The sequence below is a fragment of the Syngnathoides biaculeatus genome, chromosome 20 (assembly GCF_019802595.1).
Source record: "Syngnathoides biaculeatus isolate LvHL_M chromosome 20, ASM1980259v1, whole genome shotgun sequence".
NCBI lineage: Eukaryota > Metazoa > Chordata > Actinopteri > Syngnathiformes > Syngnathidae > Syngnathoides > Syngnathoides biaculeatus.
In genome coordinates, this window is record NC_084659.1 from 6,257,425 (window position 1) to 6,679,713 (window position 422,289).

A 422,289-nucleotide genomic window follows, 5' to 3' on the forward strand; every position below is an offset into this window, starting at 1 on the left:
AAATTACTTATTTTGGTATAGAAAAATGTAAAATGCAGAAAAATAAATATAAAATAACGTTTTATATTTCATGGTTGCATGTATATATTTTAGTTATTTTCTGTAATTTATGGAAAATACATATAAAAATGTAAAAAAATATATATTTAAGGATAGTTAAATCAATCATAAACAGATTTAGTAAAACATTGCATTATGAAATGTAAAAAAAAAAAACCTGCAAAACATTGAAACCCTTCTTTACCTTTTTGAATTGGTTATAATTAAAGTGAATGCAAAATATGTAAAAATATATTGAAAAAAACGTAAGTTATATGTATTATTCAAATTAAACAATTTTGCATTATTTTTTTTTTTTTTGCACAAACATTTCCTTGATTAATATTTAATTAGTTTCAGCCCAATTTAGCCTCTGCGGGCCGACGTTTGGCCAGGCCTGCTCGCTTCGCCATCTGAGCCGACGCCCAGATGTTGCCACTCTCTCTGCAGAGGTAACGCCAGGAGGTGGGGGTGGGGGTTCAGGTCTGGGTCTGGGGGGGCTGTTTACAAGCCAGCAGGGAGGCCCACACCCCCGCCGCTACCGTTGTTTACTACTGTTTACTCTTACCTCCTCCCATGGACACCGTCATGGATGCTGCAGCAGGAAGTCCGTGCTAGCGAGACAGAGGAAAGCATTACACTTATTTTGCATTTGAATTCATGTATTTATTATGATTATTATTATTACGAAGCGGTGCCTGGATCCTCTTAAATTGGATCTTCATTGTCCTCAATTTGAGGGATTTCACAGATATACTATAAATTCCGATTCATCCGAAACATCCAATTTGGCAGGCATGTCGATCATAAGTAGATCCACAAAAAAAAAAAAGTCTGGGGAAGCCCCGCCCACAAAGACACAGGAAGTCGCCTTAGGGGTCGTTTCCGGGGAAGCTTGTCCCCTGGACTTTTTTTTTTTTTTTTTTAAAGCATAAATAAACAGCCAAGCAAAGCCCCCGCGTGTAGAGTTTCCCCCCCCCCAAAAAAAATGTACACAACAAATGGAGTCAATGTGGGCTTTTTTAAGTGGAACAATTGATTTTGGACTTTCTACCGCCTGATGCGGCGTAGCCCCGTAAACGTCCGCCATCCCACAGGCGTCAAATGAGGCCTTGTTGGCGAATGATCAGCGTTAAACATCGCAGCTGTCCGCGTCGCGGCTCGTTATGAAGCCGTACGCCGACGTCGCCGACTCTCGCAATCCTCTTTTCACCGCTTTAAAAGTAAATAAATACGAATCCTGCCACCGCGGTGCATTTGGACTCCCTTTTAGAGCCACGCGCGCACACTTGACGCCTGCCTTTCCTCTGTTAACGCTTGTACTCGCAAACACGGAGGTGCCGGGCCAGGATGCATTTTGTCATCACTTGCACTTTGGCCGCACGCACGCAACGTGTGAAAATTTCGAATAAGATGATGGACGATGACAAATGTTTTTTAAGAGGGGAAAAGCGTGAGCCGCAGCTGACTTGCTTCAATTAATTGGCTTTTGGGCGCCGGCGGATCCAAAAATGGGCAAAATTTACGGACGTCGGGGTCGCCGCAGTTACCGCCGTTAACCGCCCGATGACGGATTCGTCTCACCTGCTTTCTGGCCTGAAATGCAGCCAGCGGCCATCACTCTCCGAGCCCCGTTTAGCCGACACTTGAACTCAACTTTCACGGATATTTGGAAAGAATATTTTTCCAAACTTGGGAAAGACCACTGTCGGTGAAGCGGCGTTGTTATTTAGCTAACAAAGACATTCCAAGTCCAGCAATTTTGAGTTTGTGCTCCGGACAACGTTTCCTGATACTGCGGGGTATCTATTACGGCGTGCCGGCCCGCGGTCGGGGTGAGTCGGGTCATTCAAGGGTAAGTGACAGCTTGACTGTGACGCCCCGGCGCAATCGCTAGGTCGCACACCCCGCGAACTTTGACCCCAGCTCAAGGCCGAGCCGCTCCAACCGATCAACCTTCACTCTGGAAGGTCAGGGTTCCCGGTCAGGATCCGAGGTGGGACGCCAGACAGGCTTTGAAGTCCACGGGACATCTTTTGACTGTCTGCTGTTGTTGTTGCCATTAAAGGAACACGTTTTTTATGAGGTTCTAATTGGAACACTGCACTTTGACAAATTTAGGAATTCAGATTTATGGATTGGTCACCGGACTGCGTGACCTTACGTGATACCGCAGATTCTTTTTCAATTTGAATCCCTTATCAGATTGCTAGGGAAACGACTTTGTGAAGGTGGGAATGCTTTTAAGGGATGAAGCGGTTCTAAAGGATCTGGCAGGACTGAAGATATGGAAATCTGTGCGATGAGTCATTTGGATCAAGTCCTAGCAGACCTATCTAGACACGGTCTGGTGAAGATGCTACTGTGGTCATTTTAGGGAAAAGGCATGCCTAAACCCGTGTCTGGCAGGACAGAAGATGTGGAATTTTGCAATTTGTAAATGTATTTCCTGTTTTTGAACGAATGAATTAGCAAAAAAAATGGTCAAAAATACTTCTGACCCTGCTGCCCGGTAAGAGGACGCCTCCTTATTTGCAGCAAATGTTTTAGGTGTGAACCCGCAGGACGCATTTAACGAGCTTTCAAATGTCGGGTAGAAGGCGAGTGACGGGACTGAGGCGAATCTTTCTTGGCAAGCATCCCGACAACCTGTTGCGGGACCCCCCGCGCCGCGCCGCTAAGGAGCGCCGTGGCTCAGAATGTTACAAGGGCTGCGAATCGATTGCCCCGCGACTGCTGCCAAACGCCCTCGCCGTGCCATCCGCGTCCAGGCCGGGCGTCTCTCGCAACCCCCCCCCGTCACGGCCGATTAAAGCGACGTCAAAGCTCTCACTCGACACCCATGTGTTCTTATTTCGGGGTGCGTGAGTGGAGGGTGAGCGTGACGGAAGTGGGGGGGGGGGGGGGCAGGTCGAGGCGTCACACCTGGTCGCCTGAGCCGCAAGATCCCCGGACGGTAACGGAGGAGGGTTGGTGTTGCTCACAACTGAAATTCCAGATCTTCTCCTGCTACCCTCCATTTCTTTCTTCTTATCATCTCAAACCCGAGCAGAACCATTTAGTCATTTTGGCGTTTTGGGTTGGGGGGGCCTTTTGAACCTCGAAGTAAGGGAAGCAGTCGCCCACTTGTACTCATTTAGCACAGTGGACTGACTGGGTGACAGTCTGAACAGACACTAAATCCACAGTCCACAGTCTCGCCGGGAGGCTTTCTTCCAACCAGAATGGAATTCCATTTGTTTTTTAAATATATATATATATATATATATATATATATATATATATATATATATACATAATCCTGATCTCCCAACACCTTATCCGACGTCTCCCTGCAAGATGGAAGCGTGACAATCGGGAAACAACGGCTGTTAGTTACAGAAAATGCATTAGCGGCGTGAGTCGGGCCAGAGGAAGTGGTGGGATTACGGCGGCGAGGGCGAGGCGAACGCTGGCGAGGGGGGGGGGGGGGTTGGTTGGGGGGGGGCCGCTTCCTTCCCGCCCTCTCCGCAGTAAAGTGTCCAGATTTACAGGGCCTCTGGGAGTGCCAGGGGAGGGGGGGGGGGGGGGGGAGACAAGGATCCGCGGTCCTCGTCGCGTCAAAAGTGGACAGCTCCTGATTTTAAGATCATCCTAAATCAGAAGGTGACGGACGTCAGCGGGGGCGCCGGGAGGTCAGGGAGCCGTGGAGATCGGGTTGGTCAAAGCGGATTATTCGGCCTGGATCGGGGCGAACGATCAGCAGTTGGTTCGCACGCCCCAAATTTTGGAAATACAGCCGCAACATTTTTCATCCGAGCGTTAAATAGATTGGTTTGGTTTATGAATATTGGTGTGCAATTTGTAATCATTGTGCCGTTACGAACATTGGTGCACATTTGAGGAACTTTGGTATGCTTTGGTTACGATTACGAAAACTGGCACGCAGGTTTATCAATATTGGTATGTTTATGAATATTGATACGGTGTTTACAAATATTGGTGGGAAAAGGTTTACTGATAAGGATTGATAGATATGTGTTTCACAAATATTGAAAAGTATGTTTAACAAACGTGTCTTTGACCAACACTGGTAAGTTTTTTTACTAACTTTACCTTGTTATTTACCATTTAAATACTTTTACGGACACAGATTCATGTTTTATAATTACTGTTGCATGTTTCACAAATATTGTCATACCAATATTTGCACATTTCGTATTGAGCCAGTTTTACGACTACATGGGTTCATATTTTACGATCAGGTTTGTGATTTATGAATATTGTCATGTTTTACAAATATTGGCACACTTTCTGAATATTCGGCATGTTTTATGTTCACGTTTTCCAAATATTGATACACAGTAAAAAGCATCGATCACGTATGTATTTTGCACAGGTTTGCATTTTATCAAATCAGCTTATTTTTTATGCATATTCCCATGTTTTAAAATACTGGCGCGTTTTCTAAAGCTCAGACACGAATGTTGATGCGCATTTTTGTCACGGGATTTCCAAATACTTTCATAAATTTTTGAATATCATCAATTCTGACAGTTTGGATTCCACATCCATTATTCCGGAACGTTCCTTCTTGCGTCCCCGGCCGCTTTGCCGGCGGTCCTCGGAAAACTACCTCAGCAGAAACAGGAAGCGCTTTGCGGCGCGAGGGTCTTGACCCCTCTCATGAGTCAAACGGGGCCCACCCCCGGAGAGACACGGGAAGGTTCCGGTCCTGCCAACAAGGTGTGGAAGGATATTCGGCTGCGCACCGTCACTCTGGATGCGCGCGTGGGCGCGTCCGCTCACATGCGCCACCGAAATATGGTCAAAGGACAAAGGACTGAAAACTGGGAGGGGCCCCGCCAAAGGTTCAATTCTCATCAAGCGGAACGTGAGAAAATTGGACTATTTTGCCGTTAATCCCGCACATGGCGAGCGGATGCTTTCAGCGCCAGCGATTGTGTTTTACTTTTTGGCCCGAACAAGGATGATGTCATGGGAGCGGCGTTAGCGCTCCATCTGATATTACACTTTAATGGAAGCGGCCTCAGCGGTGGCTGGGACGCCAACAGATTTGGCTCCGCTAAGAACGGGAATTTCATGTGTGTGTCCCCCCCCCCCCCCGCCGGTATCAGATTCCCAACACCGTGTTCCCCGCTTGTGCTTCTTCGCTTTGATTTTGGAGGCGCTATTGTTGGTCGTTTAAGAGATGAGGAGTCTGCTGGGAGATCAAATGTGTGGAAAAATTGTCGTTTAAACACAAGCTAGCAGACCCGTGTAGGCGGGCTGCAGTTTTGAGGCCACTTTTTAACATTTACGTTCAGTTCCGTAATGGATGCTTTTGATAATGTTTGAACGGGTTTGGCAGGACTGAATGTGCGGCAGAGGCGTCGTCGCAGCACTTCTGATTTTGGTCTAAAGCCAGTTGTCAAACTCAAGGCCTGAGGACCAGATGCGGCCCAAGACACTATTTTATGTGGCCCACGAAAGAAAATTATGCTCGTCAACTTCCGTGATTTTTGCTAAAATCTGTACCCAAATTCCATCTTGTCAGAATAATAAACTGCAATGTTGAGATACTACATTTTACCGTTTACAAAACCCCTTTTCTACGGTACTTGAACAATCTATTATCCTTGTCTTCAGATTTTAAAACGAGTTGTCTGTTGGATTTATTGGATGTAAAGTTCTCATATTTGCTCTCTTGGTTGTTTTTAATGCGTCATCGCTTATGTGATGCGATCAAATTACATTGGGTGCCATGGAAACACCAGAGAAGATGCAGACGACAACATAAAGACTGACGATCTCGAGAGGATGGGGAAGACATCGCAAAGACTCACATGGACTATTCACGGGTGCTTTGCTGTGATGCGGACCGCGCTAAGACATAAAAAAGTGGAGACGTGATAAGAATGGGTTGGAGATTGTGAGAGAGACATCCCACGTTCTCCTCGCGAGCCAGAAGTTCCTCTCATCTTCTTTCCTTGAGAAATTGTACTCTAAATATCCTGCACTGCTCAAACCTGACATTGCCCTTCAATTTGTTGTCTCATGGTCACAATGTGATCTGGTGATCAAACATTTATAAGGTTTCGCCGTTCCAACAGCCCTCTGAGGGAACTCGTAACAACAACCCGGCCGAGACAAAAATGATTTTGACACGCCTGGTCTAAAGGGTACCGACAGAGCGGAGGGAGCCCAAATGGACAATTCCCGGGAGTGTCTTTTTCCCAAATAGAGTGGAATTTGCACAGCCGTCTCCCTGCGGGATGATTTGCTGTCAGGCGCCATATCTGGGCAGAGTCACCTCCAGTTAAAGTTACATGATGGACGACGGGGCAATCAGATCCACTTTCCGATACCATGAGAAGCGTCTGCAGCGCGGGAAGAATTACTGCGCGTACGACAGACGCGAAAAGCGCGGACTGCCATTTTCTCGACGCCATTGCGCGCTGAATAAAGGTAAGCATAGAACGGGGTCGTCCTGGAAGGAAGACTGGGGGTGGGGGGTGGGGGGTGGCTATGGAGGAAGAGGGAGCAGTTGTGGGGGGTGATGACGAGGTTACAAGGAACTTCTCTGTTGAGCCTTCCTTGAGCGCTTGATGGATGCTCTGTAACCAATGGAGGTAAAGAGCATCCCCTCCCCCCCTCCCGCCCCGCCCCCATCTCAAAAGTGAGCCGCGCACACACAGCAGCAGATTAAGTCTGGCTGATTTATCGGGATTTACCTCAGGAGAGCAAACAGCTGGGGAAGGACAAATACCACAAGTGGCAAAGGCATAAATTTCAGCCGCTCATTTGGACAAAAGATGAGGTTTCCATTACCGGCAGCAAAACAACTTCGCCGTTGGCCGATTGGGAAGGTTGCGACAATTAAGTCATCTCTTTTACGAGCATTTATTTTTCACCAAAACGGTATTTTTGATGCATTTTACCAGTATTGGTATGTGTATATGAATATTGCTACACGTTGAACATCACCAGTGTCTATACTTATTTAACAATACAGGTCCATGTTTTATGAGTATTACTATGCGTTCAATGAATATTGATAGATTTTCACCAACATTGGTACGTGTTAAGGATCTCTGCACGTGTTGATGAATAAGTTTACAAACCATCATTTTCAATAGTGGCATTTGTTGTACAAATATCAGTACATCCATCCATCCCGCTTATCCTCACTAGTGCCTATCCCAACTATCTTCAGGCGAGAGGCAGGGTACACCTTGAACTGATGACTAACCCTTCACAGAAATATCAGTACATATTTTCAACGCCGGGATTCACTATTAATAGTGGCTCTTCCCGGTCCAGCGACTACAGAGCCTGCTAAGATTGTTTGCAACCGGCAACAACCAAAAGACAACATGATTCAAATGCGTGAGGAATTTGCCATCGGCGGCGCTCACATGCGTCCTACAAGCGCGCTCATCCGTTTACAGGCACGAGGGCGGCTGTTATTGCAGGTGAGAATGCCGACTTCTGCAAACAGGCCCGGCCGGTGACCGCAAGGGGGCGAGGGGGGGGGGGCATCAAGACGGGAAAAAAAAACGTGCGGACGACTAACGCTACGTCGCTGGGGCTCGGGGTGATTCATTAGCGTCACGCTGTGAGCAAAGATGTGCGGCGGCCGCGACCCGTGCGCTTATGACGGGAGGGCGGGCCCGACGGGGGTTCACGGGAGCACCGAGATGACTCCATCGTGGACTATTGATCATCATTTCGGAAAAGCGTGAAGAAATGAGTCAAACTTAGACATTGGAAAGAATGTCCGAATGAGGGTTGGCACTGGAAGGGGGAAGGGGGGGGCGTTACCTCACACTCTAAAACAGGGTGCATTGTGGGAAGTTGCGAAACAATAATAACTTTACAGTGACACTGGAGACTTTTTGAGGGAGGGCCAAAAGGAGGTTTAGGAGTTGTAGCGCCAGTCTCGGCAATGGTGATTAGCTGGGGATGGAATTTTTTGGTTTGGTGGAGGGGGGTGGGGGGTGGGGGGTACTCCCCACTGGCTTGAACTATGCGTGGCAAGGAGATAAAAAAAAACCATGAGCAGAATAATAAACAATGTTCATTCAATTTAGGAAATGATGCAAAGACCTTGTTACTTCTCATGCATTTCTAATTAGGAACTGATGAAGGAACATTTAGTCAAAAGGAAGTCGTCTCTACATTTAGTTACACGGTCATTTATTGAGTTACGGTCGACTAGTCCTTCATTCATCGACTTTGACTCGACTTCCATTTTGCTGCAGTTGTCTACAAAATCGTTTTTTGTAGACTATTGTAACCCAGATTACTAGGATTATTGTTGATTGCTTCGCCTTTACCCTGGAACCGTGAATTTTATCTTGAAACTATGAACTTTGGGAAGTCCACTGGATTGTTTGTACCACATTATTATTGTCTTAAATTTAGCTCTGGTCCCCAAAGTGGACCCTGCTTGACCATAACATCCCTGAAACTATCACCAAATCCAAAAATTGTTGAAACTCAAGATGGGAGGAAAAAGTAAAAACTGATCTTAATTTTTCCCATTAAGGTTCACGGCCTCTCGATGTGCGCTGGAGATCATCGAGGGCAGTGATTCCCAAACAGTGCGCCGGGGGACATTGGTGTGCCGTGAGGGCTTTTCAGGTGTGCCATGGGAAGTTCTCCAATTTTACGTAATTGCTAAAAAAAAAAAAAAAACTTCTTTCCAAGAAATAATGTATCTTTAGTCATCTATTTTTGCCAGTGAGACAGAGAGAACAAAAAAAATCCTCTTCTATTAGATTGCAGGAAGTACATAGAGTAAAGAATCTATCCATTTTTGGTGGGATTTTTCCAATTGTAAAATATAAAGGTTGGAAATGACTGATTTAGTTACAGGGTCATTTATTGTGTTACGGTCGACTAGGCCTCTCAATGTGCTCCGGGTATCATCTAGGGATGCGATTGAGGGCGGGGAGGGGGTGTCTTTCTTTTGGGGTGGTGTTTAGCACCCCACCGGCGTTAACTGTGGGTGGCAAGAAGATAAAACCACGGGTGAAGCCACGTTGTTGACGCTGCCTGTTTGCAGGCTGTGTGCATCGTTATGTTTTCGGCTATGTAGCACAAGGTTGCGAAATGGAGGCGTTGTGGAGATTAGCGCTTACGCACCAAGAAGGAAACGCTTTGGGGTTTTTTTTTTTTTTTTTTTTTTAAATCTCTAACATGGCACCCACCACCCCACCGCCCCCGCAAAAAGAGCTGACATTTCTTCTTCTATGACATCTTCAATACGGAACCCTCTCTGTCTCTCTCTCTCTCTCTCTCTCTCTCTCTCTCTCCTGGAGGTCCACATTAAGTATGGGGGGTCCCACCTGTCCTGGCGCCCCCGGCCGACCCTGAGCGGCGGGTCATTTGGCGGCGAGGTGGTCCTCGCTGGGCTACAGCCGACGACGGTGCGCACAGTGTGAAACGATGCATTAGGCTGGCACCCCCCTGCCCCCGTCCCGAATGGCGGGCTGGACGCGCGGCGGCTTTAACGGCGACCACCGCGCTTCCCTTTGGCTCCATGTGTGGTCCTCCACCGGACGACAAACCTTCTTCTTTTAGAGACAAACAACACACACACACACACACGTTGTACGTGTGTTGAGTGTATAAACATGTCCATGTTGGTGAATGTTTTGGGCGTCTTTAAAGAGGCCTAAAAAGACAACTTGAGTTGAACGCAATCTCGATAAACGACAAACAGATTACGTTAAACTTGAATATCCGTCAAGTGCTGTACGATACACTTTCGAAAATGGGAAGTGTACTGCATCAGCTCATTCTAATATTTTGGGGTCCAAATATTAGAATCCGCCCATAATAGAGCACAAGCAAATTCCACAATCATAATGATCGATCAACAAGAAATGCTAAGTAGATTTCCTTCATGGGATCTAAATAGAGTACGCAAAAAGCATTAGTACAACCCTTACTAGCACCATAACGATCAATAAAATTAATAATAACAATTAATATAATTCTGGATCCAAAAGAGGACCCCTGAGAGCCGTCAGCCCATTTCCATTCCTTTATTTATTCATTTTTGGCCCCGTTTCTGCCAAATGTGCCTTGCCCAAAGGTCGGTAGTAACAGCTAAATTTACTTTGTTACTTTAGGAACTTTTTAATTGAATTGTATTTGTCAGAGGAATTGTAAGGCAACATACTTTTTACTTTTACTCGCAAATTGTCCGTTTGGTGGGGGTTGTGAGAGGCTGTGATGTTTGTAAAATTATTTGAAGACCATTTCTCGTGCCTGAATGTTCTTTAATTCATGTTAAAAAAAAATGGGATCCATTGTTAAAATTCACGTCATGTCGGGTATTATCTGAAGTATTTTAGATTTTTTGTCTATTTGACATTCATAGTAATTTAAAAAAAAATTGAAACTAGCTACCCCGTTTGAGTACTTTTTCATTGAGTACTTGAGTACAAATAGATGTTGTTTTTTTTTAACCAAAGTATCAACCCAAATGAGTACAAGCGCTGTAAAATACAGCGGTGAAAGTATTGTGTACTAATGAAGTATACTGTATTTAGAAGGAGATACGCATTATGGGTAAAAGAAGGTCCAAGTTGTATATTTTGTATGGCGACGGCTTTCTGATATCGCGCAACCTGATCGGGGGGGCCGCTGCACGTCACTTTCACGCAGCGTGACTAAGCCTCCAGTAACCGAAGCCCCGGCCCACCGGCGTCCCCGCGGACCTCGGCCTTCGCGTCCGACACGCCGCAGAAACAGCCCCCGCACACACACGCACACCCTCCCCCCTAAAAAAAACCCCAGTGCGGCCCGCGGGGACCTTGTGGAAGCAAACAGTGAGGTCATCTCCGGGCTCTCATCAGGCCAGCCAGGATTACGCGAGCTGGCCCGGATGCAAAAAGGGAGAGTGAACTTGGATTAAGTCATTAAAGCGCAGACTCCTGCAGCCCAGGGGCCTGCTTACCATCACACAGGCAACTTCAACGCACGCTTGTCTTTTCACTACCTGTACCCCACTCTTACGCTGTAGTTCTTGCCACTGGACCTGAAAAAGGTTCCGCACAACATCTCCAGCAATATCCCCAAAGAATGACATACTTGTTACCAGCGATAATTCCAGGAACTCTGTGTTCTTAGTTACTTTGAGCTTCCTTATCCCTAAAGGTTTCTCTCTTAAGTCCTCGTTCTAACAGCAGCACTTCTTTCCCGTGGTCCGAATACAAAAATGGTCCTTCAAAGTTACTAATTCTCGAGTAAAGTTATTGTAGTCAAAAAGCGCTATACGCGACGCATAAACAGTCCTGGTCTGCAACGCTCATCCAAAAGTTTCGAGTTCTGGGGTGAGGTTCATGCAGTTGAAATGTGCAACAAGTAACACACGAGTGTAGCCTGCAACTACATTTAGAGACTCCTAAAGAAGCGTTAATATTCCTTGAGTCCACGATAGAGACTAGTTTCTGCGGATGTTCCCCAAAGGTTTTTAGTTGCAGGGGTCAACGTGCCAAGAACTCCCATTGCAAACAAATAATGGTTCTGCTTCTGGAATGGCAATGCTGCATTTGGGGCAATAAAAAGCGCAGAGTGAAGCATCCTGTCTGACTTCTGTTGAGCCCCCCCCACCACCCCCACCCCCACCCCCACCCCCACCCCTGCATGCACCTGCACTGCTTTTACGCACACACGCGCGCGCGCACACACATCCTGAAACACAAGCTCCAATAACATCCACGGAGGTAACACTAGAATTTTTATTGTATCAAACAGGTGGCGCCGACCTTCACGCCCGCTCAAATGTTGGGCACCAGGCACGCTCGGGGTTTGCGGTTGCGTGCGTGCGTGCGCGCGCTTCACACCTCTGGAATAAATAAAAAGGAATCACACACGCGCATAAGAGCGCACAGTTGATACACGTGTGTTTGGACAGTAACATTTTTCCGGATTGGTTTTTGAAGAAGCAACCTGTTGGGAAATATTTCACCTTCTGTGTCAAAACACACACATTTGCACGCTCAAACACACACACAAACGCAACTCTTAAGACCATCATCATAACCGTGATGAATTGTATCTTAAACTCAAGCGCTGTTCAAATGAATGAGGAGATATGTAAATACTTTATAAAAAAAATAAACAGTCAATATAATTTTAAGGTAGCCCAGCTAATGAGATATTTGAAAAAAGACAAATCGAAAATCTAAAAAAAAAAAAAAAAAGACAAAAAACATTTTTGCCTTGTCACACATCCCAAATTCCAGGATACGCAGTTCGCAAAATGGACAGTAATAATAATAAGTTTCATTTTTGGCAAAAAACAGCAATAGAAATTTGTACAACTTTGGCTAAACTTTGTCAATTTTACTGTTTTATTCCACTTTTACTGAACTTTGTTGAACCTTCTCATCTATTATTATCATTGTTTTTATTTCGATACTTTTATACAAGAATTTTTTGCATGAACAATCTATTACTGTCTTAATATTATAGCGTGAACATTTAATAGAGAACAGTGACTCAATATGTTTTCTTTTTACTTCCTTTCCTCCAACTCCTTTTTGAAAATGTAAACGGTGGAAGAATATCATTTATTGCTGCTTTCTTTCTTTATATTTTATATTTATCCTCTCCCTTTATGTTCACATAAAAGAGTCAATCAATATTCATCTTTTATTTTGACTTGTTCCGCACGGTGACCCGCAGGCGCCGAAAACAAAGCGTATTCTGCAACCCCTGCAGCTTTAATTATTATTATTATTATGATATCCATCTGTCATCGTTTTCAGTCCAGATAAGATAAAAGGCGTAATTAAAGACGGTCACGGCGGGTCGTCATAAATGATCAACACGGCGCATCAGTGGGATCAGACAGCGGTTTCGGGTGACAAAGGTGCGTGTTCTTTACCCACCGTGGTGCGGCTTTGCTACGTGTTGTTTTAAACGCGGGCCAGCGCGCCGCGTGATGTCAACGCCGACATCCATCAATATCCCGTTAGATTCTCTCTGGAGCCAACCGCATTAAAAAAAAAAAAAAAAAAAAAAAAAAAAGTTGTCTCATTTTCAGCGTAACACAATCCACTTTTGCTGTTTGGTGGATGCCGTCGAGTTCGAGTTCCCAAAGTTTAGTGAGCAAATTTTACGTACCGAAAACAATTGCAACTATTGCCATCTACTGGAAGCGCATATGAATGTTTGTCACGGTAGGTCACGGCCATACTGTGAAATAGATGCAAAGTTTCGAGAGGGTCAAAGTTCACACGTAAAAGTGGAAGGGTTTGAAGACCAACATATCGTCGACTATGCGATGAAAGTCAAAGTCAAGTCGATTAATTGTTGTCGTCAAGAGTTTCACTTAGTTCCTCGCCGGCAGTCCCGCTGGTACGAAGAGTAGCGACTTACGGGAAGGGCAAAGGGACCTCATTTTCGTACTCGCTTACTTTGTCGTCTTTTTGTCCAAACATTCGCTTCCCGACAGAGCGGCAAAATCTGGCAATGGCAGCAGAGGAGTCCAAAGTCATGTCAATTGGCCAAGCGGAAGATGAGATGCAATGTCACCAGAATTTCTAACTTTTAGTGAGTCGTGATTTAGATCATATGATTCAATTGAGTGAAATGAGGTCTCATCCCCTCTCCTCTAAAAAAAAAAAAAAAAAAGCGGTCGGGAATTCGGAATCTCAGCCCACATCCCGATGAACGTGAATCTCCGTTGCGTCTTCAACATCGAAGCCCGGCCGAGTACTTTTTTCTGCACCTAAAGAGGTTTTGGCCGCAGTGGAAACACCTCCAGACGGGGTCAACGGGGCCAGACGAGATGGCCTATCGTCTACCCGCTAAGTCGGTATCGGTCTGGCTGAATTGGGGGAGGGGCCAACTAATCCGTCTCTTTCCCCGATGAAGACAGAACCGACCAGCTCGCGAGTCAACGACGATACGTCGCCTTGATTACAACGGCGGCCCCGTTGAAAACACGGCGAAATGGACGAGCAGCTGCCGTCCCGCCGCTAATTAGCCCGGCCGTCTGTTCGCGGAAACAACGCTATTGAGCCACTACACCGACAGTTTACGTGGAGTTAGGGGCCGGCTCCTCCCTGCGCTAATTGACAAACTTCAGCCGCTACCACTTTGAAGCAAATCCCGACCCCCCTCTCCCTCTCCCGAGATGAGATCGGGGGGGGGGGGGGGGGGCTCACTACGCAGCGGCCTTTGAAACCCAAGCCCGCTGCGTCGGCCGCCATCTCGGGCCACGAGTGAGAAGGGCCGTCTGTTAGCTTAGCTCAAGGGGAGGGTGTGTGTGTGTGTGTGTGTGGGGGGGGGGGGGGGCTCCCTCCTGGTTTTGTTTTGGATCTCAAGAGTTTCAGAGCTTGAGCCGACTTTGTGACGAGCGCTGGTGGACGTGTTTTTGGTGTGTTGTGTCTGCAACATTTTCTTTTGAGCAAATGTGATCTTTTTAAAAGATGTAGCGTGTCTAAACAGATCAAGTAGGACTGAAATGCAACAAATAGCCACAGAATTTTCCACACATTGAGCACGACCAGACCTACTAAGGCAGTCTGCATCGCTGATATGATCACAATAGCGTCTTTAACTTTACCAAAACATGAATGTTTTGCCTTTTAAAAAATGTGATATGCTCAATTGGGTCTGGGAATATGAGATTACAGACAACTCATCAGAGTGTTTTTGAGTTCTGCCAGATCTATTTTCTGCATCTTGAAAAATAATCAAATTAGCAAGTCCAAGTTGACCAAAATCTCAAATGGTTTGCGTTTGAGCAGCGACATGCCGAAAAGGATCTGGCAGGACTGAATTCAAACAAGTCATCAAAGCCTCGCTCTTCTTCAGTCCGACCGGACCCATTTGGCCTCCCTCGTCCTGAAAATGATCACAAAGCCAGCTCCAACGTGTCTACTGTACTCAAACGTTTGTTTAAGGATCAGGATGCTTCAACAGATCTGGCAGCACTGGATGAAAGCAACTGGCTCCACGGTTTGTTTAAACTTTACACCAAAGCGGCAGCGTGCCGAAATGGCTCCGGTAAAACGGGATTAAGCAGTGCTTTTTACATTGCCGGCGGAAAACTGTAGAAAACTTGAGAGGAGTCAAGTAAATTGTACGTACATTTGCGCCCCGTGAAGGTCCCGGTGCACATCTGACTGAATGAAGACAGTTCAAAGAAAGTCCTACAAAAAGGAAAGGAAAAGAGTTTGTCATACGACCTCTTCATTATCTGCCTTATGAATGTGTCTTTTTTATTGTTACTTAAAAGTTGCTATCTTTATCCAGATGAGCCCGCTTTTCCAACACCCCTCTTCACAGCGTGATTCAGCGTAACCCCCCCCCACCCCCCAATTCTCCATCCCGCCCCCCTCACAATTGGCCTAATCCATTTCCCAGGTGTGCGGCCGGCTTACATGCGCGGGATCCGTCACGGTGCGTGCCGGCCCAGAGGTGGACGTCCCGTCTGTCGAGAAGAAGGGACTGAAAGGAAGGTGGGGGGGGGGGGGGGGGCTTTCGCTGAGGAGGGGGTCCCAAAGTTCATGTTCATTAACAAGACTGCTGCTGAGAATTCATGTCAGCACCGCGCCAAAGTGGATCCCACCTGGAAGAGTGACACACGCACGCACACAGATACATTTTTTGCTTCATGATTTTTTTCCCCATTTCTAAAATTAATCTTTCTGAAACCATTTTATTCATTTTTATTCATCTTATTTATTATTTCCTTTATTTAGTTAGAATATACGATTAAAAGAGTTTAAAAGCACAATATGAACAAATTTTAAAAATACCAACAATTTTAACTTTAAAATAATTCAGTTAAATAATTACATGAGCTAAAAAAAAACATTTTATATTCATCAACATTCATTTTAAATTTTTATTACAAAACAAACATGCTGTAAATAACCACAATATTATTTTAATTATATGTAATTGTGACAATATCAAGCAAGTTCTGAACAAAAGATCCTTCACAATAAAAACAGTCAATAAGTATAGATAATACAAGAAAATAATACAGTAAAATAATCTACTGCTGGATCAAACTGTATTTAAAAAATATCAATCGTTAGTAACACTTTTAAATGTATTTGCATGTTTCTAAATTTACAGTCATGATTATATGAAGCAATGTTTGTAGTGCAATTATTAAGCTTTATACAATAGCTAAGCCATTTTTGCATTTGTGGCTGAATACACTTCACACTTTGTTGTGCATGATACAATAGCAGCACTTAGGCAACTTATTTAGTGTTCAATAACTTTTTTCTTAAATGCTACAATTAGTGGACGGGCTCATCAATATGTAATTGATTTAAGATTTATATTTTTGGCAAAAAAATGCCAATCAAGCATGCAACGTCTTATCCTTGGCTTGGCTAGTACGATGTTAACTTAGGTTATAGAGTGGTGTCCGATTTCAAAGCAACCCGCACCCCCATCAAAAAAAAAAAACAACCGACATACATTACAAGAACTATTTTCAACGGGAAAATTGTGATCTTTGACAAGTTTTGGGGGGTTGCGGGACAGATTTACGCTCCGAGAGGCCTGCTTGACGTTGTGCCCAGGATATGTCATGATTCTCCCTGACAGCTGAAGCTTCATTTCCACCCCACCCCACCCCAGCCCACCCCACCCCGACACTAACGCTAGATTTACGGCACAGTAGCCCGCTGGCGAGAAGACGCAATGGAGGTCGCATTGGCTGGGCCCCAAAAAAACTACTTTTATTTTCTTGTGACATCAAACAACATAAAGCAAGCCGTTATCAGATTAGTCAGCCATCTGTTTATTTACGCTCAACTCTGGGGTGGAATAGGATTTCCAAGCGTGCATAGCTTAAAAATGCTTTTTGCACAAAGTCATGTTAGACTGCCCCCTGTGGCCAAGGTGAACAGAGCAGAACGAGCACCACAATGCACATTGAAATGTCATGAACAAACCGCTTCATTCTTTACATTTTATTAAATGTTACTACTGCACGTTTTGATGAACACTATAGTCGTATTTTCAGAAGACAATCTTTCGGTGGAGTTTTTTTTTTTGGAGTGCTGGAACAGATTATGTCATTTAGAAAAAAATGTTTTATGATATGATTGTTCCGAGTTAAGAGTGTGGTAAAGGACCAAATTAAACTCGTGAGTTAAGGTGCCACTGTAGTCTCATACACGTGAGTTTAAAAGGAAAATGGCAGTTTGACGCACCTGTTGTGAAATGCGAGGTGACATTCGTATAGTGTGTGTGTATTTCGCCACACAGTGTTTGTTAAAAAAGAAGAAAAAAAAAAAAGATGGCTGCAGCCAAAGCGCGGGATAGAGTTTCACATTCTATATATAAGCCCGCCGGGTGCCGAATGTCGCGGCTATTTAAATGCCACAGCAGTCGCACTTGAGCGAGCACACGCCACGTCGCCACAATATGATGGACCTTTTTGAGACCAACGTGTACCTCTTCAACGATTTGCGCTACTTGGACGACAGCGACAATGGCTCGCTGCACCACCTGGACATGGCGGGGGTGTCGCCACTCTACCACGCCGCCGCCGAGGACGACGACAGCCCGTCGTCGCCGGGGCGGGACCGGGCGGCGTCAGAGACGGGCGAGGACAGCAGCGGCGAAGAGCACGTCCTGGCGCCGCCCGGCCTGCGGTCCCACTGCGAGGGCCAGTGCCTCATGTGGGCCTGCAAAGTGTGCAAAAGAAAGTCGGCGCCCACCGACCGCCGCAAAGCCGCCACGCTGCGCGAGCGCCGCCGCCTCAAGAAGATCAACGAGGCTTTTGACGCCCTCAAGAGGAAGACGGTGTCCAACCCCAACCAGAGGCTGCCCAAAGTGGAGATCTTGCGCAGCGCCATCAGCTACATCGAGAGGCTGCAGGAGCTCCTGCACAACTTGGACGAGCAGGATCACTCCATGGAACAAGACGCTGTAAGTGGACCGGGCAGATCCACCTGTTTGTCCGAGACTCTAAATAAACTGTGGTAACTGCTCCGTGGATAATGCGAGAATCCGCTTTTAACGACAGATGGGAGACAAACGCAGCGGAAACACCAAGAAAAAAAATCGGACCCAAAGTGGAAAACTTTCAGATAGCAGACCAAGTTAAGCAGAACATTTCATAAATAAACTCTTTACCAGGAATTCCCACAGATCCAGTAATCCAACATCAACAGCTAAATAATTAACACGGGAATCTATTTTTAATGACCAACGGGGTAAAAGTGGAAAGACCAAAACCTGAACAAAACTGTGCGGTTTCAAGTCAAATATCAGACTCAGAAATGTCTAACGCTACTTAAACTTGAAAGTCATTTGAAGGAAAGCACCAGAGATCCAGTAATCTAATACGGCTAACGAACAATATACACACGAATCCAATTTCGACGACCAATGACATAAAAATGTAATGTAAAGACCAAAAACGGACCAAAACCTTTAGAGCTATCCGACTTGGAAAATAGCAATGGAGTACGACTTAAACTTCAACTTCTTATAAAGAGCGTCCACCAGGAATTCCCAAAGATCCAGTAGTCCATCTTACTAACAACCGATACATGAATCTCTTTTTTGAAGACCAACAAGTCAAAGTGACAATAACTGGGGCAGTTTCAGATATCTGACTCGGAAAAGTGTCTGCTACTTAAACTTGAAAGCCCTCTTAAGAAAGAACCCCCAGAAATCCAGAGTTTTCTAACTAGAAACCTATGCGTCTGTCCACTTCTAGCTTTCAATTAGATAATCATGGGATTGGGGGGATGCAACGTTGACCAAACTGGCAAGTTTTTCAAATGTCTGAGCAGGAAAAGCGCAATGGAAGACTACTGAAACTTGAAGGTCCGACAGAGAAACTTTGGAAATAGCAGAAATGCAGTAATCCAACATGAACGGCTCACTAAGCATCCGTAGTTATCAGATATGCTAACACCTAGCGGCACAGATGATTAGCGGTGGATTGGGTGTGTCTCCAGGCGCTTGCTTCAGGAAACCCTTGGAAGAAGTCCTGCGAGACGTGGACCAACATGGCGGACCATTCCGGCGCCGGATCGGTGAACCAGAGGGAAGGTAAAACGCGCCAAACCCGAATGTTTTTGTGCCACCGTTAAACTCGTTTTTTCGTTCAGGGTCCGGCGAGTCCTCGGCGTCCTGCAGCCTCCTGCGTCTGTCGTCCATTGTGGACAGCATCAGCAGCGGCGAGACGGCAGCTTTGGAAAAATAATTTTCTCAAGTTTATCCGATCTTTATCTCTGTGTACATATTTTATAACTGCCAAAATTCACATGTATTTATTTTATAATCTAGTAAGGACAAGCTACGGAAGTTGTTGGACTATTTAATAATTTATACATGAAAATAAACTGCGCCTTTCGCCATGGTCAAAAAAAAATTGGAGTTGTTTTTGAATGTCAAATGGGATCCCGTACAAGAAATGTTTGGTGTGTGAGCTGTTTAAAGCGCCCAGCAGACACAAGAAACCCGATCTGGCCAACAGAGATGTGATTTTTTACGGTGGTCTGCACCTCCCCCTCACCCCAACCCGGACCTCGACTTCACCCACTTCACTCACCCGCTTGTGACTTGACACGCTACAGCTCCCTCCGTGCTTTATCATCTGCTCATCGAAACAGGAAAAGTTTGCGCTAATATACAGTATGTCCAATGAAACGGGTGAAAACATTAACGAAAACAAAAAACATTAGGAACACCCAATGTGAGGTTTTCCCAAAAAATTCATATTAAGACCACAAACTAATTTTTAAAAAAAAAAGTGTTTTCACATTGCTTTTTGAGTGAAAACAAAAATTCAAACTTGTCAACTAACCTTGACTACACATTGTTTTGTATTTTATAGGCATTATAAATATTTTCTATTTTTAAATTATTTACATGATGTAATCACTGTTGTTGTAGTATCATTAATAACTTTTTCAATATGCATTGACAAAGATCTTTTATTTACATGCAATTTATTTACAATTTTAAATACAGAACAATGCACATAAAATATTTGAATTAGTTTCAATTTCTTATATGTTTATGTCAGTGACGTTTTAAAATGTAAATATTTAAAAATTCCAAATGAAAACAATTAAAGAAATACATTTCTTTAATTTAATTTAAGAATGCACAAATCAATTTGTTAACTAATACATTAAAAATACATATACATTTCAATCCAAATAATGAATTTAGAATTCATTTTCATTTCTTAAATATAAATGGAAAAAGTGCAAAATGAAAAAATAATAACCTAATTGTTTTGATTCATGAATTAAAATTTAGAGCTATTTCTTGCACCTGAAATGAAACGTGTAAACTTGTAAACCAAAATGATGCACACATTGCCTCAACATTTATATCTGCACAAAACTTAGGATAAAAACACCGAAGGTGTAACATAAGTGCGGGGGGGGGGGTTCGGAGGCGTGACCCTCACTTAACTCTGCCTGTGACCTCTGACCCCTGACAACAACAACAAGGCAGCCAGGCTCGGCAGCGCGCATGCGCAAAAGCCCCGACCGCGACTCCGCCGCTTTTTCGCCTCATTTAAGCTTTGCCCTCCTCTCCTTCTGAAGCCGCGACGCGCGTTTGATCGCCGACGCCGCCGATGCGTTCGTCAGCTGTGCGGGAGCAATTCGGGGGTGTCGCCGTGTTGTTTTAGGTGCGCGCAGTTCCCAGAGACGAGAGACAAACGCTTTGGCACATTGTGAGAAATATCCGCATTGTAACCGCGCGACTGTCAACAGCGCGAAGGCACGAGAGCGCTTTCCTCTCGCCGATGCGACACACTTTTTTATTGAGAAAAAAAAAACAAATTCTTCAATGGCATTTCATGACGTCCATCCTACATGCTTACCTTACTAATATTAGATCGCAATTCTGTGATAAAACTTGACAGATCGTTTGGCTACTTATTTCCACGAAACGGCATTCACTTCCGTGGTTATTCACGTGGTGCCATCGTTTTCAATCTAGCAAACTGTTTTATTAGCAAATGTTGGTCATTTCTACAAAAATCTTTAGCACAACCATTCAAAGAGACGAACGTGACTCTAATCCATGTGGATTAGAAGATGTAAAGTCTATTAATATAAATTAAATTAGACACCTGTGCAGATGCAGTATATTGGACAATACATATACCCTTGAAAGGCACTATAATGATTATACTATATATTTCAATTGGTCAATAAACAACCTTTCTGTTACTAATAGTCATTTGTTGTTTTATTTTCAAAGGGAGCCTCACACTTTTTTTTTTTTGGACAAGGAAATGATAGTTTACATTTTAAATTTTTCAAATATGAAGCACTTTTTTAATCATTACAGTTTTTAAAAAGTGATATTTTATCCAATGTAAGCAAAATTTTAGAAGAAAAAGTGAATAAAAAGTAGAACTATAGTTTTTTTTTGTTTGTTTGTTTTTCTTGACAGAAACAACAGTGTCTTGTTTTGAAAGGGCCGTACAAGATAAGCTTTGCGGCGTCGGCCAGTGAAGGAAATGAGGGCCGAAGAAGCGGCGTTTTCAAGCGCCGCCATCTGTGCGACGCCAGCCAGAGGTGACGGCTCAAGTTTGGCCGAAGGAGGAGGAAAAAGTGTGGCGAGCGCAATGAAGGCTCCGCTAACACCCGGGCCGACGAGTGCCGAGGTGTCGGCTTGAAATGCGACGCCTTTGCCCCGGCGCAGCTGCAGCAAGTGTCGCCGACGTCTTCGTAACGTTCACGTTTGGTCGCTTAAGGCGTTGATTCCCAACAACTGTGGCCAAATTTCAAATTTCAATTTTCAGAAAATAGTTATTCATTGATGGTGAAACACCGCATCGCTTTGCGGTTGGGCAAATTAATCTGTTCGGGACTTGGGTATGCCAACAAAATAACGGATCTTTGTTGATGTGGTTCTGCTCGCGATGTACAGTCCAGTGACGGGCAGAACACTTCAATCCTCCTTGGTCGGTTGCAGAAGGTACATGACTAAGATGCGCAGTGGGGATTTTTCTTGAAGCGGCAGCGACGGGCTCGCGAGGGGGTCCGAGTGGGCCCGCAGTGGGAAAAGATCAGCGAGGGCAGATGTGGGAATGTCAGCCGGCAGGGCACAGGGGGGTGCGAGGAGGGATGGGGCAGGGCCAACGGGCCACGGTAATTAGATCTGGCCAATGTGGGCCCCGGGGCATAAAAGGGGGGTCTGTGGGCAGCAGACCCCTCACATCCCTCAGAGGTCACCTCAACTCCCAAAAGCATGGACGTCTTCTCTCCGTCCCAGCTGTACTACGCGCCTCCGTCCCCGGACGCCCTCCGTCCGGGGGCCGACGACGACTCCGACTCGGACGAGCACGTCCGGGAGCCCGGCGCGCTGCCGCACCAGCCGGGCCGCTGCCTCCAGTGGGCTTGCAAGGCCTGCAAGCGCAAGTCCAGCTTCGTGGACCGCCGGCGCGCCGCCACCATGCGCGAGCGCCGCCGCCTCAAGAAAGTCAACCACGCCTTCGAGGCCCTGCGCCGCTGCACCTCGGCCAACCCCAGCCAGCGCCTGCCCAAGGTGGAGATCCTGCGCAACGCCATCCAGTACATCGAGAGCCTCCAGGAGCTCCTCCGGGAGCAGGTGGACCACTACTACAGCGGCTCCGAGCCGGGGAGCCCACTGTCCAGCTGCTCCGACGGCCTGGTGAGACCCCCGTGCACCTCCCTGTGCACCCTCTGCCCCGGCGCTAAAAGGCCATCACACATTAGACACAATTTTGTCAAGCTAGTCTTTCCCAACCGGGGTTACGATTGAACTGCAACGGGTCTTTTGTTTTCCCAACGAGTGCAGCAGAAACACCCCAAAAGATACAAAAGCGGGGATGTGTCTGATTCCCAGTGCCGGTAGATAGAAAGCCAGATTTCCGATTCGGAAGTGATCTGGCTCACTTGGTACCCCCCCCGGCCAGCCAGTGTCACTTTCCTACGTGCCCTGAGAAATGCGTTAAGTGTATGACATGGATGGAACTTCTCGTTTCTCATCATCAGACTTCAAAATCCACCTAAAAGTTCATGTCCTGGAAATTTGTTAGGAGTTTGGAGGTAGAAGGACAAGCACAAGTTGCACCATCTCATGTTTACACAGCTTGTCACGCTACAAATGACATTCCCACAAATACAAGATCTCAAAGTTTTAAAAACTGCAGAAAAAGACTCTCGGAACTAGTCACGCCCCCGCCCCCAACACTTGCGTCACTTTTGGAGACAAACACCCGTCGGCAGCCGCGAGGTACATTTTTTGCCATGACTTTCCCATCGCTGCTAAAAATCCATTTTACAGAGGTAGAGAGAGAGAGAGAGAGCGGAAAAAAACAAAAAAACGGGAGCAATTGGACCGCCTGGCGCACTTCTGTCAGGACGGGGGCACAGATTTACAAGTGTCGTCTCGCACTGACACAATCGATTGGCCACGCCGGGGAAGGACAGGAAGGAGCCCTCGCCGCCCTTCCTTGGGCTTCAAGGCGCCCAATCCCAGGATTTATTAGGCTGTGCGCAATCTCATAGAGGCCAGAAAGAAATACTGACGTATTATTCTGCTTGTTTTTTTTCCAGACGGACGGCAACAGTCCAGTGTGGCCGCAGCTCAACTACAGCAGTCCTTATCCCTACGCAAAGAACGGTGAGAGCACTTCCTTCCGCGACCCCGCGGCACCTTTTCCAGTGCCACTAAACAATCTCTGCCTGCAGAGAGTTTTCCCGACAAGGCGGAGGGAGCGTCCAGCCTGCAGTGCCTGTCCAGCATCGTGGACCGGCTGTCCACGCCGGAGTCGGGTCGCCGCCCCGCCCGAGCCGTCCCCTCGCCCGCCGGCTCGCCCGACTCGCAGCCCTACACGCCGGGTAGCCCCGTCTACCACGTCCTGTGAGGAACGCCGAGCAGTTGTTGTTGTTTTTTTGTACAGTACGTGATGAAATTGTAAATATGAAATGTAAATGCTCATTTATTGCCACACTCATTAAATATTTTCCCGTTTTTGCTAAAGAACTCTGCTGTGCTTTCTGTCAAAGTCAAAGCAATGAACATCATTTTGTGGAGCTTGCACAGTGAATCGTGACATTTTTTGCATCTGTGCGCGTTTGAGGGCCAACCGCTTGTCCTTATTTGTTTTTCCCGACCAAATGTGAGTCGTCGTCGACACCCTTAACTACTCTACCCCATTAACACGTCCGCAGTCGAGAGCAAATGGCCTTTAATAGCACGTATTGTTTGATTGGGAAGGGGGTGGGGGAGTCGGGCTCATGGGGATCGGGGCTTGCGTGAGAAGCGTCGCCGCTTCCAGGGTCGCATCCTGACAAGCCTAAACCCAAAATGACGTGCATGTCCTCCGAAACGTACCGTTGAACATGACTTGTACCTTACGTGGCTTCACTGAGAGTGAAAACTGTCACATTTTCAAGAAAAGTGGACAATTTCACTGCCAAAAGGCCATTTGGTTTTCAAACATCAAATTTCATTTACTTGTAATATGATTTGTGCTATCCGAGCCATGCTTATTATGAAATGTACAAAATGGAAAAGTAAAAAGCAACATTCATTTGCTTGAATAGACGAATTCCCTGAATGTCACTTATTCGACTTGCTTTAACATGATGCTTAAAAACATTGTGGATTTTCTTTTTTTTTTTATATATAACAAAATGGACAATGTGAGTGCCTCAATGAAAATCTGTCCAAATCCAAATCCCCATGACATGTACCAAGAGCGCTGCGTTCCGTCTCAAGTATTCATATATTTTAAGAAATTTAGACAAACTACCGAAATGAAATGTACCAGCCAAAAATTTTATTTTACTTTTTTTTTCTTCTAAAAATGTACTAACAGTGCTGCATTAAAAAGTAAACAAGTGGCAAAAAAAGGATATTTGCTAAAAATCACAAAAGTGGGTTTACTTTTCATGTGACCTGTCCTGGCCCTGCCCAGATATTTGCTTTAGAAAAAAAAATATATATAAATTTTTTAATACATTTTATTTGACTTATTCTAAACAATTTTCAAATTTCCTGGACTGCAGTTTCTAAGCTTTGATTTACCATCTTTAATTGGTAAAAGTGCTCACAAGTTAATTATTTGTTAAACCATCACGACTTGTGCAATTCATTTAACATTTTTAATATTCCTATGCTTTAAGCATCAGTGTAATGCATCCATTTCACCTTGACGGCTTTGTTTGCTGCATTTTCCACTGGTGGCGCAGGCGGGCAACGGCGGTCATTGCGGGCGCCGACTTAACTTGCGCTGACCTCCCCAACTTTGCGCGCAGCACCTCGAAATGTCAGCCTTGACATTTTTCCCAGAGACGCAAAGTCATGTCCGGGAATGGCGAACGTGGCAGGCCTCTGTCAAACAAATCAAGATTACCGTTAAGCACCTTTTCCTTTATTATTATTAGTAATAATCATAATAGAAATTAAAAAAAAAAAAAAAAATATATATATATATATATATATATATACACACACACACACACTTCATTCATTTAGATACTTTTGTGCTCAAAGGCCACATTTGAGTCATGGACAGATGAGTTTGTGTTTATGTAAAATTGGTATTATTAAGGAAATAATGAATTTTTATTTTTTTTCATTTTTGGTAATTAATTTACTCATTACTTATAATACAGTATATTAGCATTTTTATTGTATCATTTATTTCAAATTAATTAAGCAAGAAATTATTTTGGGGAGGCAATGTTTATGTATTTCTAACAATTTTAATTGTAATTTTTATTATAAATAATTGAAAGATTTAAAACGTATATGTAACACTTTATTGTATCCAAATATTTAATTACAATGAAATAAATTTTCAAAATAAATTAAATTATGCACATGAGCGGAACGGGAGATAAATTATTGAATGAATAATTTAATAAGCTAGCCATAAAGTGTAGTCCTGCAAAATGCTACATGAGGAACATGTTTCCTTGCTATCTCACTTTTCCACTAAGCTCCATTACTAGACTCACAAATAGCACATCAATTTTCCAAAAACTTGACGTGACACCAAATTAAGTAAGCCTCGTAATTTACGTTTTAAAAAAAATGTTGAACAATGTGATAATGACTTTGAATCGTTCCCCCGCCCATCGTTGTACACGCTAAAAAGACACTTGGCTAACTCATTCAAAACCCAAATAGAAACGCCGGAACGGACGACGGCAATACGTCACCGAAGTAAATAAACATGCAAGTAACAGAATGTTATTATTATAAACATTAAACACTCAGAACAATCTCACTTTTACGAGTTAATGGTCTGTAAATGTGAATAAATGGCAACACCTGTCTGAGAGCCTTCAACTTCCGGTCAAGCTACGGAAGTTAGCATCTTGCGCCATTGCTCGAATATTGATGCGAGCCTGCTGCCTCCTGGCGGCAAGAAGGCCAGATAGATAGATAGATAGATAGATAGATAGATAGATAGATAGATAGATAGATAGATAGATAGATAGATAGATAGATAGATAGATAGATAGATAGATAGATAGATAGATAGATAGATAGATAGATAGATAGATAGATAGATAGATAGATAGATAGATAGATAGATAGATAGATAGATAGATAGATAGAGTGAGGGAAATGGAAGCAAAAAACGAGTTTTCAATGTACACAAGCACATATATTTATTTATACAAATATAGTATGTATAACAATTGCATATCAACAATGTCCTTTTCTAAAATTATTTCAATGACTGCAAAGTAGAAAATGCAATATGACACCCCCCGCCCCCCCCCCAAAAATGTATTATTTATGACTGGTACAAATCTGGCAGTGTGGCACATCTTGCACTATAAATGAAGCGATCACTCACTGATGTTATAAAATGCGACGATAAAGTGTAAATTCATAAAGTTTTTTGGGGGGTGGTGGTGGTGGGGGCTCAGTTTGAGATGGATAAAGGACAAAATAATAAGTAAAGAAATAATAAAGACACATGCACAAAATGGGGTGTTCACGCACAAAAGGAGGAACACTGGATTATTATATCCATCAATGAACATTCCACATTTTCACCAGCAATGATTGTCAAAATATCAACGGCCACATCATCTGCACAACGTGAAGACCTTCAAGAGTCGTCGTTCCGCATATACACAAAAGAGAACAATAAAACTCCGATCTTAAATACAATAAACTATGTCAAATAAAGATAAATCTGGTTCATTTGGGTCGGAAGTGACTGACATTCTGCTCGTCTAATGGGGAAATATTGCACAATGATAACCATCAAAAAGCGTTACAAATCTAATACATTTGGGAGGAAATACGAAACATTACCATTTTGTTGCCCATCATTTTAGGTCATTATTTATACACTTTACCGGGTGAGTTATACTTGATCATCCAAATGATGAATGTGATCGACAATAACGTGCCTGCCTGCGTGTTTATTGCTCAAGCTACTAGATACGAAACGAGTCCTTTGCGACCATTCCGAACAGTATTTTCCTTAAAAATAACGTTCCGGCACGAGCACCGTGAGGACCGAGGCATGGTGGGACAAAAAAAAAGACAAAAAACGAAAAAAAACAGATGGGCCGGTGGAAAGAAAGACAATCAAGAGGACACGAAAAGGTTAAACAAGGACGTCGGGATCCGTCGTGTTCCTTTTTGTCCAAAAAGCACCAAATTCTGGACAAAACGCTGGCGCTGGTTTTTCGGCGCGGAACGTCGCAAGGGTCGTCACTCCGGGAGCTTGGCGTTGGCTCGCGCTTCCCGGAGATCCGGCGGACGTCGCGTCGGCCTTCATTTCTTCTTCTTCTGGAACAACCTGAAGAAAAAAAAAAAACGAGCAAAAGAGCACGCTGAGAGCAGTTGTCTGCCGCAAAGCCGGTCGGCGACCTCGCAGACATGAGCAAAAGGCGCCAAAAACGGACACTGCAAAACAAAATGGCATCTAACACACAATCAAAATGACATAGACGGGCTAACCAAGCCAGCATCGATGTTGCGGTTGAAGTTATATTGGAAAACAAATGTTAGCGGTACATGGAGACAGCACACCCAACAATACTCACGGGCCTATATTCTTTATCCTCTGCAAAAAGCGATGAATTTAATTTGACTGCAACTTAGTTGTGACAGTGTTCTTTTTTTTCCATCTCCTACATGTAGAGTAGAATGTCCGCATATATTTTCCTGCCCTCAGGTGCCAAAGATGAGCACAATAAATTGGCCATTAAAGGTCAAGTGTCATCCCTATAAACCTTCTAAAATAGATACGGTAATGAAAAATACATTGTTCACTTCAATGTCTGTAGGAAAAAATCAATACGAGCGGAGTTTTCGCCATTGAAAACACGCTGTGGCCCCGACTGTGGGAGACGAACACGCCCCTTCTGACACGGAAGCACTTTTTTCGAAGAAGAGAACATCTCACAACCGAGGGAAGTGACCGGGGCAATATTACCATGTTGTTTCGAGACATATTTAGATGATATGCGATCACGGCCAAACCGCCAAACACTGTCCGATCCATTTCTGCGGCGGAGGTGAGGCATCGCGGCCGTCAAGGCTGGCGGCCGGCTCATTTTCGGCGCCAAGGCGGCGTATCACGGCGCCGAGCCGAGCTGCGTTACGGCGTTGTCGTTGCATGCGGCTGAGTGCGCCATTGCTGGCAGCGTTGTTCATAGCCGCCGCCATCCGCGAGCCCGACGCGGCAGCCGTCCGGCGCACACATCGATACATTTAGCACCCCTGTCATACTGATGCAGACCTTTTGTTACGTTATAAGAGCCGGATGACGTGGTCCGCCCCAAACTATTATTTCTTTTTAGTCGCTGTATACACACCTACCTGTCGATTGGGACCAACGAAGCTCTCGCCTTTTGGACCCGTGCAATCAATTTTTCACGACAAACCGGGTCTCTTATGAACTTATAATGGGTAAATCCATCCACCCGAGCGTTCGAGCAATATCCAGCAATGCGACGAGCCGGCATTTTGGCTAACACGAAGGAACAGCGAGCTCCCTTCCCCACAGGTAAAACTAATAGAAACAAACGAGTCCACGGGGAGGGCGCTCCTGCCCCCGACGTCACTTCCTGCTTCTTCACGAAAACAAATCCCTCGAGAGGGTTTTCACAGCGGGAGTTACAAAAAGCCATGCACGTCAAAATCACGTTTTGTGGTGAACAAAATGGCTGCCGTTTTTCCATTAATAACACACTAAAAATGATCAATTTCATGACGCTTGACCTTTAAATTCATGCATGAAATCTTGATGCGCAAACCTTACCGTTCTTTGTGTGTGTTTTCCGCAAGTAAAATATTGCCAAATACAAATTTTCACCGGTCACAGCCATGAAGCGCCTCACCTACGACGTGTGGTTCTGCTGAGCGGACAAGTTGTGCTGCTGCTGCTGCTGCTGCTGCTGCATGAGCAGCTGCTGCTGCTGGCGGCGGCGGGCGGTGCGCAGCTTCTCGAAGCGCGCCTCCATCTCCTCCAGCACCTTGGGCGTGTAGCGCACCACCAGCTTGACGCTGTCCTTGGCCGCCTTCAGCAGCTCCACCGCCTTCTCGTGGTGCTCGCCCTCCACGCTCTGCAAGCACACAAACAGGAAACCAGACTTCCTGATTGAAACCTTCGTACCTCAGTACAGAATATCGTACTTTTGCCACGTTGGCAACGTCATAGAAAAGCGGAAGCCTCTCGGGGACGCACCACGCCATTGACGGACAGGAGCTGGTCGCCTCTTTTGAGACCGCCGCGGCGCTCGGCCACCCCGCCGGGAATGATGCGGGAGATGTAGATGGGCGAGTTCTGCTCCTTGCCGCCCATCACGTTGAAGCCCAGGCCTTCCTCCGTCTTGGGGAGCTCCACCACCCGCGGGTGGGAGTGGCCCTCGCTGGCGGCGAAGGCGGCCACGGTGGCCTAGAGGCGCGAGAGATGGCGGATGCCGAGTCGTCGCTGTTAGCTGTGTTCCCTTCCTGAATGCCTGAAGGTCATGGGTTCACGGGTATGTGCCAATTATTTTCATCCGCATCACGCATTAGCGTCATCTCCGTAGGCTGCTGATTACCGTCTCTCTTCCTACCGTGAAATTAAAACGCAGCGTGGCGACCTTCAGCCGACTTTCTAGAGGTGAGACGAAACAATCTGGCAAGCGCGAGGCAGACCGGAGGCATTTTCCAGAAAGACGCCTCATCGGGAATTGTTTCCGACCGGGCCGTTTCGCCACTCACCTTGGCCGTGGCTCTGGCCTGGTACTCGGGGCAGCCGTTGACGTTGATGGTTTCGTGCATGTACTGGTAGACCTGCGAAGAGGGTTAGGGTTGGGTTAGGTTAGGGTTAATGTGCTCGACCCGGACCTGACCGGCTAGTCACCTCACGGATGGCGGTGCAGAACTCGCTCTGGAGGACCTTCTTCAGCGACTGCAGCTTGTAACCGGGAACGTCGCCCGACTCCTGCAGCTTCTCCAGCAGCTCAATGGCCCGGGCGACATCTGGCGGCCAAAGACAAGAGTGGCACGTTGCCAGGCTACGCCTCGATATTGTCACGAACCTCCGAAATCTGGGACTCCGAGGCAAAGGCATAATGTCCAGTGGGTGACCCGGCGCAAACTCAATAAACTAGCAAATGTGCGTGACGAAAACTCCAACAGAAATACATGATCAATTCTCAAAAGCTGTGACGAGCGCCAGAGGTGGCCCCGCCCAGAGCGGCGACCGGGCCACGCCCCTCCTGGCAGTGCTCCAGCCCCGCTCATGACAGATATACACAAGATTTATCGCGGGCAAAGAATTAAAAGGGCTCGCTCCAACTGTCAGCTCAGTGAGGTGATGTTGAGTGTCTGACGGACGGACTCGACCCGTTGGCTTTGGTGAAAAAATTCACGCCCAGGTATTTTTCTTTTTTGCCTAAACGGGTTGCTGTAGGAATAGTAAACAAAGAAAATCGGAGGAAACTGAGATCTCAATCAGAGAAATCTAGACGTGCCCCTCGTCTACGAACGTACGTTTTTTTTTCACCAAAAAATTGTTTTGCCTGAAAAACAGACTAATCGATGAACGGATTCATCATCCGGACGACGGTGCGATGAGTTGCCATTTGACAGCTTTGCCGCACCGTCGAGCAGCGGCAAAGCAAATTGGGGCTTTTTAACGAACTCTCTGGCCGCTCCAGCTTCTGGCGTGTTGCAGGTCTTGGAGAACGCGCCGGACCAGATGGCAACGCGATTAATTCCGTCCAGATGGGTCGTTGGCCTAACCGGGCTGATGTGCGACTATTAAGCTTGTCTTTACATGCCCGTTGCGTATTTTTCAAAACGATTCATTCACATCCAACACGGGCCGCTTTTCACAGCGACGTCCAGATAGGCGTGATGAATCGATCCGTCAGAAGTCGCTGGGCCGGTTGTTCTCCGGCGTCGTGAGATTTAGTGACCGGGGAGAAGACACGACGGCGTAATTGCGCCCCACTCTCTATCATGTACAAGGGGGCCGTGGTGCCGGCTTGTGAAAACAGGAGGAGGGAGGGGAAAGACCCCAGAGGACCGCCTTCAACAAGACCTCCATTTCCTTCATAGCAATAACAGGAAGAGCCGCGATGGATCCCCGCCCGCGTCACATCCATTTCTTCCTGTTGCGCAAGGAAGGCCATTTTCACCACATATCGTAACAATAATAATATTGTTTGACATCATTATGAGCGTGATTCCGCATCAGGCCTTCGTCGGCTATGAAAGGACTTTTCTAAAGGGGTGCGCACCCCCCTTTAACAGCCTGTCAAGAGTTGGCGCACCCCTGAAAAGGTCACTTCACAGTATGGCCAATAAAACAACGTCCGAGCATTAATATTCAGCTCACGAGTCGCAAATTTGTGGTGCCCCGCAGTGAACGATTTTTCAGGAATGCTGTTTTTTTTTTTCTCATCATGTAGAAACATGAAGGAACACATTCCAAACGTGGGCCCAACTTATTGCGCATATGACAAGTTTGGAAATGCGGAATAGGCAGCGGCACGCGCGTACCAGCGCAATCCGAAAAGTATTTATAGCGGACGCCTGCTTCTCGGGATTGGCGCCACGGAACACCCGCGGATCCCCTTTCTGCGGTCGCGACGCCAATATCGCATTTTTGGCGTGCGGCTTTTCGCGGCGCTTTCATAAACATCATCCACACACATCCAAGGATCCATTGAAATTCATGACATAGATATATAAATATGATAATTGAGGGAATGAATAAACAATGAAATATTTGTTGTAATTACATTCTATCTTTGTTCATTTAAATCACGCAACTTTCAAATGATATGGATATATTTTTAATTTTCGAGTGCTATTAATTTGAAAACGCGTACCAGTATCGTTCCTAATGTCAATTCCAAATGTTTGGCATTTTATTGGACACACAATGCAATGAAATGCAAAATTCTAAAACGGCGCGTGCACGCCCGCCTGGCGTACGTGAACGCGCACGCCATCGCCAAGCACGTTACATAATGTGAAAAACAATAACAATAATCGCGACGGCTCCGCGATAATATCCATAATCAGCGTTGCTGCGTGTAGGCACGTGAAGGCAACACCGTGCACGCGAGCACCTGAACGCAACAATCCCCCCTACAGAGAGCCAACGTTTGCTGATGGAGCGTCGGAATTACCGACCTTGTTGTTTTGCACGAATGCTCGACTTGTCGTCATTGTGATGGAAGGATCCGACCGCGGAATGTTGGAATGTTCCGAGGGGCTTACCTCGATCCAGAGTGAGCGGCTGTTGGAGCACCGTCGCCATGACTCAACCGACTGAACGAGGCGAGGCGAGCACGCCAGAGACGACGACACTGGATGCGGGGCAGGCTGCAGCAGCCCACGGGACCAGAAGAAGAGGAAGGGCGGGGGGGGGGGTGTTGGTCAGGGGAAGTCACCCAATCAAACCCCCCCCCCAAAAAAAAAAAAAAAAAACAATAATAATATTAGAGCACAAAAATCAGACCCGAACCTAAAAAAAAAAAAAAAAAAAAAAAAAGCTGCAAATGCAAAAGATGTAGGGGTGGGGGCAAAACTCTTTTGAATCTGACGGCATCACGTTGACAGAGGATTTAAAGGCATAGATGACATTTGAACTTTTTTTGTAATATTTAAAAAAAATAATAATTTTCAATAATATTTCAATAACTTTTTAAATGTAATTAACTTTCATGTTTTTCTTTTTAACTACATCATAAACTGTATTTCTTACTAATAAAGGCAACATAATACACACATCGTGATGATCATGCATACAACAAATAGGAGAATAAAAATATTTTAGAACTATCTAAAAACCACAGATGACTAAAATACATCATCATAATGAAAATCTTGGGAAAGTCATACAAATGCATTTATAAATGAAATTAAACACATCAAGGTATCCAATAAAAACTATCAATCCATCGATCTTCTTCACCACTTATCCTCACGAGGGTCGCGGAGACTGCCGGAGCTGATCCCAGCTGTCGACGGGCAGGAGGCGGCGTAGACCCCGGACTGGTCGCCGGCCAATCGGAGGGCACATAGAGACAAACAGCCGAACTCACAATCACACCTATGGGCAATTTAGAGTGTCCAGGTAACGTGGCATGTTTTTGGGATGCGGGAGGAAACCGGAGTGCCCGGGGGAAACCCACACAGGCACACGGAGAACATGCAAACTCCACACAGGCAGGTCCGGGATTGAACCCGGGACCTCAGAACTGTGAGGCCAATGCTTTACCATCGTATCCACCGTGCCGACCTAAGAAATACTACTGCTTTCTTTATCAAAGGAATCCGTTTTAGCCTTGAACTTGTACAACTTGAAAGCATTTCAGGAGAGGAAACGTTCAAACAACTGAAATAATGTTGTTGCAGAAGTGCACACGCCCTCTGATAAATAAGGATGCTGACGCGTTCCGAATTGAGCAGTCGCATCAGCACACAAACCGCCGTCAGTTTAAGTGCCTCCCAAATCGATTCAGGCGAGAGCATGCGGAAAAAGGGCAGTCGCTTGAGCCCCGCCTGGCGCGTATGCATGCACGGGCCTGGGAAGAGAGTGGGGCGGCCGAGGAAACACTTTGGGGGAGATACAAAATCAGAACAACAAGTGCAAAAGCAGCGTGCAATGATCGAATTGACACCAAATAAATCAGGTTACGTGACAGCGTGCATCATTGATCGGATGCCGGAGGGAGCGCGAACGAGCACGTGAACGATTGCACGACGTGCGCGACCTCCATCACATGCGGCCGCCGACCTCACGTGCACAAGATTAACCCATACGTAATCCAGCCGTCCAGCCGTCCCTCCGTCCGCCATCCTCCCATCATCAAGGGAGGCCGACAGTGATGAATTTAAGCTCTTTGGGATTAGTCCTCGTGTGGACGTCCTTCCACACAGCGAAAACCTCGCGCTGGATTTCAAAACAGTCCAGCACTCCATTTTTTCTGCCCTTTTCACCCCCCCCCCCCCCACCCCACCCCACCCCACAAAAAAGAAAAATACAAGGTTAAGTTTTTGGGAGAAAAAGAAGAAAAAGTAAAAAAATCTAAATAAATAAATTGTGAGTTGCTTGTCATTTGGAGAGAGACAAAAAAAAGTAAAGAAGTAAAAAGTAAAGTAAAAGTAAAAAAAAAAAAATCCAAATAATTGCTGAGGAATATAAAAATGTTTTATCATCTGCACACTGAAAAAGCACATGATTTAATGTGAAAAAATAACAATACTAAGAAAGGTTAAAAAAAAATCATCAAACTAATGAAAATGTATTTGCATTTCATGCCCAATCATTTGCATTTCTACAATAAAAGAACTCAGATATGAAAGATATGTTGTTCTTCCACGGCACATTTGTCCAAGCATTTTTGTTGTCACAAAGCATCCAAAATGTCTTCAAAAAGATCAAATTAATCTTTTTCCTTTGGCGGTTCGAAAACCTTTCACACCAAGTAGCAGCTAAAAAAAAAAAAAAAAAAACTGCTTCAAAGTTCAATACAACTGAACTGCAGTGAGCCAGTGATTCTTTCAGGCACCACTAGAGGGAGCCCACGCACACCCAGAATCACTGCCTCAAATCATCATGCTGTGGACCAATACTTAAAAAAAAAAAATGAAAGCATAAACTTTTATTTGAATACAGTACACTTCTTGAATGAGCAAGATTGTGGTATTATTTTGTTTGCATTACATTAGACATTTTTCTTGAATTTTTTTCTACAATAGATCTATTGGTTGCAAATTGAATCAATAATTAATCATTTTATTCATTTCATTAATTTTTAAAAATAATTTCAATTCATTTATCTCGTGAAATAGGAATAATTTTAATTGGAGTAAAATAAAAACTGGATCTATGGATTTAAAAATATGACATTAATTCAACAATTGGTTCAATGTGTGTGTTACAAATAATACAAAATAAAATATATACATTTAAAGCTGCTTTGATCAAAACTTTAAAAAATGTTGAAAATAAAAACATCCATACAGTCATTTATTATAGTACACAATTGCTCCCCGAGTTGTTCATAAAATGTCATTTTTCATATGAATTCAACATTCAATAATAACAAGATCAAGTGCGCATAAATGCAATTTTCCACATTTTGCGCACAACCCCGACGTTGTCCATGTTGTGTGTTGGCATTGCAAAGAAAAGTGGGCACGGTTTTCAGTGCAGTTCAAAGTTCACAAGGTTCACCAAGGATGCAAGTCGGAGGAGTTCGCCACTCAGGTGGTCTCTGACGTCACCGGAAGTGTGTGCCGCGTGTGCGTGGAGGCGAAAACTGCGCGAAAGTTTGTCAAAACCGAAGCGGAAGGAGCGGCCGACATGCACGCGCAAATCCCGAAAGCGTGCACGAGGAGCAGCACCCTTGGGTTACGCCTGTGGGGCGTTCGGGTCCCTGGGAAAACGCCACCCGCACGACGCGGCTGCGTGGCCGATGCACGCGACGCGGCGGCGGAGCGGTACCGCCGAACCTTCGCGGAGGCCCGGGACAGGCCGGAGGAGTTCTGGGCCCGAGTGGGCCAGGATATTCGCTGGTTCGAACCGTGGAGCAAAACGCTGGACGCGGAGGACCCAGTGTTCCCCAACTGGTAAGTTTTTTTGTTGTTGTTTTGTTGTTGTTTTGTTTTTCTTTTTAAATGCTGCACCGCGGAAAGGGAGGAAAGACGACGCCTGGAAGTGGAACTTGAACGCACCACAAGCTCATGAGAAGAACCCGCCTGCTCAACAAAAGTCCAATTTCATTCCAAAGCCTTGATGTTTTTGTTCAGATCATATTTATTCTCGCTTGGAAACGTTCTGCTGCTAAGTTGCAAAGCAAATGCAAACGTTCCGTGGTGTTGGTCGGAATAAAACAAACTTATTAAAACAATAAACACGAAACAAAACAGCAGAGTAAATTCACCCACCGGCACTTTTATTTGGCTAACCAAGCAATAGAAAAAAAACAAAGAAAGAAAAATATGAATGGAGTAGTCAGGAAAAAGTACAACCATTAAAAAAAAAAAAGTCCGAGTACAAAAGAGTAATAACACGGTGAATCAATTCGTAAGTAATTTCAATTTTCAAACTGAAGGTTTGACATGTAGACACTTACAATGGGTCCTTTTAGCATGTTAGCTAACTTTCTTACCGTCTGTTATTCTTCTTTTATGCAGCAGCATGTAGCATCTTGGATTTTGCAAAAAAAAAAAAAACAAAAACAAGCACACAATTGCAAACATAACATTTGTCTTGTACGTCCTAAAACAACTTCTAGCGGTTACCTGCTAGATTTTTAATCAGCCATCTCAAGATGTCTGTTGAATATTAATGTTGCAGAACTGCCGCTATTTTTGTTTAAAAAAAGAAGCAATGGCGAAAAAATAAAATAAAAGTAACGCAATTACAGACAAGATTGTTCAAGTTAACTTTGAACTAAACTAGCTCATTTTAGCATGTTAGCTGCTAACATCTCTCACATCAATTATGGTGCATTTATGTAGCAGTTTGACTTCTCAAAATATCTGTTTTTTTTTTTTTTTACATGCAAATCCCTCCCCCCAAAAAGTATCTTAACATAAGTACGTAAAATTAATCCCGTACGCCCGTAAAACAAGCACTATTTCGCATGTTAGCTTCCAGGTTTCCGCGTGGCTAACGTTCTAGGTAGCAGTTTCACTTCCTGGTGGCGTCATTGTTAGGCTAACTCAACAAATGCAAACGGAATGAATGCGATTTTATTTTAAAGTCCAAAATGTACGATGTCATTTTTCGCGTTTCTTTTCTTCTTTTTTTTTTTTTTTTTTTGTCCGTAAGGTTTGTGGGCGGAAAGCTGAACATGTGCTACAACGCTGTGGATCGCCACGTGGAGGACGGGCGCGGCGAGCAGGCGGCCATCATCTACGACAGCCCGGTGACCGGAGCCAAGCGCGTCGTCACCTACCGAGAACTCCGGGATCAGGTCGCGAGTGTTCCCGACAAGGCAGTGGCAGACCGTGAATTAGCTACCCGGGCAGACTTCAAACGAATCCTGACCTAAACCCACTGACGCGGCCTGCAAATGTTGAAAACTGTGGAAAAATGAAAGTCGGCAACAGTTGGCTTTAACTGCAAGTCAAAAACTGAGACCCTGTATTGGGTACATAGAATATAGTGTGCCGTATTCTCATTAATATGCTTCAAATTGAACCGTAAAAACATGGTGCGATTGTCAAGTGGTACAAAATGAAGGATTAGAGGTTTGGGAGTCCTGTAAATGCGGATTTCATGTACCAACGTTTGCCATCAGCATTCGCACTTCGCTTCAGGTCTCGCGACTGGCCGGCGTCCTGGCGAAGAACGGGGTGGGCAAAGGGGACCTGGTGGTCATCTACATGCCCATGGTGCCCCAGGCCGTGTCGGCCATGTTGGCGTGCGCCCGCCTGGGCGCGCCGCACAGCCTCATCTTCGGCGGCTTCGCGTCCAAAGAGCTTTCGGTGCGCATCGACCACGCCAAGGTGATTGCGGGGGCTGCGTCGGCTGCTCGTGGGGGGTCGAGACGACGACGGCGACGTTGCGAGGCAAAGTGATTTGGTTTTTAATCGCAGCCCAAGATGATCGTGACCGCCTCGTTCGGGTTGGAGCCGGGCCGGCGAGTGGCCTACGTGCCCCTGCTGGAGAAGGCCTTGGAGCTCAGCTCCCACAGACCCTCCAAAGTCCTCGTCTACTGCAGAGACAACATGGTGAGGACCCGCTGGAAGCGGCAACTTTTAGCGTTATCGAGGGATCCGGGAACCGAGCCCCAAACGTTCCCGAGAACGTCGTCGAAAATCCGGAACCGCCTTCGAGTCTCCGCGAGTACAAGTGCAAAAATACTTTTCTTGCGACCCCGATAGGAGAAAGTCTCCGTGAGCGGGAACCGCTCTCTGGACTGGGACGAGGAGATGGCGAGCGCCCGACCCCACGACTGCGTCCCCGTCCCCTCCGGGCACCCGCTCTACATCCTCTACACGTCGGGCACCACCGGAACGCCAAAGGTCGCTCGAGCTCACTTTGTCGCCGTGTTTCAAAATGCCGTTGATTCCGTTCGTTCATCTCCGAACGAGTGGACCCGCGTGTCCCTTGAGCGCAAAATTTCATTTGTATTCTGTATTGTGAAACCCCCCCCACAGGGCGTGGTGAGGGACACCGGGGGCTACGCCGTGACGCTGAAGTGGACCATGTCCAACGTGTACGGACTGCGCCCCGGAGAAGTAAGCGCAAGTTTCGGCTCGTTTTGAGCGCGTCGGCCCACGGCGGCTAACTTGCGCCGGCAGGTCTGGTGGGCGGCGTCGGACCTGGGCTGGGTGGTGGGCCACTCGTACATCTGCTACGCCCCCCTCCTCCACGGAAACGTCAGCATCCTGTACGAGGGCAAGCCCGTGGGCACCCCAGGCCCCGGCGCCTTCTTCCGCGTCCTCTCCGAGCACGGCGCCGCCGCCATGTTCACCGCGCCCACCGCCGTCCGGGCCATCCGCCAGCAGGACCCGCACGCCCGAAGCGGGGCGACGTACCCCCTCCCCAGGTAGTTGATGGCAATTCCCGCACCGGGTGGCCGCGATTCACGGACTTTTCCCCGCAGGCTGCGCTCCGTCTTCCTGGCGGGGGAGCGCTGCGACGTGGAGACGCTGGAGTGGGCCAAGAGGAGCTTCGGGGTTCCGGTTCTGGATCACTGGTGGCAGACGGGTCAGGAAACGTGCACAACATCTGTCCGTGTCTTGATGTTATCACAAACTGTGAATCGATTCGATTCGAGTGAACGAGCTTCATCATTCCGCCCGCTGCACTCTCGTCTTCCTGTCTCGGGACAGAACAAGGGTCCGTTTTGACGGCGTTTCTCATGTTCTGACCCAGTCCCGCAGCTAAAGGGGGGGGGGGGGGGGGAATTCACCACACCAGTAAACATTTTCCCCACCAATCAGAAGGAAGTGCTGTTATCTGTTCGTCAGAATTTTGTTCTTCTGCTCGCTCGTCGGCCACATTAAAAGGCCAACGTTAATCCGTGCGCTATTTTCGGAGGCGGAGGCGGCCGGCGACGTCGTCGGCGTTGCTGGGCAACAAATGTGTTTTCCGGCTGCTCGCGGGCACTCGGAATTCAAATGAAGCACCGACGGGCTGTGCGAAACGTTAACGTCGGCGGCGAGGGCGGAGAAATCAAGCGCACCCGCTTTTCTCGGGCGCCGACAATTGATAGCCGAAAAGTAGGAAAAAAGGAAGTCACGAGAGCAGAGATGCAAGACTTTTGCCCGCTTTTTTGTTTCAGAGACGGGCTCGCCCATCACGTCCACGTGCGTGGGCCTGGGCCACTCCCTGACGCCGCCCGCGGGCCAGGCCGGCAAACCCGTGCCGGGCTACGACGGTGCGTCTTCCCCTCGGATTCCGACCCTCAACCTCTCCCCTTCCCGAAAACTTGAAGGCCCCGCTCTGTCTTCACAGTGACGGTGATCGACGACCGCATGCGACGGGTCAAGCCGGGAACCCTGGGAAATATCGTGGTGAGGTTAGCCTCTTCATCGTCGTCGTCGTCGTCACGTGACCCGCTTCCTGTCTGTAAATCGCAACTACTACCAAGAAACTTTTTTTTTTTTTTTTTTTTAAGCTTTTGTTTCGAGGAGAGCAGCTGCTTGAGCCGTGAAATCTGTTTTCGGGGACGTCAGCCGCACTTCATGAATCAAACTCGGCATTTTGTTGGCACTTTGGCGAGTTGGGTGGGGGGGGCATTTAAGAGAATACGGGAAGAAGTGAAAGGAACGGATGGAAGGAAAGTCCAAAGAGGACGTGAAGAGACGGAATGGGGGGGCACAGACGGGGGTGCAAAAACAGGATGAAAGGAAGGCGACACAAGATGGCGGCGAAGGTCAAAAGGACAAAACGGGAGGAGCGGGAAGTCCAAGCCACACGCGACTTGTGTCGTACGTTTGCGTCGCTTACCTCTGTCCTTCACGCACGTAGGTTACCTCTGCCGCCCGGCGCCGCGTCATCTCTGTGGCAGAACCCGGCTCTCTTCAAGGAGACGTACTTCACCAAATTCCCGGTGGGTGCGGGAAGGGGCGCCTTCCGGGATGCACTTCCCGCCAATGTGACCTCTGACGTCAGGCGTTCTGTAAAAACGCTCCAATCAGGGCTACTACGACACCATGGACGCCGGATTCGTGGACCAGGAGGACTTCCTGTACATCATGTCGCGCTCTGATGATGTCATCAACGTGGCCGGACACAGGCTGTCGGCGGGGGCCTTGGAGGAGGTAAGAGGCGGGATATGTCGCCATCTTGGATCTGGTACGTAAACGCACGCTCCTTTGGGTTTTTTTTTTCTCCCCCCAGTCGGTTTTGCAGCACCCGGCGGTGGCCGACTGCGCCGTGGTGGGCTTGGAGGACCCTCTGAAGGGGCACGTGCCCCTCGCCTTGTGCGTGCTCAAAAACGGTGAGGGGGGGGGGGGGGGGGGGGCGCACAGAAACAGAAAGGCGCCAAACCAAACCGTCCAACGTCTCTGATTGCGTCCTCAGGAGTGCGACAGTCCCGAGAGGAAGTGGCGCGGGAGACGGTCAAGCTAGTACGGGAGACGGTGGGACCCGTGGCCGCCTTCCGGAAGGTTCTTTTCGTCCGGGGGCTTCCCAAGACACGTTCTGGGAAAATTCCACGCTCCGCCTTGGGAAATCTGGTCAACGGGAAGCCGTACAAGGTGCCGGGCAAGTCGCGTCATCTCTTTGCGCGCGTGCCATCGTTCTCGTCATTGCTCGCTGAAAGTGCTGTGAGGTTGCCGTGACAACCGTACACCCTTCCCACACAGATCACGCCCACCATCGAGGACCCCGAAGTCTTCAAGGAGATCGAGAACGCTCTGAAGTCACCCGACGGGTCACTTTAGTACGTTGCTGCACCGTTTGGAGGGAGCTGCGATAATCTGAGCGGCCACATTTCATAATGCAGAAGATGAGAAGGCTCGTCTCGAAAGGCAAAAATGCAACAAAAAATTATGGAATCCCAAAAAAATGACCCCCCCCCCCCCCGCCCCAAAAAAAAAAATTATAAACCTCCCCCAATAAAGCGATTCAAAGTAAAAATACATTTGGGGGAGACAACATTTTCAATACAATAAAAAAAAAAAAAGCAGGTAAAAAAAGTGGGAAAAAAATGAAGGAATGTCAAATAAGCTTAAAATTAAAAATATCAATGACGCGCGTTCGAATAAAAAACATGCAACCAAAAACAAAAAAAATCCATTTTGAAATGTAGCAAGTTAAAAAAAAATGTTGCAATAAAAGTAAAAATGAAGCTATTTCAAATAAAAATAAAACAAGTTCCAATAAAATAAAATGCAGGAAGTTCAAATAAAAAAAGCGAGTTTCAATAGTAAAATAAAATCAAACTAAATAAAAAGGTAGCGAGTTCACATAAAAATCTACAAAAAAGATAAAATTAATCATAGGCAGCAAGTTCACATAAAATAATCATGTAAGACAAAAAGTTAGTAACACTAACCCTAAGTAAAAAAAAAAAAAATCCATGTCAAACAAATCAAGATGAAGCAAGATGAAATGAATAATTGAAAGTTCATGTTTACATTTTTCACATATTTTTTTGTAAATGAAACTCCATCTATTGACAGTACTTTTACTTTTTAATTTCTTTTTTTCATTTTCTTGCTCACCACTGAAGGTTTTCCACTGACATACGTACAAGAATTCATAAATAAATAAAAATGTATTCACAACAAAATGGAACCGTGGCGATGATGTCCTTGTTCGTGCAAATTGAAAGACTTAAAAAAACAAAAAGATTTGGGTCCATCAGAAATAATGGTTGGGTCCAAAGATGGCAAATGTCAAGTCACAGCAAGCGTTTGTTGTTTGTTTTTAATAAACGCACCCACGCACGCACGCACGCACGCACGCACGCACACACGATGAGCTGAATGGAAGCTATCCTCAGCCCCCACCACCCCCCCACCCCGCTCGTGTGCTTCTTAGTCCTCTGGCCACCAGAGGGCGGTGGCGTCCTCTTAGGAAGGAAGTTGTCCTTTCCCCAAATTTCAAATAAAATAGGAAGTTTGCAAGAATCCGAGAGCAGCATATATTATTCATCTATGGTCCACTAACATTATCTTGGTTTGATCAAGAATTTTTCTCTTTTTTTTTTTTAACAGACACACATATACACACACAAATATGTATGTGAGTGTACATATACATATGCATATATACATATATATAAATACATATGCATATATTAAAAATGTCATATTTATATGAATTTACACAACCTACTTCGTTACACAGTACGTTTGAAGGAAAGGGCGACGAGCCTGCTGCGGGAAAGTTTAGCACCGGAGGCGGCGGCCGGCCGGCTGGCGCCCACATTTTCGGGTTTTGGAGGCCGGGGGGGGGGGGGGGGGGGGGGGTACGTGTTCCGGTCCACGAGTCGGGAGCGACGAAGGGCTTCTTGGCAGTGCGAGGTTGTCCCAATGGCGTAGCCCCCCACCCGCCCCCGAAAACCCCGGGCCTCGCCCCCCACACGCGCGCGATTCGGTGGATCCGTTCAGAACTGGGCCTAAAAAAAAAAAAAAAAATACAAATAAAAAGATGAGTCATATTTGTCATGTTGTTAGGGGGGGGGCGTATGGGGGTCTTCCGGGCCCACCGCGGCTCGACAAACAATCGTAAAAAGTCATAAAAGCCCACAAATAGTAACAATAAACATCCGTTGCGTCAAGAAATCCAATAAAAACAAATTAGCACAGCCGATCGATTTATTTTTTTACCCATTATTTGAGCCTCAAAAAAATAATATATGGAAAAATGGATACACATTTAGTTCTATTAAAATAAGTCCAAAATATTTGACATTACATTGTAAAAATTGACTAGCTCAATCATGGGGCGTCAAACTCATTTTTCTTGTGGGTCGCAATGTAGTTATGGTCGTTGTGAACATTTATCGCCACCTCATCATATTTACACATGAAATTTATGAACTCCTTTTGAAATCAGAAATCAAAGGGGAATGGGTTTTGAAAAATAGTGTTGTTTAATAATATAAAAATACTTGAAATAACGCAACGGTAATCATTGACATGACATGGTTACTTTAATTTTTTTACAAATTTTAACCTAAATCATGGAAATTGATACCGATAATTTGCTTCGGAGGGCCACATAAAATCATGTGGCGGGCCGGGTCTGGCCCCCCGGGCCTTGAGTTTGACACCAGTGATGTAAATAATAAATGCAAAAAGCAATAATTAGCAAATGATTTGTTGCCAAATTCAAGTCGAGAGGCACAATTGTGGACGGAAGAAGCTTTTTTTTTGTTGTTGTTGACGTTTTATGATTATGTTCTTCTAACAAAGATGGAAAAAGTAATTTTTCTCCTGCGCCTCGTAAGGTGCAAAAAAAAAAAAAGATTTGTTTTGTTGCCCGCGTTTATTTTTAATACTTTTGTCCGTCCCAGAACGGAGACGTGACTCATCCGGGCTGGACACGCTTGAAAGGCGAGGCCCGGTGACAAAGACGTGCGCCAAACCTCCCCCCCCCCGGGGGAGGGGGCTCAGGGTGGGGGGGGGGGGGGGCTTATTATCTGTCCGGCTCGCCTCTTTAAAATGTGATTGAAAACATTAAAAATCAATTTTTTGGGGTGTGTGCGCGCGCGTGTCATGTGCAACATACAGCGAGCGGCCGGCCTCGTCTCTCTCAGCACGGGTAGGTTCTCACCGTGGTGCCGTCCAGACGCTGGACCGTCGAGGCGCCCGCTGTGGGAAGGCAGACGGCAGATAGGGGGCGACAGAGAGACGCCGTCAGAGTTCGTCCTCACAACGCGCTTGAGGGCAGGGGTTGGCAAAGCTATGGTCAGCGGGCCACATGTGGCTCGTTTTTAGTCCCCCCCCCCCCCCACCTTAAACCCGATAGGCACAGGAAAGTTTTTGGTTTTCGTTTTTGGGTCTGCAAAATTAAATGTGGGCCCCTCAGCCTGAAAGTTTGCACACCCCTGCTTTCGGGGACACAGGAAGGACAAACACATAAACACTTTGCTTCATCATATCTTGAGGGGTCGACCGATTTAACGGTGGCGGCAGCGACCTCGGCGCGATTTATGTCTTATTACCGTAATTTCCACTTTTGTCACACGCTTTCAACCCTGCGGCTTATGCAACAATGCGGCTAATTTGTGCATTTTTTTTCTCGCGGCCACCGGGGGCGCTCGAGCAGAAAAGATAAGAGTGAGTCAGGTCAGGTGGAAATTATGTGCAAGAGGAAGACGCGATTTAAAAGTAACTTTGCGCTTTGAGCATGAATAAAATGAGCAGGAACACACCCACATCACGGAAAATGCAAAAAGAAAAAATGCAGACGATCCAGATTTCACGTTAAAAGCAATCGAGCTGGGGGATAAAGTAGGAAACTCGGCATCATTGATTCGACGGTGAGGCGCTGGGAAAATGGCAGCGGGAACAACTGGAGCAATGGAAAAAGATGGGAAAAAAAATTGCAGAGGTAATAAAAGCAGCTGGCCGGAACCGTGTTGCTGCCGCGTCACAGGCACTCTTTGGAAAGAAAAGCCAAAGTCTATTAATAAAACTCTGAAAACTCTTTCTGTGTACAGGAATGAGAATTTTGCGTGCATTTGCGGAATTTCGACTTTTTTTTTAGCTGAAAATTTCATTTTTGTGTGATCAAGACCGCCCGCTAGCATCTATCGGCAACGCTGATCGTGAAATTAGTCACAGCTTCTGATCGCGGAAAACGCCACTGCCTTAAATTTGGTGTTTATAATAACGATAATGTTCCGATTTCCGGCAGCATTTTGGTGGCATTTCGTCGGTATTTTCATAGAGAAGCAGTTATAGACATACGTACGCCAACGTTATCGAGCGGTCCGCACGTTTGCCGTGCGGCGAAAGTCTTGGAGCGAAAAGATGAAGATCGTGCTGGGGAAATTGATCAAAACCACGGGGTCAAAAAACTGTTTCCGAGGGGCGGGGCTTGTTAAAAAGTGGAACCGTGCAGGTAGCAACGAAAACCGGATCAACGCGTCTAACCCGACAAAGCGCTGCGCACTCTGTGTTGCGATATGATCAATTATGGAAGCAAAAAAAAAAAAAAAAAATATCCAGGAGCATATCCAAACCAGGAAGTTGGACGAAAATTTCTCAAATATGATATAATCGACAACTCTTGATACGATTCGGCCCATCTGTAGCACTGGCCCCGTAGACCACGCATTTTATATTTCATCATCTCATATAAATAAATGACTTGTGTACTTATTTCTGAAGTAGAACTTGTGAGTGGGTTGGGTTATATTTGATATAAATTTCACTCAGTCCACATTTTTACGTCTGAAGTTTGGCAAAATTCTTTTGGTTGTTTGGACGCATATTTTAAGTTTTCAAAATGTTATGACCGCCCTGTTTTTACACTGTTATAAGTAACCAGAAGTCGCCATTTAACAGTGTGATTTATTAAAAAAAAAAAAAATGTCATAGGCAGACATTTTCAGTGGTTTTCCAAATTGGTCATGTGGGCACGTGCGTCTTATAGACAGGTGCGGTTTATGTACGTAGAAAATGGACTGGGTGAGGCTTATAATCAGGTGCGGCTTATGGCGGAGACATTTCGGTATGTCCGAGCGGCACGCTTGGGTGAACCCGATGGTCACAAAAACCCACCACGAGGCGTCTTCATGGGATTGGGAGAGGAGGGGGGGGGGCGCGGGAGGGGGGGGGGAGCCACTAAGGTGAGTCAAATACTTTTTTTCAAATTCAAGTGGATTTTCAAAAAATGAAATTTGCATCCTTGAGAGTTTTTTGGCACTAAGACGAGAGGGGAGGAGGTAAGGAGGGAAGGGGGGGGGGCGACCACCACACACACAGCCCACTTGGAGAGGGCGTCGCGGGGGCGGGGCACACCTGACCTCAGAACCAATCGGAATACACGTCGTCCAGCGCCTCGGAAAGGACTGGCGAGCGGCCGGGGGAAAACAGGAAAGACAAGTTTGGCAAAACGACGGCAAGGCGGCCTCACCGTCGGGTTGGAGCCTCCGCGAGTGGCCCGACGTGGCGGTCAGGCGGAAGCCGGCCGGCAGGGTCTCGGCCGACCCGGGCATCATGCTGATGCCGTGCACGTCCCGCGGCGGGAACTGCCTCCTCCACGAAGGACCCCGGAAGTCTTTGTCGTCGCACTGAAAAACGGCGGAATTCTTAGCTGCAGTTAGGTGGACGCGGAAAATGCGGCCGATCGTTGCGGAATGCGGCAACGGGGAAAATGACGGCAGTCATTTGGGAATGCTCGCGTGACAAATTGGACAAAAATGGGAATACTTGAAACTTTGAATGACTTGCGTCATTCTTTCACGGAGAAGTGCGGAAAGTCGTGCGGGCTCATAGAAAAGAAAGAAACGGGGGGCAGATCATATCGCGCGCGGTCTTCTCATATTGCGCGATAACGAGCGCGCTCGCTCACCTCGTCCAGCCGCCGGTCGGTGCCCAGCGCCAGAAGATTATTGTACTCGCGCTCCAGAATCTGACGGGCCTGATGGTGAAAAGTGGGGGAAAAAAACAATCAAAATAAAAAACACAGGCACAATCTGATGATGTTTTTTTATTTTCAGCAGATGGCGGACAGAAAGCCAATATCACGCGGATTTTCCATTTTCCATTTACGGAAAACGGAACATAATTGATCGATAACGTCGATGACATCCAGTCGTCCGTTGAGCTTTTCATCGTTTTTAGAAACACGACTCCAAAATTAGAAGCGGAAACAAACATCCGTGCTATTCGGCCCAACGGGATTAATCATTTAGACTGCAAACTTCCACTAGGAGGCGCTGGGAAGCATACCATATTTACATTACACGCAAAGTAGTCCAATGACTTTTTCATGCTTTGTGGTGCTATTAATTCAAAAAGCCAAACATGATTTCAAATATAGAAGAAGGAACAGAAGCTAAAGACACTTTTGCGGCATTCAGCTGAGCGGGATTGAAGCTTTGGACCGGAACCTGCCACGAGGAGGCCATGACAAAGGCACTCAATTTGCCATCGTTGTTGGAAAATACAGAAGCGGCCATCGATGCTGAACGAAAGCCTGCGCTGGACCGCGAGCTGCCACCGGGAGGCACCGAGGAGCCCAAAACCCACTTTTCTACTTTGCTTTGGACCGGAACCTGCCACGAGGAGGCCATGACAAAGGCACTCAATTTGCCATCGTTGTTGGAAAATACAGAAGCGGCCATCGATGCTGAACGAAAGCCTGCGCTGGACCGCGAGCTGCCACCGGGAGGCACCGAGGAGCCCGAAACCCACTTTTCTACTTTGCTTTCCCAACAAGCGGAAGCAGAAAAGTGCTTTCAGGCGACCGACCCTACAAGTGAGCCGAAAGCTTCAAAGCTTCGCACGTTGCATTTGTTCGTATTCATAATTGATCCAAAAATGCGTTGAAACGCGGACGTGCCTACCTGAGTGTTTTGGTTCGGGATCTGGAGGAGCAGCGCCAGGCTGCTGTAGTCAAAGTTGTCGTCCAGGGCGACCAGCGCTCCGTGCACGCCGCTCTCGTGCAGGATGCCGGCGTAGTCCCGCAGGCCGATACTCTGCACCCAGCGGACCACCCGCTCGTTGCTCCACACCAGAACGTCTGAAGAACAACACCATTATCTTAAAAAAAAAAAAAAAAAACAAAAACATTTGAAGGCAGAAACATTTCTGCGGCATTGGCGGCACCTCTCATTTCGTGCTGGCTGGTCTCCCGCCGCCGTTCCAGCTCTTTCCTGTCGTAGTTGAGCTTCTTCAGACACATGATGCCGTATTGTAAACTTGTTCTGCAGTAACACCAAACAAAACTCATGCCGTTTGCTTTATTTCCATGCAGTGTTCCCCCGCTACATTGTTTCGTGACAAACTAGTGCTTTGGCACCATATCGTGCAAAACTGTCATCGACCACAATCCGTTCCAGAAATTATTTGTTCAAAAACCAAATCGGTATTTCCCATTACAATGAATGGAAAAAGAAGTAATGTGTTCCAAGCCTGAAAAAATTGGGCTTTTTATAGCAGTTTTTTAAAGCTTTTCCTGATAATAAACTACATGGTAGAAATACGTGTATAGTTTAAATACTTTATATAGTAAAAAATGTAAGAAATCTTGATTTTTTGCTGAAAATGTCACTACCGGGCTGCGTTATACAGAAGAACAAAAGTGCGCTGGTTGCGCAGCGCATGTTAGGTCCTTCCAGGGTTTTTTTTCGGGGGGTGTTCGTATTGACAATAACAAAACGCGTCGTGGGTGGGTCAGCTGCTTGCGCCGCACGCATTATGTTATTTCTGGGTTTTTTTTCGGGGCTGTGGAAATTCACAACAAAGAATGTCATGGGTCAGCGCAATATGTTATTTCCATTTTTGTGGGGGCGTTCGAGTACCGATTTTCGTTCGATAACAGAAGCAAAAAAAAAAAAAAACTAGAAATTTTTGTTCAAAAACCGATTTGTCCGAAAACGGGGATGTTCGAGAACTGAGGCTTTACTGTGTGTTGAAGTTGGTTGAGGAGCTTCATGTGGAGCTTTGCTGCCATCTACAGGCAATCAAAAACCTTTTTAGCGGGGCGTCAATTACGAACAATTTTCTCACCCGGCGATGCCTTCGTACATTGCGGATTTTTCTGTTCGACAAATCAATTTTCTAGTTTCAAGTTTACCTGTGGAAGCTGTCCACCATTTTGAGGTGCACCCGCAGGTCCTTCTTGGTGAGGTGGTCCAGCATGCGCGCGTCCACCAGGCACTCCATGAAGTAACTGCGGTACTGAGGTAGTCCGAGACTGGGCAGCCACTCGTTGCCGATCCACTCGTGGTTCATGTCGCCGTACGCTAGCGTCTGGACGACGGCGGCGTCGGGAAACCACAAATGGGAAGTCAAAGAAAGAAAGAAGCCTGCAAGGAAGTGTGTGTTTGGGGTATGGTTGGGCATTAATGTCCCAGCTGGGGGTTCTCTCGGACAGGCCGCAATCCAAACAGGCCAAGTGAAACCGTCTTCTGAGTGAAATGCAGATGATGTGCTGATTACCGTCATTTTAAGCCGCAACAACTTTCAACCCTGCGGTTTATGCAGAGAGGCGGTTAATTTGTGCATTTTTTTTTCCTAACGGCCGCAAGGGGGCACCTTGAGCGGAAAAGGTGAACGTGAGACCGGTGGAATATATGTGTCGAGGAAGTGACTTTTACCGGTCCGGCCCTGTTAGGGGGCACTTGAGCGGAAAAGGTAAAGAGTGAGACCGGTGGAACATATGTGCCGAGGAAGTGACTTTTACCGGTCCGGCCCTGTTAGGGGGCACTTGAGCGGAAAAGGTAAAGAGTGAGACCGGTGGAATATATGTGCCGAGGAAGTGACTTTTACCGGTCCGGCCCTGTTAGGGGGCACTTGAGCGGAAAAGGTAAAGAGTGAGACCGGTGGAATATATGTGCCGAGGAAGTGACTTTTACCGGTCCGGCCCTGTTAGGGGGCACTTGAGCGGAAAAGGTAAAGAGTGAGACCGGTGGAATATATGTGCCGAGGAAGTGACTTTTACCGGTCCGGCCCTGTTAGGGGGCACTTGAGCGGAAAAGGTAAAGAGTGAGACCGGTGGAATATATGTGCCGAGGAAGTGACTTTTACCGGTCCGGCCCTGTTAGCGCTGCGCTAGCGTGTGACTGCTGTGTCTCCCGGATTTTGACCGGTATGTCCCCCCGTTAGCGCGGTGGCGCTAGCGTTAAACTCTCTGTGTAAAATCTTTGTAAATATCTCGTGTTTCAATGTGGGCACTTGCGGTTTATGTTTGTACCAAAGGGTATTTCCTTGACTAATGTACTCTGTGAGGCTTCTAATCAGGTTCGCTCTGTAGGCCGGGAATTACGGTATATTCTTGCATGATTCCAAAAAGCCACGAGCAGCGTTTATTTTCTCTTACCTGAGCCCAGCTCCCCTCTTCAGACTGAGATTTCTATTCAAAAACAGAAAATTCATCTTTCGTTAGAACGACAGGCCCGACAGGCAACGTCGCCGCTCACTGGTGCGCACGTCTCAAGGGAGGGAGGGAAGGTGGGGGGGGGGGGGCGTCAAGGATACGGGGCGACACGACTGACCGTTTTGGAAGGGGCCGCCATGGTCTCCATCTCCTCGTGGGTCACCCATACGTTGCCTGACGGCTACAAGGGCGGCGCCCCGGAGACGGAGCGGCGACGGCGGCGGGTCGCGGTGGTAGTAGATGTCCAGCGGGAGGCGCAAGCAGTGTTAAAGAAGAAGAGCAGCACCACTGTAAGCCAACAGTGTTAAAGCATCACAGTCGAGACCACCAACCGGCCCGTGTCAAAGGGGCGGGGGCACAGGACTCAACACAGCACAGATGCGTTAGCATGCGCGCTACAGCTAATTACAGCCGAGCCCCCGTTTTATCGCGGGGGGTCCGTTTCAGACCCAGCTGCGACATGGACAAGTCCACTAGCTTAATGCTAACATTTAAGATGGACGGCCACAGACGGGAATTGGCGCAGACGTCTGCGGGTTCAGACCCACGAACAAGGTACGAGTTACGGAGTGCGATTTGGCGGGACAAGGCAGGAGTGACGACACAGAGAGCGCCCGGCTGCTTTTTTTTGGGGGTGGGGGTGGGGGGCGTACTCACAGTTCTGGAGGTAGGGGGCGCCGACGGGCTGGTGAGGGAGACCATCTCCTGGATGGCCAGCCGCAGTTTGAGTCTGTGCAGGGGGTTGCTGATGCCGATCTCGCGCTGGATCTCCGTGTCGGACAGCGCCGACATGATGGCGCCGCTCTTCACGTTGGCGCGGCACGCCGCCACGTACCAGGCCGGCATTCCCAGCCACAGCTAGGAGGACAAACAGGGCCCGCTGTGACTTGTCCCGGCGGCGATCGCGACCTTCAACGTGACCAAGTGCTCCGTTTGCGTACGTGCTTTTCGGGACTCAAGCGTCCTTTGGTTCCAAAAGTGGAAGCGCTTCTTTGCGCAGTATCACGCGCACGTTTCTCTTATTTCGATGCGAGATAAAGCGCTTTGGCGATGGCAATTTGACATGCAAGTGAATTCAAAACTGAGAAATCACAGCTTTTACATTAAGGCTCAAAGTTTGATCAAATTAAGCGGTGACGTGTCAACTTTGGACGAACATTCTCAACAAACAGCTTTCGTTGGGGTTGCGTCTTCTTTGAGAGCAGGGGTCACCAACGCGGTGCCCGTGGGTCAACGGTGGCCCGTGAGGACCATTTAGGGCGCCCACGAAGCATGTTCTAAAAAGACCAAATTGTTAATATTTGTACTTGAAATTTGATGATTAAATCTGATTTGCTTATGTCAATTACAATACCTGCAATGCCATATAATACGAAAATATTTTTCTGACTCTGAAGTTTAAGGTCATTGATCGGCGCCGTCAGTAGCCGTCAGCCTCAAAAAGCTTGGTGACCCCTGTTTTAAACATCCGTCCATTTTCTCTGCCGCTTATCCTCACGAGGGTCGCAGGGAGTGCCGGAGCCTATCGCAGCTGTCAACGGGGCACACCCTGAACTGGTCGCCAGCCAACCGCAGGGCACATGGAGACAAACAGCCGCACTCACAATCACACCTTGAGGCAATTTAGAGTGTCCAATTAATGTTGCACGTTTTTGGGATGTGGGAGGAAACCCACACAAGCACGGGGGGAACATGCAAACTCCACACAGGCGGGGCCGGGATCAAACCTGGGACCTCCTCACTGTGAGGCCAACGCTTTACCAGCTGCCCCACCGTGCCAACAAACAAACCAAAAAGAAGAAGTCCGGAGGTTCCGAGGCGCCGTCCGGCCGAGCGTCTGCTCACCTCCAGCCAGGCCACCACCGTGGGTCCGTCCCACTGGGCGAAGGGTAAGCCCTTCCTCCTGGCCTCTTCCAGCAGCTCATGCCTACGTGGGCAGAGGAGACACACAAACGCATCATTCGGACGTACCCCCACAGTTTGATTTCCCAACGCACGGCAGCAGAGGGCAAGCGTTTATCTTCGGCGAACGCCCACGTGACGTTTGGGACTTCTTATTACCCGGGCGACATTTTCTCCAGCCTGCCGCAGCCGAATGGACTTTGCACGGGTAAGCACATTTGCTCCCGGAGTTAACTTCTTGCGTTTTTTTTTTTTTTTTAAATAATGCATGAAGTTATCTTCAAGAGGCTCCACTTTGCCTTGGTGCAGTGTTTTTTTTTTTTGTTTGTTTTGTTTTGTTTTTTTTCCTCTCCTCCTACACTCGAGCCCGAGAGCGCCGAGCGGCGACTCCCACGCGGGCTCTCAGCGAGAAGATACGGACACCTCGGACGGATTGACGAAAGGCACACCCACCGAATTTCCCGTCGCCCAGCGGAAGAGGTTTCGAGACAATACCGCGGGCCGAGGATGGCGAGAAATGAGCCTGAAAAATGCTCATTGAAAGCAACGCGGCAGACTTCCCGCGTCCCCCCTGGCGCGGCTTCTTCGGACTTTTGGCCGGCGCGACTGAAGACGGACGGAGAATTCTACCAATTTGCACGTGGCAAAGCGAAAGAGGCTTTGGGGGCTGATTTTTTTTTTTTAAGGTGAATACGTTTGCGAGGATCCTCGTAAACTACTGTAACACGCTGAGCTTCTGAGACTTTTTTGCATGTCTGCTGAAGACGGACTCGCCTGCCAGGCCAAATTTCACGTTGACGTTCGAAAGTGGCAAAAAAAAAAAAAAAAAAAAAATCGTACAGCCGACTTAATCCGAGTTTCTCGTTTCCTCCGTCTGCACCGCCCACACGCTGCAGTGAGTTTTTCAATTTAGTATCGATATTTTGTGGGCCTGCTGGTAATAGTTGCAAAACGAGACCACCCCTGGAATGGAAGGTGGGAACAAAAACATATCAGATGGACACGTTTCCCAAACGCAAGCGCTTTGGGTCTTCTTCCGTCCAGCACATGAGGCCAGCTCATGTTTGCATGTTCAGCTCGGGTCTAAAAAAATGCATGACGACTGAACATAGCTGGGGGAAAAAGGAAGTAAGGAAACAGTTATGACAAAATCATAGAAATCATAAATTACACACACACACACACACAAATAAAGACAGAAAAATTGAAGAGGACGGCATTCCAGGAGTGAAAACCGGATCCAGTTGTCAACCGACTGCAAGAAGGAAGGGGCGGGGCAAGAAAGTAATGGCGTTCTTGGAGGGGGGAGGGGGGGAGGGGAGAGAAAGAGAGGTCGACAGGACAGGATGTGCGACGGTGGAGCTCAGCGACGCGTCCTGGCCACTTACCCGCTTTGTTAGAGGCGGGGGGGGGGGAAGAGAGGGAAAAAACAAAAAAAAGTACACGGAAAGTTAGTCCACATGTACACAACCCGGCACAATAAAACGTCCGATTGGCGTCTCGTGCGGCAGCAAGAATTCAAACACGCTGGATGCAAGTCACCAAAAAGACCCCACGACAACGTGGGAAGCCCTCGAGAGCATTTAGTCGCCGTCCTCGATTTCCGGGCTTAAAGGTCAAGTGTCGTCCCTACAAACATTCTAAAATAAGATATTGTCATGAAAAATACACATGACATTATTCACTTCAATGTCTGTGCGAAAAAATAAACACGAGCGGACAGGGCGTCATCCATGCGCAAAGTTGCGGAAGTCTCATTCCACATCCAAGTGCCGCCATATTGGTTGCGTCCTCTGTCTGTGACATCACAACGGGACATTCGCCATTGAAAACACGCTTCCGCCCCGACTGTGGGAGACGAACATCTCGCAACCCAACGAAGAGACCGGCGAAATACTACACTATCGTTTCGAGCCATATTTAGATGATATGCGGATCATGGCCAGACAGCATGCGGCCAAACCACCTCCCCGCCCGATCCACCTCTGCGCAGCGGTGATTAGAAACAACGCCGCCAGCGAGCGACAACGACGCCGCCGTAGCCAAACCGCCTCCCCGTCCGATCCACCTCCGCGTGGCGGTGATAAAAACAACGCCACCCGCAAGTGACGACGATGCGGCAGCCAAACCGCTTCCGCGTCCGATCCATCTGCGTGCGGTGGTGATAAAAACAACGCCGCCCCCAAGCGACAACGACGCCGTGGTCAGACCACCTCCCCGTCCGATCCACCTCCACAGGGGAGATGAGCCACCGTTGCCCGGCGCCGCGTCCGCCGATCACGGCTTCGGCACATCGACGGATTACGTCCACCCCACAACTATGAATTTTTTTTAGTAGCTGTACACGACGAAGCGGATCTTTAGGAAAAGTATGAAGAACGAATCCATCCTCCTGAGTGTTATATGATATACAATATTCAGCAATACAACGAGCCGGCATTTTGGCTAACGCGAAGGAACAACGGGCTACCCTTGAGCGGGTAAAACTAGCATCAACAGACGAGATCGCTTGAGTGCGCTACTGCCCTGTACGTCACTTCCTGCTTCTTCTCGAAAACAAATCCCTTGAGAGGTTTTTCATGGCGGGGGTTACAAGAAGCCCTACACGTGAAAAAAAAAAAAAATGGATGGGTCCATACCGGCTACCGTTTTTTCATTAATAACATACTAAAAATTGTGCATGTCATGACACTTGAACTTTAAGGAGCTCATGTGGTCGTTCTACTAGTGCCCCAAATTGTCTGACCGGTGAAGACAAAGAGCCAACTAGTACAGACCTTGTACCAGTTGGCTATCGAGGAGATCCGATAAATGCTCAAAAAGTCTTCCCGTACGACACCAACAACGAGAGCACGGCGATGGGCCAAGATGCTGGAACGGGAGGTAGAGCGGCAGGCATCTGACTGGCATGCAGCGCGCGGAGGGGAGGTGCAAAAATAGGGCGCAGATGGGGCGCGCTCGGTCCCGGCCGCCGCCGCGAGGAAGTCCGTGCGGTGGGAACGGCAGAAGAGGGATGAGGAGGACCCGCGACTACGCGGGAGGCAAACGGCATCCGTCGTTGGGCACCGCAAAGGCGGAAAAACACATTTCAACACTGGTTTTATGCGGCGCCAAACGAGGCCCGAAACGAGAACCGCAGCTGCCAAAATGGAGGATTTCATCCTCGGAGGCGTCATTTGTCTTCCATTGGGTCTCATTAGGTCCTGCGCTTCGACCTCGTGAAGCGCAAGCCTTCGGAACCTCCGAAAGTGTGCCGAACCAGATCGAGTCCTTACTTCTTCCTCAAGCGGCGGTCCTTCTCGGCCTGCGTGCCCAGCTTGCCCGCCGGCGCCGCGTCCTGGCCCGCCGCGTCCGGGTCCATCATGGTTGCTGCGGACGGATTCAAACGCGCGGCGTGGATGACTGCACTCTCATTTGCTACGGATCGGCGTAGCGGAGCGCCGACCTTGCGGATCCACCATGACGTGTCTGTGCGCCAGGTGGGCCAGCCGGCCCTTCTCCTTCTTGCCGAAGAGGCGGCCGATGGACGACTTGATGCCCTTCTTTTTGGGCTGCTTGTGCAGCGAATCCTGGCTGCTGGCCGCGCTGCTCGGCGTCCCTTCCGCTTCCAGGGCGGCGGCCATGCTGGGAGGACAGTTTTTCCACACATTACGCGTCAAACATAAAACCGCATACGTTCTTTATCCTCTGCAACCGCCGGCTAATGTGACTGCAGCTCGCTGAGGAGCCGAGATCAGGTACAGGTAGGTGTACTACATTGCCCCCGTGTGGCCAATATGCGAACACCAGAAGGAGCAGCACAAACTCCAATGTGGCAAAAATTCTCACTTATTCCCCTTATGTCATGACTATGCTCCTTATAAAGAATAATATTGTAGCGCGCTATTTATGTAAAAAAAAAAACCAAACCTAACGAGTAACACGCACCAGGGTGCGTTGACGACAACGAGCCGACAATCGGAAAAGCGCAAATCGACGCGGCGAGAACCGAATCAGCACCTTCGGGCGTCGTTGTGCGAGGACGCCGGGAGGGTGTGCGTCATCCGGACGGTGCGCGGCGTGGCGGGCGGCGACGTCTCGCACTTGATGGTGGCCTTGTCCTCGCGCCCGTCCTCCTCCACCGCCGCGATCTGACGGAAAGGACTTCGGTCAGGTCAAAGCGGACGCGCCGGTCCGAACCGAAGCGTGCTGGTTCCGCGTACCTTTCTCCTGTGCTTCCGCAAATCGCTGGGCTGTGGGCAGAGAAGGATCCATGAGGGGAGGAAAATCAACGGAAAAAAACCCCGACACTGACCGGGTCAAAAAATAAATCAAAATGCTTGGAACCTTGACCAGGGCTGCCTTCAAATATTCATACGCGCAGGACGGAAACTCATGTGAATATTTTGAAAAAAAGACACTCAGCAAACGAGTGCCCCCGTAGGAAAAGCACAACATTTTCATGAAAATCCTCAACGGGGACGTTCGGGGCCCTTTCCACACGAATGCAAACTGCTCCCTGGGGTGCTAATTCAATTTCGGGGGGGCCAAATAGTCCACGGAACAAGAATTACGTGACACATTTCAGGGGTTCCAAACAGAGCTGATCTGATCAGAGAGGTTTGCGCAAATGTTCCGCACAGCATCTGTTATTAGTATGCATTATAAGTTGATTTAAAGGATTTTTTTTTTTTTTCGGTGATGATGCTCCCAAACCGTTTTAAGGTTAATGTTATGCTGCCTCCTATATTTAAAATACAGAATTTGCTTTTTGTGCACTGTATTGTCTTGCGCTTTCATCCTGGATCAGGCTATGCCAAGGTGAAATTTTAAAATGACACACCATCTCATCCTGCACTTTCCCACTCGGAAAAAGAGAAACTCTCGTCCGGTTGAACCACTTTTTTTTTTTTTTTTTTTTTTCCCCCCGCGATCGACTGAGACTGCCCAGCCAACGTCAATGCTCCTCTCTGACGAACGTCGTAAAATGCCACTTGGGAAGCCGTCCGGAATTATGCGGAAATCCCTGAAGCGGCGCGCTCGCCGGGCGGGCTCATACCAGCGTCATGACCCCCATGCGCTCCATGTCCCGGGCCGGGCTGCGGGGGTCCAGCTTGGGCGTGGAGTGGCCGCTGGGCGGCGAGGACGACGCCAGGGAGGAGGCGGTGGCCGAGGCGGTGATGGAGGCCCCGTGGTGGTGGTGGTGGTGCATGCGGGCCAGGTTGAGGCCCTCCAGGCTGACGCTGGCCACGCGGCTCTCGATCTCCTCGGCGCGCAGCTCCGTTGACTCCTTCTCCTCCTGGATCAGCCTGCAGGGCGAGCCCACGCAGAACTTTAGCACTCGTGGGGCGTGCGTGTCGCCCGCATGCGACTCGGCGCTGCGGCGCCGTACCGGATCTCCTTGTTGATGGCGTCCAGCTGCTCCTGAAGCATCAAGGCCAGGGTCTGCGCGTCGGAGTGGCCGCCGGGCGAGAGGAGGTCCACGGAGCTGAAGAGCGTCTCCCGGTCGTCGTCGTCCATGTCGGACATCTCCGTGTCGCTCTCGAAGTGGTGGGCGCCGCCGACCGTGCCCAGCTGCTGCGAGCGCCACTCTTGCTCGCCCAGAGACTTGGCCTGGCAACCAGACACGCAAACATCTTCAGAAGGGTTGAAAAGTCGCAGATCTGGTCCGATTTTGGCCACAAAGTTGTCTTGACGTGGAACTACGCAAAAAGACGCCGGCCGTTCGAACGTTCCGGAGTGCGGACACGACGTCTTTCCCGTCACCTTGGTTTCCCGCAGGCCCACCCGACCTCTCCTGGGCCTCCGTATGACCTTGGCCGAGCGGTAGTGGTCCGACTGGGTCTCGGCCAGGGAGCCCAGGGAGAATCGCAGCTCGCCGGAGGTGTCCAGGTGAGACCTGGTTGAGGTCACACGAGGTCATTTTGATATTACACGAGAAAAACACAATGGAGCCATTAAAATAACGAAAAACAAAAAAAACAAAAACAGCCTTACCGTGACAGGGTGGGTTCTGTGAGGGATCCCACCCTCAATCTGAACTGGTCCAGTTCTGACCGCAGCTTCTCGATTTCCTCTGCCAGATGCGTCTGCAACCCACCATAAAAAAAAATATGATTTCCAGTTCCATTTGTCACTTTACGAGTCTCACCTTCTCGTGCAGGGACTCCTCGTACTGCTTCCTGTAGCCCTCCGAGTCCTGGATGAGTAAATTCTGGAGGCGGAAGCAAAACCGGGTGAGGACGCGACCACGAGAACCTTCGGAGACCTGCGGAGCGGTGGGCCCGGCGGGAACCTTCTCCTCCAGAGCCGCCATGCGTTCCTTGAGGTGCAGCTGCAGGCGCTCGTTGGACTCGGTGAGGAGCCGGTCCACCGTGTCCGACAGACGCTTGTTGTGCTCCTCGTTCATCTTCTCGCGCTGGCGAGCCTGCGGGGGAGGACGTGAAGAACGTTTTGCCCGCGTCCTGCCGGTTAAGTTCGCGCGTCGCCATCCTCACCCGCAGCAGCTCCTGGTTTTTCTCCTCCAGTTGGCCTTCCAAGTGGCGCATGCGCTCCTCGATGTTTCCGTGACGCTCCTCCGCCTGAGACATAAAACTCATCTCGAGACCGAATTGAAATTTCGAGGCAATTTGGCCCAAAAATCCGCTTCGAAACTCAACCGAGCTTAGTTTGAGACCTTGGTGAGCGCCGCGATCCTCTGGGCCAGCTCGGCCTCCACCTCGGGCAGAGTCTCGGCCTTGCGCATGGTCTGCTGGAGCTTCTGCTCGGCCAGCTCCAGCCGCTCCTGCAGCTGCCGGTTCTTCTCCTCCATCTGCCGGCGCCGACGAGAGCGCTCAGGAGCCGGAGCGGCGAGGGCGACGGCGAGGGCGAGGCGTGACCCACCTGCCTGAGGAAGGCCTCCTTGTTGGCCAGCTCGTTCTCCAGCTTGTCGTTGATGTCGTGCACCGAAGTGGACTCGCGCTGGGCGCTCAGGTAGCGCTTCTCCAGCGTCACGATGCGCTCCTCCATGTCCTCCTTCTGGCACATGGCCTGCGCCCCGCAAAAAAAAAAAATGACAGAATTTGGGGCGGGGGGGTCACACACACACACACACACACACAAAATTTCATGGCATAAAACCCTTTCAACGTAAATATTTTGCCTTTCGCCCAAAATCTAAATGTGATTCTTTTTCCTTTTTGAATGTACGAATTTGCGGCGCATCTGGGACCTCTTTGATGTCGCGCTGGTACTTGTTGTTCATCTCCTCGGACTTGATGAGGTCCTTGCGGGCCGTCTCCAGCTCCTGCTCCACCTCGGAGACGCGCGACGACAGCGAGGACATGCGCTCCTTCATCTGAGCCAGCTCGTAGTTTTGCTTCTCCAGCAGGTCCTGCAGCTCCACCACTCGGCCGGCCTCCCGCGCCGACTCCAGCGTGCCGTTGGACACGCGCTGGCGGCGGGACGAGAACAACGGTTCCGGCGGGAAGCGCGGGGCGCTACGTGAGATTCGGACGTAACCGCGGCCACCCACCTTGCCGTGGACCTTCTGCTGTGCCTCGCCGCCCTCCGGGATGTCGGCGCCGCCGTCGCCCGCCGCCACCTTTCTCTGGATGTGAGCATTCTGCTCGCGTAAGGCCACGATCTGCAGAAAGGGGGCGCACACGTGTGCTAGAACCTTCGGTGGAAAAAGTAGGGACTGCGAGCCACTTGCGGCCCGTCATATTGGTTGTATTCAATTAGCCATGTTTTTTTTTTTTTTTAAATAAATGAGACAAAAAATACTAGTCATTTTTTATGATCAATTTACCTCAGTAACTTGTGAATAATTTACCGTATTGACATTCTGAAACGTCATATATATAAATATAATGAATTAGAATAACTATTTCCAAAAAAATGGGTAATTTTCTTTACCTTTTCATGAAAGCCAATCATTTTACAGAGAAATTTTACCTTACTTTACCTGTAATTATACAATAGATCAGCGTTTATTGCATTAATTTAGTTGTGCTCCCCAAAATGTAGCAAACTTGAAATTAATTTATTGAAATCAGCACTTCTTAAAAACATTTATTGGAAAAACCATGAGTTAAAATGGTTTATTAAATGGTTAACTTTTCGGGTTTTTCTTAACAATTTAATTTTAATCAATTTCAAAATAATATGTAACCATGACAGTGCTTATTTTATTACCAAACAAATATTGTTCATCCACACTAACTGTAAAAACTTTTTTTTTTTTTTTTTACCCCATCTACGGATGAAGAGGCCATGAGCACAAAGCCCCCCCCCCGCGTGTGCAAAGATAGCAATCGAACGCAATTAAAGCGCAATCGGCAGCCGCCGCGCCGCCGTCATCACCCGGTCGGACCGCAGCCGTTAGCTTGAAACGCTTCACGGCGCCGCCTAATCGACTTTTCAACATGGATTCCGGAGACACGCCGAGTCTTCCTGGACTCAAAAATAAACAAAACAAAACAAACAAAAGCAGAAAAAAGTGTGTGTGTGTGTGTGTGTCTGTTTTTTTTTTTGTGACTCACTTTATCCACACGTTTTTTTTTTTCATGTTACACCCTTATTACAAATCGGAACTCATTTTTTCCCCTCAAAATTCTACTCACATGAATCTTCGGTAACAGAATGAAAAAAAGGACTTTTTTTTTTTTGGTCATTGATTTTAAAAACAACAACAAAAGGCGTTTACTTGCTTTACATCCTCAATACCGTGTTGAGGCACCTTCAAAAACCCCGAGAATACTTTCCGGATGCGCCGAATGTATCCCAGGGCTTCACTTTTAGAGCCTTTTAGAATCTTGAGGAGGAAAAAAAAATGAATTCATGTCGGAATAAGCCTGCGGCATAATGTGAATCCTTTCCAGACGCATTTAAAAAAAAAAAAAAAAAAAGTTGAAGGCTGCAGCCTCCACCTACACGTCCTGATTAAATCTAACGAAGGCGTAATTAGGCCTGGCCCGTCGTTTCTGTCGAGGATCCAGCTGGGAGATCAAAAGCGGCGCGCCATCTCCCGACATTGAAGTAGCGCCGGACGGAGCCAGATGGACGCCGTGTCCCCCGTCGTATTCCTTGGATCTTCCTGAGCTTTGGCCTCATCATTTTTTGAAAATGCCACTCGTTGCTGACATTTTCGGGACTCACCGAGAGCCCCGCGAGCAGCGGACGCATCTTTTATCCCGTAAGCGCCGTCGAGGTCCGGCCGGCCGTAGCCGTAAGCCTCTGTCCAGGACTTCAACGGACAACCAACCGGAATCTTTGTCACGTCTCGGCCGCACGAGCGTAACGAACTTGACTTTGCCCGCATCTTAACTGGAACCCGTAAGAGGGAGCGCACGACTCCTATTTGTGCATTTTAGAGTTCACTGTCGGATCCTCCTACAGGTATGTTTCAAAATGTAAAGATGGGAAAAGTTTCAGATTTTCGCTCGAGGGAGGGTTCACTTCATTTGTTTCTTACCTCCTGATTGGCCGCCGTAAGCTCCTCCTCCAAGGCGGACACCCTCTCCAGCGACACCCGCAGCCGCTCTCGCACCTGCCGCGGCACAACAACGTCGGCTGCTTTTGTGGTTTTCATTGACGTGCACCAACTTGCACAGAAATGTCGGTCCAGTGTGGTTAAATCACAGCTGTGGCAACTAAATATGACTTCACAATTTTGGGGGGCTTTGAGAAGTAATACAAGTAATGTGGGGAAAGTTATGAAGATGTCAACACCGACTGTGTCTTTTTTCAATTGGCTACAGGCGACAAAAACGGTTCAATGGCCGACAACGACGACATCGGCGATCCAGCTCAAAAGGTTGCCCACCTTCTCGTCGAGGGCTTTGTGGTGTTCGAACAGGGACTTGAGGGCCTTGAGGACCTCCACCTCGCTGGAGACCCCCGAGGGCGACTGCGCCTGCCTCTTGACCACCGTCATGCGCAGCGAGCGCTCGTGTCGGGACACCAGACATTCCAGATGCTCCAGCAGCAGCTGCACGGACACGGACCGGGTCGTCTCCGTAAGGCCGCGGTCGTCCGGACTCGAGCGACAATGCGGAACGGGGCGGGGCGCTCACCCGGGTGTTGTTCCTCTCGGCCTTCAGCTCAGAGATCTCCTCTTCTTTCTCCAGCAGCTGCTCCCGGCAGGCGTTGAGCTCCTTGGTGAGGGCCGCAAACTCCTACGACAAAAACGAGAAAAAGCGCAAAGAGAAAGCTGAGCGACATCGCGCCAGCTCGAATTGGATGACAAGGCCTGAAAATGTTCCCGGTCGTCAGATTACGCCTATCCTGTTAACAAGATAGCATCAAAACATCTGCTCGGACGCTCAACTCCATTTTGGCTTGTTAGCGACGGTTTTTACCGGCACAGGAAGTGACAAAAAAGACCAGGACAGACCTCAAATAAGGTGCCAGAAACCGCTGAAACTGTCAAACTGGAACGCACTCAATTCCACGGTAGAATCATCAGCAGACTTGGATGAAAAAATATGAAGTCCCTAAAGCAAAAATGGCTCAAAAATTTTTTGTTTGATGCAAAACAGTCCCTGGCCCGAGTTAGAGCCCCCCCCAAAAGCCAAAGACCTTGATCCAGGCGCAAGTTTGGGGCAAAAAAAAAAGAAATAAATCCCTTGGACCCTGACGCAAAATTTCTAAAAGTTTGACAGAGACTCGAAGACCCCTTAAGGACGAAGAACAAAAGTTTAAGATTGGTTGATTCCTGTAATCTTCCGTTTTTTGGTTTTTTTTTTTGCAATATTAAGAATTCCTTGTTGCCTCTTCAAAGCATCAGGGACGTTTTTTTTTTTTTTTGGTACATACTAATGAAATGCCTCACCGCAAAGTCATCAAGTGAAGGTCGCAAACGAACATCTGCCAAAACTTTATAGACTACGAGTTGTGATCCAGAACAGATGAGAATTTCTTTTGCGTTTCACAAACAAACATTTTCTCTCTCTTCTCATGAAACAAACTCCGGCATTTGTAGTTTGGGGCAGAAAAAAATGGAAGAAAAATGTGAGGTAAGGCGAACTGAATCTGGTGTGAATCAAGAGAGGATTGGACTTGGACCAAGGATGGATTGGGCGCCAATCAGGAGTGGAAGGGAATTCATCAGGCTCGGATTTGAAGTGGCTGAAACAAAGATGTTGGAATATGAGCGCAACAATTCAATGAATCCTTCATAATCATCCACGCAAGCTTTCTAGATCTGGCCCGGACAAGGCCGAAGTTTACAGTACATTGCGGCGACTCCGCTTTTGATCATACCCGAGTTTTACTATGACGAGCACATAAATGAATCCCCCTTGAACATCAAAAATGATTTGTAACCGCAGTTGGATAGCAACACACACATTGTAGCTTTTACAAAATGTGAGTTTGTTTTCACGCGCCGATGTGTGTTTATTTTGTCCAAAACCACATCCTGGTGAGTTGCCGCAGACCCCGGACGGAAGTACCAGACCGTGTAAGATCGTGCTGGCCTGGATTCACGAGTCCGTCAGACGGGAAAGCCTCTCGGGGCTCGATCCTGACAATCCCGGATCTTGCTGGGAATAAGAAGGTCAGGAACGCTGAGACTTTGCAACGGGGGGGAAAAAAAATAACATAATCGGGGGGAAGGGCTTGAACTTTTTCAAGGTCATTTTCCTGGTGTCGCAGCGTTCCTCGGATGGCTGCTGACATCGTTGCTCCGATGGTTAGCATCTTGTTGGTTTTTAAAGGGCAACGAGCTCAAGATGATGCAGGATAGCATTCAGAATGCACCTGCAAGCGTGTCGACTTGGCAGGTTCGGCCCATTTGCCCCCTTTTGTCCGCAAGTCCAGGGGTCCACGGCGGTGGTCGACTCACATTAGCGTTACGCGGCCCAACGCTACTGATAGCTGGCATTTGGCGAAAGGTCTAAAGCTGGAAGGACGGGAGCGTTTGCCTCGGAAAAACTGACACAATATCAAACCGATGCAGATGCAGAGGGATCCGGTTTCTTCGGGTCTGGGGTTGCCACGTTCCAAGGCCGCAGAGTCTCCCTGCTGGCGACGCGACATCTGCGGATACGGTTACAGCCGGCGTTGCCAAGAAGGCTTTTTTTAGTAGCGTGTCAAGGGCCGCCAACTCCGCCTCGAACGTCGCGATCGGCCCCAAAAAGGAGCGCCAATCGTGAATGTCGACGGCTGCGAGGCTCAAAAGGTTGCGTGAGGCCTGCTCTGCGACGCGTTTAACATCAAATCGGGAGCATCCCCCAGAGGGCGCGTGCGGGTGTTCGGTACACGGGTGCGCGGCGGGGCTGAGTCGATGCTAATCAGCCGGCGTGAGCCGCTCCCAGCTTGGCTCCGACCCGACGGGGAATCCTCGCCTACAAAAAGCCGCTATTTATAGCCCACCCGGCCCGCTTTCCTTTGCGCTTCTGCTGCCTCACCCTGGCAAAAATAAATAAATACAAATAATCCCTCATTAAAAAGGGGAATCTGGGCAGTTTGGCAAAATCCGACGGCCGCGGCTCACGGATGAGTTAATTCCGAACGAAGCCGGGAGAACAAACAGAGCATCTCCGCGTCCGCATCACACCGTGCTCATCGCCGTGGCAACCGGAGCTCCGTTACCATAGCGAAGCGGGCAACCTCTCTCCGACTCCGAGAGGAAATCTGTCTGACTCGTGTTGGAAGTTTGTCCCAAGTATCGGGAATATCGAGAAAAGCGCGAAGACTTCACGGAAGCGCGGGACGGATCGGAAATTCGGGGGGATTTCCGGCTACAGCGTCGCAAAGAGTTGCATTGTCAGGCCTCTGGCGAGTTCTCCGGAGAGTTTGAAAATGGGACGGGATCTTTGAGAAACAAGAACTTTCCGGCAAGTTGACTTCTTGTGTTGGGATTAACATGAAAGAAATTAGATCGGCCATTCCCATCTGCGAAAGCTTTCGAGGAACCGCACGTCGCAAGTTTCTGCGATCAATTGATGCCAGGAAAGCAAGGAAAAATCTGCATAACATTTCCTTTGCCCACCGCTGCCGGCAAGCCGGAAAGGGGGGCGGCCTCGAACGCGCCGAGCCGCCTTTAGGTGGCATGACTGCGAAGACGCACCTGAGCCGCTTGGCCTTCAATAATGCAGGGAATTCTTTAAAATAACCGACTTTTACATCCCGGAGTCTGAATTATTCACGCCACGCCGCACGCGCTATTTTCGACAAGTTAGCGAATGCTAAGCTAGTCGGGCCGAATCCCGGAAATTTGTGGTCCGATTTTAGGGGTGAAAACGACCTTCGGAGGCTACGAGCTGAGCGTTGCAGCAATTCCCGTTACGGAGAACGACAGAAATGAAAAGACATCAACAGCGAAAGCAACAATTTGCCGTTTGCAGGATGTGCGGAATATTCCATTTTTCCCCCCGTTTTATCTCGTTCCCGGAATTGCAAGCTTGACCAATTTTTCTCCTTTTTTTATATTTATATTGAGCCAATTTGTGGAACTACTTCAGGGAATTATGGACTTTGAAATGCATCCACCTCTGCCTGCACTGAATTCCAGTTCCGGACTTAAAGGTACAGATGATCTTAACGTCCCACTTTTGGACCGCCCCCAAAGTGTTACGTCACAGTCTTGGTCCGGTGTTGGCCGCTGATCTATGCAAAAGTAGATGAGTAAGAACGCCAATTCCGGTGGCTTCCCCTCTGCCGAAATTCCCTTTTAAGCCGGCAGACGCCCAGGGGTGCGGCCCAGCCGGATCGCCTGCGAGCGGCCGTCTTTGTCGCCATGGCAACTGAGGGTGGACGGTCGCTTCCCGAGGGGCGTCGCGAGCTTTGGGTCGGGTAAAAATCAAACCGTCATCCTGGCATCTTGGCTCTCGCAGACACGCCCGTCCGTGTTAAAAAAAAATAATAATAATGATAAAAAAAAAAAAAAACATCTTCCTAGTGCGGGTGTGCGGCACAAAATCCATATGGACACACTTGAGAGGAGTATCCAAATCAATATATCTATGAACGCATAATCAATCAGGCAAAGGAGAGAAAAACCTCATCATGGATGGATCCATTTGCACTTTCACGACCGGGCGAGCCGCTAGATGTTCCCCCAGCTGACTTTGGCCACGACGCCCTCGCCATTCACTTGCTGGGCAAATAAAGACAACCGACGACTCAGAACCGAGACCATTAAGAGTCTACAATGAAACCAAAATGCTTTGTTCTGAGCAGGAGGAAGCCCAAACCAACACGGAAGAACCCACAAACTTCACCTGGGAAGGCCAGACTCCCGAACGCAAACGTGCTAGGAGAAGATTTTCATCGGAGCTCCGCTTTCCCCAGATCTTTGCCTCCGGACGCCGGGGGGAGCTCAGTTTCCAATTTAGCCCGCGCGGGTCCGCCGGGAATGTTTATCGATCCCCAGGCGGTTTATTCCAGGACAGAGGCGGCTGTTTGGATGATAGCTCACACGAATCGGATGTTTGAGCAGCCTAAATTTGGAGGGGGAGGGGGAGGACCTGTCTGACATTGGAAGTGGAGGAGGAGGAAGTCAATTAAGATTCCCACAGAATGACGGCGAGCGTCAGGCGGACACAGAAAGTCTCAACGTGTCCCGTTGATGTCCTTTTCGTGAAATTCACGTTCTTGGCTGTGTCTCCCTAATTAAATTCGCCTCATCTATCGATCGCTCACCGGCGTCTTCCCAGTCGGTGCTAAAGGTCGCCGACCACGGCTAAGAGAGCGCGTTTCAGAAGCCGGAGGAGCGCTCGCGGCGCTTTCACGAGGGGACGGCGGCAATATCTCACGGCGGAATAATCGAACTGAGCCGGAATTTTACGAGCCTTGCATTATTCAAGAGGGCGGAGGGACCGCTGTAATAGCGCCGCAAAGACGCGGCAGGAACGCTTGTAAAGGAGCGACGAAGCCGACCGCCTCTCCCGGAGACGGCAGCGGTTGGTCCATCCACGAGAGGGGGGTCTTTTAATGCCAAGGCCGAGAGTTAATGACAGAGCAGAGCGGACGTCCCCCGGCGCTGCCTTTACGACACCCCTAAAGTAAAAGATCCACGGAGGAGCAACGCATATATATCCCGCCCGCTTCAGCAAAGATGGCCTGGGGGGGGCGCAAGACGGAGTCACGAATCGGATTGCCCGAGATCAGCCGCAGCCCGTGAGAACTTCTGCAACTTCTACAAATTGTTTGACTGTTCTTGGGTGTTGGGACTACGTTATTGCGAGACAACAAGACCGCCCTCAACGTGATGGATTCTTTGTTTCTTGGGAACAAGGAACAACTGGCTCATTTCCGGGGAAATTTGCCGACACCTTCTGGAGATGTGGCGATTTTCAACGTCCTGGCTTTTTGTTTTTTTTTACGTGGAATGTGAGCTGCCCCAGTTTTCGAGCAATTTCTTGGATGGGAGGACTGTCAAAACGAGGCAATTCCCAGTCTCGGACCAGATTAGTGCGGTCGTCTCTGCAGTGCCTCGGCTTTGGTGTTCCTGCGAAGTGAGTTTGACCTCTCCCTGGGGTTAAATCCCATACCGTGGCTTCCTTGTTTGTGGGAAGTAAGGTCGACTTCTTGCACTGTACGGACTGGCAAAACTGGCTTAAAGCCATCAAAATTTCAAAGTTAACACGCCCTTTTTCCGGGACAATCTGGGCCTCACCACCGTCAAAGCTTCCTTGTTCCTGGCAAATGACGTCGACTTGTCCTCAGGGTACTCCCTGACGCTTAGGACTGTCGAAACTGGCTTAAAGCCATCAAAATTTCAAAGTTAACACACTTATTCCAGAACAATGTTGGCCTGACCACCGTCAAAGCTTCCTCGTTCCTGGCAAATGACGTCGACTTGTCCTCAGGGTACTCCCTGACGCTTAGGACTGTCGAAACTGGCTTAAACCCGTCAAAATTTTAAAGTTAACACGCCCTTTTTCCGGGACAATCTGGGCCTCACCACCGTCAAAGCTTCCTTGTTCCTGGCAAATGACGTCGACTTGTCCTCAGGGTACTCCCTGACGCTTAGGACTGTCGAAACTGGCTTAAAGCCATCAAAATTTCAAAGTTAACACACTTATTCCAGAACAATGTTGGCCTCACCACCGTCAAAGCTTCCTCGTTCCTGGCAAATGACGTCGACTTGACCTCAGGGAACTCCCTGACGCTTCGGACTGTCGAAACTGGCTTAAACCCGTCAAAATTTTAAAAAGTTAACACGCCCTTTTTCCGGGACAATCTGGGCCTCACCACCGTCAAAGCTTCCTTGTTCCTGGCAAATGACGTCGACTTGTCCTCAGGGTACTCCCTGACGCTTAGGACTGTCGAAACTGGCTTAAAGCCATCAAAATTTCAAAGTTAACACACTTATTCCAGAACAATGTTGGTCTGACCACCGTCAAAGCTTCCTCGTTCCTGGCAAATGACGTCGACTTGTCCTCAGGGTACTCCCTGACGCTTAGGACTGTCGAAACTGGCTTAAAGCCATCAAAATTTCAAAGTTAACACACTTATTCCAGAACAATGTTGGTCTGACCACCGTCAAAGCTTCCTCGTTCCTGGCAAATGACGTCGACTTGTCCTCAGGGTACTCCCTGACGCTTAGGACTGTCGAAACTGGCTTAAACCCGTCAAAATTTTAAAGTTAACACACTTATTCCAGAACAATGTTGGCCTGACCACCGTCAAAGCTTCCTCGTTCCTGGCAAATGACGTCGACTTGACCTCAGGGAACTCCCTGACGCTTCGGACTGTCGAAACTGGCTTAAACCCATCAAAATTTTAAAGTTAACACCCCCTTTTTCCGGGACAATCTGGGCCTCACCACCGTCAAAGCTTCCTTGTTCCTGGCAAATGACGTCGACTTGACCCTGACGCTTCGGACTGTCGAAACTGGCTAATCCTCGGTCACATTGGTCAGGATATTCTTGGGGAATAACGTACACTTGTTGGGGTGATGTGGACGTCTTCCCGGTGTCACGGACTCCTTGCTCCTGAGAGGGAAGGCTCCCTTATCCCTTGCTCTGTGCTGAATTTCATCTCGAGTGTGCTGCTCACTGGCAATTACTGAATCTATTCCTGGTTGTCTAGTATCTAGTGATATCATCATCATATCATCACGGACATATTGCAAGGGTTTCTAGAAGTACACTACAAGCTAATTGGACCAACATTGACGTGATTCAAGTCGCTGCAAGGATGCATAAATTATCTGCTATAAAGCTAACTAGTGAGCATATGAGGGACACACACACATGGCACGGGGGGGGCTCTTGCATTCAAAAGCTGGTTCATCCTTTTAATCGCAGTGGAATCCATCAAAGTGGGTCAAACAGCGCTCCCCATCTGCCCCGCGCGGATTTTAAAACGCTGATTAAAAAAAGACGGAAAATAGGCCGAACGCCTTCCTCGGCGCGGCGCGGTCGAGAGACCAACGGCGAGCGTGCGCAATTCCGCGTGTCAAACGTGTCATCGGATAAACAAATAAAAACGTCAGAGGCTTCAATCTGCGAATATGCGACCGGGTCTGCACACCGCTAATAGCTAAGCTAACAACGGTCAGTCTGCCACACGCTTGCGTGATTGACAGCGGTCACAGACGGCCATTTTGAGCTCAGGTTTGGGCTACCCCAAAGCATTGTGGGAAAAGAAAAGAATCAAAAAACTAGAGCATCGTCCGTCCCGATCCAGGCATCACGACGACTGCACGTCTGTGCTCGGACGCTGGGATACGGCAATAACCCCGTCACGGCAACTTGCCACAAGGGATACGATTCTGTGCAGTTCAGGAGACAAGGACCAGTTCTGCCAAAAGGCTCGAGGTGGGTGGCGTCAAGCTGCTCCGAGCCCATGCTTGCCCAAAACCACCACAAAATAAAGACAATAACGCGCAAATGCACAGCTTCGTCTTGGAAACGTGGCCTAGCGTAACGCTAACACGCAATGCCAAAGCCGAAGACTCCGCTCATCTTGACCTTCTGCGGTTCCTCCTCCTGCTCTTCGAGAACACGATTTGCAAAACGGAGGAGCGGTGCGGTGCGGTGCGGTGCTGCGCCGCGGCGGATTTGACGAAGCTGCTCGTCTCCGTCAGCGGCGAAGCTCCCGGCATCCCCTCCGGCCGCGCGCAAACACGTTGCCGTGCCACAAGTGCCGGAGGACGACGATTGGGCAGCTGTGTCCACGAGGCGAATCCTCAGTCGCGACCAAACTTCACGCCCGCGTGCAGTAAAGATGACGTGAGTAATATTCCATGATCAGCGCACAACAACATCAATAACAACTTTCCATGTCAGGCACTCTTTTTGCAAAGATATGAAGAAAAGTAGACGAGACGGAGACGCACCTGCTCATGGACTACAATGGACCTAACGGCGTTCTTTCCAAATTAAGAGAAATAAAGCAAACCTACAAAAAAAAAAAGAATAAATGAAGGAATAATTACTAAATAATCCACAGATAATGATAATAAATAAATAAAATGTGGTTAAAATTAATTGAATAAAAAGTAAAATTTTAAATCTAGATTTAAGAGGAAACAAAATACACTGTACACTTGAATAAAGATAAATATATTAAAATTCAATGTCAAAGAAAATAACATGACTAAATAGATTTTGGAAAAATTCCCAAAATATGATTGAGGACTAAAATTACACATCACAAAAAAAATACTCTGTAAATTTAGGAAATTATATGAACAAAATGTGTAAAGTAAAATAAAATAATGAAAATAACTGAACAAAATAAGTAATTCCAAAGAAACTAAAATGCTACTCATTTAGTTTAAATAAAAAAAATATATGAACGTATCCGGGAAATTTTTTTTGAAAAGATAAAGTAAAAAAAAAATGCAAGAAATGTGAAAATAACAAAACAAATACATGAAAAAAAAATGAAAAAGCATAACTGAAATACAATAAATACCGTCTACAAAACAAATGTAATTTAAAAATCAAATAAATTAAGCTAAATAAATTTGAAAAAAAAACAGAGTAAAATTGAAGTCACACAAATAAAATGCAACTCGCAAAGACAAGCTCCCATTGTCCGGAAACGGCGACAGCAACACAATCGATATCGTGCATGCAGATGGTTGGGGGGAGGGGGGTGGGGGGGGGGGGGTTCAGCAGTGTCCACCGCCGGCGTGCTCCCCAAATAAGATCAGCAGGTGACCACCACCACAACAACAACAACAACAGCCACGCAACCCGTGTTGGCTTCACGAGTGGACTTTAATAACAGCAACGGCCATCAAAAAGTCTCCCGTTGGCGCAGAAGCTGCAATTGTGCACTTTTTGCATCAAATGAATAATTGAAGACGTTGAGGTGGGTAAGCCCCTCGCCGGCGTACGAGCTCAGATGTCGCGATAACGCCAGCCGTTCTCCTCCTCGCACGTTTTCAATTGCAAACAAATAAATTAAAAAAAAAAAAAAAAAAGCAAATGAGAAAAGGAGGAAAAAGAGCAGCCCGCCGGTGTCAACAGTCACGTGACTTGCCTGGAAGGTGTAGAAGCGGGTGCCGTTGGGCGGGTGCGCCTTGGGGGAGGTCGTCCCCGCGCTCACCTCCGAGAAAATCATAATCCCGCTCGGCCAGAGCCTCCCAGATCAGGGCATGGTCGCCGTCGAGCAAACAAAAGAGGGAGGAGAGGAGAAGCAAACGCGGCGCGCGCGAGCGAGCGAGCGAGCGAGCGAGCGCACGCGCGCACGCACGCACGCGTGCCAGGAGGCGGCGGCGGCGGCGGCGGCGACCCGCCCCGGGAACGGCGCCGCTCGGGGGCCGCGGTGCCGCCGAGTCGCCCGCGGCTTGGAAATGATGCCGCTGCTGCCGCGGCGGAGCTAAGCGGGACCCGGCGGCAACTGACAGTCGCCTCCCCCCTCCCCACGGTCGGTCCCCCGGTTCCTCCTCCTCCTCCTCATCCTCACCAGCCAATCGGCCGAGGGAGCATCGCAACGACACCGATCGGTACACGCAAGTGCGCAAACAGGACCGGTTAAAAGTGCCGGAAAAAAAAGCGTCTCGAGCTTCATTTTCATTTGGATGACAAGAAGGGCGAGGCCGTCGGACGCCTGCCAAAATCCGCCACTGGGGGAAGCGCAGCCCGCAGGAAGTGCCCATTATTTGGGACAACAAAACAAATATGAAATAACATTTACATGCATAGATACAAAGACAACCAGAAGATAGCTGGGATTGGGGGGGGGGGGGGTGTCAAACTCATTTCATACCGCCGTGGGTTCGGCTGATGTCAATTGGGCCGGACCGTTCAAATTGTAGCATACTCTGCTAGAAAAATAAACAAATTATCATATATTTCTTTTGTTTTGGCGTAGAGAAGCACAAGAACATCAGGGAGACGTCAACGTTTCATGAACATTCAACAAATGTGCAATTGACTTTTATCATTCACACGTATGCGTTGCCACTGATTGGACAAAGGCACAAAACTTTAACACGTAATTGGTATTGAAAAATATCGTCGGATGAAACAAGATCAATAAAGAAAGGAATTTTCAAACCATTTACATCATCAAATCGAAATGTAATCCCTGCCTACGCCTTACAAACTAAGGCGAGTGCTATTAAACCGTGTCAGGAAGAAAATCTTCACGTGTCCTGTAAATGTGTAAACTTCATAGAGGAAACACACATACACATACAATTCATACAGAAAATTCACAGAGTTCCATGGACAGCAGAATTCCACCATACTTTTTTGCTGACCAGCATTCAATTTTGACTAAAATGACATTTTTGTTCCTGATACTTGGCATCTTTTGGCCCGTAGAAGCGCATCCCGTCGTCTTCTTCTCTGATCAAAACAATGCGCCCCTGTTTCCGTATTCCGTGTATTTTTTTTTCATGCATTTTTAAATGATCCCGCGGGCCCGATCGAACCTCTTCACACGGGCCAGTTCCGGCCCGCGGGCCGTATGTTTGACACACCGCTGCTCTAGATCCTTCTGAGGATAAGCAGCTAAGAAAATGGATGGATGCAGAATATATACATTAATTATCCAAATAATGACAAAAAAATACATACTTTTGCAAGACGTCGATAAAACTGGTTGTGACTCTTTTGAGGCTGTTGAGCACAACCAAAAGGAGCCCCCCGCCCCAAAAAAAGTAATTTAAAAACCAAAAACATCCTCCCCCTTATTGACGACGCTATTCATGCGGCAGGAGTTCAACTTCTTGGTCTCTCTCTCTCTCTCTCGCCCTTTTTGATTTGCAACCAACGTCTCCTCCCACCATCGCTTTCTTTATTTGCAACTGGGGCCTCATCAGTCTGGCGAGGGACGAAGAGGAGGAGCGCAATCTCATCAGTTCCTCATTAACGCGCCCACACGAGGGACGGCGCGCTCGCATTTTGGGGCAAAACAAATAAAGAAAGAAAAGAAACCACAAGCGGGAGCCGAACGAGGTTTGGACATGAAAACGCGGAGAAAATGTGCGCATAAATCCGCATTAGATTCCCCAAAATTTGGTTAGGGAGCCTGCACGTGTTCATAAAGTTTCATAACGGTTGAAATTGAAGGTGTTGGAAATTAAGGAGAATGTTGGGGCGGGTGGGAGGGGGAGGAGACTTCAGTTCAATACCTTTGCATTTTCCAGTTCATATTTCAGACCGTTTTGGAAACCAAATTCATTTTCAAGCCTTGAGCTCTGGAGGCTTTGGGAGTCCAATGGCGCCCTCTTCCGGATAATGTCTGAACAGCAACGGCTATACTTTTTTTTTTTTTTTTGCTCGAGTCCGAAGATGAAATATAAAATATTACGGCTAGAATTAGGATTTGAGTGAAAAAGAAATGAGCTATTTCGAGAACTTATTACATCATTTTTTTGCGGTAACTTTCAGGATCTATTTCAAAATGATGGATTAAATTATTTATGGACAAATAATATTTTTAGAATCATGATTCCGATATCACAGGAGGAATATAGTGTATAATATATGATGTGTTTCAATTAATATATATTTGTTCGGCAAAAAAAAAATGTTGACCAAAAGGATAAGAAATTACACAGTATTATTCAAATGGATGTAATGCCAAATGTGACCACAAGACGGCAGCATCCAACTGTAGGACAAACGGCATCATCTGGATGCTTTCAGTTCTTCAAGAAAAAACAAACAAACAAACAAACAAGAAAACGTTTTTTTTTTGTTTAAGAGAAGGTCCTAAAACACGTTTGACTACAGCGACAAAAAAAAGCAGTTTTATTCTTGTCTCATCTGTCAAATAGTGAAAAAAAAAAAAAAGAGAGAAAGGATTTCAAGTTAAAAATATCTTGTGGCTTGCTGATGTTGCTATTCTGAGACGGTCCATTGAGGATGAGAGGCCAAAAGGAAACTGTTTTATGTTTTTTTTGTTTTTATATAAAGTTTTTAAAACGGGCCTGCCACAAGCTTCCGACCATTTATCCGCGAACGTGAATCGTGCTAATCTACGCTAACGCGCAAGAGCCGCTCTTCCTGTTCCGGCTGCCGTTTGCTCCCGAAATATTGCAAAGTCTTGCGAGCGCGAGCAAATCACGCTAATCCAGCTCGCATGACGAGCGGCTACGGCTAACAAAGGCGTCTTTCTTTCTTCCCCCCCGACGTCGCCTCCTCGTGCTAAAGTAGGACAGACAACCGCCGTGGCTAATTGCGAACGCGTGATGACGGGATCAATAAAGCCGACAAAAATAGCGCTTTTGCTTGTGGCACGTCGGTTCGAGCGCCGGAGGGGAGCCTCGTTTAGATAAAATCCGTTGGGGGTATCGACGCCGAGGATCTACGTTCAAGTGAGTTGAGGAGCTTCATCTGGGCCAAGAGTGGCGCTTTGTCGCATATTGAGGGCTTCGACCACTTATCTTGGCCTTTTTTTTTTTTTTTTTTTTAGGGGAGGCCTCCATGACTTGCAAGTCTCATCTTTATTAGTATTATTTTATGATTTTTTTTTTTTTTCATGTTTGGTCACGTCTCACCAGAGGCGACGTTTGGCCGCGACCTACTTTCTTTTTCTTTTTCTTTCTTTTTTTTCCTCTCCTTAGCTGTCACTCACGCGGCCGTGTGTCACGCCGCCGCCTCGCACGCACCAGAACCTTCCGCCGAGCTCTCTTATCGTTCGAGCGATTAGCGGACAAAAGGTGGCGTTGACCTCCATTAATGAGCGCGGAATTAACGGCGGCGGGTTCGCACGCAAATCCGTTACGGCAACGGGAAGCGGCCGAAGACGGAAGCCACGACGATTTGGGAGACTTTTCCGCATCACTAATTGCCGCGTGGATTGCGCCGTCTCCGTGTTGACGTGCCGCATGTGACGTCAATTAGCGGCGGGCTAAATTGGGAAAGCGTCGAGAGTTGAAGGTACGACGACGCCGGCAGCCCTTTGCGGCCAAACCCGTGACGCTCACGTGGCGGCGCAGAGTCGAGTCCCTCGGCTGGGGGGGGTGGAAACGCCTCTTTGTGCTGCTGCGAAACAATGGCGGCATTTTGCTCGCCCGCCGCCGCCGCGCGAAGAACTCGCTGCTGGCGTGAGGGAAGTTGCCGCGGGACTTTGATGTTTACGTGAAAAACAAAACAAAAATAAGGAGATCGCGACAGTTTTTCGAAGTGGTGCCTGAACGTCTGCTCTTGTTGCAAATGTCGGGAAAATGATTCAACGCGCTTTTTGCGTAAAACCTCGAAATGTGGCATCCTTGACGTGAACAAATCGTGATTGACCCGTTGGCATCATCCAGAACCAACAACCTGGCGAAACGTCCCCCAAAAAAATTGCTGCCGTGTGTGACACGTCAGCTTGCGCGGCCGCACTGCGCGCCACTTCCTCCGTCGCCGACACAATTCCTCCCGCTGTGCTCGAAGACGCTCCGACGCACTCGGCTCATTTTCTCGCAATTTGTTGCCCTTTAATCTCCCTTTCATTTGTCGGCAGTCGAAGCCCAAACGAGCGCGAGGCCGTTTCCCATCTGCCGTCGCGCCAGCCGGAGCGAATCGACACATTTTCCGCGGAGACTCGAGGCCCCGAGTTCTACCTTCGTCCTCTCGGTCTTGAGGACGGACGGAAGAAGCGGCGCGTCGATACGCGGCCTCTGCCTGCGATTCGCTACGTCCGACTTCAATTAACGGCCGGCGGCTGGGAAAACCCGTCGACGGCACGGAGACAAGGAGGCAATTAAGTCGACCCCCCCCCCCCGCCCCCCGGGCGACGTTCCGCGGGGGGCGGGGGGACATCTGGTCCGGCTTGTTCAAACATGATTTTGCCTCACATCTGGTCTTCACCTCGTTCCCCATCCCCTTCAAAGATGATTTTGCATCAGCGCCAAAAGATAAAATTATATTCGTATTCGATTGCGGTTAGCATGTCGGCGTTGCCGTCGTCAACCGGTTGGGATTCTCACGCGGACCTTGTGAAATATTTATTGCCTGTGTGTTCAGGAATTTCAGAAAGAAAAGAAAACGTGCAAAATTTGGAAAGACATTTTTCAGCCAATGTTTGAGGGATATTACAGTCTATGTACGGGGTGGGGGGGGGGGTTGCAGTCTCTGGAGAGAGAGAGAGAGCGCGAAGCGAGTCCCTGTCCCCTCAGCTGCTGCCGATGACATCATGTTCTATTCCTGGCCTTCAAGTGGAGCATTCAGAGGCGACGAGGTTAGCGAGGACCCGGCGAATGATCTCACACCCGGACCATCGTTTGCCGACCATTGGTCTGATTTTGGGATTTACGGCGGGTTTTCCTGAACAAGGTCCAACCCCAAATGTGTTTGAGGGATATCGGAAAATACAGCGGGTCCCTAATCTACAAAGTGAATTTGAAATTTTTGGAAGCGCCCCCCCCCCGCCCCCCTATTTCCCTCCTTTTGGTGGATATGGCTTGGCCACCAGGGGGCAGGTTAGTACAGACATGCAGCGAAAGAACAGTTTTCCACGCCGCACACTGAGCTGCAGTAACAATCATTGTTTGTTCGCAAAGGAAAAAAAGACACCCCCTTGAGTATATTATATTGCCTGTTTACACAGGTTGCAGCACCATTTGTGTTCAAGCATCAGTCGCTTGAAGGTGTACAAATCCGTAATTACCGACGCTAGCTTGGTTAGCCTCTCTGCAGTGGTTTGCTTTGGAACAATCTCAAAGTCTAAAAGAGGTTGGTCGCAAGCAAGATGGCAGCCGTGCTGGACGTCTTCAGACGCTTTTGTGGGTCTTTTCTCGATCAAAGTGTCACGTTGCGCAGTCAAGCCGCTTTCAGGGATTACCGGAGGATACGCAGACACAAACCCTCGTCCCTTGAGGTGCAAATTCTGCTGAGTCGTGTTCCTCACGCACATTGCATTGATCGCAAGCCAACCGAAGATGCGCGGAGCGCGTTCGAGTCTTTGCCGACAAAGCATCTCAATACTTGGTGTGGCGCCGTTTGGGGATCCCGCTGGGTTCTTTCGGACGACCGACCGATCTTTTGCCTGAACGGGGCCTCAGCCCGTCGCACCGTATCGATCCGCCGCCTCCGCCGGGAGCGCTCGCAACGCCGTCGGAGATGAAAGGCCGTCTCGATCACAAAAACAATCGATGCTTCTCAGAGGAAAAAAAAAAAAACAAAACTACACGGCGGAGCGCTTTGTTTCCTCTCCAGGCCATCTCGGCCATCTTGGGGGAGGGTTAAGCGATGCCGAGGAGGATAAGGCCAGCTGACGGTCCCCGAGGGACATTACGATCCAGTTCTGTCCCGGCCCAGGAATGGTACGGTCCACACCTTGTGATTGGCGAAAGGGGACAACGCTTCACTTTATTTGCGTACTTACTTCCTGGAATTAAAAAAAAAAAAAAAAAAGCGATTGGGAGTCTCGAGTCAGGAACTACGGTGGATTCCCGAGGGACCCGCCCAACCCAGCGAAGACTCGGGGGGGTGGACTTGCTTTAGCGCGTTAGGACCGGGTCCATCCTGAACAATAAATACAGTTGGGGCTACATTTCCGTTTGCCGCTTCTGTAGTAATTTGGGACGTTTTCACGCCGCGCAACGAAAGCCTTCCTCTCTCCTCAGGTCTTCTTTCGACTTACAGGCAATAGAAGATTCTCGTGCAAAATGCTCATTTTCGTCACCAATTGTTTGTGAGATGCGTGATTCACAAGCGCTTTGCGGCTGGAAGCTATCAAATTTCATCTTCATCCTGAATAAGTCAATACGTAAATAAACGTAAGTAAATAAAGGCTCATTTGTTTTTCCCCAGAACAATTTTCTCACTCTTTGAGCGGCCGTTATTGGCGCGGTATCTTGTTTTGTTTTTTTTTTTTGCTTCAACAGTTATCTTTTGCGCATTAAAGTCAAAGGATGTCTTACATAAGAGTCACAAAAACAATAAACACCACAAATCGAGTGAAAGCCAGTCAAGGATTGAGTCGACGTTTGTTTTGGCGGCGCGCCCTGCGATTTTCATCAGAGCAAATACGCGCCTTGGCTCGATAAGGTCGGGAGATCGGACAAAGAGACCGGATGTGCGAACTTTTCTGCAAGCTGTGAGCCGTGATCCTCTTTCGCCTCCCCTTCCCGGCGACTTATCCCCGCGTCGAGATGCCAAAATTCCGACGGGTGCATAATTTGGTGCCTGTTCATATCCGGACGGGAGAGCGCCTTGGCGGAACTCGTTCCGCTCCGCCATTACGGCTATGATATGAACTGGCAGGAAGGAAAACGCTTCTTGAGCGATGCCGCGGAGGCGGGGCGGGGGTTGGGTGGGGTGGGGGGGGGGCGAGCGGGGGGGTCCCTGAAAGCAGCAAGCGCCCCCCCCCCCCCCAATACAGTCGAGCGCTCAGCAGAGCCTTACGCAGCCTGCGACAGCGATATTCCGCGCAAGCTCGCCTCCGCTGTTGCCACGTTTGCGCCGATCCGTCATCGCCGGGGACGAGCCGGGACGACGGCGCCAAGAGGATACGACCGCGAAGACCGAGAGACGCGAGCCGCGGCGACGCTAAATCTCGCCGCGGGGTGTCAGGGAGCGATATCGCGTTCAAAAGGCTGCGGCGCCGTGTCTGCAAAATGAGGCCACGAGCGAGCGAGTCGTCTCCGACCGCCCGCTCGAAGAGTGACGCTTTTGGCCTTTCAAATAGAAAAATAAAAACAACAACCAACAGCCGATTCCTACAGGAGGGAAGATGTCCGTATCCCTGGACCGCTTGCTGGGTTGTTGTGGGGTCGTCATGGTGACCAGAGGACACAATCCCCCCACCGTTTTCCCGCTCAGGCCGCAACATTCACAAACATCACCGACTTGTACTTCGTCACGATGCCGAATATTCTTTCAATTGCGGAGGTAATGTCAGACGTTTGGGGGCTCCGCTTTGGAAAGAGTTCAGAAGAGTTCGGTGCCGAATCACACCCACACTTTGGGAAGCCGCCAATGAAGGCACCATTAAAGAGGAAGAGTTTGCTGAGTCACTCTCGGACTGCCACATCACTTGAACGCGAAAGTTCACAAGACAAAAGTGTGCTAGACTTGTTTGTCAGAATTTGTTTTTTTTTGCAAAAAAAAAAAAAATGACACTTGGGGGGAAAAACTGCTAATTGAATGATGACAACATATCGGTCTCCAGACATCTAAAGTTTCAGGCAGGTATCCAAAACTGATGTAACGTAACAAATCCCAGCTAGGATTTTCAATGAATGTGAAATTTTTCACAATGTAACAAAATTTATAATATCTGATTTCTGAGAAGCATTGCCGAGATCATTCTGGCACACTTTGGGAACACTCTGGCCAACGCAGGAACCATTACAAAATACAGTCATGCATTGGTTCTCGACCACAATCTGTTCCAAAAAAAAGTTTGAGAAGTGATTTGTTCTCAAACCGAATCGATGTTTCCCATTACAATGAATGGACAAAGAACTAATGCGTTCCACGCCTGAAAAAAATAGTCCTATTAAAGCATTTTTTTTTAGCTTTTCCTGATTTAAAAAAAAATCTGTATCGTAGAAATACATGTATGGTTTAAATACTTTATATAATAAAATAATTTCAGAAATATATTTGTTTTTTTTCTTAAAATGTATTTTTTGGTAGTAGAGTACAGCCAGGCTGGGAGAACATTGCCGTAGCTGTAGCGACTCGACCCCCGGCCTTGTAAACTTTTTTTTATTAACACAAAATAACTTCAAACAAGCAACTTGCCTTCTTTGGAGCCATGATTGGGGGTCAATACGGTAGGTAGTCCTCCAGAAGAAGAAGAACAACAATCGCTACCGGGACACGTTTGTGTACAGAGGCCGCGTTATACAGAATAACAAAAATGCGCCGGTTGCGGCGCACGCGTTTTGCCATTTCTGGGGTTTTTCGGCGGCGTGGGAATTCACAACAAAGCGCTTCGGGGGTTAGCTGGTCTGGCTGCGTGAAATATGTTATTTCCAGGTTTTTAGTGCCGATTTTCGTTTGAAAACAGAAGCAGGAAAAAAAATTTTCATTCGAAAAACGATTTGTCCAAAAACGGGGATGTTCGAGAACCGAGGCGTTACTGTACATGCATCGACCGCTTGTCAATGAAAAAGTGATGACCGCCCGCCTCCAAAAAAAGAGAAAAGCCACGCTAGCTCGTTCGATTTCTCGATTTTTCCAAAGAAGCGAAAAAGCTCCGAAGGCGGTCCTACCTGCGGCAGGGCGGAGCTGAGCTGCCTCTGCAGCGAGTCTCGGTCGTAGATGACGTCCTGCAGGTGCTGCTGCGACAGGCCCAGGCTCTCCTGCGTCTCCCTCAGCGTGTCCAGCAGGCGGTCTCGCTCGTCCAGCATGTTGACCATCAGCTGCTCGAAGTGCGAGTCCGGGTCGGAGGCGCTGCTCTGCGAGCCGCGCTGGCTCAGCGCCGTGTCCTCGCTGATGGTGGGCATCACCTCGCACATCATCTTGCCGTCGCTGGGGAACGACGACAGCGTTCAAACTACACAAATAATAATAATAATAATAATAAAAACAAAAAAAAAAACCTTGCTGCTGAAACGGGCAGTGAAGGATTTCAAACAAGACCGATGCACAAGTGGAAACGCCAAAGCTAAACGTGAAGAATTACAAAGTCATTCCCTGCATCCAAAATGTCTCCAAAACAACTCTGGACCGCCGGAGAGCGGAGAACATCAAAAGTGACGCAACGCCAATGAATAAAGCGAGAGGCTTGGAAATTACGTGGCCTGGGAGAGGCGATGGCGCAAGTACGACCGCTTCCCCGCTAAATGCGTATCCTGCCTCACAGCGCGCCAAACGGCGTCATGGCTGCATTGAAGTCAGTCAAACAAGATGTTGGCTGGCTCACAAGAAACGGAGATAAGTAGTCTCAAGAGCGAGAATCGGCCGTGAATGTATCCCTGCTCCACAGTCCATGATCCGAGCTAATCTTAGCTCGCCCCTCGTTGCTACGCACTGAGGCCTTCGTGAATTTGACTGCTTGTCGCAACCGGCGGAGGGTCGCGACCAGTCTCCCGCCTCAGATCTCTTCGTAAAAAGGCTCGTCGGACTGTCGACTCTTCTGAACGGCCATCCTCAAATCAAACAACCTTTCCGGCTAACGCCAGCTTGACCGTCACGTCTCCTACGAATGACAATGACGGCGTGTCCGACGGAACTCGCAGCCGTGAGCGTTTCATACCCGCGAGGGTGCGCGAGAGGCCTGCGCGGTCCGCATTTGGCACCGGTCGCCGGAACTTTGCACTGTACAGACACGGCGGGGAGTGCCGTAGCCACGCCGAGCTGCCACCGCAGCAAGCTAATTGAGATTCAGCCCCGGTCCCGGGTCCCTCTCTAGAATGTCGGGCCCGAGTCCCAGCAGGTTCTGGCAAGATTGGGAGAATCTCCGGCCAGCGTCCCGCCGGCTCCTTATTCAGCCGCCATCCGCTAACGTTTAAGAAGGAAAGCGGGCCAGCACGCGGACTCCTGATGCATCCCAAACGCTTCCGTGGTTCCTGATTGGCGGATGGCTCGGATAGCAAGATGGAGGCCCAATAAGCGCACTCACCGTGTTTTATATCTCCTCGGACAAGCGCCGTTAATTGACGGTTTTCTGCTACACGGCACATGCAATAATAACCTTTCGTCCCGTTCCCCACCGCCGCTGCGACGGCCCGTTAAATCCTCGGCGTCGTCGACTAAGAATCAATAGAGAGCCGAGCGGCCACTGAGCCACTCGACGAGCTAACGCTAATATAGGAAGAAAAAAAAAATGGCATTAAAATCATTTAAAAATCCGGATCACACCTGAACAATAGTCCTCGTTGAAATCCGCAGAGGGAACAAACCGGCACGCCGCAGCTAATTTCGCCTCCTGCTAATCTTGTTAATGAGGCTAACATTTGCGCGCGCAGATAAGAGAAAAATGAAAAAGACAAAAAAAAAAAAAAAAGCAACGACATCCTCGAGCGTACATGAAAAGGTGGCTCGCGCCCATCCCGCCGTTCTTGAACGGAGCTCAGTCAAAGTGACGTTTGGAGAGAAGACAAAACATCAGACGCGCGGCAGCCTCGACGGGCGGCGGGAAAAGGACGTCGCCGTCAAAATGCTAATTGGAGCGCAGGAAACATCAGTCCGTGCGTCTTCCAAACGAAGCCAGGGATGGGGAGGCCGTTGCGCCATTTTTTTTGATGGCGCCTCGCTAATCTGACGCTTAAATGGGCTGCGTAAGAATTCAGACAAGAAGTTTGTCCAGATGAATTTGTTAAAACTAATTCAGGGCTGTTAAATATCAGTCCCAGACAAAAAAAAAATTAAAAAAAATGAAGTGAGGTCGCCTCAAGTGGTTGCGCAAGATGTCGAACATCAAGTGTGATCAAAATATGCAAACATTAATTAAAGGGAGCTAAACATCCGTCCGCCTTGTGAATAAAGTGAGAGATGGACATCATAAATCAGCCGCTTGATTTGGATAGAATTCTGCCGAAATGTGTTGCGGAACACGTCAAACAGAGACGAAAATGCCAACGCTAACTGAAGGAAGACGAACTTGCGCAAACCAAACAAGAGGTGCGCCAAAAAAAAAATCAATTAAAAGGCGTTAAAAACATCAGTCGGTCTGCCAGAAAAGAAGTCGAGATGCGCATCACAAATCGATTGGCCCATTTTTCATAGTCCGCTGCCAAAAGGGGCTGCGGAGAGGCTCAAAACGCCAACGCTAATCAAAGGGCGCTAAGCACAAAACGGGACGTGCGTCGTAAATCGACCGCTTGTGTTTTGACGGGCCCGGCGGGTCGGCTGCCCGAACGGACTGCGAACGGGCGGAGGACGAAATCTCGTTATGGATGAAACGCGGCGTCTCCTCGCAACACGGCGATGGACGCTAGCCACGCTGCTAATGTGTGCGAGTGCGCGTTTTTGAACGGAGCCCACCAGATTGCGGCCGGCGCTCGCACGGGTTCAAAGACGAGCAGCCTGCCAAGAACAGAACCCGTCGAGCCGCTCCAGTCTGGTCCTATCAAAGAAATTGTCGTGTTGGGAAAACACAGCTAATGAAATGATGAAATTAATGAACGCTAATGAGCGGTTTTGGTTGGCATTTGTGGCCATTCTTGAACTTGACCCAATCGGGACGAAGGGATTCCGGCGGATTCAAGTGTGTGGAAAACAGTTGATAAGGCTGAAGGTATAGCTTCGGGTTGAGACAAAAGTATTGGGACATAGCGCCGAAGTGATCGATCGATCAATCAATCAATCAAAGAGATCTGTGGAAATATAGTTTAGGGGCGAACCCATTTGGAGTTTGGTGCGGAAGAGCCGGCATCATTTCTGTCACCGTTTACCTACTGTGTGTGTGTCGGCATATTTTTGTACATATTTCCATTCAGCGCGTGTTCACTTCCTGTCCTGTACGCGTCCCGAAACTATGACGACATATCTGCTTGACACCGACGCAAACATGTGGATAATACGTGCGAGTGTTTGTGTGTGTGTTCACCCGTGAGCCCCCAAATACTTCAGGGCCAGCGTGTGCGCATGAAGCGTATGAAAAATGTATTGCATCGCATGCTCATTCATTAAAAGAGCAACGCGCGTGTGCGTGTGTGTTGCCCGCAGCCATTCACCCTCTCATGCACGTGCGTTTGCATCGGATGAAATGTGTGTGTGCGTTCATTCATTCAAAGGCGGTATAGTGTGTATGGGGGGGGGGGGGGCACGCTTGGCTATTGTCTGAAGCGCATTACATCATGCCCCCCCCCCCCCACGATCCCTCCCTCCTGCAATGTCAAGCACGCGCACAATCACCTTGGCGATGTAGGTCAGGAGCGCGCTTACCTTCTCCCCGTGCGCGTTCACGACGCCGACGCTCTGCTCGGCTGCAACTTGCGCACGCGTGTCTAAAAAAAAAAAAATGTAAATAATACTAAAAAAAATAATAATAATAAAAAAAAAAAAAAACACCCAAGCTGGCCTCAGTTGTACGTCCGATGGGCGAAAAGAAGGCGCGGCCGGCGCGCTCCTCCTGGCGCCGCCACCACAGGCACCGCCACCTTCATCATCATCATTATCATCATCATCATCCTCATCATGGTCACGAAGGACGTGCCCACGACGACATGTTTCCGGCGTCGCTGCACAGCCAAGAAGAGCTCGAGGAGGAAGAGGCAGACTGGGAGAGACCATTGAGGGAAATGCGAGGGGGAGGAGGAAGAAGAAGAAGAAGAAGACCAAGACGGGGAGGAAGAGGAAGAGGAAGAGGAGGGGAGTCTTAAAGTTGCAGCTGTGCTTTTCATCCTCATTAGGGACGCCCACCAATCGGGAGGCGCGGGACACTTAATTAGCTCCCGTTATAGACTTAAGCGGGCCCACTTTTGGGACCTTCAGCCAGCAAACTTTGGATGTCGTTGGCTCGCACAGGTGGGCGACTAAAATACATACTTAAAACACAAGATTTTGATTGAAATGTATTCATTTAGCCAAAAAGGCAAAACCTTTTTGCTTAAATTCATTATTTTCAAGCATATATTTATTAAACTATATATTTAAATGAATATTTCCAGATAAAAAGACAATTCTTTTCCCTTATTTCATCAAAAATGTGAAGCTATATATATTAAACATCTTACCCAAATAAGAAATGGGAAAAAATATCTAAAATGTGTAAAGCTAAATATTTTTAATGATGCATTTGTTCCTCCTTATTAGTTTGCATTTCGATTCTAATTACAATTGATTTGATAAAATAATACAAAAAATGCAATTTGCTTCATTTCACTGAATGAAATAGATTTAAGAAGAACAAAAAGGGAATAAATAATAACTTGCAACAGAATCGGTGGGACAGTCAAATTACAGGAATACACACTTACTTGTCTTGAGGTTGCCATGGTAACGGCCAACCGTCCACCCCCTCCTGCACTTGTTCAGCCAGAAAGTTTCGATCAACTCGCCTTCATTTCAAAATTGTATCTGAGGAGCAAACACAACCGGGATCAATATTTTGCATGATTGACGTGCGGGTCGCAAGGTCGACGTCGCTCTCCGCGGTGCTGAAGCCGAATTTCAGGACGCGGAAACGACTCTGTTGGCACAAGATTGGAACATTTTGTGACCTTTTTGAGGCCCGTTAGACAATGGAAGCCTTCCAGATGTTGCGCGGTGGCTTATAGGCGAGAACTCCTGTTGCATGCGGTCCTGATTGGCCCGAACGGGGTTCTAGTTGCCAGGCAACCGTGCAGCTGGGTACCCGAAGCCTGCAGAAAGCCACTAATGAAGACCCCCCCCCCCCCCCACGCCTCGCACGTCCTGATGCTGCACAGGTACATGCACACCCATTTACTGTACGTACGCGCACCCCCCCCACCCGGATGTGTGCGTGTGTAACAAGACATCCCACCGGGGGGAGCATTGATGCAATCACAATCAAAGCCACCCCCGACCCTTTTTCGTAGCGCCAAGACGCAGTCGGCACGTCCGGCGAACGGGTGTTGAGCGCCGCATCCGATTGGCGCTCAGGTCACACACAAGCGTGAGATGAGCGCCAATCAGAAGCCGCACTTTGAAAAGGAAAAAGCTGCAAGCAAACGTAAAAAAAATGTTTTTAAAAAAAACTAAAATGTTCATGGAAGTTTGTATTTTTTCAAATAAACTTTCACATTTTGGGAGGGAAATGTAAATAAATGTTGGCACTTCTGGGATTTATTTTTTTTTTCTCAGGAAAAATTTTGAATGTTCAGTTTTCAAAAAAAAAAAAAAAAAAAAAAAGCGACAAAGATGTACGAATGGCAAAAAAATCTTCCAATTACATTTTTTCCAAAATAAATATTTTTTTAAAATACACAAAATTCCCATTAAAAAGGATAGAATAAATTTGGGGGAACCCAATCGAAAACCGAATCAAGAAAAAAAAAACGTTCTCATTACATTATTGGGGGAAAAATTAAATGAAGAAACCCTCCCAGAAGAAATAAAATAAAGAAAGGTTACACCAAAAATAAAAAACAAAAATGATCATTTAGGTGAATAAATGCACATTTTTTTTTTAGAAAAAAAGCATTGCTATTAATGAATTTTTGTTACGTTCTCATTACAAATAGTAAGAAATGCTTAATTTTTTAAAAAAAGTTATTATTTTGGGCGGGAACTAAAGACAATGTTGGATAATTTAGAGAAAAATCTGGGGGGAAAAATACAAAGAAATGCCCCAAATTTTAGAAAAAAAAAAAAAACCTTTAACAAATGAAAAAAGAAACATTCGTCCTTTTAACACAAGAGATGTTTCCATTTTTCGAAAACTACAAAAAAAGAAAAGAAAAAAAACTACTAAAGCGTGCATGGGAAGTGTGACTCGTCTGTTTGTAATATTCTTTTCCATATTCCAGCAAATTCGGGGTTTGGCTCCTCTCCTTCCTGCTCTTCTTCCCGAGTGTCGTCACCATCATCATCATCATCATCATCATCAATAATTCAGACTGGCGAGGAGCAAAGAATCCGCCGGCAAACGGCAGCAGACAATTCCTCCGTCCTTTCTTCGTTCCTGTTGCGTCCAAACGACCCCTCTGTGACTCATCACATTCATGAATTCTTCATTTGATCCAAATAAAAATGACTCGGCATCTTTAGAGGGACGTCGGCGGAATTGACGGGAACGCCGTGGTGGGCATGATTGGCTTTAGATTCGGACTCTGGCGTTCTCGCAGGGACTTGTGACACTTCCCTCTTCAAAACTACAAAGAAATTTGCCCGTTTTTGCATTTACAACAAAAAATACAAAGATACAAAGTTCAACTTTTTGGTTTAAACTACAAAACCATTTTCCCATTGACTAAACACAAAGGAAAGTTCCCGTTTTTAACATTTCCCATTAAAAAACTAAAAAGAAAAGTTGCTATCTTTTGAAGAGAAAAAAAAAGGAATATTCCCATTTTCGAACATACAAAAACCACATGAAATTTTTCCCTTTTTTAAAGTACAAAAATGATGGAAAAATGTTCCACAAAAAAAAAAACATTACAATAATCGAAAGATGTTCCTAATTTGGGATTCATTTTTTTAAAATAACCCTACAAATAAGTGTTCATTTTTTTGGCTGCAGACTTTTCCCCAGAAAAACAAAACAAAAAAAAAACGCCTCCCACCCAAAAATTGCAAAGACATTCCAAATACCCCTCAAAAAAATCCACCACGAAATGTTCCCGCGTTAACGTCTCCACTTGGGAGTCGGAACACGCGCGGCGCCTCGGTGAACATGCGGAAGGTTCCGGAATGTGAATTAGCCGAGCGTGAAACCCAAAAAAAGGTCAGTCAATAAGGCAGCCGCCGACACGGAAGGTGAAAGAAGAACCGCTCGGCATTCCGATTCTTTCAGTTCGTTTTGGCAACTTCCTGCTGGAGACAGGAAGGAAGGCCCAATTTCGAGGAAAAAAAAAAAAAATCAAAACAAAATTTCCCCATCAAAATTAAAACAAACGAATGTTGATGCGGACTGACGACATCAACATGAACTTTGGCTGTCACGTCCTTTTAAATCACTCGAGGCCATTTGGGTCCGACTCCGCTACGGCGGGAAATGGGGAGGCGGAGGTGTATCCTAGCAACAAGAAGCGGGGCGAGGTGTGCGGTCGGTCACGGTGACGCCACGCCGTCTGAAACGGAAGCCCCGCTCTCAAACGCGGCGGCGGCATCGTTCTTCTCGAGCCAAAATGGCGGCAGACCGATTGAGCGGCGTGCTCCACAGAGAACGGCCAAAAGTATTGGCACACCGGTTTCAGTGTTAAAATGGCTCTTTCGACATAAATACGGGGACGAACAAAATGATGGTCAAAAGCATTGAGACATAGATACAGGCTTGACTTGAAGACAAAAGTATCGAGTCACAAGTTTGACCACGACGGCATTCTGGGACAAGGTACTGCAAATGGGCTCGGAAAACCGCCCACAAAAAAAAAAAAAAAGACACCATGAACCGCAAAGTTTTATGGCTTTGACCCCAAAATCATGTGGCAAAAGGTATTTGACCGGCACTCTACAATACGGACAAAAATATTGTCTCGACCTTACTGAAACTGTTGGAGCTGCCCACGTTCCTGGAAGTCTTGCACTTCTGGACCGACTGATGCCATTTTCGCCTACAGCAACTGGAAAAGACCCAAAAAAAAAAAAAAAATAAAAATAAAAATTGTTTGGCGCGGGACATCCAAATGCTCTCACGATGAAGTCAAAAAATATGAACGTATGCTGCTCCCTGCTGGAGCAGAAACAAAAGTGCGGTCGTCGGCCTCGGCGGATTGTACAAGAAGACAAAGTTGCTGCAAACGTGATTGGGGGCACACATCTGATCTGGATCAAAACCTGATTTGATTCTTCCAAGTTTTTCCACACTTTTGTGGAGCTTTTTGGAATGCAAGGCGGGACACATAATGAGTGTTGAGGGGTCTCGCAGGGCGAGTTGTTGTTCTCCTCGTTTGTGCAGCTGTCTCCTCCTCCTCCTCCTCCTTTTTTTTCCTGTGTCACACAAACACACAAAACAAAACAAAACAGAGCGAGCCCCAGCATTCAAACGGCCAGTTTGTGTCGGAGGCCCGGACGGGGGCGGGGGCCAGCTTTGTTCCCTGCGGTCGGGCTCGGGTGGCGGAGCCAACGAGCGAAAGAGGAAGTCGGGAGGGACAGAGAAGATCGGCAGAGAAGGGCGCGTCGTCGGCCGTTGGCGATCCTCCGAGTCCAGTTCACGGGCATGGACGGCAGGCGGAAAAAGGACGCGGTGCACCTGCGCCGCGAGATCGGCCCGGTGCCCGCCGTGTCCCTCATCGTGGGCACGGTGGTGGGCAGCGGCATCTTCATCGCCCCCAAGGGGGTGCTGGCGAACAGCGCCAGCGTGGGCCTCTCGCTGGTGGTGTGGGCGCTCTGCGGGGTGCTCTCCTTGCTGGGTATTTGTTGACTTTCCGATTGCGTGGGCGGCCCCGCGTCAGGCCTGGATGATCGACCGCGCGTAAACTAACGATTGTGCAAAACGGTCCCGAAGACAACTTTGCTCTTTTCCTCCTGGCGCTTTCGCCAGCAGCAAACGGTTGACGTGCGCGCTTGTCAACTTTTAGGGGCGCTGTGCTACGCTGAGCTGGGGACCACTTTCACCAAATCGGGGGGCCACTACACATACCTGCTGCAGACGCTGGGCCCACTTCCTGCCTTTTTACGCCTGTGGGTGGAGTTCCTCTTCATCAGGTGGGTTCTTTTAAGGAGGGGGGGGGGGGGGGGGGGTTCCCACTAAAATGTCCACCGAAAGTCCTTTTGTAGTGATTAGGGACTCTTAACTCCAACTCCTTGATGGTTTTTAATTGAACTTGGTGTGTGTGTTTTGTCCAGACCAGCCGTGGCCTCCTACGTGTCCCTGGCTTTCGGCCGCTACGTGGTGGAGCCGTTCTTCGCCCCCTGCGAGGCCCCCGCGCCGCTCATCCGACTGGTCAGCCTCCTGGGAGTGAGTGAGTCGCCCGGCCGCCGCCGCCGCCTGCCCGCAAAGCACGGCCGCTCCCTGCGCCCTTTCCCGCTCACCCGCTTTTACGCCGCAGCCTTCGTGGTGGCCGTCAACTGCTGGAGCGTCACCATGGCCTCCCGCACTCAGGTCACCTTGACCTTCATCAAGACCTTCGCGCTGGTCCTCATCATTGTGCCCGGCATCGTGGCGTTGGCCAAAGGTGGGCTGCGGAGAGATGGCTCGGGTTAAAACGAGAACCCTAAAAGGTGGTTTTCTACTTCTTCTTCTTCAGGGAAGACTGAGAACTTCCAGAACGGATTTGAGCTCGAGGCGCTGACGCCGGATCGGCTGCCGCTGGCGTTTTACAACGGCCTGTACGCGTACGGCGGATGGTGAGCGCACGCCAGCACGCTGAAATCAGACAAATATGGCTTCCTGATCTCCTTGCCGGCTTACCTGTGTCTTTCCTTCAGGTTTTATCTCAACATGGTGACGGAGGAAGTGATCAACCCGAACAGGTATCGTCACCGCTTCTCGTTTTGGGGAAAACCGTCCCAAACTGCTGCGGTGTGGGCTCAGGACCATCCCGCTGGCCATCATGTGCTCCATGGTGACGGTGACGGTGCTGTACGTGCTGGTCAACGTGTCCTACTACACGGCGATGACCCCCGGCGAGCTGCTGCTGTCCGACGCCGTGGCCGTGGTCAGAAGAGATGCCGCGCCCGTCAAACGTCGTGAAAAGAAATCGCGGGCGTCACCCTGCACCTTTCCCCCCCACCGCAGACTTTCGCCGGGCGTGCGCTGCAGGGCGTGTCGGCCGTCATCCCCCTGCTGGTGGCGCTGTCCTGCCTGGGAGCTCTCAACGGGGGATTCTTTTCCTCACCCAGGTCAGCCAATGTCGTTTTTTTTTTTTTTTTACCATACGTTTCTGAAAATAAAATAAATTCATGCACTTGACTGCAGGATGCTGTTTGTGGGGGCCAGGGAGGGCCACTGGCCCCCCATCTTCTCCATGATTCACATACGCAGACACACGCCGCTGCCTGCCGTCCTGTTCCTGGTAAAACTTTTGTCCCAACCGTTAGCGAGTGAAGCGCAGCGGCCGGCGGGATGCGACGTGCTGCTTCCGTCTGTGTCCAGTACCCGCTGGTGGTGCTGATGCTGCTCACTGAGGAGATTCAGCACCTCATCAGCTTGGCCTCCTTCGCTCGCTGGCTCTTCATCGCCTTGGCGACGCTGGGGATGCTCGTCCACCGCTACCGCTTCCCGCGGCTCCCTCGACCTTTCAAGGTCAACTTCACGCTTCCGCACTTTGACTCACTTTGCCTGCGACTCACCGCCGGCCGGCGTTCGCAGGTCCCGCTGGTGGTCGCCGTCACCTTCACTGCGGTGTGCTTCTTCATCGTGGGCCTCTCGCTGTACTCGGACCCCTGGAACACGGGCCGCAGCTGCGCCTTGACGCTGACCGGCGTCCCGGTGTACTACGCGGCCGTGCGCCGCTCCCGCCTGCCGCCCAGATGCAGACGCGTGTTCGGTGAGTTGCGGCCCCGCGCCTGACAATGAATGGATCAGCCGGCGGCACAGTCGTTATTGGCAGGCAATTTTAGATATGAAAGAGAAGAAAAGTGCATGAGAAGAGAAAGTCAGTTAGCTGTCGTGTTCCGGGCGACTCCTCTCCACAGACTACTGCAGCAAGCAGCTCCAGATCCTTCTGGAAGTGGCCCAGCAGGAGGTGAAGACCTACTAAGACAAAACCGCTTTTGCCTTTTTGAAATCCACGTCGACGGCTTCACGTGACATCTCTGCCTGTAGCTCTCTAGAATACATTCATAAACGTTAACACACGGGCAAACCGTTTTTCACATTGTCTTTGTGTATGTATGTGACACTGTTTGAATAAACACGAGAGAACAAGTTGTGTTGCGAACAAACAATCTATTTATTCTCCCAGCATAGAATAGGAACAAAGATGGCAGGAAGGAATATTTCCATTGTGCTTCTCGGAGTCACGGCATGAACTTCTTGTACTAACGCGACCCCGACGCCGGTAACAGTAGTGCTTCTTATTGCGCTATTCTTTTCAAATAGCTTATTGCCAAACAACCCTCATCGCATTTTAAACCCGCAAACTGGCAGGCGACAAATGACCATCGACTTAAATAACAAACATGTGCAAATCAACACAGATTCAAACGTACAACAACAGCGTCAACGGGGGCGAACCACCTGAAGGACCCGAACAAAAAAGCCATTCAAAGCGCGGACGTGAAATTAAATGAAATGCTCCACGGAAAGATTTTGAGACTTAAGCATAGCAAAAGGTACAATGGGAACAACAGTGGGAATGTGCCAAACCGTGCCTGTGACCTTTCTACCACTTTGTGTGTTTTGAGCACGTATGTGTGAGCGCGCAAGAGTGAATTTTGCGCACATGTCCGTTTGTGTATGCAGTGTGTTGTGCGAGTGGATGCTACGGGACTACTTGAAGTGTTGGATGATCTCCGACAGGCTGACGTCAGCCGAGCTCACGTCGAGGACCTCGTCCAGGCCGAAGTCCAACAGGATCTTACTCAGGCTGTCGCTGTTGGTGTCCAGCACCAGGCCCTCGGTCAGAGAGCGGTTGGCGGTTGGCGGGGTGGTGCCGCCGCCGCCGCCCGGGAGCAGCTCTCTGGAGCGGGCGCTCTGCCAGTCGGGCGAGGAGGCGTCAGAGAACAGGGGCCAGTCCTTAAAGGGGGCGCTGTTGAGGCCGAAGGTGGTGTAGTCACGCATGGGCGTGCGGGCCGGCCCGCCGGGTGTGCGGATGGGGCTGAAGTCTAGCGCGCTTTGCCCACAGTTGTCGGGCAGCGGCTTGCTGGGCGTGGAGGAATCCAGGTGGCGGGCCGCTTTTACGGGGGTCTCGCAGCAGGAGTGCAGGCGCCACTCCTGGACGTCGGCCTGTGCATCGGGGCAGGCGGACAAGGTGGCGATGCCGGAGTCCGCTTCCGAGTCCTGCGAGCACATCAGGAGCGGTTCTTCGTGCTGCCAGCGCGCCAAACTCTGCTTACGTCGGGAGTTGCCGGCTTGTTGTTTTCTGGTGTGCGGCTTGGGGCTCCTGCACTCCGGCTCCACTTTTATCAGCTTCGCTTGAGGAGACTCGTCCTTCGCAAGCGCCACCTGCTGGCCACACAGATGTCACAATCAGCCTCTCACCACCGTCTAAAAGGGAAGGATGAGGAAAAAGGCTGCTGAGAGACACCCAGAAAGTTGACAGCTGCCCAGAAGAAAACATTCCATAATTCCCCATCAACGTTTGTCGCAGTACGATTGTGTCAAGGGCAATGCTTTATGCGTCAACCAGGCCAAATAAACATCTCATCTCAAACGAGAGGGAGCGCCGTTGTACTCGTCTTGGGGCTACTCATCTGGGGCTGCTTCCAGTTCACCAGTTACAAATTATTCATGCAATCATTCATGTGCTAATACATTTATTGATCATCTTTTCAAATTGATGATGGTTTAGTTCCCGGTCTGGACCCTCACATGTCAGAAAATATCGAGAATGAAGATGGAAGCGGTGCAACCTTTGGAGGCCCTCGGCTCCTTTTGGCTTTGGGGGTGCTGCTGGGTGCCTGGCGAGCCGGAGGAGGGGCCAACATGAAGGTGGGGGTCACGCACACCGCGGGGCTGAGGGGGAGCTGCACCGGGAGCTGGACCGGGACCAGGTAGGACGGCGTTCGGGGGAGGAGAGCTTTCATCGGCTTCTCTGAACGTCGGAAGGATCAAACACACATCTGAAGCTGGCTCTTTTTGGGGGTTTCTTTCGAAATATTAGAGAACTCACTCTGTTTCTTGGGGCTAGAAGGTGTTTGCTGCTGTTCCAAAAAAAAAAAAAACATAACAACGATCAACAACAAGACAAGAAAAGTGCAGGAAAAAAAAAATGTATCAAAACTTATTTGGCATCAGGCAAAATAAATCCAATCCCACAAGTGAGGGGAATGATAAAAAGGAAAAGTTGCTTGGAATAATGTCATTATTTGCTTTTTTTTTTTATGAAGAGGGGAAAAAAATGCTAAACTTTGAATAATCAATAATTTGAAATGCTGTCTTGTGCTTTTTTCCTGCATCCAAACAACTGCGAGTGCGCTTCTTACTTGGTGAGGTGATGGCGCTTGCGGTGCAAAAGGGGAGGCCACCGGGTGACAACCAGGCTGCAAGAGAAACATCAGTTGCGTTTGTTTTGGTTTTTCAAATTAAAAAAAAAAAAAATTAGTACTTGTATTCAAATGCCCGTCAGACCGTGTAGACCCGATCCAAGGTGAGGCCTCGATTGGCCTCCGGCCGAATGGTCCAGTAGGAAACTTTTGGATCGGGCGATGGCTTTCGGACAAACATTTCATGGAGGGAGAGATTATGGCGGATGGAATTCTGCGAGGGGGGAGAATGCGTGGTGAGTGACGGCCTTGTTGCCATTGGCCGGTTGTTCGCACCTTCCACCACGGCTTGTTCTCATCCTTGAAGAAGTGAAAGTGCTCCTGCAACCACTTGTAGATCTCCTTCAGGGTCATGCGGCCGTTCTTGGTGCTGTTGATGGCAAACTGGATCATGGCCACGTAGGTGAAGGGCAGCTTGTGGAATGTGGACCCTTTTGGGCCATCGCCGGAGGGCTTGGGGGCCGCCGCCGTCTTGAGGGCCTGCAAGTCACGGAACAGACAGAGAAGCGTTTGGCACTTCAATCATTATTATTGTAAAAAATGGTCGCCTTCATTCCTTATTCCTCATCGATTCAAACCATTGCAGCTCAGAACAGAACTCTCATTTTTGGTTTCTATCAGTATTTGAGCAATTCCCATGAAAAAAATGTTCAGAATTACACACCAGACGTGACCTAAATGAAATTAAATTCAGAAATGTGAATATTTCCTGCAAAAATGCAAGATTTAGTCCCGTCTCTTTCAAATTCTGTTTGTATGTGGAAGTCTAGCATGGTCGGCGCCTTCCAACGTATACACGCAGCAACAATTCAAAGCAACCTCGGATGGCGAGCCGCGTGCCGGCTCACGCGCAGAATCCAGAATATTCGGTCCTCCTTTTAAGACGGCAACTGCAGCCCGGTTCTCCTTATTGAATTTGTCGTCGCCAGGTCCCGGCCGCGGGGCGTCGCTCCTCTCCAACCGCTGCGTGTCGGTGAGGCTTTCGTCGAAACGGTGAACATCCTCTTTCTTGATCACTGGAATGCAACCGAAAATTGGACAGAAACCAAACATGCGCCTCCAAAGCACAAGAAAGTCAGGCACGAAAAAGACACTTTGATCACAAACTGTCAACTGGTTGTGCTAACGGTGCATGCTATAAAATAATTACAGCTCCTTCACACCTCGTTCAATCGCATTGAACGTCGCGCTTTGAGAAGCTTGCTGTCCCGCCGCGCTCGCTGGAAAGACGGCGGCGTCATCGGTCTGGCACAGCGAGCCCAAGTCCAGGCTGCCGCTGTCGCCCAGGAGGATGAACTTGTTGGGCCCCTGGACGCCGCGCTCCTTGCCCTTGATCGTGAGCGCCTCGATGACGCTACGCAGCTCGGCCGTCTTGGGGATGAATACCACCTGCGTGCCGGGGAAGACGGGGTGATCCAGGACCCGTATGCCGTCCGGGAAGCGCCGCGGGGCGGACGAACTTGCTGGCTCTCCCCGGGCCACGGACGCATGAGGATTCCCGGGCGGGTCGCTCTGGTGGAAGGGCAACTTTCGCCTTTTGAGGATCAGGGGTCTCCTCGGACTCCGTCTCATGCTAAACGTGTCGTGCAAAGCGTCCTACAGGTATGCTAGAAAACGACAAAGAAGAAACAACCACTGAAACATCTTGTTAAACTCAGGAGTACTGTCGCAATGTGTTATGCATCTTTTTTTGTTGTTGTTGTTGTCTTAAGGACAAGAGATTGACAGATAGGACACAACACTGTTTGGGGAGTTTGCTCCTTGCACTTGTTGCTTCATCACTAAAGCATTCTTGTCGTATTTGATCACATTCACATTCATTTGTGTCCCATTACTATAGGTGTGCAGCAACCCCGTAATGGGGGAAAACAAGTCACCAGCTATGAGCTAACATATTGACGATGACTGACATGTGCTTATTGTTCACGAGATACTGTTTTACAAGAGCACTAAGGATGCACATTCAACCATTAAATCGGAAACAACGCCTATGTCGATTATTCGTAGGTTTATTGTCATTTGATGAGAAAGCTAATCCAGGCTAGGCTAACTCCGCTAACGAACTGCAACCGACACCTAACCGAAGCCTAACCTTTACATTACGGCGACGGCCGCGTCTCCTCGGTGGATTCCTGCACCTCGCCCACGTTAGTAGCGAAATAAAAGTCGATTTTGGACACGAAGCGTCTTTCTTTTTTTTTTTTTTAAATAAACGTTTTTCGAATTTTGGCGCTGCAGTTGTTGATGGCTTGCTTTTTGTCACGTGGCTTCACAACCGCCCAATGATGGCAACCGGGAAGTAGATTGTCAGGGGTGAGACGAAGAAGAATAAGACGAGAAAATAACGTTGCATGTATCTACTCACAAAAGCGAAACAAAAGAGACCAATGAAATAAATTAACTTATAATCAACTTTAAATAAATAAAACAAACACACACACACACAAACAAAAATTGACAACCAATCAAAGTAGCCGGTTAGTGAAAAGTCCTGGCCAAAGGGATGTGACGCTGATGTGCACGTGACAGGAAGTACGTTCAATCAAAAGTTGAGCAAAACAGCAAGAAAAAACCTGCTAAATATACGTTATATGGTTACAATGCACACGTTGCATCAAAACAAGATCGCGCTTAAGGTGAGCAACCTTTGAGATTGGTCTTAAGTACAACAGAGATCATGTTTAGAACACGCGAGCCTCCAACTGCAAACACAGCTACGCAACGCAGGAAGACGTTCGATCTCCTCCAGGTCCTCGGACATGGTGTCTTTTAATGCCTCGCAAAAGCTCCAAGACACGGATGCCTCCGTTGCTGTTCGTCGAGCGGCCCGCGTGCGGCAAAAGACTCCAACCCGCTCCTGAGGTCCGGGCTGCGCTGCACCCCAAAGAATTCTTCAGTGACACCTCAAAACGCAGCGATCTCGCCTCCTGGGTGGGTAACTTGACTCGCAAGCATATCTTTGACGCCACCGCGACATTATGCACGGTTTGAACATCTACACTATTCTTAAATAGAAACTCTTCCTTTAAAATGTTTTGCAAATAAAAGTTCAATACAAATTGTACAGTACTTGCATGCAGATTAAATATTTTGTACTGAAATTGTAAATACAATTGAACTGTACTTGAGTACTTGTGTTTTAAATACAGTGAATTGCATTTATTTTAATTTCAGTGACCGCAGTTTGAAAATCACTCCTTTATGCCCAAAAGTTCACTTGGTCACCCACCCCCGCCCCTTTTTCTTCTTCAGGTAAACCCACAGTTTGACACGTCCCTGGAGGCTCCAGCCCCACAGGCAATACGCAGCAGGCGCAGGAAGTGCTCCTCGTTCAACAGCACCCGGGGCACTTGCAGCCGTTTGCCCAGGAAGCCCGTCTGCGAGTTCCCCCCGCTGTTGTGCCTGTCAAACGGGGACCCTCGACCTCCTCAAGCGGAGACGTCGACCGCGAGCTGCCTGACAGCCCCCGCGGGACGTCCCTCGAAAAGTGCCGCGTGTCAGGGCGCGCCAAAAAGACGAGTCCGGGAAAAGCAGAACGACGGCGCCTCCACCTGGACTTCTTCCTCCCGTTTACCAGAGACAAAGAAAGCAACCCCTCAAGCGGAGACGTCGACCGCGAGCTGCTCGACAGCCCCCGCGGGACGTCCCTCGAACAGTGTCACGTGCCAGGGCGCGCCAAGAAGACGAGTCCGGGAAAAGCAGAACGACGGCGCCTCCACCTGGACTTCTTCCTCCCGTTTACCAGACACAGAGAAAGCAACCCCTAATGTGGACTCTCCGACAGAAATAGTGGAAACGGGGAGCACTTCCTCTCCGTCCCCACACCGACTCCTCGCCCCGCCGCGAACTCCGCCGCAGCGTCGGCCACCCGCCGTGCTGGTGCCCGACACCCCCGAGCGCGACTACGGCCTGAAGGTGACGTGGAGGCGGCGGCCACAGTTGATGGCCATGTTGGAAGAGAGAGGACGGCTGGCGCCGTGCCACAAGCTCGTCGCCGGCTTGCACTGAGACCCGATCACTGTTTTTGTTGCGTCTTCTTTCGCACACTTTGGAGTTACAAGTGAACTGGAACAACTACGGCCAATGTAGTCTAAAATGGCGCATGCATGTTTTTGGCAAATGGGAGGAAGCTGCAAAAGCAGGCAAACTCCACCTCAGATGTCAACCTGGGTTCATGCGGTAAAGTTGAGACAATTTGGAGTTTTGACAATATTTTATGGGTGGTGGGGGGTTCTCTACACTTAATGTTCGCCAGCATCCAGGGATTATGTTCACAATAAAACTGTGAGGCAGCACTGCCTCTATCTAATAAGTTTAAAAGGATTGTATGTCTTAAATTATGTCGCATATATACTTCATTTTGTAGTGAGTGCATGTTGCAAATGTTTATATTTTTCTTTGTCCTCATTAACTATTGTCTGCCAAAATAATGCACAGCGGCACGATAAAGAGGAGACGCCTGTAAATTCAGCAGCAAACCTTTAATTTGTCCAATGGCGTCAAAACGTTGACTTTGTGACTGAGAACCTCAAAACACGACGAAAACAATGCACACAAAGTACTCCCGCCCCCTTCCGTGAAATCCACCAATCACGAGCGGCCCGCCTCAGGCGTCGACCAATAGCGACGCTCGTTGCTTGAGCGTGCGGTAACTAGGGACGTCGTTGCTCCTGGGCCAAAAACGTCCGCACGAAGATCGTCCCTAGCAACCGCGGATAAACATGAGTTATTACAGCATCAGGTAAGAACAAACCGCTTGATGCTCACTTTTGGACACTTTTGAATGTCTACGAGGCAAGCGGCGAGTCGCCGTGGTCACGGCGGTGTTTGGGTCACGCGAAAAACAAGTTGATCCCAACTTTTTTCAGACAAGACATCTCGCTCGGGCTAACGCTACGTGCTAGAGTCAAGAGGCAGTCATCATTTTTCGGTGGCGATTAGCAACTTTAGCGGCTAATTTTGGGAACTCAAGTAGAAAAACGCTGGAATCCGTCATTCACATCCTTGACAACTTAAAAGCGAGTGTCCGCTGTCAGTTTGCCTTTTGATTTTTGTCCTGTTCGATTGGGGGTCGGAAGTACCGTTTTTGATGCAGCCTATCTCGAGTTTGCACTTCACTGAGTCAGAAAGCGGAAAGAAAAATAGCTGTTGCATGCTTGGACTTGCTCACCTGATGGATTTTTGTTTCGAACTGCATTCCCGTGGAGCAAAGCCACAAAATATAGCAAAAGGAATCATTAAAAAAAAAAAAAAAAAGTTGTCCTATTCTTTAGTTTGAGTTTAAAACAGCGCATTGGATTTGAAGCCACTTGTGATTTTATTATTGTCAATTGTCCCTTTTTGACGATGCAATGATGACAGGGCATGGCTAAAAGCTGGAAAAGGGCATCATCTACGTTTCTTCCCTTCTCCTCTTATCAATATTTTGTCGACAATGCAGACTCTGAGCGAGGCCGAAGTGTGGAGGAGCACGTCTGCCCTGCGGTGGTGAGGTTCCGGGTTTGAATCCGACGCGGCGTTTGCGTGTTTCTCTCGCGCAATGGCGTCCCCAACATTCGAATCCACGCACGTTGGGTTCATTATTTTTGTCAATATCCGTGCGGCGACCGGAGTTAACTGGGAAAGGCTGCAACTCGTTCATGTTTAAAATATGGCCACCCACAATTTCACGGGAGCATTTCCTCCCCTTGCATTCAGATTTTGTTTCAGCCGGTTGTTGCCGTTTGCTTTGACATGTTTACAATGTATACAAGCGGCGCACGTTGTTATTACCGCGCAATTACTCCCGCCGGGGAGACCCACAAATCCCCTCGCTCCTCATCAGCGGACTTCCGTGTCACTTTATCGTCGCCTCTGCGGACAAAACACGCAAACCGAGCACTCGGGGTTGTCGGCTTTCACACGAAAGGATGGATGTTGGTCTCCTAGCAACGAGATTTAGATGCGGGAAAATCTTATAGGTGAGTTTTTGTGACAGAGCCACACCGTTGGCTGTAATAAACAGCTAAAAATGAAGATATTTGCTCAAAAAGTTGGAGAACATGGTCAGGAAGTCAAATGTTCCTCCCTGAGCGCACCTCGACTTGCAACTAATCCCGGTGTATCGCGTGGATGTCATGGCAACGATACGCTCCTACTCCACCTCGCAGCCATTCGCTCACCCGCCTGACTTAGCGAGCAGTTGGCTCGCGCCGGAATGAGCGTAGTTTGAAACCAGGATGGCGTCGCAGCCACTCTACAGTCGCTGGTCGTACAGGTGAGACGGGGAGATTCTGTGATGTTTTGGCTGATTCTTGTTTCGAATGGCGCTCGTTATGTTCGTCTGCGCGGGGGGATCAGCAGCAGGTGTTGGGGCCCAAATCCTCACATGCTATCTGCTGTGAAGAATAGAAAGTATTGCAATTACTTTAATTATAATCATATGGAATTCTTCTGGAAACTTGAATTCTTAGCAGTCCATTAAACCACAAATTATTGACAGCGGGAAATTTGATGTGAGATTTTTCAAATGTAAACTACTCGACTCAGTAGAGGTCGGGAAACGCGGCAGTAGCCGACAACAAACGATACTGTACAATGTTGAGCGTTATTCAATATCATCTTTTACCGCGGTGTGTGCCTCAAGACGCGTGATCGGAATCCCGCGTGAGGAAAAAGAGCCCTGCGGTTGCTTTGGTTACTGTAACCGCTGCCACCTCGCGCGATTAAAATAAGCAGAAGGACTAAATATGCCCCAAGGTCAGTCCGCGGAATCAAAGGAGGAAAGCGTTGACTTTTCTGACATGCTCAGACGCGGCTTCGGTGGCCATCGTCCAAGATTCTTCCGAGTCTGTCGTACACTACAAAATGTTTGCCATTTTTTATCTCGTGATATGCATATTATTTTTTTCTTTGCCAAGTGTCGTCGTGCTCCGTCTAATAGATACTTTCCATTGACGTCACGCCGACCACGTGTTTTTTTTTTGTTTACAATGCCATTTCGGATGGGAAGATAGTGTCTACATACGATGGCTACGAAGCAACAAGTGTATACTGTACACAGTTTGGGCTACGGTTATCGTTTGATCTTTTCTCTCAAAAGTCCTTTGAAAATATGTTTAAGACAAGTTTCTATGTCATTACAGTGGGTTGCATGTTCTTTGTTGTGAACCTCTTTAAAAGTGGATCTCGACACTCGGACAACAAGAGAATAATGCGGGTCCCAGACTGATAAAAGTTGAAAAACTGCTTGAAACACTTCTCTCGCTCTCCCTTCTCTTCCTTTTGCAAATTGATGATCTCCCACCCTCAAAGACCCTCAAGCTCCGCCAGCTTCGGGTCCAGTTCAACGACGACGACAAGGTAAAAGCACCCCCACCCTGTCAGCGACAACTGTTCTTACTTTGCTCAGAGTGAGGAGAGCCGCTTCAGTATCTCGCCTTCGACGACTGCGCCAAAGCACCTGCACAAGTATCCAGACAAAGACTTTGCTCTCGTGCAGCATTTTGTCATTTTAAAGAAGAGGAAGTATTCCCGCAGAAATGCTCGTCTCAAAGGCCTCGTCCCCCGCTGTTGCCCTTTCTCACAGTAGCCAAACCGCTGGTGGTATTCTCACCTACACTTCCGTAATTTTTAGCATCCCACCTCAGAGCACCTCACACCTCACACCTCACTTTTCAGGCATTTTTTGAGACTTTTCTGCCACCCAGTTTTGCGCGGGAAGGGCCAAAACGGCCTTCTTTGCTAGAGTTGTGACGTAACAGTGGTAGTCTGAAGTCGATTAAGTCAGGTAAATTCCCGCTGAAGGTCCAGGTATCCAATGAACAGCTCGTCACTGACCACCAAACATCTTGTTACACTGTCAGACTGGCTAATGCTTCTTCGTATCCCTTCACACCACCGTAGCGGATTTGACGATCACCATAGCATCATGCAGCAGAAGCTGGAGAAACAGGTAGGCAGTGCACCCACGTGGTGTTGTGAGTGACTTCAACATGTTTTCATTTTTCTCTGGGTGCCACTGCAGAGGTCTTTGCTAGAGCAGAAGCAGCGGCGGAAGCGTCAGGAACCCCTCATGGTACAACCCAACACGGAGGCCCGGCCTCAGCGGACCCGGACGCGGCGCGGTGAAGACGAGGCACCGCTGGTGGATTCGCCTCTCAGCAATGCCAACGACATTATTGTCGACGGTGAGACCAGTGAAAGACCGAAGAACCCCTCTCTCCAACCAAGATCTTAACTCCTGTTGTTTCCTCAAAGGCATTAATGGTCCAGCAGCTTTTCTGGGATCCAAAACTCCCCAAAAGGGAATGAAAATCCAGATCCTTTCCACGAACCAGTCCCAGGCCCAAGTTAAGAATCAGACCCCACTCAAACCTCAGGCTCCGCCGCCCCCCTCTCCAACTGCGGCCGCTGGGGACACAGAGAAGGCTGGAGACACAGAGACGCCGCACCAAACCAAGACGGACATCCACGAACTACTGCGGAAACAAGGTGGTGAAATAAGATTGACAATTTTTTTAGGAGTTTTTTTGTGGAGTAAAAATGTCCTTGGCCAGGCCTGTCTGGCAGCATGAACTTTGATGAATCCAGTGAGGACAATGAGGAAGAGCGTCCACGATCCCCGACGCCCAGCGAGGAGGCAATGAGGCCCGCCTCAGCCACTAGCTCTAAGGAGCCGGTGAGCCGTCAGGTCTAGGACGATGGTTGGGATCTTGTTTGCCACATCTCACTGGATCTTGTGCGCACTCTTCCTAGGAGGCTGTCGCTGGTGGCTCGCCTTCCTCCAGGAGCTCGTCTCTTCTGGAGGTGTCCAATTTAGAGGAGTTTGTGCTGCTTCCCGCGCCACGAGGCGCCACGGTCAAATGCCGGATCACCCGAGACAAGAAGGGTATGGACCGCGGTCTCTACCCCACATACTACATGCACATGGAGAAGGAAGACGGCAAGAAGGTAAGGCTTACTCGCGTCAAAACCAAGTCGTGATGCTTGATTGACTTGCTAATTTTCCTCCTCAGATCTTCTTGTTGGCAGGGAGGAAGAGGAAGAAGAGCAAGACGTCCAACTACCTCATTTCAGTAGACCCCACCGATCTCTCCCGAGAAGGAGAGAGCTTCATCGGCAAGCTGAGGTAAAAATCAGATCTGACCTCGGTCGGTAGTGGTCGTTACGGCTGCTCTTTCTGTCAGGTCCAACCTCATGGGCACCAAATTCACCGTGTACAATAACGGTGCAAACCCCTGTAAGAAACTCGCTGCCATGGATGACAGCAACACTCGGCAGGAGTTGGCCGCTGTCTGCTATGTGAGTTATACACGAAAACCGGTGTGTTAAAACCAGTTGCTCGATTCCTCATTTGTCCTTCTCGCCGCCGTCGGCCAGGAAACCAATGTGCTGGGATTCAAGGGTCCACGAAAGATGACTGTCATCATCCCGGGCATGAATAGCAACTTTGAGCGAGTGCCCGTGAGGCCCCAAAACGTGAGTCATCAACCCATTTCCCGCCGAGCCAGTATCTGCGACAGCTATTTAACGGTGACAGCAACGAGAGTTTACTGGCTTTTTGCCGTAAAATGCTGCTCTAGAGTTAGTGCCAGGGACGTGGGGTGATCTCACCAGGGACCCAGGGTCACTTGGTAACCACACCAAGGACTTGAGGTCTGAGACCTGTTGAGACCGCAACATGGACCTATGCTCACTGCGCTGGGGACTTTTTGTGAGGGATATGCGGTGAACGAGCCAGGGCCCCGTCGTCCCTACACCAGGAACTTGTGGTCACCTCACCAGGGACCTCTGCTGCCCGAACCAGAGACCTGGAGTGAGTGATCACTGCACCCAAGACCTGTAGTTAGGGAGCTGTGACGACCAGACATGGAACCTGTGGTCTCTGCAACAGGGACCAAAAGAGACCTGTGGTGACTGCACTGCAAACCTGTAATTGCAGCATCAGAAACATGTGGTCACTGCACTAGGGATCACAGTAGGGACGCATGGTCACTACACCAGGGACTTCGTACTGGTTATCTTAGTGACTGCGTCAGCTAAGAATCTAGTCAGATGGTCTGGAACCACCTTTTTGTTTTTTCTGCGAACCAGCTATTAAGAGTTTCTCCAACAGTATTATACTCCCTTCTCGATGCCTCTCAGGAGCAGGAGAGCCTGCTCAGCCGCTGGCAAAGTCACTCCTTGGACAACCTGATCGAGCTGCACAACAAGGCGCCCGTGTGGAACGATGACACCCAGTCCTACGTGCTCAACTTCCACGGACGCGTGACTCAGGCCTCCATCAAGAATTTCCAGATAGTCCACGACAATGAACGTAAGTCTCCAAACGCCCCAAAATTTCAGACGTCTTCATCCTTTGCGTGATGATTGACTCGCCTTTTCGCGCCCCCATCAGCTGACTACATCGTGATGCAGTTCGGTCGAGTGGCTGAAGACATCTTCACGCTGGATTACAACTACCCAATGTGCGCCTTGCAGGCCTTCGCCATCGGCTTGTCCAGTTTCGACAGCAAGCTGGCGTGCGAATGAACCGGACTGCCCATTAGGCAAACGAGGTGAACCGTTTCCAATTAATGAGGACTCCCCATGTCCACCGTTGGAATCAAACTGGGCTTTCCTGCAGCGCTACCCTCAGGACAAACCACCTCAACAGACATGCCCAACCATTATGACTCATATTTTATTATCCTTTTGTCTTGCATGGCAAGTGCATTATTCTTACCTTAATTTTTTGTGAATAGCTTTTACTTTGTGACTTGTTGACGTGAATTGAAAATTGCACAGATTTTTAAGTACTGTAAATAAAAAATCATCACGTCACAAATTTGTCCTAACTGGCCAAATAATAGAGAGAATCTTTTTGAGCAACAGCTATTTAATACGTTTGCTTTTTAACAACAAAACTCGTGGATGAACATTTTGAAATGAAGTGCAATGCATTTGAACAGAAAACATATTTCAAGTCCTGACACTAAGGGATAACCTTAATTCTTTTAAAACCGCTACTTGTGCTAGATAACCCAAATAAAAATGTTTGGAACATAAAAGGGCCTCAGTACTTTTTCCTTTCATTCAGTTTTACAACTTAATCTTAAGCAAACTTCAAACTCACGGATTTGACAGCCTTCAGATCTCGGTGATTGTATGCAGGTCTTTGTACTTGATGAGGTAGTTTGGGCAACACTGGCAGCTGTCGAAAACCACAAACATATTTGGGTCAGACACGCAGACCACACAGGCGTCGTAGAAACAGGTCTCTGAGCCATACGGGGGCGGGCGGCGGTAGTTGGGATTCCCCCTTGGTCACCTTCCCTGCCAGGACTTTCGCGAGAAACATGGCGCAACTTAACTCATAGAAAAATAATATTAAAAAAATTGTAGTCAAAGTGTAACTAGGGATTACAAAGCTCTCTCCAGTGGTAAACAATATAATAATTACAGTTAAATTGTATAGAACGTCGGAGTACAATATTATTTACATTTTATCTTGAAGAACTGGTTGCTTTTAAGCAAGTTTTATCGATTTTTTTTTTTTTTTTCATATGTTCAAGCACAGTGCTAATGTGCCAAGCTATATGATGTTAGACTAGCTTTCAATAATTTGTCCTATTTTTGCAAAGGAGGCTTTGGCTGCGATAATTTCAATGTTGGCCATGATGGTGGTGCTTTTTCTTTATAGCCATAATTGTGGTTTGATTGGCACCAGAATTATGAAGGAGATTTGTCCACAGTAAGGCGTCCCCCGACCCCCAGCAATCAGCAAGACCGATCAGTAACTAGGCCGATATCCGTGAAATTACGTTACTGAGTCCATTCCTCCAAGAAGTAAGTGGCTTCAATTAGGCGAACTGCTTTGTCGTCCAGTTTTGAAAAAAAGAATCTTAAGAAAGTTTACACGAAAGGGTCGCACTGACGTCGCTTTCTATTGAAGCCACTTTGCAGGTCGAACGTTCGTTTCCATTTCGCACGTCGAGTTAATTGCAATTTGGTAATTAATTCGTTGCAGCAAGTTACCTGCGCGACGCCTGATATCTTACTTGAACTATCACTTTTTGTCATAGGGAAATATAGGAATCACAAAATAAATCAACTTAAGTATTTTGATGAAAACTTTGCATTTGTTCATTGTTTAAAATGCATATATTTTCAGGGACGCTTATCCTCACGAGGTTCGCGGGACTATATTTTCCCATATATTTTAAATACAAATGACCAAAATAGCTTACGAAATCAATTTGTGCCTTTTTTTGCATCGAACCTTTTTTAAAGATTTCTATTAAAGTTATTAAAATTCTTTTGCAATTTTTTTTAAATCTTTAGTGAATCAATAAATTAAACCTTCTTATAACCAGATAATAGAAGCAAATGAGACAGGTATTTTTTTTCCAAGGCCAAGAACGCAGAGCACAAATGATATGACATCATAACAATCCACCTAATACATAAAAGAACACAGAACATTCAGTACAATTAACTAGAAAGTGAAAACAACTGTAGGTAGTCTACCGTCCACTCAGAATGAATCGTAAATATTGAATGACAAATTGCATATAGCAAAATGATGAAAATTGTACAGTATGCATACTATAACTGATACTACCTTAATGAGTAACAAAATTGGAAACAGGTCATGTTTCAAATTGTACTTGTTTGTAGAATTGAATATTCATGAAAGGCTTTTTAACATTCATAAAATAATATTTAATTGTAAGACCGGATACAAATCAATTATTTGACTTACCTTAGTAGGAGTACTTCATCAAAAAACAATGAAAAAATAATGTCACATATCGGCACTTTAATGGAAAGATGGGAGGTTTTGTACAATTGTTTATTGCTAAAAAAAAAAAAAAAAAAAAAATGCTGTGCTATTTTCTACGCACACGTTTGAGCTAACATGCAGTCACACACACACACACACACACACACACACACACACACACACACACACACACACACACACACACACACACACACACAGAATGTAGCGTTATTTTTGGAGTACTGTGGCGTCTTCGTCGGCTTGGTTGCCTTCTCACGAGCTTGCCGAGATCTCCCCGAAAACGTCGCCGTCTTCTAGCATGCTCTGAAAGCAGACGGCGCGTGAGGCCAAGGAAGGTTTTCACTTGACAGGAATTTGCTCACCGTCAGATTATTGATTCCTTGGGAAAAGGCTCCGATCTGCCTGACGGCGCCGTCGGAGTCGTCCATCTGGCTCCAGACAAACACGTTATCGGCGGGAGGATGACACCATGGGGAAAATTGACAAGGCCAGGAGGCGCTTTAACCTGCTCGAGCTGCTCCGGGTGGTCCTCGTGGTCCCGGCTGGGCGGCTCGCCCACGTCCATGGGGCACACGTAGTCGTTGCCATCGCCGTGACGTTTTTTCCGGAGCGTTCCAAAGCCGCCGAACGACAGACGTCTCGGCTGCCGGATGCAGAAAAAAAAAAAAAAAAGTCAAAATCAAGAACATCTTCAAATGCTTTCCAAACATCTTTTGATGGCGTTGGAAAGTTTGTAAAGCGTCACGTTCCGGAGTCCCACCTTGACCTTGGCCGCGGCCGTCAGCACGATGTAGTCGGGATTTTCCAGACATTCCTGCTTGAGCCTCTGCGCGTTCGCTCCCACCAGCAAGTGGAAGTGCGTTGCCAGGTGGCGCCGCAGCAGCGTTTTCCCCGCCGGGATGTTGAGGAGAAGAGCCAACGCGTCCACCGTGAAGCGCGGCTCCAGAACCTTCCAGATGAGACAAAAAAAATTGTCACCGTCAGACCGACCGGCAGTAACCTATCCTCCATTGATATTCACAGAAAAATTTGATTGTAAACTTTTTTGCGCTCTTTATGAAACCACAGTCTTCGGGCTCATCAAAGACATTGACGAGTCTGCGTATCGACAGGAAGTGTGAAAATATTGAGAGTGCGAGACCGCCATTGCCGGACCCTCACCATGAGTCCTCCGTGCACACCGCTGCCTCTGAGGTTGGGCGCGTACTCGGCCAGGTCGACGGAGCGCAGCCACTCCATCACTCGGTGGTTGCTCCACTGGATCACGTCGGCCGGTCCCGCGTGCTTCTGAAGACGGCGAGACGGAAACGTCAATTTGTTAGCGGTCGGCGACCGAGCGCTGGTTTTACCTCGTCGGTGGGGCGGCGCCGGAGACAGTCGGCCTGGAAGGAGTTGAGGCGCAGGACCTGCACGGCCCGCTTGACGCTGAGGTGGTGGAGCACGCTGCCCACCTTCAGGGACAAGAGATCCTCCTAAAACGCAGCAAGTACAGCACGACAAGTTTAGACTTCAGTGTACTTCCGCATACACGAGGATTTAGCTTTTTGCTGTCTCTTTTTTGAGGGGGACCTAAAGCTGAAAACGCTTATTGGCACACTATCCTGACTTCAAGAATTTGGAAGTTTAAAAACATGAATCCATATTTTTTTTTCCCCCAATACATTTATATAGGTTGTTGATTATCTGCAAATTTTTGCTATTCGTGGTTCAGCCTAGTTCCTGTCCTGGTCCTGATCAGACACAAAAATGTCCATATCCTGTCATTTGCCAAAAATGGCCATTAAAATGAAAATGTCGTGTGTGTGTTCTGACCACGGTCATGTAGTGTAGCATGCGCGCGTCCACTCGAGCCTCCTCAAAGTGACTCTTGTACTGCGGCAGGCCCACGTCGTCCAGCCAACCTGGAACGCGCGGCGTACCGTTAACATCCCGTCACGCCCGCCTCCTCGTTTCTGACACTTGACGCCCACTTACGTGTGACCCAGTTGTGGTCCAGTTTGCCTTTGAGGAGGTCGTCATGTGACTGGAGAGACTGAAGGGCCAGCTGGAGCTTCTTCCTGTGCAGAGGGTGCTTCATGCCCAGCTCCTGCGGAGAACAAATCAGGTATGAAATGTCTTTCCTTCATCGTCATATCCATCCATCCATTTTCTTAGCCGCTTATCCTCACAAGGGTCACAGGGGGTGCTTTAGCCTATCCCAACTGTCAACGGGCAGGAGGCGGGGTATACCCTGATCTGGTTGATATTGGATTTTTTTTTTTTTTTTGGTCGTAACATTACTTCATAGTTTTAGTGCGTCAAAAAAAGGGAAACTTGTTTTTGTATGTTAGAAAATGGGAATGTTACTTTTTTTTTTTTTTAAAGTCGATAACTTTTCTTTTAAGTTTTTTAATGAGAAATGTCTTGTTAAAAACAGGCACTTTCCTTTGTTATTATCCATCCAACCATTTTCTCCACCGCTTATCCTCACAAGGGCCGCAGGGAGTGCTGGAGCCTATCCCAGCTGTCAACAGGCAGGAGGCAGGGTACACCCTGAAATGATTGCCAGCCAATCGCAGGGCACATAGAGACAATCACACCCAGGGGCAATTTAGAGTGTCCAATTCATGTTGCATGTTTTGGGGATGTGGGAGGAAACCGGAGTGCCCACCCAGAGAAAAGGGACGCAGGCACGGGGAGAACATGCAAACTGCACACAGGCGGGGCCGGGATCGAACCCAAGACGTCAGAACTGTGAGGCCAACCCTTTCCAGCTCACCCACCGTGCCGCCCATTTTCATATTAAAAACAAAAACAAAAAAAACTTTTCCCCCCCTGAAGATCATGTGATAAAAAACTTTTATTTTAGAAACATTCATTTTGATACATTAAAGAAACGACCCTATTATGCATCACATTATGTGACGTACTACACATCATGACATTAATAATGTCATACTATATATAGAGATTGTGTCATATTATGTGGCCTCACAATAAGTACATCCAGTCCTGTTTTCAAATTATTGCATGAAAAATCATTTAACATGAATAAAATCTCAGTTCATGTGCACCAACCTTCTCCAAGTCGTGCTGGGAGGCCTGCAGCAGGCTCTGCCCTGACTGGATCCAGTTGTGACCCGGTTCCGCGTACAAGCCCAGGCCTTGTTCGTGGAGCCACTCGCACACGTCTTCGCGGGTCCAACGTGAAAAGGGGACGTCCGCGGCGCCGACCGGAGATGAGGACCAGCCCAGGCGAGGCCCGGCCGTGGCCCGGACGCCGCCGCGCCGAAACTCGGCCTTGTCGTCCGGGGTCAAGGATGTGGAGTGGCTCCTCTTCAGCCTGAGAAGAAAAAAAAAAAGGAGTCACACCGTAGGGAGCGAGATGGTGTGATGGGAGGATGGAGGTGGGCTGGGTCCCGACCTGCCCAAAAACTTCCTTAAGCCTTTGGACTTTTTCTTGCTCTGCGGTGCCGAGGGAAAAGCAGAGCCGGCCAAGTCCAGGTGTTCCGGGACTTTGCCTTCTGTCTCGGCTGCAAAGAGTCATGAACGTGTTAGCTTCACGGGTGTTGTGCCATACGTCGCGTCACGTTAAAAATGATGTCATAATACTACACATCACGTTCAAATATGAGATTATCACATAAGTTTGTTCAAAGAATTCTTGAGTGTATTTTGTCTGACCAAGGCTTGGCGTGCTGCTTGCGGCTTTGCCTCCTCGCAGTTTGAAAAACCCTCGACCGAAGGACGCTCGGATGCTCTTGGCCCCAAAAGTGTCTTCCCTTGCCAAAGATCCACATTTTCTTTTTGCCTTTAAATCGAAGCAACGACAGACTTTTTTTTTTTTTTTTGCCACCATCAGGACAACAAACACCACAGTGATGATGACGAGCTGAGCTAACCTGCTCAGGGTTGGTGTTGCTTGCAGCCACCTCAGAGGCTCTGAAATCACATTAGTTCCCGATAATATCAATAATCATAATAATAATAAATGAGATTGAACTAATAAAATGTTATTTCATGCTGTACGCTTTGATGTATTGTTAAACATACAAATACACAATGAAAACCTTATACTCTACACTATGAGTGAAGATAGAACATATTTTCAAATTTTTTTTTTAGAATCATGTTATCTATGACATAAAACGAATGAGAAGATGTGAATAATGTTGGCGGCGCGGTAGTTTGCGTGGGTTATTCTCCAGGCACTCCGGTTTCCTCCCACATCCCAAGAACATGAATGGTCGGCTCACTGGAAATTGCCCGTAGGTGCGAATGGTTGGTTGTTTCCGTCTGGCTCGCGATTGGCTGGCGAGCAGTCGTGGGTGTACCCCGCCACTCGGCCACTGTCAGCTGGGTTGGGCGCCACCAGGCCCGCAACCCTCGTGAGGATCAAGCGGTACGGAAAATGAATGAATAAATGTTTCTTTTTAGAAGGAAAATAAAGCACACAATACTTTCCGGTTTTAAATTATTATTTAATCCGTTTTTTTTTTATTACAAAAGTTACAATAATCTATGGATCTATTTTATGGTAATAAATGAAAAGTGATGACTAGGATTAAATTCTTCTTAATTTTAAGAGGAAAAAAAGCCTTAAAGATTACTTTTCATTGATTATGTAATCACATTTTATCCCTGTATTACAATAATGTATTACTCGTTTTCAAAAATATTATACAGTATATTAATGGGATGATAGAATTTAGTTTTTCATTGTGAACTACAATGTTGTAACAGTCCATCAAATTTGATCATTTAAACTTTTTCCATATTAAAATGTACTTATAACTGCATATATTTTCATCTTTCTTCTATCTCCTAGAATGAAATATTCACTAGTATACATTGTTTTCATTTTTTTTTTGTCTTGCGTTAGCATGCAAAAAAAAAACTAATAAAAAAAAAAGAAAGCAAACTTGGATGCAATACCTGTCAACCGCCTGCAGCTGTCGCTCTCCATCAATTTTCTTCACCTCATCCCGCTTGGCAATGTCTGGACTCGCCTGCAGGGAGGAGGAGGAAGAAAAACAGGATTAAAAGTCGCGACATATTTTAACAAAAGCGGCAGAATTCATAACAAGGAGCTTTGGATTTGTAAGAGGAAGTGTGTGTGTGTGTGTGTGTTTACCTCCATGGAGATCCTTCCTGTCTCACCCTCCAACGCCAGGCTGACTTCGCGGGTGGCAGGAAACGAGCGATTATCGGGGATGTCGGCGTAGTCGTCGTCCTTTGGACTCGCTGTTGGGACACCGTACAAAAGTATTGGCACATTTTCCCCACAAGAAATTTCAGTCTTTGGAGAAAACATGGACTTGGTCTGTGCAAAGTTTTACTACATGTGAGAAAACTTTTTTTTCCCCACTTAGTTAAAAATTTGACATTAAGAAAAGACTGAAGTTCAATGAAAGATGAAACCAAAACAATTACAGATAGCTACATAGCTTTGCGCGTTGAACTTAATGCTAACTGACAATGCAAAAGATCATTGACAGGCGAACGAAATTAGCACTGATGTTGTGGCGTTGCAACACCTCAAGCAGTGGGTATTTGAACACAAAAGGTGAAACAACACATGTAGATAATTACAGGCATATAATCACAGAATTGTAATTCTCATCCTCTTCAAAGGTCAGTTCATATAATAGCAGAGTACCGGTAAACAGTGACTGTCTCAATGTGTAAACATTACGCAATCATTTTCCGTACCGCTTCTCCTCATTACGGTGGCGAGGGTCTATCCCGGCTGATGAGAAGCGGGGTGCACCCTGAACTGGTTGCCAGCCAATCGCAGGGCACATACAGGCAAATGACCATTGGCGCTCACATTCGCACCGACTGCCAATTTTGAGTCTTCAATTAACCTATCACGAATGGATAAACCCACGCAGGCACGGATGGGGAGAACATGCAAACTCCACACAGGCGGGTCCAGGATTGAAACCAGGAGCTCAGAACTGTGAGGCCAATGCTTTCCAGCTGATCCACCGTGCCGCCTATTTAATTACTGTACAAGGTTTCTTAAGTCGAATATTACTATTATTAATATTATTGGGGTTTTAAAAAAAAAAAAAAAACACAAAGGATTTTTGGGTTGGCTGGGAGGGATTTATGAGATTTCCTTTTCAATTGGAAAATTGATGTGAAATGAAAGTTACAAGCGTGATCAGGGAACAAACTTAATAGCATCTCAAAGCACGACTGGACGTTTGCCCATTTGTCAGGAAACATTTTCTTTCAGTGTGTTTGTGGGAAAATCTTATCTTTATAGCACTTTTCACCCATGAAAAATTACAACCCAAAGTGCTTAATAGAATAAAAAAAGAAAGCTAGCAGGAAATAACCACAAAGCCTCCCCAACCCAACACATACACAAATGCAAAGACACCCACACAAACCCGTTTCTACCTTTGATTTCCTCCAGAACTTGTGAGCTCTCCAAGTCTTTGATCCGTCGCTCCTGACGACGACAAAAGAAATAAAGGGCGTGAGGGGCTCGGAGCGATGCGGTGTGTTCTTTTCGGCCGCACCTTCTCATCGTTGGACGACATAAGCGAGTCCAACAGCGTCTTCATCTCGGACATTTCAGCATCTGGCATGAATGGAAAAAGCACTTGAGCGGCTTTGGGTGGAATCCAAACACACACGGTTACGATTTTGCATTTGTTGGATCACAGCAGCTACGTGCAAATATTGCCGGTGGCGTGGAGACATCTTGGCGAGATGAACGTGGGCAAAAGGTTATTCGGGGGGCAAATAATTAAACTGCTGTGCCGAAAACAAACAAGGAAAAAAAGGAATTCTACTAGCCTCAGATTGAACTTTAGCGGATTCCTTTCAGACTAATTTGCACGACTGAGACGAAATAGAAGGAATCCGTGCAAAACTCCCCGTTGTTGCTATTTTCCATTTCTGTGATATTGTTTACGCTCATTAAATAGATTGAGCGAGAGCTACTTTTTTTTTTTAATATTTCCTTTGTTCTCAGTGCAGTCATTTGAGTCACTTTTACTTTTTTAAAAACCAAAGTAGTTCTTCCCTTTAAATTGTTCTTTTTTTGTGTCTTTTTTATAAATGTCCTCCTTTTTCTCTCTCGCTTTGGTTTTATAAAAATGTTTTTGTAACTTAAAAAGTAATTTTCCTTTTGTGTTTTTTGTACTATTACAACTTTTCCCTCAATTTATAAACTCACCCCCCTCTATTTTTTTTTAAAACTTTATTCTCGTGTTTGTGTACTTTTTCATCTTGTAGCCATATTTCCATGAACTGTCTCCTTCTTTTTAAATTGTTCTCTTTTTCCCTTCAATTTTTACACTTTTTATATGCATAATCTCATTTTGAAATTTTTAAAAAAGTTGTTTTGGTTACTTTTAAAAACCTTTTTTCCTCAAGTGTTTTTTTAATTAATTTATTTTTTTTTTCTGGTCAGTGTCACTAAATGTTTTTTTTTTTCCTCTTAAAGTAACGTTTTATTCTCAGTAATGTTTTGCGTTTTAAACAGTTGGTTAAAAAATGACTCATTCCCAAGTTATGTTTTTTTTTTTTTTTTTTGGGGGGGGGGGGGGGGGGCAGGGTGTTGTTTATTAGAAAGCTGATGTCTGTGAAGTCCAGTAAATGTACTTATGTGAGCTGCGTCACATTACCTCTCCCTCCCGCCTCCGTTGCCCTCAGTCTGCTCTCGTCCTTCAACCTCCTGAGTTCCGCCTCTCGTTCCCCCAACTCCCGCTGCAGCAGCTGCAGCTCTTCCTGCATGAAGACGAATCAAAGTCACACGACTGTGCCGACAAAGCGTTCGTTTAGAGGCGTTCTGACGGCGGAGTTCTGGTGTGTGCGAGTGACTGGTGGCAGAGGTGGACGCGTTTCCATTCAGAGTGGAGAAAAGTCAGGGAGAGCAGTGAGGAGGAAGCAGCGGGTTGAGAAGGGCACAAAAAAAAAAAAAAAAAAAAAAAAAAAAAAAAAGGAAGAAGAGGACGAGGAGTTCAAACCTTCACCTCAGCTCTACCAGTCCGCTTCGGAGGCTCGATGTGGCGTTAGTAGCAGAGAAAAAACGTCAAAAGCGGAACATGAACGTAAAAAGTTGTCAGGACGCTGCCACACTTTTACATCTGCTACAATCAATTGATGCTGTATGAATACAACTACATTGAAAATGAAGTCAGTGGAGGAGGGCAAAAAAACAAAAAACAAAACAAATAGGCTCACTTTGCAAGCTTTGGTTTTCCTGTCACACTGCAGATGCTCACTTTCCATGTCAGCCACGCGCAAACGCAGCTCGCTTACTTCCTGGCAAAAGTCCTGCAGAGGAGGAAGAAGAGTGTGATTTTCCTAGATATGGCCTTTGGGATCGTGGGGGGGTTGATGCTGGATTTCTGGGCAGGAAATAGCTGCCCGAGTAGCTGATTTTTGTCACATGACCCTCAGCAAAAACAATGACTACCCAGGTGGACGGAAGAGTGCGCAGATCGGTTCAAAAAGATGATGCGTTGCACAGACTGATACATGTCGGGGTTAGTTGCATATGATATTTTTTTTGCATGTGAATTGGATGCGATTTTGAATTATGGCACGATGGTGTTCACTACTCAGCATTGTCCAGCAGAGGGCGACATAAATGAATGGCTGGTGTGGGGCAAATTTCAAGTTCAGAGGAGATATTGCAAGACCAAATGTTAACAATGATCAGGAAGTGTGCATGGACCATTAAAACAAACAACTCAGAAGTAAGCAGCACTTCCATTCAGCTTTGAACATCTTCTGACATGCCATGTGGGGTGCACTACCTCACTATCTCTGTGATCCCTCTCCACTGTGCTCAGCTTCAGCTTCAGACCCGACAACTCTGTCATCAGCTCCAGCTTTTGGGTCTCCAGCGCTGAGCGGGTCAGCAACTCCTTTGGATCAGACACAAAGGCTCTCTGTCTTGGACGGCAAGCGACGTTCTCTCTCATTCATACCTTCTGCAGCAGCTCCTCAGCGGCGCAGAGCTTCTCCCTGTGAAGCTCCAGGCACTTGTCCAGGTCTCGGATCTTCTCCCCTTGAACATCCACCTGGTCAGTCAGGACACTGACCTACAAGACCATCATTAGACTGGGCTCAAGATCAATTATCGAGCTTTTCCAGAATCTCAAAAGCCAAATTAAAATGGTCCTGTAACTTTATCACACTAAAAATGAAAAGCAAGGACGAAGGAGACACTTTAACCGACCAACCTGAAGGATTAGACACTCTTTGTCACTCTCCAGTCTGGTCAAACGCTCTTGGTAGACCGCCTCCGAGCTGTGGCCATTTGTCTGTAACCATTGAAAACCTTTTTAAGTTTCTTTTGGTGACTAAATAACATATTTGCCAGTCATAGTTTCATAGCTCAAGTCTTAACCTTAAATTTCACACAAGTCCCAAATTATAAGTGCAAGGTCCTAAAATTTGCAATTTTTGCTGGACTCGAGTCCCCCGTTTCTTTCTCGCAGAATTTCGTTCATTTTGACAAGGCAACCGGTGATGGGAGAAAAAAAAAATGCAGCACGACTTTGGCTGATGGAAACTATTTCCTTTCTTGTCTGGAAGAGCCATCAATCACCCCGCACGTCGTAGCACAACATTTAACGAGGAGACGGGGCCAGAGCGCGACTTCCAGAGCCTGCTTAGCGTCTCCACCGATGAGTTTGGACGTTTGAGTCAAGCTCTGGAAAGCGTCCAGATAAGCAGAGATTGCAGCAAGTGAAGACGTTTACTATTTGTCCCTGCAGCCACTCAGCCAAGCCCTCGGCGGTGGAGTCGGGGATCTGGCAGCGGAGGTCGTCCCGCTCTGCGTTGTCCATGAGCTCCAGAGCCGCCCGCAGGTCCTCCAGCAGGTGCAGCACCCGCAGGCCGCCCAGGAACGGCGACGTGGGCGACTGGCAGTCGAACAGTCCGTTGGAGTAGTCCATGGCCTTGGAACCTGGCGCAACAAAAAACATTCAGCCGATCAGAAGATTGAAGAAAGTACTCATACTGTAAAAATTAATGGAGTGAGATTCTCCAGGGTGACAAGTCACCTTCGGCAGTTTTGTCACGTTGAAACACTCGTACCAATGACCTTTTATGGTTTTTAGCTCAATATGTACATTTAGCTGAGCCTCAGGTCTTACTGTTTTTTTATTCATCATCTTTCAATATGAAAACAACGATGGACGTGCTTTCTGGTTGTTGTCGTATGCAGTGGGGGAAGGGCTTTTTCTCATGTTATCCTCCTTCCCATTGGAAAGATCAGCGGAAAAAAAGTGAAGCCTGCACGCAAAAGTGCCAAAGCTTGAATAATCATTAGGATGCATCCCGCCATGGAACAATGGAAAGTTTTTTTTTTTTTTTTCATAGGAAGCCGTCCAGTAGCAGCAGCAGAAACAGGAACGTTGTTCCAAAGCTCACATTCAGAGAGGCTCAAATTTCACAGCAGGTAGGGGTGGAATGAGGGGGGTCTTTGGGGGCGCATTCCCAGCATGCACTGCAATGATTTCCAGATGTGCACCCCTCAATCCCTACCTGCGATGATCCCGTCCATTTGCTCCAAGGCGGCCGCCAACATCTCGCTGGCGTCGGACGTCATCATCCCCTCCGATCACCTGGCAGGGAAGAAGAAAGTCACTTTTCCAGGCTACGGCGGGGGTCGTACTCTGCACTGCCCCGATGATGCTAAATATCGACCAACAAAACATTTCGCAGGGGTTTCGGGACTAAGCCTGCTAGCGACAAACAACTAGTATTGATCTTCCCCCCCTGGAAATTTTTATAATAACCTATATTTTTAGTGTATACACACACAAATTGACTGTACGTGTACATGTGGTGAAAACTCACCGTAATAGTCGAGTATATCAGTGTAGTGTATCACTTGAACATACTGTACTACTACTACTTAGAATTACTCTACTTTTATGGTGTTTTAATTACCTGCCCCCCAGCGCTCTTGAAAACTTTTGGCCAATTACATGCTTGTAAAAACATTTGTGTAAAAGATGTAAAAACAACTAGCTGAACTCTAACCATCCATCCGAAACGCCAGCCGCTGGGGGTGGGGGGTTGCTCGGCAGTTGTCATGTGATTATGCACTTTCATGTGATTGGTCACTCAATGCAACAAGTCGCATCCATGGGCATCTCCCCAAGAATAATGGTGTTACAGTATTCAGCAACAATCGGGGGTCTCAGGCCCCCGGCCACTCTTGGCATGTCCAAGTGGGCGTCGTCACCGTAACATTTAGTCCATCAGACGCTCATCCCGCGACAGCCATGGCCACAACTGACGCGAGGACAGCGGCTTTCCTTGTTCACATCATTGTCGGCTTTCGCTCATTTCCTGTGGCGTTACAAAGCTTTGCGACTTTGGATGTAAAACTTTCCCAGGACTAATTTTCTCTCTCTCCCCAGGTATTTCCGCAGGATGATGGAATAGCGCTCATCACAGCGGGGTGCAAGCTCTATTTGGCCAGCTGCGAGTCATCTGGCCGAGCATACACACAAAGACAAAAATAAAGCTTTACTTCTCCTTTTTGCCTCATTTAATCTAATCATGCAAATCTTGTGAGATTTCCCCTGAGATTTTATATCATATTGTGACATGATGGCAACAGTACTGAGAACAAAATTGCTTTCCAGAGGTTTAGAGAGGGGTTGATAGCACACAGCAGGAGCTCCCTGACCCGCCCGACGCACATTCCTGAGCAGGAATCCCAAACTCTCAGAAGTGCCTGGTACCGACATCCCCGCTGACTAAGAAACGAACAAGCATTCACACCCACAATCGCATCTTAGAGGAATTCACAGTCTCCAAAGAATTCCTGTTTTGGGGATGTGGGAGGAAACTGGAGTGCCCGGAGAAGACCCACACAGGCAGGGGCGGGATTTGAACCCCAGTCCTCAGAACTGTGAGGCCAACGCTCCACACGCTTGCTCCACCCTGCTGCGAGACATACAATGAGTGCAATTCTAACCATACTGAGTTAAATATCACAAAATCCATCAACTCTACACAACTGTCTGTGCTACGTTTACATTGGACACTTCTTATGAGATATTATTATTGTCTGAAGCATGTTCACGTTTCCCAACCAAGCGGAACCACACAAAAGCACATTCTGACAAGTCGGAACTGCTAAAGCAGGCCAAAAACTGCGCATTTTAACTCTGAGCAGATGGCGCAAATGCATCTACGGATGGGGGTGGGGGAGAATGAGACGATGTGACCCGGTGTCAAAGTGTCTGGTTGGAGAACCCAAATCCAAATGAAGGGGAAGGTACAGCTGTGGCTCAGATGTGCAGCAAGCAAGTGGCCGTCACGTTGATTCGCACGCACCAAAATCAAACTGGGCTGAAATGCAAAACGCTCATTGAAAATTTGCCCAACACTTTCAAGGATAACAAACCCTAATGAGTACATTTCAAATATGTCACACAAAAAAAGGAAAGCAACATTGTGGAGGGCGTCTGTGGCATTGTCAGGACTGGCGTGTTGCTTTGAAGAATGACTAAAAACTGAATGTCTTTTCTCTGGTGAAGTAAAACAGCTTCAAGCCAACGTAGCTCAGGATTTCAAGATGTCAGTGAAAGTGTGGACGTCATGTCGCCTTTGTTGACACTCCAGCTGGAGCGGGCGAAAGGTTGGACCTCCTCCTGGTGATGATGAGGTCACCCTGTTGGGCAAAAACGACGCATTTCGAAGCAGCATTTTTGTTTTCCTCCACAAATCACTCTTTGAGTCCTGGGGGCTCACGTGGTGGGAGCTCTAAGATGCCCCGATCTCACAGCTTGGAGTTTTTTTTCCACACGGAGCGCGTGCGGGGGTGGGTTAGTGGGAAAAGTGCGCCAAGAAAAACCGCCAGTAATCAGGAGCACAGCACAGAAGCTTCCCGTCCACGCTGCAGCGGCGGCAGTCACGACTCGCCTGATCGCTGCAATGCTCCTGCCTCGCCAGGACGGAACCATAAAAGGGATTGAAGAGACCCCTCAGGAAGAGGCTGGCGTGGGCCCGTCAGGAAGCGCTTCCTGCCACATTGGGGTAACGCTATTTTCCAATTCAAGGATGGAAAATCTAGCCGTGAAACAAAACAGTTTGCAATGGTGATCACGGGAAGCCGATTCTTGCAAATGGAATTAAGATTTTAATGTTATTAAAGCAAAATGTGTGTAAACAACTAAATAAATCTCATGGCAGGAGTTCCAAGAACACAAATTTGTGTTTGGAAACACTTCATTTGATCAAACTAGACAAGACAATTAGTCTTACCTAGTGCCTGAGCTTCATAAACGATCCAGCACGCGGGGTCATGTGCAACTTCATCCATCGAAGACGCACATCAACAAATTTACGGTTCATTATGGTAACAACGGAAGCCCTGTTGGTTTTCCCCACCAACAGAGAAGGTGCACTTGATTCAAACCCGACTAAGCTCCTGCAGAAACGGCCTGAAAGATGACTCACAACAGACAGAAGGAGGACACTACGTGAAATATCGTAGCCACAAAGCAGAGTGGCGAAGCCTAACCAGGCTACCAACGTTACTCCCAAACTAGCTGCTGCCTCAATGAGCCAACAGGCTACAAAAAAAAAAAAAAAAAACATGTTAACTGCTTAAAAGCTAACTAGAGATTAGTAACCATAACCATGGCACAGGCTTGTAATTTTTCCATCCTGAAAAGTCTATAATGCCACGCAAATAAAAACAAATACAAAATTATGTTCAACACTCCCAGACCAAATAAATCCCTGCAAATTCTTTTACATTGTAGTGAATGATAAGATAATATAAGAGCATGCTAATTATAAACAATTAAAAGCTTTGTTGTCATTTTAACAATAAATAAAAAAAAGCCACAATGTGCTAACAATGAGTCATTTGCACGTCGCATCCTGGAAGCTAACCAACACCACACACGACCGTGTAGGACTTTGTAAACACTGGATGCACAAAAACAGTTTGTGTCACTGACTTGAGGAAGTTACTTTAAAAGCAATACATAAAACATAAAACCATTAACTTATCAGCCCTTAACAACCTCACCAACGTGAAGGTAACCAGCCTTATTGGTAAATAGTGATTGCGTTTCATATCAAAGCATCCATCCATCCATCCATTAAAAAAAAATTGTGCTGGCTTTGTTTTCCGTTTTGTAAATTCAGCCCTTTTTTCACATTAGGGTGAAATCGGGGGAGTGGAGATCATTTTTTTACCGCCGTTTCTGTTTAAGTTACAAGCACGTACCGGTACTCAACGGCAGGAAAAAAAGAAAAAAGGATGCAAGAAAACTTGAAAAGACTTACCGGCTTGGAAAAATATAAATTCCTCGGGGTGAAGTCGCCTCGCTCAGGACACTTGAGAACACTTTCAGCGTAACTTCATGACGGACGTGCGCCTTTTTTTGCGTCGACCTCCTCCTCGCTCAACTTTATTTCTCTTCTGACTGGAGGAGGCGCCATCAAGCTCGACCTCGCGAAGCAAGCGACATACCGGAACTCGAGCTATGGCCTTCAAAACAAAGCAGGAAGTGGCAGTGTAGTTCAAATTGAAACAGCCATTTGCCAAAATATATATATATAGTCAATATCAGACATTCGCTACACTATAAATGTGTCTACATATGTGTACACATACACACCTGCACACGCGCGAGTCTTTTATTTAAAAGAAGCCATTTTTCGCACATTATTTTCATCTTACTTACCAGCAGAGGGAGATAGAGACGTTTTTATATTTGTAAAAGCATCACATGCAGTACTTCGCTTTTGCCAAATACATAAAACACACAGAGGGAATTTGTCATTGGTAGTTGGAGCCACTCGACTACGACAAAATATACATTTAGGACATAAAACCAATACATAGTCACACACTACAGAGTAAAAAAAAAAAACAAAATAATTACATGATAGATAGATAGATAGATAGATAGATAGAGATAGATAGATAGAGATAGATAGATAGATAGACGGAACGGTGGAACAACTGTAAAGTGTTGGTCTCACAGGTCTGAGGACTCGGGTTCAATCCCAGCCCTCACTGTGTGGAGTTTGCACGTTCTCCCCGTGCCTGGGTGGCTTTTCTCCGGGTGAGCACTCCGGTTTCCTCCCACATCCCATAAAACGTGCAACATTAATTAGACACTGTAAATTGCCTCAAGGTGTGATTGTGGGTGGGGCTGTTTGTCTGAATGTGCTCTGCGATTGTCTGGCGACCAGGTCAGGCTGTACCCCGCCTCCTGCCCATTGACAGCCGGGATAGCCTCCAGCACTCCCGCGACCCTTGTGAGGATAAGCGGGTAAGAAAATGGATGGGTGAATATATACATATAAATATAGCTATATTAATCATGGTACTTGTAATATAAATGATAACAGCACATAAATAGCGGTCGCCACTCCAACCAAATATCGTCTGGGACTCAAACGTGTCATTTTGCAGCAACCGCATCTGTCACGTTGTTACCCCATCATGCAGTGGCCATGGCAACCTTGTTGCTTGGAAGTACCTGTGCAGACAGCAAGGAATTTAATTTATTAAACTCATGAAATCTCCCGAGGAGAAATCCCACTTCCACTCCACTGTATATATTATGTGCTGTACACAACACAAAAAAAAAATGAAATCACACACATGAATGTATGCAAGGAGAGTTGCATGAATGAGAAAAGACTGGGGCAGGGTGGTGGTGCCTTGCTCAAGAACACATCCACCGTGAGTTGAAAAACTATTTTACACTGCCTTTCACTGTTGTTATTCTTGTTATTTTTTTGCACATTTTTGAACATATACAGATCAGATTTAATATCTTTACAAGTAATATTATAGTCATGTTTCTGTTATTATATAGCATCAATAAGATTCATTCGTCCTGTTGTATTATTAGAGCTATTATCATTACTGTTATTATTTTCCCTTGTTGCTTCCTGAGTGCACTACGTTATGTTTTAAATTATCTATAATAATCATTACTAAGATGATTAGTTTCTAAATGATCATATGTATTCTTTTTTTACTCACATAAATTCCGAAATATTGTGAGAATTGAGGATAATAGTTTTAGTGGGAAGAATCCTATTGGAAAATTCGCAAGTTATGCAGCATGTTGCACTCATATACTGTACATACAATAAGTTAAAATCTTTAACAATGCTGACAAAAACAACAGCAGCAATAATAATCATAATGATAATGCATTTCTTCCATCCTGTCCCTTTACTCCAGACTGAAAGGTGCCAGTGGCACCCGCTGTTTGTGGTGTGACAGGCAGATAATTCAAAAGACAAGCATGTTCATAATATATACTCTATGTCTAGGACACTTTGCGCGTGTGTGTATGTAACAATTGACTCACTTTGTATCTCCAAATACCGACGCGATCATGAACTTGACACGTGACGGCTAATCACACATGACAGCTAATTTAGACATCAACACCAGACACGACCGGCCGTCACTTCATTTTACTTTCTCGTGTTGCGCGTTGGAAGGACGCACGTCGAAAATAGTAACAAAGACGACCCCTCCTCTTCCTCATGACAACCGCTCATTTTCTTCTTGTTCTGAGCGAGCTAATGACAACATGCTGGACAACCCCGTCCGTGGCTGTTCTCTGAGAAACTGGCGCATAAAGTTTGTTTTTTTGCTTTCTTGAGTCCTCACGCTTCACCCATTAGTCTGTGTCCTGACCGTCCAACGCGGTGTTCAGCCATTAGTCTGTCTCGATCATCCAATATTCCAAACATCTATCCGACAATTCCTCCTTCACTATGTCTCGCCATAAGTCTGGCACCAACTTCATCCAACAGTCCAAACACCAGTCCAACAGGCTATCAATCCAAACTCTAGTTTGTGTCCAAGTTCATCCCATACTCGGTCCAGGCATTAGTCTGTCTCTATCTATGTCCGGTACATCTTTCACAACAACCACTCGACCAGGCTTGACTTCATCCAGGCATCAATTTGTCTTGCGGGTCATCCAACAGTCTAAAGAGCAATCTAACAAACCAAGACTCCAGCAATTAGTCTGCCTCCACAACCATCCTTCACTAGATCCAGACAAAAGTCTCTCGCCAAGTTAATCTTTCACTCGGTCCAGGCAGTAGTCTGGCTACAAATCCAATACAAATATTCCCTCAGTCTAGACGTCAATCTAGCTGTAAATTCATCCCCAACTATATCTAACCATTAGTCCATCTACATACAAGTTAATCCTTCACTGTGTTCAGGAATCAGTCTGACTACAAGTTCATCCAACAGTCCAAAGAGCCATCTAACAAACTAACAGTGCAGCCATTAATCTACCTACACGTCCATCATTCACTCGATCAGTACATTGTATCAGTCTATCCAGTCCATCGATCCATGTTTCAATCCAGTCATTCATTTCATCCGTGCTTTTCTCTATTTACAAACATGATGTCTGTGTAACCACTGTGACTAATTCCTGGCAACACAAAGGCACCCTCTTGACTTATCCTGTGCCAGGTGGAGAAGCATGAAACTTAGCAACATACGTCGTGCGGAATGATAAACACACATCACGCTGCGATGAACAAGACCCAAAACAAACACCCACACACCTTTGCCGATAATTCTGGTGCAAAATGCCCCAGACGAGGCTTTTCAGTGTCGCTGTTTAGTGGAGCGTTGAATTTAACGAGAAGTCACGCAAACGTTGGTGAGTGGCATTTTCGTTGTTTACGCTGGCAGGCTTTCACTTGGCTGCCGAGACAAAAGATTAGTTTACTCGGTGAGCGAGCGCGGAGGACATTTTGGAAACAGGACATTTGTTAAATTTAAAATAATACCAAACGGGATCCACTTTTTTTTTCCATTTTCCATCCATATTCTGAGCCGCTTATCCTCACGAGGTTCGCAGGAGTGCTGGAGCCTATCCCGGCTGTCATTGGGCAGGAGGCAGGATACAGCCTGAACTGGTTTCCAGCCAACTGCAGGACACATGGACACAGACAACAATCACATTGAAGGGCAATTTAGAGTCTCCAATGAATGTTGCATGTTTTTGGGATGTGGGAGGAAACCAGAGTGCACAGAGAAAACCCACACAGCCACAGGCCGGGCCAGGATTTGAACCCCGGTCCTCAGAACTGTGACGCCGAATGGTATCATCTCTACATCAATTGAGACAGGCAAAAAACCTACGCAAAGTCAATCAAAATCAATAAACTTCCTGACAAGACAAAAATGTAAATGCTGCTGAATTGTCTTGCGGTCTTGGGGCCAAAAAACAACATTGAATCTCATTTTTACTGTCTATACATAGCCAGAGACTTCACAAAAGGCTTTCTGATGAGGAACCTTCATTGACTGCAGAAACAAACCGCTTCCTGTAGGTAAGACACTGCAGAAAAAGGACCTCAAAACAAGGGAAGAAAGAGAGCACCAACGTGAGAGTTGAAAGCAATAACACCTGCTGACAGCCAAGCAGGAGCATGATTGAGTTATTGCTGCTGTCCGGGACTAAAGACATTTTCTTGTTGTAGGAATCCAGTTTTCCCAATTAAAAGGAAGTGAAGAATCCCTGGCCTAAATTGATTCATTTGAGGATCTTTATTGAATAAAGCATACTGAAAGGTCCCCTCTAGGGGAAAACAATACAAACAGTAAAAAAAAAAAAAAAAAAACCTTTTAAAATGTAGCCTGAATCCATGAAATTTGGTGTGTTTATCACAAGTACGCCCTAACCCTAAAAATGTCTTTCATGCCTAAAACGTCTGCCATTTTGCTCTGAAGTGGACAATTTTGGGATCTCTAATGATTGAGGGAAGGATTTATAAATTCAGTCTCATGAGCAAAATTCACTCAGCAAAACTAAATTTGGTCGGCATGTCCATCAATGAATAATAGCCAAAAATTCTACGTAGAGTTTATGACTACATAAGTTTAGTCGGACTCTGATCCTGAAAGTACGGCATTGGACGGACAAACAAATTTGCACCGCACGGTGTGCACGGCTTTTTTAGCAATTTAGCGAGCCTGCTCTCGTGCGGGTGATTCGGCTTCGTTACAACTCTTGCCGTTCTAACCTTTAAGATGCAACGCCATGCTTGCTTCCCTCCCAGTTAGCTTACTGTGCCTCCTGCAGACGTAAAGGTCAACAGAGTTGCCGCCCTCCAAGTGTGGCAGAGGCACGAGGCGTGAAAGGCAAACAGGTCCTTGTTCGGAAAAATCACAGCTTGTGCCTCTGAGATGCATTGTTGGTTTATGTTGAACATTTGCATGTGTTAGAAGACGCGATTTAAAACTCCAATGGAATGTGAGAAAAAGGACAGAGATATAACGAGGAACTGCTTTGTGGGGAGAAATTCAGTGAAAATGTTAAAAATTTGGGACTTTGTTGGGGTGAGGGCACATTATGTGTTGAGATTACATAAGATCCTCGCCACCGCTAGCTGCGACGGGGAGTAAACAAGACATGTCTGCAAAACAGAATTGATTTAAAGTGACAGCCGGCCAATGGGAGGGTCTGCAGATACTGTTTGGACGACCAACAAAAAGCAATCGGGATATGATCGGAATGGCCTGGAGGTTTGTGTCTCTTTATCAACTCAAGGCAGCGATTCGCAATCACAATGGTGTGAGACCTAATCCGGTGTGCCAATTTTACTGAGGTCTGAAAATTATTCTTCATTTACTAGAAATCATGTATGCAAAAAGACCCGGTTTGCGGCACTGAACACATCTGATTGGAAGCCTTATGAACTAAGAGTTCAGGTGGAAATCTGGCTGTAATTACAAGAACTGAGAAGTTCCTTTAAAAAAAAAAAAAAAAAAAAAGAGAACTTTTCAATGACAAAACAAATATGACTGTGACTGTGTGCGCGTGTATTACATATGAACACACACTGTTATTAAAAGGGACATATCTTTCTTTACACCCTAACCCTCCATTTAGTTCACAGGTCTAATTTGCGTCCCGCTTTTGGACGTCAGTAGAATGAGCATTGAGTCATGCGAGTCTGGAGAATAATGCGCCGCTCGTTTCCGCTTCACCACAATATAGTCCATTATCTTGAAAAAGACGGCGTGCTTCCCGCCTCTTTCCCACATTGCCAGCAGTATCATGTATTCTATCATGGGCGCGGAATCATCCATCCAAGAGAGTAATGTATGCAGACCGCTGAGTGGGGTGCCGCGGAGCATGCTCACAGTGCTGCAGTTCATTTCTCATTTGGTGGTTCTGCTTCATTTCTGCCAAATCTTTGAACATTAATTCGGAGCCGCCATTCGTGTCACATTGCTAGGTGGCGATACCAAAAACACGTCATTAAAACGTTATCAGGCAGCTCCATAGGAAAATTTAGAAGAAATGTGTTTGTCAACTAGGATTTCATTCCACAGTCCGGCCTTTATTTGGTAAGTCATGCTAGGTGGCACTTAGATTTTAAGGTCCCAAAAATATGAATGTAGCTTGTGTTGACTGTTCACTGAAACCAAACATAGTAGCCCAAAGTCAGAGAAGCTTTGTTACAAGTTGTGTCAACCTCTGATTGGCTTTTCGATGTTATGTCACAACGCTACATGGTTACCTGCTAGCATTACTCAGTCACAATTTAAATTATTGTTAGATGTTTGAAGACGGAAAATACATTTTCTCTTTCTAATTTAGCAAGGGAATCCACGGTCACATATGGGAAAAGGATTGTAGCCTTCCTTTGCATTGCAGTACAAAAAGATTTGGTGTGTCCTCTTGATTTGATCATACCAGTTGGACTGATAAATCCGGTGCTGTGTCCTGCCAGCTTTTCTATCCATTTGTGTACCTCCCCAAATCCATCTACCGAACCAGTAATTGCACTAATCGAGTTGTCATTGGGAAATTGGTGATTCATAAGAGACGAATGAGTCCCAACATTGACCCCCAGCCGACACCCAGGCCGCCGTCAGCAAAGAGTCAAGGTTATTTTCCCTCTTTAGCACAATTGCCGTCATTTATAAACCGTTTTTAATTGCTAGTGAAGTAGCTTTGGAGATTATAAATTGGTATTATGTGATTGAGGTCAAATGTTAATTGCATGCATGGAAGTATATAAGTCATAAAGTACACAGTAGGTGGACTGTGCACACATGATGAGCCACATTATGATGTACAAAATTAAGCAGGAGTCTAATCCCCGCCCCCAAAAAAACGTATCTTGTCTGGATGTCTCTGATGTCTAGAAAAGGGCTGAACTTTAAAGGTGTCTGAGCAATGACATTATATATTTTTAGTCCAATCAAGAGGGCGATGATATTTCCCCATGATTCACCCTTCTCCTACATTTTATAAGCTTGACACCAAAATGCTCAGCGTCACAAATTTCAAAGAAGTAGGAGTGGGTGAAATAACGATTCATCAATGCATTGCGATTTTTCACCCTGCAGTTGACTATTAATTCAGCAAATCCTCTGGATCGATTCAAGCATTGGTTCATATGACTGGGGCAAGGACGGTTTGGCAAAATGTGACCCATAAGGTAGTACTGATGTCACAAATGTGCAGTGCAAGAGAAGGACCGGCGGGAAAAGCCTAAGTGAGTTGGGACTCCAAAGAGACCTAATTACCCACTCCCAGGCGGACTGTGTTACTTGACGGGCAACCTTTTAACTCGGGGAAAAACAAGCGAAGGAAGCTATTTTGGACTGGATGTTACAGCAAGTCCACCACACAGATTTTCCTGGTAATGGCGCTTTCACACCTGGGGTTCACTTTCTCCGGTTTGAATTTATTGATGGGTTTCTGAAAAATGTCAGTTTGACCTCAGATTGGTGTTCACAGTGTGGAGGTCAAGACCGCCTCTTGCATGACATCTTGAACCTGTTGACTGTGAGCACCAGAGTTAGTTGGCTTTGTTTACAGCCGTCCAAATGAACTGCACAAAGAACGAGAGTCAAACTAAAAAAGTGTTTGCCCATCTATAATGAACTAAGGGACACATTTTACATTACAAAAATCTTACAGCATGATACCAAAAATCCTGACATAATGAGTATCTGTCCAATTAAAGACCCAGATAATATTCTGTTGTATGAATGGCAACGTGTGGATACACAGGATAATTGTACCATCTGCCATCTACTGGAAGCGCATTGTTCTTCCTGTCACAGCGTCCTGTGGGCGTAAATAGCTGAACAAAAAGAAATTATTTGTCCGAAATCATTTTCCGCAGCAGAGTGGCTGAAATTCAATGGACTAAATGGTGCTATTTTGAAAACCCCCACAGGCATACTGCTCTTTAACCAATAGTCTGGTGACCCATCTGGGGTGCTGACTGCCCTCCACCTCTAGTCATCTGTCCTGTAATCAAATGAAATCCAATCAAATCAAGCTCATGTGAAACAAAACCTTTAAAGAACTTAGCAAGTTATCTTGGGAAAAGCCTCCTGAAAACTCTGTGGTCCAACCCGACAAGGTCTGACCTTTGCATTATCAGCTGTGTTTCCGTGGATGCCAAGGCTTTCGTGTTCATGGATGCAAGACAAACAATAACTAGTTACAAACTTGACCTTTTTCCGTGCCATCCACAAACAAATACGTACATACTCTGGCTCATGTTGTATCTGTATTACATTTGCATTGTAACAAACTGTGGCACTGGTTTGTTTGACTCCCTAAACATTCGGCCATTTTGATAGCCTTGATGTCAAAGTTGCGCAATAGTCTACACTAGGGGTGACCAGACTTTTTTACCCCGAGATCTACTTTCCAAGCAGCCATTACTTTGTCATTGTGTATCTCCTGAAAATGTTTATATTCATCATACATTGTCGTAATTTAATTTTCAATCTGTTCGCGATTAGCAATTTCCTGGAAGTCATATTAGCTCAGCCCTTGTACTACATAAGCAAGGCCGGTCCAGCGTTATTACGGAGCCATAAAGAAGTTGATCCGGGAGCAGTTGCCATGGCAACAACAGACATTCTCCAGATTACAGGCCACATGATTTCGTAAAATGCTATTTGAGAGGTGGAATACACAGAGAAGATTTGATAACAGCATGTTGAGATGGCAAAAGAAGGGTTTAATCACTCATTTAAACCGATTTATACGACAAACATGAGGAAACAAATATGGTTTCTAATCATTGCAATTGTGAAACGGAAAGAAATGAAGTATTTCCGAACACACAGGGCCAGTAGATTAATCAATTTTAGGGATTAATGGATTTTTCATGATTTTGAACCCTCATTTTAAAAAAAACAAAAAAACAAAACAAAACATTTTATCACTTCAATTTGGCAGGCTTAATCAAAACACTTCTCTGGTGTGTCTAATTTAAAAGACATTTACATTTACTTTAGAGGAACTTAATGTGTTTCAAAAAAGGTTGCAGAAAGGAGGACAATATAAAACGGTGAGTTTTTATGACAAAACATTGCCTGGGTGACCCCAAATTTAAACGGTAGTGCGCGTTTTAAGAAAAAGCACACTTTGTCATGTCAAGAGGAAGTGCTTATTTTCCCATTATCCGCAATGAAAAAAAAATACCTATTACTTCTGACAGTTGATGCAAGTTACATTTGAAAAAAAAAACCAAGCTGTTTGCTTGGTATCCATCCATTTTCTTATCCGCTTATCTTCTCAAGGGTTGTTGGAGTGCTGTAGCCTAACCCAGCTATCATTGGGCACTCACAATCACACTGACTGGGCAGTTTCACGTCTCCAATTAATGTTGCAGATTTTTGGGATGTGGCAGGAAAGCGGAGTACCAGTATTGAACCCGGGGTCCTCAGAACTGCAAGGTCAACGCTTTACAGCTGTGCTAACATGCTGCCGCCTGTTTGCTTGGTATGAAAAGAAATTTAACAAAACCTTGTTTTGAATGATGTCATTGTCAAGGCCATCGCGCCCCTCTCTAGTTGCTTGTAAAAGTTGCAGGTCTCTGCCACCTCTTCCGCTCCTCAAGTGTTCAACGTATGTAATCCCCAACGAGAGTCTCCTGTTTTGGAGAACCCAGTAACGTGATCGCACTCAATATGAACATAATTGCAATAGTGACGCCTCTCTCTCAGTCAGTGAACAGTGACGAGGCTCAACTGATTGCTTTTGCGGGGGCAGGATATCGCCTAAGCCAGTTAGGGGGGAATTATCTGTCGGCTAATTGAATGAGCGGAATCATGATTAAAGCACTCATTGACGCCTCCGTGGCATCCATCACAAAAGTGGTCAATGTTTGCGGCCTTCACAAAAACATCTGAGGAAGTCGACAAAGTTAAGACTGGGTGAGGGCAAGCAAGAAACTTGTTGATTTGGAACGGTATCTGGCACAGATCCTCCGCTACCGCAATTTCCCCTGTACATCCAGTCTCTATTGGACATAAACTCTCTAAGCGTTGTTTCTACAGCCAATCAAGAATGTTTGTCTCAAAACAAGATCCATATTGAATGATGCTTCTGGCAATTTTGTGATTTAAAAAAAAAATAAAAATAAATAAATTAATTAAAAAAAGAAGCAGTTTCTGAGTCCAATCTAAGACAAAATAGCCAAAGTTGTTCAAAGTTTGAATTCAAAGATGCAAGACAATTCACAGATTTTCAGTGTTTCGGGCGAATATCCTTACGATTTTGAGTGATACTTCACGGTAGCTTTGAAGTCAAAATCAAGAGCCATATTTATTTAGTCATATCTGAAAAGATCCAATTAGATTACTAGTTATGGTGAATTCATCAGTGCCTGTTACTGGAACACTTACGGCCGTGTTTTCATTGGTCGTTAAATCACTATGCTCACCAGACTACCGTCCTCCACACTTCTGTTACACTGTTGATTAAACCTCATAAAATTTGTTGAATACAAAAGTCGACAATATTGCTTTGCAACTGAACAACCACAAATCCAATTCCTGTTTTCAGTCGCTCCTTCAGAACACTTCTGGTTTCCAACTTTGACCAAAGTCATTCAGAACGCGAAGCCATTTTCCTGTCAATTTGACTCCCTGCCGTCTTCACTTGTCATGGCCCGCCTTACTTCTGATAACTGCCATTATTCATTCCTCCCACACCTCTGGTTCTGTTATGTCTTCTCGCAAGTCTGCCGGAGAACCACATCTACTCAAAAAACCTGGCTAAGACCCCGACATCAATAGAGACAGCCCTCCTAAAAATCACAATGGAGACTTCAATACGGGCTTTTACACTGTTTGCCACACCATTCCCTTCACCAGACCTACAGTATTCAAAAGAAAACATTCTCATCCAATCCATCTGCCCTCTCCTCTGGAGTTCCCCAAGATTCAGTCCTTGCTCCAATTTAGTTTATTACTGACCCGCTCTCACGACACCATTTATTCAGCAAATACAACAACCACTTCCTCTGTAATACAGATGACAGCCAGCACCACCTTTAATCAAAAGCCAAAACCCTTTTCACATCCTCATCACATCCATCCATCCGTCTCCAGAAAATCAAATCCTGGTGTTGCCTCAATTTTTGGCAACTTTCAGAAACAAAACTCCGGTTGTCTTCAAATCCATTCTTGCTATATATCACAGCATTACGCTGACCATTGATTAGATCTCTGCGCCTCCAAGGAAAAGAGTCTGGGTGTCAGCATGGACAGCACCTTGTCGTTTCAAACGCTCACATCAATAACTGGCACCCAATCAAACACTGTATTGAATATAAAACTCTTTTCTATCCATACAAAGCCAACCTCGTTCCTCCATCCCCTGAACTCTTCCACCTCAACAATCCCACTCGAATACTTAATATGCTTCCACCATCAGCCTAATTGTTCCTCCAGACCATCTGTCCACCAAGTGGTCCAGAGCCTTCAGTTGCTCTGCTCCTTGACTCTGACACTTTCTTTTTTTTTTTTTTTTTTTTTAGAAAATCGCATGAAGGGTCTCCGTTTTAGACAGGCTTTTTTTTTTTTTTTACTATGATTGCTGTTCTCAATTGATTTTGCTGCAATTTTATGTTTATTGCTTATAAACTGTTTTGAATTTCCTGTATTGTGACCTCTCCTAAAGGGTCCATTTGTCACGACCAGAACAAGCGATTGGTTGAACCCAAATGCACAACTCAGGAGGCGAAGAGGCAGTTTGGGATGTGGTCTTTGTTCAGACCGGTGTCTAGAACCCAACGGGCAGTCCACGGAAGCAGCAGTAATAGAATCGGCAGGCGTAAGAGGCAGGTCAGTAGGCAGGCAGCAGTTGGTACACGAGAGAGCAGGAACAGGATCAGGAAATTGCGGGAACTAGGCATGAGGCAACGATCTGGCAGAGGCCAGACCGTACGTGTCGTTCTATATAAATGGGACGTGATTACTTGAGATGAGGCGCAGGTGTGCGCCTCCGCTGATTGGAACAGGTGCGTGCCGCATCGGGGACCGGTACGGCCAGGACAGCGACCGGCAGAGCCATGACAGCATTCTCCTTGTCCATAAGTTTTCCCAAGTCTTAAGTCCAGCAAGTGTAGCTTTGAAGTTATGTCATGTCTCACATACCTGTCAGCCTCCAAAACCATCTGGCAGGGGGTGAGAACAATTTCCCATCACGCATGCCAATCAGAGCATGATACTCCACAGGTGTTATGCAACACAAACTGTAAAAAGCCGAATGGCAATTTATTTATAAGACAAAAGACACAGCCACAATGGAAAATCTTAACCAGAGATCAATATTCGTGATTGCAATGAAGATGAGAACTTTCCAGCTGTGTTTGTTTTGGTTTCTGCAGCCGATAATTGTGGCTCATCAACTTCAGCACACTAATAAAGTTGCAGCCACCCGCCAACTACAAGAGGTTCCTAAGAGAAATAAATTGCCTTCTCTTTTCCTCTTTGACCATTAAGGCGTCCATTGATTTTCGCAATGTCGCTCATTTAAAGGACAAGCTCCATTGTGCATCATCTTTTTTTTTTTTTTTTTACCCATTTCATTGTTTGTGGGGCCAATTACATTTTATAGTGGTTGCTAAAAAAGTTGGCCATCATTCACTATGGTGGACAGGTATTCAAAAGATTTTTTTTTGCCCATATGCAGTGGTTCCTTGAGTTGTTTCATTTGTTCCGTGGCCACACTAGTAACTCAAATCATTCATATCTTAAACCATATTTCCACCTTTAAAATGAATGGAAATGCCATAAAACCATTTCAGCCTGACATTGTACTCCCTCTAGTGTGCACACATTGGCCACCAGAGGCAGTATAATCCAGACAGGGACACACACACGAGAAAAAAAAGTTGCACAACTCACTCAGTAAGGTGCAGTTGTTTTTTTTTCCCCGAGAGGATGAAATACATATGTTGTATGATTATTGTAAAATTGCCATACTGTGTGTTGCTACACCATTAGTACTCAAATAGCCGTTCCTGAAAGGGTTACATCATGGAACTATCAATATTATTGGTTTGCCTGTCTATGGTGTTTTGCATCCTGCGTGAGCATTGACCTAGCAGACACTTAAAAGGCAAAGTTGTTGTGTGTGTTGAGTTCAACAGCAAACGTGAACTGGTAGTGATAATTAATCGATTGTAGCATTTACTTAAATTTTTATTTTTAAATTTTTTTTTTTTACTTTCAGCCAAACTGCTGCTCTCTTGTCAGGTGTACAAAAGACTAAATGTCTAAGTGGGACTTTGCTCACCACAATGTACAGATTTGTCAAAAAGTGATTTCTTTTAGACTTTCACCCGATTTCCGCCTCCGAGAAAATTTTACTTTTGTTTTAGACATAATTCCTGGAAATGTTTGTACTTTAATCTGTATTTAGTTTATTAACACATCATCACCAACTTCTTAAAAACCAATAAGATTAGCCCAGGTTTGTTTGCTGGTAGTTAAATTTAATCGCTCACCAACTAGCGGGGAGAGTGCCTCCGGTGCCGCCCAGGTTCTATTCAGCGGCACCTAGTTGCCATGACGACAGATTTTTCAAAGAGCAACACGGCGGCTCTGGATGCCACCGTGTTCAGAACAAAAAGTCTTGACTGACGAGCAATCAACAATTTAATCATGTTTTGGTGTCCCCGTTGAATCATGTCTTCGTTTCAAAGGAAGAAGGAGGCGGTTTGCAAAGGACAATGACTTCTTAATCAAGACTGCAGCCACACACTTATTGATCAACCAGCTCAGTAATCACGTCCCCTGTACACGTTTGGTTAGCGAGGGATCAGGAAAACATCTGCACTACAATGTCGTCTGTCGACCAGAGCGCTTATTTTGACCTAGGTAAACAATTCCAACGGACACAAGAAACTCCATGCTATAAATAGTCACGTGGATAAAACGGAAACTTTTGAGGCTCCGCTTTATAGTCTCTTTTTAGCTGCTTCATAGCCTCTTAGCTTAGTCACATTTTAAGTACTACCAAGTTGCTTTCTCGCCTCTTTTTTTAGCCCCTTTGTAGCCTCTTGGTTGCCACTTTTTTAGTTGCTTTCGCCTCTTCGCTTCTTGGTGGTTTCGAGGCATTTCTTGCCCACCTTTTTAGTACTTCTTGGTTTCATTTTGTCACTTTAGTTTCTTCTTAGCCCATTTTGTCCTATTTTGAGCCACCTTTTTGTTGCCTTTAGCAGTCTCTGAGCCACTCTGTCTCTTTCAGCTTCATTTTAAAAATCATTTTGCAGCCCCTTCTTGCTCTTTTTACTCACTTTTTAGATTATTCTAAACCCAAGTCCCTCACCTGATTTTAGAGCCATGCTTTGCACATTTCATCTCTTAGCCACTTGCATCTTTTTTGCAGCAGCGTACGACTAATACATACATACATTTGGTAAGCAATTCTTGTGAGTCCAGTCAAGCGAATACTCAACCATTGTGCTGCTAACAATGACAAAGACCCAGCTGTGCTCTGCCAGGAGAGCAGACGACGTGTTCAAACTTTTCCAAAATAATCAATTACGGCTGTCATTTTCCAAACAGCAAGCTGCCGGCCGAACATGTTGACTGTCAAAGCGGTGTGGAGGACACTTATGTTTTTTTTCTCGTACAATGCCTCCATGAAAAACGTTAGATGCTGGAACACGTTTGCACTGTATCACGTTTAGCAACTTCAATACGCACCTTTCAAGAAAAAGATTTAAAAAAAAAAAAAAAAAAAAAAATCAGCATTCTCGCTGTCATCTTCAAATTTCCTGTTGTTTTTTTGACATTGTGGCACTGCCGCAAATCAACGCTCTACCTTTTCTGATTTTAGCTCCAGAGGTACTTCAACCTCAATCTGCTCCTTAGGCACTTTTAAGTTCTTCAAAAACGCTAACAAAGTTCATTAGTGGGGACACGCTCCCGTTTGTAATCAGTGGCCTTTTCTGACAGCAGGTCGAGAAGTTATGAGTGGTATTTTTTACCATAACCATGGTAACAGGAGGTGCCGAATCTCTCGCAACAGTTCGTAATGATTACATCTGAAATGACACAGAGGCAAGAAGTAATTATAAATTTCAGAGAGGATTAGAGGAAACCCACAATAACCATTCACACGGAGGGATTAGTTTGACCTGGCTCAGGTAAATAACCAAACTTTTTTAATCAACCTTGTAAAAGGTACAAATTTTTCATTGCTTAACAGCTGATTTTCTGACAGCTGCAAGCCCAGATTCCCCCCCCCATTGCTCTCACTCCTCTTCTCAGCAGAAGAATTAACGCCAGGGGTGCTCACTCGGCCAGACACAGAACAACCACCCGTGTGTACTGTCGTCAAGGAGACAGACTGTTTTGATTCACCTGCGTGGCTCGAATCAGGAGATTTCAGGTCAGGATTTGAGCTTACACACTCCCAAAGGGGTAAAGAGCAAGTAAGGGATAAGTGATGAAAATTATCCAAAATAAATGAACAAATAAATAAATCACAACAAATGAGTTCTTACAATCCATAAACATGCTTGATTAGCGTGGGATCCAATGGGTTATTGACTTGACTTTAGCTATCCAATTTGCAGCAACCCTTGATTTATGTGGTTCATCTCCTAGTTGAAGGGGTAATACAGTAATCCCTTGTTTTTTGTGGTTAATTGGGACTAGAACCACCTGCGAAAAGAGAAAAAAACGCAAAGGCAAAGTTTATAAAACCATGGTGAGACCGGCCATGATGTACAGATTAGAGACGGTGGCTTTGAAGAAACAACAGGAAGCAGAACTGGAGTTAGCTGAAATGAAGATGCTGAGGTTCTCGCTTGGAGTGAACAGGTTGGATAGGATTAGAAACAAACTCATTAGAGGGACAGCTAAAGTTGGATGTTTTGGAGACAAGGTTAGAGAGAGCAGACTTAGATGGTTTGGTCATCTTCAGAGATGAGAAAGTGAGTATATTGGTAGAAGGGTGCTGAGGATGGAGCTGCCAGGCAAAAGAGAGAGAGAGAGAGGAAGACCAAAGACGCAAGGGCAAAGTTAATAAAACCGTGGTGAGGACTGCCATGATGTACAGATTAGAGACGGTGGCTCTGAAGAAAAAACAGGAAGCAGAAGTGGAGGTAGCAAAAATGAAGATGCTGAGGTTCTCGCTCGGAGTGAACAGGTTTGGATGGAATTAGAAATGGGCTCACGAGAGGGAGGGACAGCCAAAGTTGGATGTTTTGGAGACAAGGTCCGAGAGCAGACTTCGATGGTTTGGACGTGTTGAGAGGAGAGAGAGTGAGTATGTTGGTAGAAGGGTGCTGAGGATGGAGCTGTCAAGGAAGAGAGAGCAAGAGGAAGACCAAAGAAAAGGTTGATGCCTGTTGTGAGGGAGGACATGAGGACAGTGAGGTTTAGGGAGCAGGATGCACGAGATGAAAAAGATGACACGTTGTGGCGACTCCTAACGAGACGAGCCGAAAGAAAAAGAAGTTTTAGTAGTAGCCCTGGTCAGTCCAGATGCTTGTGGTCACATCAGACTGAATAAAGGTTAATCTTTCAACCAGTTTTTGTCCAAACCAACTAAATTCAGGTAAAAGTGTCAATTTTCAAGAAGTTAAACTCATCGGGGAAAAAATGTTATTCTGAAAAATTGTAGTGAATGTAAAGAAAAGGATGTCCTTGGACAAGGGGTGGAGAAAGCGTCCCCTACCCCCCATCCACCACTTCATGGGTGTGGGTAATGAACTCATAAGAAGGTGTAAAAGTGTAAACGGTACCGCCAGTCTGATGACATGACGGTGGCAATGATAGAACATTGGGCTTTAGGTAGGGAGCTGTAGAGTCGAGGTTATTTCATCAAGAATATTTGGATTTGGTCAACAAAACGGTGCTTGTTTTTGACTGTCCTTGTGCATGTGGAAGTGAGCAAAAATGGAAACCAGTTAGATAAGGTAAAACCATGACCATGTAAAAATATGAAAGTGCTGTCTAATGTAGCAATATACAGGAGAAAAAAAATGCTGTTGTAAATGTTTATGTTGCATAGTATTGCTTTCTCACTTAATACTTTACTAGGTAGACGTGTACCATCTAATCCCGTGATTCTAATTTCACTTCATTAGTATACTAATTACTTACGAGAATAAATCTTTAAACCCATGATGGCAACTGGTTGGCACATCTTCATCACAGTTCCAAAGACACCGGTTCAAATAGTGTGTGGAGTTAGCATGTTCTCGCATGCCTGCATGGGTTTTCTCTGGGTACTCCGGTTTTCTCCCACATTCCAAAACGACGTCGACAGCATCCCGCCCAAAGACAGTTGGTATAGGCTCAGGCACGCCTGCAACCCGAGTGAGGATAAATGGTTGGAAATGTTTTTTTTGCTTTTTTAATATCGATCGAGACATTTTGTGACAGGAAGAACACTTATCGAGCAAAAGGTCATAAAATGAGGTTGAGCTAAACCCAATAGAAAATATTTGGAGGGTGCTGAAACTCCGTGTTTCTCAGTGACACCCCAGAAACCTGTCTGGTCCAGAGAAGATCTGTGTGGAGGAATGGGCCAAAAATCCCTACTGCAGTCTGTGCAAACCTGGTGAACAACTACACGAAACATTTTACCTCTGTCATTGCAAACAAAGGCTACTGTACCAAATATTAGCATTGCTTTTCTCAGGTGTTCAAATACTTATTTGCAGCCTTATCACACAAATACATCGTTAAAAAAAATCATACATTGTGATTTCTGGATTTTTCTTTTTAAGAGTATCTCTCTCACAGTGGACATGCACCTACGATGAAAATTTCAGACTCCTCCATGATTTCTATGTGGGAGAACGTGGAATATAGCAGGGTGGTCAAATACTTATTTTCTTCATGGTAAGTTATGCGCACACTAAGATTGGGAAATACTCATCTGAGAGCCGGTGCGAAATTCTGCTAGTACAAAATATGAATAATGGTCAGTTTTCAATTTCAAAGTTGCAGTCATCTACAGAATGAAAATGAGAGAGGTCCGTCATGTTTGCCCATGTTGCTCATATGAGAAGGAGAAAATATTATGAGAAACCCCCTCCCTGCTTCAGTAGAATCTCTTATGTAAATCTGCTCTAATAATTAAGATCACATCTCTCTGTGCTACAGGTGGTGCATCCTCTGGGAGGAGGGATGTTCCACAGGAAGGTGGGGGATGTACTCTCTTCGCGCAACAGGTCCATCTCACGATCTCGTACTCAACAAGGACGCGCATGGAGGCTGCCTGCGCTGCGCGCCGCCTGTTGCACTCGCTCCCATCACCATCATCACCGCTGCTGCTGTGAGCGTGGATGCCAACGCAGCCACCACCCGCTTTTGCTGCCAGGCTGCCCTGTGACCGGCGTGCCAGATGAACCCTCGCCGCCCTGGCTCCTCGTCCTCTTCCGGCATGCAATGGCTTAACCGGAGAGACATGAGTGTCCGGAGCAGGGACGGTGTCACATTGTGCCAGAGGGCTCTGCAGATTATCACGGACCTTTGCCTCACCGGACACGTGGACCAGGAGAAATGCTCAGATATTTTCCCGTTGGAGAGCAGCAACATACCAGGTAAAGGACATGCAGGTAAATGCCACTAAAGTCATTCCCCTTTTTTCTACAAACTTCTCTGTATTTACTGTACACGGATGAAACAATTGGGGATATTCCCCCCTATTCATCTATCACATGTTCATGGTCATCCTAGTCAAGCTGGGGACATTCTAAATGGAATTCTTCAGATCCCATTCCTCATCAATCGCAGTATTAATAATGCAGATTAATACCAATCGATTTTGTTTGTCCTCTGCAGCTTATACCAGTTAATTTAGGGGATGAGAAGTGGGAAACGCTCTGGGCTGTTCACAAGTCAATATCAGGACTCATGTAAAACAACCGTTCAAACTCACACGCATGGACAATTTAGTATTCAATAAAGTAAATGTTCATTTATTTGGGAACCTGAGTGGAAGTCAGGGCATCTGCAGAAAAGCCACACAAATGCAGAAAGAAAAGTGTAGATTCGAACGCCGAACCTCAGAATTGCGAGGCCAAACCTGTCACAGCCAACAGCTCATATACTGTGGTGCCCACAAAATAATAAATCTCAATTAAACTTCCGTCTGTTGTGCGGCCTTCCGGAAAGAGGTGAGACAGGCTCTCGATGGACAACCGAAGCTCCCGGAAGACTGGACGACGACAGCCAAGGTGATCAGAGAGACAGGCAGGAGAGTACTTGGGGTGTCATCTGGTAGGAAAGGGGAGAAGGAGACTTGGTGGTGGAACCCCATAATACAGGGAGTCATACAAGGAAAGAGATTAGCGAAGAAGAAGTGGGATACTGAGAGGACTGAGGAGAGCCGAAAGGAGTACATCGAGATGCGACGTAGGGCAAAGGTAGAGGTGGCAAAGGCTAAACAAGAGGCATATGAAGACATGTACACCAGGTTGGACACGAAAGAAGGAGAAAAGGATCTCTACAGGTTGGCCAGACAGAGGGATAGAGATGGGAAGGATGTGCAGAAGGTTAGGGTGATTAAGGATAGAGATGGAAATGTGTTGACTGGTGCCGGTAGTGTGCTAAATAGATGGAAAGAATACTTTGAGAAGTTGATGAATGAAGAAAATGAGAGAGAAGGAAGAGTTGAAGAGGCAAGAGTGAAGGACCAGGAAGTGGAAATGATTACTAAGGGGGAAGTCAGAAAGGCATTACAAAGGATGAAAAATGGGAAGGCAGTTGGTCCTGATGACATACCGGTAGAGGTATGGAAGCAATTTGGAGAGATGGCTGTGGAGTTTTTGACCAACTTATTCAACAGAATACTAGCGGGCGAAAAGATGCCTGAAGAATGGAGGAAAAGTGTTCTAGTTCCCATTTTTAAGAACAAAGGGGATGTTCAGAGCTGTGGGAACTATAGAGGAATAAAGTTGATGAGCCACACAATGAAGTTATGGGAAAGAGTAGTGGAGGCTAGACTCAGGACAGAAGTAAGTATCTGCGAGCAACAGTATGGTTTCATGCCTAGAAAGAGTACCACAGATGCATTATTTGCCTTGAGGATGCTCGTGGAAAAGTACAGAGAAGGTCAGAAGGAGCTACATTGTGTCTTTGTGGATCTAGAGAAAGCCTATGACAGAGTACCAAGAGAGGAACTGTGGTACTGCATGCGTAAGTCTGGTGTGGCAGAGAAGTATGTTAAAATAGTACAGGACATGTATGATGGCAGCAGAACAATGGTGAGGTGTGCCTTAGGTGTGACAGAGGAATTTAAGGTGGAGGTGGGACTGCATCAGGGATCAGCTCTGAGCCCCTTCCTGTTTGCAGTGGTAATGGATAGGCTGACAGATGAGGTTAGACTGGAATCCCCTTGGACCATGATGTTCGCAGATGATATTGTGATATGCAGTGAAAGCAGGGAGCATGCAGAGGAACAATTGGAAAGATGGAGACATGCACTGGAAAGGAGAGGAATGAAGATTAGCCGAAGTAAAACAGAATATATGTGCGTGAATGAGAAAAGTAGAGGGGGAAGAGTGAGGCTACAGGGAGAAGAGATAGCGAGGGTGGATGACTTCAAATACTTGGGGTCAACAATACAGAGCAATGGAGAGTGTGGTCAGGAAGTGAAGAAACGGGTCCAAGCAGGTTGGAAGAACTGGCGAAAGGTGTCTGGTGTGTTATGTGACAGAAGAGTCTCGGCTAGGATGAAGGGCAAAGTTTACAAAACAGTGGTGAGGCCGGCCATGATGTAGGGATTATAGACAGTGGCACTGAAGAAACAACAGGAAGCTGAACTGGAGGTGGCAGAAATGAAGATGTTGAGGTTCTCGCTCGGAGTGACCAGGTTGGATAGGATTAGAAATGAGCTCATTAGAGGGACAGCCAAAGCTGGATGTTTTGGAGACAAGATTCGAGAGAGCAGACTTCGATGGTTTGGACATCTTCAGAGGCGAGAGAGTGAGTATATTGGTAGAAGGATGCTGAGGATGGCGCTCCCAGGCAAAAGAGCGAGAGGAAGACCAAAGAGAAGGTTTATGGATGTGGTGAGGGAAGACATGAGGGCAGTTGGGGTGTTAAGAGAGGAAGATGCAGGAGATAGGCTAAGATGGCAAAAGATGACACGCTGTGGCGACCCCTAACGGGACAAGCCGAAAGGAAAAGAAGAAGAATTAAACTTCCGTCTGCTGCAGCAAGTCACAAAACCTAGTAGGAACAGGTGGAAAAAAACCAAAGGAGCAAAACAGGTTCTTCTGGGCATGTTCGGCTTCAACTGTTGCTATTAAACAATATATTTTGGTTTAAGAACAACTTGGTGGCTCTCATAGGATCATCCCGATACTATATGCACTGTAAAAGCTGTTTGCCACCAGTCTGTGAGATGCTACAGTGTGACGTTTAACATCAGAGATTCACTAGCCATGCACCTATTTTGCTGAAGGCAATTTTCACAGTGACCCACAGATTGGGGCTTACATTGCAACTTATCAAATCATCAGAAAGTGTGAAGCTTGCGGCTGTGTGAACAAATCTTTACCAGGATTCAGATTTTTTGTGTTTTTTTTGACTCCCCATCATTCTTTTTTTACTGTGTCTTATTCACATCCCAATTGTCTTCTCTGTAGACATCTCTATCAGCCTCTTAGCTGTAGTTGTGGGCTTCTGCGTCCTCGCCCTGCTGGTGGTGTCCCTATTTGTCGTTTGGAAGCTGTGCTGGCCCCTCTGGAAGAACAAGGCACTGACGGCACACGGGGGAAACGGGCTTCGCGTCGCCTTTCCAGAAGCGCCTTCCCACAACTCGCCACCCTTGCCCGATAAGGCAATGCCAGTGGTGGGAGAAGAAAAGAAGAAGCACTCACCCGAGGTGAAGGTAAACGCCCGTAGCTCAGTCAAGCTTTTGGAGGCGGCCATGAAAATCAGCCAGACGTCACCAGACATCCCAGCGGAGGTGCAGACCACCCTGAGGGACAAATTGAGCCATCAGGCCAAGATCCAGAGGCAGACCACTGAGCCGACATCGTCCTCAAGGTAGCCCCCGGTCACTCACTGATGCCAACACTGTCCAGTCAGGTCATATTGACGTGGCCAGCATCTGCGGGCCAATTTTGTTCTTGTAGCAAAGGGTCACGCTGACCTTTACATTCTCTTGTGGGAATTATGTGTCTCCGCGTTAAAAAAAAAAAAAAAAACAACAATAACACAAAAATCCTCCAGGCTCATGAGTTGTGTCATGCGGGGTTGGAAACCTACCATCAGCTGTGCGTGTGAACCCAGTTCCCATAGCAACCGCAGTAATTAAACAATCACCCTGCGCGTTGTCTTTGTTTTCCAGGATGGCATTTCAAGGCCAGCGTCCACAATTAGCATTGCTGTGGGCTGCCCAAGGAAATGATGCAGCAAGCAACTGTGTGGCCCCTCACACCATACACTCACCGCTTAGGATCACTAATTAAATACCGCTGAGCTCCCTGCGACTTGAACTCATGTCATTAATGCATAAAGAGACAAAGTATTTACTTCAAGTAAATTCCATTACTTTTAGATATTCACGCAGACAGAAATCATTGTATTTAAAATCATCTTCCTTTGTTTTGGTTGGTATTGCTGGTGGAATCTGAATCGTTTTACTAATTCAAGATGAGTTGGTCAAATTTCAGCCAATACATGTGAGAGAACATTGTTGTTATGCACGCATTACAAAGAAGGCAGGCCAGATGCTCAAAGCAAACGTGGCCGCTGTTTTTACTCCCAAGAAGTGAGCTGCTTGCAGATTCAAGGCTTTTAAGTGGTTTTATATCCAAGCACAAATCTTAATTCAACACTACTTTGAGGCTAAAACTCACGGTGCTCAATAAATTTCTTCATTGGATTTGAAACAAGTGGCAATGACCTGAGCTTGTTTTTAAGGAAGAATGATATCGAAGATTGGAGGCTGGTTTTACATTCTAATTTCACTTCATTATGGACATTAAGGAAAAGATGAGGTTACCATAGACCCAAATTACTTCACAGACAACTTTTTCCACAGGCACAATTCCTTCCGGCGCCACCTTCCACGTCAGATGAACGTCAACAGCTTCGACTTCAGCATGGACACGGTGCCTTTCCGACAGTCGTCCACGGCAAGCATCGGGAGAATTAAACCGGAACTATACAAGCAGAAGTCTGTGGACTCAGATGGCGAGCCCAGAGAACCCGTCCAGACTTGTGGAAAGATCAGCTTTTCCTTGCGTTACGACTACGAGGAGCAGGCGCTGGTGGTGAGGATTCTCAGAGGCTTCGATCTGCCTGCTAAAGACTTTACCGGGACCTCGGATCCCTATGTGAAGATCTACCTGCTGCCAGAGAGGAAAAAGAAGTTCCAGACGCGGGTCCACCGCAAAAACCTGAACCCCATGTTTGACGAGACCTTTTGCTTCCCAGTGTTGTACGACGAGCTCTCCAACCGCAAGCTGCATTTGAGCGTCTATGACTTCGACCGGTTCACCAGCCATGACATGATCGGAGAAGTCGTCGTAGACAACCTCTTTGAGCTGTCGGACCTTTCTCGTGAGGCAGTGGTGTGGAAGGACATTCACGCCGCGACTACGGTGAGTTGGCATCCACCCAGGCCAGTGAATAATAACTTTTCCCATTTTTTTACTGGAAAGTGAAGTGGTACACATAGTCTGAGAGGCAGACGTAATTGAAAGTGGGAATTGAAATGCATTATATAAATGCAATACCACCTGCGTTTTCAGAAACTCTTGGCTATTCGGCCTTAATAATACCAGCAGAGGACTAGCATGACATTCTATTATTTAAATAAGAACTAACATAAAGAGTACTTGGCCAGACACGGCAAAAATATTTTCCAAAAGACTACAATGTAATCTTTTTAGAAAATCTAATATTTTTAAGGATTAAAAAAGTCTGAATAAATAAATAGTTTGTTCTTATTTGCAATGACCAGGATATTTGGCAAATACAGTACATTATGACAAGGTCAATAATGCTTAATGTCTACAATTTCAAGTCTTGCATTTGGGTTTGCTCTTTCAAAGTCTTTTTATTTCACTAAGCTAAAACTGTAGCACATGACGACGTCAATCAAAAAGATAATGACAACAGCTTTTCTCCAACTCAAAATAGCAACGGCTCTTTGACTTAGAAAAGTTATCTATCCTGACTGTCAACCTGCTACAATCACACATTTTATAAGTATAAAATGAAAAATCATCTTTCGCACAACCCAGGAGACCGTTGACTTGGGGGAGATCATGTACTCGCTGTGCTACCTCCCCACAGCAGGGAGGATGACTCTGACGGTCATCAAATGCCGCAACCTCAAAGCAATGGACATCACAGGCTCTTCAGGTACGCCTAGCATCAGAAAGCACTCACTGAACCACAAATCCGACTCGAAAGCATGCGGCAACTTAACTGTAGCAAAAAGGAGAATGGTACAGGAAGGCGTGAGTTACCTAACTGGGAACAGGACTTAAATTGAAAAAACAATATTTACATTTTTTAAAGCTATTCTTTACTTCACTGAGTGATAAAAAAAACATCTAATCTACACGATGTAAAAGTTAAAGGAACATGGTTCTACCACTGCTAAAAGTAAGACCATTGAAGTTTTTTTTCAATGGGTTGGACAAGAAGCGACGGATATTTAGACTAGCATCATCCAAACAGTCAGTAACGTGTCGCAGTTGTTAGCCCATCTGCTTCAACGGTTCTGAGGTCTGGGGTTTGAATCTTGACTCCAGCCTTGTGTTGGGTTTGAATGAGGATTCTCCTGCTTCATCCCACCTTCCAAAAACATGCGTGTGAAATTCATTGAAGACTAAAGTGTACAGAGGAATGAATGTGAGTGTAAATGTGTCCTCTGATAAGCTGACAGCCAGTCCAAGGTGTACCCCAAAGGCAGCTGGGACAGGCTCCAGTTTACCCATGGCTCTAAGAAATGGGAATATAGAAAATGGATTGATAGATGGTTATCTGAAAAAAACCTGTGTGATCAAAAACATTGTGACCACATTGTCTTCCAGATCCATACGTCAAAGTCCACTTGATATGTGATGGACGGAGGCTTAAGAAGCGGAAAACTACCACCAAAAAGAGCACGCTCAATCCTGTGTACAACGAGGCCATCATTTTTGACATTCCCCCAGAAAATGTGGAACAGGTCAGCCTGTCTGTCATGGTGATGGATTACGACCGGTGAGCATATTTCCATAAAATCCAGATGTTAAAATGCAAGTCTCTGGCTATTGCTAAAAAAATCGGGTGACTCAATCTCACTGACAGGGTTGGACACAACGAAGTAATCGGAGTCTGTCGCACCGGTCCAGATGCGGAAGGCCTGGGACGGGATCATTGGAACGAAATGTTAGCTTACCCGCGGAAGCCCATCACCCACTGGCATGCCCTGGGAGAGGTAGGCTTTCTTTTCTTTTGAAAAAGGCTATTTACAACAGGTGGCACGGTGGGGCAGCTCTAGAGCGTTAGCCTCACAGTTCGGAAGACCGTGGCCTCCCTATGTGGAGTTTGCATGTTCTCCCCGTGCCAGCATGGATTTTCTCCGGGCACTGCGGTTTCCTCCCATCTCCCAAAACATGCATTAACTGGAGACTCTAAATTGCCTGTAGGTGTGATTGTGAGTGCGACTGATTGTCACCATGAGCCTTGCGATTAACTCGCAACCAATTTAGGGTGTATCCTGCCTCGTGCCCAATGACAGCTCCCGTAACCCTCGTCAGGTTAAGCGGCTCAGAAAATGAATGGATGGATATTTACAAGGGTGCACAATTGATGCCCTTTGGAGCCCCCAAACATTGACAAATGTGGCACTTCTTATAAAAACCCTGGATTTACGACATAAAAGCTTTCAGAATGAGTGCGGTACATGGAATTTATTTGGAGAATAAAACAAACGACAATTATCCAGCTATGGATTTTTCTCTCTACCTTTCTGTTAATTTTCTGCTGCAGCTCGCATAGTCAGAAAACAAAAGTCAATGCACTTTTGTTGTTTTTGTTTCATCTAGTGGCCTGGAAAGGGGGCAAGCTTCGAGAGTCAAGCGTCGTGTCAGTCACCAAAACCGCCGCAGACACCGTGACATAAGAGTAAAGAGAATACATAAAGTTGATAGCAGGTTGTATGCACATGAATTGATCTTGTAAAGGTACTTTTCAACTTTCCGGCTGTCACTTTAGCAAACCATCGTTGAAAGATCCCATCCTGATTTTTATAGACACTTTTTATTCCCGCTCTAATCTTTTTACTCTGAAATGGCACAAGTTGGATGGAGTGAAATGTTTTGAGCAATAAAATGCTCAAATAATAAAAATTTATATATCTAGATGGAAAAGATGACACGCAGCGGCGACCCCTAACAGGACAAGCTGAAAGGAAAAGAAGAACATATACAGTGCCTTGTGAAAGTATTCGGCCCCTTTGAACTTTTCAACCTTTTGCCACATTTCAGGATTCAAAATAAAGATGTAAAATTTCTATTTTTTGTCAAGAATCAACAACAAGTGGGACACAATTGTGAAGTGGAACGAAATTTATTGGATAATTTATACTTTTTTAACAAACTGAAAAGTGGGGCGTGCAATATTATTCGGCCCCTTTACTCTCAGTGGAGCAAACTCACTCCAGAAGTTCAGTGAGGATGTCAGAATGATCCTATGTTGATTGATGGTGATAAATAGAATCCACCTGTGTGTAATCAAGGCTCCGTATAATTGCACCTGCTCTGTGATAGTCTCAGGGTTCTCTTTAAAGTGTAGAGAGCATCATGAAGACCAAGGAACACACCAGGCAGGTCCGAGATACTGTTGTGGAGGGGTTTAAACCTGGATTTGGATATAAAAAGATTTCCCAAGCTTTAAACATCTCAAGGAGCACCATGCAAGCAATCATATTGAAATGGAAGGAGTTTCAGAGCACTGCAAATCTGCCAAGACCCGGCTGTCCTTCTAAACTTTCACCTCGAACAATATGAAGACTGATCAGAGATGCAGCCAGATGATCACTCTGGATGAACCGCAGAGATCTACAGCTGAGGTGGGAGAGTCTGTCTATCGGACAACAATCATTCGTACATTGCACAAATCTGGCCTTTATGAAAGCGTGTCAAGAAGACAGACATTTCTCAAAGATATCCATAAAAAGACTTGTTTAAAGTTTGCCACAAAACACGTGGGAGACACACCAAACTTGTGGAAGAAGGTCCTTTGGTCAGATGAAACCAAAATCGATTTTTCTGGGCACAATGCAAAACGATATGTTTGGCTTAAAAGCAACACAGCTCATCACCCTGAACACACCATCCCCACTGTCAAACATGGTGGTGGCAGCCTCATAGTTTGGGCCTGCTTTTCTTCAGCAGGGACAGGGAACATGGTTAAAATTCATGGGAAGATGAATGGAGCCAAATAAAGGACTATTCTGGAACAAAACCTGTCGGAGTCTGCAAAAGACCTGAGACTGGGACGGAGATTTCTCTTCCAACAGGACAATAATCCAAAACATAAAGCCAAATCTACAATGGAATGGTTCACAAATAAACGGAGTCAGGTGTTAAAATGGCCAAGTCATAGTCCAGACCTGAATTCAATCGAGAGTCTGTGGGCAAAGCTGAAGACTGCTGTTCACAAACGCTCTCCATCCAACCTCACTAAGGTCGAGCTGCTTTGTAAGGAAGAATAGGCAAGAATTTCAGTCTCTCGATGTGAAAAAAAGTGATAGAGACATACCTGAACCGACTTGCAGCTCTAATTGCAGCAAAAGGTGCCGCGACAAAGTCTTAATGAAAGGGGGCCGAATAATATTGCATGCCCTACTTTTCCCGTTTTTGTTAAAAAAAAAGTTTAAAATATCCAATAAATTTCATTCCACTTCACGATTGTGTCCCACTTGTTGTTGATTCTTGCAAATAAAAAGATTATTTTATATCTTTATGTTGGAAGCCTGAAATGTGGTGAAAGGTTGAAAAGTTCAAGGGGGTCGAATACTTTCACAAGGCACCGTGTATATATATATATATATAGATATATATATATATATATATATAGATATATATATATATATATATATATTATATATATATATATATATATATATATATACATACATACACACACAAGCACACACAAACATTTTTTAAGTCAAATGAGAGTAAACTTCTCCTGTTTCAGGTCAGTGAGAAGCACCAAAAAAATTTACACTTTGTTAAATGCCATAATAATAACAGAATTTCCGAGAATTTTACTTTATTTTCTTTGAAGCCAAAAGTTGACATCCATTGCCTTAGCATCGCATTGCATTTCCTTTGAACTGCATGACTTGGGTCAAACGTTTTGGGTAACCTTCCACAAGCTTCTGACAGTACTCTGCTGGAATTCTGACTCACTCCTACTGACAAGTTGGGGGTGGTCTTGCTCGCGCACGCTTTTTCAGATCTGCTCACAAATTTCCAATGGGATTGAGATCAGGGCTTTGTGATGGCCACTCTAAGACATTGACTTTGTTATCCTCAATCGAGTTTTTAACCATTTTGGCAGTAACCTTACAGACACTGTCCCTTTGGAAGACCCATTTGCACCCACGTTTTAGGTTCCTGCCTGATATCTTGAGATGTTGCCTTAATATCTTTATGTAATGGCCTTTCTTCATGATGCCATCTACTTCATCGAGCTCCAGTTCCTGCTGCAGCAAAACAGCCCTACAACGTGATCCTGCCACCTTCATTATTCACAGTTGGGATGGAGTTCTCAGGTCTAGAAGATACCCCCCTTTCTCATGTCGGTCATTGTGGCCAAACAGCTCCACTTTAGTTTCATCAGACTACAGGATATATCTCCAGAAGTTAAGATCTTTGTCGTGGTGTCTTTCAAAAATTGTAATCTGTCTTTTTTATGTTTCTTTGAGAGTAATGTCTTTGTTCTCGGTGAGTGGCCTTTCAGCCCATGTTGGTGCAGGATTTGTTTCACTGTGGAAGATGACACTTTCTTACCAGCTTCATCCACCATCGTCACAAAGTCTTTCGCTTTAGTTCAGGGGTTGATTTGCAGATTTCAGACCAAAACATGATAATCTCTGGGACATAGAGCCCGTCTCCTTCCTGAGCAGTGTGATGGCTGGATATTTTCACGATGTTTAAACTTGGGTATAATTTTTTAAATGGATGAACGTGGCACCTTCAAGCATCAAGGATGAGCCAGACTTGTGGAACTCCACGATTCTCTCTCTGATTTCCTGGCTCATTTCTTTTGATTTTCCCATTATTTCCAACACGAAAGAAGAGTGTTTGAGGTGTGGCCTTAAAACTGTACATCCCCTGGTATTTCATCATTTCACGCAGATGTTGTTACTAAATTATCAGGCGCTTCCAAAGCCATGACCTCATCGTCTGGGCTTCCCCGTGTTCTTTCAAGACAGAGTACTTATTGTGTATGTAAACATTTCGACCTCTCATTATTGTGGCACTTATCAAAATGAAATAATTTTGGTGATCCTGACGGGACCTGAAACAGGAAAGGTTTAGCCTGATTTGATGACAGACCGTGAGACAAAAAATGAAATGTGTGTTTTTGCATTGTATGAAAAGCTTTGCTTTCAACTGTACACACACACACACACACACACACACACACACAATAGCCACAGTTGCCAACGGGTTAGCATGTTCGCCTCACAGCCGAAGAACCCAGGTTAAAATCCAGCTTCACTGGTGTAAAATTTGCATGTTCTCCCCGTGCCTGTGTGTCATCAGATAACAGAATGTAGCAGATATGTGTAGCAGACATACAGAACATACAGATAGATTAATGAGTATAGAGTACATCATTATTTTTATTTACATCCTATGTGACTAACCCTGCCTTAATTAAATTACTCAGTCAACAATTGTGGTGAAACTAAAAAGGGACATGATGGTTCTGTGCTTTGGTTCCACATTCAACTGAACTTTACAGTACATACAGTAAAATAGTACACAATATATAAGTACAGTACTGTGAATTATCACTGGATGTTTTAATATGGACGAGATTTATAGTGTCGTAAAATAGGAATCGTATTGTCATCAGTCGACCATCTAAAAAATAAACTACTAGAGAAAAAAAATACATCTGTTATTCTTGTCAGGGATGGTATTCCAACAGTGCTAATGTTAAACGCGTTTATGTCTTTGTTCTCCTCAAATAATATCATTTTTTCCTCAACTTGTGCAGGACACTTACCGCACCCTCTTATGGAGAAAGGCGCTAGATCGCTAGCTCCACAAATATATTCTTTAATTTTATTTTTTTGAAAACAAAACCGATCATCAACTGGCAGAACATAGCAATTTGCAACAGCTAACAGGTGTTTATTGTAAACAGTGACTTTTACAGGTTGAAAGTGGAAAAAATAAAATATCTGTTTATTTTAACACAAAGCCATACAAGTGTTTGATGCATTTACAATGAATGAGTGTCTTGTTAGTAATAAAAAAAAGGCTAAGTACTGTTATGATACTCGGATAAACGCAATGTACAATGATACTTTCTCCTGTGCCCTTTATGTTAAAAAATCAATTTATTTCTAGCATGGCTCTCACGTCTTAGGGGAACAAGTTATGAATATGTCGTATTTACACTTATAGATCATAAAAACAAATGTACGGACGTATTTCTATTGTTTTGTGACAATGGCGTGACGTTTCTTACACGTTCTGTACCACGTCACATATCCTGATAAAGATCGTTCGTGATAACTAATTTCTAAGTTAAAGTCCATATTTGGAATATCATTTATTGTATGTTTCATATGTATTTTATCAAAATAAACTAACAGTTACAACCAAGTGATACTTGGAGTTTTGTTGTTTTTAATCATCTCCCGGAACCCTACACTGACAATATTTTACAAACACTGTTTGTAAGAAATGTACCGCCTTTGTTAAACTTTCAGAAATGTCAGGGAGCTTGCAGAGGTACAGCACCCATAGTAAATTATGCCTAACACCCCCCCCCTCCCCCCATAAATTGTAAAGAAAGATTAAGTACTTTAGTTTTTTTAATTTGACATAGACAGAAGGATGATTTTTTTTCTTTTTGGAGTGGTGTACATTAGTGCACCGTTAAATGTCACAAGGATTTAGAATTGCTTTTGAGATGGTTTAGACAAAAAAAAATAAATGTCTTGATTACTACATAGAAGAGAACATTTTGATCTGGTGCTGTACACATCTTTTTTTATATCGGCAAAGACCTGCACAATAGGCGGCTATGCTAACGCCGGTTTCCCTTGGCAACAAGCACTTCCAAACACTAGTTATTAGTATGGTCTAATTGCCCTGTCCACTAATACGTGTAATTTAAGCTTAAAAGGCAAGCGGGCTATTTGCGAGAGCTAACGTCAACAACGCAGCTGCTGAATTAGTTTTCTAGGTTTAAACTGTTAATAGACGTGAAAACATGAGTACCACCACAGTGTTTGATTGTCCCAGTGTTTATTATTTCACAATCTAAAGACTGGTTTATGGAGGTTTATGAGCAGACACGAAGTTCCATTAAGACTCTGAAAGGTGGAACGAGTAACTCTGACAGTAAAATAAAATATGGAAACATTTCTCTATGAATACTTTTATCCAGATTTACATTGAGATGCGACGTAGGGCAAAGTTAGAGGTGGCCAAGGATAAACGAGAGGCATACAGTATGACGACATCTACACCAGGTTGGATATGAAAGAGGAAGAAAAGGATCTCTACAGGTTGGTCAGACAGAGGGAAAGAGATGGGAAGGATGTGCAGCAGGTAAGGCTGATTAAGGAGAGAGATGAAAATGTGTTGACTGGTGCCAGTAGTCTGCTAAATAGATGGAAAGAATACTTTGAGAAGTTGATGAATGAAGAAAATGAGAGAGAAGATAGAGTTGAAGTGGCAAGCGTGAATTACCAGGAAGTGGCAATGATTAGTCAGGGGCAAGTTAGAAAGGCACTGAACAGAAGGAAAAATGGATAGACAGTTGGTCCTGATGAGATACCAGTGGAGGTATGGAAGCAATTTGGAGCGGTGGCTGTGGAGTTTTTGATCAACTTATTCAATAGCATACTAGCAGGAGAGAAGATGCCAGAAGAATGGCGGAAAAGTGTGCTCGTGCCCATTTTTAAGAACAAAGGCGATGTTCAGAGCTGTGGAAACTAAAAAGGAATAAAGTTGATGAGCCACACAATGAAGTTATGGGAAAGAGTAGTGGAGGCTAGACTCAGGACAGAAATATTTGCGAGCAACAGTATTGTTTCATGCTGAGAAAGAGTACCACAGACACATTATTTGCCTTGAGGACGCTCATGGAAAATTACAGAGAAGGACAGAAGGAGCTAAATTGTGTCTTTGTAGACCTAGAGAAAGTCTATGACAGAGTACCAAGAGAGGAACTGTGGTACTGCATGCGCAAGTCTGGTGTGGCAGAGAAATGTTAGAATAGTACAGGACATGTATGAGTGCAGCAGGACAGCGGTGAGGTGTGCCATTGGTGTGTCAGAAGAATTTAAGGTGGAGGTGGGACTGCATCAGGGATCAGCTCTGAGCCCCTTCTCTTTGCAGTGGTAATGGATAGGCTGACAGATGAGGTTAGACTGGAATCCCCTTGGACCGTGATGTTTGCAGATGATATTGTGATATGCAGTGAAAGCAGGGAGCATGTAGAGTAACAATTAGAAAGTGAAGATGCCTGAAGAATGGAGGAAAAGTGTGCTAATTCACATTTTTAAGAACAAAGGCGATGTTCAGAGCTGTGGAAACTAAAAAGGAATAAAGTTGATGAGCCACACAATGAAGTTATGGGAAAGAGTAGTGGAGGCTAGACTCAGGACAGAAGTAAGTATCTGCGAGCAACAGTATGGTTTCATGCGTAGAAAGAGTACCACCGATGCACTATTTAACTTGAGGATGCTCGTGGAAAAGTACAGAGAAGGTCAGAAGGAGCTACATTGTATCTTTGTAGACCTAGAGAAAGCCTATGACAGAGTACCAAGAGAGGAACTGTGGTACTGCATGCGCAAGTCTGGTGTGGCAGAGAAATATGTTAGAATAGTACAGGACATGTATGAGGGCAGCAGAACAGCGGTGAGGTGTGCTGTTGGTGTGTCAGTAGAATTTAAGGTGGAGGTGGGACTGCATCAGGGATTCGCACTGAGCCCCTTGCTGTTGGCGGTAGTTACGGATAGGCTCACAGATGAGGTTAGATTGGAATCCCCTTGGACTATGATGTTCGCAGACGATATTGTGATCTGCCATGAAAGCAGGGAGAAGGCGGAGGAACAATTAGAAAGATGGAGACATGCACTGGAAAGGAGAGGAATGAAGATTAGCTGAAGTAAAACAGAATATATGTGCGTGAATGAGAAAAGTAGAGGGGGAAGAGTGAGGCTACAGGGAGAAGAGATGGCGAGGGTGGACGACTTCAAATACTTGGGGTCAACAATACAGAGCAATGGAGAGTGTGGTCAGGAAGTGAAGAAACGGGTCCAAGCAGGTTGGAACAGCTGGCGAAAGGTGTCTGGTGTGTTATGTGACAGAAGAGTGTCTGCTAGGATGAAGGGCAAAGTTTACAAAACAGTGGTGAGGCCGGCCATGATGTAGGGATTAGAGACGGTGGCACTGAAGAAACAACAGGAAGCAGAATTCGAGGTAGCAGGAATGAAGATGATGAGGTTCTCGCTCGGAGTGAGCAGGTTGGATAAGATTAGAAATGAGCTCATGAGAAGGACAGCCAAAGTTGGATGTTTTGGAGACAAGATTCGAGAGAGCAGACTTCGATGGATTGGACATGTTCAGAGGCGAGAGAGTGAGTATATTGGTGGAAGGGTGCTGAGGATGGAGCTGCCAGGCAAAAGAGCGAGAGGAAGACCAAAGAGAAGGTTTATGGATGTGGTGAGGGAAGACATGAGGGTAGTTGGGGTTAGAGAGGAAGATGCAGAAGATAGGCTAAGATTGAAAAAGATGACACGCTGTGGCGACCTCTAACGGGACAAACCGAAAGTAAAAGAAGAAGAAGAAGAGGAACAGCCAAAGTTGGATGTTTTGGAGACAATGTTAGAGAGAGCAGACTCAGATGGTTTGGACATGTTCAGGTACAAGAGAGTCAGTATATTGGTAGAAGGGTGCTGAAGATGGAGCTGCCAGGCCACAGAGCGAGAGGAAGAACAAAGAAATGATTAATGGATGTTGTGAGTGGGTATTAGAGATGAGGATGCACGAGATAGGCTTAGATGGAACAAGATGACACGCTGTGGCGACCCCTAAAGGGACAAACCGAAAGGAAAAGAAGAAGACTTTATCCAGATTTAAACAATTTTCTTCCCTGACAAAGTTTAGTGGAAATTGGTTGTTTTTGCATTATTATGCTAAATTTATCCGTCCCAATTTTTCTCGTTTGTCAAAATGAATTCTATCATAAAGGTACATAATAAAAACACTGGTAGTGTATGTTCTACTCCGTCTAGATTAAGGCTACCATTATCACTCTTTGGCTCTCAAGTGGAGAATTTTCTTTCTAAACACATGCATGAATATTTATGAAGGTGGAAATTCTGTTGTATTCAATACATTGGGTGTTTGCGTTTCCGGCAGGGCGGAGGTTACACAACTAATTGCGTGCCAGCAACTTGATGTCATATTCTCAGAACATCAGGATCAAGGGGCAAATGGGGACACAGTTATGGAATGTTACCACCCATTACGGCCTTACTGATTGGTTTTATGCCACGTCCATTAAAATGATTGACGGCTTTAGAGCAGGACCATATTTTAAAAAGGATAAAATTATAATGGAAGCTAGAATTAGATGTTCAATAAATTTCTTTATGAAGGACATACAAACATACAATTGTGTACTGTTATGTGGAACAGAGCACCGAGTATGATGATTATCTGATTATATTTAGTCATAACCTGTTTAGGTTCTTGTTAGATAATACTGGCAGGTGTATCGGGTCAGTGCACAAAGCTCAATGCAAAAGAAAAAGATTATTGGATTGCGTATAAAATGTATAAGAAATCTTAATAACCACGATTTCATGAATGTTTGAACAAAGTGCAGTTGGGAGGTAAACATATTGATGCTATGTGTGATTATAAATAGATGTTTTACCCCACGGGTGCAAACACGAGAATCCGTTCTCATTACTTGTCCGCGTTCGCTTGATGCGTCTTGACAGGAAGGGGAAAAAAAAAACCTCTGGAATAAGCACAAACTTTGGAAGGTGGTGGTCACTCGATTATGCGGTTTTCAGAGATTCAGACCATCAAAAGTCGATGGAACATTTTTTGAGCAGTGTCATCAAATCAGGACATTAATCCATTGTAATGATTGATATGGTAAGCATTCATTGTGGCCTTTCAATCAAAGTATGATTTGATGTGATTAAAAGTAACTACAATTTTTTTGTCTTATTAATGAACTTTGATGTTTGAAGGCAATTAGACAAAAACTGTGGGACAGTATGGCACTCTGGCCTGTGAATAGCTCTGAAACCAAAGAAGAGACATGGTGTACATCAAGTGTTTGGCGGATATGGCCTTGAACGAAAATCATCATGTTTTGTTTTTTTTTTTTTTCACAAGTCTGATTAAGTCTTTTAATTTATTTTTCCCTACTTTGACAATGGCATGAATTCGTATGATGAACGCTCACATATGTTTGGCACAGTTTTACGCCGGATGCCCCTCCTGACGCAAGCCTCTGCATTTATCCGGGCTTGAGGGAGGTGGCTGTGGAGTTTTAGACCAACTTATTCAATAGAATACTAGCGGGAGTGAAGATGCCTGAAGAATGGAGGAAAAGTGTGCTAATTCACATTTTTAAGAACAAAAGCGATGTTCAGAACTGTGGAAACTACACAGGAATAAAGATGATGAGCCACACAATGAAGTTATGGGAAAGAGTAGTGGAGGCTAGACTCAGGACAGAAGTAAGTATCTGCGAGCAACAGTATGGTTTCATGCGTAGAAAGAGTACCACCGATGCACTATTTAACTTGAGGATGCTCGTGGAAAAGTACAGAGAAGGTCAGAAGGAGCTACATTGTATCTTTGTAGACCTAGAGAAAGCCTATGACAGAGTACCAAGAGAGGAACTGTGGTACTGCATGCGCAAGTCTGGTGTGGCAGAGAAATATGTTAGAATAGTACAGGACATGTATGAGGGCAGCAGAACAGCGGTGAGGTGTGCTGTTGGTGTGTCAGTAGAATTTAAGGTGGAGGTGGGACTGCATCAGGGATTCGCACTGAGCCCCTTGCTGTTGGCGGTAGTTACGGATAGGCTCACAGATGAGGTTAGATTGGAATCCCCTTGGACTATGATGTTCGCAGACGATATTGTGATCTGCCATGAAAGCAGGGAGAAGGCGGAGGAACAATTAGAAAGATGGAGGCACGCACTAGAAAGGAGAGGAATGATGATTAGCTGAAGTAAAACAGAATATGTGTATGAATGTGAGGGGCGGAGCAGGAGGAGTGAAGCTTCAGGGAGAAGAGATAGCGAGTGTGGATGACTTCAAATACTTGGGGTCAACAATACAGAGCAATGGAGAGTGTGGTCAGGAAGTGAAGAAACGGGTCCAAGCGGGGTGGAATAGTTGGCGGAAGGTGTCCGGTGTGTTATGCGACAGAAAAGTCTCCGCTAGGATGAAGGGCAAAGTTTATAAAACAGTGGTGATGCCGGCAATGATGTACGGATTAGAGACTGTGGCACTGAAGAAACAACAGGAAGCAGAATTCGAGGTAGCAGAAATGAAGATGTTGAAGTTTTCGCTCGGATTGAGCAGGTTGGATAGGATTACAAACGAACTCATTAGAGGGACAGCCAAAGTTGGATGTTTTGGAGACAGAGTTAGAGAGAACAGACTTAGATGGTTTGGACATGTTCAGAGACAAGAGTTAGTATATTGGTAGAAGGGTGCTGAGGATGGAGCTGCCAGGCAAAAGAGCGAGAGGAAGACCAAAGAAAAGCTTGATGGATGTTGTGAGGGAGGACATGAGGATAGTGGGTGTTAAAAAAAAAAGATGCACAAGATAGGCTTAGATGGAAAAAGATGACACACTGTGGCAACCCCTAACGGGACAAGCCGAAAGGAAAAGAAGAAGTGGTGAGGCCGGCCATGATGTACGGATTAGAGACTGTGGCACTAAAGAAACAACAGGAAGCAGAACTTGAGGTAGCAGAAATGAAGACGCTGAGGTTCTCGCTTGGAGTGAAGAGGTTGGATAGGATTAGAAACGAACTCATTAGAAGGACAGCCAAAGTTGGATGTTTTGGAGACAAGGTTAGAGAGAACAGACTTAGATGGTTTGGACATGTTCAGAGACGAGAGTTAGTATATTGGTAGAAGGGTGCTGAGGATGGAGCTGCCAGGCAAAAGAGCGAGAGAGAGAGAGAGGAAGGCCAAAGAAAAGGTTGATGGATGTTGTGAGGGAGGATATGAGGACAGTGGGTGTTAAAGAAGATGCACGAGATAGGCTTAGATGGAAAAAGATGACACGCTGTGCCGACCACTAACAGGACAAGCCGAAAGAAAAAGAAGAAGAATATCATTTTTGGCCAGCTAAAAATGTATTTTGACAAATAAATTTGTAGCTTAAGCTTTAGCTTTTCAACATGTGCTGCTCTCATGTACCCACTCACTCAGGAGTCCTTAAATTAGCCTCAAGAACCACAATTAGAGCAAATTGCACCCCACTGAAAGTCTTTCACTGTGGCTCCAAAGCACATCTTACTACTGTGAAGTACTAATAGACTGTGATTCATCGATCTCGGCCACCGTGACGGTTACCGATGGCAAGTGCATATGCGTGGGAGTAAGCATGAATCACCAGAGAAACAAACACCAGAGAACGTGAGCGTGAATCTAAATGTGGCAGTTCATCAGACGTCGCAGGTTTGGAGCACCATTCAAAAACCAATGCCCCACGACGAACTCGTCAGGAGCGACGTGCGACCTGCCGCAAGTCAGCAACAGTACTGAAAGAGTCAAGAAGAGTGCAAACCTTTATACTCAAGGGCAGCATTTGATTTTAAAAATGGAAATATGGCCGAGGTCATTCCGAGATGCGGCAAAAAAATTTAAGTGTTTGTAAAATATAGCATGAAAAATGGTTCATTTTGATAATAACAATTCATGTTTATTATAATTAACAGAATACGTCATTGATGGTGGTGTGATGGACTTTGGCCACTATGTGTCGGGCCGCCCGCCAGCTACTTATAAATGCGTGGGCCAGTTAAAAAAAAAAAAAAAAAAAAAAAAAAAATGACTGAAAATTTTCTCCCGCCGAAAATGGCTCTGAATTACTTCTTTGTGTGCGGACTGAAATACTTTCATCACCGAAACATCCTGTCCGAGACAAGATATGGTGACGCAAGAAAAACAAACAATTTTTTACAGAGCTCCTGATAATGGTACTGATTAAATACCTTTACGTGATGCTAACTGGCTTTGGTGATGAGGTTCTTCAGGTCCAAATAGGGTTTCTATAAATGTCCCATTAAGCAGTAAAATAAAGCTCATAGGGTAGATTGTGGCAATAAAGCTGTTGCTATTCTCATCCAGGAAAAAACATACAAACGGCTTCCTCCAATGGGGCACAGTGACATAAAATCTTTATGTGGCCTTCGGGCGGCTTTAAGACTCGCCATAGATTAATGCGCTGTCAGTGTGATCCAAATCTCCTTCATACCCCTGAATGCCATCGTGTCCCACCTCAATTTGCAGGAGGATGAAGCAGATGCCGGAACAGGGCATCAATGGAGCAGGCTAATTTATTTGCTGGCTAATAGTGAAGCTTTCCTTCTGCTATCATCCTGAAATATGTTTATATGACACATGGAAAATCCGAATTAGGAACAAAACTGAGCAGTCTCTTTTTTTTTTACTAATTAACAGCATTGTAACATTTGAGTTTGAGTGTGTGTGTGGGTGAGGGGGCTTAAAATTCCTTAACGTCACAATACCAAATTAGTATACTGTAGGATCTGCCAACATTTTGCAAAGCCTTCTACAAATCAGTATTGAAGTTTTGGCAAAAATCAAGACTTATTATCTTCAAAATTATTTAAATGATAAATTACTTGTGGTGACAACAGTTTTCTGTGGCCTTAAGTATGGCTCAGATGACAACACACTTGGCGACGGAAGCTGCTAAGTCCGATCACGGCTGCAGGAATTCCGCCGCCGGAACTGACGAGTCAGATGACAGCAAAATGATGTGCCATCGGTTTAAGTTCAAATGACTGCCACTGGAACTGTACTTGCTAAGGATGCCAGAGGCATTAGTTGCGCCACCGGAGGAGGGTTGGAAAACAATCTAGACTGAGTAGAGAAGAGTCTGATGACTGCTACAGGACTTGAGCCACTGTTATGCGTTCGGAAAACGTTCAAGACCTACTAAAGAAGGGCCTGATAACTGTCAAAGGACTTGTGCCACTGAAGGAGACCAGAAGATGGTCGAGGCTGATCAAAGAAGGTTCCATTGATTGCCAAAGGACTTGCGTGACTGAAGCAGGATTGGAACACGGTCAAGACTTCCTGAAGAAGGGTCAAATGACTGCCACAATACATGGACCATTGGAGCAGGGTCAGAAGATGATTTAGACTGAATTGAAAAGTGTCTGATGCCAAAGCAGGATCAGTAAAACGTGAAAGGACTTTTGAGGCCCCCAACAGGGTCATCTCAATTGTCGCCTTATTTATCTTTTTTGTCTTCTTTGATAATTTACTTCATCTTCATCTTTCTATTTTTATCGTCTTCTTTCAATTTCTTGGTCATCATTGTCTTCTTTGTAGTCCCATTCATTTTTTCATATTCTTCATTACTTCTTGTTTCTTTCTTCTTTATAAAGTCTTTCATTGTGTTCTTCATCATCTTCATGTTTGTCTGAGCCATCCTAATGATCTTCTTTGTCTTCTTTATCTTCTTGATCTTTTTTTCATCATCATCCTCTTCTTCAGCTTCTTCGTCTCAATTGCCTTCTTTTTGTCTTTGTGTTCTTCATCTTTGTCCTTTTTTTGTTTGTTTTTGGTTTCCTATTCTATATAATGCAGCCGTATGGGGGCACAAACCAGTGCAATCTGTAGGCCGGTCCCAAGCCCGGATAAATGCAGAGGGTTGCGTCAGGAAGGACATCCAGCGTAAAAACTGTGCCAAACAAATATGAGCGTTCACCTAAACAATCCCATACCGGATCGGTCGTGGCCCGGGTTAACAACGCCCACCCCCGGCACGGCTAATCTGCAGGGCGTCGGTGGAAATTCAGCTACTGTGGGTCAAACACAAAGAAGACGACGAATCCAGATTCGTTGTCTGAAGAAAAAGTGGAATGCACAGAGCCTACAACTGAGTGTAAGGACTTTGAATGTTGGGACTATGACAGAAAAAGCTCAGGAGTTGCTTGACATGATGATGAGGAGAAAGGTTGATATATTGTGCATCCAAGAGAGAAGGTGGAAAGGTAGTAAGGCTAGAACTTTAGAAGCAGGGTTTAAATTATTCTACCACGGAGTAGATGGGAAGAGAAATGGAGTAGGGGTTATTTTAAAGGAAGAGCTGGCTATGAATGTCTTGGAGGTGAAAAGAATATCAGATCGAGTGATGAGACTAAAATTTGAAATTGAGGGTGTTATGTATAATGTTAGCGGCTGTTGTTAGTGGCTATGCCCCACAGGTATGATGTGACCGAGAGTTGAAAGAGAAATTCTGGAAGGAACTAAATTAAGTAGTTTTGAGCATCCCAGACAGAGAGAGAGTTGTGATTGGTGCAGATTGTAATGGACATATTGGTGAAGGAAACAGGGGCGAAGAAGAAGTGATGGGTAAGTAGAGCCAAGGTGAACAGAGAGACAGGCAGGAGGGTACTTGGTGTGTCTTCTGGTAGGAAAGGGGAGAAGGAGACTTGGTGGTGGAAACCCAAAATACAGGAAGTCATACAAGGAAAGAGATTAGCAAAGAAGAAGTGGGACACTGAGAGAACTGAGGAGAGGCCAAAGGAGTACATCGAGATGCGAGACAGGGCAAAGGTAGAGGTGCCAAAGGCTAAACAAGAGGCATATGACAACATCTACACCAGGTTGGACACGAAAGGAGAAAAGGATCTCTACAGGTTGGCCAGACAGAGGGATTGAGATGGGAAGGATGTGCAGCAGGTAAGGCTGATTAAGGATCGAGATGGAAATGTGTTGACTGGTGCCAGTAGTGTGCTAAATAGATGTAAAGAATACTTCGAGAAGTTTATGAATTAAATGAGAGAGAAGGAAGAGTAGCAGAGGCAAGTGTGAAGGACCAAAAAGTGCCCATGATTAGTCAGAAGGAAGTTAGAAAGGCACTACAAAGGATGAAAAATGGAAAGGCAGTTGGTCCTGATGACATACCGGTGGAGGTATGTAAGCAATTTGGAGAGATGGCTGTGGAGTTTTTGACCAACTTATTCAACAGAATACTAGCGGGCGAAGAGATGCCTGAAGAATGGAGGAAAAGTGTAGCAGTTCCCATTTTTAAGAACAAAAGTGATGTTCAGAGCTGTGGTAATTATAGAGGAATAAAGTTGATGAGCCACACAATGTGAAGGAGGAGCCAGCGGCTAAGGGCGATTCGGGCGTAGTCAGCTGACGTGGAACGTAGGGTGCACCCTCATCGACCTGGGCAGTTTCAGTGAGACGGCGACCGGGTTAATGATCTTGGTCATCGGGAACGGACCAACAAACCTGGGCGCAAGTTTGTCCGCAGCGGGAGATCTTTGGTGGAGAGCCACACTTGCTGTCCCACCCCGAGTTCTGGTGCGGCCCTCCTCTTGCGGTCCGCTGTGGAATTGTAGACGCTGCCCATGAGCAGCAGCGTCCTCCGAGTTGCCTCCCAGGTCCGTTTGCAGCGTCGTACCACCGCCAGAGCCGACGGCACCACGGAGTCTGTGGCCAGTGAAGGAAAAAGAGAGGGAGAATAGCCATGCACGACGTGGAGTGGAGCCATACCTGTTGAACAGGAGGGTTGAGAGTTGTGGGCGTACTCTACCCATTTGAGGTGCTGGCTCCACGTGCACTGGTCCCTGGACGCCAAGCATCGAAGTCCAGTTTCCAACTCCTGATTTGCCCTCTCCGTCTGGCCGTTAGACTCCGGGCGATGGCCCGTGGTCAGCCTAGCCGAAGCGCCGATGAGGGTGCAGAATTCCAGAAGCGGGCGCTGAATTGCGGTCCTCTGTCTGAAACGATGTAGTGGTAGCAGACGACCTCGTCTAACACCAGCTGGGCTGTCTGCTTGGCTGACGGGATCTTCAGAAGTGGCACGAAGTGGATCATCTTAGAGAATTGGTCCACTGCAGACAGCACCACTGTGTTCCCTTAGGAGGGCGGTAGGCCGGTGACGAAGTCCAGTGCGATGTGTGACCACGGGCGGAAGGGGATGGACAGAGGTCGTAACTCTCCAACAGGTCGTAAGCGGGAAGTCTAATTGGCCGCACACACCGGGCAGGCGTTGATGAACTCCCTTACGTCCTTGCTGAGGTTGGGCCATAAGAATCTTTGTTTGACCACGGAACGCGTTTTTGCCATTCCCAGGTGGCAGACCGTTTTGTTGCAATGAGCCCAGTTGACGACGTCTCCCCGCAGTGACGGAATGACAAAAAGGCAATCAGACGGACAATCCGCGGGTGGCAGCGTCTCTCCCAGGGCCTACTTCACCCGCGACTTAAACGCCCAGGTGAAGCCGAACACTATGCACTCCTCTGGCAGGATATGAGCGGCCACTGATTCCGTGCGCTTCCCCTCGTGGAACCGTGAGAGGGCGTCCGGCTTGCCATTTTTGGAGCCTGGGTGGAAGTAAAGTGGAAGCGGGTGAAGAATAGTGCCCACCTGGCTTGGAGGCGTTCAGCCGTTTCGCGGTCCTCAGGTACTCAAGGTTCTTATGGTCAGTGAGGACCACAAACAGCACTTGCGAGTCCTCCAGCCAGTGCCGCCACTCTTCCATTGCCGTCTTGACCGTCAGCAGCTCGCGATCTCCATCGTCGTAGTTCCTCTCTGCCGGGGTCAGCTTCCTTGACAGGAACGCACACGGGTGGATCCTTCCGTCCTTGGGACTCCTCTGAGACAAGATGGCTCCGATTCCCGAGTCTGATGCATCTACCTCCACCACGAACTGGTGATCTGGGTCCGGAACAATGAGGATGGGCGCAGCGGTGAAACTTGCCTTAAGCTTGTCGAAGGCCTCCTGGCAGGTCCTGGACCACTCGAAGATGTTGTGCGGGGAGGTGAGAGCGTGCAGAGGGGCGGCCACGGAGCTGAAGTTCCGTATGAACTTCCTGTAGAAATTTGCGAAGCCTATGAACCTCTGCATCTCCTTCCTGCTGGCAGGGGTGGGCCACCGAAGCACCGCGTCGACCTTCTCGGGATCCATACGTATCTCTCCCTCTGCTAGGATGAAGCCCAGGATGGACACGGACGCTCGGTGGAACTCGCATTTTTACATTTTTACGAACAGCTGGTGCTGCAACAGACGCCGGAGCACCTCTCTGACCTGTCGGATGTGGGAGGTTAGGTCTGATGAAAAGATTAGGATGTTGTCGAGATACACAAATACAATCTTGTTCAGAAAGTCCTGAAGTACGTCATCAATGAAGTTTTGAAAGACGGCCGGGGCATTTGTCAGTCCAAAAGGCATCACAAGATACTCGTAATGTCCCGTGGGAGCATTGAACGCTGTCTTCCATTAGTCTCCTTCCCGGATCCGCAACAGATGGTAAGCGCTGCGCAAGTCCAGCTTGGTGAAGATCTGGGCTCTCTGAAAGAGTTTGAATGCCGTAGCGATCAGAGGCAAAGGATATCTGTTCTCGACTGTGATGTCGTTCAGTCCTCGGTAGTCGATGCAGGGTCGTAGCGTGGTGTCCTCCTTTTTGACAAAGAAAAACCCTGCACCGGCTGGTGAGGACGAGGGGCGAATGAGCCCGGCTGCCAGCGACTCCTCGATGTAGTCCCTCATGGCCTGGTGCTCTGGTCCTGCTAATGAAAACAGTTTGGCTCTGGGGGTGAGGTGCCAGGAAGGAGTTCAATGGCGCAGTCGGATGGCCGATGCGGCGGCAGAGACTTTGCCTTAGATTCAGAAAAAACCTTCAAATCGTGGTAGCAGGAGGGCACCGCAGCTAGTTCAGAGGGGGTACTCTGTGCTCTGAGCCCCTTCCTGTTTCTTGTGGTAATAGATGGGCTAACAGATGAGGTTAGAATGTAATCCCCAAGGACCATGATGTTCGCAGATGATATTGTGATATGCAGTGAAAGCAGGGAGCAGGCGGAGGAACAATGAGAAAGATGGAGACATGCACTGGAAAGGAGAAGAATGAAGACTAGCCGAAGTAAAACCGAATATATGTGCGTGAATGAGAAAGGAAGAGGGGTGGAAAAGTGAGGCTACAGGGAGAAGAGATACCACGGGTGGACAACTTCAAATATTTAGGGTCAAAAATCCAGAGCAATGGTGAGTGAAGAAACGGGTCCAACCAGGGTGGAACAGCTGGCGAAAGGTGTTTGGTGTGTTATGTGACAGAAGAATCTCCGCTAGGATGAAGGGAAAAGTTTATAAAACAGCGGTGAGGCCAGCCATGATGTACGGATAAGAGACGGTGGCACTGAAGAAACAACAGGAAGCAGAATTCGAAGTAGCAGGAATGAAGATGTCGAGGTTCTCGTTCGGACTGAGCAGGTACAGCCAAGGTTGGATGTTTTGGAGACAAGGTTCGAGAGACCAGACTTCGATGGTTTGGACATGTTCGGAGGCGAGAGAGTGAGTGTATTGGTAGAAGGGTGCTGAGGATGGAGCTGCCAGGCAAAAGAGCAAGAGGAAGATCAAAGAGAAGGTTGATGGATGTGGTGAGGGAAGGCATGAGGACAGTTGGGGTTAGAGAGGAAGATGCAGGAGATAGGGTAAGACGGAAAAAGATGACATGCTGTGGCAACCCCTAACGGGACAAACCGAAAGGAAAAGAAGAAGTGCGAAGCTTGAAGACGGGCGGAGGACTAGATCAAGTGAAGAAGAGTCAGAAGGGGGCCAAAGGACTTGTAACATTCAAGTTAGGTAAGATGGCAGATGCAGGACATCTGCTGACAGAGAATGGTCAGAAATGGCCGCAGGACTTATGGCACCGATGTGAGGCCCCGTAGCTCAGTGGTTAGAGCACTGGTTTGGTAAACCAGGGGTTGTGGGTTCATATCCCACTGGGGCCTCCACTCCCTGAGAAGGGTTGCGTCAGGAAGGGCATCCGGCGTAAAAATTGTGCCAAACGTATATATGCGTCCATCTGAGATGATACGCTGTGGCGACCCCGAAAGGGACAAGCCGAAAGAAACACACACACACACTTATGGCACCGATGTAGGGTAGGACCTGATCTGAGGACCTCTACTGGACAGACAACATCTCAGCAGTCATCAAAAAGGTTCAACAGCTTCCCCACTTCCTCCTTGGAGTCCTCAGGAAAAATAAACGGGACCCAAAGTTGCGACTGGGCTTCTACCACTTATCCATCAAGAGCCTGCGGATAAATTGTCTCCATTTGGTCAGGGAGCCGCACTGAGAAAAACAGAGCAAGGGTTCGGAGGACAATTAAAGGAGTACAAAATATCGTTGGCTGCCCTCTCCACTCTGTGGCAGATATTTAGTCCTCTCGGGTGTTTCAGAAGCGCCCTGAACATTATTCAGGACACGACACACCCCATTTCTCAACTGTTTGAGCTCCTGCCATCTGGAAGGCAAGACAGAGGCCTAACAGACTAAGGAACAGTTTTTTTCCAAGAGCCATCACCACCTTGAACTCTCATCTTTCCTATAGCCGCGCAAATAATGGGAAGGCATGCTTATTTTAACATCTTGAGTAATACTTTTTTAATGCATTCCATTTTACACATCTATTTTTATTTGATTTCCTTATAATTATTTCCATTTATTTTTACCTTTCTTTTATGTATCAACTGACAAGAAAAGCTCTCCGATTTGAATTTCAATGAATACAATGACAATAAATGTCATTTAATCATCCATTTATTCATGTTGAAGAAAAATATGAGCTAGAAATGAATGTGATGAGAGGACAGAATATTGGAAGATGCGCTTCAAATGCCACTCAAGTAACAATAGTAATTCATGGAAAGAATTTTACTGTGAAACTTAAATTTTTTTAGGGGAATCCTTTGGTACTTTCAACTTCGTTTTGTTGGAGGAACTGTGGTATGATTGGGGATCATTCACGTCTTTAGGGACTGACTGCCGAGCACTGAAAATATTCTGGTATGCTGCAAAGGATCGTGAACCTTGATATTGCTATGAATCCTGAGGTACGTGTATTAGGACTACCCGAAGAAAATGTAACAAATGGACACCAGACATGTGCATCAATCCATTCTTCCATTTTCAACACCGTTTATATCCTCACTAGTTATCAATTTTCTGATGACCAATCAACAGGCCGTTTGTGTCTTGAGCTCTAACTTTTAGGTACCCAACCGCTGAAGGTGTTTATTTGCAGGAAAGTAACCAAAATATAAATAGATTACCATTAAATCTAACTTCTGAAATGTCGTAAAAGCAAGTAAATGTGTCAATTTAACGGCTCACCTCCTCAACATATCCTTTCCTGAAGAAATAATCGTGACATTTTTCTGAAACCGAGCATGAAAAAAAAAAAATAATAATAAATAAATCAAAGGTCGGAGTTGAGACTTGCCAATCACATTGCCTTATCGGCACAGTGCTAATGAGTCTGCTGCTTGCCACACTCCCACTGAACTGTTGTTATACATCTCTAGACTGCTTCTTATCGAGCTCAACGCGATTCATCAGCATGTTAGCATGATGCACAGCAGGTAAGGTACATAAAATGCACACCTCCCATCAGCCACCTGTCGTGCCATTGAGTGGTGGGAACATGCTGTTTGCACGCGTGGTCGGGAGCCCATTAAGATGTCCATTCAGGCAATCTTTCTCCCAACCCCTTCCACAACGTCATCAATAGAAAGCTCTCGCCTGGAAGATGGAGTGGCAGAGTGCACGCATCAGTCGGAGGAGGACTGACCGTATGAAAAGAGTTATAGATTATAGCCATGTCCAGGATTAGGCTATGTAATGGCCCGTCATGGCCTTGAGAGTATAAAGTCTTTGGAGTCACAGAAGAAAAGCTCTGGGGGGGGGGGTTCTGAACGCTACTCCACTTTCGGCACAAGTACGTGACACTCACTTTGGACCAAAAATAGTGGCCGTCAACCACGGACTGACAACTCTGACAAATTGCCCAACACTCAGTGTCCTTTCAGAAATGATATTTCCTAGACCCACAAAAGTTTGGTAATTGGTTTTCAACAACAACTTACTCAAAACAGTTTCTACCGAATTCATGCGAAGTCCAGAGTTGGAAACACATTTTCAAAAGTTAATTTATTACAAAAACGTTGTTCATAGATATATTGTACCATATTTCTAATCAAATTTCATTTATCAGTCTGCCTGTTCTTGAATTTTTTTCCACTCCTGAAATGTGTCACTCCTGTAATAAAGCAACACTGCATTAAAAACTATATTAAATCTTTTAATATTGTGTACATACACCCTCTAAAGAATATTTTTTGTGACTTTGACGCATTTTACATTTCAATCAATTAAAAATATTTTTAAACTAAATTGTTTCTTTTGTAAGAAGCATCAAAATTAACTCGAATCAATGAATTAATTTTCACATTAAAAAAAGAAAAGGATAAGTTGACACCAACACAACCTGCCACTGAATGCTCTTGTGGCTCGAGTGGGCATTATTTACAATTTGGTCTGTTGCGCAAGGATATTGTGCACTGCATGGATGACGTTTCTAAATGTCGACCCCCTCAGGTTGGTAAGTAGGATAAAGTTGTACACAGACTCGAGCGTTGAAACTACAAAATGTCTACAGTATTTTCCAGGTAAAGGCACGGTTTTTGATTTATACCGAGTCTCATCAAACTCGTGTTTTTTGACAAAGAAAATCTTTCACATTTTTAAAAGAATAAAGAATGTAGAATTTCAAGTGCTACCTTGAAATAAAAATCTGCTGTTTGTGATCACAAAAACCAACAACAACAATATTGTTGTGGAATACACTTTAATCTTCAGTCCGAACAAACAATAACAGAGCGTCTTGATGAGTGACCATTAAGACAGCAACAAGCGGAAAAAAAGTCAGTTTTCCCAGTGCGGTCACTTCCAAGAGCCGGACTTTCCCTTGGCACAATGCGAGGTCTTGGATGTCTTCGACCAGCGCTGGTGGTCACTGACGCGATTGCGCAGCACGTAAATATCGTACTTCTGCCGCTTGAGCTTCTCACCTAGCTCGAACTTCTCGGCGTGGAGCTGATGGAGCCACTCCCACAGGTCTTGAGCCTTCTCAGCCAGCTTGTCTTTGTTGAGGTGGTCGATGTTTAGTGGTTGACGACGTTCCAGCAGTGCCTTCTTCTTCTCTTCGCGCGCCGTCAGCTTCTTGCCCTTCTTTTGGTCCACCTTCTGCAGGTAGCCTCCAAAGGACTTATTGGTAAAGATCTTCTTCTTCTTGGCCTCCTCTTCAGCACGCAGCTTGGCCGCCTCCTCCTCTCGCCGCACCCTCTCCTCAGTTAACCGGGCTTGGCGTTCACGCTCTTGCTCGGCACGCTCCCGCTGCTGCTCGGCTCGGTCCGAGCGGCGGCGTTCAATACGGTTGCGCAGGGCCACCAACTCCTCCTCCTCCTTTTGCCGGTTAGAAAAGTGTAGCTCGATAAGGCCCTGCAAGTCGTTGAAGTCCTTCTCTACTCGCTTGCGGTGGAGGTCGTCGAAATCCACCTTCTCTCCATCCGGCAGCTTGGGTGGGGCAATGTTGGGCACATATGTGGTTTTAGGTCGCGGTTTAGACTCTCCCTCATGTTGCTGTTTCTCATCCTCCTCCACCTCTTCATCCTCCTCTTTCTGTTCCACATATTCCTCCTGATCCTCCAGGATCTCCTCAGTGTCCGACATGTCTTTCCAGAAAGCAGGAGGACCACCAAGATTGGCTGACATTTGAAGACTGAGCTCTGGGTAGTGCTAGCAAGGCTCTTTTAATGCGTTGCTGAGATCATGTGACACACCAAATTCTCTGCGGGGAAGATTTCGAAACAGATGCAAGTGTCTATTTTTTCTGAGTCTTCCAGCCTTCTCCAGCACCTCCTTCCTCCCCAAAGACCCCCTTGTGCCAGTTTGACCCCGCAGCTCTCCTCATTCCTTTGTAAAGAAACCATGAGAGACTATTTCAGAGGTACAACAGATGCATTACACACTTGTGCAGCCACATCCAATGGAATTCAAGAGTGCGGAATGTTGTCGATTAGCTGTGTAATGCAGCTATACTGAAAAAATAATTGTACATCCCACTATAAATCTTCACAATGACGTCACGGATGTAGTAATGTTATAATGCTGCGGTTTAGCTTCGTAACAGTCTTAACTAGTTAGAGCTACGGAACATAATAAATGGTTAAATTACCCTCAAATGACAAAGTCGCTTTCATCTACGGAGCCAAAACCATTCTGCCAGCGGTTCGCCACGTCGTGACCCTACTGTTTCCACAAACAAATAAAATTCCTCGAGTCCGGAAAAAAAAGGACGCAGGGTACACCCTGAACTGGTTACTAGTTGATTGCAGGGCACAGAGAAACAAACGGGCATCCCCATTTACAATCACACCTAAGGATAGTTTAGATCCTCCAATTAATGCATGTTTTGAGATTTGGAGGAAACCAGAGTGTCTGGACAAAACCCACACAGGCACAGGGAAAACATGCGAACTCTACACAGGTGGGGGCAGGATTTGAACCCCACTCCTCACAACTGTGGTGTAGACGCTCTTACCAGTCGTTCACTGTGCTGCCGTCGTAACAATTTAGGGAATATTTAGACCTCTTCTGAGACTCAAAAAAAATCTAGTAAGACTCATCTTTGACTCTTACGAGCATTATCAGTGAGGATAAGTGGTACAGAAAATGGATGGATGGATTTTAGTCTCAGACACTTAAAACTATTTAACGGCTCTTCTAAGACTCATCAAAGAGCCTTCATTTCATAGACTAAGAGTGCAACTTATCTGAACCTGACATGACACTAAACACAAAGAACCTTCAAAAACCTGTCCTTTCTTGTGCACTACCATTAACTCAAAGAAATCATCCGCGTCTTTGACATGATCGTAGAATTTGTCACCAAGGCCTGACAAGTAATTGCACTTGTAAAGTTCACGTTGAAAGGTTCATACAGGGGTGAGCCTCCCTTTATTTATTCATCTACCCACATTTTCCATCCATACATCCATCCGTCTGTTAACATAAGCATGTCTCAGTTTCCAGTCTGGAATGTAATTAAGACAATGTTGCATGTCCCAAGCCCTCACCAGAGTGGATTAGCTGGAGAAATTGCTGCTGCGTGGCGACATTTAGATAGTGACGCGCAGTGAGGGCTTCCCGTGTCTTGAGGTTATTTGTGGAAAAGGACAAAAGGTGCTTTTGGGAAGGATGAGCTAGCTAAGTGACGGCAGGGACAGGTGTTCTCTCTCTCTCTCTCTCTCTCTCTCTCTCTGGCAGCCCAGAACCCCAATTAAAATAGCCTCTTTGCGCCTCCTTCCAGCAATGAGAACTCATTATCTTTAGCCTGGGTTGAGTTTCAGCCAGGCTACAAATCTCAACATGAAAAAAAGATAAATGAGGCCTTAGGATCCTGCCGGCAAAACCTGGACGCCCGGAGGGAACTGCCTGTTAAACAAATATGCCGAGTGTGAAACGTGTGCAGCAGGTGCACCCGGGCTGCCAAGCGGGACATTCTGCCTTGTTGGTGGCCAGGGACAACTGACAACTAAAAATAACAGAATCGCAATCATAACCTTTATTGTCCAAGTATGTTAAAACACATACTTGGACAGGAATTTGTCACCAGTACTTACGGCAACTAGTATTTGTTGTGACTTTCTGCTCGTCTCATCCGGGATTATAGCAGAACATTAGTAAAAGAAACAATCACAGGGAGTCCTCGGTTTGCGACCGAGATCCATTCCTACACTGGCGACATAATCTGAATTTCCACGTAAATCGGATTTCACTGTGAAAGTCAAAATTTAGGATGAGAAGCTGCGAATGGCTCCAGCACTCCCTCGACCCTTGTGAGGATAAGTGGCTCAGAAAACTGCTGGGTGTGGGTACTTTGTATAAAAAAACTAAAAACACATTCAAATATACAAAACAAGATGAAAAAGAAAGAAAACAAGAATTTAAGTAATCTTTCCATTTCGGCAACAATCGAAGAACGTTGCTTCATTTTTTTTTTTTCCATTTCTTCACGAAAAAAAGTTGCTTTGTGGTCACAATATCCCTCATTGGGGCGAAACCCTTGACGTAAAAAAAAAAAAAAAAAAGTGTACACAATGGTGGGCAAAAACGACAGAGATACTCCTGGCCCACAAACACCAATAAGCATAAGCAATATGCATTTGCTAAGCAGAAACACTACAGTGCTTGCGACAAAATGGCGGACAAGAAACAAGAGTCGTAAAGTCAAAATGTTGCAGGTAGAGGACGCGTTAACCCGAAGATTCCCTGTATATATTTAGACTACTGTACCAACATATGTATAGTCATTAAGCAACATAAGTTGTGCAAGAGTGCAGTAATAATGACCAACAACAGAATTCAGGAAATGTGTTTTCCCGCTTCTTCGATTTGCTTTGTTTCTCATGGTAGAAAAAAAAAAAAATCCTTGGAAAACTTGCATCAGCCTCCACAGATACAAATTTTTAAAAAAATCATTACAGGTTATGTGAAAATAAGTTTGTTGTCTTGTAATACTTTTTTTTCTTCTTTTTGCTAAAAAAAATTATTTTCCCAGCGGCACGGTGGATCAGCTTGTAAAGCGTTGGCCTCACAGTTCTGAGGTCCCGGATTCAATCCCGGACCCACCTGCGTGGAGTTTTCTCAGGGCACTCTGGTTTCCTCCAACATCCCAAAAACATGCAACATTAATTGGACACTCTAAATTGCCCCTAGGTGTGATTGTGAGTGTTTTTCTCGATGTACCCTGCGATTGGCTGGCAACCAGTTCAGGGTGTACCCTGCCTCCTGACAGCTGGGATAGGCTCCAGCACTTTATCCTCACGCAACCTTGTGAGGATAATCACCAATGAAAATGGATGGATGGATGTATTTTCCCAAAAAGAAAAGCGCTGGTAAAAGTGGTGTACAGGGGTAGGGTTAGTTCAGAAGATTTTCCACTGAACTTTTTTTTCCCCTTCTCGAGCAGCACTATTCTTTATGATATTTGGACAACAGTGTTTTTAATGTTTTTCCAATGTACCTTACCTTACGTTATGCAGGAGCATGAAACTTCCAAAGGCATGATGGAGGCCTTGATTGACCTCTACTGGCCAATATTATGTAATACAAGAGCTTTTGGTCCATAGAGTTCCGTAGTTTAACCACCGTGCTGCCCGATCACAATATCAAATTATATTAAAAAAATATATATATCGGGTTACTCACCCAGCACCACGTACAAAATGGAATTTGACCGTAAAAGCCTCGGTTTCATGTGGCGTCTTCTTCCTTTTGCGGTCTGGAGGAGGTGAATTCATATGACATATTGAGAAATTATTTAATTGATTGATTGATGACAAGCAGCACCTGGAGTACGCCAAATACTTATCAAGCTAGTCAGCCTGTTCCATTTGGATTCATTTTAAACTGTACAGTATTTGTTACTTGTAGCTTAGTTTTTGCAACCGACAGTATCAATTTTTAGTTATCCACACAAAAAATAATAATAAATGGGCGGCCTCGTTGAACTTTAGTGTCGAGTTTCATCGTTTTCTGAAAAGTTAACGTTAGCTACATTTAGCTAACTCGACCGCGAAAGAAATGTCCAGCTTTAAAAGTGGCGGCGTAGCATTCGTTTCGTGTTTGAGAAAGAATTGTGGCTACACAGTTAATATACCTCATGTAAACAGTGATATATATCGAATTTAAAAGTTTTAAATTAAACATTGTGTAATTTTTTTTTTTTCTTACTTGCCTGGAAGCGATGTCGAATTCATTCGACGATTCGTGGGAGGACCCGGATGATGGATTCAGGGATTATTCGAGAACATGGGAGGAAATTGTTAAATAATAAAAAAGTAAAATAAAACAAAACATGTATTCAAAAATAAATAACCACGTGCATTTTTACTACAGATACTCACTTTGAAAAGCAACATAATAATACAGTTTAAAAATTGTATTATACATGTGGCCATATTTTGATCAGAAACCCAACTTCGAAAGCCGAAGTGTCTTGAAAGTTGATTTCAGGAAAAAAAAAAAAAAAAAAAAAGTTTCTTGAGTTCCAAACTCAGGCTTGAAACCCAAAATGAAATCCCATTCCGACTAGAAATCTCACTTTAAAATGGTAAACCCAATTTTGGAACTGTAAAAGTTCACAACTTCTTCCTGGTTTGAATAATCCCAATACTTTACTTTGAAAGGCCAAAAGCTAAATTACAACCCTGGAAATGGCTTGTAACCTTATTTAAAAGCTACTTGGAAACCCCAATCATGTCTTAGTTGAAACATTTCTTTCAAACACTACCAGTTGGTTTAAAAAACAGATTCTATAATCATAACTTTAACTTCATGTCAAACGATTTAAAATTAAGCCGCCGAGTGTATACCAAATATTGGCCGGGATGAGGAAAATATTGGCATTAAAAACACCCAAGAATGCAGATTGATGACAGAAACACATTTTAATTTTCATTTTCATTAAAAAAAACACACACATTTAGAATTGTTTACAGTAGTGGGGGGCGGTCATAAACTGGAACAACGATATGAATTTTGGAGAACAAAAGGTTATCACAAGGTCATAGTGATTTCGCTTCAACGGTGGAAAACACAACCAGTAAACTAGCACGGAAACACTGTTGTTAAATAGGGCCAGACAAGAGGGATAAATCACACAGGAAGATGTTTTATGATACTTCTTTTTGAATGGACAGCTTTTTAGTCTAACTTTTTTTGTTGTTGAAAAAAAAATCCCCCAAAAGAAACATCCACTTATGAGGTTGGGGTTTTTTTTCTTTCTTGGTATCATATCAAAAATATATATAATGGATCTATGGTGCCACACAAAGAGAGAAGACACATACAATAGTCAAATATGTACAAGCTGTATGTGAATTTTGGAAAGTTCTTTATATACACGACGACTTTGTGTTTACACCCGAGGAAGAAGAAAAAGTGTGACGCTCTCGGGATGTCTGCGTTTATGATACAAATTTGATGACTTGGTGGCAGGGCCAGGCCGTCACTGCGTGGAAATTCCTGCGAGAGGCACAAAGCCATTCAAAGAAACGGGTTAGAAATTCCTCCCAGCAAGCAAACGTGAATTAGAAAAAAAAAAAAAAAAAAAAGACAAACTTTTTTTTTTTTTTTCCTCTTCTGTGGTTTAGTGTCTTTGGACTTTGGAGCTTTTTCCGTTTCCGGAGTCCTCGCAGTGACGCTTGCTGCTCATCTGCCCGCCACTGGAGTGATGTTCAAGCCCTGGAAAGACGAGTTCAAAACATACAAATTATAGATGCTTGTTAATATTGTGCTATTCGATTTATTTTCACATTTAAATGGATGGGAGCAGCTCACTTGTACAAAAAAAAAAAAAAAAAAAAAAAAAGCTGAAATTGTGCCGCAGTGTGAATTTGACTCAAAATGGCCAATCGCAGGGCACATGGAAACAGACAACAGTCGTACTCAAAATCATATCGAGGGGCAATTTAGAATATCCAATTAATGTTGCGTGTTTTTGGGATGTGGGAGGAAAACCGGCGTGCCCGGAGAAAACCCACGTAGGCACGGGGAGAACATGCAAACTCCACACAGGCGGGTCCGGGATTGAACCCGGGACCTCAGAACTGTGAGGCCAACGCTTTAAGAGCCTATTCACCGTCCTGCCATTTTGCAAGATAGTTGAATAAAATGAAAATAAATTTTATCCAACAACTTCAGGGGAAAAAAAAATGTTAAATTAATGTAACAGGCATGACGGGACATCAGATAAATTATCTACTATTGTTGTTGTCACTTTTTGGGGGGTTTTAGAGTAAGGACTCATTAAGCATGGATTTGTTTCCAATTGTTTTTTCTTTTTAAACAAGGCAAATCATTATTTGCTCCATCTTGTGACATTTTTTTTTTTTTTTTTAAATCAAGAACAGTACGTTTGTTAAGTAGTGAACAGTTCTATTTAAGTTTTCTGCATACATTTCATCTTTTGTTACAAGACATTGATTGAAAGATTTCAATTTAAAAATGACCTTTTTGAAGCATGGGACTCTGGCGGTTGCCTTGAGCGTAGCACATCATGCTGGAGCTGACATAGCCTAAAAAAAAAAAATAAAGCCGCGTCAAGGATTTGAAATTCCTGAGGGAACGCGAAGGTTTCCTACGACGCCCTGAAGCGCTCACCTTGCTGATGCGCGGCAACGCCAGCTTGGGAATCTCCCTGCAGGTACATCATGACGCCGACGCCGCTCTGCCAGTCGGCCTGCGGCGGACCCGCCGCGGGATACCCTGCGGCGAAAAAAAGGCCGACGGTCAGGCGGACGAGGAAGTCGGAACCGACACCTAAACGTTTGCCAAAATGCCGACGAAGATAATAATAGACCGGAATTCCCTACTTTTCCAGACTTTGGAAAAAGCGAGGACGGCTCACCGGAAGATGCGGCGGCAGTGGCGGCGCCATCGTGGGGAGCTTCAACCGAGTAGCCCATCACGTCTGAGGAGGGCTTATTGTTTCCGTTGGAGGTGGAGGGGACGGATGCCAGCAGCCCTGTGGGTCCGACAAGACCGAAATAAGCGCGATGGAAATGTTTGATACGTGCCGTAGTTGAACGGCATTGAGAAGATTCCAAGAAATCAAAAGTCTTTATGTGTGAGATTGAGAGTGGAGGAGCGCCCGTTGAGGTGTGAAGGTCTGAACCCGTTTTCCAAGAAAGAAGGAAGACCCCTCCGGATTTCGTACCGAGGCCTCTGTAGCAGGACAGCTGCTGGTAGATCTGCTTCATGCGCTCGATGTTGAGGCGGCTGGCCTCGGCGTGGTGGACCATGGGCTTGGGGTAGTGCACGCCCACGATGCAGCGCGCCGCCTTCTGCACCGCTTCCGGCGCGTTCCACGGGTCGTAGATGTACTTGGCCGGGAAGCCCCTCAGCACCGGCAGGTAGCGGCGGATGTAGTCGCCGTTCGGGTCGGTGCGCCGGCCGAACACCACGGGGCAGTAGCAGTGGAAGAACTGCTGGAAGAAGGAGCTGCAGGAGAGCCACATCCAGCTGCCGGCGTTGACGCTCCAGTCGGCGTCTAGCAGCAGCTCCTCGAACACCTGCGGACGCAGAACACCACAATTTAAGCGTGGCAGGAGACTCGGGACGTACGGGACAGAAATGGCGGATGGGAGAAAACTGAGGTCGCACACAGAGGGCTCTCGTTCTACAGACGGCGCAAATGCCGGCGGATCGGGATTTTCGTGCAAGACGAAGTTCGCTTTGCGTGTTTGCCAAAAGACAAAGTGACGTTGAAGACGCAAATCTATCCAAGTGGCTGCTCAGACTACTTCAAAGTCCTTGGATCCGAGTTGTTTTTGGCACTCAGGTTGATCACTGCTTGTGGTCGCGGTGGATACGAGTGTAGTGTACGTTGTGGGGCTGTTTTTGAGTCGACTCGTCAGAGGACCTCCAAGATGGCCGGAACTCTCAGCCATCTGTTCACCATGCCAGGTTTGAGTTTGGCAGCAGAAGAAAAAAAAATCTCGAAAAGCAGTTTGTCTTCAAAGCCAAAAAAAAAAAAGAAAAAAAAAATGGCAGCTTCACAGGGACGTCTTCGGCAATCTTTTTGTGAGTCTGTTCAAGAGATCTGCGACTGCAAGATTTCACGTATGCCCAGTCAAGCGGCAAATCTCAAAGACGGAGCAAAAATTGCTCGTTGAACTGTCGTCTTCAAACCAAACTGGTTGACTTGACCATGTCTTGTCACACATGGCTTCTTGAGACTTGTTTTGGGTGGTAGAACTGGGACAAAAACGTCAGAAATCTCTGAGGGAGCCGTGAAAATATCCACCGTCGCCTAAAATTGGTCAAAGCGAAGGCAAAATGTCCGTCTCGCCGCGCCTACCTTCATGCCCTCCTCCCAGCTGATCCACAGGTCTCCGCGGGTCAGGAAGCAGGCGACGGCGTGCCGGGCCAGGTGGTGGATCCAGCCCTCCTGGCGCAGTTGCGTCATGATGGCGTCGATCCAGGGGAAGCCGGTGCGTCCCTCGGCCCACTTGGCCAGCGCCTCGGCGTTGCGGTCCCACGGGATCTGCACGCAGATGGGGTTGCCCTCCATCTTGTCGAAGCACGGGTTGTTGGTGGCCGCCGTGTAGAAGAACTCGCGCCACAGCAGCTGGCCGTACAGAGACAGCGGTGGCGAGCTGTTCTTCTTCACCTTTGTGTCACGGGAGGAATTAACTCGCTCAGTCAGTCAGCTGACTAATAACAAAACATACGCAGCTTATGTAACCGCCAGGCGTGGCATGAGAGGGGTCATTAGCATATTTTCAAATTTGATTGAAATGAAAATGTCTTTCCATTCATGTGATTGAACGTTTACTTCATTGGCTTTTTTTTTTGTGCAATTTCATTTTGTTGATTATATTGGAACATTGATTCTAGATTGCATTGCTATTCACTTTTGAATCGTTTTTCTTGCATTGGCTTTTATATTTGTATCTAAGTGGATTTAATCATTTACATGATAAACGATTTGCTCTTTTTTTTTTTTTTGTTGCATACTTCAAAATGGTTTCTCGGGAAACTTTCTTTATATCATTTTAAAGATGTCACTAAACACACTTGGATTCCTGCCGTCATTTGGACTTCTCACCCTCTCTGGACCATATACAATTTTTCAGAGAGAAAAATCTAATACTTTCAGGAAACGATACACTTAAACTTATCATTTTTGATGATATTAAACCTGTTGCAAATTTGCAGGAAAGGTTAAACTGTGGCTCTAAGCACAAAGTGTCATTTTAAGCATAATCCAGCCCTTCACTTTGGGAAATGTATTACATGAAATAAATGTATACAGTACCGACCTTCCGGAAGAGGTCGGTGAGCTTGAAGTAGAAGAGGCGACACGAGAGGCAGCCGAATCGCAGGTAGGGGCTGAGTCCGGTGGGGCTGGCCAGGAGCGAGTTGGCGTTCATGCGGGGTCGCTCAAAGTTGGCCACCCACGCCTGCGACCAAGAGACGAAAATGCCATCAGAAAGGGCGCACGGTCCGCCGAATGTCCTTTTTCAAGATTCCGCGTCACCAACCTTCCTCTCCAGGTGCCGCTCCAGTCGCGTGAGGGCTTCGGACTCCCCGCCGGGCCACACGGCCGACGACAGACCCTCGGTATCGAAACCTGCCAGGGGAATACGAACCGTTACGCTTGGGTCCTCGCTCCACGCCTGACGTCGCCACTCGTGTCCCGTCCCACCCACCCAGCTCCTCCAGCGACGGCACTCCGAACTTGTCGTCGTGGTCGTCCGAGAGCGGCGTGGCGCACTTCCCCATCACGTCGGCGGTGATGAACTCGGCGGGCATCTCCACGGCGTCCATGCGGCTGATGAGGGTCTGGAAGCGCTTGTAGGTGAGCGGCGACTGGCCGCCGTTCAACTCGATGATCCTGCACGGGCAACGTTTTGACTTCAGCGGCCGTCCTGCGAGGACGGGCCCGAGATTCGGGGTCGCGCTCGCCTGCTTACTTGTCGAGGTCGTAGAGGGTGTGCGAAATGCGAACCGTCACCTCCACGCCGGCCTCGGAGGCCAGCTTCTTGATGGCGGCGTCCCGCTCCTTCCCGAAGGGCTCCGAGTCGTACTCGTACGACAGGCGGGATATGTTCCATTCCTGGAGTTGAGCCAACAAAGTCTCAGCGCACAAGCGGCAAAGTCCCGGGAAACAAATATTCGAGATCTACGCACGACTCTGGGCAAAAATATTCGGCACCCTTGAATGTGGTAAGCGAGTTAAGTTAAGAAATAGTCAACAATGTTGGATATTGCAGAAACAAAACTATGCATGTCTGAAAAACTCGAATTATTAAAAATCAAATGTGCAGAAATCACAGTATGCTGGATGATGCAAAAAATAGCCAAGGGTGCACCGCGTAATGTGTCGAGTTGAGATTAGCCGGCAGAGTTGTCGCGCTTTCCGTCCCACCTTGAAGAGTCTGGGAAAGACGTCGGTGGGCTGGCCCCGGATCACGAAGAGACGGGAGTTGAGCTTGCGCAGGTTCGAGTCCAGGTCCTCCAGACTCTGCAGCAGGAATCTGCGGGTGGCCACACGGGACGGGAAGATACGTCAACGTCCAATATTTTCTCCCAACTGGTTTTTCTCCACAAATAACGGGCGTACCTTACGAGTTATGCAAGCGTTCTCGTCGAATGTGCACCGGCGCAAACTCACATGAAGCGACAGGTGTTTTGCGCTTGTGTAGGCGGAGGAAAAACAACTTTTTCCTCCGCTCAGCGCGCACGCGACCGGCACTAATACGGAGCTTCCCGTGCTGTTTCCATAGCAACCCGAGTTGGTAGGTGGATTCGGCTCTCAGTGTCGTATTATTTACATCCATCAATCCCATCATCCCATCTCAAGCCTGTCCTGCATTTTGTATGCCAATATAAGAAAATCCTGTTACCATGTAATTACCGGTATTCCTTAATATCTAGCACTTTGTATAGGGAATATTTTCTTCATATTGGATCTCTGTCAAGAATAATTGAGTCGTTTTGGGGGCGGGGGTCCCAAAATGAAGCACTTTTTAAGCCTTTTATCGACTTGAAATCCTTCCGGAGAGCCCCCGAGCTACACTTTCTTCCACTTTGCGGAAATGTGCATCACGACGGGCTTTGTCGGGATTAGCGCGCTCTCCGCTCTGCTTTGGCGAGATAGTCGAGGAGGGGGTCTCGAGAGCGGAATTAGGCCACAATGGTGGGGAGGGGGTCCACTAACACACTGACCCACTTGTGTAACGCCGACAGACGCTGCCGGCGGTTCACCTTGAGCGTTCACTTGCTGAGATGCACAATAAAGTTTGGTCTCACGCGGCGGGCCGACGCTTCCTTTTCACGCATGACAAAAAGCGTCTGCGTCAGCGGTTGTGTAAACAACGTGGACGCGGGCGCGTTACATCCTAGCGTTGGGACCACCCACCCCCGCCAATTTGCAAGAGGACGGGTCCACATGCGCTCAGTCAATCGGGATATCACGTTCACACTTATATATTCACATATGGATTGAAAGCTGTCAAGATTGAGGGCCATAAAACAGCAACTCACATTTTTGTATCATTTTAACAACATGGAAAAATATATATATATATATTTTTTGTTTGACATTATTGATGATGATGATGATTTTACAGCTTTGCACTAATTACGCCACAAATTTTGCACCAGTGTGTAGATTTTTTTTTTTTTTTTTTTTTGGGGGGGGGGGGGGGAATCATTACATTCCACCTGTGATGTTGTAAATAATGTGATTTGACATACTGGAAGCTTTCTTGGGAAAATTTTGGTCATTTTTTTTTCGGCTTTTGTGAGTGAACGCAAACACAGAAATGCATAAAGGACAGGATGAAGGATGCAAATGTGAGTTGCAATTGAATATTAATGTCTTTTCTTCATCCTTTTGTCGTGCAAAATTGAAAAAAAATAAATCAGTGCTTCTTTAACTTTTTTTTCACTTCAATATTCACTTTTGCTCACAAAGTATTACAATCCAAACAGCGTTAATAAGTTAATAAATGCTTGTAAAAAAAAAAAAAAAAAAAAAACATTACGAAACATTTACATGCCAGTGTACTGAATTAGAAATGTTGCAATCGCAGAAACTTTGCGCCCAGTTGAGTTTTGCGCAGCTTTTGTTTCCTCACCTCCACCTGTTGATGCCCACGTTGGAGGAACCGGCAAACCAGGGGTCGAGGATGTAGATGCAGCGGACGGTGTCGGCCCCCAGCAGGGACTCCTTGAGGGACGGGTTGTCGTGGAGCCGCAAGCCCTTCCTGAACCAGTGGATCGTGTTCACGACCATCACTCAAGTGGATGGAGGCCTCAAGCTTGAAAATGTCCTTTTATTTAACGGGGCTCGTTTATACTAACGCAAATCCGAGGCAAAATAACAACAAAAATGATTTTTTTTTCTTTTTTTTTTTTTTTTGGAGTTTGTAAATGTGGTGGCCTTGGCGTTTAGGAGTTAACCTTGCTCCAATAAAACCTTTTCCATCGTGACGAAGTATTTAGAATGCGTCAGAGTCTGAACCATTTGGCCTTCAAGAGGCAACGTGAGAAGCGAGCGGGCGGGGACTAGGACCTGCGCGGATGCTCGACGAGGCCGCCTCGTTGTATAACTTGTTTGTCGAATACGAGGGAGAAAAAGGGAAATTACGTCGATTTAAGGTTGTTGCTGTTTGGTTTTTTTTTTTTTTTTTTTTTTTTACAAAGATGTGCACCAAAAAGACTTTGTCTTAAAAAAATAGAATTGCAACTCTGATGGGAGTTTGCAATTCGATCGTAATTTCCCCGCCACAACACCGGGGTGGGGTGGGGGGGGTGGAAAGCTGGTTATGTAAATACGCGCAACAACGGCGATTCGGTGCAGAAATGGCGGCGGATCGCAACGCAAATGTGCACTTATCTCGTCGAAACGACTCCCGGGTCTTTCCGTCCGGTACCCGTCGCGGCTGACCAAATGTTTTCGGCCCTTTTGACAGCTGAACGTCCACCGCAACGCACGCGAACGTCGCCTCGATCCGAGCGCCGCACCTTCCGCTTTAGCCCCGCCCACACGGGTGACGCGCGTAGGCTGGGCGGCCTCCGATTGGCTCGCCTCGCCGCGGGCCCGGTCACGTTCCTGCGGCGTGGTTTCGGGACCGGACGACACGAGAGGCGCCTCGCAATCATGTAACAACTGCTTATGACGTCTTCTGACCCATTTACTCTCAATACTAATCCGCATTTTAATTTTGACTCGATTATAGAAAGAAAAAAAAGTCCCGTCATTAAAAGTATTGTCTGCAAAATAAAATAATTTCAAAAATGTTGCAACGAAGTTAGCCGTGAGAGTAGTTGCACGAGCACATCCGGGTTCAGGGGGCGACATTTGTTTCTATTTGAGTCACTTCGACTTTGTTTTGCTTTTGGCTAATAATGATGACTATAGTACACTCATCCATCAATTTCCTGAACTGCTATATTGTTACTTAGTTCGTGGGGGTCAATTTGGGGGACACTTTGACACTAGAGGTCAGAGGTCGCGCAGAAAGCCGGATTATGTGACCCCCAAAAATGGTCAAACCCAATAAAGACACTTTCTGTACATTCGTCTTGATGTACAGATAAAATGTGCAGTGCTGCGATTATTTACATGAAGTCGGATAGATAGATAGATAGATAGATAGATAGATAGATAGATAGATAGATAGATAGATAGATAGATAGATAGATAGATAGATAGATAGATAGATAGATAGATAGAGATAGATAGATAGATAGATTAGATAGATAGATAGATAGATAGATAGATAGATATTTTTTTCTGTTATTTTCCTTGACTCACATTCAAAGAAACGACATTATGCCACGAGGACTTGCAAGACTGACCGAAGGTATGGAAAATATCTTGGGGAAAAATCAATCATATTTCATTTAGTTATAATTTAATCAACGAAAAACTTCTTTACGTTTGAAATTTGCATCATGGCGCGCACTCTTCAATGTCGTCTGGATGTTTTTAAAACATTTTTACTGCTTCACTTTTTTTTTTTCTCCACGCACAAAAAAAAAGACCTTACATAAATACCCCTCTAATTATGTAAAGGAACAAATGTGAGCACGTGCGGAGGCACTGACACGACGTGTCCACCAGGCGGCGGTAAAACACCGCAATGACGGACAGGCGATGATTATTGCAGACATGAAAAGTGGACGTTTTGTTATTGTTTGGAGATTGATCATGATGTGGTATGCTTTGGATGATTAATTTTTCCTTTTGATAGATAGATAGATAGATAGATAGATAGATAGATAGATAGATAGATAGATAGATAGATAGATAGATAGATAGATAGATAGATAGATAGATAGATAGATAGATAGATAGATAGATAGATAGATAGATAGATAGATAGATAGATAGATAGATAGATAGATAGTGATATTGCTTTGCTTCTATGTAAAAAATAAAAAAAAAATATGTATGTTTCACCTGCAACTTTGGGCATTTGTTAGTGTTAAGCATAGATAGATAAATAGATAGATAAATGTTTTTTTTACTGTAATACATTAAATCTGTTGATATATATGTATATATATATATATGTATATATATATATATATACATATATATATACTTTACTCGTGCTGAAAAAGGCATTTGATGATTATGATTTGTTGTTGCCAGGCAACCGGGCCTTAACAAAGTCGCTTCAGCGGTTCCGCACCGTGCACGCAAGGATTCGGTGTGAGAGGTGCCCACCTCGTCAGTGGAGCAGGTGCAACTCGTGCAGCATATGCGATATCATAAAGTATTTACACGGAGGGGAGGGCACAAAAAGTAGGTACAGTATTTCAGGGGGGAAAAGGAAGGATTTATGAACACGAGAAAAAAGGGAGTTAGGCGCTGGCCTTTGAACCCCACCTCCAGGTTTGGCTCCAGAGTTGGCCTCCGGTGACCTGCATCCGGGGAAGGAAAAACTGGATCCATAGCTGACCGTCCTCATAAGGGATCTTTGAACTGTGCTTTGTGGTACCCCACCTGGCCAGGGGCCTCGAACCCCGGACAACATTGGTCCTGGGATCAACTGGGACAAACAAACCCCTCCACCACAGAACCGGGAAAGTTGAAGGAGTAATAATAATAATAATAATATAATAATAATAATAGTAATAATAATAAATTCGAATTGATGTACCAGAATGTATACACTTTAATCAATGCTACATTTATTAACCAGATTAATATTAAAAAAAAAACACGTTTGGTGAAAAGTTGTCTAAATCCAACCCTAAATCCATCTTTCAAATCCGTCAATATTTCATGATCAATGAGAAATAATATTTAATTGTACTAACATGAAAAAGACCGCAGCCAAGCTAAAGCGTGACTTACTTTCTGGGTCTGTAGTTGAAGTCTGGTTCCATGCCGGTGACCATCTTGGAAATGGGAGTTGGCCCAGTGTTGCACTGATGTTGGGGGTGGAAGTAAACCTTGATTTCCGCCAATATTCACCTGGAAGTTGTGCCTTTATTCATTTCGGCACTTCGCTGACAAACGCGACTGGTCCGCTTGAGTCGATGTCGTGCGGGTGTCACAAAATTGCGCTTTGGGCGCAGCGTCACCGTTTGGACGCCTCCCAAGATGCTCAGACTCTGCGTTTCTTTCCATTGTGAATGAATATCAAATAGAAATAATCTATCACAATAATGCCTTTTTTTTTCTTCTGGTGGGATGCAATAGTCGTTTCGGTTGCATTTTGCACATTGGAAATAATTGAAAATGTAAACAATATGTCCCGCACGCAAGATGCGTGGACGTGGTGGGGGGGGGGGGGGGGGCGGTTTACACATCAAGTTGCGCCGCGTGCATTTTGCGTGCAGTCCCAAATTGCGACACGTGCGAATTTCCGCAGGTTTCGTCGCTGTCAATCAACACACACGGCGACTCCTCCTCCTCCGAGTTGCGCACGAGAAGCTCCGCGCACGTCCGCACAGCGTCGAGCGAAAGAAAAGGAAGGGAAAGTTTCAGTTTTCGTCCTCCCCCCCCCCCCCCCCCAGCCGACGTTGCAGCAAACCCGGGCGATGACGCGCGCGGCAGCGTGAAGGCGAGGCAGCTCCGCAGACGCGCTGGCACGCACGCCCAGCAGTATGCGGCGCAGCGATGGCAGCCAACGGTAAGAGCACCGCGGTGAGGACGCTGGAGGACCTAACGCTCGATTCCGGTTATGGTGGCGCGGCGGACTCGGTCCGGTCGTCCAGCGTGTCGCTGTGCTGCTCCGACCCGCCCCTGCAGTCCCTCTCGCACGGCGGCAACAACCGCTGGCATCTGACGGAATCCATGCACAGCCGACAGAACAGTCTGGACACGGTCAACACGGTGCTGGCCGAGGACACCGAGGCGCTGGAGTGCGCGGCCCAGCTGTGCGCCAAGCTGCCCGAGCCGGAGGAGGTGCCGTGGAGCCTGGCCGAGGTGGAGGACGCGTTGCGGCGCAGGCGGCGGCAGGGGGACGGGGAGCCCCCGCTGCCGCCGCCCTCTCCGGAGGTCCTGGCCCGGCTCTCCGTGCTGGTCAGCCGCGCGCTGGTGCGCCTGGCCCGGGAGACGCAGCGGCTCAGCCTGCGCTACGCCAAGTGCACCAAGCTGGAGGTGCACAGCGCCGTCAAGGTGGTGCTCTCCTGGACCGTCTCCGTCAACTGCGTCGCGGCCGCGCTCGGCGCCCTGTCCCTGTACAACATGAGCAGCGCCGCGGACAAGTTCGGCCGCGGCAAGTCCGCGCGCTGCGGGCTCGTCTTCTCCGTGGGCAAGTTCTTCAGGTGGATGGTGGACAGCCGCGTGGCGCTGCGCGTCCACGAGCACGCCGCCATCTACCTGACGGCGTGCGTGGAGAACCTCTTTCGGGAGGTGCTCGGCCGGGTGGTGCGCAGCGCGCTGCGGCGGCGGGACGACGACGTGCCGCACCTCAGCCTGGAAGCTCTGGAGCAGGCCGTGGGTGCGGACGCGGAGATTTGGGGGCTGCTGCAGCCCTGCCAGCACCTCATCTGCGGGAAGAACTCCAGCGGTAAGACACCCCCCCCCCCCCCCTGATCACTGTTTTAAAGTTCCGGGTTTCCGGGTAGTTTCAATACTTGGTGTACACGGAATGAAACAATTGTATATGTTCAGCGTTGTTCATAAAGTTCACCCCCAAATAGCCAAATCCACATTCACATTGATGGGCAAGATCTGCACCGCTGCACTTTGTTCCCGGGTCCTTGAATGTACTACCCACAAGCATCGTCTCCTGATGGCACAATACATCACCCCGGAACTAAATTTTCAGATCCTGTTCCAAAAGTAATTGGACCTGTACAAAATACAACTCCTCTACCAGGGTCTACTATCAGTGGCTTTTCTGATGTGGCCCTCCCCAAGGATTCTACATGGGGGTGCACTTGAGATAGGTATATTATCTAGGATCGTGTTTGTTCTGGGGGCAAATGTCTTCCGGCCATCCTATAGTTCCAACCACCCACACACAAACGACGGTCCTGCAAAAGTACCTGGTCCTGGAGTAAGTTCCTGGAAACGTGTACAGTCGTTCTCCTGGACCGAGCACATAATTGTTCTCCCAGATGTCCTTGTCCGGTGTAAACTTCCTGGTTCCGTAGTCCCCTAAACCTGTATTTCTTGTTACTTGTAGTTCCTGGAACTGACACAAATTGTGCTTCAAAGGTTTCAAAATTGCAGAAATGTGTCATTTGTGGTACTTTTCATTCCTAGAACTAATAAAATTGTCTCAAGTTCTGGGGTACCAGGGACCAGGGACCAGGGTCAGGTGTGAGTGTGTGCGCGTCTGCGTGTTGTGATACAAGCTGAATTTCCGCTTGTGGACGTGCAAAAGTGCCAAATGATCCAATTATGGTCATTAACTGTGTTGTGTGCATTCATTTAGTATTAACGATGTCGCTGCTTATCATTTCTTTGTCGCGTGTGCGAGGATTTGTGTGAGTGTGTGTGTGTGTGTTTTATTAATGCGGTACGCAGATGCTCATCGCGCGCTTAATTAAGATAAGCAAAAACAGCAACCGCATCCCCGGTGATGTCTTTTCAAAAGTGCGTTTTGTTGGGCGACAAGCCCAACAAAAGCCGACGCTGAGGCTAATCGCGCGCTTACGTCTCCCGAGCGAGACGTCGCTCTGTTACAGATAGAAAATTGCTCCCGAGGCTGAGAAATTGGGCACTCCAAAACTAAACGACGTGCCCCGGTACAACATGACAGGTCGTTTTCCGGCCGAAAAAAAAAAAAAAGCACATCTTCAATTCCGGGCCAGACTAAACGATGCCACGTTTGATCTTATACGTCCAATTTCTTGCCTAAAGCGATGACCCTGCTGACTTTTAATGATTTTCCACACTTCTGGGGCAGCTGATTTTACCTCTTTGCACTCTACAACCCTTCAGGGATTATTGTTGTCGGTAAGAGCAAGATTAGTATTGATTTTTATTTGGGAACATGCTTGTAAATGCCGTGATAGCCTTAAAAGTCGGCCGGGATCCCTCGCGGTTTATGGGTTTGGCTCCCATTGTGAAAGCATTTTTAACACGAGAAATAATGGAATTGTGTCAATGCCAGAGAATCGGGAGTGGTAAACTTGTCGGGATCTCGAACAGAAAGGTGCGGCTCGCGATTTCCTGTTATTAGTCATGAGCATTTGCTAGTTGTCATTGGTGGTTGTTAGTAGTAAGTATCGGTTCTTTGTGGTTATTAGCTGTCACTAGAAGTCTTTAGCGGTTCTCTATCGATCCTTAGCATTTGTGGGCAGGAAATAGCGGTCGTTTGTCAGTTGTCGTTGGCGGGAATTAGCTCTCCAGCACTCACTAGCGGTAGTTGGTGAATACTAGCTGTCGCTAGAACATGTTAATCCGTCACTAGAAGGTGGAAGCAGTTGTTCGTAGTCATTTGCTGTCGGTAGCTCTTGTTAGCGTACAAAGCATTCATTAGCTCTCAACATGGTCCGTTAGCGGCCGACATAAGGCTTTTGTAGGCGTTCGAGGTTAGTGGTATTTTTCACCTTGTTGCAGAATAGTCTACGTTGTGGACTCCCTTTGTGTTCAAGGCTAACGTAAGATGAATTTGAAATGACATTAGCATTCGCTCTACAAGCAAAGTTCCGAGTTCCTAGTAGCAAGTCATCAGCCGGGCCGACCTGCCAGGACCGTCCAGCGGTTTTGGAATTTCCATCGTGCCGATGGTGTCGGATTACAGTTGTTGTTAGCTTCCCCCCCCCCCCCCCAAAAAAAAGGGGGGGGGGGCAGACAACACAGCGGCGGAATGCTATTGCGTAGCCGTGCTATTAAATTAGCAGCGGGATGTCTCCTCTTCCATCGTTCGGATGCCATCTGCGGGGGGGGGGGCACCTCCCGCTTCGCATATTTATTCCCGTTTAAAAGCCTTTTGTTGTCTGTGCGGTTATTAGCCGCACGCCTCGGGGCGAGCCGGCTGACGGATGACCGTCATCCCGTCAGCTGTGATGGATTTTATGCGGCGGATCATTTTCGGAAGACAGAAAGAAAAAAGCCAAATCGGGAAGTTGTTTCTTTTTGTTTCACGAGCTGGAACCGGATCGTGGCTCCACCGCGACTTTCTTTTCCCGTGCCTCATGTATTTTCACACCTATTCCTGAGGCTGAGGCTGAAATGTGCCGCTTTTGAGGGACCGAATCCCCAACCAGCTCCTCGTAATCAACACTCGCGAGGTCGTTGAGTTCAGAAATCCGCAGGAGCGAACACACCGCGATGACTCTAATTTGTCGCTGTGAGACGTTTAAGGACGCGTTGTTATTTTCGACGCCCTCGTTAGACTGCGACGCATGCTCGCTTTCAGTGTAAATGTCACATCAGGAGAAGCATTTCGAGCAGGTGCAATTGCCGCTAATGCGTCCCGTGATTGTCTGCATGCGTCAGGCATACTAATAATGCTGCATTTTGCGCCACATCTGGGTGAGAACAGACTCAGGTGGCTTTTGGAGTATTTTACACATTTCCAACTGGTGTTCCATATGTGCTTCCAAGATACAGAATTTGTGACACATTTTGGATGCAATCCTCCGAAATTGTGGCGGCGACAGGCCCCGACGTTAGCTTGAGTCGAAGAGTCCAGTCGAGCTCCTCGGAGAAGGCGGGCTGGTCAACGTCTCAAGATGATGCAAAGAAAGGCGTCCGCGGCTCTTGGCATTGGTGGAAGGTCCACAAAACTTAAAAAAAAAAAAAAAAAAAGGAGTCATTTTATATATGTTATGTATCATCCAGTCAAAAACTGAGAAATGTGGTCAACAGGAAGGTCGTAATTGGCATTTTCCCAGGTTGTAAAGTGTTGGCATGTACACGGCAGCACCCTCAAAGTTGTGGAGTATTTTTCAAATGTATTTGCAGTTTTTCAAGGTTGGGGGGGGGGGGTTACGTCGGCGCCGGCTGCGCCTGCATCCGCTCTTCTTTTCAACAAGGTCGGGATTATGCAGCGACCGCGGATGGATGGCATCAAATGTAGCGTGAAGGCGTGCTGTGGCATCTCCCCCCGCGACCGAATGCGGCCGCTACAACTGGGTCGCTCTCACAACGCCGTTGACTTGCACCCCCCCCCCCCCAACGAGTTTGCCTCGGACCCGACGGCGCCACCCGCCTTGGGTCAAAGGTGGGAAGATGGAGGAAATTATGCCTGAGCCTGGTGGGGGGCAGGACAATATTGACAACACGGCGGGTTCTCCAAGCGGGATGTTTCGACCCCAGTTTGAGAATCGCTGGTTTGGATGCCGCTGACCCACATTTGATTTAAAAGCTGTTTTTTTTTGTTGTTTTTTTTTCGTCCCCCTCCCACACTTGATCTGAAGCAGAAGCGGAGTTTTTTTTTTTCTCCAGCTCATGTGTTGTCAAGTCACGTCGACGTCGAAAAAACATCAAAATAAAAGTCACGCTGTCAGATAGTCAGTCAGTCAATCAGTCACGTTGCAGGCTCTCAAGGACAGTTCTTCGTCTTGACTCTGGGGCGGGGGGGGGGGGGGGGGTGCTTTCCAAAAGTGCCGATCCAGCAAATGCGACTTCTGATGCGAGTGACTCAGGTTAGCGCCTCCTCTGACAAACATTTGTTGAGTCACAGATTTTTTTTTATTTTTTTTTTAACATTTCCCATTTTGTCCTTTTGTGCGGCGGTTCGGTTTCAGCAACGGCTTTGTCGATTAAAGCTGTCTGGTCGCTTCTGTTTTGGTTCAGGCCGTCAGTTTGCGTTGAGCCTTTGCGCGATGTGGCTGTTGTGTTTTTTGCGGCTGTTCACTTTTGGTTCATACGGCAGTTCGGTCCGTCTGGGCGGTGAAATCGGTACGACTGTTCATGCACCGTTTGGGTTTGTTCGGGAGTTGACTTTGTCCGGTTTGGTCCGTGCAACGTTTTGGTTCCCCTTCCCGCGGTTGTTCATGGATCCCGTCTTGGTCCCTGAGCGGCAGCGAACTGGCTGCTTTTCCTCATCTGTCGAAAATGATGAACGACCTTCACTTTTTTTTGTGTGTGTGTGTTCAGCTCAAAAAAACAAATGATGGTCTGGCCTTCGTTGGCACGACGTCACGATAGTTGGCGGTGGAGGTTTGCAAGGTCACTCGTGTGGAGATTTACTGCATCTCCAGACTTTGGACTTTTTTGGGTGACCTTATTGAACATTACATTTCATATTTTCTAGCAGATAAGACGAGATTAGCCCAAACGCTAGCACGAGACTCTGCTTTGCTGATTTAAAAAAAATAAATAATTTAAAAAAAAAAAAAAAAAACAACTTCGGGTCGCTGTCCTCTGCCAGGTTTCGGGACCCGACAGGACCGCCGGCTGCCGCTTTAATTAACGAGGGCGAGTTCGGGGCGCCTCTGGGGAGAACCATCTGGTTGGCACAGTGACACAAAATAGGCCAACGCTCAAAACGGAGACGAGCATGCAGGGTCGCTCGTGTGGAGGCGGGAACAGATGTGATGCATTTCATAACTATTACAAAAGATAACCTGTTGCAAAGGGGAACTCTGCTTGCTGGAAAGAAAAAAAAAATCCTCCCCTTTAGTTTGCATATCTGATTTGCTCAAATCATCCGTTCACCATCAGCACGATTGATCCAAATCTCAGCGGTTTGCTTCGTGTTTGGGAATTGGGCCGGTGAGCGCAATTCTGGAAAAAAAAAAATAAAATAAAGTTTCCCGTCTCAACAGGTTGCGGTAGAAAGTGAAAGCAACCTCGACTGGCCCACAAAACGCCAACCGTCTCAACCGTTCGCTCGGAGAATCACGGCTGCTGTCGCTTGCGGTATTCACCAGGCGGCAGTCGCAGTTTCCTTCCTGTCCCGGTCCAAATGCGACCCGATCATCCCTCAGCCGAAGCCGAACAAAATCGTTTCGTTCGAAATTGACACGATTGATTGGACGCCTGATGGTTTCTCTCTGCGGTGGCAACCGTTTACCTCCTCCTAGAAAAGTCGATTCTGTGGAAGGATTCAAGAGTCGGCAACGAAGGCCCACGACGTCATTCGCCGCCTCAAATTCCAATTCCATTTTTTTCATTTGATCTTTACCATTTCGTCCAAGTTAAAAAATTCGACAGAGGTCGTCCGGACAAATGAGCGGATCGAGTCTCTGAATCGTTTGGAAGATCCACGAGCTGGTGTCGCAGTCAGCGCCGTCTTGAAGAGACGTGATAAAAATAAAAAAAAAATAAAAAAAATCCCCTCACGTGACCAATAAAAAAAAAAAAAAGAAAAACTAGTTTCCTGCCTCATTGGCCTGCGGTACAACTCATCATTCCTACGCAGTCTCACAGGTCGCGTAAATCTTCCATTCCTCAAGATGTGCTTCCGAATTTAAAAAAAACAAAATTATCAGTGAATCAGTTCATTTTCTTGATGATCAAAATGTATTTAAATACCCACTTTAATGCTACTAATCCCATTTGGCATCTAAAATGATCAATAAGCGAGGCGCAAGCCACCCCCCCAAACGTGTTTTTTTTTTTTTTTTTTTTTTTAGCGTGTGTGTGATTTCTGACCTGTTGCTTGTGTAACAAAGTATTGCATAACTTTACTGTCCTGTATTGCGGCCTCTATTTGGGTAATATTGCGCGTTATTGCCACACGCAGCGCTAATGCACGCACGCCCACGCACTCGGCGCCTTGGCGGAGTCGTTTTTTCTCGCCGTGGCCGCTCGGCAAATCGTCCTCCGCCAGCACCGCAACAACAACAACAAAAGCGTTTTTTTTTTTGTTTTTTTTTTTTTTTGTTTCATTTTTCGGGGCGCTTTCTGGCTTCTTTTCACCCGACAGGCGTCTTTTTCTCTGACCTGCATTTTGTGGCGTGAGAGCTTTTTTTTTTTTTCCCTCTCTCCCTCCTCTTCTTTTCTGCAAGTGGATGAGTCAGACTGTCTTAACTTCAAACTTGGCTGCGAGCTTTCTGTACGTGTGTGATATTGCAACATAAACATGGCGCCGGCTATCTTTAGTAGGAAGGCGACAAAAGGCGATGACGAAAATTCCAACGATAATTTAGCAGCGCACGTCTGTTAAATGTTCATTTTTGGGGGGGACAAAATACGTTCCCAAACCCTGGAAAAATAGTTTTCAATCTACCCATCTAAAGGTAAAAACTCCACTTGCAAAGGAATCTAAAGCGCTCTTGCAACTACGTCATCAAAACACGTGACTTTTGTTGACGTCGCCATATTGCCGGTCAAGCTAACCGTTGCTCAATGCTAAGTCGGTTGGAGATGACCCGGAAATATTTCTTGTAGCACGACGCCCAGAGTCTTGTCCGAAACCGGCAGTCATTTAGAAGGTGAAAATAAACGACGGCGCGTGGAAAAATTAGATAAACTCAGCATAGAGGACTCGTATTTAATGCCGAAATCGATGTTTTCGCCGTTAAGAAATTGGACCGTTAATTCGCTTCCGCTTGTCTTGGACAACTGGAACTACACACGGATCTGGTGAGGAAGTCGTCGAGATTTACACGGAAAAGTTTGACGGCGTAGAAAAGTCTGGACGCGCACAATTACTTTGTTGCTGGTCTCATCAGGAATAAATCCCACACAGTGACGGGTCGGCGCCTCGTGAACGCGGAAGCGCCTCCGGCCACACGTTAACCTTTGCCGGGGATCCATCGATCTCCTCAGCTAGTATTCACTCCAAATACCGATATTTCAATAAATGACCCCTGGTGTTACACAAGCTCACACTCATTAATTATGATTGGGGAAAAAAAAACAAACAAAAAAAGAGGATGGCGTCGTCTCCACAGAACGTACGCGGAAGCGATTGCAGCCACACTTAACCGCCGTAAACCTCTGCGACAGATGAGCCAACTTGGCTATATAAATATTTTTTGGTCATTTGAGATTGAGAAGAATAATTCCTACCTGAAATGAAGTGATCGGCACACAGGCGTGTGCGCATTTTGTTTGGGCACCATCCATCTTCTTTAATTGCCAAAATCCATTGATATTTTCTGATTGTTTTCAGCTCATATTTCATAGAATGATCTCTTTGAATATCGGTCTCGTCTGTTGTGACAACCAACAGCACAACATTGTGTATATTCTGCTCCGGTTCAATTTCTCCCACAATGTTGAGCAGCTCTGTCTGACCTGCAATATGGCGCCGTGAAAATGGTGACGTCACGTGCACGAGCTCTATTCACGCGGTGGAAGTTGTGAAACTCCGCCCCTTCCCCTGACGCCGCGGAGTCGCGCACCGTTTCGACACCTCAAGATTCAAAGTGGGGACGTTTTTCAGACAATAACGGGTAATGTTTTACACATTTGATATATATATATATATTTTCTGATTATTAGTGTAACGCAGGAGGTGCTAATCCAAACGGGTTTGTCGTTCCGTGTCAGGCCTGCGGTCCGTTTTAGCTTTTGTGTCAGGAGGCCTTGTCGGATTCCTGACAGTCTCGTCTTATTTTCCCCCCCCCCCCCCCCCCCCCACGAGTGTGTGAGCGCGCCGGTCCGACAAAGAATTCGCCAGCCAGCTTCTTTCTGATTTGCCAGCGACTGGCGCACGCCTCCCTCGACAGCCTCCTACGGGCTCCGTCAAGCGTCTACTTGAGATTCACGGGAGGAAAATATTTGACTTGACGAGTCTGCAGGATTCTAATGCGATTCCATCTTTGTATGACAACGGCATTTACATTTTTTTTTTTTTTTTTGCCTCAAATTTCTTTCACTGCGCAGAACAGAAGCACTATCCGCGCATGTGTCTCCTGTCTGAAGTTTCATCCATTTTTGTGCATATCGGGCTTTTTATGATTCATCGTTATGTCATGATTATATTATCGCTAATACTATACATCCCACTTTGCAGTAATTGTACAAATATTAGATCTTTTTCTAACATGTATCTTACATAGCCCAAAGGAATACCTCATTATCATCCATCCCTCCAGCCACGTGTCCATTTATTTCATGGATTCCCCTGCATAAATTGCACGTATGCATCCCCACCCCCCCCCCTGCCCCGACCCCCCCCCCCCCTATAAGACCAGACCCGCAGATTGCGTAAACGCGTGCGTGGGCGGGCGCTCGGCCGGTGATTCAGCCGCAGATGAGGTCACGGGCGAGTGTAAACGGCGCCGCGGCGCGCGATGCGCCTACCCCGCGGCCCGTCGGGGGAGGCGCCCGGATGCGGGTTAGCGGGGCGAGGAGGTGAGCGGGGGGGGGCGTGGGGGCGGGGCCAGACGGCCTCTGCTGGGTTTTTTGGGGCTTTGCGAAAGTAGGCCAGCTCATAGCCGAGAGCGCCCGCGACCAAGGAAGCGAGCGAGCGAGCGCCGCCTCTTAATGCCTCCTTCCAAAGGGAGGAGCGCGGTGCCGTAGTCGTTAGCACGTCGGCCTCACAGAAAAGTTCTCGGTATGAATCCTGCCTCCGGAGTTTGATTCCTCTTTCCGTCCATGCATCCATCCATCCATTAGCTTCTGCTTCAGCAGGGATACCCAGACTTCCCTTTTCCCCAGCCACTTCTTCCAGCTCGTCCGGAGAGATCCCGAGGCCTACCATAAGTCTCTCCGGCGTGGCCTGGGTCGTCCTTGGAGTCTCTTTCCGGCGGGACGTGCCCGGAACACCTCACCAGGAAGGTGTCCTCGAGACATCCGGATCAGGTGCCCCAGCCACCTCATCTGGCTCCTCTCGATGCGGAGGAGCAGCTGCTCAAAACTGAACCTCTCCCAGATGACCGAGCTTCTCACCCGTTCTCTAAGGGAGGAAACTCATTTCGGCCCCTTGTATCTGGGATCTTGTTCGTTCGGTCACCACCCGCAGCTCGTGCCCATAAGTGAGGGCCGGAACGTAGCTCGACTGGTAAATTGAGAGCTTCGCCTTTCGATTTAGCGAATCTTCTTTCTATATGGTTGAATATGGATGTTGGCATCATTGAAGTCGAAATGGTCTGTACGTGGCAATGTGGGTGTTCATGTTTGCTTCTCTCCGGCGATGGACCTGCAACCAGTCCAGGGTGGACGCCGCTTCTCTTGCCGAGAATCCACTGACATTTCTTGAAGTAGCCAAAGGGGGGGGGGCTAAAACAAACAAATCAAAAAAACATCTGAAACAATCACTAAGATGACTTTGAAGCCACTTTTTTCCTGCGGAACCGCAACCAGACGTCATTTCCTGCAAAATAGCGATCAGCTGTGCCTTTACACCAAAAGAGTTTTTTTTTTTTTTTTTAATGGCTGTATAATATTTTGAAATATTACAGTGATGCTATCCTTGACGTCTGCAGTTGTGTGTGTGAGTGCGAGCGAGGTTATATAAAAACTAATGAAGCAGTTCTGATTAGATTTTTGCGGCCCGCTAGATAATCGCCCCGGGAGCCGTCCATTACGTCGCACAAATGATCCGGAATGTTTCCGGCGGTGTCAGAACCCCCCCAAAAAGAGGATTCAGGAATTTTACCCCCACGCGTGCAGCTGTTCGGGCTGATTTGATGTATGGAAAATTGTTTCTTTAAATAATCAACGTTTCAAAATCCCGTTCCTCGTAGTTATCGTAATGTTTCTGTATGATAGATTTGAAATCGTCGGGCAATTTAAAAACAACAACAACAACAACAAAAAAAAGGCATTTGTTAAATTGTCAGTTCAGCAGTTATCTTATGAAATTAATGAAACTAAAGTGCATGGAAAATTTTCTTTTCATTGACACAAAATCGCTTGACTGTTCTTGAAGGTCGAGAGGCTCAGCCGCGTCGTTCAGCTGGACCAGGGGGGAACCGAAAGTCTTCTCGGGCCGGCCGAGGGTCCTGCTGGGCCTGCCTGATTTACTTGCACCCTAAATGGCGGGTACTACATCGGGGGCGCGGCGCGGGCGACACGTGTGAACAAAAGTACTGTACTGTAGGTTTTGGCGGCTGAAAATGGGGGTGACCCGTTGTCAAAACCAGAAGGGCTGACTCGCGGCCAGTCCATTGAGGACTCCGGTGCTTGGTCAGGTTTTAGCTTCACTGTCATAATAAGTAGGAGGGGCGGGGATACAACGAAGGCACGGCAAAAGTTTCTAAAGTACGTTTAACTGTCTTGGGAGCAGAATCTGCGACAGGTTCGGCTCGTGGATAAAACTGAAAAAACGAAGGGAATGATTTGTGACGTGACCTCATCAAGTAGTCCGACGATGACTCCGAAACTCGCTTGGATTTTGGATTCATCATCCTCCCTTCGTTGACTAACAAGAATTACAGAAGAAAAAAAAAGCACCCGGTGTGGTCAAATGTCAAAAAACGCTCTTGAGATTGGAGTCACCGACCGGTTCGACGAAAACCAAAATCGTCCGGTTGCTTTCGTCTTCTTCCTTCAAAACCGGTGCTGTGACGCCCTCCCCGCTGTTGTGGGTCGCAGCTGGCAGAAAATCCCCCGCCCCCCAAAAACCAAATCAAACCAGCAATTGTGAGGTCGGTCATTGACGGCAACGACGGCCATCAGCGGCGGCCGCTGTGAGCGGACTGGAAGCTGGAGTGCGTTGAGTCGTGAGCCAGCGAGCCGCAAAAGAGTGTGTCTGTGTGCGGGTACGACTCCGGCCTGACACACACTCCGGTCCAATCCCCTCACGTTCATTTTTTTTTTTTTTTTCCCTTTCATTGTTGCGCCAGTCCGGTCTTATCTTGCCGCGTAGACTTTTGCGGTCGCAAGTGAGCGATGAGGGCGGGGTGCCCATTTGTTAAGTTAATGGCAATGCCCCCCCCCCCCCCCCCACACCCCCCACCTGTGCCGTAATTTCCTTCCCCGGTCTTTTATTGACCGACTCTCCGCTGAGACTTAATGGACCCCCATCCGTCACGAGCGCGCTCGTACCCGCGGCCGGCTGAAACTGGCTCGTAATTGGCTCCTCCCGAACTTCCAGTTGGGCGGCGATGGACGACTTTGGCGCAGTCGGGAGTTTCTGCCCCTGAGCAGAGCGCCGTGTGGTAATAAAGGTTAAGATTTTTCTCCTGTGGGGGGGGGGGGTGTCGGGCTGCAGCTGTGTAGTCGTCTCCCAATCAATTCTTTGATGAATCCGATCCAAATATATTTGACCTTTGTGCAGACATTTTTTTTGTTCCCCACCCGCAGTTGCGCTCGCCACATTTTTATCTGTGGCCGTGGAAGGCGGGGCCCGGCCCGGTGAGTGACGTGGGCGCCGGCGAAAGAGTACCAATGAGGGCGAGTCCCGAACCGCGCCGATGATGCGAGGTCATGTGACAAAGGTGACTGAGATCCCGCAGGGGGTTCTGAATCGTCGAGGTCGCGTGCAGTGTTTAGCGGTCACTGTGATTTGACGGGCGCGTACGTGCCCGCGCACCATCGCGCTCACAAATTCTGCACAGTCGAGCCCCAAAAAATCCATACATCATTTACCGCTTTTCCGGGTCGGGTCACGAGGGAAGTAGCTTCAGCGGGGATACCCGGACTTCCCTTTCCCCAGCCACTTCTTCCACCTCTTCCGGAGGGATCCCGAGGCGTTCCCAGGCCAGCCGAGAGACTTGGTCTCTCCGGCGTGGCCTGGGTCGTCCTCGGGCTCTCTTTCCGGTGGGACATGCCCGGGACACCTCACCAAGGAGGCGTCCGGGAGGCATCCGTACCAGATGCCCCAGCCACCTCATCTGGCTCTTCTCAATGTAAAGAAGTCGGGGATCGACACTGAGCCCCTCCCGGATGACCGAGCTTCTCACCGGTTCTGTAAGGGAGAGAGCCCGGACACCCTGCGTAATATTTAGTAGATAGATCTACATACGTAGATATTGAAAGACGTTGCTTATTTTGTGTAGTCTTGACCAATGTTCCCCCTAAACGAACCACAGCCTGACGTCTTTTTTTTGTTTGTTTTAAACACGGAACCTGCTGCTCAACCCCTACTTCTACTCCCTCGTTGACCTGACACCGCCCCCCTCCGCTCTTAAAGGGGTACACTCATAATTACAAACAGAACACACACCCGTAACTTTATATCTGCGGGCGTGACCGGTGGACCACACCCGTACATTTTTGAAATGCGAGTGACCGGTGTTGAGCACCACGTTTACACGCCAATCGAGACGGCCGCCGCGCGCTGTGGAAAAATCGTTGAAACGACCGCGGGGAGCGCGTCGCGCACTTGGCACGTGCGGCTCGTCTCGCTTGGACACCGAAAGGTCCAACAACAACAACAACAACGGGAAAACAAAGCAAACATCACTTTTGTCCCTGCCAGCTGTCCAGCGTGCCACTGTGTTGCCGTGGCAACGTTCTGCGCCCCGGCAATTATGCGAAGCTCGCCTCCATCGGCGGCGTAGTCGTGACGAGGAGGTGGCAGCCGCAAGGAAGGGCCGACTGTCTGAATTTTTGTCAGCGCTTTAAAATAAAGTGATACATATTTGAAATATGACCTTCATCGTTCCCAAATTGAGTAACCCCTTGTGCGTTTCCCATTGCATTTTTTTCTTCCCCCCTAAATGAGCAAATATTTATCATTTTAAATGCGTTTATGATTGGATTTTCTTGTTGTGTTTGTCAGGAAACCGACACTCACTTATTAATTTTTGCTTTTTGTCGGCTTTTTCCAAAACATCCCGGGAATGAAGTCAAATAAACCCTTTTTAAATTTACATGTGACCTTTTAATTACGGGAATGAGGTCCATTTTTCTTGCTTGCCGACGTGGTTTTTTTTTGTCCCCCTTCCCAAGAATACGATGGGGGATGAACAAAAACGAGGCATTTAATTGGAAATTCTTGAAATAGTGTCATAAATGATTTTTTAGAATAAAGTGCGTTGTTTTCCGAGCCGCGAGTTTCCTCACAGGGACGACGGAAGCGTTCCGCTAATCCGGACCACCACCAGGTCGCTTGCGGGGATATTAAATAATGCCGAAAAACTCAAAAGTGGAGTCGCGGGCCTGTCCGGGAGAAGTTTGCGTGCACAAACACACACGCTCACTCGCGCTAATTCTGTCACATGACATGATCCAATCCCGCTCCAACAAGACGCGCTGATGCGGGGTCGGGCGCTGGAACTCCAAATTGATTCCTGCCCGGGAAAGCAGCCCCCCCCCCCCCCATGCGAGTCCAGTCCATTTATCTGTCAGGAGCGATAGAAATAATTACTATATTATATTATATGTGGCGTCCATTGTTGAAAGTGCGTCACCGCAGCCGCAGTGTTTACTCGAGTGGATTTCATATTTAAAGCCGAGCAAATTTTTCCCTTTATTCAGCCCCGCCCCCCCCCCCCCCATGCGAGTCCAGTCCATTTATCTGTCAGGAGCGATAGAAATAATTACTATATTATATTATATGTGGCGTCCATTGTTGAAAGTGCGTCACCGCAGCCGCAGTGTTTACTCGAGTGGATTTCATATTTAAAGCCGAGCAAATTTTTCCCTTTATTCAGCCCCCCCCCCCCCCCCCACCACCAACACCGACACCACCCGCCGCACGGTTCTCTCGACTATTTTTTTTTCCCGACGGCTTTATTTAATGCGCAGGAACAAACACGAGTGGAATTTTTAATTTATACGGTAAATAGCAGTCTGTAATGTTGTACTTAACAAAAACCAATTTTGTAATAACACAATGAATAATTCCGCAGTTTGTTCATGTAGATGAAGTCTTTTTAGACCCCCCCCCCCCACGGTCAGTATAATCCATTTATAAAGACACACAAAAAAAAAAGTTTCATAACTCCTGCAAAGCGACTCAGTTAACTGGAATAAATATGAAGTAAATAATAACATTTTTTTTAGCAGAGGTAAAAGGAAATATGCCTGTCAGCGGCGACCAACAAAGGTGGAAAAATAAGGCCGGATTGACGCCGACGCCATCCGCGTTTATGAAACGTGATCTCGGCCCGAGTTCCAAGTTCATTTTTGAACAAGGTCGTCCGGTGTCTGCGCCCAACTGATGGAATTTTATAGTGCGCGCGTATTAATATTGATGTCTCTCTGATGAGATTTCTCGACTCGCTCGCGTTCGGAAAGGTCTCGTCCGGGGGTTGGGGGTGGGGGGGGACGACGATCCGGATCGTTGCGGTTTCTGCCCTTCTGACCCCGTGACCTTCGGGGTCCTTCCGGCGTCTGACCCCGCGGGATCAGCGAAGGTGTTTTTCCCCCTCGTGAGTTCTTCTTCTCCTCAGGGAGGTGCGCAAATGTCTCCCCCCCCCCCACCCCTCCGCTCTCCCCTCAGGGGGATAATTGGAACGTTTTACTCGCTCCGCTCCGACAGGTCGACGTTCCCGTTGTCTCGCGTCACAAATTCCGTCTTCCACGGGCGGTCCGGACGCAGCGGGGTGAGTGATGCGCCGCCTCCGACTTTCCAGGCCGGTGGACTTTTTCGGAGCCGAGTAGCAAAATGTCCGATAACTTGACAGCTCGGTGCTGAAGATGAGCCGTGTGGCGTTTCTGTCGACATCCGGGTGGCGCATCCTGAAGCCGAATTACGGCAAGGAAATTGGACGTATGTATTTGTCTCTTATCCTCGTCATTTTGGGAACCTCTTTGTTCGGAAGGGACGACCCGCCCGCTTTCACGTCCTTACGCACACAAGTGGAACATTTTTGTGTGTCCAAATGTTGTGCTTTTAATCCTGATCGAATTCTTGGAATGAGATTCAAAATTCTCTGCAGTGTTTTTTTTTTTTTTTTTGTGTGTCAAAGTATTCCGAAATAGGATGAAAATGAACAGTGGTGCCGTATTTTAATATTCAAATGGATTCAAATGCTTGATTTTGTTTGCATTAGCAACAGAACCCTTGTTTGTCCCCGAAAGGGGTCGCGTCAGGAAAGGCATCCGCTGTGGCGACCCCTAACGGGACAAGCCGAAAGAAAGAGCGAGAGACGAACAGAACCCTTGTTTGATCGGGCGGCAAAATGGCCATCTTCTTCTTCTTCTTCTTCTTTTGCCGCTCGGGCTGCGTTCGTTTTGGGTGCTTTACCGTCTCACCCCCCCCCTTTCCTCCCCCAGTTTGCGTGCTCCCCGTGACAAAGTGTTCCCCCGCGTCCTCGAGAGTCCGCAACGGCGTCCCAACCCGGAACGGCCGCCGACCGAGCCGACAATCGCTCTCGGGGGGAAAACAAGCCGCACTTTTGGCACGATTGCTCACTTGAGCCGCCAGATGGTAAATTGGGCTCTCCCGCAAGAAGGTGTGTGCACAATCCCGGAAATGAGGATGACGGATGTAGCGTGCCGAACGCTCGTCCGTCAGGAATTCATCACCGCTACTTACCCGTCCTGTTTTTTTGGTTTTTTTTTTTTTTATTAATACGCTTTCTCTCGCATGGTTTTAACGCCCGCGCTGTCATTAACGAGCGAGCTGCTTTCGCGTGGCCCCGGTCAATCGCAGTTAAAGAACTAACGAACGGATGCCGCGTCCGGACAAAAGTATCGAGGCGCGGCTCTTCATCAAGTCATTGACGTCGACCTACAAACGTTTAAAAAACTAGTGGAGGCTGCTTATCCATCCGCAGTGGCGTGCAACAATTTCAATATACTGAGGTGACTTTTTGGGCACGGTGGCCAACGAGCGAGAATCATTCGGCCCAAAAAAATGCAGTCCAGGGAGTCCTCGGGTTAAAACGGTACAACGCCCGTGCCCCGTCCGCCATTTTGTCTGGCTAACGCTCGTCCGTGTTTGTGCGCCGGGAGTGTCTTTGCATTTTTCGCCGTCCTTTTTAGTCATTATCGCCCCAAAGAAGAAAGTTGTGTCTTTTCGCAATGCTTCTGCAACCAAAAGAAAATCCATTACCGTGGAATTGAACCACAAGATCATCAAAAGATCGCAGGAAAGAGCGACACCAACACCACCGAGGTTTCAATCGGTCGACCGTGGTGACAATTAGTAAAGACAAAGCCCTTCTAAAAGTATCTTAGCGCTTGTGAAGGGTTCCGTTCCTTTGTCGGATACAGTGATCACAAAACAAGGTTCTTTGGTACTTGTCAAGATGGAGAGGATTGAGGACCAGGTTCCTCCGAGAGGGGATTGAGGACCAGGTTCCTCCGAGAGGGGATTGAGGACCAGGTTCCTCCGAGAGGGGATTGAGGACCAGGTTCCTCCGAGAGGGGATTGAGGACCAGGTTCCTCCGAGAGGGGATTGAGGACCAGGTTCCTCCGAGAGGGGATGAGGACCAGGTTCCTCCGAGAGGGGATTGAGGACCAGGTCCTCCGAGAGGGGATGAGGACCAGGTTCCTCCGAGAGGGGATTGAGGACCAGTTCCTCCGAGAGGGGATGAGGACCGGTTCCTCGAGAGGGGATTGAGGACCAGGTTCCTCCGAGAGGGGATTGAGGACCAGGTTCCTCCGAAGTGATTGAGGACAGTTCCTCCGAGAGGGGATTGAGGCCAGGTTCCTCCGAGAGGGGTTTAGGACAGGTTCCTCGAGAGGGTTGAGGACCAGGTTCCTCCGAGAGGGGATTGAGGACCAGGTTCCTCCGAGAGGGGATTGAGGACCAGTTCCTCCGAGAGGGGATTGAGGACCAGGTTCCTCCGAGAGGGGATTGAGGACCAGGTTCCTCCGAGAGGGGATTGAGGACCAGGTTCCTCCGAGAGGGGATTGAGGACCAGGTTCCTCCGAGAGGGGATTGAGGACCAGGTTCCTTGGCAATAGCTAAGCACAGCCGCCTCCGCTTCTTCTTCACGTCACGCTAAGTACGTTGTCTTGTTTATTTCAATGTATTTGCTTTTTATACAAAGTATTTTGATGTAAATTCTGAATTTAGTGGTGGAATCCGGCTGAAGGCAAAATTCGAGTTACTTTGCGACTGTAGGAACGGATCTCAGTCGTAGACCGAGGACTCCCTGTACTCCGCAAAGATGTCTGAGAAACACAACAAATGGTAACATTTAGCCAAAGAAATTAGATTGTAGCCATGTATTCCAATGCATTTGTTTTATTATACAAAGTATTTTCATGTAAATTCTGATGGCTTTAACGGTGGAATCCGACTTAAGTCGAAATTCGAGTTAAGTCGCTAACGTAGGAACGGATCTCAGTCGTAGACCGAGGACTCCCAGTCGTGTAAACATTTACACGCATATTTTGCCAAATGGATGCGTTCGTCTTATTTATGACGAGAAAATCGTCGTCAAAAATCATCTTTTGCACAACGGAATCCAATCTCAGCTGAGATAAATTGCCGCGGCGGCATCCAGCCGAGCATTTCTCATACTCTCGTCGAAGTATTTGAAAACAAAGTCCAATCTCCTGTTCCTCATCTGTTGCCCCAGCGTGGCGCTAGTTAATCGGCGTGTCACAGGCGTGTCACGGTGGTCCACAATTAAGCGTTTCTGCTTGTTTTGGTGCCAAACCCGCTCGCTGGTGTAGAATTTGAGCGTGTCCGCCTGTTAATAAATCCGACGGTAGTGTTTTCGGTGATTCATCCGACGAGGGCGCTAATTACATCAGCTTTGATGCCGTAGGGAAGCTTTTGTGCGTCAGCGCGCGTCGCTCGCAGCCGTCACCCGCGACGAGGTGCATCTCGCCGCCTTCTCTCTTATCGCCCCTCGCTCGGATTTCCTTTTTCCTTTTGAAAGAAGCGATGCGCTGCAAAGACAACAAGCGATGGCGCGGATAAGACGGCGGCGGAATGAAAAGACGGATGGCGGCGGGGCAGGGGCAGGCGCCGAATTCACAATCTGTCGCAATGCACCCCCCGCTTCGACTGCCAAACGCGCCCCCCCCCCCCTTACCCGCTTTCACGCTGAGAGCAAAATGGAGAAACAATCAAGTGTTGTCCTCCGAGGGCCGTCGCCCCGGAGTGAAGGCCGGCGATTCATCAGCGTGCGCTGCCCCCTGTTGGCTTGGATGTCTTCACACTCGGTGAGCGCCGCATGACGTAAAAGTAGTTTGATGCCCATTCATTTTTCAGCACCCGCCATTTGGGCGCCAAGGCCAGTGGTAGGGGGCGTGCAGTCACGGGCTCTTTGGGACCCATCGAAGTGCTTTTTGTGGTGATCACAGGGTATATCGTACCTGCAGTTTGCTTTCAGGATTAAAAATAACACCTTTTTGGCACCCTCCATTTTGGTACCAGTTGAGGCCACGTTGCGCATTGCTTTGGTAAACAAGGGGTTGTGAGTTCATATCCCGCTGGGGCCTCCACTCCCCGAGAGGGGTTGCGTCAGGAAGGGCGTCCGGCGTAAAAACTGCGGCAAACAAATATGAGCGTTCATCTTAGATGTCACGCTGTGGCGACCCCTAACAGGATGAGCCGAAAGAAACTACTTACTTATTTCAGTACCAGTTGCAGGGTTGCCCAAAGGCGACATTTGGTCAAGGGCTCTTCAAACCCAAGTACCTCTGGGGTGATCACAAGCTCTGTCCTACTAGTATTCTGGTACCCTTTTCTGCTTTTTCACAGTTTTTTTTTAAAAAAAAAAGGCCTTTTGGGGGCATCAAACGCAGTGCTAGGGTACAAAATGGTCTCTTCAATCACGGAGACCAAAATTGGATTTGGGGAAATCATGGCTTGTGTCTTTTGGCGCAGTGGTGGGGTACCTAAACGCTATGCTCTTTGGTGTTCTCTTGTAGCCACCAAAATGCCTGCCAGGGGGGGTCCTAGTCTCAGTGTGATCCAGTTTTATACGTTTCTAGTGGAGAAAAATAACCAATCCGTGGTCCACAGTTCAGGCGCCGCGGTCGCCGGTTAGCGCAGCGCCGTTCCGATCTCGTGGATTGAAAACGGCCGCCACGCTCGCTGGCCCGCAGGAGTGATTATTGATCGAGAGCGGTCGCGATGGCACAAATCGTTGGCGCCCGCTGTGGCGAGAGCGGAAGCCGTGCGCCGCCGGGCTGCCGGCATCGATCTGGCGGTTGCGGCGCGATGGCCTTGTCATCATTTTCAAATCACAGCACTTGGCTTTGCGCTTGACTGATGAGCTTGAAACCCTTAACCTGGCTTAGAACCCTATTTTGATACCTGAGCCAACCTCGGCTTGAAACCTTATTTTGAAACTAACTGTGCTTGAAACCCCAAACCGGGCCGACATTAAAATTTCAACTCTGACTTGAAACCCTTCTTTAATGATTGAATCCTGCCTTGAAAGTCTATGTTGAAACCCTTACCCTGGTCTAAAACCCCAACCCAGGCTCTAAACCCTACTTTCAAACCTTAACGTAGTCTTGAAAGCCGACTTTAAAACCTGACCCATTGGTAAACCTGTATTATTTGAACGCCTACTTTAAAATGTAAAGCCCGCTCTTGAAATCCGAACCCCTGACTCAAAACCCAAATTTGAAACGGTAACCCCGGCTTGAAACGTCACTTTCCAACCTGACACTACTTTGAAATGCGGAAAGCCTCACCTGGTCTTGAAGTGCAACTAACCGGGCCGGCTTCAAACCCCGAGACTCCTTTTGACTCTTCACGTTCATCCTTGAAATCCTGCGATGAAAGCCTGACTGCGGCCTGAAACCTGCCTCGAAAACCCGCTTTCAATCCCCAACTCTTGAAACTTGAACTTGGGGATGATCCGGATGTAGCTAACGAGTTTAAGCCAAAATCCACAGGAGAAGAAGAAGAAGGATGAGGAAGATGACTGCGGATGTTTCGACTCCAAGTGGTTTGTGTCGGGGGGGTCATCCCCCCCCCCCCCCCCCCCGGAGGAGGTAGATGATATCGTCTTGTGGATTTTTCCGGGGAAATCCGCCGTTCACCCCCGACGGATGCGTGTCGTGTTTAAATATAGACAGGGTTTTATATATATATATATATATTTAAAATTCCAAACATTTATGCTGCTGCAGAGACGCAAACACAGCCAGCAGCTTCTTCTTCTTCTTCTTTTTGCCTGGCGAGAGTCGCGCCACCTCCTCCTCCCTCGTCTTCGCTTTCTCTCGTTTGGAAGATTTACTGAATTAAGCAAACTTTTATGCGTGAAGTGAAGGCATCACATTTTTTTTTTGAAGAAGAAGAAGCAAAGCTCGAGTTGTTAAAATCCTCTTAAAAGTGACATATTTTTTGTTGTTGTTGTTCAGGTCCCTGCTTATGTGGCCTCGCACTTTATTTTTCAGGAGTTTGAGGAGGAAACCTACAAGTGAAAAGATTTAGGTTAATTCCGTTTCGCGATGAAAGATTTCTACCTCGCGCTCGGGCAGCTTTTGTTTCGTAGAGAAGGGGATCCACTCCATCTGGTCCAAATTTAGGTGCACTTCCACTCTGTTTGTCAGGTCTTGAGGAGCAAGTCCACAAATTCCCCCCCCAAAAAAAAAAAAGCGCTCCCAAGTCCGAGATTTATAGTTGGCGCTCGGGCAGCACTCAGTCAGATTTATGTGCCTTTGCACTCTGTTTTTCAGGTCTGGAGGGGGAAAAGTGTAAACGTCCCCTTCCAAGTTCAAAATTGCACGTGGCGCTCGGGGAGATTTTGTTTCGAGATTCCCACGTTTTTGTGTCGTGTACAGCCCTCACTGCGAATGTTCGCATCATAGCGCGAGTTGGGCAAATATTTTGCGCCATTTAGCAGGATTCCTTCACGCTTTCACTCATTCAGGCGCATGTTTACTGTCAGGTTGGCGCAGACTTTTGCAGTCAGAGACGGCTTCCGTGACGTGTTCAGTGATCCGGCCTTCCCCGAGAGCCTGCCTCACGCAAACCAGGACATTTCAAGTACAATTTCTCAAGGAAGGAAGACGAGAGGAATTTTGCTCGCCAGGAGAACGTGGGACGTGTCTCTGTGTTCTGCCCACATCTCCACGAATCATCCACCCATCGATCCGTTTCCTTTGCCGCTCATCCTCACCAGGGTCGCTGGGAGTGCTGGAGCCTATCCCAGCTGTCAACGGGCAGGGTACACCCTGAACTGGTTGCCAGCCAATCGCAGGGCACATGGAGACAAACAATCTCGCCAAGGGGCAATTTCGAGTACCCAATTAATGTTGCGTGTTTTGGGGACGTGGGAGGAAACCGCAGTGTCCGAAGAAAATCCACGCAAACCCACGGAAGCGCGGGGAGAAGATGCAAACTCCACACAGGCGGGTCCGTGATGACTCAGAACTGTGAGGCCAACGCTTTACCGGATGAGCTCCGGCGATCCGCATCACAACAAAGCAAACATGACAGACAAAGCAACCGTGACAGAAATAGCCAACGCGAGTCTTTTGCGACGTCTTCATCGTCCTCTCGAGATCGTCGGTCTTTGTGTCGTCTGCTGCGTCACTGTCTGGTGTTTCCGCGGCACCCGACGTCCTCTCGATCGCGTCGCATTGTTTAAGCGGAGAAGCATTAAAAACAACCGAGAGAGCAAATATGAGCTAAATTTATATCCGATGAGTCCAACATTTACTTATCACGTAAAGAAAGCTGTTGGACTTGAGGGGCGTCAACTCAGAAAGATCCACATTAGTTTTTGGGGGGGGAATATTTGGAGGTGGCGCTCGGGCGGCAGTCGTTTCTCCGGGTTTGGTGCGCGTATCATCGAAAGCACTTCCAGGTTTTTGCCCAGGCCTTGAGGAGCAAAGCTGCAAGTGCGGCATCGCGCTCGCCGTTACTTCTTGGAAGGTGACCAAAAGCGCTTTACGTGCTGCTCTCGCTTACATTTTCGTCCAAATCAGAAGCTTGAGAAGATCCACAACTTGTGAGAGGAACTGTCGAGGCGACTGCGGGACGACATCGCGCACTTTTGTTTGTATTTTGCGGCAGGGAAGCAGTCAGGCGAGGTGCAAACTACCAACTGAAGTGTCGTCAAGAAAGGTGGAAAGTGACACATATGACACAAAGGGAACTAAAATGAGGATTAAATGTGCAAAATCTTCTTTTTCGGCTCTTCACTTCAAGCTAATTCCATTTTTTTTGACGGAAAACTACGTCATGGACTTGCTTACGGGGGTCCCCATCTTGGGACTTTTCACTCTGACGGAAGTGCAAATTGTACGTCGGCCAATTCCTGCACGTTACGCTGTTTGATTTGCTCAGAAAAGTACACAAAGTTGCAACGGCGAGCTACATATTGTAATTTCCAAAAATTTGACTTCAGTTCATTTTCCTCACTTCCCGGTCTGAAGTCGATTGTACGAAGTACAGTAACGAGTTCTTCTGTTGACCCGACTACACTATTTGGGGAATCTGTGCGAGGCGAGGCGGCCCGTGATGTGGTGGGAACTTTTTTTCTAGTTTTATTTACTTTCATTTTTTTGTGTCGCTTGAGCCAAACGCCCTCAGCTGCTCTGCCGACCCGCTTCCCAAATTGGACGCCGGCACCCTCGAGAAGCCGCGAGACCGAGACGGCAAAACCAGTTCTCGAATCTGCAGAAGTGAACGTTTAGGAAATAGTGGAGTTATTGTAATACGTGATTTTTTTTTTTTTAAATACAGCGCACATTTTATTCATGAATTATTATAAAAAGGAGAATTTATTTTATTAAAATAAAGCTTTGCTAGTGAGTTATTCTTACGAGGAATTTTGATAGTTGGAAAATAAAGAGGTTCAAAATTTTTCATTGGAAATACTAAAAGTCAAATAAATAAGATTGGAGTTGTTTTATGAAACAATTAACAAATAAGATGACAAAAACATTTTTTTAAATATATTATAATAATATAAATGTTACAATCCAAATTAATATTACACATTTGACTAAAACAAAGTAAAAGTATCATACAATGTGTAGAGAAATATTGTAATAGTTTTATAAATTATTTGTTAATAATAAAATGAGTTCAAAATGTACAATTCAACATGCATTTGTATAAAATTGCTTTTTTTTTTGGAATGAGTGAAATACAAAAGTTTTCACAGCTCTGGACGAAGTGCACACATCCCAATATTTTGATTTTTTTTTTTTATTTTTTATTTTTTTTTTTAATTCTTTTCCCAGCAAACTTTTTGGACGCGTGGCGACCTCACAGGTGTCGACTATCTCCTCCCCCGCGCCAAATTCTTCCCCCAAGCGCCCCTTTCTGATCTCCGGGGCCAGTCAAAAAAGTAAAATCCTCCTCTTGTGTTTGAATTCGCTTTGAGCATGAAAAGCAGCGGCGTGTTTTCCGGCGCTCGACGCTTTGGCTTAACAAATGAGCGCGTTTGTGACGGCTGAGCGAGCGCAGTCGCAAAGTGACAACAAAAGAGTCTCGCCGGAAAGGGAAGATTATCCACAAATTGCCTAAAGCGTCCTCATTTGGGTTCCGGGGGGGGGGGGGCAGGAGGGGCTTCCCCCGAGGTGCCGCATTCGGACTCCTCTCGCCTCCGTGCAAAGCAGACCTCGATTTCCAAAACATTCCCACTTCTCTCGACAACTTGTTCGGTTTGTGCTTCAGCGGAGCAGCCAAATGCTGCTTCACCGTGTTTGCTTTGGACCCACAATCTGGAAGTCCGTGTAAAGACTTTAGAATTGGGGTTATATTCTCTCACCTCTTTGTTCTGGTCAGAACCCGAGCTGCAGCGTTCTGGGAAAAAAAAAAAAAAACAAACAAACAAAAAAAAAAAAACCCTGCAGCTGTTAAATGCTCTTTTTTTTTTTTTTTTTTTTTGGAGAGTCCAGTCAGAAGACCCTTACAATAGTCAAGTCTACTAGAGACAAAAGCAGGGATGATCTTCTCCTGGTCTGTTCCACGCTTGAAAGGCTTCACCCGGGTTCTGTCCTCCAGATGCTGGAAGACAGTTTTATGAATTGGTTTTCGTATCAGAGCCTTGGTAGGTTTGGAACTTTGTCTATAGGTTTTGAAAGATAGCGAGTCCAGGGATTTACCAGCAGCAATCCTCTGTACTTTATTGCCCAAAAACAATTCTCTCCGTTTTGTTGTGGTTCACGTGAAGAACATTTTGGCTCATCCACTTATTTGTGGACCACAATACCCACAAATCCCCCCCCCCCCGCCAACCCGGGTGGTCTGCAGTTAAAAGCCATCTCCTTGCTATTAATAAAGATAACACAATGTATTTACAGAAAAATGGGAATAAAATGAACAAAAAATGAAGACTTTTTGGTGATTGCCATTATATTTATTAAAAATTGAAATTGAGACAAATACAGATGTGAATAAAGCAAGTATTTCTTGACATTTTTCTTGGACGTGGTCTGCATTGAATGGTAATACAGTTGTTATAACGCAATTGCAGTGCAAATGTCATTTCCATTCAAACGAAAGTCATCCCCTCGGTTCAAACGTCATAGCTTGGGGACAAAAGTTATTCTGCCCCTTTTTTTTTTTTTTTTTTGTGCCCACGACTTCCAGGAATGGCCTCCATCTTGAATTCTCATCTGGGGGGGGGGAATAAAACGACCCAGCGTGTCAGTTTCCTCTTCTCGGAGGTTCCGTCACCCTGCCTGGGGGTGGGGGGGGCCTCTCCCGTCCCGTCACGCCTGAAAGTAGTCCAAAGACGGCTTTCCCGTTGGACAACGCGTCCGATTGGATGAACGCTCGAAAACCGTCAGTGCACCTGACGTGTCCGTTGTCGTGTGCGCCGTCGCCCGCGGTCCCCCTGGTGGTCGTCACCGTGACAGTAAGTGGCTGGCCCTCCCGAGACCCCCCCACCCCCACCTCGCTCAGCGTCTGTGCTGTCAGGGGACGGAATTTCGCCACCCCTGCTGCCGTCGTGCTGACTGCGGCAAAAAGAATGTGAACTACGTCCCGACTGCACGGATCAGCCGTCGTCAGGGCTTCCATTAGCAAACTTTCCTCCCTTTTAAAGGGGGAGGGGGGCGTTTTCTCGGACTCCTATTGATTACTGGAGACTGATCTGGAATGAGGTTTTTCTTGTGTCCGTGGATGGGGGGTAAAGTAACCTTTTGTCACTGGACACTGGTCTCCAAGTTTGAATTCTGTGAGTTTTGATCATCGTGCACGAGTCTGGAACGATAACGACTTTCCCGCTTGGGTGGTGGGTAAAAAAAAAAAAATCACTGCATCATTTGCAACTCATTACCACTGAGACTGATTTGATCCCAGAATTGGGGAAGTAGGTGGGGGGGGGGGGGGGGGGGCCACTGCAGTATTTCCAAATCAGCCTGAGGCGCGTCAGCCATCAGAGCGGCGGATTTCAACCAGCGCCCCAACCTCGGTGACTGGTTGTCCGTTGACCTGGAAGCGGATTTGTTCGCACGCCGCCGCTCCGGATGTCCCCGAACGTGTGGAATTGTGTCGCGACGATTGTCGGCGTGCGTTTCCGCCTTCACCTTTTGTGCCAAGCGATGTTTTTTTTTTAGTTATTGTTACCACAGCAACCTTTTATTTCATTGTCAACTCCACATTTTCTAATTTTGGAACGTCCTCAGTAATGGCACAGTAATGCTCATCCCACCGCTTCCCAAAGTTTTGTTTTCTGAGACGCAAACCCCGTCAGGCCTGGAAACCTTGCAAGGTGTACTTTCTGGTTCCGCAGCCCTTTGAGGGAGCAACCCAGTCGGGTTTGACACGGATTGATTGAAGGGAGAATCCTTCCAGAAACTATCGATTTATTTTTGATGGCTAATCCCGAATCCTGCTGTTCGCAGCACCGCTGCAAGGGGGAGCTCATTGTGCTCGGTCATCCGTGCGTGCGGCTGTGGGGGGGCGGGGGGGGGGGTTATTGGGTTTGTGCTTCCCTCACACTAAGGCCCGCTGAGCCAATCCCAGCGCAATCGCCTGTTGCCATGGCGACTACCTGTTAATATTCCGGGAGAGTTTTCTCACCGGTGGCGTTGGTGGGGGATTGCTGCACTCCTCCTGGAGAGAATCGATTCCTGCAGGTGGGGGGGGGGGGGCGCGTTTGAGCCAGTCGGACGTCATCAAGACGGGGGATCAGCGTGACCTAATTGACCTTGACGAGGTTTAGCGCCAATGTAATCCCCGGCGCGAGAGTTCAAAGGTGCAACGTGGACAATTGCGGCCGGCGTTCCAGAGGGATTGGCCCGCCATCAAATCGAAGCTCAGCCCAAAAAAAAAAAAAGCCATCGTGCCTCGGCGCTTGATCCCCCGGCACCGACAACGGGGAACGTTTTGCGGCCGCTGTGAAGCCAGCCTGATTGAGCAACGTAAAGCTCGGTAATCCATCACGAGTGGATCCACAAAGGAAGTCTCGAGAAGATGCCCCCGGAAGTTTCTTCAGATGCTTTCCACCAGAAATTCAGCCCCAGAAGCGAGTTCTAGTTGAGCATCAGGAAACTTTGTAGCCGTGTCAAAATGTCTCAAAGGATACAGCAAGTATGCCGAGTGGCTTTGAACGGGCATTTCCAAAGATCCTCGCCCCAAGGATTTTTTTTGTTTTGTTTGTTTTTAGGGTTGCGGGACATGAAAAACCAGCAGGCATGTCTACACGGAGTGTATCCTCAAAACCGTCTCAGGAAGGAAGCCGCGTCTGAAAAAGCTTTCGTAAATTGCGTGAGCGCAGCACGGCAGCGCAGTTTGACTTGGAATTCTTCCCGAGGCCTCTCTGCAACCCTCCTCGGAGAGGTTGACGTTCAAACTCACTTCCGGGGGATCGCCTGCGAATGCCGCTCCCCAAGACGGAGAAGCAAACGCTTACGTTTGCCAAGGGATTAAATTGTGGAGTCACGTCGATAACAAACATCCTGTAAACTGTGCAACCCAGACGGAGTTTTATTGGTGTTTAACATGAGATATCAGATTGAAGAGGAACTCGTGGCTTAATCCTCCGGTTGCGCGTTCCCTGCGCGCTAAAGTGGATTTGGTCCAGCAAGGCCTGACGGGAGCAGCACGTCCTGCGTGCGCTAAAGGATTCCGGGACTTCCTGCCTGGCTCTCGCGGGCCCGTTCTTCCAAACATCGTGTCCCTGACCCCCCCCCCGTCCCCTGTGTCTCCGCAGGTGTGCCGAGCCTACCCGAGAGTCTGAACCTCCACCGGGATCAGCAGCAGCGCTCGGGCCGGGGCGACGGTGGTCACGGCTGCTACACTCAAGCTGAACTCCGCGCCGTGGAACAGTCCTTGCTCGCCACGCGGGTGGGAAGCATCGCTGAGCTCAGTGAGTATCACGTCGTGACAATGAAGACGGAAAATTCGAACGGACTTGTTCACGGGTCTTGGTCTCCTCCGAGTCTTTTTAAAGCACGTCATCGTCTCCATTATCCGTCTGCTCTCGTGGGATGTTAACGGCTTCTTTCAACGGAAGAGCTTCTCAATTCGTAGACCGCCGGCCGCACGTGTCGCTTTTCATCTCCAGGCCATCTATTTTTTATCATCGTAGACTTTATACATTTTTCTCGATGTGACACATTCGAAATGAAGGAAATGTAGACCGGAATCGGAGCTTCAAGCAAACGCGCGGCCAAATGTCGGGGAGTGACATTCGGAGTCGCGTTATTTGACTTTGCTATTTTATCGGCAGCCGTCCGACTTGCGCGCGATGATTGAAATTCAAGTCTGTCGAGGGAAAATCCCTCGGGGGAATCCCGTTTTGAAGGACTGCGAGGAATAATCCCAAATGACGCCCAATTGGCCAATTCCGAGCAAAACCACGGCGTGGATTCTTGAGGCTAGTCTAGACGAGGGATCCCTTGGATCGACAGTATTTCGATAGTCCCGTTCAGCGTCGCAACGTCATATTTGGTAGGCGTGTCTCTCGTGGGTGCACCCACCAAAAAAAAAAAAAAAATGATGAAAACCTCCAAAAACAAGTCAAACCTCATCTTTTGATGGCGTTCGATTTTTGGAAGCGTAACGAATGGGGGGGGGGGGGTGTCCTTTGGTGTAGATTTGAATGATGCTGCTCGGTCATATTTCCAGTTTATCGGAGTTGTGTTGTTGGACGGGAGTTTTTGTCGCCATGCGGGCCCCCGCAATCCTTTTGGCTTGCGTCGCAAAGGCGGCCTTCCAGCAGAGGCGGCGAAGATCCGGCGCCGGCTTCGCTTGCCAACGCTTCACTTAAAACAATCGAGCCATGAATCCCAAGGAAGAATGTCCTTGGTTTTTTTTTTTTTTTTTTTTTTTTGTACTGCATAAATAAACATCGGACAGGAAAATGCGCAGATATGATTTGATTTATGCAGAGACTGCCGACTTGCTCTGCACTCTGAAATGTCGTTTTGGGCCATGAGTGGTGCAATTTGATTGACGTAAAGCATTTCAAATGTAAAGAAGTGACGGTACAGTCGGGCGGTAACGGCACATAACAATAATAATAATAGTTAATATTTTGTCAGGGCCATCGCACGACTACTTTAGCGCAATCGCAATCTGAACATCCGTTGCATTTGTGGAGACTTCATAGAAGGTGATCAATGCAATCCAACGTGCACACGTGGCAGCGGCCTGGTTGTTTTATTGCTGAGCTAATCAGAGCGCACGGTCCCCCCCCCCTGCCCCCCCGCGCCAAAACAAAAAAAAAAAAAAAAAGAAAAAACAATACCCCGAGCAACAGCAGCAGCGGAATTAATGAAGTGAGACGACGCTTCATCAAGGGAGGCATTAGCAGTTTGTCTCGTTAAAAATCAAAGTTGTTATTTGCGGCCGCGTCCTCTGGGGGGGGTTGGCCACGCTCGCCGGGCTTGGACGCCTTCCAGCTGGGAAGTGGCGCCCTCGCCGGCGCTTTTCCGCCGTCGCCTTTATCTGCACGCCAGCCGCGGTTCCGGGAAAGTCCGCGTGCGTGACCAACAACCTTCAGCGACGACAACAACGACAAAAATATCAAATGGAGTCAAGCTTTTATCTTCTTCGTTTGACTTTCGTTTATGGGGGGGGCGGGGGGTCAAACTTGAAATTCGGCCATATTGCGACGAGAAAAAGAAGAATGGGATTCTATGGGACAACATTTTTTTTTTTTTTTATCAGATATAGATTAAGAGAAGATTTCACAATCGATGAAAGTTATGAAAATAAAGTTTCAAAATGGAGTATTTTCTTTTTGAGATTGTCTGATTGAAAAGGAGACAAACACTTGGTCGGAACGTGATCATTTACGGCCGATCTTTCTTTGACGGACTTTGGATGGATCTTTCGGACGTTCCATTGGAGAGGCGGTGCGAGCGGAATGGCGAGCCCCGCCCCCGCCTCCCTTCCGGTCGTCGGGCGGGGTCTGGCTTTTCGAGGCTATTCGCGGTGACCGTGACCGGTCCGCTTCTCCCCGCAGGCGATTTGGTGTCGCGGGCCGTGCGCCACCTGCAGCCGCTGCACATCAAGAACGCCGGCGACGGGGGCGACGGGGGCGACGGGGGCGACGGGGGCGACGGCATCCACTGGGAGCCGGAGGCGCTGTACACTTTGTGCTACTTCATGCACTGCCCGCAGATGGAGTGGGAGAACCCCAACGTGGAGCCCTCCAAGGTCAGCCTGCACACGGAAAGGTGAGGACCGCGCGACCCAAAATTGCTTTTTGGTAGATTTAGTCTTGGTTGACTTTCTTTTTCTCGTTTGCTTGTTTTATTTCTTTTTAAAAACATTGCGGTTACAGCGGTGCCTCTTCCTGCGAACGTCGGTCGTAGTGAAAAATTCAGGTTACGAAACGCCGCCTCGCCTCGGAAAAAACGTTTTCTTCAGTTACGAAGGAAAACTCGAGAAAAAAAAATGAAGCGCCGGATTCTGTGAACTTGGTTTGTGTGGGGTGATAGAGCTGCTCTCTCGTTGGCTATCGCCGTAGCATCTTCCTGACATCCCATTGGCTAGGAGGGACATCAATCTTTAGCGCACGTTGCTCAAGTCCAACTTTTTTTGTCAGCTTTTCTTTAGTTTTTTATCCATTTTTCTTCACCTTTAGTGGAATGAAGTCGCATGCGTTCGTCCCTTCGTTTTCTCCCAGCTGTCATAAGTTGGCCTCCTCCTTCGTCCCCCCCCGCGATGCCTTTGCTTTCTCACCCTCCTCTTCGCACAATCGCCCACCGCCAAACTTAAATGATCATCATTTTTATTATTCTTTACATGATGTACTTACAATTCTTATTTTGGGCAAGGTGTGTGCGTGTGTGTGGGGGGGGGGGGCTATTTACAGGTAAAAAGCGCTTCTACTTCTGAAAAATTCACGTTACGAAATGACTTCTAAAATGAATAAATAGTTTGGATTAGCATTTTTCGTTTTACTTGTATGTTTCCCTTTGATTGTTTGCAAAAACCTTTGTTTCAACTTATTGTCGTCATTGTTTTTAGTTTCTATTTCAGTGCAATTTTTTCATCATTTTATTACATTCCTGCAGATGTTTATGCTACATTTTTTTTTTTTTAAGATTTTATCATTGACAGTGTGCCTTTCATTCGCAACCCCCATATAGTGCAATCTTTTTTTTTGGTATTTTTCAAATTTTAAATATTTTTTGTTATAGTCTATTTTTTTTTTAATTAGAATTTAAATTTTTGATGACTTGCCATTGTCGTGCGTGGCTTTTTTTCCGACCGACATCCGCACGCCCCGTTCCTTTCTTTGCGGGCGTTTGCGAGCAGCCGAAGGGAAGGCGAAAGCTTCATTACGCAGCGCACGAGCGTAAAATGAACTCCAGACGGGCCCGGAATGAAACGCCGCCGACGACAGGCGATTCCAGATGAGGCCGAACCCGCTTGAACCCCCGCGGTCGCCTATTTTCCCCGGAGCTGAGCGCCCAATTTGCCGGCATTTGCGCCATCTTCCCGATTTCTGCTCGACTCTGCTCGGCATCTGTGAGCGTCTGATTGTCTGCGCCGTATATTTACGTTTGTGTCGCGAGCGTAGCTTGAAATGTGAATGTTGTTCCCGGCTGTCTTTTTCCACACGCACGTTGGAGGCCATTTTATCGCGACGAAGCGTGCGCCGCCATCTTTTGTTGACTGATCTCTGCGGCGGTTTCTGTGCCCGTCAATAATTTATTCACCCGCTCGTGTTGTTTTGTGTGTGTGTGTGTGTTTTTTTTTTTACGTACCTGGAAAGCAGACGCTACTTTCTCTGGCCTCAGTGCCGCACACAACTGCATGTTTACATGCCAAAATACATATGGCAGAAGCAGGGGTCTCAAACTGGCGACCCGCGGGGTATTTGCGGCCCACGAGGTTAAATTGTGGCCTTCCCCTTGTTTTGAAATTTTAACGTTAATGCAAGGCAGTTTTACAGCGGTGTGTGGGTAGCTGATGGCCCAACCAATCACGGTGGGGTATATGGCTCTCGAGGGAGGGGGAAGCACAGAAACATTTTTCTATGAGTCATAATTACAGCAGTGTTGCAATGAAGTGTTTTTTTTAGTAGTTTTAGTAGTTGATGTTGTTGTTCAGATGATATTGTGATATGCAGTGAAAGGAGGGAACGGGCGGAGGAACAATTGGAAAGATGGAGGCACGCACGAGGAGATTAGCCGAAATAAAACAGAATATATGTGCGTGAAGGAGAGGGGCGGGGCGGTGGAGGAAGAGTGAAGCTCCAGGGAGAAGAGATAGCGAGGGTGGACGACTTCAAATACTTGGGGTCGACAATCCAGAGCAGTGGTGAGGAAGTGAAGAAACGGGTCCAAGCGGGGTGGAACAGTTGGCGGAAGGTGTCTGGTGTTCTACGTGACAGAAGAGTCTCCGCTAGGATGACGGGAAAAGTAAATAAAACAGTGGTGAGGCCGGCCATGATGGACGGATTAGAGACGGTGGCACTGAAGAAACGACAGGAAGGAGAACTTGAGGTAGCAGAAATGAAGATGTTGAGGTTCTCGCTCGGATAGGATTAGAAATGAGCTGATTAGAGGGACAGCCAAAGTTGGATGTCTTGGAGACAAGGTTCGATCGAGAGAGCAGACTTCGATGGTTTGGACACGTTCAGAGGCTAGAGAGTGAGGAAATTGGTGGAAGGATGCTGAAGGATGGAGCTGCCAGGCAAAAGAGCGAGAGGAAGACCAAAGAGAAGGTTGATGGATGTGGTGACGGACGAAATGAGGGTTAGAGAGGAAGATGCACGAGATGGGCTTGGATGGAAAGAGATGACATGCTGAGGCGACCCCTAACGGGACAAGCCGAAAGAAAAAGAAGAGGTTTTGGCAGTAGACCTGGTCGGTCCACGTGCTTGTGGTCACATCAGACTGTCAAAAAAAAAAAAAAAAAAAAAATTGGACTTTGCTCGTCAACATTGTCTCGGTGACCTTCGTGCACTCAAGGCAGACAATGAGGCACTCTAAAGGGCCGAAGCCCTGTTCCGCACGCTGGCTGCGTGAAGTCGGACTCCGCCCCACGCGCTCCCTTGCTATTTGTCAGGTTCATCAGCCAACTGCTGGACTAATATGCAAACAGCACTGACAAAAAGAGATCTTTGATTTGCTGTACCTCCGGACCTCGTTCTGAGTCAGCCTCGCCGTTGTGCCTCTTTTTATTGCTTTCTCAGGTCAAAAGGTTCCAAGTTCACGACGTACAAACGCTGGAACTGATGCCAGGTCTCGCTAGGTCACGCACGCCGCTCGCAAAGGGAATGATTCAGGGCAAGAATATGAGCAAGAAATGCATGATAAAACAATAATTCTAACACTATTCCCCCTTTTACCGCATGACACGCACTCGCGGCAAATCGACGAGGCGCTGTAAAAGGGCCACGTCAGCAAAATCTCAGACGGAAAGATGAATATTTGAGGTGCGGGCGCAGTTCAGTTAGCCAACGGAGTTTTGCAAAAGTCCAAAATTCAGGAAACCTGAAAAGGTGGAAAAGGCTTTAACGCTGAAGCTCCACAATTCACTTCTCCATAGTTCTTGGTCTTTGCAGGTTTTCACCAATTTTCCAACATTTCTTTTGAAACAAACCTCCGACTTGACTTGATCGGCTCGTCGAGACAACTGGACAAAAAAAGCAAAACTATCTCCTTTATAAACGATCATCGTCGTGGCAACTGGAAGAGAAAAGGAGCGATGCAAAGAAGAAATTCAAAAGCGAGCTGGCAGTGCGACTTTTTGATGAAAGGCCACTCGTAACAGTTTTACCATCTGTGTCTCTGACCACCCCCCCCCCCCCCCCGGACTCGGTATTAATACATTTTATGAATCCGGGGCGGTCCCCGCAGGCCGTTCGCCGTGCAGCCGCCGCTGATGGAGTGGATCCGGGTGGCGTCGGCGCACGCCGAGCACCGCCGGAGCCCGGCGGTGGACAGCGACGACGTGCGGCAGGCCGCCCGACTCATGCTGCCCGGCGTCGACTGCGAGCCCAGGCAGATCAGGTGCGGCGGCAACAAATGCTTATTATTTCAGTCCAGTATTTTATTTTTTTTTTTTTATTTATTATTTTATTTAAGTATCATAAATAATGCTGTGTTGTCATCTTATGAACGTTTTCCTCCGTTGAAAGTCTCGTCTCGGTTTTGACTGACGTACGGTGTACCGCGCAGAGCGGAGGATTGTCTGTGCGGCGTGCGCAAGCTGGACGCGGCGTCCAGCGAGGCCAAGTTCCTGCAGGACTTGGGCTTCAGGATGCTCAACTGCGGCCGCACCGACCTGGTCAAGCAGGCCGTCAACCTGCTGGGACCCGACGGCATCAACAGCATCAGCGAGCAGGTCCCGCGCCCGAATCCCGCGTACCGTACATTCACATTCGGATTTGGATTTGGTTCCGTTTTCTTTCATTTTCCGTACATGTAGATATATTTTTTTTTTCCCCTTGGCAGCACGGTGAACGGCACGGTTGGATCGTTGGCCTCGCAGTTCTGAGGTCCAGGGTTCAATCCCGGCCCCGCCTGTGTGGAGTTTGCATGTTCTCCTCGTGCCTGTGTGGGTTTTCTCCGGGTGGGCACTCCGGTTTCCTCCCGCATCCCATAAACATTGGACACTTGAAATTTCCCCGTCGGTGTGTTTGTTGGTCTATGTGCCCTGGGATTGGCTGGCGACCAGTTCAGGGTCCACCCCGCCTCCTGCCTGATGACAGCCGGGATAGGCTCCAGTGCTCCCGCGACCCTTGTGAGGATAAGCGACTAAGAAAATCTGGATGAATGATTTTTTTCCCCCCCTTTTTGGGGTGGGAACCAACCCTCAAAATGCCGATTGGTGTTTTATTCAAGCTTTTTTTTTTCCCCTGGCGTTCAAAAAATTAAAAAAAAAAACCAATAATATTCATTTTTTCCATTGCAATTAGGATGGCTAATAATTGTCTGCACATGTTAGGACTTCGTTGTCCACGGCCCCCCAGGCTCCAGGAATTTTGCCTTTTGGACACCCCAGATTCAAGTGGTCCCCAAAAACCGAGGGGACAAAGTGGCAGTTTGAGGTTTTGATTTTTCTTCGAATGTTCTGAAAACTCTCAAATATTGCTCACGCAATTGGAATAATATGGCACCAAAATGTCTCGGAAGAGCAGAAGGAGGGTAAGCGTTGGCCACGCAGTCGCCCGTCACTCACTCCATTTGGCTTCTGGAGACGAGAGCGCCGAGCGACTCCTCCCGGCGCGCGCCAAACGTACGCCGCCAAGTCGCCGTGGCCCACGCAAACGAGCGCCGGCGATGGCGGCGTCCCTCTGGCCGGTTATTCTTCAAAGCCGCCGCCGGTTTTTGCGGTCGAAGTCGACAATCGCGAGAAGTGCTCCAAACAATTCAAACAAAGCAAAGTGCACCAAAAAAAAAAAAAAAAAAAAAAAAGCGCAACGCGCAACACACCGCTTTGCACGATAGAAATAAAGAAGAAGAAAAACGCAATTGAAAGCAGAAGGATGCGGCGCGACGCTGTCGGGATCGAGAGGATTTAGCCAAAGCGGTGAGTCACCCTGGCGGGGGGGGAGGGGGGGGGGCGTTTAATCCAGGGGAACAGACTTTTGGATGAGGAGGGGATGTGTTGGAGGGCCGGCAAAAACCCGGGAAACGCCGCCGCCGGCACGAAGGCCGATCTCAGGGAAAAACCAAAAATTCTGAATTGCAATTTTATCACGAAAAGGCCACAAAAGGACAGAATAAAGGTTGCATTGTACAAAAAAAAATTACATTTCACAATGGAAAAAGTCCAATTTCATGAGAAACTCGTAAATCTGGCTGCAAAAAAAAAAAAAAGGTTCACGAGAAAAACAAAAAAGAAGTCTTCATATCACAAGAAATAACGTCTTGAATTGCCCCAATGCAGGCGGACTGAAACAGCCGAAGAATCAGACCATCGCTTTGAAAATTGATGGCTGACATATTTCCAAACACGTGTGTGTGTGTGTTGCAGGGCATGACGCCGCTCATGTACGCCTGCGTCCGAGGCGACGAGGCCATGGTCCAAATGCTTCTGGACGCCGGTGCCGACGTCAACAGCGAGGTGAGGCGCTTGCCGCCGGCCGTGCCTCCTCCTCCTCCCGCCGCCGCCTTCCTGCCTCGCCTGGCCAATCGATGTCGCCGCCGCCGTTTGTTTTGCCGTCCTCGCCGTTCCCCGAGAGTGCGTCTCGCGGGTCACTCGTGTCCATCGCAACGTCGATCGCCTCTTCGAGTGCGCGAGCTTAAATCAGCAGTTCACCCCAACAAATGAAATCGCATCAGATTTCAGCCGCCGAAGGCACTTTGACCTCGGGAAGTAAACGTGTCTGGCGTGACGAGACCCACGAAAAAGTTTTGGGAAGCCGCACAGGAAGTTGGCCGTTTTGCTTTGTAGCGGTCATTTCCAGGGGTCTTTCGACCCTGAATTTAAAAAAAAAAAAAGAACATCAGCTCGCAACGACGGTTTTGACGAAGCAACGTGAAATTTGGTGGGTGTGCCGATCGTGAGCAGAGCCGCGAAAAAAGCCTCAAGAACCCGTGTTGAAAACCACACAGGAAGTCAGCCATGATGCTTCCAAGGGGCCGTCTAAGGGTTGCCCCTTGTTTGACCGATTGACCTACCGGTATGAAATTTGGTGGGCGCGTCTGTCATGACTCGACCCGCAAAAAAAGTCAAAAGAAGCCAAGCACAGAAATCCACAAGAGGTCCGTCACTTGGCTCCGAGGGGTCGTGACCCCTTGGAGATTTTCGTTTGGCGTCCAAAAGACGGTTTTGACAAAGCAACGTGAAATTTGGTGGGTGTGCCGATCGTGAGCAGAGCCGCGAAAAAATCCTCAAGAACCCGTGTTAAAAACCACACAGGAAGTCAGCCATGTTGCTTCCAAGGGGCCGTCTAAGGGTTGCCCCTTGTTTGACCGATTGACCTACCGGTATGAAATTTGGTGGGCGCGTCTGTCATGACTCGACCCGCAAAAAAAGTCAAAAGAAGCCATGCACAGAAATCCACGAGAGGTCGTTACCCCGTGAAGATTTTCATTTTTGACCAAGCCACGTGAAGTTTGCCAAGAGTGACACACAGGAAGTGAGCACTTTCGTTAGCGATGGTGTAGCGATACGAAGCCACTGCAAAGACATTTTAGCGATACTGTACTAACATTTCCCGCTCTGGCTTCCGCTTCCCTGCAAAAACCGCGCAACGAAGACCCGGCGCAAAGTAGCGGAAACCCGCGACGGCGCCACGCCCGCGACTTCTTGCCACTGCTCGGCTCGCGGCCCCGCCACCCCGCCCGCCGACCGGCGTTAACTTGTTGAATGTGACTTCCCAGGTGCCCGCCACGGTGCACCGGCACCCGTCCGTTTACCCCGACGCACGCCGCGGGACGCCGCTCACGTTCGCCGTCTTGCGCGGGCACGCGCCCGTCGTGCAGGTAGTGACGCCCGAACGGGGGTCGGCCGTCGGACCGTGCAGGGTGCAACTTTTTCGCTTGAGCCATTTTACAACTGATACAAAAATACATTGATCAAATAGAACAACGAAAAAAAACTGAAAGTGCATACACAAAATATTAGAAAATTTATTATTTGAGCAAAACATATAAATAAAATCAATTAAAAAAAACATAACCATGGCATGTACATGAATTGTTCATATGCAGATGTGCCTGATGATGTTTTAAAATGTCAAGAAAAAGCCTGTCTGAAATAATATTGGACAAATATGTAATCTTGCTAATAAAAGGTAAAATGCTTTAGAATACAACGATACCAAAAATAAATCACGAAAGCAAGATAATGATACAAATCCAATTAAAAAAAAACGACTAATTATGTTAAAAAAAAATTGCCGATGAGTACAATCATGACATATTTTCTATGGATTAATATTCACCTGTACTACGTTCCAAATGCCTCCATCGCGCCTCCATCTTTGCAATACTTACCGGAAGATTCCCAAAATGTCCTGCAGACATCAATATTTCCATATTTCTTTTTCTTTTTTTTGTGGGGACGCGGTCAGCTGTTGCTGGACAACGCGGCCAACGCGGAGGCTTCGCTGCAGGACGGCGCCGACAACTACGCCGAGACGCCGCTCCAGCTGGCCTCCGCCGCAGGTTGGGCACCCCCGTTCTCCGAAAGTAGAATCGCGTGCAAAGAGTCACGCATGCTAGAGTGGCGCGTGGGGATAGTGCCCCCAAGTGGACAAAAACGATACCTGCACCTCACCTGCTTGTAATTGCACAACTAATTGGATGACTCAGTGCGTAATTGGTGAAATACTCAATTCATAATATTTGAGCTTGAATCTGACAATTGTTTTTTTTTTTCATGAAATATTCTCACCAAAATATGAAAAGTTAATTTTCTTTTTTATGGCGCCCCGCGAGCAGGAAACTTCGAGCTGGTGAGCCTCCTGCTGGAGCGCGGCGCCGACCCCACGATCGGCACGACGTGCCGGAACGGCATCTCGGCGGCGCCGCAGGGCGACATGAACTCCTTCAGCCTGGCGGCGGCGCACGGCCACAGGTGGCGCCCCCCCCCCCGGCCCCCTCCACCAATTCCTCTCTTACTTTGTGTGCTGCTGTTCTGCAGGATTTTGACAAGTGTACAATTGGCGGTCGTAGGAACGTGTTCCGGAAGCTCCTGTCGCACCCGGAGAAGGACAAAGGCGACGTCCTTTCCCTGGAGGAGATCCTGGCCGAGGGCTCCGCGACGGCGCAGAAGACGCCGGCGCCTCAAGCCGACGGCGGGGGCGGGGGCGGGGGCGGGGGGACGCTGCGACCGGCGAAGGCCAAGCTGCGCGCTCTGCGGGAGGCCATGTACCACAGCGCCGAGCACGGCCACTTGGACATCACCGTCGACATCCGCAGCCTCGGTCAGGCTCTCCGTTCGCCGTTGGTGCGCGGCGGTGCCCGCAGATACGAGTGACGCCGCAAGTTGACTCACGGTCCGATGTCGCAACTTAGCTTCGTGCTAACGCGCGACGCAAAAGGCCATAAACGGGCTCACCAAACCAGCTCCGTCTTTGAGCGCCTTTTGAACACAAACAGAATAGAACCCGAGTATATTACCATCCGTATATTCTTTATCCTCTGCAAAGAGCGACTTCCGAAGAGATTCCACTCGTATCTCGAGGCAGCGCCGCGCTCTCGTCGCGGCCTCCCGATTAGTCGCTGAGCGCGCGGTTGTCGTGGGCAGGCGTTCCGTGGACGCTGCACACGTGGCTGGAGTCGCTGCGGACCGGCTTCGCGCAGCAGCGCCGCCCGCTGATCCAGGGCCTGCTGAAGGATTTCGCCTGCATCGGCGAGGACCAGTACACGGACGAGCTGCTCACGCACGGCCTGCCGCTCATGTTCCGCATCCTTCGGTCCTGCAAGGTGAAAACATTTCGGGATTATGAGAGGAAGGTTGAGGTCAAGCATTGGCCTCGCAGTTCCATCCTGGCCTGCGTGGGTTTTCTCTGGGTGGGCACTCCGGTTTCCTCCCACATCCCAAAAACTTTAATTGAAAATTGCCCCTAGGTGTGATTGTGAGTGCAGCCGTTTGTCTCTGTGTGCCCTGCGATTGGCTGGCGACCAGTTTGGGGTGTGCCCCGCCTCCCGCCCGTTGACACCTGGGATAGGCTCCAGCACTCCCCGCGACCCTCGTGAGGATAAGTGATGAAGAAAATGGATGGATGGACAGGAATGAAAAATATGGACATTTTGGGGGGGGGGGGGTGTGTCATCATCTTATCAGGAAAAAATAATAATTTTATTTTTAAAAAAAAGTCGTCATATTAAATGAATAACTTTTACAGGAAAAAAGTCCAAATTTGAATAAAAATCTTTACATTTGGACAAAAATGCCATAATTTTGGTTCTTGTTACAATTAACAAAGCAAAGCAAATTATAATATTTGTGCAGCGCATTTCGTACACAGAGTTACTCAGTGCGCTTTACATGATTAAAAGCATTCAAATACATCAAAACGTTTGAAAAAATTGCAATTAAAGCTTAAAATTAGTGCAAGAAGTATCACTGAAAAGTGGAAGTACTCTAAAAATTTTTCTTTTTTTAATCTGGATTTGAAAACGCTCCCTCCCACTTGGGGCTGACGTCACCTCTATTGGCAACTTCTTGCATTTTAATTTAATTTTTTTTTTTTTTGCAGCATAACAGCTAAATGCTACTTCACCGTGTTTGCTTTGGACTCGGACTCCCGAGAATTAATGTCATCAAGAAAAATGTCCAGTGTTAAAAGAGTTTCAATTTGAGCAAACAATACGAATTTGTAAAGGTACAATATTGCAAGTCCTAATTTATACGAGCGGACCGTAAGCTGCACGGGCGTGACTCGGAATTGAACGTTGGCATGGTGTGTGTGCGTTTGCAGAACGAGGTGATCAGCCAGCAGCTGTGCGTGATCTTCACGCAGTGCTACGGGCCCTTCCCCATCCCCAAGCTGAGCGACGTCAAGAAGAAGCAGACCTCGCGCTTAGGTGACGCGATTGCGCGCACGCAAGCCAGCCGACGTGCTTATTTTTAGCCTGTTCGCAAATGTTCCAACTTTTAAGATGCACGTTAAATGCCACGGTTTTTTTTTTTTTTTTTTTCATCTTTTCCACTTTTCCGTTATTTTTGATCACTTTGCAAGGACAAACTCTTTTTTTTTCTCTCGGGCGGAAAAAAAAAAACATTCAAATTGTTGAAAAGGAGCCTCAGTGCGGCAAAAAAAAAAAAAAAATGTCTTGAGTTGACCTCCTGATGAGATTTTGACTGCGCAAGTTGAAATTAATCACGAGTGGACCGCGTCAGAAAGTCTCAAAACTCACAGCAAGTCCTCCATTTTGGAAGTATCCGTGGTACAGTTCTGGCCCGGGTGTGCCAGACAGATGCGCCGAGTTGACTTGCGAGACTTTTTGTTTTTATTGCGCGTCGGCGGAGCACGGCGGGAAACGTTGATGATTCACCGTAAAACCGGAGGTCAGAGGAGACGTTCACCAGCGTTTAGTCACCGCCCGCAGCCGAGATCTTCGAATTGCTGTGTTTTCGTGAAGCGCCGCGTTAATTCCGTCCGGTTCAGGCGAGCTGGCTAATTTTGTGTTTCCGTCGCGTCGGCAGACCCGCACTTCCTCAACAACAAGGAGATGTCGGACGTCACCTTCCTGGTGGAGGGGAAACCATTTTATGCGCACAAAGTTCTGCTTTTCACGGCGTCGGCCAGGTACGAGTCCTCTTTTTGCTTTTTACGACGATTAGTAATTGTCGTCTGCAAACTCGCGAATTCAGGTTCAAGACGCTGCTCCAGAACCGACCGGCGGCCGAGAACACCTGCATCGAAATCAGCCACGTCAAATACAACATATTCCACGTAAGACTGGCTCCCGGCCGCTAGGGGGCGGTGTGGCGCTAACAAGTCGCAGAAACGCTGATCTGTGTCCGTCCCGCGTTTCAGTTGGTCATGCAGTATCTCTACTGCGGAGGCACCGAGTTCCTGCACATACGCAACACCGAAGTCATGGAGGTAAGCGGCTTTCCCGCCGCGTTAGCGTGCGCTCGTCGGCGTTAGCGTGGCTAACCGGCACGGGCGCGGGTGGCGCGCAGCTGCTGTCCGCCTCCAAGTTCTTCCAGCTGGAGGCGCTGCAGAGACACTGCGAGATCATCTGCTCCAAGAACATCACCACGGAGACCTGCGTCGACCTCTACAAGCACGCCAAGGTCGGACGGTTATTTAGCATCTTTCGAGACGTTCGCTTCCGGGTCCTGACCTCCCGTTGTCTGTCCGCCGCGCAGTTCCTGGGTGCCTCGGAGCTGACTTGCTTCATCGAGGGCTACTTCCTGAAGAACATGGCGCTGCTGGTGGAGCTGGACGGCTTCAAGCAGCTCCTGCACGAGCCCCCGCCGGCCCCCGACGGGCCCGCCGCACCCGGCTCGGACATCCTCCGCGACCTGGAGAAGACGCTGGCCTCTCGCGTGCGCTCCATCCACCTGTCGGCCTCCAAAGGCTCGGTGGTGTGACCTTTGGTCTTTGTTTTCTTTTGTTTTGTTTTTTTTTTTTCGTTCCCCGAGCGAGCGATTAGTAGCAAAGGCGGCAGGGGAACCTTTTCAGGTGCAAGCAAGCCCCGCGCGTCTGGGCCACTGTGTTACCGAAACCCTCCCAGCCTGATGTTTTTTTATTTTTTTGCATGAGGCCTTCCCACGGAGGAAGGGGAGGACGCCACTCGAATAATGCATCGTGTAAATACAACCGCATTTGTTCTCGCTCTCCGGCTCGACCGTGTATGTGTTGCACATCTGTAGCCGTCCGCCATCTCGCTTTAGCTGCCCCCCCCCCCCCCACCCCAAATCCAGAATGTTCCACTCACTTGAAATCGAGCAAGAGGATTAACGAGGGATCGGAATGCGACGCTCGCGTTTTCGTGTCTTTTCCGGGGATGCGCTTGCCCTCGGTCGGGTTTTGGAAATTCAGCCCCCCCTGCGCCCCGTTTCTTCACGCCTTGAAATTTTTTTTTTTTGGGGGTTTGTTTTCCACAAAAACGTCTCAAGAATCTTCATCCAAAAAGAGACGGGATGTCAACCATTCCACGCCTTTGCCGCACATTTTGCGTTTTTCGAAATCAGCCCCCTCCGAAGCCCGTTTCACTTTGCGGCGTGAAATTTCGGCGTCGTTACTGGACCTGCAAAAAAAAAAAAAAAAAAAATCTGCCGTATGTCCAGTCCAACCAAAAATCTACATCAAGAAATTGGGCGACAACAATCAACCCATGACGGAAAAGTGAGGAGAAATGCACATTTTTGATCTGCAGGTGTACCTAATGAAGTGGCTGCAGGATGGAAACTGCACAAAGATGACTGCAAATATTTTTTTAATGCCATTAATAATTATGATCAAATGTGCTGTGCAGTCCAGCGGGCGACCAAAAACGCGATAGTACGAGTGGTACAAGATAAAATGCTATATTGAGGCACTTAAACGATGTAAATAGCGAGAGAAATCTTATTTTTATTTTCATACATGCAGTGCAATACAGATTTTAATTTTGCATCTATTTTGTTGCTGTGCACAAAAAAAAAGTATCCTCTGAAAAGCAATATTTCAACAAGTGTATTGTTGCAGTAGCAGGAATGTGACGCGCCAACCGTGACGAAAAACGAGCGAGCGCGAAGGGAAGAAGTCAATTATTTTCCCGGCAAGTATTTTTGAAATGGAAAAGTCGCAGATGTCATTTGAATGCTCAAATGTTTGAATCGTTATGTATTTTTTTTTTCTACCGACGCCGTGCACTTTTTGCGCCCGTTTTATTCGGCGCAATCACACGGACAAAACAACTTTGTCGCATTGGCGCGTGTTCTCCTGCGGAGGCGCCGGTGAGCCGTCGCAGCGGGGACTTCACATCCTCGCGGTTCCGTTTGTGCTCGGTTCTGGTCGAACGCGGAAACCCCCCCCCCCCCCCCCCCACGTCGGTTGCCATTCGCGGCTTTTCTAGTTTGCTCACTAGCGCCTCTGCCGGTGGCCTGACGGTATTGCAGCGTCGGTTTGTCCCCCCTTTGTTGTTGTTACTTTGCCTGTCGAAATGTTCTGTTACGGCTTGTTGAAAAAAATGGATTAATTTCCCCCCCCCCCCTGCAAAATTCAAAAAGTCTTTATGTGTGAACCCCTGTGAAATATTCACTAGGATGTCAATTTTACCATTTTGAGGGGGAGAAAAAATGAATTTACCACCCCTGGAAAGGGACCCGTTTTTTTTTCTCCCTTTACTTGTTGAACATGTACAGTGCGCAATTGATGTATAGCATATAAATATGGAAAAAGTCTCCTCAATGACATCTGGTGTGAGAAGCGAGGATGCAGTTTGTGTTTGGGCAAAGAGGAACGTTCCACTCGTGCTGCACATTCCATGTTTTTGTGGACAGACAATAAATGAGCACATTTTCATCTGTGTTGAATTCGACTGTTTTTACACGAAACGACTGATTGGTTCATATTTAAAGGGCACTTCGGATGGAAAGTTGAAACCGACAGCCCGGCCTTTTCCTGTTTGTCGCCTTCTTGCTTTCACCTCATTCCTGCTATTTTCTTTTAGGTTTTTTTTTTTTTTTTTTTTTTTTTTAGATGGGGGGAAAAAGATGACACGCTGTGGCGACCCCTAACGGGACAAGCCGAAAGGAAAAGAAGAAGTTAGCCCCGCTGTTAGGTTTGCATCCTGCCTTTGGTGGCTGTCACATACTTCTTTCTGCTTTCTCCACTCAAATTATTTCCCATTATTTGCGGTTTAGTGAAATTATTAAGTGTGAATTATCTGTTAGGGAGAGGATTTAGTTGGTGCAATACTCCATAGGTTCTGTAGAGGGCGGTAGTCGATAACTTCGCTGCATAAATCCCAGGCGAAGAAGAGCCGCGTTTCCGCTTTCCTCGCCGTTTCCAAAGTTTCCTAATGTGCCTCATTGCACGTGTTTGATTCCCTACGAAAAGCTCGATTAGAGCGCTTTATCCAACGATTATTTCACCCTGTTATAATGCGAAGTGACGGCTGACCGAAGACGACAGAAACCAACCAGGAGCGTAAAATCGAGCCGCCCGAGCACCGCAGGGCCGGGCGGACGTCGACCGACAATCGAACCCCGACGTCGTCCGCTTGGCTTTCCCAGCGACCTCGGCGACGACATGGACGCGTTGCACCACCGCGGAAACGGTAAAGCGAACACAAATGGTGGACGGCGTCGCTTTCGGCGAACGTCCGGGCCCTTTCCTTTTGTCGCGTGTGCGCCCGATTCGTAACATGGCGTAGCCCGCTTCGTGATGGCGCCGCTCTAGTGACTAACTTGGCGGCGGCTAGTTATGCTAAGCTACGAGACGTCACAAAATATTCCATGGACTACAACGTTAGCAGGGCAAAAATGGGAGGAAATCAAACCAGAATAGTTGTCATTTTAGCCACAGATAATCATCATCTTTAACTGTTTAACTGTCACGTAAATTCCGTTCGGGGGCTCAACCGAAAATGGGATTTCCTTTCAAAGCGCGCTTTCACAATAAACGCACAACACCAATGTCAAAAGTCAACCATGAGAGTCAAACTCGAGAAAAAAACACTTTTGTCAACAGTCAAGCAGGAAATGGCGTCACAGTCACACCCATCTTTTGAAGCACCAGAGTGACGCCTCTTCCAGTGTGTCTAAAAATTACGGCACGTTTGTGTCCCTGAAGGCAGCATTAGCGACTCGGTGTTCATTTATCTTTGAATAAAACTCAACCCCCTAAACAAAAATGAACTTGTTGCACGCTCAATGGACAATTTACTGCTTTCCACCTCGCAGCTCACCACGCAAAACTCTGAATTGTTCATAGGTTGGATGTTTGTTTGTTTAGATGTGCCCTGCGATGCACGGGCGACCAGTCCACATCGCCAATCCAAACCAAATGCAGACAAGAGGTGTGGGAAATGAATGGATTATGTAATTGACTGGTTAGGAAAGGTAATTTTGATGATGCGTTTCCAGATTCTCCGCCGCCGCCGCCGCTGCTGCTGCTGCCGTCCCTGCGTCTCTTCATCCCGCCCTTGCGGCTGGTGTCGGCCGCCATGTGGCAGGTGGTGCAGCGGGGCGACGTGCGGGACTACGGCACAGTGGAGGAGTTCGTCGGCGCCATCGCGGACCTTGTGCCCGAAGTCTTGAATCCCGACCAGAAGGCTCAGCTGCTGCTGGGTCTCCGTGCCCGGGTAAGAGGAAGAAAAACGCCCGATGGAAGACGAGGGCGTTTTTACGGGATTTAACATCTAGAGGTACCCTAGCTTAAAAGTGACCCCAAAATTTTTGAATTGGCGGGGCGAGCCATGAGGAAGCGCTTTGTGTTTGAATCATCGGATTCAACCAAAGTGTGGGCTTGCACTGAACAAGCAAGCGTCGGATTCAGCGTACCGGTTTAGTGAACCTCCGTTTCCGCCCCCAAAAAAAAAAAACGTGTATTTGGTTGTGTGTGTTGCAGGTGGTTCTGGAGTTGTGTCGATCCGAGGCGACCCCCGAGAGGGAAACCGTTGACATGCACTTGAGCCGAATCCGGGGCCTCATCTCGACGTGGGCCGCTCAGGTCGGGGTCTTACCTGCAAATCGAATGACGAGCTTTCGTCGTCGTCGTCGTCCAATCTAAGAGCGGACGCTTGTTTTCCAGCCGTGCTTTGCCGAGGTCCAATTCTCTGAATCCAGCTTTGTGGATCAGATCGAGCTGCTGTTGAAAGACCCCGACGAGAAGGACCGGTTCTTCCAGGTCGGTTTGGATCGTTGGCAAAATGTCCGATCGAGAAGAGACAACGTTTGTGCCGTTTCAGGATGTTTTCCCGACCGACTTTGGACCAGAGTATGACCGCGCTCTTCAGGTGCTCATGCTGGACTTCGTCTCCAGGCTGGAGAAGCTTCTTCCGGTGCCCGACATCCAGCAGGTACCAGAACTGCAGTGAAATGAACGTTGAGTATGAATGTTGCGCACGGCAGAGCTAGCGACACCAGAAAAGCTTACAACGTAACGTCGTTCAAAAGCAACGTACTGCATTTTTTAAAAAATGCAGTTTACCCTCACTGCATTTTCATTCATCAAATTTAGTATTAATATAGTATGAAGAGAATTGTATGAGAAAATGGTGTCAAATGGCTGGCTTGCACGCGACGCCACGCTTGTTCATCCGGGTACTCGACCGCCATTGTTGCAGACAAGCAGTCGTCGTCGTGGCAGATTTTTGCTGCGTCTACGTATGTGGAAATCGCGGAAACGGAGACATTGGGAAGCCATTTTTTCAGTCTTCCAAAGATGAGATTGCATGAAGGAGACGATACAACGGAGTTATCGGGGGGGGAAAAAAACACGGCAACAAAAGTGGTTTGCAGATCTGAACAAAGCTCAAGTACACAAGGCAAAAGGTTATTTGAAAGTCTGTTCTGATCATTTTGTAAGCGGCGAGCGTGTGGATTTCGAGTGTCCGATATTCGACTTCAGAGAAGTCTTTCTGATCCTTTGAAAGTCGGTCGATATCTTCACAGAGTTTGCTCTTCTGTACATATCTAGCTTTGGCGACATCAATTGAAGTGAATTAAAGTCCACATAAAACGTCCGCTGCGCGCCGTTGCCACGGTGATGTCGTCCGCAACGCGTTGCTTGTCTGTAGAAATGGCGGCGATTATCAGGTGATCGCAACCCGACCGAGCGCAGGCCGGTAACGACACGAGTACGTCTGGGTACGTCATCATCGACGGGCGACAGCGATCTGATGCGCTTGCGTCCTGTCCAGACGGCCGCCATGCTGAGCGCCGCCCCGGGCGCCCTGGATGAGTGTGTCCACTCGGTGCCCGATCTGCCTCACTTGAAAGCGGCGCTCCTGCACCACGCCGGGCTCGGACATTTCGATTTAACCGGTGAGTCTGCCCCGCCCGAAACAACAAAAACTTTAGATTTTTTTACACGGCTTGTCCCTTTCCCGACTAGACGACTCTCAGACCGTCCCGTCCTCCTTCGGGAACTGCATCCTGTCCTCGCTGGCCCTCCCGCAGCTGGAGAAGGTGGTGATAGACGCCGACCACATCCAGCTGCAGCAGCCCACCGAGCAGATGGCGGGCTGCGTCACCGTGCAGGTGGAGGGCGAGACGGTCACGCTCCTGGACTACATTCACATCGAGCCGATGGAACCCGGCCCTCAGGAGGAGGAAAGGCAGGAAGCGGACGACGACGGGTCGTTGAAACCGGCGCCCTTCCGGCCTCTCAAGCAAAGCAGACGTCTGCAGATGAAGAGGAAGGCCACCGAGGAGGAAAAGGACGACGACGCCTCCCCGGAGGCGGTCAAACGTCAGAGGAAGAAGCACCCGGGCGACAAGACCTGCCCCGTATGCGGCAAGAGCTTCCTGCGCGCCGCCGCCATGCGGCGCCATCAGGAGACGCACTCGGAGAACCGAAAGCTCAAGTACAAGTGCGCCCACTGCGACAAGCGCTTCCGCGACCAGTACGACCTGAACCGGCACAACATGCGCGTCCACGAGAGGGACGACGCCAACGCCAACGCGGACGAGGATGACGCCAACGCGGACGACCGCGCGGCCGAGAACGAGGCTCCGGAAGAGTCTGACGACAAAAACTGCCCCCTGTGCGGGAAGTTCTTTGCGTGGCAGATGGACATGGAGCGCCACATGATGTCTCACTCGGAGGACCGGCCGTACAAGTGCTCCTTCTGCGAGAAGAGGTTCAAGAACCCTTACGTTCTCAAGCGCCACCAGAAGGAGTTCTGCAAGAGCAAAGAGCTGAAGAGGCCCGCGGCCAAGAGGCGCAAAGAGCAGAGCCCCGATCCCTGGCCGCCGGCGCCCGTCGAGGGCAAAGCGTGTCCCGTCTGCAGCCGGACTCTGCCGATCAGCGCCGACATGGCCAAGCACCTGCGCTCGCACACGGAGGAGCGCCCGTTCATCTGCGTCAGCTGCGATAAGGGCTTCAAGTACCGCGACACGCTCAAGAAGCACCAGATCATCCTCGGCCACGAGGGCGTCCGCGAGGAGGCCAGCAAGACCGTGGAGGAGATCCTGGCCGAAGCGGAGAAGAATCCCGGGGAGGCCGGCGGCGCCTCCGAAGAGCCCGTCGGGCCGGCCGCCGGCTGTCGACAGTCTCGCGGCAAAACCCTCAGAGCGTGCCCCGTGTGCGCGAGGTCCTTCGACAACGTCAAGACGCTGAACCGCCACGTCCAGAGCCACACGGAGGAGCGGCCCTTCCACTGCGTCCACTGCAAGAAGCGCTTCAAGCACCTGCACGGCCTCAAACGCCACCAGATCTACGCCGTCTGCCACCCCAAGACGGCCCGCCTCTCCTGGAAGAAGAAGGAGGCCAAAGCCGGGCCCAGCGACGGGCACGCGGCCGCGCCGGCGCTCCAGACCCCCGTGTGGTGCTCCAACTGCGGCAAGCATTTCGAGTTCCTGTCGGCGCTCAAGGAGCACCAGGACGTGTGCAAAGCGGACCCGCACCACGCCTTGAAATGCGACGCCTGCGACAAGAAGTTCAAGAGCATCACCATGCTCAAGGTGAGACCCTCGGCGGTAGCTCCGCGTGTGCGTTGAGGTTAATTTCCTACCCTGCGGATGTCGTGTACCGCGTACCGACCGGGTTTTTGCTGACGACGAGCTGGACTAGTTGCTGCTTATTTTTCCGACTGTTGACTCTGCCTTTATGTACGTCGCCGAAGGTGCACCAGAGGATCCACGACCCGCTCTACTGCAAGGAGTGCGGCAAGATCCTGGCCAACGCCGCCGCCTTCGAGAGGCACAAGCTGATGCACCAGCCCATGGCGTGCACCATGTGCGACAAGAGCTTCACGCTGATGCGGCGCCTGCGCGAGCACTACGAGCGCCAGCACGCCTTCACCGGGCCGTACCCGTGCACGCAGTGCGACAAGAGCTTCGTGCAGCTCTCCTACCTGGCCGTCCACCAGCGCATCCACAAGGGCGAGTTCCCCTTCGCCTGCGACACGTGCCCCGAGCGGTTCCGCTCGTCCAACTGCCTGACGGTGCACCAGCGCAAGCACACGGGCGAGAGGCCCTTCCTGTGCTGGCAGTGCGGCAAGAGCTACCGCTCGGCGTCGGAGCTCACCGTGCACATGGGCACCCACTCGGAGGAGCGGCCCTGGGCGTGCGCGCAGTGCCAGGCGGCCTTCCGCACCAAGCCGCAGCTCACCAACCACGTGGAGCAGGTGCACATCGGCGTGCGCTACCCGTGCGCCACCTGCGGCAAGCAGTTCATGAAGGAGGCGTCGCTCAAGCGCCACGAGCTCACCCACACGGGCGAGCGGCCCTTCCAGTGCACCGTGTGCGGCAAGACCTTCCTGACCGCCAACGAGCTGCGGCTGCACAACCGCTACCACACGGGCGAGCGGCCCTACAAGTGCGGCCTGTGCGGCAAGGCCTTCATCCAGTCGGGCTACCTCAAGTCGCACATGCGCATCCACACGGGCGAGAAGCCCTTCCAGTGCGACGTGTGCCACAAGAGCTTCCGGCTGTCCTTCCACAGGAAGAAGCACCAGCGCACGCACGCCGGCAAGGTCAAGAGCTACCCCTGCGAGCAGTGCGACGCCGCCTTCCCCCACAAGAAGGCGCTGTGGGAGCACGCCGTCACGCACCAGGTCAAGCTGGAGCAAAGTTTTACGCAGGTCAGGGTAGAGTTCCAGTGACGGGAGACGCGCCGGCCGGAATCGCACCCGCGCTTCGGTCTCTGTCGAGCTGTAATGTTTTGAATAAAGAAACCAAATACGGGAATGAACTTTTCTTTGTATTCACACTTCTTTTTTTTTTTTTGCCTCTTTTGACTTCACTCTCTTCTGGGGGGGGGGGGGGGGGGCTGAAGGAAGTGTCCTGAGGAGAGGGGAAATCCGGGCGACGAGCCCCTCCGCCCCCTGACCCAACCTTGGATAGTTGATGTGTTCAGAAGTCTGACAAAGTCATTCTTGGGCAATTTGAATTTTAATTCAACGTTTGTCCTTGTGGGTTAAGAAATTTGTTCAAAAAGTATGGAAATGTTGAACAAATACATACATTTTGGAGGACGGAATGTCTTTGAAGCGTGTTTCTGTTCAGTTCTACGTTTGAGTGACAGTAGAATATGTGTAAGCCATTGAAAGGAATGTAAATGTCAAGGAGAAAGTTCAAATGTCACCGTAACCCCATAAGTTGGGTTTATTTAGGAAGCGTGTCACCGAGTTGTGCTTTTTCTCGCCAAGAAACGTCGTCTGTACGACGAGCACCAACTCGCTTTCCTGTCTTGACCGGTTTTGACCAGCAGGCGTCAGCACAGCAGCAGAAATCTGCACCGGGCGGGCCAGGCCCGCTGCGGCGGCGTCGCCCCCTGCTGGAGCACTCGCACGGTACCAGAGCCACCACCCCCCCCCCCCCCCACCGCTCTTCTCGTCGGCCCTTTTGGTCCTCATGTCCGATGTTCTTGTTCCCCCAGGTCCCCTCTGCTGTGACGCTTTCGAATCCCCGCCTTCCGACGCGTCGCCTCCGGAAGCCGGAAAGACCTCGCCGAGGCCCTCGCGGTCCGACCCGGATTGATGGCGGCCCGCAAACCCTTCAGTGAGGTATCGCAACACACGCGGACGTTTCCTTAAAGGCCGTAAAAGGCTGTCAAAATGGTCGCACGTCAAGACGCCCGCCGGCTCTCATTGTCATATTCAGAAAGGAAACGAGTGCATGGAAAGTGGGGGGGCGGGGGGGGGGCACTGTTGACCTTTTGGGTCTGATATCGATTCAATTACGGCTCCACCCCTAAAATAATATTTGCATTCAAGTTGACCAAAAATGGATTCAAACGGCAAACAAAAATAAGGTCATCCAAGACTTGAGCACATGCAACGGTCGCCTTTGATTTTCATAAAATACGTTTACGGCCCTAAAACTTCATCCGAATAACTAGAGGCACGTTTTTGTCTGTCCGAAATGGGACAATATAGCTTGAGTTCGATTGTTTCTTTCACATAAAGGCTCGAGAATATTTGCCCCCCCCCAAAAAATGTCCGTCTCCAGACTTTGTCGTCCGGCGTCGTGCTGCTTTGTGATTTGCGGCTCCTCCGTCCGCTGGTGTTTGACTTGGCGTTCAAAGGAAGCCATTAGAAGGACGTTTGCATCAATGTTTGTCTTCCATTTATGGCCACCGTCGCAAGAATATTTGACAAGACGGGGCCTTTATGCACATGCGGCGTAATCGTGGGAGCGAGACGTTCCGTGACCCCCCCCCCCCCTCCTCCTTTCTTCCAAATGTCAGAATAGGACATGACATAGTATGTCCGACAAGTGCGCTGAAAAACTGGTTTTGATTGTCATCCGGCATGCCGGAAACCACGGTGACCGACGCAGGGTTACCGCGGAAACGATACAACAAGGTTGTTGTTTTTTCTTCCCTTCTTCCGTGTGAACGTTTGCATCAAATCTTTGAAATTTTCATGTCAGCGTGTGGAGAAACCTCGCTGGGTCATTACCCCCCCCCCCACCCACACACACACGCGCACACACAAAATGTGCATTGAATGAAATAATTCTGTGTGAATTTTTTTTTTTTTTTTTCGGGATGAGTCTTGAATGTCAGAAGCGTCACATTTAATCTGAAGAGCGGCGGATTAATGGCCGTCCTAATCAAGTCTCCTCGCGTGACCCCCGCCTGTGCGGACCGACGTATAGTTCGGCGGCATAACTGGCACTTTGCGGCAAACAAATCTACGTAACGCAAAGAGAAGAAAAATGGGTCACTGCGGCAACCTGAGTACTTCCGCTTTGCCTCCGAGGGCCGTTATGACCGTGAAACAATACAAATATTGAATCTTCTCATCATATACACGTCGTCCATTTATGAACTAGTTTTGGAATCAGAAATCAGGGGTAATGTGTTTTTCAACTATTCGTGTTCGGGGACAAAAATGCTTGTAATATGTCAACTTTATCATTTATGATATCTGATCATTTGAAATTTTGGTCCAGATTTTTACAAGAAGATGAGACATAAAATCATGTGGCGGGCCGGATCTGGACCCCGGGCTCGAGTTTGACACCTGTGACGTCGATTCTCACAGGCGGGGTCGTACGTGCCGTAGCTTGAGAACGAAATCGGCTCCAGACTTTGCTCTCTGCTGCATCTCCAACCGTCCATCCATCCATCATCTGCCGCTTTTCCGCGTCGGGTCGCGGGGAAGGTAGCTTCGGCAGGGATAGCCAGACTTGCAGCTCTTCCGGAGGGATCCCGAGGCATTCCCGAGCCAGCCGAGAGACTTCGTCTCTCCGGGGTGTCCTGGGTCGTCCTCGGTCTTTCTTTCCGGTGGAACACCTCACCAGGGAGGTGGAATGGACCAGATGCCCCAGCCGCCTCATCTGGCTCCTCTCGACGCGGAGTAGCAGGGGCTCGGCGCTGAGCCCCTCCCTGACGACCGAGCTTCTCACCCTTATCTCTAGGGGAGAGCCCGGACACCCTGCGGAGGAAACTCATTTCGGCCGCTCGTATCCGATATCAGTCGCCATTGTTGAACATTTTGACCAAGCGTACCAAAACAAAGAAAAGCAAAGTTTGTTTCCAATATTTGCCGATCTTTAATTATCAGGAGTCTAAGATGGGTTATTTTGGCTAAAAGTTGTTTTCTTTGCCCAAAAACCAATGAAAAATGTTTTGTTTTTTGCGAAAACAAAAAAGTAAACAGAAGTGACTTTGACGTAAATGTGTAGATTTTTTTCGTTTGTCACATTTGAAACAATAAAAGTTTGAATGTAGGGGAGAGCCTCAACTTGGTTTCTTGTTTCTCTGCCTCTCATTCTTGATGCGAAGAGGCAAAATTTGACCCCTAATCTTCATCTTCGTCTGAAATGGGACGCCGCCATCTGCTGGCGCCTGTTCCCCATTACACTCGCGCGAAAGCCTGAATTTCACAGACGAGCTGGGCGAGACCCGCTGAAGAACAGATGCTTAACGCCGGCTCTCGCAACAGAATGGATGACAAGACGAGACGACACCGAATCGTGTGCACGGTCCCAAAAAGTCCGGCGAGGTTGCCACGCCAACGGGGTCATCCTCTGATCCCGTAGCAGCTTTGCGGCGTTATCGTCGTCGTCGTCATCGCGCTCCGGCGCAGGCGCTTTGACCCACTTTCCCCTCCCCCCTCCCCCCCGTGGCCGACGCATGACGGGAAGCACGCTCGGCCGTCCCGCTTTGTGATTGGCCCACGCGGTTGCCCCGCCGTGCTCGGCGTGCGGCCCCCAACATGTGTCAAGTGGCAAGGTGAAACTGGACCCCCGACATCAGCCGTCATGCGCTCCATTGACGAGCGTTTGGATCGGGACCAGCGACGGTTGCGGCCTTCACCTGGTGGAGGTTTCGAGTCGTCAAGCTCGCCCCGCCGCTACAAAGAAAGTCTTGCACGGCAACTCGAGCCCCTTCTGAGAAGCTGCAAAAAAAAAAAAAAAAAAAAAAAAGAAAGAGAGGGTGGGAGAGAGAGGGAGAGAGAGAAAAAGAGAGAAAAAAAAAACCCGAATGACGTGATTTGAACGCGTGCCCAAAACTCGTTAATGAATAACTTCGGAGGAGCGCGATCGCGGCTGAAGGCTGGCCCAGCTGTTTCCTGCCGCCGCCGCCGCCGCCGCCGCCGCCGCCGCCGCCGCTGCCGCACATGTTCTCCTTCGCCGTGCGCCCCGTGTGTGTGTGTGTGTGCAATGTTAGTGAAATGTGAGGGATTTTCTGGCTAAATCCGTCTCCTGTTGGCTAAATCTGACTTCTCTCCGAAAGGAGCGCGCGCAATGGAACAAAAGCGGGAATGTTGAGATGTGACATCGGCCCCCGGCGCGCGCATCTCCTCCTTCGCTTTTTCTGCCCCGTTCGCGCTTCTCTTCTTCTCCTTGGTCTCCTTTTTCCCCCCTCTCTGCTGTTTTCCCTTCGTTTCTCAGTTTTTTTTCATGACTTGAAACAAGTTGACTGGTCGCCGGCTTTTTTTTTTTTTTTTTTTTTGCGGAGATCCTGCTCGGGGATGTCCTGCGCTCTTTCCTCCCTCCGGTGGCATTTATGCGACGTCCTCAAGGTAACTCGTACCTGCACACTTTGCATATTATTTTCATCACATGTAATTATCTTGTGCACCTTGCATGTCAATCTGTACGTTGTTTTTTTTTGTTGTTGTTGTATTTGTGTGTACCTGTTTTTTGTTTTTTTTTTGCACAAATAGCATAACTTGATTTGACTTTTTCAGATTATTGAGCACTATTTTTTGTTTTATGAATGAAACTTTTCTAGCACGTGATTCCCTTTTTTTTTTTTTTTTACATATTCTCTTTTTCCAAATGTTTGACTTTATTTCGAGTGTCAATTTTTTTTTTTTTTTTTTTTGAAGAGAGGCTTTTTTTTTTTTTTTTTTTTCCGGATACGCACGGCAGGAGGAAAGGGAAAAGTGCGTTTGCGTGCAAGGGAGGCGGACGGCGGCGGTGCGTGCCGTCTCGCTCGCGACGCTCTTGCCGGCTTCTCACCGTGCATGTTTTTTTTTTTTTTTTTTTTTTTTGGCGTGTGCTTCCCCCGGCAGAGTGCGATGTGCTGGATGTCCCGTAGCCACACCCTCTCGCTACTGCTGTGCGTCCTCAGCCTGACTCCGGCGGCTTCGGGGGCGCGTCCGGAGACGCTGTGCGGGGCGGAGCTGGTCGACACGCTGCAGTTTGTGTGCGGAGAGAGGGGCTTTTATTTCAGTAAGTGCACCCGCGCCGCGCCGCTCTTATTTTTAATTGATGATGCGCGGGCCGACCGAGCTCATCAATAAAAAAGGAGCCGCGTCGATGTCCGGGGATCGTCCGCGTCCTCCCCGGAAGAAGTTTTGCTCCATTTCACGCTGTCCTTCCGTGTCCGGCGCTATTTACACCGTCAATCTACCTTTACACACGAGTCAAGCAAACATTCTGAAAGTTCTGTGACGATAAATGCCATACATGACATGTTGTCACGTAAATCTGATATAGGTGAGCCAAGGTGACCTTGGCATATATCTCACCGACTGCAGCTTTTGCAATCGGCATCTTGGACGTGTTCCTATCTTGTCGTACGTAAAACACTGCGAACTGAAAATTAATTCCTCACTTTGGACTTTCATTTTTGGGAATGTGGAGGTGACAAAAAAACAAAAAGAGCTCTGTCCAATTTCTTTTGTTGCTAACTGGAGGTGGACACAAGTTTTAGCAAAGCTCCTGAAGCCCAACGCAATCAGGGGCTGTGAGGGTGCACGGGAATGATTGGCACACCTTCTGTCTCTGATTGGTTGGTTTTACTCAGACGCAGTGGTTTTAAATACATCTTAATTGCCAGTAGAAGATGGTCATTAGCTGGCAACAGTAGATCCATTTTTTTGAATTTCTCTCAATGGCATTTTTAGCTCATATTTAGCTTGAAATCGAAGAATTCTCCCTGAACTCATAAAGTTCGAGAACTCTTTGAATGCAAGGTACCAGTACGACCATCAAGTTGCTGCTTTCTGACATGTTATCAGCTCTTGAATGTGTGTCCAGGGGATAACAGGAAGTTGCGGCGAACGTGTTTAACACACACAAACCGGCCTCGCATCATATTCTCTGCATGCGTGAAGCCAGAGCGACTGCGTGCTAAAGACTCGGGCATCCCCCAAAATCCATAATGACGTTTTCTTTTTTTTTTTTTTCATCGTTTCAAGTGTTCCTTTTGTGAAACCCAAGCTAGTTTTAGCTAGCAGCTTGAATGCTAATCCAGCAAACGGAAGCCAGAGAGACGTGCGAATGGCGCGCGCACCACTCTGGAACCTTCTGGTTGCAAAGCAACAGCGCCCGAAACCGCAAGTAAAGCTTAAAGCAAGCATCGAACGGCGATGGCGGGTGTCAAGTGGCGGCTTTGGCCATCAGGGAAAGTCTTTAAGTGGAGTCGGTGGGGTAGAAACTGCACGTTTTCCACCCGAGAAGGGGAAAAGTACCCGACGAAAAGCAGGAGTTCAATCTCGGCTCGTTCCATTACGGCTGCGTCCTTCCCCTACGGTGAAACACGACGTGTTTCTCAACCCGCAATGTGTCCACCCAATAAATAAAATCAAATAAAAACATGCTCGACTGGCTTTGAAAGGATGGACCCGCGTCCGTTAGCGAGGCTTTGGTCCCGTCCCAAAGCTGTGAGAGATTTTTCCACACAACGTTTGGCAGCTGCCAATTCCAGAAAGACTTTTTGATTCCCATCCGGGGAATCGGCAGCATCTCAAGCGCATTCGTTCTTGTCTTCCTTTGCCACGGATTGGTCGGTTCGTCTTGAATTATGAAGGACGAGATGACGAGAGAAGAACGCTCTCGTTTTGCTTTCCGATGGTCTTGCTGTGCGGTGCACAGACGTTGTTCTCAAGTAGCTTTTGTCAGGTACTTGTACTTCACTAGCAGATTTTGTTTTCTGATCCCTCGCTACATTTTCTACAAGGCGTTCCTTCGTCTCTCCGGCGTGTCCTGGGTCCCTCTCCGGTGGGACACGCCCGGAACACCTTACCAGGGAGGCGTCCGAATCAGATGCCCCAGCCGCGTCAGCTGGCTCCTCTCGATGCGGAGGAGCAGGGGCTCCACACTGACCGAGCTTCTCACCCTATCGCTAAGGGAGAGCCCGGACACCCTGCGGAGGAAAGTCATTTCGGCCGCTTGTTTCCGGGGTCTTGTTCTTTCGGTCACTACCCACGGCTCATGCCTATAAGTGAGGGCAGGAACGCAGATGGACCGGTAAGTTGAGAGCTTCGTCTTTGGACTTAGCTCCCTCATTACCGCAAGGGACCGATACAAAGTCCAAATGCGGCGATCCATCTGTCAATCTCCCGCTCCGTTCTTCCCTCACTCGTGAACAAGACCCCAAGATACTCATCCCCGACCCGGAGAGGGCACGCCACCCTTTTCCGACTGAGGACCGTAGCCTCGGATCTGCTTCATAAATTCATAAAGTTGGTACCAAGATATTATACATGAGTACATTTCCTGGGCTTGAATTTTGAGTTTTCAAACAAATTTGCTAGCCGACATCTTGGATTTCAGGCTTGCTCTTTTGGAATTTTGTGTGGGCAGCGGTATTTCTGAAATGAGTAAGGCCCAACTGGAACCATTTTTTTCTTTTCTTGCTTGCCTCTGCACTATTTGAATGGTTTTTGCTAAATATGAAATTACACACGCTACCAAAGTAACATTGCCCAAAAGCACAATTATTTTACGAGCTAAACAAACAAAACAAAAAATACTGGGGTCCAATAATTCTGTCTAAACTGGAGAAACTGGTACAAGATGCATTTTTTGCAGTTATTAGCTAATTTAGGTTTGGTGGAGCCGCCTCTCGTGACCTCATGAAAACTACTACTGGGGAAACAAAACCGGCACTTGTACTTGAATTATTCTTACGATTTTTTTTTTTTTTTATACACGGCGGCACGACGGGTCAGCTGGAAAAGCGTCTGTTTCACAGTTCTGAAGTCCCGGGTTCAATCCCGGCCCCGCCCGTGTGGAGTTTCCTCCGGGTGGCCACTCCGCTTTCCTCCCACATCCCAAAAACATGCAAGGTGAATCGGACACTCTAAATTGCCCCGTCGGTGTGACTGTCGCGATGTGCCCTGCGATTGGCCGGCAACCAGTTGAGGGTGTAACCTGGAAGCTGCCCGTTGACAGCTGGGATAGGCTCCAGCACTCCCCGCGACCCTCCTGAGGATGAGCGGTGAAGAAAACGGACGGACGGATGGATTTTTATTTTGCTGGAACACAGAGCGTGACGACTTTTACCGGCCGAGGTGGCGGTTCAATTCCCCGCCGGCCCCGCGTCTTCTTGCGGAGGTTGGACGCCGCCGGCAAGTGCACTTGTCTGCGCACGGCGCTCGCTCCTGACTCGCCGCCATCTGCGCTTGATTGACTTGTCAGCGGGCTCCTCTCATGCAGCCGCCCGCTCACTTCATCAAGACCGCACGCCTCGCCGCCTCAGACCGCTAATGCGTGCTTGCAGGCTTTTGGGAGGAAGGCGGCGGCCCCCTTCCCCCTGTTTTTGCACGTCACCCGCTCCTCAGAGGAGTCCAACGGACGTCTGTGCATGCGTAGAGTTTGGATTTAGCTGACACGACACTCTTGCGTGTGCGCTTTGGACGCTGGCTGAACAAATGTTCCGCTGCGTGACGGGACAGCTGACGGGGGAAGGCTGCCGGAACCCCGGCTTTTGCCCCGCAATCTTTGGCCGGTTGGCCGACCGAAAATTGGGCCTCACAAGTGTGGTCAGCGTTTGGCTTTGCTCCATCTCCAGGTCGATTGTTTGGGTGACTTGCTTCAAGGTAGCGGTACCGGCGTCTCTTACGTATCGCCACGTTGCCGACCTTTCTTGAGCCGCCAAATGTCGTGTCGTGACAACTCCCAAAAGGTCAGCGCTAATCTCATCCAAAGCAATGCAACGCCGTGACCTGCAGGAAACTGTTGCTTGTTTCCAAATCTGAATTTCCCAGACGAGGTGGGCCAGACTTGATTGGCACTGAACGGGTCGGATTCCAGTTGACTGATACGAACGAGTCGGGTGACTCGTTGTAAGAGAACCCCAGAGGTACTGGCATCTCTTCAGCGACTGGTTCCAATCTGCGTCCTTCCTGGTCGTCGGAAAGCCTTTGAGTTTTTCACTCGCGTAGCAAACCTCAACGACTGCGCTTCTGCCACCCGAAGGAGTGATTGAAGCACACCCAACAGACTTCCAGACAGTCTGTAAGTTGACAACCTAAACATCGTAAGCGGGAACCGCGCAGTGGTCTAAAACCAGCACCCGGACGGCGTCAGCGTGCACCTTGCTCCTCGCTTGGCGCCTTCCATCCTTCCCGCCGCACAGCTGCCAGGCACTTTGGATCTGGCCGCAGAGACTGCTGCTGGAGGAGCACCAAGCTTCTGAACGGCAGCGAGCTGTGCCCGTCCAAGAGTTTGCTGGCATTGCCGCCAGCGCTGAAGTGGTGGTGACAGTGCCAGCTTTCTGCCAGTAACGCTCGGGTTTTTCTTTTTACTTTTGGATTCCTGCTGGGGCGCTGCTCGTCTCGTCCAACGGACCGTGTTCTTGTCCATCAGAGCCGCTAAGAGCGTCGGTATGTTTCCCTTCCTACCTGGACTTCAAGTTGAAGTCGTTCCGTGATCGAGCTCGTAATGCAATTTACTCATCTGAAAAGAATTCCCCGTTTTGAAAGAATTGACGTGTTCTTCATCTGTTCCAGCCCTTGAAATGTGCTTCCAGGGTTAGGATTAGAAAGAAGGGGGAAAATGGCACCGTGTTAACGAAAAATAAACCTTACAACGTGTAATTACGTACTGTAGTGTTCGTACCATGGATGGGCGCCTTAAAGGGGGCGTGGCCTCCTGAGCTGGACTGGTTCCTTGCAAGTCCTCTCGTTTTGGATTTGCGGCTTTGACTGTTCAAGAATTCCTCGGTGACTCCGGCTCGCCTTGCCCTCACGCGCGAGGGCATCGCCCCTCGTTAATTAGCGCAGCCGACCACTCTCGTGCCTTTCACGCAGACGACGGCAGTCGGATTCCGAGCCGCTCTCCTTCACGACGGACGGGTTCAAATCCACCGACCGGCAGTTTGTTGGAGCACTTGTAAGTCAACGTAGCGCTGTACTCGGCCGTGTGACTGACAGGTGATGGGTCCAGGGCGTGCAGTACCTCTGGCAGGGAAGGCCCCGCAAGGACTCGGCGGTATAGAAAGGCTACGGATGGTTCGCGAGCCGGCAGCTGTGCAAGCAGTCGTTACGTCAGAATGTCGCCGAAGCGTGACGAGCGACGGCCGAGATGAAGTGCGAACTCGTTGAAACGCTGGCTACCGATAGCGAGAGTTTTACTACTACTGCTTCTCCCCGAAGGCGAGCACAAAGTGTCATATTCATGTGGAAGCCTTGAACGGCGGCCAAGCCGTTGAGCGATCTCGCAGGATACACTCCTTAAACAAGAACAGACCGTTTTGTGGTGCGCAACCCGTGTTTGTCTTTCCTGCGTTGCCTCATGTCGGAGTGCGGCGCGGCCGCCGTGCATCACCGCCGCATTTTTCCCCGTGTCTTTCGTCAACGTTGGGAAACATCGGGTCGCAGCTCCTCACCGACCGCCTCGACAGTCTGGAGAATCCATTTGGGCGCCGTCCAAGTCCAGTTCAGGACCCCCCCTCCCCCGTCGCCACGGAAGTGTTCCCATCCAGTCTGCTTGTGTTGGCCTGCTGACATTGCGCGCGCAGTCGCAACCACCGCCGGCGTCGCGGACGCCGTCAATCCACCTTACGCTTGTCACTTACTCTTCGGAACTCCGCATTTGCTAGCCTGACAGGATTACTAAATACTTAGCTGGGTGGAAACAAAACTGCAGTAGCCCAAGTATCCACATCAGTAGTCACTTTTTCCAATTATTGCGCTGACCTAGAAATCCCAAGTCGGTCTTTGCAGAGCTTCTGCCGCTGGACCGGGACGCCGGTGAATCCGAGCCTGTTATGGGAGCGTTTTCTGGCTTGAACCGTCTCCTGTGCTGCCGGCCCACTTTGTGTTTAAGATGAAACATTTGCTCTCGCGTGAGCGTGAGAACCGTTATCTCTCTCTTGGTTTGCTCCTAACGAACCAAAGAAAAAATAATGACCAGCTGGAGAAAATCCCTCCGTTTTAGCCGTTTTACCTGCTTGTTTCGGCGCAGGCATTTTCTTTGCGGAGAAGCTGTCCACACAGGTGGAAGCCAGACTGGAAATTGGTCAGAGCGGCCGTCGCCTTCGCTCGATTTGAGTCGGGGAAGCTACTGACGGAGAACGTGTAAACAGCACGTCACATGCACGCACGCAAACGGCGAGGCCTTGGCCTTCGGCAGCAGGGGATTATGGGGGATTACGGGGCGATCAGCCTCCCCATCCCGCCCTGCGGCAAACCTGAATGCACGGCAGAGTCCAAAGAAAGACCGCCCGTGTCCTCGGCATCTCAAAGACCTGAGCTAAACCCCTCGTGAAAAGCGCCAACGGGGGGTCCACCGAGGATGAAAATATCGGCGGGACCTCATTAGTTTGATGCCGTCACACGCGGAGTTTCTGTGCAAAGACGGGCGGATTTCAAAAAACCATTAACCCTCTGGCCTGGTTGCATTTTGCCATCTTTTCACCTATCGCCGTGTCCACAAAATCTGTCATTTTGAGATTTTGTTAGAAAACCTTTTTGGATTTTTCTGACTGCCTGGGCTTTTTACCTCACCTCAGTTCTGGTCATTAGTTTAAAAGATCCAAGTTGGAGTGGTGGAACTGAGGACGGTGGGAAAAGCCAAGGAGGGATCTCGGTTCTTTGAGGCGAAAGCGCAGTGACAGACGAAGTTGTTAGAAATTACAAAATTCAACAAAAATCCACGACATTGGAAAATGTTGGTGCATTTGCACGAACGCAGTTCGAAGGGCTCCAAATCGGAAGCCGGGCGGACGTGATCGAGTGTGCGCTTCTTGTAGAACTGCCATCTTTGATGTATTGGTCGAAGCCGGCCTTAGCGCGAGCTCACGTTTTCTAAGTCAACCGGGGCGTCTTAAATTTTTCACACAGAGGAATAGATGTCCAAAAGATGACGGGATCTGACGCATGAAACGCACGCGGCGGCCGGTCCAAGACTAGCAGCCCCTCGCGCTCCCGCTCGGCCGTAAAGGGTCCTCGACGCCGGCCAGCTCCCGAAAAGCTTTTGGTTTTCAGGAACACCGTGACCAGACCATAAAAGTCAAGAAGCTCGACGTGCCCTTCTGGAATGACGGTGGAAGGGGGATCCAAGCCCGTGATCCTTCCCTCCAGAGCCGTTCCTCAGAGGAAGGCTCAGACGTTGGCCCAGAAGAAAAGCCTCAGCTGCTGCCGTTTGCTCGGAGGTGGCGAGGCCCCGCTGACTGACGGACTGCGAGAGTAAATCACTCGTAGGAAAATGTCAGGAGAAGGCGCTTCTCGCAGGGGGAAAAAAGCGTCAGTCCGGATCTGGAGACGTCGACGCCGCGCTGGAAAAAACAACAGCGCGTCGTCGTCGGGTGGCCTTCGGCCTCGACTGATAGCCTCCGCCGTGGAAAAGCTGGTTTGTTACCAGCGTGGAGGGAGGGGGTTGGGGGGGCTCTTTTTGTTTGCACGGGATTACAGACGTTAAGCGTATAAAGCTTTAAGACCTGATTATTATCATGTGCTCGGTTTTTTTCAACCTGCCCGCGCTGATTATCTGACATCTTCTTACAACTGATGCCAGCTGATTTATTCATCGCCCCCCCCCCCCCCCCCCCACCGTCCAGCTGCTCGGCCGGCGGGTCTGTCGGCTATTTTGGGGTATAAGAGCGGATGTTAATTTGCGATGCTTTATGTTTGGAGAGCGCTCCAAGTAATGAGGTCTGGACGGATCTCTGGCACCGGACACTTGTTCTGCCTCGTCGGGAATTTACACGCGTCAGGTGGCGTCACGTACCGCCGACGAAGCGAGGTTTCTCAAACTGAGGCTCACGGGCCCGAGCCTTTTTAAGGTCCCAAAAAGCATTTCCAAAGTATTCATTATTAGTGCTGCTGTTTTCAACTATTGCTTTGTTTTTATAGCGTCTAACCGGCGTCGTGAGAGTTCCCCGGAAAAGACTCCGGGGGCCCAAAAAGTTTGCGGACCCCCCCCGCTCCAAGCCGTTGCGTCAGTTCTGCGGAATCCCCCCCCCCCCCCCCGCGAGTGAATATGCACGTTGCCTAAATAATGCAGCCGCGCGCGCCATATTTTTAGATCCGGCTGGTTCACACGTCCATTAGAACCGTTGCTCGCATTTCTCTGAATGAAAGCCCGCAGAACAACGGCGTGTGCGGACGGCCGGCAGAACCTAATGGACTTTGTCAGCGCTTGGCGAGCCGGAGCGCCAAGAGCTATTAGCCGTGAGAGGGGAAAGGCATTTCCTCCATGTAAATGCCATATTAAATTATGATTATTTCATTTGGTAACGAGGAAAAGCCCATCAGGGCCCTGCGAATGGGGGGGGGTGTTCCAAAAGCCATACACATCTGGACCAGCATTTGGTTCGGAGGTGGCGAAGTACCCACTCTTTTTTTTTTTTTTTTTTTACATGGGTTGACGTACCCATATCCATACTTCTGCAAAGAAATATTCCCATGAAAGTTGAATTGACTCAACTCCTTTATTGAATTAAGAGTCATTTCCTCTCTGCTCACCACGCATACCACCACCCTCAGGCTAAATTCCACCTTTATCGAGCTTTTTCGTTCCACATTGTCCGCCCTACTTTTGATTGATCTTTCCTGTTTTCCGCCCCAGACGACGAATCATAAAACTCATTCATCCTAATATTGTGCAAAATGTTAGCGGGTGATGCTACGCGTGATCACCGCACCTCTTTTTTTAGCCTAATTTGAACCCTTCAGTCGTGATACGGTATGATGTAATGTAACTTGGCACAATGGGGGGGGGGGGGGGTTGATCTGAACCTGCAAAGTACTCATACTGCGAAGAAATAAGATCGCTAGCGTCAGATCAGGATTTTGTGCTATCCAAACTTTGCTAACGTTGGGAACTTCGGAAAATTCAAGCCAAACTAGCTAACGATAATAAACTGCAAGCATACACTTGACGGAGAATTTTTTTTTTTTCAGGATACCTGTCAGTATTTCACTTGTTTAACATTTTGTAGAGGTTAACAAAAAGTAGCAAGTCTTGAGAGAGGAAGGGCTCGAAAGTTACAGATACCTGAAAAATGTTGCTGACCTCGTTTCCTGACCGTGGAGGGCTCGGACCATTTGGTAGCTCGTTTCATCCGTGAAGGGCCTCGGGCCAGCTAGTTTAGCCTCCCGGACTTTCTGGGCAGCCCGATCCCCAGCCAGAGACCTTGCGGTTTTTGCCTTGCTGTAGAGGCTTGACATTTGGGTGACTGCACTTCCAATAAAAAGGGAAGGGGGGGGGTGTAACGCTGTCCATAAAGGTTCGCCGGCGGCGGCGTGCAACGCGAGCCACTGTAAATCCTCGCCTCGTCGCCGCGATCGGCCCGGTCGCAGCCCATTTCCTGCACGAATGGGAACGGGAAGCGCGGAACGCTCGCGAAACACCACGCAAATGTTTGACACGAGAGCGGCGCGGACTGCTAAATCTCATTCGAACGGGGATGTGCGTCGGCGAAATGCGGGGAGATCATTCCGGTACGGAGAGTCTTCAAAAAGAGAGTGCGCAAATTCCCGTGACCGTGAAAGCGTCGAAGATGACGTGCAGAACGATAAAATATGATGGGAATATCGTGATATGGTACATTAAAGGTGCGCAGACCATGGAAATATGGCGCTTCAAGCATTATCGGCTCACAGACCAAATAAGGCTAATTAGAGCTGCACGGACCCTGACGTGGGACGTGAATATGATACATAAAGGACTAAATATGACGTCAATACAACCAATGAGAAGTGGACAAACCGTTAAATACCATGTAAATAATCATGTTCTATCCAAATAGAATGCAAACATGGCACAGTAGCAGTGAATACATCATTTTTGTTAAACGTAAATCTGGACCAATCGGAGTACGTTAGAAGTACGTCGAACTCGTTTTTGACTCGGGCCACGTTGGAGTTAAAAGTTTCCCTCAAACTGTGAAAACCATAAAAATCTTTCATCGCGTCATTATATTTACACACAAAGTGCGTGAAAGTACATTTGGAATCAAAAATAAACGATCATGTGTTTTTCCAACAATTGCTGATGCTTGATCAGACAAAAATGCGTTTATGATTTGACAACTTAAAATTCTGCGACACATTCGGACAAAAATCACGGAAGTTGACACACGTGATTTGCCTTTGCGGGCCACATAAAATCGGATCCGGCCCCCCGGGGCCTTAAGTTTGACACCTGCGACGTAGATCCTCACAGGCAGAACTAAAACGGTTCCAGACTTTGTTCTCAATAAGCTGAATAAATGCAGAAACTCGGTACCAAGGTATTATACACGGGTACATTTGCTGGGCTTAAAACCCAGGAGTTTTCACATTCGGATTTGGCCCCCGGGCCTTGAGTTTGACACCTGTCTCACATGCACGCTCGGACGCGGCGTATCTCGAGAACTAAAACAGCTTCAGACTTTGCTCTCTGCTGTATCTCAATAAGCTTGATAAATACATCAACTCGGTACCAAGGTATTATACACGGGTACATTTGCTGGGCTTAAAACCCAGGAGTTTTCAGATTCAGATCTGGCCCCCGGGCGTTTAGTTTAACACCTGCTGTGACATCGAACCATTAAACACAAATATGGAACACTGGAGATGTCTTGATGTAAGTCAATGACGCGTTTCAAGCTGTCGCGCTCGCGCACGGAGACCAAAGTCGGCGATCCTGAACTTTTGCCGGCGCCCCCGCAGGTAAGCCGACGGGCTACGGGCCCAACGCCCGCCGGTCGCGGGGCATCGTGGACGAGTGCTGCTTCCAGAGCTGCGAGCTGCGGCGGCTGGAGATGTACTGCGCGCCCGCCAAGACCAGCAAGGCCGCGCGCTCGGTGCGCGCCCAGCGCCACACGGACGCGCCGCGGGCCGCCAAGGTCGGCGGGGGCGGGGGCGGGGCGGCCCACAAGGGCGACAAGGCCTCGGACCGACGGGTGGCCGCGCAGACGGACAAGACAAAAAATAAGAAGGTGGGTTGGAAAAAAGGTGATTTGTCATAACTGCAGATGTTTGATGCCGCGAGTACCAAGACCACGAGCACTTTTCATACCTGGACGTAAAGAAATTTACAAATGTTCATCGGGATGCCGACTTTGCCACGATTTGCCGGTTGTTGAGCGTCTCCCTCCCTTTTTCCTCCCACAGAGACCTTCAGCCGGACACAGTCACTCTGCCTTTAAGGTACGCACGTCTCTTTTTGTCTTTTGACGCTCGCGCGAGAGGTTCAATGTGATGCGTGTTTTGTTTTGTTTTTTTTTTTTCTTCTTCCCACTTACTGCCCCCCCACCCCCCAAAAAAAAGAGAGACTGAAAAAGCATTAGCAGGCGAAGGAACTAAGTGGTTTTCGTGGTAGACCGAGCGGCACTCCCGCTCCGCCCTGCCGCTGCGGATTACGCGCTCGCGTTCCGCCCGATCCACGCCGGCCGATCGCGTTCGGACCCGGGAGGCGCCGACGCCGTCGGTCCCGCTTTTCGCGCGCCGTGAAATGACCCGCAAAGAGACGGACGGGTCGCGCGCGTTTGGTCTTCAGAGTTGGGCCCGTCGGAAACCGCGTCAAAGCCCGACCCCTCCCCCGCCCGCTAAGCCCCCGAGGGACGTTTTTTTTTTTTTGTTTTTTTCTCAAATTTGGTAAACATGTCTATTATGAGCCGTTTCAGCTATTTTGTGGCTTCCAAGTGTCCGTTTTGGACTTCATTTCCAGGCATGCTTGCCCTCCGAAATGTTTTTTTAAAATTTAGTCACCGAAATTAGTTTCACAAATTTGTTAGATAAATTTGCACACGGCCAGGAGGCTTTTTCGCTGAAAGACGAGGAAAATTAGGAAGCAGACCGAGTCATGCCAGAAAAGACGCAGGAAGTCCGCAATTTGACTTGAAAGCGGCCATTTGTGGCTACTTTTGTCCCTTTCCAGTGTCCTTCACGAAGCGCTTCGTCTGCTTCTCTCTTTGTCTCTCCCCCTGCAGGATGTGCATCCCAAAAACTCAAGCCGAGGCAGCACCGCGGGCCGAAACTACCGAATGTAGGCGAGGGGCCTACATTCCCGCCCCCACCCCCCACCCCCCCTCCGCCGAAAGCGCGACGGTAACGTCACGAAAGGATGGCGGGCAGCAAAACTACCGCAGAAGTTGTCATTGTTTCCTACACTGCGCCACCGTTCCATGTCGGGATCAATTCTCTGTAAACCAAACGGACGCTAGTTTAGCTGCTAGCGCACCGGCGAACAAGTGGACTCGAACCAATTCAAAATTTCCTGCCATTTTACCCATCACGCATCGCTGAGGTTTTCTTTTCTTTGAACAAAACCCCCAACAGACCGAGGTGGCTCATAGTCGGATATTTAACGCAGATTTTCAGGTCCAAACCTTGACGACAGACCATTAGAGCAGGTGTTCTCAAACTTTTAGGGGCCAGGGACCCTCCATACCGGGGGGGTGAAGTTGCCTGATTTGGAGGGGGAAAAGTCACAATTTTTAAAGGTCACATAAATTACCAAACCGACTTGTTTGTATTGGCTCGACTGGGCCTCGGTAAATGTGAAATATGAATTCGAATCGTCCACGTATGCCTCAGTTCCAAACGATTTTTTTTTTTGTTGCTGATAAGTCTGAAATGGTTGGTTGTTGGAATTTCTCTAGCAAAGATCTCCGCTCCCGACGACAAACGGGGTGTCCTACGCGGAGGTGGCCAATCGGAATAGAGCGGGCGATCTGAGCCGTATATGGACAAAGTGGATACAAAACTGGGTCAAGCGGTCATTGTCGACAACAGTGGCAAGTTGTTGTTTGAAAAGAAACGGACACTTGTACGCCAAGTCCAGGTCAGTCCGCGGAGGTCGAAATAGCCCAAATGTGGGATCTTCAGAAATATCATTGAATCGTAATTTTTTTTTTTTTTTTTATCATTATTTATTAGCGAGAAAAAGTTCTGCTTTTGAGAAACTTTCCCCCTTTTGTCAGGAAAATGTTTTTCCAGCCTACGGCGACATTTCATTGCACTTCAAGATTTTGAAAAGTGAAACGAGTGGAAATAAACAACAACAAGGATGTTTTTTTTTTTTCTTAGATTAAAGTATTATTTTCTAAGGTAAAGTCACAAGGTTATGGTATTAAAGAGAGAATGTCGTATTTTATCAACGGAATTTTTAAAAAGACTTATTTCTATTAATATTACACCTTTTATCTGGATTTATTTTCTTAAAAGTAGGACTATATTCTATTCAAAAAAAAAAAAAAAACTTCTGCAAAAATAGGACACTTTATGTAATAATGCGCCTTTTTGTTTATGATTACGCGTCAGAATCGAGATATACCAACCAATATATGTAGCTATGCACTTTTTAAAATGACACAACATTATATATTGCTTTTGTTTTGTTTTTTTTTTTTTTTGTCCGGGCACCCCAGTTTGAGAACCGCTGCATTCCCGACCAGATTGCACTCGCGTCTCCCTCGTTGCCGTTTAAAATAAAACAAAAGAACGAAAATCAGACGGTGTGCAACGCAGCAGCCGACGTGAAATGTTCTCCTTTTTCACGGCGCCGGTGGGAAATGGGTCGCCCGCGGATTCCGAGCGCAAAAAGCAGAAGGCAAGCGCGCCGAATTGGATTCGCGTCAACAGTCCGGTCGGGCCCGGAAGTCGGCGGCCGAGGCCGCGTGGGCCGAATGAATGATTTGTGTCGGGTCCGACACACATGTACACGCACGCACGCACGCACGCACGCACATACACACAAACTCATCATTTTCATGGACATTGGCTCCGCCTGCGTATAATCCTCAACACGTATGTTATTATCTATGCATTACTATTTCCTATAAGAACAAGTGTCCACTGTATAATGGTGCTACTTTGTGACGACGGACAGGTGGATGATGGGTGGGGTGGGGTCGGGTGGGTGTGGTGTTCGGGGTGGGGGAGGGTGGTGGGGGGAGCTTCGCTTTTGCACAGCCTATTGGCCGCCCGTGGAACTGATTTTTGTTGAATTGTGGCGAGATCTGCGAGCGCGACGTCAAAAGAGCAGACCGCAGCGGAAATGCTACTTTTTTTTTTTTCCTACTGTTTTTAAATTATTCGATCGCCACTCGAGAGCCCCGAACCCCCCCCCCCCCCCCCAGAACATTGACAAAAGCGCTCCACAAAATGTACTGTGAAGTCAAACGACTCCCGTGCTAACGCCACGAGGCAGCCTGCTACGCTCCAAATTATCGAAGTTGTGCATTTTAAGTGAGACTACAACGGCGTACAAATGTTATTCAACACAACAACAAAAAAATAGCCGAGCTTACCACAAATTTTGATTCGGGTAAAATGTGTTGAATGAACATCGCGGTGACGTAGTTTCACTTATTCCACACGAGGGTATTTTAAATGTTATGTATTTGAGTCAAGAGATCTCTGCATGAACTAAATGTCATTTGAGCGTTTCAAGTACTTTTGGTCCAAAACGCCGCGCGAGCAAGCCAAATGCGTTTTGGAACCGGAAATTGTCCCCCCCAATGTCACTGCAAATTGTTCAAACACGACGACGACGAAGACAATGCCGCGTTGTACTCGCGGCGCTCGGTTGCCTTCCGTAGTACAAATGAAAAAGTGACAAATTGTTCACCATTCCTGCTGAATAAATCACTTAACATCACCGAGAGCGTGTGCGGAGCTTTCTTTGCCGCTTTGCAACCTGGAAACGAGGACCAGTTACCGTGCCGCGGTTTTATGACGTAGGGTTCGGGGTTTAGGGTTAGGTGAAGGGAAACGAACCCTCCTTCTCCCGGAGTACGGAATATAATTCCCCCCGCGGGATCGTGGGGGGGGGGGAGGCGCACGGTCCGTCCTCATCTCTCCTTTGTTGTCGGCACTCACTGAACTTCCCTTGAAGAAAAACCCAGTACTTGGTTGTAGAAAAAAAGAGAATTTTATTCGGGGCATGTCCCACCGGAAAGAGACCCCGAGGACGACCCAGGACACGCCGGCTGGCTCGGGATCGCCTCGGGATCCCTCCGGAAGAGCCGGAAGAAGCGGGAACTCTGAAGCTACTTCCCCCGTTACCCGTGTAGATGAATGGAAGAATTCAAGATGGAGTAATTATCCGGTCGGTTGTGTTCAAAAAGAAATAAGTACAAGTGCAAACGAAATCAAAACATGGAGGAGGTGACGTCAGCGGGTGTGCCCTTGGCAACGTTTCGGCCGTATCGAGGCCTTCCTCAGGCCGCGGCACACTCAAAAAACGTGAAAAAATTCTCACTCACGAGGGACAGAAATGAAAGAGCGGAGACAAAGGAAGGAGAGATGGAGGTGAAAAAAATGGAGGATGAAGCCGGCTTGAGAAAGGGAAGAAGGAATGTGGGAAAGACGGAAGGATTGAATGAAGTACAGTACGGTAAAGGATGGGTGAGAAAAAATGGTCGGAAAGAAAAATGAATGCTGGATGGAAATAAGGGATGAAGGGACAAAAGAAGAAGGGGAAAAGGGTGATAATGGAGGAAAGGAAAGATGGAGGGAAGTCAATCATTCTTTGCATCTTCTCGGGAAGTTGAGCACGCCGCTTTCTCCAGCCCATAAAGATGTCAACGTTGTGAGCGTCGTCGTTCTCGTTAATATCATTTGTCGAGTTCAGCGGTGCTGCGCGAAGCCGCTCGCAAAGGGGACTGCGCGCGTTAAACGGCGTTCGCGGCCGTAACCTGAGGCGCCGCGCCGCGGTGCCTTGAAAGCGAGCGATACTTCCCGAGAGGTGGCGGCTTCTGCCAAGGCACACAGAGCGGCGGGGCGTGGCGGCCAAGTCAGCGCTTTTATTTGGTGGGAAGGACGCTCAGAGTCAAGCGGTGCAGGACAACAACAACCCCCCCCCAGATCAAAAACCTTGAAGAGTTGGCCGGCAGGCGAGCGAGCGCTCGACTGGCAACCCTCGGCTCCGTCTTCTTTCCCACTGCCATCCCGGATGTTATTTCATCCTGCTAATCAACGATGCGGACCTCGTGACCCCGTGGTAGTCTGCAAGCTCGCAACATTTTCAGTGGAGGCGATCGGAAGCGAGTGTCGGTATCGCCAAGATCCGACCGCTTCTGCCCACGACATCAACACAAAGTTTGGTCAGGCGCGGGCAGATCCGTCGGCGGGTGGGGAGGGATAACCAAAAACGTAGAGAAGCGGAGAAAGATGATTTTGTCATCTTATAGGTCGGAAAACGATCAAGATGGACGAAGGTGTGGGCGACAAGGTAGAGAAGGGCAAGGACGGGGTCAGTTGTGCCCCCGCGCATGCAGGACGACAACACGGGAAGACATCTTCAGTCTTCGCCAGATGCGGAACCCGGTCAAGACTGGTCGTGGACTTTTTCCGACCTGTCAATCACTCGCACAATAGCAGCCAATCAGATAGCCGCCTTGTCTTAACCCCTGGCTTGACACGCCCCCGCCGCCATGTTGTCCCACAAGCAATACTGGTTGTCAGTAGCGTGCGCTTGGAAATGTTAATGTTACGGAGAAAATGGTCCTCAGATGCCATTCTGATCAAAGCTATCCTGCTAGCTTACGAGGGGCCCGCTTGATTCATTTTCCAAAGCCTAAACCAACGTTGACCGAGTGTCTCCGATGGATTAAGCCTTGCGGAAGAGCGCTCGCACAACTAAACGTGAACAATATCGACAAACGCCAGGCTGTATGTTCGAAGGCGAGTGAGTGACTGGGTTTGACTGAATTGTCATCAGTGCTGGGGAACAACTTTGACTTTGTTTGGTGCGTCACTGACCTGCCGAATGTTGTGCGCAATGTTTTATGCCGCAGAGTCGGGTGAGGGATTCGTAAATGTGCCACGTCATGCAAGAGAAATGTCTATTTGCCTACTTGTAGCACATCAGACACTGAAGACAGAGCACTGGGTTCGATTATGAGCCAGGTCCAATTTTGTCATCTGCTGTGACTGAGTTCATCACCATTGCTTAAATGCACTTGTGGAAAATTGAACCTAACTCACATCTAAAGACTACAATGATATTACTCGTCATCTATCCAAGTGAAAAGTACTCACCCTGCTTTAATTCCACTGTTTGATTTCAATATGACGTTCGTGAGGCGTCAAACATTTTTACGTTTCGCCGTAACTGTGACATCGCGTCCCTCTTCATTCCGCGCACGTATCCTTAGGTGAAATAGCTGAGACGTCTCTGTAGAACTCTCTTGGACGAGTCTGACGCATTTGGTAAAAAAAAAAAAAAAAAACATACCCGGAATTCGCGATAGAGAATCGACTTCAAACCTGTTCTGTTCGGTCGCCGTTTTGGAGGCTTGTGGGACATGGCGACCGTAAGCTAAGGGGGCGGAGCTCAAGATCGCCAGTCGGAAAGGTCCGTTGCTTTATCGAGGACGGTGGATCAGAAATCCGAGCGGGCCCCTAGATTTATTCTGATCCAGAGAAACGGTCCCCCCCCCCGATTCTGACAGTATAAAATAGAGCTAGGTCAGAATCTGCATGTCCGGATGGCTCGGTCGGTAAGAAATCCTTGAGAGCAAATAGGTCCGCTTCAAGATACCTGAGTAGGACGGGCGGAGGACGATGAATACGTGGCAATATCGCTACGGATACGCAGAAACGTGTCATTATTCAGCAAGTGCATTCATCCCCTGCACCGCCGCTGGAATATTAGCGCTGATGGAAAAAAAAAAAAACAAACTCTCGAGCGATTGTCCCGTTTTTGGAGTGTCAGTCCGCAGTGGAAATTCACTGAGGCTCCCTGGTGTTGGCTCAGCTGTGAGCTTGAAGAAGCCGTGATGTCAAATCCTTGTTTTCCTTGGAGAGGTCCTCATCAGCTGCATTGTTTCCAGGAAAGTGCGGGGGCTGTTCTCGGGGGCAACCCACAAGGAACCGCAAGGCATACTTACGCCGAAGAAGAAGAAGAGGAACACCGTTGCTGATGTCACACTTTTGAGGTTTGCTGTGATTGATGAAAATGTGAACAAATGAGCTTTTCTATGAACTTTTGGAGAACCACAATGCGTTTGGGCTAAAGGAACGCTCGTCTGAATTTAGTTAAATATTCCTGGAACTTTAGGTACCGATGCAGCTCCGCTTCCAGGAGCTCCGTGTACCGAAAAACGGGAACATCTTTAGGTGGGAATTCGCTTTTGGTTTGGCGGAGCTAAAATGTTCTTGGATTTTAGGTAAAAATTTGGCTTCGCTTCGAAAATGTCCCGCCTGGAGCTTTGACGGAAATGCAGGCATAGTTTCAATATCCACATGTACCAAGAACTAAAACTTCCTCTCATCTATTGTTTGAAGAAACTACATTCAAAAGAACTGATCCTGTAAGCCTTCCGTGTAAATCTGGCTTTGGGTCCAGGCACTGCACATACCAAGAGCCAAGATTCTCTGAGCCCTGATCAATTACTCTGGAACTGAATTTATCCTTCAAAGGTGACCACTTCTGGGCCACCCTAAGTTCTCGGGACCCTAATGGGTTTCTCGAACACTTGGAAGTCTGACGCCTTCCTAGCAGAATCTTTTTAGTTCCGGTAAATTGCCCTGGAACCGGATTTCAAGGATGTTTCCAGGACCTTTCTCTGTACCATCAGGACAAGTTGACCAACCACGCGCTTGCCTGTCGGGGCCTCCGATGAAATCTTCCAGAAAGAGCGGAAAAAGTGGCTTGAGTTGGTCCATCTCGCAGACTGTTCAGTTGTACTGAAAAATGCTTCCTCCTTATTCACGGCTCTGATCCGGTGATGATTGCCTCGGCATTCAGCGTGCTAAGCTCCATAATGAAGGCCCGACCTCTGACCTGCTCCCGAACCCTACCACAAGAGACAAAATGACTCCATTCAGTCGCCGATCAAAGGGAGTCTGACGCCTTGAGCCGTCGTCTCAGCGAGAGCCTCGATGCGGCTCGCGCCGGCCGCCTATAAAAGCCCGCCCGAGCCGCATCGGCGCACAGTTTGACGGCATGTCCTCCGTCCGCCGAGTCCTTCTCGCGCTCCTGCTCCTCTCGGGGCTCCGCGGACGAACGGTCGCCGGTCAAGACGGCGACAAGGACGAGGCGGGTGCGCTGCCGGGGGGCGAGAACGCCGCCGTCCTCGGGAGGAACTTCGTGTGGGACGTCACCGATGAAGGAGGGAGCCCCAAAGTCCTGATGTTGCCGGTAAGTCTCAGAAACAAAGAAGAAGGACAAAATTACCAGGAAGCCCAAATGATAATTTTCACAAAAAAAAAAAAAAAAACTTTCAGGAACAATTTATTCATATATTTAAATTGATTAGGTTGAAAATGAATTACATAATCAATAGGCTAGAACCTAATTACAAAAATTCATAGTTGCCGGTAAATCTCAGAAACAAAGAAGACGAAAAAAAAAAAAACTACCAGTAAAGCCAAATGATCATTTTCGCAAAAAATACTTGAGATTAAAATCCAGCAAAAAAAAGATTTATGGAACAATTTATTAATACATTAAAATTGATTAGCCCAGTAAAGCCAAATGATAATTTTCACAAAAAATACATGAGATTAAAATCGAGCAAGAAAAAAAAAAAAGCTTTCAGGAACAATTTATTCATACATTTAAATTGATTAGGTTTAAAATCAACTCAACTTTAGATATATTGAATTATCTAATCAATAGGCTAGAAATTAATTACAAAAATTCATAGTTGCCGGTAAATCTCAGAAACAAAGAAGAAGAAAAAAAAAATAGACCAGTAAGGCCAAATGATAATTTTCACAAAAAATACATGAGATTAAAATCGAGCAAGAAAAAAAAAAGCTTTATGGAACAATTTATTAATACATTTAAATTGATTAGGTTTCAAATGAACTCAACTTTAGACGTGTTGAATTACCGAATCAATAGGCTAGAACCTAACTACAAAAATTCATTGGGTAAAGTTTTATAAAAATACATTTACATTTGTGCTTTTCAAATAATAAATTGAATTGAATAAAATTATAATGTTAGATTAACAAGGCACAATTGGATAACATACTAAAAGTAAAATGGTCAAACGGGTCCATCTGGGGTTGGTATAATCTAAAATCTCTTCTAAAAATTGCTTTTGGTAAAAAAGAAAAATGGATTAAAGACAAGGAAAATGAATCAACCGATCAGGTAGAATGGGGGAAAAAAATGAATGAATATTTTAGGCCGAGCCGGCCTCGGAGTGATGAACTGTCGTAAGATCCGTACAGGCCTCCAAAATTTCTTCACCCCCGCAGGACACGAGGCGGAGGGGGCCGCGTTTTCGTGCCCTCAACCACCGACTTCCCATGCCGGAGGAACCGCGCTGGACCTACAATCCGGCCGGCGAGAGGATGGACCGCAGGGACGTCGACATCGACGGTGAGTACCTGGAAATACTCTCCACCCATCGGTACGCGACGACGGCCTGTACTTCCTCGTTGTCTCCATGCAGTGTTGCGGTGCATGATCGGACGGGTGTACCGACCCTGCTGGGGAGGGACATTAACGCCGTAAACGCCTCCCGGCTTCTCCTTCCAGCACCCGTCGAGACCAACCGTGTGTCAAACAAAATAAAACTTGATTCAAAATGCATTCCTAATAATAGTGACACTCTGTTTTCCTCCTTTCAAAATAAGGCTGAGTAGATCAAAACACACACAATAAAGCAATAACAGGCCTTTTATGATGTGCGACCAAAAAAATAAATAATAATAAAATCTCTCTGCGGGTGGTCATCGGTGGAGCGTGGATTGAAAGCTTTCGCACGTGAGTCGAACTTTTTTTGCGTTCGAAATTCAAAATGAGTCTAACTGGAATGACTGATAGCAAGTAACCGACAAAATACTCCAAAAAGTGCTCCTTTCCTCCAGTGAGTGTGACCCAAAAAAAACGCCGCTTTTTTTTTTTTTTATGTACTTCACAAAGCTGAAGTTAACGTTGCTGAGCCTGAATTTCAAAATAAAGGTCAATGGATCACTCCCTCCATAAGAACCCAGACACTCACCCAATAAAGTATGCTTTTTCACCGCGTGTTGTGCAATTTCAAATAAAAACAGAAACGTTTCAACAGCCCCCAAAGAGTAGCGTATTCAGACTCTGAAGAAGCTGGTCAGCGTTGCCTGTCCGGCGATCATCTTCATCTTCATCTTCTTCCCGGCGCTTGCTTTCACCGGCCGCTTCTTCTTCTCCGCCGACTCGTTCTCCCTTTCCACACCCGCCCGCTTCCTCTTCTTGGCTGCGTCGCCCGAACCTGGAGCTCGGACCAGGTTTGCGTTCCCGCTCTTGGGAGCCAGTGCGAGGAGGAGCTCAGAAGTTTCAGCTGTCAGAGAAATTGGGTCAGTAACAGACCGTAAACTGGCCGCTGATGTCAAAAACCGCTGTGCAAAATAGAACACCGAAGCCACTTACCTGAGGCCGGTGGTGAGGTTTTGGGTTTGGGTGCCGGGTGCACACAGGTGGGCGCTTGGCTTGAGCTCCGGAAGTCCAGAATGCGATTGAGGGGCGGTTCTTCCTCATCTAGGTAGGTGCAGGCAAACTGGGATCGGATGACTCTGGGCTCTAGCTAGAGCAGACGGGAGCGGAAAGAATAAACAATTTTGGCAAATGATTTTTGGCCAACATAGTTAAAGGTTGAACACATCCTTTCGAGATGACAGTCCGAATATTGTATGGTGGCAACTGTTACCACAACAACAGCCTTGAAACCAGAAGCTGATTGGTTAATGCAAGACCAGGGCAAGGTGCATTTCCTCAAAAATCGTTCGGCGCAAAGTCAAGAGCCCCATCAAGACACAAATCAAGACGAGTCGAGAAGTATTTCGGGACACTGGGCAGGATTTGAAAAAAATTGAGAAGAGTCAAGAGCGAGGTCAACACCCAAGTAAAGATTGGTCAGAGGTCAGGTCACGGTAAGGCCAGGCTCTCAGTGTGCACTCCAATTCAACCCAGAGTTTGGTCTATCAGGTCGGTGTCGGGCCAGTCGAGTTCATCCGTGTCTTTATATGGACCTTGTTTTGTGCATTGGTGCACAGTCATGTCGAAACAGGAAGACCCCCAACCCCAAACTGTTCCCACAATGTTGGGAGCAACATATTGTCCTAAAGCTCCTGGTATGCTCTCCTTTCCGTAGAACTAAGGCAGGAATATTTTGGAGAATGGATGCATGGATGCCATTTCTAACATGCCTGTCCACAAGTGTACAGAGCAAGGTCACAAAGACTTTGGCGGAGATGAACTCGACTCGCCTTAACAGAGTGCTGAGAACACCGTACACCACCTTTGAGATGAATCAGAGCCGAGGCTGAGAGCCAGGCCCTCACGTCCATGACCTCACAAATGCGTTTCAGGAAAAAAGGGTCTGAAATTCCCATAATCCGACTCCGAGACTTCGTAGAGCTGTTGTGGCTGCAAATGGTGAACAGACGTCACAGTCAACTCTGGCGAATGAACGGGATGTATCTTAAGGTCACACGACTTAAGGGAGTACTTTTGGCAATATCGTGGATGTCAAGACCCCGGTTGTTCGGGACCAAAGTCGAGACCCAGAAAAGACCAGTCAACGGTTATGTCAACGCCCTGGTCTAGAGCCAGGTCAAGGACAGACGAGAATCAGGTCCAGGCCGAAGCGAACGAGAAGTTAAAAAAAACAACAACAAAAAAAACCATCAGAATACTCTGATACTATAATAGGGACTTCAAGGTTGCAGCCGGGCTACCAGAAGCTTAGTGCGAATCAAAAGTTGGCAAGCGACGCTTTCACATGCAGTATTCTCTCACGTTTTTGGCCCTGGAAACAGGAAGCGAATGTCTGTTGATGTGCTACTAAGACAGACAATGCGGAAACATTTGGAGTCTCCATCCCGAAAAACGTCCGCCAAGCAGAAGTTGAGGAAGCGGCCAGACGCCCGGGGACTGCTACCAGAGGAAGGTTAAGTCAGATGACATCTGCTTGCGGCATCACATCAAGGAGCAAAATGCCTTTAGCATACGTTTGGTGTTCTGGAGACGTTCACACGGCCGGCGTGCCAGCATGAACACGGATCCTTTTGAAAGAAAAAGTCATTCCAGCTGCAACAATTCGAATTCATGTTCTAATGCGGGGCTGTTAAGTACATGTCAAACTGCAGAGACCAGCCTGCGATGCATTTTTCTTGGCTACGCTGCTTCCAATATATCTGCGTCTGGGGTTTTGGGGGCTCCAATTAGATCCCGGCCTCTATTCTCGCTTGCCACGTCGATCTCGCGTAGCGCTGTTTACCGTCTACGGTCGACGCAGCGATTGAGGGAAGCCAAACGACGGGTGGAAATGCTAATTAGCAGGCAACAAGTGCGCGGCTGCCAGGAGCAACAACGGCGGCTGACGGGAAGGAAGAGATTGAATGTCCGATCCTCGGCGCGCTCTCAGCGTTGCTCTGCGCACAGTAAGCAAACGCTCCGACGGCGCGGCATCTTCGGTGGGCTTTGAACAGCCCCCGAGCCCTCTCGCTCCCCACCGCCCTCTCCAGTGGGTGCTTTCATGCCAGTGGAAATAATCGAGCGGGGTTGGGGAGAAAGGACAGGACGTAAAGACGTGAATTGTTTGGCCATCTGAATCAATTTGATGGGGCTCGATTTCTGAGTTACCTTCGACCTGAACAGGTTGAAGCGAGTCTGGACTCTCTTCTTCAGGGGTTCTGGAGAAGATCCAGTTGAGATTTCAGGAGATCTGAGCAGTGGAGGGGGCGCAAGATTAACTGAGCGGTTAGGTGCTGCCGTAACACCGTTTGACGAACCTGAACAAGGTGAGAACTGATGTGGCCTCGCTCCCGTTGAGTGCAGGCTGGTCCTCAGACAGCAGGTCAGCCTTGTTGGCGCTTGGTGGCGTCGCTGCTTCTTCATCCAGAAGAGCCAGAAGCAACTTTACCGCATCGCGGCCGCCGTACGCGGTGGCGTGATTCACGGCATACGCCTTCGGCTGCGGGGGAGACAGATTGACATGTCAACAAAAAAACAAAACAAAAATTGTCCGAACCAGTCAGGAATCCCACTAACAAGTCAGAAACCTATTCAAGATCCGTGTCGAGAACTACGTCAGATATGGACAAAAGTCAAGAACCAAAAAAAAAAAAAAAAAACCCACAAGTCAAGATCCATGTCTGCCACGTACAAAATGAAATTAGGAATCCCGATAATAAAAACACTGAAAAGAAAAAAAAAAAATCGAACCAAGATCTACAGTATGTTACGAAATGTAAACAAGAAGTACCAAAGCGCACGAATATCAAGTCAAGAAAATGTCAAGAGCCGCAAGAGGAGTTACCCTGGCAGGGCTGATCCCAGTCCCTGCTGCAGTCTCTTTCTGGACTTGGTGCAGTTTGCAGAGTTCATCCTTTAGCTGGCTCGCCGTCTCCTCCGCGGCGCAGCTGACGTCTCGGGAGTCGCAACCCTTCACCAGAGCCCCCCGGATCGCGGACACCAGCTTGGATCCGCACTCACTGGAAGGAGACTCAGCTCAGTTCAGTTCACATGATGTCCATTAAATTGAACAATTGAATACAGAACCGGGTCAAGACACAAGCCAACACCCTGGTTAAAAAAAACGAAAAAGAAAAAACATCATAACTCTCGTCAAAGTCCAAACCCAGATCAAGAATCAGTCAAAACAGAGTCAAGACCCAGGTCAAGATTGTGCGTACATGAATTTAATACAACTCCCATCAAATTTAAATACCACATTCTTCAGTCCCTAATGTAGTTGAATGGGAATGAGCCATTTTTCATTTTTTTTGACTGTCTCTTTACATCAACTTGAAGAGGGTTACATGTCGGCCCTGCTGAGGGAGCCGCAAGATTTCGGGGGGAAAACAGGTTTTACCCGATCGAGGGGCCGTGAACCCTCAGCGGAAGGTGCGAGCGCACGAAGCAAGTTCACGCACAGTTGTTGACAGTCCGGGTTCATCCGTGTCTCGTGAACCGAGAGCCCTGAAGCGTTGCTCCGCGTTCCCGACAACTCACACGAGCTGCAGGCTAAATCATTCCTGATAAGCGCTTGTGTTGTGGTGCCAAGACCTGTGTTGCGCGTCCAGTATCATCTGCGCACACAATACCACACACACAGACGTGAATCTGCGCTGATCTGGTTCTTTCCCATCAAAGTGAAATGTCGGGAACAACAAATTCAGCTTTGATGCGGCAGAGTTTGGAGGGTTCATTCATTCATTCATCTTCTGGTCTGCTTGTCCTCGCAAGGGTCACGGGTGTGCTGGAGCCCATCCCGGCTAACTTCAGGCCAGAGGCCGGCTACACCCAGGTACACTACACAACTTCATTGAAAGAGGTGTTGATTCCGAGGCAGCATTTGGTACCTGGTGTCCGGCGTCTCCCCCAGGATCTCCTCCAGGCTGTCCAGGAAGTGGACGAAGGCGAGCAGACCCTTGACGTGCTTCCTGAGAGGATCCGAGGGCGCTGGCGCGTAGCCCTTGCCGCCCAGCTGGATGGCTCTCACGAACGACGTTACCACCTGAAAATGTCGCAGTGGGAAAATTCAACTGGCACATCTGAGTCAGGTAACGTAAGGGGTAGGCGATATAGGGGACCCTGACTTTTTAATCATTTTTTCCCTCTCTTTGGCTTATAGTATCTCCCCATCCCACATAAAACAAAAGTGAAACACCCTTCCTAACGTCTTCGGCCAAATTTTGCCACCTTACCAAAAAGAGGGACATGCCACATCGCCGCGCCGCGTGTTTAATGTCCGTGAACGTCTGTGGTCCGAGGCCCCGGCTGGGGACATCCAGGGTCAGCGCCAGGGCCAGGTCGTCCTTGGCGTTGACGAGCAAGCTCAGGTAGGAGCAGAAGACTCTTCTGACTGCAGATCGGAGGTGGGAGCCGTGCGATCGGACTTTTGCGGGCGGTGTCAACGGGGCCGACGGGTCGGGGGCGGCCGAGACTTCAGTGCTGCCTGTTAGGAACTCGTACAGCTCAACCTTTGCAAACGGAAACACAAGTAGTAATTGTAGTATTCAAATATTTGATGAATAACACGTTAAAATCATTTCATTGAAAAACTGGGTAATTGTGAAGAAAATGTTGGATTGTCTCTTATTATTTAATAAATAATTTTAGATTTACACCACCTTTAGCCAACATCTTATCGTGGAAGAGGAGTTTGTGTGTCACACCCCGAGCAAACATGTCCCAGGTCAGGGATGAGACAAAGAACGACAGATGTGGATTTAGGTTTCCCTTGCTCGGCCGCGGGTCACGGGGCTCTCCCCGCCAATGGAGCCGGGCCCGGATGTGGTACTCGAAGGCGAGCCTCTGGTGGTTGCGCCCATGGGGAATGACTGGGCCAGACCCCGAAAAAGGAACACGGTTCCCCCTCTCCATGGGCTCCCCACCTGGTGGAGCTGGGCAGTGGCCAAAGGAGAAGACGTTCTGAGTAGTTGTAGTCGGGCTCACCTCCGCTCACGGCTTGGGCTTTGGTACCAGTCCTCAGCTGGTAACTTGCAAGTTACTCGGGCCAAGCAAAAATGAACAACTCTCTACCACTCTGGAGTTGCCCAGGGTGAGCGGCACCACGCAGGTGGTATTAGAGAGCGCTGTGGACTCAGTCGTTCTGCTGGGGGGCTTCAATGGTCATGTGAGCGATGACAGTGAGATCTGGAAAAACGTCATCCGGAGGAGTAGCCCTTCCAATCGGAACCTCAGAGGTGTTCTGCTATTGGATTTCTCCACTTATCGCAGATTGTGCATAACAGACACCATGTTCAGGGATAAGCGTGTCTACACATGCACTTGGCACCAGGACACCCTAGGTCATGGTTCAATGATCGATGTTGCGGTCAAGTCATCGGACTTGCGGCCGCGTGTCTCGGAGACTGGGATGAAGCCGTCAAATGATCACCACTAGATGATGGTGGGGAAGATGCCGGTCCAACCTGGCAGAGCCCAAACATACTGTGAGGGTCTGCTGGGGACCTCTTCCAGAATCTGCTGTCGGAAGGCGGCTCAACTCCCAACCGTGACGGAACTTTGCTGATTTTCCAGGAGAAGCGGGAGACATTGATTCCGAGTGGACCGTGTTTGTTCCCCGCCTCCATCGCTGAGGTGGCTGACCAGAACTTTTGCCGTAAGGTGGTCGTTGCCTGTCACGGCGGTGATCCCTAAACACGTTGGTGGAGACCAACAGCGAGAGATGCCGTCAAGCTTAAGGATTCCTATCGGGAGTCCTGAGGGAGGGTGCAGGCATTTCGTCCTCTCCTGTTGGAGAGGAGGATCCGTTGGAAAGTCGAATGTCTGTGTGGTTTTTGTCCTGGCCGTGGAACAGTAGACCAGTTCCACAACCTTGGCAGGGGCTTCGAGAGTGCACGGGAGTTGGTCCAACCAGTCTCAGTGTCTTGGGGTCTTGGCGCAGCGTCTGCACTGATGCGGACTTTGTGTAGTTGTGTTGTGGACTTAAACGGAAAGACCAAGCTCTCAATTTATCGGCCGATCTTTGTTCCCACGCTTACCTACGGTCAAAATGGACGGTTGAATTTTGCATTTAAGTTATTTCACTCGATAATTCAAATTGATTTCATAACTGAGAATCATTTTGTTAAAATAAAGCACATTTGATTTACATTGGATTCATTTAGCCCCTTTAAATAATTGGTCTGTCTGTAAAAAAAAAATGAAAAAGAAACGGTCAACAGTTCTTTTTTTCTTGAAAAGCAGTTACAATGTTATCAGAATGAAGTCATATTGCCGCAAGCAAAAATATCTGGAATGTTAACAATGTATTTTTTGGCACGAAAAGTCAAAATTTTACAAGACTAAAGTTGTATTTTCCAAAGATGCTCGGAATCTTTTTCACCGTGTAACGAGTAAAGAGAGTCAGTCGTATTTTAACAAGTGAATTCCAACAATACAACTTTGTTCACATATGAGTATGCATTTTATTTCAGAAAAAGAGACTATTTCTGGAAAAATGCATAATATAGTCTCAAAAAATAATTGGACTTTAGTCCTGTAATAAAACAGCATTTGTTTGAAACAAAAACACATGACTATTGATGCAGGGATGTCAGATTTATGTGACGATACATCATAATCATATCAGAGGATTTGATTGCGAGGAGCCAAATTCAGATCGGAGCTTGCGAGCCAGCTCAGTAAAATAAACTAGCCCAGAACAAAATTTAGATCGAAGTCCAAACACACAACGGCGCTCCAAAATGTTTCTGCGGGGATCCTCGCCAGACGCTCAAGTTCGACTCACGCGGCTGACTGGTTCCTCGGGGTCCGACGTGTCCCTCAGCCGTTCGTACAGAAGGAGGACGTGGACCAGGTCCACGGCGTTGGAGCGCTTCAGGAAGGCCTCGTACGCGTTTAGGATGACATCGCGCCTCTCGGAGCGCGCCGCCTCGCCGTTGTCGTCGGGGGGCCGCAGGCCCAGTTTGTCCACGACTAAGTGTTTCCACGCCAGCAGGACGTCGCTGAGGTCCGCTCGGAACTCGCCCTTTTCCTGTCACCGAGAGAAAAGACAGCCGGGGGGTTGGTCAGGTTTTCGGACCGGTGCCGGAATGGCGTCAGGCGGAAACGCGACGACGGCCGGCTCGACGCGTCACGCCGTGAGGGTGAGGTTGAGAGTTCGACGTCTGGGACGGAATTCACCGTGACCTCCCGGACCAATACTCGATCGGGCCCAAGGGGCAATTCAGTTTTACGGTCAATCACTCCAACCTGTCAAGATGCAATACAGCAAAGGAACTATAGAATAACGACACAGACCACGACTGAATGTTTTTTCGCTCACGTACGCAAAGAACGCTCACGCGTTTCATACTGAAACAGATACGGTAGTTTTGTCATCACACGAGGGGAAAAATAATGTATAATAAAAATGCACTCGTATTGCGTATGGTAGTGCGTAAGAATGTTTCCGTAGCGCGCTTGACAGTTTTTCAGTCCCCAGCGGCTCTCACAGGTGCCTGCCCTCCCAAAACTGGATTCGACTGACTTGTTTATTGGCTTCTGCCAAGACCAGCTGCAGCACCATCAACATGGCGTCGGCCCCGTGAACGGTGGTCCTGTCCGACTCCAGCGCCCGGCGGCCCTCTCGCCGAAAGATTCTCACCATCTGCTTCAAACGCTCGCCCGTCGCCCTCATCGCTCGCTGCAACCACACAGACGACGCTTGATTTATATGTTATGCATGTGTTATGCGACCACTCACTGAATTGTGGTGCTTGAATAACTGCAAGATTACCAAAAAAAAAAAAAAAAAATAGAGCAAAATAGGTTGCAGGTTCATTCCTAGTTGACTTCTCCATTCAATTCAAGTACAGTACTGCGCATACATATTAATATCACCTGCACAATACACACACAAATATTCATACATTTAATCAGTACCAAGTAAAACAAAGAAAGAATCGTTGAAATTGTTAATAATACGACTAACCTGCAATTTTGTTGTGAATTCAACCTCCAAAAAACACACAAGACGTCCAGATAGGAGAAAGCAGCTGTTTTAAAATTTTAAACTACTGGTGACGTCTCTGCTTGCAAACCAATCAGCTTGCAGGATACCGTACCATTATTTTATACATTGATTTTTTTTCTTCCGTCCAGATGTTGTTGTAACAAAACAATAATACATAAATCATGGAAAATTTATTTAATAATGCATATAAGATAAAGTTAGTGGTACTTGAACGAGATGTTACGGTTTTAATTCATTCGTCACTGAAGTTCTCCCCCCGAGTTATGGTCAACAATGGTACATTCCTAGCTAAACCCGGAAAACTGTTGCCAGCGGAGCTCACGCCGCGCTGCGTTTGACTCAACGGGAGCTCTTTAAAATTAAGGTGAAACAATAACACAATTTATATATATTTTTTTGCTCCGTATTTTACGTCAAATATGAGACGTTTTCAATAAAAGTCACATTGTCGAGTTCTTGGAAAGTTAACACGCAAAAGTGGTTGTGAGGGTCTGAAGGGCTAGTTAGCTTTAGTTTGTGTCGCTGCTCACTCTTTGAAAGTCTTTCTTTTTTTATACTCATAAGGGAATTTTATCGTGTCCAATATTGTTTTATTCTGGCATTATTCTTTTGGGTACAAGAATTGGTAACAAGTAACGATATTTGTCGTTTTAACGCATAATTTGTGTTGTGTTCAATTGGACGTGCTTTAGTACCTAATGATTTGACCTGTGAGTTCATGCAGTCATGTTAAAATGTAAAAGAAATATATATATATATATATATACACAAATGAGAATTTTTTTCAAATTTGATTTTATGAATTTCTCGTGGCCAGCATAGTGGTTTTAGTGGTTACCACATCTGCCTCGTCGGTCTGACGTTCAGGGTTTGCTTGTTGAATATTTTTGTCATTTTTGAAATGCGTTTACAGCACAGTCAGTCTTTCTATCCTGATCCACCCGGCACGTTTTTAAAATAAGCAATACATTTTTTGCGTTTGTATTTCAGTGACTGCGATCGGAGATGAACGTCGCCAGGACGGTCGGCGCCGGGGACGACGCCAGCCGCGGTCCCAGCTACACGGTGCCGTGCGACGACTACGTCCACGTGGTGGAGTTCAGCCCCTTCGCCTCTGGCACGCCCGCCTCACTGTTGGCGTACGACTGCAAGGAGTGCGTGGTGGTGGGCACCTGCCTCTTCCAGGTGGGCCATTGGCACACGACGACGTGGCTCAGTCAGTGTTGCCCAAATAGTGATTTGGTCACTACAAAGTCTACAAACTCTTCTTACGATTAAAAAAAAAAAAAAAAGCAATCAATCAAGTTTTCAACTACAAAAAGCACTGGTTGTTACTTCACGTTCCTTTGATTTACTGTATTGACACACTTATTTAATTTTTCTTTTTAGATATTTACCGATTTAAAAAATTCCGATAGTTTCTTCAAGCTATTCAGAGTGGTGCATTTTATCAACATCAGCAGAGTCAGTTTCACAAATCAAATGTTTTTGTACTCTATGAATGGTAAAAGTATTAAAATATTAGCAGTATTAAAAAAAATGTCACATCCACCATCACCAACTTTTTTTTTTATTCCCTTCAGGAGGAGGACATGAACGTGGAGGGTGTCGAATTCAACCTTCTCCGTGCGTTCCGTCATGATTCGCGAGTGGACGCGCTCGCGTGGAGCCCGGAGTCCCGACTGGACAGGATTCCCACGATCAGGTATCGGGAAGCTTCCTGGCCCGGATTGAGGCGGCTGAAGTCCGATTTGGTTTCGATGATTTGCTTCCGAGGGGTCAGTTTGTCAAGCCTCTGCAGATAAAAACATCTTGCTCTGTGTTTTGTGGAAAATCTGAAAAAACAAAAGGAATATTGATTGTTACATTCACTATAAATTACACATGACATAACCATAAATTCCGTTGATTTGTAACATTTTCAATGAAATCATCTCAGTTTAGGTCACATCAGACCCAACATACGAGCTGATAAGAAAGAAAATCCCGAATTTGCGGTTCATCTTCTTTGACGGAGCATCTTCCAAGTGGTTCTGACACAGCGCCACCGTGTAACTGTGGTGTAATACTGCAATTACAGCCAGGTTCCGATCTAAGGATGTAGTGCCTCCAATTTTTTTTCTGACCCTGGTCGACAATTCAAATGCAATCTTTGCAATCTTTTCCAACCCTAACCCGATAGCGCGATCTGGCTCCCCCGTTACTTGTACGCTCATGTCCGACGTTGCCCGAAATTAGCGCTCGGGGTACTCTTTGAATTCCAGATGGATGCCGTTCACGTGTCCCTTCACGTTACATAAACTCGCATACGAGATGTCAGACGAGGCCGCTGATGTCCAGGATGATTATTCATTCATAATTCCGTCCAGAACAAGCAGCAGCTGTGTTGAAGTAGCCAACGCCGCCTGCCAAGTACCTCCTAACAACGCAATTGTTCGACAGCAGCATTTCCCCCGCCGCTAATTGGCGAGCCGGATCGGAGGGTGCCGGCGTCGTCGTTGCGTAACGGCGAGGCCCCGTGGCGCTCGCGCCGCCGCGGGCCCGAGTCGCGGCCAGCCGTCGTGGCGTGCGCGCGCGTTTTTGCGTCGGCGACTCGATGGTCGGGTTCCATCGCAGCACGTCGGCTGCCAGGAAACCGCTCGGGCGGGGGCCTCGGACGTCGGGTGCGAGACGAGGGTGGGGGGTAGTTGGGGGGCGGGGGGGGGGCATGACTCATTCCTATTTTTGAAGAAGACACAATGAGATCCGATATAACAGATGTATCAACAAGATAATCAAGCTCATTTGTAGTGCACGCTATTTTAATACCTCAAAATGGAGCATTATCTTTTCTTATTATCAGTGGTTTCACAACTATTGATTCTATTAATATTGCAACTAATTTTATAAGGAGAATTTAGCACAATTTTACAAAGGGGAATACGCCATACTTTATTAATCCAGAGGTAAATTCAAGCGTCCTCTATCTTAAACCACAAAATCTATACTGTCAATTATGTACTGTATATATTGGGCAAAAGTGACATAGAAGATAAGAAACAATAAAAATTAAACTTTTTAAAAGAAGAAAAATAAAAGAATACAGTCAAAATCAAGCATCCTGTAATTGTAGTTATATACTGTATACACTATGTGCATGTGTATATGTTATATATAAAGAGAAATTAAAGATAAATTAGAATATCATGTTGCTTCCGTTACAAAAACAACATTTATCATATCAAATGTTTTCTAAAAAAAAACATTCAATCTCCCCAGGGGAAATGCTATTTATTATTTTCCAGTGTTGTATTTCTAAAACAAACCACTCTTTTTTCGAGAAGCAAAAGTTGAGCAAACGTCGAGTCACATCAATGAAACTTTTGTTCTTTTTCAAGCCGGCGGCAGATTTCCCACAACCGGACATCTGCGCGGTTGCAGCGTCCTGCCGCCCTCCGTCTCGCAGCGGCGTTATTTGAGCATGTCTGATTGTTTGACATCCATCACTTTGCTTTGACACCGCTCTCAATAACATCCTAAATGTGCGGCCCGTGCTAATATCGTCTCATCTGATTTGCCACGTGACGTCTTGCCAAGTCCTACACTGCCGCTGTGTGTGTGTCCATGTCAGTGTAATTGTGCGAATAATAACTGGCCGTCTGATTAGAGGCAAGCCGAGAAGGAAATCCTTCTTGTTTCTCTCCCGTGTTTACATTAGCATGTAATTACAATCTCCCGAGCAGCCTCATCCAACCGCCTACCACATACATCCACGCAGAGTCCGCGTTTGGAGTGACGTTGCTGCTTTTCTCTCTCACCCCTTTTGCACGTTTTTGCTTTTGTTTTCACACGCCGGCTTCCGTGCCTTTGCAGATTTTGCACGGCCGCCGCCAACAGGAAACTCCGCCTGTTCACGTCGGACCTTCAGGATCGACACGAGGTCAAGGTACGGCGCTGTCTAACGCAAACGCACAAGTACCGACATAGGTGCGTGGAAGTTCCTTTTCTTTCGCAGACTTAAAACCGGTACGGGTCACGTTTCAAGTAACATTTTGGCATTTGAAATGAATAGAAATGCCGTTATACTGTTCCATCTTCCCAAAAAAACAGACTAAATTTTGTAATGTTTTTTCAGAAGAAATAAAACGCTCATAATGTACTTCATTAAAAAAATAAAAGTGATGGAAAAGTTGAGTAAAGTATACATAATGACACTTTTTGCCCTGTGTTTTGTTTTAACTGCGCTGCTCTTTCTGGGTTTGCGTGTTGAAATTGGGATAAACTTGGAGGCGGTCACACCTCATCAATGGTAGTGTGAGTAATGTCAGAATATCTGCCTACGTTATAATAAGTGTTATTTTAAAGAGGGGGGGGGTTCTTTAGCATTTTCTCATTAGCTTAGCATCACCGGTAGCCTCATTAAAAAAAAAAAGGAAGAACAAGCGCTGAGCGGGTCAAACACACATTTTCCTCGAAATTCACTCAAAACGCAAAAAGTTTGCCATTTATCACAGCAAGAAAAGTCTGAAAATTCCCCTTGAAAGATCAAAACCACGAACGCTTAACGCTGTTTTTCTGGTGTGTTTTTTTTTTTTTTTTTTTTATCTAAGGTGTTGGAGGGCCACAGCAGCTACGTTAACCATTTGGTGTTCGAACCCACCGAAGGGAAACAAATCGCTTCCGTCAGCGACGACCACACTTGCAGGTCCAGCTTTCTTTTCCTTTCTTCTTTTTTGTTTCTTTCCGCTGCCGTCCGTGTGTTCGGGCCCCCGGCTTCTGGTTTGGAGTTCTGTTCTTCTTCTTCTTCTGTTACGGGTTCAGAAAGTCCCGGCCGTGTTTCCACAGTGAAACGTGACGCTAAGCACAACACACTCCGCTGTGACCGTGCGTAAGCGCCGAGCCGTTTTGCGAGCTAATTGCTTAAATATGGAAATCCAATTAGCCGCAGAAGGTTTTTCGCTCGCTCCAGGACCGGGAGTGGGGTGGGGGCATTAACCAAAAAATAAGTGCGCGAGGAGGAGTAGCAAGGGTCACCTCCGGGACACGCCCCCGGAGAGGGCCCCACGACGGCCTTTCTTGGGCTTGTCAGCTGCTTTTTAGCTGCTTGTTTTGCTGCTAATGTTTCCATCCACTCTCGGCCTGAGAGAAAAACCACAAAGCAGCGCAAGACACATGGGGGAAAGCGTCGCGATCCAGCCGCTTTACACTTTGAGTCAAACGAAACCTTTGAATGTGACGCGTCCTAAGATTTGTGACTCATTCTCCCTGGGCAAGTATAAATTTTGCATTAGCTTGGAAGTTGCTTTGTCACTGTTAATGTCTCATGAAGTCGAAAGGCTGTAAACACCAGAAACAATTTGGAGCTGATCCAGGATTCTCTGGAAAGTGCCACCGTCAGGCCTCCAGAAATTTCGCCCCGGGAGACTTGACTCGCAGCGATGCTGCTCACGTTGATGTGGCGCCTTTGGAGGGAGCCGGGGACGCTTCACCGCTGCCAGTCGCGGCCTTCCCCGTATTTTCAAGCCTTTCACGGCATCTCGACTTCTCTCGCAAGACCCAGAGAATAATTTGTTCTGTGACGGTGCCATTTCCCAGAAGAAAGATTAAGACTCTTCATTCGCCGGGGGGGGGGGGGGGGGGGGGGGGGACTTTTCTGTTCTTTCAATTTCAAGGAACCACTCGAACTGTTCAATATAATTAGAACGGAGATTAGCAAAACGGATGACGTGTTTGATGACACTTATCACACACGCCGTCGTTAGCAGAGCAGCGTATGCGACGTGCCAAAATCACCTTCAGCCAAATGAGGAAAAACTCCAAAAATGTGTAAAAATGAAGGAAACACTTGTGAAGAGGCTTATCGTGCTGGTACATCTGCAAATGTTTTTCTACTTTTACAATTTATTATTCTACCGATCTGAGTTACCATTTCTGTTTTATGGTGATGAATTGGTCAGAGGTTTATTATTTACACATTTGTGACAGTCGGGCGTGTTGAAATGTTACCTCAACATTGTCTCCAGCCCGTGAGTAAAAACTTTTACGACGTCGGCCGTTTCTTCGCAAATCTTACTTTTTGAAACGAGACCAGCTTCCCCGGTTCATCATCGGAGTGGCCGTGCAGTTTTGGCAAGCCAAGACTCCCACGTCAAGTCCTCTTCCTCCTGAGACTTTACACTTGCTTGATGCGGGCCAAAGTGCCACCTGGAGAGCAAAAAGGGGAACGACATGGATTTGGGGTCGACTGGGTTCACTGCAAACAGCTGACAGGCACCTGCCGCATGCACGTAGAACTTTGATCTCCTTCCTCCCTCTTTTTAGTCCTTTTTTTTTCATCAAATCACGGTCAAGAGTGCCCCAAAATGTTCCCTTTTCTTGCAGATGTAATAGATGCGTACAGTAGAAATATAATTTTCACGTCTCCTGTTTTCACCACCGGTGGAAGAGGCCGAGGAGGCCAGGTGCGCCGTGATCCCATCCCCGGCCACAGTCGCTGGCGAAAGGGACGTGGAATGTCACCTGTCTAAGTCGGTGTGCGAGTTCTCGAAATTCTGGCTTGCCTCAGCACACGGCTTTGGGCTCTGATACCTTCTGATCCCTGTCCTCCACTCTGGACTCGCCTCTGGTGGCGAGCAAGTGCGGGCATTCAGTTTGTCCACCAGCTCAGTGCCTGCACGTTGGTAGCCAAGAGGCTAGCGCCTCCCTCTGCCTTGAGGTGGTTGAATGTTGCTTGCGCCTATGGACCGAACAGCTCCGTCCACAGTGATGCGGATTCTCTATCGTTCTCTTCTGATGTCAATCTCCGTTGGGTCATGAATGAAAGAACAAGACTGCGGATCCAATTGGCTGAAGTGAGGTTCCCCGCAGGATGTCCAGGCTCTCCCGTAGAGAGAGGGTGAGAAACTCTGGAATCTGGAAGGGGCTCGGACTTGAGCCGTTGCTCCTCCGCACCGAGAGGAGCCAGACAAATGGGAAAGGGCATCTGATTCGGATGCCCCCTGGACACCTCCCTGATGCGGCGTTCCGGGCACGTCCCACCAAGAGGAGGACCTGGGGATGATCCAGGACACAACGAAGACGCTCCATTTCTCGGCTGGCCCTGGAGAGGGGGCGAGTCTGGGCCGTCCGACCTCGGACAAGATGAAGAAAACCGATGGACGGATGGATAATTGTCATCAATGAACGGATTCAAAGGATGATTAACAAGTTCATTTGACTCTCTGGATTTTTGTTCGGCGGTTTTTATCATGATTCATGAGCAGTAGCTAAATGCCTGGCTGTGAGATTATCCATCCATCCATTTTCTTCACCGCTTATTCTCACGAGGGTCGCGGGGAGTGCCGGAGCCTATCCCAGTTGTCAACGGGCAGGAGGCGGGGTACACCCTGAACTGGTTGCCAGCCAGTCGCAGGGCACATGGAGACAAACACCCACACTCACAAAAATTTTCAAGTGTCCAATTAATGTTGCATGTTTTTGGAATGTGGGGGAAACCGCGTTGCCCGGAGAACATGCAAACGCCACACAGGGTGGTTTGGGTTTGAACCGTAAGTCCAACGCTTTGGTAGCTGATCAGCCGTGCTGGCCTGTGAGATTAAAAATGGAATAATATTTCGGTATAACCAGTTCAGGGTTCACAATTGATTCGACTGATTATGCCATTGATACGTCATCCAACTGGATTCAACTAGATTTCCATTTTGAACAGGTAGCATGTGAGTTATTTAATGTATGTTTTCAAGCCCATTTTGCATGCACGTCCACCTGTTCAGAGATTCACTCCTTTTTGCACAACTCTACGTAGTATAATAGATTTGCACGTTTTCTCGATCCAAGCTCAGATGTCTTACGGTGCGATGTAGCATTCAGCAGCTCAGTAGTGTCATGTTGTTTGAATTTTCAATTGTTTTTTTTTTTAAAGGCTGTTTGTGTTTGTTCGCGGATCCCCGTTTGAAGGGTAGCGCGGTGGACCGCACTTTGGCGCCGGTCGAGTAGCGTGCAGTGGAACTTCGACTTGGCCGGCGGTCTGCGAAAATAAGGCCAAGTCATTGTTTTGCTTCTGTGGTAGTGTGTGTGTGTGTGTGTGTATGGGGTCGGGGGGCTGCGAATATTCTTCCTGGGGGGAAAAAGTGTAGTGTTAAGTGAGCGGCCTCGGCGTGAAATGGGGCATATCCGCATCGGGGCCGAGTCGTGGGAGGTACCGTGCGAGGTGACCTCATCCGTCAGTTCCCGTCTTTGCGAGTTCTCTTCGACAGCCCCCCCCCCCCCGCCCCTTTGTCCTCTTCTCCACCTTTTCCCATACCGAGGTGGTTAACCAGAGATCCACATCTCTCGAAACCGCTCTGCTCCCGTCCAAGTCCTTCATGATGTCCATTTGCGCGTTTTCTCTGCGTGCGTGTGTTTCTTCGCTGCTTAAGCTATCACGAAAAACCTCCCTGACTGCTTTCCCCAACTGATTGTCATTTTCCAACAGTAAAAGTAACGTGTTCTGGAGGAAAGCCATCGAGTCCACAACGGGGGCTGCGTATCCAAATGGCAGCGGCGCTTCCAAGCGACGTCAGCGATGTCAAATGAAAGTGGCCGTGTCCAGAACACAACATTTTGCCGCACTTTTTCAACCGTTACAAGCGTGGATGTCCAGACTTCTTTTTTTTTTTTTTTTTTTTCGCCCCAAGAGGGTCACATTCAGAAAACAGAACAGGGGGGTGCACTTCACCTTGTTTTTCTGATTTATGATTATATTTACAAAAAAAAAATGTATTTCTCAGTTTAATAACATCTGTGTGCAATCTTTCAAATGTGACCTTTTCTCCTAACCTTCTGATGCAGGCTGCTTTTGTTATTATTATTGTTTTTTTTTTTTTTTTTTTTTTTAATTAGAACATACAATAAGGTGAGAAAAAAACGGAGAAGCGAGGCGATGCATATTTACGGACTTGTCTTCACGGATTTCCCGTGTGTTCTTTTGTCAATCCTTCCAGGGTTTGGGACTTGGACGGGAACGAGACGGCCATTTTCCGACTGCAGTCGCCGGGCATCAGCGTCTGCTGGCACCCAGAAGAAGTCTTCAAGGTAGACGCCGTTCATCTTTTTATGGGATTCAACCCCCCACGGGGTAACCGACGGGTGGCGGTGTACGAATTGACCCGGGAACGACGCTGACATCACTCAAGGCGTATCGAAGAAACGGTTTTGCGGCGTGTTTTGTGGTCCTCAGCTGATGGTGGCGGAGAAGAAGGGCACCGTCCGCTTCTACGACCTGGTGAGCCAGCAGGCCATCCTGTCGCTGGACTGCGGCCAGTCGCCGCTCAGCGCCGCCGACTGGTGCTTGGCCAACACCATCAAAGTGGGCGCGGTGGCGGGCAGCGACTGGATCATCTGGGACATCACCCGCTCCAGGTAGCGTCCGAGCTCGACTGCGTCACGGAAAACCGGTCAGACGTTTTGTTTGCTTCCTTGTTTGTCTGCAGCTACCCGCAGGAAAAAAGGCCGGCGCACCGAGATAAAGCGCAGCAATTCAAGTAAGAAAAATGTAACGAGGAGTTCTTTCTACCTGCATGCTCTGCCTGCTTGTCCCCGAACCAGCAATTCCCCGTCTCGGCTCCATTAGCACGCGAGAGCAGCACAAAAGCTGTCACATAAATAACCTGATAAATACCTTTCCTATGGGGTTCAGCTATTATGATGTTTGCTCAGCTGGTTATTTTCACTTCAGCATGTTTTTAAAGACTGGACAGAGAGTCGTAATCTCTTGTTTATGTGCTGGATTTAGTGAGGATAAGTAAAGAGGAAAAAAAAACCCCAACAATAATCAGGTGCAATGGCTTGAAAATGTGGCCCAAAATTATTTTGTATTTTGGAGCCATTTCACACCAATGGTTGTGGACGTAAGTGCTTTCGACGTGTGAATTGGATGTAAATATGCTGTTTTGCTCACAGGTTGAATGTAACTTTTTTTTTTTTTTTGAATGTGAGATGAATTTCATAAAGAATCGTGTTGGTTTCCCTTCTCAGGTGGTCTCGAGCCCAAGAAAACCTTTTCGCCACCACAGGATGTCCCGGAAAGATCAACAGTCAGCTGCTCATCCACCATCTTGGTCATCCGCAGGTTGGTAATCGATCACTCACTAAGCTTAATTTACTGAATCCAGATCCAGACTGGAGATAAACAGGATACACAACACAGTACAAAGCAAGAAGATGCAAATAGAGTTGTACCTTGACTGAGGAATTGTTTGTTGCTTTGCGATACTTTGATGCCCTCACTTGCTGATGATTTTTCGGGTGTTTATTGAAATATTTTAACTTGTCAAACAAAATACAAAATGAGAACACTCACACAGAGCTGCTACAGCAACTTGCGCCCCCGACGCTCACAACGAGTAGGCTACAGCAATTACACTTCATACAAGCTCTTTATTACCATTTTCTTTCTTTTTTTTTTTTTTTAAATTCAATTTAATAGTAGGTTTTATACAATACAGCACTATTTTTTTTTTTTTTTTTTGTCAAAGATGCCAAAAATATTTTTGGGGGCGCGATTTCATTGACTGTATTTAACCCATTTATGGGCAGGGTGGCAATTTTTTTTGCCTTATTGAGATAAAAGTCTCCACAATCAAGGAAAATAACATCTTTTTCGTTTATGGTTAAGTTATGTGATAACTTGAGGCAGCCATGTTGGGTCAGGAAGGAAAGGGAAATAACTCCGTTTTAACTTTGACCGATGAGTTATCCTCTACTGATGCCAAATTATGGCTTCAGGTTAAAACTTCAATATATATGAATTAATGATATAAATATAAACTTCTATATTTTGATATACTGAAGGATCTAATGCATGAAAATCAAGACGTCCCAAAAATGGGACGCTGCCCACAAATGGGTTCATGGCACCAGGTCATTTGCATCCATGGTTTGATTCATACCATGAATACATTTTCCAATGTTGTGTGGAGGTTTCTCGCGTGACTTTTAATTTTTCAAACCATCTCAGCACCAATGACGTGATTCCTTTTGATCCAGCCGGTGACGGTGGGCTCGGTGACGGTGGGTTCGGCCCTGAGCTGGCACCGCACGCTCCCGCTGTGCGTGATCGGTGGCGACCGCAAACTTTGCTTCTGGATGACCGAGATGTAGCGTGCGTCACGTGTTCTCGCGTCCACTGCTGTTCTTGTAATGGATTCAATAAAATATTTTTCTGAGTAGATGCGGTGTGTGCGTGGAAATCTGTGGACATATATTCCCTTTTTTTTTTTTTTTTTTTCCCCCTGCACTCTATTTCCTGACTCTCGTGTCAGCCTCACCTCATCTGTCTTTCCTGAGAGCACTGATGTGGCAACTTCTCTGCCAAGGCTTTTCACACTCCACATGAGTGAGACTTTATTGCTCAGGCACATTGTGTACCCCCCCAACCCCAACCCCAACCCCAACCCCGAGTGAGCAGCCCCGATGAAACTCTTAGTATATTTGCTGCACTTTTCCAGCCCTCGGTGTCGTAACTCATCGCGATATACCGTTAGCTCTCAGCCAGTCAGGTGCTTGGCATAGTATCCTGCCGAGGCGCGGTGTGGTTATCTGGGCGCTCGCATATAACTCAACCCACACAATTTTGGCCTGTTATGTCATGCCAGTGGAGCCGCAGTTCAAAGCCCAAGCGTCGGTGCCAACGCCGGTCCGTCTGTCCGTCCGTCCATCGCCGCTTTTCCAGCATTCCCCGCCCCGTGACACATCCCGAAACTGAGAAATATGCCGCATATTTGCCTGATCTCTTCCACGCACTGTTGAGCGTGGAACCGCCGCAGAGAAGCTAAATCATACACTAAGCGGGGGAGGGGCATCATTTAGAAAGCGGAGAAATTCATTGTTTTAACCTGGTGCCCCTGCAAAATAGATGTTACTTTGTAAAAAAAAAAAAAAAAAACAAAAAAAAAAAACCTAAAACATGAGGGGTTTTCAGTGAACTGACACATGGAGGAGTAATCTGCCCTGTGCCAAAAAGACAGAAACCTGAGGTCTCAATTCGGGGAAATTACTGTCTACCTTGTGATGCCGTTCCTTTTGCACTTAAGACTAAACCTTTAGATTTGGGATGTTTGTAAAAATATTGAAACAATTTTTCCAGGGTATGAAGTTCATTTAATTTCTTAGCAAATTGGTTAAAGCTGTGGGTGCATTTTGCAAATGAAAGATTTGAAGTGTTTTTTGAGTTGAGATCAGTGATTCTTTACTAATGTTTGTCTAAAGTACTGCCTGGAAAAAGGATTAAACCATCTTATTGGTACGACAAACACTGTGCACGTCTTCCATCCTGATTTGTTAGCATGACTGCTGGAGCTTTGACCGGATATTGATTCTAACATTTGTGGTGTCTTTGGGTTCAAATCGAGGATTTTTTTTAATTTTTTATTGTTCTTGGGTATCAACTAACAAAAACAAGCAAACAAAGCTCCTGCTTACTCAATCCATTTGTTAACGACGCCTAGCGGTATGAACGGATAATCAACAAGATGTTTGGGATGGCTCAAGTGTACCGACGTTGACCAGAATTGATCCTAAAGCTGAGCCAAGTTTGAAGTTAGAGGGCACGATCATGGTTTGCTGCACCAATCCCCGTAAGGGACCACGAGCACTTGAGTCCAACTACGTCCAGGCACCGTGTGGTTCATGGCCTCCCTCAGAGTCATCTTACTGATCCTCCAACAGCGACGCAAGGCCTTCAAAGACCTTTCGCTCTTTAAAAACCAGTACATCAACCTTGTATTTTTCTTGGCCGGGGTGTGTCAAACCTCCGCCCGCATAACAGCATAACATGCTACCGCTCTCCATGTTGGTCCTTTTTCGGTTGAACAAGTCCAGTACGGCCGCCTCTCTGGTATTTCTCGTGCTTTTGGGGGCCAAGCGGCGGCGGACCGGCAGCTGCACACAAGCCAGAGAGCCATAATGGTCTGTGCGCACTCTAAATGTTTTCCAAGCGCTATCAAGCCTGCCTGTGCGCACTGAGCTATTTTCCCGCCCTGAAATTTGAGTCCCGAGTCTTGAAGGCTTTCCAGGTCTGCCGCAAGGACGCCATCTGAAGGCCGAGGAGAAGAACGACGACAACGGAAGTAAGTTGCGACCTTGTTCTTCCAACCTCGCATTGATCCTTAAAAATCGGACTGCTCTGCTAATTGCCACGGTTATTTTTTCCCCGTCTTAAAACTTTAAGCTCAACGAGAGCCACGGAGCTAATGAGCAACATCATATGGAAGCGGGGAGATTAAAGCGCTTTGAGTTGGGCGTTTGGTCTAATCTGACGTCCTGTTGGCTGTGAGCGTTTTCCCACGATGATGTAAGACTGTGTCAAAAAAAGTAAAGTTTGGGGAAACCAGATTCAAGTGTTCTTTTTACTGTAGTTGTTCGCCCTTCCGAGTTCCTCCAACTGGTTTATCCGGACTCCAAACCTCCGTAAACGTGATAGATTAATGTATGACCTTGCGGGAGACGCAGCCGCAGTCCAAGACTATTAGAAATGGATAATACCCAAGTCTTTATATCCACGCACTTGCATTTATTACCCTTCTTGTTTGTCCTTGTCTCATTTTTTATGTTGCCAGTCAGGGTCTTCACAGCGAGCGCCTGTCCTTTTGGTGAACTTATGCGAAGAGGATTTGTATGGAGCCTCCAAGGGTTTAGAATGGAATCATGAGCTCCGCACACGTTTTGCGGGACTCTGTGAACCCGATGACCCGCGTTGCCGCTCCAAAGGAGACAACCACGGTAAGATCGACTCGGGATGTCCTCGCAAACGCTGCAGCTCAGAGTCGGGATGATACACTGTGCTGGGATTTGTGGCCAGCCACGCCGAGAGAAGGAATCTCGACGGACCTCCTCATTGTTTCCACGGTAACCTGCTGTTATTTGGCCCTCGGGCGGGCTGTATCCCGCCTGAGGTTTCTCTGGGATTTGTGGCTTTAAATGCGTCGGATGCAAGGAGTGAGCAAGAGTTTGATGTCTGGTTTGCCTCAGCTCACCGCTCCCTATCACTATTTTCTTCTTCCAAAGCTTTCTGCAGAGGCCAGAGCTGGGTTTAATTTGTTGTCTGGATTATCGGAAGAAAGGGAGCAAAGCGGACAATCTGAGGCCTTGACTGTTGATAAGGGAGATGATGAGTTATTGATAGCGTAGCTGTAAGGTCGCCTGTGCGGAATACGAGCCTGGAGTTTGGTCCAAACCTCAAAGGGTTGCCCGTCTCCAGTGTCATGGAGGAAATGAAAGGATGACGACGACGTGGCGGCGGCTCCCTGCATCCGTGAGGACGACGCCCGGTCGACTGTGAGGTCCCGCTGACCTGGCCCTGTCGACTAGCTCGGCCTCACTGTTGGCTCCGACTTTGACCAGCGGAGGCAACTTGATACTTAAATCATTCACAATAAGATCATTCTCCCTGTTTAACAACACACGCAGATCAATGCCTTCCAAGAATTTCCAACATGGAAACTGTCGGTTTGGAAACGTACGGCCGCTGAGCAAGTGCTGCTTGTGTAGTGGTTTGGTCCTGCTGGCCTTTTCCCTTATCATGTAATGTAAAGTAGCTGCAGCCGTGCAAAATAAACGTTTATTTCTTTCACAACAGAACAAGAACTAGAGACAGCAATTTGAGAAAATTCAACTGGAAATTTGTATTCTTATTTTGAATGGATGTAACTTGGCTTCAGTCTTTTGGTCCGGTCGTGTTCTCAGGGGGAGCTGAGCTTCTCCAACGCGCCTTGCAGCATCTTCAGGTCTTCTCGGGTCTTACACAGAGCCATTTGGATCTTACTGGGCTGATCCATAACTTCAACACTGGAGGTGATGGGCTCATAGAGCACCGCGAACGGTCTCTTAATTGTTGTCGAGTACTTTCTGTGTACGGAAACATAAAAAAAATTAGATATGTTTTGCAGTAGCAGTCTGACCTATCAAATAGGTGAAAAAAAAAACAAACCTCAATTTAATCTTGGCGTCTTCAAAACTTTCCGAGACAAAGTAAACTGGCTGGTAGCTTTGGTCCTGGTATGGCTGCACGGCGGTCTCCTCCGGGTTGAAAGGCTTGTACTCTGGCTCGTTTGACAGGGCGTACTGGGAGATGTGTCGGACGGCGTCAAGGCGGATAGAACGGGATGATGTCGGCCATGTTCCCAACACGGTGTACACTTACCACAAGTTCTCCGTAGGACGAGAGAAGTCCTGCGCCGTAGGCTTTTATTGCTCCATTTTGTTTGCAGAGACCAAACTCCACAGTGAACCAATATAGCTAAAAAGGAAAAGAGGCAAAGTGGATGCAGCTATTAGCTCTGTCCACCTGATGCTGTTCAGGTGGCTAAGTATCACATTCCAATCGATATTGCCTCCCGGTATGTTTCAGTCCTGAGAATTTCACCTTTCAAAAAATCCCATTCAACAATATGTCTTACCGTGGATAATTTCTCAATGTCTTCTTGTGATGCGCCAAGCGAGGCCAGTCCAATCTCCTGTAGGTAACCGCGCTAATCAGTTAAGGTTTTCCCAGGCAAAACACCAAAGAACACCATCTGCAACATACCTGGGAAAACTGGGCGAACTCTTTGTCTGCTAGCATGGGGATGTGACCGAGCAGCTCATGGCAGCAGTCCCTGCGGAAGGAGGTCAGAGATCCATCAAAGAAGTAAATTCATGGACAAGTCCAGCGGGACTCGACAGATCCGGCGAGACTTACGGCTCAGGGGAGTGCATGGGCGCCGACGCGTGGCGGATGTACTGTGTGCACTGAAAGACTCGGAATGCCAAACTGGCAAGGAAGTCCCTGGCAGAGAGCAGGCCTGCGACTGGACGCAGCTGGAAGCCCGTTTTTTCTGGGGAGAACAACAAAAGAAATCGATGACCATCTGGAAGATCTCCTGGAGCGTCACTCAACTTCAACTACTTGACACCGAAAGAAGTTTGTGCCCGACATTTGAGTGGTTTCATCTATAACCCCGGAAGCCGGCTGAATTTATACTTGTTCTGAAGAGTAACTGTGGACATCTACACGAAGTGACCAGTGATGGCAATTTGAAGACATCGCGATTTTTGAGTATGTCCATGCATCTACAGTTCTTGCTTTGCGCAATAGAAAGGGGGAAAAGGTCTCCACGAGGGCTTTGTTTCGTCAATGGAAAGATCCGCTCCAACGTATGTACCCTTCCACCCACTGCGAATCCTTTTGTCTCCCTCCAGTGTCGTAAGTGGGTGCGATCGTTCTGCCCCGTCACCTTTGAGGAAGCTGGAGATGTCTCTGAGCTGAGGGATGCGCTCCTCGCCGTAGCCGCACTCACGCTCCAGTTGCTGCAGACCGTCCAGGAACTGTCGGCAGGCCAGACTGGGGTAGATGTTCCGCAGCTTCTTGTACACCTCCCTCCTTTTTGAATGGACAGTTTGCTTAGCTCGCGTCTCATCACTTCTCCGCAGTGATCACCGTGAAACTGTTCTCTCACCACGTGGCTGTTTCTTCAGCGGTGTACTCCACTTCGGGCAGTGGGTCACCCCTACAACAACAACCCAAAAAAATCACCACCTGAGTGACATTTGGGAGTGTCTCTCTTTTAAAACTTACTGTTTGTATCTGTAGGACAGCTCGGAAATGAAAGCGCGTCGCTTCCTGTATTCTGCATCTGCGTAGCCCTGCGGCACATGTCGCACTTTGTTTGTTCACAGGTTCACTTTTCAAGAGCACAGCTGACGACATTTTTTTTTTTTTTTTTTTTTTTTTTAATATGCTCACCGGATGATCCTTGGCCATGTCCGGATCGAATTTGGTTATCAACAACGTGCATCTGTCCAGGTCCTTAATATGTCGCGGGAACCAGGGGACTGTCACGCAGACCAAAAGAAGCAATTCAAGACAGGAACAACCGCCCCCACACCTTCACACTAATGCGAAACGCACCTTTTTCCTCCGGGATTGACCTGACGTTATCTACCACTCTCTTCAACGAGTTGACAAAGACGTCCAGGTCGGATCTGTTCACCTCACATTTCACAAAGAACTCTAAGTCGGATGTGCTGTTCTTTGACCTCCTTCCTGGCCGGCTCTCGACGTGGAGGAGTTTGGCGTTGATTGTCTGTAAATGGGACAAACGCACATTGCTGAAACCTGTGCACTCATCCCGAATATTGCCGTGGTCCCAGAATTCAGTCAGTCACCTATTGAGAACCTATCCACAGCTTTGTACTGAAAATCCCATCAGGAGTTTTTGTGCACTTTATGATCCACCCCTACGAGGCCACAAGATGACACTTAAGCCTCGTCTAAGTCGGAACATTGCGCAGTAATCGAGCCAAGGAAGTATTTTGAAGGAAGACCGTCTTGGGTGGTTTTCAATGACCCAAATTTGTCACGGCTTGTTTGTGGAAGTTAGGAGAGTTGAGGTGTCTCTGAATGAGCACTTGGGGTGTATTGTTTTTCAAAATTAAATCTGTAGTAGGCCATCAGTTTTTAAGGGTAATGTAACAAGATAAGTTTAGAATATTGAAGATGGTTTGGTATCATGGCTTGTTATATATATATATATTTACACTTTTAGCTATGTTTTAATGACAGTAGTGTGAATTACTCACGGTAGGGATTGGTCCCCACAGTGCCGTAACACACAAAACCGCTTGCTTAAACGTTGCTCGTTTGACCGTATCATGTAGCTAAATAAGGTTAGAAATAGTTTACCGGCTAAATGCGCACAGTCATCATTATTTTGTTAGGCAAGGCGGAATTATTGGCGTCCTCCTCCCGGGTTACCTCAAATATTTTTCCCGTCTTAAAGAAGCCCGCGTTCTTGTCGTTGCCGAGGTTGAACAGTACGTTGAGGGTCACCCGGCCCTCCTTGTCCTCAAAAACTTGCGCGTCCAGGCCCCGGGAGGTCCCCGCCAAACCTCCTCCTCCAATGTTGCGCTCCCGCCGGGCATCCTCAATCAAACTCTGCCCCCGGCTGCCGAAGGGTGTCGCCTGCCCCGCGTTGCTGTCCGTCTTCATGGTCGGAAGATGTGCTGCGAGTGTGAGTCCCAGCCGCTTAAATAGCATCTGAGGGATAAATGCAGATGAGCGTGTGCCCTTTTTGGGCGCCTTTTGCGTCACTGAGCCCAAACCAAGTCATTGAGCAGCCCCTTGTTATGTGGCGTCACCGCGTGATAGCCGTTCAACCGAAACGGGTCTTCTTTACAGGTTGCATAAAAAAAAATTATGTATTTTTAGCCTCGTTTGTTTCCCCACGGGAGCTTTTGTGCACAAGAAACACATTTGTGGAGTGTTGCTGTCAAATTATTGCAGAATAAGACAACTGAGACCATGTCATTATTTTCTTCTGTTTCATTCATATATTACATCCCAAAAACTAGTGGGGGGGGGGGGGGGAAATGGTTATCAAATGATACGAGTCTTACATAATTGTGAAATCATGTCTTAGTATCCATTAGGGTACTAACAGAATAACACATTAGACTTTGCTGACATCTTGAGGCGATACATTTCACTAAACTAAAACAGAATATCCTTGACTGTATCCCAATAATGTTTGTTTTAATCCAAAAGTAATATACAAGTAGAATAAGCTTCAGGCTGTCTGGTCACTCCAGTTTTTGCAGAGCTTCGCATAGTTTCCCCATTTCGCCTGCGGCCAAGAAAATAAAAACGTGTTAGGAAGCGGCTTATCGTAATCAGTGTTTTATAAAACTGGATCGGAACCAACTCTTGATGCTGTTGGCCAGGTTGCTGAGCTGCTGGGTGTTGTCCAGCACCTCCACGCTCTGGGTGTACGGGTTGTAGCGCACAGTAAAAGGCCGAGGAATGGTGCCAGCAAACTTCCTGTAAGGTCCACGCACGTGTCAGTTGCACAAGACTCACAAAAAGTTAGGGATTGAGGGATTTCTGGTAAGATGTGTGCTGTACCCAGAGGTGTACTGTATTTGGCGTGGAACACGCATACCTGACTCTGTCTTTGGCGTCCTCGAAGCTCTCAGCGACAAAGTAAACGGGCTGGTACTCTGTGATAGGATATTTCTGGACGCAGGTCTTCTCGGGGTCAAAGGGAAGCAGTTTGGGCTTGTCCGTCAGACAGTACTGGAAGACAAGCAGTGACACATTCACTGACTTCTCAGACAATCAATGAGCCTTGAGAGTCCTGCTAAAAACAGGAAGTGGAGTATGATTACGGCCTCTTGCTTTACCCTTTGGACTCAGCCAAGCGAACATCCAATACTGATGCAACGTGTGACCTCCATATAAGCTCTTCGGCCCACGCTGAGGCACTGGACCAGTTCACCCCCCCCCCCCCCCACACACACACACACACACTCTTCACTGGCCAGGCAGATTGTTGTAGCTCAGTGACACATTAAACCCAAGTGGACCACTAACCCACTGCCTCAACGTAGACCCCCCGCCACGCGCTCACACACCCCGACTGTGGTGGGCGGTCGATGATGCGTACCTGCAGCTCTCCGAACGATGACAACAAGCCTGCTCCGAATGCTTTGGTCTCGGAGCCCTGCTTGCACAGCCCGAACTCCACGGTGAACCAATAGACCTGACACAGAAACAAATGCTGGTTAGCACCAGCAAGCTCCATCTGGAATCTTCAATTGGATGCAGAAACCAACCGTTGCAAGTTTCTCGATGTACTCGTCCGGGGCACCAAGAGAAGCGAGTCCAATCTCCTGTTCAGAGGGGAACAAAAGAAATGTTATTATTTAGGTCACAGGTGCCAAATTCAAGTCCACATCTGCCCCACCACATCATGTCTTCCGGACCCTGAATGAGGTGATTATACGTCGATTTTCACAGTCGTCATAGACTTCTGAGGGCAACCGTAACTATAATGTCGCCTGTTCTGAACACGAGTGACATTCGTACTTTACGTGTGGTCAATGGGTGATTCGGATTGAGAGGGAAAGGAGTCTGGTCCAAGCGCTTTGTGTACCTGGGAGAACTGAGCAAAACTGGAATCAGCAAAGAGCGGGACATGCCCCAGTAGCTCATGGCAGATATCACTGGAACAGAAAACAAACTTAATCCAAAAGTAAAACCGTCACTGTGTGGCGTCCACTTTGAATCCCACCGCTCAGACTTACGGCTCAGGAGTGTACGTGGGCTTGGAGCCGTGGCGGATGTACTGTGTGGAATGGAAGACGCGGAAGGCGAGGCCAGCAAGGAAATCCCGGGAGGAGAGCAAGCCGGCTACCGGGCGAAGTCGAAAACCGGTACATGCTGCGGAAAGACAGAGTGATTCCAAGAAAAGTGCTTGCAAAATACGGACGCCGAAGAAGAATCAACTCACACTGCAGGAAGCGGGACACGTCCTCCAGCTGCGGGATGTTGTCCTGCCTGTAGCCGCAGTACTTCTCCAGCAGGGGGAAGACTCTATTGTGTTCGCGGCACCCGTGGGTCGGGTACAGGGTCTTAAGCTCCTTGAAAACAGTACCCCATGTGGCTTTTTCTTCCTCTGTATACTCCACCCGAGGGATGGGCTGGCCACTGCAAAGGATCAAAACCGCAAACTTGAAGCACCAAAACTGGCAACTATCTATCTATCTATCTAGCTATCAATCAATCAGTAAATAGTCGCCAGACAGAAGTTTTTGCGAACAAAGTTCACTTTAGATCGTAGGAACTAATAATGTTCAGCAAATTTCAGATCCAGGTCCCTTCATGAACCAGGCGTCGCGAGAATGTTACATTTCATTCCACGTGGCGAGGAATTAAGAGTTCAGTTACTGTCTGTAGTTGTAGGCGATGTCGGCAAAGTCCTTCCTGCGGGCCCGGTACACGGGGTCTGTGAAGCCCTGGCGGACACGCACACACACAAAAGGAAAAACCGTGATAGATCTCCCAAATGACAGCCAACCGAATCCCCGTGGCCTTTTGTCAGTATTCCGCACTCGGTCCCCAATGAGAGCATGCAAATGTGCATTCAAAATGAAGCCTTTGTAGAGAGGCGTTTTCAGCTTTAAGATGAATATATTTTGCTTTAATGATGGAGGCAAAAGGGAGCAATTATCTCTAATTATAAGAGCAATGACATCAATTTGTGCGTTTTTCCATGAGAATAGGCGGCCTCGCGGGCCTCCTCTTTCATATGCCGTGTGGGCGTCAGAAGACGTGCGCATGCGCAGTCGCGCGCGTCGGATGAGTCAGAACTTTACCGGGTGGTCGGCGTCCAGCTCTGAGCCGTAACTGAGGATCTGGTTGGCGAAGCGGTCCAAGTCCTGAATGTCGTTGGGGAACCACGGCACTGGAGAGGAGAGTTTTCAAGTCAATGAGTTAGCTAGATTTTTTTTTATTGGTTCTGATTTTTAAAGAAAATTCTGGGGGAGGGAGGCCGACAAATTTTTCAGGTGGAGGACTTCCCCCCCTGCACAAGAACTCCTTACAGTGATGAAAGTTCTCCGGATTTTCAACTACTAATATCACTTGAAATTGGAAATGATCATTTCCGAGTTTAAAATGTTAGTTTTCTATTTTAGTTATGTATTTGTTCATTTTATTTTTAATTGACTGTTATGTTATATTAATCCAGTAAGTTATTTTAAGGCCATCTCTAATCACACCTGCAACTTCATCTGCGAGCATGACTGACCACACTCGTACATTTTTCAATATATATATATGTATATATATATGAAGAGTTTGTTTTCAAAACGAGACATGGGCATTTTTTTTTTCAGATTTACGAAACTCGCACCAAAATTATCCAGCTCCGAATGGATAATTTTGGCGCGAGTTTTGTAAATCTGAAAAAATGCCTACGTCTCGTTTTGAAAACAAACTCTCAATATATATATATATATATATATATATATATATATATACTATTAGTATTAAGTGTATCAGTACAACGCGCCGTAACAAGTTTGAGACTTAAACATTAATAGTAATGACTACAAATCAACTTCTTGAACATGTTTTGCTGTACGGTGTAGAAATTATAGGATCTATTTTTGTGTATATTCTTTATCTCTACTATAATGTGGGGGAAAAGGACAATTTTAGATGTCTTTTTACCGAATAGTTTACTTAATTCATTTGTCTTGATGTAAGATGCCATATTTTAAAGACAAATGTGATTTTCTGCTATCCAGTGATAGGGGGATGGGGGGTGTGGGGCGAATCCGGGCTTGGCCCTAGGAACTTCTGCCCAATTTTTTTTTTTTTTTTTTTTTGGTCAGAACTTAGAAATTTTACTTTCAATTTTTGTCTGAATTTTGTTCACGGATATCGCCAGAATGCACTGCAGTCATCCTTTTTTTTTTTTTTTTTTTTTTTTAAATTTCCCAGGGGGGCATGCCCCCGGACTCCCCCAGTGCTCACATTTGGATTTTCAGGAATTTTCACAAAAGTCCACTTTCATCTCTATCCCTAAGAAATGAGGTTTTGTGTTACATTTGTGACGGTGTCTTTTGCGGGGGGAATTCAGCACTTGAGGCCGATTTCTACAAGCAGAAAATCTGGTGGGAAATCCATCACGAATGGCTCGATATAGATAGAAATACGTCTGCTATTTGCCGTTTTCTTCAAAGACAAACCTTGTCTCGGTCTTATTGATTGAGGGATTTTGTTTTGCCCAATTGCTCGCAAATTTACTGAGGTTTGTGCTACTGGTCCTGGAATGTACTATCAAAAGCAAGTACACTCTAACGCAATAAAAATAAAAAAATAAAAAATAGCTGCAGATGTACAATTGTGTGACCAGAGAAGCACAAATGGCTATTGATGACCGCGTTGAGGGTTTTGGACTGTAAGAGATCTTGGCGTCTTTGGACGTTGACATTCAGCAGAGCAGTGCGTACAGACGATCTGCTTGTTCTCCTCGATTAATGACCGGCAAAGACACTCATGAATTTCCATTTGTGCCGTGCGGTCCAAAAGCCCGAGGCTGCTCCCGGACAATGACGCCCTGACAAGCTTCCCTTACAGCGGGGCCATAAATATCGTCGCGTCCACTTGACCCTGACCGGCCGGCGACCGCGTCTCGGTAGGTCCCGTCGGTCCCGGCCCGCCGTGACCCTCTGGCCCGAGCTCGGCACCCTTGTTCCCGCCAGGCCTGGTAGCGGCGAGTAGCAAAACTATTGTCATTCTTGAAACAACTAATAACGGGGTCAGAGCCGGGTGGTGAGTCTATGTCAGTGAGCGCCACCGATGGCCACGAAGCACCACAACGGTAACACCCCGATCGACCCCGATAAACTCGGATCACCTCGGGACTAGTTGGAAGGGCCGTCTCTCACCGGTGTCCTTCTGTTTGTTGCGCGACAGCTCGTGCACCTGGCCGCTGATCTGCGTGCGCAGGCTGTCGATGACGTCGTCCAGCGCCTGCGAGCAGCTCGAGTCCACGCTGATGAAAAACTCGTACTGCTCCTTGCTGACGCGGGACGGCCGCGACTCGATGTGCGTCAGGTTGATGCCCTTTTCCTGCAAAACGCCACCAGGACAACAATATTCACGTGAGTCAATGGACGCCAAGTTGTTGTTGTTGTTGTAGTGCCTTGTTGCACTTCCTTGATGTAACCACAAGGTAGTGCCGTGGTACCACAATACTCTCAAGTTCCTCTTCTTGTACTTTTGAGCGGATCCTTCATCCTTCTGCTCTAGCTGGATTTTTATGTTAATTCGCTGGCTGTGTTTGATGGCGAGAGAGAACAAGAATGAGTTTAGAGAAGATGAATCCCAATTTTTCAAAGGAATAGTCCGCTGAATAATGAAAAGCCTTCATATGATAGGTCACGTCATATGCACTGTACCTTTGAAAATTTGAGGTTCATCCGATATCGTTTGATGGTGTTTTTATTGGCAATTCCCAATTTTCACAGGCGAGTCACATGACCTACAACTTGTGCAAATGTGACGTGTTCTGTGCGTAAACAAAGAAATCATGGCCGATTTGTCGTGTAATCACATGCAGTACCGCCACCGCCGGACACGTGGGAATGCCCTTCTGTATCGCATAATTTTCCCATTATTCGGATAGAAATAATCCGAGGAAGGACCCGACGGTTAGCGAACTGTACGACGTACGTACGAGTGTATTTGTGCATTTATTTACGAGCGACACTTTTGTAGTACAATAAGTTTCTTAATTCTTTGAAATAAGATTATGATGTTGCTAACCAAACGACGACAAAAGTACTCCTTACCATTAACGCCGTTGATGGAGACCTTAATTCAATTTGTTTTGCCGTCGTGATTGTGCGACGCTGAACGGTTCTTGGCAACAAAGGCGTGTTTGATTTTCTTGTCCTTATGCGAAGTTGGCAAAATGTTAATTTGGCAACGTCAAGTACGAATGCTTTGGCGTACTTCCCCGTCTGTGAATTTCAACACCCGGCGGAACCCTCCCTCTCCACAAAGGCCGCCCATTCATACTCCTCATACTTAACCTTAATTTTCAAAGTACAGTACATATGACGTGACCTGTCGGATTAAAGATTTCATAGTTCGGCGGACTATTCCTTTAAACTTGCAATTCGACCTGCAACCACATTGGCTTTCCCCAATGAAGGTTTCAATTCTTTTTATAAATACACCTTGTACCCTTGGATCCATTCCTCCAAAGATTGCTAACAATTTGCCACAGGCAGTAAAAAAAAACAAAAAAAAACCCCAAACTTTGTAAAAAAAAAAAAAAAAAAATTAGAGAATGCCACAAATGGTCAACTGTTGGGTGGCATTTACTCAAGGGCAAATTCTTGAATCAAAAAAACGCTTTCATGCAGTTATGTTTTTTCAGCGCTTTTGTTTCCGATAAATGTTTGCTTGAAAATGATTCATAATTTTCTGAATTTGAGGTCTTGAATGTGATCAAAGAGTTTTTTTTTTGTTTTTTGTTTTTTTTACTCAAGTCTCATGATGGCAAAAACTACTCCCACAAAGGTCCTTCATGGACCCAGCAGGCCTTTCGAGTCATCAGGTTTTGCACGTGAACTTAACTGCTGAACCTCCCTCAAGATTACAATTCTCAGATGTTCGGGATCGGTATGTACACACACTGACTTCATACACACAGTCTCCGTATGGTCTGTGAACGTGACGTCATTTGGCAAATCTAAGATTCGTGAGAGCGTTTGCGAGGCGCCGGAAGGCACAGACGGCGGCGGGAGAGGGTGGATGGCACGTTCTCTTTTGCGATAGGCCGGTTGGAACGCGAGGGCGTACGCGCCGGGGCCTCTCATTATTCCCACATCTGCTTCCAATTGTGTTTAGCCACATTGTCTTGAAAGCCAAGCGTGCCAGCACCCCTCAGAAGCCACGAAGTGACCGTCTCCGTCTCAGTCGGGACTGATACGGTCTTGTCAAGTCAGCTTGGCAGAGGGGTCGCAAAGGCTTTGCCGGCCCGCCCATTGGAAGTGATTGACATCATCCCCGAATCTAAACCCCACCATCGGGTGAAGAAAAACAACAAATCAAGACCCCCAGTTGGGCAAAAGAAGAAACCTTAAGAAGGGACCACAGATTAGGGGTGGGGGTCCATCCCGTTCCAAGGTGACCAGGCCGCAATGGATGTTGACTGGGTAACATTTCACACGTGGCCTGCTCAAATGTTTATTACGATGACAAGATGCCTTCCGATATCTATTAACATGGCGTGAGAGTCCAGTTGAGGAGGAAAAAAACTGAAGTACTGTAGACACCTTTAGCGGTCCTGCCTCAGGTCCTGGCCCAGTCATCCTCCACGTATTCACGGTTCTATTGATTCAGACCAATTTTGTGGAAAACTAGTTCGAGAGCTTGTTTGTATTTCGGTCAACAAATGCCCACGCCTGATGAAAGACCTGCGGTTTAGTCGCACGCCATTTACGCTCGAGCTCCTCTGCTCGAGTTAGCGGGCGAGTCCCTCAGGGCAGGTCAAGCCTCTGAGCGAGAAGGGTGCAAGCAGTGCACAAGTCCATACGGTACGTTTGCTCGGTCGGAGTTTTGGAGGCGAAGTCCGTGGGATCGCCGGAGAGCTTCGTCGGTGTCCGGCAGCGAAATCCGGGCTATACTCCCGTCTCAAAAATGACGAATAGTCTCAAAAAGTAAAAGCAAGGGTGAAAGTAGAACATAAAAGTGTGCGTAAAGGTTTGTCTCTTGGACGAGCACAGCGTCGCGTGACTTTAGCAGCGCCTGAATGTGACAACTAGTTACCTTACCTTTCTTCCTGTTGAAAGGAATTGAATTAAAAGTTTGATATTGCTTTTGATTTTCCAAGACATACTGAGCTGTTAAAGAAGCAGCGCTCTGAACTTTGGCTGAGACTTGCGCGTTTGACCACCGCTCATCGCAATCAGAAAGTCCAAAAGGGAAATCAGCGAAGTGCAAAGGATGTGAACTAAAGAGGCTCTTGCAGTCATTTCCCAACAACTGCACATGTCGAATCTGGATTTGGTAATGCGCTAAAGATGTACATTTGATCATAATCATTCCAGCCTGCGAGATGAACGGTTCAGTCGAGTCGACAAAAGCCCAAAGCGTACTTGGGACTGCCCATACCAAACGCACTGAACGTGTCACACTCGATGCTAAATAGGCCGAACCCTGATGGAGCACATGAGCGGCAAACGCTAGAAAATGGTCACACGTGATACTTTTAAACTGATTGCCTTCTAAATCTCCAGTTCCACGCATTTTAGGGGGTGAGCCGTGCATAATTTGTCAATGTAACTGTGACGCAACAATACACGAAGATGTGGGAAGATGAGGATTTCTTGGATATCCTTCATTTCTAGCTGGAGGTCCGTGTAGTAGTATCCCCTTTCGACCTCACAACTAAGACTATTCAGGTCACTGTCATACGTGTTGTTTTGTTTTGTTTTGTTTTGTGTGGGTTGTTTTTTTTTTTTTTGTGGGGGGGGGGGGGGGGGACTACTGTACACCCTGAACTGGTCGCCAGCGAATCGCTGGCCACGCAGAAACAAACAACAATCACACCGAGAGGCAATTTCCAGCCCTCAATCAATGCCATTTTGGGGATGTGGGAGGAAACCGGAGTGCCCAGAGAAAAGCCAGACAAGCGAGTGGGATTGGAACCACAGTCCTCAGAACTGCGAGTCCGAAATGGGAATAAAAACTGCCTGCTCGATGTTAACTAGTCGAATTTTATCATGTCTATTGTCAACCGGCCCAAAGTTTTGCCACGCTAGTAGCATGAGGTTTTCCTACTTGTATGCAGCAATATCATACAGTAATGGAAAAAGGATTCAGATTAAGCTTTATGGAAATCTTTTTGGAGCGTTTGGTGGAGATCCTTGAGTAGCCAGTTTCAATTCCTTGTACTAGTCCACTTTGTCATTAAGAGTAAGATGATTCAGTGCACTAGTAGAACTATTGTGTCGTATTTTTTTTACCCCCACAACTAGTTTCACTTTTGCCATACTTGTACGTAATTAAATCTTGGAGCAAACTACTGTTTTGGGCCAGTAACACTGCTTGACTACTTACCGAAATGCCTCATTATTAGCATGTAATTCCGCTACTAGTGCACCCCAGTCGTTCCGCTCGTGCGCTCGATGGTCCTACGAGTGGCAAAGAGCGTACTATGCGCAGACGTGAAGTTGGATATGGGGAATGTCGGCTAAATATTCAAACTGCTTTTCACACGAAGAAGTCATCAAGTTTGGAATCCACTCGTAATCACTTGAAATGCTACAATGGCACAATTCTGTTTTTTGCTCCTTCGCGGGGGGGGGGGGGGGGGTTGTGGGTGGTTTCCTTTTTCTCAGAAAAGCTCTTTGATTTTTGTCGCCGGTGCGACGAGGTCCCCGCAAAGCCAGCTCCCAAATTCCCCAACAGGCAGGTCGGGGTGGGGTGGGGGGGGGGGGGGGGGGCATCACATGCCAAGTCACATGAAGTGCGGCGATGAGACCGGTCGGGGTGGGTTGCGCGGGGGCATTCGAGCTCTTTCGGAGGGAGGGAGGGAGGGAGGGAGGGAGGGCCAGGGGGAGGATTGGGAGGGTGTCAGCTCATAGGTCCAGAAAGGAACTTGTGTTCCTTTCAACTACAACTTCCAAAAAAAAAAAAAAAAAAAACCAACGCAATGAACACAACAACAACAAAAAACATTCCACAATGCACAATCAATAACTCCTGTTGATTCCTCCCATTATTTTCAGTTTTTAGTTTTTCCCTCATGGGGGGTGCGCTTCCACGTTTAACCTTGATGGTGATGAAACGATAGAAGCGCTGCCAATCCATGCGGAGTCGAGCAAAAAGTCACGTACGCACACTCTGCAAAATCAATAAAATAAAAATTGGAAAAAAAAAAACCAAGCAGTTTTTTTTAAACTACAGGATACACGTTTTTATTCCATATTTCTTATTCGTGAGTAAAACACGTAGTGTGCCGCCGTTGAGATCGCCTCACGTGGTCGTCTCCCGTCGATTTGAAAGGCGAGTTCGGAGCGGCAAAGTTTTCGGGTCACCTTCAGTCAGGACCTGCGGCCCGCTGGATCAATGCGGCCCGCGAACGCGGGAGATAAGCACCGTTTGTTTAGTCGTGGGGGCCTCTTCGGAAAGGTCGCCGGCACGAAAAACACAAACTGGGATCGACATTTCCACACCCAGCGACGAAACCGCCATTGTTTTTTTTTTTTTTTTTTTTTTTATTCTTAAAAACACAATCGCGGGCCGCGACGTCCGGACCGGCGGCAAAGTCAGCTGCCGTGTCCTGTGAGGTCATGTGATGGCGTCATGTGACCGCAAAGGTTAAAAGTGGGAGGGGTTTTGGCCTCAGAGCTGAGCCATTTTCCCCAAATCTTCAATTTTCATTTGAATTATTGTTTTCAATTGATTTCTAATTCTTCTGAGTCCAAACTACACACTGCTGAGAGGCTGAAAATCTGAGGATGTGGACAAGTTTCACTTAAGTAATTATTCATGATTAATAACTCAAAACAGCTGTCGATGACTTTGACAATTGATTTGTCGTCAATTAGTTGATAATCGTTGCAGCTGTACTCCTAAAAGTATGATTGTGTATTTACAGATAATGTCAAAATATGCACTTCATCTTTGTCCATTTTCAAGGCCCCAGCCCTGCCCTAAATATGAAATATTGTTCCGATTTGAAGTTATATTTTCACCCGGAGGGCCCTTCTGACTGGGAAACCTCGTCAACGTTTAAATGCCTCGTCATATTCATACATATCAACAACAAATTGACGGTGAACTCATTAATGGAATCCAAAGTCAAGGATAATCGTTTTTAAACTTCAGTATTGTTCGAGGTGTGGCCTCAGAGTTCTGAGGACCGGGGGTTCAAATCCCGCCCCTGCCTGTGTGGAGTGCGTTGCTTTTCTTCGGGCTCTCCAATTTCCTCCCACATCCCAAAAATGTATTAATTGGAGTCTCTAAATTGCCCCGTTGGTGTGATGATGAGTGCGACAGGTTGTTTGTTGCGATTGGCTGGCAACCATTTCAGGGTGTACCCCGCCTGCCCGAACACAGCTGGGATAGGCTCCGGCGCTCACCCTCGTGGGGATAAGCGGCTCAGAAAATGGATGCCAGCGTTATTATTCTTTGCACATGCGAGGGATTTTAGCACGAATCGTTGAATGTGACACACGCGACCTGCTTAGGCGGGCCACATAAAATGATGTCGCAGGCCGGATCTGGCCCCCGGGCTTTGAGTTTGGAACCCGTGCCCTAACTGGTGGCATTTTTTTTTTTTTTTTTTTTTTGCAGGAGTGAAAGTTCCTTTTTGAAGATGGGCACGGACGGACGGCGGCGTCCTACCTCAAAGAGTCGCAGCGCTCGGGCCAAGGCGCCCACCTCCTCCTTCAGCGAGAAGATGCAGGAGACGACTTCGCTCTTCTTGCTGGTTTCCTCTTCCAGGTACATGGAGCCGCGCCGCCTCTGAGAACCACAGCACCTCCTTACGATTAGCCCAAATTCTGATCTGCATTTAAGCGCCGCCACATGTCGGAGGAATCACAATAGCTCGGAAATCCAACGCACCCCCCGGGGAATGCAAACAAAAGGGGAAAAACGACTTAAAAGTGGGAAAAACGCCGGCGGTAATCAAAACGCTGGCGCGCTGTCAGATTTCATCAGCTGTTTTCCCGATGAGGTTCCTTTGACGTTCCAGCTATTGTCTCCGGAATATTCCGGTCCAGATGCCCTCGCTCACCGTGGTTACGCTTCAGAATAGTAACAGCGGTGCGTTTAAAACATGAGAGGAAAATGTATGCGTGTGTGTGTGTGTGTACAGTATATGTTTGTGTGTGTGTATACACAGTATACATACACACACGCATTATATATGTGTGTGTGTGTGTGTTTGTTGCTGACAAATACTTCACACGTGTATTTCATGGAGTCCGCCAATCAGGATCCGTCGGGCAACATCGTGCGATCCCCGTCGGACTCGATTCCGCAATTTCACAGTTTCGATTTACGGAATTGCGATTTCGTGGATTTTTTTGCCACGCCGGCGTGAAGCGCGTCTCGGAATCAATGCTCGCGTCGTGCCGCGTTTCCGGAATGGAAATCCGCCGAGCGACGACATTGCGTAATTGAATAGACGAGATCGATAAAGATGGGTAAGGCGATAAAAATAGCTTAAATTTTGGGAAGGTTGGTGAGTTCCGTGGAACGCGCGTGTGAATCCGGGCTCGTACAGCACCGCGACAAAATCATTTCTCTCTTTTCTGTCACAACTTCAACAAAGAAATCTTGTCGATTTCCGACGTTGTGGAATTTTGGCCCGGTTCTTGTGGACCGCACGCAACGCATTTGTGAAGCATTTGACAGAAATGATCGCTTATCTGACAAAATATGAACAGACGGGAATGATTTAAAGCAGAGGTGTAAAACTAGCAGCCCGGGGACCCGGGCCCGGCCCGCCGCATCATTTTATGCGGCCCGCGAGAGCGCGCGTCGACTTTATCCCAAATTTGCAAATTCTAAATATAGATATTGTCGCCAACTCCACTTTTATCATTCATAATGTTGTTCAACAAGCCATGATCCATTCATTTGTGTACATGTAATATTATGAGGCAGTCATACAGCCGTTCCAGTCCAGTGGAACCGTAACTACGGACAAAAGTGAGTCTATACATTACCTCAATACAACTAAAAGCTACTCTGACTTAACTAACTTTTTTTTTTTTGGTTTTAATTCATCCTGCACATCACCCCAACGGCGTTGTTCCATGCAATTTTGTGTTTTTGTTTATGTTTTTTTTTTTTTTTTTTTTTGCAGACCTACCCCTTTGTCGCGCTGCTCCGGCTCGCCGTCCTGCCCGGAACTCCCGTTGACTCTCTTGTAAGCCGCGTCCATCTTCTCTAACGTGCAGGTGACTGCGTGTGTGTGTGTGTGTGTGTTTGTGCGCGTAGCGTTTAGCTTTTGCCGGATTTTGTTTCGCGGGGCCGCCACTTCTTATTACGCAGCGGGTCACGTGACGCCCCGGCCACCCCCCCTGCCCCCCTCCCACCGTGTGTTGGCATGTGACGAGACGCCGCTTGTGAAACAGGCCTGCGGCGGGGCCCATGTGGTCTGAATGGTGGCGGTGACGTAAGATGTACGCGGTCTCGTGTTTTTTAGGGGGAGGTTGACAGTCTGGTTGGGGGGGGGGATGCAACCTTTTTTTTTTTTTTACTCGGGATAAAAGAATGTCGATTTAAGGCAGCGGTCAGCAAAGTCTGGCTCGGGGGCGACACGAGGCAAGTGCAGTTCTGTACTTGGTCCTCCTGAGATTTAAATTTTGAAGAGTTTGTTATTTTTATGTAGCTGGTTTTTACATTTTTTATTTCTTGTAGCTAGGCAAAATATAGGTTTGTATAAATGCATTATACTTGTTTCTAATATTTTTAGATAATGACTTTCATACCCAAAGTAACTAGTAGAAGAAGTCAAAAGTATATGGAAGTAGATTAGGTGCCACCAGGATTAAAACTTGAAATGTAAAGTGATCACATTTTAAATAGTTGCTCCAATTCGCTGTCTGCAATGCACCTTCTGCGCTACCAGGCAGACGAGCCAGCCAATCGCAGTGAGGCTTTCTTGGTCACGTGACGTCACATGCTCAGAAAGCGTCACTGGATTGGCTGGGCGTTCGGTTCTGACCTGAAGTAACCCTGCCCGGTGAATTTCAGACAGCGAATTGTAGCCGACAGAATTGTTAACATTGAAAAGTTATGCCGAAATCCAACAATTGAGAAGCTGATCACTTTACATGTCAAATTCAAACTAATCTACTTCTATAAAAGTATGGTTTACATTTAAAAACAAAAAAGGTTGATGAACATCAATCCATTTTCTTTGCTGCTTATCCTCACGAGGGTAGCGGGGAGCGCTGGAGCCTATCCTCAGCTGTCAATGGGCAGGAGGCAGGGTACACATCATCTTTCGTCCTAACTTGAAAATAAATTGAATGGTCTCTTTTTTTTTTTTTTTTTTTTTTTTCGAGTGAGTTGAGTACATCCCCCTACGACCCAACCCGGGACCAAAGCAGCAAAAAAAAAAAACCCCAATTGGAACTGGTTGCTAGCCAATCGCAGGGCACATAGAGACAATCACACCTAAGGGCAATTTAGAGTGTCTAATTTTGTGAGAGCAAAAGAGTGTCCGGGCCGGGATCGAACCTGGGTCCTTAGAACTGCGAGGCCTACGCCCAGCTGACCCACCGTCCACTGGTTTATGATTATTTTTTTTCATACCAGAGTACGGTTGCAAGAACTATTTCAAAGTGGAAGTGCGTTACCAAAAAAAAAAGACTTTTGGAAGCCTTTCCGTGCAGGGGTTGCCAATTCGCAACAGGTCAGATCGAAAATTTCTGAAAGGATCAAAATTTGATTTGGTCCAGAGAGAGTTCGAGTTGGACTTCAAAACACTCCCGCTTAGGCGCTTCGTTCTCAGCTTTCTTGCATTTGCGTGCATCGCAGTGGCCAAATGCTGCTTCGCCGTGTTTGCTTTGGACTCTGCAATTCATCATTGACTGGATTTTGTACGGCTCACATGGACGCATCCAGCGTTCCAGTTTTTGGAAGTCCTCTTGGCAGCTTTACTGTCGTTTGTTAATGTTGAAAGTTGGGGAAAATGACGATGAGTTATTATGTCATTTTAAGTGTGCTATTTTACGTTTGCATTTTTTTTTTTTTTTTTTTTTTTGAACCTCAAAATTTTAAAAACTTCAATTCATCCCGATAAAATAATTGGTAATTCCTATTTCCTAAGAGATTGTAAAATATACTTGTTTGTCTTTAATCATTTAACTGCGTATTTTATTCTGGAATTGATTAATTAATCAATGAAATTAACTGCGCATGAAATACATTTTTTTAAATAAGATGCTGACACACACTTAAGCCCCTCACGTACGTCTGTTGCTGTGGGCCCGACACGCATGCGATTGAAGTCCGCAGGATGTTTTTGTGTCACTTCCACGGCAAAAAAAAAAACAAAAAACAAAAACAACTTTCACCTCCGTCCGTCTGTTGGGCTCGCAGTCTTTCTAGTTTTTACATCATAAAATGCCTGCAAAGCAAAATGTTATCTTTTGAGGTTTTTAATAACTCACATGGGGACAACGTGGCGGATTTTGCTCAGGTCATTGTCGATTTAATCGGGATGAACCGCCCGCTGGATCGAGGGGACGTTGAAGTGAGGGTCGATTGGATCCACTTTGGACTCGCAACCGTCACAGGTTAGCCAGAAGCCGTTACCAATTCCCGGATCAGTTGGCGGTTTTCATTCGGGTCCTAATGGCGACTGGCGGCTCAGTACAACCCGACCGGTCCACTTGTGAGGCTGACACAGCGGCGGGTACCACAAGAGGGTAGTGTCGGACCCGGAATGATGTGCAAAGGCCAACACGACCGGAATCACTGATGTGGCCAACAATTTTGGCAGCCATGACCGAAATGATATATTTCATGCAGAAATCTACTTATTATTAGTATTATTATTATTATTATTATCCAAATGCACGGGTTTGCAAAAACAGAACTCTTTGGAAAGCGCATTATTATTATTTTTACAAATAAAGTGTCCAATCATTCATGTTTTCGCTTTGCTGGATGCATCCCGTTACTTGTTGATCAGGAAGACCCAAGTTATGATTTTACTTGAATTCTTGCATTAGTCCCCGAAACTTGAACAAGTCTGCATTAAAGCGCGCATCCCAATATTTGTAGATTTGGATGTTATGTTAAGTATTTCCTTGCAGTCCTGAGAAAAATGTATTTTCTCTGCAATTTGAAAGCACTTTGTGATGCAGGACACATCCCACTATTTATTGTTTCATATGTCAAATTTTCAAATTTGCGAGTCGATGAAACTTGAAAGAGTCCGCATTAAAGCCCTTTGTAAATCCTGGATGCAACACATAATTTCTCGGCCGAGATTTACATTTATTTACTTGGACTTTTTTTTTTTTTTTTTTTTAAGGGAAAACATATTTGTCAACAGAACCTCGAGACAGTCTGCATTAAAGCCCAGCCGGACGGTCTCTTGTGGTTTGGATTTGATTACGCTGCAACTTTTCGAGTGTAATTAAGATGGCTATAATTCTGAAAGTCATTTCATGGGGTGCATTGTTGCAAGAGTCTAACATTAGCCAGCGCGACTTTGGGCGGCGTTCAGAGGTCTGACTTTCCTCGTTTCGCCGTTGCAGTGGGGGGGAAAAAAGGCCTCGCTGTCGTTTTGTGCTCGTCGGAGCGAGGAAGCCAAGCGCGGCGTCACTGCGCGGCTCCCGATTGTATTTTCACACCGTTCCCAAGATTTAATGGACTGCTCCTGTGAGAATGTCGATGGCGTGCTCTCCCCTGGCATGGGGGCGGTTGCCCGACCCTTCATTGTTCAGGAGAAACTGCAAGTGGGGAGAGAAGAAAAGAGTGAAACTTTTGAGATGCCCGGCCACATGCGCCGTTCTCACTCGGCATAATGGAGCCCTTTTTTTCCACGGCTCTTGACCGACCCCCCCGGCCCACCCCCTCGCCGTTGCATGCTGGGAACGGGCAGCGGTCCTTCCGCGCACCGCTGCCTCGCATAATTGACTTTTTCCACTCTCGCACGTGGCCCTGACAGGAAGTCTCTCAGCATCGGGGCCGCCTCTCCTCTCCCCAATTTGTGGACGAGTGTAAACAGGAAGTGGTCCCTGCAGATGGACACTCGTCTTTGTCGCTAATCTCGTTAGCATCCCAAGCAACACCGTGTGCTAAAGATGCAGATAAGATTCAGTTGATGACGTGGCCCGCGAGTACCGGAGCACCTGATGGGGGGGGGGGGGGCGTAGGGGTGTGGGGGTCACCGCTCTTCTCCGCCTCCCCAATAGCCCACAAAAAAACGGTTAACCCCTCACATGTATTCAACACGGTGTTTTTATCGCCTGTTTGCAGTCCATTCCTTTCGACAAACAACAATGACGACGACAAAGTAAATCGGGCGGCCGAGGCGTGCGGTCCAGAAGGAGTAGCGCGATGTCCATTGAACTGAAGCAAAAATGTGGCAAATACTTTCATATCTGATCTGATTAAATTCTGTCATTGCTGTATTTAGTTATTTTTTTGGGGGGGGGATAAAATGTCTTAAAAATATATATACTATATACAAATTCTATTTGATTTTGTGTTGAGGTGGCTAGAAGAAATGAATGGCGTTTCCATTCATTTCAATGTCAAACTTGTATCTCAAGGCAGCATAGTATGGAAAAAAAAATGAAATTAACAATACATTGTCAAGCAATTACAGACGTGATGTTTAAAAAAAAAAAAAAAGGTATCTTTATCCCAGGGGCTTTCAAACTAGTGAGCGTGCCCCCTGGGGGGGAGCGCTGTTATGACGGGGTGCGCGCGGGGCTGCCATGAACACTTTTCATTATTCCGTGACACACGGCAAATGGTCCAGCCACTGAAATTAAATGAATGATATTAATTTTAGCTGAAAAATATAAGTGATCATTTTTGTTTATTCTTGGTGGCTTGATAGTATTTTTTTAATTGGGAAAAGTCACCGCTGCAATGATTATTGATTAGTGCAAGTGAAGCCTATCCGTATTTACAGAAAAATTGTGTGTGTAGGGCCTGAAAATAATTTCATCTCAGGGGGTTAAAAAAAAGTTTGGGAACCACCGCTTTGTCCAAACATACATTTTTTTTTTTTTTTTTTTTTTTTTGTTGCTGACAAGTTCTGTTTGCACTTTGTTGCTCTTGAGTGCCCCAAGTGGAGGAAGCGCTTCAAGCAAGTGGTGTTCTTAGATTATCCTTAAAAAAAATGTGAAAAAATTGGGAGGGGGTTAGCAAGCCCTGTCATCATGTATTTGTGTCTCATTTCCTGTCCTCAGGTTTGTGTTTACTCACCTTTTCATCCGTTTCCCGGATCACAAAAGTCGTCGTGCGGAGGCGATGACGGGCTGTCGGCCGAACTCCAAATTTGACGTTCCGCCACCAGAGGACGACAGTCGCCCGTCGCCGGGCGTCCCCGGCCTTCCTCCTCCCTCCCGACTAATCCCGGTTGCCCCGGCGACGGCTCAACCGAGCAGGTGACGCATTGACGGCGAGCAGATGGTTCCCCGCGGAGGTGAGCGCCGCGGCCGCCCCACAATGCGTCCATAATCATCATAAAGTCCGGCCCAACTCTTCTTCAGAGTATCAACACGCCACTTGATATTTACTCACTGCGCGCTTTGTGCCAAGCCTCATTCAGAGCCCCAGAAAAGTAGTTTTTGTGCGGCTGTAAAGAGCGTGACAGGTTATTTAAAGGGCCCGCTGATGAATAGAAAGTGTTGCATTCAGGGGCTTACTGTACTTTGCGCTGTTTAGGAGAAAAGAGATAAAGTCAAGATAAACAATCGGGCTCTCTTGCAGGTGTTTTTGGCCTCTAGCGTGACAAAAAAAAAAAAAGAAGCCACTTTTGGCCTCTCCGTACATTCTTTTTTTTTTTTCTTCCGACAAACTCGGGAATAATCGGGCAACAGTGCAGCCAGGTGCTGTGCAGAGATTCACTTTTTGTTTTTGTTTCAAGGCGCCGTGGTGCTAATATGGAGATCAGATACAAGCCTGCAGGACGTTTGGGAGTTTGCACCACAGACAGGCCGAAGGAAAAAAGTTTGATTTTTAGAACCTGGTGCTGGTGCCAGATTCTGACTGTTCACTTTTGCAGGATCACGGAATTGCAATTACAGCTCACAGATGTTTTATTTTGAATTTTTTTGATGAAATATCTTTATTCCAATGAATGTGCTCCATAAACAAAAGCGCCATTTTTCTTTCATTTCCTCCAAGTGATGTTATACGATCATCTCCCATTTCTCGACGGTGAGGCAATGCCGACAGGTGCTTAAAAAAAAAAAAAAAAAAAAAACTTTGATACATTTCAATGTTTAAAGTGTCTCAGCGAGGCTTAAAATTCAGCAAAAAAAAACTGCTGGATTTGAAACCGGTCTTAAGTGCAAATAATTTTGGGAACTGCTGAGCTAAATGCATGTAAAACACCGACAACGTCACAATCGCAGCTCGGGAGGAGTTCACGCTTTAACTATCCACACCTGGAACACACAACAGAGGTGGGAGGGTGCGGGGGGCTTGGGGGGGGGGGTCGGGCAGGCTCGCATTCATAGCCCGACTGCGATAAAGACACACAGTGAGGGACCATTCAAGAGCCCGCCGGCCATAATGGAGTCACTAATAGGTGGCCATTCAGCGAGGAAAGTGTTTTCTGGAGGGGGACAGAAAAGTTTTTTTTTTTGGGGGGGCGGGCGGACAATCACTTTGTCTGCTGTGTATAAGAAATTTATGCAGACCCCCCTCCCCTTTCCCTCACCCATACAAGTCCCCCAGCCTTGTCTTTTTTTTTTTTTTTAAAGTGCTGAATAGGCGACACGCATAGTTTGGAGTCGTCCTTTCATCCTAACTTGAAAATAAATTGAATGGTCTCTTTTTTTTCCGAGTGAGTTGAGTACATCCCCCTACGACCCAACCCGGGGAAAAAAAAAAAAAAAAAAAACAATCCCCAAAGCAAATGAACTACTCCATCTTCTTCTTTTGTCTTCCTTCCTGGAGACGGAAGGACCCGATAATTTTACTGATCAGCGGCGCTGATGTCGTTTTTCACGTTGTTGTAGTTTGAAGTCAACAACAAGAGTCGCTGTCTCAATTCAAATGTCACTTCCCGTGTTTTAATGTTTATTATTTTGCAGTCACCGAATGTCAATTCAGTTTCTTTCTGGGAAAAAAATAGCATCCATCCATCTAACCATTCATTTTCTGGGCCGCTTATCCTCACAGGGGTTCCAGGGGTGCTGGAGCCCAGCCCATCTATCTGAACGTAATAGCCCTAACCTAACCTAATAACCTGTCAAGACGCTACTTTCAGTTGATTTTGTTTTCATCATTTTGCATTTTGCATTCAGCGATTTAGCAGTGGTGCATTGAAAAACGTTACTTTACAAAACTGTTTGAGTCGAAAGCTACAACAGCAGATTTAATTTCTGTCCTGGTAGCTGCCACAGCTGCCGGCCGCTACAATTTAGGACCCCCCCCCCCATTCGGACGCCCCCTAGCGGGGGGTCCAGACCTCTCGGACGAGGTGACTAATCTTTAAAAGCTGGAACCATATTGAGATGGGCTGAAATAAACGGCGCCGGCGTATTGTGCAGCGCGTCAAAGGGCTCCGCTGACAGATTGATGAGATGAGGAAATAACGGAGCTGGGGGGGGGGGTCGGCAACCGGGTGCGGGCGTGCGCCCGCAGGAGCCGGGGCAGGTCAGCGCTCTGTGATTGTGCGGGCGGCAAAGGGCAGCGCCCGGTGTGGCGCGGCGTGAAAGCCTGCTAATGCTGCTTTCAGGCCTTTTGTACGCTCGCACACGTACGCGGCGATTTTGGCCTCTCTTAAGCCATAATTGCTCTTTGGCTATTTTTTATAAACACGTTTGATGTGCAGCACATATGCTTTTTTTTTTTGTTTTGCAGGCGATAACAAACAGCAAGTCCATTCTCCCTCAAAGGTCAGTTCCACATTTTGTTATGAGTATTATTCAGACAATTTCGAAAATTCTTTTCAGAATTTTTGTAATTTTGAATTCATTTTTAGTTTATTTTGCATTTCCTTCTATACGCTCTCAAATGTTACTTACTTTATTTTCATTGAAGGTAAAACAAATCCTTCCTTCACTGATATGTCAATCCCAATCCCATGTTTTGTTTAGTTTTTTTTTTTTTTTTTATTTATGTAATTGCAAAATGCCAAACTCTACCTTTGCGGAAGCCTCTGTTCCAAACGGGTTCATAATTCATTTATGTTTCACTTATTTGCAGCATAAACTATCCCGCGAGATGAGATTGTGACAAGGATTTTTCTTGGCAATTGTGTAGCCGCTGCATTACCCAAAATGCACTGCGGCGTCGACGCCGAGCACTTGTTACGCAAGCGGCTCTCGCTTCTTTATGCCGGGAAGTTAAATCAAAGATTTTTTTTTTTTTTTTTTAAATCAGTGTTTACAAATGTCCAGCAGAGGTGAGGCGCGCACAGCTTCGCGTGTGTAGTGAAAAGGGGCTTCGGGGGTGGTGTTTGGTGTGGTTGCTGCGGCAACCGGCCCCTCGCTGGTCCACAGGCGCAGTAATATGACACCGGTGTGCCATTTAAGTGGATTTTGGGGCTTTACACGTCACAAGATGAAGAAGCTCCACTTTGAGATGCACTCTCCATAATCAGCTCTGCACGCACACCCAGACGCCGGCGTGGAGCTCTGCTCCGATTTGTGCGCTCGATAGTCTGCCTTGTTTGCGCGCAGGCCCCCCCCCCCCCCCCCAACTATATGACCCTAATGTAATTAAGAGCAGGGACATTTGCGCTATTGTACCGCAGACGCAACCTGACCCCCCGGTTTTGTCTCATCGCCTTTCACCTCTGGCACGGGAAAAGCCTCGTTATATTCGCGGCAAAGCAAGCAAACAGACGCCGCGTTGTCCGCACCGAGGAACTTTTTTTTTGCCTTTGTTCGCGAACGGAATTCTGTCAAATGTGTGCGCGTGAAGCCGTCCGTATAAATGCCGTAAATGTTGGCAAAATCGCGACACGTCGTTGAATTGCGGCGTTACGGCACGTCGTATGTTGTGTCCCCTTACAGCGTACTGTTTGCCAACGTGCGTTTATGATTAATTCTTATAGTTTTCTGTACATTTTTTTTGCCAGTAAATTCTAGTGAATAATCCATCAGTTTGTTACGGCAGAATGACGGCACTTCACACTCGAGTGCGCCGCGTCACATTGTTTTGTTTTTTTTTTGTCACCTTCTGGTACGCTGGATCACCGTACAGTGCGCCGCCATCACGTTACGCCGCCGTACGCTCTGCCACGCCGTGTTACGTCGCGTTACAGCGTGTCACGCCGTCAGCGTCGCAATCTAGGCAGTGTTGCGTTACGCCGCCATATTGTGTGACATCGTCATGTTGTTTTATGCCATTTCGTGTTGCACTCGGCCACGTTATGCCAGATCATGTTGGACAAAGTTGTGTTAAGCCGCTTTATGTTATGTAACGCTACGTTTCAGCTCTGTTTCATTCCCATCTTTGTATTTGATTGCGCAGTGCTGGGGCCTATCCCGGCTGTCCACGAGGAAGAGGCGGGGTACACCCTGAACTGGTCGCCAGCCAATCGCGGGGCACATGGAGACAAACAGCAGCACTAACAATCACACTTAGGTGCAATTTCGAGTGTCCCATTAATGTTGTATGTTTTTTGGGAGGTGGGAGGAAAGCGGAGAAAAGCCACGCAGGCACGGGGAGAACGTGCAAACTCAACACAGGCACGGCCAGGATCGAACCCGGGACCTCAGACCTGTGAGGGCAACACTTTACCAGCTGATCCATATCTTTTTATATACTATACTAAAATGTGCATTATTGGATACCTTTTTTTGCTGGTCAGTGGTCCATCCGCAACGAGTCGGCAACTTTTTAAAGCTCCGTGCAACCCCGTTAAGATTACCCCCCCCCTCCCCCGCAAAGCAAAAGCATGAACATGCAAGGAAAGAGACGCCGGTAATAATTAACACGCGTGAGCTATTCCAGGAGGCTTCACCTCCCGCAGCGAAGGATATCAAGCACTCTGTCCGTGACTCAGCTGTCGTGAAGGTGGCGCATTTTGCGCCTTAGATGTGGACAGCATGTCTTCCGTGGCTTCCCGAAACGGAGACCTGAGGCGCCCGCCGAGGCTTCTGACCCGGCCGAGGCGTCCCCCCGGCACCTGGCCGCCCGAGACGCCCGGGGTGAGTCGTCGCCCAACTCTTTTTATCCAATGTCCGTGCACGATCTCAGTTGTCCTGGTCGTAATAATCTGCAAAAAATGGAGGGGAGGCAACGAAACTCTTCAGGTTGGTCCAGTTCCAGATTTTAGGTGTGGACTCTCTGTGGGAAAAATTCCTTTTGAGAACAACAACAACGTCCAAATTCTGGAAAGAGATCAATGCGAGTTGAAAAGGTGCTTTACTTTGAACTCTGGATAGGCCGGAACTGTTTCAAACGGCTTCAACTCCGCTTTTCTTCGTACCGCGGCGAGTATTGCTGACGTCAGTCTCCACCAGGAAACCAAGATGGACTCCAGGGCCAATCCTTTGATCGTGCGTGCGTGTTATTCACTCCAATTAATTGTCGCCAAATGTGAGGAGCTTGCGGGCGGCTAAACTTGCATGGATTAGCCAGTCAACAGCCAGCCGCTAACCCGAGCTCACAACAGCCCGAGTCGACGTTCCGTCTTTGACACCAACGTCACTCACCGGGGACCAGACTGGGCTTTTTAAAGCCACACACATTTCCAGTCAGAGATTTTGGAAGAGTGGAACCACCCCGAGTGGACCAAGTGGAATGAGTACCTCACATGCATATTTTGTGTTGGTATTTTATCGCAAAGTCCCAAAGTCAGCCAGTCAGGAGCCGTTTTGCCACCAAATGCAGGTGATCAAGCGGGAATGGATGAAAGTTGAAAACGTCTTCAAAAGGCAGAAGGAATCCTCCGTTGGCGTCGCGCTGAATGCGGGCCCACGCCGGGCGGGGAAGCCGTCGCTCAGATTTGTGTCCGGCCGTCCGCGCTGCCCCTCTGTGACACTAATGAATGTTAAGTAGGTTATCTGCTGGTGCGCCGCCGGTCCGGCTCATTGTCGGCTCGGCTTTTGTCGCCGCATCCCCCCTCGGCGCCCTCCTCGAAAGCGACGCCTCCGCCCGCCGAGTGTCATCGTATTATTGATCCCCGGGCCGGCAGATTTGAAAGCGAAAAGGAGCTCCGTTGCACCAGCATGGGGCTTTAGTGACTCCTGGAGCTCATTTCGGGGTCACGGGGTCCTTGCAGCCGCGCTGACCCAGACCCCGACGGGCACACAACGCAACACCCGTTGCTCGAACCTTTTTTTTTTTTTTTTTTTTTTTGGGGGGGAGGATCGGTCGGATGCTCGCATTCACGCTTAATTATAGCTGACCTCTCGCATGCTGAGGTGGTCAGCCTCCGCCTTTTGTGCCGTGGAGGTCCTCCCTGTTGTGTGCTTTTAAAAAAATACAAATAAAAAAATGGCGACTGTGTCGTTGTCTTGACGCTGCAGGCAGAAGTGCCCCAATTCTGCCCGTGTGACATCGGAAAGTGGAACTGTATTCGCAGTGTGTCGTCACTTTTAGAATTTTGTTTGCCATCACATTGTAAAAGTCTCAAGCATGAAAACCCCGGTGGGGGGGGGGGGGAGCGCTGACTCGGCGCTTTTTCTTCAAGCGGCTGCTAATCAAACTCCAATGAAATGCCTATTAATACCCCCCCCCCCCCCCCCACAAGCGGCGGGCTGCAGGTGAATTAATAAAACATCCCCAAGTGGAAAGCGAGGCTCCCCCGAGGAGGCCGAGCAGATGGCGACGGGAGTCAAAGACAAGCCGGCACTTTGGCGAGGAGCCGCAAATTGGTAATTCGATCGGGCCTCCTGCTCGACGCGGATCCCGGCACAGGAAGTACCTGCGGGGAAAGAAACGGCTGCCCGTCCGTCGCCCGCTGGAAAATCCCATCGTCTTTATGTCATCGGCTTGAAGCGACCGAGGGAGCGAAGGCAGAACCGGGGACCAGGACGCCATTTATCAGATCGTACTACGAATGTTATCTTGTTTATTTTTTTCTATTCCTATCGCCATTTTCGTTCTCTTAGTTATTATTTTTGTGTTTTTAAACGCGCAAATGGAGCAAAAATTGCTGAGCAGAAATTGTACTTTTTCAAGACTGTATTTACTTTCCTCTTATGTTTGTACTCTTTAATTACTATTAAAAAATTACATTTGCTTTGTATCGATTTCATTGTATTTTATTTGTTAATTTTCTCAAATTTATTCCAAATACTTTTAAAGTTTGTTTCTGGTATTTTGCTTTCTGTTCATCATGAACTACAAAATTATGACTATATGTATTTGCTTTTGACAAGCCGTCCCTGCAATCTAAAGTAAAATGTCCGACCTCCACCAATGCTCACTTATATTGACCCTGTTATAATTATAATAATTCTAAGTCATCGCATCAATCAATGCAAATAAAATGTAGATTTAGCACATCAAAATGAAGCTATTAACTATTCCAGCATCATATTTTAACATTTTCTTCTCGGTACGGTTCAGTTGTTTTTAACTTTAAAGTCGAGGACAAACCATTTGCGTTCAGTCTCAACGCTGCCCCCTGGGTGGCGCCGCCGACCCTCGCGTACCCCGCTCTGCTCCGAGGCCGCAGCCCGTAAAAGAACCCCAGTGTGGGGCGAGTCCGCCTTTCCAGAAGACGGATGAGCTCTGGCCGCGACTCCGCGCCAGGGGTTCAAGCGGCGGACCCCCCCCCCCCCCCCGCCCCCCGGCCGGGCCGCGAGACCTCCGAACCGTCCCGCCGAGTTAAAAAGTCGAAGGGGCAGATGGAGCGAAGTGGTCTGTTGCGTGGGAGAGCAGACTCCATCAGGTGGTGGCGCTAATCAATTACGAGAGGAAAGAGGAGGGCGGTGGGGGGGGGGGGGGGGTCGTCCTTCATCACTGTACTCGTCTTCTGCTGCTACTTTTAATTAAAACCATGGACGTGTCTGTTTTTCTGCACGTTACAGAGGCCGCTCTTTGTGTCTTTTGTCAGCAAGGCCGTCTTGTGGGAAAGGCCCGTCTCCCGCCGGACTGTGAGTCATCCGACACGCGCACGACGACACACGTGCATTTGCACCAGTACGGCAGCGCCTCAGAATACGAGTGACCCATCTTGTACATTTTACCGATTATCAGCAGGTTTTTTTTTGTGTGTGTGCAAGAGGTGCAAAAAAAAAAAAAAAACTCCAAACAAGCAGCAGCTCGACAGATTTTGAACAATTCAAGTGGTTTTTTTTGCCACTTTAATGTACACAGAAGGAAAAAAAACATTACAAGAAGAGAATTACATGTTCTGTATTTAAAACAACGTTAACCTTAATGCTAACAAACAATGCGAAACACCATTGACAAGCTAACAAAACTAGCATCAATTGTTTTCAAATTTAAGCCCCCTCAACACATACATGAAAATATTCAAAACTGTCTGACCCTGCACTGATTATTGTACAGGTGTGGCTTTGGCTGCCCTCAGTAAAAGGCCATGCCAAAATCGTGCAGTCACACCCGTGGAATAAGTACAATTAATTTCACCAGGAATGGCTTTTTTTTTTTTTTTGCCAGTCCACGAGAGATTCTGAGGATTCTTCATCAAGTCCCCCAAAGTCGATTTAGTCGCCAAGGAAACAAAAGCAATTAAAGCCGCAAACTGGTAAAATTTTGCCGGGTGGATGCTCGCGTTTGATCGGCGCGTCCGCGAGCCCTCCCGCTCGTCCCTCTTGTGTTGCAAAGTGTGCGTGTGTGAGCCGGTTGCCGCGGCGACGGGAGGCTTCCCGTCTCGGCCTCCGGCTAAACAAACAAGTCGACGGCCTACGCCCGCCGCTCGTGGCCGCCAGAGTGGAATAAATTGGTGTCTTTAAACCGGCCCGGCGCTTTTGTCACCCGGGGCCACGCGTCAGAATGCACAGGTGCCCAAACAGGCGGCGAAAGTGCCGCTCGGCCGTCTTGCGGGCAGGCAGAAGCGAATCCTCATCACCTCGGACCTCCTTTGACAGTTCAGAAAAAGTCCACCTGAAGTTCCAGCAACTTTTAGTTCTTGGTACTGATGCAGTAGTTCCTGGACCTTAAATCGTACTATTAATGTTATCATGATGATTATTGGAAGTATGACCTTGTGGATTTCACTCGTGAACGAGCCTTGAAAGAAAAATGTGTTCATTTAACTCTAAAGGTGGAACAGTGGGTCAGTTGTTGAAGCCTCACAGTTGTGAGGTCCCGGGTTCAATCCCGGCCCCGCCTGTGTTGAGTTTGCATGTTCTCCCCGCGCCTGCGTGGGTTATTCTCCGGGTGGGCACTCTCGTTTCCTCCCAGATCCCAAAAACGTGCAACATAAATTGGACACACGAAATTGCCCTGCGATTGGCTGGCAACCGGTTCAGGGTGTACCGGGCCTCCTGCCCGTTGGCACTCCGTGACCCTTGTGAGGATGAGCGGCAAAGAAAATGGATGGATGCTCCTCTAGATGTCAATTTTTTTTTCCCCCGTCACAATTAATTTTGGAATTGAGAGTGCAAATCCAAATTCTGCCCTTTCCTGTTTTAATGCACCCCAGAAATGAATCAAAGCCTAACGTGCGACCGCGTCCTGTTTTTGTGTTCGCGCGGGGCAGGCGGGGGTCTCGCGAAGGTCTCCCGCAAAGCGAGCTCATTGTCCCGGGCCGCAAAGTCCCAAATTTCTGCCGCTCCGGAGGCTAAGCCGCACGCGAGGCCCGTCTTCTGACTCGGGGCCCGTAATCACATTTGCCTCCCGGCCACAATGCGGCCCAGTGTGCCCCCCCCCCCCCCCCCCCCCGAAGAGGCCCCCTAACCTTGGGCCGGCCCCCGAGCCTGCAGCAAAGCTAATTACGCCGCCCAGAAACACAAATCTCCCTGATTTGGAAAGTCACTTTTTTTGGGCTTAACCTTGTTAGGACCCAAACCCGCTTTCTTGTCAAGACGTCTGTTTGTGGACATAAACGCGCTTGTGTCCTCGCCGGCTAATGAAGTGCATCTGCATCAGGAGACGAGGGGGCGGACCGAGCGCCGCGGACGGGCTTCCGGCGTCGCCGCGCTGGCGCGGGACGGCCCCGGATGACGCGAGCGCGTGGGTCGCCGGACCGCCGGGAGCTCGCCACGTTTCCCGGGCGACGGGATCCGACGGGAGCGTGTCGTGGCCGAGGTCGTCCCTTTGATGACGCTTTGAGATCCGTGTGGAGGCGTCCCCCCCCCCCCCCCCCGTCGTTTTCCGAGTCATTTTGATAACCCGTTTCATTTGTCATCTATAAAAGGTGAAAATACAAAAATCATAACGATCTCATTCTGAATTAAGCCGTTGTCAAATGACAAATTTCTTGTATGTAACACTGAATCCACAGTCACAATATTAGTTATCCGTTTGGGTGTGTGACATGGCGACACCTGCCCCCCTTTTTGACTGTCCTGAGGGGGCACGGCTGGGGGGGTGCTGCGTATTTTTCTTCAACCTCGCTCGTGTATATCGCAAGAATGCAAATCTTTAAAGCTGCGCATCTGAGAGGAGGAGATTTCCAAGCTGATCCTCCCTGTTTGAGGCCCAGACAGTGTGCCCCCCACCCGCACCCCCTCACCCCCGCACCCCTCTTCCACATCCATCCCGCCATCACTCTCGCCCGTGTTTGCTCGAATGATGTGCTAAAAGGTTGAGGCTGCTCGGCTAAATCCAAGTCAAACACAAGGACATTTATTTTTTATTTGCCGTGAAAAGGTCACCGCGGCTGCTCGCTCACCTTTTTGGGGCGCCCCCTTCTTGAATGTGGGGCTCCAGATGCCCCTGCAGTAGCTGCGCTGGCCACACGGCCGCGCCAGAGATGCCCGGCGTCCTTTCGACTCGCTCAGCCCAGCACACGAAGGGAGGAATATTCTGTGGTATTTCTTACACGTTTAGCGTGGCAAAAAAAAAGAAAAAATTAATACAATAAACTAATTAGTAAATAATAAAAAATAGTTAGTGGCTGCATAAATAAAAACTGCAGTACAGGTACATATGGTTCAAACAATTTGTATATATATATATATATATATATATATATATTTATGTATATAGTTACTGGACTAGTTAATAGCTATGTATATATATATATATATATAAAAACCCTATAATTCTTTGCACTAATGTATATATAAGCTATCATTGTTATGCTTATATAAATATGATTATATGTACTTTTTTTCAAATAATTTATATCTCATGTAACAAAATAAAATGATGAAAATGTACATTTATAAAAAAATAAATAAATAAGCAGATTTGAAATAGTTTAAATACAGAATACAATAAATCAAGTCATAGTTATGTTATGAAAAAAATTACGAGCACGGCATTATTTATATGTTATTGAATTCTGATAATTATGTTTTAAAATAAAACATTTTATTTTGTTCCAGTACATGAAAGAAAAAAAGCAGGAACATATTTACATGAAAACACGGGCAAATATTTCCCTCTGGATTTCCAATTTGTCACAACACGAATAATTGTTCTTCTCCGTCAGAGCCGCGTGAGTCCCCAGCGTCCGTCGGCACTTTGTCCTCGCTTCCTGTCCCACATGAAGTCCGACTGCCAAGGCCTCAGACCGCCGTGTTTCCTGAGCTCCAAGCCGCGACCGCAGCCTCCGTCGGCGGGTTTTCCGCCGGCAGCTCGCCCCTGCCGACCGCCGTCGGGTGAGGCCAACTCGCCCGCTTGATGGACAAATGTGACAAATGTGTGCTCTCATTTTGTGATGAAATGCTCCACCGTGCCTCCTTCAATTTCCCCCCCCCCATCTGTTTGTGCTTCGGTGTAAACGGCGCCGCCCTCTTGGTGGGCATAACGGGTGCGAGCCCGGCGTAGTCTTTTTGATGCGAAGGCATGTCGGCCAGCGTACGCGTCAAGCGAGGCGGGGGGGGGGGGGGTTGCATATCTCAGCACGGGGGACCCGAAAAGTCATTATTCGGCCATATGGCGCCGGGCCCGCTCACAATCGCCCCGAAGGAAGCCGGGGCGGCTCGTACGCCCCGACACATGTCGTTGACGCGCACGCGCTCGGACCCTGGCGTGCGTGCGGAACAGATGGGAACGGTGGCGCGTTGTGAGGGGAGCACTGCTGCAATGTGTTCTCTTTATCCCCCCTGCGCTGACTCCGCTCGGCGGAGGAAACAAGAGGAGATTGTCTCACGCCGCCTGACACCCCCCGTCGCACGTCTAATCAGTGGTCACCGCCAAGAAAGAAAATACGCTGAAAAGATTTGGGGCTGTGCAAAAGGGGAAAGGAGAGAAAGGCCAAGGGGAAAGGGGCGGAGCCACAAGGAGGAGGCTTGTTTACCGCCAGGAAGATTTCAGATGTGGTCCCGGAGTCTTAACTGTGTGCAGCAGAAGGTCAAAAGAAAAAAAGGAAATTACAAACAATTCCACGTAGCAGGCAGTGTGAGCACAAAATGGAAGGAAGAAGAAAAAAACCGGCAGGAAAAGCCTAGTAGAACATCAAAACCTTAGTTGGGAACGCTTTTTCTTCGGTTTGAACCTGCGCCTTAGACAAAGTAGAAGGAGTTGTGGAAAAAAAAATAGCTTCCGGGATACTCATATCCAAAAAAAAAAAAAAAAATCTACACTTTATTTGAGGGTATTTTGCTTCAGCTAAGGTGGAAGGAATTGTCAAAATAGTTGTCAGCGTTAATACGATGGCACTCTCGAACATCTGAACTTTATTTAAGTACTGTTATTCGAAGTGGGGCCTTAGATAACGTGAGTGGAATTTGAAATGTAATTTATTTCTGTGAGCCAAGGCATACTTTAGAAGGTCTGAACTTTATTTGGGGTCAATCGGAGGCCCTTGAAATGGCGGGCCGACTCCCACAGAACAGTTGAAAACGTTACATCCCCAGTTCAAAGAGGGTGTGCACACTTCCGCAACCGCCTTATCGATATAATAGTTTAATTTGTCCTCCTAAAATGATTGTAGAGAGTGAGCTGTACGAGCTGAAGGTCACAATGACGGTCCCAAAAGCTTCCCAAAAAATGGTGCCCTTTGCTCCTTTGTTTTGTTTTTCCAGCTGTTGTCACCCGGGGCCACGCGTCCGACGCTGGCCTCGTCGCCATTGTCAAGTTGGGAAGCGCGGCAGCTGCCGCGCGCCTGGCAGAGCGCGTTTCCTTTTCTCTGCCTTTGTCCGCCGGCCCAGCGGGGCGAACGAGCGTTGTCGCTCCGCGGCCGCTGGGAACGGGAACGTCAGCCGCAGCTGAACAAGAATCTTTCGTTTGCCTTTCCCGATGTTTTCTCGTTGAAGGGTTCATCCACATGAGAGCTGGTGGGAGACCGCGTGAAGAATTCCCGAACGCCGTTCCGGTTTTATCTGACGTTCCGCCAATTCCGCCGTCCTCCGCTGTCCCTAAAGGACATGCCGGGCACTCCGACCCCGCAAGACCACGGAGCAACGCCGGCGACGTCCACGGCGGTCTTGCTCCCAAAGGCGGGAAACGTGCAAGTCCGCAGGTGGCCGTACCCGACCCGGGAGAACCGGACCGGGAATTCCGCCGCAATCCGAGCGGGTCGGAGCGTCCCGAAGCCGCCTCCTCGTCGGACTTCAGTCGTCGGTCCTCGGGACTCTTCAGCCGCGGCAGCGTGCAACCTGGTTAGCTTCGGCTTTAGCGTCCTCCGTCGGATCCGCTGAGTGTTGATTTTATATTTTCTCATTTTATCTTGGAATGAATTTTTTCACTGGTTACTGACGCAGTTTATATTTCCTTACCTGATTCATGCACGTGCTCATTTTTTCATGTCCATTTTGGCGAAGATCCAAGCCTGGGCAGCTTCTCGCCCGCATCACCGGACCTTCCGAGAGGATCCGGTCGTCGAAGTCGCCGCTCGAGTCTCGGCAAGACGCCAGTCGGCTTTGTTCCGCACGATTCCGGAGCGCCCCGATCGCCGATCGTCCGCCGCCGTCGTTCCGTCGATCCCGCAGACGCCTTCGATCGTCCTGCAGGTGCCTCCGGAGATGTTCTTCCGCCATTGGACTCCCTTTGCAGTTCGTCCCCGATGAGTCCCAGGTCAGGGGCGAGGCGGGCCCCCTCGGCGGACGCCCGTCGCTGGCCCGTGCTGCCTCCCATCTCCTCCTTCAACGGTGAGAGCCACGGACGGCTTCGGAAGGTACGGTTTAAAAAGACAAAATATGATGACAAATGGGCAGTGGGCGTAGAAACAGGCCGTGCTTTTTTTTCTCTTTGAAGGTGTCGTAATTGTCACAAATGTCGACTGTGATTTGGCAGAAAGTTCCTCTAAGATCTGTGTACCGCTCCCCCCTGGTGGCGGAGTCACACACAGCAGGGAGCAGCACAATGTCCGTCGAGTTGAAGTAAAAATTGGCTTTGTTTTTTTTCTGACGACAACAACATTGGAGAGTGCTGTTCTTCTTATTTTTAAGGAAAACTCTACTTGACATTTCCGTCGTCTGAATAAATAGCGATATATAATGATAAGCTCTCTTTAATTCGCTCTTCCCCTCCCTCCTCCGCCTGAAAAAAGGACGGCGGTCATAAATCCACGCCACGAGAGAATAGCGGCCCGTCTTTTTCCCGCGCTCGCCGATTTACCGTCGACGGGATGCTGACATCTGACTCCTCGGGAACTTTGTGAAAGGAGGCCAACAATGTGGAATTTGTGTGAGGATTTTCTCTCCTTTTATTTTTTTTTTTGTGCCCCGGCGGCGGGGGGGGTGGTCGGGGGCCGCGGGGGGGGGGGGGGGGGGCGCCGCGTCGTCACCCGCTGTTCTCTTGACGGCGAGTGTCACGGCTTCATTACTTTGAGCGGCTCGAGAATTGAACTCGCCGCAGCCGCATAATGAGCCGTCTTTGTAAGACGCACACGCCGGCTAACCGTTGCGATAAAACTGCCGCCGCGAGCGTGTTGTGAGAACCTTCGAGGGCGCCGCAGTTGGTGATGGAATTCGTGCCACAAATAGAAATCATCATCATCTAATTTGCCATAAAACAATCAAACAAGGTTCCTTTAAGAGGATTGAGGACCAGGTTCCTTGGCAATAGCTAAGCATGGCCGCCTCCCCTTCTTCTTCTTCTCCAGCCGCCTCTCAGCAGTCACGCTAAGTACGTCATCTTGTTTATTTCCATGCACAGCGGTGCCTTGGTTCTCGAACACAATCCGTTCCAGAAATCTGGTTAAAAACCAAAACGTTCCAAAACCGAAGAACGTTTTCCCATTACCATGAATGGAAAATGAAATAATTCGTTCCAAGCCTAAAAAACAGTTTTTTTTAAAGTGATTTTCTTTTTTAGCTTTTCCTGATAATAAACTGACTAGTAGAAATACATGTATAGTTTAAATACTTGATATAATGAAATAATTTTTGACGTCTTTTCAGTTTTTTTCCAGGGGTGCGTTTGAAATCACAATAACAAACCGCCGTGGGTCAGCTGGCCGGGGCGTTCGAATAACTATTTTCCTTTGAAAACCAAAGCAAAAAAATCTCGAAATTTTCGTTCGTAAACCGATTTGTACAGAAACAAAGATGCTCGAAAACCGTTTTATTAGTTTTTTTATGCAAAGTATTTCGATGTAAATTCCGACTTTAATGGCGGAATCCGACTTCAGTCGAAATTCGAGTTCAGTCGCGACTGTAGGAACGGATCTGAGTCGTCGACCGAGGACTCCCTTGACTCCGCAAAGATGGTTGGGAAACACAACAAATGGTAACAATTAGCCAAAGAAATTAGATCGTAGCCATGATTAAATTGCACAAAAAGAAATGGCTGACAAACACGATTTGCAACCTCATTTCACTTTTCAGAATATTACAAGATGAACAAAAAGTAAAAATGTGCCACCAAATCCGGCTAAATTCCAATTCAGCGTTCCAACGTATCGCCCCAACCAATGTGAATCTATTCCATAACATTTCGAATTGCCAATTGCATTTTGTACAAAATCTGGTAATAATCATTTGTTTCATTTTTCTTTCAATTTTAACTGTCTAAAGTCAGGTGACCAGCCCCAAAAATAAAATCTCAACTAATTACGCCACAGTTTCAATTTTGTCTTTAATCAATCATATTTGCAAAGCCTGGGACGGCATTTAAGTGTCAAGTGCATCACTTGTGGGCGTTTGTGCGCTCGCAGAACGACGCCGCGGCTCGACGGCGGCGTCGCCGGACTCGAACCCGGCGTTAAGCCGCCCCAACTCCAGCCTCTTCGACGAACTGGATGCCGTCGCCCCGCCGTCGCCTTCGTCCCGCTCGTCCCCGGACCGAGAGGGCGACTCGACGGACGGGGGCGCCGCCTCGTCTTGCCACGGTATGCGAAAGTTGCGGGTTTGAAAACTTTAGGGAAAAATTTGTTTATGTATTTTGTTTTTCTATGGGGGGGAAAATGACTTTAGGCTGGAACATAAAGAAAATGTAGAAAAGTGAAGTTGGAAGTGTTCTGAATGCTTTCGGTGCATCGGGAAAGTATTCCCAGAACTTCCTTTTTCCAAACTTTTTGATTTTTGAGGTGTGAAAAAAATGAACTGAATCCATTTTGTAATCGGAGGCCGCAGCCTAAGAAAATGTGGAAAAAGTGAAGCGCGGTTCGGTTCCGATTTGGTTCATCAGTCGGGCGCGTCCGCTTGACCGGGAACTCCCCAATGGTAATGAGGACATTATGATTTTTGTTGCCGTCGCATTTCCATCCTCGTAATGTCTCAATCGGGCGACGCGGATCCGAACATTTGGGCGACTTTCCTCGTCGCAGCACCAAGACGTGCGTGCGGTGCGGCCGAATGACGACGTCTCTCCTGACTAATCCCCGACAAGGTGTTTAGCCTGCTTCCGCGCTTACTTGCTTGACACAACCTCGGTCTGAACCCCCCCCCCCCACCTGACCTTTGCCCCCACCCCCAGGCTGCGAGAGGATCGGGGTGGGCCGCTGCCACGGCGACCGCAGTGTAATACAATCCCCCCCCCCAGCCCCCCACCCAAGAAAGGGAATTGCATTCATAAATTATTCAGTGCTTTACTTTTTCCATATATTTTAAGTTGATTTCATTGTCATCCCACAATGAAAACATAAAAAGCAAACAATGGAAATAAATATTCATAAATGTATTGCTGTTGCGTGGTAAAAAAAATTACAATTTTTTAAATTCTATAATTTTTTACTGTTATTGCTTTCTGTAGATTAATATAAACTATGTTATTATCTTATTTGTGCCTGATGATTTTTTTTTTCCAAATATAAGTGGGCAAAATAATGTACTTCATATTTAGATATACAATACGTATTTTATGACGTTTTATATATATATATAAGGCATTTTAAGTTCATTAATGCTATTTTAGGATTTAGTTTAGTAATTGTCATTGCATGAAATATACAAAGAAAATACATTGAATATATATTTTATGAAAATATTTCAATAGTTCTATATTTCATTTATTCTTTTAATTATTGTCTAATATGTGCTAGACTATTTAATTGTATTCCTTGTTTTTTTGTTATTGAAAAAAAATGTTGTTTTCCATCTTTAGTATGATTTTGTGGCTCATTTATTTTGATTCCCCCCGGGTTTCGCGTGTATGACGGTTTCATCCCTTTTTGTTCATTTTGCGATGACGATAACATCCTTTATGAGCAGAGCGCCGCCGAGTGCCATTGACTGACGTATGACGTTGGGATCTCCGTAAAACTCTGTTCCTCGCGTCCGGCGGGCTTTGCGCGAGTGGGCGGTAACGGCGGGATTAGCCCCCAGATTAGCGCTTTGCGGCGGGAGGGGCTTCTGCCTTTCCGACACTTTTTTGGCTAATGATGAAGCCGCTGGAAGCGTGGCCCCCGACGCCGTCGACCACGTTGCGGTTGTTGTGATCCCGGGATTTCCTCTCCCAAAGTCCCGCAAAGCTTTTTCCCAGCCGTTTGAATTTCTCGCCGTGGTTCCGATCACGCGTGCGTGTATTTGAAATCCCCCTCCGCACCCATCCGGCGTGGGCCGGGATGGATTTGCACGGGCGCCCGGCCAACGCTGTCACTGATCCGCTTTTAATTGGGTGTGACCGCGGCGACCGATCCAGTGCAATCAATCATTCAAAAGCCAGAAACCGGCCTAGCGTCCGAAAAGGATTTGACATGTTCATCTGGCAAGTGGGAATCGGGATTCAGACGATCAATTCAATCGTAAAATCCACGTGAAACGTTTTTGTTTCCAGAAGCGCGGCTGCGCACGGGCCTGGCGGCGTTGGCGTTGGATGGCCATTCGGGCCATTTGAGCTCGCTGTCCCGCGTGCGGCTGCTGCTGCTGCAGCAGCAGCGGACGCCGCCGGAGGACCCGGGGCGCTTCCCCGCCGCCGACGGGTGGAGCCCCCGCCGGGATGTCACGTCGACCTCGGCAGGTATTGCGGCCTACGCTCACAATTCAGCCTCGAGTTTTGTGTCCAATCTTATTTTGTACTTTGTTTTGATTTCTATTTTATTATGTAATTAACTTTTTCTTGCTCATTTAATTCATTTTTCTTTGTTTTAATCATTTATGTGATTATTTGAGTGTTTTAGTCAATTTGCGATGACATAAAACACGAGTACAATATATTTTATTTTTTTTTTTTTTTTTATTGTCAGGCGAGATGACTTGATAAGCAACCAGGTGTGTCTGCGTGTGCGCGCGTGTGTTTTTTTTTTTTTTTTTTACGAAGGGGATTATTGGCATCTCGCGTCTGAAGGCTTGACTTCTCCCCCCGATATTCATGGGCCATATTCCTAAAGATCAAACCGCCGGTGTGGATCATTAACCCGGGAAAGTCCGACACAGTTGGGCCGCTCGCGCAACCGCTAGATAACCGCCGGATCTCGTTTATGGGCTCGTAAAAAGGCCGTAACGACGCTCGGCGCGCGTTCCGAAGCAACAGGTGGCGCTGCGGGCCCTAACTGTAGCGTGCCAGCCAATCCCATGTTGCCATTCCCAGTTGGAGCATACTGAACTTGACACAAAGACACACTAGTCACACACTTTTCAAACAACGACGCAACTTTACGTTTTGATTATACGCTAACAAACAATGCAGAAGGCCATAGACAGGCCTCAAAGCGATAGGATAGATTTTCTACATTCTATTTAATTCTTTTGTAACTGCATTTTTTATGAAGTATAATATTATAGAGTGCTATTTATTTCAAAACATTACGAACATTTTATTTGTGTTTTGGGGGAGGCTAGAACACATTATCGACATTTGCATTCGCTTCAATGTGGAAAGATGATTTGATAGTTGAGACCGAGAGAAGTGGAACCAATTTACACTTAACGACGCATTTTAGTAGGTAGTTAGTTAGAAATCCCCTCCGGTCGCGGCGAGGTGACACCAGGCAGCAGGAGGCATGCGTGCCCCCCCCCCCCCCCCCGTCTTCGCCGACAAAACGCCACGATCCCCACACGAGGCACGGCTTCTCCTATTTGTATGAATGTTGACAATAAGCTTGTTTTTTTTTTTTGAATTTGAACAATGTTTGCACCTGGCACGCTCCTCCAGACAGGTGCTCGTCTTTGAGCGCCACTATTTGCTCACAGATTACACACGGCACGGGCCCGACGTGCGCCATAACTCATATCTGTGGACACACACTCCGTGACAAAAGATAAGTTTGTGTGTGTGTGTGCACGCCCGAGGCAAGCGTTGGTGTACACACGCACACACACACCTGCCCGACACGACGGCGCACAAATGACTTCCTGCCGCCCACAACAGGTCCAAAGGGGACTCCTGACTCGGCCTGGAGGGTCCCAGAAGACGGCGAGTCGGTGAGTGACCGACGTGGCCTACCCATGACCCCCCCACCCCCCACCCCCCCAGGTCGTGTAACCCAGCCCTCCCATGTGTTGAAAATGGACCTTGGGCGAATTGGGGGGGCGAATTCGTATTTACTGCTGGACTGGTCTTTACTTTCAATTTGATTCACTTTTATCTGCCGTCCATTTCAGTTGAATTATTATTTTTTTTTTCCTATATTGGAGCAAAGTCGCCCTGCGACTGGGTGGCGAGCAGTTCAGGGTGTAGTCAGCATTTCGCCCGAAGCTAGCTGGGATAGGCTCCAGCTTTCCCGTGACCCTTGTGAGGATAAGCGGCTTGGATAATGGTTTGATGGATGGACCAAAGTCGGCGGCATGGTTGGATCAGCTGGAAAGCGTTGGCCTCACAGTTCTTAGGTCCTGGGTTCAATCCCAGACCTGCCTGTGTGGAGTTTGCTTGTTCTCCCCATCCGTGCCTGCGTGGCTTTTCTCCGGGTGGGCACTCCGCTTTCCTCCCACATCCCAAAAACATGCAACATTAATTGGACACGCTAAATTGCCCCTAGGTGTGATTGTGAGTGCGGCTGTTGTCCGTCTCCGTGTGCCCTGCGATTGGCTGGCGACCAGTTCGGGGTGCGCCCTGCCCGCTGACAGCTGGGATAGGCTCCAGCACTCCCCGCGATCCTTGTGAGGATAAGCAGCTTAGAAGATGGACGGAGCAAGGTCTTCAAAGTCACTGACTGCCATTTTTCCCAGTTCACGTGTATAATTTGACTTCTAACGCGGTCGATGTGAGTGAAGGTTTCAATGTTTGGCGCGTGCATAATATTCCAGTATTTTACAATGATATGAAATATGAAATTTGCCCGTCAGAAGTTTTGAAACTCGCGCACTTTTCGGCAACAGAACTTCTGCCCTGCGACGACGCCATTGTCTTTTTTTTTTAATGTCGGTCCTGATTTTTGTTTTTGTGGCTATTGTTGTAAAAGGTTTGACAGCTTCCAGTTTAGGGTGAACGCGAAGCTTTGTTTGCGTAGTAACCCGAAAGATCTCATTTGTCCATCCTCGCAGGACTGGTCCGTGGGAGGTTCCGGGTCCCTTTCATCCCGGCTCACGCAGCAAAGTCCGTCACCTGACTCTTCACCCGAACAAGGTGCCGTTTCCCTTGAAACGTTGACGCGTCCACCACACGCGTGTCAGAAGTTAATCAGGCCGATTTGTTTTTTTTTTTTTGTCCATTCGCGCGTCATCTGCTAAAAGGTCTCCTCCTCGGTGGCAGCGGTCCGGCTTCTAATCGGCGCCATCGTCCCCCTCGCTTGTCGGCGCTCCGTTTTGGCCATCCCTCTTCTTTGGTACACTTAAGCCGTCTTAATCCCGGCCACCGCCATCTGGCCTCGCCCCCCCCCACACACGTATCGTCTTTACCTGTCGCTGCGCCTTTTTTGTCGAGGCGAAGGCGAAAGGTCAGGATGACCGCCACCCCCCCCCCACCCCCCCACGCCGGCCGTTTTCGTCACGGAGGTTCCCTTCCGCAATCGCCGTTTTCTGCGGCGTTGCGACCACAAGATGAGAAAATAATCTCGGCGGCAACACTCCGAAGCTGCCCGAGTTATGACTACAAAAGAGGGGACGAGATCATATTTCTCCAATGATAGCTTGTGTAAAACTACAGGGAAATGGTCACCACTGAACCGTTTCTTTCTGAAATTATTCCTGCATCTGCGGTTCCTAAAACCCTGCCAGTTGTCTATTTGAGATCAGATTTAGGTCAACCAAAACCAGGTCCAAAATGCTCCTCCACGAGTTCTGACTTCAATTTTGACGATAGTTCAAAGTCGTCCAGTTTGTCGCTATCTCGATTAAGACCAACATCTGCGTGACAAGCTCACTGCTTTTCCACTCGGCCGAGTCTTCGCCAGCTGTGACCGTGTCCCCCCCAACCCCGCGAGGCTCGCGATTAGACCTTTGAGCTCATCAGGAATTCATAGCCGTGCTAATCCCCGCCACCGCCGGCCGTTAGCATTCAGCTGCTACCCAAGACGTTATCGCGGCGACGTGCGGCTCGCCACAAAAGAGCGTTAATCTGAGCTGGCCGAGGACGCAGATTAGCGGCGTGAGCGCGCGGACCACACACTGACACGCTAGCCGGGCCGCTATTGTCTCCCCAAAATCCCGCAGTGGCTCTTTAAGCATCCCGGACACCGCGCTGGCCTTTGATTGGCACTTGTCAAGGCCTGATTGAGAGGCTGAGGTGTGTCCCCAAAGGAGGCCCATGAATAATAATTTCAGCATTTTGTGGGGGGGGGGGTCCTCTGGGTGGCATCGCTGAACAGCTTCGCCGCCACCGCCGCCGATTGGCCTCGCCCTGCTCATCCTTTTCCCAAAGGAGATAACAAGTCGGAGCGCCTTGCCCTCGCGTGGCGGAGCGACTTGTGCGCTCTTTGTCCGCGAAAATTGGATTCCACCCCCAAAATCCAACGGGGTTCGGAGGCGGCGATTGTCACGGCGACCAGTCCGCTGTTTTTGACTTAAAAACTCGTCAGTCGGGTGTCGGAGGGTCACTCGATTTGGGATGACCGCAGCCGGCCTCGGAAAAAGTCCAAAAATTCTGGACCTAGGAGAAGGGATCGGGGTTCTCCGGTCAGGTGCTTCCTGCCTTCCTTTGTGCCGTCGTTTATTACTCAAGAAATGAACTTTTATGTACATGATATGTATTCTCAAGGCCCTTCCAAACAATCCCCATCTGGTCCAAAAAAAATTCTATTCAAAGCTTGCAAACCGCCGACACATGTTTCTACCGGCGTTTTTCTTCAAAGGTTTCGCCACATGCATCAAGTCAGATGCTCGCTCGACGCGCCGTCGTAATGACCCCCAACACGCCACCCACCCCGACTCATTCCTCATCTTGTCCTTTCCGTCTTCCGCGGTGCGCTGGCCGCGAGTCGGGCGTGCGCATCGCGCCGGATGGCCGCCGCCTCCCATCAATCGAGCCGCCGTCCGTCCGTCTGGCTTCCTTTGACGGACGATGCGCTCTCGCGCCGAAATGCTCCGCGTGTCAACGCTGGATACATCATGACGCTCACTCTTGATTGGCCGCCGGGTGACAAAATGGCCGCTTGTTTCCGGACTCCCCGTGAGGGCAGATGCGCGTGCCGCTTTCAAAATGTGGGAACGCAGAAGAACTGATGTGGGCGTGAAATTCTGGAAATTAAGATTCAGATTCAAAAATATTGGTTGAAATGATTCAGGTTATGTCATGGAAAACGCAGAGTACAAGGAAATATGTAAACACGGTGAACGTGACGAAGGTTTTGTAAACTGTCCCGGTTGATAGCTTACATTTGCCGGTCAAGAAATGCGGCATCACGTTTTTCTTTGCTCCTTCTCAGATATGAAAAATCCTTCCCGGTTTGAATTTGGAGCGGTTTGCGTTTTGGCTGAGAAAATATGGAACGATAAGTTCGTCAGTCTGCCCAGTGCATTTCAAAGAGGTCCATTCGGCCAAACGGTTCCGGAGCGAGTTGTGAATTTTCTGAATGTTTTGAAGTCGGACTGGTTGAATTACTTCAGAAATATGGAAAATGTAGTGTCACCAACAGCACTTGCAACCTCATCACAGGTTCTGGTTCTGGTTCTGGTTCTGGCGTGGTTCTTGCGGGCGTTCGGGACCAAACAGAGGCGTTTCCGGGACGGGTTGCGGACGAGGAGGAGAGGAAGAGCAAGGTCCTGAAGATCCTCTACAAGCTGCAGGACCCCGGCAGGCGGACCCCCGGGAAGGCCCACGTCTGCTCCGACTTTGACGACTGTGAGTTGGTTTTTTTTTTTTTTTTTTTTTTCAATTTAATAATTAGGAAAAAATAATTTAAACATGATTGGATTTAATTATAATTCATTAAATAACTTATGGATTTCATTTTTTTATTCATAAAAATAAATCAATCCACCCATTTAAATGAATGAAATAATAATAATAGTCAATGGATATACTATTTGTGAATTAGTTTGGTTTAATACTAAAGCAATAATTCTTCATGTTCATGATTGATTATTAATCTAGCTTTAATTAATTCACCGATGCGTTAATAAAATAACTTGTAAATCTATTAGCTTAAAATGTTTATTCATATATTTTTATTTTATCACTGATAATTAAGCCTGAATATATAAAAAAAAAAAAAAAAAAACATTTTCTTTAATTAACCAATTGTTAGAATTGAGAAATACATCAAAATAAGCGCAGCAAATTTTCCGGGCGTCCCAATTCTGTTTGCGTGCCCCCGAAAAGCGCATCCTCTTCTTTCTCAAAACAAAACAAAACAAAACCACTTTTGGGATTTTCTTTTTGCTCCTCTTGACTCCAAAAATGTTCCCCATCAATTAGTCCGTGTGGTGGGGGTGGGGTGGGGGGGGGGTTCATTTTAGCCGGCACTCCAACCCCCCCCCCCTCCCTCCCCCCTCCCTTCTCCCCACCTCAACAATGGTGGCGACATCTCAGGTCAAGGCTGATGAGGACGTGGAGTGGGGGGTGTGGGATGGGGGGGGGGGGTGTCCTCAGCGAGTGGGTCAAGCGGGTCTCTTGTGAGTGGCGCTGACCCCCCCCCACCCCCTCCTACCCCTGGATGTTGATTGGACGATTTGCTGAGGGCGCTTGCAGCTGGCCGCCATTTAGCTTGTTAAGTAATTGCTTAATTGATAAAATTATTATTAAAACAAACAACTTGGAGCAAGCACTTGACGATTGCCACTCATACTCAAATGAACTTCGCCACATAAATTTTCATTTTTATCTTCGTTTACCTTGTTATAATAATTGCCACTTAATTTGTTGTACTAACAGATGAAATAATTAACACAAACTATATATAGTATGAATATTTAATATTTGTAATTTATGAAAAACAATTAGGGAATTATTGAAATGTGTAATTTGGATTTTTTTTAATATGACTAAAAAACTATTTTACTTGTTTGCTTTGATTTCAAAATTAAAATAACTATTTTCCACATACATTTAGCATTTTTTTCCATTTTCTCAAATATGACTTTTTTCCTCTTTTCCACCGTCACGTATCCCCGGATTTGTTTTTTGGTGCGCTCCACCGCCGAAGCTAAATAAGGTCACCGTCATATGAGAAATACACCAAGCAGTCTGCTCAAATGCAAATTAATAATCTTGATGCTTCAAAACAACTTTTTTTTTTTCTTTTATGGGGGGGGGGTAGGGGGGGTGCGCGCGCGCGTGCGTGTTTAGTGTTGTCGTTGGAGAGTGCACACGGGTGTGTCGTGTTTACACTACGTATGCTGGTACAATCTGTCATATCTTTCTTTTCCTTTTTTGTGGTGGTGGGGGTGGGGGGGTTTAGTCACGCGTGTTCCTTTCGACACACACAAACAGCGTGCACGTGTGTGCGCACGTTGCCGCGCTCACGTCCAAAACACTTGTGGCGGCGGCCCCTCATTATCGCTGTGAAAGGGGCTAATTGCTGCGAGTTCAGAACCGAGAAAAAAAAACAAAACAAAACAACAACAAGAGGAGGAGGCTGCGTCGGTCCATCGGCGTGGCAACCGAAACATTCAAATATATTCGCTGTGGATTCGAGTCGAGGTCGTCACTTTCCGTACGCCGAACTCCAAACTGTTGTTTTTCTTTTCGTTGCCAACTGTCGGTGCCGGCGCCCTGCGGCGCTTTGGAGTTTTGCATAGCTAATATGTAATTATGCACGCGAGTTCTTGTTGTCGCTGTTTGCAGATGGGCGGGGGGGGGGGGGGTAAGAAAATGATTGACGCTCGGATGCGCCACGCGTGTGTAACGGTTGGCTCATAAAAAAAATAAATAAATAAATGAAGAGAAAGTTTTTTGTTTCGGCATTTTGTCAACCGGCATGTTTGTTAATTATTATTTCATCACTCAAAACATCTTAACTCATAATCGTAATATGTAAATACACGTATACTTTGATGTGTATTTTTAAGCGATGACTGTCAAAATGCAGTGGCGTGCGTGAAGCTGGTCGAATTTGCGGTATGCTTTCAACGAGCCGATAATAATAAAGCATCTTTTTGCTGTCTTTTGTGTCAGAGAGACGGCGAGCAAATACCTGGCCGCCCGCGCCGAGCCCCGCCCACCCGCCTCAGGTCGAAACCCACCTCTGAGCAATTAAAGGCGATGAATGGAGGCCGCCGGTCCTTTTATGCGCGCCGTGTTTGCTTTGCCCGTCCGCGAGCGGCGTGCGACGCGGCCGGCGCATCTGTCGAAAGCGGCACAATGGGCCCCGTCGACGGCGGCGTGTCAGGGAGCGGCGGCGCCATAATAGGCCGTGATTTGGCTTTTGTCGAGGTTATCGGCGCGCATCTGTCACGCCGGCGCGCGGGCGGGCCGAACCTGCTGATTGGTCGGCGGCGAGCGCGCGTGCCAAAGTTGCGGTTTGCGGCGAGGCCTCGGCGGCGTGCGGCCAGATGGCGGGAGCGTGCCGCTGGCTTTTTTTTTTTTTTTTTTTTTACCTTGACGCCACACGTACACAAACTGTCACGCATCTGCACTATCCGTAACCCGCGCACAACACAACACGCACGTACTATCGATTGTACTTGAATGCAGCGAGTACGGAGCAGAGCTTTGTTTTCAGCCGGTTTCCCGTCGTTCCTTTTCAACACGGCTCACGTTCGGTTGAGGCGACCAATCCTCTCCCTGCTGACCCCACCCCCGGCCCTGAAAAATACACCCAAGGCAATCGAGAGCGTCGCGGCGACTGCGTCCCGAGGAGATCTGGGCCCAAACCGCTCACGGAACATTACCTGATTTGATTTCTCAAGTCATCGTATGAATAACAAATGGCAATAAGGAGGGAAAAAATGTCAATGGAAGTGTTTTGCAAATGTGTGTGTGGCCATGGAGAGACAGATTGTTTTGTGCGCGCGTGTGCGTGTGTGCGCAACCACAAGAGGCATCAGATAAATGACGCGCAGCGCATCGGCGCGTTTTTCATCTGGCCAACGCGACGTCCACGAGCGACCGCTCAATGAGCCGCTTATGACGGACAATGCATGAAATGATGGAGAATTGTTTTTTTTTTTTTTTTTTTTTTACCTTGACCTTGTTTACTTTTCCTTTTTAATCGTGGAAAGTTTTTTGTTTTTTTTTTTAATTCACTTTGTAGTAAAGAAAACCTGCCGGCGTGAGTCCAGCGCCACCTTTTAATGTCATATTGAAAACTGACATCGATCCAACATGCACAACTACAACACTTTAGTTCGGTAGGTATTTGAAGGTATCCGTAGGCGTCCATTTTGAAGGCCTTCCGTATGTCGCCGCTTGCTGCTTTAATGGAGGACTTCAAAAACCGGCGCACGTGCGTGACGGCTCAGGCGAGTCCTGCAAACGCCGTGTGCGGACTTACGCAATTTGTCCAAAACTGCAGAAGACCGAGTTTGTGCAGAAAGATCATTTGCGTCGAGAGTCGAAAAATCTGCACTCGGTTCATCTCCTCTTAACTGGAACATGTAAGAGGGAGCACATACAGTAAATAAATGTCTGTACCCGCAAGTGCTCAGGACCCCGTAGTTGACTGCGGACGTGCCTGCGTTATGATCGAACCAAAGCGGGATTGACGAAAGTCTCCAGTTCCAGATTGCGAGCGCCTTCCTCTTTCCAGTCGTCTGCCTGATGAGCATTTTCTGCTCGGCTTGACGGCAAAGGCACAACCTGTGCTGCTCCATTTAAAAAAAAAAAAAAAAAAAGGCGTCAGGCGCTGGTGTGGAATCAGATAAGACTCTCAGGCGGGAGCTTTTCCAGGCCGGCTTTGTGCCGCCGCCGGTCCTCCCTCAATCTCTCACTCCAGTGCACCTTTTGTGGCCCTCACCCCCACCTTTGCGCTCCCCGCAAGTCAGAGCTGAGGCCCGAGCAGGTAGCCGCAAACTAGCGCCTCGGCGTCTTTAAAACCCAGCTGAGCCGCCAGATATTTGCAAACAGATGCTGGAGCTTTTTTTTTTTTTTTTTTGGGGTGGGGGGGCGGGGTGGGAATCCATCAAGCTTCAACAAGTCAAGTTCACTGCACGCCAATGTCGCACTCTGCATGACAAAGGCGGAGGCCCGCTTTGGATCAGAACTAAGCTGATAAATGGACCCAGTCCAGAGGTTTAAGTCAACCGCACCGATATCAAATCTGCCGCTGCGCCCCCCCCCCCCCCACGTCCTTTATGCAATGCAGTCACTCTCATCTGCTAAATTGAAGTGGCAGCAGCTTAGAAGCCAAGAAACCCCCCAAGACCCCACCCCACCCCACCCCACCCCCCCACTCCAAGATTGTCACTCTCTCGCTCACCTTGGCGACTGGAATTGTTCCGACCTCTCAGGAGCGTCAACACACTTGTGAGGAGAAACACAATCCAGACTCAAGCGTCATGGAAGGAAATCTAAAAGTTTGTCATGGCTGCCAGGTTGTGGCTGCCTTCCTTTGGATTTGGGGGGGTTTCCTCGTGATAGACACGTCTGCCAAATTCTCGTTTTGGGGTCTGAATTATTATTATTATTATTTTTTTTTTTTTTGCTTTAATTCAAGGGGGCAACGATCCCTACGAATGAGTTCGGAAAAGCAAAATGGCAGACCGTGGTTTTGGCCTCGGTTTCGGTGGGCCCCGCTCGTGATTGACCGGCATGGCAAATCTCAAAGTGCCTCGAACCGGTTCCAAGGGGCGCACCGCCCCCCGGTCAATTTTGCGCATCATCCTGTTGGTGACGAGAGACTCGGTGATCTCTTTGGATGTGGGGCGGGCGCACCTCATGAACTGACCGGCCATTGTTTGGGTCTATTTGGGCCTCCCGAGTGGGAAGATCATGAATAAATTAGCATCTTGATTTGGGAATTCAATCAAGAATCTTTGTCCTGACGGGCTCCCCTGCGACTCCGCCGCCGTGTATTAAGCCGCTTTCATCGAAAGAACTATTAACCCTCGCTCACTCTCTCTGTCGCCGACACACACCCGGAGGCCAACCGGACTTGCTCCTGTGACCCCAACCTCGCCCCGTCTGCCCGCCTGACCCCATCCTGCCCAAAAGGGGTCAATTCTCGCCCCCCCCCACCCCGCACTTTGGCGTCCGCAGGAGTTCCGATCCGTTTGAACGTCCGTCTTCTTGTTGTCTTTGCAGTCGACTTTTTGGCCAAGTACTGCATCTTCAGTCCGGAGAAGCTGCGAGAGTACCAAAAGGCCTTTGAAGCAGTGAGTTCAGAAAATAATAATAATAATAATCAACTCGAGACTTTGTATGGGCAAAAGTATCGGGGCAGCCCCGAACGTAACGATCCACGTGTGCTCGCAGGAGGATTCCGACGCCGACGGTTACATCTCCTGCGTCCAAGTGGTGGACGCCCTCAAACGCATCATCCCGGCCGAGATCCTGTCCGAGGAGGAGGAGATTTACGTCTACAGGGTCGGTTTCCTCTCCATCGCTCGCTCTATTGCTCTTTTCACGCTTTACGATGACCGGAACATCGATGCTCATTTCCGTTAGCTCCTCTATGACGTATTGCATTCAATGTTAGCGTCGAGCTAGCAGACGTTTTTTTTTTTATTTTATGGTTTGGTTGAACGTTTTGATGTTTAAATAATCATTCATGATGTATTTTAATTTTTGTTTGTGTTTGCTTTTTAGATCCTGGCCCTGGTGGACTTCCGTGTGACCGACGGCCCGGTGGACGTGAGACTCTTTGCCGTCATCGCCAGCCTGGCGCAGAAGATCGCCGGAATGGAGTAAGTAAGTGGTTTAATTGAGGAAGTGGGTCGGAACCATTAAGAACAGCAGTTTAATTGGTACCCGTGTGCCCGATCGGGATCAGATCCAGAACAAATCCATTTTCACATTACAGATGCTGACTCTGCATGCACAAAAGCAAATTTCATTCAAGCAAGTAAAATTGAACAAAAATTTGGGGTGGGGGGGGGTAATAGAAGTTGGGGTTTTTTTAGGTTTAGAAATGTGTGTTTTTGATTCACTAATAATCATACTTGAAATGGTTCTTTACGATTTTCCCATTTTAAAAATGGGTAGTATTGTTCTCATCAAATAATTGTCATATTTCATCAAGATTTTTATGAGTCGAAATGAAAATTTAGGATGCAATTTTCAACCCCTTGAAAACTTTGTAAAATGAATACATAGGCATACATACAAACAATTTCCAACTTGCTTAGATTTGATCCAGTTTGGCTCAAACCAGCTTTTGACTTTGTCGCTTTTGTTGCTCGGCACAATCGGAGAACCGAACTTTTTTTTTTTTTTTAGACGTCGCGCGCAGAAATGTTTTTCCACAAAAGCGAGCCTTGTCCTCGTTTCCCGCCCAATCGCAATATGGCCGACATTCCCACACACGGCGCCGCCTCGGGGGTCTTTGTGTCGAGCGGCGGCGGTCCCGCCGGGGTCAGGAGCGGGCCGGGGTCACGGGGCCCGAGATTTACGGCCGCCGGCGGATCGCGGAGGAGATCGTCCTCCGGCCGTCTCATCTCGATCCGATCCTCTTACCTGCGACCCGGGATAATCCTGCCGCCGCCACCGCCGTGGTCTAATCCCGCTTTACGCGCGAGCTGCAACTGTATTTACACAATCGGGCTTTTCTTTCACGCTCGCCGCCCTTTGAAAGCTGAGCGGGCGTCTCCAATTTGCATTGATTAAATTCTGTAAAACGTCTGGGGGGGGCAAAGAAAGATGTTGAGAGTGCAGCCGCAAAAACATCAAAGGCGAACAACAACTTTTGTAGAATTGTGCCGAAATCGCTGTACGGCAGACGTAGGGAAAAAAAAAAAAAAAGGGACAAACTCTGTCCATCCCCTTTGCGGCCGCGGTCACGTGACCCGGGACGACGCAAAAGTAGGTCGCGAGACGCGGGTGGAGAGCGCCAAAACACTTTCGAGGGGTACGGTGGGCTGGGGGGGGTGGCATTACGTAAGCACGAAGGCTGCTGTGTGGGGGGGCCGCGGAGGGAAAAAATGGGTTAGCTTGCACACGCTCGGGTCTACGTGAGACGTTCTCGCGCCGGCGTCCTCGGCACACAGCAGCATTTGGACTCTTTTGCCTCTAACCAAGTGCAATTAATGATCATTAGCCGGCCTGTCCAGCCTCATCGGCGTCAAGTACCCCCCCCCCCCCCTCCGAGGCCCCCAACCAATCACAGAGCAGGAGCGCCGAGGCGTAGCGTGCGCTCGCTGGGCCGCGCCGCGATCATTTTTTCGGGCATCCCGCCGGGAGGCGTCGTCGACGTTGGACATTCCTTTTGTGGACGCTGCCTCCCCCCCGCCCGCAAAATCATTGATTTGGATATGGAGAATATTCACATTTTAATTTTCCAATTTCAGGACAATATGAACGCATGTCACCCCCCAAAAAAAAAATCCTGAACGTTTCGAGTCAGTGGACACAAATACTTTTACTTACATTTTATTTTATTCTTATTATTTTTTGTATTTCAACAATTTAACACAAAAATCATTTTGTTTACACTGGCAAAATACTTTTAAAGAGAAGAAGACGACATCCGAGGATGATGTCACTCAACTAATGTGCATTATTGCTTGAGAAAGTATACAGAAAAATATTATAATAGTTCAAATAATTGATCATTCTTTGTGAGGTTAAAATGCATAATGACCAAAACTTGAAAATAGTTGAAATTTAAATTACATTCAATTATTTGCTCATCATTGCAAGTAATGCAATAATCCCACTTCCTTCCTTTTCATTGTAATACTTTAATACTGATAATCCAATTTAAACTGTAATTTTTAAAAGCTACTTTCTTTCCTCTTCAAAAGATTAAAAAAATATTTCATGAAAAATCCTTGCCAAACATGCTAATGCTGAGTCAAAGACTTTCAAGGAGGATTTTTTTTTTTTTCCTTTTCAAATTGTCGTGAAATGTTTTTTTCAAATATGGCATGATTTCCAATAATCCGCCATTGTTTCTCGCTGTGGCGCCAGACCTACTTTTGGGTGCCACCCGCCTGCCCGCTCGCTCGCTCGCTCGCCCGCCCCCTCCCTCAGCTTCCACGCGAACGTCTCGCAGCCCGCCGGCCCCCCCCTTTCCCCAAAGCTGTTGTAGCCGTTATTGTGGCGGGACGCATTGTTTGCCAGCCGGGCCGCGCTGAGCAACCACAATGAACTCACAACGCTTTACCGTCACGGCGACGCGCCAAAAACGCCGCAATGAGCCGCTGTCCTTTTTTTTTTTTTTTTTTTTTTTTTTTTCTCCCCTCTCTCGCAGTGACTTCATGAGGTCGCTGGTGACCAACATGGACTTCCGCTCTCTGGAAGCGCGACTCTTCAAAGTCAAGGTAACGCTTGACTCGGCCATTTTTGCCTCCACTTGACCTCGATCCAGCAAGATTTGCCCCAATCCATGTACGAGCCAGGCAAAATCAGTTTGCGATATCGATCTGCGATATTGAGCGAGTCCACCCCTCGACTCAACATCCTGACTCAGCAATATAGCTCCAGTTTCCACCACAACTCGGCAAAAATTTACCACAAAATTGAGCTACTCTAGACCCTGACTCAGCAAAATCATCTCCTCTGCGTACTACCATCCATCCATCCATCCATTTTCTTTGCCGCTTATCCTCACAAGGGGTCGCAGGGAGTGCTGGAGCCTATCCCAGCGGTCAACAGGCAGGAGGCGGGGTACACCTTGAATTGGTTGCCAGCCAATCGCAGCGCCCATAGAGACAATCACACCTCGGGGCAATTTTGGGAGTGTCCAATTCATGTCGGATGTTTTTGGGATGTGGGAGGAAACGGAGAAAAGCCACACTTGCAGGCGAGGGGAGAACATGCAAACTCCAGACAGGCGGGGGCTGGGATCGAACCCGGGTCCTCCGAACTGTGAGGCCAAGGCCTTACGCGCCACTACGACTACTATTGACTGCAAAATTGACCTCATCCCTACCCTGACTCAGCAATATATTGATCTAAGTCTTGATCTTGACTCGGCAACATTGACGTAGTCCCAACCCCGACTCGGCAGTCCTCTCCGGGTGGCGACTCGTCGGAACGGACCTCCTCCCTGCAACGACCCAACAAACGTGACCTTTGCCTCCTTTTCTGACGCAGGACCGCTTCCGTTGCAACCGGATTTCGGTCACGACATTTTCGTCCGGTGTTGCGAAGAAGTCCCAAAATAGCGCCAGTCGTCTGTCGCGGGCGTAGCGACGACGCCGTGGACCGCGGCGGCGATCCCCAGCGAGAGCCACGAGGCGTCTGCGTTTCCCTTTTCACAGATTAGCGCCGCCTTAATCTCATTAAAGACCCCGCGGCGGAGACGCCGTCCTCCCCCCCCCCCTTTGAAATCGCCACGCTCACCCGCACGCACTCAAAGGGCAAGCCGGCCACCTCGCTCGCAGGTAGGCGAGCGTCATCGCGGTGGAGCCGTCAGGGTCAGCGTTGTTGGCCCGAGAGCTTGACGGGGGACTTGGCTAATTGCCAGGGTGGGGATTAGTGACAGCCCCCCTCCCCGTCCCAACCCCGCCGCTTCCCCTCTTCCTCCCCCAGCAATTATTATCCAGCCTGCATCAAGTGCGCAAACAGGTGCACTCCGACAAGAGCACAAACAAGCCGAGTAATCTGACGCCGGGCTGAGGAGCGCACATAACTGCAGCGCAAAGTTTGCCGGCCCGACCCGACCCAGCCCAACCCAGCCGTGCTTATTTCCTGCCGTGACGTTCATCATTAATACTACTACTACTCGCCTCCAAAATTGTAGCGGCTCTTCCTGTTCCTCCTGGAGGAGCAGCGGGCGGACTCGGGCGCCCGGCCGGGTTTCATCGGCGCCGAGCAGCTCCTGCTGGAGCTGAAGGCGGGCGGCGTCCGTCCGGACCGGGAGGCGGCCGTGGCCCGCGAGCTCCGGAACCTTCTGCCGCTGGACCTGGTGGACTTCCTGGCCTACCTGCCGCTCTTCATGCTGATCCACACCTCGGTGGTGGCCAACCCGCTCGACGACGCCTCGCAGCTCTGACCGGGAAACCCGCGCCAAAGCCCAATTGGACCCGCTGGCGCCGTTTGGGCTGTCGTGAGATGAAGTTTATTGGTCTGAAAGATCAAAGATGTCACATGGAAAGTCAAATAAAGCAAGAAATGAAAACTCGTCAGTGAAGGTTGCTGTCTGTGGTCCTGAATTGTCCTCCATCAACTTTGTCCGACTCGGAACTTCCGCTCTCGGCCTCGACCCGGTCACGATTGGCGAGTCTCGACAATAATGACCTCAACTTAACCTTGTCTTGGCAATATTTGCTGACTAGCAATTTCGACAAGGGAACGTTTACCTTCTCTGAACCTCGACTCAGCAATATTTGTCCGTTCGATTTGTTGACGTCAGCATTTCTTTGCCCCTGCGCCAGCGGCCTCGACAGTTTGCGCACTCGAGGCGACGCCCCCGTTGCTCTTCGGGGTTTCCCATGCAAATGCGGGCCGCAATGAATAATCCGTCTGTCAGATATTAGACGGCGCCATTGTTGGCAATTAGACTCGGCCGACGGACCCGAACACTCTCCGACGGTCCACCGCGCGGGAACTCGGGACTCAGACTAATCACTGCAAAAGCAAACTTCCTTTTGCGTCGTGCAGGCGTGTGGCGTTCAAGTGCCTCCGGCGCAACGAGAACTGGCCGTTGGGAAATCATGCGGTTTGCCGTCAAAATTGTCCATTCATACTTCATCAGCATTTTCATTGGTTGGAACTCAAATGAAACAAGCTTTTTTTTTTTTTTTTTTTTTTGGTCGAGTGGCGTAACGCTGCGTGCCAGCAGGCACACGCCAAGAGCTGCCGGGCCCTCCTCACTGTCAAACTGGGTTTGGGCAGACCCCCCCCCCCCCCCCCCTGCGTCCCTCTGACTGCACACCACGTGACACGCTTTCTCCTTGGTCCAAAATTGTGATTCCATTCAACATGTGCACACTATTGTTGCGTGTTGGTGTCGCTCAGCGGCTCGGGAAGTTCTTTAGAAACACCCCAAAAAGTTTGCTTTTAAAGAAAAGATGAAAATAAGGACGTGTTCAAGTGTTTGTAAAATATCCAAATATGTCCCACTCGTGCTTTTGGTGTGTGTGTGTGTGTGTGTGTGTGTGTGTGTGTGTGTGTGTGTGTGTGTGTATACGTGCAGCATCCTTGCCACGAAAAAAAAAAAAAGTCATCTCATTCAGTAGCAAATCATTTATTGTTGCACTATAGAAGATATGCTCAATATTATTATTCAGATGATCGTTACAATAATATTTTCTTTCCAACTTAATGCTGGCTTGTTTGGACACTAGCTGCATGATAAGTTTTTGATCATGGACAAGTTGACATATTTAAATAAGACACGTCGGTGCTGCGTTCAGGGAATAAGCTGAAGGACATATATAGAATGATGTCAGCAAAATATATACAAAAAACATGTGTACAAAAAGGTCTATAAATCTCTTTACATATAGAAAAATAGTTTCTATATTGGCAAAAAAAAACAAAAAAAACCCAAGAACGGCGCATTTTCTCGAACTTGGAAGCATTTGCGGGTTGCTGTGGCAAAGGCGGATTGGATTTAGCATAGTTTCTTTTTGTTTTTGCAATGACTTAAATAATGTGCTGCTCGTTTTTGTTTTTTTTTTTGGGGGGGGGGGCGGGGTGGTCCGCGGACCCCCTTTAGGGTCTTCCCTCTGTGTGCGTGCGTCCCGTTCCGAGGTCCTGCGGGCTTCTGCAGCGCAACTTCCCTTTTTTAAAATAAAAAAAAAAAAAAAATCCAGAACTGGGAGCCTCTCGATCCTCCTCGGGACTGGATTCATACTAAGGCTCGGTTCGATTCTGGACGGGGATAGTCGATGACGGGGAGTCTCAGTTTGAGGGGATCGCTCTTACCCGGCAGTAGGAGTTCAGAACCAGTTGGTGAAATCGAGGAGCTCCCGCTCCTCCGGGCTGAGGGGGTCGTACGACACCTCGTCCGACGAGTAGGAGGACACGGGCGAGCCGGCCATGGAGTTCATGTCCCCCGCCGAGTAGGCCTGCGCCGCGCCGGGCGACGAGCTCAGCACGCCCGCTTGGAAGGCGGCGCTGACGGCGTCGTGCTCGTCCAGCAGCTGCTGCAGGGCGCGGATGTACTCGACGGCCGAGCGGAGGGTCTCCACTTTGCTCATCTTCTTGTTGGCCGCCCCGTTGGGGACGTGCTCGCGGAGGGTGGCGAAGCCGTTGTTGACCAGCTTGACCCGGTTGCGCTCGCGCTCGTTGCGCCGGGCCACGGCGTGCGGCTGCTGCGGGGGCAGCGAGTAGCCGAACGCGGCGAAGTTCAGCCGCCGCTTGCAGCGGAGCAGCTCCGGGGAGGAGGACCGGACCCGCTTGGCGGATGCCGCCGCCGTCGGGACCGGGACCGGCTTGCCGCTCGGGCTTAGCGGGACGCTCTGCGCGGTGAACAGGCAGGCGGGGGGAGCGAGCTCCATGATGCGCTCCGACAATTTTTGAAACCAAAACACCCAAAAAAAAAAAGTTGAGGTCCTCAAAATTAATAAATAAATGTTTAGAAGCAAATGCTTGTTTTCCACCCCTCCCCTCTCCCTCCAATTTTGGACGTTGTTGTGCTTATCGCTCGTGAAAAGAAAAGAATATATTTAAAATGGCAAATTTCGGGGAAAAAAAAAAACAAAACAAACATTGACACGAGCACAATAAAGTTGGGAGAAGCAAAAAAAAAAAAAAAAATTCCCACTCAAAAAGGCATCGTTGTTTTTCTGTCTAAATTGGGTCTAAGTTTTCCCTGTGCGTGTCTCGCGCGTGCCGGTCACGTGGTTTGACGCAAGCGCCCACTGTGCGTGCGTCCCACGTCGCGTCTTGTGTGTCCTGTGACCAGCCGACAGGAGACGGCCGCTTTTCAATGGCCGCGGACCGACGGTCGGCCGCGTGGCCACACCTTGGCTCCGCCCACCTGACGCGTGCCACTTGGAGCACTAAACAAACAGCGTTGGTGTGTGCTCTTTTTGTACGTCTGCACGAACAACAAGTGCTGAGGAGAAGAAAAACAAAAAACAACAACAAAACATCCAAGTTCCTTTTATATGCAATGATAAAGAAATACATGCACTCGTCAGATATTCGCATATTAGCCAAAAGCAAAATATTTCCTTTGATGTGGGACATGTTGTCAGTCCGATGTAAATTACAGGACACACAATTTGTTGTGTTTGTTTTTGTCTCTTTTGTGCGACTTTCAACATTCAGGGCGTTTTTTTTGTTTTTTTGTCAGATACGCCTTGAAAACACAAAAAAAAAGCGGCGCACGAGCAAGTTTTGACTTTGTTTGTCTCCCTCCACTTGCCCAAACTTATTTTTAAACACTTTGAGCGCCTTTTTTTTCTTCGTTTTATCTCACTTGTTGCGCCGTTGGTTCCTTTAAGTAAATGCAAGATTTGTGGTCGTGTTTGATATTGTAATATTTGTGCTCAGTTTTATTGTTTAATGAAATTTTGCTATGGTAATGATAGTAGGATGAACACCCAGTAAGTCTATTTCCATTTTAAATGTAATTTTTTTCAAACGTTTTCAAATGTATTCTGTTTTCTAAAATTACATTTTTATGCTTTTATAATGTCATCTACCCCCCCCCCCAAAAAAAAGAAAAGGAGGAGTAAAAAAGGTGCCAGACATACAAGTTTCTCCCACTATAGGCCTGGCAATGCCTGCTAAAAAAAAAAACAATCCACAAAAACAGCTTGCTGATTTGTATTCATGTATCATATCATATTATATAAACAGGGTAAAAAAAAAGTCGCTTTTTTCTTGTGTTGTGTTGTGTTCCACAAATTGCAAAAGAAGTTGCATCTTCTGTTGATGTTCCACTTTGATTGGAAGGGTTAGAGGTGGGTGGGGCTAAAAGGGGATGTGTGTGTGTGTGTGATGGGTGGGGGGGGGGCGTCTTTGTGTGCGATTGTCTCCACTTGCTAATGTTACAGTCGCGTCCAGCAGGCGCTGAGCTGTGTGCGTTTTTTTTTTTTTTTTTTTTTTTTTGTCGCTTTGGGAGAGTGCGACATAATAAGACTTGTCAGTCAGGGTGGAACAAAACACAGCAAAGTGGAGCCCCCAAATACCCGGCCCCCTCCCCTCATGCAGCTCTGCAGCCCCCTCCCTTTCCTATCCGCCATCCTTTATTCCTGCCCCTGCGTCCTGAAGAGGGATTGTAATAAATTGTGCAATTTTCTGCGTTGGTAGTGGCATTCAAAATCAAGCTCGCATTGAAGGAGACCCCCCCCCCCCACACTCCCTCACTCCACCAATACCTCCCTTTTTTGCCCCCCCCCCCACCCCTTTCGGGTCTGCCTCAGTGTTTGGCACAGCAAGGGAGTTTCGAAAAGGAGCGTGGGTTCTATTCAGGCCTGGGCCGCAGCCCCTCGCCACGGCCGGCCCCTGTGAAACCAATCCGCGCACTCGGCCCCGCTTCCAGAGTCCCAATTAGCGTTTTTGTGAGGACTTCCAGTGTGCCCGTGCAGGCAGCACGCTGGCCCCCGGAGGGGGAGGTGGGGGTGCAATGCCTTGCACCCACCGCCATCAACGCCGGGACATCTGGGCGGCCCTAAACCTCCGCACGCTCGCAGGGACAACAAATCGAATCGCACGCAAAAAAAAAAAAAAAAGTGGGTGGGGTGTGGGGGGTTACAACAAGTGAGGGAAAAAAACCTTCCATGTTCTGCTTCTCTATGGGATGTCGAAAATTGCGCTTCGGGGAACAGTTTCCTCTGCACTAAGTGTCTTGCAGTGGCACTCGAACTTTTTACAACAAAAATCGAAATATAGCCGCGAGTAGGCCGACGGGTTCACGGAAAACAGCGAAAGTATAGAAATATTGTTGGAAGTCATTGTGAGAGCATGCAGATGTGACTCGATGCGAAAATTCCCGTTTTTCATTCACGAGAAAAAAATTAATTGCTTAAAAAAAAACTGAATGCAATTGGTCAAGGGAAAATCCGCCAATTACAAAATCCTGCAGATAAGAGGTATTGCAGTGCAGATACTGGAAAAAAATGTCCTTGAAAAAATGGTTCCATGAAAATGTATTGCACATATAAGTCTTTTTTAAAATGCTGTTCTGTTAAATGTACAGTATTAAACTTCAAATTGTACATTGGCACCGAGATTGAGGTTCGTACCGCTAGAGGACGCTCGTTCGACACCACTCATGAAGAATCACTGTTAACAGATTATTGAAAAAAAAACCCTTGGCACATGTCATATTTCATATTTTCTTAACAGTTGATGTCATTCAGGCTAAGACCGGTAGACCCTTTGGACTGCCCACCACAGGTAGACAGACAATGGACAGTTTCTATTTTTATAGAAAAATGAATTTGAACGTTTCTTCTTCACTTGCATGTTTTTGGATCGTAAAAAAAAGAAGCTGCAGAAAAACCCACACAGGAAGGCCGAAATTTGACCCTTGGACAGTAGAACTGCAGATGTGTAACAGAACCAATTAGAAAGTTCTTCTGCTTGCATGGATCCACTTTTTGGGTTTGACTCCAGCCTCTTGCATGTCATTGACGACAAACAACAGCAAACGTCATTTTTACAGAACGCTTCAAACACAAGTGAAGCCTAAAACGCCTTCACAGTGAATAATAATTCACACAAATGTTGTTTGTTTTAAAAATCCATGTATTGAGAAAAAGTCATTTTTAAGGCAAGAAGCCTCGATCTGCGCATCTCAAGGGGTACGACAAACTCGTAGCTAACACCGCCCTCTTGTGGACAGAATGGATAATGCAAGATAATTCGCGCTTGAGTGCTTTCCGTCCTTTCTGCGATGCCGTACCGTGGCTGGTCACGTGACCTTGTTGACCCGGGACGACCGAGTGAGCGAAGCTGGAGTAAGCTTGTTCAACATTTTATGTCCATATATATATATATATCTTGGCCGCTTATCCTCACAAGGGTCCTCAGAAAGTGTTGCAGCTGGGCCACCCTGCCGTTAAACATTTCATAAAGAACTTTAATTATTCCACGCCGTAGTTTGGCTTTCATTCCAAATGGAGCTCGTCGGTGACGGTACCCCTCGAGCAGGTTCATGATTGGGCTTCGCGGCGCTGTTCGAGTTTCGTTTGCCGAGTTTGCGAGCACAAGATGAGGTCGCTGAACTACGTGCAGCGCGTTACTTTGGACTTCTCGGGCACGCTCTTCCCGCACGCCATCTGCCTGGGAGATGCCGACAACGACGGGGTAAGCGCCACAATTTGCTCCAAACTTGATTTTCATTGATTCTACTAAACTATTTTTCTTGGGGGGAGGGGGGGGGGCATCCTTCCATTTTCCCTCCCTCCCTCCAACATCCACCTTTCCTCCATCTTTCCTGTTACTGCATCCACTTTTCCTCCTTCGTGACCTTCCTTCCTCCCTCCCTCCACCTGTTTTTGATTTTTGTCCCTCTGGGCTACCTTCCTTCCATGTTTCCCTTCCTTTTTGTCCTGACCTAAAAAAAAAAAAAACAACAACAAAAAAAAAGTGGACAGCGCGCACACGTAGCGGTGTGTCGATCGGTTGGCCGCCATCTTGGTACTCCCCAATCGTGTGGAGGACGTGGTTTACAGGTTGGATTATGGCGGGGGGGGGGTTCTCAAAGGTGGCATGTAGAATTCCAACTGGTCGTGTGAGCTTGACATTTTTACAGTTCTTGTAACATGAAGGATTTTTAATTTGTCTTGGTAAGGCACAAAAGGCGAAGTGCAAAGGAAAGACAGAACACGTGACTAGCAAGAAACCTTGCATATTACATTGGGCCCCATTTACATGACATGTTAACTTTTCCCAAAATACGCTGTAAAGCACTATCATCATAACATAGCAAAAAAAAAAAAAAAACCAATCATTTGTCGTCATAAAAACATTAAATGTAAAGTCCATCAGTTGGATATATTTTTGGAAATAACGACTCGCAATGGGCAAATACATGCTAAAGGCATTGTTCATTTGTTGTCTCTGCGACGTCCCATTTCAGACATAAAATTTTGAAAATCAAATTCAATTTGCAGAGTTCTGTATTGTCAAATTCAGCAAAAAAATTCACAGAAAATGTGTTTTCTTCTTTATCCGCTGCTGAAGTTTGGGAAAATATTGACATCGCTTTTTCACGAAAAACCGTCGACCTGTAAAGGTCAAGCACAGAGTGAACAGTCAACAACCGGAAACAAAACTTTGTTCAAGTGAATTAAGATCGTTAGAAAATTAAAAAAAAAAAAAAACCTTTACAAACAAACTTTAACAGCGTCTGACTTACCTGTTGAATGTTTTCTCACAGCCACGAAACTGGTCGGCGTGGTTGTTTTGGGAGTATCAAGATGGCGGATGGCGACTTCAGTTTTAATGGCCAATGAGCCATCCGGTCTTTTTTTTTTTTTTTTTTTTTTAAGATCAACGCTTCTTGCCTTTTCCTTCTCCCACCCTTTTTTTCCTTCTTTCCTCCCTCCCTCGCTTAACGGATGCATTTTGCCGGTCGTCCGCTGGCAATCGCGCTAACGTGTGTGCGCACGCTTGCAGCTGAACGAGCTGGTGGTGGGCGACACCAGCGGCAAGCTGCACGTGTACAAGAACGACGACAGCAAGGCGTGGATCACCAGAACCTGCGTGGGCACGGTCAGCAAAACCCGCTGCGTCGATTTCGCGCCGGCCGCCGTAACAATTCCTTCCCGCTCCTTCCTCAGCTGACGTGCGTCGCCGTGGGAGACGTGTGCAACAAAGGCAAGGTAGGTCCGAGGATGGCGCGCCGACGTCGTCTCCGTTCCGTCCTCACGCAAAGTCGGCGTGCAGAACTTTGTGGTGGCCGTGGGAGCGGAGGGCTGGTTCCACCTCTTCGACCTGAGCGCCGCCAAGGCCGACTCGTCCAGTCAGCACGAAGGTTTGGCCGGCGACGAGCAGAAGCCTTTCTTCACGCAGCACATCCCCGCCAACACCAAAGTCATCCTCATCAGTGACATCGGTACCGGCGGCTCGGACCTGTTGGTCCTTTCCTTCCGCAACGCTCGCCTCGTGTTGATGGAAGCCGTCTTTCCCCCCCCCCCCCCCCCCCCCTCAATTTGCCGACGACGCACGCGGCACAGACGGCGACGGCCGCAGCGAGCTGGTGGTGGGCTACACCGACCGGGTGGTGCGAGCGTTCCGATGGGAAGAACCTTCGGGCGCTTCCGACGCGGGATCGGGTCAGCTGATTCTGCTCAAGAAATGGCTGCTGGAAGGACAGGTTAACCACCAGCCCCACCCCACTCGTGAAATTAGTCAGTCCGACATCGTGAGCGATCCAAAGGTGCGGGATTCGCTAACGGCGGCGTGTTTCAGGCGGACAGCCTGTCGGTGAACCCGGGTCCCGAGGGCCTGCCGGAGCTGATGGTGTCGCAGCCCGGCTGCGGCTACGCCATCCTGCTGTGCTCGTGGACGCAGCGCGACTCGCCGGCGCCCCCCGACGGCGAAGAGGACGCGCGGGCCACGGGCGGCAGGTGTGCAAAATGCGAGCGAGCTCTCGGCGGGGAACGCGAGCGGCGGACTCACTTTTGTTGCGTTGAAGCGACGGGCCCTCCCGGGATGTGATTCTCCATCTGACCAGCGGGCGGATCCACAACAAGAACGTTTCCACGCATCTCATCGGCAGCATCAGCAAAGGTGAATCGATGAATCGGTACCAAATATTTTTCAGCCTGCCAATATGAACAATGAGTGCGAGATGGCGTTCGTGTGCACGCGCTGCATTATCGACGTGTCGTTGACAGGCTCGAAAGAGGAATCTTCGAAATGCGGCCTGTTTGCTCTCTGCACTTTGGACGGTGAGTGGATCAAGATTTGGGATTATGCGGGATCAATTAGGAGGACCTCCGGCGAGGCCACACAACATGAAGTGATTCAGCGTCCGTCGATCCAAAAACGGAAGGGTAACGTGTTCCGGCGTTCCGCAGGGACGCTGAAGCTGATGGACAGCTCCGAGCAGCTGCTGTGGTCGGTGCAGGTGGACCATCAACTCTTCGCCCTGCAGAAACTCGACGTCACGGTTTTTTTTGTTTTGTTTTGTCACTGTTTTGTCACTCCGGCAAAGGTCCAGAAAGGTCCAATGTTCCGTGTTTTTTTTTTTGTGTGTGTGTGTGATTTCAGAGGGACGGGCGCGAGGAGGTGGTGGCGTGCGCCTGGGACGGCCAGACGTACATCATCGACCACAACCGGGCCGTCGTGCGCTTCCAGTTTGACGAGAACGTCAACGCCTTCTGCGCCGGTCAGAAATGGATCCTGTCTGGGATTTTTCTTTTATTTTTCACTCTTGGAATCGAATTTCACGTTCAAATTTTCAATCTCTCAAAAACTTTCAGACTTTCAAGAGTAAAAACTCGGGAATAATTGTTTGATTCCATTTTATCTTCACTTGTTTTATTGCTTAAAATATTTTGTGACATAAATATCTTTTGCTTTTCCTGTCCCATTAATTTTACCTCTAGTTTTTAGTGTGCAGTATTTATTATATTCTCAAAAACAAAGCCATAACCCGCCACATTTGTCCAACAGGTGGCAGCAGAGGTTCACATTGTTTGATTTGTAGTCAAAGAAAAGAAAGAAGAATTAAATCTTTTAAATTCATGATTTCAACTTTCGGACTTTCAAGAGTAAAAACTCGGGAATAATTGTTTGATTTCATTTTATCTTCACTTGTTTTATTGTTTAAAATATTTTGCGATATGAATATATTTTGCTTTTCCTGTCGCATTCCTTTTACCTCCTAGTTTTTAGTGTGCAGTATTTATTTATTATCAAAAACAAAGCCATAACCCGCCACATTTGGCCAACAGGTGGCAGCAGAGGTTGACATTCTCTTTTTTGATTTGTGGCAAATTTTCGTTGGGCCAATTTAACAGAAAGCCAATGAAAATAAAGGGAACGTAAAGCGACGCTTTGTTTTTGTTTTTTCCGCTCCCGAATGAACTCCCGGAATCCAATGTTCATTCGTATTTTTGGTCTGTGGTTTGCGGGCGCAGGTCAGTACACGTGCAAGGAGGGCAAGAACAGCCCGTGTCTGGTCTACGTCAGCTTCAACCACAAGATCTTCGTGTACTGGAAGGTGCAGCTGGAGCGCATGGAGTCCACCAACCTGCTGCGCGTGCTGGACGAGCGGCCCGACTTCAGGCGGCACCTGGCGGCGCTCGGAGTCGGTGAGAACGCGCTCGCGCTTCCTTTTGCCTCGTGAGCCCGCTTGTCGAATTGGCGAGGGTAGAGAAAGTCGACACACCCCTTCCCTGTTCAATCGGCACATTTGTGTGAGCTACGAAACGGGACCACAATCGATCATTTCCTGTACAAAAGTGGAGAAGGGAAGCAAAAATAAAGTGCAGTAATGTAGTGGCACAAGTGTGCACACCCTCATCCGATTCTGAATCCGAATCTGGATTCTGATTCTGATTCTGCGGTGATGTTAAGTGGTAATTTCAAGTGGATTCTGGTGTTCAGTGGTAAATTTCAAGTGGCTCAGATGTTCTGCACGGTGGTTCGGCTCGTAAAGCATTGGCCTCACAGTTCTGACGTCCCGGGTTCAATCCCGGACCCGCCTGTGTGGAGTTTGCGTGTTCTCCCCGTGCCGGCGTGGCTTTCCTCCGGGTGGGCACTCCGTTTTTTTCCCCACATCCCAAAAACAGGCAACATTAATTGGACACTAAATTGTCCCTAGGTGTGATGGTCTCCATGTGCCCTGCGATTGGTTCAGGGGGTTCAGTTTAGGGTCTCACTGGGCACAGTTGTCACCACGCCCCCCAAAAAATCTGCAAAAATCAAATGTGGGCAAAAATAGAAAAACCGTAGCCCCACAAATGACTAGTTTGCACATTTTCCGCAGTTAATGAGTTGTAATATATTAAGAATCAATTTAAGATTTTCCAAAATCTTGGGGGGCGGGGTTGCGCTTTCCATTTTTCTTGACGATTTTTCCTTTTTGGTGCGGACCCAATCCTGAACTCAACGATTGGCGGTTTATCCCCGCTTACTCGAGATCATTTTTTGGGGAGATGGACGTGAGTCGGAACCCCGAGAGGACCCTAAGAGGTCTTGGTCTGTGTCGCCCCCCCCCCCTCCTCTCCGCAGGTGGCGAGGACCCGGCGGCCGTCAGATCTCTGCTGTCCGACGTCCTCTACAAGGATGCGCACTGATCTTCTTCATCATGTCTTTCCTGTCTTGAGGATGCCAGTAAACATTTGGCGGCACTCTTCCTCTTCCTCCTCCTCTTTTTTTTTTTTTGTTTATTTAAGTCATCCGCCGTCAATCAAACGTGACAGGCGTGTTGAAGCGCTCCGGTCACCGCCTCCTCCTCCTCCTCCTCCTCCTCCTCCTCCATCTTTTCCACCAGTCAATCTTCGTTTCGTAACCTCCGGCAGGATGACGGTCGCCCGCGACGACGACCCTCGTCCCGCGTGGACCCGACCCCCGATGTCATGGCGACACGGCGGGATCGGAGCGCGTTGAACGCGGCGGTGGGGACCCGCGACATTTCTCGTGCGCGAGGGGGAGTTTAAAGGGGCGGCGCCGGCGGCAGACAGGAGAGGCGGAACCTCGTCGTCAATCGGGCCGGCTGGCACCCCGCCAAATTAAAATGCGTTCATCCATTGGTGGGAGAAGGGGGGGGGGGGCTGGCGCTATTTATACCTCTCATTACATCATGTGGTGATTGATTAGTGAAATCATTTGATTTATACATTTCATATTTTACTGCATTAATATTTGCTTGATTAAACATTGTTTAGAAATTACTATTTGACTAAACTTTTCTTTTCAATTTGTCATCGTATTTATGAGTTTTATTTTTACTCATGTTTGTCATTAAATTTGCTAATTTAAAAAAATCTAACTTAAATATACATCAAATATTCTATGCCATTGTTTTTACATCTATGAACAAAAAATGTACAGATGTAAAAATTGATATTCATCTCAAAGTGTTCAATCATTGAAAATATTAAAATACAGCAAAATCAACACCTGGAATTATTGTTTTGATTGATAGATGTAATTCCAAATGACCGGACCCATCCGTCCGATTTGAAGCTCAAATCTTGGGGCAAATACATTTTTTGCCCCACCTCATATATATATATATATTTGTATTCTTATTTGATGAATTATTCATCTTTCAACCGAAATGTGAGCCCGTAGCTCGACCGGCCTTGCTCGTTTTGGACCCGTTTGGCCGGCCAGCGCGTTACGTAAGCTCGATGGGATGCGCGGCGACAGCCAGCTGCGCCCCTCGCCTCGGGAACCTCATCAGCTGACGTTCGGCCCGATCCTGTAACGAGGCAGCTTTTAGGGATGAGCTGGGCCCCGCCTTCGAAATGAATGCCACGGATATCGTAGCACTCGGCAACGTCAATTATTTCTGAGATGAAATGCTCGTGTTATAGGGCCTTTTAGTGTGGCGCGCCCCCTGGGTGGTGCTCGTGCACCCTTGTGTTTCTGAATCCCTGCGTTATATCAAAAATGCGTGGAAATACAGCGAGAGTGGCACTTCAAATGATCTTTTCATTGTTTGGCTGGCTCACAGCTCTCTCGGTCTCTCTCTTTTTCCTCTGTGGAGCGTTACACAATCCTCAGACACAGGCAAGTCGATCAATATTCGCTTCCCCGCGGAGGGACGAGCTGAGCCCCCCTCGCTTCAAAAGTATTCGGACGCCCACGGAATAAATTTCGCCTTTGGCTGCCGCTTCAACCGGTTGCGGTTGACAAGCACAAAGCTTTTTTTTTTTTCTTCTTCTTCTTTCTTTCCGTGTGCAAAGGTGTCGCTGCTACCTGACTAACAGGATGTGGCGAGACCGGAGCGAGCGAGCGAGCCTGGCGGGGGATTTTCTCTCGCACGCCTCCTCCCATTTCCGTCGTGGTGTTTGTGCTCGGCTCGTAGCAAAAAGTGCCCGACCAGCCCAATTTGACGAAAGGAGAGACTCTACTAGCGAGGGAGGATTAAGGAGAAGATGGCCCCGGACTGGCCCCTTCTTCAGTCTAATTGGAGCCGAGATAGAAATTGTGCATTTGGAGAGATTTTCTAGTTTTTTAGGTGAGACGTCAGAGTTCAGTTCCGTGGACCCTCGCATGCGCTGACCCAAATTATGCTCGGTCTTGTTGTTCTCAAGAGTCCATTTTGGTCGCAATGGGGCTAAGTGCGCAAGTAGCCTGTTTTTGAAGAACCCTTAGACCTTGGCAACCTGTGTCTTCGCCGGGAGGCGGGGCTTCTTGAGACTCGTTTGTGCGTCTACTTTTCACGTCGTTAATGTTTCATGTCGAAAGTGGCTTTCCCCCCCAAATCTCTCCAACAAGATAACCATTGGAGAAACGCTGAAATGATCCCTTCAGAGCAAAGTGGCAGCTCCCCTGGATCATTTCAGGTCTGGTTTCATCAGACTTTTTGTGGGCCAACTCATGACCGACATGCCTAAATGAAACTACTTTCATGGGTTGAATTTTTCTCGAGTTCGTCGAAAAATGTTAGCGTCAAACCCCAACGGCGGAGTTGCTGCGTCTTTTGCAGAACGCCATCTCGAGACTACACGTGACAGACGTAGCTTCAAAATGTCACGTTGCAGGGCGAAACAGGCTTCGGGGACTGATTTTTATTGGATTTTTTATTTTTTTTAATATTCCTGCGAAGGCTGGAACGGGAAAGCCCTCAAAATTTCAAGAGGGGTAATAATGTTCATCATTGCGAGCCCTTCCGAGTATTTGAGAGCCTCCCCTGTTGCTAAATGTGGTAACAGCAATTTGTTTTCCTTCCTGGTACGCGAGTCCTTATTTCGCCGTGCAGTCTGACTGAGCTTTATTTTTTGACGTTCGCGGGAGGCATCTAACCCTTGGCGAGCCGCCAGCTGTCTGCTTACGCTCAGATAAGAAGAAATATTCAAAACGTGTGCCCTTTAAAAAGGGGGAAAAAAGATGCATTGAGCTAGCCAGAATACACATCTTTTATTTGTCTGCCAGATAAAGTACTGCTATACAGAAGAAGAGCAGGGAGAAACACAAAAAAATAAAATTGTCGTAACGTCACTGGTCGACGGGGCGCGAGAGGCCAAACGTGAAAACGGGGGGGAAAAAAAACCCGAGCATTTTCGCCAACAACATTTACGTGCAAAGCGAGCGGTCACCAATATAAGTCGGTCTTTTTATGACATTTGGGTCAGTGCGAGACCACAAGTGTGGTGCAGTTCCTGGACTGACCTGAGAGAGGCAGCGTGATGCCACGGAGCATCCTGAACATACAAAGAAGTCGTGGAGAAGCTCGGCTAGCCGTGAGCTTATCTGGTGACCGATTTCAGTCACTTGATTATATGCGAATTTCCTTTTTTCAACTGAAAGGCATGAATGACTCATCACGTTGGCTGTTCTTTAGTTTATCAAAAGGATTTTATTATTTTTTTTTTTTTTGCCCAACTACACGTGTGGTTTTCAAAAACATACCGTGCTATTTTTTGTTTTTCTTGAAAATTTAACCATCAATCAAAAGTGAGCTACCTTCAAGAAAAGAACAAAGAGGCAAACGTCAAGGTCTCAGAGGTGCTAATATGCGCAAAATGGTCCCAAAAAAATGATACAAAGCTTTTGTAGATTTGACAAAGGCGACGCGGGAAGGCAGCTTGTTTGGCAGCTCAGCTTTTTGTCTTTGTTTTTTGTTTTTTCCCTGTGTGAGCCGTAAAAACACACTTCCGGGGTACACGGCGTCAGAGTACCGTACACAAAGATTCATGCGGAACGCCACAACGTCATGCACGTGGAATGTTTGCGCATTTCCCAGACAAACGACTGACGCACGATTTTTACTGGGTGGAAACGGAAAAGCTGGCCGCGCACCGAACGTCTTAAACAACAACAACAACAACAAAACGTCACTTCTCGACGGGACTGCGCGATAATCAGAGCAAGTGCAACCCGTCGAGATGCAAGTCCCGCAGAATCCAGTCATAACCTTGAAAGAACCGTTGGCATTGGCTGAAATTTTAAGAACATTTAGAAAACATCGACCTTGATTTGAGAATTTTAGAAGGAAATTTGGAAGCAAGCGAAGATTTGGGAATATAAAAAAATAATTGTCAGTGAATGTGTTGAATAATTGAAAGCGCTCGAGGCGCGTGGAAGGATCAGGTCCGTTTGTAAAATGTCTGGTCATTCGTAAATGTTGACGGGGAAAATGAAAAGTCCAAATCCGCTTCATTTTCTGAAAATTTCGAGGTTTGTTTAAATCTGATGAGAAAAGGACGAGTTCGGAAAGTGTGCGACTGGCTAATGGAGCTGGCGTGGACACCCATTAGCATGTCGATGCTAACAAACTGCTAATTCCTCGTTTTAAAATGATTTGCCGAAAGATTTGATTTCACTTTTTGCGAGGGCAAACGCTTCCTGCCTGAGTGTGTCGTGGCAGTTGTTAGCTAGGTGTAGCCTTTTTGGATGAATGCTACGCTATGCTAACAGTCACTCATTCATATTTGGCTTGCCACCAAACAATCTGGCGAGGAAAAAAAGCCAATCAGAAAATGTGAATTTTGTGTACCTTTGGAATTCAAAATGGATTAATTGGTCGAAGTCCAATCACCTCAATTCACTGGAAAAAAAAAATACTGCAATTAACACCCACGGGCTAATTTCTTCAGCGGCTAACGCTCATCGGGCGACGTGCAACACTCGAAGTCCGACAGGCCGGGCGTTCCCGTTCCGCCGCCGCGACGACGACGACGCGAGTACGGCCGCAGGGGGGCGCTCACACCTTCTTTGCGGCGACGTGTTCGCCGTCACTCAAGAAGGGAAGCTCCTCGACGACGCCCCCTAGCGTCAAGACCCTGCGGTTCAGGTCCAGACAACACTGCGGAAGGCAAGGATGAGCATATTTACTTCATCGTGGTATGTTTGTTGATTTGTATTTTGGGGACTGTTGTCTTGCTTACTCTGAGTCGGAGCAGAGTGTCCAGGCCGAGGCTCAGCTCGCTCGACTCGTGCTCTGCGAGGGGAAAAGAGTTTGAAGTTCCGCAAGAAAACTTTTCACGTTCCTGTCGTCGGTACCTTGGACCAAAGCGGAGCACCGGATGGTCCTGGAGCCCAGCTGAAGCTTGAGACCGCTCACCGAGCCGCTTGCGGTTGCCGAGAGGCTGAGGGAAGACGGGGACGACGACAAACTTCAAACTGGACCGCAGATCCGACGACAGGTAGGTAACCATATTTGAAAATACTGATGGAAATATTCCACACTTCGACCTCATTTTATTCCATTTTATTTTGCTTTTGTTACATGATGATATTCCAGTCAAATAATCTGTCCTTTTTAAATTCGATCATATAAAAAAAGAAAGACTTCCCCACAAATCAAATGTCATCCACAAAAAAAAAATAAAATGCGATCAATTTGTATGTATTTAAATTTTAAATTCCGCTTTACTTTTTACATAAAACTAATGTTTAAAATGTACTAAAAATTGGAAGACATATATATAATAACATTACATGAACATATATGTTAATTGAATAACATACACTACTAATGTATAGTAGTGTACATTATTGCAAATGTGAAAAAAATGTCATATCAACCATCCATTTTTTTACGCCACTTAGCCTCACAATCAATTCAATTTAACAGCAAAACATAATCAATGTATCATTTAAATAAAGCACTTGTAGACTTTTGTATTTGAGTAATATTTGGTATAAAAATGCACAGTCAGGCAATTGCGATCCAATAATTACTAAAAAAAAATAATAATAATTTCACAAGCAAATCGTTTGTTGCGCCATCAGCAAACATGCCGTACATTCCCGTCACCTACAGGCCTGGAGTGGAACCGTACATATTTTCAGTTTTGCTTTCTCCTACTTCATTGTAATGTTTTACCGTCATATAAAAAGACAAATAATAAGCAAGTTCTTACCCGAGCTTTTGGCAGCAGGCCGGCGAGATGCGGTTGCGTACGCTGCCGGTGTTGAACGACGCCTTCACGTCGCTCTCGCAGCACTGCCGACAGCGACATAAAAATTAAGCAAACATGGCCGCCACGTTTTGTGCTGACTTTGACACCGATAAGCACTTGGTGGGTCATCATCTAAAAGTAATCAACACGAAAGCGCCATCAAATATTAACTGAGCCTCGTAAGAATTCTTCACCCTGTGCGGGCCTCAACACCGTCGGATACGCGTTCAAATTTCAAAATTTTTTTTATCCTGTTGGGAATTGAAAGATTTGAAGGGTCCTTCCTGGACGCAACACCACCAAAAGCAAGTCCAGTTAGTGGCTCAAATTTTGTTCAGAGCTTATTTCAGTTTTCATTTTTCTCATCTGTTGTTAAATCAGCAGCTGGTCCACTTCAGCTCCTCTGGTTATTTTCCCCTCGGACAAAAAAGCGAGCAATTTTTTTTTTTTTTTCCATCATCTTGCTGTACTCAAGCTGAGCCTCGTTCTTCTTTCTTTCTTTCTTTCTTTTTTTTTTTTTTTTTTCTGGAGGCAGTGCATCTTATCAGCGACACCACAAAGCCTCACCATTTTTTTTTTTTTTCATTTTGTCCCAGTGTGGCAATGACTCTCTCTTTCTCGCCGGAAAGTTTAAAAATAGATGTCGGAAGAGTAATCGCGCAAACCTGAGCATTTAGCAATGCTGCACGCGAGCAAAGTGCGAAGGAAAATGAAAAGCTCCAACTTGGATGACTTATTAAAGAATTTGTGGCTACTTTGTCGTCGTTTGACTTGCAAACAGGAAATTTGGTAGCCAAAAAAAATGTCCGAAAAAGCCACGGCTGCCATCGAGCTTGTTTACTCGGGTGGGTCCTCCGTTGCTGGAATCTTTCCAACGGCTCCGAAAATTTGAACCTCGATTGGGTGATGTTTCAAACAATTTCGGCTACCTTGCACTGAACGAGCAGGGTCGAGGGGCGCCCCGTCTCCGAGGCCGCCGCGCCGTCGCAGTCGTCCGATCGGAGGCTCTTCTCGCTCTCCTCGGCCGAGGAGTCGGCGGCGCTGTCGTCCTCGCCGTCGGCCGGCCCGTCCTCGCCCCCGTCGTCGGCCAGCGGCGAGCGGACGCGGGCGGCGGGGTCCCGCGGCTCGCCCCGCGGCCGCGTGACGTTGCCCTCCAGGAGGCGGCGCTGCACGATGCTGTGGGGTTGCTATGGAAATAAGAGCGTACGTATCGGTGCGCCGCTGTCACAGGTGTAATCGAGTCCTCTCGTGTGTCTCTGATTGCCTTTCAGCGGCCGGCCATCTGTGAAGAAGCTCGGCTCCGCGTTGCCGTTTTTTTTTGCCAGCCGTGTGACGGTTAAGACGAGGAAGAGAGAGCATCGTCTGCTTGGCCGAGCACCAAAAAGCCAAAAAGACTCTCTTCTTCACTTCGTTTGAAACCCTTCACTCTTCACACTTGAGGCCATGGTCACGGTCAGTCCTCATTATTTACTATTTAGCTTCAAATTCTTGTCTTTGAATCTCTTTTGAGCTCAATCACATCCATTTTGTGTAGTCAAATCAAGTTTGCCAGCAAAGCGAATCGCTAACCAACTTAGCAAGGTCACGCGTTCAGGTCGCTGAGTGCTCGTTAGCACGTGGCGAATGGCTAAGCAACGGCTGACAACCAGTTAGCCACTTGTCAGAATCTTAAGTAGCCGCTAATCTCTTGTCAAAGCGTAAAACACCAGCTAAGTAGCAACTAGTCACGTAGCAAAAGGTTAGCACCACTTTTTAAACAAAATAAATGCCATTCCTCGAAAAAAGATACTGTACGTGAATAATACTGTGAGAACAGAGTTCCGTTAGCGTTCCGTTAGGGAGTGATCAGCGCGCCGGCTAATTACTCGCTTGAAGCCAGTCATGTAACCTTTGTAACAACCTCTTTGCAACTCCCCGTGGCGCCGAGCGGCGGGGGCTCATGATGTCGGCTTTACATCTGCTGCCTGCAGACTGCCGCGAAATTAATACTGCACATTTTTCACGATTGTGTCTCATACCTAATAAAGTGGCGACACTATGGTACGCCTGCTCGCCGCTTGCTTCCTAAGGTGATTTGTGGTAGGCTTGCAGAGCACAAACAGACGACAAAAGAGCGCTCAATTGAGTTATGTTCATGAATTGGATTTATGCCGTTAGTCTGCTTTCCTGCACAGAGGAAAACACCTCAAAAGAAAACCTGATCAGCGGCTAGCTGCTGTTTACCTTTTGGTGAGTGAATAGCTGCTATTTAGCTGTTAAGCAAAACGATGTGCTAGCCCCTCGCAGATACTTAGCTGTTGACAAGTACTCTGCTTAGGTCTTGACTTACTGTATTTTAATCTGTAGGTAGGTGTTGACTCGCGAGCACTTAGCACTTAGCGCTTAGCTGTTGACCTGTAGTTACAATTTCTTACCTATTGCTGTACTCAATGTAGCCTGTAGCTAGTCTTCACTTGTAAAGTGAAAACTTGAAAAGTGCCCGCAGTTGGCTGGCAATTTTCATTTCATCAAGGGAAGAGCCATTAAATGTTTACCCGGTGTTAGCTATTACTGTACTTAGCAGTAGCTTTCGACTAGGTGTTAGCCTGTTGCTATCTCCCGGATAGTTAGCGGTGATCCTCCGACAAGTATGTAGCAGGTGATTAGCTGTTCACCGTGTTTTAGTTAACTGATACGTACCGTCCTGTTGCTAGCTGAAGGCTAGTTGGTGCGTAGCTTTTGACAAGTGAATCAGAATCAGATTCATTTTTATTTTGCCAAGTATGTCAAATACACACAAGTGATTGGTCTCTGTTTGTGGATAGCAGTTATTTGGCTACTCACCAGTCATTGACTGCTACTGTACTCATTCGTTGAGAGGTTGCTCGCACCTAGCGAGCTGTCGGCATGTTAGCATTTAGCATTTATCTCATCAAGTGATTCCAAACAGTATCCATGTGCACGTCACTGTGGTTGTTGGGCTTGTTTTTGACGACTATTTTTAGCCGCCCGTCTCCCCACGCGACCCGGTCTCACTCCCACATGCGCGATGATGCTAATCGTCCCCCCGGCTAATAATACGAATAACGCAGGCCGCGTTTCCGCCGTCTATATTTTGAAGCCGTGAGGTTTCCTGGGAGCGCGCTCGACTCCGGAGCGCTGCTCCGCTTGCTGCCTGCTGGGAAAGCTCACATTTGGAGATGAATATAAAACACCTGCTGCACGATTAAGTCGACTCTGCACCATCTGCCCGCCCGCGTGCGGAACGTCTTCCGGACGTCGCGTTCCCTTCGGTTTACGCGGGGCAGCGACGCCGTGGTTGGGGGCGCGGTCACAGCTTGTCCTGTGTGGCTTGTTGCTGAGGTGGAATTTGTAAAATTGAAACTGCATACATGCATTTTCTATAGCGTTTACATTCTCGTTAATCTGGCGAAGGAGCTGGAGTCTCTCTTGGCAGCCAAAAGTGACGTTTTTTTTTTTTTTTTGGGCACAAGATGGTGCCGTGGATTTCTGTGTCACGGGACGCAATTCCCACGCATGTGCGCCATTTTTACGTCGATTTAACGCACACATTATTACATAATGAAGCACCACCCCCCACGAGTCGTCAGCGACCAGGTCCCAAGGTGGCGTTTCCCTCGCTTTCGAGTGGCTCCCCTCCCCCACCAAGTTGACCGACGCTAGCCGCTCAGCACCTCGGGCGAAAGAGCACAAAAACAAACGTTGCATAACCGCCGCTGCTGAATTACACATCGGAGCGGAAAGGCCGGCGGTGGATTGTCGATGCCCTTCTCATGTTATTGTTATTGTAGGTCGGCTTTTAGCCGCCAATTAGGACGGGATTATTTATGTATTCGTGCACAGTGCGCAGGGAAAATATTGACAGCGCGTCGACCCTTTAGCTCCGCCTCTTTCGATACCCGACTCCTCGTTTGCTGTGCTCGTATTCGCACCAAAGTAAATGATATGTGCAAAAATGATGAGAGAAATAGACGTGATGGATGCGTTCTCAGACTTGCCGAAGTCCTGATGAGCAATCAGTATGCTTCCAGAACTTTCTTTCTCGTCATTTAACGAATTTTTCAAATGTATTCAGCGGCTATACAGCGACCCGGGCTCCCGTCTAATGGAGGACAATTTTCACTCCTGCCGGCTCAAGTCGTCAACGCCGCGCTTGACAGATTGCATTTTTTTCCCCATCGGCGCCGACGCAAGCGTCATTCCGGATAATTGGTATTATCGCACGAGGCATCCGGGATGCCTCACGTGGCGGCTAATGGATGACTAGCGTATTAAGATCTTCAAAGCTAATCGAGTTTTAGAAATTCAAAGCTACAGTCGCGGTATTTAACATTTCCTTTCCTGAAAAAAAAAAAAAAAAAACTTCTCTTTACTACGTGTGCGCTCCACACACGGGGGGGGGGGGGGGGGGGAATTCTGTCTGTCTGGTTTAGCTAGCCAAGATTACCAGAATAATAAGTGCCAGTATGCTGAACAAGTCAAATTTTTTATGACATTTCCACACAAAGGCTTGCGATGTGTTTTAAGATCAATCGGAGTTGTTGGAGCTAAGGTTAGCCCCCAACGTTAGCTTCTGAAGTTAGCTTCAACTTTACCTCAAACATCCGCGTCTGACATTAGCTCCAAGATTAGCTTCTCAAGTTGGCTTCCGCCATTATTTCCTAAACCTTGGTACGCAATAAATATCCCTTCATCCTAAATGCCCAGACTATTTTATACTTTAGATTATAATCCAATAAGATTAGCAATTAGTCTGAGGGGGGGGGGGGGGGTATGAGCGACTTTGTCTTGATGATAGCGTCTGAAACGGTTTAATATTAAACGTGTTCAAAATTTCCAACTGAAATTCTTTGTGTGGAGAAATCGGACTACTCCCAAGTCAATTGTGACATGAAGCCGAATGTCCTAGGACGGCACATTTGAAGAGTGTTGGCCTCACAGTTCTGAGGACCGGCGTTCAAATCCGGGCCCCACCTTTGTGGCGTTTCCATGTTCTCCCCGTACCTGCGTGGCTTTTCTCCGCTTTCCTCCCACATCCCAAAAACATTCATTCATTGGAGATGCTTAATTGTCTTGTGGGTGTGATTGTGAGTGTGGCTGTTTGTCTCTATGTGCCCTGCAATTGGCTGGCGACCAGTTCGGGGTGTACCCTGCCTCCCTCCTACCCGATGACAGCTAGGATAGGCTACAGCACTGCTCCGATCCTCGTGAGGATAAGCAGCTCAGAAATGGATGGATGGTGGGGTCTGAAGCAGAGAAACAGTCCTTTAACACTTGCAAAATCCTTATGTGCGTACCAGGCCTAGCGTTAGCGCTAATGAAGGCCGAGGTCATCGGCAGCCGTCAGCGCCAACATGAGCGTCCGCCGTGACGTTCGCACACTTTCTCCAGCCCGCAAAGATCCTGGCCTGCTTGTCGGAACTTCAACTGTCGTCATTCCTCACCTCAGCTCATCCTCAACATTTTAATAGCAATCCCGAGACATTGTGAAGTGTCCTCCGGTCCCTTATAAATCTTAAACCAGTTTTAGCCATGCGAGTGGTTAGTTAGCTGTGGAACTTGGATTAAGTCAGCTCTGCCATGCCGACTGCTGCTGTTTAATAATCACCAGCGACGTGGCCACGAGTCCTGGATCGATGCGGTCCAGGCTGCGCGTACTCACCAGGTCTTTGGACGTCCCCAGTCTCTTGAGACCGTCCAGGGGCAGCAGGTCAGCCGAGTCCTTGTGCGTGAACTGAGTGGCCTGCTTGAGACGCCGCTGCTGGTGCAGGATGGCTTTATCTCGGATGGCCAGCTCGCCCTTCTTGGCCTCGCTCATGGTCTTAAAAACTGAACCACCCCCCCTGCCGCCCCACACGCCTCCCCTCCACTCCTTCCCCCACCCCAAAAAAAAAAAAAAAAAAAATCCCACCAGCCACCAGATAAATGTAGGAATGTGGCCCTTCAAGGAGAACAGTGTAGATTATTTGAGTTACTCCTGCATAACGGTCTGGTTTGGACGAGCATCCTCCTGCGCGTTTTCCCTTTAGCCTCCTTTCGAGCGGATTCTCCTCCCTCCCTCGCGTTCTCTCCTCCCTCGACCCTCCTCCTCTTTTTTTCAGACGCCGAGCGAGAGCGAGCGTTTGCTCACTTGGCTCTGGCGTCGCGGTGGATGCTTGCAAATTAGCCCCAGTGGTCCCGCTGCGAAGGCGACGCCCGACCTCACGCGGCCCGAGCCGATCGATCGTACGGCAACGGTCGATTCAAGCGCGTCGCGCCGATCCTCTTCCGCTCCGGTGAACACGGAATTAAATGCCTGCGTTCACCTTAAGATGCATTTTTAGATAACCACCAAAGTCTGTTGTGGATTTTTAACATGAATCCTTGAGTCCTTGTGAAGGTTAAATTCGGTTTCTGCGTGGTGTTTGTCGCCCCCTGTCGGTCACCTTTACGCTTTACGTGTATTTCTCATCTGATTTTCAGTACTGTACTTGCTTTCCTACTAAGATTTATATTTGAATCTGTTCATCCGTGTACATTTTTTTTTTGACTAGCCGAGACTGTTAAATTCCTGGGTTGTTTGTCGCCCTCTGTTGGCCACTTGCTCACACTACACATTTCCTTTTCCGAGTTAATAAATGCATATAACAGCTTAATTTATGTAGCTCAGGGGAAGCTATCCATCCATCCGTTTTATTTGCCGCTTATCCTCACGAGGGTCGCGGGGAGGGCTGGAGGCGGTGTACACTCACGATCGCACCTAGGAGCAATTTAGAGTGTCCAATTGCTGCATGTTTTTCAGATGTGGGAGGAAACCGTATTGCCCGGAGAAAACCCAGACAGGCCCGGGGAGAACAGGCAAACTCCACACAGGCGGGGCCGGGATCGAACCCGGGTCCTCAGAACTGCTTTTCCAGCTTGTGCCGCCTCAGTGGAAGCTAAATAAGTGAATTTTTCCACTGACAAAGAACGGCAAAGCTTTGTCATTCAGGTGCCAGCATTCGCCTGAAAATATTTTTTTAAACAAACAAGGAACGAAAAGCACCTTCATTTATTTATTTATTGATACAAAACCAGTCTGCTTGAACAGCAGAAAGAAAAAAAACAGGCAGTATTGGTTTGTTCGGAGGGATCAACTTTCAAACGGAGAAGGCACACGTGCGATAAAAATAGATTCCCCCCGACCCCCATCATTGGACACTGAATCCCATTTTGAACAATATTTTTGGAGTTTCAACATCAAACGCCGCTTAGGAATGCCGCCCTCTGTTGGCGTGGAGTGTGAAACAAAGTGCAAGTCAGCTGGGTTTGGCCTCAATTTGTAGGTGCGTTTACGTTCCATTGTCAGGGCGACGAGCGCGTCAGCGGCCTCGGATTCCGTCACAGGACGTCGGGGAGGTAAAGCGAGCAGAGCAGCATGTTCTGTCCGAACGCCCTCAGGTGCCTGAAGGCCTCCCAGGCGTCGGTGAAGATGTTGTACTTGAGGAAGATGCGGTGCTCCATGCTGGTGGACAGGCCGACGTCGCGGCTCATGATGTAGATGCCGTCGTTGTGCAGCGCGCACGTCAGGTTCAGGCCCGACTTGGACGCGTTCTCCTTCAGCTGCAGCCACTCGCCGGTGGTGACGTTGTACGACTGCACGGCGAGCACGTCCTCGATCTCGCCGAGCCAGCGCCGGGCGTGCTCCAGCTTGTGCGTGTACCCCCCCACCAGGTAGATGGTGTCCTCCACCGACAGCATCTGCTGCTTGCGCACGTGCACGGCGCACGTGCGGAACGCCGTCCACGCGTCGCTCGCGGGGCAGTAGCGCAGGAGGTCGGTGTTCCTCACTGTCGGGAGAGACGGAGCGTCATTCGGATCTCAACCGAGGACGTCTCGTTTTTGGATTGGGTGGGAAACGAACGCGTGCGCCCACCTCTCGCCGTGTACCCGCCCATGACGTAGATCATGCCCTGGCACTCGCAGGCAGAGAACTCCGCCAGCGGGTCGGGCATGGACGACACGCAGGTCCAGAAGTCGTTCTCCGGGCTGTAGCACTCCACCGTGCCCAGACTCTGGCCCCCCACGGCGTACAGCTTCCCCTGCACGGCCAGAAGCTTGAAGTTGGACCTGAATGGTGAATCCGGCTTCGTCAGGCACTTATTATTCTGCATGTATTGTTGTTGTGTGTGGTGAATGTGTTGTCTTTTCACGAACGTTTACAAATGTACTAGCGTACATTTCAGAATCTGTACTTATCCTTAACTTCTACTTAAGTACAGAATGTGAGTACTTTTGATACCTTGGGCAAACCGCACAATACACAGTGTAATACGTCCACAAGTGGCAACAAAGCTGCTGTCTGCACGTCTTGTCCTCAGAGACATACCGCAAAACCGATGGTATTTGTTAGCACATTTATGGCGTTTGGGACCGTCTGTTAGCCTTAAGCTAAGCAGACTTATCTGTTTTTCTCTTTGTAGCATGTTTACTTTGAGCGTAAACTGGAAGTAAGTGTGGCGATAACCAGCGAGAAGCAGGATGAATGACAACGTGTCGACGTTACCGCTTCTGGTTGAGCGGCGCCACCTGGTTCCACTCGTTCCTGCAAGGGTTGTAGCAATGGGCGGCCGAGACCTCTTGGCTGCTGGCGCGGTATCCCCCGGCGATGAAGAGGTAGTTGTCCAGCACGGCGGAACCGTAGCCCCGCACGCTGACGGCGTCCGTCGGAGGCTGCTGGGCAGCGGCATCCAGCGCTGCTCTGCCTCGCTGTAGCTCAGCATGGACCAGGGCTCGTCCCGGCCCGGCGTGTTCGGGCACACGCTGCTGAAGTCCCCCATGGCCACCAGGGTGGCGACGCCCCTCATGCGCATCTCCCTCGCCCGCTCCCTGACGGCGGGCGGCAGGCTTCGGAACTCGCTCCGTCGCATCACCGGGTGGTAGTAGCAGCTCATGAACTTGAGGCAGGCGTCACGCAGCTCGTGGGTTCCGTAAACCTCTGAGAGGCTGTAGAGCTCCACGCAGTTGTCCAGCCGGATCTCGGCCGTCAGGAGTTTGAGGATTGAGGTGACCTGCAGGAAGGAGGCGGTCTCGATCAGGTCCTCCAGGGTCTCGTTGGCGATCTCCACTTTGGAGGTGTTGATGAAGCCCAGGACCAGCTCCAGGCCGTGGGCGCTCAGGCCCTGCAGCTGCACGGAGTCCACCTTGGACTCTCTCATCCCCGAACTGTACAGCGCACGGAAGTAGTCGCTCTTCTCGATCAGGTTCCTCTTGTTCACCTCGTACGTCTTGTCCTCCATCACGATGGCGATCTTCTGCTCCGCTGACATTTTGGAAAGAGTGCGGCTGGATATTGTTTACATCTCACCGGTCTGGAGCGCTCCAAATATGGCCATGTGCGGCCCATAGGTCGAGCAACTTTCTCGAAGACGATGAAATACGCCGCTTCGGCGCCTTAACACCCTACGAGAATCCGTTTCAAGACTCCCGGATCGTCACGTTGTTATTCGAGTCATGTAAAGCATTTACGAAAGTTGAAATGCTGTTGAATTCCGCCTCATTCTGTCAAGCCTCGCTGGCAACTTTGGGATTGTTTTGGTTCCGAGCGCTCTTCTTCGCTCGTGGTTGTATTGCGCAACCGCGATGCTGCCACCTGGTGGCGATTGGGCGCTACAGCACAGCGCCCCGTCCGTTTGGGACACTGGTCCGGCGAGTTATTATAATAACTCGCTGTTTGCTCATTTCGCAATAAATAATGGCTTGAGAACAAGTTTGCAGAGAAGCCTTAATGCTGGCCTGAAATAAGTGATTGCTGCAAATATTTTTTAATTGTAAATCCGGAGATGAGAATGTATATGTTCCGTTTTGACATTGACGTTTTTGTGACATCGCTGATAGACTTTTAATTTGAAAGCCGGTCCTGTCATCTCTGCATTCCGTGCGACCTGACGTCAGTGCGTGCGCGCGTGCGCGTGCGCGTGAGTTGTGACAGACCGTCGGCGTTGCATCGATGACTCCGGCGCAGCACGCCCGGACCACTTCGACTCTCGGGCTCCAGGCAGCGGCACGTCCGCCGTTCGTGATCCGACTTGAGGATGTGGGAGCCGGCGTGGACCTCTCGGTTCCCCCGCAGCTTGCTGGTGCTCGTCATCATCGGCCCTTTGGCGGCAACCTGCGCAGGCACGACACTACCGCCGTGTGATGAGGTGGGCGCGCACTCTTACATAGTTGTTATTATGAATAGTATTTATGATTATTGAGAGGTATGTCAAGCGGGCTTCTGGTTTTCTGGGCAAGAGGAATCAAGAGCTGGCTGTCAGTATTCATTGACGCCTTGAGAGCTTTTTCCAGAAACATGTTTTTTGCTCTTGGAGAATTAGGACAAAAATATCATTTACAGTGATGAATGTCAAGTATTTGCAGTGAACTCAACTCAATATGAACATGAATCCCTTCTCTTTTATACGGAAACTCAAGATTATGCACATCGTTAATTTAAGAGCAATGCTCAATTTTGCTTTTTCACGATTTTTTTTCCCCCAACCTCCGCTATTAATTCTTTTGATGCAACCATTTTCAACATGTTGCCATAACATGGCCTATTTCGCTAACAAGCTGCCATCGCATTTCGTGCAAAATAGTGCGGTTCGTTTTTGTTTGTTGGTTTCATTTTTGCATTCTGCCTCCGCTCGCCTTTATTTGTTGTCACTGCCTTTTTTGTCGTGCCCCCCACCCCCCAATCTCACCCCCCCACACACACACCTCGTCCGTTCATCAGTCACCATGGCAACCCCTCACGAGTCACCGGGGAAACCGGCAGACCGCACGAGCTGGACGTTCCTCTCTTTCCTCGGCGTTCCTGCTGCTTTTAATTCTCGGATGGCAGGTGGGGGGCGGGGGGGGGGGGTGCGGAGGGGGTGCATGCTCGAGCTGAGCACGGATGCGTTTCTACCCTCGGGGGGAGTCGAGCTGACGTTCGTGTAGAACGGACCGGAAAACTGACACGTGCAATCGCTGCAGAGGCAACGTGGTTAAAAGTCAACAATCCGTCCGTCCATTCGCTTAGCCGCTTATCCTCACAAGGGGCAGGAGGCAGGCAACACCCTGAACTGGTTACCAGCCAATCGCGGGGCAGACGGAGACAGACAACAATCACCCCTAAGGGCAATTTCGAGTCTCCAATTAACGCATTTTTGGGGATGTGGGAGGAAACCCACGCAGGCAGGCACGGGGGGAGGCGGGGCTGGTATTTGAACCTTGGACCTCATTGAGGTCACGGTCTAACCAGTTGCTCCACTGTGCCGTCCTATTTTTTTTTAATTGTGGTTATTAAAAGCATTACAAATACGAATGTTTTCACAATGTATACTTGTTTTTATAAGGTACATTTTGAAAATTATAACAATTGAATTTAAAGAATTTATCATTTTTAAATGTATCACTTCTCTTTATATATGTATGAACATTTTTTAAAATATTCATTTTGTTAAAAGTGATACATTAATAACACTTGAATTTTAAATGTTTTTTAAATTCATTTGGAAAGAATTTTAAAGAAAGTCTAACATTTGAATTTGAAATTGTTTTTATTACAATTTGTGTTGTGTTTTGCGCTTTTTTTTTTATTATTATTATTATTTTCCCGTCCTGTATGTTTAATTAAAGTAAAAACAACACCAGCATTTGGACTTATTATCCGGGAAGTATTTTTCTGATGTTGCGGATGTCGTAAGCCTAGTCCGGTCCTCAGGCAAAAAAAAAAAAAAAAAAAAAAAAGTGCAGATAACGCAGATGACCTTTCTGGCCCGTTGGCGTTCTCCGTGGTGGTCGCCGCAGCGACCACGCTCAGCGACGCCACTCGTGCCCCGCCGCCGCCCATTTTCCTGACGCTTCCGTGTGTGCGCAGATGGACTACTACTACCAGTACACAAACTGCGACAGCAGGGGCTCCCGCTGGCGGGTGGCCATACCGCTCAACCCGGGCACCTGCTCGGGCCTCCCGCCCCCCAGCCGAGGGACCGACTGCAGTGAGTACAGCGCCGCCCGTTTGTACGCGTTCACGGAACCGTCGCCTCCTTCCTCAACTCATTTTTTGTTGTTGTCGTTCCCTTTTTCCCCCATTCGTCCTCGGCGGCTCCTCGTTGAGGTTTCTCGTGCTCGGCCGGCAAGTTCCTCGAGATGTCCACGCAGTCGTGTACGCCGTGCCCGGCCGGCTCCTACTCGCTGGGCGGCGGCCTGCGCTTCGATCAGTGGGACGCCCTGCCCGCCGGCTTCATCGCCATCTCCAGTTTCCTCGACGCCAGGCCGCCCGACGGCGACTTCCAGGGCTGCAGCAAGTACGCCGCCGCCTTAACGTCGAGCGCGACCGTTCCACAATGTGCGGGCGGGGTGGGAGGAAGGGAGGACGGAAAACAAGGACACACCGAGGGAATGAAGCCCAGATGTAACTAAGGAAGGAAGGAAGGTCGAAAGAACGACAGGAGGGAGAAAAAAGTGGATGCCGACAAGAACGGAAAGAGGAAGTAAGGAAACGAACGAAGGAAGGAAGTGAAATTAGGGCCTATGAATGGAAGGAAAAATGACAAGATGAAGGAAAAGAGAAAGGACGGGAGGAAGGGATTAAGACCTGACGCGTTTGTGCACATTTGCTCAGCAGCTCCACGTGGACGCCGCGCGGCGTGTACCTGGAGTCCAACCGCGACGAGTGCACCGTGTCGCTGGTCTACGTGGTCCACCTGGAGAAGCAGGGCTCCGTCTCTTTCACCTACCAGTACCCCGACGACAACATCCTCTTCGAGTTCTACGTGAGCAAACGCGCCGAGCGTCTGCGCGCCTTTCGCGTCACAGGCCGTGCCCACGCGCGTATGTGTGTGCGTGTGTTCAGGTCCAGAACGAGCAGTGCCAGGAGATGAGCCAAACTGACGAGCAGAAGTGGATCAAGGTCACCGGCAACGGAGAATGGGGAACGCACACGGTTAGTGGACCCCAAAATGCTCACGAAACCCAAAGCCACACGACGCAAGACTCACAACATGAATAGATGACACAACGCACACGCAATAAACCAAACGTAATACGCAACGTAGAATACAAAACATAAATCGGTGCCACTGACGGCCCTCGTTGTGTTGCAGCTCAATCTGTGGGCGGGCACCAACATCTTGTACTGGCGGACCACGGGCATCCTGGTGGGCGTGAAGTTGGCCAAACCGGTGCTGCTCAAGGACGTCAAAATCGAAGGTGACCCGAGCCGTCCGGCGCCGAAACCAGCGTCCCCCGCGGCGCTTTGGCCTTTAACCTTTCGCGCGATCCTCCGAAGGCGTGGCCTACACGTCCGAGTGCTTCCCGTGCCGACCCGGCTGGTACGGCGCCGACGCCGGCTCGTCGTCCTGCCGGCCGTGCCCCGCCGGCACCTTCTCCGGCAAGAACTCCGCTTCCTGCGGCGCCTGCCCGGAAAACCACTACTCGCGTACGGTGACGTCCACGTTTTACGCCGTCTTCTCGTTTCTCGCTTCACTTTTGCAAGTCTCCAAATTGCGTTGCCGCGACTTCGGTGGAAAAATGGATCGATTTTTTTTTTTTTTTTTTTTTGGTGTCGTGAGATGGGGGTTGGGGTTCTACATGCAGAACTTGTCATGGCAACGTAAAAATATTTTGGGGAAATAAAAATACAACAATATAAGAAATCAAATGTGCATGCCCACGCGTACGTTTTTGTTTATAAACAACATCAAAAGAAATCCCCAAAGTACTTTTTCATGTTGTCATTGTGTGTTAGCGCCGTGCAAAATAACAATAATAATGTACAATATGTATTCCATTCCAAAACAAGCTCAGATAAGATGTGGGGCAAAGAATGAAAGTGAACTTTTGCCACCGCATGTGCTGAGTCATGCTACGCTAGAAAATATGCGGCTCCATTTCCGCCTCGCGCCCCGATTGGCTAACGAGCTTTTTTTAATTATCATGTTGCTGCGTGCGTCTCAGTGGAGGGATGGGCCGCTTGCAAGTTGAGGCCGCCGTGCGCCGAGAAGGACTTTTTCCAAATCCACACGCCTTGCGACGGCGAAGGGGAGGTGAGTGCCGCGCACGCTCGAGCGCTTCCTGCTTCCTCGTACCCGCCCGCGCACACGACAGCAATTTCCAGAAGCCTTTACGCAACACCACAATTAGGTGAGTCAACAGATGTTGACAATAGAGTATGAAACTGAAAATTGTGATAGTTGAGGGCACAAACTGGGCGTACTTCAAATTACTCAATGTACGAAGTAAATGAGGAAATTGACGGCTGCTAGACTACAATTGAGCACTTTATGATAACATAACTCTCAACATAGTGCTTTGTACTGGGTTGCAAAGGTGTCCCTAATGTTGTAAACAATGGGTCATTGGACCCCCCCCACCCCCACCCCCCAGACGCAGGTGGTGTACCGCTGGGTCGAGCCCAAGGTCTGCGACGAGAACGCCACCTCGGCCGTGGCGCTGCCCCCCGCCGAGCCCGGGAAGCCGTGCCCGCCGTGCAACCCGGGCTTCTACAACAGCAACGACTCCACCTGCTCGCCGTGCCCGCCCGGGACCCGCTCGGACGGCACCTACGGTAACGGCGCCGCGCTTTTTTGCCGTCCCGGGAATGCGGTCGGACCGGCTGGTCCTGAAGGGGACGTCTTTGGGTTACGACAGGGGTCGGCCGCCGCCATTTTTGTTGTTGTTGTTTTTTTAACCGACAGCTTCTCCTGTGGTGTTGATTTACGCAAAGGCCCTCCGGTGATTTTTCGGTCACCGGGTTGTCGACACCTGCTTCGAAAATATGTTGCTACAAAAATGTCAAGTGGCGCTCGTGTGTGTGCGCAGCGTGCACGCCGTGCCCTTCGGGCACCGAGCCGGTCCTGGGCTACGAGTACAGATGGTGGAACGTGCTGCCCTCCAACATGAAGACGTCCTGCTTCAACGTTGGGAATTCCAAATGCGACAACATGAATGGTAAGAATTTTTCCACACGCACACACCGTGTTATTATTATCAAGACAAGCTTCCTGATAACTTCCTGTACCTTATAAATTGGCCAGAATTCCAACCCTAACCGCTAAAATTCCAAAGATTATCCTCAAGCGTTATGACAAAACTCACATGGATGGAGGTTGTTTCAGTGTGTGCACATTTGTGTATTCAGGTTGGGAAGTGGCGGGCGACCACGTCCGAAGCGGCGCCGGTTCTTCGGACGACGACTACCTCATCCTCAGCCTGCAAGTGCCCGGCTTCAAGTAAGGCCGCCCGAACGGGTGACGGAACGAGTTTCCCCCGACGCGAGCGACCGTGTGAACGAGACCGCTGTCGCGTTTTGGTCGGACGCAGGGTGCCGGCTTCGCTGTCAGGAATGAGCGGGGGCGAGGTGGGCCAGATCACCTTCGAGTTTGAGACGGCCTGCGCCGGGGACTGCGAGTTCTACTTCATGACGGTGAGCCGGACCACACTGGCCTCCTCCGGCTGACGTTGGTCTTTTTTTTTTTTTTTTTTTTTTTTTTTAATGGCGTGCACGGATTCTTATGAACCTCTGGCGCCCCCTGCAGGACGTGCACAGCAAAAGCACCACCGTGGTGGAGTCGTGGGAGGGCAGCAAAGCTCGCCAGTCGTACTCGCACCGCGTGAGCAGGAACGACTCGGTCACCTTCACGTGGGCCTTCCAGAGGACCAATCACGCTCTGGACGTACGGTGAAAAGTTTCCTCTCCCTTGCCAATGTATCCATCCATCCATTTTCTTTGCCGCTTATCCTCACGAGGAGTGCTGGAGCCTATCCCAGCTGTCAACTGGCAGGAGGCGGGGTACAACCTGAACTGGTTGCTAGCCAATCGCAAGGGCACATAGAGACAAACACCCCTCGGGGCAATTTTTATAATTCAATAATGTTGCATGTTTTTGGGATGTGGGAGGAAACCGGAAGAGCCGCCGGGGAGAACATGCAAACTCCACACAGGCAGGGGCCGGGATCAAACCCGGGTCCTCAGAACTGTGAGGCCAACGCTTTACCGGCTGATCCACCGTGCCGCCTTGGCAACGTATCATCAAAATCATATCGCAAATCTGACCTGGACCTGCTGGTGCTGGCCAAAGAGACACACGGACACCATGCATGAAAAACAAAAATGCGCCGAGCCGTTACATTATCGCAAGTCCTGTAATATATTGTGCGTTAATTCATATTTTCCATTCATCTCCTTGTAAATTTATATTTGCCTTGCGACTGACTGGCGACCAGTTCAGGGTGCAGTTCAGTCCACCTTCAGCCCGAAGTTAGCCGGGATAGGGTCCGGCACTCCCGCGGCTGTTGTGAGGATAAGGGGCTCAGAAAATAGATGGACAATGTATTTAATTTGAAATGAATATATTCATACCTACATTTGATGTATTTTTTAATAAAATATTGTTACATAGTAAATTAATTAACCCGTCACTCAAAAGTCCGTGCCGGCGTCCCTAATGACGTGTCCCACGCCCGCGCAGGTGCGTCGCTACGTCGGCGACAGCGTGAAGCTCTTCTCGGTCCGCGTGACCAACGTGCTGGGCGGCGTGGCCTCGGGCTGCCGGGCGTGCGCCCTGGTGCCCGAGAACTCCCGGCGGGCCGGGTCCTCGTGCGTGCCGTGCCCGCCGGGCTTCTACATCCACGCCGAGACCAACCGATGCGAGGAGTGCCCCGCCGGCACGTACCTGGCGGGTCGCCACACCTACGGCCGCGAGGCCTGCGCGCCGTGCGGGCCCGGCGGCGTCAGCAACGCCGTGAGTGATTCATTTTCCGTAAAAATAAATGTTTAAAAAACAACAATGAAACGATAAAGTTGATGTCTTCCAGGAGCATTCCCGTTGCTACAGCGACTGCTCCTTCTCGCACACGTACGGCAACCGCACGCTGACCTACGACCTCGGGGCGCTGAGCGACGTGGCCTCGCTCACCCTGGAGCCCAGCTTCACCACCAAGGGCACCAAATACCTTCACCTTTTCAACATCAGCCTGTGCGGGCACCAGGTTGGTCATCAAATGGAATTCCGACGTGTTACACGTTAAGTCACGTGCAAGCGTAACCACGGCAACGTGTGTGTGTGTGTGTGTGTGTGTACAGGGCAGGATGGCGGCGGTGTGCAGGAACAACCTGACCGACTTCAACAGCGTGCTCAGCAAAGACCAACAAAGCAACACCGGCGCCGCCCGACTCGCCGACGCAGTGGACGGCTTCATCTGCCAGTCCACCATCGTCCCGGCGGACGGTCGCGGATTCCGGACGCCCATTTCCTCGCAGTCCGTCGGCCTGGCGGACACGTTTCTCGGTGTGTATGCCAGCTTTTAAACGGGCGGGGCCGCAGTGTGTCGCCCTGTTGTCAATCGTTGCGGTTTTGCCCCCCCCCCCCCCTCCTCCCCCGCAGGGGCGACAGTTGAGCGCTTCCTCGACGGCGTGAGCGCTGATGCCGAGCTCTTCCCGGAAAACGCCAACAGCATTCCAGATATCAACTTCTTCTACAGGTACAAAAAGACTTTTTTTTGTGTATTTCACGTCACCTTCCTAATTTTTTTACTGATGTCATTTTTTTACGCTTCAGGTCGACGCAGTTGACCGCTTCCTGCGATCAAGGCCGCACTTCGGTCATCGCGGTTCGCTGTAATCCCCAAAAATCCGAACGCGGCGAGCTCACGGTGCCCAGGTCAGTCGACGACATCGTGCAGGGAAAGCGGGAAGCTGGTTTATCGCAATAATTAACCAAAAATTGAAAAGTTGAAAAACGATGCAAAATGTTTTTCCAGCTCCTGCCCGGCAGGAACATGCGACGGCTGCGCCTTCCACTTCCTGTGGGAGAGCGCCAGCGCCTGCCCGCTCTGCACGCGCGACGACTACCACCAGCTGGACGGCGCCTGCAAGGGTGGCAAGCAGGTGCCCACCCGCCCGCGTTCGTAATGTGACATCCCCGTGCTCGGTCCCGGTCCAACGATCCGCCTGCCGCGCGTGCAGGAAACCTTCTACTTGTGGAACGAGCCCAAGCTGTGCATCAACGGCGTCCCGCTGCCTCCCAGAAGCTCCGCCCCTTGCGAGTCGGTCACCTTGTGGCTCAAGCTGGGCGTGGGCGGTGGCGCGTTTGTGGCCGTGCTGCTCGTCACCATCAGCTGCTATTTCTGGAAGAAGAACAAGAGGTGACGGACGGATCCGCAGGCGCGTCCTCGTCATTTTTTGTCCCCGTCACGTGACTGAACGTACGTGCGACAGGCTGGAGTACAAGTACTCTCGTCTGGTGATGTCGGGCAACAAGGAGAGCGAGCTGGCCGCCGCCGACAGCTGCGGCCTGGACGAGGGCGAGGACCCCGACGACGACGCCGTCTACACCCGCGAGCCCTCCCTGCTGGGGAAGCTCCGTGCCATCGCCAGCAAGGTGAGGCGGATGCCGGAAGTCTTCTTCCGATTGAATGCAATTTTTCAGCTTTTAAAATGGACGGAATTATGTTTCAGCACGAAGGAGGAGGCAGCAGTGAGTCCGTTCAGCTCAACAGCTCGCAGGCAGACCGCTGGGTGCTGGGATAGGCCCCCCCGGCCAGCGCGGCGTCGGCACCGAACGCCCCCGGTCGGCCATTTGCTGCGCCACTGGGGGGGGGGTAACGGACCTCTTTGTATTTCTTTTGTACATTTTTATTTGGGTTACTGTTGAGAGTCGTGTATTTATAGCAGTGTTGTTTATGAAAGTTTAATAAAGTCCTTTTTGACAGACAGTTCTGATTGTTCCTTCCTTTTGTCCAGACAAAAGCTGCAGTACCGTATTTGGCCGCCATGTATGTAGCGGCAGTGTTCAAACACGAGTTGGAGTGTACACTTTAATCGTATTAGTTGTCCTTTTTAAATTATTTTGAACTGTTCAAAAAAAAAATAATAATAAAAACGTAACCAATGGACGTGGTAGTTACTCTGTTTAAAAACGTCAAATTGGATAAAAAAATAAATCAATAAAATCATGCGCCCAAGCGGGACCTTGTGCGGTGCGTCTCCCTCCGCCGTTGAGCTTCGCCCTCCGCGCATCGAACCTCCTCCGACTGCAGATGTTCGTCGACTTTCGGTTAAACTTCCTTCAGGTTCTTTGTCGGCAGCGAGTTTCGTTTTTTTTCCCCCCCAGTTTGAAATCAACTCGACTCACGAAAACCAGCATGTGAAATATGAAAACCGGGCAGCCATCCGCGGAATGACGAGCTTCAGGAAGTAGTGTGGTAAGAAATAGGCCAACATTTTTTCCACTCCGCTTGTTGTGATTTTTCATGGCACGAAAAACGGTTTCGGCCTTCGAGAAAGTCCTCCAAAGTAGGCTTCTCCCGTCTTATCAGTGGTCCGGTGGCCCGGGGGTTTAAAAGCTTGCGGGTTTAGCAGCAACTAGCTCGAGGTTGACTTGTTTTTTGAAGCGCAAACTTGGTTTTTCGGCGTCATTGGAAGTTGACTCCAGTGACGTCACGTGACAAGTTTGTTGTCAGTTGGCGACACTAAATCAAGATAATGTTGGGTTAGGGTAAGAATGATAGTAATACACTTAAAGCTGTTATTATAGCATTGTGCCTTAAGATGGCTTAATTATCAACCATCGAGAAAGTTTAAAATAAGTGTAGAAATGAGTCCAGATCGTGTTTGTGACTGCACTTCCTGTCAATATTTTCCAGGTCGTCCTCGTTTTTCCTCTGTCAACGTATTCAAGTGGTGAGTTTTCTGTGATGTTTATAATAATATCAATCTTCAGAGGGTTGAGTTTTTGTTGTTGTTGCAAGCTGCTTTTGCAGATCCGTGTCCTCCGCTTTCTCTCAGGCCCGGCGATCGTCGCCATGGCTCGCGGCTGCGTCTGCTGCGTCAAGTACATGCTCTTCCTCTTCAACCTGCTCTTTTGGGTGATGGATCCACTCACGGGGAATCGAACAGCGTCCCGCACGTGCCGGGGCAACCGAGTGACACCCCCCCCCCCCCCCCTCCCGTGTCCTTTTTTTGCAGCTGGGCGGGTGCGGCCTGCTGGGCGTGGGCGTGTGGCTGTCGGTGTCGCAGGGCGACTTCGCCGCGCTCTCGCCGTCCTTCCCGTCGCTGTCGGCCGCCAACCTCATCGTCACGCTGGGCACCGTCGTCATGGTGACGGGCTTCCTCGGGTGCTTGGGCGCCATCAAGGAGAACAAGTGCCTCCTGCTCAGCGTGAGTCGCGGCGGGCGCAACGCCGCAGCCAAATGGTCAAATGTAACTTTGAAATCCAACAAAACATTTTTTTAATTTTACATTTTCTTGATGCTTTCATTGTAAAGTTCGATAAATATGTACCAAAACGGCTGCATTTTATCAACATTATTCCTTTGTCTTTTGTATGGAAAAAACTAAATTTTATTTTTATTGTTCTTGCTTCTTCTTTTTGTTTTTCACCCACGCGAAGCCCTTTGGCTCGTAATTCTAACATAATTCATGATTCCTCAAACATGAATTCTACAAATCCTATAAGAAATCCTAAAGGTATTACCCCCCCCCCCCCCCGCAGTTTTTCATCGTCCTGTTGATCATCTTGCTCGCCGAGCTCATCCTCCTCATCCTCTTCTTCGTCTACACCGACAAGGTAGGACGTCGTCGCGTACGCGACGGTTGATACGCAACCGACGGGTCGTCCCGCGTCCTCGCAGGTGGGGGAGAACGCCAGACGCGACCTGAAAGACGGGCTGGTCTTGTACAACACGGACAACAACGCCGGCCTGAGGGACGCCTGGAACGCCATCCAGGTGGAGGTAAGATTTGCTGCCATGTGGGCTAATTATAAAATCCTCGAAAAAATAATAATCTGCGGTTTGTGGATGGCGCGTGCAGGGACGCTGCTGCGGCGTGACCGGTTCCGGCGACTGGCACGCGGCGCTGCAGCTCAACGGCGTTCCCGACAGCTGCTGTCAGCTCGTCCGTTCGGGATGCGGGCGCAACGCTTCCAACGCCTTGTGGACGCGGGTCAGTATGCCTGAATAGATTCAACGTAAACGTGGGCAGGGTGGCAATTTTTTGCCTTATTGGGATAAAAATCTCCTAACAGGCCACAATCAAGGAAATAACTTCTTTTTCGTTTATGGTTAAGTTATATGATAACTTTACTAATTTATAATCTCGTCCCAAAAATGTAACTGCTGACTTTGACCGATGAGTTGACCTCTCCTGATACCAAATTATGTCTTCAGATGAAAACACTTAAATAATTTGATATACTGAAGGATATAATGCGTGAAAATCATGATGTCCCAAAAATGGGACGCTGCCCATGAATGGGTTAAAAACAGCAAAATCAACAATTGCTAGATTGCATCCACAAAATGTTGAGAAAGAGATGTGAAGAGTTCTGTACTTTTAAAAAAAATCTATTTGCAAACAAAACAAACATCTTTTTTTATTTTGGGGGGGTGACTTGATTGTGCTGCTCCTTCTGCTATGCAAAGCTTGGCCACCAGAGGGCAGCGTAATATGCACGTAGCGATCTCCCTATTTTCGAGTTTGAGATTTCCTCTTGCTAGCCGTTCACATGTGACCCACCACTGGTAATGTTTAATCCACTTTCCCAACCTTGACTCAGCCGAGGCACATTTTGTACATTTGAAAAATCACAGAAGAAATTTATACTGAAGTATTGATCATCTCGTTTTTTTGCATTTACATTGTGGCATAAACGCACCTTCTCCGACCAAATATGTCACGGCGGACATTTTGTGTTTGTTTCAGGGCTGCTACGAGAAGGTTGAGGAATGGCTGGACGACAACAAGCACCTGCTGGGCACCGTCGCCATGTGCGTGCTGGTCATCCAGGTGAGGCGAAACCTCAGCCGCCCGCCGTTGTGACGGTCTGAGCGCTCCCCCGTGCTGAAAAGTCCCCTTTGACTTGCACGGAAATAGAAAAATTTAAAAAAATTCTACACGCATGCGCATTAATCCCAAAGGGGACTTTTCAGCACGGGGGAGCGCTCAGACCGCCTCGGCCCGCCGTAATCTCCTCGTGTCGCTTTCAGCTCCTCGGCATGGCCTTCTCCATGACGCTGTACCAGCAGATCCACCGCGCCGGGAAGAAGTACCAAGCCTGAGCCTCCGCGTTCTACCGTCGCCGAGACAGTGTATATGCGCCTCCATATTTTTCAAACGTACGTTACACATTTTTGTATGCAATAGCACGACATTCATTTATTCACGAGTAATCACTTTGGTACCAAAAGTATTTCTTACAAGTGTCCTGACATGTTCAATAAAAGCACACAATCTATGCCGTATTTTTTTGGTTCTCCGTACAAATCCCAAGCGATCGGCCGTGAACTAAAATGATCATGACTTGACTACGCGAAGATTCTGGAACGTTGTTTTTCCCGAGACTTCACAAGGCCAGCGTGCGGCAGTTGTCGTAGATGACGTCGCCCTTGACGACGACGTAGCGGATGAGCTCCTGGTGTCCGCCCAGCTGATAGATGAGGTGCTCCCACCTGTGCACGGAGATCGATCAGCACCTAATCATTCTCCCGCCAACGCAAACGGGTCAAGTTTTCCCGCCTGAGGACACAAGGAAAAACTTCAGGGCTTGGACCCAATGACGATATTTACCGCGGGGCATTGACGAGCAGCAGGTCGCCGTCTTTCCCCGCCTCTAAGGAGCCGTGCGTGTGCGAGCGTCCCAGGGCGTAGGCGGCGTTGATGGTGGCCGCCGCCAAGGCCTCGGGCAGGGACATCCTCATGTTGACGCACGCCAGGTGCATGACGATGGGCTGACGACGGCAGGGGAGACGAGATCGGGAATGCCGCCGAAGGTGCGGGCGGACGCTAGGCGGTGGACTCACCATGGAGCAGCAGTAGGCGTTGGGGTTGAAGTCGCTGCCCAGGGCCACGATGACGCCCGCGTCCAACATGGCTCGCGCCCGCGGTTGGCGCAGGCTGGCCGCACGTGCGGAGGTTAGTGTAACGAGTTTTCAGGAATACGCGTGAGCTTGTGTGCGCGCGTTACCGGAGGACGTAAGCCGTGGTCGGCAGCAGGACGGCCGCCGTCTCGGCCCGCGCCATGGCGGCGATGCCCCGGTCCGACGCTTCCTCCAGGTGGCTGACGGCCAGCGCCCCCAGCTCGGCTCCCAGCTGCGGGCGGGACGCGAAGACGAGCTTTGACAATCGCGGCGCGCCGGAAGGCCGTCGAACCGACCCCTACCTCGGCGGCGTTAGTGGGACTGAGCTCGTCCCCGTGGAAGTTGGCGTTGAGGCCCATCTCCTTGCCCGCCTGCAGGATGGCGCGCGTGGACGGCACGTCGAAGACGCCCTCCTCGCAGAAGACGTCGATGTTGTCCACCCGCAGCGTCCCGGCCGCCATTCGCTCCTTCAGCGCCGGAAGTTGAACCTGCAGGATGTCCCGGGTGGCTTCCTCCAGGCTCTTCCCTCTGGTTCGTCGAGCCACCGCAAGGGGGCGCAAGTAGCCACATTTCATTTGGCATTCACCTTTGTTTATTTAAAAGCTTGGTTAAAAGTACACGTTCTGCAATTTGAAGAAAGGGAAGCAAATTTAACTATCGTTCAAAATGACACAATAAGCAGCTTAAAGCTTTTCTTTTTTGGAAAGTGCTTTCTTCTTATTTGAGACTGAAGGATGCCGACAAGTACAACAGTACCGATTCAAACTATGTGACTACTCGTAGGAGAAAAACACAATTTGTATCATTTGGCAAAGAACGTTGCGAGGAGGCCTTTTCTTTTCTTTTTTTAATGGCCTGTCCACCATTGACGTGTGCCCGCCAGAAGCTGAGCCACACTGAGATTGTTTGCAGTTCCCCTTCTGAACGTGTTTTTGCGTGATCACCAAATGATTGTACCTTGGCACGGCGTGGGCGCCGCAGTAGGTGGAGGAGATGTTGATGGGCAGAGCGCGGCGGGCTTCCTCCATCACCTCCAGCATCTTGAGCTCGGCCGCCAGGTCCAGGCCGTAGCCGCTCTTCACCTCCACCAGGGTGGTGCCGGCCCGCCAGGCGCGCTCCAGCCGGCCGCTCAGCGACGCCAGGAGCTCGCCCGCCGAGGCGGCCCGCGTGCGCTCCACTGTGAAGTGGATGCCGCCGCCCGCGCGGTGCACGTCCATGTAGGTGGCGCCCGCCAGCTGCGGCCGAAACATCGTCAGTCCGCCGCCGTCCGTCGCCCGCCGCGTTCCGGCTTACCTTCATCGCAAACTCGTGCACGCGGTCTCCGGCCCAGATGGGGTGAGTGTGCGCGTCCACCAAGCCTGTCGTCATCCTCCTCCTCATCATCATCATCATCATCGTCATAAATCAGCACATCAAAGAGCGGAGATGGCCGACACTCACCGGGCAGGACGCACATCCCCGTGGCGTCGATCACGCGATCGAAGGAAGCTTGGGAATAACGCCGCTCGATGACATCAGCTGGACCCACCGCCTTAATCAGGCCGTCGCTGAACCCATGCAAAAGACAAAAAAGTTGGAAAGCCTGACGAACTATCCGTTTTCTTTGCTGCTTATCCTCACGAAGGTCACAGGGGGCACTGGAGCCTATCCCAGCTGTCAACGGGCAGGAGTCGGGGTACACCCTGAACTGGTCGCCAGCCAATCGCAGGGCACATGGAGACAAACGGCCGCACTCACAATCTCACCTAGGGGCAATTTAGAGTGTCCAAATAATGTTGCATGTTTTTGGGATGTGGGGGGAGAAAAGTCACACAGGCACGGGGAGAACATGCAAACGTCACACAGGCAGGGCCGGGATCGAACCCTGGTCCTCAGAACTGTGAGGCCAATGCTTAACCAGCTGACCCACCGTGCTGGCCCAGCTAAACTATAGAAGGATTTCTTTATCAAATGGTCTCCAGGCTTACTAGGAAGGAAGAAATGTAATAATTGAGAAAAAAATGAACCCAAATAAATATTTGTAAGTGTGTGGGACCACTACTCAATATAAACTAATTGTAATGATAAATAAAGCTCAATCTGCAGATGTTACAAAATGCAAAAAAAAAAAAAAAACCCGTTCTGATTATGAATATCTTTTTCTTTCGGCTTGTCCTGTTAGGGGTTGCCACAGTGTGTCATCTTTTTCCATTTAAGCCTATCTCGTTCATCCATATATAAAAAAAATTCACCATTAAAAGAAAACTTAAGTATAAAGAAAATGCTGACAAAAACGTTAAAAAAACATAATGCTGAAAAAGCAAATGAATAAAATTACAACTACAAATGCTGAAAATTTAACTAAGTTATTAAAATGAACTAAGAATGTTGCAAATTAATAAAATACATTCCCTTTTAAAATGGCGAAGTAAATTCATTTCATCCACAATGTGCTTGACACGATTAAAAACAAACAAAATAAAAAATGCCAACGAAGTGGGCGTGTGTCGGTGTGCAGTGACCCGAGACGGCCTGCGGGGGCGCTGTTCATACATCGCCAATCCCAATCAATGACAGGTCCAAATCCAAAGTGATTTTTTTCAGGGGGTTGTCGTCGGTGGGGGGGGGGTTTGTCTCCCTCCCCGGTTTAGTTTTCTCCACTAACCTTCCGACGACCACACTCCCGTCGTGGATGACGTGAAGGTCGATGTCGCCGCCGTCGCCTTTCCTCAGGTATTTCTCCCCATTGTTGCAAATCACCAGCACCTGCTGAGCGTTTTTCACCAGCAGTTTCAAGCTAGCCGACATGTTGCGCGTGTTTCGTCTTCGGGCGCCTCGAAAAGCTTCCGACGGCAGCCTGCCCTCCTTTTTCTGGTTGTTGTTTTTTTTTTTTTTTAAACAAATATTTGAGCTGCGGAGGTCGAAGTGCACAAGAGGCGGGACTTTAACAACAACCAAAAAAAAAAAAAGTTCCTAAAAAGGGAAACAGGTAAGAGTGCCGCCATGTCTGCTTGTTGAACAATAAAGAAGCTAAACTAGCAAGTGCAATAATTAACATACAGCCAAATAAAGTGAAGACTTAGTCGAGTGCAGTATACTGATAGTGATACTATAACTTAAACTGCAACAATTACCAGTCCAACAGAATAAAGTATATCAATGTTTTCTCTTGATAATGAAAGCTCAATTTAACATTTGACAAACTTCTCATAACTTTGCAATTGGATAGGTTTCCAATGACGTCACCGCAGTCCTTAGCCCAATCGGATGAATTAATAGAAAAAACTTCCCGCTTCACCTATCACGTGTTCTCTGACATCTATGACACACAAGATGGCGTGGACGAGAAACTGTTCATGACTTCTTCAGCTCACACAGTTCGTTGTTCTGTTGTCCCAAATTTCCTTTTTTTTTAAAAAAAATCTATTTTGCTTTGTTTTCTCTCCTAAGTTCAACAAAATTCCTACAAATGATTATTTTAAGTACAGTAAATGTCATCTAAAAAAATGTAATAATGTGTGCATTGTGCCTTGATGTATTCTGTTTTTTTTTTACCTAAGATGTTCAATTTTTATTCTATTTTATTGCACCTTGCAGAAAAGCACTCATTTTGTTGTATGCACAGCATATAATGACAAATAATGGCTTTTGATTTGATTTCAAGGTAATCTTACAAAGTGCAACAACTGAACCTGCAGTGTGCAATAAACATTGTATCACGTAAAGTTAAAAAATGCAATAGGACGGGATATCTGTCAACTAATGTGCTGCATATAATAGAGTACTGTTTGTGGTACTCTATGTACTTTTGCTCTTCAAATGGATAGATTTGCGTCATCACAGCCCTTTGACCAGGGGTCACCAACGCGGTGCCCGCGGACGAATGGTAGCCCGCGAGGTATGTTCTAAAAATATCATAGGCCACAAATTCTTACTATTATTTGTGCTTTCAATTTTGAATCTGACTTGCTTAAGTGAATTAAAATTTAAAAATACCTGCAATTTAATTTACCACAATAAATTAAAACAAAAATATTTTATGTACGTGTAATGAACAGAGTCTGAAATTTGCAGCAAACAGGTCACGTAGCCCTTCATACGATAGAAAAAAAAAAAAAAAAACTTCACATATCACCTGTGTTCTCTGACCTGTATGACACACAAGATGGTGTAATTGTAAACCTATTCATATTTTAGATGTATACTAATCTTTTTTTGTCCTCCAGGGATTTATTTTGACCTATTACACATTAAAATTAGGACGCAATGTTTTCAATAAACGTGTCCAGTTTAATAAGAAAGTGTACAATGTTTTTATTGTCAAGAACAAAAATGTGGGGTCTCCAACAATACAACAACAAAAAAAAAAAATCAAGCGTTCATTTAGTTTCACATGGTGAAAACACACGCACACTTAACTAAAAATCACACGCGCACACACGTCGTCATCTTCGGAATCATTCTCTCATTTCTCCATCCTCCTCCTCTTCTTCAACACCTCGAATGTACAGAACATTATTGCACCTGAAGGGGATAAAAAAAACAAAAAAACTGGTTAACCACTTACACAAGACAGTCTGATGGAGATGAACTGCTTTTGATCTGTTTTCATCTCAATTCAGATTACCTGATGAGGACTTCCCCGAGATGGCCCGCCAACGCTCCGTCCACGTACTCTTCCGTGTTCGCCAGCTGCCCGCAAACATGACACGCAGCGCTCTTAAAAAGTTAAGTTCACGTCACACATTTTGTCCATTGCTCGTGCTCACCTGCATGTTCATGTAGCCGTCCACGGAGACCAGGTAGCCTTTGTACTCCATGCCCCACTTCAGCTTCACCATCACCGGCTTGCCCGTCAGCCCGTTCAGAAAAGGCTTGGGGTTCAAGGGTAAACTCTGCAAAATAACAAAAAAAAGACATGAAATATTATGACATCTTGATATTGAAACTCTCCTCTTAAATAAAACGTGAATTTTGCCTCCAGGCTTCAGGGACATCGTGTAGTACAAATACCACACAGCGATACTTGCCAAAGTTAAGGCAGAGTGTTTAACCGAGTTCTAAATGTAAATTATCTTATAAAAAAATCGATCTCGTCTGTTAATGTTAGCCTAAGTGCGGGGCGTTTCATTCATTCCATTGGAACACACTGAGGAGAAGCTAATGCAGCTAACTGCTAACCAGCTTTTAAAAAAAAATGTCGCGTGGATAAGACTAAATGAACCCCACGAAAGTTATGCGGACGAACTATATCAAACTTACCATTTCCGCTTGTTCGAAGGGTTAAACGTGTTAGTGAGGAGTTTCCTAGTTAGCTTGTCGTCACAAAAGCGTTTGGACGCACTCCCTCGCGCTGCTTTCCACACCGGAAGTAAAATTGTTGACCTCTCTGAGCTTGTTTTGTTGAGACACTGCCGCCCGGCGGCGGGAGGCCATTACTCCAGGAAACTTCTTTAAAAAAAAAAAAAAGTGGTTCAAAACGTTTTATCAACGCGTTTTTTCCATTTTTTTTAACATATAGAACATTAGCGAACAAACTTTTATAATCAAGGGCCACATTTTGATTTTCAAATCGGACGGCTGGCCATTAATGCACCGTTGGCCTAATAGCTTTGTTGTCATATTTGATTTTTTTTTTTTTTTTAGAGGAATTCAATTACCAATTAAAAAAAATGAGGCCAGTAGACTTGATGCAATTTTTTTTGTATTACCATGATTTAAGGGGGGACACACCACCCGCACTCTCTGTTGCAGCAGTTTCACGAACATCCTGATTTGAATCATTGATTAAAAGTCTCTTAATTCACACAAAACAATGCTCAATAATGCATATTATAATGTGTTAAAATGCATGTTTATAACACAAAAAAATATTTGTAATCTGTTCAACCCGGTGTAGAAGACGAAGGGAAGTGATTGTCGTAAATGAAGCTTTTATGTTTGGGCAGCTCTTTTTCTCTGTGCGCAAATTTTTTTTTTTGAAGGCATGCCTCCGATTTACGCAACTAAGTGTCGCTGAGCCATCTGGCAAGTTTAAACCTGATCTTTTCCCGCATATTTGGAATACTGCCGCCGTTACGTCACCTTTGGACTTGTTAATACGCAGCGCGTCCATCAGCATCCGCGTCACTTACGCCGTGACGACGACGATTACGTGCGTGCTGACGGCTCATTTTGCGCAAAGTATTATCCCGACTTTGGAGACAATCGGCAAAAAAAAAAAAAAAAACCAGTGACGTCAGTGACAAAAGGCGCAACAAGTGGGTAAATGGCAGCACCGCACACGGGTCACGGGCACAAAATGGAGGTCGCGGTCCCATTACGCAGCAGACACACCAACCAGAGACCAGCTCAGGCCACTGCAGCTTGACCCACATGGAACAAGAACAAACGCCTTTACAATGTGTTATACCAGCAGCGGCCACCATGCTGCGATTACACCCTTTTTAGTTATTATTATTATTATTGATCAAATGGGAGAAAATTCTTCATTTTGATTGACACATTGCACTTGCTGTTTGCAGTACATATTGTGCTCATTAGGGTGACCAAAATATTTGGAGAACATCAGCAACACTGAACAAACTTTCAGAAGGACTTTGGAAAAAGTGACATTATTACATACAGATGTTATATTGCAGGTGTACCTAATGACGTGGCAAAAAGCAATTGGGGGTTTATATTTGCCCTGAAGGGCCACAAGATGGCGGCAAAGTGCAGAAATTGAACTACTCAGTTGACTTCAACGCAGTTTCTTGGCAACACGATGGTGCCGAAGCACTACTTTTATATTTTAAACGAGACTTTAGCCTCAGCGAATGAGTTTGTCTGTGAATAAAAATGAATCTGCGATTCATCTGCACAGCCTAAAAGGTAGTCATTTTGGGGCCAAAAGTGGAAAAGAAATGTAAATTAGCCCGTAAACAACCAGTTGACACTGTAATATGATTATTTTTTTGTTGTTTGTTTGTTTTTTTTTTTTACCCAAAAGCTTCATTCCTCTACTGTGGATGTGTGAGGAGCTGGAATGTTCCTTTAAGTGAAGTGCAAGAACGGAGGAGGAGGAGGAGGAGCCCTTTGTGTGTGTGTGTGTGTTCCTCAGTTAGCCTTGCGGGGCGAAGCGCTGCGCGTGGAAATGAAAGACTCGGCAGGTCCCGGCGCACGAGCTGGACTTTCGCTCCTCTTCCTCACGGGATCATGCTTCCTCGTCTGGCCTCGCTCTCCCTTCTCCTCCTCCTCCTCCTCCTCGGCCGTCGTGCGCCTTTGCCTCACCGGATCTCAGCTGAGTGACTGAGAGCGGCCGCGGCGGATTTGAACCCGTGCACTTTTTTTTTTTTTTTTTTTTTTTCGTCTCGTCTTTCTTTTTGAAATCGCAAAACATCTCCAGCCGGCCTTCCGCGCGGCACTTCGTGGATCGCGTCGGAGTTGAGACGACATGCCGCCGCTGCTTCTGCTGCTGCTGAGCGCGAGCGTGTTGTCAGGTGCAGGTCGGTTCCGCTCTTTAGTTCGACTTGAGCCGAAAGTGTCAGTCGCATGCTGAAGTCCATTGGACTATTTGTCATTTTGAATCTTTTATGGCCAGAGTGGTTTCTACAGACTTTGAACACCATGTCCCAGTTTTATTCGGTGTTTCGCTTGAATTCTGCAATAACAACAACACCATCATCTGATTATTTTTCATGTTAATCTCACGAATGCCTGCAATAAACAGTACGTATGTGAGCATTTTGCAGTTGTTATGGTCCTGAGATTTAGAATGAAGTCTGGTATTAAAATGTGACCTGCAGAGTGTTAATTTGATCCCTGCTGCGTACAGACGTCCCGTGGAAACATTGATTAATTTCAATATTGAGTCACGATCCAATTTTAACACAGTGTCCAACTTCTCGTTCACCAATAACATCGTCATATTTTTCACGTTAATCTCACGAGTGAAGACAGTAAGGGTGAATATGTGCAGACTTTCAGTGTTGTTGATTTCGTGGGATTTTGGCTTGAAATCCGGCATCAAAAGATACGTAACAAGTATTCATTTGACCCCCGCGGTGATGAGCACAATGTGTTCGTCGGGCGACCTCTCCCCACCTGCAGACAGTTACATAATTCAACAGCGGCAAACGTGCCGCTTGAGCGCTCCCCGGCCGAGGCTTCATTTTTAATACGAGCCAACGTGTTTAGCGTCTGGCGCACAAAAGAGAACAGCGTGCAGATTGGACGCCGTAAATGAGAGACGAGGCGGCGCATCTGGTAGGCGTCCGAACGCCGCCCGGCTGACGAGCTCAATCTGCGTCAGTGTCGGAGGCCGGCGGGTGCACGACGGCGGCACCTCCGTCGCGTCTGCGTCCTCTCGACGCTGCTTGGACGCTCGCTCGTTCTCTCTCTGAATGGAATTTTCGAATTGGAAAACCTTTTAACCAGATTAAATTAAAAACAGGGTTTGTGTTTTAAATTTGGGTTTCTAGCCTTGTTCTCCAGTTGGGGTTTCAAATTAGGCTTTTGACTCTTTCATCCATCCATCCATCCATCCTTCTGTTCTTTCCGCCGTACTCCCTCTCTTTTTTTCTTCTGGCCTTCCTTTCCTCCACTCTTGTCTCCCACCTCACTTCCTCCGACCTTCTTCCTTTCCATCCTTCGGCGGCCATGATCCTTTCCAAAAATGAAGAAACGTTTCTGTCCCGCCTCCAAGTCGTCCCGTGAGCTGACGTTTTTGTTTGCTTTTCTGCACCTCAGGCGCCCCGTCGCAGGCGTCGCCCCGCGTGGGCGTGGCACCCCGCTGCGAGAGCCGGGCCTGCAACCCGCGCATGGGCAACCTGGCGCTGGGCCGCCGCGTCCTGACGCAGAGCGTGTGCGGCAACAACGGCACCGAGCCCTACTGCGCCTACGTCGACCCGGGCCCGCCTTGCGGCGCCGCCAAGTGCGGCGAGTGCAACGCCGCCCTGCCGCACCTGTCGCACCTGGCGGGCGCCATGTCCGACTCGTCCTTCCGCCATCCCGACACCTGGTGGCAATCGGCCGAGGGGGTCGAGTCGGAAACGGTGCAGCTGGACCTGGAGGCCGAGTTCTACTTCACGCACCTCATCGCCGTCTTCCGCTCGCCGCGGCCCGCCGCCATGGCGCTGGAGCGCTCGCAGGATTTCGGGCAGACGTGGCACACGCTGCAGTACTACGCCCGCAACTGTAGCGCCACCTTCGGGATCCCGGAGGGCAAGGCGGCGGCGGCGGGGCGGCACGGGGCAGCCTGCACGTCCAAGTACTCGAGGGCGTACCCGTGCACCCGAGGGGAGGTGAGGCGCTAAACAGCGAACGCTTACGCGGTAGCCCGGCTAACGTAACGTAACCGACTTGCTGTAAATAAGCGATAGTGTGGGTCCAACCAATAGAAAGAAAGCGACCACAACATTTTAACTGGGGAACCAAAACAAACCTTTCGACGATCTAGTTCCTTTCAGAGTGGTTGGCAAAACGTCTGACAGTCCAGATCCTTTAGTTTGGTACCGCCTTGTGGAGTGGGTTGTACCTTAACAGCAGTGTGCCAAAAACATACGTTACTAATTTATCATTTTGGTACCCTGACACAGTGAGCTCTTATTTTGATATCATTTTAAAATGGTTTTCAAAGCAAGAAGGAGTACAGAATAGCGCCTTTATTTTGGTACCCGTCTGAACAATTAATGGGGGGGGGGCTAAAGGATGTGAATACCTTGACGGTTCACGTAAATGGGGTCAAATTGCGATGATGTCATGGCTGGCGTGAAATGCGCGCGCACTAAATGATTGATGGTCGCCCGTCCGACTGGAACAAATCCGCGCAGATGCTCACGCAACATGCCACAGCAGTCATACTTGCGCGGGAAAGGGTGCGTGTACGTGCACGAGTGAGCGTTTAACAAGCGTGCTTTGAGCGACACACGAGACCTCGCCGCACTCCGCTCATGTTTAATACAAGCAATGTGTGTTCATTAAATGTCGTGCGTGTGCGTGCGCGAATCCATGTTCTTACTTTCTTGACTTCAGTCCAAGCGTTTTTATCCAATGGAGCCCTTTTGGGTCTGTCAGCCATGTTATCAGTCCGCATTATGGTACGGCCTTTGGGGACCAATCACATTGAAGTCATCACAATAAGTGATAACAGCGTTTTGCATCTCGACTCCTGACGTTGTTTGGCTTGGATGCGATACAGGAAGATAAGAATTTGGCACTATTGAAGTCCGCAGGCAATAGAGGACTTTTTAATCTATGCCCCCCCCCCCCAATCTGAGAAACTGTTATCAATTGTTATGAGTCATTAAAATCTTTATAATATCCCACTTTAGGCACCCTTCTGCTTTGTTCCCAAGTGTTTTGAAGGTTACCAAAATAGCTGATAAGTACGTTTCGCCTCCAAAGCAGCTGACATCATGTTTGAATAACAACGCGGCGCTGTTGAAGTCCCGAGACAATAAAAAAAAAAAAAAATTTCTTGGCCCCTCTTAAGTCTGAGAGGCTCGTTATCAAGATGGCGCGTTATTGAAAGCGCTCATGCGCCACTTCTTGGCAGCCTTCTGCTTTGTGCCAACACACCCCCTACCCACCAATGCCAGTTGACGTAATTTGATTTTGACAGCGATTTGGAGCGATTGAATTCCACAGAGAATAAGTCCCCCCCGCCCTCCCTGTTTCAATACACCTTGTGCTATTGTAATGCAGTGGAAGCACAGATTGTTTTTCAGGGATTGTCAGTCAGCACCACCCATGCCACGACACCCGGGGGGGGGACACACACACGATGAGGGCGTCGCAAGCAGGCCGACCTCTGGCGGGGCTTCACGGCGGCGTGGCTCCCGTGCACCCACCAAAGCGCGTCGGCTCGTGTGTCAGTCCACCCCCCCCCCCCCCCGGGCCTTTCTGCAATCTGGGAGCGACGTTTTCATGTTCTCCAGTGTTTTGTGTGTATGAATTAACGCGAATGTGGCAGAAAGATGTCCGTACTTGCAAATGACACTTCGAGTCAGCAAAATGTCTGCTGGAAAGGAAGTGCTGCCGCTGCCCCGATGGAGGTTATGAGTCCGACGCCCTCCTCGCCCCCTAACAATGCCCATTGTGCCTGTTTACCACGTTACAGTCCGGTGTGCTTTGATGGAATTACCCGCCTCAGAGCCAGACTTACTTTATCCCCCCCCCCACCTCCCACCCCCACAAGCCGGAACTCAGGCACAGAAGATTACGAGCGGCCCGCGGTGAACCCGCTCGCTTTCCTCCGGTGTCATAAAATGTCAAATATGGATCCCCCGTCACCCAAACGTTTGGAACCGTTCTCAAAGAGAATGCTAATCATTAATATGCTAACATGGTGCAAAGGTTCTATTTAGGTTGGACGCACACACCCACGCATATACACAAAGAGCGCGCCAACACAAGGGTGCTAAAAGTATCAGAGCTGCAAGCACGAGCACTAGCAGGTTGTCGTTCTGTGAAGGATTTCGTTGTTGTCCGTGTGCATTTGCCACCGAGGAATGGCCGCGCTGTCTCGGTCCTTTTGTGGCGTCCTGAGTTATGTGCGTCTGTCCCCCGTCTTTGTTCGGGCGTGCACTCCCGCAGACTGGCGTGGCCTCCCTTGCCACGCCCCGCCCTCCACAAGCCGACCCGTGCACCCCCTAATTTGTGGCATTCCCTTAACGGGGCACCACAATGCCGCGACCCCGCCACCTTTTGCGAAAAAGCAGGAAATTAATAGCTCCCCACCGATGACACTTTTGGGAGCCACCAGGCCGACCAATCGGGACGACGCACACAGACGAAGAAACACTACAAACACACACGTTCTTTGGGGCGTTGGTTACCAGTGGCGACCGTTGCCGTGGTAACGGCTGACCGTAAAGGGGATCTTCAATCTGAAAGGATCTCCAGCACCCTCGTGGTCACGTTGCTATGGCGATGGGATGCAACGATCAGCGCACCAAAATAACAAACGAGAGGCGTGATGGTGCCAAAAAGTGCGATCGCACAGAGCTCTTATTTTGGTAAATTTGGGAGCCATAAGTGTTTGCAGAAGAACAGGTGAGTTATTTTGGTACCCCACTTGGAATTTGGTTTTGGTTTGGTACGCCAACAGAGGGGTGCAAAATGTTGACACTACAGATCAGTGAGTTTTGTACTCCGCAACGAGAGGCTACAAAAAGTGGTACAGTACAAATGAGTTATTGTGGTACCTGTCCAAAAATGGCTGTTCCCCCAGCACAGATGTTTTTTTTTTTTTTTTTTTTGGCAGGCTTCAAAATTGATTGGGACTCCTCAGAAGGGTGCCACAATGCAGTACCACGCACTTGTCTTGTTTTGGTACCTTCCGAGTGGATGGTGCACCAACCCGAAGTCAACCCTCGCAGGAAGCCTCGAATCGATATTTTATTTTTGAAATTCTCCTCCGCAGGTGATCTACCGCGCCCTCCCCAAATGGGAGTCGCTGGACCCCTTCGGCCTGGAAGGCCAGCAGCAGCTGCGGGTGACCAACATCCGCATCCGACTGCTCAAGCGCCAGGCGTGCCCGTGCCAGGCCAAGGACGCCACCCGCCACTTTGCCATCTACGACCTGATCGTGAAAGGCAGCTGCTTCTGCAACGGCCACGCGGAGCAGTGCGTCCCCGCTCCGGGGTACCAGCCCGTCCGGGACCGCACCAACCATGTGGTAAGCCCTCAAGATAAAATTTGACGTGGACTCCGTTGGCTCAAAAAAAAAAAAAAAAAATCATATTCCAACAAAAAGGTGCCAAAACAGGTTTTTATTTTAAAACTCCAAAGAAGGTGCCAAAAAGCAAAATCAATACAGTATACATATTTGGGTAGGCCTGACAAAAAGGTTGGTACGCCAAAGGTTTGGTTGGCAAAAAGTGACAACGTATCGATTAGTCGTTTAGCCGCACAGGAAAGAGAAGATGGCGATGAATCACTTTGGTACACAGACAGAAATACTGTAATAATGTAAGCCGCAATCCTCCATAAAGCGGGACGTCAACGCGCGGCTGTGGCTCACTTGTAATGTTTTCGTTTTGCTCGTTACTGTCAAGCGGATGCTAAACGCTCCATTAGCGGCCTTAATGGTCGGCGCTGCCGCTCCGTCTCGCTTTTTGTTGCCACTCGTCTTAACGAAAATAACGGCAGCGGCCGGGACGTCGCCGGGTTTACGTGCTTCCTTTCATCTTTTGGCCCCGCCCACTCAGATCGCCAGCGACGTTTCCTGCTGAATTGAAAGCAAAGATGTTTTTCATGCGTAACGACGGCGCCGACGAAGGTGCGAGCGTCCACATAAACATCCATCTCCTCTGTTGCAATCAGCGCCGGGAAACAAAGGCGTCCATCCATTTCCTTTTTTTTTTTTTTTTTTTTTTTTAATGAATTGTTGCCTAGTTCCAAGCGAATCGCGTTAGCGCGGCCGATTGTTTGCGTTTGTCGTTGGCAGCAGTTCTTCAAAAGAAGCTGTGTTCCCGTTTAATGTGTGGACGGGTGCGGTGCCGCTGAAGCACGAAGCGATGGAATTTTAAGTCAAGATAAATGTGTTTTTCCCCTTTAATTGGATTTTCATGTGCAGACTATATTTAGCTTTCCCTGGTTTCTGCTACCCAGACGTTGAACGGGGTCCACCTCTAATGGTGCGGCGAACCACATCTGGCCCACAGATCTTGAGTTTGACACCCATGCTGTAAAACATCAAGAATGACTTGAAGACAGAAGGTTAGCTTAAATGCTAAGCCCGCGTAGGTTCTGGTTATGAGCAGGCTAAGTCCCAGGAAATGAATGTAACGCAGTGTAATATCCTGTGTGTGTAGTGCAGAGATGTACTTTTAATATGCTTCAAAATAGTTGCTAACCCAACGGAAGGCTACATGGCTCCATCGTCAGACGAGTGTGCATGTGAATGTGTGTGTGTGTGTGTGTGTGTGTTTGGATGAAGGGAACTTCTGTTCAGAGTGATTACACTGTCTGTTAGTTAGCCACAAAGCTAACTCATAAACACACGGTCGGTCATAATGACGTCCCTGGACAGCCACTCGAGCGCACACACACAGTAGCTGGACTAATTGCTACATTCTAACAATCTTGCCGCTAGTTGCTTCCTGTCGATCTCAAAATTGCTGATCTTGCGTTTTTGGGGGGCGCTAAATCTACAAAATGGAATGATGTAACCTCGACCTTGTAAACTGTAAAATCAGAGATTTGTTTGTGAGGCGACTGTTGAGAACTGTGTCGTACTGAATTGTTTTTTTTAGCTGTTTGCATTCAACAGTTTTTCCACGTTTGAGTTTTCCACAGTAGAGTACATATCTTACACATTGTACATATCAGCGCACTCGCAACGTGACATTACCCAACCAGCTATGCCTGCGCCCCGAAATGCATTTTTGCTTTGGCTATTCTTCCGGCATGGCTGCTTTCGAGTGCCTTGTTGTCAGCCATGAGCGCACGCATGTCACGCAGTCAAAAGCAAAAGAGTGAGGTGTTTTTTTTCCGTTCTAAAGTTTCATTTGATATACAGTGATGCCTCGGTTCTTGACCACAATCCGTTCCAGAAAACGGTTCGAGAAGTGATTTGTTCGAAAACCGAATCGATGTTTCCCATTACAATAAATGGAAAGAAATAATGCGTTCGAAGCCTAAAAAATTCGCCTTTTTAAAGCATTTTTTTTAGCTTTCCCTGATAATAAACTGCATAGTAGAAATACATGTATAGTTTAAATACTTCATATAATAAAATAATTTAAGAAATATACATTTATTTTTTGCTTAAAATGTATGCTTTAGTCGTAGAGTACGCTAGATTGGGAGTGCATTTCTGTATCTGTAGCAACTCGGCCCCCAGCCTTGTAAAAACTTTTTATTAACAAAAGTGCAGAATAACTTTGAACAAGCAATTTGGCTTCTTTGGAGCCATGATTGGGCTTTCATCCGGTCGTCCTCCATAAGAAGAAAAACAACAATCGCTACCGGGACACGTTTGTGTACAGAGGCTGCGTTATACACAATAACATAAGTGCGCTGGTTGCACCGCGCGCGTTATCTCATTTCCATTTTTTTTTTTCAGGGGGCGTTCGAATAGACAACAACAAAACGCGTCGTGAGTAGGTCAGCTCCTTGCGCCGCGCGCATTTTGTTATTCCCGGGTTTTTTCGGCGGCGTGGGAATTCACAACAAAGCGTGTCGTGGGTCAGCTGGTCTGGCCGCGCGCAATATGTTATTTCCGGGGTTTGTCGGGGGCGTTCGAGGAGAGATTTTCGTTTGAAAACAGCAGCAAAAAAAATCTCGAAATTTTCATTCGAAAACCGATTTGTTTGAAAATGGCGACGTTCGAGAATCGAGGCTTTACTGCACTTGCCGATTTTATTTATTTATGAAATCAATTATCGCTAGCTTGGTAATCACTCTTTTGCATGGTGTGTCAAATTTACAAAACCTTTATTTTCAATTTACAGAGATGTTAACAGCCTGAGCTTGTTAATAGTATGCGATCGGGGATGCATAGATGTGATGCAAAAAATAATTACCCCGTGTATTTAAAAAAAAAAAAAAAAAACTGTCAAGCTGATCTGAGGTCAGTTCAGATAGGGGACACGTTGGGCCCGTCACGTGTTCGGCTCAAGTCGGCAACACGTCTCTCTCTCACACACACACACACACACACACACACACACTTAGTCACAGACGCGTATCGTGGGAAACATGGAGTTTAGCAAACATATTTTTTGTTCGCATGTCCCAAGTTGTATAACTGTGTGTGTCCCACATAGCAGCAAACAACGCAACGCAAACAAATAAAGAGCTTCCTCAGATGCCTTGCTCCCTCCAACCCCCCCCCCCCCATTCAATCATTATCCAGCATACATGGCATTCCAGCTCTCAGGAATGACAAGGAGATTGTTATTGTGCTCTCGGTGCCGCATACTTGCACTCTTCTCATGCACACGCACACACAGGCCTTTCAGACCCGACCCCCCCCCCCTTTTATTATTTCCAGCGATGAAGCCAAACAATCAATCCCCATTCACTAATTTCAGTGGAGGGAATACGCCAGAGAAAGAGATGGATTGGGCGGATATTGCCAAAGGGTCAAAAGTTGTCAGAGGTGAAGGTGGAGGAAAAAGGAGAGGCGTGGGGAAAAACGGCGTTCGCCGTCGGCACTGATGCCTCGTTCGGTCCCGTCAAACGTGTCTAACGAAGCCCCCCCCCTTCTCGTCCCGATGTGCGGCAGGTCCACGGGAAGTGCGTGTGCCGACACAACACGGCCGGGGAGCACTGCGAGCGCTGCGCCGCGCTCTACAACGACCGGCCCTGGCAGCCCGCCGACGGCCTGACGGGGGCGCCGCACGAGTGTCGCAGTGAGTGCAGACGCGATTGCGCCTTGACCTTGTACCTGACCAATATGGCCGCCCCACACTCATTTGAGGCGCGACCCTCCTGCGTTCCCACCTGGTTTGAGCCAAGGTACATATTTGACACGAGAAATGTCTCAGGGCACACTGGCAAAAATGAAAAAAAGTCCAATAGATTGGATATAGCTATATTGGAATGATGATGACCTCACAACTTGGCTATGGTATGAACATCAGCAGGCAGACATGAGTTTATTGTACATTCTGCCATCTAGTGGAAGAGCATTTCATTTTTCTGCCTGTCGCCTCCGATTGATGAACAAAAACATATCCATGTCCGAAATCAATCATTTTAGAACCAATTATTGTAATTTGAGAATGCTGAATGTCTTCGACAATTTATTAGGCACACTAGCACCGTTCAAAAATTAGTCCAGACCAGGCAACACCAGTATGGCTGCCAAAAAAAGAAACAGCATCTGAGTCATAATCAATCTCAAAGTATTTTTATGCACATTTTTGTAATTGGCTGCCATGAGATTATTCGGGCGTACCTCGTGAAGTCTCATGTAAAGGCCCTGACGTTTGAATGTGTTAAATGTGTGTCGGGCAGCCATATCGCTAAGGTACAAGTGTGGGCCTCAGGTGTTTTCACGTACAGTCGGCTAGCAAAGGCACGAGTTAATTAGCCGGCTGACGTACATAGTAACTGTAACTATAGTCCTTGTTTTGACTGTTTCCCCGCATGTGTCCCACCCACTCACCATTCTTTCTTTCTTTTCCTCTGCGCCAGAATGCAAGTGTAACGGACACGCTCACAGCTGCCATTTTGATTGGTCGGCGTGGCGGGACTCGGGCCAGCGCAGCGGCGGCGTGTGCGACTGCCTGCACGACACCGAGGGGCGCCAGTGTCAGAACTGCAAGGCCGGCTTCTACCGGGACCCCCGGCGGCCGCACACGGCCTCCGACTCTTGCAAGCGTAAGACGCCTCAATTAAAAAAGGATTAAGCGCAGTAAAGCGAGGACGTTTTAGTTTTGTGACGAGATCGCGGCACTGTGCATCCCAACCTTTCTGGCGCATATTTGCAGCACTTTGTACGAACTTTTACAAACCGCCGGGTGGTCTTCCGTGCGACTGGCTGCATTTCACGAGCAGGCGTTTTGCAGACGATGCGTTGTCGCGCCGTTCAGCAGGTGAAATGTGAAATATTTATACGAGACCGAGCCCCGAGGGAAGTGGAAAGTGTCTCAAAAGGATCATTTTGTCTTTGAGTACAATCAGAAGAATGTACTCTGTGTAAATATTGCTTTAAAGGATAGAGTGGCCCCTTTTCAGGACAGATATTTGAACTCGAATGGTGCAGCAGCAAATGTAGACAGACGATATAAGTACATATTTTTTATCCTCTGTGAAAAACAACTAAGTCACTCATATCGCCATGAATGTATTACACTGCCCCTAGTGGCCAGGTAAGGTGGTACAACGGCAGTTTGGGTTCCAGTTGCGAGCCAGTCATTTTTAGCGCGGCGTGAATCGTCGTCGTCGCTCGGAGGCCGCCGCCAACGCGCTCATTCTCATTCTCGCCAGGAATGAGGAAGAGCGCAAGCTGGGACGTGCTTGCCGGATAACGCCGATTCCCGATGAGCGTCTGGCACTCCGTCTGAGTGTGTATGTGTGAAACGTCAGGCGGCCCACGCCGCGTCCAAGGTTTACGCCGGAGTTAATCATCAGTTGGCGACATGCCTTGGCCGTGAGTCACAGGCGAGCGGCGCTCGTCCGTCTCGGCTCGTTTTGCGCTTTCTTGCGGCGGCTGGGGTAGTCCTCGCGGGTCCCACTCTGCGTGCTGCCGAGCCTCCGCTGATGAGACGAGTCTTGAGTAAACACCTGATAGCCATCTATAAACACGCAGCGCTGGCTACATTCTCGCCAGCGATTATCTGTCAGATGCGACCTCGTCGTGAGCTCAGCCCTGCAGGTATGCCGCAGTGTGCGTGTGCATTTTTATGTGCGTGCGCGGCGAGATTCTTGTCTGTCTCCAAAACTACTGTCAAACTACACCAGACCATCCCAAAACAATCTGTTTACCGACAATGTTTTTAATGGTAACCACGGTGACCGCCATATATATATATATATATATATATCTCAATCCCGGCCCCAGCTGGGTGGAATTTGCATGTCCTCCCCCGTGCCTGAGTGGGTTTCCTCCCACATCCCAAAAACACGCGACATTAATTGGACACTCTAAATTGCCCCGTCGGCGTGATTGTGAGTCTCGATGTGCCCTGCGATTGGCTGGCAACCAGTTGAGGGTGTGCCCCGCCTCCTGCCCGTTGACAGCTGGGATAGGGTCTAGCACTCCCCGTGACCCTCGTGAGGATAACTGGCAAAAAAAATGGATGTATATATATATATATATATATATATATATATAAACTGCTTACTCACTTTTCGCAAATATATGCTTGTGCCATCTACAAGTATTGTGCCACTGTTTGTGTTCAACCACCAGTAACTCAAAGGCTTATGACATTGTGACACTGATGCTAGTCATTCAAACTCCCCCACCCTCCCAAAAGTCATCTTTTGACTTGTAAGCTAAAAATGCCCAGTGACATATGGGCAGCAGTGCACCCTAACGAAGGCCCGAGGTTGGTGTCTCCGTGTGACTGAGGATAAAAAAAGATCAAGGCCCCGACAATGGAGGAATTTCCCTCCGTGGCAAGAAACATTTTCATCATACCAGAGTTGGGGGGGGGGGGGGGGCGTAAGGAAAACAGTCTTGTCATGCACCACACAAGCTGCGACACAGCAGAACGGGGTGGGGGGTGGGGGGGTGCTGAGTACAGTAACCAAGTATTTGTGCTTGGCTGCGTCCCGTCGCTGTGATATGCAAACACATTAGCTCGCGCGTTCCGGCATGACACGGCGCTGGCCGCAATCTCTGTCGAACATTAACGCGTGAGATAAGCACGTAAAAATGCACATAAATGTGCTTGTTAAGTGCCTAAATGTGCTATCTTTATGGGTTTATGGATATTGTATGCCTCGGGCGTATTGTTTATCTTCTCACGCTCCGTCTTAATGATGTCTTTGTGTGTTTGTCTGCCTTTGTCGCGATTAGACTGAACAGATTCGAAGACGTCGCGCTCACGAACTCGCGCCGGGCCAGGCTAGGCTAGGCTAGGTCAGCGTCGCCCGAGTGGACTCCAAATTCAAACGCTATCTAGCAACGTTGCTAACTTTGCCCAAGCTTAATGAGAAATTGAAGCTGGCAAGCTAACGTGTACATTGACGAGGGGTGGGTTGGGGGGGGGGGCATTGGGCTTAACTTTAATTATATTCCAAAACTTGTTAGCGCAAAACCGAAGCCTTTGGCTAACTTCCCACTTTGCTCCTCGCAGCATGCAACTGCCACCCTGTGGGCTCCACGGCGGCGCGAGCGGCCGGCGACCCGCTGTGCGACCCGGCCAACGGCGACTGCGTCTGCAAGCCTGGCGTGGGCGGCGCTCGCTGCGACAGGTGCATGGTGGGATACTGGGGCTTCCACGAGTACGGCTGCCGGCCGTGCGACTGCGCCGGAGACTGCGACCCGTTCACCGGGGACTGCGTGCTGGCGTGAGTCGCTTGCTAAACTATTTGGAAGCGTGCATTAGTTAATGTAGTTCTCAAACTGGGGTCCCGGGGCCTGCAAGCCTCCGTAAAAGTCAAGTCCGGTTAATTGTATTTGTGGAGTCGTTTGGCACAAGAGTCTCAAAGGGCTTCAGAGGCCGGGAGATGTTTTTGTTGTTCGCATGTGAGCATAATCGGCAAACGATGATTGTCGTATCATTTTCAAAGTAAAAAACTGCAAATTTTGAAACCAATTAAAAGCTCTTTTTTTTTTTTTTATTAGGACATTTCATCCCGTTTATGTTCATTCAAAAAACTTCAATTCATTACATTGAATTTATTGAAACTGACTTTTTTTTTTTTTTAACATTTAGGGCTACACACGGTCGTCTGTATGAATTTGTTTTGGGCTCACGGGAGGGTCCTTGAACGAATGTCTGTCCCCCTCCTCCCCAATTTTTGAGAACCGCCCGTTTTCCCAAGCAAAGTGTCCCAAAGGTTGCGCTCAGTCTGCTTGTCGTGTTGCAGCTCGGACTCTTACAACCCAGAGGGAAACTCCAGCGAGTCCGTCGGGATCTTCAGGGCGGACGAGCTCTTCTCCGCCCTCCACTACTCAGGTTTGTGTCTTTTGTGCGCGTTTTGCCCTTGCGGCTCTCCCTCCGTCCATGGGCATCGGACCTCGGGAGGACACGGGCCAACGATCGGCACGTGTCCCGTGAATCCCCAAACCCCCCAGCCCCATGTCTCCCGCAGAAATGTCTTTGACCCCGCCGCTCGTGCATTCCTCGGCGGACACACACGCCGGGATCGCATTCCTGGGATGACACGCACTGACTGACGGATGCTGTGTTTGCCCCCCGCAGAGAAGTGCGAGTGCAAAGAGCAGCCGCTGACCAACAGTCATTTGTTCTGCACCATGAACTACGCGTACGGTGAGCCACGTCACGCCCTTGCAATGTTGTCGCCGAGCCCCCCCCGCTGTGACCCCGCGCTGACCCAGCGGGATTTTTTCAGTGTTGAAGGTGAAGGTCCTGGCGGCCCACGACAAGGGCTCGCACGCCGAGGTGGAGGCCAAAGTCCAGAAGGTTCTGAGTCAGAAGGTGAAGCTCCAGCGCGGCCGCGTCACCCTCTACCCCGAGTCGTGGACGGCGCGGGGCTGCACCTGCCCCATCCTCAACCCGGGTCAGTCCGCGCCGGCGTCGCGGTGCTCGTTGTTCCCGTGCGGCCGTGTCCTACTTTTGATGAGTTGATGATTAATTGTGATGGGCTTGTCGATTTCGAGATTGAACATCATAAATACGCGCGCACGGGAACGGCTTTGGCCTTCAAAGTTGGAGGCTCAAGACTGGAATGTGGTTCAATTGGAGTCGGCTTTCGAAGAGGTGCTAGAACCGGGCAAGGGTTCTAGTCTCGAGTCCGGATGTTGGTTTTTGAACCGGCGTCGTGGTTTCAAATTTGGGCGTCAAGCCTTTGTTGCGGGACGTAACGCGTCACATCCGCGCACGTAGGTCATGTGACTCGCGAAAATGGCAGCGCCCCTGAAAATTGGTAATTGTCAATAAGAATCTTCTCAAAACACTATTAAATGAGAGAGGATTTATGAAACATCAAAATAGGGTGCCTATTACATGACCTATTGGATCCATTGTTAATGCAAACCAGTAGATTTCCCCTTTAAAGTTGGCCGTGAAGGCTCGCCGTCCTTTTGAGCGCTGGTGTCGTTTGTCCAGGTGCGGAGTACCTGGTGGCGGGCCACGCCGACAGGAGGCGGGGCCACCTGCTGGTCAACATGAAGAGCTTCGTCAAGCCCTGGACGCCCATCTTGGCGCGCAAAGTGCTCGCCTTGCTCAAGAAGGACTGCAACTGGTAGGCGCACACGCCGGTAAGACTTTGTCCCCACCCCCGCACGCGTCCTCCACGCGCGCCCGGATTACGAAACGTGGATGATCATTTTTTTGGGTTGTTACCTGGACTGACCTCGGACGACGTGAGGTCTCTGCGCACTTTAACCAGCGAGATGGACCCCGACGGAAAATGGACGCCCGCGTCCGCACACAAAGTAAAAATGTGTACGGCGCACACAGAAGAAGCCATAGAAGCCGCCCTCAGGTGGTTCAGTCCTAGCCAGCCCAGGTGGAAACAGCGGCGTACGTACCGCCCGCGAACGTGAATGTATTTGCCCGAGTGCGTGAATGAGGAGTCGAAGCACGAGCACGGTCCCGGTCCAGCTCTTCTTCTTTTTTTTTTTTCCTCCCCTTCTCTGCTCTTTGTACAGTGTTATTTGGATGTGGATATAAATATTGTTATTGTCATTTTTTTCAGCTTTACGATCCTTTTTGCTTGTACTGTTTCATGTCGCGTCATATCACCATTACGCTGGCGAGACGGCTTTTTCAACGCAAAGATAATACAATTATCAACGCAGCCTGACTTTTTTTTCTCTTGTCTTTCTTTTCCAAGAAGACTTCGCGACAAAACGAGCGAATTCTGCAAAAGTTAAATCAAGTTGACGCCACGGAACAGAAGCTGCGAGGCTAACTTTATTCAGAAACAGAAGCTACTTGCCTAACTTGATTCGAATTGGTTAGGGTTAAAACAGATGCTACCATGCTAAAGTTGCTAACATAACCTGGAAAAAAATGGTTGACATTGCTGAGAAAGCAAAGCTAGGCTAAAGCTACCTGGTGATCTGGTCAACTTTTCTCCAGATTATGAAATCATTGTAGCTATCATCCTCGCATAAAATGCCCAAACCGCTAATATGCTAACTGGCTAACTTTGCACATAAACTGACGCCACTTGCCCAATTTGATGCAAACGTGCTCAAAAAGAAGCTACCTAGCTAAGATTACCCGCGCAAATTGAAGCTACTAGGCTAACTTTGCTGGCTAAATTTACTCAACTTCTTTTCCCCCCACTTAAATCTGAAGCTAGCCTAACGTTCTCATATTAGATATGAAAATATTATTATATATAACCACAAAACTAAAGCCATCTGGCAAAATTTGCTGAATACACAAACGAGCTGTATTTTCCTCGACGGTTTTGTATCGTTGCTGCTGTCTTTTGTGTTGTTTTTTTGCCTTCTAATCTGGTTTTGGAGCAGTCGTCGCCCAGGCCTTGACATTCTTCACACGGGTCGGTCAAAAATATCTTTCTCTCGCGGCCGGGGGAAGCCGACCCGTCGCCGTCGCTCCCAAAACAGCCCGAGCCGGCCCGCCTCCGCGCGGCGGCGCAGAATGCCGACCGTCTGGGCTGTTTGGGTTTGGGCTGCTTCGACGCGCTGGGCCAGGGGGCGCCGACGCATTCTTGGCTCGTCCGAGGGCGCTCACCTGCGTGACGGCCGGAGGTGAGCGGACTCGCGCCTCGATTGTTTGTGCAGCGACCGCTTGCAGATTTGAAGCCCCGCGACGACCGTTCAGGACCAGGTTGGACGCGTGCAAAAGGGAACGACCCAAGGTAAATATTCCAGTCCTTGTCTACATTTATTCATTTAGCTCATACCTTTTTTTTTTTTCATAAAAATATGTAATTTATTTCAAATTTAAATCAAATAATTGAATAGTTAATGATGAAATATAAAATAAATTCAATAGCTTATGAGCAGTATTTTATTGAAATTTGAATTAATTCAGCCATGTTTTGTTTTGGTTTTAAATGTATACCGTTACTGTATATCATTTAAGTTGGCTCATGGATTTATTGTAAAATATTTTTTAAAATAGTAAAACTATTTTACATATACATTGTTTTATTCATCAGTTTGTCCAAACAAAATAGTTAAACAATTCAAGTATACTTATACTAAATTTAGGTTTTGTAAATGTTAAAACATTTTGAAAAATAAAATTAAAAAAAAAAATCTGATGTATTTTTTTTCCATTTATCTCATTAAATTTGTGGTTTGAATAAAATAACTAAAATAATACTAATGAAAGTATTGTAAATCATTTTACATGTAAATAATATTTCCTTAAATACATCAAATATGTGATTCATCTTATATAAGTATTACTAAAGTGAACCATTTTAAAATTATAATTGCTCATGCAATGAAAATGTAGATTTTATTTTTGTTTAAAAAATGGAAGCTCCTCATAGGTTAACTGACAAACTGTGAGTTAATTGACAGCACACCTCAAACGCTCTGCTTCCTTGTTCGAAATCACGGGGAAAACCAAAAGAAATCAGCCAGGAAATCAGAGAATTTCGACTCATCCTTGGGTGCAGTTTCCAGGTGCTTGAAGGTGCCACATTCATCCATTCAAAAGATTATACACAAGTATAAACATGGGAAAGTAGAGCCATCACACTGCTCAGGAAGGAGACACAGAGATGAACATGTTTTGGTCTGAAATGTGCAAAACGACCCTTGAACTAAAGCTGAAGACATTGTCATTACCCACAGTGAGACGAGTCCGGCACCGAGAATGAAGTCATTACTCCTAAAGAAACATAAAAAAAAGCCACCAAGACAAAGATCTTAACTTCTAGAAATAAATCCTGTGGAGCTGTTTGGCCATAACGACCAACATTGCATCATGTGAGAAAACGGGGAAGCTTGTAGACCTGAGAACGCCGTCCCAACTGTGAATCATGGAGGTGGCAGCATCATGTTGTGGCTCTGTTTTTCTGCAACAGGAACTAGACCGCTTCATAAAGTAGATGTCATCATGAAGAAAGAACATTACATGGAGATATTAAGGCACCATCTCAAGACATCAGGCAGGAAGTGAAAACTTGGGTGCCAGTTGACCAAGACCTTCAAAACTGGATGGAGGATAACAAGAGTCCCAGCATGAGCTTGTGGAAGGGAACCCAGAACTTTTGAGCCAGATCGTGCAGTTCAAAGGGAAATGTCAAATGTCAAATGATCTGATATGACTTCATAGTGAAGAAATGTTCTTTCTCCAAATGACCTCGCCACTTGTCTGTTGTCTTGTTTGCTTTTGCCATGACGTCCACGTGCTGGGAATCTTTCTCGCTTGGTGTGAAGACACAACAACACACGGCAGCCAAGAACTTTCTCCCCCCCCCCCCAAAGGAACCTCCCTCCCGCGGGCGACGTTGCGAGAAAGCGTTTCCCCATATGGTACTTTGCTGTATTTTGCATTGTTGTTATTGTCGTTGCGTGCGTGGCCGTAAGCGCACAATGGGCCGCTTGTGCCGCCATCCAAGCCGGCGACGGCCTTTTGTCCCGTCGGCATTCTTGCGCCGCCACTGGCTCCCCGCGGGCCTGTGGGGTAACACCCCCCCCCCCCCCAAAAAAAAAAAAAAACCACACACACACACCCTTCCTTTCTCCTCCGAGACACTCGGCAGCGGTGGAAAGACACCGTCACAATTATTTTGGCGGGGGGTTGAACTCTTAAAAAGAATAGTATTTGTTTTGGTGGGGGGAGTGGGATTAATTTCACAAGAATGACGTTTGATTGTATGGGAACAAAAGAAAATTGAGATCCTTTCACATTATCACATTTTTTTCAAGGAAAATGTAAATTAAAATGGAATTATGTTTCCCACAAAGTTATTGTACACTTACTAGAGTTGTCCTATTTGTCGGAACCTGAGAACGATTTTTAGGAACGATTTTTTTTTTTTTTTTAAAGATTGCAGTTGTTGTCGTTTTTCAACTGAAAATTGACAATAAATCAGTTCCCCCCCCCCCCCCGCAAAAAAAAAGTTGCATTTTTATGTTGACAAATGTGAAGGAAAAGGCAGTCGAAGGGACGTGCTTGTGTTTTTCCTGTAAAAACTTGACAACCGTTGGTTGCGGATCGGCGAGTCGATCCCGCCAGCTGGAAGCCCGATGAAGGTGAAGGCTGAAGACGAGAACTCCTCGTCGCCCGGGAATATGTCCCCCCCCCCCCCCCCCGCCCCCACCTCCAGGAGCGACCGTGCGCTATTTACTTGATTGCACCGAAACGCAACACAACATTCACGCATGAGGAATGTTTGTGGAGCTTGAGAGCAAGCCAGAACAGGGAAGGCCCGTCCGTGTTGACGTCGAGCCACCGGCTGATGATTATTACTTCGGGCCTGATGTCATACACGCTCACTTTTTTTCAAGACGGCGAGCCAAAATCCACATCGGGGCGCTCGCTGTCCAAATTGCAGCCGATGCCTTTGGAGAGCGGCACCGGAGTCAACGGCGCCTTTGGCTTTAACGTTAGATGACCCGGAAGACAGATCTTTGGGTTCTGGCTGGGCCCTGACATATATGGATTTAATTTCCCGCACGTGTCCGCGTTCTGTGCTTAGAATGGCAAATGAGAACCTGACTCAACCAGATGAGTGAAATGAACCAAACTTGAGGACCCTCAGGACAGCACCTTGAGGTCTTGCAGAGCTCTTGAGATAGTCGTACTCGAAAAGGCTTGGTCAGGAGAAACAAAATCGTGACACTTGTCCTTTGTTTTTTCAACAATCCCGAGAAATCTGCAACCACTCGTTTTTAGTTTTAATCTGCGCTTGGCCGGGAACCAGTCCAGGGTGTACCCCCCCCCCCCTCTCACGAGATAGCTGGGACAGGCCCTTGTGAGGATCAGTGGCTCAGAAAATGGATGGATTTCTTTTTGACAAAAAAAAAAAAAAAACATAAGACCATTGGTCCATTTTTCCCCAGCTGGGTCAAGCAGGATCAAAAGCGGGCCTTCGCAATTCAAAGTGAATGGAAGGAAACGCCCGAGAGGTGTCAAACGTACATTTAATCGTCCGTTAACGCGACGCAAAAAAATGTTTGTGGAGAGGGGGGAGGACGAGTTGGCGTGTACCGACACGAAGGCCCGCCAGACACGCAGCCAGAAAAACATTACGAGTGATTCACAGGCATCGCGTGGCACATCAACGCATGCCTCTTAGCCTGACTCACGCGCGCACACACATCTGTGTGCAAGTTGAGTTCTACTCGAAAGTCCGATTGCACAAGTCGTGACTGCCTCGCAAGTGTGAAAACAGACCCAAACCCGACCCGAGGAGAAACATGTGAACGGCAAAGTGTTTTGGGACCAAACGCCGATAGCATCTGCTGCGCCACCAGCAGCCCCCATTTGGTCTGCATGAGCTGCAACACCTGCGCGGGGGGGGGGGGGGGGGGTTTAAAAAATATTAAAATGAAGTCCAACCTCGCTGACGTTCGCCCGATAGCATCCACCCACACCCTGATCCAGAAACATCTTTGATTCAAATTTGAAATTCACTTCCTATGATGAGCCCACGACTGAAATTGTTTTATTAAAAACTTGACATATCGTGCATCCATGTTAAAAAAAAAAAAAAAACTCGTTTTGTATGGAGTTTGAATATTTGTCACGAATTTGACTAATGAAATAGCTTTAGAATGAAGTGAAATGTGGCCCTCTAGCGGACAGATCTGTCCCTGCTGGTCATCCAGACGAAAAGCTCACTGACAAAAATGAGAAATAATAATCGGAATATTTAGTCGATCAGTTTATTTACCTCGTCTTCCTTTTTTTTTTTTTTTTTAAATGAATGACAGTAGTTTAAAAAGTGTATCGAGTGTCCACTTTGGGCCAGCTGCGTGTATTCTGTCCATAAAGCTGGGAACGGTCTCCCTCTAGTGTTGAACAAAAGTTGCTGCAGGCAATTCGGTCCCAAAGTTTGGCCGTTTCTTGTCCCTATATTAATATTGACTGGATTTGTGATAGTTTATCACTTTATTTCTGCAAATTTACATGACCACTGATATCGTGGCACGGATGGATTGTAAATTCACAAATGATGATTGGAGCTTTTTACCGAAGAAGAAGAAGAAAACGTTTGTTTTTGTGGACACGAAAGGCAAAAATTCAAGAAATACGACAAGCACGAAGACTTTTCGGTGTCGGGGAAACGGCAAGCAAAGCGTAGATTTGTGTACTGTACTGTATTTATTTATTTGGGAGATTTTTTTTGTTGTTGTTGTCTAGAGTCGCACTTTTGTCCAGTTGGTGGCGCTACCAAACTATAAAGCTAGTTTGATACCGCCCAAAATGAACACCGCAGAAGAAGAACGAACACCACAAAATAAGAACACAAAAACGTGACCCGGGTTGAAAGCCCCGAGCCACCAGGTGGCCCTAAAGAATCACTGGAAAGACTCCTCACCTGCTTTTTCCTTTTTAATTCCACTCGCAGGTCAGCTTCCGGTTCAAGTGTCAAAGGGGACTCGGCCACCAAGATCCTGCACCTATTGAGCAAAAAAGTTCTTCCGTACAGAAGGTCCTCAACGCCGCCTTCATCTTCGACATTACCTGTCGGCCAAAATCGACGGCAAGCTGGTGGCGCGCCCGTACGCGCCCACGTCCAGCGACGACGACGACGACGAGGGCTACGTGGACCTGGTCATCAAGGTGGGAACGCCAGTCCGGCTGGTCCCGCTTGATGATTCGGTGACAAATCGTCCGATTCCCCTCGAAGGTTGACTTCAAAGACGTGCCATCCCGAATTCCCGGAAGGCGGCAAGATGGGTCGGTACCTGACTTCAGGGGGCCCAGCGGGCTCCTCGTCTACCGGGGCAAAGGTGAACCAACATCTGGAAAAGACAAACCTGACTCGGTTCTGTCAGAAGGGAAATGGGCTCGGGATTTTTTTTTACCCAAAACGGTTTGCTTTGCAATTCGAAGGAAATGGACGTTAACCTTTTTTTTTTCTTTGTTTGTTTGTTTGTCTTTAATATATATAATTATTTTTCCCACGCTTTTAGAGACAAACGGAAAGAAAATAGAAGACAATTAATTTACATCCAGGCGGCACGGTGGACGCAGCTGGTAAAAGCGTTGGCCTCACAGTTCCGAGGTCCCGGGTCCGATCCCGGACCCGCCTGTGTGGAATTTGCATGTCCTCCCCGTGCCTGCGTGGCTTTTCTCCGGGTGGGCACTCCCGTTTCCTCCCACATCCCAAAAACGCGCAACATTAATTGGACGCTAAATTGCCCCAAGGTGTGATTGTGAGTGCGGCTGTTTGTCTCCGTGTGCCCTGCGATTGGCCGGCGACCAGTTCAGGGTGTGCCCCGCCTCCTGCCCGTTGACAGCTGGGATGGGCTCCGGCACTCCCCGCGACCCTCGTGAGGATAAGCAGCTAAGAAAATGGATGGATGGATAATTTACATTCATTCACAGTGGGATATTAATACTTACATAAATGACAGAATAGGAGTGTTTCTCTCATCTCGTAAGTCATCCTAGACCACGTTCGTACCCGCAAGTGAGCAAAGAAATTAACCTTAAAGGGAAAATGATAACAATAATCATAGTAGTCAAAAAAAAGAAGAAAAATGATACCACCTCAAGGCACCTTGCAACAAATGTTCCAAAAACGATCGACAATGATTGACATATTTGCTAAAAATGTAGGTTTCAAATTTTATTGGTATCGGAAGCAATACTTCCATCCAGCCATTTGCTTCGCTGCTTATCCTCACAAGGGTCGCGGAGAGTGGCGCTACTCACCCTGAACCGGTCGCCAGCCAATCGCAGGGCACAAGGAGACAATCACACCCAGGCGCAATTTGGGTGTCCAATTAATGTCGCATGTTTTTGTTTTTGGGATGTGGGAGGAAACGGGAGTGCCCACCCAGAGAAAAGCCACGCAGGCACGGGGAGAACATGCAGACTGCTGATCCGGCGTGCCACAAAAAAAAAAAAGCGATGTTAACCTTTTGACCTCGAATTTTCAATCTCATTATTGTGGCGACAAAACAAGCTAAAAAAAAATGTGGGTGATTTGATTTGACCTGACTTGATTGGAACAAAGGAAATGTGTGTTTTTCCCCGTGCAGGCGTTTTTGCCGTTCAGCCCGACAAGAAGTCTCCGGCCGAGACCAGGACGGCCAAACACGTGGGCATGATCGCGGGCGGGACGGGTAACGTGTCCGACGTGGCCCGCGTTTGCCTCGATGATCTTTTGTGATGGCTGCGATGGTTTTTGTCGCCAGGCGTCACGCCCATGCTGCAGATCATCACGGCCGTCGTGAAGGACCCGCAGGACCCGACCGTGTGCCACCTGCTTTTCGCCAACCAGGTCAGTCGGACGCCGGCCGCCCATCGCGGTCGTCTTCGTCACGTGTTGTCGTGCCCCCTCCCAGACGGAGAAGGACATCCTGCTGAGGCCCGAGCTGGAGGAGATTCAAGTGAACAACCCCGAGCGCTTCAAGCTGTGGTTCACTGTGGACAGAGCGCCTGCCGGTATGTTCTCACACGTGCGGGGCGACGCTTCCGCTTGTCCCGCGCAAACTTTTTCACAGTACACACGCTGCTACCTCGCTCTGTTTTCCGACAAAAAGTTTCAGATTCTTTTTTTTGTTTGTTTTTTTTGCTTCGGTTTTCCAACGAAAATCAGCATTCGACCGGCTGACCCGTGACGATTTCTTTTCGTGCTTTCGAACGCACCCCCGAAAAAAAAAAACCCGGAAACGGCGTCACCCCCACCGAAGACATTTGAAACTGTTGTTTTGCGTTGATTTTTTTTTTTTTTTTTTTTGTTCCATGAACCCAACCTCTGGTTGCAAGTTTTTTTTTTTTTTTTTTTGTACATTACATACTTTCTGTGCATTATAAAGAAACAACTTGTCTGCCCCCCCCTCATTATTGCTTGTTTCAAGTTATTCTGCATTTTTATTAATTAAAAAAAAAAGTTTACAAGGCTGGGGGCCGAGTCCCTACAGGTATGGCAATGCACTCCCAGCCAAGCGTACTCTACTAGGCTAAAGCATACATTTTCAGCCAAAAAAATAAAAAACTTAAATGATTTAATTATATAAAGTATTTAATTTCTACATGTATTTCTACTATGCAGTTTATTATCAGGAAAAGCTTCAAAAAAAAATTTAGGCTTGGAACCCATTATTTAATTTTCCATTCATTGTAATGGGAAAACGCGCTTTGGTTCCGGAACGTTTCGCTTTTCGCAACGCCTATAAAGTATGTTTGCTAATGTGACTTTTTCAACAACGTGCGCACGCGCCAGGCTGGGAGTACAGCGAGGGCTTCATCAGCGAGGCGATGGTGCGCGAGCATCTCCCGCCGCCGTCCGCCGACACCCTGGTGCTGATGTGCGGCCCGCCGCCCATGATCCAGTTCGCCTGCAACCCCAACCTGGACAAGGCGGGCCACGCCGCCGAGCGCAGGTTCGCCTTCTAGAGGCCGAGCCGTACGCAGCGCGTACGTGCGACGCGCCGGAAGTTATGTACGGTGTCACGCGGCTTCAGCGCTCACTACAATTTTGGTGCCTTACAATTTATGATTTTTTTTTGTGCATTATGCAGATTGATGTGAATATGTTTATGCTCCTCGTGCGGATGCAATGTCATTTTCCCCATTTCTGCCACTTTTCCAGTTTCTGTTCATAATCAATTATTTAACGGACGCGTTGATGATCACGCTTGCCAGCACTTTAATGGAGGCTCCAGAAAAATGGAAGACACGATGAGCGACATTTGGTCCAATTGTTCATTGCCAAACAAAGATGAAACATTTTTTGGGGGGAATATATTATGCAGCACATGTTTGATGAAATAAAAGTTGTCCAAAGACAAGTTTTGGCTCCAGGGTTTTCTTTTGCCTGTTGTCGCGAGAACATGCGCAGCCGTCCAGGGATGGGACGCGCGGACTCGTCGCCGTGACGACAAGGCGGCCTTTTCCGGTCGAGATGTCCCCAAAATCCTCGTTGAAATGACTCGATGATAATTTTGGGCAAAGTTTCAAAACGTCTCTGAGCATCATTGTCACCTTCGAAGCGTCCGTCAAATGCTTTTCGACGTTGACGCGTCTTTCCGAACTCAAATGAAATGACTTGAAAAGCACGTTTTAAAAGCCAAACCATTTCTCCAATATTGTGTCAAAATGTTGGCATCGAAATCAAACTTTTTCAGTGTCCCGGACGCCGAATTATGACGCGGACGTCCTCGCGAGCCAGCCGACCGAGCACAAAAGCCGAGAAGTGAAAAATTCATTTTTTTCATGTAGCCGATCTCGTCCGTTTTTGACCATGAATCGCAAAGGAGACTTTTCGGCACGGGGGGGGCGCTCGGACCGTCGCGCCGGCTCGCAGTCCATAAATCCTTCAGTGATGCCAAACGTCGCCATCGATCATCAATTGAACAATTTGACTGTACACGCAACATGTCGAATATCACATGAATGGTCATTTTTTTTTCCATCATTGTGACACCGTTTGGCACCGGGACCGTCGCCGGGAGCTGACTTTGGAGCGGCCCGGTGGTTCTGAGAGAAAGACGCCACAAATAATCGCCGCCGAGTTCCAGGCCAAATGGCCCAATGGTATAAGACTTGGCCTGTGGTTCGGGAGACCCGGGTTCGATTCTCGGTCAGAATTCCACGACTTTAAATCAAATATCATGGAGGGAAATAAATGTGGGACAAAGGAAGACTCGAACCTGCACGGCCAAGACTGTTGCCAGTGTCTTAACTCTTGAGCTGTTTTCCAGGTGCAGAGGACTGATGATCCGGGTAAATTTATCTCAAATATCCGGTAACGGTCCCCCGAACCGATGAATACAACCAGAAAAATTGCCCGGAATCAGCCAAGATGGCCGAATGGTCTAAAACTTTACCTCCGGTGTGGGCGTCCCGGGTTCGAGCCTGGCTGCGAAGTCCAGGTCTTTACAAATACCAGGGAGGGAAATAAATCTGGACCAAAGGAAGAATCGAACCAGGATCGCCGGGACTCCAGTCACTGACACTACGCATGAGACCATTTTGGACCCGACGGAACCTGATCATGTGGTCTGCTTTGTATGGAAGAGGCCGCAGCGGTTTTTGTGAACGATAAGGATGACCAAAAAATTTGGCGTTTTTCTATCCGAAATGGTCGAGTGCTCTAAAACTTTGCCTCCGGTTTTGGTGACCCGGGTTCAATCCCCACCGTCGCCTGCACTCATCGAAGTATGTTCACGGCCATACAAACATAAAGGGGGGATCGAACCCGGATCTCCCGTGCGCCAGGCAGGGAAACAAACCTTTAGACCAGTTTTGGCCAAATTGTGCAGGTCGTCTGTTTGTATACATCGCAAAGATCAGTCATCGATGGTCGCCACGGCTTGCCGACATTATGACAAATACCAATATGGTGCAATATTCGGGAACATTGAAGTAGTCTAGTGCAGTAGTACTTCAGCTATGATTCAGACGACTCGGGTTCGATTCCGCTCTGGTTTATTTGCCCAACGTAAGCATTTAACGCGCATCTTTTTCAACGCAGCGCAGATTTCTCGACTTTCTTGTGTGAAATCAAAGCTTTTTTTTTTTTTTCTTTTTTTACCTCCGATTAATAATGACGTCACCGCCGCCAACCTATTTAAGTCGGGCCAAATGAGAGCTCGTCCTCTTTGGCCGGCGTCCCGTCGCCCCTTTCCGCAACATCGACGACAAGGTAACTAAGTCCTCGCACTGCCTCCTCCTTCAACCTTGCAAAAAATTCGCTGCCTTTTGCCCACTTTGAACATTTCAAAGCGAGCCAAATGACCGCAAATTGGCTCTTTTCAGGATGCTAACACCTTGCTAGCCGTGCTAGCTCCGACCGGAGGCTTTGAACGTCTCCTGCGAGTTTCAACGGCAACACAACTCGTTTTATTCGGCGCATAACTGCATCTACAAAGTAAGTCAACTCTGTAATAATAAGGAGGGCGCGGGGGGGGGGGGGTAATTTTAGTACTTTGAACGATTGGCGCTTAATTAATGAAAGAAACGTCTCAAACTTTTTCAGCATTTGGATAAAACGGCCGTTTTGCACCAAGTAAGTACACAACTTGGACACATTCACAATTAAATGCGATTAATGCTAATATATGTTTTTTTTTTTCGTCCACAGGTGCACAGCTTGAAATTGGTGTTTTTTTTTCCATTTCATATGAATTAATCATGTCTCATTTTGTTTGCAGGCTTGAATCTTCAACTGAACGTCCGACTTGACTGAATTCTTGACTGGCTGTACAGCATATCCTTTATTCAACTGAATAAAGTCGTTCCATTTGTGTTCACTGTTAATTTTCATTTCTGAACGCAGGTTCAAATCTTCAACAAAATGGCTGACTCGCTGTGACGTTTGGTGGGGGGCCTTTTGGGACTTTGGTGGGCCTGCTGCGAAACGCCTCTCTCGATTTTCAACCGGGCTCGTGGGGCTGAATTTAGACGTTGACCGCGAACCATGTCGTGTTTTTCAGGCGCCGCCATCCTCGCTGGGGAGGGAAAAAAGTTTCCTTTGCTTCAGGATGAGCTGACCAGGCGGCCTCCAACTGAGACGTCCTCACGGTTCAGGTGGGAACGCGCACTCGACGGCAGCACCAAATCTTGCCGTTAACCTTTCATGTTGCGGCGCTTTTGTGTCACCCCAGGAAGAAGACACGGAAACCACCGAAGGAGGGGAAGGACGCCCAGGTTGACTTTCCAGCGGGCTTTTTTTTTTTTTTTTTTTTCCCCTCCATCTGCAGTCGTGACCCCCTCGACTTAATGGAGAGCTGAGGAACAAGCCAAAAGCCAAAATGGTTGTCTTTGACATTGCACTCTCCAGGCTTGGACCTGTTGGGGGAAAAAACGGATGAATCAATTTGTTGTTGGAGGTGGTAGAAAATGTGGCATCATGGTCAACTTCCTGGTCCAACAGGGTCATACATGCAACAAATTCCAGTTTGGAGACTCCTCACCTGGAGTTTCTTTTTGCTTCCGTTGCAGGTGCCATTGGGGACTTGGCCACCAAGATCCTGCACCTGCTGGGCAAAAACAAAACTGAACATGCAGAAGGTCCTCAACGCTGCCTTCGTATTTGTTGACACATGGTGATGAACTTACTAGAAAGCAACTTGACTGGTCCATCTCTTGTTTAGGTCTCTTGGTCAGCAGTTCTGCAGTCACGGGGACCTGAGGAACGAGATGGTGGCTATAAGAAACAAAACCCTCCCAACAGCAATTGAGCAGCTTAACATCTTTTCTCTTCTGCAGTTACCCCAAAGTCGCACTCCAGCCAGAACAAGGTCTTGACCTTTTTGCTCCTGGACACTTGGATGTTCTTGCTACCAACGTCCACCGGGTGGTGCTGAAGAATCCCTGGAGAACCTGATCGTGGCTCAGCTGGTGAAGTCAATCTCAAAGCCTGGAACCTGTTGGAAAACAGACCGAATTTACAGTTTGTCGCTGTAGGTGGCGGAAACCTGGCGTCAACTTGAGGTAACAAAGCAGGTCAGAACAAACACAACAAATAAGTAGCTTAACATTGTTTTGTCAAATCTTTTTCTCTTCTGCAGTTCCCCCAAAGTTGCACTCGGAGATGTGCTCCAGCAAAAACCCTCAAGATTTTACCTGGACATTTGAATGTTCTTGAAGTCAAAGTCTGTCAGGTGGCACAGGAGAACCCGACCGTCGACCTCCAAGTCTTGAACCTGTTGGGGTGGGTGGGGGGGGGGGAACAGATGACTGAATTTGCCATTTGTTATTGTAGGTGGCAGAAATGTGGAGTGATGGTCAACTTCCTGTCCAACATGTTGAGGTGACTTTTTGCTTAACACAACCACAGCAAATTTAAAAATTAAAATTTTTCTTTGACTCCACATGCAGATCACCTTCCGGTCCAAGTGCCATCGGGACTGCCACCAAGATCCTGCACCGACTGTGCAAAAGAAGAAATTCACATGAATAGGCAGGTCAACGGCGCCATCTTGAATGTTGACGCAAGCTCACAAACTTCAAAAACAGCAACTTGACTGGTTCCGCGGTCATATCTTGTGTTCAGGTCTCCCGGAGAAATCTCTGCGCCGCCAGTCCACTCTGAAGGTCTGTTTGATAGGAAGACTGTTCAAGCAGGAGGCGCCAGTCTGTTTGTCCACCAGGTGGCGCTGGAGAACCTGATCCTAGTCATCTCCTGAAGTCACTTTGCTTCAGGGTTTGAGCCTTTTTGGCAGAGTGGCTGAATCCAAGTCCTTATCTGTGTATGTGGCGGAAAGATGGCATCGCTATCACCAGGAGGTAACCTAAACTTACAAATCAGCTCGGCAAATTGAAGCGCCCTGACCTTTTTCTGTTTTGACTCCACATGCAGATCACCTTCCAGTCAAAGTGTCATCGGGACTGCCACCAAGACCCTGCACCTGCTGGGCAAAGAGTTCGAAATGTGCAGAAGGTCCTCAACGCCACCTTCATCTTTGACATGTGGTAAGAAACTTACAAAGCATCAGCTTGACCGTTTTCCCCGGTCCTCCTCTGGTGTTCAGGTCTCGTGCATCCAGTCCAGCGATGGGTCCTCTGAAGCACTTTGATCCGAAAAAGGTTCCTCTTGGTCCGCTCAACCTGCTTCCTTCTGCCGTTCATCTTTCCAGTCGTCGTGCAAATGGCGCCATCAGTCTTCTGAGGTAAAACGCTGCAGAACTGCACACAAGTTTTTCTTTTCCTGTCATCCACAAGGTGCTGAAACCAAATCTTGAGCTGCCTGAGACCTTTGACCCCTGGATGCTCGACTCTTCGAAACGTCTCATGTGATTGATTTTATTCTTCCTCCTTCCAGAGTTGCTGAGGAACCCGATCGGCTTCCCGGTCACTCAGCCATCAGTCAGTCCTCAAAGGCCCAGAAAACAAGTCGCCAGTCTTCCTCGCTGGAAGGTTTCACGTCAAAGATGATTTGCTGCACAAAAGTTTGACCTAACTTTGGACTCACTGATGTTTGTCTTGGGTCCGGACACCGGTCCAAGCTCTCGTCCCAACGGCCGACCACTTCACCGGGCGGCGACGAGGAGACTTCTTGATGTCGTCAGACTTCGTCTTGGTTTACTTTGTGATTTCATGTCTGTTGCTTAACATCTACTCTGCAAACATAATAAAAACAGATTACAACTTTAAACTTTTCTCATTCTTCAAACACCACAAAAAAATTGAATTTTTTTTGTTTTACTTCCCCCAAATATTTCGAATTTATTTTTCCAAACTTTTCAAAAAAATTTTTTCAAAATTTTTTTTTCAAAATTTTTTTTTCAAAATTTTTTTTTCAAAATTTTTTTTTCAAAATTTTTTTCAAAATTTTTTTTTCAAATTTTTTTTTTTTTGGGGTGGGGATTTTTGCCAAAAATGAGGCCTGGAATAAAGCTTTGTGATTGGCTGACGCAATTGGCATACAAGGCTGTGATTGGTCGAAAAAGTGGGCGGGTATATGCAAATCCGAGCATTCTGATTGGTCAAAACGAAGAAAATGTGCTAAAGTGGGCGTGGTTATGCAAATTTGAGCGTTTTGATTGGTCGACGTGGGCACACCCCCCTGCTCTGATTGGTCGGTTTGAAGACGGCTTTTAAAAAGCTGTTTCGGAGTCCTGAGGCCTAAATTGCACATCGGTCACTCCAGTGAACGCCAGTTTCTGATTGTTTCACTCGATCTCCACATGAGCAAAACTACAGAACTTTGCAGAGTCTTGTAGTTTTGAGACACGTGGAGCCAGAGAGGACCAACGGAACACTGCCGGTCCCAGTTTATGACTGGTCCCCTCTATCCCCACCTGAGCAAAGCTCCAAGAAGTCCTGTAGTTTTGCATCAGATAGAAGGGACCAGTCAGAAACTGGGACCGGCAGTGTTCCGTTGGTCCTCTCTGGCTCCACGTGATGCAAAACGACAGAACTTTGAAAATTCTTGTAGCTTTGCTCATGTGGAGATTGAGTGAAACAATCAGAAACTGGGACCGGCAGTGTTCTGTTGGTCCTCTGTGGCTCCACGTGACTCAAAACGACAAGACTTTGCAAAGTTCTGTAGTTTTGCTCACGTGGAGCCAGAGAGGAACCAACGATCCACTGGCGTTCACCGAAGTGGACGCTGCGCAACTCTTACCTCGAGACTCAAAGCGGCTTTTGAAGAGCCGTCCGCGATGCCCGAAAGGCTCCAAATGAAGACGGACGGGCCAGACTCAGGACGAAAACACGAGTCCAGTTGAATCATTTATTGGGCAGTAAAAGTTGCGATGACATTTTAGGGATGAACGAACTCAAGTCGGACGCAAGATCGCCGACGACATTCGGGAGCCGCTGAAGTGTCGAGCGCGACGGCGGCGGAGCGGACGTGAGCGCACGAACCCGTCCGACGTCTGTCAGAGAAAACACAAGACAAGCACTGAAGTCGGTCTTTGAAAAAGTTTTTGATTTACACGATTTCACGTCTTTTTGATCACTTGGCACACGTTTGCAAATGACATTGATGTGGACCAAGTCGATCCCAAAATACATAAACTGGACTTTGAATGTTCTTTTCAAAACATTTGCATGTTTTAAATAACTCAGTCAAAGCAGTTTAAAACATGTCCAGAAATATGCTCAATATTTTTAAACAACAAAATGTGGACCAATTTATTTAGATTTTAACAGTTATTTTAAAAACAATGAAACTTAGATTGATTTATTTTCAATAATTCTGCCCACATCAATGTCATTTAACAAAAAAAACAAAAAACAAAAAAATCACAGTTCTGGACAAGTGTTTTTAAATGAGAGCAAAATGGGCCGAGTTGTTTAAATAATATGCATTCAACATTTGAAAAATATCCAGACTCATTACTTTTAAAAATCTTGGTTCACATTGATGTTAGGTAGACATGTAGAAAAATTTGACGTTTTTAACATGCAATTTAAATTTGTACTTTAATATATATTTGGTCCGCATACATTTTTTAAAAATGGCAACTTTCCGGACATGTCTTTCCTTGATGATGTAGACACAGTTGTGTCAAAAATAGTTAAGAGTTTCCAAGAAGAAAATATGCATTCAATAACTTAAGTTAGAGTATTTTTAAAATAGTGTCTATTTTTGTGAAATAACTTGATACACGTTGACATCATTGAAAAAACATACCGAGAAATGTTAAGTTCTAAGTTAAGTAGTTAAAAAAAAATACTACAATAATCTGATAACAATTATAAAATGAATTGGGAGATGATAATCTAACAACTCACAGAAGAATACGACAGACGAATTTCAGATCCGCGTGGATATCGTTTTAAAAACATTCAGAAATGTGACATTAAAAATGATGCGGGGCTTCCTGAACATTCGCTGAGCGCAGCCTCCTTTCATCCTTCGCCATCCACTTCTTGCAGTAAAGGGAAGTCAAGCGTCTCATATTTTTTCATTTTCATGGATTTTACTCTTTTTATTTGAAGTGCCAACACCCATACGATTTCTGAGCTGCTTATCCTCACGAGGGTCACGGGAATGCTGAAGCCAATCCCAGCGGTCATCGTCAATTTGGACTTTACCGGTGAAATCAAACTGATGTGGATTAGTTAGTAAAAAAAAAAAACATTATATTTTCCAACAATAACAATTTTCAGAGTAAAGTCGTTTTGGAGGGATTTTTAACTATACATCATATTTTTATATTTATACAATGAGGTTCATTAGAAATGTTAGGAAATGTGACATACATTTTTAAACGTGTAATTTGAAAAATATTTGGTTCACATCAATATTTAAAAAAAAAAAATATGGCACATTTCTGAACATTTTTGTAAACGACAAAGTCCATTTTCCAAGCCGGTTATCCTCACAAGGATCGTGGAAGTCATGTAAAAAATATATAATAAAAGTTCTGAAAAAATATATAGGTTATAATAACTATTATTTTAATATTTTTTATTTTTTGAATAACTTGTTAGAGCTTGATATTAAAAAAAAAAAGCATTCAGAATGTGATGAAATATGTTGTTTAAAAAAAGAAAACATTTTGAAAATAAGCTTCTAAATAACATTAAAAATACTTTTTTTTCAACTAACTTGTTCCACATCACTGTGATTTAAAAATCGCTTGATCACGTTCTTGCTGCTTTATTGTGTTTTCAAATTCCGAGTTCAGAAAGACCGCAGCTGGGTGGGCGCACTAACGCTCCCCCTTGTGGTGTCACGTGACATCGCGCATCGCCTCCAGCACACTATCTCGAAAGGCAAATGTGGAACGTACGACAACTAGTCACAAACGACAGCGATTCCTCGGTATATCTTTAACGTCATTTCGGATCAGACGAACGACAAGTTCGTCATTGGAGATAAGATTGATGGCTACCTCTCTCTCTCTCTCTCTCTCTCTCGCTCTCTCTCTTTGTCTCTGTGACATGCCGGCAGGAGGTTCTGAGGAGTGCTGCCACCTTCTGGGCGTCTTGTGCATTTCATCTCCATTCCACTTGCTTGACACATTGGCCCAAATCAGTTCTGCAAGTACTGAAACCAAACGAGAAAACTATCAGTTCAACGGTTATCGCCAAAACTACGCGCACTCAAACCCGCATTGGAAACAATTTTTACGTCCTATTCCTTGACAAATTGCTTGAACTGAGACGTAACTTAAAAATTCAACAACCGAGCCCCGCCACGTTTTATTTTTATAATCATAAAAATTCAGGACACAAATACATGTCACGCTCTGATGTTATCTCCACGAAAGTTACGAAAAGCAGAATCTATTTTTTCCCCCCAATTTTTTCAGATTCGATCATTTCAGCAGCCGACAGCCACTCGTCAATTCCTGATATCGGCAACGGAATTGCTGATATCAAACCGCTTCGAAGAAAGATCGTCAGATCACAGAAGATGAAGACATTTGCTGCCATGACGACGACGTACGCTGAGGTTCACGGGCAAAATTCACATTCAGCAGGTGACAAATATTTTTGTCAACAATTATTTTATCAATCTATGTTTGACATTTTTAAGTGATATGTTCCTTTTTCATTTATGTTGTCAAATGAATGTAATAAATGAGACGACATTTTGGGGCTGCTGCAGGTGGATAATTCAGCTCTTTCATGACGAGGGCGACTCAAACGTACTTGAAGGAAGCTTCAACTAAGTGTATTTTTTTTCAAAGTTCAAAATATTTTCATGCATGCATAAATACAATTTGGTGTTCCCTGTAGCTGATCATTGAACGCATCAAGTCAACACATACGACTGAAAATCTACATTGGCAGGATGATCCTCACTCAGATGTCAAAAGCAGGGTTTTGTGGCGACTGGTGTTTTGTTTTCATATTTATGAAGGGAGTCCAAGTCATGGGACGCGACAAAAATGGATTGACAACATGAAATTCGATTTGTTGACAACACTGAGAAACGCTCAGCTCACTTTTGTCATTCAACCTTGCAACTCTTTTAAACTGATGAAAACTGTCTGTATTCATGTTAAATTAATGCGTATGAATTTGCTAGATGCGTGCATACTTAAATGATACAATACGTCTAAAAAATGCCCTAGTTTTTATGACAAGTGGTCTGATCGATGGTTTCGATTAGAAGTACCTAATGTTTTGACCTATCGTAGTCAGCAATGGCGTCTTGGAAATCGAAGCCAAAAGTTATCAATGTGTGGAAGCGTCAGTGTTCAATTGGGAGCCGCCGGGTTCTGTGCGGAAAACAACATTCGACTCAAACCCTGACTTTGACTTTTGCTCAAACAGTTTTGTGCGAGTTGACATTGTTTTAAACACAGCTGTCTAAGCTAGCTAGCTAGCTAGCTAGCTGCCAGTCA

The 422,289-nt window shown here is 47.7% G+C and overlaps 30 protein-coding genes and 6 long non-coding RNA genes across 89 annotated transcripts; 21 read left to right on the forward strand and 15 right to left on the reverse strand.

Annotated features, from left to right (window-relative positions):
- Positions 1-240: 240 nt before the first annotated feature.
- LOC133493196 (uncharacterized) lies at positions 241-26,411 on the reverse strand. Its single transcript, XR_009792886.1, has 5 exons — positions 26,314-26,411; positions 25,186-25,368; positions 15,432-15,619; positions 15,139-15,200; positions 241-653 (listed from the first exon to the last, which is right to left on the reverse strand). It is a non-coding gene; the product is annotated as an uncharacterized LOC133493196 (long non-coding RNA).
- LOC133493542 (uncharacterized) lies at positions 5,795-11,529 on the forward strand. Its single transcript, XR_009793046.1, has 3 exons — positions 5,795-6,486; positions 8,570-8,664; positions 9,345-11,529. It is a non-coding gene; the product is annotated as an uncharacterized LOC133493542 (long non-coding RNA).
- myf6 (myogenic factor 6) lies at positions 17,193-19,237 on the forward strand. Its single transcript, XM_061806715.1, has 3 exons — positions 17,193-17,949; positions 18,990-19,083; positions 19,143-19,237. The coding sequence occupies exons 1-3, from the start codon at positions 17,395-17,397 to the stop codon at positions 19,235-19,237; spliced, it is 744 nt and encodes a 247-aa protein (XP_061662699.1). The 5' UTR covers positions 17,193-17,394.
- myf5 (myogenic factor 5) lies at positions 20,470-24,145 on the forward strand. Of its 3 annotated transcripts, XM_061806239.1 has the most exons (4): positions 20,472-20,680; positions 21,454-22,677; positions 23,586-23,652; positions 23,721-24,145. In XM_061806239.1, exons 2-4 carry the CDS (start codon positions 22,255-22,257, stop codon positions 23,894-23,896), a joined length of 666 nt encoding a protein of 221 aa, XP_061662223.1. In that variant the 5' UTR covers positions 20,472-20,680; positions 21,454-22,254; the 3' UTR covers positions 23,897-24,145. The 3 variants fall into 3 exon arrangements, with proteins under 3 accessions (XP_061662222.1, XP_061662221.1, XP_061662223.1); XM_061806238.1 differs by having other exon boundaries at positions 20,470-20,680; positions 21,479-22,677; positions 23,586-24,145; XM_061806237.1 differs by having other exon boundaries at positions 20,471-20,680; positions 23,586-24,145.
- A 243-nt stretch (positions 26,412-26,654) lies between the features above and the next one.
- lin7a (lin-7 homolog A (C. elegans)) lies at positions 26,655-40,451 on the reverse strand. Of its 5 annotated transcripts, XM_061806233.1 has the most exons (7): positions 40,436-40,451; positions 32,737-32,841; positions 30,365-30,483; positions 30,223-30,294; positions 29,702-29,911; positions 29,359-29,579; positions 26,655-27,808 (listed from the first exon to the last, which is right to left on the reverse strand). In XM_061806233.1, exons 2-7 carry the CDS (start codon positions 32,774-32,776, stop codon positions 27,784-27,786), a joined length of 687 nt encoding a protein of 228 aa, XP_061662217.1. In that variant the 5' UTR covers positions 32,777-32,841; positions 40,436-40,451; the 3' UTR covers positions 26,655-27,783. The 5 variants fall into 5 exon arrangements, with proteins under 5 accessions (XP_061662217.1, XP_061662218.1, XP_061662213.1 ...); XM_061806234.1 differs by lacking the exon at positions 40,436-40,451 and having other exon boundaries at positions 29,355-29,579; positions 32,737-32,873; XM_061806229.1 differs by lacking the exon at positions 40,436-40,451 and having other exon boundaries at positions 30,365-30,551; positions 32,737-32,829.
- On the forward strand, positions 35,705-42,229 carry acss3 (acyl-CoA synthetase short chain family member 3). The gene is made up of 15 exons (XM_061806206.1): positions 35,705-36,096; positions 37,304-37,448; positions 37,795-37,983; positions 38,074-38,208; positions 38,362-38,502; positions 38,638-38,718; positions 38,782-39,029; positions 39,087-39,190; positions 39,768-39,863; positions 39,941-40,004; positions 40,457-40,538; positions 40,627-40,749; positions 40,829-40,928; positions 41,012-41,187; positions 41,296-42,229. Exons 1-15 carry the CDS (start codon positions 35,831-35,833, stop codon positions 41,371-41,373), a joined length of 2,028 nt encoding a protein of 675 aa, XP_061662190.1. The 5' UTR covers positions 35,705-35,830; the 3' UTR covers positions 41,374-42,229.
- A 149-nt stretch (positions 42,230-42,378) lies between these two features.
- ppfia2 (PTPRF interacting protein alpha 2) lies at positions 42,379-88,866 on the reverse strand. Of its 3 annotated transcripts, XM_061806156.1 has the most exons (34): positions 88,771-88,866; positions 85,581-85,680; positions 84,673-84,880; positions 84,547-84,608; positions 80,928-81,186; positions 62,431-62,532; positions 62,181-62,345; positions 61,830-61,904; positions 59,889-59,999; positions 59,586-59,807; positions 59,258-59,404; positions 59,052-59,186; positions 58,873-58,956; positions 58,671-58,802; positions 58,527-58,589; positions 58,373-58,464; positions 58,142-58,274; positions 57,768-57,988; positions 57,435-57,684; positions 56,599-56,628; positions 56,396-56,526; positions 55,842-56,020; positions 55,672-55,765; positions 52,340-52,421; positions 51,152-51,352; positions 50,613-50,675; positions 50,438-50,470; positions 49,193-49,368; positions 48,223-48,320; positions 47,961-48,136; positions 46,964-47,032; positions 46,526-46,682; positions 44,171-44,253; positions 42,379-43,055 (listed from the first exon to the last, which is right to left on the reverse strand). In XM_061806156.1, exons 5-33 carry the CDS (start codon positions 81,174-81,176, stop codon positions 44,195-44,197), a joined length of 3,729 nt encoding a protein of 1,242 aa, XP_061662140.1. In that variant the 5' UTR covers positions 81,177-81,186; positions 84,547-84,608; positions 84,673-84,880; positions 85,581-85,680; positions 88,771-88,866; the 3' UTR covers positions 42,379-43,055; positions 44,171-44,194. The 3 variants fall into 3 exon arrangements, with proteins under 3 accessions (XP_061662140.1, XP_061662141.1, XP_061662142.1); XM_061806157.1 differs by lacking the exons at positions 80,928-81,186; positions 84,547-84,608; positions 84,673-84,880; positions 85,581-85,680; positions 88,771-88,866 and adding an exon at positions 71,804-71,927; XM_061806158.1 differs by lacking the exons at positions 50,613-50,675; positions 80,928-81,186; positions 84,547-84,608; ... (1 more) ...; positions 85,581-85,680; positions 88,771-88,866 and adding an exon at positions 71,804-71,927.
- A 367-nt stretch (positions 88,867-89,233) lies between these two features.
- On the forward strand, positions 89,234-92,099 carry si:ch73-352p4.8 (cystine/glutamate transporter). Its single transcript, XM_061806216.1, has 12 exons — positions 89,234-89,636; positions 89,805-89,931; positions 90,073-90,188; positions 90,276-90,401; positions 90,474-90,573; positions 90,655-90,699; positions 90,761-90,884; positions 90,965-91,068; positions 91,145-91,241; positions 91,322-91,471; positions 91,538-91,715; positions 91,864-92,099. The coding sequence occupies exons 1-12, from the start codon at positions 89,444-89,446 to the stop codon at positions 91,926-91,928; spliced, it is 1,425 nt and encodes a 474-aa protein (XP_061662200.1). The 5' UTR covers positions 89,234-89,443; the 3' UTR covers positions 91,929-92,099.
- An 8-nt stretch (positions 92,100-92,107) lies between these two features.
- foxm1 (forkhead box M1) lies at positions 92,108-96,866 on the reverse strand. 3 transcript variants are annotated; one of them, XM_061806208.1, is made up of 9 exons: positions 96,740-96,866; positions 95,538-95,981; positions 95,194-95,390; positions 94,651-94,854; positions 94,460-94,588; positions 94,315-94,371; positions 94,002-94,032; positions 93,742-93,923; positions 92,108-93,334 (listed from the first exon to the last, which is right to left on the reverse strand). In XM_061806208.1, the coding sequence occupies exons 2-9, from the start codon at positions 95,944-95,946 to the stop codon at positions 92,660-92,662; spliced, it is 1,884 nt and encodes a 627-aa protein (XP_061662192.1). In that variant the 5' UTR covers positions 95,947-95,981; positions 96,740-96,866; the 3' UTR covers positions 92,108-92,659. The 3 variants fall into 3 exon arrangements, with proteins under 3 accessions (XP_061662192.1, XP_061662193.1, XP_061662191.1); XM_061806209.1 differs by lacking the exon at positions 96,740-96,866 and adding an exon at positions 96,467-96,703 and having other exon boundaries at positions 94,002-94,029; XM_061806207.1 differs by lacking the exon at positions 96,740-96,866 and adding an exon at positions 96,467-96,702.
- Positions 96,867-96,874: 8 nt separating this feature from the next.
- Positions 96,875-98,776, forward strand: rhno1 (RAD9-HUS1-RAD1 interacting nuclear orphan 1). Its single transcript, XM_061806226.1, has 3 exons — positions 96,875-97,010; positions 97,124-97,305; positions 97,627-98,776. The coding sequence occupies exons 2-3, from the start codon at positions 97,147-97,149 to the stop codon at positions 98,380-98,382; spliced, it is 915 nt and encodes a 304-aa protein (XP_061662210.1). The 5' UTR covers positions 96,875-97,010; positions 97,124-97,146; the 3' UTR covers positions 98,383-98,776.
- Positions 98,777-98,836: 60 nt separating this feature from the next.
- Positions 98,837-174,565, reverse strand: LOC133493174 (troponin T, slow skeletal muscle-like). Of its 16 annotated transcripts, XM_061806178.1 has the most exons (32): positions 174,494-174,539; positions 173,969-174,041; positions 138,531-138,735; positions 136,925-137,084; positions 136,406-136,462; positions 124,922-125,062; positions 124,694-124,835; positions 121,415-122,619; positions 117,641-117,720; positions 116,854-117,059; positions 116,332-116,412; positions 116,077-116,190; positions 115,903-116,013; positions 115,325-115,417; positions 114,766-114,868; positions 113,653-113,714; positions 113,531-113,582; positions 112,254-112,363; positions 112,055-112,128; positions 111,022-111,061; positions 110,804-110,930; positions 110,544-110,652; positions 110,198-110,462; positions 109,115-109,226; positions 108,953-109,041; positions 108,490-108,612; positions 108,302-108,427; positions 107,901-108,089; positions 107,646-107,783; positions 107,503-107,568; positions 105,470-105,547; positions 98,837-100,751 (listed from the first exon to the last, which is right to left on the reverse strand). In XM_061806178.1, the coding sequence occupies exons 9-32, from the start codon at positions 117,705-117,707 to the stop codon at positions 100,710-100,712; spliced, it is 2,577 nt and encodes an 858-aa protein (XP_061662162.1). In that variant the 5' UTR covers positions 117,708-117,720; positions 121,415-122,619; positions 124,694-124,835; positions 124,922-125,062; positions 136,406-136,462; positions 136,925-137,084; positions 138,531-138,735; positions 173,969-174,041; positions 174,494-174,539; the 3' UTR covers positions 98,837-100,709. The 16 variants fall into 16 exon arrangements, with proteins under 16 accessions (XP_061662162.1, XP_061662171.1, XP_061662164.1 ...); XM_061806187.1 differs by lacking the exons at positions 136,406-136,462; positions 136,925-137,084; positions 138,531-138,735 and adding exons at positions 120,038-120,184; positions 120,380-120,558 and having other exon boundaries at positions 174,494-174,557; XM_061806180.1 differs by lacking the exon at positions 136,925-137,084.
- Positions 99,034-105,399, forward strand: tulp3 (TUB like protein 3). 3 transcript variants are annotated; one of them, XM_061806215.1, is made up of 12 exons: positions 99,035-99,115; positions 101,668-101,715; positions 102,259-102,307; positions 102,380-102,542; positions 102,613-102,846; positions 102,912-103,033; positions 103,111-103,305; positions 103,371-103,483; positions 103,542-103,656; positions 103,735-103,833; positions 104,500-104,671; positions 104,753-105,399. In XM_061806215.1, the coding sequence occupies exons 1-12, from the start codon at positions 99,096-99,098 to the stop codon at positions 104,884-104,886; spliced, it is 1,464 nt and encodes a 487-aa protein (XP_061662199.1). In that variant the 5' UTR covers positions 99,035-99,095; the 3' UTR covers positions 104,887-105,399. The 3 variants fall into 3 exon arrangements, with proteins under 3 accessions (XP_061662198.1, XP_061662199.1, XP_061662197.1); XM_061806214.1 differs by having other exon boundaries at positions 99,034-99,115; positions 101,668-102,307; XM_061806213.1 differs by lacking the exon at positions 99,035-99,115 and having other exon boundaries at positions 100,745-102,307.
- Positions 139,780-147,508, forward strand: syt10 (synaptotagmin X). 2 transcript variants are annotated; one of them, XM_061806210.1, is made up of 7 exons: positions 139,780-139,993; positions 143,030-143,432; positions 144,433-144,994; positions 145,640-145,760; positions 146,438-146,609; positions 146,697-146,826; positions 147,437-147,508. In XM_061806210.1, the coding sequence occupies exons 1-7, from the start codon at positions 139,780-139,782 to the stop codon at positions 147,506-147,508; spliced, it is 1,674 nt and encodes a 557-aa protein (XP_061662194.1). The 2 variants fall into 2 exon arrangements, with proteins under 2 accessions (XP_061662194.1, XP_061662195.1); XM_061806211.1 differs by lacking the exon at positions 147,437-147,508 and adding an exon at positions 147,404-147,436.
- Positions 174,566-175,638: 1,073 nt separating the features above from the next.
- On the reverse strand, positions 175,639-183,404 carry cry1a (cryptochrome circadian regulator 1a). Its single transcript, XM_061807061.1, has 13 exons — positions 182,410-183,404; positions 180,696-180,804; positions 180,241-180,383; positions 179,977-180,161; positions 179,809-179,897; positions 179,587-179,727; positions 178,623-178,934; positions 177,480-177,834; positions 177,171-177,287; positions 176,924-177,028; positions 176,773-176,838; positions 175,883-176,005; positions 175,639-175,786 (listed from the first exon to the last, which is right to left on the reverse strand). Exons 1-12 carry the CDS (start codon positions 182,565-182,567, stop codon positions 175,911-175,913), a joined length of 1,875 nt encoding a protein of 624 aa, XP_061663045.1. The 5' UTR covers positions 182,568-183,404; the 3' UTR covers positions 175,639-175,786; positions 175,883-175,910.
- A 2,724-nt stretch (positions 183,405-186,128) lies between these two features.
- On the forward strand, positions 186,129-230,645 carry LOC133493573 (ankyrin repeat and BTB/POZ domain-containing protein 3-A-like). 7 transcript variants are annotated; one of them, XM_061807053.1, is made up of 18 exons: positions 186,129-187,305; positions 214,470-214,625; positions 216,729-216,942; positions 220,582-220,734; positions 220,903-221,068; positions 221,179-221,467; positions 222,704-222,793; positions 224,056-224,157; positions 224,748-224,841; positions 225,118-225,253; positions 225,320-225,602; positions 225,926-226,104; positions 227,103-227,208; positions 227,831-227,933; positions 227,999-228,080; positions 228,165-228,233; positions 228,314-228,427; positions 228,503-230,645. In XM_061807053.1, the coding sequence occupies exons 1-18, from the start codon at positions 186,411-186,413 to the stop codon at positions 228,725-228,727; spliced, it is 3,456 nt and encodes a 1,151-aa protein (XP_061663037.1). In that variant the 5' UTR covers positions 186,129-186,410; the 3' UTR covers positions 228,728-230,645. The 7 variants fall into 7 exon arrangements, with proteins under 7 accessions (XP_061663037.1, XP_061663036.1, XP_061663038.1 ...); XM_061807052.1 differs by having other exon boundaries at positions 225,352-225,602; XM_061807054.1 differs by lacking the exon at positions 224,056-224,157 and having other exon boundaries at positions 225,352-225,602.
- LOC133493577 (uncharacterized) lies at positions 222,824-227,691 on the reverse strand. Its single transcript, XR_009793049.1, has 3 exons — positions 227,542-227,691; positions 225,799-226,097; positions 222,824-223,149 (listed from the first exon to the last, which is right to left on the reverse strand). It is a non-coding gene; the product is annotated as an uncharacterized LOC133493577 (long non-coding RNA).
- A 396-nt stretch (positions 230,646-231,041) lies between the features above and the next one.
- Positions 231,042-237,004, forward strand: LOC133493574 (zinc finger protein 420-like). The gene is made up of 8 exons (XM_061807059.1): positions 231,042-231,402; positions 232,211-232,428; positions 232,695-232,796; positions 232,878-232,973; positions 233,035-233,145; positions 233,989-234,112; positions 234,183-235,753; positions 235,915-237,004. The coding sequence occupies exons 1-8, from the start codon at positions 231,375-231,377 to the stop codon at positions 236,893-236,895; spliced, it is 3,231 nt and encodes a 1,076-aa protein (XP_061663043.1). The 5' UTR covers positions 231,042-231,374; the 3' UTR covers positions 236,896-237,004.
- A 51-nt stretch (positions 237,005-237,055) lies between these two features.
- igf1 (insulin-like growth factor 1) lies at positions 237,056-255,771 on the forward strand. 3 transcript variants are annotated; one of them, XM_061807064.1, is made up of 6 exons: positions 237,056-237,585; positions 237,672-237,798; positions 241,765-241,924; positions 252,580-252,848; positions 253,024-253,059; positions 253,842-255,771. In XM_061807064.1, exons 2-6 carry the CDS (start codon positions 237,772-237,774, stop codon positions 253,899-253,901), a joined length of 552 nt encoding a protein of 183 aa, XP_061663048.1. In that variant the 5' UTR covers positions 237,056-237,585; positions 237,672-237,771; the 3' UTR covers positions 253,902-255,771. The 3 variants fall into 3 exon arrangements, with proteins under 3 accessions (XP_061663048.1, XP_061663046.1, XP_061663047.1); XM_061807062.1 differs by lacking the exons at positions 237,056-237,585; positions 237,672-237,798 and adding exons at positions 240,695-240,920; positions 241,206-241,269; XM_061807063.1 differs by lacking the exons at positions 237,056-237,585; positions 237,672-237,798 and having other exon boundaries at positions 241,604-241,924.
- Positions 255,772-262,549: 6,778 nt separating this feature from the next.
- Positions 262,550-267,568, forward strand: LOC133493729 (uncharacterized). Its single transcript, XR_009793119.1, has 4 exons — positions 262,550-262,582; positions 267,044-267,104; positions 267,183-267,360; positions 267,432-267,568. It is a non-coding gene; the product is annotated as an uncharacterized LOC133493729 (long non-coding RNA).
- Positions 262,579-271,341, reverse strand: parpbp (PARP1 binding protein). Its single transcript, XM_061807438.1, has 10 exons — positions 271,242-271,341; positions 270,798-270,953; positions 270,057-270,302; positions 267,505-267,780; positions 267,160-267,314; positions 266,115-266,289; positions 265,588-265,769; positions 265,439-265,520; positions 263,225-263,378; positions 262,579-263,135 (listed from the first exon to the last, which is right to left on the reverse strand). Exons 2-10 carry the CDS (start codon positions 270,945-270,947, stop codon positions 262,906-262,908), a joined length of 1,650 nt encoding a protein of 549 aa, XP_061663422.1. The 5' UTR covers positions 270,948-270,953; positions 271,242-271,341; the 3' UTR covers positions 262,579-262,905.
- A 208-nt stretch (positions 271,342-271,549) lies between these two features.
- nup37 (nucleoporin 37) lies at positions 271,550-282,471 on the forward strand. Of its 2 annotated transcripts, none has more exons than XM_061806623.1 (10): positions 271,550-271,647; positions 272,274-272,468; positions 272,867-272,988; positions 275,136-275,208; positions 275,873-275,967; positions 280,244-280,334; positions 280,480-280,661; positions 280,733-280,783; positions 281,277-281,370; positions 282,259-282,471. In XM_061806623.1, exons 2-10 carry the CDS (start codon positions 272,289-272,291, stop codon positions 282,265-282,267), a joined length of 897 nt encoding a protein of 298 aa, XP_061662607.1. In that variant the 5' UTR covers positions 271,550-271,647; positions 272,274-272,288; the 3' UTR covers positions 282,268-282,471. The 2 variants fall into 2 exon arrangements, with proteins under 2 accessions (XP_061662607.1, XP_061662606.1); XM_061806622.1 differs by having other exon boundaries at positions 282,288-282,471.
- A 3,495-nt stretch (positions 282,472-285,966) lies between these two features.
- Positions 285,967-289,275, reverse strand: th2 (tyrosine hydroxylase 2). The gene is made up of 12 exons (XM_061806704.1): positions 289,033-289,275; positions 288,187-288,361; positions 288,022-288,110; positions 287,854-287,921; positions 287,735-287,785; positions 287,513-287,658; positions 286,978-287,113; positions 286,825-286,894; positions 286,697-286,753; positions 286,441-286,536; positions 286,228-286,361; positions 285,967-286,145 (listed from the first exon to the last, which is right to left on the reverse strand). Exons 1-12 carry the CDS (start codon positions 289,264-289,266, stop codon positions 285,980-285,982), a joined length of 1,422 nt encoding a protein of 473 aa, XP_061662688.1. The 5' UTR covers positions 289,267-289,275; the 3' UTR covers positions 285,967-285,979.
- Positions 289,276-289,646: 371 nt separating this feature from the next.
- On the reverse strand, positions 289,647-302,547 carry pah (phenylalanine hydroxylase). Its single transcript, XM_061806621.1, has 13 exons — positions 302,468-302,547; positions 300,991-301,110; positions 294,513-294,696; positions 292,431-292,519; positions 292,003-292,070; positions 291,566-291,762; positions 291,360-291,495; positions 291,209-291,278; positions 290,889-290,945; positions 290,720-290,815; positions 290,216-290,349; positions 289,979-290,094; positions 289,647-289,900 (listed from the first exon to the last, which is right to left on the reverse strand). The coding sequence occupies exons 1-13, from the start codon at positions 302,537-302,539 to the stop codon at positions 289,857-289,859; spliced, it is 1,383 nt and encodes a 460-aa protein (XP_061662605.1). The 5' UTR covers positions 302,540-302,547; the 3' UTR covers positions 289,647-289,856.
- A 5,088-nt stretch (positions 302,548-307,635) lies between these two features.
- On the forward strand, positions 307,636-341,086 carry LOC133493336 (atrophin-1). Of its 6 annotated transcripts, none has more exons than XM_061806616.1 (16): positions 307,636-307,777; positions 310,168-310,202; positions 315,297-315,362; positions 318,836-319,004; positions 320,373-320,948; positions 321,111-321,437; positions 323,447-323,620; positions 325,507-325,689; positions 327,040-327,092; positions 328,152-328,233; positions 330,700-330,885; positions 336,226-336,296; positions 336,397-336,507; positions 336,730-336,827; positions 339,332-339,401; positions 340,826-341,086. In XM_061806616.1, exons 1-16 carry the CDS (start codon positions 307,762-307,764, stop codon positions 341,075-341,077), a joined length of 2,469 nt encoding a protein of 822 aa, XP_061662600.1. In that variant the 5' UTR covers positions 307,636-307,761; the 3' UTR covers positions 341,078-341,086. The 6 variants fall into 6 exon arrangements, with proteins under 6 accessions (XP_061662600.1, XP_061662601.1, XP_061662603.1 ...); XM_061806617.1 differs by lacking the exons at positions 307,636-307,777; positions 310,168-310,202 and adding an exon at positions 312,173-312,464 and having other exon boundaries at positions 320,373-320,624; positions 320,712-320,948; XM_061806619.1 differs by lacking the exons at positions 307,636-307,777; positions 310,168-310,202 and adding an exon at positions 312,173-312,464 and having other exon boundaries at positions 320,604-320,624; positions 320,712-320,948.
- Positions 341,087-342,952: 1,866 nt separating this feature from the next.
- ascl1a (achaete-scute family bHLH transcription factor 1a) lies at positions 342,953-344,834 on the reverse strand. The gene has a single exon (XM_061806624.1). It carries the CDS (start codon positions 343,527-343,529, stop codon positions 342,969-342,971), a length of 561 nt encoding a protein of 186 aa, XP_061662608.1. The 5' UTR covers positions 343,530-344,834; the 3' UTR covers positions 342,953-342,968.
- A 921-nt stretch (positions 344,835-345,755) lies between these two features.
- itfg2 (integrin alpha FG-GAP repeat containing 2) lies at positions 345,756-353,037 on the forward strand. 2 transcript variants are annotated; one of them, XM_061807979.1, is made up of 12 exons: positions 345,756-347,292; positions 348,607-348,702; positions 348,771-348,812; positions 348,877-349,045; positions 349,167-349,306; positions 349,402-349,559; positions 349,628-349,722; positions 349,830-349,883; positions 350,013-350,104; positions 350,206-350,323; positions 351,078-351,251; positions 352,174-352,388. In XM_061807979.1, the coding sequence occupies exons 1-12, from the start codon at positions 347,197-347,199 to the stop codon at positions 352,236-352,238; spliced, it is 1,299 nt and encodes a 432-aa protein (XP_061663963.1). In that variant the 5' UTR covers positions 345,756-347,196; the 3' UTR covers positions 352,239-352,388. The 2 variants fall into 2 exon arrangements, with proteins under 2 accessions (XP_061663963.1, XP_061663962.1); XM_061807978.1 differs by having other exon boundaries at positions 350,013-350,323; positions 352,174-353,037.
- Positions 353,038-355,021: 1,984 nt separating this feature from the next.
- Positions 355,022-363,989, reverse strand: nrip2 (nuclear receptor interacting protein 2). Its single transcript, XM_061807984.1, has 6 exons — positions 363,682-363,989; positions 358,949-359,206; positions 357,981-358,063; positions 357,118-357,203; positions 357,003-357,055; positions 355,022-356,920 (listed from the first exon to the last, which is right to left on the reverse strand). Exons 1-6 carry the CDS (start codon positions 363,835-363,837, stop codon positions 356,819-356,821), a joined length of 738 nt encoding a protein of 245 aa, XP_061663968.1. The 5' UTR covers positions 363,838-363,989; the 3' UTR covers positions 355,022-356,818.
- Positions 359,178-376,721, forward strand: LOC133493967 (endosome/lysosome-associated apoptosis and autophagy regulator family member 2-like). Of its 4 annotated transcripts, none has more exons than XM_061807970.1 (23): positions 365,984-366,114; positions 367,932-368,182; positions 369,883-370,003; positions 370,123-370,312; positions 370,630-370,780; positions 370,861-370,950; positions 371,111-371,216; positions 371,296-371,445; positions 371,964-372,052; positions 372,393-372,573; positions 372,828-372,956; positions 373,147-373,237; positions 373,329-373,431; positions 373,544-373,681; positions 374,477-374,749; positions 374,823-374,996; positions 375,091-375,295; positions 375,392-375,488; positions 375,566-375,667; positions 375,768-375,894; positions 375,973-376,151; positions 376,225-376,387; positions 376,465-376,721. In XM_061807970.1, the coding sequence occupies exons 2-23, from the start codon at positions 368,072-368,074 to the stop codon at positions 376,534-376,536; spliced, it is 3,042 nt and encodes a 1,013-aa protein (XP_061663954.1). In that variant the 5' UTR covers positions 365,984-366,114; positions 367,932-368,071; the 3' UTR covers positions 376,537-376,721. The 4 variants fall into 4 exon arrangements, with proteins under 4 accessions (XP_061663956.1, XP_061663954.1, XP_061663953.1 ...); XM_061807969.1 differs by having other exon boundaries at positions 365,986-366,114; positions 367,969-368,182; XM_061807971.1 differs by having other exon boundaries at positions 365,986-366,114; positions 367,969-368,182; positions 370,633-370,780.
- On the reverse strand, positions 364,831-367,850 carry klhl42 (kelch-like family, member 42). The gene is given in 4 exon segments (XM_061807980.1): positions 364,831-365,827; positions 365,914-366,107; positions 366,544-366,709; positions 366,712-367,850. Coding segments are annotated over 4 exon segments (1,404 nt in total). The 5' UTR covers positions 367,307-367,850; the 3' UTR covers positions 364,831-365,378.
- Positions 376,722-376,979: 258 nt separating the features above from the next.
- Positions 376,980-380,249, forward strand: LOC133493974 (tetraspanin-9-like). 3 transcript variants are annotated; one of them, XM_061807987.1, is made up of 9 exons: positions 376,980-377,210; positions 377,652-377,688; positions 377,757-377,873; positions 377,974-378,165; positions 378,500-378,574; positions 378,639-378,740; positions 378,820-378,951; positions 379,711-379,794; positions 379,995-380,249. In XM_061807987.1, the coding sequence occupies exons 3-9, from the start codon at positions 377,811-377,813 to the stop codon at positions 380,064-380,066; spliced, it is 720 nt and encodes a 239-aa protein (XP_061663971.1). In that variant the 5' UTR covers positions 376,980-377,210; positions 377,652-377,688; positions 377,757-377,810; the 3' UTR covers positions 380,067-380,249. The 3 variants fall into 3 exon arrangements, with proteins under 3 accessions (XP_061663971.1, XP_061663969.1, XP_061663970.1); XM_061807985.1 differs by having other exon boundaries at positions 376,981-377,210; positions 377,794-377,873; XM_061807986.1 differs by lacking the exon at positions 376,980-377,210 and adding an exon at positions 377,286-377,503 and having other exon boundaries at positions 377,794-377,873.
- Positions 380,250-380,295: 46 nt separating this feature from the next.
- Positions 380,296-383,661, reverse strand: amdhd1 (amidohydrolase domain containing 1). Of its 2 annotated transcripts, XM_061807982.1 has the most exons (9): positions 383,509-383,661; positions 382,305-382,411; positions 382,158-382,222; positions 381,822-382,099; positions 381,167-381,392; positions 380,972-381,096; positions 380,808-380,901; positions 380,575-380,735; positions 380,296-380,456 (listed from the first exon to the last, which is right to left on the reverse strand). In XM_061807982.1, the coding sequence occupies exons 1-9, from the start codon at positions 383,649-383,651 to the stop codon at positions 380,351-380,353; spliced, it is 1,305 nt and encodes a 434-aa protein (XP_061663966.1). In that variant the 5' UTR covers positions 383,652-383,661; the 3' UTR covers positions 380,296-380,350. The 2 variants fall into 2 exon arrangements, with proteins under 2 accessions (XP_061663966.1, XP_061663967.1); XM_061807983.1 differs by lacking the exon at positions 383,509-383,661 and having other exon boundaries at positions 382,158-382,239.
- Positions 383,662-385,132: 1,471 nt separating this feature from the next.
- snrpf (small nuclear ribonucleoprotein polypeptide F) lies at positions 385,133-386,263 on the reverse strand. The gene is made up of 4 exons (XM_061807988.1): positions 386,106-386,263; positions 385,613-385,738; positions 385,471-385,535; positions 385,133-385,367 (listed from the first exon to the last, which is right to left on the reverse strand). Exons 1-4 carry the CDS (start codon positions 386,106-386,108, stop codon positions 385,301-385,303), a joined length of 261 nt encoding a protein of 86 aa, XP_061663972.1. The 5' UTR covers positions 386,109-386,263; the 3' UTR covers positions 385,133-385,300.
- Positions 385,462-403,218, forward strand: ntn4 (netrin 4). 5 transcript variants are annotated; one of them, XM_061807973.1, is made up of 11 exons: positions 385,464-385,570; positions 387,835-388,330; positions 389,574-390,127; positions 393,250-393,504; positions 397,060-397,186; positions 397,974-398,159; positions 400,586-400,799; positions 401,322-401,410; positions 401,657-401,725; positions 401,808-401,975; positions 402,524-403,218. In XM_061807973.1, the coding sequence occupies exons 2-11, from the start codon at positions 388,279-388,281 to the stop codon at positions 402,661-402,663; spliced, it is 1,854 nt and encodes a 617-aa protein (XP_061663957.1). In that variant the 5' UTR covers positions 385,464-385,570; positions 387,835-388,278; the 3' UTR covers positions 402,664-403,218. The 5 variants fall into 5 exon arrangements, with proteins under 5 accessions (XP_061663959.1, XP_061663957.1, XP_061663961.1 ...); XM_061807977.1 differs by having other exon boundaries at positions 401,808-401,893; XM_061807974.1 differs by having other exon boundaries at positions 387,835-388,324.
- A 654-nt stretch (positions 403,219-403,872) lies between these two features.
- On the forward strand, positions 403,873-405,695 carry LOC133493277 (uncharacterized). Its single transcript, XR_009792907.1, has 3 exons — positions 403,873-404,252; positions 405,202-405,336; positions 405,435-405,695. It is a non-coding gene; the product is annotated as an uncharacterized LOC133493277 (long non-coding RNA).
- A 1,833-nt stretch (positions 405,696-407,528) lies between these two features.
- On the forward strand, positions 407,529-412,326 carry LOC133493953 (NADH-cytochrome b5 reductase 3-like). Its single transcript, XM_061807956.1, has 7 exons — positions 407,529-407,562; positions 408,990-409,144; positions 409,212-409,314; positions 410,572-410,655; positions 410,728-410,813; positions 410,878-410,977; positions 411,759-412,326. Exons 1-7 carry the CDS (start codon positions 407,529-407,531, stop codon positions 411,929-411,931), a joined length of 735 nt encoding a protein of 244 aa, XP_061663940.1. The 3' UTR covers positions 411,932-412,326.
- Positions 412,327-414,886: 2,560 nt separating this feature from the next.
- On the forward strand, positions 414,887-416,441 carry LOC133493276 (uncharacterized). The gene is made up of 8 exons (XR_009792906.1): positions 414,887-415,066; positions 415,144-415,186; positions 415,481-415,549; positions 415,633-415,681; positions 415,748-415,972; positions 416,050-416,142; positions 416,244-416,291; positions 416,360-416,441. It is a non-coding gene; the product is annotated as an uncharacterized LOC133493276 (long non-coding RNA).
- Positions 416,442-422,289: the final 5,848 nt, after the last annotated feature.

What these genes read in the sequence shown, in the direction of transcription:
- th2 (XM_061806704.1), bottom strand. Translation starts at nt 289,266, where the DNA reads ATGAAGACGGACAGCAACGCGGGGCAGGCGACACCCTTCGGCAGCCGG. An exon ending in GTCAATCCCGGAGGAAAAAG is followed by an intron (nt 288,111 to 288,186) that starts GTGCGTTTCGCA and finishes TCTGCGTGACAG; the next exon opens with TCCCCTGGTTCCCGCGACAT. An exon ending in GCTGAAGAAACAGCCACGTG is followed by an intron (nt 287,659 to 287,734) that starts GTGAGAGAACAG and finishes CCATTCAAAAAG; the next exon opens with GAGGGAGGTGTACAAGAAGC.
- LOC133493967 (XM_061807970.1), top strand. Translation starts at nt 368,072, where the DNA reads ATGTGGGAGCCGGCGTGGACCTCTCGGTTCCCCCGCAGCTTGCTGGTG. An exon ending in CCGCTCGGACGGCACCTACG is followed by an intron (nt 372,574 to 372,827) that starts GTAACGGCGCCG and finishes GTGTGTGCGCAG; the next exon opens with CGTGCACGCCGTGCCCTTCG. An exon ending in CCGGCGGCGTCAGCAACGCC is followed by an intron (nt 374,750 to 374,822) that starts GTGAGTGATTCA and finishes GATGTCTTCCAG; the next exon opens with GAGCATTCCCGTTGCTACAG.
- syt10 (XM_061806210.1), top strand. Translation starts at nt 139,780, where the DNA reads ATGAACCCTCGCCGCCCTGGCTCCTCGTCCTCTTCCGGCATGCAATGG. An exon ending in GAGCCGACATCGTCCTCAAG is followed by an intron (nt 143,433 to 144,432) that starts GTAGCCCCCGGT and finishes CTTTTTCCACAG; the next exon opens with GCACAATTCCTTCCGGCGCC. An exon ending in ATGGTGATGGATTACGACCG is followed by an intron (nt 146,610 to 146,696) that starts GTGAGCATATTT and finishes TCTCACTGACAG; the next exon opens with GGTTGGACACAACGAAGTAA.
- nrip2 (XM_061807984.1), bottom strand. Translation starts at nt 363,837, where the DNA reads ATGAGCGAGGCCAAGAAGGGCGAGCTGGCCATCCGAGATAAAGCCATC. An exon ending in GCCTGCTGCCAAAAGCTCGG is followed by an intron (nt 357,204 to 357,980) that starts GTAAGAACTTGC and finishes GTCTTCCCTCAG; the next exon opens with CCTCTCGGCAACCGCAAGCG. An exon ending in ACACTCTGCTCCGACTCAGA is followed by an intron (nt 356,921 to 357,002) that starts GTAAGCAAGACA and finishes TGCCTTCCGCAG; the next exon opens with TGTTGTCTGGACCTGAACCG.
- LOC133493336 (XM_061806615.1), top strand. Translation starts at nt 312,363, where the DNA reads ATGTCTTCCGTGGCTTCCCGAAACGGAGACCTGAGGCGCCCGCCGAGG. An exon ending in CCGCGGCAGCGTGCAACCTG is followed by an intron (nt 320,949 to 321,110) that starts GTTAGCTTCGGC and finishes ATTTTGGCGAAG; the next exon opens with ATCCAAGCCTGGGCAGCTTC. An exon ending in CAGAAGATCGCCGGAATGGA is followed by an intron (nt 336,828 to 339,331) that starts GTAAGTAAGTGG and finishes CCTCTCTCGCAG; the next exon opens with TGACTTCATGAGGTCGCTGG.
- LOC133493574 (XM_061807059.1), top strand. Translation starts at nt 231,375, where the DNA reads ATGGACGCGTTGCACCACCGCGGAAACG. An exon ending in TGCTGGGTCTCCGTGCCCGG is followed by an intron (nt 232,429 to 232,694) that starts GTAAGAGGAAGA and finishes TGTGTGTTGCAG; the next exon opens with GTGGTTCTGGAGTTGTGTCG. An exon ending in AGAAGGACCGGTTCTTCCAG is followed by an intron (nt 232,974 to 233,034) that starts GTCGGTTTGGAT and finishes GTGCCGTTTCAG; the next exon opens with GATGTTTTCCCGACCGACTT.
- myf5 (XM_061806238.1), top strand. Translation starts at nt 22,255, where the DNA reads ATGGACGTCTTCTCTCCGTCCCAGCTGTACTACGCGCCTCCGTCCCCG. An exon ending in CCAGCTGCTCCGACGGCCTG is followed by an intron (nt 22,678 to 23,585) that starts GTGAGACCCCCG and finishes TTTTTTTTCCAG; the next exon opens with ACGGACGGCAACAGTCCAGT.
- LOC133493974 (XM_061807987.1), top strand. Translation starts at nt 377,811, where the DNA reads ATGGCTCGCGGCTGCGTCTGCTGCGTCAAGTACATGCTCTTCCTCTTC. An exon ending in GGAACGCCATCCAGGTGGAG is followed by an intron (nt 378,741 to 378,819) that starts GTAAGATTTGCT and finishes TGGCGCGTGCAG; the next exon opens with GGACGCTGCTGCGGCGTGAC. An exon ending in TGTGCGTGCTGGTCATCCAG is followed by an intron (nt 379,795 to 379,994) that starts GTGAGGCGAAAC and finishes TGTCGCTTTCAG; the next exon opens with CTCCTCGGCATGGCCTTCTC.
- si:ch73-352p4.8 (XM_061806216.1), top strand. Translation starts at nt 89,444, where the DNA reads ATGGACGGCAGGCGGAAAAAGGACGCGGTGCACCTGCGCCGCGAGATC. An exon ending in GAAGTGATCAACCCGAACAG is followed by an intron (nt 90,700 to 90,760) that starts GTATCGTCACCG and finishes GTGTGGGCTCAG; the next exon opens with GACCATCCCGCTGGCCATCA. An exon ending in GGATTCTTTTCCTCACCCAG is followed by an intron (nt 91,069 to 91,144) that starts GTCAGCCAATGT and finishes ACTTGACTGCAG; the next exon opens with GATGCTGTTTGTGGGGGCCA.
- igf1 (XM_061807062.1), top strand. Translation starts at nt 240,865, where the DNA reads ATGTTCTCCTTCGCCGTGCGCCCCGTGTGTGTGTGTGTGTGCAATGTT. An exon ending in ACAAGACAAAAAATAAGAAG is followed by an intron (nt 252,849 to 253,023) that starts GTGGGTTGGAAA and finishes TTCCTCCCACAG; the next exon opens with AGACCTTCAGCCGGACACAG. An exon ending in ACAGTCACTCTGCCTTTAAG is followed by an intron (nt 253,060 to 253,841) that starts GTACGCACGTCT and finishes CTCCCCCTGCAG; the next exon opens with GATGTGCATCCCAAAAACTC.
- pah (XM_061806621.1), bottom strand. Translation starts at nt 302,539, where the DNA reads ATGGACGCGGCTTACAAGAGAGTCAACGGGAGTTCCGGGCAGGACGGC. An exon ending in CGGAGCAGCGCGACAAAGGG is followed by an intron (nt 301,111 to 302,467) that starts GTAGGTCTGCAA and finishes TGTGGTTCTCAG; the next exon opens with AGGCGGCGCGGCTCCATGTA. An exon ending in CATCGTTCGGAGAGCTGCAG is followed by an intron (nt 290,350 to 290,719) that starts GTACGCATCATC and finishes CTTGTCTTCCAG; the next exon opens with TACTGTCTGACGGACAAGCC.
- ntn4 (XM_061807973.1), top strand. Translation starts at nt 388,279, where the DNA reads ATGCCGCCGCTGCTTCTGCTGCTGCTGAGCGCGAGCGTGTTGTCAGGT. An exon ending in GAGCGTGTTGTCAGGTGCAG is followed by an intron (nt 388,331 to 389,573) that starts GTCGGTTCCGCT and finishes TCTGCACCTCAG; the next exon opens with GCGCCCCGTCGCAGGCGTCG. An exon ending in GGCCTCCGACTCTTGCAAGC is followed by an intron (nt 398,160 to 400,585) that starts GTAAGACGCCTC and finishes TGCTCCTCGCAG; the next exon opens with CATGCAACTGCCACCCTGTG.
- foxm1 (XM_061806208.1), bottom strand. Translation starts at nt 95,946, where the DNA reads ATGAGACGGAGTCCGAGGAGACCCCTGATCCTCAAAAGGCGAAAGTTG. An exon ending in GTTCAATGCGATTGAACGAG is followed by an intron (nt 95,391 to 95,537) that starts GTGTGAAGGAGC and finishes GTTGCATTCCAG; the next exon opens with TGATCAAGAAAGAGGATGTT. An exon ending in AAGCGCCATCACCTCACCAA is followed by an intron (nt 94,033 to 94,314) that starts GTAAGAAGCGCA and finishes TTTTTGGAACAG; the next exon opens with CAGCAAACACCTTCTAGCCC.
- cry1a (XM_061807061.1), bottom strand. Translation starts at nt 182,567, where the DNA reads ATGGTCGTGAACACGATCCACTGGTTCAGGAAGGGCTTGCGGCTCCAC. An exon ending in CACTGCCGCCGCATCTTCCG is followed by an intron (nt 177,029 to 177,170) that starts GTGAGCCGTCCT and finishes TTTTCGCCGCAG; the next exon opens with GGTATCCCGCGGCGGGTCCG. An exon ending in GAGTCCCATGCTTCAAAAAG is followed by an intron (nt 176,006 to 176,772) that starts GTCATTTTTAAA and finishes TCGTCTTTCCAG; the next exon opens with GGCTTGAACATCACTCCAGT.
- myf6 (XM_061806715.1), top strand. Translation starts at nt 17,395, where the DNA reads ATGCCACAGCAGTCGCACTTGAGCGAGCACACGCCACGTCGCCACAAT. An exon ending in ACTCCATGGAACAAGACGCT is followed by an intron (nt 17,950 to 18,989) that starts GTAAGTGGACCG and finishes GTGTGTCTCCAG; the next exon opens with GCGCTTGCTTCAGGAAACCC. An exon ending in ATCGGTGAACCAGAGGGAAG is followed by an intron (nt 19,084 to 19,142) that starts GTAAAACGCGCC and finishes TTTTTCGTTCAG; the next exon opens with GGTCCGGCGAGTCCTCGGCG.
- LOC133493573 (XM_061807052.1), top strand. Translation starts at nt 186,411, where the DNA reads ATGGCAGCCAACGGTAAGAGCACCGCGGTGAGGACGCTGGAGGACCTA. An exon ending in GTCAGCCTGCACACGGAAAG is followed by an intron (nt 216,943 to 220,581) that starts GTGAGGACCGCG and finishes CGGTCCCCGCAG; the next exon opens with GCCGTTCGCCGTGCAGCCGC. An exon ending in CGTCGACATCCGCAGCCTCG is followed by an intron (nt 225,603 to 225,925) that starts GTCAGGCTCTCC and finishes TGTCGTGGGCAG; the next exon opens with GCGTTCCGTGGACGCTGCAC.
- acss3 (XM_061806206.1), top strand. Translation starts at nt 35,831, where the DNA reads ATGCACGCGCAAATCCCGAAAGCGTGCACGAGGAGCAGCACCCTTGGG. An exon ending in CGTACTTCACCAAATTCCCG is followed by an intron (nt 40,539 to 40,626) that starts GTGGGTGCGGGA and finishes CGCTCCAATCAG; the next exon opens with GGCTACTACGACACCATGGA. An exon ending in CTTGTGCGTGCTCAAAAACG is followed by an intron (nt 40,929 to 41,011) that starts GTGAGGGGGGGG and finishes TTGCGTCCTCAG; the next exon opens with GAGTGCGACAGTCCCGAGAG.
- ascl1a (XM_061806624.1), bottom strand. Translation starts at nt 343,529, where the DNA reads ATGGAGCTCGCTCCCCCCGCCTGCCTGTTCACCGCGCAGAGCGTCCCG.
- parpbp (XM_061807438.1), bottom strand. Translation starts at nt 270,947, where the DNA reads ATGAGGGCGACGGGCGAGCGTTTGAAGCAGATGGTGAGAATCTTTCGG. An exon ending in GTGGCATGTCCCTCTTTTTG is followed by an intron (nt 267,315 to 267,504) that starts GTAAGGTGGCAA and finishes CGACATTTTCAG; the next exon opens with GTGGTAACGTCGTTCGTGAG. An exon ending in TCAACCTGTTCAGGTCGAAG is followed by an intron (nt 263,379 to 265,438) that starts GTAACTCAGAAA and finishes CGTCTGCTCTAG; the next exon opens with CTAGAGCCCAGAGTCATCCG.
- itfg2 (XM_061807978.1), top strand. Translation starts at nt 347,197, where the DNA reads ATGAGGTCGCTGAACTACGTGCAGCGCGTTACTTTGGACTTCTCGGGC. An exon ending in CATCGGCAGCATCAGCAAAG is followed by an intron (nt 349,723 to 349,829) that starts GTGAATCGATGA and finishes TGTCGTTGACAG; the next exon opens with GCTCGAAAGAGGAATCTTCG. An exon ending in CGTCAACGCCTTCTGCGCCG is followed by an intron (nt 350,324 to 351,077) that starts GTCAGAAATGGA and finishes TTGCGGGCGCAG; the next exon opens with GTCAGTACACGTGCAAGGAG.
- rhno1 (XM_061806226.1), top strand. Translation starts at nt 97,147, where the DNA reads ATGCCTCGCAAAAGCTCCAAGACACGGATGCCTCCGTTGCTGTTCGTC. An exon ending in GCAGCGATCTCGCCTCCTGG is followed by an intron (nt 97,306 to 97,626) that starts GTGGGTAACTTG and finishes TTTCTTCTTCAG; the next exon opens with GTAAACCCACAGTTTGACAC.
- LOC133493953 (XM_061807956.1), top strand. Translation starts at nt 407,529, where the DNA reads ATGTTTGTGGAGAGGGGGGAGGACGAGTTGGCGT. An exon ending in GGGGGAGGACGAGTTGGCGT is followed by an intron (nt 407,563 to 408,989) that starts GTACCGACACGA and finishes GCACCTATTGAG; the next exon opens with CAAAAAAGTTCTTCCGTACA. An exon ending in ACGTGGACCTGGTCATCAAG is followed by an intron (nt 409,145 to 409,211) that starts GTGGGAACGCCA and finishes TTCCCCTCGAAG; the next exon opens with GTTGACTTCAAAGACGTGCC.
- LOC133493174 (XM_061806183.1), bottom strand. Translation starts at nt 117,707, where the DNA reads ATGATGACGTCCGACGCCAGCGAGATGTTGGCGGCCGCCTTGGAGCAA. An exon ending in AATGGACGGGATCATCGCAG is followed by an intron (nt 117,060 to 117,640) that starts GTAGGGATTGAG and finishes TTGTTGCGCCAG; the next exon opens with GTTCCAAGGCCATGGACTAC. An exon ending in ACCCGGAGCAGCTCGAGCAG is followed by an intron (nt 107,569 to 107,645) that starts GTTAAAGCGCCT and finishes GTCTGGAGCCAG; the next exon opens with ATGGACGACTCCGACGGCGC.
- tulp3 (XM_061806214.1), top strand. Translation starts at nt 102,173, where the DNA reads ATGAACAGCTCGTCACTGACCACCAAACATCTTGTTACACTGTCAGAC. An exon ending in AGCTTCATCGGCAAGCTGAG is followed by an intron (nt 103,484 to 103,541) that starts GTAAAAATCAGA and finishes TCTTTCTGTCAG; the next exon opens with GTCCAACCTCATGGGCACCA. An exon ending in TGCCCGTGAGGCCCCAAAAC is followed by an intron (nt 103,834 to 104,499) that starts GTGAGTCATCAA and finishes GATGCCTCTCAG; the next exon opens with GAGCAGGAGAGCCTGCTCAG.
- amdhd1 (XM_061807982.1), bottom strand. Translation starts at nt 383,651, where the DNA reads ATGTCGGCTAGCTTGAAACTGCTGGTGAAAAACGCTCAGCAGGTGCTG. An exon ending in GGCGCCCACGCCGTGCCAAG is followed by an intron (nt 381,393 to 381,821) that starts GTACAATCATTT and finishes TCGACGAACCAG; the next exon opens with AGGGAAGAGCCTGGAGGAAG. An exon ending in ACGCCTACTGCTGCTCCATG is followed by an intron (nt 380,736 to 380,807) that starts GTGAGTCCACCG and finishes TGCCGTCGTCAG; the next exon opens with CCCATCGTCATGCACCTGGC.
- lin7a (XM_061806232.1), bottom strand. Translation starts at nt 30,574, where the DNA reads ATGCCTTTGCCTCGGAGTCCCAGATTTCGGAGGTTCGTGACAATATCG. An exon ending in TCTGCACCGCCATCCGTGAG is followed by an intron (nt 30,295 to 30,364) that starts GTGACTAGCCGG and finishes CCCTCTTCGCAG; the next exon opens with GTCTACCAGTACATGCACGA. An exon ending in AGGCCAGAGCCACGGCCAAG is followed by an intron (nt 29,912 to 30,222) that starts GTGAGTGGCGAA and finishes TCGCGCCTCTAG; the next exon opens with GCCACCGTGGCCGCCTTCGC.
- ppfia2 (XM_061806156.1), bottom strand. Translation starts at nt 81,176, where the DNA reads ATGATGTGCGAGGTGATGCCCACCATCAGCGAGGACACGGCGCTGAGC. An exon ending in AGGAGTCCCTGCACGAGAAG is followed by an intron (nt 58,465 to 58,526) that starts GTGAGACTCGTA and finishes GGTGGGTTGCAG; the next exon opens with ACGCATCTGGCAGAGGAAAT. An exon ending in GACCGCCGCTTGAGGAAGAA is followed by an intron (nt 52,422 to 55,671) that starts GTAAGGACTCGA and finishes CTGCCCACGTAG; the next exon opens with GCATGAGCTGCTGGAAGAGG.
- snrpf (XM_061807988.1), bottom strand. An exon ending in ACGGCTACATGAACATGCAG is followed by an intron (nt 385,536 to 385,612) that starts GTGAGCACGAGC and finishes GTTTGCGGGCAG; the next exon opens with CTGGCGAACACGGAAGAGTA. An exon ending in CTCGGGGAAGTCCTCATCAG is followed by an intron (nt 385,368 to 385,470) that starts GTAATCTGAATT and finishes TATCCCCTTCAG; the next exon opens with GTGCAATAATGTTCTGTACA.
- nup37 (XM_061806622.1), top strand. Translation starts at nt 272,289, where the DNA reads ATGAACGTCGCCAGGACGGTCGGCGCCGGGGACGACGCCAGCCGCGGT. An exon ending in AGGATCGACACGAGGTCAAG is followed by an intron (nt 275,209 to 275,872) that starts GTACGGCGCTGT and finishes TTTTTATCTAAG; the next exon opens with GTGTTGGAGGGCCACAGCAG. An exon ending in AGCGACGACCACACTTGCAG is followed by an intron (nt 275,968 to 280,243) that starts GTCCAGCTTTCT and finishes CAATCCTTCCAG; the next exon opens with GGTTTGGGACTTGGACGGGA.